Raw genomic sequence first — 576,716 nt, forward strand, 5'->3', positions numbered from 1 at the left:
GAAAAGCACACTTTTCAAGTTTCGCGAACAGATGGTGCTGGCGTAGTTTCTCCAAAACTGCTCTAACGTGGTGTACATGCTCTTCTACTGACTCAGAATAGATCAGGATGTCATCTATGTACACCATTGCGCAGACGTCCAGCAACTCCCTTAACACATCAGTCATAAAATACTGGAACGCTGCCGGCGCGTTGCACAGTCCAAAGGGCATAACGGTATACTCATATAGCCCGAACTTAGTGCGGATGGCTGTCTTCCATTTGTCTCCGGCCTTCACGCAAACCAGATGGTAGGCTCCCCTGAGGTCCCAGTTTTGTGTAAGTCTTTGCCCCCTTTACCTGGTCCAATATTACCGGAATTAAGGGCAAGGGATACCTGTTTTTTATGCTGATTTTGTTGAGCCCTCTGTAGTCTATACAGGTTCTGAGATCCCTCCCCTTCTTGGGGACGAAGAAGAGTGCTGAAGAGACAGGAGACTTAGATGGCTGAATGAACCCGTTAGCCAGATACTGATCTAGGTAGTCACGTAGATGTTGGTTCTCCTTTTCAGTAAGGGCATAAATAGGACTACATGGGAATTGCGCTCCTGGAACTAGGTCGATTTGACAGTCGTAGGGTTTATGGGGTGGCAAGCTGTTAGCTTGATCCTTGTGAAAAATGTCTTGGAATTCGTTATACTCCGGAGGAGGTTAACCTATGAGTCCAAGTATGGTTCCTGGTGATTTGGCTACTGGCACTTGGACCTCATCGGCTTTGGTTGAAGCAGGGTAGCAGGTTTGGATGCATTCGGCTGGAAATGTCACCGAATGGGTTCGCCAATCTATGGCTGGATTATGGCATACCAATCAGGGCATTCTCAAGATTAGTTGGAATTGGGGAGCGTTGATTAGATCAAAGATAATCTGTTCCTGATGGCCGTCATGGCATAGCAATACAACAGTTCCAGTACATTCGGTCACTGGCCCAGACGACAATTGAGACCCATCCACAGATAAGATGTTGTCAACTCTTTCCCGTTTCTGAATGGACACGCCTATCCTTAGGGCCACTGTGATGTCCATGTAATTACCTACTTCCCCACAGTCGATGTACGCTTCCAGAGCATGCATCCGTTGAGGCTGCTCAGGGCATAGTAGAATGACTGTTGTTGTAAGATGCGAGACCGCTGACGTCTCTTCTTTTCCCGACAAGCCGGTCTCTATTCTTGCCGAGCCATGCAGTTCCTGGTGGCTCCTGCGGCTCTGTGGTGGTTTCCATGACTCCCAGTGGTTTCCGAGGTGTCTTATTTGGGCAGTCTTTCAGGAAATGCCCTGCTTTACCGCAGTACAAACATAATTGTTGTTTTCTGCGTCGTTCTTTTTCTTCCTTGGTTAATGGGCCTCTTCTGCTTCCCAATTGCATTGGTTCGGGCGTGTTGTCAGTGGTTCGAGGTGTATCCCGGGGGTGTACATACAAGGGTCGATTTTCAAAACGGGATCGATCAGACCGCCTTTCTTCTAGGCGGTGGTCTAGTTGTACTACTAGATCAATGTAGTCCGTACAACGGTCTGGTGGATTCACAACCTGTGCTAAAAAATCTTTCAACTCGCTCCGTAGCCCCCGGTAGAACAAGGTGGCTCTCCATCCAAGGCATGCCCCCGGGTGCGACGAGAGAAAATCTTGTCCATTTCCTGCTGGAAGTTAGTGAAATTATATAGGACAGGGTAATCCCGGTCAACTATTGGTACTGACCAGCTTGCGGCATGCCCCCCTAGGTAGGACAGGACGAAGGCCACCTTGGTTTGATCCATCGGGAATGCCCCCGGGCGACATAGGAAATGGAGCCGACACTGGTTCATGAATACTGCATATTTCTGGGGATTCCCCATGAACCTTTCTGGTGGGGCCAAAGGGACGGCGACTGGAGTGGTCACCTGTATCTGAGGTACTGATGCTGTCGCTCCATCCAATGAACCGGGCAGAGGGCTTTGTCCTGCTTGAGTTCTAGTAAGACGTTTTGCTAGTTCCTCCGTTCTCTCTCTGTTCACAACTAGCTCCTTTCTCATTGCGTTAGTCTCCAAGCGGGCGGCGTGCACCTCAGCCCATAATTCACCCAGCAAGGCAGTTAGTTGGTCAATCTATGACGCCATGGCACTCGGGCAAAGCAGTAACGTGGGCTTAGCATTCTGTAACGTTTACCTCTCGGGCCCTGCAGGAGTGCCCGGTCCGATCTGTCGGCGTATACTGGTCCGGTCTGTCAGCGTATAATGCTGGCCCTTTTGTAGTTCGTCCTAAACACTCCCTCCTCTCTGCTCACTGCTGAGTTAATCACCCAGTGGACAGAGAACGGAGAGTGGTCTGGATTGATGGAGAAAGATTCCGGATCACTCTGTATTGCGGGTCTCTTGGGAACTTCTTGGTATGTTGTAGGTGTAGTCCATCACAGTTTCTCTGCAGTCTACTCCAGTTACTTCACTGGATCACAGTGGCCCAGGCCAGCTGCGGCACACCTGTCTGCCCTAGGGAGTGTCTCTTTGTTATGGGCGCTAGAATCCACGCTGGTAAAAGTCTCACTATAGCGCATGTGATGTTACATAGTTGAGCTTAGTGCCTGCGTGCCTTCTTGTATTCAGAGGCACGCTTTCTGTTGCTGTCCAAAGAAGTAAATGTTTATTGGTTGCTGTTTAGCACCCGTGCCCAATGTCAACACTGTTCTTTTGTCATCTTTTCAGGTCCGCTGAATGCCTGCATCTATGGCGCATAAAGCCAGAAGCGCAGCCCCGCTGCGTGGGTGGAGCGGACCGAATTAAGTACAATGATGTGGGTGTGGTGGAGGTGATGGATTAGCTCCAGTTTACCCCCGTGTCCTTTCTGTCTTGCAGGAGCTGCGGGCGTACCTTCCTGGTGTTGCAGACGAGCGGCATCAAACGCTGGATCCCGTGGTGCAGACGGAGCTGAAGGGCGACCAGTTGTTTCCGGGGAGTTTGAGGTGAGTATCAGGTAAGTTCTGTAATGTTGAAGATGACAGCACTGGGTCCTTGAATCAAAAGCCGGGTCCGTTGCATACGGATCGTAGAAGGCAAACGTCACGCTGCTTCCCAGCCAAAGAAAATGCTAAGCACTGGGTGTAGCCCAGAGCGGGGTTTATATAGCCCTAGGCCCCACCCAGCACCACTAGACCACCAAGGATTCTGTGCTGCAGGCCCACTGGGGGCCATCTTGGATCCTCCTGGGTCACCTGTCCCAGGGGCCATTTTGGAAGAGGCAACTGCTGGAAAATACTGGCAGAGGTCTATTTCTGCGCCACTTAGCCACTCTTCTAGACCAGATGCTGCCGGTATTGCATACTGGGATTTTGGAGATCATGACAGATTTGGAGCGTTATTGCATCCACCAAGATTTCACCCACCAGGTGTTCAATGGGAAATAACTCACCCATCACAGCCCCAAATTTGGTTAATTGATCTGCTTTGTCATTTCCTGCTTTGTCTTTCCCTAGTGTTTTCAAATGACCACTTATCTTCCTCCAATGCATGATCATGTCATTTTCTGAAACAAGCTTGTCTATAGCTTGAATCATTTTGCCATTTCAGTGGTTTCTTGTTATATGCGAGAGTTCCCCTCACTTTCTAGCCAGGTAAATATTCCACAAAACTATTTAGTGCGTAATCAGAATCAGTGACTAAAACTATTTCTTTAAATTCATTTTCCACTGCTGTAGATATAACCTTACCTTATAAATGGCGGCCAATTCAGCAACTTGACTGCTTTTTGGGCCTAGCCTCATGCTCACTCTCGGGATGCTATCTCAATTAATCCACCAGTCTCCTATTCCTGCCACTAGTTCTTTTTCAGATTCACCTTCCACGTGATATGCACATCCATCTACATATACGGTTGGGAGATCCTTACATGATTCTTCATTGAAGGCCTTGTGTGGGGAAGCCTCAAATTCACCTAAGATTTGTTTCTAATTCTGTGTTTTCAGGTGCCCAGACAGTGGTGAGAAGTGCTTTTTCACATTCACTAAATTTGGTCTCTACCTGTGACAATGCCTTCCTGGCATATGCAATGGTTTTATTTGCATTATGTTCTTGGTATAACACTGCTGACATACATTGATCTGTGAATCCTATTTCTACAAAGAAATCCTGTTTTGTTATTGGATAAGCCAAACATGGCGCCTTCATCAGACAGCCTTTTAACATGGCCACTGCCTCACTTTGTTCCTTCTCCCATTTCCAGGGTACACCCTGCTTCAGTAACCTCATCAAAGATTGTGTAATCTCTGCATAATTGTCAATAAACTTCCTGTAGTAATGTGAAGGAGTTGGAACATCCATGTAATGGCAATACTGATTTAGTCATCAAAGACTCTGAATGGTGTACTTCATTACAAGATGTCATGTGCATTAAATTAAATACCATTAAGGACAAAATTGAACTTTCTAAGAAAGCTATAACTTTAAAAGATGCTGAAACTATGAACACTACCCGTAGAATTTGGAAATTAGAAGAGCAATTTTCATTCAAACCAGTGAGTGGACCTGAGCTCGCATTGATAATAGAAAAGTTGAAACCAACTAATTGTAAAGGGGATGTCTGTCCCGCAATGGCTGTTAAGACCTGTTCCTCTATAATAATCCCTAAATTATGTAAGTTTGTAAATGCCTCTTTCAGCGAAGGCCGTGTCCCCAATGGTATTAAGAATACCTGGATCACCCCCCTGCTAAAAAAAACTGGTCGCTGCCCACTTAATCCGTTGAACTATCGACCCACATATAACTCTCCATTTCTTCTCAAAATTCTGGTTCGAGTCGCTTATATGCAAGTCATGACTCACCTCAGATCCAATAATGTTTTGAATAAATGGCATTCAGGGTTCAGAGAGAACCATGGGACAGAGACAGCGCTGCTGGATCTTAAGTCTACGTTGCTCCGATATATGGACAATGGTCAGATGGTTATGCTTATGTTGCTTGACCTGTCCGCCGCCTTCGACCTGGTGGACCATGCATTCGTGGTCACCAGGTTGGAGGAGATGGCGGGGTTCTCAATGTCGGTAGCTCATTGGGTCAAATCCTTCCTTAGCGAGTGCCAATGTAGGGTAAGCAGTGCTACGGCGGATGCTAATCCTGTTGAACTGATGCAAGGAGTACTACAAGGGGCCTGTGTGTCCCAGATATTCTATAATATCTTCACCGTCCCTTTTCTGGATTTTATGGAAAGAAATAAAATAAAGTTCACAAACTACGCTGACGACACACAATGTGTCGTCCCATTCTCTGGCAACTTTTTGGAGGACGTGACTAATATCAATAGGATATATGGCCTAATTAAAATCTGGATGTGCAATAATGGTCTTACGCTTAATACAAGTAAAACTGAGCTGATGTTAGTGGGCATAGAAGCAAAAACTCGTAAAACAGAGATAGAATATGCCCAGCTCCAAATTGATGGCTGTGTGATTAAAACAAAAAATAAAGTTAAGACCCATGGGTTCTACTTTGACCATAACCTTAATATGAAAGCACAAGTTAGCAGCTTGGTCTCCTCAGCCTCATATTACATTAAATTAATGACACACGCTTGCCCATTTATCTCTTTATCTCTAAGGAGAACTGGGAGATACTTGCTAGGACCATGATGGGCTCAGGAATTGATTATTGTAGTAGCTTATTAGTTGGACTGCCTAAAGCCGACATTAATCGGTTTCAGGTTATGCAAAATAATGCTGTTAGAGTGATCATGGATTTCAAGAGGAAAGACCATTTTTCTGAGGCCAGAAGAACCCTACATTGGCTTCCCATAAAAGATAGAATTATCTTCCCGCTTATGCTAAACACTCACAAATGTTTGAAAAGTCCAGCCCCAGTCTATCTCAAGGACGTGTTGGTATTAAACTCCAATGCACACAACCTAAGATCGAATAATACCTTCCAATTAAAAACTCCAGCCTGTAGACTGTCGCAAGCAAAGAAAGGAGCTTTCTTTGCTGCAGCTCCACATGTTTGGAACACAATTCCTCTGAATCTTAGAGAGGAAACCTCAACTACTGTCTTCAGAAAGATCAGAAAGAAACTAAAGACATGTCTGTTCAGTTAGATGGTTCCCCCTTGATTCTCTACTGGTTTCTTTGATGATGGCGGATCCGGACCTGCCTTTTTGTTCTATGTAGCTGCTCTTGTTTATGTCTGTTTCTGTGTGTGTTCTGCGCCCTAAACCTCCGAGTCAGTGGTGCGCATTATAAATTAATAAAGTAAAGTAAAGGATCGACCCTTACGCACTCGCCCATTCATCGAGTCCTCTGTTATGCAATTCTGCAAATCTCCTTCTCCCCACCCTTCCTTCCCTCCTCCCCCCCTTTCCCCTACTCCCATCTTCTCCTCTCCCTTCTACTCTCCTTTTCCCTCCTAATGCCCAGCCCTTCCCCCTACCCTCTCCCACACTCCTCCTGTTACTCTCCTTCCCTCTCTCACCGACCTAACCTTCTTTACCCCCCTACCGTCCATCACTCTTCCCACTTGAACATGGCAATCTGGAATGCCAGATCCATCTGCAACAAAACCGAAGCTGTTCTCGACCTATTCTTCCGCCTTAACCTCCATTTTTTATGTCTTACTGAAACCTGGATTCCCCCATAACACGTCTGTCCCCGCTTCCTTAACCACCTCCTCATCTTCCTTTACTCACACCCCACGTACTACTGGCCGTGGTGGAGGCGTTGGCCTCCTCTACCACCCCAAATACATCTCCTCCTCCTCCTCCTCACCATCTCTCCCTTCTTTCCCTACCTTTGAATTCCTCTACAAATCTTTCTCCTCACCCCACCCTATTTCTTTTCTGATCATATACCGTCCCCCTGGCCCCCTCTCTTCCTTCTATGAAGACCTGGATCACCTCCTCTCGCTCATCTCTCCCTCCCCCTCTCCTCTATCCGTGCTTGGTGACTTCAATCTCCATCTCCCTTCTCCCTCTCAATCCTCTCCCCTCTTCTCTATCTTTGACTCCTACCTCCTTTCCCCTCTTCCTTCTTCCTCCACCCACTCCTCTGGCTCCACCCTGGACCTCATCTTCAATTCTCCCTACCCCTCTTCCCCTGTCTCTTCTCTTCCTATCTATCTTTCAGACCATGCCTTACTCTCTTTCTCCCTTTCTCATCTTCCACACTCCTCCCCTCCTAACCCCTCCCCTCCAACCTACTCTCGGCGCGATTTCCGCAAATTTGACCCATCCCTCTTTACTGACACTTGCTCTTCTTTCCTTCCAACTCTCCAAGACTTCTCCTTATTATCTGCGGATGATGCTCTAGCCTCTCTCTCCTCTGCTATTTCCTCCTCCCTTGACAGACTCCACCCCCTTTCTCTGTTCCGCCCTACCCGGAAACCCTCTCAACCTTGGCTTACTCCTCATCTCCTCTCCATGCGACGCTTTCTCCGTCGTCTCGAGAGACTTTCGCTCAAAATTCCCTCGCTTTCTAACCAAACCTCTTACTTCTCTTACCATGCACTCTACAACTCTTGTCTTGCCTCGGCTAAATCCTCTTACTTCTCTAACCTACTCCAATCTCAAGCCACTCACCCTCGCCATATCTTCCAAACTCTTTCTCGACTTCTCTCTCCCCCCACTCCTGATCCCTCTTCCAATTCTACACTCTCCCCTTCTGACTTCGCCAACTTCTTTTCCTCTAAGATTCTTACCCTTCATCAAAAAATCCAAACCCCCTCTGGCTTCATTTCTACTCCTCCGCCCTCCCCTCCCTCATCCTGCATGCCCATCTTCTCTCCTGTCTCCCCTTCTGAAGTCTCCACCCTACTATCCAAAGCCCACCCCACTGCTGCCCCTTCTGACCCTCTCCCTTCCCTTCTCATCCCTAAGATTTACCCTCTTCTTATCCCCTACCTCACCTCCTTCTTCAACATCTGCCTCTCCTCAGCTACTTTCCCCTCTGCCTTCAAGCATGCTACAATCATCCCTATTCTGAAGAAACCTTCTGCTGACCCTCTTCTAACCAACTTTAGACCCATCTCTCTTCTCCCATTCCTCTCCAAGCTTCTCGAGCGCCTTGCCTACTCCCAACTCTCATCCTTTGTCACTAACTCCTCTCTCCTTCCACCCTACCAATCTGGCTTCCGTCCCAAACATTCCACAGAAACTGCTCTCACCTCTATTCTCAATTCCCTTCTCTCTGCCCGCCACGCCAAACAATCCTCCATACTTATTCTCCTAGACCTCTCTGCAGCCTTTGACACTGTTGATCATCCCCTCCTTATTCACACTCTTTCTTCCTTTGGCTTCAAAGACTCTGTCCTCAACTGGCTATCCTCTTACCTCTCTTCACGCTCCTTTACTGTCTCGTGGGGAGGCCGCTCCTCTCCTACCTATCCTCTTGAATACAGTATACCCCAAGGGTCGGTACTTGGTCCTTTCCTCTTCTCTCTTTACACCTCCCTCATTGCCCCTGTTATCTCCTCATTTGGCTTCTCCCACCACTTTTATGCTGACGACACTCAACTCTTTCTCTCTTTCTCCTCCTTCTCACCTGACCTTCACCAAAAACTCTCCTCCTGCCTTACTGCTATTAAAAACTGGATGTCTTCCCGATTTCTCTCTCTTAACCCAGACAAAACCGAAGTTTTATTCTTTCCCTCCAACTCTCTTCCACCTCCCTCCCCTCCCCCATTCATTCACTTTCCTCCCTCCAATCTTCCTATCTCTCTTCAAGCTCGTAATTTAGGGGTTCTATTTGACTCCTCTCTCTCCTTCTCTCAACATATTTCCCTCACTTCTCGCACCTGTCGCTACCACCTCTTCAATATCCGCAAAATCCGTCCTTCTCTCACCTTCCATGCTACTAAACACTTAATCTCCTCCCTCATCTTCTCCCGCCTCTTTTACTGCTCCTCCCTACTCTTTGGGCTTCCTACTTCTCACCTTGCCCCTCTTAAATCCATCTACCACTCTGCGGTTCGAACCCTCTGTCTACTTACCACCCGTGACTCCATCTCTACCTCTCTCTCTTCCCTTGGCTGGCTTCCTTTCCATTCCAAACTTAAATTTCAATTTATCTGCCTTGTCTTTAAATCTCTCCATGGTCTCGCTCCCCCTTATCTCTCCTCCCTTCTCTCCTTCTACTCTCCCTCCCGTTCCCTTCATTCAGCTGACCACTTCCTTCTCACTGTACCTCCCTCCCCCTGTGCCTCCTCTCGCTTCCGCTCCTTCCAACTCCTAGCACCTCTACACTGGAACTCCCTTCCTCTTGCCATCCGCTCTACAGCCACCTTCACCTCCTTCCGCTCTTCCCTTAAATCTCTCCTCCTCCATTCTCCTCCCTGAATCACCCCCCCCCTCCTGCTTCCCCCCTCTCCTCCCTATTCTTCCCCTAACTATTCCCCCCTCTCACCCTCCCCATCCCTCCTCCTACCATTTTTCACCACTCCCCTCCCATCCACTCCCTCTCCCCTCCCAACCTAACTCCCTCAGTTAATTGCTCTTTTCATTGTTTAGTCGACTGATTCATAATTATTTGCTTCTACTGTTATTGGTTGTTTATGTAATTTGTTGTTCAATTGTACAGCGCTTTGGCGTAAAGCGCTTAATAAATCAATAAATACAAATACAAATACAAAGTAATTCCTAACAAGGTTTTTAAACTTTTCAAATTAGTGGGATCTTTTAGTTTCTGAATTGCTTCCACCTTTTTCTTTTGTGGGTTTAACCCATGTTCTGTCACTTCATGGCCTAGCAAGTGTACTATTTTTATACACCACTGTGCTTTCTGTAGAGATACTTTTGCCCCAGCCTTCTGTAGCTGGCTGAGTACATGTCTAATTTCATTGAAATGGCTTTTCAAGTCTTCATTTTTGATTAGCACATCATTTACATAAACTACTGTTCCTCTTTCAGCTGCATCCAGGAGTGCCTTACTCAGGAATATCCCAAACTCACTCCCACTATTGACATATCGAAAAGGGGTCCGGGACCATGCATATTGTGATTTGTCAAATGAAAATGCAAATACATTTTGTATATCTTCAGCTAGTGACACACACCCGTATCCAGCTGTAAGATCCAAGGTGGTAAATACCATTGACCCATGAACCTGTACAAGGCCCTGATCAATAAATGGAAGTGGCCATCACGAAACAAGTACCCTCTTGTTCAATTCTCTTAAGTCTGCACACAAACGCCATTGGCAATTGGGTTTTAGCACACCTAATATGGAAGTCTTTATGAATAGGCCTAATGAATCCTCTAGATTCAAAATATTTGATTATTTCAGACAGTGACTTCAGACATGCCAGGGTAACCTATATTTTTGCACAAATACCAGCTCCCTACCATGTCCTTCTAGTAGTGTGGCAACATGCAAATTGGTCAGCCCACAGTCATAGGCATCTTTGGCAAAAACCTGTTTGAACTCAAATATTTTCCTCAACTAGTCTTTTTCTTCTTCACTTGCGCAAGCATCTGCAGCCTGAATCTGCTCTACCATTTTTGAAAACTCCAGGAAATCCTCGAAAGGAAGGACCTTTGTGCTTTCCTCTAACCATTTAGCAGTGTCTCTTTGGAGAGCTGCTACCCTCAAATATTTTGGAATACTGACCCCCACTTCAATATGCTGCTTTTCTCTTTTAGATTACCCAATTCACAATCATCCTGATGACAGCATATCATTTCACTTGGTCATAAGGATACACAGACTGAAGTTTAAAGATTCCCTTTGGCTTAGAATCCAATGATTCTGGTAATTCACCCTGGGCAGTTACATAGCTTTCAGGAATATTCCCGATCACTGGGCTACTGAAATCAGCAGTGTAGTAAGATTCCAGTACTGCCATTCCTAACACTGTATTTTCTTCCAAATGAATGTCTTGACAGGATTTGAATGGGTCCATCCCCAATCTCTACCAATGGTGTATATTTGCATTCTAATCCTTGCTGCTTTATGGATTCATTTAGGCACACAACTGCATCAGAATCTTTCATCTGTTGTCCCTTCCTGTATTTTAATGCTACTGTAAATTGTCTGGTAAATGCGGGAATGGTAAGATCCTTTTTCACTTGAAGTTCAATTGCATATGGCATCATTTGGGCACGATGGTAAGCTTGTCTCTTGTCTTCAAATTCAGGTGCAGCTCTACCCAATCTGGACCCGACCTTTTCATTTAGAAAGTCTAACACCATACACATTCTGTGCATAATCTTATTTCCCAAATAGAATTTGTTTCCACTTTCCCCACTTGTTTATGCACTCTCAATGGATCCTAGGTCTCAGAGGATCTGGGATAACCCGGGAATACAAGGATTATTTTGTTTCAGCTTTTCATCGTTATGTGGCATTATTTGCAGAAAAGGTCATGTTTTTACTGGGGGGGAGGGGTCTGTGGTCCTTGCTTCCCTACCTCATGTTGGAACTCAAAAGCTTCCAATCAACATCTGGTGATACAATAAAGTATAGCAATTGCAGTTTTCTCAATATTACTACCCCACCTCAGACCTCTGCTAATGCTTTAGCAGTCCTCAAAATAACAGCAGATTTTTCAGGCTCTCCCAGTTTGCTTTCCTTGTACGGACCTGTTAAGGTTTCAATGCAAACGTTTTCACTTCATATGGGGATCAGGCATGCTAGAGTGGCTTCAATTATGCTTACGGACAATCATTTTGATGGTGGGTTGGGAGGGTTCCAGACCTTGTTCGATATTTTCATGTGGTACAACTGAGTTTCAGGTTAGACTGGCTGGGTGTCACCTCTGATAAGAAGTTGAGGCCTGGAGCAGGTGTATATTTCAGTTCCCTTAGGAACAATGTTATGGTGCCCTCTTAGGGCAGGGCTAACAGCATTCAGGACACTTCTACCTTATTGGGATGTCACTAGACAGAGGCTAAAATTGGGTGCAACAATTCCACTCTCAATACACTCTGGTGAAATGCTGATTTTACACTGGGCTCAGATGGCATTTAAACACTAGAATGATTGGGGCTTGAATTGGTTGAGACCATTGTATGTGAAAACAAGGTCCACATTTCTAAAAAAATGTGTTTAATTTTCCCACCCTACGGTGAGGAATTTATCGAACTGTAATTAAGATCTACAGCTTCCCGGCTATACAATTAGCAATTGGATTAGGGAATGAACAGGCTAGGTGTGGGGTTTTCCAGTTATGTATATAAGTCAAAACGTCATTCAGGCACCACTTCATGGAGCAAGATTTCCAAACCAAGTTGGATGAAGTCTTGTGGTAGAATATGAACTAGAGCCGGCAAGATCACCCTATGCACCCAAGCAGAAGAAATGTATATAAATTAATGATGAGGTGGCACCTTAGGTCTGCAAAACTGCATCCAATGTTTCACTCTAGACTTCTCTTTTTTGGAGGTCCACCTAACCAGAGTCATGCTACTTCAACTATGGCACTCCTGTTGCATAATCCATCTTTTTGGCATGAAAACCTCCCCCACTTTAAACAAAATGCCCACTTGGAATAACCTCTTGATCACAGAGGAATCATTCTGGTTGATGTCTTCCTAGACTTAGACACTGTTTAGATACCTTCCTCTTTCGGTTAACCTCCCACAGAGAATCCAGCCTTTTAGGCGTCCTTACTCCCAACAAGCTACTTACTAATAGAGATGAGTAAACCAAACAACTGTCTTGAGTGTTGCGTTTCTTCCCCAGCTGCGACACCTGTTAAGAGAGGGATATTTAAAGAGTCAAGATAGTTAAGTGCCTGGAGGGAAGGTTCTGTGAGGCGGGAGAGCAGGATATCATGATTTGTAACATTTAGAGCTTTCACAGTGAAATGGGAATTGCAATATTAGAAGGGAATATAATTGGGTGGCCAAACGCAGTTGATTATAATATGTAATGCGAGTTAGCTGTAGACTACTACTTTATTTGCGCAAGCACACATGCAAAAAAGCATACATGAATATTTATTCATTTATTAAAAATTCTTGTAAACTGCACCACATTCCCGAGGGCCTCAGGGCGCAGCACACAACGGACAAACAAACAAAGAAAACTACAGGCAGTAAGTGAAGGCCGTCAGTCAGAACATGGAAGCTGGCAGAGAGAAAGGGATACAAATGTTAGTCAGGTGGCAGATCAAAGAGTAGAGTTTTCAACTTTCTCTTAAACTCAACCGGAGTCAAGATAGCTCTGAGGCAGAGAGGCAGCAGATTTCAGGAGGTAGGGCTTTGAACATTGCAACTGCACTCTCCAGCCTTCACAGTTTGAATCTGGGTTGAACAAGTTTGAGTAGGTTCTGAGCCCTGAGTGTACGGGCAGGAGCATAAGGCTGAAGACGTGCCGCCAGATACTTAGGGGCCATGTTCAGGAGACACTTGTGAGTCAAGATGAGAACTTTGTGTCTGATTCTGAGCTTGACTGGCAGCCAATGTAGATCCTGCATAGCTGCAGTGATACGAGTTTGTCTTGATAGACCAGAAACCGCCTGAACTGCTCCATTCTGCGTGACCTGCAAGGCAGATATATTAGACTGCGAACAGCCACTAAGGAGGCTATTGCAGTAGTCTAAACGAGAATTAATGAGGACTGAAGCCAATGTCGCTATATTCACGTGGGTCAAAAGTGGTCGGATTTTGCACAGAAGTTTATTGATCAGGCCACAGGAGGATGTGATCAAGGCCATGTGGTCATTCATGGTAAGCTCGGCGTCCAGGATTACACCAAGAGTCTTGACCTTCTTGGCCACAGGAATCGTAGAGCCAAGAATAAGGAAGCTTTTGTACTCAGGTGAGAGACTTCATTTTAGAACTGGAGGCAACAATCACAAGCTCAGTCTTTTGAGCATTAAGTGCTAGAGAATTGGCGGCCACCCAGGTATCTATTGAAGCATAAATAGTATGAAGGTTGACTGAGTCCACAGAGTAAGTTCCAGAGAGTTTTATGACAACCTGGGTGTCGTCTGCGTAATTCGCATACTGTAAACCCAGGCTGTCACGGAGTTTTAGAAACGGAATGATGTAAACGTTAAACAACGCAGGAGAAATAAAGGACCCCTGTGGTACGCTGCATGTAATTGGGGTAGGTTTGGAGGAAACCTCACCCACAGTCACTCTGGCATTCCTAGGGCCCAGAAAAGAGGAAATCCATTAAGTTGCCTTGGGCGAGCAGCCCACTACTGTCCAGAGTCTATCCTCTAGCAACACATGGTCAACAAGATCAAAGGCAGAGGATAGGTCCAGTAACATCAGGACAGCAGGTTGCCCCTGATTAATGCTCTGCAACAGGTAGGCCTTAAGGTCTAACATAGCGGTTTCAGTGCTGTGCCCCTTTTGGAAACCGGGCTGGTGTGGCAGCAGAATATCATTATCCTCAACAAAGTTCTGAAATTGCACATAAGCCACTGAAGAAATGGCGCATTGGTGAAGGGGCGCTAATTTTCCAGTAGAAACGTGTCAAGATTCTCCTTTGACCCAGGCTTCCTTGAGAAAAAGCAGGACAGTCCCCTCCGAGAACAATAAGTTGATGAACTTTGTGACCCATGGACAGAGAGCATCCATACATTTGATGAAAAGACTGGATGGACAAACTGTAAAGATGCTGCTCACACAATTGAGTTGCAGAAGAATAAAGTCTTTATTCTTTCAAGTAATATCCTTAAGACCCCCAGCACATCCCTCACCGCATCCTTGGCATCTAACTGATTTGTAACCAAGGAAAAACATTCCACTGCTATTCAACATTCTGCATGGCAGAGAGGTTTGGCATTCCACTATGCCATTCTACATTCGGATCCTTCGCACCAATCTATGGTACATGATATACTGGCCGGTGTGTAGCCCAGTTTCCGCCCCCAACTCCCCAAAATCTGTTATAGCGCCCTCCCGCCAGATGTCCCCCATTGTCACTACTCCAGCCGGCTCCCAATGATTCCTGATTAACATCCTTAGCTGCTCTTCCCCACCCGCCAGTGCAACCAGCGGTACCTGAGGGGAGCACAGGCCTGGGTTCCCCATCAGCTGACATGCCCTTCGCCACATCTTCCATCCTAGTAACAACATCTTGGGGCGCCCATCCATTACAGCCTGGGTCAACCACATAATCTCTTTCAGGTAAAATGGGACACAATCATGTCTGAACAGACTGGTTTCTGGGGTCACATCCTCTGAAAGCCATTTGGCTACATATTGTAGCTGACTGGCAACATAGTAAACTTCATAATTAGGCAATTTTATACCCCCTTTCTCGGAAGTGTTCTGTAGTTTCCAGAGGGCCACTCTGTTCCGTGTCCCATGCCACAGGAAGTCTCTACACATGCTGGCCAATCAACTAAAGAACTTCTTTGGTATCATAAACGGGATATTCCCAAAGTAGTGCAGGAGCCTAGGCAAGACGACCATCTTTAACATTGCACTACATCCCATCATTGCTAAGGGCAGTTTTACCCAGAACCGCATGCAATTCTCTATTTTGGTGATGGCTACTTCTGTGTTGCGCTTATGCTCTTCCCCCACCGTGTGGTAAATATCTATTCCTAGGTAGTGAAATGTGCTAGCTGCCCATGGTACTTCTAACACCGGTAATTGTTTCAGGGGGATCCCTTTGTATCCACCCAATGGGAACATGCTGGACTTCTGAGGGTTCACCGCTATTCTGGACATTCCCGCATATCTACCCATCACCTCCAAAACATATTGGAGGTTTTCTTCTGGGTATCGCAAATACAGTAGTATATCATCTCCGTATAATGATATCAGGTGTCGTTCCCCACCCACAGGAATGCCTATCATGTCATATTGTTGCCTTAGGTAGATCGCTAGGGGTTCCAGAGACAATATGTAGAGCATAGGGGACCATGGACAGCCTTGTCTGGTTCCCCTACTCAGCTTCCACCTTTCCGATACCACTGACCCTGTTTTAACCCTGGCCAGCGGCTCACTGTACAACATTTTAGCCCACTGTAGATACCCCAGACCCATCCCATAGCCAGCCAGGGACGCCAACAACCATGGCCATTTGACCGAGTCGAAGGCCTTTATTGCGTCAAGCGACACAATTCGTCCTCACTTTCATTTCCGTATTCAATGACTCTGTGGAGCCTTTTAAGATTATTGGATATGTTCATTTTAGGGACATATCCTGTCTGGTCCGGAGGTATCAACTTGCTTATGCCTCTCCTTAATCTTATTGCCAAAACGGTAGTCAAAATTTTACTGTCTTGATTCAACATTGACAGGGGTCTATAAGAACTGCAGCTATGCCCTGGCTTATTCAGTTTGGGAAGTGGTATTATAATCGCTTCTCTGAGTGACTCTGGCAGTCTGCCTAGCTCATACGCCTCATTCAACATGTCTAACAGAGGGGGGAGCACCTCATCTTTAAATATTTTATAAAACTCACTTGGGAATCCGTCAGCCCCCGGGGTCTTACTAGTTGGCAACTGTCTCACCACCTCCTCTAGCTCCTCCAAAGTGATCGGTGCGTCCATCTCCTCTCTGTCCTCTGCACTGATCAGTGGCAATCCTATGTCTTCCAGCGTTTCTACTATCATCGCGCGATTATCCTTCCCCTCATCCCCATATAGCAGCCCATAATAGTTTGCAAACTCCTGATTAATTCCCTCCTGGGTATCCACCACCTTTCCGTCTTCCCTCGTTATTGATCTAATCAGGGGTCTAGGGGTCTCGCTTTTATACAAACATCCCAAAATCATTCCCGGTTTATCTCCTCCAGCTAGCTGCCTCTCTATATACTTTTTATAGTTGAGGTTACACAATCTTTCCCAGTGCCCTGCGCACTTTTGCTGCAGTTTTAGTATCAGGTCACTGTCTGGGTTGGTACCGTTTTCTCCTCTAAGTGCCCTTTCCAGTTCTCCCTCGGCTTCCTGTAAATCCGCCAATATCCCTCCCTGCAATCCTCTGGATTTTGCTATAGCCACTCCCCTTATCACAACTTTGAAGGCCTCCCACAATGTGCCAGCTGAATCTAAGCTGCCCGTGTTCGTCTCAAAGTAGCTAATTATCTCATCTCTCATGTCTTCCCTAAAAAGGGAGGTCTCTGAGCACCTCTGCCCTGAGGCGACATGTCAGGATTCTTGCTCTCGGGGGACGATATTGCCATCCAAGGATCAGAGGCGAGGACCCTCGCTTTATATTCAACTTGCGTGATCTCTGTCAATATTTCTGGAGTGACGAAAACATAGTCCAGCCTTGTATGTAGTTGCTGTGAGGCAGAATAATGCGAGCATTGCCTTTCGTGAGGATGACGCGCCCTCCATGCATCTTCTAACCCAAAATCATTCAGCAGCGTCTGTAACGCCTTGGCCGATGGGGCAGGTCTATCCAATTTCCCATCTAACCTATCCACTCTAGGGTTTAGAACGCAATTAAAGTCCCCCTCCCAAATCACTGCACTCCCCACACACATGCTAAGATTGTTACACAGCGTTTTAAAATATGTTGCAGTATTTTGGTTCGGGGCATACGTGTTTATAATACTTATTTCCCTATTTTCCACCAATCCCCTCACCACGGCCATCCTCCTGTCCGTCTCTACCAGCGTCTGTAACAGCTGAAACGGGACGTGTGGCGCCACCCAAATGATCACTCCCCTGGCATAAGCCAAATATGACGAACCCACCACCGTTGCCTTCCATTTCCTCCTGACCATCTCCATCTTGTCTCGCGTCAGGTGCGTCTCTTGCAACAGGGCAATGTCTATCTTCTGTCTCTGTAGGTATAGCATAACCTTATTTCTCTTCAGGTAACTATTGAGCCCCTTGACATTCCAGGTGACTATTTTAAGGTCCCCCATGGTACATCTATGTCCCTCCCCCCCCACCCATGCAGTCCAACTCCAGTTGCTTAACTCTTCTATGTAAGCTCGTACCCCAACTCAAACACCCTCTAACTATAAACACAACAACCCCCCCACCTCCCCGCCTGCCACCTCCCTGCTTTTCCCCAACAACACCCTCCCCAACTGTTGCCCAGCTCCATCCCTGGATCTCAGGCACCCCTGCATCTAGCCCTTTCTGGCAAAAGCCTGTACTCGCGGCTCAGCAGGGTGAAGGTGCCCTAATGGCCGCCTTACTACTAATTATCGGGGGTAGGTAGCTGCCATCTTGCCGCTCCTGTTTGTTCCAAGTTTGCTACGCCTAGTGCTACCATGATCTTACTTGAACAGGAACACTATTACACTGATTCTCCTTTACTTCCCACAACTCCCTTCTTTATTCTAATCCAATCTCCTACCTTTACATTCGCTCCTCTTCTTCTGAATTTCTCATTTACGCTCTTAATGTATGTTTCTTTTCTGTCATCCATTCTGGTCCTCACATCCCCTACCACACAATCAGATTCACAAGCTCTTCCTAACCATGGCGGTACCACCTTAGTGTTTGGTTTCCTTCCTCTCATGAGCTCGAACAGACTAACTCCCGTACTGGAATGGTGAGCCAAGCGTAATGCATATAACCTGTCTCAGACCGCAGTTTTTCTGTCCCTACCACACGCCTTTGCCATCCACATAGCATCCATTATGGACCTATTTACCCTCTCAACCATACCATTTGTCTGTGGGTGGTACAAAGCAGTCTTGTTATGCTTCACTCCACTCAATCTCAAATAAACCTGAAAATTAGTACTCACAAATTGTTCTCTGTTATCCATTAAAATTGAATCTGGCTAACCTTTACTCTCAAACACCCCTTGCAGAAAACTAATCACACTCTGGGACGAAATATCCATCACAATCTTAAATTCTGTCCATCTAGAGAACAAGTCCACCAACACCAACATAAAACTACCACGCCCTTGCCCCATATCCACAGGGCCCAATATATCCAATCCCAGCTCACTCCACACTCTGTCCCGGTCATTCACTTTCATCATGGGTTGTTCCCTTGCCATTGCATTCTTACCTGATGTCTCACATTCAATACACCCTCCAATCATCCTTTCTACATCCCTATCAAATCCAGGCCACCAATAGTCATTTCTTAACACTCCCTTGATCTTCAATATACCTATGTGGCCCTCATGGGCCACCTCCACTAACCTTCTCCTCAGAACCTTTGGTACCACAGCCCTATCATATTTGTATAAGATATGACTCTCAACTCTTAGTTCCATTCTCACCTCCCACAGGGCTCTCTCCTCTCCGCTCAATAACCTCTTCTCAGGCCATCCCTCAAGCCCAAATTGTACAGTTCTCAAGAAGATCTCATCTTCTCTCACAGCGCTCATCCACTCCTCCCTGGTAATTATTCCTTCATGATTGACAAATACAGTATCAGGAATAACAACATCACTCCCTTCATCACCTTTCCCTTGCTCATCCACAACCAATCTGGAAACATGGTCAGCAAAAACATTCTCTCTCCCGGATACCACCTCCATACAGAATTTGTGTCCCTGCATTCTCGCAACCCAGTATGCTACTCTTCAACACATTTTCCAACCCTTTCTGTTCAAATATATCTTTCAAAGGCGTGCGACCACTCCTAATCACAAATTCGGATCCCCATACAAAATTCTTGAATTTTTCTACAGCCCAATGGCAGGCCAGAGCCTCCTTTTCCAACAATGAATAATTCCTTTCAGACCCTCTCAACATTCTGGACGCAAGTTGACCATCAACTCAGTGTTCCCTTCTCCTACTTGTGATAACACTGCCCCAATACCATAATCACTTGCATCCACAGATATCACACTTTTCCTCTTGGTGTCAAACATCGCAAGGAGTTTGGCCATATTTATCTCTTTCTTTATCATCTGGAACTCTTTCTCGCACTCCACATCACATGTGAACTCTACTCCTTTCCTCAACAAACGTCTCATCTTCACCATTTTATCAGATCAGCAAAACCGCCAACACATTTTTGATAAATTTCCACCATACCGAGGAAAAACCTCAACTATGCTTTTGCCTTCGGAGATTTCCTTCCACCATATCTTTCTTTGGTCTCAATCCTTCGCCGGAAATGTCATGACCTAGATACTCTATAACCTCCTTTCTGAGCATACACTTTTTCACCCTCAGTGTCGCTTCCCTCTCATCTAATACTTCTACCACTCTCTTCAGATTTACATTGTGACTTTCCTGATCGTTACCACACATTAGTATGTCATCCTGAAAACAACATACTCCAGGTAGTTCTTTCAATAACTTGTCCATGACTTTTTGGAAAACTGAAGAGGCTTCATGGGTCACAAATGCAGTGAGTTTCTTGGAATTCTCATCTAACCTGATCTGATGGTACGCAGATGACATATCTAATTTTGAAAAAAATATTTGCTTTCCCCACAGTGGCCAACATCTCAGACATGTTGGGTAGTGTCATGACTACTAAACCCGGGCTTTCATGTAAACCTTTACCCCCTTTAGCTCTGTCAAGTGAAGGCAGGTGGGGAAATCAGGTAGGGGCCAAGTGGGTAAAAGCCTGACATTCAAAACACTCACAGCAGTCACTCAGAACAGACACTCCCATCACTTAGGAAGTTGCACACTTGTTTCCTGGTTTTACATCACTTCCTGCCACTCCAATATGGACATTGTGGAACATCCTGGCATCCTGGAAGCTACAGTGCATTCGAGTGTTTGGGCGTGGCTGCCTTTAAAAGGCATGCCCGGAGATCAGTCCGTGCTTCATGTGCTTCCTGTAAGCTCGAGAGCACATGCTTACTGCAGCCTGGTCTTCAGTCTCTAGTTTTTTCTTGATCCGGCTTATTCCGGCGGCCGGAGACAGCGCTCGCTTCATCAGTCCTGCAACGAGAAGAAGAGAGAGAAAGCAGTTAGTGGACAGTGAGTTTCACGCGCCTGCAAATCTCTGCAGAGCATTCTTTAAGGCAGAACTGTAAAATTTACCTCGCGCACCGCTTGCAACAGGAACCCGCTGTCCATCATATCTCGCACCCTTTTCACCAGACTCGGGTACCCTGCAAGGAAAGAGAAAAGTCATTAGAACTCTTCCGCCATCTCCGCTCACCGCTATTGCGGCAGTCCAGTGCTGTGAACTGGCACGCAAATCAGCAAGCACCACAGCAGATCAGAGACATCATATTTGAATAACTCCAGTGAGGTAACTGGGCAGTCACAGACTTGGTGACTCTACTTACCTGAACGTACCTGAGAACTTACCTGAACTGAAATCCCAGTGCAGTAACTGGGTAACACAAACTTGTGGAACTAAAGCAGCAAACTGTTGGAGGCAGTTCTCAAGGACAGCAACTCCGGAGCAGCTCCCAAGAAATAGCGCCCCTGCATGAGCAGGATGGAGTGCGCACCAAATTAAACACACAGGTGAGACACCCACTATAGTGAATTAAGTATCTAGGTGGGTTGGGAGGGAGGAGGAGGGTAGGCTATCCCTTTAATTCAACCCTAACCATTCACTCTTTTGGCAGGTCAGACTTCCCACTAACGGAGGGGTGGTGTAGAACCAGAGAAGGAACTGGAAGACTCCATTGCTCCTGTAGAGACTTGGGTAAGCGTGACAGGTAGGGGAACACAAACATCCCCCGGACACGAGGTAGGCTGCATACTAGAGATGGTTTGCACAGTAAAAGATTCAGAACAGAGGGTGAAGAAAGAAGGAGTGGCAGAAGATAAGGTAAAAACCTCTTCTGTACCATCCAAATGAGGCGGAGCCAGGATATTACGGGCATCCCTACTTGACTGAATATTAGTTTGATGGAAGAGGACCTTATTAATAAATGAATTGTGAATAGACTGACAGCAGTCTTTGTCTTTCACTGGGGCCAGTAAGGAGGGAGGCTTACCCCTAAAGTCACACACTATTGAAAGAAATTCCTTGGAACTTGATTTAGCATTCAGGCTCCTGTCATTATATGAGGCAGATTTGGCCATAATAATGGCCTCCTTGTATTTTTTCACCAAAGTTCTGTAGTTGGCCAATGTTGTTGCAGAGTTTTTTTTGCCTGATCAATATAATGTTGTCATTGAACCAGGGTTTGTGAACAGATTTACTTTTAATGTAACAAACTTTCAAGTCATCAGCGTTGTCAAATTTCTCCAAGACACCCAGCTTCTCTCGAAGCAACGGGAAGAAGTTTTCAGGGATTAGGGACAGACAGTGAACGAGAAGCCAGTCGAGGGTATGACCCGCAGTAGGAGTAGGGGAGCCAACATTTGTGAAAAACCAACATAATCAATGGCACACATTAATGAGATTGTAATGGCGTCCGAGGGAGCATTAAACCAATGATTAAAATCACTCATCACTTAAACTCGTGTCTGGACCTTAGTAATATTATTTAAGAGATTTAAAAACTGCTCCTCAAAAGAGGGAAGGGCTCTTGGGGGTCTGTAAATAACGAGGATAGTAAGTGAGGTGTTCTCTGTAATCCTTAATTTAACCACAATAGATTTGCAGTCCACGGGGGAATCATGTGGAATTATGTGAAACTGAAAACTCTGTTTTAAGAACAGAGCTACTTCACCCCCTCTGCCGCGGTCAGCACGGAGGCGAGAGTAGCGCTTCGGAGTGGCAAGAAGTGCTTCCGAGGGTGTGGCTTGATCCAGCCAGGACTCAGTAAGAGCAAGTATATCAGGACTGGTGGATAATAAAAGATCAATAATCTCCACACAGGCGCAGTGAACGGATGTTTAGAAGTCCTGCTTGGAGAGCAGAAGTACTACTGCTAAGGTCTGTAAATAGAGTAGTAGGGTGCATGATATGTAGCGGTAAAGCCACCTTAGGATCGATGGATCTGTAGGGCTCCAACAGAGCAGTGCTGGATATGTCATGAGGTTTTAGGGCTGTGGTTGATATAAGGGGTTGATCAGAAAGATGAAGCTTAGAATAAACCAGAATCTTAGGATTGCCAGCAGGGAGTAGGTTAACAGAAGAATTGGCAGGCTCAGCTGGGTTAAGAGGCTGAATAAGGGGCAAATCGGTATCTAATGAATTGCCACGCCTGGCTGCAAGCCTAGCTTGTCTACTATGTTGAATATTCCTGATTAAATCCACCCGGGACAGAATAGCTTTAGGGATATCCATAGGTCTGGGTGGACCTATCAGAGATAGTAGAGGCGACCGGGAAGATCAGCGCAGAGTACGCCGCACCTACACGCACCAGAACTAACAAGGCAGTCGCGCCAGCGCAGTTGCGCCTGGAGGCGTGATTTGAGCAATTTGTGAACTACACGGATGCTGGGAAATGTGGTCCCTCAAGCGTGCAGCGTACTCACGCTGATTCAAATCACTCAGGACTGCAATGAAACACAAGTGAAGACTGTGAATACAAGATTAAAAGCAGCCCCACGTAAAAAACAATATTAAGAGGTAAAAGAGACGGTCTAAAAATAAGAGTATAAATGCACAGTAAAAGCGAACTAAAAACAATGGAAGGCAACAGAACTAATAAAAGCACATGAGATAGCAGAATGTTATAATGTTATAAATATATTGCTTATGCAGCTTTTCCCTGATGGATGCTCTTTAGCACAAGAATAAGGCAACCTTTAGACACAATACTAGCTATCCAGAAAAGAGATACATGAAACTAGCTTTTTTTTCACACATATATCAACACATGACACCTCTTCCCTATTTGGCGTTGGGCAGGCCAGAGAGCATGTACATTACAAACTTATTTGTAACATGCAGGCAGTAGTGATTCCTTGGGTGAGGGATACGGTCGGCTTCTGCTTGCGGGCACAATGCACTGCAGGGCATTGTAGCATTAGCCCAGCACCTGCATCTGGAAGCAAAGTGTATTAGCAGGCAAGTGATGAATCCCTGTACTGGAGTCTTTTCGATAGCCGTCGAAAGTGCAGAGTCCCTTTCCTAGAAGTATGGCAATAGTGGAAGCAAACTGAATAAACATACAAGGATACATTAAAGACCAAAGCAAAATCTCCAGGCCATTCCCCTTGTTACTGGGAGAACAAACACTACACATGTGCATACTTTGGTCTGGATTTGACCTGCAAAAACCAAAAAACTTAACCGAACCACACAAAGAAGATCTAGTTGGGAAGCACCTAGATACAGAGATAATCTTTGTACTTGCCCTAAATGGCCAAAATATTGCCAGGCGCAATGTGCCAACACACTCTTATGCAGTGGCACTGAGTATGCAGGTGCTCAGTGGCCTGACCATCTGCTGAGAAAAACAATCCTTGCAAGGTGTCCCTATACTTTCAATAGAACTTCCTCAAAATCTGGACACCCGCACCACCCAGGAAATTCTAAAGTTGGTTGCTCTGCGAGATAGGATCCCGAAGATAATTAGACTAAAAGTGAGGTCCATGCTTAGCGTACTCAAAGATGCAGGACCTGAAAACTGTCACTGTGTTCTTGCAGTGGCTGTAGATTTGAAGCCACTATGGTGCATCAAATTCAGCATTCTCGAAGATCAGAGAGATACTGCTTGTCTTGAAATGCACACTGTAAAGGTGTCAAAGAAGGAAACTGACACAACGGTGGAATGTTTGTGGTTAAACACTTTATTAATGTAAAAGAAACCTTCACTATCTCTAAGAGGTATTTCCCTGCCTCAAACTAAATCTCAAGGAACTGTATAATGTCTGTCCAAGTGACAGTCCACTGTCCTGTGTCAGAACCCACTTCTAACCCTCACAATATAACAACAACTAATATTGTCCAACAGATAGTTCTTTCTCCAGGAGAATGACTCCCTTCTTCTGGTGTAGGTATGATGTTCCCAAAATTGTCCTCTTGCACACAAATGCCAGGAGGAATGACTCACTTCCCCAGACTGGTAACTCCAGAATTTTGTACAGTTAAACTTTTGATACCAGGAGAATGGCTCCCTTCTCCTGGTATCAATCAGCACTCATCAATGCCATAGAGAATGACTCCCTTCCCCTGGTGCCCGCTCAGCGTACTTGACTGGCTTTGATTATTCCCAACAGGAGCATGCCTCCCTTCCCCTGGTGTTTGAGAGTTCTTTTCTCACTTAGGTTTTGCCTTGGCACTTTTTCACAGAATCAACAAGCTTACTTTTTTCTGGGACCCAGACCCTTCTCTGGTCATCAGTGGGCTTATCTCTGCCACTGATACGAGAAGATTTCCTCAGATGCACTTGTTATTTTTGGTTCAGTGCCAGATCCTTCTTTGCTGGTCAGTGGTCTTATCCCCGCCACTGGTAAGAAGAAGATTTCCTTGGATGCAATTGTTACTTTTGTTCAGGTCCCAGACCTTTCTCTGGGGGTCAGTGCTCTTATCCCTGCCAATGGTGCAAGGAAGATGTCCTCTGATGCACTCTCTACTTCGGGTCCCAGACCCTTCTCTGGTGGCCAGTGGTCTTATCCCCACCACTGGTATGAGGAAGATTTCCTAAGATGCATTCTTTACTTTTGTTCGGGTCCCAGACCCTTGATGCACTTGACCTGGCCTGAAGCTGAGACCTCTTAACACCCCCCATGTCACTACCGGTCTGTCTGTGCTTCCTGGTACCTTCTGGGACATGCTCGCACAGCGCCGGTCTCTCCAGGGACTGGGGTGGTCTTGTTCCGGCTTCCTGTAGCCATCACCTTCTTCTCTGCTTCTGCGGCGGGTCTGTGTGTTGAGGCTTCTTGCAGTCTCAGCACTGTTCGGAGTCCACGCAGTGCACCTCCTCCTAGAGGTCGTGCCACTGCCTCGCTTATTTGCAGCGGATCTCGGTCCCACCAACGCAGGACCCATCAAAGACTCTCTCAGCTACCCACCGATTTCCTCTGCAGAACCCTTCCCTCAGGTCCAGCTCGGACTTCAAATCTCCAGGGAGAAAGGCAAATACCTTGAGCCCTTCTTCACTTTCCTTCTTATGGGGCTTGCTCTGCCCTGACGTAACTAAAGCAACTGTTTTCAATGGCTCATTGGTATTCTGCATGCCTCCCGTGATCTACCTCGTCTCAGTAACAGGAAATTCAGCAATACTTAAGTTTTCTATGTTCTTCTTTGCCCTAGTACTTTCTATCTTAGTTGTACTTCTGGGACTACAGAAATACATTGATTGGCGATAGGGGTGGGAGAAGGCATGTGAGGGAGTGTAGTTATGTAACATGACCCCATGAGGTCCTTCCGCATTATACCACCCCTAGGTGGACTATTGGGTAGCAGCCACACCTCAGCAGTCTCATGGGAAAGGGGCTCCCCCTTGGGGAGGAGTGACGATGCCTAGCGAATCATTACATACCCTTCCGCTAATGCGGCTGGCTTCCCATCTGCCTCGAAGGGAAACTGGGAAAAGAAATCAACATATTTTCTGTTCTTTGCCTTTTTCTGTGTTCTATTTGCAGCCACACCGCAGAAGTCTCATGGGAAAGGGCTCCCCATTGGGGAGGATTGACGATGCCTAGCGAATCATCACATACCCTACCGCTAATATGGCTGGCTTCCCCATCTGCCTCGAAGGGAAATCGGGAAAGGAAATCAACATTTTTTCTGTTCTTTGCCTTTTCTGTGTTCTATTTCTTTTTTAAAAGGCTGCAATCAAGGAACCAGTGCATTATTTATGGGTTTGGGTCTTTACTTAGACGGAGCCAGGTGAGTGGAGAGTGGTCGGTCACTGATGTGAATTTTCGATCCGTCAGATAGTATTTCAAGTAAACCACTGCCCATTTGATTGCCAGGGTGTCAATCTCGATGATTGCATCATTTTTCTCCCTTAGGAAGAGCTTCTGACTGATGTATTCATCCCATCATATTCTTGGGATAAAACAGCTCCTACCCCCACCTTAGAAGCATCCGTCTGAAGGATGAATTCTTTATTAAAATTGGGAACCTTGAGGACTGGCTCGCTGCATAAGATATGCTTCAGGGTATCAAAGCTAGCTTGATCTTCCTTTTTCCAGCGAAGTTTTGTGGTTCAGCATTTTTCAGGCTGTCTGTGAGGCAAGATGTTATGGTTGAATAATTGGGAATAAACCTCTGGTAATAACCGGTAAGCCCTAAAAAGGCTCTAGGATCGGTTTTGGTCTTTGGAGGAGGTGTTTCCTGTAAAGCCCTGACTTTTTCCACTTGGCGTTGGACTAGGCCATTTCCCACAAAAAAACATATTTGACTGTCCTCTGTGCTAGGTGACACTTTTTGAGATAAGCAGTAAAGCCGGCTTGCTTCAGAGCGTGGGTGATTTCATATAAATGAAACAGGTGCTCCTCCGAGGTTTTGCTGTGGACTACGATGTCGTCCAGATACGCGCCACAGAGTGGGTAAAGGGTCATAGCATTTGGTCCATCAGCCGCTGAAAGGTTACCGGGGCCCTGTGAAGTCTGAAGGGAAGGATTTTAAACTGAAATGGCCCTCTGGGGGTGGAGACAGCCCTCTTTTCTTTATCAGAGGAGTTCACTGGCACCTGCCAATAGTCCTTCGGTAAAATCAATAGTAGAGGAATAGACAGCCGATCCCAGTATATCAATGAGGTTGTCAATCCGAGGCATCGTATAGTTATCAAACTGGGATACAGCGTTCAACAAGTCTATACAAAAGCTCCATGATTGATCTAGTTTGGCCACAATGACTATTGGTAATGACCGCAGACTCTGTGAAGGTTCAATTATATCTGCGGCTAGCATTTTCTCCACCTTGTGGGAGACTATCTCCTTCCTTGCCTCCAGAATTTGGTAATGCCTCAGGTTAATCACTTTGCCTGGGGTGTGCAAATGTAATGTTTAATCCCTTTCGCTTGCCCGGGTTCACTATTAAAGACATCTGGGAATTGATCTATGAGATCCTGATGTCGCATTGTCTGGTGTTCAAATGGGACCAGATTTTTCTTTGGTGAATAAGGTGCCCATTAGGACAGTAAAGGATTTCAGCGGGACCTCCTTCTACTCTTTTAGAAGGTTTATTTGGTATACTTGGGTTATGAGCCTTCTATCTGGCTGGGCGACCTTATAATTATAGGGACCTGTCTCTAATATTTCTTAAGGTCTGTACCATTGTGAAAGCATTTTGTGGTCTGAGGTGGGTAAGAGGACTAACACTTTTTGTCTGATGGAAAAATGACCGTGATACTGCATTCTTATAATAATGGATCTTTTGGCTTTCTTGGGCCAGCACTAGATATTTTTGGACCAGGTCCCGCAAGATAGTCATGTGCTCTTTAAGTCTTTGGGCAGTTTGGGACACAGGTAACACTGCCTCTACCCTTTCTTCCCAGGTCTCTGGGAGCATGTTGAGTACATCTCAGCGGTCACGTCCGTAAAGGAGTTCAAAAGCCCTAGGGAAGCCTGGGAAGCTTTTCTGATGGCAAAAAGAGCGTCATCCTGCTTCCACAAATTTTTCAGAACATTTTTCAGGGTTTTATTAAAATGTTCTAAACGGTCTGTTTGAGGATGGTAATCAGAGGTGCATACAGTTTTGATCTGCATGATCTCCTTCACTTCTGCCATACATTTTGACATAAAGGTACTCCCTTGATCAGTCAATATTTCTCTCAGAAATCCCACTAGTGATAGAAAAGGGATAATATGTTTACGTATCTGTTGTGATGTATTATTTTTCATCGGGAAGGCCTCCGTATACCGCGTTGCATAATCTAGAGGTACCAGAATATACTTTTTTTAAATTTAAATGTTTTATTGGTTTTAAGCACATTACAATTATGCCTTGCAGGATCATCGGTTCATTAAATTCCAACAACTTAAATTTTGTTTAACGCCCAACTTTCCTCTGACCTGCCCCAAGCCTGCCGATAATATAGTCCACTTTCATAGTAGTCTAATACACAAGCCCTATCATATGGTTTATAGTGATATAATCGAATGTCATTTTTTCTAAAGTCATAATATCGAGAAAAAAAAGTCGAAAACAAAAATGTCTAATTTTTTTTTTAAATTGCTTTTTATTCGAAATGGGGGGGGAGGGGTTCCTCCCCCAACCTCCCTTTTTCTTATTTATTTTTTTGTTTTACCCATTTTCTTTTATTCCCGGACCCCAAAATAAATATATAATTTAAAAAATAGGGCATTCGACTTTTTTTTTCTCTACCTTTTTGTTTTCGATATTATGACTTTCGACTAAATGTTTTCGATTTTTTGACTGTACACCCTATCATATAGACTGGGTCTAGTCCAAGTTGTTGACTGTGTTTTGGCTGAACAACGTAATGGTGACGGCAATCCATTGTATTATATTGGTTCTGAGTCTTTGCTCACCCAGCACCCTTTCCCACACACCTGTTTCAGCTGTCAACCATTTCCGCAGATCCTCGCACCACTTGTGGATACTTGGTGCTGTTGTAGCATTGCATCGCATTGTAATGCTACGTTTTGCTAATACATAAATTAGGTCTTTCATCTTAGCCAACACCTTCATTTTAGTGCCCCTCTTGAACAGCCCAATAAACATGCCTCAGGGGATATTATGTCCAGGGTTATACCTCCCCAAGCTACTTTGGTTGCAATACTTTTCCAAAATTCCTGTATAGCATCACATTTCCAAAACATGTGTGTCATGCCAGCATTCTCGCTGTTACATTTGGGGCACCTCTGGCTACTAGCGCCTTTGAACTTGGATATCACCTCGGGCGTGGCTTATGCTCTTTGAGTGACCTAAAATTGGAGCATCTGCAGTCTAGCACCAGAATATACTTATTCGCAAGTTTGGATGGTTCTAATCGTTCCGCTATGGCCATGACAATTCTAGAGAAGGGTTCCTCAATTATAGGGAGAGGTTGTAACAGGTCGAGAAGAGGGGAGCATGGAACAGTTTTCTGGCCCACGGGGCACGTGGCTATGAAATTCTTAAGAACCGTCTAAACCCTGGGCCAATAAAACCTGTTGACAATCTGCCCCTGTGTTTTTGCTGTTCCTAAATTTCCTGAAGTCAAATGGGAATGAGCTATCTCCAGGAAAATCCTACTATGGCTTCTAGGGACGAAAATCTGGGTTCTACTGATCCCTGCTCGTGTAAGATCTGGCCAATACAGAACACCTTGTTTCAGAAAAAAGAATTGTCATCTTTAGACCTTCCTTCTTTTTCGGGAACTACCTTTAGGAAGGCTTTCGACAGAATACGATCATTTCGTTGATCCAGAGCGATCTAGAGCTAGGTCGAGAATGATCTCGGTTTCTTTGCCAGTGGCTCTCAGTGTTACTCGAGTCTCATTAGATCTGGGTTCTTCATCAGCCTGTCCAAAACCCTTAGTATCTCTCTCCGTAAGCTCTTGTTCTTGCACTTCTACGGGTTTGGAAAAGAGGGCAAGCTTCTCCCCAGTTTTCACATGGTATGTTTGTTTCCCATTGTTCTGAATTAAGATTTTTACATTGCCCCTGTAGTCTGGGTCTATTACTCCAGCCATTACGTCTAAGTCGTACCTCCAAGCTAGACCGGGCTTGGATACTAGGCGGATGTTGGTGCCCGTTGGAGGTGATAAAATGAGTCTTGTGAGGATCAACAGCGCTCTCCTACCTCTATAAATACATCCCTACTACTGTGTAGGTCGAAACCAACTGGGATACCGCCTAACTTTATTTGCGTTAGTGCTCACTAGTCCGGCGATATTACTGCCGGATCATGGGTTGGGCTCTAAACGTTACTCCCCGTTCCCCATTGGATTCAATGGGGAATTTTTGGTGCAATTACCACGCGGTAATACCGCCGGCCGTAATTTCACCAAAAATTGTAATTTTCTTGGCATGTTTACGCCCAGCTCTGAGCTGGGGGTAGAGATGCAGGGCTCAAGATTGGGCAGAGCGGTAAATGCGGCGGTAACCCTGTTACCGCCGCATTTAAGGGCTATCGCCAAACTCGTGATGTGGCCCTCAATAGGCAAACAAGCAATGGGTCTGTAGCTTATATTAATGAGTGATGTTTGTGGGTTTCTATTTCGGAAGAAGGATTAATCCTGTTAAAAATGTATGTTAGTGTGAATGCAGGACAATTGAACAGGTGATTTCTGATATATGTTTTCCTCCAACTAACGCTGTACGTTGTTTGAACCAGGAACTTCGTAAAAGCACCTGGATCTGAGACCATCCAGTTGGAGGCCATTTTGATTTCTCCTTCAGTTGCTGCCAGAGGCTGCTTCATCTCCATACCCTTTCTGTAACCTCTGTAAGTAATTGGCATCTTTATCATATGCTATGGAGTTTTCATAATTCAAAATAAATATTCTACTCAAAATGATGCAACTTACACTGAAGTTTCTTTCAATGCAGAGGACTTTAATCTAGTATGCTATTAACTTTATTTCCAATAACTCATATTTTCACTTCAGTACATACAACTAATTCCTGGTTCTATGTGTATTCTTCCCATACATCCTTAACCAACTTGTCACTTCTCCTGCCCTTTATCTATTCCCCCATCTTTGACCTTCCTCACCTCCGATACTAGCCTCCTGTTTTTCCCCTTGTATAATGCTGTATCGGAGTAGCATCCAATGAACATATAAAACACAAAGGCGTGAATATTGAATGTTATTCAAGGGAAAGAAGACTCCAACACAGGCTGTGTTGAGAGGCTAGTTACAACTGGCAGTTATTGGAACGGTTCCAACTGTCAAATATAGAACATTGGTATGCGCACAGTGACGTTTAGGGGGAAGGGGAGGATATCATTGCGCGCACACCAAAGAGGAGAGAATACGACATATGTCCCTCCTTTTACATGGCAAGTGACAATAAATAAAAAATAAAAATAAAAATAATAACCTAAATAACCTATCATGCAGTAATGTCACGCAGACCACGCGATCTAGTGTTCTCCCTGCAAGGTCACGCCCCTCCCCGCACACAACTTCCATCCGTCCTGCTACCCGACATACACAATCTGGCACACGTACCCCTCACTTCCGTCACAGCAGGTCACAGCATGTTAGGACCGGCGTTTACCGCCCTTCACGTCTGCGGCAACTGAACTGGAGGTTGTCTCCACATCGCATCGGCTTGCGCCGTTTGCGGAGAACCGCGCGTCACTGCGCGCCACGGATCCCGTGATTCCCTGTCTCCTAGCAACGACGCAACGCTTCTGTTCCACACACATCACGTGACTTCTGCCGGTTGGATAAAGGATGCCCGGAAACAGAAAGCGTTGCTTCACAGCTGTCTCACCAGGGTTACGTGTCGCTCGTTCTATGGTTTAAGGATTACTGGAACTGCTTTCGACTACGTTTTGCTTCACGGATTGTCTTGTGCTTGCTCCCATAAACTGCTACGGACTTCGGATCACCTGTTACCTGACCACGCTTTGTTTCACGGATTGTCTTGTGCTTGCTCCCATAAACTGCTACGGACTTCGGATCACCTGTTGCCTGACCACGCTTTGTTTCACGGATTGTCTTGTGCTTGCTCCCATAAACTGCTACGGACTTCGGATCACCTGTTGCCTGACCACGCTTTGTTTCACGGATTGTCTTGTGCTTGCTCCCATAAACTGCTACGGACTTCGGATCACCTGTTGCCTGACCCCGCTTTGTTTCACGGATTGCTTGCGCTTACTCCTATAAACTGCCACAGACTTTGGATTACCTGTTGCCTGACCACGTGGTGCTCTAAGGACCATTATTGCCTACGCTCTCATTCTACGGACCATGTGTCACTCTGAATCTTTGGTCCCACGCTAGGTGTTTACCTATCCCTGCCTCCTGCTTAGGCTTTTCGGTTTGGGGTCCTGTTCCTTTTCCATCGTCTGGGTCTACCTCACGCTCACAGGTAAACAGTATTCTTATACCTACTTTCTGCTTCATTGTCCTGCCCTGATTATAACTGCATTACAACTTGCTTTTCAGCGCTCCAGGGGTTCTTCCGGCTGTCCCTCAACCCAGGCTAGACGGACTTAAAGACCATACAGTGTAACGCTCACCTGATTCTCGCAGAGGCGCCGGTCTTGACTGGGCGACTACCGTATCTTCAAAGGTGATGTGTAGCACCCGGTTGGCTCTTTGGGCTGGACCTCTGTGCACTGTATGCCTGACGCGTCGAGTAAGATGTCTTAGGTAAGTGAATGCCAAGCTCTCCATCTGCCTCGGGGCAGGGTGCTGTAGCCAGTTTCTTCACTGGATAGGTAGCACAGGCCTCTTGACTTCAGAGGACTGCTGTCCGTCGTTTACTGCACGAACGGTTAGTTTCGAGTCATTCAAATGTCTTTTTAAAGTCTTTAGTAATGATGTCTCTTGTTTTGCAGGGTTCCGGCGATGGCGGATGACGGGCTGAAGTGAGTTGAAGATGGAGCCCGTGTGATGAATAGAAGCGCCTGGAAGCACGTGAGTAAGCGCTTGTTGCCTGTTTCACGATGCGCTCTAACTGTCTTTTTATTTTGCAGGTACGAGTTCGGAGCGGCTGCAGGGTGCCGGAATACCCACTGGATTAGATGTGGAAAGGAGTAATGGCACGTGAGTATTAAAGTTCCCCAATGTCTTTAAACGCACCTTGTTTTGTCTTTCAGATGCGGATGCAGCGCCGAAGGCCTCCGGAGCGTGCGAAGAGTTGGTAAGCTTTTGTCTTTCAGATGCCGGAATGCAGTATGAAGACCTCCGGAGCGCAGGAAGAGTAGGTAAGCCTTTGCCTTTCAGATGCTGGAATGCTAACCTGTTCTTTCTTGTCTTTAAAGGTGTTGCTGAAGACTGGATTCAGGATGGTAAGCCTTTTTCCTTAGGCCCAGGACTGGATGCAGAAGACACGATGAGCGTCCTGCTGCAGAGGGTGCAGAATAACGCAAAGCAAGATTCATCCACCGGGTGTGGTTTAAATAGCCTCCTGTAGTGCTTAGGTGTCTCCTTCCACAGCCACGCCTAAGTAAGAAAAGAGTTCCTGGTAAGAAAAGAGTTCCTGCCTTCCAGAAGAGTTCCAGTGTTCTAAATCTAGGGAGTGGCTCCAGCCCCACCCAACAGGAAAAGTAGTTCCAAACAGAAGAGGATCAGAGGCTCAACTGGCAGGCAAGTAAGCAGCATGGTCTGCTGCAGGTAAGTCCACCCAAGCATTATGAGCCCGGCGCTTCCAGCGCTGGGACTGGGCATATTTATGAGCCTGGTGCCACTCGGAACCTGGGTTATGGATCTGCTTCCAAGGGAGTTGGGAAAACCCTGACCTTTTGGAAGCAGAGATCATGACATACAGACAGTATTTCTGGTGTTGTCTGTGTGGTGCTTGGGGACGGAGGGGTTGTTCATACTCTGCACGACCATCAAGTCTGTAACAAGTAAGAACACGTATAAAATAACAATCGCATGTGTTGGAAATATAAGCTGTACATACATTTCTATGAAAACATTATATTTGCCATTTCATAGTTGAACAATTTCCTAGATACTCTTAAAGTGCAACGACATCTGGTATGCCCCACTCTCTCATTTGCACTTTCCTCCTCCTTCTCCTCCTCCTCCTCCTCCTCCTCCATTTTTTTCCAAAACATTTCTCCCTCATCACCCATCTCCTCATCCTGTTGGTTCTCCACTGAAATTACGTCCTTATCCCTTTCCTGTACCTGATAGCACATAGAACTTGCACTGTCACTATGAGGGTAGCCATGTTCACCATTTTCAAATGTCAACATGTCTGCCCCAGAATACAAGGCAACACTGTCCATACTCCATCGTTTACCGTCATTCGTTACCACGTGTTTTTTCCCAATTTTGATTACTCTTAACAGATCAAAGAACCGTTAACATCCCTTTGGAACTTTAAATGGTTCCTTAATGTGTACTAGGTCCCCAACACACACCTGACCTTTACCTTTCGGCCCTTTAGGGACCGGCTTTTCTTCCACACATAGCCACTGTGGGCTCATCTGTGAATACATTTTCTTCCTCTCATTTTCTCAAAAGGTGAAACACATGTAAGCCCATTAGATGTGTCCCTATGCGCCTTCAACATTTCCATCACACAATCTTTCTATTTGCAAATGCCAGTTGAATTGTTTCTTTGATGATTCCATTCACTCTCTCAACTAACCCATTAGCTTTGGGATTGTACAATGCTGTGCAATGATTTTCTATGTGATGACTCTTCAAATACTAACACATTATTTGACACTAGTTGTACTCCATTATCCGATATAATAATCTTAGGATATCCCTCCTGTGAAAATACATTTTCCATTAATTCAATCACTGACTTAGAGGAAATGGTGGATGCAAATGCGACTTCAAACCATCTAGATGTATAGTCTACCATGATGATAGCAAATCTGTGTTCTGGACCCAACATGCTCATAGGGCCCAAGGAAATAAACACCTACCTTTTCCCATGCACATTCAGGAATTTCCACTTTACCTTGCTCTACTTTTTGGGTTTTGAGTGATTTGTCACTGGAGGAACATGAAATCCAACACCCAATTTCATTCTCAACCATTGAGTCTATGTCCGGCCACCAAAACTTTGCTCGTAAAGTTCTTTTGGTCAGAAATGTCCCACATGGGCCCGTTTTAACCAATTCACTGCGCAATGATAGAGGTGGAATAAGTCTCTTTCCTCTTGTTAAACCCCATTGCGTAATGCACAGCTCCTCTCTTATTTTGTAAAACAGAGAATCCATGCCATCACCTTTGCGCCACCCACATCCAGTCTTCCTTATAGCACCCTTCAACTTGTTATTCTCCTCAATTCCCTTAAACCATGCTGCCTTTGAAAATGCTTCTCTTAATGTGTCCCCAATTTGAGCTATCCATTCATCACCAATGTCATTATCTCCCTTCCAGACTTCATTGGAAGACCTGGAAAAGCAATCTGCTACTGGATTACACCGACCTGGGATGAACTTTACAACAAAATTGAAATCTTGTTGCAATTCTTGGGGTAGCTAACCCTGAGCCTCTGGTAGTGAACAGATGTGCCAGAGCTTTGGGATCATTTCTTATAATGTATGGTTTGCCCCAAACATACGTTTTAAAGTAATTAGATGTCCAGTAACATGCTAGCCTCTCTTTCATTGGTTGAGTACTGTGATTCTACCAGGGATAAGGCCCTTGAAGCAAAAGCAGGAACTTTACCTTGCCTGCACTGAGATAGCACCACCCCAATTCCTCTTGAAAAAGAGGTCTACTGTGATTGTGGTTTCATAGATTGGGTCAAACTTATAGAGGGTGGGGCATTTGCTAGATCAATTTTTATCTTGTTGAATGTATCCTCCTCTTTCTTGCCCCACTCAAATTCCTGCCTACCCTTCAATAGACCTTTTAGCAGTGCACATTTCGAAGAGAAGTTCTTTACAAACTTTGAATAAAACTCCACCACTCCCAGAAATTATCTTCATTCATCTTTGCTCATAGAGGACTTGATTTTCAAAATGGCATCAACCATTTCCGAGCGAGTTTCCACCCCTTTATTAGTAAGAGTATGTCCCAAAAACATCACTTGATGGACCTTGAATTGACAATTTTTCCTCTTAATAGTTAACCCAGCCTTTTACAGTCTCGTTAATACCTCCACTACCTTTGCATCATGTTCCAGTTCTGTCATGACCCCGGCCCCTAATAGGCAAGCTATTTTGGATGCGCCACAAACTTCCATCATGGCCTTAAAGGCCTCACCATCTTGCCCAAGGCTCTCTTGGAGCCAGTCCTGGCGCCTTTGGCGCCAGGCTCATGTGTGAAGCAAAAGAACTTGAGAACTGGGCTTGACAATAGCCTTTGGATGCCCCTGCATAGCTCAGTCCTCGAACCGAGCTATGCAGTCTAGTCTTTTAGGTGTGGTCAGACCTAGGGGTACCTGGGATACCTGGGGGCTATATAAGCCACGGCCAGCCTGAGAAACACACTTCGCGTTACTCTGCACTTTGCAGCATGACGCTCACCACGTTCAGCTCGGATCTTCACCAGCATTCCGGAGCCGGTTACCTGCAAGAACAAGAACACACTGTTAGTCTACACTTACCTTTGAGTGAATGCTGCTCCTGTCCTCCGCTCCTGGGTCCTGAGAATCTACCATCTCGGCGATGTTCCCTCGATCTTGAAGAAGCTGCAACCTGGGAAGAAAGAGAACAAAAAAACAGCATTAGTAAGCGTTTATTCTCCAATACTGGAAATAGCCAAAATATCGCACACTTACCTGGGTTTAAATCGCCCTCAGCCCACGTCCACTTCGGGCCATAAGAACGACCTGCAAGAGAGAAGAAACACTGATTAGCACACAAAAGATCAAGAAGGCGGCGCAGGCTACGCTTTACTCACGCGCTCCATCTTCTCAGCAGCATCCTTTCGGGGACATCGCAGCGGCCTGCAAGGAAGAGAGAACAACCAGGTCAGCATAAGAAAAGGCACATAGCGCCGTGCATCGCGCTTTCACTCATCATCTCGTGCGCAGCCCCAAGCAGCACGGAACCACGAGAACTCTTCTTGCACCTAAGGAAGAAGGAGAGACATTAATAGGGGAAATTGCAAAGTAAAGGGCAAAACTGCCAAACCAGCAGTCTTACCCTGACAAAATGAAGTCACAGCAGGTCTGGACTCAGAAGGCCCGCACCAGTGAGGCAACTAGGTTTCGACGCGCCCATCCAACAACGCAACCCTGCAAAGTGAAGCAGGACGGAGTGTGCACCATACAATAAAGCAAGGTGAGGAGAGCACTAAGGGGGAAGTTGGGTCCACAAGTGAGGTGGGCTCCAGGCAGGAAGAGATAATAAGCTAAACCCAAATTCCTGTGTTTTCAGACCCGGTCCTCGGCCGAACAAGAGTCCAAGGAGAGGGTTCGAGGTCAGAAGTGGTCCAACCAGACTGAGTGGCGCCCTCATGGATATCAGGTGAGCGTTACAGAACGCGAAGCCTCACAAAATATAATCCACCTGGGTGTCATGGAAACTTCAGAAACTGACCAGTTAGCTCAGATGTCGGGGCAGCTAAGTGATGAGGTGCATTCAGCCAGACAGGAGACCAATGCCCTGCAGAGAGAATTGATAGTGGCTAAGGAACACACTGATGACCTGAGTAGGCAACTTATCCAGTCATAGACAGGACAAGCCCCATTGCCTGGGAACGTCTCATCTATGTCAGCGCCATCAACCAATCCGGTACAGATAACCCTTCCAGGAGCAGTTCCTTTAGCCCCACCTGAGCGCTTCACGGGAGACCCCAGGAGGTATGCAACATTTATGAACCAATGTCGCCTCCATTTTCTTTGTAGGCCTGGGGCCTTCCCTAATGACCAGTCACGGGTTGCTTTCGTGCTTTCTTATTTGAGTGGCAGTGTTGCGGACTGGTCTGTACCTTTTGTTAGTCACGATGATCCACTGCTACGTGACTTCTTGAGCTTCCAGCAGGAGATGGAAAAACTTTTTGCTCGTCGTACCCATGGACAGGCACTAGACAACAAGCTTTTGTCCCTTCGTCAAGGAAACCAAGACCTATTAACATATATAGCGACTTTCAACAGGCTTGTGGTTGAAGCAGGGTGGCCTGTGGAGAAGAGAACTACGCTAATCCACCGGGGGTTACGGGGAGAGCTAACAGATGTTCTCGCCCAAGTGGTTGATCCACCAAAAGACTGTGCAGAGTTTATTAACCTTGTGGTTCAGCTAGATCACAGGTTGCAAGACTGAAGGGCAGATCAGGGTAGACTGAACACTCGCCCTATGTACGTTCGGTCAAGGGACAATGCCCCACGAGTAACGGACAATTCGGTGGAACCAATGCTGTTAGGAGGGGTAAGGCCCCCTTTAACCAAAGCCGAAAGAGACCAGAGAAGGGAGCAGCAGCTATGCCTATACTGCGGAAAATCAGGTAATTTCCTCAAAGAGTGTCCAGTGAAACCGCTGAGGAGAATCATAGGAGCCACTGACAAAGAAAATACGAATGAGGAGTCGGAAAACTACCAAGCACAGCAAATGAATGTAGGGGTCCATTTGTCGAGCGAAGAAAGTGAACTATAGACCTCCCATTTTGCGTTGCCCGTGATCCTAATCAACCACCAGCAACCGTCTAGGATGCATACCGTAGAAGCATACATTGACAGCAGAGCAGTTGGGAATTATATGGACCAGGATCTCGCAGCAAAGATGGGGCTTCCTCTATGCCCTAAGTCGACGACTGAAACAGTCACCACCGTTGATGGTACGGAAATAGCTTCCGGTCCAGTATCTCAATGCACTACAGTCTTAACCCTTCTGTGTCAGGATGGTCACCGGGAATCTATTGCCTTCAACCTCATCAATGCGCCTCAGTTTCGGTTCATCTTAGGGATGCCGTGGTTGGTAGCTCACAATCCGCATATAGATTGGCGTACAAGGGAGTTGGTCTTTTCTGAAGGCTGTACTCACACTTGTTACTACAAAGGAAAGAAGTCAACGAATTCAAGCCCATCTGTTCATGGAACAGCGACAATAACTCTGGGTGTGACCGGTACCCTACCAAATGAACACCAGGACTTTCAAGATGTGCTTCAGAAGGAACAAGCTAACACCTTGCCACCGCACAGGCCATATGATTGCCAGATCGACCTGGTACCTGCTGCACAAATCCCTTATGGTCGAATCTATGCACTTACTGAACCTGAGAACCAACATTTGAAGTCCTATTTAGATCAATACCTGGCTAATGGTTTCATCCACCCTTCGAGTCACCAGCAGCATCTCCCCTATTCTTCGTACCGAAGAAGGAAGGAGATTTGAGGACTTGCATCGACTACCGCGTATTGAACCAAATCACCATTAAAAATCGCTACCCTCTGCCGCTTATTCCAGAACTATTAGATCAAGTCAAAGACGCCCAAATCTACATTAAATTGGACCTTGGAGGAGCGTACCATCTCGTTCGAGTGAAAAAGGGGGACGAATGGAAGACCGCTGTTCGTACCAAATATGGTCCTTATGAATACCAGGTAATGCCATTTGGACTTTGCAATGCTCCCGCTGCATTTCAATATTTCATGAACAATGTCTTAAGAGAACTAATTGATGTCTGTGCCCTAGTCTATATTGACGATATTCTCGTATACTTGGCTTCAAAACAAGACCATTTCCAGCATGTCCGTTCCGTTCTTAAGAAACTCTGCCAACATCACCTCTATGCCAAACTCGAGAAATGCACATTTCACGTGACTGAGGTAGAGTTCCTCGGCTTCGTCTTCACCCCAAAAGGAATCCGAATGAATGTGCACAAGGTCGATGCCATTCTAAACTGGCCATCACCAAGTTTGTTCAAAGCAATCCAGAGCATGTTGGGTTTTGCAAATTTCTACCACCGATTTATCCCGGGATTTTTTCAAATAGTGCATCCGACCACATCACTATTAAGGAAAAGCAACAAAAAATTCCAATGGAAGGAAGAAGCAGAAAAGGCATTCCAAGAACTGAAGGTGAGGTTCACCTCTGCCCCGATCCTACGACATCCTCGCCCAGACCTTCCATATATGGTGGAAACAGACGCCTCAAGCATAGCAATGGGTGCTGTCCTCTCGCAAAGGGATCCAAAAACCGGTCAGCTGCATCCCGTAGCCTTCTGGTTGCGTAAATTCTCACCACCTGAACTCAATTACGCTATCACGGATAAGGAGCTCCTAGCCATCAAATCAGCCTTTAAGGTCTGGCAACACTATCTCCTAGGTGCCAGGCATACCATCACCGTGATAAGTGACCATTGCTATCTACAATATCTAAAAACAGCAAAGGCTCAATCCTCACGACCGCTACGCTAGGCCCTTTTCTTCGTGGAGTATGATTACGTAATCAGGTTTCGGCGTGGGGTCAAAAACGGAAAAGCCGATGCCCTTTCCCGTATGGGTATTGATGAACAGGTGTACACGACCCCCGATCCAGTGGCCATCATTCCAAACGACAAGCTCCTGGGCATTACAACAACAATGATTCAGAATGGACTACAACAAGAGATCTGACATTTGATGAATCCCGAGCTGTTACAAGAGTGGAATACACGGGGAGAACACTATACAATCAAGGACCAACTTCTGTATTCCAGGAACCACTTATTCTTGCCCAAAAAGGGCTACAGGAACAGGTAATCTCAGGGTATCATGACTCTTTGATTGAGGGCCACCCTGGGATAGCTAAGTCTCTAGCCAAGGTAAAACAAAGCTACTGGTGGCCCACGTGGTGTAAGGACGTCATTCAATTCATCCTCTCCTGCGGCGTATGTGCGCAAAATAAGTCATCAAAACAAAAACCAGGTGGGTTCCTTAGGCCATTGGAAATTCCACTGGTGCCCCGGCATACATTATCTCTTGACTTTATCACAGATTTACCGCCCAGTCAAGGATATAATACCATTCTAGTGGTCGTAGACGTATTTTCAAAAATGGCACACTTCCTGCCGTTTAAAGGTCTCCCAAATGCATCTAGCCTGGCAAAGGTATTCCTCGAACACATCGTACGACTTCATGGGTTTCCTTCGGTATTAATCTCAGACCGGGGTACCCAATTAGTATCCAACTTCTGAAAGGAAATGCTATTCCATGGCTCAAATCGATATCCGACTATCCACTAGCCACCACCCCCAAACGGATGGCCAGACAGAAAGAACAAACCAAACACTCGAACAGTACCTACGCAGTATGCTACATCAAGTGGAAGTAAGTTGGAAAGACTTGCTGTGGATAGCTGAATATGCCTATATATATGCACAGCAGTACGGGACAGACTCCTTTTTACACAATATACAGCAGACATCCACGCACCTCTGAACTGGACGTTCCCACTACTCTGGAAATGCCAGCCATTAAGACTTTGCACACCATAATTTCCCAGACCTTCACAAAGGCAGTTGAACATTTACACTGTCAGAATTCCTCTTCTTGGACTTGAACTTGTAGTGTAGAAGAAGAATTCTTCCCACTAATGTACCACTTTGAATGTAAAATTAAACATACAAAGCAATCTATTAATTGAAAGATTGGATTCCCACCGAGACCTCGTGGCTGTAGAAAATAAACAACAGAGATATGTGATTAGAACAGCTCTGATTAAGATTTCAGAAAACAGTTCCTCAAACGTTAATCACACTAACCTGAATAATAACAACAGACTTGGAATGACTAACACAACTGGTTCTAGGGCGATATGCAAAGGATGTTCTGAAAGAAAGTTGAACACTATAATCCTATTTCCCTGAATCAGATAAAGACTAAATATAACAAGAGAAGAAAAAATCTTGCTTACTCAAAATATTACTTAGGTTAGACACGAAAATGCGGAACGCCCTTATTCAGCTGGAGGATTGGATTCAAAACTGTTCTACTGTTTAGAGACAGGTGCTGTTCTTGGTGGGCTGTGATAACGCAGATTGGTGCAGATTCTGGCGTTATAATGGAAGATCTCCCTCGGTGCAGCGGAGGCTGTCCCACGGTGCAGCGGAGGCTGTCCCATGGAGCAGCGGCAGCTGTCCCACGGTGCAGCGGTTGCTGACCCACGGTGCAGCGGAGGCTGTCCCACGGTGCAGCGGAGGCTGTCCCACGGTGCAGAAGTTGTCACGCAGAGATGTGAACACTGTCTCGAACGAGTAATTAAACAGATAGAATCGTAAACCAAAAGAGTATCCAAGTTCAATCAGGGTCGAAAACCAAGCGGACAGTATGGGAACAATAGGAGAAGATACCAGACGTAACCGAGGAACAAGAGCAAGAGTTCGTACCCACGAAGACAGAAGGCAACTAAGCAGACAAGGGAAATCCAAAAGCAAGTCAAGTCCAAAGCCGGGTCAAGAGGTAACGTAGTCAGAACAAGAAAAAAGGCCAAAAACCGAACGCCAAAAAAGCTCGATCAGAAGCACTAAACCCAGGTGGAGGCGTGGCTAAATAGCCAAGATCACATGACTAACGCCGTGATCTCACACGCACGTAGCTTCCCCTTAGCAACGAGTCACATAGCTTCCATGGTAACCTCCATTCACTGCGGCGAGCCGCGCTCCGTGTTAATAAACCCCGTAGTCCAAGGTTTAGTTGGTTGTGTCTCCTTGTCGTTTGCACTGAACTAAGAACACGGGACCCATCTTGCAGCAGTCTATGCATGACAGTACCCTTCCCTAAAGACAGACCCCGTCTTCTCGAGGCCCAAAAGTCAGAAATCAAACAGGGAGCTTGAATATGTTGGACAGGTTCCGAGGTCCTCTTTTCCGGGCCGTACCCCTTCCAATCCACATAATACATTCTGACCCCCTTAGAGACCCTGGTGTCCAAAATCCTATTAACCTCATACTCCTCTTCCCCCTGTACCATGACCGGAGGAGGATACGAAGGGAGAGCAGTATCAGGCAAAAAAGGTTTGACGAGAGAGACATGAAACACTGGATGCACCTTCCACTTAGCAGGAAGAGACAAACGTACCACTACAGGATTAATTACAGCCGTAATCACATATGGCCCCACAAAACGTGGAAGAAACTTCTTCCCTCCAGGTATCCGCAGATTCTTAGTTGACAACCAAACCTTTCCTCCCACCACATAATCAGGGGCCGGAGAACGGTGGGCATCCGCAAACCTCTTAGCGTTATCCTGTGCCATTTCCAAATGGTCCCTCATCTGTTTATGTACTAAACACATGTGTTGAATGCAGGAAGATGCTGCCGGATGTCGTGCGGGCAAGACAGGAGAAACAGGCAAAGATCTAGGGTGTCGTCCGTACATAGCAAAAAACAGGGAAGAACGCGTAGACATATGCAAAGAGTTATTATACGCGAATTCCGCCATAGGGAGTAACGACAGCCAGGAGTCTTGATACTGCTGCGTAAGGCAGTGAAGATACTGTTCCATGGTGGAGTTGAGAGGTTCCGTTTGCCCGTCTGTTTGAGGGTGGTAAGCGCTAGAATACCTCTCATTTATACCAAAGGAAGCAGTAAGCGACTTCCAAAAATGAGATGTAAATTGGGAACCTCTATCCGTGATGATAACAGACGGGAGACCAAAAAGACGAAACACTTTCTTGAGAAATAGATCCGCCAGCTTTGGGGCGGAAGGCACACCTTGACAAGGTACAAAAAGTGCCATTTTGGTAAAGTAATCGATGATCACCCATATGGTGTCATACCCAGAGACCGGTGGCAATTCCACCACAAAATCCATTGAGATCATGTACCAAGGATAGTCAGGAATTGGCATGGACTGCAGCAGCCCAACAGGTTTGGTATTCGTGGTTTTGCACAGGGCGCATACATAGCAATGAGCAGTATGAACAGAAACATCCTTTAACATAGAAGGCCACCAGCACCAACGTTGTAAAAGATCAACAGTCTTCTTATTACCGGGATGAGCAGCCAACCTCAAATCATGACACCATTGGATAGCTTTCTTCCTGGTTTCATTGTCCGGAAGAAACAACAGACCGTTGATATGGGGTAACCCGTTTATTATTTCGAGGTTGAGTTCGCATGTTCTGCGGGATGGTTCTTTACCCATTCTCGTAAATCATTACATAACGTAGGCTGGAGAGTACATCCACAAATCACCTGATGTGGTAAGAGAAGAGGTTCGTCTAATCTAGGAGGGGATGAATCTCCATGTATACGGGAAAGTGCATCCGCTTTAGTGTGCAAAGAACCGGGCCGATAAGTAATGGTGAAATCAAACATTGGAAAGAACTCATGCCACCTAGCATGTCTAGCCGTGGAACATATTACGGATTGTAAGGCCACCAGTTTTTATTGTGGTCAGTGAATACCTGAACTGGAAAGATTGAACCCAATAAATGATGTCGCCAAGTCAAAAATGAGTCACGTACTGTTAGCAGCTCCCTTTCTGTGATTGTGTAATTCCTTTCATATGGAGTAAGTTTCCTTGAATGGAAAGCCACCGGATGCAACCCTTCAGTATCCGGGCATACTTGAGACAGAATGGCACCAAGAGCGATGTCTGATGCATCCGCCTCTACCACAAATGGTAGTTTAGGATTAGGATGTTGGAGTACCGGTGCACTAGTAAAAGCAGATTTAAGACTTTGAAAAGCCTGATTACAGACCTTATCCCAAAGGAATGGTGTTTTGCTGCTTGTTAATGCGGTCAGTGGAGCGACCAAGGGCGAGAAATCTTTTATGAATCTCCTGTAGAAATTTGCAAAGCCTAGAAATGATTGTAGGGCCTTCACAGTTGTGGGTACCGGCCAGTCCAAAATTACCTTGACTTTAGACATGCTCATTTGTACTCCCTTACTGGTTATCTCATAACCCAAGAACTCTACTTCTGAAACGTGAAAGATACATTTCTCTAATTTTGCACACAGACTGTTATCGCGAAGCCTCTGTAAGACACGAGCAACATGAATCACATGGAGATCATAAGATGCCGAATAGATCAATATATCATCCAGGTAAACCACTAGAAATTGGTCCATCATATCATGGAATACATCATTGATGAAATATTGAAAAGTGGCGGGTGCATTGCAGAGCCCAAATGGCATGACTCTGTACTCAATTAACCCATATTTGGTTTTGAAGGTGGTTTTCCACTCATCTCCGCTACAGATTCTTACCAAATTATAAGCCCCGCAGAGATATAATTTAGTAAAGATTACATATGATCCTAATTGGTCCAAAAGCACAGAAATAAGAGGTATGGGATACTGATTGCGCACAGTGATGGCGTTAAGGGCCTTATAGTCAATACATGGACGGAGATCTCCCTCCTTCTTGGGCACAAAAAATATCGGGGAGGCTGCAGGTGAACGAGAAGGACAAATGAAGCCTGATTTGAGGGACCGATCAATATATTTCTTAAGAATAACATCCTCCTTGTGGGTTAGAGAATGTATTCTTCCAGATGGGATCTTAGCCCCAGGAACCAAATCAATGGGACAATCGTATGGGCTGTGGGGGAGTAACACAGTACCTCTCCCTTCATCAAACATATCCCGAAACTCGGAATATTCACTGGGTAAATCACCTGTCACAACAGCCCCGATAGTAGATGCTTTATCCATCAAAGGTTGGCAAGGATTATTGGTCAAGGGTTTCCTATCAAAACACTTAGTCTCACAATATTCCAACAAGAATTCGATGGTACCTGCGTGCCAATCAATAGACGGATTATGCAATCGAAGCCATGGTATTCCTAGAATAAGCTTGAACTGCGGGGCAGTGATTAGATTGAAATATATGTTCTCGGAATGTCCATGGAGTGTTTCCATAATCAGATCAACGGTTTGCTGAACCACCGTACCAGATATCAAAGTGGAACCATCAACAGCATTAACAACCACCGGATTTTCTTTTTCAACAATGGCCAACCCCAGGTCCTTCGCATAAGAGGTATCAATATAATTACCGGTAGCACCGGAATCCAGAATAGCTGTGGCATGAACAACCCGACCTTGTGGTAGTCGAAAGCTCACCTGTGCTGCTACAGGTTGATTGAATTTAGAGTCCATAGAAACATTAGTGCTCGGCAATCGGACTCCTCTCATTGCCGAGCTTTCAAGTTTCCCTGTTTCTTGGTAGGCTTCTTAGTACATGCTTTTAGTAGGTGTTCTGAAGACCCACAATAAAAACACAAATTGTTTTTCTTCCGGTGTTCTCTTTCTTCTTGAGAAAGAGGACCCCGCATTGCTGCTCCTATCTGCATTCGTTCAGACGCAGCCATAACTGGAGTAGGAATGGGTTGAAGATCGGGAGCAAGACCCCTTTTCTCCCCTTTTCTAGCAGCTTTGCGAGCATCAATCTGAAGCACTAGTTCAAGTAGTTCCGGAAAGGTAACCGGAACTACTGGTACCATAGCAAGTGTGTCTTTCAAAGAAACCGATAATCCCTTGTAGAAGAGAGACGCCTTCTTATCATCAGGCCACCCTGTCTCAGCAGCCAACTGATTAAATTTGGCTAAATAAGCTAGAAGAGTCAAATCCCCATGTTGTAAATTCAACAATTCCAGTTCCACGACTTGAGTCTTATATCGGGTGTCAAACACCTTGCCCATGGCATCCATTAATGCATCGTAATCAAACAATAAAGGACTACCTTCCTCCAAAAGAGGATTAGCCCATGCTGCAGCAGTACCACCAAAGTGTGACAACAAAAATGCAGCCTTGGTAGCGGAGTCAGGAATAGAACCTGGCCGGCACAAATAATGGAGTCGACATTGATTCAAAAAGGTCCTAAAGAGTCTTGGGTCTCCATGAAATCTTTCTGGTGGAGCCAAAGGCAACTGTGATCTAATATACATTGGGCCGGCCTCCGCCTGTGCGGGTTCAACGGCAGGAGCATTAGGCATTACCGGTGCCACTTGGGGCAGAGGCTGTATGGCGGTTTGTAGTTCTAAGATTTGTTGTTGAGTGGTGGCATGAGCAGTAGCCATGTCGGTTCTTAGGTCAGCCACTAGCTGAAGTAGATTAGCCAGGGTCTCGTTGGGATCCATTTTAGAGGGCTTATGATTATGTCAGAATTCCTCTTCTTGGATTTGAACTCGTAGTGTAGAAGAAGAATTCTTCCCACTAATGTACCACTTTGAATGTAAAATGAAACATACAAAGAAATCTATTAATTATAAGATTGGATTCCCACCAAGACCTCGTGGCTGTAGAAAATAAACAACAGAGATATGTGATTAGAACAGCTCTGATTAAGATTTCAGAAAACAGTTCCTCAAACGTTAATCACACTAACCTGAATAATAACAACAGACTTGGAATGACTAACACAACTGGTTCTAGGGCAATATCCAAAGGATGTTCTGAAAGAAAGTTGAACACTATAATCCTATTTCCCTGAATCAGATAGAGAAAGACGAAATATAACAAGAGAAGAAAAAATCTTGCTTACCCAAAATATTACTTAGGTTAGACACGAAAATGTGGAACGCCCTTATTCAGCTGGAGGATTGGATTCAAAACTGTTCTACTGTTTAGAGACAGGTGCTGTTCTTGGTGGGCTGTGATAACGCAGATTGGTGTAGATTCCGGCGTTATAATGGAAGGTCTCCCTCGGTGCAGTGGAGGCTGTCCCACGGTGCAGTGGAGGCTGTCCCACGGTGCAGCGGTTGCTGACCCACGGTGCAGCGGAGGCTGCCCCACGGAGCAGCGGAGGCTGTCCCACGGTGCAGAAGTTGTCACGCGGAGATGTGAACACTGTCTCGAACAAGTTATTAAACAGATAGAATCGTAAACCAAAAGAGTATCCAAGTTCAATCAGGGTCGAAAACCAAGCGGACAGTACGGGAACAATAGGAGAAGATACCAGATGTAACCAAGGAACAAGAGCAAGAGTTCGTAACCAGGAAGACAGAAGGCAACTAAGCAGACAAGGGAAATTCAAAAGCAAGTCAAGTCCAAAGCCGGGTCAAGAGGTAACGTAGTCAGAACAAGAAAAAAGGCCAAAAACCGAACGCCAAAAAAGCTTGATCAGAAGCACTAAAACCAGGTGGAGGCGTGGCTAAATAGCCAAGATCACATGACTAACGCTGTGATCCCACACGCACGTAGCTTCCCCTTAGCAACGAGTCACGTAGCTTCCATGGTAACCTCCATTCACTGCGGCGAGCGCGCTCCCTGTTAATAAACCCCGTAGTCCAAGGTTTAGTCGGTTGTGTCTCCTTGTTGTTTGCACTGAACTAAGAACACGGGACCCATCTCGCAGCGGTCTATGCATGACATACACCAGGCTAAAGATCGCCAAAAGAAATACGCTGACCAGGTTGTGAAAGGGCTCCCAACTACCAGGTTGGAGATGAAGTCTGGTTGGCTTCAAAGCATGTGCCTATAAAAGGAACCTGGATATTCCGCCCACGATATTTAGGTCCTTTCACCATCGAATCTATTATAAACCCAGTAGCAGTTAAACTGGCCTTACCTTCCAACATGCACATTCACCCAGTGTTCCATGTGTCTCTTTTGAAACCTGTCCAACTTGGAACTCGAGTTACAATACCACCCAAACCAGTCATGGTCAATGGAGAACCGGAATTTGAGGTAAAGAACATCCTGGACTCAAAATATGTCAGATCTAAACTATATTATCTAGTGGACTGGAAGGGGTATGGCCCGCAAGACAGGACATGGGAACCTTGCAAATATATCTATGCATCACGTTTGATACAGCGGTTCCATCACGATCATCCCACCAAGCCAGGACCAGACGGAAGAACCACTCTGAGAGGGGCCTTGGGGGGGAGTGCTGTCATGAGCCCTGCCCCTGATCCTAATAGGCAAGCCATTTGGGCTGCGCCACGAACTTCCATCATGGCCTTAAAGGCCTCACCATCGCGCCCAAGGCTCTCTTGGAGCCAGTCCTGGTGCCTTTGGCGCCAGGCTCATGTGTGAAGCAAAAGAACTTGAGAACTGGGCTTGGCAATAGCCTTTGGCAAAACATGGATGCCCCTGCATAGCTCAGTCCTCGAACCGAGTTACGCGGTCTAGTCCTTTAGGTGTGGTCAGACCTAGGGGTACCTGGGATACCTGGGGGCTATATAAGCCACGCCCAGCCTGAGAAACACGCTTCGCGTTACTCTGCACTTTGCAGCGTGACGCTCACCACGTTCAGCTCGGATCTTCACCAGCATTCCAGAGCCGGTTACCTGCAAGAACAAGAACACTGTTAGTCTACACTTACCTGTGAGTGAATCCTGCTCCTGTCCTCTGCTCCTGGGTCCTGGGAATATTACATCTCGGAGAACGAAAAAACAGCATTAGTAAGCATTTATTCTTCAATACTGGAAATAGCCAAAATAGTGCACGCTTACCTGGGTTTAAATCGCCCTTGGCCCACGTCCACTTCGGAACATAAGAACGACCTGCAAGAGAGAATAAACACTGATTATCACACAAAAGATCAAGAAGGCGGCGCAGGCTACGCTTTACTCACTGCGCTCCATCTTCTCAGCAGCATCCTTGCAGGGACATCGCAGCGGCCTGCAAGGAAGAGAGAACAAACAGGTCAACCTAAGAAAAGGCACATAGCGCTGCGCATCACTGTTTCACTCACCATCTTGTGCGCAGCCCCAAGCAGCACGGCACCACTAGAACTCTTGTTGCACCTAAGGAAGGAGAGACATTAATAGGGGAAATTGCAAAGTAAAGGACAAAACTGCCAAACCAGCAATCTTACCTGGACAAACTGAAGTCTCAGCAGGTCTGGACTCAGAGGGCCCGCACCAGTGAGGTAACTTGGTTCCGACGCGCCCATCCAACAATGCACCCCTGCAAAGAGAAGCAGGACGGAGTGCGCACCATACAATAAAGCAAGGTGAGGAGAGCACTAGGGGGGAAGTTGGGTCCACAAGGGAGGTTGGCTCCAGGCAGGAAGAGACAATAAGATAAACCCAAATTCCTGTGTTTTCAGACTCGGTCCTCGGCCGAACAAGAGTCCAAGGGAGAGGGTTTGAGGTTGGAAGTGGTCCAACCAGACTTTGTGGCGCCCCGTGGATATCAGGTGAGTGTTACAGTTCACTCTTCGCCCCCACCAAGATGTCCTGTAAACATTTGCCACCCTCCAATCCTTCAAATATGTCATTCATGACTTTTTGAAATACTGATGCTGCAGATGCTTACCCAAATGGTAATCTTTTAAATTGAAATGAACCCATGGGTGTAATGAATGGAGTGAAGGCGTTGGATGAATCATGCAAATCATAAATCCAATGAAGAATACCATTCCACCTCCCCCATGGTGGAAACATTTTTGCTCACTCTAGGTAACGGATGCTTGTTGACAAGGATATTCTTGTTTAAATCACGTAAATCCACCACAGCCTAATCCTGCCTTCGCTACTCTCTAGAGGTTCAATGACCCCTTGCTCAAAAAGATTTCTCAGTTCCAGACTAACTTTGCTCCTCACACTAAGGGCAAGATACCTCACCTTGTGTAACCTGGATTTTGCATTTTCTGCCAACCGGATCTTGTACACAACCTCTTAGTCTTCCAATACCACTGCGAAAAACCTTTCAAAATGTCCTAGTCATGTCATCACTAAATGTTTCTGACATTTGTCTTGTAATTGTCTGTACTTGCTGATCTTTTCCTGGATGTAATTCTAATCCCAATTTCCCTTGATGCTTCCAACCCAATAGACAGTAACCTTTGGTAGCTACATAAACATTTGCATGTATGTGTCTGTCTCCATTTGCAATATAACACTGAACAAAACCTTTAAGATCTATTTTTCCTCCCCCAAAAGGCTCTGGGTCTGATATCTGTGTTGTGTAATGTATGTTTCTTTTTGCCCCATATCTCTCTGTATTTGTCTTCTGATATGATTGTATATGGTGACCCTGAATCTGATCATACTCTTGTGATGTTACCTGCTAATACTATGTCAATCTCGGGTGGAATATATTCTCCATGATCATCATCTCCTACCTCCCCTACTATGTGAACCACTTTCTTAGCCCTCAGATTTATTTTCCATCACCAAATTCCCACCAGTTTGTCCCACTGTGGTATGCGTGTTATTTTTGCAAAACCTGGCCAAATTTCCAACAACCCCACACTTCCTGCACTTGCCCCTCATTGCTGGGCATTCCCTAGGATTCAAACCGTGTTTCACAAACCCATAACGGGGACAATGTCCCTTTCTCCAACCTTGTTGAATATTGTTATTTTTCCTGCCATACCTATTAAGACTTTTTTAAAGCGCAACCCTTCAATGTTTCCTCCGTACTTTGTCCATCTACATCCTCACCTTTCACCAACTGAAATTTTTTTTTCCCATTCACTTTCTTAAGACACTTACTGTTGAGTTCAATACCCTTTGCAGTGGCCAACGCCTCCCGCAAAGGCGGATTCTTTGCTTGCCAGAGCATCTCTTATATTTCAGAATTTGATGTGTACATCATAAGTTGGCCCTCTGTTCCAGTAAATTCACATGACATTAGTAACCCCCTTAAATCAGCAACAAAACCATCTACTGATTCCCCAACACTTTTTCCTCGAGAAAAATGTGGATCTCTCAAACACCACATTAAATTGTTTACCATATTGCAGTTCCAGTTTTCTCATGGCTTTTCCGTATATGCCTGGACCATCTGCACCCCCCAACCCCCCTGCCCATCACTCACTTCCACATCTGGTCATTTTTTTTCACTCTCACAGCTTCGGCGCCCACACAGCACATGAATTTCCTCTCAACTGAAAATCTAACAAATTCAGACGCAACTAAGTAAAATGGGAACAAATCTTTCCAATCCTCCCAAGGAATAGGAGGATCCCCCAGAGTTGCCAAACATTTTGGGGGAGGCTCTAAGCTCTGCATTCTTCCACTAATTTGTGTATGAAAATATATGACAGAGACGGTATAATACGTCCCCATCACACTGTACCCAAAAACGAGAGGTATGAAACACCTTCCAAGGTTTAGAATATAAAATGTAGAATGGGATTCAGCCAGCAAAATGATGCAGTACAGTTCCTGGCCAGAAGATGATGCAGTCCTCCTTTGAGTCAGGAGATTGTCTCAACGGTGCCACTGTCAATCACCCATGAAATCCTTTTGTTTCCTGTAAATATCCTGATTACCATATCCGTGGGAGGGCTAATCCATGAGATGATGCCGTACACCTCGCTGTCTGCTCTGCCCTATGTGAATTCCAACTGTTTCCAGACTGTCCCAGTGGGATATGATCCCTAGCTCACACGTGGGCTCCAATAATGAGGTGCCAAAAGTGTAAAGGTGACCTGCGAGGTGCTGGAAATATGCCCAAGGACAGTATGATTGTAAAGAAAGTGGATGCAACCTTTTTGGGACTCCCAAGCCCCGAATCCCTCCTACAGTATACACTGCGGATCGCTGCACTGTGGCACGTGACAGGCCCTAATACGCATCACTGCGTGTTCCGAGCCCCGATGAAAGGGAACTTGCCCACCACTGGGAGTGCCAGTCTGTAAGTGTGACAGGCCCTGATGTGCATGACAGCGTGTCCCGATATGAGCCCCGAAAGGGAACTTGCTCTCACTGGGAAAGCTAGCCTGCGCCCAGTCCAATTATTTTGAAAACATTTGTTTTTTAGACTAGACAATCAAAGGTAATTGTCTGACATCTCCTTAAACCTCACCAAAAGGTGTAGCCCATAATAGTGGGACCCGTATAACAGCTCACTGTGGCACCGATGATTTCCGTCACCCGTCACCTCTAGATCCCCTCACCAGTGTTGGGGTCTTCAACTGCCTACTCCTGTGAAACATGGATATTTCACTTCCTTCACCGTCGTCACTCTTCGTCCCATCATCCTCGTCGCCAATATAATGCTGTATCAGAGTAGCATCCAAGGAATATATAAAATGCAAAGGCGTGGACATTGAAGTTTTATTCAAGGGAAAGAAGACCCAAATACGGGGTGTGCCGAGAGGCAAGTTACAACTGATGGTTATTGGAACGGTTCCAACTGTCAAATATAGAACATTGGTATGTGCACAATGACGTTTAGTGTAAAGGGGAGGATGTCATCGCGTGCACACCAAAGAGGAGGAGAGAATACAACCTTTACCCAACAAAGTGCAACTCTTAGTTGAAGGAGGTTTTCTGACTTTTTCCACATAAATTGGGTAAACCTATAAATACTATTTACTTCACTTTACTCGGTTGAGCGTTTTTTTCAATACACAAAGACTGGATTCATCTGTAGAAATAAAAACCACAACCACCTTCTTTTGTGCATCACTTTATTTTAGTACTTTCTTGTTTGTTGAAATGCTTGCCAATGTGGAGGTACTCCACAAGTGCTTCAATCATGTTTCAAGTTTTTATTAAACCACTGCTTGGGAACATTATTATGTGAGCTCTGTGCAATACATCATAAGGGAATGGAAAATCGATATGTAACAAAAGCCCACAGAAGATTACAAGAAAAAAGAGAATAACAGCCCTTGGCTGCCAAGTGGTGTAACGCGAGCTGTGAGCCATGAGAGTGAGAGGGCGAGAGAGATTGAAAGAGGGAGCGAGACATACATTAATGGAGAGGGGGGGTAACCACTGCATCAGTGTGACAATGAGCTCAACAGACCAATTTCATAAGGCTTTCCAACATCCTATCCTTGGCTACTCACTAGCTGACGCTTGGGTCATTTTTCGCTCCTGCTTTTCCAGCTCTCCCTCGTGAATCCTCCACAGCAGATGTCACTTTTGCATCGTGGTCAGTGAAAAGGATGTGAATGTCAGAGCGATGACTGGTGTCGATGTCTCTTAGCTTGTTACCATGGAACGATATCCATTGTCATGAATAGGACATTCACAGATGAAGACAGGGATTCCATCTCCTGTGGAGCCATCAAACTTGTATGGAGTGGCATTTTTCCATTTCTTGAAGCTGGGATTACAAGAGAGGAGGATATATTTAACATAGGCATACAACCTGAAATGTCTACGCTTTTGCAAACGTAGGCAGAAATGTTTAGGAATTTGCATGGACCACAAATAGGTCTATCTATAGTATGGGACTGGGCTTTTCTATATGCTCTGTCTTAGGTGTCCACTCATTGCCTCTGTATTTCTTTTTTATGGCCCGACAGCCTGCATTTTCTGGCATTAGATTATTTGGATTCAGAGGTACATTGAAAAGGGCAATAGTCCCATTATCTTATCTCAGATAAACTGTATTATCAGGTCTTTCATGTTTGTCTCTCTTGCCTGCTGCCCAGCATGTATAAATGAGTTCTTTATTAGGCAGATGTGATATTTTCCATGTATGAAACAATTAGGTCTTTTTAATCTTAATACAGCACAATCCAGCTTTTCGTAGTGTATAAGCAGTCCCTTGTGTCAGAGGTAGCGCTTGTTTAAAAATGTGATCAAGGGTCTTCAGCTTTCTTGTGTGAACTGACTGGACCTAAATTTCCATCCAATTGGTTGGACCAATGTGGATTTCAAATATTCTGTCCAGAAAGCCCCACATACTAGTGTCACGTTATAATGAGAAGGTTGTGCTCTATCTGCAGTTCTTTGGTGCCATTTTCAATATATGCATGCCATCTGAGTTTCTGTTAGAGTAGCCACCAATTCCTTTACCATTTCAAAGGGCACTCCAATTACATGGAATTTCTCTGGGACATATTAGTGGTTTGCATCCTCGCCCCTTAACTTCATCATTATAGGATGTGTCTTTAGTGGATTGGTTAATTTCACAGTAGATTGCCATGGCCACTAGAAGTAGCTAGCATGCGCCCCACTCTACGTGAAGCTGATCTAATGGTCGGCATAAAGAGGAAGTAGTACCTTTCATTTTTTTTTTTTTTATAGAAGATTGGTTTGCCAGACGTTGTTTCATGGATACATGTGGATATGCCATGCAAATGTTTGCATGGAACTTGTAGCAGTTTCCAAAAGTAGGTGTGGTGCACTTGGCAATCTCTACTTGAGGTTAAGGATCACAGCATGGAGATGTGAGACTATTGTCTTTTTTTGAGTCTGGACTTAAGTGAACATCTGGCCATCAAATAAAACGGAGACCATTACATTTTGGATATTTCTGTAGTAAGTGATCAGAGAGCTAGAATCTATGTTCGGCATACAGAGAGATAAAAATGCTTACATTGGCCATGTAAATGGCACGCAAGACTCAACACTTCAACAAGGTGTATGCATGGCTGGACATGTTGTTGAAGTATCGTAGCCCACAAATCAATGATTTGTTCCAGTTTTATCATATCCACTGAATAAATGGTAAAAGATAAAAACATGATCCAGCGCTTGGAAGGCTCCTCAAAACAACTTGAGCACTAGATTTGTGAGCTATCCTTTCATGTTTTTCTATGCAGATCCTAAACAGTGGTGTGTTACATAGTGGTTTCTCAAAAAGAGCAGCCTCTGATAGCACATAGTTTGGTTATTTTAATGTCAATGCTCATTGATGAAATTAGACTATTTCAGATTAGGGCTCCGTTTCTTGCGGGGTGATGTAAACAAAATGGCCCTTCTGCCTGTACTGGTACCGATGCAAACTATTGATAAAGGGATCATGTTGTTCTGCAGGTTTATTTTGCTGTTTCTTTTCCTCAGTGTGGTGGGTCCTCTGAAACATTCTACTGCTATATTCCCTACATCTCAGACTTCCCAGTACATCATTTTCTAATTGCCATTTATCAGTGCCGTTTAATCCTGTCCTAACCTTTGTATTATTTTTCTGCTTCAACATAGTTTTTCTTGACCGGGCCTTTTATCAAGTATGTTTCCTTCTATGTTGATTAAGATCTCCTTTCCATGTAAAGCTTCTCCCACATTCAGCACATTTATACGGCCTCTCTCCAGTATGTATTCTTATATGTCCATTCAGATTATCTTTCCGACTGAATCTTTTGTTACAGAAGTGACATGCATATGGCTTTTCACCTGTATGTGTTCTGGAATGGGTCATCAGATTGGTTTTACGAAAGAAGGTTTTGTCACAGTCAGGACATGCATATGACCTTTCTCTGGAATGTGTTTCCATGTGTGCAATAAACTCTCTCTTCAACCTGAACATTCTATTGCACTGAGTACATGTATATTGGGTCTGACCGGCCTGTGCTTTTGGACGGAAGCTAAGAAAATGTGAATTCTTCAGATTATTGTTGCTTTGATTAGGTTTCTGTGGTATGCCTGTTTTGAGCTTTCGCTGCTGTAATCTGAAATGTTCTAATTTGCTGAAGTCACTTTCATATTGGATATTTGTTTCTCGTTTCGGCTCCTTGTAGCCTTCTGACCATAGGTGGCTTTTAGACCTGCTTCCCTTCTGACAGTTCTGTAGCATCTTGATGTTGGCGTTTCTGGTTGATGCTCCATAGGGTGGGTTTTTATTTGCATATTGAAGAGATGCTCCAGCTTTCCTTTGCCGCTTTCTGATTTCAGCCCCTGTTGGGTTTAAAGGAGAATTGGTCATTAAATTGTTTTCTTAGAAAGGTTTAGAGAGACAATATGTTCATCTAACTTACGGTATATCTCAGAATAGATGTGTGGAAAAGGATAACAGTTTTGGTAAGAAGCACTAGTGAGTCAATGCACCTGCTTGGGAGAACTGCCTGCAACATGTGTGCATGTGCTTGCAATCTTGGCATGAAAGATTCTGCCTTTGCAGGTTTTTTCTCATATTTGAATTCACATTTCAGCTGAACAAGGCATCAGGAATGCAGTATAGATAAACGACTTATAAAACAAAGGGTTGTGTTTAGTGTAGCAGTTAGATTACAATTGCATCTGGTTATGTACATGACACGTATAGGTGCACTGAATGGTTATTAATGTGCCAATAAACAAGATGCCCATGGGCACACCACTGCTTCGTTAGTGTTTTAGCATATAGGTATGCACTTGTAGTTCCCTGCTGGGATCACGTCCAATACTTTATATAATGGTGATTAAGATTTACGTCAGTGCTATCCAGTGTTTGGTGAATAAGGTATGCTGAGCACTTCTTACCTCCCTATAAAAGACACTGATTTCTTTATACAACCCTATGAAGTCATTAGTTGGATCTACCTACATGGATCCTTATGTGATCATGAAAACTCATGTTTGTACTCGTCAACCTTCAGGTTTTTATCATATTTACACATTAAGCACAATTGTGTTTGGGGCTCCCTGTGCCATACAGCCTATCCATGCTTGAGTATGTGAAGCCAGAATTGGAAAAGAATGAGGTGGATATATTGACCAATTTTATATGGTCCTTTTCCATATTGTATTAAAGGCCACATAGCCGGTGCTCACATGCACCTTATGACTCTCTCTGTCTCTCTCTACTGACCAGAACTTCGGTTTCCAAGGGCGTTCAACCTACCAGCGCCTTGAGACCATACCAATAGTACATAAGACGCTATATAAATGCAAAATAACATCACATAACATAATAAAGTAACCTATGGCTAACTAAACACAATGGGCCTCATAACAAGTACGGCAGTGTGGGTAAAAATGATGGTAATGCAGTGGTAACTGTGTTACCAGTGCATTATCGCACTGCTGTACTATAACTTTGGTGGCAAAGGTGGTGGATCACCACCTTACCGCCCAAACACCAAAATGATTCCGCCAAAATCCCCATGGAGTTCTATGGACTCCAATAAATGGGGGAATACCAGCGCCTACCACCACTTGAAATCCTGCAGTAATTCCACCGGACCAAGTGGCAGTAACAGTAAATCCGTTTGGTGGTATTTGGGCAGATTTACAGCTAAAATACCTCCAAACTTGTAATGTGGCTCAATGTTCAGAAAGCATCCTTGAGATTATTTTTTACATCCTTTCTATTTAAGACATGCACCACAGACAGCCCTGTTTTGTCCTACTACATAAAGGAGAGAAAGTGGGATGCAAATACATATTCCTCAATATCTTCAACTGCAGGGCCATCTTTCAATTCAGCTCCAAGCAGATTTTTTTTCTTCTTCTAAATCCTGGGTGGTGCAGCCTGAGGAATAAACTGCAACTGATATGTTAAGTGGGCGGTGTAAAGCACAGCTTTGGTGAAAAGTCATAATGCATAACTGAGGGGTAGGTGATAGGCTTCTGACCCTCCTGCCTGTACTGTCCCAATGTCTGTCCCCATCACCTTCCAGTCATAGTTTGGTAATGAGCCAGTCATTGAACGAAATTGGAAGCCTATGTCCCCTCTTAGTCTCCTATCTGGGTTTGCTGTGGTGAGGTGTGCGCCTGTGGGGTGCCTGTAGGAGATCCCAATAAAATGATTTGGGGTGGGAGTCCGGAAAAAGGAGGCCACAAGAAATGTGTAGCAAAGGGCAACTTTGTACAGCACTAAGCCAGATGAGGTGGCCCTCCAGAGCATCACAAAGGAGCGGCATGTGGCTGTGGAGACATTTAAATGAAGTCACATTGTAAGTGAACCCATCCAAAATACATGATTTGTTTTGTTGGTGGAGACATAGAAGGAGTAAAGTTCTGACTAGCAGGAATAAAAATACTTGTAAAAGAGAGTACTTACAAACGAAATGCCTTTATACTCATGCGCAAATGTACAGATGGAGTTGGCACTGTTGCAATGATATGGAAATCATATAATAACATGGGGGCGAAAACATTGTAAATGCATGCTTTTATAAAACATGTAACCTGGAAAATACTAATTCTCCTCACCCCAACCACCCTGCTTGAATGTAATTGCTCTCGGAGGCGAGGGGGGCAGGGGTGGAGGGACATAAAAGTGGACATGCAGGTGGGATGCTTATCGAGTGCATATATTACAAAGTGGGGGAAGACCACAACAATGAGGCCTCAAACATTTTGACAAGCTCACCATCCTTGATTGTGGGAGTAGTGGGACGCCAGATACTAAGTTGGTTTGGCCATGCCCCGATGTGCCTCGCCAATGGTAGATGATGTGGGATCCCACAGTCCCACGGCTCTGCAGAGGATTTGGTAGCACCTCTCTGAGCTCTTGAGAGACACAGGACTGGCGAGACCAGAGGGCTTCAGTACAGTATCTGGAAGGTTGAAAGCAGAAAGGACTAGAAAAAAGATCCAGACTGCAAGTAACCACTACAAGAATATCACCTAAAAGAACCATTTTGTTTGCTAAAGTAGCGTAGGGATGGACCTCTGAAGAGTAGGGTGTTTTGACTATTTGTAAAATTGAAAGAATGGGTTGACCAGGCTGAGCTATCTACAACACACTGCTAATTACCTTGTAAGCTATTTTTATATATTGCACTACTATCAATGTATAATGCAGACAGGCATACAGGGGCCTAAGTTAATCAAAGACTCAACCCAAAGCCTTAGAAGAATGCAAACAATTTACTAAGATAACTGGCCTCGCGCACCCCTACCCTACCGATTTCAAGACCCTAATAATCACAAGTTTTTACTCCTGATAAATCAGTTTTCATTAAAATTAACACGTTTTATACAGCCAGTCAACACGTGCTTCGACCTATTCAGGGTCTTCCTCAGGGCTGCACAAAAACAATAACAATTATGCCTTGTTGGCTGAGCCCTGATTCTGACCTACCGCAGCCCACCCATTTGAATAATGGCCCTTGGACTGTCTTTCATGTTCACAGTTATTTGTCACACCCGTGATATATGACAATTATTTAACCTTACTTTTACGCCCAGGGAGCCAATCTCTGTGCCTCTATGTGCTTCCTCAATGAGAGAGTTACCTCAGAACTGAAGAGCATTGACAATCCTTCTCTTTTCATTAAGCTCTCTTTATCTTGGGTTCTTAGATTATTATCTGTCTTTGCATCTTCAATATGTGCTACAGAGCTCTTACTGACATGTAAGAATACAACCTTCATTCCGGACATGAGCTTATGATATCCTTATTGACTAAAAAAGGCACTTTTTACTCGGCAATTCTTTACTTCTTTCCATGGCATTAGCAAAATCAATTATAATTTGAGTTATTCAGTTTTAATGGCTTACAGCAGCCTCAACGTTCCCTGCCCCATATTATTCACCAATACAAGGTCAGAAAAAACAAGTTCAGTTTTCTAAGAGGGACTTCAACCCAAAGAGACACTGACTCCAGCGTATGTCTTCAAGTATGTACCAATCCTTCACAAACCTACATTTATCAAATCATTTGCTACATGCTTATGTCCGTGAGCTTCAGTCTAATGTTTACTAATAGGGGTGTCAGCATTCGTGTGGTGTTCTCTACTGATCAACATGATTTGAATTAAGAACAGAAAAGGGGAGATTTGTTTATTGAAATGAAGATACAGAGCAGAATTATTTGTATTGAAAGCAGTCCTGTTTATGGAACAATTCTTCTTACAATTAATGTGACTAGTGGGTCATAAAAACCAGGTAGATTACAAAGCATCATGCTACAACTGTAATAAGGGATATAAATGCAGCAAGAGCACTTTCCTCACATCGCTGACCTTGCCAAGAAGGCCCACTATCAGCTGTACCTCCTCAGAGGCATTCTCCCTTTCCTCACCTTCCCCTAGAAACTCAATATTTCCAGAGCTTTGGTCCTCTCTAGGCTGGACTACAGCAAAAGCCTCTTCCTCAATCTTCCTTTATCCTCCCTTCTCCCCCTTCAACTAATCCAGAATAGGACTGCAAGACTTATCCTTGGCCTTATTTATTTATTTATTTAAGCCGGGGGACTGCATCTCTACAGCCACAAAATCTCTCCACTGGCTCCTGGTTGCTGCAAGGATCAAATTCAAGACCCTCTGCATCATCCACAAGGCTTTCTGCGGCCTGGGACCCTGCTACATCCAAATTACTCTCCCTAAATAACTCCCTGCTAGAACCCTTAGGTCTTTTAGCTCCAACTCTCTGCAGATCAGACGCTTCTCAAAGCAGAGAGTGTGGGGGGTCGATCGCTCTCGTCCGCAGGAGCCTCCCGCTGGAATGATCTCCCTGCCCCTCTCAGGTTGAGCGGGATCTCCTTAAGTTCCAGAAGCTCATCAAGATCCTCCTATTCTCTTCTTCCTTCCCTCTCCCCCTTACCTGCTAACTCCCCTGTCTACCGCAATGACTGGCTGCCTGGTTCCTTCTGAGCTATACAGGGCACCAGCCCCCCACCTGCCCAGTCCACCCCACCTCCTTGCACTTAGCATTTGGTCCCTCACTCCCTGCACCCCATGCATTTCCCTGGCACTTGCCCTCCTGTCCTCTCCTGAGCACTAGCCCAGTCCCAGTTACCCTCTCCCGCCCACCCTCCTCCACCCACCCATGGTCTCCTCTCTTCCCTGCATGTCCCTTCCCACCCTAGAACATCTCATTCCTGCAGACTGGCGCCCCCCCCACCTCCCTCGCACTTCTTGTTACTGCACTTGCATGATCCAAATGTCACAAGGCCTAGTAGGACCGTTATTGTTATCTTTCTCCCTTGTTGCCCACTTTTTTGTCTTGTGGTGCCTTGAAACACCATTTGGTGTACAGGTGCTTACAAATATCAAATAAAATAAAAATAAATAGAGTACAATAATGATGGGAATAGCTCCTGCTATTAGGACTCCTGCACTTCTAGAATCACATGAAACTCTCGACATAAAATGTAGCCCTGCTGGAATTCAGAAAAAGGTTTCAGACCTCCTCACGTGTATGACTCACAGGTCAGTGGCAGTTAACAATATAAAAAAAATAGTACATTCATATGAGAAGGTGGGAAGTCCCTCCACATAAGGGACGTTGTCTAGCAAATGATTAGCAGCATGGAAAAAGATTGAATCCAACAACCAAGAAATGAAGGAAGAGGGAATGACATGTTTGGCAAATTTTTTAAACAAAGTAAATGCCTCTCAAGAAACTTTAAAGAGAACTACCATGCATTCTTCTCAGAGGAATGACCCTTTTTCTATTTTGTAATAACAAATCACAACTACCAAACAAAGACATCACTTCTGTTTATCAACATCAAATTAAAACGCTTATATGTACGAACACACACACATATATGTTTATATATATATTATTAATAGCCATAATCCAAGACATGTCTGGCAACTATTATCTGCAGCCAAAGGCCCTAAAGAGCAGTGTATGCTGAATCCTATTGGTGAGGCAGCCTGGTTGAAACACATTGGTAAAAGTCAGGGAGTTGAACCAACTACCTTGACTTCTGACAATTTTGTGCCAAGTGGGCGATGGCCAATTGATATGTCAAGTTATCTCTTTGCTGGCCACCAACAAAGCTCTTAAATCATCTAGGGTGCCAGGGCCTAATGGGTTAGCAAATGTGGTCCTTAAAAGAGACCCTGCGGTATGGGCTCCTTATTTGAAAGCATTGTACGAGGGACTCCTTATTTGAAAGCATTGTTCGATGTAGTGTCACGAACAAACAGTCCCGTCCACATGGAGGCAGTCTGTGCTTGTTCCTGTCTATAAGAAGGGGGCAGGAGCAAGCCAGAAAATTACAAGCTGTTGTTCATGCTGGACGTCACGGGTAAGCTGTTTTCAGGCTTGGTACTGAAGGAACTCCAGCAATGGGTTAATCTCCGAAAAGAGATTGCATGATCTAAAAACGGGCTTTAGGCCAAGCTCATCCACAGTACATAATATCTGCATGCTAGATCGATTGATAAGAGATGCTTCTTGGAAGGATGCCCCAGTGCTTTATGTGTCATTCATCGATTTTCGATCTGCCTTCAACTCGGTAAACAGATAATCTCTGGGAGAACTTGAGATTACTGGGTTGTTTGGATTGGCTGCTGATGTTGGTTAGGAAGCTGCATGACGACACACGCGTGCTAGAGTGCACCTTGATTATAATGTTAGAATGACTGAGCCTGTGGTACTCAGCGGGGGAGTCAGGCAAGGGTGCGTCCTGGCTCCTCTGCTGTTTAACCTATACCTGCCTGACCTGTTGAAAAGAATGCTGGAGAACTCTAACTGCCCACTTGGATAGGAGGGACTAAAATCGCTGGTATGTCATATGCCAATGATCTTGTAATGTTTAATCATACCCTCTCCGGATGTCGAGCCATATTGGAGGAGCTGGCAGAGTATGCCAGGGAGAACGATCTAGTGGTAAACATTGTCAAGTCAAAAATACTATTGGTGGCGGGAGACTTGCCACTAATCTTGGTGATATCAAATATGTTGAACACTATTCTTATCTTGGGCTGGAGATGAGTGCGAACAATACATATTACCATATTGTTTCCATCAAAAAGAGGAAGGCTGTGGTGTTGACACATCTGTTCAGCCGTTTTGCTTATCAGACGGCAGGGTATTCCCTGGAAGGGGTATTAAAACTCTCTCTCTCTCTCTCTCTCTCTCTCTCTCTCTCTCTCTCTCTCTCTCTATCTCTCTCCCTCTCTCTCTCTCTATATATATATATATATATACACATATATATATTGGTAATTCTACCTACAGGTAGCAAGTCCGAGCTGCACTCTCCACTGTCACCATGCTCGCCCAATTTGATCAAAGAAAATCTGGAGTCCACACCAACGTTTTCTTATTCGACTTAGCTTCCTTTATTTGTTCAGCAGGGAAAATTTCAAACGTATTTAAAACCATGGATATTAACTCCAAAATAGAAAATGACCCCAAGGTGGGTCCTCCCAAGTGCAATATTCCTCCTTAATAGAGGCGTTAATGCGTTTCGCGGCCGACTCGCCGCTTTTATATATATATATATATATATATACGATAATTCATTTGAGCCAAATCACACATGCCACTACCCCACCTAGTAGCCATTGGTGGCAGTTCACCTCAAGTTCAGAGCCACATTAGCAAGGCATTGTGTGTATGCAAATTATCCCAAATGGAAGCCTTTTGCTCCAGGCAAGAAATTGTCTTTGTCTTGCTTGCAGGATGGGATCTGCTTAGATTCACATGCTGTGCATAGGCCGACATCTAGTGGAAGCTGCGGAGTATTACAGTTTGTTTTTCGAAAGTCGAAAATGGGGCGTCGACACAGGCGTGCCAGTAATACTATCCCTAGTGTGACGTCCACTGTACCCAAGATCCCTCACGCGTGTAGGATCCTCAGATTGTATTTTTTCTGACATGAGGAAGCATGAGGAGTAGCGTGAGTACAGATAATCCAAGCAGATAGACAGAAAGGTAAGACTACAAGCAATCATGCGCCTTCTCTCGGAGGGGAGGAAGGGTGGGTCGCATGTGAATCTAAGCAGATACAAGCATCAGAAATACGATTACGGTGAGTAATGTATCCCTTCGGAGGCTTGTGGAATCTGCTTAGATCACATGCTGTGCATAGATTAGCGAGCAGTACCAGAAGAAGGAGGTGGGATGTGAGAAGGGTCATGAGCAAACAGGTGTCTTAGAACCGCTTGTCCCACTTGTGTATCTGTCTTGGAATGAGTGTCAATGCAGTAATGCTGAGTAAAAGTGTGAATAGAGCTCCAAGTAGCCGCTTTGCAAATGGTGTCGAGGGGAACATTTGCAATGAAAGCCAGAGTGGCACCAATGCCTCTAGTAGAGTGGGCCCTTGGCGTAAAAGGCAGAGTCTTTTTAGAAAGAGAGTAACACAGCTGTATACAGTTGATAATCCACTTCGAGATAGCGCCCTTAGAGACGCGATCCCCCTCTCTGCCTGTAGCTACGGAGACAAACAGTTGATCTGTTTTCCTTAGCGGTCTGGTTTTATTTACATAGTATAGGACCGCCCTACGCACATCTAGGGTGTGTAGTTTCACCTCAGCCGAGCTTTGCGGGTTTTGGAAGAAAGCCGGAAGCTCGATGGACTGGTTTACATGGAATTTGGATATGAATTTAGGTGAGAACCTAGGGTGTGTGCGTAAAACCAGTTTGTCCTTGTGGATAGTAAAGAAAGGATCCTGCACTGACAGAGCCTGAATTTCACTGACCCTTCTTATGGAGGTAATGGCTACTAAGAAGGCCGTTTTATAAGTCAGGTGTTTGAGACTACTTTTATGCATGGGTTCGAATGGGGGTCCCATGAGCTTAGCTAGCACCACGTTGAGGTCCCATCCTGGCGGTGGGTTCGAAATAGGAGGGTGAAGTCTCTTTACTCCTTCCATGAAGGCTTTAACCACTGGTACTTTCCACCACGAGACCTTGTTATGGGATGTGGTGTAAGCCGAGAGGGCTGCCAGGTGTACTTTCAGCGAGTTAAAAACCAACCCTGCATCCAGCAGGTGGAGCATGTATGTTACAACGTTGGAAGGAGTGCAATCAACCGGGTTGATTTGTTTATTCTGGCACCAGATAACGAATCTTTTCCACTTATCAAAGTAACAGTGCCTTGTATTTGGTTTCCTGGACTCCTTTAGAATGTCCATACACCTCTGTGGTAATTTGAGATGTCCAAACTCTATGACTTCAGGAGCCATGCTGCTAGGTTCATAGAGTTGGGTTTCTGATGCACTGTTTGACCCTGTTGCTGGGACAGTAGGTTGTACCAGGCTGGGAGTCTGATGGGTTCGCACACCGCCATCCTGCGTAGGTGTGGAAACCATGGTTGTCTCGCCCACATGGGAGCAACTAGGATGAGCGTCATCGATTCCTTGTTCATCTTGTACACCACCTTCCTGATGAGAGGAGTTGGTGGAAAAGCGTACGCAAACATCCCTGACCAGTTCATCCACAGGGCATTCCCTTGGGAGTCTGGCTGGGGGAACCTGGATGCAAATCCTGGGCATTGTTTGTTTTCGCTTGTGGCGAATAGGTCTATAGTGGGGAAACCCCACTGAGAGAAGAGATCTTCTACTACGTCTCTGTGAAGGACCCATTCGTGTTCTTCTGGGAGGGAGTCTCTGCTTAGAGTATCCGCTAGGGAATTGAGCTCCCCTGGAACATGTTGCGATGACAGGAAGATGTTCCGTCTGAGTGCCCATATCCATATTTTCTGGGCAAGCTTGGACAGATTTGGCGAACGAGTCCCCCCTTGCTTGTTCAGATAGAACATGGCTGTCGTGCTGTCCGTCCTGACCTGCACCGACAAGTTCAGTAGATGGGGCTCGAACGCCTTTAGCGCTCGGAATACTGCCAGAGCTCTAGCAGATTGATGTGGTTCTTGGCTACTGAGTGAGACCAGAGACCCTGAGCTGTGTGGTGGAGATGGTGAGCTCCCCACCCAGTCAGGCATGCATCTGTAGTCACCACGGCTTGTACTTCGGGATCGTAAAAGGGTTTCCCCTTTGCGAGATTCTCTCTTGTCCACCAGTGTAGGCTCTGTACGAGTGTTGGCGAAACGACCACTAGATCGTCCCAATGACCACTTGCCTGAGACCACTGTTTCGCCAACCATTCCTGCATGGGACGCATGCGCAGACGCGCGTGGGGGACCAGGTAAATGCATGACGCCATCATGCCCAGTAACCGCATAGCTTTGCGTACTGTTATCTGTTGACCTGACTGATAATACGGAATTTGCAGAAGTATATTCCGAATTCTCTCTTCCGAAGGGAAGGTCAATCCTTTCTGAGTATCTAGGATAGCTCCTAGAAACTGTTTTGAGGTGCTTGGCACCAGACTTGACTTTTTCTCGTTGATGGAGAAGCCTAATTCGTGGAGGAGGTCGATAGTCCTCTGAATGTTTGACCTGCAAATTCCCGGGGTTTCCCCCGTTATGAGCCAGTCGTCCAGATAAGGGTACACCGGGATTGCTTCCCTGCGTAGGTGTGCAGCCGCCACCGCCAGTACCTTGGTGAATACCCTTGGTGCTGAGGCTATCCCGAAGGGCAGTACCTTGAATTGGTAGTGGCGGCTGTCCACCTTGAAGCGCAAGTACTTCCTGTGCGCTGGGAGCATGGAAATATGAAAATAAGCATCTTTCATATCCAAGGTTGCCATGTAATCCCCCTTTTTTAGGAGGGGGATTACCTCTTGTAGCGTGGTCATACGGAATTTTTGGGGCTTGACATACTTGTTGGCAGGCCGTAAGTCCAATACTGGGCGCATTGTCAAATCTTTCTTTGGCACAAGGAAGTAAGTTGAATAGATACCCTTGTTTACCTGGTGTCCTGGGACGAGTTCTATCGCGTCCTTTTCTAGCAGAATGGCGATCTCCTCGAGAAGGATCCTTTGATGCTCTAGGGAGTGCACTCTTTGTCGTGGAGGATGGTTCCGGGGACGCTGCAGTAGTTCTATACAATATCCTGCGGATACTGTTGACAGCACCCATCTGTCTGAGGTGATCCCTTCCCAAGCTTGGGTGAAGGTGGAAATGCGTCCCCCTACTGGGGTTGCGTGGCAAGGGACCCTGAGCTGAGCGTCACTGTTTTGGTGGAGGCGTGCCACCTCCCTTGTTGGGGCTGCCTCTGCCTCTTCCACGACCTCTCTTGTTACCCCTGCCGTAACTCTGGGTAGACTGCTGGTTGTTATTCCATTATGTACCCTGTCCCTGGGCATAGTTGCCTCTTTGTGAATTTTGGCCGCGTGGGCGACGAAAATTACTGTTCCCCCTCTGGTTAGGGGGTTTGTTGGTAAGCTGGCCAAGGGATTTGAGAGTCTCATATTCATCTTTGGCATTTTTAAGTGCGTCTTCGACCGCTTTCCCAAACAATAGGTCGGGTTCCACTGGCTTGTCTATTAAAGAAGCCTGGGTTTCTGTCTTGAATCCCGACTGCCGTAACCACGCATGTCTCTTGATAACAGTACCTTCTGCTATCAATCTCCCTGCGTTGTCAGCGGCGTCGAAAGTTGCTTTTAAAATGCAACCAGACACGGCTCTCCCCTCTGCCGAGATCCGAGCCAGCTGGCCCTTTAATGGTTCTGGAGCAGAGGCAATGAGCGCCGCGACTTCTTCCCATTGATGGCAATTGTAACTAGCCAACAGGGTGGTGGAATTCGCAATCCTTGCTTGGTAGGCGGACATTGAGGCTACCTTCCTGCCAAACCCGTAAAGTTTTTTGCTCTCCTTGTCGGGAGGAGCTTCTGATGAAGATAAGGGCGTGCCAGCCCTTTTTCTAGTGTTGGTAACCACTAGGGAATCTGGTTTAAGATATCCCCTTATATACAGAGGGTCAGACTGGGCTGCCCGGAAAATCTTTTCAATTCTGGGGTTGACAGCTCTGGTGAGGTTCGGATTCACCAGGGAAGGATCTATTCTTCGTTGGATGGATTTGAGGATAGGGATGGTCTGAGCGACCGGTCTTCTCTCTCCTACAAACTCCTCCGCGAAGTCCCTTTCCTCCTGTACACCGTGGGTGTCGATGTGGAAGTGTTCCGCTGCTCGAGCGAGAACCTCGTTAAGGAGGGGCTGGTTATCAATTGGAGAGTCAGTAACTGGGGCTTCGCTTTGTACTGGGGAATCTACTCTGTAAATTTCCTGCTCATCTTCTCCCTCCTCCAGGTCCTCATCCTCTGCATAGTAATCTGTCCCGGTTTGTTCTTCCATAATGTTAAACTCCTGGTCCTCTTCAGGGAAAACTTGTCCCTGGTAACTGGGGAGTGGAGTAGAATATGGAGTGGAGTAAGGCTGAACCTCGAAGGGTTCAGGTCTTTCGAACCGGGGCTTTTTACTTAGCGGGATAGGATCGGAGGAGCCTGAGGGTGTGGCCCCTTGAGGGTTATATGAAAGAAAGTGTTCTGGGTTCTTATCATAAAAATCAGCCAAGGAAGACATCCTAGACATAACCCTGTCTATGTCTTCACTGGACCATTCCCTGGAACAGGGTATTACTTTAGCAGGTGATGATTTATGGGACTTTTCAAGGGTAGACTTGTGTTTGCTTGTCTGCCTAGGGTGAGAGGATGGCTTTACAGGGGTTGAAGGCTGTGCTTTCCGCTGTTTCCCCCCCTCCCTGTGCGTGGAAAAATGTTTTCCCTGTCCCTTGGAGGCCCCAGAGACTTTCGACGCCTGGCGCCGAGGGTCTGGAGAGGTATCTGTGTGCTTCGGGCGTGGGGCCTCACTGGTGTTAACCGCGGTCTCGGTATCTTGGAGCGCGGCCTGGGGGTGGAAGTCGTCTTCGTCTCCCGACAATCGAACTTCCGTTAATGTGTGTAGCGAGGCACTCTTGGCAAGAGTGGATGATTGCCTTGCGTCGTGAGGCGATCTCGATCGAGAGCGCCCAGAGGACACCGAGTCGGACCGTTCTTTTTGTGCCTCTTTCCGGGAAGTCGACGTCGTCGAGGTCCGGTTGGTCTTAGTGTGTTTAGTGTGTGTTAGGTGTGTAGCGCTTGCGTCGCCGGGGGTCTTCCCCATAGCCGCCCTGCCGGACGACCTTCCGAGGTCGGGGACCTGCGCTCGTCGGCTGTCTTTCGACGCCGTAATGCCCTCGCCGTCCGAAAGTGCGGCGTCGCTGCCATCGCTGAAGGCGCCCTCCGCTGCCATGGCCTCCTGCCTGGCGTGGTGGGCCCAACGCTTTGTCGAACGGTCCTTAAGTGTCTTAGGTTTAAACCTACTACACGCTCTGCAGTTCGCTTCGGGGTGATCCCTCGGCAAGCAGAGATTGCACGTGGCGTGCCTGTCGACCCAAGGGTATTTGCGATTGCACTTGGGGCAGAATTGAAAAGGGGTACCCTCCATACGCACCTTAAGGCAGCGGGCTGCTAAGTGTAGGAATATATAAAATGTAACTATATATCAAGAGTGAAGAGTATGTACCACCCCCCACTCTCCCTACTTGTAAGGGCCGAGGCCAGCGGCCTACTAGGCCCGGGCCGAGGCCAGCGGCCTTCCGAGGCCCAGATCCGTCGTGCAGCAGTCGACGGTCGATGACTTCTCCAGCCGTCGTCGAGGTTGAGGGTCGACGTTGGGGTGGGGAAGGGAATGAATAAGAATTATAATTATAATAACAGCAAAAGTATGGCTAAGGCCAGGGAACTCCGCAAGATGCTTCCGACCAGTATGGCGGAAAAAAACAATCTGAGGATCCTACACGCGTGAGGGATCTTGGGTACAGTGGACGTCACACTAGGGATAGTATTACTGGCACGCCTGTGTCGACGCCCCATTTTCGACTTTCGAAAAACAAACTGTAATACTCCGCAGCTTCCACTAGATGTCGGCCTATGCACAGCATGTGATCTAAGCAGATTCCACAAGCCTCAGAAATATATATATATATATATATATATATATCCGACATCGACATCTTTTGGTCATCTGGCATTACTTATCCGATCACGTTAGGTCACCTTAAGCTCAACTGGTTAGCTTTCACTGACAATCTGATATTTTTTGACAATACTGCTATCGGACTGCACAGGAAGCTTAACCTGTTTTTCCAATATGCCACAGATAACAACCTCCAGGTTAAAGGTAATACATTAAAAACTGTTATCTTTGCAAGTAAGACCATATCAAAAATTATATATTGGAAAGTGGGAGACCAAAGGCTGGAAAGAGTATTATCCATCAGATATTTGGGCTACAATCTAACCAGCGGTGGCTGTATATCTGATTGGAGGATTTCACAGAGAGCAAAGTCTCAACCTTTAATATCACAGTTAAAAAGGCTACACAATCAATTGTGCAAGTACTCGCTCCTTCCATTAATTAGATTCTACTTGGAAAAATGGAACTGACAATTCTCTTCGGTCTACATATGACATTGACGGAGCTGGGTCTGTATTTAAATACCTTACAGGGTACAATCTGGAAAGAAACCCCTGGGTTATCTAAATCCATCCCAAACGTGATTGTAAGACACAAATTGGGGTTGATTTCACTTAAATACAGGGATTTCTCGAGACAGCTGTCCTGCTATGCCAAAATAATTAGTCTACCAGCTAATTCCTTGTACATTGACTTGGGAGAAATTCTAAAAGCCAAGTCTTTGCACTCTATTAATTTGTTTAAGGAGAATATGACAAAGCTTCTAAATGATATCCAATCTTCGGAGGAAGAACTAGTTTCTAGACCTGCTAAAACAAAATCTAAATTATTTACCATGAACTGGTCAGAAACAATCTAATGTCTTAATTCTTACCATACTTAAAGAATAAGTGAAATTCCCAAGGAGAAGAGAATTTACCAACATATATTTCTCTCTTTCCCTGTAATAAGGTATGCAGTTTATACTTGCCTTTTCCCTTAAACCAACTACCCACCTTAGAAAGTATGGGTAGCTGGAAAATGTGGCCAGTTCAGACCTTGAATTGTAGACTCTGTAAATTTACATTCACTCCAGAAACACTTAAACATATTGTTCTAGAGTTCCTGAAATTAACTACTATCGGAACACACCATTTTAAAACTGTAGTGCCGGAGGGATTATTTTTTTGGGGTGAAATGTTTTGGTCACACTTAATGTGGGGAGATAGTGTTTCACGAGTCTTGGCTTTGTACAGATTCCTTTTGGAAGTGTTTAAGAGTCTTGATGAGCGACTGTAAATATTGAAGTAGTTATTGCGTGTTTTTTATATTGATTTTGATTGCTTTCTTTTCTTCTGTTTTTTCTTTCTTATAGCTTTTATTTACTAATGCATTTATGATTGTGTTTTTTACTTTAATATGCATTATGCGTATTGATTTTATGATGAATAATATGTCACAATTCTTGATTTTTTTTATATGTCAAAGTTTTAAATTTGTAAACCCTAAAAAAAGAAATTCACAATTCTTTTATTACAGCACTGACTTTAATTATTGAAGATGAGAACTTAAAACCATATGGATAAAAGGTCATTGATTAGAAGAAGGGCGAGTCTTTCTGAATTCTGAAGTAGCAGGATTGAAATCAAATATATTTACACTGATTGACAGGAAGACAAATTAGAACCTCCTCTAAGAAGGGTGAAGAGACCCAAAATGTGTAGAGCAATGGTGATTGCAAGAAAGACATTACTACTATACCATATGGAATCTGTCAAAAAATTGAAGAATTCATTGCAACAAACTTTATTTTCAGAGGATACAAGTCGACAAAATTTAATTTTTGTGAATTTGAGGATAAGAAGAATATAAGTGTATAATTATGATAATGAAATTGAAGTCTGTAGAATTTACTGACTTGATAGAATAAGGTTTACGAGTTTATTTTGGATTTGATTTGTGTGTTTATGTTATATTTAAGCAATATCCCCGGAGCCGTGGGGCCATTACTGAGTCAGGTAATGACCCGCGGCCCACAGTTACAGGCCCGCGCGAATGGCTGCCGGGGAAGGGAAAACTGAGTCCATTGTCCCTTTCCATGGCAGCCATCGAGAGTGGACATACTGGGAACAGAAGTGTTACCGGCGCGTTTGCTCCAGAAAAAGGACAGATAAGAAGGTAAGTGGGGTGGGGCGGGGAATCGGCTGTGGGTCGGGGGGTGTACGGAGAAGGAAAAAAAAACGTACCTGAATCCCCAGCGGGGGAGAATGGCGGCCTACAGCCGTGAGGAGACTCGGAGCAGGAATGGCCCTGTTTAGAGCCTCCGTATTGGTTGAGGGGCTGCCACGCCCTCCCACCCCCTGGCGGGGACAAAGGAATGGAATCCCAGACGAGGGATTCCCAGCGAGGCATGGACATGGCGAGGGCCAATCAGAATGAATAACCCCCCACGACCACTCCAGGCGGCATCCCGACTCACAGCCACTCAGCACAGCCACCACTCCCACCATCCAACACAGAAATGAAAGACTCAGTGATAAGACAAATAGCCTCCCCCACTCCAGGAATACAACACCAGTCCAAGGAAACTAATTCCCCTCACAACCTCACCATGACCAACCCCACTGTATCGGGCGCAACTACCCAGCAGTTTTCAACCTCTGAAAATGTACCAACAGCGATCACTAAGAATTCCACTATACCCAAAGTGAGCAGTCCATCTAACAGACCCAAAAAGAAGGATATGCCCCCTTGTATCAAGGGAGCACTCATCAATGCCATATCCCTGCCCGCGCACGCCTTGGACATCTCAGATCTTATTACCACTAATGATCTAGACTTCATCGCCATAACAGAAACCGGGTTACACCCGGCAGCTGGTCTGTCCCTTGCACTTGCCCTACCAGATGGTTATTCCATCATCAGAAAAGATCTGAACCATCTCAAAGGGAGGCAGAGTCACCCTCATCTCCAAAATAAACCTAAGTATAAGAGAAATACCTAACCAAGCCCTCCCATCAGGAGAATCATTGACGGCCAAAATAACACTATCCGCTACAGCATCCCTTCTAATCCACCTCATCTACAGGCCCCCTGGCCCCACCTCCTCCTTCGAAGAGGACATAGCAGCTATACTAACCACAGATCTCATCCATTTCTACATCCCAACTAATGCAGCAACTACACAAACCCTTCCCACGCCAGCAGCCCTAGCCTGATCCAAAAAACTACTCTGCAAAGAGAGAATTTGCCAACTCTTAGAAGCTTCAACACTAGCATCACCCATGTCAAATAACCCTGAAGAACTGGTCGAACTCTACAACACAACCATTAAAGAAGTGATTAATAAATTGCTCCATTAGAGAACAAAAAAGCCAAAAAACTCTTTCACGCCAACTCATGGTTCAACCAAGAGTTACGCGACCTTAAAACTCTCAAAAGACACGCTCTAAACAAATGGCAATTTTGCCCTTCAACGTCCTCACGTGGCTCATACCCAGCTATCTCTAAACAATACAAAAACGCCATAGCCAAAGCTAAAGCTGCTGCCTACAACTCAAGAATTGACAATGCCCAATCACATTCTAAAGAACTATTCGCTATCTTCAATGAGCTAGTCATACCTCCCACATCCAAACACCAAACGGTCAAAGACGAGAACTGGTGCAATGCCATTCAGAAGACCTTGCTAGACAAAATTGAGCTACTCAAAAAAAATATTTAAAACCAACCTTGACAACCTAACTAAGCCTTCCCACATAAACCAAACCACACCATCTTCCAAGACCGCCATCCAGTCCGACAGTAACTTAATACCGCCATTTACCTTTAGAAAGGTAACTACTCCAGAAGTTCTACTCATTATGAAACAAACAAAACCTCCACTCTGTAAAGGTGACGTATGTCCTGCAAATATAATCAAAGACTGTGCTGAATCCCTAGCGCCATTCATCACAGCATTTATTAATGCATCATTTGCCACAGGTTCAGTACCCTCTTCTCTCAAGGAAGCATGGGTTCGGCCATTACTAAAAAAAACCTACCCTTGACCCAGACTCACCCAAAAACTACAGGCCTGTAACAATTGTACCTTTCTTGCTGAAAATTCTGGATAAGGCTGCGTATTTACAGATACAAGCCTACCTAGAATTACACAACATCCTGGGAAAAAGACAGTCCGGTTTTCGCCCAAGGCATGGCACAGAGTCTGCACTGCTCGACCTAAAAAAACAACTCCTAAGAAACATGGACGAGGGCAAAATCCTAGAGACACACCTTACCAACACGGCACATTTTTCCAGTGAGGCCACCACATGGATCTCATCTTTCCTGGACGGCAGAGCCAGAGCCATGAGGGTATTCTTGATCTCAGATCAGATCAAGTCTCAGCCACCCCTTCCCCTATCAACTGCGGAGTACCACAAGGTTTCTGCACCTCCCCCAAACTAGACAACCTATTTACTCTTCCCCTCTTTAACGACTTAGAACAATCCGGCATAACCTTCACCAATTATGCTGACGACACACAAATTCTTCTCCCGTTATCCGGGGATTATGAGCAAGACCTTAAAACCCTACAAAGCACATATGCTATCATCCAGGCCTGGATGGCAGCTAATGTTCTTTGTCTCAATGGAGACAAGACTGAGATCCTTATAGTGGGCCCTAAAGAAACTCTTAACAAACTAGACAGTAAATACAGTAATTTCAAAATTGAAAGCTCTGTTATCCCAGTCTCCACAGCGGTAAAAACTTTGGGAGTCTACTTAGACTCAACTCTGTCCATGGATAGACATGTCAGCTATATCTCCTCTTCAGCCACACTGACAACCAAAATAATCAATGCAGTAAAACCTCACCTGTCTACCGAAAACTGCCTCAACATCGGCAGGGCTACCATAGGTGCCAAACTAGACTATTGTAACGTTCTCCTCCTAGGCACCTCTGCCAGAAACATAAAAAGACTGCAAACGACCCAAAACAACGCACTGAGAGCTGCACTTGGCATACCCAGCAGGGAGCACATATCCCTAGCTAGACAGAATGCCCACTGGCTCCCTGTTAAAAGAGCGCATCCAGTTCAAGCCCTCACTATTACACATAGATGCATATCCCTGTCAGCCCCCAGCTATCTGTCTGAACGAATACTACAAGTCCAGACACTCAGACCCAAAAGGGATCCGTACACTAACCAACTCTCTGTCCCCAACTTCAACAGAGTCAGAGCTGGTGGCTCACGTTTCGAAGTTCTAGCTCCTAAATCTTGGAACTCACTACCACCTAAACTGAGAGTGGAAACATCCCTCACGACCTTCAGAAAGGCACTGAAAACCATCCTATTCAAGTAAATCTGTACTAAAAACTGCTCACGGTAAACATTATGACTGTACCCATGCTCTTTGTTCCCATGTAACCTTGGAACATTAGCAATGACTGTAACCAAGCACCCACTGACTTTCTATGCCAAGTAGGCTCGCTTGTAACAGCGCCACGATGCCCCAGGGCAGCTGTGCACTTTATAAATGCAAATAAATAAATAAATAAGATCTAAAACCCTCATCCAAGGTTCTCATCCTAGGAGACTTTAACCTAGGTCTCAACGACAGCACAGACACAAAAGCCACAGCCCTGACAAATACCATAGAAGCGCAAGGGTTCACCCTTCGCACAGCAGGCCCCACTCACATCAAAGACTGCACCCTGGATTGGCTTGCTGACCACAATTGTATCACCAAAATCTCTAAAAATGACCCCTGCCCGTGGTCAGACCACAACACAATACTGTTTTCCATCAACACAGACACACAACCAAGCTCATCCACTATCTTTGCACCTGCAACCCAAGCTAGGAGCCTACGCAACATCACGCCGGCCAACATGCTTCCCCTGCTCTCAACGCTCACAGCTCACACTGCAGAAGTCACCAATCCTACTTCCATAGTAACTACCTACAATCAGGCCATGGAGGCAGCCATCAATGAGGTGCCCCCCGCCCCCCTTGGCACCCGCAAAGCCAAACCCATAGCTCACATCAATCACTGGCTTACCTCAGACCTTAAAGACTTACGCAAAAGAAAAAGAAATGCAGAAAGCAACTGGAAAAAAACCCTAGCCGCAGCAACAAACTGCACTTCACCACCCTAGCTACTGAATATAAAGAAGCCACCCTCCAAGACAAGAGCAACCCATACAACTTGCATATAGAGAATGCCAAATCTGGCACTAAAGAACTCATCTCTGTCCTTCGGGAACTTGAATCACCCTCTCAGACTCCCGACCACTGTGTTAAAGACCAAGCCTGGTGTGAAAGCATCCAAAAAGCACTCATGGACAAAATTGCAACCCTATAACACAAGATGAATCTAAAAGAATTGAAGCTTGCGTCATCCGCCCAACCTACCACCACTGAATGCGACCCGCCAAAAACACATCAAAGGTTTGAATTCTCACCTATTACTATAGATGATACCATCAAAATCATAAAGGGACTAAAACCTTCACAATGTCAAGGAGACATCAGCCCGACCACGCTAATCAAAGAATGTGCTAACAATTTAGCCCCTTTTATCACTTCATTAATCAATAATTCCTTTGACTCCAACAATGTACCTGAAAATATGACGGAAGCATGGTTACTCCCTCTATTGAAGAAACCCACAATTGATCCCAATGTGCCGACCAACTCCCGCCCCATCACCACAGTTCCCTTTTTACTAAAAATAGTAGACAGAGTGGCCTATGTACAAATCTAGAACTATCTTCAAATGCATAACCTACTTGGTCTCCACCAATCAGATTTCAGACCAGGCCACGGCACCAAAACGGCCCCGCTAGATCTAAAAATCCAAATGGATCAAATCAGAGACAGAGGCGACCTAGCTATCCTTCTACTACTAGACCTCTCGGCGGCCTTTGATTTAGTGAACCATAACATCTTGTGCCGCCACCTAGCAAGCACCCACTTCTCCAACATGGAATTCTTAACTTTAGCCTGCGTCACTCCTAGATAGGATTGTGAATGCTAGCATGTGCCACACTCAGAGGGAATCGTGATCACTAGCCTGCCTCACATCTAGATAGGATATTGAAGATTAGCAAGTGCCACACTCAGATGGAATAGTGAATGATAGCAAGCACCACACCTAGACATAACTGCAAGGACAGCAATGCCAATTAACTGATCCCCTAACAATGTCACCCCTCTGCATACACCTCTCAAACTCTAACCAAACACAACCAGAAGCCTACAACACAACAATCCGCACAAACTTCACTACACTGCAACAACAAAACCAACCACACATAGACTCACACAACAGCACACAACGACTACCGACCGTAAAACACCCCAAGCCCAGTCAACGGACTCACCGGGCTGAGGCTGCCAACAGCACATCACTGCTCTCTTGCACTTTTCCAGCTTATTCCCATTAACTCACCACTCCCTTCCCTTTTTCAGAGCTGCCAGAGCGCCAGGGGACCACTCCGGTGGTGATAGTGCACGGTACAAATATCCTTTAACATTAACATTAACATAACAACGCCATAAACTGGATTGAATCATTCCTATCGAATCGCTCAATGAGAGTCTTCTCTCCCACAGCGGCAGCACTCTCCGCCCCAGTCACATGTGGAGTGCCACAAGGATCATGTGTCTCTCCTACCCTGTACAACGCATTCACAAAACCACTCTTTGACTGGCTAGACAAATTGGGTTTCACATATACAAATTATGCTGATGACACCGAAATACTCCTCTCAATCGCAGGTGACTTTCGAAACAGACTCCAAATCCTTGAATTCCATCTACCTTGCTATCCAAGCCTGATGATAAGACAGAGATTCTGATCGTTGGCAGTCGCTCCAGGCTTAAGAACCTCCCTCCTCCGTACAAATCCTTTGACACTGACGGCAACAGAATCACGGTGGCCAAACAAGTCAAAACACTAGGGGTTTACTTAGATTCAGCACTAATTCTCACCCGACAAGTCAACGCCATCACCTCAGCCTCAGCATATATTGCTAAATGTATTACCGCCTGCAGACCCTACTTAACCGTGGAAAACCACATCACTTTGGCAATAATGTAATCAGAGCAGCACTCAGCATCCCTAAATCAGACCACATACCCACAACAAGAAGAAACATTCACTGGCTCACAGTCAGAGACCGCATTAAATTCAAAATACTTTCACTCCTCACAAATGCCTATCCAATACTGCCCCACGCTACCTTTCTAACCAAATCTCCAAAGCCCAGCCATCCAGACCAACCAGAACGGCCTATCTTGGACAGATGACCATGCAGAGATACAAAAAGGACACAAAGCAGGAGGCTCTAGCTTCCCTGTTATTGCAGACAACTATTGGAATGCCATGCCATCGGAACTAAGCACAGACCCATCTCTCTGGTCCTTCTGGAAAAAACTAATAACTTGGCTCTTCATCCAAGATATCAAGAATCATCCCTAGTCACCCTCCACGCGCTAAGTACCCTCCCAGCTCCCGCAGGCTAGGCTCTCCCAGGGGAATAGGAAAAGTATCATGCAAATGTATAAAAGTAACATGATGAACCTAGCCTATAATGTAACGGCAGGATATTGTAACTTAATCTGCACGTATTAACACTATAAATTAAATGCTATGTTTTGGACTAAGACTGAAATGTAATTGGATGTAACCATATTCTAAAGCACAAGCTACGACATGGATTAAGCCTGTAACTGGATGTAACTGTATTCTTAAGCCAAGCGCCCAGATGCCCAAGGGTTGGGTGCGCTATATAAATGTAATAAATAAATAAATACATACATGAACTAACTGTATGAAAGGGTTTATTCCCAATAGGAGTGAGTTTGGGATCTCCAGAGGGTTATTTGTGGATGACTGTGATTTTGAGACAAACAAATATCAATGCAGCTCTCCCAATCAGGAGATGCATGGCAGTGTAATTAAGAGCCTTCGGGCACTAGAGGAGCAAGTGTGGCACCTTTAACATCTTCAATTCATAGCATGAAAGTCTTGTTAACTCACCTGCTGGACTGCTCACAGACTCTATGATTTCTACATCTGTATGGTCAGTGGAGTAGGCCTCTTCGTCTTCTTCTATGCATACTACAACAGCAGCATGTCCTGTTTAATAAAATATATACATGTTACGCATAAACAGTTACTGACTAGTATGAATAAGGGGTTATTTTAGTTTACCTTATTATTTACTAACTCTTGGAAACCTCATTCACTTTGTGCCAGGTTTAAGCACTATGCTTTAGCAGTTAAATAAGAAGCTATGGGACTCATGCCATCTCTTATTAGTGTCCTGGGATCAGACCCCCCGCCCCCTGCCTCCTTTGCAAATCTCTCCAATAATTCTTTATTGATTTTATGTAAACTATAAGTACATCACATATTTAACCACAAAGGGATCTTGGATCTGGATCTGCACCAATAACAACTTAGCCATCAAGAGTTACTGCAGGTTTGTATGATACAACCTCAACATTTTATGATTAATACCCCCAACTGGTCACCCCAATGCGATCCATCACAACAAAAGCAACAAAACTAAAACATAAAAAATGCACACAAAAAAGGAAACCACTTTGAGGCTGTATATCTATCTATCTATCTATCTATCTATCTATCTATCTATCTATCTATCTATCTATCTATCTATCTATCTATCTATCTATCTATCTATCTATCTATCTATCTATCTATCGTTATAAAAGTGAACATTTGTGGGTTTGTGGCTGGGTTTGTGGCTTGGCGAAGCCTTGTTCCTTATACAATTCCACACTGTTTCACCATTTCACCAATATGCACCACATTTTGCATAGTTACCTGTTAGGACCCTTCAGACATTACTGGTTATATGACATTTAGACACCCCATACCTTTTACCTGGATTTTAGCACCTTCACACATATGTCGGGTGTCTGAAATTGGCAAAATATCAATGTGGTCCCAGAATGCACGGTTTCTGGGACATTTGCACTGCATGCACCGCAACGAACTGCACCACGCCAGGGTGAGGCAAAAGGTGGGTAGAGAGCAAGGTAGGTCCCACTGTGCAGCAGCACGCTAACTCTCGCCTCCCCCAACGTCTGCTCTGGGGTATGTCAGTCAGCCACACACGCCCATTCTCAGTGCAGTTTACTTCAGAGTGCGAAGCACATCAAGTGATAAGCAAATTGGAACAGTGACCTACAGGATCATTGATTTTCAACAATTGATGAGAGTGTTGTCATGCCGGTCCACAGAATCCGTAAGGAGAACGGGTACTTTTTGCTAGTCTAAAATATTATGAAGAGTAGAGTATAGACTTTCCCTCTGTACTGCCACAGACCATTTCCACAATAACCTTTACAAACATCAAGATCACTTTAAAACAACGTATATGCCTGCATATCATTGGGTTTATGATGCACATTCGGGAAGCCATTTTATTGAACAAATCTAATAAATGAATACCAGGTATCCTGGAGTGTTGGCATCTCACTCCGAATGGAAACCTCAATTTTATTCATGGCAACTGCACACCATATCCTAGACCACCATTCTTGAATATCAGGGGCTGTGTTTACCTTCCAGCTATGGGCTACTGTAATACTGGCTGCGACCAATAAGTGGGTTACCAGTCCTCCACTTTCACATGATAATTTATAGCCACCCTCCAAGTCTTATTTCCCAGTAAGACTACCACAGGATCTAATGGTAGGTCAACCCCCATTATCTTCTTAAAGTGAGAAAGTACCTTCTTCCAGTATTCTTAAATGAGAGCACAAAACCACCAAATGTGAAACACTGTACCGCGAGCTTGGTCGCATCTCCAACAACTCTGGGATGCCAATGGATTCATATTTTCTTTTAGTTGTAGACATCATTTTATAGCTATTTTCTTTCATTTGTACACATCATGCAGATTTGGACGCTCTGCTCCAGATATTCCACCATGTCAAATCATCCAAGAAGGCCGAAACATGTTTGGGGATGCTTGTGGCTCATGCAGAAAGGATGTGACCAAGCAGTTCGGCTTGACTGCCCCTTTTGGGGTGGGACCAAGCCTGATTTGCATATTGTCTTTCTCCTTTTGTAATGGCTTGGCAGGTGAAGAATGATGGTCTGGAGGGTTGCCCAGAGCAATTCCAGAGTTTAAGATTAATTCTAAACTTGCCAGCCATCACCTTTTTGGTTTGATGAAATCATCTATAGGGGCACCAATATCCTCCTCCCATTTAGTCATAATAAGCATGGGGGGCTTAAAGCGGTTGCCATTAAGTATCTTGTATAGGGTAGAGCTCTTTCGATCTGGTGAGTCCCCAATAAACAAGCCCTCAAATTTTGTGGTGTCCATACTTCCCTCCCCAGTTATTTTAGAATTACAGATCCAATTCCACAGCTTTATAAAAGTATATTTGGTTGTCGCCCGGATGGTAAATGTTTGTTTGCATTCAGTAAATGTCATAGCTCTCCCATCTACAAATAGTTGGCCCATCTTCTTTAGAGCTCCCTCCTTTCAAAGATTAAAATGTGTTTGGATTCAAGCCTGGGGAGAATTCTTGATTCCTCCAAATGGTGCGAGTGGTGAAGGGAGTATAGTTGTGTTATATTTTCTCCTTCCTCTATCTCAGCAATAGTTCGATGTCTTTGTGACTGGCATTTTATCATTTTAGGATGCTGCCTCATCCTTGGGGAATTCAGCAGCAATCATGAATCGCCATTCCCAATCCCTGCTGCTCTATTCCGACCCATAGTTTGGTATCACAGTATGAACAGCTATCATGAAATGGGGCTATCTGGGCTGCGTAGAAATAACTTTCCAATTACGGTACTCCTAGTCCTCCTCTCGCCCTCTCTGCCATTATCGTGTGGTGGGAAATCTTGGGTGTTTTCATGACCCATATAAACCAAAAAATATGCGTTTGAAGATCTTGAAGGATCCTTTTCAGATTATTACCGGAAGGGCTTGCATCAAATATAAAAGCCTAGGTAAAAGGGTAATCTTTACTGCCGTAACCCTCCCCAACCAGGAGATGTCTTGTTTAGCCCATCGTAAATGTCACCCATCTAATTTGTGCATTGTATTGTATTGTATTTGGTTATTTAGATAGCACTCTTTCCCCACTTGTGTGCTCTCAATGTGCTTTTTCCTCGGTTGAACGGCCTTGATGACTGTAGTCGATGTGGTTGGAAATTCTAGGGAGTTTAGCTTAGGAGATGCATGTGTGCATGTTGCCGTTCTAGGACTTGGGTGGCTGGCAAGGCTCGACGAAGTAGCCCAAGAGAAGTCAGACACATGGGTGGGTGCTGTTGAGGGTTGGAGATAGATTGCTATTGTTGAGAGAGTCTATGTGAGGCCAGCTATACCAATTTCGTTTCGGGCTGTGGTCGCTGTATGCTAGTGGCAGAGGTGTTCAGGTACGTCAGGTGTGTGTCTGGATGGCTATGTGTGCACTAGACCGGATGTGCTTGGCCATAGCCATATTCTATCGTGCATGGATGCTTAGCTGTGCCTGCGGCCTGTGTCCACACCAGTTGTGTGAAGATATACGTACTGTAGGCTCCAAGATTGCTCGACTCTGGCAATATATGTCCAGGTCTAGAATTGAGAGTCCTATACCAATGGGCCTAGCTTTCATACTGTAGCAGGTATCCGCATATATTAAACAGAGATGGAGGCTACACCTAGATCCGAGAATCGTGTATAGTGGGAGAGAGGCCCACACCTAGCGTACAAGACATAGTGCGAGGGGTCAGAAATGTGAGGCGGACCACATTGTGAAGTTTTCTCAACAAATGGCATTTTATTATAATAAAAGGTTTGATAAACGCCTCACTATCCCTACCCTGACGAGGATTTCCCTGCTTAAAATAAACTAAAGGAAACACTCCAGCAAAGGATATCTGTCCCTCATACTTATACAAATAACAAATGAATAATGAAATACATGGCGGTTGAAATATGATTCAATTCACAATGCAACCACAGTCTCTCTTGATAAGCTGGGCAAACTCCCCTTCCCCAGGTTTAAACGTGATTCTGTTTCACAATTCAAGAAAAGAACACAAGGAAATCTTGGTTTGCAACCAAGTTCTAATACAGTTCGATGCAACTTCAACTTGTCAATAGAAAGTTCCAACACAGAAGATATAAGGCTCTTCCTCTTCTTTGAAGAGGTTCTTTTGTTCATCAATAGCAACAATAATTGTCTTGGTCAGGAGGATTTTTACCACGCTGATAGCTTCTAAAGAAATATAGCTTCTTTGTAACAGCTCTACGCCACTCTTTCTTTAGCACCACAAACATAAATTGTCTTTGTCAGGACCACCTAGTAGCACTTCTTCAAAATTCACCTGGTCTACTGCCATGCCAGGCCTACAACGTCAAAGATTTGCCATCCAGGTATACTCCCCTGCCAGAACAGCATTTCACAACAAGTGATTTTGTGGTTCAGATGAACTGACAAGAGGTTCACAACAGCTTCACAGTATTCAACAAATTGCAGCTTCAAAACTTTCAACAAGTTTTCAGGGAAAACAAGATTCACATTGGTGTTCTTTAATACTCACTGTAATGATGCTCCTCTCCCTATGGATATCTTTTCCCAGATGGGCAGCCTTTTTACCACTCTTGTTTCCCCACTATACAAGTAACCAATGACTGACAGGGACCTGATCTCATCCTGCTTCTCCCTTGGTTTTGGCAATGTGTGTTCATCCCAGCATGTACCATATGCTGTACAAAGTATGAGCAATACGCTTCAGAGCGGATAGACCTTGCATTAGTCCCCTTCTGTTGTTGGCAATATTGGCTGGATTGTATTTGCCTTGGTCTTAGTCACTCCTGGCTTGGGCAATGCTTGTAGGTATTAACTCTCAATACCGTTGCCCCCTCTTGTGGCTGGGTTTTCCCGCAGACTCAAACGTTTAAGGTTACTGTCAATTGGCTAAGTTATAATAGACTTCTGCTGCTTTTCTCTAGTTCAGTATTCATAATTAACTTGGGAATCAATTTCACTCACCTGCGAGTGCTGCTTGTGCTGCTTTGCAATTGTTCGGTATTCAAAATCAACATGGGAAATACTTTCACTCATATGCAAGTGCTGCTTTGCAATAGTCCGGTATTAAAAAATATTTTCTGAACTATGTTTACCGATACGCGAGCGTTGCTCACTCAACAAACGCATTGCTTTTGCTATGCTAGTGGGGACGCAGCCCTCCAGGGTCACTGCCAGCTTGAGAACTCACTGAGTAAGACGCGCACCTCCATTCCCCTCGCCGCTTACAGGACTTCTGCTACTGTGGCTCCTCGCAACGTGGCAAACTGCTTCTGTTAGTTTGCCTTTGCCCACGCCACCTTCTATTGGCGCTCTCCCTGCTCCGGAGGCCCTCTGGTGCACACCAGCCACCAGAGACAGCCTTCAGGCCCCCGGTGGAGCATGCCAACCACCTGAGACAGCCTCCTGCACGTTTCCTGCCATGCAGCCTCTGCAGAAGAGGTCACAAGGGGGCAAGCTTCCCTCCTGCATGCTTCCCACTGTGTGGGCTCTGCACTTCCGACTTCTGGAGACACAAACCCTCTCGGTATCGGCAGCTGATATCTGCCAAACAGTGGTCCTGGCGTCTTCTCTCTCCTCCAGCTTCTGTCTGGACTACCAGCACAGACCATGCTGCTTGTGCTTCTTTCTTCCTTTGCTCCTCTCCCACGATGACAACTCTCAAATGGCCTCCACCTATAGGGACCTTTTAAGCCTCTCGGTCTCCCTCAGGTGTGGGTCATCTACATTAATGAGCTGACCACTCCTGCAACATCGTACCTTTTCAGCCCTCTTCTTCGTCCCAGCACTTAGGGAATTATGGGATTTGAAGTTCCTAATGGAAAAAATAGGTGTTTGAGTTTCTGTTGTTCTATTTTTAATCCTGTGTGTTCTTTATACTATTCTTCGAGGGATCATCATAAGGATTAGTCATCAGCCCTGTTTGAAAAGGGAAAGTCAATTCTGTTAAGCTGTTACTCATACATTTCCTTTCATTGTACCTTTGGGTGTTAGGGAGGTCTTTAGTTTTACATGTCTCCCGAATTATAAACCAGTTTTGATTTCTCCCAAAGCCTGGGATAATTTTCATTTCTATTTACACAGGTTTATAGTGGAACAACAAGATGGATATTACAACAAGCCAGTACATATTGTGGCATTGCGGAGCCATCCTCCCGAAAGGAAGACAAATACTGCGTCTCATCTGTAAGGAAGGTATGGTATCAAAGTTAGACAGACACAAGTGACCACTGTTCAAGGGTGTTTATTGAACTCTCAAAGAGGGGTGATAAACGCCTATCTCAACCTAAATCTAAGATGACCATCAAATAATAAAGAATGCAGTCCTAATGGAGTATTGTCAAATAAAAGGGCCTATACAAAAAAAACTATTGCCATCCTTACTACTTGTTACAAATAGTGTGGGGGTGTAGTTCATGAAAATAAAGAAGTGTTAAAAAATGATAATCAGGATACTTAGGCCATTGGCCTCCCTTCCCCACGTTTTCAGCACGGGGTAAAGGGGTTCAGTCTGAGCAAATTTTACACTCTGGCGTCTGCGATACAAGAATATAATTGCAATTCCAGAATCAGGGCCTTCCGTTCTCAAGTCTCTTGTTTCATCAAAGTCTCTTGTTTCGGAGGGCCTGATATTCAAAACATAACTAAACAATCTTGGATGTTTCTACCTGGATCGACTTTGTATGGCGATATTTTTGTGGCGACATTATTACATGGAACCCCTTAGTCGGGCTCAGATTCTTTTTCCTTGTATTATTTCCAAAACTGTTCCTTCTCGGGTGACTCACGGTTCACCGCGGATCCCCCTCAGCTGGGCTCAGATCCCTCTTCACATTCAACTAGTTTTCCTCAGCTGGGTTACGATTGTTCATGGGTTTTAATTTGACCCGCTGCAGGACCACTTTGATTTAAAGGTCTTTTCTGACAACGCAGTTTCCCTTCAGTGAGATACTCAACAGAGACCTACAAATGAGCACTCCCTTTGTGCCGGACCACCCTGTATACAGTATTTGCTTTAGCTTTCAACAGTTGAATCACTCCTTTAGTTTCCGATTCTTTGTACTTCTTATTACATGCGCTTCATACACACTCTTTGTGCAATTCTTCATACAATGTCGCCGCTTGTAACCTTGTTTCAAACATAGGGTGATTTTGTATCAGTTTCTCTGACTCACTGGCTGTGCTGCTTTTACTGGCTCGGCTTTCCTATGGGAGCCAAGGACAGTACCATGGCGGCAATCGCTCGTCCTGGCCTGGCTTATCGACACAGGAGCGCCACAGATACTTATGATGCACAGCGTAGGTCTGCTCAGCTTCAGTTCCTTGTCTTAGGCTTCTCACTTTCCAAGGGTCGTGAAAATAGCAGTTTCTGGAGGTCAAGGGTTCTTCCCTCCGGGAAATCCTTTCCGGTCTCGCTGCCTTTCTCCATGTGTTGAATCGCCACCTTGGAACTGCTGCTTCCTCGTGTGCTCATCCTCGCTCAGAGTCTGTTTTCGTGCTGCACCTTTTATCCATGTGGCGAAGTGTGATGGGAGTCAGGTGTGTCTAATGATTAGTAATTGCCTGATTTTGCCTGACTAAGGCGTTGGAACATGCCAGGTATACGGCTCTGGTGTTAGTCCATTGCTGCTCACGATGAAGTGTCCGTGAGAAAGTGTTTGTGTCGGAAAGGGGGATGGGGGTGAGTTTCCATGTATCCTACCTGGTAGGATGGGGAAAAGGTGTCACAGGAAAGGGGATACAGCGTCTCACCCTTCGGTTTCCCACTTCTACTGCCTGAAGACCCTCATCCAGGTGATCCTCCTGCACTGGTCCACCTCCAGGAACTGGTTCCAATAGCGATGGCTGTGTCCTGGCCACCTGGATGACAGATCCCCGGGGACTAGTGGATGAGACGCCTTCAGGTTTCTCACACATCCCACAGAGTCCTCTCATTCCCCTGGGCCTTTTCTCCTCCAAGGTGATCCTCCTGCAGAACACCACCCCCAAGGTCAGGATCAGAAATTGTCTGCCTTTCCCTAGCCACCTGGGAGGAGACTTTTGGCAGGGAATTAGTGAGGAGTCTGTAGGATTCATCACAATAGTGCCCGGAAATTCTGTTAATACAGCAGTATATGGGTAGTCATCAAGTGAACTCCCAGATATTGTAGTGAGGCCCGGTTCCACTGAAAGCCATATCTCGCTTTCAACGTGTTTTCTACCAGGTGTGACTCAGTAATGTTTAAAATATGTGATTTAGAAAAGTTTATTTTAAAGGTTATGCATGCAGAACAATAGATTGTCAGTGTACAGTGCTATCTTATGATGGGGTTTGGTTATTTCGATCCCCTTGATATGGGTGTGGGAATGGACCCTCTGGGCTAATGGTTCCATAGATAATGCAAACAATAATGGGAACAGGGGTGTCCCTTGTTAATGGTATTGGTTCAGAGAGATGACCGTTCAGCTTTATTTTCGCAGACAGGAGGACATAGTTAGATAGAATGAACTTTACAAAATTAGACCCAAACCAGTCGATACAGTCAAATGCCTTTTCAGCATGTTACTACAATACTACCAAGGAGGTGCCATGGTATTTAGTCTAGTCAATAATGTTAACTGCCCTGCGGATATTATCATGTGTTTCTGTCACGGCGCTCACCCCGCGGCGCCTCTGGAGCAGATGGTCTTTACGCCATTAGCGTGCCGTCACGTATCTGACTGAACGTGTGGGAACGCTCTAGTTGTTCCCAAAATGGCTGCCACCGTTTGGAATATCCTTGCACTGAAGACACGGCGCTGCACGTTGGAACCCTCTGACTCCCCTCTACGGGTAAAATGTTTGTTCACGGTTTTCCTTGTGTTTTCTGTGAGCCTTTCTCGCTTGCCTCTCGCTTGTCCTCGTTTCTCCTCCCCTCCCATCTCCCGTGTGGTGCTTCTTTGCCGCTGTGGTCTCCTACGCCCTCTGGCTCTCCTGGATTCTCTTTCTGTTCTCCGGATCCCTTTCTCCCTCTTTTCTCCTGAGAGTTCCTCCTCCGTTTGCCTCAAGACTTACCTTTTCTGTCTCCTGCTGGCTAAGGTTCTCTTCCCTAACATTCAGGCTTTGATCTTCTTCAGGGTCCTTACCTGAAGCATCCATTGGATCTACACCACGCTGCAATATTCCTGGGGTTTTTGCCTTTATTGGCTTTTAGCCAGCCCGGCTGTACCGGGAGAGGATCCCCTAGTCCCCCTGTTCTCCCAAGCAGACATAGTGGCTTCCCTCCATGACAAGACTATATCTCTTTAAGGAAAGATAGACATTGAAGAAGAAGAAGAAAGGAAGGAAAGAAGGAAGGAAGTGAAGAAAGGATCCCCCTCTTCAAGTAAGGAAGAATCAGGTGAAGAGCAAGCGAACATTTCCGATACTTGTGACAGTCTTGACAGTTTGTCTCCCAGAAATGACACCCATCTGTTCAATATGAATAAGGCCCAAAAGAACCGCTGCCAATAAGTTTTCCAGAAATTTAGAGTAGATCCAAGCATCATAATTGAGTACCGCAATTGGTCTACAAGATTTGCATTTAGTCGCGACCTTCCCCTTGCTTTATCAGCAATGACAGAGTCGTGACCCCCATGATGGAGTGATCACCTCTTTCTTCAGGAATCTATTAAAAAGGGAAACTATGCAAGGAAATAAAAACTTTGAGAATCGCTTATAAAAGAAAGCTGAGAAGCTATTTGGCCGCTGTGCCTTGCTCACTGACAAACATTGTATAACCTGTGTGACTTCCTCTGGGGAAATTGGGATTTCTAAGGCCTCTATATCCTGTTCTGATAGTTTCAGGAGGGTCGCTGTTCGGATAAACAACTCTTGCAAATTCTCATCCAATTGTTCCGAATGAAACAACTCCCTATAGTGTGGGAAGAGAATATTCATCTTAGCACATTCTGTTTTCTGCACTTCCCCTCTCTATCCAGTAGTGCTTCTATTGTATTCCTCACGTGCTGAGTTTTTAGCTTATAGGCCAGCTGTCGTGACGCTTTATTGGAAGAACTGAAATAATATTGCTTAGTTTTTTACAGTTTATAGGAGATTTCAGAGGCCCATAACAACTTCCTCTCCGCTCTTGTGGTTTGTTTCCGTCTATATATTCTCCTCAAACTTTAAAGTTTAGATTGAGCTTCCAATTTATGCACTTGCTTCTCTATATCCTCCTGCTGTGCTTTTTTCCTCTGTGAAACCTGATTAATATTAAAGGTAACCCCTGATTTTAGAGTTAAAGGCCTCCCACACGGTGGCTATGTCTGGGTTCTCCCAAAAAATATTGGGTGATTCTTGTGGAAATTGTGGCATGATATTCTGGATCTCTTAGGAGGGAGCCATTAGTTACACCAATGAAAAGGTTTGTAAGTTTGCAGGCTGTTTAGATATAACTGTAATAAAATAGGATAATAATCTGTGACTGTGGTGGGTGCAATCGAGGAACTGGAACCCTAGGATAGTAATGGACAAGTAATCTAATCTTTAATAGCTACTATGAAGATGTAATGTGTGGAGTCCCTCTGAGTTGAGTCAAAGTGCCTCCATACGTCCACCAAGTTTATGCCCTCCATCACTTGTGCTATTAACCGTTTTCCGCCTGTGAGTGTGGAACAAGACCAGTCTAAGATCTCATTCATTATTACATTACACACCTGCCCCAGTTCTCCTCTCTGGAATTTAATTATCCATGGGCATATATGAGCGTAAAACTGTTCATGATGCTGACTGGGGCCAAATAACAAGAAAACTGATAAGTCTTTCCCTCCACATTTTATGTTAACCACCACAAATCTGCCTTGGCTATCCTTAATCTCGGCCAACTTCCTAAAAGATACTGCCTTATTAATTCAAAGTGCTACCCCCGCATTCTTATGTGCTGCGGGGGCCAATTATTGTGGAGGGAACCAAGCTGATTTTAATCTGGGCCAACCCGTCCTAAGGATATGCGTCTCCTGGAGCAGAGCTATATCCGAAACCCAGCTTCACGAGCTGTCATGCGCCGCTGTACCTGGCGCCTTTGGCCCCGTAGGCTACGACATAGCCGATGATTGCCCTTCCTCTTCCTGGTTTGGGTGTGGGTCTAGTCTTTCTTTCCCGGTTCCCTCTTAACCCCTCCCCTCCCCCCTCTCTGTGCGTTGCAACTCACTGTGCTCCTCTCCGTGAGTTATACGTTAGTTTCTGGGCTCTTCTCCGTTTTCTCCCTCTCCGCTTTCCCTCCGGCTCCCTCCTTTTTTTCCTTGCCTCCTAGTTCTTTTGCCTTCTGTCCTGGCGGGTTTCCTGCTCCGCCGCTTCTCTCGCTGCAGCCGAGGTCTCCTCCGGGTTTCCCTCGGCTCGTGTCTTCCATCGGGCTGCCCCGGGCTGCTGCTCCCGGGTGTGCTCCTACCTTTCACTGAGTTCCACGTGATACTCATCTGCTATAGAAGCTTTCCGGACCATTACCCACACGGGTAAGAATCGCCGACCTCCTCTGTTGCATTCTGGGACCCGTAGTTCGAGTACCTACCTTTCCGGATCTGCTACCATCAAGAGGTTTTTTTCTGCATTGGGCTTTTTTCCTCTTGAGAACCGGATTTCTTCGGAAGAAAGCCCCTCCTGCTTGCCAACTACAAAAGGGCATCAGGGTGGCTTCCGACCGAGGAAGACCATTCCTCTTCGACCGGAGACATCCAAAGCCAAAGAAAGAAAGGCGAAGAAAGGACAGCTCCATAACTTCAGGTGAGGAGGAGGAGGAGGAGGGAAAGGGCAAGACAAGCAGAGTTTCGGAACAGTATACTTGCACAGTCCCCGAAAGCAGACCTGTTTATCCGCCTAGTATTGAGAGATTGCAACGCCCCAACAAAAACATTGTGATGGCTACAGCCGAACAGTTGCAGGAAGTTGTCAATGCCGTACAAGCTTTGATCCAAGAAATGCAGACTCTAAAGAATGAGAACGCTACTCTTAGACAAACCATTGATGCCCGGGAACAATTGCGGTCCGAATTACCTCCACTACCCCTTACTTCTGGTAAATACGATGGATCACCTCGCAAGTTCAAAGACTTCATGGAAGCTTGCATAATACATTTTACTTTCCGTCCTCAGTCCTTTGTCTCCGATAAGGCATGCATAGGATTTCTGATCTCTAACCTTACGGGCAATGCGTTGGCCTGGGCTGCGCCTTTAGTTACTAGCGGCAGTCCCCTGCTACAGGATTATGGCGCCTTTACCGCCCAGTTCAAGGCTGCATTTGAACAACAGGAATCAGCCCAGGTAGCCAGTGAAGAGCTGTTGGACATTCGGCAAGGCACTTCTGAACTGCTGACTTAACACTGCCCAATATGCCATATTCCGCAGAGGACTTAGGGAGGAACTCAAAGACGAACTGGCACGGTCACCTAGACCAGCAACTCTTTCCGACTTGATTTCCACTGTACTTCAGATTGACTTCAGTTTGAATGAAAGACGGTCTGAGCGGCGCAAGAACCGCGGCATTTCCGTCAGATTGGATTCCCCTATTCCCAGTTCCTCCGCACCTTCTTCACCTGCCACGGTACATGAAGAACCAATGCAGATCGGTATCATGAGAGGTCCTTTAAGTTTGGAGGAAAGAAAGAGAAGAAAGGATCATAACCTTTGTATGTATTGTGGCTCGGCCAAACACTTATTACGGGACTGCCCTCTTGTACCCCCACGGCGCCAGGGAAACGACCAACCTCGGAATTAGAAGAGGCCGATTTCCGAGGTACATCAAGAGGTCCCTATGTTACTTTAGCCATTACCACTACTTTGCCTTCTGATGATAACCGACTCATGGTAATGGGTATCCAGCTTCAAACCAAGAATGGAAGACTAGAAGTACTAGCACTAGTGGACTGCGGGGCCTCTGGCTGTTTTATGGACATATCCTGGGCCAAACGGAAGGGCATCGAGACACAAGTGAAGGAAGAGAATCAGAAGGTGGGGGGAGTTGATGGCAAGCCACTTTGTTCCGGTCTGATAACTCATTCCACGGTTCCCTTGACTATGTCGGTCACGCACCACGAAGAGACCATCCAATTTGACCTAATACAGGCAGCACATTTTCCAGTCATACTGGGCATAACTTGGCTCCGGAAACATAATCCGGTCATAGATTGGATGAAGAACCAGATGGCCTTTTCTTCTGACTACTGTAAACAAACTTGCCTCCTGAAGAATAACTTCGCCAAAATAGACATGGTCCCAGCAGAATCTATGGCTATAACAGCTGCAGAAATCATTCCTATTCCAGCCTTCTTGACAGACCTTAAGGGGGTGTTCGACTGCGAAGGTCCTCAAGCACTACCCCCACACAGGCCAGAGGATTGCTCTATTGATTTAGTTCCGGATGCGATTGTACTATTCGGTAGGATGTTCTCCTTGTCCCTCAAAGAAAAGGAAGTGCTGCGGAAGTACCTAGATGAGAACCTTCAGAACGGTCTGATCCAACCCTCCCGTTCTCCTGCTGGGGCCTCACTATTCTTCGTCCCAAAGAAAGATTCTCAAGAGCTCCGTCCCTGCATAGACTATCGTGGTCTCAATAGTGTCACTGTTCGAGACCGGTACCCCATGCCCCTGATAAAGGATGTATTGCAAGCCATACAGGGGGCAACGATATTTTCTAAACTGGATCTCCTACAAGCCTACCATCTCTTAAGGGTCTGAGCGGGAGATGAATGGAAGACGGCTTTCCGGACCCCGTTCGGCCTCTTTGAGTATCGTGTCATGCCATTTGGCCTGGTCAATGCCCCTGCGGCATTTCAAAGGTTCATGGACCGTATTTTTTCAGACCTCCTTTTTCTCAACACCATTGTTTATTTAGACGATATCCTTGTCTACTCGACATCGCAGTCTGAACACCAAATTCATCTACGTCAGGTCATTCTAAGGCTCCAAGAACACAAGCTGTTAATAAACCTTAACAAATGCCTTTTTCAAGTATCCACTATTCCCTACTTAGGATTTTTCTTGTCCTGAGAAGGAGTCCGGATGGATCCCAAAAAGGTCACCGCCATCCTAGATTGGCCAACACCAAATTCAGTAAAAGATGTTCAAAGATTCTTGGGTTTGAGCAACTTTTATCGGAAGTTCATCTCTGGATTCTCCAAGACATTATTACCCATAACGGCCCTTCTCAAAAAGGGGACCCATCCTTTCAAGTGGACTGAGGAGGCCAATCAAGCTTTTAACCAACTCAAGATCGCCTTCTGCTCGGCACCCGTTCTACATCAACCCGACCAAACCCTACCGTTCATCGTTGAGACGGATGCCTCAGCGGCTGCCTTAGGGGCAGTCCTTTTACAGGAACATGAGGGTTTAGAACATCCCATAGCCTACCTTTCGAAGACGTTGACACCCAGCCAGACGAATTATTCAGTCCTTGAAAAGGAGTTATTGGCGATGAAGACAGCGTGTGAAGAATGGCGTCACTTACTCCAAGGCTCGGCTCATCCCTTCATCATAAGAACGGACCATAAGAACTTAAGGGTATTGCAACAAATGGAGTGTGTGAATTCCAGGCAGGCCAGATGGGCACATTTTTTTCCCAGTACGAGTTCAGCATAACGTACCTACCTGGAACTAAAAACGTCCTAGCAGATGCCCTTTCACGTCAACCTATGCCAGGCAGGGTTGTTTATAGCAGGCCGGAGTATATGTTCCATCCAAAAAGGATCATCAATGCGGTATCCTCTTTTCTCCAAAAGGTGAGAAGGGCCACGATTTCTTATTCTCCCTTACCTCTAGATGTGGCTCACAGAGAAGGTCGGTGCTTTCGTAACCAAAGGTTGTTTCTGCCTGATCCTGAGACCAGACGCCAGGCACTTGAATGGTGTCATGACAGTCCGGTAGCAGGACACAGAGGGGTCACTAATACCATTGAGTTACTGCAACGGCAGTTTTGGTGGCCTGGGTTACGGAGAGACACTCAAAGCTATGTGTAGACCTGTCCCACATGTTGCATGTCAAAATATGATACCAGAAGGCCCTTGGGTTTGTTACATCACGACCCTATCCCTGAAAGACCTTGGTTTACCATAACCACAGATTTCATAGTTGAACTACCGCAATCAGAAGGATGCACATGTATTATGGTTACAGTTGACACTTTTACCAAGATGGCACATTTCACTCCCCTTCCTGGGGTGCCTACTGCTACCGAGATGGCTGCGGTGTTTATCCGAGACATATTCCGTCTACATGGTCTTCCAATTAAGATCATATCTGACCGAGGAAGTCAGTATACTTCTCAATTTTGGAAGACTCTCTGTGCCAAGTTAGGTGTACAAAGAGCTTTATCGTCAGGTTCCCACCCACAAACCAACGGACAGACCGAGAGACTGAACGCCTCACTGGAGCAATACCTCCGGTGTTTTATAAATCATCAGCAAGATAATTGGGTGGCACTACTTCCCTTGGCAGAGTTTTCGTACAACAATAGTAAACACAGTTCTACATCTCTCAGTCCATTCTTTTGTTCCAACGGAATCCACCCTCAAGCTATATTACTGGGCGATCTGCAGGCTACATCCATTCCTTCGGTTGATAACTTGCTCACAAACATCGCGGAAGCCCACAAGATAGCCAAAAGGAGTCTGTTAGACACCCGCCAACGTTACTGCGATCAAGCCAACCCTCATCGACTGCCGTCCCCCTCCTGGCAGGAAGGAACCAAGGTATGGCTCTCTACAAGATACTTACCTCGTTGGTTGAAAAGATCAAAACTTTCTCCTCGCTATGTGGGCCCATTCACCATCTCCAAACGGATCAACCCAGTAGCCTATAAACTACACCTACCTGATCACATGAAACAGATCCATCCGGTGTTCCACTCCTCTCTGCTCAAGGAATATCGATCAGATCCCTTTGAGAGGTCTTCCCCTACCATAAGACCCCCCTTAGGAGTCGACCCAGAGGAATACGAGGTAGCTTCCATACAGGATTCCAGGTACCGGAAGGGAAGACTGGAATATCTCGTTCACTGGAAGGGATATCCTCATACGGAGGATTCCTGGGAGCTGAGATCACATGTCCATGCTCCCTTGTTGGTGCGCCGATTCCACCGATCCCACCCGGGGAAACCGGGTGGCATCTCTTTTGGGGGGTTGGGGGGGGGTCATACTGTCATGCGCCGCTTTACCTGGCGCCTTTGGCCCCGTAGGCTACGACATAGCCGATGATTGTCCTTCCTCTTCCTGGTTTGGGTGTGGGTCTAGTCTTTCTTTCCCGGTTCCCTCTTAACCCCTCCCCTCTCCCCTCTCTGTGCGTTGCAACTCACTGTGCTCCTCTCTGTGAGTTATACGTTTGTTTCTGGGCTCTTCCCCATTTTCTCCCTCTCCGCTTTCCCTCCGGCTCCCTCCTTTTTTTCCTTGCCTCCTAGTTCTTTTGCCTTCTGTCCTGGCGGGTTTCCTGCTCTGCCGCTTCTCTCGCTACAGCCGAGGTCTCTTCCGGGTTTCCCTCGGCTCGTGTCTTCCATCGGGCTGCCCCCGGCTGCTGCTCCCGGGTGTGCTCCTACCTTTCACGGAGTTCCACGTGATCCTCATCTGCTATAGAAGCTTTCCGGACCATTACCCACACGGGTAGGAATCGCCAACCTCCTCTGTTGCATTCTGGACCCGTAGTTCGAGTACCTACCTTTCCGGATCTGCTACTATCAAGAGGTTTTTTTCTGCATTGGGCTTTTTTCCTCTTGAGAACCGGACTTCTTCGGAAGGAAGCCCCTCCTGCTTGCCAACTACAAAAGGGCATCAGGGTGGCTTCCGACCGAGGAAGACCATTCTTCTTCGACCGGAGACATCCAAAGCCAAAGAAAGAAAGGCGAAGAAAGGACAGCTCCATAACTTCAGGTAAGGAGGAGGAGGGAAAGGGCAAGACAAGCACAGTATACTTGCACAGTCCCCGAAAGCAGACCTGTTTATCCGCCTAGTATTGAGACTAGCGTAGCCAGAATATTTTTCGTCTTCACTGGGGAGTTTAAGCCCTGAAAATTCAGAGAATTGATGTTAAGATCCATCTAATATTCCTGTACCACTGATTTTCCTAAGAGAAGAAGATAAGCTCAGAGACCGCCAAAAAAGAGTCACTTACAAGAGCCCCAAGCCTACCATTTTCACCCTCGAGAAATCTCCCCTGTAACTCAGCTTTGTTTGTCGGGTCCAGGAGTGACATTTATAATCCTAGTTGACTGGTTAAGGACCCCTAATCCAACCCATGTTTACGTTCAGGCACTTTACCCTGAGATCTGTGAACAGGGACACTACCCTCACCCTCATCTTAGAGTCCAGCCTCATCAACGTAAAACAATACCATAATGAAATATAAAATAAAAACAATACATGGTAAAATCAAAACTATGTAAGCCTTGTGGTGGGGAAACATCGGGTTCAATACCTAATAAGGGATGCCTGCTCCCCTCGCAACTGCATTTTTAAAGTATGCATGCATCTCGTATTAGCAAACACCAAACTCTGTCAAACTGTTATACTTGGCCAACCAGGCTATTGTAGTCATCTACAGACCACTATAAGTTTCATAATGGAGAGGACTTTAAGGAACTCATGGTGGCAACAGTAAAAAAAGACACAGGTGATTACAGTGCAAGGGTTTTTATTAAACTATAAATGCAGGGTGGAAAAACGCCTAACCTAAATGTAAATCTAAGATGGGAGCAATCTTTGACCATCAAATGAAAAATAAGGCAGTACTTGTGGCGTCTTGTCAAAGTAAAAGGCCTAGAATTAAAAAACAATATTGCCATATCCTTACAACTAATTACAGAAAGAGTGTGTGGTAGGGTTTTCACTAAAGAAAGAAGTGTTCACAAATAATAAGTCAGGATGCGATTGCCAGGGGTCTCTCTTCCCCACATTTTGAGCACAGGGCAAGGTGGATCTCCTGAGCACAGCACACACTCGAGCTTTCCCAGCATGAGCCAACTGTTCTGTATCAGCTGTCAGGTTCTTCGGAGGTGGTCTCTTTCGATAAAAAGTCTGAACAATCCCAGAATTATCCTGTGGGCTAGTCAGACGTCCTCCTGGGCTACTTTGCTGCAATGGTCACCATCCCGAGTTGAGCTTTGGGATTCCAAAGATCGCCATCTTATGGAACACAAAGCATTTACCTGAAGCTGTAGGTCTCCACCACGAACAGGAGCATTGCAGGACCAGTTTCTTTGTTCACGCCATCAGGGTTGCCTTACATCATTTTCTTCAAGTGACCATCGCTGTTCACCTCCTGCATCGCATCTTGGTAGTCCTCTGTAGTTGTTGCCAGAATGGTGGTCCTAAAGTCTGTGTGTTCAGTTTGACCAGCTATCCAGAATCTGGTCCATCAGAGCATGGAACTGCAAACTAGCCAGACCAAAGACCCCCCCCCCCTCCTGCCTGAAGCGACCGCTGCAGCCCAAACCCCTGGGCTTCCTCCAATGGAAACAAGGCAAATCCGAGTACTGTGCTTGGTGTGAGTATATATACCTGTTATGACCCCCTCCTGTCTCCTCAGGGTTCTATTGGTTTAAAGTACTAGCCATAGCTCTCCTTGGCCTTTCCCTGAACTTTGGTGTTCTGGCCTGGTATTCTCCCTTGGGTCTCCCCCAAGGTGGATGGATTGGGAGAGTCTCTGTTAAAAAGTCTCCTCTTGTTTTCACTGAACTTTGAAATACTTAACTACTGCAACATCCTGAAAGAGACTCCTAGCCTCCTGAAAACACTTATATTGGGACCTCTGACTTGAAGGGCACTAGGCCCTGTCTTTTCTAGCTAGGGAAGGACTTTTTAAGGTTATTACCTTAGTTCTATGGTTCTGTATGGGGTGTTGCTAATTGCTTTCTTCTTAACCTATTAGTTCTCAAAGTATTGATTACTTACCTGGTTCTGTTTATTTATTCACTTGCTATGCTACACTCACAGTACATTGAAAAGTATTTCTGTGTTCCAAAGTGAAGTGTTACAGCTCTTAGCAGAGCACCCCCAGGTGAATGTGAATATATTTGTAGCAAATGTGTTTGTGTGTTACCTAAACAAATACTGTATTTGTATACATTCTGTTTAACTGGTATTATTAAGGAGGCTTTGTGTGTGCTTAACTGAATCCTTCACCACACTCACATCATCCTAAATCCAAGCCAAGCTGTTCAGTCACATTGCCCAGATACAGTTTGGCTAGAACTTAGTGTTTGTCCCTGGTCTTCAGAATCTGTGTTTATGGGTGTTTATGGTTTTGAACAAGTCGGCTTTGGGGATTGGCTGCAAGGCAAGTATGCAGCTTTAGTTAATCTCTTTCCGCTGCTGCTGGTGGACAGAGCTTTCATTAGGTCAGCGCACCACCTATGTTTAATGAGCAAGAGTTTTCTTAGCATGGGTCTGCAGAACTGTGGGCTGCAGCAGTGATTTCTCCTTTGCACAGGGATTGGTTCATGGGACCAGCAATTTAAAACTCTTCATTCCGTGCATCCACATGTATGGACTGCAGGGCTTGCCTTATTAGGGTGGTGTTGGTTGTGGACCTCAAGTGGTGGTCCCTTGTTCCAGACCCTGGCTGTTGTAGAGGTCCCCGAGGGGATCTTCTCCATACCATCCACATGCCCCACATCACAGAGAGGGTGGCGCCCTGCTCTTTGGGTTGCCCTCTGTTAAGGCAGTTTTTCTAAACTCCACATAAATAAGACTTTATAAGGCTATACTTGGGCAATACAGAAACTCTTAGTCCTGTACTACCCATTAAAGTGGTAGCTATCGCAGAGCAGCCAGGCTTATCTTAGGAGGGAGAAAGGTCTGTATGAAGGTAAAACGAACTTGTAGCATACATATGGTCCAAAGAAATACTTATACACTGATTTATGTACAAATAATGGTTTATTTTATATATATTTACATAGACAAAGAGAATTCTTTAGAAATGTAAGCACTATTATACACAATAAACACAGTATAAAAACCAAAACAATACTTCTGGCAAGTAAACCAAAGTATAAATGACTTTTAGAATTGCAGTATGCAATTCAAGTTGAGTAAAACACTATTTTAAGTAAACTATTACATTTATTCTGTTTCAGGAATAATACAGTTATACTACCAACATTGCAGGTACATTACAACCCTTGTAACTAATTCTGTTTCAGGAATGATCCAGTTACACTACTCAGTAGCAGGTAAGTACATTACAACATATGTAACTTATTCTATTTCAGGAATATACAGTTATAGCACCGACAATAGCAAGTAAGTACTTGTTCCTCCACAGAGGCCCCATGCTTTAGCAGTCCTTCCCTAATCTAGGGCATAATTGTTCTCAGAGGCAGAAGGGGACACTTGTGGTGCAGTGGCCAGCGGTAGGCAGAACAAGAACAGGCACAACTGTAAGAAATCAGAGTCCCAGAGGATATCTTGTGTAACAAGGACAGTACAGAGTCAGTAAAAGGGTTCAGGGACTTCATAGAAGGCTCCATGAGTGCGTTCAAGCGTTAGGCCTGGGAGAACGGTATGGGCAAACTGCCAAACATACGAAGCATCACCCTAGCCACACAGGAGTGACACAATGACTGTAGGTAAGTATTACCTCAAGCCACACAGTACCTCAGCAGTGAAGATGATGTTGCAGACGGATGCCTTCATAATGCAGCATCGACAGGACCCAGTCTCTGGATTCTTGGTCTTCAGGCGAAAGAAATGACTGCCTTGCTTTCTCGGCCCCGTATTTTGGTGAGGGGACTTCAAGGAGTGAACTCTTGCTTCTGGAGGTCCAACAGGAGTCCACTGAAGTTTCCGCGAGATTCGTTCTACGGAGGACGATGCACAGCACTCAGCTTCGAGGTCCCAGCTTATTGGCGGTTTACAGCACAGGAAGGTCACAGCTCGTTGTGGGATGGCTCGAAATACAGGTCTTCTTAAGACTGATTGGTTCCACAAGTCCAAGAGTCAGAGTAGTCTTCTTCAGGATTCCTCGAAGGGGTCAGCACAGCAGCGGTCACTGAGCCTGCATTTCTGGTCCCTGGAAGCAACTACAGGCATTTTCTCTTCTTCATCCTCATCGGATTCAGCTCCATTGGTCGGCTTGTTTTCAGCTTCCAGATCCAGGCCATTTATCCAGGAACCTAGCCAAGCAGCACTCAGGCTGCATTCAAACTTTGGAGGGTGGCTGTCCTTTTAGGACAGCCAACCTCCCAGTTAGAACTAGTTTCCGGTAGGCATACCAGAAGATAAAGGACTTCTGAGTTTCTGACTCCTCCCTTGTTTCCCGTCTTCACAGACACTCTTGAGCCTCAGCGGGCTTCACAAAGGATTCCTGCTAAAGACAAAAGTCAAACCAGGACCTTCCGCCACCCAGCACTGCAGAAGAAGGACCAAGAAAGAACAAGCACACAAGAAATGGTGAACAAAGAATGCAGTCACCACTTGGGGTCAATGGTGACTCTTCTGTGCATTACCAGGGCTTTCAAAGCAGCCTGTAGGTACAAATCACATAAAAGTCAGTAGAACACGACCACTGCAACCAGCCATTCAGGTATGCTTGTCACTAACAAAAATGTTACAGGAGCAGTGAGAAAAACAAGTTACTTACCTGTGGTAACGTTCTTTCGATTGGATATTCCTCCCACGTATTCCTCATCTTTTGATATATCCATATCCAGCTTTAGCTGCTTCTGAAAATGTTTACAGCACGGGGTGCTGCGTGTCAATGCCTGTCGACTAGATGTCCCTTCAGGGCCTCCGTCTCAATGTCAACGTCAGCACTGGTACACAGTTGGCTTCAGTTCCGTTTTTTTGTGTATATTTCCAATTTCCTTTTGGATGTACCTTATGCAAGACAGTGACTCACCCTGAAAGAACGTTAACTGTAATAACTAGGAAATTCTAATGCAGGAGGGTAGGCTGGGAGGGGCGATGAGGAATACGTGGCCGTAACATCCACCCCCTATCTGACAACCCCAAAAAACAATCTAAAGCCATTCTCCTAGGGGATGTCAACCTAGGGCTCCAGGATAGTAAGGACGTAGCAGCAAAATCCCTTGACTCTGCCCTCAAAGCCCTAGGGTACAAGAACACCATACTTAGCCCAACTCACACTAGAACGCTTGACTGGATAGCACAGCACAACTGTCCACTCATCATCACAGGAAACACTCCCACCCCATGGTCTGACCACCACATCGTCACTTTTAGCATCCTCACCACTTGCTCCCCAGCTACCCCTTCACCCCAACCTCTCCCTCCCTGCCTCGCCAGAAGCTCCCGCCAACTCACCAAGGAGAGATTACTACCCTTCCTCCAAGGTCCAGCCTTCAGACCACCTTTCTCTTCAGACCCTGAAACACTCGCATCAACTTATGACACTGCCATCAAAGCAGCTATCAACGCCATTGCCCCGCTCAAACCTCGCAAATCCAAACCCACTACCCACTCCAACTCCTGGTTCTCACCCGACCTCCTCTCACTCCGCAACGAAAAAAAAAGCCGCACTCACACAGTGGCAAAAGTCCCATTCCGAAAAAGAAAAGACAGTCTTTAAATCCCTCTCCACCAAATACAAAAAGGCAATCACCCAAGCCAAGGCCAAATCCTTTGAATCCAGAATCTCGGAAGCCCAATCTAGCACTAAAGAAATATTTGCCATTTTTAGAGAGCTCGAGACACCCACTCCCGCCCCCCAGAATTTCACCAAAGCCAAAGACTGGTGTGACGAAATACAAAAGGCCATGCAATCCAAACTTAGCCTCCTCAAAAACAAAATACTAGCCACTAAACAAGCCCTTCCGAACAATCACATCCCAGTCCCACCGCCTGCCCCTGATCCCCCCTTACCCTTCTCCTTCAAACCCAATCAGGAAGAAGACATCATCAACATAATGAGGATCATCAAACCTTCTAACTGCAAAGTTGATGCATGCCCATCCTCCATTATCAAAGACTGCACGGAAACACTAGCTCCCTTCCTAACAGCCTTTGTAAATGCCTCCTTTTCCACAGGGAAAGTCCCTGCCTCCCTCAAGGAAGCGTGGGTCCGCCCTCTTCTAAAAAAGCCATCGCTCGATCCCACCTCCCCCAACAACTACAGACCCATCACCACTGTCCCCTTCCTCCTTAAAATACTGGACAAACCAGCCTACCTGCAGATCCAACACTTCATTGAAGAGAACAAACTCCTTGGACTCCGACAATCTGGCTTCCGCCCCAGACACGGAACTGAAACAGCCCTACTGGACCTGAAAAATCAGATGGACGATGCAAGAGACATGGGTAAACCAGCTCTTCTCCTACTCCTCGACCTCTCAGCGGCATTTGATCTCGTTGATCATAGCGTCCTATGTCACCATCTCTTCAACACCGCCAAATTCTCCCCTGAAGCCACAGCGTGGATCACCTCCTTCCTACAAGACAGAACCATGCAAGTTTTCTCGGACCTAGCCGCAGCTTCACCAACCATCATACTCTGCGGGGTGCCCCAAGGCTCCTGCCTCTCCCCCACGCTATACAACATCTTTACACGCCCCCTCTTCCTCATCCTCGACGCCATGGGCATCTCCTACACAAACTACGCCGACGACACACAGATCCTCCTCACTCTCACAGGTAACTATACCACTGACTCCCTGACCCTCAACAACCTCTACAACACCATCCAAGCCTGGATGGCAGATAACGGCCTATGCCTCAACTCCGACAAGACGGACCTCCTCCTGGTAGGTTCTCCCGACACCCTAAAAAACCTAGATGCCCAATTCAGCCACTTCACCATTGACTCCATTAAAATTCAAGTTTCCGACTCTGTCAAAACTCTGGGAGTCTACCTGGATTCCAGCCTATCCATGGACAGACAAATCAACGCAATTGCCTCTGCAGCTGCATATCATGCCAAACTTATCAATGCAGTCAGACCCTTTCTCTCCAAAGAAAACTGCACCAACATAGCCAGAGCCATCACCGGCTCTAGGCTAGACTACTGTAACGTACTCTTCCTAGGAACCTCCAATAAAAACTTAGAGAGATTACAAGTAATACAGAACAATGCACTCCGGGCAGCCCAAGGCATTGCAAAAAGAGAACACATCTCGGAGGCCAGAAAACTAGCCCACTGGCTCCCAATAAAAGGAAGGATCTTATTCAAAGCCCTTACACTGACCCACAAGTGCATCCACCTCACTGCTCATGCATACCTCTCTCAAAGGATACACCTCATCTCCTCCACCAGGCCAACCAGATTGCCGTATACCAACATGCTCTCGGTGCCACGAGTAAAAAAAGCAAAAGCGGGCGGATCCAGCTTCCCTTATCTCGCGCCCTCTCACTGGAATGCCCTACCACCCACTATCCGTGGCGAGACCTCCCTCACCACCTTCCGCACAACGTTTAAGACCACCCTCTTCACTTAAGGCCAGACACACCAGCATGAATACCTCCATGTATCATGTATTATACGACCAAAGCGATATATGTAACATTCACAATGTGTTAACAACTTCTACCATGCCTGTAACATGTAACTAAGTTTAATGCAAGTAACAGCGTCTCAATGCCCCTGAGCTGCTTGCGCGCTATATAAATGTAAATAAAAAAATAAAATAAAAAAAAAACATCCAATCGAAAGAAAGTTACCAAGGGTAAGCAACTTGTTCTTCCAAAGGATTGTGCCCTTCCACGTGTTCCTCATCTTTTGATAGACTCCCAAAGCAGTGCTGCATTTTTGGAGGAGGGAGTAATAATTTAGGAGTTTCTTATTGGCTTGTGTGTATCGAATGTAACACCGCCTTCCACAAGCCACCTTCCAAGGCCCGAGGTACAGTCCAGACAATAATGCTTAGTGAATGTGTGGGCGGAGGACCATGTGGTCGACGCACAAATATTCTGAATTGGGACTCCTCTCTGTAAAGCAGAGGAAGTAGCCATGCCCCCGGTCGAATGAGCTCTGAGACCTCAGGAGTATCTTTTCCAGTTACTCTGAAGCATTCAGAAATTCCTAAAATGATCCACCTAGACAAGGTTTGTTTTGTAACCGCCAGACCCAATTTATGGCCTGTGTAACCAACAAAAAGTTGATCATCCTGTCTTAACTTAGACATCCTGGATATATAGAAGCCAAGTGCACGCCTTGGGTCAATAGGCTCGAAAGAAGCACACATGAGAAATTTCAAAACTAAGTTGAGATCCGAAACCGGGACTTGAAAGGGGATCGGAGGGAACGCATTTGTCAATCCCTTCAGAAATTGTACTGCTAGTGGTATTTTGAAGAAAGATACCTCTTCAGAGGAACACTTAAAAATAGATAGCACTGCCTGTTAACTGTGCCAACCTGGAGCCCCAGATTAGCCAGGTGTAATAAGAAAGATAAAACCATAAGTGTACTGCATATAAAAGGGTCCACATTCTTATCCCTGCACCAACTGCAGAACTTGTTCCAACGGCAGCGGTACAGGGATTTTGTTGCTGGCCTTCTGGCCAAAAGCAAAATCTCATTTACGTCGTCCGGGAGGTCCCAACCCTTATATCTCAACCGCTCAGAAACCATGCGTGAAGGTTGAGTGTCTTGACCTCTGGATGTAGAACCTGACCCTCCTCTCGCGATACAAGGGCCTCTCTTTGTGGAAGACGTATTGGAGGGCAGATGGACATGTCCAGAAGGTCCGGGTACCACGTTCTCCTGGCCCAATCTGAAGCAATTAGGATCACGGATTTCCGGAACTTTCTCAGCCTCCTGATTACTTGAGGAATGACGGGGAATGGAGGAAACTCCCAGTCCACCACGTACGCGTCTCGTAGAGCTACTTTTGGGGGAAATTCCCTGGAGCAGAACAGCTTGCACTGGTCGCGAACAGGTCTACTTGAGGGGTTCCCCAAAAGGTGAAGATCTCTTGAAGGACTTCCTGAGCTAGTTCCCACTTGTGGGAGACTGTGCTCTGCCTCCTCAGACCATCCGCCGCCGTGTTATCCTCTCTGGCTAGGTGAACAGCCGATAGGAAGATTCCTTCTTGAATTTCCCAAAACCAGAGCTGCCTTGCCTCTCTGCACAGTGGTAGTGACCCTACACCTCCTCTCTTGTTGAGGGAGTACATGGCCACTGTGTTGTTCATCGTTATCAGGATATTCTTTCCCCATACAGAGGGCAGAAAAGCCTTCAGGGCTAGTCTGAACAACCTCAAAAAAAATCAAAGGCCAGAAGACGCTGGTAACTTCGGAATTCTTTGAAAATCTGCAGAACGTCTGGAGCCCTTACCTTGGGCGGCGAGGCTTTTCCTAAGGATGCATCTAGGACTGCCCCGATGAATTGGAGCCTTTGAGATGGTATCATGTGGGACTTCTTGAAGTTGAGTGAGAAGCCCAGTCTGTGGAGGGAGTGACAGGTAGAGCAGAGATGTTCCAGGACCTGTTCGGGAGAACAAGCCCAGATCAGCCAATCGTACAGGTAGGGGTAGACGTGAATCCCCCTCTCCCAAGACTCGCTGCCACAATCGCCATCAACTTGGTGAAAATCCTTGGGCAGAGGTCTGCCCAAAAGGCATAACTCAAAACTGATAATGAGAACCTCCAACGGTGAACCTCGGGTACCTTTAAGCATCCTGAGTGTCCAATGATACCATCAAATACTGAAGTTGGAGGGCCTGAAGGATCTGAGAAAGGGTAACCATCTTGAACTTGTCCTTCCTGAAGGAACTTGTTCAAGTTTCTGAAGTCCAAATGGGTCTCAATCCTCCGTCCTTCTTGGGGATTAGGAAGTAAGAGGAGTACCAACCCTTGTTCCTCTGCGCTACAAGTACTGGTTCTATAGCATCTTTCTCTAGCAGGGTCATCATTTCCTGCAGAAGGAGCGGATCTGGAATCTTGAAAGAGTTGTTCCCCGGGGGATGATCCAGAGGCATTATTATAAAAGGAAGGCAGTAACCCTGGGCTATCGTTTTCAATGCCCGTGCATCTGAAGTAATGCCCCACATTTCGTGCAGATGCTGTGAGAGGGGTATTACTGGGGTTTTGTGGACTAAGGCCTCAGAGAGGTTTTGAGGTGGCTGATGCAGCGGCTGAGGATAAAGCAGTCGGTGCCTGGGCGGTCTTAGCATCTCTTCCCCATCCACCACAGAGAATCTTCTCTGACCTCTTTAACTCGCCAGCCCTCTCCCTCTTCCAGCTGAGGAGTAATAGCGAAAGGACCTGCCCCTCCAAGTTATTATACTGGGGCAGGTTTGCAGTTGTCCGATTACAGCACCAAGGGATTTGGCTTACGCCTTGCAGGTCTGCAGCTTCTCCCGGCTCTCGCCAGCCTTGCTGCAAATAAATGTGTGCCGTCAAAGGGCATGTTAAGAAGTCTCGATTGCACATCCGGAGCAAACCCAGACTTTCTTAACCAGGCAAATCTGTACATTACAGTGCTAGCCACCATTGCTCTGCTGATACTGTCCGCAGAGTCGAGACCAGCCTGAAGGGATTAGCGCTGGAGTTAATTCTGGCGTCTCCCAGTTGGCATTAACCCGCCTTAGTAAGGCTACATGGAAGAGAAGAATAAGGTTGTTCTGGGGTCCCTTATCTAACATATCCATAAGATCATCCTGCTTAAAATGTGGTGCAGGTCTACTCCATCGTAGATATTCAATAACTCTAGACATTAAATGTCTGTACGACCCATCAGCATGGTCTGAGGGTTCTGATCTTCCAAATTAAATTTCAGGAGAAGTATCTATCCCTCTTGCAGTTTGTAGAGTCTCATATAGATCTTTCATCTTTGAGTCCTCTGATACCAGAGCCTCTGGAACACCTTGTGGTCCATTTTTGCAACCCAAAGGGTTGTGAATCATCAGATGAGGGCCCATGTTCCTCATAAACTGAAGAGAGCGACATTATTTTCTTGGCAGTGGGAGAAAAGAATCTTTCGTTTTTCCCACCTCTTTCGTAGTTTTTCTCACATGCATTGAAGATGGCGTCGAAGTCTTCGTCGACACCTTCTACAACTAAGGTGTCGAAGATTTTTGATTTTTTTAGACAAGGTTGTCGACTCTTTCGGTGTCGATGATGTCGAAGATTTTCCCTTCAAAGGAGTTTCTTCCCGACTCGATGGAACCCCCGAAGGTTCTCAAGGAGTTTTCTCCTGGACATCTGGGCCTGAGGGCGCATGGGTATTGTCCTTTGCCCTTTCTTTGTCGGGTTTTTCGACATGGGCATGACTCGAGGCAGCATTCTCAAAGACCTGAAGGATTTTCAGTCTGAATCTTTCCCATTCAGCCAGTGAGGCCGATTTGGTGGGGCAAACAACCCGTTCAAGGGAGGAACTCGATGACGAAGACAGCGACCTGTGACACCTTTTCTTTGTACGTTGTGAAGACGAGTGAGAACCACTCCTAGATCGAGATCCTCTTTTAGCTTTCTTCCGATGAGGAGAGTCGCCTCTTGACTCGTCTGAAGATCGCTTTTTTGACGCAGTCGTCGAAAGGGATTTACGTGACCTACCTGAAGCTAACTTCCCTCTACATTCTTTCAGGGCTTTCACTGTCATCGAAATGCAGGATTCACCCTGATGTCTTGTGATCGGATGGGAGACACCACAGACACACACGATGGGTGTCTGTAAGGGACATTTTTGCCCCACAGTCGTGGCATTTCTTAATCCCCGATTTGGGCGTCGATGCAGATGCCATATTCTTTTCAAAATAACCGTAGATTTGTGAAGGAACCGAAGCGGGCCGATCTTTCGAAGCGATAGCTCTTGCTGAAAAAAACAAACTAAAGCCAACGGTCGCTGCGCTCACTATATACCAGTGATGATGTCGACATTGAGATGGATGCCCTCTAGGGACATCGAGTTGACAGGTATCGACGCACAGCACCCCCTGCTGGAAATATTTTCCAAAGCAGCTTCAGCAGGATATGGATATATCAAAAGACGATGAATACATGGGAGGACACAATCCATTCAAAAGGGGGATACCGTGTAATCCCTCAGCAGTCCACATAAGGTGGGGTGTGCTGATCTCACGATGGGAAGTATAGAAAAGATCCTTCTACCATTGGGAACATTAGTTCACACAAGGAAAAAAAGAGAAAAGAAAAAGGGAAGCCCAAAGGGCTCCCCAGCAACACTGCACAGAAAGTGTTGCGTGCTGCAACAGTAAAATGTAAATGTCCAAAAAGTTATAGGAAAGTATGGTTCCAAAAATAAAGTATCTAGAGGCATAACAATGACTCCTATGGATAGAGTAAAAGAAGGGTGAGTGGGGAAAAAGTTTCCCACTCACTCAGGAACATAGAAAAATAATCCCAAAGTCCATCAAAAAGTGGTAGGGGTCTCACAGGTGAAGGTGATTTGGCATTAAATGAAAAATCTAACGTAACATCCCCCTCACACACTGACATGAACAAATGGGGGACATTTTCAAAAACATATTTAAGGAAATGTGTCACAAATGATGTTCAGGATGATATATACACTACTTGAGCATATATGTCACCCTGAAGCCTCACAGTGCTGGTGCAATCACGGTATCCCTCTTTTATTCGCCAAAAAAACATCTCTTCAGCATTGACTTCGTCAGGCATCTAAATCTTCCTGCATTTACTTCCTCTGCACTTTCACATTATTCAGGTGGCAATGGATATGGTAAGGTTAGGGTCGGGGTTAATGAGGGGTTGGGGGAAGAATATGGGTTAGGAAACAAGGTGGGTACACGGGCTCTACCCCTATAATGACGAAGTGGATGCTAGAAGAAGCGGAAGACAGAGGAAGTAAAGGTATGAAATGGTAAATGCGACCAAGTAAATGTATGGCAAAGTGAATGCTGAAGAAGTAAAGACATACATCCGCAAGCATAGGCACAAGACCCAAGGGGTTCTATATGTGTGCATTATATAATACATTGCTTTTCGAACAAACAACAGCTTGAGAATAAGGCAAACACAAAATGGTGCACTAAATGGACGTGTCACTTTCATAGCACTTATGTACAATTAAAATGTATATCCCATTCTGAGCTTGTTGGAAGCAGAGCTTTGCCCGAGAAACGTCAGCTTGCACACAGTGCTTCATGGCACTGAGGGCACATGCATGAACTCCTTGCAAACCCGTGGACTGCATGGAAAGCAGTTGGCTGATGTGTTACAGTGGGCGCTGCAATTGCTGATATCCATCATGGCCATACTTTATGTTGTGCACACAGCGGGGATCCTACTGGATTCACGCATGCGTACCGTTCCCGCGCATGCAGTCACGGCCGACCCGTCTCTAATGAATGCACTGCCAGATCAGGATAGAGGAGGCGTGTCTGCCCGACCAGATGCAGTGCTGATTGGGCTGTGTGGATGACCAATACATGGGGCTCAGAACGTGCCCATTAGCAAAGAGTCATGAAGATTTGCTTACTGGACAAGACTAAGCCATAGCTCTCAACTCACACGCTTTTGGCAGGTGTCACCCGCCTTGTAAACAGCTGACTCACCCGCCAACCCTCCTGCACGCCCATTCATTTCAATGGCCCTCTCACCCGCCAAAAATAAAATCGGGTGTTTTCACCCGCCTTTGCAACACAAATGGTTGAGAGCTATGGTAAGCAATGGTACGTACTTCCGGTATTGGAAGATCATAATTTTAGACATGGTCTCTCTGTAGCTGAACATCTGGACCTGGGGAAGACTGGAAACTAGAAGAGGTTTTAAAAAGCAACATGCAACATCATCCTAGCAGCGTAACACATTCAGTATATGTGGCCTATTTCAGCCCAGAAGCTGGAAGACAGGACTGTCCAGATGTGAGGAATACAATAACTGGCGATTCTCTGCAATGTGTTCAGAGGTGGCTATACTCAATGGTCAGTCCCAGCAATATGACTTACCTGCACTCTGCTCAGTGCTGCCGCCGCCTCTTTCGCCACCAGAATAGCCCACCAAATGGATGGGCGACTCGTCTTCATTGCTCGAGTAAAAGTCATCATAGAGAAATGGAGGCCCTGGTGAAGAAGAGCAAATAAACGTCACTCTTGGCATAATAACCTCTTGCACATTTTTTTTTTTTAAATTCAAATTTTATTGGTTTTGTAAAGGTTCGACAGCCATGTACATGCAGATAACATCTCTGAGCCAAAAAAAAGAGAGAACGATGATAGCAAATAATATTCTCATGCAACGCCTGTAGATTCTCTGAGAGTCACATACTCAACCAATAACGTCAACAAGACCCACCCTTCTTTTTTTTTTTTTCCTACCCCACCACCCTCTCGAAATATCTGACCTGGGAGGAAAAACAGGAATAAACAATACCAGTGGACCAACCTTAAACTCATGACTTCGGGCAGATAGTAACAACATGCCCCAATGCACCGGCAGAGCAGACACCGTCTGTCATTAACGAAATTGACACGAAACTCAACAGTGTATTGCACACAATCACTTCACAGTATATATTTGGCACGGAATTCAGACCAGGCGTTCTCAACAACAGTACGATCCCCGTGTAAAGCAGCAGTCAGGCATTACATTCTGTAGATGCTGAGGGCAACCCCCAGCCATTCAGTTTTGGTGGGGAGCGTGGATCTTTTCCATACCATAGTGAGGCAGGCGCGTGCGGCCAGCAACAGACCATGCACCATTTCGGGTGCTTTCACGACCTTATCCTCTGTCTCAGTCAGGCCAAATAGGATGAACAGCGGGAGCCCCTCCCTTACATCATCATCTAGATCCTTGATCCAGCTAAGGACCTCTGAGACCAGTAGGTCTGAACCAATGCACATCCCCACCACATATGCCAGTAATCAGCCCGCATCCCGCAGCCCCTCCAGCAGTAGGGGCTTACCCCCTGGTACATTTTGGCGAGCCGAACTGGATCATACTGCCATCTATACAGTAACTTGACGGCATGTAATTTATACTGACAAGATATGGATGACTTCGCCGTTCGTCTGCATATTTGTAGCCATAATTTTTGAGAGATTTGCCTGCCCATATCTGATTCCCATCTGCTCTTGAGCGCCAGTGAGGGTGTAATATCGACCTCAATCAGTGCCAGGTACATTGCACTTATCAGACCCCTGGAGCCCGTGCATAAGTCAAGGATCCTTTCAAATGGGGTGAGATCCCTCTGTAATTGTTCTCTCCATATCGGTCTTGTGGTTACCCCCTTGAGTCTCAAATACAGGAAGACCGAGAGCGTGCCTATGCCGAGCGCCTCCTGGAGCTCTTGAATGGTTATAAAAGCGCCATTGCGCCATAGTTGGCCTGCCCTCTCTAACCCCGCTTGGTACCAGGTTTCATAACTACCCGGTTCAGGGATTGCGTCCCGGATCCCCGGGGACCAAAGATGACCCAGAGGAGAGGGCCATGTCGTAACCCCCACCATTTTCCTGCCTGGTTTCCATATTGACCATATCGTACCTATAATGGGGTGAGATTTAACGCTGTTACGTAATTGGGGCCCAGGGACCCATAGCCATTCACATAAAATAAAGGGACGGAGGTGATAGTTATCTAGCGCTATCCATTGTGGCTCTAACCACTGTCTGAAATGAGGGACAAGGACCCTAAGTTGAGCCGCCCTGTAATATGTCTCTAAGTCCGGAAGGCCCACCCCTGCATTGTCTTTACGAAGCTGGAGCAGGGATCTCGGGATTCTGGGCTTTTGACCGCGCCACAGGAAGGCTAGTAACAATTTTCTCGTGTCTGTAAAATATTCCGGGGGCATTTTGATGGGAAGCATTTGAAAGAGGTATAATATCTTAGGGAGAAAGACCATTTTGATAGCATTTAAACAACCTAGCCAGGAGATGGTGAGCTTGGACCACCTTTGTATATCTTTTTGCAGGGTAAGTGACAATGGAGGGAAGTTGGCTTCATATAGGGATCCCAAGTCACAAGTGACTTTAATGCCCAAGTATCGGAGTGTGGTGAGACTGACTTTCACTCCCAGGGGGGCAAAGCGTTCGACCTCGGAATCTCTACTTTTGTCGATCGGGAGGAGGACAGATTTCCCTGTATTAATTTTTAGGCCAGCCAACTCACCGTATTCTTCAATTATAGCGAGCGCGGCCGGGACCGAGTCTAAGGGGTCAGTTAGGTGCAATAAAATATCATCAGCATATAGGCCCAGTTTGTATTCCCGATCGCCTACTGTGATGCCTTTTACCCTACTGTCGTGTCTTCATTTTTGCGCCACCGGCTCAAGTGACAATACAAATAAAATCGCTGACAATGGGCAGCCCTGCCTCGTCCCCCTTTCAAGGGGAAACCAACGAGAATAGCCTCCGTTCACCGTCACTGATGTCGTGGGGGAACTGTATAGCGCTTTAATGGCGCAGCGAAGTTTCGGTCCAAGCCCGTTCGATACCAATACCCTTTCCAAAAAGCTCCATGACACCCTGTCGAAAGCCTTCTCGGCATCTAACGACAAAAGTGATGGATCCCCTCCCATTTCTTGTGCTTCATGAAGTAAATGAAGTGTTTTCCTCATTGTGTCCGCGCCCTGCCTTCCAAGAACAAAGCCAACTTGGTCAGAGTGTATTAACCTAGGGAGATGTGTTTCAAGCCGAGCCGCAATGACTCTGGCATATCTTAGCGTCGATGTTGAGGAGAGAGATGGGGCGATAAGAACTGCAATATTTTGGGTCACGACCTCCCTTCGGAATAACAGCAAGGAGGGCTTGAGAGAAGGACGGAGGTGCTTGGCCCGTGTCAAAAATAGAGTTAAACAAGGATGCCAGAAAGGGGGAAATGAGGGTGGAGAATGTTTTATAGAAACCAGGGGTGAATCCGTCATCCCCAGGGGCCTTCCCCGTTTTCAACCTCTTGATAGCTTCTGCAACCTCCTCCTCTGTGACTGGCATATCAAGGGAGTCGGCCTCCGTGGTCGTGAGTGTGGGGGTCTGCGCCTCCTTAAGGTATGTGTCTATACTGCCCACTGGGGGGGGGGGTCGCACATATATAGATCTTCGTAGAAGTAGGCAAATGCTTCCTGTATGTCCTCGGGGGAGGTCACCGTCGTGTCCGTGAGAGTGCCATCTGTCCTCTCGATTAGGTCAACCCACCTCTCCGCTTTCTGTGCACGGAGACGAGCCGCCAGCAGGGCATCGGCCTTGTCGCCCTTCTCATAGTATTTTTGTTTGAGGTATTGTAGGGTCTGGGCTGTCTTACCCGCAATTAGTATTTTCAGCTCTTCTCTGAGTTGTTTAGCTTCAGCTATATACCTGGGTCTCTCAGATGGAGAGGACTGTGCGAGGCCCTGAGCCGTACCAAGCCTTTCCCTAATGCCTTTCTCTATCAAGGCACGCTCTCTTTTTTTGCAGGCACCTTCCCGCATGAGAATCCCCCTCCAGGTAGCCTTGGCAGCCTCCCACACTGACGCCTTCCCTACGTCCCCTGTATCATTAGTAACAAAGAATTGCTCGATCTCGGTTTCCAAGGTTTCCCTGAAGACCGAGTCTGCCCATAAGGAATCGTTACATCTCCATTTAGAGTTCATTCCAGAGTATATCCACCATAACCATATTGTGATCAGTCCACGCAGAGGGGTATATAGTGGCCACATGCATGATGCGGAGGAGGCCATCAGAGAGAAAAATGTAATCGATGCGCGTAAGTGTGTCATGGGGGAAGGAGTGGAAAGTAAAGCCTCTTTCCGTCGGATGCAAATGATGCCAGCTATCAACGAGGCCATAAAGGTCAAGGGTTAATTTAATGTCTGCTTCATTCCGAGTGCTGGGTGGATCTACTGCATCGGCCTTGGTCTGTCTGTCCATTGAACTATCCATCCAGGTATTAAAATCCCCACCGAGGACCGTGTGACCCTTGGCCATGCCAAAAACCTTCTCAGTGATTTTGTGGAGAAACCTATTTTGCCCTTGGTTAGGTGCATAGAGCGTGGCGAGTGTGACTATTGTGCCCCGTATGTTTCCAACGACTATGAGAGCCCTCCCCTCCCTATCCATCCTTGTGTCAAGAATTGTGAACCGAAGGCTTTTGCGAATCAGGATCCCCACTCCTGCCTTTTTTAGAATACCAGAGCTCCAATGAACGGGTCCGACCTCCCGTGATGGAATCATTCTCTCCTCACCCTTTCGATATCTCGTTTCCTGGAGGAACAAAATATCTATATTCGATCTCTTGAATTCCCTGGCCACCATAGATCTCTTCATGGGAGAGTTCAAACCTTTGACATTAAGTGTGCAAATGCGTAACGTGTCTTTACAGAATGTAGGTGCCATCCTAAGTTTTGGATGAGTTTGTAAGCGGCCGGTTCGTCTGCTTCGCAGCCCGTGTCATGACTAGTATTGCAATATGTGGTTCATTTTCTATGAAGTGGGTCTTAGTTAGCCCTGTATGGATCAAAGGCCAACCTGCCCAGGACGTACAATGCCCCTTTATGTACCCATCTCGTGTCATTGCGCCCCCCAGGTCTGGATTATAACAAATAATGTGTCTCCCGCTCATCCCCCCTTCCCCTTCCCCCCCTACCCCCCATGCATTCGGCGCCCGACCCGCCTGGGTTAACATCACCCAGTCGAACTCGGACCACCAGTGGAGACCGCAAAACAAGCGGTCCTATCATATTAAAAGCATATATAACTGTGAGCCCCAAACTTTTTGCTCATATATCAACATCAACAAGTCAAAAATAGGAGTGCCGATCCCCACAAAAGCAATTCCATAATACCGTAAAACCAATTTGTTAATACAACTTCTGACCTCCACTTTAAGCATCGGACCAATGTCTGCCTCACCACATAAGTCTATCAGGCAACCCACGCATAGTAGTCCAATTTTGATACCTGTATGAATAAAATTAAACATTCGGATATGTGTTCTGACCCTCGAATCGAATTTACCAATGGCATAGGTCGAGGATTATTGCCCCTTTAAGTGAACTGGGTTAGTTCAACCAGCGTTGGGTGACGATCTAGTGCCTAGCTTCCGCCATGCCATTGTCCCATCATTATTTGGAGTATGTGGCGTGACAAGACACTGTAGGCTCAAGTCAATGCTCCATGTCCTGGGAGTTGTTCATCCTCCGGAATTTCCTGGATCCTTGAATCCTTCTCCGCCGCGGACCCTTGGTTTTCCATTCGCCCTCCACTCTTTTCAAGTCATCAAGGGGGGATCTTCCCCCTGGGGGCCTATCAGGTCCGTTATACAGTCAGCGACGTCTTTTTCCGAGACAAGTCTCATTGGCGAGCCTTCCCACTCGAAGGTGAGAGAGAACGGATAGCCCCAACGGTATCTGACGCCCTTTTCTTTTAGCATCTTCGTGATCGGGGAGCACTTTTTCCTCATAGCCAACGTGAGAGATGATAAGTCCTGGTAGAGTGAAATATTAGAGTCTTCTAATAAAAGTTGAGGGATGTTTCTGGCCTTTTCCAAGATTCGTGCTCTGTCAGCATAATTGTGAAAACGAGCTAGCACCGATCTTGGGCCTCCAGGTCTGCCTCCCGCTCTGTGAATACGGTCAATTCTAGGTTCGTCTACTGAGTCGTCCTTGAAGAGGAGCTTCAGAATGGTGTGTAATGTTTGTTTTAGATCAAGTTCGGTTTCGCCCTCTCTCTCGGGCACACCAAAGACACGAATGTTGTTTCGACGCTCCCTGTTTTCGAGGTCATCGACCTTGAGACGCATCTCCTCTTCTCTATGTTCTATTTCCGCAATGCGGTGATCCAGTTGTGCCTCCAGAGTGTTCAGGGATGTCTGATTATATTCGACCTGTTCCAGCCTGTCGTCCATTTTATCCATCCTTTGCGTGATCTTATCTATTTTGCTACCGATATCCGCTCTCATGCCTTTCAGTTCAGTAAGTAGGTCGGCGACGTCCGCCTTGGTCGCGGCTGCCTCAGACCCTGCCATTGACTTTTCAGACTCGATGAAGGGCTTTGGAGGTCTAGAGGTCGGAGTAAACTTGTATCTCGCCAGTTTACCCTTAGGGTCCATGGAAGGTGGATCTCAGCTGGGTTTTGGGAAGTAATGGCGCGAGTATGGTCTTTGGACAATATTGCGCTTGTGCTAGCGATATTTTGTCCCACGGCGGCCAATCGTGGCGTAGGGTAAGGTACACCAAAAAGCCTCTGCAACAGGGAACGCTCCTCATGTTCACATGGACCACTTGATTCCTTTTACTTCCAGGGAGAGGGACAGCAGATCGTGAGCAGGACACGGCGACCACAGCTATTCCCCACTTGAAAGGGCCACTCCGGGCAGAGAGCTGGGATCGCGTTCTTTGATCCGGCAAGCTTGGAGGTGTGTGTAGGGTCTGAGGAGGGCACACGCCCTGTCAAACAGGGGCCCAACCCTCAGTCCTTCGTTGCCCAGGGAAGATCCGCTATTGCCCCCTGCTACATAGTAACCGCAACATTATAGCTTATGCCGGAGGACTCACCAGTAGTTTCTCCGTGGCGATGTTCAGACCACAGTCTCCGTCCTCAAGAAGTAGACTTTTCACCGTTTTTGATTGCAGGCGGCCTGCGTACGTTATAAATCCTTTGATTCTGGAGTGCAAAGTGTTCCTTCGATAGTGGGTGATTTACCTGAGGAGGCACACGCCCCTGTCATGGGGGCCTTACCCTCAGCCCGGGTGGCCTTCCTGCATGTCCAAATACTTCCTGGGTGGTGGTAGCTGGTAGGTATTATGCGGTTCGCTCCAGGAACAGCTGTTAGCTGAGCCACTTCACATGTGGGGTGTGCATCAGATGTATTCCGAATGTACTGGGGAACCAACCACGTTGGGCCTGCTGTAGTCTATCCCCTTTCAAACCTTATGCTGCTCTATGCCGTGAGTAGGTTTCACCCACTCTCCTTTTCCTCTCCCCTGACCCCCGAGCGCGCGGCTGTGGCGTGCAAGCACTCCGAGAGGGGGGGGGGGCGAGCGTTCCTTTGGATGCGTGGGCACTTCTTTCGGGGCGGTCTCTGCGTTCACTGGGCCTCGGCACCGTGGAAATGGGAGGAACTCTCACGCCGCGCCTGCCGCGCAGCCTTCATCAGGAATGGGAAAGGGGAGGGAGCTCCGATGCACCGGCTGCCCGATTGTGGGCCTTCTGGGCTTCCCAACGTGGCGCGGGGCAATCTCGTACTTGGCTGAAGCCCGTGGAGGAGAAAGGAGGGGCGGCCGCCTACCTTCATCCACCGAGGGAGACTCGACGAGGTCCCGCCCGTGCCGTCATCAGCACGGATGCAGGCGCCAGCCCGAGAAATCCGTCCTCGACAAATGGGCAGGAAGACGAACGGGGTCCAGGAAGGCGCTCCTCGCCGCGCAGAGCAAAAGCCTGCAGCGGGTCCCTCTCCCAAGGCCAAGTTCCGTGCAGGGACCGCCGCGCAATTCAGCCTCCTCCTCGATTGTCCGTGCTGCCACGGGTGTATAGTTTCGGATTGTAGGTGCGCACGTCCAGGGCCTCAGAACGTGCACATTGATTTCCCAGCGAAATGTCCTCCGATTTTCCACGGGTTTTTTCCCAGGTGAGGGGGACACCTTCCGACGTCTTTGGCTCCGCAATCAACCTTGGGGGGGGTCACAAAGTGGGGGCTCACAGCCACTTCCCGGACCTCAGTTGCGGAGCTCACACGGAGAGGAGACTCATTTGTGCGCCCCCTGGTGGCCGATCCCTCTTGCACATTTTAAGCAAAGTGAATTGCAGCGTGAAAGCGACAATGGCCTAAACAAGACCACAATAAGATTTATCTCCTCATTCAGGCATGGATGGCCTTCCACGGCCTCTGCCTGAATGACGACAAAACAGAGATACTGATCCTGGGTTCCGACTCCAACCTCAAAAAACTTAGCCCCAATTACTGTGCCTTCAATATTGATGACAACTTAATCAAAGTGGCAACTGAGGTAAGAACTCTAGGTTTCTACCTTGATGCCACACTATCTCTCAAAAAACAAACTAACGTCCTCACATCCTTGACGGCCTACACCTGCAAATTAATCAGGGCTTGCAGACTTTACCTCTCCAAAACCAACTGCATCACGCTAGCCAACGCCCTAGTAATGTCTAAATTAGACTACTGTAGCGCCCTCTATTCGGGCGCCAGCAAGTCTATCATAAACAAAATGCAAACACTACAAAATAATGCCCTTAGAGCAGCTCTGGACATACCCCGTAGAGCACACATTTCCAACACTAGGAAAGTCATCACTGGTTAAAAATTAGCGACAGAGTCCTCCTCAAAACACTATCCCTCACCCATAAAGGACTGAACAACACCGCTCCTCCATACATTTCGGCTAGACTAAATAGAAAATCTTTCACATACCACACGAGAGCATCTAACCACCTCTTACTTGAAATTCCCAAATTTAAAATAAAAAAAACGGGCGGAGCCAGTTTCCCTGTGAAAGCCGCCTGTGCATGGAACGCCCTCCCCTCTGCATTGAGAGCAAACCTACCATACTCGAGTTTTAGACGCCACGTGAAAAAGTGGCTTTGGTCTAACGACAACTAACTAACTAATTCTCTTGGCCTGGATTCACCACTGGCTACCCACTGTGAATAACTACTATGTCATTCCTGATCCCTGATCTGACTTCCTCGTTGTATAGGAACACCTCTCTTCCTATACCCACATACCTGTTTGTTAATTTGATAATAACACCTGTACTGTATCTTCTTTATGCATTATTGTATGTAACTAAGCTCAAGTATTCTTGCAACTGCTGCGCCCGGATAACCCTGGGTTTGGAGCGCATTATCAAATAATAAACTAAACTAAACTAAACTAAACAGCGGCACTGTAAAGAGCCTGCTGCGATTCCCAGGACACTGAGGACAGAAAGTGATAATTTTTAGAATGTTCGGACCATTCCTTCTCCGTATTGGTTACTTTTCTTGGTACTACGTCCTCCAGACAAATATCTTTTGATGCAAGACAAGCCATGAAAAATGATGAAGAGGCGAACGTGATGTGGCACCCTGACTCTGTGCCACATTCTCCATCCCCCTTGTGTGCAGTCCTGAAAGCACAGCCGATTTCCCAGGCCGGAGGGCACGCTACTTAAGCACAGCCAGGCTAAAACACAGATCGAACCATGCAAGAATAATTTGATTTTTGTATTGCCGCGTTTGCATAAACCGCCCTTCTTGCTTTACAGATGTGAAACAATTTCATAAATCTGTGTTCATAAATCAAAAACATTCACACTTCCAATCTCCCTTCATTTTGATGGCCTTCCAAAACAGGACCCACGCTGGGAGTCTTTAGGAATGAAAAGTTACTTACTTTCAATCTCAATGCTAATTTTCAGCTTGAAGAATCAAACAAAACCAGGGAAAAGAAAAAACGACTTCACCACTGCACTATAACCTGATGAAAAATAACAAACAACTAAAGGTGAAATGACCCGTGTCGGTACTGCAAGCCCAGGGAAAACATTTGTATTGGTTCTGGGGTTTTAAAACACACACACCTTTTAACGTTTTCAAAAACACTATTAGAAGAAAATATCTTCTCTTGGATTTGTGTGTGTTGATTTTATGAAAAGGTAAATGCCATTCGTCCTGTGCAATTTGGGTTGTTATGCAAATGAAATGTGTATATTTCACCTTGATATGTTAATTTCTGGCAACGTCACATCCCATTGCATTTGTTGATGAGTCCCCCCACTTTCATTTTTAGGACTTGACCCGTGGTTAGAAATAGCCAATTTAATTACAGGGTTGCTTGTTTATACATTTAATGGTGATACTTATGACGAAGAACTAGGAATTCAAGTAGCTTTTCCTTCCCCATCTTGGGATGTCCATTAACATTCATAAACACTCAAACAGCTAGCCCAACCCGCATCACTGGGAGGTTTGAAGACCAGAGGGATGCTATGTTCTAAGACTACACCCACATTGGGTTTCACCAGACTCAACAGACTTAGAGCCAGAACCAAATACCAAGCCTCCAAGCCTATCACAACTACAGATACTCTCACCAAACGAGATACCACAACTAATAACTACCAACACAAAGATCTCCCCAAAATACCCTCCAAACCAACAACAAAGACTAAATATACTAGTCACTCACCCAACTCAGTGAACACACCATTTGAAGACCCTACCCTCACGGTAAAAGGCGCTCTCATTAATGCACGCTCCCTCAGAGCACATGCTATAGAAATCAACAAGCTCATTGTGCATCAACAACTTGACATATTGGTAGTCACGGAAACCTGGCTATACCCTGCTGCAGGGCCATTCCTAAACATCGCCATCCCCCCAGGATACAACATCATTAGACTGACAGGAACAACACCCAAGGAGGTAGTGTCGCCCTCATAGCTAGAACCACACTGCAAATCAGAGCCTCCCCAGTGGAGCAAATACAGAGGTTACGAACTCCTTCTTGTTAAATTCACCTCAAACCCCAAAACCACCACCAATGTTCTAGTAGTATACAGGTCACCCAATAAAAACACTCACCCTAATGTGGATATCCCCCTAGTGCTTACGCCCATCATCAAGCCTAACACCAAATGCATCGTCCTCGGAGACTTCAATTTAGGCTTTAGCGATCCCCTTGATCCTGACGCATCAGCCTTCCACTCAACCATGCGAGACATGAACTTCACACAGCTGATAAATAAACCCACCCACTCAAAAGGCAGAACTCTGGATTGAATCCTCACCCTCAACTCTCAAATCACCATCAGTACAAATCAGCTATAATCTCCCACAAAGCTAATGCTTTCAATCTTCACATCACTAATGCCAACTCTGACAGTAAAGAGTTATTCTCCATACTCAGAGAGCTAGAGAACCCCTGTCAAGTCACAGTACCCAGTAATTGCAGCAAAACCTGGTGTACTACAATACAAGACGCCATAGCCTCTGAAATCCTGTTGCGACAAAAGAAAATTGATAGTAAAAAAATACTCCTAACTGAAAAAACACTCCCTACCATAGCAGCTAACCCTCCCAATTCCCCTCTGTGCACTCCATTCCACTTCATTCCAGTCTCAAACAAAGATGGCCTAGATACAATAGCCAAACTTAAAGCATCCAATTGTAAAGACCAATTTCCATCCCACCTAGTCAAACTCTGCGCTCCCACCCTTTCACCCATCATCACCGAATTTGTTAATGCCTCATTCAATTCTAACACAGTACCTACCAGCATCAAAAAAGCATGGGTAACACCTGTACTAAAAAAAAACACCCTGGATCCATCAATCCCCACTAACTACCGACCAATTACCACAGTCCCATTTCCCCTGAAAATAATTGATAAAATAATATACTCCCAACTATAAAACCACCTAGAACATCAACAACTATTGGGGGACCGACAGTCAGGATTCCGCCCTAGCCACAGTACGGAAACAGCCCTACTCGATCGCAAGATCCAAATAGTTGCCAGTAGAGAAGCAGGCAAACTCTGCATACTTATGCTATTAGATCTCTAGGCGGCCTTCGATTTGGTCGACCATGACAAACTCTGTGCCACATTAGCCAACAACGTTAACCTGTCCAACAATGCCACTGACTGGATCAAATCCTTCCTGGCAGATAGGACTTCAAGAGTATCCATCGGCAAAGAATCAGCAGACACCATACCAGTCCCTGTAGGCATCCCACAAGGATCTTGCCTATCCCCTACCATCTACAATGCCTACACAAAGGTGCTCTTTGCAGCCCTGGATGCCATGGGTGTCATCTACACACATTTTGCAGATGACACCCAGATCCTCATCCCACTAAAAGGTAACCATGAGAAAGACTTACTGCTCATCAACAAAATCTATTCACTAATCCAAAACTAGATGGTTAACAATAGTTTATGTCTAAACGATGACAAAACAGAGTTACTCATACTAGGATCATCCTCTAAAATTGACTCTCTGCAGCCTGCTTTTACATCTTTCACCATTGATGGCACCACGATCCCAGTGCTCAAACAAGTTAAGGCACTTGGTGTCTACCTAGATGCCACACTAACGATGACCAAACAAGTCAACACTCTAGCCTCTTCCACATCCTACACATCTAAATTTATCTCCCTCTGTCGCGAATTCCTCACAGCCGACAACTGCGTTACTCTAGCTGGAGCGCTCATACTATTCAAGCTCGATTATTGCAATATCCTCTTCCTTGGTACCTCCAAAACTAACATAGCCAAACTCCAATTTATGCAAAATAAAGCCCTCCAAGCTGCATTAGGCATAAAAAAAATCTGAACACATCTCCAATACCAGGAGAGATAACCATTGGCTCCCCATCAAAGCCAGGATACTATTCAAAACTCTAAGCATTACTCATAAATGCCTCACCAACAAAGCTCCCAAATACCGCCTCAACACAATCACGAAGAAAAACCACACCAGACTCCTCAGATCCAACAACAATGAAAACCTCGAAATCCCTCGAAACAAAACAGAAAAAGAGGGAGGGAGTAGTTTTAAAGTTCGCGCTCCAATACATTGGAATACCCTACCTACCAACATCAAGAACGAAATGTCCTACCCACAATTAAAAAAAAAAATCACTGAAAACTTGGTTATTCAACCAATACTAACACATCTGATTTTCAATCTCCTCCTACCCGACAAAGTGCTGTAGGCAAGTTTCCTTTCATGTGTGGGGCATGGAGGAAACTTTGCGCAGGAGGAGGGGCAGGAACAGAACAATGGAAGGTAGAGTGTATGAGAATAAACACCAGGAACATGTTCTAAAGGCAACCGTTCTAACATAGACTTATCATCCAAGGACCCTGATCTCCCAGGACATGTACATCACTCTCTGTTCGGGATGATGCAATGACCACTAAGAATTCAACCGACAGAACCTGAAAATCAGGCATGTGCCTTGGTTGTACTGGCGGTGAAGACTGTCTTATGTTATTGGACATTTGTATAGCGCCTTTTACAATTGGTCTGATTTCAAAGCGCTGTGAGTTGAAAGCCCATGGGAACCGAAGTCCAGGTCAGTGGACAGAGTAGTGTAGTAAAGTGCGTGGGTGCACTCAGTATGTGTGCAGCCAGGGGGGGTTAGGTGGCGTGTGGCTGCATTTAAGTGCTAGGTGTGGTGCAGTGGTTGTGTGAGATAAGTAGAATGTGTGCAGCAAGGCCAGTGGGAAATGGTTAGCTACGTTCTGGCGGCAGTGGAGATTGTGAAAAGGATTTGTGCAGCTAGACTGAATTAATTGAGGGGTATAGCTGCGCTCTACAGGCTATTGAGGTGATCATGGGGGTGTGTAAGTATGTGTGCAGCTAGGCCGAATTAATCGAGGGGTATAGCTGCGCTCTAAAGACTATTGCGGTTGATCATGGGGGTGTGTAAGCATGTGTGCAACTAGGCTGAATTAATCGAGGGTTATAGCTGCATTCTATCGTTTGTTGGTGCAGAGGGAAGATTTGGCATATTGATGTGTTGGAGATTTTGTGTGTATTTGAGCTGGACCTTGTGGTAGATTCTTTTTTAAACTCCTTAAACTAATATCTCCTCGAAGGAGCCAACACATTGAAAGGAATTTTCTTTAGGTCACACATGGGTAATTAGTAACCAAGATTTAGCTGAATAACAAGATGAGGAAGTCTGGTTTCTTCTTGGCATGTTGTAGAATCACTGCTTTATTGCAGATACCACAAGAGGAATCTATCCCAACTGAAGACTATTCTGTGGAACAACCATTTTCTCCTTTTCAGGCAATTATTCATTGTGGGGGTCAACTGAAAAGTCAGTTCTGCTGGGAATGCAGATCCATGCCGCTACTATCATCCATGCTAAAATACAATGGTATACAATGCAGTTCCTCCTGTATGGATGATCCGCCGCTCTACAAGTCTAGCCGCCTCGAGACAGGTTCATAATCTACCTTTGGCAAGGCCATGGGGGCTTTTTAGCTTGCGCTGCTGCAACCGTAGAATTAAACATAGTGGTGGAGTGGAATTGATGAAAAAACAAAGTCAATCCTGTCTGCCCAGACAATTTGAAAAGGGTTTTTTCTGATTACATGGGCACTGAATTTAAACATTTAGGGCCTCATCATGAGTTGGGCAGTAGCCCTTAAATGAGGCGCAACGCCATTACCGCAGCATTTATGGGTCTGCCAACTCTGAGCTGCTGTAAACACGCTGGTAAAATGCTGATTTTCTGCGCTATTACCGCACAGTAATACCACCGGCGGGAAATGCACCAAAAATTCCCCACTGCGTCCAATGGACCGAACAGGGAATTACGTTTACCGCTCAACCTGTGATCCGGCAGTAATACCACCATATGGGTGGGCAGTAACGCAAATACAGTTGGGCGGTATCGCAGTCGGGATACCGCCCACTTCGTGATAAGGCCCTTACTGTTTTCTGCACTCACATGGATGTCAGTGAGCAGCCCTGGTGGTAGTATTTTGGGAGGCCACCCTATTATGGTGAACAGGGAAGACAAGTGAGAGGTTATCCAAACCCTATCAAGGTGAGTTAGAAGAGCGGTCAATGCTTAGTCTCAGGGAGGGTGTGAGAGTGGTCTAGGGCTACGATCAGTCCACACAGAGCAACACCAATATTTCAAGTTAAACAGTAAGTATTTAAAAATACAACTATTTATTAGGCCTTTAGTTTACACACTAAGCAAATACAAATCATAAGTGAATATTTTCACGCAAAAACTATATATATATATATATATATATATATATATTCAAATATAGATATATATTCAAATATAGATGCAGGATGGCGGATACACAGTACTTCCAACTTTAGCCAAAACTTTGCCCAAGCACTCATGACTAATTACTGAGAAACCAGCTCTAAGTCCACGCTCCATGCTCGCAGCCACCACCCTACAGCTCTTAAAAAATCTATATCCTATGGAGAATTCCTTAGGGCAAAAAGAGTGTGTAGTAAAGAGGCAGACTTTCAAAAAGAAGCAAAAAATATTTGAAACAGATTTGTTGACAGAGAATATTTGAAAAGCACAGTGACAGAATGCTTCAATAAGGCTGATAAACTATCTATGAGAGATCTGTTTAAATCGAATCCTAAACCAAAAATGAAATGATAAGATTCATAACGGGCTATAACCAGCAAGCCAAACATAGCAGAGCGATTATGCATAGACATTGGAATATATTAACAACAGACAGAGATTTATGCAAAGTATTGGAGTTGAAACCTAGTGTGACTTTTCGCAAAGCTCCAACGTTGAAAAATATTTTGGCACCAAGCACTGTGATAACTAATGTGACATCACCTAGTTGGTTTCCAGACAATCGTGAACTTGTGGGTTTCAAGAAATGTGGCAAATGTAAGCTGTGCAAACATGTCTCCAAAGACTCTCCAATTAGTGGCAATGGCAAACATTGGAATACAAGCAGAAAATAACATGTCTCACCAAGTTTGTAGTTTATGCAATTACATGCAGTTGTGGGTTATACTAAATAGGATCCACCATAGGTCCACTCAAACTGAGTATTCTGCAACACTACAGAACTATTAAGAATGGAGATCCGACATACCCACTGGCGGTACACTTTGGTTAGAAGCACAACAAGAATGTATCAGAAATGAGTTTTGTGGGTTTAGCACATATACCACTACACAAAAGGCTGGGTAACAGAGAACATAAGTTACGCCAACTAGAAGCAAAGCTTATTTGTAAATTTGACACCTTAAAACCCAATGGCTTGAATGTGGATTCAGAGTTATGTGTCTTCTTATATGACTAATTATGTACCATTAGCCAACCACATCAGTCATCTCTTTTCTCTTTCTGATTTTTTGATACTTAACATTTGCCATTTAAGTCATCTGTGCCATTTGCATACTCTAAATCTAAGAAAAAAATGTCTGTTATCATCATGCACTAGATGCCAAGTGTCTTTCAGACAATTCCTGATGTATATGCTAAATTTATAACCTTTTAGAGCAACTTGATGCTAGCCTAAATGCACTGATTTTGTATACATACATTTTATAATCTCGTTTTTATGTATTTTTTTATACATTATATACATGTATCATTTTGCACTTTAAGAATAAACTAACCAATTCATACCTGCTGCTTGCGCGTAATAGCCAATTACCTAGTTGGCTTTTGAGTATTTGAATTCCACAACAAATACACCCATGCTCCATTTAATAATGGACACTTCAAGATGGCGGATTTACCACCACTCTGAACCATAGAGTTCGTTTCCAGTTAATTCAATCTGGCAATCACGTGATGCGTAAATGGCAGCTGGGAGGAGCCCACCACACGGCCTGCGAGGCTATTTATAAACGCGAAAACATTAGTTGGGAACAACCACAAGCCTGAGGAAGCTTGCGAGTCGAGCGGAACGCGTGGGGTCTTTTCCAGTGCTGCTTCATGCCTGGTCTGACCAGGTACTGTCATGTATGCTTTTTATTGAATATTTGCACTACTTGTGATTAATCAAGGAATAATATTTTTTTTTAACTCAGTAATTGGTTCTGAGTGCTTGGGCAAAGTTTTAGCTAAAGTTGGAGGTACTGTGTATCCGCCATCCTGCATCTTTCCTTGACATTCTTTTGAATCTTTATAGTCTAGCCCGCTCTAGCCCAATAGCACCAGCTCAACAATGAGGCAGAGCGCAGTCTAGGGGCCAACAACTGTTTTCCTAATATATATATATATATACACACACATTGATAGAAGACATAGATTAATATTTGATACAATGACCATTGCAACACAGGTAAGTATTTCAGATGCACAAAGAGAGACAGCACCCTTTGAATCAACACTGAACAGCTTTCCTGTTCCTTGAAGACTACAACCCTAAAATGGTTTGGGACCTTGTGCCGAAAAGATACCAGTTCCGAAGTATACACTTCTTCAAGTAAGTTTATATAGAGATGTGCAGTGACAGTGGTTATGGTTAATAAATAGTTCCTAAGTGAGATAAAGGTTCATGTAAAGCTCAGGTAAGTAGTCAACTCATCCAGACAACTTCCAGTAGAAGTCCCAAACGAGGAAAGAGGAAGAGTTCTTCAGTACAGAACCCCTCAGAAAAAGTCACAGGATTGAAGGAGGGTTGCAGTGGAAGTCATCACGGTAAGGGGGCGACAGGCAATCTTCAGGCAGCGAACACATGAGCAGGCCCAGCACAGCTTTCCTTGGTGTCAGATGGCTGAAATGCAGGAGCAGGCGACAAAGCTGAAGATCTGCAAAGTTTCAAGGCTCTGCTCGGAATCGAGATGGCTGCAGTGAGGCAGCCCTGGAGAGAGCCGGTCAGTCCACCGTTTGGTCCAGGGACACTTCTGAAGACTCAGCAGGCCAGGATCCTTGAGCAGGGGTCGGGACTGGTTGTTCCCACTGGTCCACTGGTCGAAGCGCCAACAAAGGACTTCTTGAGATCAGGACAGAGGAGCAGGACTTCACTTGGACAACACTGGAGTCGAGGCTGGTCAGCTGAAGAGGTTGTCTTCTGGTCATCAGCAGGCTGCTCTTCTTTGCAGACGTCTTGGTTCCAATAATGATGTCCCAACCAATCGCAGGAGTCCTCTTTTTATCCAAAATTCAGTTTGAGAGCAAACCCACAAATTTTAATGATCTGCACCATTCAAACAGACACTGTAAGGTGATGTGTGCAATTGTAATAATACAAGATTTCCTTGAGAGACATAGGGCCTCATTACAGGTGTGGCGGTAACCCTGCTGGTGCGACCGGCGGGTTGCCGCCGGACCCGTAAAAAATTACCGGCATCTGACTTCCCGGTGCCAAAGGGCTATTACAAGTCCGGCGGCCAGGAAGTCGGGCGCCGGTAATTTTTTTAATCCCCCTTCTCATAGAGTCGTATAGGACTATATGGGAGTGGGGACACGGGAGCACCGGCACCATTAACAACGGTACCAGTGCTCCCTTGGCAAGTCTGCCTACCGTGGCAGATGCGCCCGGCAGGGTCAGACCTGTTGGGCATAGCGGCTCCGGCAGGCACACTTGTAGTTGGCCGGTCCGGAAACAAGGGTGCTGGTGAGCTTCCCGGCACCCTTGTTCCCGTACAGGCAAACTTGTAATGAGGCCCATAATCTCTCATTACTGACATTCTTAGGCACCAGTCAGTTTCCCCATAAGAATGAGCAAAACAGGTAAGAGAAGTAAAGCAAATGGATTTACTTACCTCCAAAAGGACACCACAGGCTTCAAAACAAGCAAAAATAAAGGATGTCCTAGGGAAAGGTGCAAAGTGTGCAAGTGTCTACTAAAAGGTGGAAGTTCAAGACCCCGTAACTATCCTTTATTTACTCATGACTTGAAGTAGAATTGTTTTCATGGCACTGTTTGCTCCCACAAGCCCGATTGCTCGAGTCTCTCACAAGAAGCACTCAGACCTATGTAGCCAGGATATACACTGGCATTTTGTTGCTAATTTGAATTGAAGATAATGATGCTACGGAAGGAAGAAAAAAAAAGTATTCGACTGCTGCAAAATCTTGCATGATCATGGCCTACAATCCCTATTGTCCACCAGTTTGTGGGTCGTTGTCAGGACCGGCAGCACAAATCTAATGACAGGTGCTATGCTCCGAATATACCCTTCTCCAGAGAGCAGCACACTTATGCACAAGATGCAGAGGTCTAAGGTGAAAGGTCAGGAGGAATGCCACCTAGCTCTCTACTGGGCTGCAAGAGACGGAGAACAATGCCAATGTAAGTCACATCCACGTTTATGAAACAATAGAAATTGAGGCAAAAGAAAGCATACCATGCGAGAATGTATAGTGGGCCAAGGCTAGCCAGGAGATGGGCCAGGACCAGGAGAGGACGACGAAAGAGAGAGGACAAAGCTCCAGGTGATCACAGAAAAGGGAATTTGAACGGAGACAGTCACCCAAAAACAATTCCGAATCCCAAAGTAATCTCGAATCCAGGTAAACAGTTTCAGGCAAGGGCAGATTCAAAAGCAAGTCCAGGAAGAGAAACCAAGTTTAAAAGCAGAGATCTCAATACCAAATAGTCAGAGTTCCAATAGGCAACTAAATCCAAAAGGGCTGAAGCAGAGACGGAAATCCAAACATTTCAGTTAAAAAAAAACATAGAATCAATGGGAGCACGCTACTCAGGGTTTAGGCGTTGAGGAGCAGCGCTCTGTTCACCACTGGCGTCCTGAATTGGTAAGAGCGCAGCCAGCACCCACGACCCTTGTGATGTCACCATGCTCTAGGCGGCGTGTTAGTCGCAGTGCTTGGTAGAGAATGCCCAGAAACCAAGTCCCTGCCGGTGTCTGGTGGTGTGCCAGAAGCACCAGCAAGGAAAGCGGTGCAGCCGGCCGCACCACAATGAAAGCCTGACAGTCATCCAGAGGTCTAAGCATGCTGCTCCACTTGCATACACTCATCTAACACCAGGGTCCACTATGTAGGTGGCACACTAGTGACAGGGATTGATAACCAGAGCAAGCTGGAAATGTGGGTTAAACAGGTTTATTTTTCTCAAGATAATATTGGTTGGGAAAGGAAAAAAAGTGGTACTATAAAAGTAACACAAAATATTAACGAGGCTCTTAAAACTTTAGAACCACACAAATTCGGGCTTATTGAGGCTCACACATCCTTCTCCCCTTCTCTTGAGGGGCCTGCTTTGACTCAAGTGGGACTTTATGGTTTGCAGCACCAATCATTCCCGCCTCTCAGGGGCTTTGGTTTGTCTCTCATCTCGAGCTTTAGGCAGTGGTCGAAGTGTAAGAAAAGAAGTAGTGGAGCTATGTTCCCTGCCGGTCTGCCCCACTCTCCACAAACCCCATCGCTCCACCCCCACACACAGTCCAAACCCCCAAACACACCTATTATTTAAGGAAATGTTCAGTGCAGTGCACTGAAGTGCAAGCTTCAACTTCTTCCTACACTTTTATTTTAAAACTAAACTATTCCGGAACAGTTTCTTCTTAAAATAAAAGTATATGAGCAGTGAAACTGAAAAATAAAAAGTATAGGAGCACCGCCCACTTCGACCTCTGGCTTTAGGGTTTCCTGCACCCTTCTCTGCCTTTCGCAAGGCCCTTTCTTTCAAGGGGTCTCGGTCTCAGGATTAAAGTGTCCCTGCATCTGTCTTTTCTTTGGTCTTTTCAGCTCTGCCCTCCTTAGCTCTGAAATCTCAGGTTTAAGGGGTTACTGCACTCTTTTCTAGTGATCCCTTTCAGGCCTTCCCCTTACTTGGTACACGCTGGGTTTAAGAAGCTCCTGCACCTGTTTTTCTCCAGGTGTGGATTTTATGAGGGCATCCATCACCTCCATGACCTAAGGTTTGAACTCTTGCCCTCTTCACCAGCTTACTAACTTGTGATGATACTTTTCTTAGCCACCGTGCCACAAGCTAATTTCTCTTCCTAAAATGGACTTTCCCCCTCACCACTAATCCCTTTGCCTTGGGGCCCTTAGCCGCTGGGGCTGCCGGGCAGTGGGCTGCCCTAGGGTGACCTTAATGAGGGTGCTGGGCACCAATCAGGTTAACTGGAAGGTCTGGCGGGCGGGGGAATGGAGGCCCAGGAAGCGGCAGGGCCATCGGGGAGAGCCCGCTACGACATCCCGCCACGTGGTTTTCAAAGCACAAATTTTCTTTTTTATCATGTCGCCTGCATCAACATTATTTATGGGGATATTACCTGATACCGTTTACATTGTGCTGTCCAAAGGGGCTGTCAAGCAGTGAGTGAGTGACACCTTACAAATCACCAATAAACTCAATACATTTGAATAAAGTACTCAGTCCACAGAGCGCTAAAAAGACATAAAAACCACACACAAACCTGCTACTTATAGGTTTACATCTATTTTAGCACTTTTGAGAGACGTTCATGTTTTTGGAGGAAGAGAAGGGTCGCAAAACAAAATGAAGGTTTACACCTTGACATCCACTCCATCATTTTGCAGGGAGCGGAACCACTTTACTACAATCAAGAGCAGTCCCAATTACAAATCGGAATCCGGCGGAATCGAACCCCAGGAGAAATCCAGGGTCTGCCCTATACTAGATAAGAAGTAAAACTTCAGCAAAAAGACATACCTACTAAGATGCACAGGAATCCAACGATTTAATGATCACCTATGAGCCACAAGAAAATATTTGACCATTAGATATGCATTCTTACCTCCTGAAGAACCACTGAATTCAAAGTGGGGAAACAGGTGTAGAGGGCATAAAAAGCAACATCTTTTTTGATTATGTGCAAGAATATAGACATTCTTCAATAACAAGAAAAATAAAACATTTTGGAGCGCCAGTCAAATAGTGTTTGGATTTTTTCTTTGTTGCTACAATCAAGATACAGCAGTAAAGGTTGCAGTGGCCCATTCGGTTTAAAAAAGAAAAGAAAAAAAACCAGAGGTCATAGGGTGTCCCTGAGCAGCAGTGGAGTACAGTAGCCTGCGCTCACCCCCAGAGGCATCATGGAGAGTGAGGGAGAGCGTGACAATACCCCCATAAGGCAAGACGAAGATAGCTGGCTCCGGAAGACGATGGAATAGGAGGCACAGGGCATTCCCTGAAGGTGGGGAGGAAGAGGAGCTGGAGGAGGCAGTCCCTAAATTAGCACTTTATGGGGAAAAAGACTATTCAGATGAGCTTCTTGAATGAAATATGAGCTCATGTGCATACCCACCATGCCTTGCTGATGTGGCTCTGACCTGGAGGTGCACTTCCAGCGATGGTTACTGGGTGGCGTCTTGGCATGTGTGACTTGGCATGCGAATCACACACCTTCCCATTTACTTCATTTGCAGCAGTTCATGGCGACACCCCATGACGTCCATCATTGCAGTATGCCTGTTCTTCTGAATTGGAGCTAGGATAGGGGACTGCTTTGAGGGATTCTGTAATTGTACTCAGTGGGTGGGTGAGGAGGTATCCTGCTGGACTGCTGTACCCCAATGGGGGTGCTAGGAAAGATGTTCTCCTAATCAGCAGCATTTCAGTGCTGGACTGCCCAAGTGGGTGGGACCAGAATGATATGCAAATTGAAATTACTCCTCTGTGAAAGGTACAGGGAGCTAAAAAGTGGTTGTAGACCCTCCTGAGTGAGCATCTTCCCATAGAACAGTTTATTTGTCCTTGTTCGTTCTCTGTAGAGGGTCTCCTTGACCTCTTTGGTAATTCAAGCATACCTGGCAGACAAACGAGTAAAACCTGCGAAGCAAAGCGGAACCCTTTTTGCATCAGTTGAGATTCCAAGATGGCGTTGCGGGCCACAAACACCTTTAAGCCTCACAGGCCGTTGCTAACAGCCCTAAAGACAACAAAATAATCATACAATAAGAAATCTTTTTCCATTTTCTTTCCTGGTCTGTCCTCTTAGTAAATATACTTGCTTTGAAGAATGTATGTATATTTTGTGCTTATACGTTGTTGTACCACGAGTATCAATCGACCAGTACTGGTACCCCAGTGTGTGACAAACCTAATGACCAATAGAAATAGGGAAGCAAAGACACTGACTTAAAGCAAATTCACAATCCAAGGCGAGAGAGGTGAAAGAAACATTCTGTGCCTGGTTACCAGAACTGAGCCTTGGGGCCCAAGACCCCTCTTGAGCAAGATACATAATACTGGGTTAGAAACCAACCACCACACAACCATTGGGCAAGATGCCCTAACTTTATGTTAGCTTCTGTTCTGTTTTAGTGGTAGGGTTGTCTGGACGAGGGTCAGAGGTTCTGTTGTAGAACATCCTCTAAATAAGATAGGGCCAAGACTGATCGGGGCACATAAGTTGTGTGAATAAAGAGACATGTTATCTGAAATGCCAATTTGTCAGTCTCCTGATTCAGACTTACCACAGGTACCATGAGCACTGTTTAAATTAGAATAAAAAGCGATTTGGCTATAGCTCTTCCCCAAGAACGTCTAGGCATTTATCCAACCCATATTCACAAGAATTGTAATAATAAAGCCATCTTGTTTAATCACAGTCAGTGCAGCGCGTGTCATTGCTCAGCCATATTGGGCACATGAGACCAGTCAGGCGTCAATCTTAGAAGAGGACAGGCTGCTACTAAAATGCTATTAAAATGTACCGTTATTGCAAAGCATATACACAATAAAATATTGTAAACATATATACCCGTTTCGTTTATTGAGTATACGTTTAGGGTAAAAAGACACAATCAAATAAGTATTACCAAACATATATAAACAAAGTAAGCAGCGCCATTGGTTCAGGTTGATATGCACTCACCCCATAAACCATTATTAGAAATCAGAGACCCAGAGGACCAACAGCCTGACAGTAAAATTAGTCAAACAGCACTGGGTCTGAAAAGACACCCCGTTTACCCCTAAAACCGAAAGAAACAATGTAGCCACAAGTGTTTATTGCAACATCGCTACTTCGTATGACCGAGAGTAAACTCTAGTAACGTATTGTCCTAAAATCCATTATAAATCCATCATATATCCATTATAAATCAATGGAGTTACAATTAATGTCCTAGAAACTCCAGGGCTCCAAGGGAGACCAGGGAAAAATAACAGAGTCCACTAAAGTCACTATACAGGTGTTCAAACTTTTCCAAAGGTTTTTTTGATAGGGACCAATGGTACAAATCAAATAGGCTTGCAGCAGTTATTGGGAAAAAGTCAGGTAAGTTTTTCCTTGCACCCAAAGGTGCCGCTTAAGGGCCATTCAGACCACTGAAGGATCCAAGGGGCCCATTCTGAAGAGATCAAGCCAAGGCTTCGAGAACTAGCTTGCCAGAAAGAGATGGTTGCAGAGGGAGCACACGGCCTACTCCAGACAATGGAGATCAATGACAGAAGGGAGGCTTCAAAGCCCCACGACTCCTGCATCCTGGGAAAAGTTCGCGAATGTAACCAACCACGAGATCTGGACTCCAGAACGGGGGATAGGCGCTCACAGCACTGCATTCTCCATTTTTGATCCATAAATAGCAAGAAGGCTTATAGGTGTGTCTGGGTATCAGTTTAGGTATGGTTATCGGTGGTTGGGGGGCCCCATGTAGGTGTTACTCAAGCCCACAAAACAGAAAAGACCCAGGCGAGGAAGGCTGAACAAAGAATACACATGGAGAGACAACCCCTAAGATGAAAGAGCCCAGGGGAGCAGAATGGTAGAGCAGCTAAATTAAACAGCCCCATGATGGAGGTATCAGCTGGAAGCAACCCAAGATGTCCCCCGACGAACATGCATCAGAATAGCAGCAAGCTTCTTGGATTTCCTAGATGGGATTCCATCAGGACAAAGGAGCTGGGGACCCAGCCAGTATGGCCTCACCAGGGGCATGGGACAAACACTACTGGAGACTCTTTCAGACAGTGTGTAGATAGAACAAACGAGGGAACATTTCCAATTATTGTTATGTCTCCAAGTAAACAAATTCACAGAAGAATAAACAAGCCAAAAATTGCTCCAGTGACAAAATGTTGTAAAGTATAGTAGATCTCGCACCCCAATAACAAGAAATGTGCTTATGCATAATCTTGAGAAATTAAAGGAACACATAGATGGAGCGATAAATAACCACAACTGCACAACTACAATGCTTTGCAGTTAGCCATACATGTTTCAGCCCCAATCACAGTATGTGCATCAAAGTTGTGTGGGGCTTAGAAGCAACCCTACGATTGATGATATGGTGAACAATATAATTAAGTGTGGGTCCAGACCTCTGAATTGTGCAATTTATGCATGGTAGACCCAGTGAATCTCAGAGCCCTCTGGGACACCCTCTGACCAATTTTCTGACATTCACTTAGCCTATTATCAGTTAGCGCATTTTTGCCACCTGTGGCCTTTTGTGGTATTCAGTAGCCATATGAGGATAACGCAAATGTGCGCACTAGAAATAACACAAACATTTTAAAAATATCTCCGTTACCACCAGCTTTTATATAAGCACAAATAAAAGTAACCAAAAGTCCCAACTGTAAAATACCAGGGTGATATAAAAGTATCCCCTTTGCACTGCATTGTAAGATACTGTGTGCAATATTAAAAAGTTACAAAAATGTAAAACATAAAAGGGAAACATAGTTTCCCAGTACTATTTGTCTGAAGGACTTGTCAGTTTTCCCCATAACAAATGAGCAAAAGGCCAGGGGAGTGAAGCTGAAGACTTCACCCCCCTTCAAAAAGTCAGAACAGGTTAAAACACGAAGCAAAAAGATTGGGGGTCCAAATAAACTATGGAGAGAAAGTTCCCAAAAGAGAAATCTTTCCTAACAAGTACTGTGCTTGATTTACACGATTCCCAGGTCTGGACCCACACTATGACAAATTGTTATGCTTGAGCTAAAACATGGCGCTGATGTGCAGTGCATTCTGGGGGCACTCAGAGCTATAATGGATATTTATTCCATGCCTCAGTGAAAACTGCACTTGCTTTGCTAAAATACCTGCTTTCAATGTTATCCGTTGCTGAGCCTGGTATGCAGACTTTAGTCAAGGACATTGTGCTGGGAAAGCTGGTTTTGTTATGTCTTGCTATGAGTTATGGAATTGTTTTTCCATGGTGTTTAGAAGAGGGAAGCTTTGCTCCTTGAGGGTTACTGTCGGCTGATACGGCTGGCAACCAATGGTCACTCAACAATGCGCAAGTGCTAATGCCAGAAGGTTCGAGAAATTACCACCCCTTTTTAGGAGGGCATATATTGGGAGGCTCTGGAGAGATCAGGTGGAAAAAACACAAAGACCTCAGTCAGAGAGGGGACGCGTTGTTCCAACCTTCCTGTGGGCTGTTGTGCTCTCTGCCTGGCGTTACCGGGGTCTTCCAGCCGCTTCTGGCGAGATGAGGTATTCAGTTACGCCCATGGTGATGTATCTTCTTTTGAATTCTCTATCTTCTCTGTGATTTATTTCTGTTTTATCACTTGTTGCTTCTTAGCTATGAATAAATAGCCGTATAAGTACTCATTATTTCTAACTGCATATCTGGTTGTGAGTTATTGCTCCGTCTACCTGCGTTCAAAATATTTTCTTTGCTCTGCAAATGTACTGGTGATAAATAATTGTCCGTGCACTCTTGGCAAGCAATACACAAATATAGCTAGTCAAAAAGGACACACAACCACCATGCGATGAGAGGACTTGGCACAGGTTGAAAGACTTTGCATGTATATCCCAGAGACTTCTCCGTTTGCAAATTTTACTTTTGTGTTGATCCTTTTGCCCTGTAAAAATAAAGACTGTAAACCCCAAAGTTAGGTAAAAAGTACCCCAAAATGGAAATTCTGCCCTAACAAGAGGCCACACCCTCTGCCCACATGTGTCTCTGTAGTGCTCATGTGCACTGTTTCTTGGGCAGAATCCCTAAAATATTACTCAACAATCTGTGATTGTGTGCCATTTCTATTTTCTCACTCACTTGATGAATGATTCATGCTCTCTCTTTTTGCAAACTCCTGGCGGAGGCCCATGCGGCACAGCTCTTGCTCTTCCTCAGGTGACATGGAGAAGACAGAACTCACAACTGGAAAACCTGGATTTAAATTAAACATATATTATTTCAAAGATCCATATTTAATGTTTTTCATGCACTTATTCTCCGTTTAAATAACAGTCCCCTTGTATACAGGATACTTCAGTACTCAAAGAGGAAATAGAGAAGGGTAGGGGGCTGCTTGGGTTGGGTTGACTCCCCCTGGGGATCAAATAAATAAATAAATAACGGGAAAAGAAGTTACACATTCAAGGCGCTAAAAGTACTCTGAAGGACAGTAGATTTCATACTTGGCAAAAGGTTTTTTAAATAAAAATAAAGAATAAGAGAACCCTAAAACATTGGATTTTTACAGGGGCACGCCAATAAACGCTGCTAGCGAAGGCCTTTCTGAACAGTAGTGTTTTTTGGGCTTTCCTAACCTTCAGGTGGCTGCATTGCAGTGTGTTCTGGGGGAGTATTCCATAACTCTGGTCTGCTACCGCCAAATTTCGTATCCTGAATCTTTTAAGTTTAAAGTTTCAAGATAACTGTCTGCTTAAAGTCCTAGATGTCAGAGTTTCCCTCAGAGTGCATTTGGGGAGCCAGAGAATGTCTTTTTGGCCAGTGCTTTGGTTTGCTATTCTGGTGATCCAAAGGACCCTAAAGTCAATCTAAATGTATACTGGGTAACCAATGGAGGCTCATTGGTGATGTGGAGATGTGGTCATGTTTCTTGAGACCAAAGGCCAGGCATGCTGCCCTATTTTGTATGTCGAGGAGACGGGAAATCTCATTCTTTTAGAGCCCTACAAGGAGGCTCTTGCAAAAATGTATTTCATCACCGCCAGCACTTGTACCATTTGGATTTATTCATTTATGTCCAGTAGGGGTAGAACTTTACAAATCAGGTTGCGTGCATATTGGCAGCCGCTAACCTTTGAAGAGAGGTGCTTATAGAAAGAGAAGTATTGATCGACCAACACTCAAAGGTTCTTCGCAGATGACACCTGTCTGGAGGGAAGGGCTTATGTCGCTCGGGATGTTGGATGCTAAGCCGTGACCACAAAGCAGTATTTCCATCTTTCTTGGGTTCAGGCAAGGCTGGCTATCATGCATCCAGGACTGGACTGAAGAGATGAAAGCATCACAGTTTGAGGTATTGGGCTGGGAATTTCAGTTGTGGTCATCTGCATCCATATTAAACACGATATTGAAATGATCTAGGATTTCAGTTAGAGGACGCGTGTAGACATTTAAAAGCCACAGGGGTAAGGGAGAGTCTCTGCAGTACTTCCCATAGACGGGAGCACAGCTTAGATGTGAATTTGCACCATCTAACCCTAGCTGAACAGTCTTTTAGGAACAAACTGATCCATTTCCCCAATGAGATTCCAGCCTAGAGAGGATGATGCAGTCTACATTATCTTCCCTTGCGGAATGGTCTAGGAGCATAATTGCCAGAGGTTTATTTGTTTCGAGAGTCAGCAGTATAGCTATTCTAGTGTCCAGCATATAGCTTCCATACTTCTCCTGGGTCTGAACCCTGATTACCTATCATTGAAACCAGAGTTGCTTTCACTGTAGAACTAGCTGTTTGGTCACAGACCTTTCATTGAACTTGGATCCAAAAGGAAGAGTGCAGTGTATATAGGTTGATTGTTTACGTGGGATGAGGGATCAGCATCCTGTTCTTTCAGGAAGTGAGTCATTACAGCTCTTTCTATGGGGATGGAAGGGCACCCATGCATAGGGAAAGAGTTGCATAAGGATGACACTAGGTAGCCATAAGAGACTTAATCTGATGAGCTGAGCACAGTGTGGCTTGAGATTTAGAAGGCTTGATTTTGCAATGATATTCAGAGAATCTTCCAAGGATAACATTTAGAAAGTTTAGAAGGATAAGTCCTGCTTAAAGGCAATGATCTTTGTGTGGATTCAACAATTTAATGTGGGAATAGAGCATCTGATGGAATTCACTTTGGGGATGAAGAAGGCCATCATGCAATCTGCTAAGGTATGGGGTAGGTTAAACTAAAGATAATTTGGACATGATTGATTAATTCCTTATAGATGGTGAACAACTGTCTTGGTGTTTTAGCCACACAATTAATTTGCTGGTGAACAAAGGAGCCTCTTTCGTACTTTATTTTTTTTTTTTATTTTATTTTTATACGGTTTATACAAACCTTTAAAAAGAAGATGATAGCTACAACACAACACAAGGAAAGACTAGTGAAGTAACACTCAACACACAGCACAGCTGGCCACGAATTGAACCCTCTCCGTGGAATTCTTCAGTCTCCTATGATGAGTCATTTACTGGTGCAAAACTATCATCATTACACAGAAAATAGGTGTGATTTCTCCTTGAAGTGTCATTGAGTATAGGGTTCCGAAACCACTGAAACCAAATCTGTGTTTAGACGTTTATTCAGTTCCTCGAGAAATGTTATTAAAGCAAACATCAATGGATGGTTTGATCCTTCGAATATCCCTTTCCACCAATCATCCGCACACCGTGTCTGCATTCTTGCAAACACCGGGCCAAACGTGCGAGTTCTCAGTGTACGTAGGTTAGAACAAAAGAGTGTAAGGTGTTTCAACGTCTCATTTCCAGTTTTACAAAAGCGACACAATAACTCTGTGGTAGAGTTGTGTGCGTAGCGGCGTTCTTTAGTGTCCATTAAGTTTAGTCTAAATCTTAGATAGGTAGATCTTGCTGACACATTAGGAAATAGCGTCAAGTAAGCTTGCAGACTCCCATGCGCTCTGGCCTCTCCTGGTACATCTGCCATCATTCTGCAATTCCGTCTTTGTTCGCATGTTAAATGCCAGTCTGTGCTCCATACTTTTTTCTTCGCTAACATCGGATTTTCCAATAGCATTGATAACTTAATGTCATACAGGTCTAGTATCTCAGTACAGTACTTTTTCCATAGTACTAAGGTGGTGCAACCGAGATCTTGTTTTGTTTTTAGTATTTCGTACTGCAGCGCAGGTGTGTTTATTGAGCATTTCCTAAGGAGGCATAGAATGTTCCAACACACCCTGGCATGGATAGATATTAACCCCAATTCATATCTAATACAGACTGTTGGCGTGCCACGGGGTAAGTGTAAAACATTTACCCAAAAAATATTTTCTAGAGTGTTCCAGAGCTTGTGGGAGCATCCTAGGGCGTTTTCAGCCCCATAGATTATTGCTGGCATAGCTTTTTGTCGATAGAAGTCGATCGTTGGTTTTAGCGAAAATTTTCCAAACTGTCTGTTAATGATAGCTGCTTGACATGCTAATTGTCTGCATTTTGATTTTGCTACTTCTGCCCAAGGTGCGTCATCTAGTTTGGAACTTATTCTCATGCCCAAGTATTGTGTGTCACCGACAGTGTTTAACTTCGTCTTTTCTATATACCAATTTTGTTTACTTTGTTTTTTCTTCACAGATCTTAAGTTTTGAAGTGTTATTATCTCACACTTTTGTTTGTTAATCACCAGTCCGTTTTGATGTACGTATGTTTCCAGGGCGTCTAGTTTTCGTTGGAGACCGATGTAAGTCATATCTAAAAGTATGAGGTCATCCACATATACAAGCCAACTCACATGCGTGCCGTTCATCTTTGGTGGAAAAGAGGAGATTTCGCTAAAGGCTTCTCCTACGTCGGACAAAAACAAATTAAAAATAGCTGTGGCCAGAGGACATCCTTGTTTCACACCCTTAAAGGTTTCTATAGGCTTTGATAGAGTCCCCTGCCGGTCCAAACGTATTCTGATGTTTGTGTTAGAATGCAATTCCTTAATTGCTTCGACCAAACTTTCCGGACACTTCCAAGCTCTTAATTTTTTCCATAGAATTCCTCGATCAATACTGTCGAAGGCGTGGGAAAAGTCTATGAGAGCCAGGTGTATTTTTGTTTTTCGTCTTATTGCTTCCATCTTAAACAGATTCAATATTAACAAATTTAGGCCACACCCCACGCCCTTCAAAAACCCGGCTTGCCTTTGATCAATGTGGTTGTTTTCTCCTGCCCACCTTACTAGCATCTGCTGTAGCTGTGTCGCGTAGATTTTGCCAATTACATCTAACAAGGCGATAGGTCTGTAATCCCCAGGGTTGGCTCTATTGCCTTTTTTAAATATTGGGACCACTATGGCACTTTTCCACGATGTTGGAGATAGTCGCTTATCGACTATTCTTTGGAACAGGGTCATGCAAAAATTGGACCAAGCTTCTGGGTTATGCTTGATCGTATAGTTCGTGAGGCCATCAGGGCCAGGTGCTCTCGATCCGTTTGCTCGCTTTATTGTAGTTAAAATATCGTGTCGATCAAACTTTAAGTCCCAAATGACTAAATCTGAGTGGACGTCATCTTTCACAAGCCCATTCGCACTAAACATTTTGGTGTAAAAGGAAGTCCAAGTTTCTTCTGAGATACAGTTTGCCTGCATAGCATCCTGCGGGGCAAATTTGCTATTTATAGTTTTCCAAAAGTTCGCCGAATTTTTGTTTCGTAGATTTGTCATCATAGCCTCTGAGTCGTTTTGAAGCATAGTTGCTTTGTGAGACTTACACCAGTTCTTATAAGTTTGTTTGATTGCTTTTTTCTTTAAGGCCATTGCCTCTTTATCCCCCGTCGCTATGTTTCGCAAGTCATGACGCATCAATCTTTTGCGCTGTTGCATTTTTAGGTCGAAACTGTGTGTATGTTTAAATTTTTTATTCCTCAGACCTTGTTTATGTTCTGTAAAGTCGGTCAGTAGGTGGCAGTATTCGACCTCATTTATTGCCAAGTTTAGATTAGACACAATTTTATTTACCTCTGCGTCTGCAAGTTCGAGCCGTATTCTACTCGATCGAACTAATACGGGCCATGACCAGTGGTCGGGCAGTGTCATACGTGATACCTTTAGATTCATTACCACCATATCATGATCACTGTAGGCCATTGGTTTAACTTCAAATCTAGTTGTTCGTAGGTGAAGGGCCTCTGACACAAACATGTAATCCAAAACGGATTGTTGATTTCGTCTATTCCATGTAGCATTCGCTGGAATGTCACCTGTCGTGTTTCCATTCAGCATAAACATGCTTCTAGCTTCCATCTCCTGCGACCATTTTGTCGCTATTTTTTTACAACCGTTAGTTATTACTTTCTCTTCCTCTTTCTCATCTTCATGCTTTGTGCAGTTTATGTTAAAGTCTCCACAAATAATCAAATTTGGAGTTTCTATAGCTTCAAAGAGGGCGTCTATTATAGTTGTTATTTGATCAATAAAGTGTTGTGTTTCTGTCCTAACATGATTCCAATAGATATTGATGATGTTCAGAACTTCTGGTTCTTTATTAGTATCATTTAGGAATGAGACCTTGGCTGTCTGAATGAATGGTGAAACATTAGTTGTTGAGACGATTTGCAGGCCCGTTGCTTTCCTTACCGCAATCAACAACCCAGCCATTGGTCTTCCTTTGTCTTGTTTTATTGCGGGATTGATTACAGTTTCAAAATCCTGCATAATGGGGGTGTCGGATAGCCACGTTTCCTGCAGACAAATCAAGTCCAGGTCATGTGTCCAGGGTGTATGAAAGAGGTGACTAAAACCTCTTGTGTTCCAAGATCCTAGTTTAATTGACTCTTTTTTATCACGCGCCTGGCATTATAAGTTTGACTTATCATTTAATGCAGCCGCCATCCAATCCCATTCATTCCTCTCATCAATCTTTTTTTGGTTTACCTCTAAATTACCCTTAACAGTAGATGACCCGTCAATTGTTATTTGTATTTGCCGATTTTGTTTCAGACGTACTTCTTCCTTGTTATAAGTCTCAGAGGTGATTGTTTGTGCGTCTTTGCTGTTACCTTTGACATTGGTTCTTTCAAAGATAGACTTGTTGTGCGCAGACCTTTGAACAGTCTGTTGCATTTCCTCGTCGCCTTGCTCGCAAGTCCTGTAAGTATCAAACCCCAGTGATAGTAAAGTGGAGCTGGCTTCCAATATGATCTCAGAGATTATTTTTGATTGCGTATGTAGAATCACTTTGTCGTTCCTTTTTTCATCGCAAAATTCCACGATTTTTAAGTCCTCAGACTGAATCGTTCTTAAGCTAAGAATTAGTTGGAACAAGTACAGCACGTTGTGCCGGTTTAAAATCAAGTTGTCTACATTTTCAATTCTTTCCAGGATCACTTTATGAGGGCTGAACCATTCTGTTTTGTCCACTGAAGCTTGCTGGGCATTCTTACGGGGGCCCACGTATCTCTTCTTGTTACTGCTTGGTGTCACTTTAGGGGGATTGGTGACAGTGTGTAGTTTGTCGTGGGCCGTTTCCATGGCGATTTTCGTGTAATTTTTTTTAGCAGTGCTGAGTTTAGATAACCTGTTTCGTTTTTCCTCCATTGTTAAGAATGTAGGTGAGTGAGCCACTGCCATTACGGCACTGATATCGGCTTCTTTAATAATTATACAACTGCGCTGATTATTTTGGGGTTTCAGTTCCTCTTGATTGATCTTCCCGTCATCTGAAAAACACTCTTCTTCTGCCATTTCTGCATTAGACCTTACGGTCTCCAACAGTTTGATATCCTGAGACAATGCTTCATCGTCATAAGTTGACAGATTTATCTGTTCGAATAGCTCAGCCACCTGCTCTTCAGTTGACTCTATGTTGTTCTCAGGTTTGTTTTTCTGCGAGCAGGCTTGCGGTCGTTCACTCCGATCATTTGTGTTCACAGTGACGTTTACCGTTTTCAGATTGCGCAAGAACTTTCTTGAGTTAGTAGTCTGTTTCATTTTTTTTGAGAATAGATTTTTTGTTTTCTTCGTCATCTGCTTATTGACCGCTGTAGCTGCCAAGTTTGGGCGACTTTGCCCCTGTAAGTTCTTAAAGATGTCGAACACAGTGAGTTTCGTTGTGTCTGAGTTAGAAGAAGCTTGGTCAGGGCTAGGTACATCTATAGCCAATGGCAGTGACTCAGCAAGTGGTATAGGATCGACTCGTGTCAAGTCCCCTATCGTATCCTTCTTTGCACACCTCACGTCAGGTGGTTGGTTATCCACGTGTTTGTCATCTGATGTTGAAGCAATCTGTGGGTTTGCGAGGGCCGGGTTATCCACGGCCTTACTAGCGCTCAGTGCTTCATCAAACGAGCTAATTTCACTAGGCTTTTGAAGTTCCTTGCCGTTGTATTCGATACTTAGATGGTCAGATACTATTAAGGATTCAGTCGTCATGGTTTTTGAGATGTCATAATTACATGGAGCCTCTGAGTCCACCTGCTCAGTGAGGCAAACCGCACCGCTTGTGCATTGTGGTTGTGTGACTTCTTTTGTGTTATGTTTGTGTTTAAAGATACTCAAAGCCTCCCTTGCCACTTCGGCCAAAAGTTTTTTGTCCATATTATTGTTTTTTAATTGGGCCGTTATCGCAGCCATCATGTGATCTTGCTTAAGGGCTAGGTCATGTTGAGCAGCTTTTGACAGGTCGCAGTTAGCTTCCACGGCTACTATTTTAGTGTTCAAAATAGCTACCAGTGTTGAGAGATCTTTAGTATTTTCGTTTAGATGTTCATATAATTTTGTGAAAGGGGCCAGAGAAATGGCCATAGATGATAGAATAGTTGCTTGCATGTCACTTAGCCAGTTGGTATTTATTGCAGGGGAACCCCTATTGTGATCTTGAGCGCGCCTGTCGTGCGAGACAATTTTGGTTTTATACCCCTTTGCCTGAGGTCGTTCCTTTAAATAAAGTTCGTCCACTGAAGAATCAGTGGATGTAGAAGAGGAAATTGAATCTTGTGTGTCCAAGTTGATGTTTACGTTACTGTTCCTTATTAGTCTTTCTGCAAGAGGTGATGACCGCCTCGCAATGCTTTCCCATTTCGATTTTTTTCTTTGGGAACATCTTAAGCTTTCAATACTGCTTACATCTCTTCTACTTCCTTTTGTAAGCGCCATTCTTTGAGTAGTAGTGAGTGACGACCGTTCTTCACGTGTGGAATTATCCAAACGTGAATTTCCTGTAATTTGTGATGAAGTTATGGGCAACATATTTGTGTCGCACTTCAAAGCACGTGTTTTGTTAATTCGGGTTAGATCAGACAGAAGTTTGTTTACTACTTCAAGTGAGTTGCGACGGTTTTCGATCACGTCCTGCTTTCGGGGTGTAGTTAAAGGCATATGGACGTCGACATTTGTTGTCTTGTTTGAAACTACTGTACTCAGTGCATTGGGGTGCGGTAAAAACACCTCCTCGTCCAAGTGAGCTAGTACATCATCATTAATTGTTTGTTTGGTGAGTGCTTTAACACTTTGGGTTTCCAATGTGCTGTAGTAGACGGATCTAGTCTTTGCCGGTCCTGTAGATAAGGGGATGCTGATAAGCTCTGAATGTGTCTGGTGAATGGATTGCGTGCCAGGCTCCTGGCGTTGTATTTGGTTAACGGGATCTTCCTGTTGTATGCCGCGCATTTCTGTTAATGATTTATAGCCGTACCAAGCTAGAGTTTTTAACGCTGGGACCTTGCGTTGTTCAATAATAGCGATTTCGCCTTGCTTGCCGTTAGTAGAGGTTTCCGTAAAAATCAGTTGGCTGCAATGTCCACTGTTTTCATCTATCCCCTCTGTTGTTTGCGTGTTTCCAATAACGACAGTCCCAGCGCGGCAGCAAGGTCGACTGTGCTCTTGCTCGCATAAGGGATGCAATCTGTCATAATCAACTTCTCCTGTTTGCTCCGTATTAGCACTATTTAAGTTCACAACGTTCATCAGTGTATGTGAACATGTGGTAAAATTGTGCGTAATGACCAGAACAGGCGGCAATGGGATAACATTTGCCTTTGTATTATCCTTTAATAACATGACACTTGTACATTCAGCATCCGTTCCGTATGTGTTAGGTGGGGATATAGTTACTGGGTAGCTTACCTGATCTGTGAGTGCATGGACCAGCTGCACCAGGTCTTCTGTGACCTCTACTGACGACGTCCAGTTTTTGCGTTGGGCTCGTGTTTTCGGCCGTTTGGACGGACTTGTCCCAGAGTGTTCAGTTCTACGGCTCATCCTGACAGTTTCCGCAAAGTTGTGGTTTGTGGGCAGCGGTCTGGTCCAACTCGATTTACTGCAGTCAATGGCCCCTGTCCTGGCCGCACTCCACGCACAACAGCACAACAGAGACGACTCGCCCTTTCGCTGAGGGCTTACGCCGCAAGGGCGTTGAGGCGGCCTAGATAAGGGCGGCTGCAGGAGTCAGCTGACTCTCCCTTAAAGGCACACGCACCTCGTAGTCTCCGACTCCGTAGAATTCGCGTTAGTAAAGTCCACGGTGTAAAACCAGCAAATCCAGCAGCACAACAGAGACGACTCGCCCTTTCGCTGAGGGCTTACGCCGCAAGGGCGTTGAGGCGGCCTAGATAAGGGCGGCTGCAGGAGTCAGCTGACTCTCCCTTAAAGGCACACGCACCTCGTAGTCTCCGACTCCGTAGAATTCGCGTTAGTAAAGTCCACGGTGTAAAACCAGCAAATCCAGCAGCACAACAGAGACGACTCGCCCTTTCGCTGAGGGCTTACGCCGCAAGGGCGTTGAGGCGGCCTAGATAAGGGCGGCTGCAGGAGTCAGCTTACTCTCCCTTAAAGGCACACGCACCTCGTAGTCTCCGACTCCGTAGAATTCGCGTTAGTAAAGTCCACGGTGTAAAACCAGCAAATCCAGCAGCACAACAGAGACGACTCGCCCTTTCGTACTTTATAGTGTGTGTGTATTTTCTTACATGATGGACGTCGAACAGATTCAAGGATTAGGAACAGGCTCATTCCATTTTTCATCCCTTCCATTTCATGAGAGATGATTATCAGTCAAATCATTCATTCCTGGCCTTAACTAGTAGTAACGATCATTTGGATAGGATGAGGGCCAAGTTGTTCAACGTTTCTGTGGCTGCTATGTGTGAGTTTCCAAGCAGAGCATCAGGGTTGCTGGAGTTGAAGGGCTTTTCAGGGTTGAAGGAGAAGAGGATGGTGTAGGCTACAGGTAAGAATCTTTTCTGGTCTGAAGGTAATCAGATCGGAAGCCAGAGACGGTAACATGTGAATTTCTATTGATAAAGGTCATACTAGATTAGGGAATGATCTGTCCAAAACAGAGGTGTAATGCTGGCATTGAGGACATCTAATTTGGAGCCATAAGATTGGGCAGGTCCTTAGCTATATTGATTGGAGTACATAACTTTCATAGTATCAAGGCACACTCGTGCAGGGCCATTGTCTTTGATGTCAGTCCAGATGTTTAAATAGCACATCATTAGGAGATTGTCGGCTTAATTAGACAATGTTGCAATGAGAACCCTCCTTTCTGCAAGATAGTTAGTGTTGAATACAGGGTTTGCGTGAGGCGATGATGAGGAGTATTCAATGTTTTGGTATTGGGCAGGCTTTTTGCACTAGAGAGGTGTAGGAATTGTGGAACCACTATCGATGGAGTGGCATGTTGCCTGGATCTTGCATTTTGTGGTACATATTTTAACAAATTCTATGACAGAACACCTTCTGTCAAGTTGGTGCTACTCAATTTGCTCCCCCTTCTTTTGCTTGATAAGATTAGAAGCAACGCTAAGACTGAAATGGTGGATCACAGATGAATTGGGGAAGTTAATGGTCATCCCCAGTATATAAAAGGATATGTCTCGTGCCAATATAAACTCCATGCAATTAAACTCCTCTACAGGTGGCAGTATAATCCGCTTAGACTGGCGAAAATGTACCAAGGAGCAAACCCGCAATGCTGGAGGGGCTGTGGTCAAGAAGCGAATTACTGGCACATGTGGTGGGGCTGCAATAAAGTTCAGGCTTATTGGGACGAGGTTCTCAGCTGGATCAAGGATCTCGACGAGGAAGAAAGGGGGAAACACCCCCTACTGGTCCTCTTCGGCGTTTTCGAGGAAGAAAAAACGATCCTAAAAGCTCTCAAGATGGTTTTGGGCCTCCTGGTGGCCGCGAGAGCCTGCCTTACAATGGCCTGGAGGAGACCATCCCTCCCCACCAAGGAGGAATGGATGAATGTCGCACGAACCATCTTCAGAATGGAAGCCCTGACCGCCGCTCTACATGGAAAAGGTGCCTCTGCTGAAATGGAATGGGCGGACTTCTGTGCAAAATACATCACATGAGAGAACTTGTGCATAATGCCGCAATGCAAACAACAATCTATCTGATGAATGTGCCATTGTCAAATTGTCCTAAGAGTTCTCAAACAATTGTGCCTAATCTCACCATATAAACTTTATAAAGAGATACCACATGAATCAAGAAAGCTGTCTCTGCTCTCATCGGGGGCATGAACTGAACGGGAGGGGAGGTTAGGGGTTTTTCCAATTTTTTTTTTCTCTAACTAATACATTGTATGTCATACTCCTATGTCGTTCCTTCCATGTTATATGATATAATTCTGCATTTTTGCTCACGTGATACCTGTGAAACTTTGTTCTGTAAAACCAATAAAACGGAAATTTCAAAAAAAAAAAAAAAAAAAAAGGATATGTCAAGCTGGAAGCGTGCAAAACTCACCTGCCCCAGAACTGTTACCAATTCCTCTTTCATGTGATCTATGTTGCCCTCTGCGGTTCGGCTCTTCTTGCGTGATCCTGAATAAAATGTCAGGATTGACCGCTCGATGAGTAGCTGTACAGAGAAATGGACATTGTTATGAATGGTGACAAGAAAACACATACAATCAATGATTGCGAGGTGTGAGATGACACAACTGGTAGATTACCTCAGACCAATGGGGCACTGTCTGTGTGGCTCAGGTCCTTTGAACTATCACCAGTTGAAGGCAGGGAAGATTATGTACATGTGTCCCTATCAAATGCCCTGGGTTTGATAAGGGGGTATGCAAACGTATCTATTGCCTTAAGTGGATGGACAAGAGTACAGACACATCTTGGGGCAGAAAGCCCTTAATCGAGGTTCAAGTCACCAGGTCTGGTAAGAGGGCTAATTGATGTGAGAATTCACTGGCCATATAAGCAAGATGAAGTAAAAAAAAACTTTAGAAGGTACAACATAGTATGGTCAGTGATTTAACCGTCCTTCATTTGTGGTTACCTCATAACATACTGTAGGCAAGGCAGCTCGCTGAAGGCATTAAAGCAGAAAAACAATTCAGCACATTTTTGTTGAGACGCAGAGGGCAAGTAAAAGCCCAACAAAGTAGACCATTCCCATTGGAAAACAAAACAGATGAAGGTGCACAAAGGAGACTCTTAACTTACAAACCTAAAGCTTTATTGCACACTGTTGTAAAACTAAGAGAAACAACAATGGTGAATGCTCATCAGGGAAAAGAGAAGTGAGCTGAATTATGATCTTTGGATCCGGCATTACGCACAAAGAGGCTCACCCCAATAAAAACAACGAGTTTCACTCACAGCAAACATCATTACATTGCAAAGCACTGGGACGGAGGAGCAAAAGCTTTCCAAAAGCTCCAGCCAAATCAGGCTTGAGAACCCTCTGGATATGCACTAATATTGTAGATTGAAAATATACCCCTGAGCAAGGATCCCCTTGAACTTCCACGAGTGATGCTGCTACCAAAAATACACAGAGCGCCTTCTTTGATCGTAACCTTTACTTGCATTGAAGCTGTGAAGGTGACTAATAAAAAACTGCAAGCAGTGCAGATACAGGAGGAACATACACATCATCATATCAGACATGCAAAATGGGATGGCTGGGCCAGAGGAGCAGTGGCAAGGCAAACGTACTAACTAGAACAGGCCGCACCAAGCGTCTCGTCTTAATAGTGTATGGGCCTCATTATAAGGCTGGTGCTCCCGTAATGAAGGGGGCCGGTACGGGACTTCCCATCACGGGACCCGGATCGCATGCCTGGTAAAACCAGGCGTGCTTTCCGGGTCCCGCGAGGGGAAGAGGGAGGCAATAACGGGCCAGATGTAATCTGTCCGTTATTTATCTCCCTCCCCATTCCCATTGAGCCCTATGGGGGCTCAAATGGGAATGGGGGTGGGTTCCTACAAGGAGGAATTACCGGGTCCTCCAATGTCGATGTAACCCGGTAAGTCCCCATTGCAGGAACCTGGTAATGGAGCCCGGAACGGAGGCAGCCATGGAGCCAACAGCTCCATGGCTACCTCCATTCTCGTAATGAGGCCCTATGACTTTGAGAGCTTGTGCTTCTCATTGAAATGGGGGAAATCAGCCGCCTCTGTCTGCAGTGACTGAGGCAAATTAGAAACAAAGTGGGTAAGCCTAACTGGATCACTATGACAGCAAAGCTATCTTCCTCCGGGAACAAGCACTGCAGTGTGGAAAAACAAATGCTGCACTGGTAAAAAACATGAGCCAGGAGGGAAGGCACATGGGATAGTCAAGCAATAAGATGTTTGCCAAGCTAATGTTTGCACAACACAACTATAAACTAAACGTACTTACCGTGGACTCCTCGGTCCACATAAGCAAGGCTGCACAGCGCACGTGGCTGAGGCTCTGCTATGCTTCGTGGAAGGAAGGTAGGCTGACCATGCCCTGGCTGAGGGCTCTGCAACTAACATCAACAAGTGAGAAGGTGGCGCGCGTACACCCATCACCCCACCCACAACCATCATAGCAGGATTATCATTGGCTGGAAAACAGCTAATGACAATTCTATAAATTGTGTTACTATGTGAGGAGATCCTAACACTATACTGTTTGCGCACAAATGATACTGGCTGGACCACTGCTCTAGCGCCCCGCCAGCCTCCTACAATGCCCTAAATGTAATGGATTACATAAAGTGCACAGAGCCCACGAGCTCCATGCAGTAATACTATGGAAAACTAGCTAAAATGGAAAGCGTTGCTCTGTGTGTGAGATCAGGCCCAGCCGCGATGCAACGTGATTTATTATTTTGTTAACATTGCCGCTGCATAAAAGAAATAATAAAATCATAAAAGCGAACACTGTTTTCTCTGTACTCCCTTAGGGTCGGCACCCCAATGCCCTGAATAAGTGGCTGCCACTGGGCCTGAGCCTCCCAGGAAAGTGCGGGAGAGCACGTCCCACCTTGCTCCTGAATGCAGAACATGGTGGTGGTGTTGTCCGTGAAGATGCACATCACCTTCCCCTTCGGCTGAGGTAGGACTTGTGGGCCCAGAAGACTACCTGGAGTTCCAGGATGTTAATTTGGAGGTCCTTTTCTTCCGGGAGCCAGAGGCCGCTGGCCTGGAACAGCCCAGTGTGGACCCCCCACCCTTCCAGGGAGGCTTCCGGGGTAACCGTGGTCTCGAATAGAGTTATCGGGGCAGAAGCCCACTTCGTGAGATGTGGGCGTGCCCCTCCATAATCAAAGAGCTCGTCAGAACTCCTGGTTGAGAATGACCTTGTCCGTCCATGTTCCCGTAATCTGCAGCCACTGTGCATCCAGGAACTCCTGAAGAGGTCTCATCTGCAGCCTGCACAGCGGGAAGGAGGAGGATGCAGGAGTACATCATGCCCAACAACGACTTGATGGCTTGCACTGTTGTGTCCTGCACTGACAACAGGTGCTGCATGTTCCCCAGGATGGCCATTATCCTCTCCTTCGAGGGGGTCGCCAAGCATGTGACTGTGTTGAGGCAGGTGCCGAGGAACAGAGCGTTCTGGGATGGCTTCACGCAAGACTTCGGATAGTTGATGGAGAATCAGAAATCCGTCAGAAGGCGAATAGTTTCTGTGATGTGCTGGATAGGGAGCGGGAGTGGATCAGCCAGTCGGCCAAATAAGGGTAGACATGGATCTCCTGGAGGCGCAGATGCGCTGCCACCAGGGTCAAACACTTTGTAAACACCCTCTCAGTGCTGACTTCAGACAGAAGGGGGCAAAGAGCAGAGCCTTGACTGATAAGTGACGTCCCTGGACCATGAACCGTAGCAACATCTGATGTGTTGCATGTATGGGGATGTGAAAGTAGGCGTACTCCAGGTCCAAGGTTGCCTGGAAATCCCCTGCCTCCAGATGGCCGAGCATGTGCTGCAACATAACCATCCTTAACTTCTAGGAGTTCAAGAATTTGTTGAATCATCTTTTGGATTGGCCGCCTCCCTCCTGACTTCCTCCTTACCAGAAGGTATCTGGAGTACATTGCGTAGCCCTGGAGGCGCTGGGAGAAGGGCTCTATTGCCCACTTTCTTAACATGGCCTGGACCTCCTGCAGCAGTTGGGCCATGTGTAGTTCCTGAAGTGCCACAGGAGGAAAGCGTGGACACCTGTGATGGAATTCCAACGTGTGCCCATGATGAAGAACGTCCAGCACCCATTTGTCTGTGGTGATGGTCTTCCACTTGTCGACAAAGTTTGCTGGCCGGCTGCCGACTGGGTGTGAAAGTGGGAGCCCAGATCTGTGGCCGGTTCAGGCCTGCTTTGGCGGCTGTGTCCTGGCCTATGGGCGACGACGTCCTCGGCTGCCAAAGACTTGCGAGTGCCCTCTGTAGGCCACCTGGGTGGTAGAGCGGGAGAGCTGGCGATAGGGTGCAGAGTATCCCCTGGAGGATCTGCCCGATATCCTCTTGAGGAATGAAAGGATGATCATCTTCTCTGCCTCATTGTCCCTAGGGACCAGGTAGTTTCTTGTGCCCATCTTAATCGATTTGTGTGTCTCGTCCACCACCTTTCTGAATAGAGTGTTCCTGTCGAAAGGGATATCCACCACCTTGGACTGCATGTCTGCCCTGAAGTCCATAGCCTTCAACCAACCTTGGCGTTGCAGGGCTACTCGGTTGCCCATCTGGCAGAAGCCAGAATTTGCAATATCCAGTGCCACTGGGATTGCATGGTCCGAGGCCACCTTGCCTTCTTGGAATAAGGCCAGGGCATCAGCCTTCGTGTCCTCTGGTAGGAAATCCAGGATCGGTCTGACCTTGTACCAGAGTTCCTGATTATACTGGGATAGGATGGCCAGGGCATTGGCGGTTTGATGGTGGAAGCCGTGGTGCAAATGATGCGCTTCCCCACGCATCCAGCTTCTTCCCCTCCTGGTCCGGAGGAACCATGTACGAGGAGGATGGGTTAGCTGAGTGCTTCCTGCCAGCAGCAGATACCATAGAGTCTGGAGAAGGCTGCAAGCTCAGGCACCCTGGAGCTGAGTCAGGCACCCTATATTTCTTCTCCAGTCTATCTCTTTTGGGAGGGGCAGTGTTCAGCATCTTCAGCAGCTCCAACCCTTTCAGCCCAGTAGCAAAATCGACATGACCATCTCCCGTGAAGACTTCTGGCACTGAAAAAGGGACCCTTCTTTTTTCTGCGGTCCAAGTTGAACAAGGTGGAGGCCCTTGACAGCATGTTATGAAAAGAGCCCACCTCATCAGGGGGCGAAGCGCATTTGGCTCATCCACGCCCAGAGGCTCACCATCAGCGGGCACATAATCATCATACTCATCCGTATGGGTCGATGCCGTGTCCGAGCCCATGTCGGTGTGCGTAGGCACTTCCCTCACCGGAGTCAACGGTCTCTGAGGCGGTGCTGGCGGCGAAGTTGCCGGTTGGCGTTTCAGCATTGATGATGGGCTAGGTTGGCGCCTTGGCCTGGCAAGGCTTGATGAGCGCCTTGATCTTGTCGGGTTTGCCCTAGGAGGGCTCCTCACTGGAGGTTTGGTAGGGCTACTGGCCGGACCAAAATTTGGGGCAGCTGGTAGCCTCTGCTGCATCTCCGAGATCAAGGTGTGGAGGGCCATCAAGATGTCCAATAACATGTCTTGGGAGCCGGCTGAGGCATGACTGGGATCACAGGTGTTGTTTTGGGGCTGAGCAGTGGATCAAAGGGCAGATCTGGCTCCCCCCTCAGTGATCCCCTCCTGGGATAGGTTGCCGAGGCCTCCCTCATGAGCCAAATAGTAACCTTCGGGAAGGCGATCATCATCGGAGATAGTGTATATTTGTGGGGATATCCTCGGAGACCCTTGCAGGCTTGTCTGGGACACCTTCCCCACCCTGGGGAGAAAATTCTTAGGGGACAGCAGCTCCCTCAATCTTTAGGGAAGGAGACGATGATGGGGGCCTGTTCAAACACAGGTACATCTTCCGGAGTTGTGGGGGCCGCTCTTGGCGGGCGTGGATGTAACCATCATCTTCACCGTGTACACAACGGTAGTAATGGCCCCTCCCAATACCGAAGTAATAATGGTCATCATTGACGGGATCGCAGCCGCCCTGGTTGTCGATGGAGTGGTCATCGACTGGGTCCTAACTAACAAAACAGATAACTTCATCGACGAAGACGAGGGCTTGGCAGATGGAGCCATCATCTAAGGGGTCTTGGGCCGCTCCTTCACACCCTTGTCCTTAGAAGTGTAATGGTGTTTGACAGGGGTGAGGGACCTTCCTCGCCAGAAGGTACCCCCACCACCTGCAGGCACACAGTCGATGGCAATGGAGGCGGTGAATGTGTCCTGTGGCCACGGCGACCCCTGCAGGATCCTCAGTGTGAAGTCTAGCCTTCTTTTTGAACCTCTGGCCAGAGGCATTGTCAAAGGACTCTGAACTCTTTTCAGAAGGAGCACGCTTGTGGCACCAGCGGTCCTCGTTGATGCATGGCTGTGCCCGTAGGCCGAGTCAGAGCCCCACCCCCTTGAGCCACGCTGCTAGCCTGCGCTAATGGTAATTCCTGGTCTTTGGCGTAACCCCCGGCAGCAGATCTCGCATCCCCCCTCATCATGTTCCAGATGCAGGCAATACAGGCACTTGAGGTGCCAATCCTCAACATAGACGTTCCGCAGTCCACACTTGGCGCAGAGCTTAAAGAGACTCCTCTTAATCTTCCGACATCGTTGAGGTGCGAACTAGGCCCAAGCATGGGCCTTCGAAAAACTTCAAAGAGAAGATCCACGTTGGAAGGGGATCTTCACCAACAACGTGTCCCCGCTCTCGGTAGTCGAGCAGCGGTTGAAGATGGAACAAACGTTGGTTAAAAAGACTAATTTTATAAAAAATGCAAAATATAAAAAAAAAGGCTCAAAGAGCAACATGAGAGGACTCCCAACACTGAAAGGTGTGGTTAAAATCTGAAGATGGCCAGCCGCGGTGGAGCTTAGGGAAACGACTGTCATTGGATGGAAGCAGTATGACCCAAAGGATAGTGAATGTTTATAGAGTGAAATACAATTTTCAGGCAAAGCGTAACTGTTTTACTTTTACTGAGGATTCCCAGCTTGACGATGGGGAAAATTCATGAGCATGTGAATCCATACCAGACCCCATGCTGGAGAATTAAATGAAACAAGCAGAGTAATTATTCATTTTGGTCCAAGTACGACTCCACCAAAGCATGTACAAAATCAAAGTAGCCCTACTTACATAGACTGGGATCAATGTCTGTTCCCTCTGGGTCCTGCGAATCCTGGATACATGCATCCTTGCCTTTATAAATCTTGAGCAATGTATCTGGATTGACAATTTGATAGCCTGTAAAAAGATAATTTATGTTTATTAATGTGAACTATACAGATGTTTCATAGGGAGGTAGCATTGTTTATTATCATATGCAGCAAATGCAAGTCAGAATCATCTTTGAAGGGCAGATTGGGTCTGCGTAACAAGCATAAACTATCCCCACCACTCCCAGGCTGTTTCCACAGACACCCACCCAATTTGCATCAATCCAAACAGAGGCCCTAGATATCCGAGTAATTATGGCACTGTAAGAGGATCAGCCAGGGTATGGTATAAAGCAGAACTGGTTTGGTAGTTTTCTGCTCGCCTAGATGGACCTCCACCAGGGCTAGTTTAGCTCCCTGGTCCATGTGAAGCCACACGCCTGCAGACTGGAGCCACAGGGCTTCAGTGTACAATTCCCTGCAAAATTATAACACAAAGTAGGATTTACTCTGGAAGAGAAACCCTCTCCTGACCCGCAAAATCCCTCAACTCTGTACCCAAATCTCTAATCTCTCATCCTCAGTAAAACAGAGTATTTTACTCCATATTTTTAAAGTTGGGCGTAAAATGATTTTTTAGTGAGTAAAAAAAAGTAAGTGCCATTCCCAATGTAAGTATTTAAAACGCTAGTAAAAATATGTTTGAACTGTAAAGCAGTAATGTTTTTGTAATGGCCACTTCTTTGCACCTAGTTGTTTATGCACATTAAAAGATACATTTTTACCATTTGGGATCTTGCAGTAACAATAGCACTATGTGTACTACTGATGCCAATTATATCCAGGCAGTTGTGTAGATGAAAGCCAGGGATGGGCTCCTTGGTGTCTATTTCCTATTTTTTGGGAAGTTTTTTACTCCCTATTTAAAACAAAGCCAAATTGACTAAATTAACAATGTTAAAAAATGAATATAAACATGTATAAAATTTGCAAATAAACCACTTAATCAAGTAAACTTATAAATTAAGAACCTTACATCGTGAATTGATCACAAACTCACACTTCGAATAATAAAACTTAGTTTTGTTAAAGAAAAAAAAAGAAAAAAAACACAAGAAGTTATTTCAAATTATAAAACTGTGGTCTCCAGTACAAAGTTATTAATAAAATTACCTTCTTTCAGGTTTAAGGAGTTAAAAAAGGAGGCTACAGCAAGAGTTTCTGAAATGTTGCACCCGCTCAAGCACCTATGCCATATTTGCTGCTCATTAGCCCATTGATGGTTAGGATACATTTTGCCAAATAACATTCTCGTTTCCTGTTCAATTCTTTGCAAATGGAGAATAAATGTCTTGTTGACTCAACAGAATCATCTAGATGACAACCAAATCCTTATGGTCAATCAAGCCGCGTCGTGCAAGAATTTCTTTTGTATTTAGTAGGTTCCAACGAACCTGCATAAACGTTCACCTATGGTGTTTATCAGGGAACTTAGCAAGGTATGGAGCAGTGACCGCTTGTTTCTTATATTCTTTACTTAGATGTACCATAGAGGGGTATCCATGCAATTTCTTCACATTTTTAATCCAATCAAAATCCAGTAATTTGTATTTTACTTTATTTGGATTTGATATTAGGGTCTCAATATCCACAGTGATTTCATTAAGAATTTGTGTCTAGTGCGTCCCAATTGTCTTCACAGCATTCGTTTTTTTTCCCAACACAGGTAGTCTGCATGCTTTCAAGCAAATTCACATACAAGGAATCCCCAGAGGAAATAAGTATTTCTCTAAATAAAGCAAGCAGATTCCATTCCACCCTAATAGATGTGGAAGATAGACCTAGTTCGAATCTTAGTGCTGCGAGCGGCACACTGTTGGGCACTCCCAGTACCTGCCTCCAAAACTTAGCTTCCCATACCTCTAGGCATTTCAGGTTAGAGTTATAAAACAATTCCTGGCCGTAGATCGGTTTCAGCATGGCCTTGCCAAGATAGAATTTTAATGCGGGTATTATTGAGTAGGTGCCATATTTCTTGTCTATTACCAGTGCTTGAGACACAAGCATTGTTGCCCTCTGATATAACGTGGTTTTAACATTTGTAATACCCGGAGTAGCTGAAATCATGTATCCCAAGTATGTCATATTAGAGGAAGAGATTATGCATGTATCATCCCATACCCATGGTTGAAGTCGCTTTTTCGGGCCTCTTGAAACAACCAATATTCTTGTTTTCTTTGAATTGATCTTCAGCCCATTGTCCAAAGCAAATATGGAAAAAGATCTCAGACCCACACGTGATTTATTAAATAAGAGGAAATCGTCCATGTATGCGAGCCAGGACAGATGGTGTGAGCCTACCTTCGGAGCTATTAGGGCAACTGGAGTTAGATAATTACCAGTATCCGACACGTATAGGTTGAATAAACATGCCGCTAATGTGCACCCCTGCCGAAGACCTGACTCAGTTTGAATACTTCGGGACATGATCCCATCTTTATTTAACCTAATCTTTACAGAGGAGTTGGTATAAAGGCCTATAATTAGTTCTGAAAGTGTATCAGGAATCCCCCAACTCCTAAGTTTGCCCCACACGTTCGAAGGCGGCAGATAGATCAATTGATGCCACGTAGCTGCATGAGTCGGGGGTATCCCATGTAGACTGCTGAATGTGTCTAAAAATGCGGCCATTAAGCGATGTAGAGTACCCCTTTCTGAATCCAGTTTGAAACTTGGATATTCTGGCAGATGATACAGCCCAACTCTCAAGATGTTGAAGGAGAATTGCAGAAAAGATCTTACTATCAGTGTCAAGGAGCTAAATTGGCTGATGGTTAGAAAGTTCCATCCTCAGACCCTTTTTGAAGATTGGTACTATGTACGCTGTTTACCAAGAAATCGGGAAAATCTTAGAAGCTAATACGCTAAGAAATAGAACAGTCAGAGCATTTGCCCAATGTCTTGGTTCAGCCTTAAGGATGGCATTAGACACCCCGTTTGGACCGGCTGATCTTGATAGCTTGCTCTTTTGAATCAAATTATTGTAATTCTCCTTGTAAATTGTAAGGACTAAAGGGACCGAGAGTAATCCACATTGCTCAGGTGGCAAAACCAATGGTTTGACCGGCCTCACTCCATATATGATCAGAAAATGCTCTGCCCATATTTCTTCAGAGACCGTGTTTATTTGTGCAATACAGGTAGCGACTTCAAGGCCATTTATTAGAGCCCAAAATGATCTGCAGTCTTTTTTAGCCAAGGACTGAAGGATCAATTCGGCATCCTGCTGAAGCAACGCTGCTCACCTTTGTTTACAAAACTGACAGTATTTTTGTTTGACTAAATAACTCAATAGAATTTATGAGTCAATCGAAATAGGTTGGTACTTTATATCTCGTAGAGTTCTCCTCATACGGGATTTAGTTTCAGCTAGCTGTAAATCGAACACATGAAGATGTTTCTTACGTTTAGAGCCAGGGTTATAAGACGAGATATCCCGTGCATCTGAACTTAAAGAATTAATAACGTGTTCGTAGTTGATGACATTAAACGTATACAGTTTCCATTCATAGGTGGTACTGTTTATTGCTTCACACAATAAACTTCCAACTTTATCGATATTCATAGTCTTACAACGTACAGCATTGCCACTTGGGCAGACTTCTAAATTAATTGGCCCGACAGTACATCTTTCAAACACTGAAAAGGGAAGTTGTAATGAGGCATTCAGCATACAATGATCGCTCCAGTCTGTAGGAATTACTGAAAAATCAGAAGATAATTCCATCAGCACAGGATCGACAAAGATTTAATTGATCAAGCTTTTGCTAGTGCCTCTAAATCATGTATATTGGTTTAGTTCCTTATTTCTAAATTGATCATTAAGGGAATACAGATTCAGCGAAAAGAAAGTTGTGCTCCACTCCAGATCTTTCCCCAATTTTTGGGCACAATTATCAGATCTTTCATCATCTAAAGTGTCATCAGCAGAAACTGGGAAACATTTGGAATTCAAGTTGCCTGCTATCATGACACAACGCAGGCCATTACGGGCTCTCCATGCACACGCAAGATTGACAATAGAGCGAAGGAACTCATCCAATTTACCCACTCTCGGGTGCCAATAAATGTACACCAAAAGAGCACGCAGCTCATTAGACGGGAACTCAAGTTCCACTGCAAGAAGACCATAAGGTAAATTGAATATTTGGCATACTATTATGGAGGGATCAGATTTTAAGGCAATCAATAGGCCACCATAATGCCTACCTTTCCCACTGGATTTTAAGACTTGACTAAAAATCTGGTACCAATCTAGAACAGGGTTGGAAGTCAGCCAGGTATCCTATAATAAAATGCACTCGCGTTCTGTAGCACTTCAAGAACAGCCAAATTAGTTTGGAGATGAGTGTGCCCTTTGGTATTCCACGAGATGACCTTTAATTCTCTAATTGCTTTGTGAGCGGGGGACAGACTTTCATCTTTGAGCCCACCGATTATTGCTTTGAGCGGGTCCACGAATTGCGGAAGCTCTTTCTTATCGTGACCCCATGTTTTGTTGGGCCTCATTCCACCGTTTTTTTTTTTTTTTTAATATGTTTATTTTAAACCAAGGCAGGACAATTTACAAACAACATTGCATAAGGATTTTACACCTTTTTGACAATTCCCTTTAGCTTATACTCTTCCTCCCCCCCCCTCTGTTCCTCTGTTCCCCAGATTCCCTCCCCCACTCCGTGGGACTGTCCGCTGTCCTCGCCACTCAGGTGGGCTCCCGATCATATAGGGCCCATTGAGTGTTGAGCGGTTTAAATCTTAAGGCAGGGAATCGCTGGTTGTAGTCCAGCACTGGGGCCCAGACATTCTGGAAGCGGTGCAGGACTCCCGCCCTCACCGCGGTCACTTTTTCTGCGATCAGGATGTCCCATAATTTTCCCCACCAGTGGGCCATGCATGGGCCGTCCGGGGACTTCCAGAAGCGGGCTAGCACAGTTTTGCCTGCCAGGAGGCATTGCGTTATTAGTTTCGCTCTGTTTCCGGAACGGGGGTATACCCCAGGGGTCGAGACCCCCAGAAGGACCGTTTCAGGTTCCAGGGGAAGTGTCATCCCGGTAATCTGTTTGATCGTCGCCAGGCACCATTCCCAGAACCGCTGGATCTTTGGGCAGGCCCACCACATGTGGAAGAAGGAGCCGGGCTGGGGGCATCCTCTCCAGCAGGAAGAGTCCACCCGTGGGTTCATGTGGTGTAGTCTAAGGGGGGGGCAGTACCATCGCAGCATGAGTTTGTATGCACATTCTTTATTGGTAACACAGGTAGATGAGGAGTGGGTGCGTGTCCAGATGTCCACCCAGGTCTGGTCGTCAATCGGGTGACCCTTGTCGGCCTCCCATTGGGCCATGCATCGCGTTCCTGCACTTAGGAAGTCCCCCAGGAAGCGTCTGTACAGGGTTGAGATCCTGCCCCGGGATGGTAGGTCCTTAAGCACCTGTTCAAGGGGAGTAAGGGTGCGAGTGGCAGCCTGGAGGGTCTGGGGGTGCGAGCACCAGTGCCGGAGTTGGCAGTAAGTAAATCTGTCTCTTTCCTGTAGTTGGAACACCGCCTTACATTGCTCAAAGGTGCGGGGTATGTTCCCGGCATATAGTTGTTCCAGGGTCTCGAGGCCGCCGTCAATCTAGTTCTGGAAGTTACGGGGGTTCGTCCCCGGTGAGAAGTTTGGGTTATGGAAGATTGGGGAGAGTGGGCTTTGTCCTCTTGGGATTCCCTTTTGTTTCAGGTCCCAGTCCCAGGAGCTTAGAGTGTGTTTGGTTGTTAGCAGGAGTGTCTTCCAGTGTTCTCTCAGGGAGGGCTGGATATATGGGAGGAATTGCAGGGGGAAGCGGTAGTTGAGCTTGCTCCAGTTCCACCCATCTAGGGCGGTCTGTGATGATCTGCCAAGCATGGACGTGTGCTAGCTGTGCTGCTGTCCAAGAGGCTCGGAGATCGGGGACCCCCAGTCCTCCCAGTCTAGAGCTGCCAAGCAGAATTTTATGGGGGATTCTGGCTTTCTTGCCTCTCCATATGAACTACAGCATTTTCTTCTGCAGATCCTGGAGAGCTGGATTTGGGATGGCCACAGTGAGGGTGGAGCAAGCGTAGGGGAATCTCGGAAGCAGGTTCATTTTGGCGGCTGTAATCCGTCTCATTAGTGAGATTTCCTGAGTGGACCAGCGCTTCAGGTCCCCTTCCAGTTCTCGGAATAATCTGGGAAAGTTTGCCTGGTATGTGTCTCTTGGGTTTGCTGTAATGTGAACTCCCAAGTAGGGGATGGCTTGTCTCTTCCACATGATCGGGCATAGCCTGGTTAGTGCCTCTTGTTCCTCCCGGTGGAGGCCGATGCCCAAGGCTACTGATTTAGAGAAGTTGACAGCGAAACCAGTGACCTTCCCGAAGTTAGCTATTTCCGCCAGGGCGTGTTTTGCTGAGGAGTTGGGTTCTGAGAGCGTCAGAACGACGTCGTCGGCGTATAGTGCAATTTTGTGTTGGGATGGCACTACTTGGAGACCCTTGATAAGCTTGTTCCGTCTGATTCTTTGGCCAAAAGGCTCCATTGTTAGCGCAAAGAGAAGGGGTGATAGTGGGCAGCCCTGCCTTGTCCCACAGGTCACGGGGATCGGGGTTGATAAGGAGCCATTGATCCTTAGGAGGGTCTTAGGGGATTTATAGTTGGCCATTATCATAGACTGGAAAGTTGGACCAAAGCCAAAGACCTCTAGGGTGAGCGTCATGAATGACCAGTCTACCCTGTCAAATGTTTTGGTGGCATCTAGGGCCATCAGTGCAAGGCCCTGGGAGTTTCGGTGGGCGATGTCTACCAGGTTCAGGGTTCTCCTGATATTGTCCCCTGCCGCTCTGTTCAGGATAAAGCCTGTTTGATCGGGGTGAATTAAGGCCGGAAGGATGTGCGACAGCTGGTTGGCCAAGATCTTGGAATAAAGGTTGGCGTCTATATTCAACAGGGCAACTGGCCTGTACGAAGCTGGGTCTCTCGGGTCTTTCCCTGGCTTGGGGAGGAGGATTGTAGTAGACTCCTGCATTGAGGGGGTCACCGAGCCTGTTTCCTTGAATGAGTTGAAAAGTGTCACCATAGGGGGGGATCAGTTGGGATTTGAATACTTTGTAAAATCTCGAGCAGAAACCGTCTGGCCCGTGTTTTGAGGGATTTAATGGCTTCGTCTACCTCCTCGTCCGTGATCGGTGCCTCTAGGCTCTCTCTCGTTTCAGCGGGCAGGCGTGGCAGGGCTGCCCCCGTAGGTATTCCTCCTGTTTGGATCGGTCCCGTGGAGGTACAGTCATTACTTGGGTTAGGTGGTACCTCGCCAGCAGTTGTTTCTCCGGATCAGAGTAATGCATCATCCCTTGTGGGTTCGCGGAGCCCCGTGATGCTGTTGGTTCGTCTTGTTTTGGCCAGTTTGGCTACTAGTAGCTTGTTAGCTTTGTTATTCTTGGCATAATAGAATTGCCTAGTCTTGGCCATTAGTTGCGCAGTATGTTCGGCGTAGTGGGCCTCTAGTTTCTTTCTGGCTGTGCGGACGGCTCGTTGAGTCCTGGGGGACCACCCCTTCTTTTTTGGGCATCCTCTGCTGTTTGCAGTTCCTCTTCGAGGGCTTGCCAGGTTTGTTGGCGGTTCTGGTGGAATGCTACCCCTTGTGCTATCAGGGTTCCCCTGATCACTGCTTTCATTGCGTCCCAATTGTTTGCGGGGGAAGTGTCTGTGAACGGGTTTTCCTCGAGGAAGTTTTTAATAGTGGTTGCGATCCTGTCTCTAATCAGCATGTCATTGAGGATCGGGTCGTAGAGCGACCATCTGCGCGTGGGGTTGGCTCTGGGGTTTTGGATTCGGAGTTCCATGATTATTGGTGCGTGGTCCGATAGGATTCTTGGGCCGATGGAGACCTCGTTGGCGTAGGCGAGGGTTTGGGGCAAAGTTAGAAGGAGGTCAATCCTCAAGAAGGTTCGGTGGACATGGGAGAAAAAGAAGAAGTCTCTCTCGGTAGGGTGGAGCACCCGCCACGAGTCTACCACTTCTAGAGTTCTGAATAGGCGTAAGAGGCTAAGGACTTGCGTGCAATCCCCCGGGGAGGAGGGGTGAGATTTATCTTTGGTGGGGTCCAGCACTCCATTGAAGTCCCCCCCATTATTGTCTGGCCTTCTGTGAAGCCCGAGAGGGAGGCGCCCAGAGAGTCATAGAAGCTTGCTTGTCCCGAGTTGGGAGCGTATACTGAGATGAAGGTGTAGAGATCTCCCAGTAAGAGGCATTTCACTGCCGCGAAGTAGCCCTCTGGGCACGATTTTGAGCCCAAGATCTGGGGATTTAGGTCTTTCCTAAAGAGGATCGCTGTGTCCCCCTTCTTAGATCCTCCTGAGGCGAAGAATTGATGTGGGTATAGACGGGATCGTAGGCGCCCAAAGTCTGCTGGGAGGAGGTGAGTTTCCTGGAGCATCGCCACCCCGGCTTCCTCATCTTGTAGTTTCTGTAGGATCGACTTGCGTTTAGCGGGGGAATTCAGCCCATTAACAATTAGCGAGAGGCACTGTAGTGTCTGGTGCTCATGAACCCGAGACCCAGCTGTGTCGTGTTCCGGTGGGAGGGGGTTGGAGGAGAGACAGTTTTTTTTTTTAAACAATTTTTATTAGTTTTAACCAAACAACACACCAAACATTACAACTTTTTAGGACGTTCATGATCAAAGTCAAAGCATCACATTATACAGTGTTATTCTCCGTCCTCCCCCCTCCATCCCCACAAACTCGAGCCATCTCAACAACGTCATCTACATAAACATGTTCAGGAATCTCAGTGTTTGTCGACTTATCTGAGTCTTCTGTTTCATAAATGACCTGGTAGGGTTTTGCCATTGAGGTCACCAGTTGCCTCCAGGCTATCAGAGGGCCCACTCCCCCCCTGGTGACAGCTTCAAACCATACCGCAGTTTCTGCTTCCGCCCATCTCAAGAGGTCTGCCCACCATATCTCCACTCTGGGCCTATGGGCGCTTTCCAATACATTGCACTTCTGCGCTTAGCCAAGATATAGGCCAGGTCCTTCATCCTACTAACATGCTTTGAATTACGTGGCCTGGGGAAAATCCCAAGCATACATGCCCAAGCAGACCCTATGTCAAGCCCCACTCCCCCACCAGCCATTTCCGTCTTTATTTCTTCCCAGAATCTGTGCACCTCAGGGCAAGCCCAGAACATGTGCAGCAACCCTGCCTCCTCCTCCCCCGCACCTGGGGCATTTCTGTATAGTCGAGCCTCCAAACCTAGCTATTCTTCTGGGAGTCAGATAAGCTCTATGGGTGACATACAGCTGGATCTGCTGGAGTCTCGCATTCCGGGGCACCTTTTTATGGTACCTTTGAGCTCTGTCCCACTGTCCCTCTGTCATGGATTCTCCTACCTCCTCCTCCCAGTCCTGCCTCAGTTGGAGCAGCTCCTGCCCTGCCTTCCCTCTCAGGAGCTCATATATCCTGGATATTTCATGCCCACCCTCTGGCACATCATACATCGTTTCTAGGGTGCCATCAGGTTCTTCCGTTAGCACCGTCTCAGGCCACCTCTCCTCACCCGCTTCATGAGCCTGGTATAAGTAATGTATTGGCCTCTATGCACCCCTGTCTCCTCCTGCAGCCTCTGGAATCCCAGTGCCTCCCCTTCCTGTCATATATCTCTGAGGGTGGCTAAACCCACCGGTTCCCAGTATCTACAGACCACTTCAAACAATTGGGAGTCATCCCCGCATAGTACCGCCAGCGGGACCTGCTGAGAAAGCGGGTCTGGGTCACCCACCGTTCTCCATGTCCTGCGCCAGACTTCCCAGCCCAACTCCAATAGTCTCCCCCTCCTTGCCATTTCAGTTTTATTCAGCAACACTCTCTCTCTCAAAAAGTATGGAGCTGATTCACCTTGCAAAAGCCTAGCTTCTGCCGAGTCTTCTGCAGACAACCACCTAGCCACGTACAACAACTGACCTGCCAAGTAATATAGTTTGAAATTCGGCAGGTTTATGCCCCCCTTATCACATGTGTTCTGTAGTTTCCACAGGGCCACCCTGCGCCTAGAGTTACCCCATATGAAGTCCCTGCACATGCCATGTAGTCTCACAAAAAAGCGTCTGGGGATCAGGTATGGGACATTCACAAAAAAATGCAAGAGTCTGGGCAAAACAACTATTTTGAGCAGAGCTGCTCTCCCCATCATGGCTAGGGGTAATCTGGACCAGAACGCCATGCTATTCTTAACTCCCTCCATCGCTTTCTCTGTATTCTGCCTGTGCTCTGTCTCTATCCTGTGGTAAATGTTTACGCCCAGATATCTGAATGTCACGGTCTGCCAGGGTATCTGCAGGATGGGCAGTCTCTCCAATGGGATACTCCTATACCTTCCCAAGGGGAACAGACTAGACTTCCCGGGGTTCACCGATATGCCCGAAAGGGCGGCGTAGCGCTCCATCACCTCCAACACGTATTGCAGGTTCTGCTCCGGGTGGCGCAAGTAGAGAAGCATATCATCTGCATACAGCGATATCAGGTGTGTGCCCCCTGTCGTACGGATCCCCACCTCCCCATATTGTTGCCGCAGGCATATTGCCAGCGGCTCTAATGCCAGGATGTATAACATGAGTGACCAGGGGCATCCCTGTCTGGTCGCCCTACTGAGTTGCCATTTATCTGAAATTATGGTTCCGGTTTTAACTCTTGCAATCGGGGAGCTATATAACATCTGGACCCATCTGATATATCCCGGTCCCATTCTGTATCCTTTCAGGGTCGCTTTCAGCCACGGCCACTGCACTGAATCAAAAGCGTTGACCGCGTCCACCGACACAATGGCCAACTCGCCCGAGTCTCCCTCGGTTCGATCGATGATGTGGTGCAGCCTCCTGTGATTGTCTGTGATATTTCTACCGGGGACATAACCCGTTTGGTCTGGGTGTATCAACTTGCCAATTACCCTCTTTAGCCTGTTGGCCAGCACTGCCGTGAGTATTTTGCTGTCCTGATTGAGCATGGACAAGGGCCTATAGGACCCGCATTCCACGTCCGGCTTGCCTGGTTTTAGGAGCGGGATAATCACTGCCTCGCGGAGGGACGCCAGCAGATCCCCCCGCTCATAGGCTTCATTAAACATGGCCAGCAACGGCTGGAGTAGCTCCTGCTTATACGTTTTATAAAACTCGATATAGCTACCCCACGCACCACCACCTTAAATGCCTCCCATACTGTTCCCATGAAACGTACACTGCCCGTGTTGATTTCAAAGTATTCCTCAATGGCCTCCCTCAGATCCTCTCGAAACCCTGCATCCCGCAGAGCCTCAGTTCTGAACCTCTACGTCGGGATACGCGCCCTGTGGGGGTTGATGTCGCCACTCTACGACCAAAGGCGAATGGTCGGATAATACCCGGGCCTTGTATTCCGCCCCCACCATTTCTCCCACTATCTCAGCACCAGCAAACACATAATCCAGCCTTGTATGCAGGTCATGTGGCGCTGCATAGTGCGAATATTGCCTCTCCATTGAGTGTAACCTTCTCCACACATCCTCTAGACCAAGGTCTATCAACAGTGTCCCCAATGCTTTAGCTGCTGGTGCCGGCTTCCCTGATTTGTCATCTGACCTATCTATCCTGGTGTTCAGGGTGCAATTGAAATCCCCTCCCCACACCATCGCGCCCCCCACCAGGGGGCTAATTTTACTGTATAGGGACCTAAAATATGCCGCTGTGTCATGGTTGGGGGCATACAAATTTATGATGTTCACCTCCGTATTTTCCAGGAGTCCCGCCACCACCACCATTCTGCCCTCTGGGTCTGTTGTCGAGCTGAGCAGCTGAAACGGCATGTGCGGTGCCACCCATGTGATCACCCCTCTTGCATATGCCGAGTATGTGGCGCCTATGACGTTACCTTTCCATTTTCTTCTGAACACCTCCAATTTCTCCTTGGTGAGGTGGGTCTCCTCTAGCAGGGCTATGTCTATACGCATCCTCTTTAGGTACATCATCACTTTATTACGTTTTAGATAACTATTGAGGCTCCGCACATTCCAGGTCGCCACTCTTAGATTACCCAATCTACTCGATGTACTCCCTGTCCACCCTTCCCTCCAATGTCTTCCCTGATGGCCCGTTGTCCGACTCTTATCCCACCCAACTTCAACAACTTCCCCCTCCCCTTTCCCCAACTCTACCCCACTGCACACAACCCTTCCCCTCCCCCCACCTTACCCAGCCCCAACAATTGCCCAGCTCCATCCCTGGATCTCAGGCCCACCCGCGTCTGGTCCTATCTCGTAACCGAGGACTAGGACCCCGCGGGGCGTCACTGATCTAACAGTGACCTAACTAAGTGTACTACTAAGGGGTTCAAGGATTGTCTCCCAGGAGCTCCCACTCATCTGATTAGGATTGTTGCATCCAACGGATCCTGCCAGCGCAACACATTCCGACAAGCTTTATTTAACAATATATTCAAGTCCCAATGTCTTATCTATGTCACCAGAGATGACCCAGCTGCGTGCTACTTATCTTCTGCGACTCCTGTCTGGGCATCTGGTTCCTGAGGGCGACCCTGCATGTCCAGCCATTCCATAGCATCCTTCGGCGTCTCGAAAAACCGGGTTTTGTTCTTGTAGAACACTTTCAATTTGGCTGGGTAGAGCAACATATAACGGTGGCCGGCCTCTCTCAACCTCCTTTTCACCGACCCGAAGTTCATCCTGCTGTGCTGAACGTGCAAAGTATAGTCCGGGTACGCCGTGATTTTCGCCAGGCCCCTTTGAATCGTTCCTCCCTTCCAAAAAAATTCAAGTATGTTCTCCCGATCTTGGTAATTCAGAATCTTTGCAATCAGCGGACGCGGGGGGTGGATCCTGGGCGCTGCCTCCTCGTCAAGGCCCTATGCGCCCTCTCAACTGCAAACCCCTGTGTCAGTGCTCTGCCAGTTATCTCCTGCAGGAGCATGGTTTCCACATATTCTGTCGGATTAGGCCCCTCCATTCCTTCTGGCAGACCAACAATACGAATGTTATTGCTTCTGGCGCTCCCTTCTGCCTCCTCCGCCCTGTCCTCCAGGTTGCCCACCCGCTGCACAAGGGCATGGAGCTCCGATCTATGGGAGGCACATGCCGCCGTGTTCGGGGCCATCTCCTTTTCCAGGTTTCCAGTGCGCTCTGCAAGCGACCGCACATCCTGTCTCAGCAAATTAACTTCCTCCTGGACCGGTCCGATCTTAAAGTCCAAGCCCACTTTCAGTTCGTTCATTGCAAGGCCCAGTTTAGTCTCCCAGGCAATTTTCAAGTCTGCTATCGCTGCCAACACTTCCTGGATCGTGCCAGGTGTCTCCGCTACTGCCGTAGTAGTGTCCTTGCTTTTGCCCCCCCCTGCACCGGGGGGCGACTTAGCATAGGCCTCCAGCTTGGGCTGTTTGTTTCTGGGTCTGACAATTTTGGAAGACATCATACTATATTGTCCGGGTGTAAGCCAGCAGCTCCTCCCTATGTGCAGGAGTCCACGTGGCGTCAGGCCACTCTTGGCGTTGCAGGGGCCGTTACAGCTGTGTTCAGGTGTGTCCTTATTGCTTGCCCCCCACCTAGAATGGGCTGTGTCCTCCCACGTGCCTGTGCTCACACAGTGTCGCACCGCCGGTCCCTGCTGTGTTCGTTCAGTAGCCAGTGGTCACGTGCCCCACCGGCCCAGCGCTCTCCCACTTCGGCGCTCTGTCGGCCTAGAGGCCCTCCAGTCCACAGTCCAGCCAAGGTGTTGTCCTAACACTCCTTAGCTAAGGAGGCCGCCTTATCTTGCGTCTGGGAATCAGCAAGTGCTCCGGGTTAACCTCCTTTACTGTCTTACTTCCCCGACATGTGTCTGCTTTCCAATCTCACTAGATCCGGTGAGTTGCTCCATGGCTGAGCTGCCAATACCACTTTTAGCTGGCTTGTTCACTGTGCACTTGTGGGCCAGTCGCAGGTTCTGTTGTGTAATGGTCCCTTTCGCGGCCCGCTTTAGCAGCCCTCAACAATCCATACCTTCCCCAGGGGGTTAAAGTAAGTCCAGGAACGTTATGGTGCGGTCTGGTCCCAAAGACAAGGAGCTTCACATATTTCCAGGGGTCCCCGGCTTCACCCCCCCCCCCCTGCGGGTTACCCCTGATCATTGGGGGTTCTGAGCTGCTGGGCCGAGGGCAGTTAGCAACGCTGTTCTTGGTTGTAGCGTTTAAAAATGAGGCTGCAATTTAGTGTGCTTTAACATGCATCTCGTGTGCCATAGCTCGTGTTCCTGGCACCATCCAGACTGCCTGCTTCCCTTCAGTGTTCTGTTGAAATATGGCCGTACTCCGGCACACTACACGTTTTGGGCATGCCTTCAGATGCTGCGGGCCTCCTGCCAAATGCGCAGCCAGCCGTTCCTCAACAGCATTCGGTACTTCTGTGCGATTGGGAGTTCCGAAATGAAGCCTGCATCGAGCTCCCAGGTTAATCCACAGCCGCTGTGAGCGCGGAGTGAATCACGCCTGCTACATCTGTATCTTGTGGGTTCAGGCTTCGTCTCCGTTCCGGGCCGATGATCAATGTGGCAGCTCGCCCACGTCAGCCTCAGGGCCGCGGCCACATTGTATCTAGTCACCTCCTCACGCGCGTCGCTTCCCCAGCGCAGGCCTCTCAGAGTCAATGCAGGTGCTCAATCTGTAGCTCCCGAAATCACCCTCTCATATGCGCTGTATATTCTTTGGCCTCCGATCCGGGCGCAAGGTGTGTTATATGCCCGCAATGCACACGCCCGGCACTATCCTTCACTCCAGGCACCCTCGCTTCACGCCTGCTTATGGTTCCATCTCTTCCCGTTGTTTCCTTTCTTTGCCTGGTGGCGGCCATCTTCCTCGCCGCCTCGGCTGAACCTCGGGCTCTTCTTCAGCCTCTAGCTCGGTGAACACAGCACGGATCCGCTCGGCACTTTCTCCTCACGTGCCTCCGGGCTTCGTACGCTCGATACTCCAGTTTCAGGGAATTTTTATGGGTATTTACGCAATTCCTTACAGGATGATGTCCGGATCTCTGGAGCTCCAAGGAAAATACGTCCTTCTACATGGCTCTTTTAGCCACGCCCCGGAGGAGAGACAGTTAGTCGCCGTCATAGGTGAAGGTTAAGAGTGTGTTGTCCTGCTCTTGGGGTTTTAACAGGGGCCCCCAACTTTAACTGACGGGGTGGTCGGCATTGTGGGTGCGGCCAAACTCTGGCCAACTGGGCCAATTGAGTCAATAGGTTAACTTGGCTTTCCAAGGACATAGAGGTGGAACATACCTTGGAATGGGCATGGGCCCTGGGTGAAGCCGCCGTATTGGGTAGTGTTAGGCAAAATCTGTGCAGTTCCCTTAGGGACCACTGCAAAAAGATTAAGACCACAGGAGTAAGCAGTAAACCCAATTGGTAGCAGTCTGCACCACCCAGATTTACCTGGTAGCTGTGGCTGAGCAGTCAGACATCTCTCAAGAAGAGGAGGGCAGCATATAGAGCATACACAATAGGGCTAACAATACAGTAGAACAAGCAAACACTGACCAGAGCTTTGGTATTAAAAGTATATAATGATTTATTTAAAACACACTTTATGAAAATACATTGGCACTAATATATCAAGCAAGTTCAAACACAGTCACTATAAGTATATACACCTCCCTAATTAATTATTCGACAAGTCTAAGTTAAAACACCACTTATTAGCAAAACAGAGGTGAGCGTGTAACCTAGATGGCACTCCAATAATTTGTTAAAAAGGGAGAGAAAAGGCAGAGCATGGAAATAACAGTACCAACACTTTTAAGAAACCACAGCAAGTCAGCAAAGGCAGGGTCTACTGTAGAGCCAAAGTTCATAGGCCAGGCCCACTCTTAGAGAGAGCAAGGCTGGATGTGCCCAAGATCACACAGTGGAAATGCACTCAAAGTCTTTGCAGAAAATGTCAAAAAGGGGTCGGACTAGTTCAGAAAGGCAAAGTTAGAAGGTCTGGGGCCAACCCAGTTGGAAAGTCAAGGATTTACGGGACACCTTGGACAGTCTGTTGCAAGGGAGGACAGGCGGAACACAGTACCTTAAATGGTGAGGAAGCTCCAGCGGTGGCAGTTGTTCCTGGCAGCGGGTGCAAGTCGTGGCTTCGACCAGAGGAAGAGATGATCTCGACGAGGAAGAAAGCTGGAAGTCGTTGCACTGCCAGGGATGAAACCAGCCGCGGAGTTCCCGATTAAAAGGTGTGTCCCTTACGCCCCGTTGCAGATCCTGGGGGCTGAATTTGGCCTTGTGGAAACCCTCCTTAGGGAGCTCCTATGGGGTGGAGGACAAGCACATATAGCCCTGGCCACACTTCAGAGGTCGATCTGGGAGGGTGGGATCGGAGTGCCCCGCCTTCAGACCTACTATTGGGCCTCCCAATTGGTGGTGGTCAACGACCTACTGCACAGAGACCGGGAATTACCCCATATCAAAGCCGAGGTGGGAACTATGCACGACGCCGATCCATTGCAGCTATTGTACCAAACCCCCCCTAGATCTTCCCCACTAACAATGAAAGCACAGATTATTACCACCTGGAGGAACGTACACAAGTTTGTGGGGTGGGAGAACAGACTATCTGCAGCGCAACCCCTATGGCAAAATGCCAATCTGAAGGAAATTGCGAAACTCAAGCCTTGGCCGTCCTGGGTGTGTGCTGGGATCCAGAGGGTGGGGGATGTCTTGAAAGATGGGAATCTTGCCCTGTTTGCGGACCTACAATGCAGGTTCCAGCTCCCAGACACTGAGAGATACCATCGCATGCAAATGTCCCACGCCCTGAGAGTCCACATATCGACAGAGGACAATGTCCCGGAATGCTCACCTATAGAACGCAACATTTTGCCCAAATATATCCCCTCCAAATGCATATCCATTCTCTATAATGCCATCACTTCCTTTGCGACTCCTGAGTTGACCAGCCTAAAGGCCAAGTGGGAAATAGATGTAGGGGAGATCGACCCTGAGGAATGGATCCGGGTACTAATGGGAAACCGCCATTTCCTCGAGACTCAGACTGGTGCAACTTAAAATACTGCTTAGAGTGTATTATCCTAGAACTGCTCTGTTTGGGTGGGGGAAAGCAATGAACCCGAACTGTCTCAGATGTGGGTATGATGAGGGGACCTTCTTTCACATTCTATGGTCCTGTCCCCGGATCCGAACTTTCTGGGAGGCCTGCTGTCAGGAACTGGGCCGGACACTCTCCAAAACTATAGACATGGACCCGAAGGTCTTAATCCTGGGAGCACCGGGGGAGCACGAATTGAATAAATGGGAAGAACTGCTATTGCATATGGCGGCCGCCCTAATCAAGCGCAATATTGCACAAAAGTGGGTAGCCACGGACTCTCCGACACTGGAGCAATGGGCATTGGACATGGACACATGTGCTATGATTGAAAGAAGGATCTATAACGCAAGAGGCTGTCCCAACAAAGCCTCCAAAATATGGGCGGCATGGGAGGAGGGAGGGCCCTGAAGTATATGGACTCGGGGGATATTACCCTGAACACTTATAAGGTGAACTGGGATCGTACTCCACGAAAATGGTGATGCAAGACAAATTACTACTGTAAGACGGGCCGGGTCGGCCCCATAGGATGTAACTGCCTGTCTCTTTCTTGTTCCTCCCTTTTTGGTTTTGGTTGTTTTGTTTATGTTGTAATCAAATGATAATAAAAAATGTTTTATAAAAAAAAAAAGGTGCGTCCCTTTTATTCACGGTCAGTGGTGAAGCGTGGCTATCCGGCCGCTCGGGTGCTTGGCATGGGCGATTCGACCACGAGACGTCCTGGAAGATGAAAAACGCAAACTGGTTGGTCCCACCAGCTCAAAGGGAAAAAGACTCTCCTGGAAGAAGATCTCCTGTGTCGTTGGGGAAGTGGTGAGTTCGTTACAGCAGGGCTCCACCGGTGGTGTCCTCATTGTAGATGGCTCAGCTTCTCCCCTCTTTGGATTCTTTAGGTCCTGTGGTGACTTCTGAAGTTCCAGTCCCCAAAGCCCTGCTTTTATGCAGAAAAACCCCCATTCAACAGCCTAGCTGTCACTCAACCATGCTAAGTGGTGAGCCGGGCAGCTCACCACTGGGCCAATCAAACAAGAGTGTGACTTGAGTTGCTCAGGCAACACAGTCCAGGGTGTCTAATCCCCCTCCCACACATCCTGTAGACCCCAGACAGAGTGGCACCATTTGGAGGGCTGCTGTGCAGAAGCCCGCCAAAAAGTGGAACAAAGGGCTCGACTTGGGTTAGAGTTTCAGAGGCGAACACAATGCCATTTTATAACCGAGTCCCGGGAAAAAAAAAACAACTGGGGAATTAATACTAAATAAATAACCCGGCGATATCTTTAACATTGCACCAAAAAGTGGTGCGTTTAAAATCAATGGGAAAATCCCATCAGAAATATTCTGGTGGAATATTTTGCGTGGTATCCACTGCCACCAGCCAGAAACTCGACAAGGGGGGATTGGACAGTGCCCCCTTAGAAAACAGATCCAGGGGCAATCGAATTACTCCTACCAGTACTTCCACAATATGATGGTTTGTACTGGTTCTGTTCACAATTTGAGACTAGTAAAGCCAATGGTGTCTTTACATGCCCTGGGAGACAGTAGTCAGTACCAGGGTATGGAGTCTATGTTTGGGGGTCACTATGACACCCCTGTGTTACTGCCCTGAGGGTGCTGTGTAACACACATACCAAAAACACATGAAGCCCTATGGAGTAAAAGACCCCATAGCCCATAAAACACATTCACAGTCAAAGGACATTCTCAAATCATGCCTAAGGCAGGAGGATTTAATCCACTCATGGATGAATCTCTTACCTCTAGTCGATGACATACATCCTAGAGAGACCATCAGCATTTTGGTGGTGACACCCTGACCTGTGCTCAATGGTGAAATCAAACCCTTGGAGGCAGATTGACCATCTCAATAGTTTTGGATTTTCCCCCTTCATTTGCATCAACCATCTCAAGGGTTGGTGGTCAGTCTGAATAACAAAAGTAGAACCATACAAGTATGGCCTAAACTTCTTCAGAGCCCACACAATGGCAAAACACTCTCTTTCAATTGTTGCCCACCTTGTCTCAAGATCCTTCAGCTTTCTACTGATGAAGCAAATGGGGTGCTCCCTACCTTTCCCATCCAGTTGGCCAAGGACTGCACCTATACCTACATTTGAAGCATCTGTCTGTACAATGAAAGTTTGGTGGTAGTCAGGAGCTCTTAGCACTGGAGCTTGACAGAGGGCTTTCTTCAGGTTTTCAAAGGCCTGATTGCACTCCTCACTCCATCTGACCTTCTTAGGGAATTTTGGAGAGGAGATCACATTCAGTGGAGAAGCTATGGTCCCATAGTTCTCTATGAAATTCCTGTAGTACCCAGTGAGGCCTAAGAAAGCTCTCACCTGGGTCTGAGTAGTAGGTGTTGTCCAATTTTGCATAGCTTCAATCTTACTGAGCAAAGGCCTTATTTCTCCACCTCCTACCTCATGTCCAAGGTAGACCACTTTATTCTGCCCAATCTGGCATTTACTTGCCTTTATGGTCAGATTGGCCTTCTCAAGAGCCTGCAAAACATGTCCTATGTGGTTAACATGCTCTTCCCAGGAGTGGCTGAACACTGCAATGTCATCCAAGTATGCCATGCAGAAGTCCTCCATCCCAGTCAGAACCTGATTTACCATCCTTTGGAATTTAGCAGGTGCATTTTTCAGTCCAAAAGGCATAACCTTACATTGGTATAAGCCAACTGGGGTAGAAAATGCAGTTTTCTCCTTGGCATGGTCTGTCAGAGCTATTTGCCAATAGCCTGACGTCAGATCAAATGTGCTGAGGAACTTGGCTGAACCAAGTCTATCCACCAACTCATCTGTTCTTGGCAAAGGGTGGGCATCAGTCTTAGTGACTGCATTAAGAGCTCAATAGTCCAAGCAGAATCTCAATTCGTTGGATCCTGCCTTTGGTACTAACTCAACTGGGCTAGACCATGGACTAGTAGAGGGCTCTATTACCTTGAGGTCAAGCATCTTGCTGACCTCCCCTTTGATGTGTGTCCTTACATTCTCTGACATTCTGTACCCTCTGCTTTTGACTGGCAGACAGTCACCAGTGAGTATATCATGCTGGCCCCAAGGGGTCAAGCCTGGTGAAAGTGAGAACATGGAGGCAAACTGATTTAACATAGATTTGTACTCCTCTTGTTGCACAGGTGTCAGATTTGAAGAGAGATTAACTCCTTCAATCTTTTCATCCAAGGGTAAGCCTCTGAGGAGATCAGGGAGAGCTTCACTCTCTTCTTCTTCTTCTGATGAAGCTAGAAGCAAGGCTCCTACTTCAGGCCTAGAGACCTACGCCTTTAGTCTGTTGGTGTGGAAGACTCTGGGAGCCTCCTTGGGATTGCCCAAGTCCACCAGATAGTTCACCTCTCTTCCCACAACCTTGAAGGGTCCCATCCATTTGTCTTGCAAGGCCCTCTGCCTTGTTGGGATCATAACGAGAACTAGGTGGTCTTGAGTAAACTCAACCATGTTAGCCTTTTGATCATGCCAATGCTTGACCAAAGCTTGTCCAGCTTTTAGGTTATCACTAGCTTCTGCCATCATGTGTGACATTCTCCTCGGAGACCTATCACATAGTCACTCTGACTGGCTTGGGGGAAGGAGCACTCTCCAACCCCTCCTTAATCAGGGCCAATGGACCTCTGACTGGATGGCCATAAAGAAGCTCAAAGGGAGAATAACCTACTCCCTCCTGAGGGACTTCTCTATAAGCAAAGAGAAGGCATGGCAGTAGAAGGTCCCACTTTTTCTTAAGGGGTTCTTCTAAAGCACCTATCATGCTCTTCATGGTTCTGTTGAACCTTTCTACCAACCCATTTGTCTGAGGGTGGTATGCGGTTGAGAACTTGTAAGTAACTCCACAGTTTTTCCACATGGCCTTCATGTAGTGGGACATAAAATGTGACCCCCTGTCAGAGATTACTTCCTTAGGAAACCCAACCCTGGTAAAAAATACCAAAGAGGGCCTTAGCCACAGCCTGAGCTGTAACAGTCCTCATAGGAATTGCCTCAGGGTACCTAGTAGCATGGTCTACTACAACAAGGATAAACCTGTTGCCTGAGGAGGTTGGAGGATCAAGGGGACCAACAATGTTGATCCCTACCCTTTCAAATGGGACTCCCACTACTGGGAGAGGCACTAAAGGTGCCACATTCTTGGAACCAACCTTACCAGATGATTGGCAGGTGTAGCAGCTCTTGCAAAACTTATCTACCTCAGCCCCCATTTTTGGCCAATAAAAGTAGAGTGAGAGCCTTTCCTTGGTCTTCTTGAAACTCAAGTGACCAGCCAAAGGAATCTCATGGGCTAGTTGTAAGAACTGTAGTCCGTTTTCTTGAGGCACTACAAGTCGCTTGTAGTCTCCAGGTGCAGACTCAGTCGGTTCACTGTAGAAGAGGCCATCTTCCCAGTGCAACCTATACTTCCCAGGCTCTTGCCTATCAGCATGAGACGCTGCCTGGTGGCAAAGACCTTCCAGAGTTGGACATTCTCTTTGTCCCTTACTGTAGTCTGCCTTGTTGGGTCCATCTTCTGCCAGTAAAGACTGCAGCTCAGGATGGTCAACAGGATCCAGATCTCCAATAAGTTCTTGGCCTTCTACTAGCTCTTCTTCAGAGTCTAGTTCAACCACACAGGGTTATACCTCCCTCTCAGCCTCAGCTGGAGGTGGAGTTACAGGTGTAACTTTGGACAACCGAGGGGAAGTCCTGGTTGGAAGCACTGGAGTTCTGGCTGCTGGTTTCCTTTTAGAAGTCTTGGGTTTCCCCTTTGCTTCTGGTTGCTCAGATATAGCAGTGGAGTAGGAGTGATATCTTTCTTCATCATCTCCAGAGAAGAACCTCTCATGGTTTTCTCTCTTGCAGGTCTGGTTAGCTCCTGTAACCTTTTACTAGGAGGTCTGGGGGTATGTAACACTACTCCAAGAGTTTTCAGGTCATTTCCCAACAGAACCCTTCCTGGTACCTCACATTGTACACTGACAGGTATCTTCACAGTCATATCATTGCACTGGATGAGAACTGGTAATTGGGGAAGCATCTGCACAGGCCCTCCAGCTACCTTGGTGAGGCGTTTGGGTGCCTTAGCAACATCCTCTGCCTTGAAAAATGATTCATCCACCACAGTTATGCTGGCCCCAGTGTCCCTAATGGCAGGAGTCTCCTGACCATTCACCTGGACACTGTCCTTATAATACTCTTTAGTATTATCTGGGATAGAATTATATATATATAAAAATTCTGTTGTTCCCACAACCCCAGGGACACTAAAGAAACACTGGCTGAGACTCCAATGGGATCATCAGCCAGTAGTAGAAAGTTTCCACTGGCCATTTGTACTTTCTCCTCTGGAGCGAAGGCTAAGGAGACAGTGTGGACCCCTGAAGGTTTACCCTTACATCTGGGATCCCCTTTCACATGATCAGAAGAGCCACAAACATAGCATTTACCAAATGCTTTTTGGAATGGTGGCTTGTTCTAACCTCCTTCAAGTTTGGCACCAGCAGGTACACTAGCCTGAATTGGTTTCCCTTGTGGCTTACCCTTATGGTTTTGTTTGGGGCCCTCTTTGGGATTGGAATTATTAGAATTCTCTTTGGAGTCCTTCTTAGGCTGTTTCCCCTCATCCTTTTTCTGAGTTGCCCCAGAGTCCTTGTGAGTAGCCTTGTTGGCAACCCACAAGTCAGCAGCCTTAGCTAGCTTCCTGGAATCTAATTCCTTTGAATCAGCCAAGTGCTGTCTGAGCTCAGGAGAGCAGGCATCATAAATTGACTCCAACATAACAAGATTCTTCATTCCCTCATAAGTGTTCAACGTGTAACCCTTAATCCATCCCTCCAAGTTTTTCAAACTTTCACTCACCCAGGTAGCCCAAGGGGTACCATCATGCTTTTTGAGGGTCCTAAACCTCTTAAGGTACTGGGAAGGGGTCTTCCCAAATCTAGCTATAAAAGCTAGCTTCACACATTCATAATCCTTCTTATCCACCTCCCCCAACTCCATTACCACATCAGATGCAACAGGGGGGAGCCTAGAGAACAACCAAGGAAGTAACTCATTCCCTGAGATGTCCTGGAGCCCATGATTATACTCAAACATAGCCAACCAATCTAACACATCCAACTTAGGCTCATACATACCCACAATCTCTTTAGGCATCGGGGGCCTTTTGGGACTGGAACTCCTAGAGGATACGGAGAGAGAAGCATTTTCAACAGACAATTTCTTCATCTCTAGCTCATGCTTGAGCTCCATTTCTCTGAGCCTTAGTTCTTGGTTTAATTCTTTGTGCCTTTGTTCTGATTGAGCATTAAGTCTTTTAAACTCTAATTCAAGCTTCATTTTCTCTAGTTCAATGCATTGAGGACTTAACGTGGGACCTGGCAAAGGTCCAGTAGGTACAGCTGGTAAAGCAGACAGAGGCCCAGGGGGGACAGTTACAACAACCTCACCCTCCTCTTCTGATTCTTCCTCAAGATTATCAATACTTTGGGTCAGATCATCTTCAGTGCTGTTATCTACATTTGCTGGGAAGGTAGGCTCCTCTGAACCACTACCCAGACTTTGGTTTGCTAACAATCTTTCTATTAGATCCATTGTCTTGCCTTTCGTCAGGAGATTCTTATGCTTACAGAGAACTCTTAAACAATCAGCAGTTTATTTATGCAGAAAAACCCCCATTCAACAGCCTAGCTGTCACTCAACCATGCTAAGTGGTGAGCCGGGCGGCTCACCACTGGGCCAATCAAACAAGAGTGCGACTTGAGATGCTCAGGCAACACAGTCCAGGGTGCCTAATCCCCCTCCCACACATCCTTTAGACCCCAGACAGAGTGGCACCATTTGGAGGGCTTCTGTGCAGAAGCCCGCCAAAAAGTGGAACAAAGGGCTCGACTTGGGTTAGGGTTTCAGAGGCGAACACAATGCCATTTTAAAACCGAGTCCCGGCAAAAAAAAAACAACTGGGGAATTAATATTAAATAAATAACCTGGCGGTATCTTTAACATTGCACCAAAAAGTGGTGCGTTTAAAATCAATGGGAAAATCCCATAAGAAATATTCTGGTGGAATCTATCGCATGGTATCCACTGCCACCAGCCAGAAACTCGACAAGGGGGGACTGGACAGTGCCCCCTTGGAAAACAGACCCAGGGGCAATCAAATTACTCCTACCAGTACTTCCACAATATGATGGTTTGTACTGGTTCTGTTCACAATTTGAGACTAGTAAAGCCAGCAATGGTGACTTTACAGTCCCTGGGAGACAGTAGTCAGTCCCAGGGTATGGAGTCTATGTTTGGGGGTCACTATGACACCCCTGTGTTACTGTACTGAGGGTGCTGTGTAACACACATACCAAAAACACATGAAGCCCTATGGAGTAAAACACATTCACAGTCAAAGGACATTCTCAAATCATTCCTAAGAGTGGGAGAAAAAGAGTCTCACTCTTAGCAGGAGAAAAAAATAAACCCCAAAAAATCCAGCAAAGCTGCTGGGGGACTCACATATTCCGCTAGCTTTTTGTCCGGGAACGAGGATGGAATACCTCAGATCCGAAGGTTGTTGCGGCGGGCCCTATTTTCCAAGTCTTCTTGCTTGAACTCCAGGATTTCGCACTTATCTTGAAGGGCCCTGACTGTTTGTTGGATGTCACTCAGCGTGGTTGCCTGGTCCTGGGAGCGGTCTTCAATCTCCCCCTTCCTCTGTTCCACCTCAGTTACTCTATGGTCAGTTTGTTCTAGTTTGGTGGAGAGTTCTGTCATGCAGGACCTGAATTCGGCCTTAATGTCTGCCATGAATGCTAGTAAGTCACCTCTGGTGGTCGGGGGGATAGCCCTCCTTTTGGTGGTCCTGTGAGGTGGGCCCGGCAGGGTCGGGTTTTTTCCCCCTGTCCGGGGCTGTAAGCATGGTGGCTATGTCCACGTTTTTGCTCGCTTTTGTTTGTTTGGACATAGTGGCAGTTCGTCGGGTAGAAGAAATGTTAGGGCGGCAGATTTGCGTTCCACTTCGGAGCCGCTGATTTGGGCAGGGGGGTGTTGGTTCTGGAGTCCGATGGCTTGGGTCTCCCAGGCATAGGAGCTGGAATATGAGTGGGGAGGTGGACCGGGGCGCCCCAGGAAGTGGGGAGCCGAGGGAAGTGCTGATTTTTAGGAGAGGTGCGGGCTCAGTGCCTTCCCCTTGGAGGGTGGGGCAGGGGACCGAGGGTTAGGAGCTGGCCCTGGTGCACAGACTGCCTAGGCTGAAGATTGTGAGCTCCACTACCAGCCTGGGGAGTGTGGGGGGCCATGGCAGCTGCCTGGTGGCTCTGATTGTGTTTGGCGCAGGGTGGCTCTGGGTTCCTGCCAAAGTAGGGGTGCTGGTTGGAGGGTTTTGATCTCCTAGGAGGGTGCAGTAGGGCCCCCACTGCCCCCCAGCGGAAGATGCCCCAGGATCCGGTGAGGGCAGCGTGGGACCACCAGTGTTGTTGGGGAAGGGGGGAGGCAGATCCTCCGCTTCTTTATTTGGGGAAGAGGCACTGGCTGGAGGAGTGGGCCCGGGCGCCCCTGGAGTTGGAAGTGCAGGCCTTATGTTTAAATTGCACCTTCTGGCGTGGATCAGCGAGGAGAGGGAGAGCTGTGGTTCTTCCGCTCCTTTAGCCAGGGGAGAGGAGCCAGGAGAGGGAGTGGGCTGGGGCGCCCCAGGAGTTGGGCCTGCAGGCTTTGTGGAGGATGGCGCTTTCCAGCGCGGTATGGCATGCAGCAGAGTTCGGAGAAGGTTCCGAGGGCCGCCGGAGGGGGACTGGAGGGAGCCGGTTTCTCTGCTTCTTGCTCCTCTGCCGGCGAGAGGTCTGAGGCCCCCCCCAGCGGGGGCTCGGGCTAGGAGTGCTTCGGCCCCAAACTCTTACCCCCCAGCGGCCCTACCTGGACGTGTGCCATCTGCGCCGCCTCCAATGCAGGTGCTGGACCTCCCTCCGGGAGAGGGACCATGCCTCGTGACGCCTCTTATGTAGGTGTTGGTGCTGGGTCTTTGCTCCGGGGAGGAGCCGAGCTCCGCGGGGGCCACGGGCCAGGTCGGAGGTGCTGCAGGGGTTTCCTCAGCCCAGAGGGGCACCCCAGACCCCGCCGCGCACCACGTCGGAGGCCGGGGCTGCTGTCGGAGTTGCGCGGGGTGATGCGTGGACGCCTCTCCCTCGGTGCAGGTCCGAGGTTATCGCAGCGTGTTTCCGGAGGTTCCGGGTCTCAGGTCCGGGATCGATGGAGCTGGGCGGCTGTCTTGAGGGTTTTCGAATGCTGAGGCCGCCCTGGGAACCCTCAGTGCTGCCTCTGGTTTCAGGAGGTGAATGCGCCCGCCATTTTGGATTTTCGGGGCTGTATGGAGCGGCGGGAATCCGGTGGAATTGCCGGGTCTGCCATGAGCGTTACGCTCTCATCTTTGGCCCCTCTGTTCCCTGGGAGTTCTGAATGCCCTGGGTGTTAGTAGGGCCCTGGTTGGATTGCGGGAAGCCGCATATTTTTGTTGTTATGGCGGGCTTCTTACGGCTGGCTTCAGGGGAGCAGCCACAATGATGGCGCTCCAAGCCACGCCCCTCTCATTCCACCTTTTAAGATAGTTCATAAAGGGGTTGGTTATCTCGGGAATATCCTGAACCTCAGCATTTTCCTCCTTTATTTGGGCCACCAAAAAAAACAGATTCAGGAGTGCCTTTCTTTCGGCTAAAATTAGATCAAGAACCAGTCTTGATCGGAGGTGGCTATGTCCACAGGATGCGTTCAGTTTTTCCAGGAAAGGCAACTCTTTCAATGTCAACAGACGATATTGCATTAAGTGTTGTTATTTCTGCTAGTATAAGTAGAATGTTCATACGATTTAGGCATAAAGGTATTGATGAGCCTCGTGTACTAGCCCTTGAAATAATATATAGAAGGTCAGAAAATTGTCTTCATTTACACTTATACTCCTGACATCAGGTTTTAACGATTGCGCAAGACCTGAGGCAGTTGTATGAGGCTTGTTTTGATTATCAATTCTCACCTGAGCTGTGTCATTACTATGTCTTAAATGACTCTGAGCACAGTGGCAGGAGTGATCAGAACTTGGGTTAGTACTAGGTTGCTTTTGGTCATGGAAAGCCACGACGCCCCTTTTAGCCATCGCACAATTGCGCTCAGACTGTATATAAAGTTTGTCGAGTAAGGCTCCAAAATTAAAATGTCTTTCATGACCTTCACCCAACTTGTCACAACTCTCTGCCGGTGGTACAGAAGTATGGACTAGTAAGGAATTAGATTTTGTTTCAGATGGACACATAAATAATGGAATGACCTGTAGATTATCACAAGTAATTTTTCCCTGAGTCAAAAGAATCCTGCGTGCTGTGTTGTGATTTCCCACAGCCAAAGTTATCAGACATTGCATTATTGGTCCTGTCACCGACACTTGGGGTGTGATTGTTGTGCAGGATTCGCAAGTGGAGCTGTTTTGGACAGAGGTAGTGGAAAGAGGTAACTTCTTTTCTATTTGAGCTCTGATTTGGTCCCAAGGACAGAGTCACTGCACAACAGAAACTGGCCACGTTTGCAGAGGAACACTCTTTCTCAAGTATAAACAAATTGGAGGTTGTTAGGTGTACAGAAGGTTCAGACACGGTTTTCCTATTTTCAAATAAAGGAGTTGTTTGTACACAAACATCTTTGCTAATGTTCCTTAAGGCATCCATGTCTGCTCCTCAAGGCCTACAATTGATGCAAGTCCCATTGCAAGGGTCCACGCCATGGTGAGTGCTTCTGTTCTGCACACCCACTCCAGAAAGCCTGGCTGGTAAGGACAGGGGACAGGGGACAGGGTCTTGTTTCCAGCACAGCCATTAGTGAGGCCTCAGTCCAACAGCAGCTAGCCCCACTGCTTCCTCGGTATGGATAAGAAACATGGCTCTCTTCAGTCTTGGGTGCCTATGAGGTAGGTACACTTACAACTAAAAAGAGAAAACCCAATACTAGATCACATCTGATTCCATTCATGCGCCCTCTTTAATTGCAGTGTGCATTTCGTTTAAGGTATCTTGGTAGCAGCGCCGATTTAAAGTTGCATAATAAAGAATAATAACACATTAGGAAATAATCTGCTCTGCATCCGGCTGGACTTGGAAAAAGAACGCCTTTCCCAGTCTTTCCATTTCCCTCTATGCTCTGCATCCGGGCAAAGGCCACGCTGCCCAGAGACACTTCTGCTGCTATGGTGAACGGGGCTTAATCAAAGAATGGTGCCATTCCAGGTTGGTGGAACGGGGGAAAGATGTAAAAAGGGACTGGACTGGATCAAACAAAGGGAAGGTAACTCAAAGCAGCGGTGGTGCAGAACATGGGGCTGGCGCTGCCATAAAACACATGCCCATTTACAAAACAATGGCTGCCACAGAGCTAACTCACAGCACACCATAAAAAATACATGTGCAGTCAATGCATACAACAAAACCCATCTCCAAACGCGGCCATCCCACAATTCCTAATGTAAAAAAAAGCACTGTAAATCATATGCGGCCATCCAACCAGCCGTAATTTAAATGTCACCAACAACAAGCAAAGAGCTCGGCAACCCTGGGAAATGGAGGCAAGAGAAAAGCACTGAGCAAAGAGCTCGACAAAACAGGGCAGTGGAGGCAAGGGAAAAGCACAGAGCAAAGAGCTCAGCAACACGGGGCAGTGGAGGCAAGGGAAAACCGCAGAGCAACAAAGTGGCTTACGTGAAGAAACAAACAGACACTGCATAGCCAATTACACCCTAATGACATCACCAACTAATCAGCCAATCAGGTGCTGCTTACATCAAAAACACAACACCAACCAAATCACTATATGAACATTTTCAAAGCCATTTTAAACCAAACCGAAAATATTTCATTAATTAGTATATTTAAAATACAAAATACATCAAAATGTGCAACATAACATTAAAGCGGTAGTCAATATATTTAAAAGCATTAATGAAGATGAATTACTTGTTTTTACATTAACAGAGGACAGCCACTTTTTTGGAAGAAGAAATGGCTGACAAATCTACCACAAAGTATAAATTGAGGACAAGAGTGCAAAAGGAGCTGTGTTGGGGGGGGAAATGGGTGGGAATGGGAGGAAATCCCTATACATTTCACTTAGCAATGGGCGTTAAATGGGTGGGACGCATAGTCAAACTACCATGTATCCATCCTCATACGTCAACCTGCATTGAAAATCATTACAACAAACCTGCATCCAAAGCCCCTATTTCAAGCTCTCATGTTAAAGCTCTTATTTTAATGACAATGGGCCTCATTACCAGTCCGGCAGTAGCCGTGCCGGAAAAGCCGGCAGGCTACTGCCAGACTCGTAGTGAATTACCACCTCAGTGATTGCCGGAATCACTGGGGCATTACAACCCTGGTGACCAGGTAATCCCGGAGGCGGAATTCCATTTAATCCCCATTCCCATGGAGTCCCATTGGACTCCATGGGGATGGGGACCATGGAAAAACCGACACTGTAAATAACGGTGCTGGTGTTTCCATTTCTGTCTGCAGGCGGGTGGCGTTACTCCCGCCAGGTCGGACCTGGCGGGAGTGACACCACCCACCTGCAGAACTCTTAATCAGCCGGTCCGGAGACAATGATGGCAGCAGTTTTACCGCCACCATTGTTTCCGGACCGGCAGGGTCATAATGAGGCCCAATATTTTGGGCTTTTTGCCACCTAATAGCCAAAACTAAAAAAAACAGAGAATCCGAGCTAAAAGAAGCCTGACAAAGAACATGAATGAAAAGAAAGAGTAACAAAGAAACCCAGACACAAGACACCCAGACCAAAAGGGTATTACTCCTTCCTCAGGTTTTTCTAGGCCTACAATCCAAGCAGTAGCAGTGACCTGGATCCTGCAGGAAAGAGCGGAAGTCACCATCCGATTTATAATCTATTATAGTCCTTGACCCGGCCATATGAACATGACCCTGAGGAGAATCCCTCTGAGCGGATTGCCCAAGGGCAGGCTAATGAATTCCCAATCATCCATAAAATGCAATCTGAATTATCCACGAACTCATACTTTTTCTGTAAATTAGAGATGAAAGATATAAAGGTTTTTAGTGCTGTCCAAGTTCAGTGTGACTTACCAAGCGACTTTGATGTCAGTGTTGAAAAATAGGAGCTCAGACTAAGACAAGTGCCAGATGTCCCGTACAAGATCTCTATGCAAAAGCATCAATAGTGGAAGCTGTATTTCTGGCTCAGTAGAGTGGTGATAAATTGGTGTGAAATGGCTCAAGCTTCCGAATGCCAGATGTAAGTGGAAACCCCTTACTTCGAATAGTCGGGAGCTTGAGCCATTTCACACCAATGGGACATATGGCACTTTGTTTACTCAGATCTCCTATTTTTCGTTATTGTTCTACCTGGTACATCTTGCAACCAGACAGTGCCCTGATGAAGGACCCATTCGGTCCGAAATACATTGGCCGAATATTGTCTGCCTGCTGAACATTGAAGAAGTTGTAACCAGATGAAACTATGATGAAAACAAACTTTTGTCATGAACAGTAATTATTAGTGAAGAACTTCTAAATGTAATTGATTGCTACCAAGGTACTGACAGTACAAGGCATACATTAGTGTTTAAAAATTGATTAGTCAAAATGGCTAAAAAAATGTATTTTGATAAGCAATCCAACATATACGAGTAGCAAATGTGTATCCTTATTTCTATTGTGGCCCGCACAATACATGTGACCCCTCTCAAACAATACTTGGCCTGGGACCCTTGACTCAACGCTACAGCTAGAGCTTCGATGAGCAGATGCCTTAGTTGGACATGTCATGTACACTGCTGCCTTGGCAAATTCAACAGGGCTTCACACTCTGGCCTTGCAAATACATAACACCCTCTGAGCTGTTGGCAGAAATTTTAAATTAAATACTCCTTATTAGGGATAGTCCACTGGAGTAACAATTTTTTCTGATAAGTGTTCTCTAGCTGGCAAAATTAGAAGTCCCCACACACCATAGTTGACATTTGTACACTATACAAAAAAGCCTCACTCAAAGTACTGCTTCATTTATAACTAGCAGCTGTACCAGTGCTTCGCAAGGTAATTCCCACTGCAGTCCAAGAAAACATGAATCCTGTAAATCAATTCCAGCTACTTTGATTCGGAGTGTTGAGATTGCGCAGCAACATTATTGGTGTCTCGATCTACAGCTGAGGCAGCAGTGACCTCAACATTAGTGCCATACGTGTAGGGCTGAAGCGTGTATGCTTGAAGTGACGTCCCCGTACGTGTACGGCTGGAAGCACGTAAGCTTCGTATTGTTGAGATGCCATTCATTCATCAACTTCGGGGTGAAAAGAAATGTCGGTAATTATCATGAGAATTTGCCACAATGTGACATTGCTTTGCTTTTGTGTCTTGTGCAGTTACCCTAGAAACCACTTACCAGACCGCACATACCAAAAGTTCTTGGACTCAGGGAGGCAATAAACCACACTTAGACCAATAGTTAGACTAATAGTTAGAATATAATTGGATCTTTACAGGCCCTTAATTCACACGAAATATCAACACACACACCACTCTGTAAATGAATATTGTTGATTATACATATACATATGCATAAGATAAGCAAGGATAGATATGTTACATCACCGTTAGTGTAGTTGAAGAAAATCTCATCTCGGCCACACATCACTACCCAGTCCTGAGGCAGGTAGGCAGAGAGATCACACGTGCTAACAGGGTTTGGAGTGGAGCGTCCTCCCTCTCAGCGAGACTTCATCACCCGGGGTTCCAATTCTGATTCTACTACCCGGATACCCACTCTCTTATGGGGAACAGGTCCCCACCCACCGTAGGTTGCCAACCGTCCCCGGCCGAAGGACAGACAGCAAGCATGGGGGCACAAGGTGGAACATTCCAGTTAATAGTGGAAAAACCCAGCTCGTTTCCTGTGTGCTCGTTCCCGGCACCCCTTATCACTGCACCTGCACAACTCCGACTCCCTTCTTGGCGCGTCATTGATTGAACAATGCGCCAACAATCCTCCATAATGAGCTCATTGTTACGCTCACCTGGTCTCTGCGGAGGCATTAGCTGCTACTAGTCCTGTGCTTCTGAGTGATGGACAACCTCCCTCTGATTCCCAGACTAGGATGGTCCCGAACAACCTCCCTGGGTCTGCTCCTATGTGGACAGAAAGGTAAGTTGAGTCTTGACAGTTCTAAGGTGGTCCTAAACCCCCCGCCCCTCCCGATCCTTTCAGTTCGTACCCCTTGGGGAATGGGCAAGCTGGGTGGTTCACCTGTTGTTTTGCAATGATGGGCTCTCCGTCCTACTGTCCTCGCAGGGGCGCTAATCTTCAGGAACCCAGTTACTTCACTGGTTCCTAGTGAGGACTGACCCAGGCCAGCTGTGGCGTAGTCCTTAGTGTGACTTTTCCCCTTTATGGCAGTCTGGTAAGTATTTGTGATCCAGTGAGTATTTTGTGCCTTTTTATGTCCTTCGCATCTGTTGCAATGTTGCTTGTTAATAGGGGTTCCCATGCTCACCTTGTCCCTTTTCCCTTTTTTAGGTGCTGATGTGGCTCTGGAGCGCAGTGCGATATGCTGAGACGACTGCGATGAGTGGCAATGGGTCCCTGTATGCAGATGTCCACGCCGTGGTATGCAGCTACACGAGCAACAGGTAAGTGAAGCTTTTGATGTGAGCGCAAGCGAACTTGGCGTTGCACGTGCTTTCAAAGGTGTTGTGCTAACCTTTCTCTTCTATTCTTTCCCAGCGTAGCGGTCGTGACGTGGTGATGGATTCGCGTTAGAGTAATTGCAGACTTGCAGGTTTCTCCGCTCATGTCGATGAGGACAACTGTGTGTCTCAAGGTAAGCAATTGCAGGCTTCTTGTTTTCTCAGGTTAACGGGATATTTGCAGGTAGAATCGCGGTGAGTGTCACGTTGCAAGGCAAAGTAATGCGAAGCACGGACTGGATCAGAGGCGGGGCTTAAATAGCCTAGGCTGTAGCCATGCCCACAGGCGGTCTGGATGGGCACGCCCTGCCCCTCCCGACACGGGATGCTGATGAGCACACCCTGCCACGCCCAGTGCATGATGCATGTGTACAGTGGGCCTGGTAGGCTGACAGCCCCAGTGTTCCACATAGTTTGGCCTTCCTCATGAGCCTGGCACCCCAGAGGCGCCAGGACAAGGCCCACTTGGCTCCAGAACACCTCCCATAAGGAATTTTGGGTCTTCCCAAATGGCTCCCTTGCTGAGGTTGGATGGGCATGTGTGCCCTAGACTGGGTTGCCATGACACTCATCTGCTTCCAAATATACACATCGAACTCATGTCTGCTAATTGAGCTCACAGAAACGTAGCCTTCCATTGGGGTCATGGAAGTGAATATCCAAAATGGCCGTGCATCGGCACCATGTTTTTTTAGCTCTTTTTCGCAAAAGCATTACAGATGGACAACGTCATTGTGGACACTATTGAAGAGACATGCACCTGTTAGGGAGAATTCTCTGTTTAGGCTGAATTTCCTAACCTAGTGAGTCCCCCAGCAGCTTTGCTGGATTTCTGGAGTTTGTTTTTTCTCCTGCCAAGAGTGAGACTCTTTTTCTCCCACTCTTGGACATGATGTGTGGTGTTCCTTTGAATGTTAATGTGTTTCATGGGCTATGGGGTCTTTTACTCCATAGGGTCTCATATGTTTTCCTATGTGTGTTACACCTCACCCTCCGTGCAGTAACACCGGGGTGTCATAGTGACCCCCCACCGCAGACTCCATACCCTGGGACTGACTACTGTCTCCCAGGGCATGTAAAGTCACCATTGGCTTTACTAGTCCCAAATTACTAACAGGACCAGTACAAACCATCATATTGTGGACGTACTGGTAGGGGCAATTCGATTTCCCCTGGGTCTGTTGTTCGAGGGGGTACTTTCCCGTCCCCCCTCGTCGGGTTTTGGCTGGTGGCAGTGGATACTACTTTTTATATTCAAACCCCGAATAGGGATTTTCCCATTGTTCGAGGCTAATACTTTTTTTAACATAGCCTCTAACATACCGCCGGTTTATTTATTTAATATTAATTCACCGGTTGGTATTTTCTGCCAGAACTCGGTTTTAAAATGGCGTTTGTGTTCGCCTCTGTAACTCCAAACCAAAGGTAGAGCCCTTTGTTCCACTTTTTGGCAGGCTTCTCCACAGAAGCCTCCATAAGTGGTGCCACTCGGTCTGGGTATCACAGGGCGTGTGGGAGGGGGTTTAGGCACCCTGGACTGAGTTGCCTTGGCAACGCAAGTCGCACTCTTGTGTGATTTGCCCTAGTGGTGAGCCGGCCGGCTCACCACTTAGCATGTTTGATTGACAGCTAGGCTGAATGAAAGGGGGTTTCTTACATAAAAGCAGGACTTTTGGGGCAGGAACTTCAGAAGTCGCCACAGGACCTGAAAATCTGACGAGTGAGAAGCTGAGCCGGCCTGCTATGACGACACCACCGGTGGAGCCCTGCTGAACCGACTCACCACTTCCCAACGACAGAGGAGATCTCCCGGCTGGAGAGTCTTCTTCCCCTGACTGGTGGGCACAACCAGTTTACCTTCCTTTCTCGCATCCCAGGACGTCTTGTGGTCGAATTGCCCGTGCCAAGCACCCCGGCAACCGGATAGCCACTTACCACTGGACCGTGAATAAAAGGACCGCTCCTTTTAATTGAGAACTCCGCGGCTGGTTTCTTCCCGGGCAGTGTAACGGACTCCTGTTTTCCTCCCCGACGAGATCCTCTCTTCCCCGGACGAAGCACCGACTTGCACCCGTTGCCAGTAACAACTGCCCCCGCTGGAGCGTTCTCACCATTTTAAGGTACCGTGTCCGCCAGGCCTCCCTTTCTAAAGATTGCTACAAGGTAACAATAATCCCTTAACCTTCTGGACTGGGCTGGCCGCCTTGACCATCTAACTGGTCCCTTTCTGTTTGGTCCAACTCTTTCTGAACTTATTGCAAGACTTTTGGGCACTTTGAACCGTGTGACCTTGGACACATTTCGACTGGAGCCTCTTAAAGTGGGTCCGGCCTTGTTAACTTTGACTTTACGGTTTTAACCTGCCTTCTTCTCCTACTGTGTTCTTCCGAAAGTGTTGGGATCTGTTTCTATCTTTGCTCTGCCTTTCTCTCCCTTTTAAACCGATTGATTAGAGTGCCATCTTCGTTAAACGCTCACCGCTGTCTGAAAATAAGTGTTGCTTTACTTAAGACTTGTCTAACTAATCGTTGAAGGGAGTGTATATCTTTTAGTGACCGTGTTTTTGAACTGCTTGATATTAGTGCCAGTGTGTTTTACTAGATATGTTTTTAAATAAATAATTATTTCTCTTTTACACCAAGCTCTGGTCAGTGTTTGCTTGTTCTACTGTGTTCTTTTGACCTATTGTGAATACTCTGTATACTGCCTAACTCTTCTTGAGAGAAGTCTGACTGCTCAGCCACAGCTACCAGGTAAATCTGGGTGGTACAGACTGCTACCAATTGGGTTTACTGCCAACCACCTGTAGTCTTAAATCTTTTGCAGTGGTCCCTAAGGGAACTGCACAGGTTTCTGCCTAACAGCACCGTTACCCGTCACCCACATTACTACAAAAGCACTGTTTGTGTCACCCGAATGACTTCAAAAGTGAGTGCCGCTAATGTTAGCTAGAATGCTGATAGTGTGGAAAGTTTAGGAACATTTAACTGCTGATGTTTGCGTAGAACTATGGCGTGAAGAGCCATATGGCAGGGGTAAGCATTGCAGACCTCTTTATGTATATAGAGATAATGTTTATGAAACTTGACATATTGCACATCATAGTAATTTGCCTCTTGGCTTAAATATAGCAACTTCTTGTACTGTAATTTACCATAATCCCATTGAGTGCCAAATACTACCTGTGATGTCATTGTCTTCATCACTTCCTGTGATGTCAATATATATGCAATTTAGGGGAGCCTACATGTGTTTTGTCACACAGTGCAATGCAAATCATAAACCTGCCCTCGTTGAAGGTCAAACGTTTGCATGCTTCATGCTAATTTCCTACTGAGTTGCACCATAAAGCATTAACATACATTAAAAGGAGTCTATCATATGCTATGCACGTTTGGTCCTGACTGTAACATCCGGCAATAGTAGGGTTAGCTATAATCCTAGATCTTGGTGTATTCGTTGACTTGGCACGCACAATCATTGCGCAACCACATAGACCAAGCAATGCAGACTTTCACATGCACAAGTTCCTCAACCTCAAGTGTGCACACTCAGCTTCTTGCACGCACCACAGCTTTACACGCACTCACACATACACTAGCATATACGGACAATAGCATTTAACATACACAGCCTTTCACATGCATGCAAACAACAGCATTGTACATGCACAAATGAAAGCCTATCACTTCCAAGGACGCTACAGTCTGAGCGGCATGCAGTGCTTAGGAAAGTTAGGCAGAGAAGAGATGCAGAGGGGCAAAAATAGACGACAATTGATTTAGGAAACTGTGATGAAAGAAGGGGAAGTTAAAAGGGTGCTAGGGAGGGATAAAGGAGAGAGAAAAGCAAGAAAGGGTGACAAGGGAAAGTTTAATGAAATATTAATTAAATAAAAATGCAAGGAACAGAACAGAGAGGAAAGACAGTTAAAAGAAGGTCCAATTCGTTAAGTCCCATCCTGCAAGCAGCCCCTTATTTACTTGGGTTAGTTTTGCTTACAGGGAAGGAGCAGACACACAGATAGGCTCCCCACCGTCTTATGTCCAGTTTCCGTCTGTCAGCGTTTCGGATCGCCAGCAGGCTATAGTTGTAAGAAGTATTTTACCGTTTCAAAAGGTTTGAAGGATATGATGCTTGAGTTCAATAAAAAAAGAGAAGCATCTTGAAACATCTTTATTATATCTACACTATGTGGGTGACGTGAGCCTCCTAAATTACTGATCTATCAGTATCCTCCGATTTCTCACTTTTCTCAATTTTGTGGGCAAGTACTATGATTGGTTCCTTGTTTACAATAATCTTTTTTAGGGATACCTCAGGCCAGGTATCTGGTAATTGCATCTAATGTCATTCCATCTAATGCCATTCCATAAAAAAAATTCCATCTAACAAATGTGCATCAAATGCCTGTTTTTGGGTGTAAAGGGTTCATTTTTGTTCAGGAGGATTTTAAAGGGTAAAAAACGGAGGTTTGGGGGGGTCCCCCCAAAAAAAGAACAAAAATGCATTTGATGCACATTTTTTTGAAGGAAAATATGTTATGCAAATGCATTTAGATGCAAGGAATTCGATGCAATGACCATAAACCCTTGGGCCATTGTCTTGGGTTTCATTCATGTGCTCTATTATGGGTGACAAAGACAGTCTTTTTGAATAATTTCATTTTACCAATGCCGGGATAGTGCTAGGCCCTTTCACAGGGTATTCTGCCAGGTTGCCAGTATATGATGATATACAACTGAGCATCAATAAAGCTTTTGTGGGTCACCTAGCCAGTTAAATTTCACAAATCCATGATTAATGGATCAGCAAATTTGCAGGATTGACCAGGTCACAAACACAGACAAGAAATACACGTGGCCAGAGAAAACATGTTCTATTCCAGAAAACTATTTGTGATGTAGTCGTCAGACTGTTTTGGTAATTAAGAGACAGAGGCACTGATTTTAATTCTACTGGGTTGGCAGAAAAGTAGAAACTAAAGGAGACAAGCAGGGAGGGCATAATGGGAGGAGGACCAGGAACTTGCACAAGGGACAGTTTGCGCTGATAAACTAACATGCAATGACAGTTTCTGGTCCACCAGGAGGTGCCAGACACGTGCCAATAGCAAAAAAGGTATGAAAATGGGGGTGCGTGTTTAATCAAACCAGTGGTGGCACGCCACAATGGGAGGGGTGGTGCTGGCCTCTGACACAACTGGCAAGCCGCCCACCCTAAGTGGCAGGAATCACAGTTCACCCATGTGCTTTATTTGCATGGTGGACTGTGCTGCCTGCTTCTAAGCAGGGGTGCTTCCTTTGTTACACATTTTTGGTTGTTTGTTGCAGAGCCCTTTTGGCTCCACAACAAATGTAGCACATAGTAACGAGAGGTGGCGGTTTGCCAGAAGATTGGCCCTGCAGCCTCTCATTGTTACGCTAACAGTTTAGGCATGCTGACTGACAGGAAGGGTGGGGGCGGTGAAATCTTATCCCATCAGTCAGCATGTCTGCATTGCAGAGAGAAGCAGAGGGCTATCCAGTCCTATGTGGCTGTGCAGGCACACATGCAGGCTGCGAGCAGGTAAGTGCAGTGTCCTTTTTATGTAATGTGTGTGTGTATGTATATATGAATGTATGTATGTGCACATGTTGCTGTGTTTGTTTGTATGTATGCGTGCATGAATGCATGCAAGGAGTTGTTTAAATGTTTTGTGAATGGATTTGTTAAAAGTGTTGTGAGTGTGTGTGACCCTGCTGTGAGTGTCTGTGACCCTGCCCCACCCCTAAATTTGCCCCCCCCCCCCATGGCTGCTAAAAGTAGGGGTGGCGGCTGTTGGGGGCATGGCATTCTTTTTTGTTTTACACTTGATGCACAGTAAAGATACTTTACTGTGCATCAAGGGTAAAACGAACATAAGTGTTCTTATGTGGCTAGACTGGCCTAAATTCAATGTAGTCCAGTATAGCCACATAAAAAAACGGGTCATGTTTGCTTTACCCTTCATGCCAAGTAAAAGATGCCATGTCACATTAAGTTAGTATATTCAGACTGTCACTGGTCTTTCCAGTCAGCATATACTTTCTTAATGTGGTGTGGCATATTTCTACTTGGCATCAAGGGTAATGCAAACATGGTTATAAATAACCAATTACAATGGTAAGTGTAATTAAGTGGCTAGACTGGCCTACATTAGTGGTGCCAGTTTCCATATACTTTCTTACTGTGGAATGGCATTTTTTACTTGACATCAAGGGTAAAGCATACATGACAAGTTTTATTATATTGCTACCCTGCCCTAAATTGTTAGTGCCAGTGTGCATTTACTTCCTTACTGTGGCATGGTATTTGATTATTTTTACTTGGCACCAGGAGTAAAGCAAACATGAATATTTTACACAGCTAGACTGGCTTACATTGGTGGCTCCAGTCTGGTCGTATATTCTTTGTGTGTAATGGCATTTGTGTACTTGCCATCAAAGAGCAAACATATGTATAAACTGGCCTTTGTTGGTGTATAAAGCCAGTCTGGTACTATCTTTCTGTGGCATGGCATTTCTTGCTGGCTGGGTGTCCTTATATGGTGATACCACCATATATTGCTGCAGCCCATACGGGCACAGCCAGCATGAAAAGGTTTTATAGACTGGCATACATTGTGGGCAAAGACAACCTAATATGTGTTTGAAAATGATCCTGTCCACTGTTGGTGACTTGCTTTTATTTTTTATTTTTCATGTGCTTCCTATAAGAAACTGATTGCAAAGTGTGTTTTTTTACCCAATATTTCACAGATAGTGCTGTAAAATGCACCTTTTATAGTCATTATTTTAAAAGAATTCTAGGAGGCGAAGCACCCAAACCCACCTTGTTTGGTTTGCGCTCCCTTGCTGTGCCCGATCGCTCATGCATATTCAGCGCATACATTTCCCCCCTTCTAGATAAAAAATTCACCAGCCTCTACTGAATTTTACCAGGTTTTAGATCATGCTAATTTTGGTTGTCAAGGACCACACCTTTGTATTAATTTGGAGTAGGTTTCTTTTTTAGATAAGTAGTAGGGTGCGGTGGAGAAAAACAACCCTGACACTAGGTTGTGTTACCAATTAGAGAAACAAACAGGTGTCCACAAACTTGTGGAACACTCTCGTCACTTGCACACCTAATTCTATTGTGATCCAATCAACATTTTAGACCATCTGGGTATTTACTTATAGTTATCATTTCACTTCAGTAGTTTTAATATATCAACAATCACGATTGTTTATGTAAAAACTATTTTTGCAAACACAATATATTGGACACGATTATTTTCAAACAACAATAGTTTTAACAAGACAATGATCATGTTTCTCAAATTAGTAATCCATGAATCATGTATTCTGCTCTATACGTTTCGGTAAATCCTTTCCCTTCCTCAGGAGCTATTCTTCATGTTTTTAGTGCCTCAAATGCACTCTGATCCACAGGTTTTAGATAATTACATCAAAATACAATGGAACATTACACAGCGACGCGAGTCAAGTGTTTCATTAACCATAGAGTATCACGCAGCACTCGAAAACAACAATTATTTATTTACCTAGAGAAATCAAGGCTTGGTGAATTTCCTTCATCACATTCTTGTAAAACTCCTTCTGCCATCTATGTAAACGCTTCCACTCCTCTTCCGTAAAAAAGACTGCAACATCGCGAAATTTAACTTGTGCCTAAAAGAACAAGGCAGGTAAATAAATAAAATTAGACATGTTTGGGGAATGCAGCATATCTTACTCGTCCCTATCTCATTATCCAACGAGATGTAGGATTGGTTTTCAGTAATAATTTCTAATCAACAATGTCGACCAGTTATAATGTGGGGTATTTTCAGCTGAAGACAAAAGGAAACTGCATTTGGCTACGTTGGGCCTGAAATGCAGAGCAGTGAAAACACACGCAGATGACTGGCAAACTGAAAAGGCAGCATTTCATTTGCATCTGCCACATATCAGAATGTTGTTTTCAAAGAAAGAGAAATATACTTACTAAGTTGGCTTGACATGTGATTGTCTAAAACTAAAACCAGAGGCCCATGTTTCAATAAGTGACTGGTGTTTAAAGTGTAACATTGCTGACGCAGAGAGCAAAGAATAAAGGTGGCAATTGCAAACACAAAAACTGCTATCATGGAAATGTGTGCATTTGCAGTCTAAAATAATGAACGCATGGGGCCTCATTACATGGTAGGCAGTAAGGGATTACCGGCACCGGTAAGGGCACCGGTGCCGGTAATCCCTTACCGCCCTACTACGAGGTCCCTCAGCGGTCCCGTCCTTAATGTGTCGTCAGACCACACGTTAAGGACAGGACCCGCTGAGGGACTTCAGAGCTAATAACGGTACCGCTATTAGCGGTACCGTTATTAGCTCCTTCCCAATTCCCATTGAGCCCAATGGGGGCTCGAATGGGAATGGGGAATGGTAATTGGCATGGGGACTTAACGGGTCCTCCAGGGTCTGGATGACCCAGTAAGTCCCCATACTGCCTACCAAGACCCAGAAGGTGGTAGGGGGTAACCATGGCGCTAATTGCGCCATGGTTACCTCCTACCGTGTAATGAGGCCCATGGAGTCAAAATGCCCCTTCCCAGAGTAATGTGAACATATTACGATGGAAAAATTGACATTGACAGCAAGACACAATTATATAAAAATGAACACAAAGCCCCATCTGCAATGTAATTGTGACATTCAAACACAAGTTTCGGTTTCCTGAGAAATGGCTTTAGTTTGTATTCAGAATACTTGGCCAAGAGGGAATCTCTTGGAGGCCTGCTCTCGAAGATAAGCAATAAGATGACCCATTAGCACTGGGAGAAAAAAGGCTGATGGGTTCATTGCAGGCCAAATTCAACAAAGGCAGCAGATGCCCAGATCTTATGTTCAGTGCGGAAATACAACCTAAATGTTCAAAGAGAAATATAAAGATACATTTATTTGTACCAGCAATGGTTCAATTATCATTAAAATGCTGATGAGCATGCCTACCTGTTGATTTAACATAATTATTCAACCTTGGGAACAAAAGTTACAACCTAAATTGTGTTTTTAGATCCACAGAAAATGTCAAAAAGCAGAGATTCAGAGAGGTGATGCAGAGATTCAGGAGGGTGATAGCTTAATAAATTGGATATTTGATTAGAAAATGTCATATTGATAACTGTTATAATTTTTAAATTGACGACGAAAAACCCTCACACCAGAACCCACAAGATTGTGCTGACACAGAACAGTTCAATAAGTCTTTCATCTCGTCTCGGAGTCACGAGGATCTTTCAATCAGTCCCTCCTGCTATACTCTTGGAAGCTGCAACATCATCCCTGATGCCTCTTCTTCATCTGCTGCCACCTACTTTTATACCACGCGCGGTATGCTTAATTTAGAAATATTAACTTGAAAAAATATAAAGGTAAATTTATTTCTAAAATAATGTTTAATTCTGGCGGTCACTAAGGGACATTACTGCATTCATAATCACTGCCTCCCAGCACTTTGGGGGCAGGCTGCACTGCAGTTAGTGGGGCACTGTATCCAGAAGCCTGTGTGCCATTTGTGTACATGGGCACCACAAGACATTTCCTAGATGGCCGCCGCATTGTCTCCATACTCAGTAGGCTCCTCCGAGTTATTTTTCACCCGCCTCCCTGCACGCCGATTGGCCCTTCCAGCATTCTTTTGGCCTATTCGGTAACTCGCAGGCTTTAGCCGCCCCCCTCTGCAACGGCCCACATCTAAGGCACCGTCTGCTCTTGTCCGTTCCTGACTGGGCATTGTGGGCCCCACTATTTTTGCCAACCCCTCAATATGCACCTGGACGCCGAGGCCCTTATCCAAGCACTCTTGGGCTATGTGATCGCCCCCTCAGCTATCACGTAAGTGTGGTCTATTTCTATGCTGCCTGCATCATCCTCTGGACTTTGTGCCTCTCCTGACAATCTCCATCAACTATCTTCAGAAGGCACTTTTTTTTTTTCGCTTTTTGTTTCAAAGCACCAAACCCAAACACCCACTTCCTTCCCAGACTTCACCTCCACTGCCTACACCCCTTTACTGTTTTGCTGTTATAACTGTTGACCTAAAAAGAAAATCGAATTTAGCTGTGTGCACATCCTGCTTTTCATGAGAATGTGTTGACAGATTTACCACCTCTGTTCTCTGTCAAATCTGCTATCTGTTCCTTTACTCTCATCATATCCCTTTGTCTCTTCCCTTTCCTGTCTGTCTCTCTCTGCGCACTTGCCCCCTTCTTGCCTACCTCCTCTCATGTACCTCAATTGCTCTGCCTGGTTAACTGGAGCACACCTGTGCCCCGCACTATGGCACTTTCTATCTCCCCATCTACTTTAACTGTTTCTCCATCTCCTATCCTTCACCTCTCACTACGTCTGGCAGGAAGAAACTCAGGAAGGAAATACTTGCCTCCAACCCAAGCCTTCCTATCGCTGACACCTACGTATGTGCTTCTGCCACGGAGACTCTCACCGACATTCTCTTTGTCGTTCCTTCTCCTGACCTATGGACTCCCCATATGGCCACTTTGCTCCCTTTACTCTTCCTCACACAGAAATGGTGGCACCCACTGGAGACCCTTCTTGCCTCCTTTTCCACCGCCAGGGCCATCATAAATGTCTATCAAAATGGTACAATTCTAGTACAAGGGCCTCAACCCAATGCCTTACTTTTTGATAGGCTCCTTCCTCGCCTAATCAACTTTCCTCTCTCCTCTTCACAGGCTCCCTTGCCACCTGCCTCTATGGCTGCCCAGGCTCCCTTGCCATCTATGCCCACCCTGGCTACCTTGCTTCCTACCAGCCTTACAACTCCCCCATTGTCACTCTCAACTGTACAGGCTCCCTTGCCTACTCACACTACACTGACAACCTCATCATCTCCCTCCACCCTCCTACCCTGGCCACCCACTGCCACTCCATCTGGAGCTCCCTTGCCTTCTCTGCCTCCTCCTACCTCTATCAAACACACTTGCCGCTTGTGGGTGGCGGGGGGGCTCTCCCCTGCATCCCCCACGTAAATCCTTCAAAAGTGGCAACCTGTTCCATGTTGCCTAGGAGGAGAAAGGCAGGCACCACAATGGTTAATGTATTTCTACTCGGACTCAGGTTACCGTAACATTAAAGAAAAGGTTATATAGGAGCTATCTGGTAATGTAACGCTTACCTCTGGTGCCCTGCAGGAGCACCTGGTCCCCACTGTTGGAAGCGTTGTCATCAGCAAATGGGCGGGATATAGGCGAGTTCCCAAACCACTACCTCCCAACTGGACCACTGAAGAGCTATAGCCCAGTGAGCAGTGCAGCTGGGAGTGGCCTGGTAGATTTCTGGGACCGCTGGCAAGGATTATGAACGGCCTGGATAAAGACCCATGGGTGAACAAGCAAAGGATATTTAGTATGTGTTCCGCTGCTTTCCTCCCACCTCCTTTCTATGTCTCTCTAGGTTTGCTGGCTGGCGCAGCAGGTGGACTGGCTCACCGTTAGATGTGGAACTGACAAATAAAGGTACTAGGTAGGCATCCAATCCGGTTTCTTCACTGGAAGTAGTGCCCAGGCTAGCTACGGAGCATGTAATGCTCTAGAGTGTGAAAGGTAAGTGTTCAGAGGGAAACATGCAGCGCTATATGGAGTTCTAGTCGCTTTCAGCGCAGCTTGTTTTTTGTATTGTTCTCGTCTATATTGTCCTTAGTCTTTGTCTGTTGGTGGCGCGGAGCGCAAATAATGTCTTGCCTTTTGTCTGGGCAGGTGCGCGATGCGCAAAATACCATGCCAGAGAGTCGCTGCGCTGGGGATCACCGGAGCATCAGCCGCTGAGAGTTCTGGCTGACTGGCTACATGCGCAGGTAAGCGAATTTGCAGGAAGAGGTTCAAGTGGGCGTTGTTGAAAGTATGGAGCTCTTACTGAGCGTCTTTATCGTTTCAGGAATTGGAGCAGTTGCAGAGCCAGATTGAGGGGAAAGTCGTGTTAGCCGGGTAAGTATGGCAATCGGAGAGGTTCCGGAGCGCAGAAGGGCTGCAGGGATTCACTGGATACCAGGTTAGTAAGATCTTGGGAAGCATCAGAAACGCTGAAGTCCTCCGTGCACGTGGACACGGGAGCAGTAAGCATTACACTGCTCATTCAGGTAGGAGAAGAAACACTAAGCGCAGGGTGTGGCCGAGGTGTGGTTTTAGAGCCTCGGGCTGCACCTTGTAACACTAGATCACCAGGGATCCCAGAAACATGGGCCAGCTGAGCTGGGGGCCATCCTGAGTTCTGCCCCAAGTCCTAACTTGGCATCCATGTTAGTGGAGGCTGAGGCTGCCAATGCTCTTCAATGAACACCTACGCCAGTCGGCAACCTTTAATGTCTAGTCTTTCCCCATGCTTTATGGAGGTGTACCCTGTATTCTAAAAGGGATTCATGACACGTAAAAACAGATCCTATGACACGCGGATCCAGAAAATGAGAGAAAGAAAAACTGGGTATAACTACCCAGTAAACCAGATGCTCACAGACTGCTCTTCCAAGAAAAAGCTGCAGCACGTATTCCAACAGATATTAGATAAAGTTCTATTAAGTGGTCCTTTTTCTCTTGACAAGTTGAATAGTGGTAAAAGTAATATCAAATGTTTTCAATTAGTTGTGCAGAAAAGTATTTATTCGAACATGTTGAATCACAAATTGAAGCAAACCGCTTCCTTAAGGGTAAAAAGCTCATAGCCAATGCATTTCATAGCATAACTCCATCTTCAGGGCTGAACAATGGATTATATACATAAATTAATTAGAGAAAGTACATTCACAATGTCATCCAACAAATCATTGACCAAAAGTAGAAAGTAGAAATTAAATACATACCAATTAGGTTCACATAACGTATGTATAATCGTGAAAAGGAGAAAAATGAAAAAGAATGTGGCTGTAGGTCATGGTGACATAATCATTGTAATAGTGAATTTGGAGGGCACAGTACCTTAGTGAATGAGCCTTTAGTGTCTGTAAATAATAATAATAATAATAAGGTGCCTATTAGATTGAAACCAAACCAATACCATGTGCGGGAGAATGGTATCCACAGTGTTTACCTTTAAATGTGTATCGCGACGTGGGAAGCTGTTGCAGAAAGATCTGGAAGAGATCCAAATATTAGTATAAATCACTATGTACGAATGCCGCACTGGCTAAACTGGCGACCTTCACCATGTAGCTTACCTTCAGTATCGGGTGTACAGCTCACATAGGTGCTAAGCATGGGCACACGCATCCATTTTTAAGTATATGCGTTGTCCTGACAACCGAGGTCGCTGACGGGTAGTGTCGTAAAATCATCGACGCCTCGCGTCCCGGACACCCTAGGTGTACAGTGAGGCCAGGCTAGGTTGGGTCTGGCTCAACAGAGTTATGGCGTGAGTATATTTACAGGACAGGTATTGCCTGTGGCTTTAGCTACTTAGGAACCCGAGGTAAGTATAAAAAGAAACAATGAAGACGTAAACTCCTGATTTAGGAAAGTTTCAACTGGAACATCCAAAATGGACCTGGGACTAAACATAAGAATAAATATAAATAAAAAGAAAATAAAAATCATGTAGAAAAAAGTTGAAGAAATCATGTGGCAAAATAAATCATGTGCAAAAAATAAGTAAAGGACAACAAGACACATAATTAATGTGTTGTGACAGGGCGCCTATATGGGAGGCGTGAAGAAAAAGTGTTGGTGAATAGTGAAACATAGTCATGACCAATTGACATAGAATTTAGTCCTGAAACAGCAAAAGAGTTTCAGATGTAGCATAAATAATTAATCTCCTCATTTATGCCATTAGGTGTGAGGGTCCCAAGACGATCAATCTAAAAAGGTCTCCCTTTGGTCGAGTCTTCTATTCATATTTTCGTGTGTGGGGGGTCTAGTGGTAACCAGTTGGTCTCTAAACTACCTGCTTCTCTGGTAGGGAAACAATGGAAGTTCCTTGAAGAGATACTCCACTGTGAGATCACACGTTAGAGTTCTCCAATTTTTCATTATAATATTCTTAATTCTGTTACTTTGGGTAGAGTACTTTGAGACGTACACAAGTGTCGATCCGGTTGTACTTTTTTCTTTTGGTGTCAGAAGTTCCTTGTGTTGTATACATGTTGTCTTGGAAGCAGCTGCTTCTACTTCTTGTGTTTTGTATCCTCGGGAAATTAATTTCTTCCCCATCTCTGCTAGTTCCAGTGAGTAGTCTTCAGGGTCACCAACAATGTGTTTGACCAGTAGCATTTGGCTGTATGGTAGATTTTTGATAAGACTTGGTTGGTGGAAACTCAATCTGTGTAAAAGATTGTTTCGATCAGTGTCTTTGCGGCAGATGTTGGTTGTGTATCCAGTTGTTCCCACTCTGATGTTGACATCCAGGAACTGGATTTCCACCTTTGATATTTCCTGTGTAAATTGTATTTTTGGATCGATCGCATTCAAGCATATAAAGAAATCCTTGAGGTAATTTTCTGTACCTGACCACATGCAAAATATGCCTTATGCCAAATATATCGTCTATGTATCTAATCCAAAGCCTGATTTATTTATGCCATACTGGGTGGGTAAGAACATGGTCCGTTTAGTGTCGCCACACTAAACGCTCGCTCTGCTGTCAAGCACTCCTCTGACATCTGCCACCTCCTGGAACTCCTGGACCGTGATGTTCGTGCTCTTACTGAGACATGGTTTAAGGACAGCTCTGTCACAAGTTTTGACACACTCCTCCCTGAAGGGTACAAGATCCTCTCTGTGCCCAGGCCCAACAGGCCAGGAGGTGGAGTAGCCTTGATCTTTCCTGAGTGGATCCCTGTTTCCATTATTCCCACTCAGGTCTACTCCTCCTTTGAATGCCTGGTCTGCAAGCTCTCTCTCTCACCTGTCACCTCTCTTACTCTGGCCACCTTCAATCGGCTACCGGGCCAGTCCACCCTCATCCTCTCAGAATGGGCTGACCTGGCCTCTTCTCTCCTCTCCTCTCCTCCTCTTCCCAACTCCTCCTTCTGGAGGATCTTAACATCCATCTTGACTCTCCTGACTCTTCAGGACCTTTCGGAAACCTATGTGACTCCCTTTCTCTTTCCATTCTACCATCCGGGGGATAGCTCAGCGGCAGCGTGCTCGACTTGGAAACAGGACGACACGGAGCAACACAGGTTCGATCCCTGGGTCCGCGCTTACAAACCTCTGGGTATTAAGCCCATTATAAATAATATCATATCATATCATAATGCACACTGCTGGCCACACCTTGGATGCTATCATCACTACAGACAGCCACTCTCTACTCCTCTCACTACTTCACTCTCATGTACTGATCATTCTCTTCTCTCTTCTCACTTGAAGCTCCCTTCTCCACTGGCAATAGCACACCCTACACCACCCCCTGCCTTCAAGGTCATCCGACCCTTGAAAGGTGGGTGAGCTGCCGCCTTTGTCTCCACCTACTTTCCTCGTCCCATTCCTGCAGCTGACTCCAGCCTGATACAGCCATCTCCAACTTTCATTGTTCCATCTCCAACACTCTCGATATTCTTGCCCCTGTCATGAGGGTCCGACTGAAGCCTGCCAAAAAGTGCAACTCTTGGTATGACTCTGATCTAGTGAAGAGCAGCAGAACGGAAATGGGGATCTTCAGGTGCACCCTCTGGCAAACTGGCCTGCCGCCTTCTTCAAAGGCTATATAGACTCTGCATCAGCTCTAAGAAAAGAGTTTACATTCAAGCCCGTACCTCCGCGGCATATAAAAACACAGACAAACTCTTCAAAGTCTGCAAGGAACTAGCCAACCCTACCGCAGCTGCATCCTCTACTACATCTAACCAGGCTCTTTGCTCGGCCCTGGCCGCACATTTCACCACCAAAACACCGGACATCCGGTCCTCTCTCTCTTCTGCTCCCCCCATGCACCAACATCTCTTGGGCCCCCCCTTGGCCGTCCCACCCCTACCTCTCTTCTCTCCTCCCTCTCACCTGTCACACCTGATGAAGTCTCTAGACAAATATTTTTTGGAATATGTCATTTTTTATTTTACATGTTTTTTTTTGCCTTTCGTGCGCTAAAAAAAGGGTTTAAAAAAAAGGGGGAGTTGGGGGGGAACCCCCCCCATTTCGAACAGAAAATTTAAAAAAAGGACATTTGACATTTTTTTTTCCACCATTTGTTTTCGACATTTTGACTTTCGACTTTTTCACATTTGACATTATCACTATAAACCCTGCCGACCCGCCCATTCCGGCAAACTATCAGCCGATCTCCATCAGCCCTTTCCTGGGAAAACTCCTGGAGAAGCTGGCTATCACTCAATTTACCCCTCACACTGAATCTGTTGGTTGTCTCCATGATCATCAGTCTGGCTTTAGAGCATCCAGAGGGACGGAAACTGCTCTTCTGAACACTTGTGAAGACCTGCTCTCAAATCATGACTCCAACTCTCCCTCTGTCCTCATTGTTCTCGACCTATCTTCTGCTTTCGATATGTTAAACCACATCATCCTAATCACCCGTCTTCGTGATACCCTGAGTATCAGAGATCAGGCCCTGGCGTGACTCACCTCCTTTCTCTCTGACCGGCCCTCCCAGGTGGAACTCGGGCCCTTTCTCTCCTCTACCACTCACTCTACTTGTGGTGTCCCCCAGGGATCTAACTTTTCCCCCCTGGTTCTTCAATATCTACATGGCCCCCTTGGCCCACATGATCTCTACCTTCACCTCTAACTTTCAGTGTTATGCGGAGGAAACGCGGCTCTCTTTCAGGCTACCCTCGGCCTCGTCCTCACTCATCCCTGACTGTCGAGCTGCAATTCAGGCTTGGTGTGCTGCTAATGATCTATGCCTGAACACCAGTAAGACCGAGATCATCCTCATTGGGACCCCTGCTCCTGCTTTTCCACTTTCTCACTGGCCTGCCTCCCTTGGCCATGAGCCCACACCTACCAATGAGGCAAGAAATCTTGGGGTCATCTTCGACTCCACTCTCTCCTTCTCTTCTCACATCTCAGACATCTCCAAAAGGTCCAACTACCAACTACACATCCTCAGAGGTATTCTACCTTTTCTCACTTTCCCCCAGAGGCTCATCACCTCAAGAGCCCTGGTTTTCTCTATGCTGGACTATTGCAACAGCCTCTTTCTCAATCTTCCTACTTCTACTCTCCGTCCTCTACAACTCATCCAGAACAGAACCGCAAGACTTATCCTTGGCCTCAAGCCCTGGGACTGTATCTCTCTGGCACTGACATCCTTCCACTGGCTCCCCGTGGCTGCAAGAATCAAGTTCAAGACCCTCTGCATAATCCACATGGCGCACAATCCACATGGCTTTCTGGGGCCGGGGCCCGCACTACTTACAACGCGCTCTTCCTAAATACTCTCCCTCTTGAGTCCTCCGCTCGTCCTCTTCCAACTCTCTGCAAGGTGAGCCGCTTTCACAAACAGGGCTATGGGGGTAGATCTTTATCCCCTGAAGGTGCTTCTTTATGGAACAGCCTCCTTGTCTCTCTGCTCCTTGAGCCGGAGCACCTTAAGTTCCGGAAACTCCCCAAGACATTCCTTTTCTCCTCCTGCTTCTCACTCCCTCTCTATCCTGCTAACTTCCTTTCTTTTCTCTCCACCCTCCTTCTCCTCCCTAACTCTGTTAAATTATGCTGACTGGTTGCCTGGTTCACCTCCAGAGCCTACAGGTCCCAGGCTCCCCCGCCAGTCTTTTGCACTTGCCTCTGGGCTGCTGCACTTTGTTCAACATTACTGCACTTTCAGCTTACGCTCCAAGAGTGGGGCAACCTCTCTGCACTTAACCCAGGGCCCTGCTGGACCGGACTCTTTGTTCCCTCCCCAGCTCCCCCCCCCCGTCTCTGCACCCCGGCCATATGTTTGCATGACCTAAATGTACTAGAACCAGTTAGTCAGTCCTGTCCCCCCCCCCCACCCTACCGTTTTCCATCCCCACCTCCCGAGCTTGGTCTCATATGTAACCGCTTACACTTGCACTAGGAGAAATGTTGTCAGGCCTAGTATGCTGGTTTTCTGTTTAGATCATTTGGAACCTTCAAGGCCTAAGAACGACTACTGTAGTCTCTTGTTCGCACCCCGCTTTGAAGCACTTCACCTGTGAATAAGCGCTATATAAATAAACAATAAATAAATAATGTGCGGCTTGATGAGAAGAACCCATTTTATATATATTACTATGATTAGCTATAAATTACAAAGTTTCACCAAGTAGTGACTTTGTAAGTGCGAAAATTAAAAAGGTGGAGATAAAAAAAATTTCAAAAATGACTTTAAGTGAAAGGACTTGCTCCTCCCAATTTGGCCTTCGTAAACTGAAGGGACCTATCAAAAAAGGTGGGATAGCCCTTGAAAAAGTGAATGAGAATAGTTGACCAATAAAAATGAATAACCAATAAACTGGCATATGATAATTTAGAGATGTTTGTGGGTGTGGTGGAAGATTCATAAGGAGACGCACAATGGAACTCAGGGAATCTGCTTGGGAAATGAATGCTAGGGATTGACTGAAATCATCTGGCTGGAACTGCTAACCACAGAAAGGGACAGAGGCTGGGGATCTTTGACCAAAGGAGGCAGGAGAAAGGATGGACAATGGAGAATACCCATAACTGATGTTAGATGTTTGACCAGATTCCTGCCTGTCCTATACCTGAAAGATGACCTGGGTGTCCTTGCCTATACGCAAACCCAGAGATGATTATGTAAGTTAACTTGTCCAACCAACTTGTCCAACTAAACCTAGTCTTGTGGGGATCTGCTTGAGTACATACCTTTCCCCTAATTGGTGGGTAGGGACTGGCAGTAGACCCTTAGAAATGGTATTAACCAAAAATGTAATTAATTCCCATATAGCAAAATTACACAGAGTAATTTTGTTGAAGTTAGAAATCAACAAAATGTCTTCCAGTGTGAACTAAAAACGATAGCCTATAAAGTAACTGGGTATTTCTATTCTTTTGCGACCTCAAAACTCCCCTAAAAGAAGGGGTGCATAAAAACGAAATTCCCTAAAGCTTCCTGATTCTCCTGAATCCTGCATTAAGGCAGAGGGGTCCAAATGATTAACTGGGTTAGTGTGCTTGGACAGAAAAAGTGTCTTCCCACAGTTAAACAGAATAAAGTCCTTGATTTGAAAAACACACTTTCTACAGAAAGTGGGAAAGTGTTTCCTGGGGGAAGAAAGATTTTCCTTTGCAGAGTGGTGATGAAAAGGGTTTCCAAAATAAAGGAAAAGTGTCCATTCTGAAAAGTTTGTTGTGCAATAAGACTGTCAGCTTTGCTTAGGCCACAATGCAAGTCATAATTCGGTATACATGTGATGCAGTTAAACCATACTGTAATGCCTTGCTAAGCGCACATGGAGATAACCATATAGATCGCTGCATGTGTGAAATGTATTTGCAGAGTAAAGTGTTGCAATTTGTTTGAATTAAACTTCATATAAAGAGATGCATTAGACCAAAGCTCATGATTCGGTCAGGTTTCAAGGTGCTAAATGCGATTAAAAGTGAACCTCATGCAAAGTCTATGGTGTAGTTATATTATCGTGTTGTGTATTAAGGTACTGCATCATTTTGGCATTCATGGATTTTGTAGGTGATGGAAGTAAAAGCAAAAACGCACATGTGGTTTAATCTTTGATCTTTGTTACTGTTAATCCCCAAAAGGTGAATGATTTGAATTGTATCTATGTTTTGGTGCCACATCGAAGTAGTTTAAATATTACATTTTCCCTAATAATTAATACAAATATATTCTTTCTGTACACCCGTCTGGTTCTTGGCTTACCATTGCTAAAGTGCGAGGGATTCCTTAGTTCTAGATGAGTCACAGATAGGGCTAGATAGAATATAAAGGTCTATTTGTGTGGCGCTGTTGATTGGGGGTTGGGAGTACTCCCCATATTATCAGGGATCCCATAAATATATTGTGCAATAAGTTTGAATACAAAACACACAAAGCAATAATTTCTAATGTCAATATTTTTGAGCCTTCATTTCAAAACTGAGCGAAGAAGAAAATAAAAAGGAAATGTTGGTCGCCTTTTGTCGAGCGTTTTGCCAAAAAAGTATTCCATAATTCAAGTTTGAATCATCATTTTCTCAATACCGGAATACTCTGGAGCTATCAAATGATACACAAAAGGAAACGCCTTTTATTTTAAATTGCATAGAGTAGAAATGTTGACATATGTCGAAATTCTTCTGGTCGAAATTATTACTACGAAATTTAATGCAGGTAGAGATTTTTCCTATCGAAATTCTGACATAGAATGGGAGGAATAGCTGGTGAGCTCACAAAAGAACCGTTCCCATAGCAATTGGATCCTGCCTATAGGGAATGCAAAGAGACAGGCCATGTGGCACCTGAAATGCAGCTTTAGGAAATACCTTCCTTTCTGACTGCCGCTCATGTTTTACAGGGGGTACTGAGAGTTGGTGTGATGTCTAAAGCACCACGAAAGCCTCCACAACTGAAATGTTTACTTTTAGATAGATCTATGCTGGCGTCTATCAAATGCAGTCTTCCCCATTCTGGATTTTTTTCATCCCACTTTGTAAAGGATTTGGGTGGTCGGGAAACTTAGTTTGAAATTATCTGCATTGCCAGTAGTCATGAATCTAATATGACAGAGTGCGACGAGAAACCCTACATTGGCGCCTGCAGGGCAGCCAGGGCAGCCAGTATGAGGTTAGATGGGAAGGGCATGATCGCGTCTCCAGTGCTCCACACAGACAGGTCGCCCTCTCTTCTCTACTGGCGTCGAGGATGCCCATTGCCCTGTGCATCAACTTCTGTTGCCCGGTCAAAAGCCAGGCTGCATCTTTGGGAGTATAGTGGAATAACAAAGAGTCAGGAGGCCACATTGTCAAATCTGCTTCACTGTCGCCAATGCCCTAACATCGTTCTGTTACCTGCAAGCTGGTCAAACGCCAGGACGGGGAGCCAGGGGGCACACTTCAAAACGCATTCACCAAGCAAGCCAGCAAGGTCACAGGCGTTATCAGAAACATGGACGCATGCCATGACAGAGACACGGGGTACACCCAACTACGACACCAGTGTAAGGCAGGTAACAGTGTCACAGGTTTTACCCCCAACTGGGACAAATGCCATGACGGAGAGCCAGGAAATCACCCACATCGGCAACAGTACTGCAACCAAAAAAGCCGTGCCACATGTTTTACCCGCAACTTGGACAAACGCCATGGCAGAGAGTCGGGAAATTCCCCAAATCAGCACAAGCGCTGCAAGCAAGGAAACCGTGTCTTTTGGGGTACCCACAACTTAGACAAATGCATGACAGAGAGCCGGGATACACCCCCACAACAGTACTCGTTCTACAAGCAAGTAAACTGCACCACAGGCTGGCCTGCATATGCGTCTACCACTCAAGTGGTAAACTTAAGAGCCTGGAGTCAAAATCCACCCGTTTTCTCTTTTCTTTCTCTCATTCCATAGATATAGAAAGTGTTCTCTTTGCTGTTCATCTGCTGCATTCACAATAAGTAACCGTTTGCCACAGCACCCTCGTTGTGTTGTCCTTTAAGCTTAATGATGACATTTCTATAGGTTTCCCGATATTGCTACGATGTGGCAGTCGGACAAGCCTGCTCCTCTGTCACGTGTCACGGTAATGTTTTACACCTTGCGGGCTTCCTAGAATGAGACAAGCACTTCCTCCTTAACTACTCGGGGCAAGGGACAATGAGGAAGATACACCATGCCTTTGCTGTGTGGTAAGGATTGGGCTCTCTGGTACGTATCTCGATTATTATGGCGAGGCCTGCTCGTTCAGATGTTTTAGTTGCTATGAGATTACGTAGGGAACAACCTCTTTAGGTTGTCCTCTAACAGAAGTGGCAGTAAATAATGCACGGATCTGGCAGTACTAGTGATCTTTCAATTATTTAAGTTTAGCAAAATGTCAACCAATTAATGTAGGCAATGATTCTAAACGTAATTGTGCAGTGCAGACCAACTTATGTGGGTTAAGTTTGTGGTCTGCCGCATTAGGATATGATATGATAGGTTATTTATAACGCGCTTAATACCCAGAGGTTTCTAGCGAGGACCCGGGATCGAACCTGTGTTGCTCCATGTTGTCTCGCTTCCAAGGCAAGCACGTTGCCCCTGAGCTATCCTCCAGAGAGGAGTCCTAGGTATGCTGGGATATCTGCATACATATGTGTAACAGAGGTTTATGTAGGGGTGCTGCTTACTCGAAGGGCCCTCATTAGGTTAGGACCTTGACCAACCAGGGTTCTTTACGGTGAGTGCCTCCAGAGAATTAGTTCTGAATGAAAAAGAGGTAACCTGATAAATGGGTCCCAAGTGAAATCATTGTTTTTAAAAAAACATTGACAAAAAAGATCGATTTAGAAAGACACTCTGTCATGCCCCTGCCACACACGAATGCGAGAGGGGCTGACATGCATGGCAAGACCCAGAAGAGGAGTCGCTGTGGGAGTGTCGGGTAAGTGTGTGTGTGTGTGTTGGGAGGGGAAATGTGGGGGGGGGTTAAACCCCCCCCATTAAGAACACAACGAGCGGGAGAGGGTGGGGGTGGTGTAGGGATGACCTTGCTAGGGTTAGGGGGGGCGCAGTAGGTGATATTTTGCAATTTTAACGCTGACACAAAAACTACCAAAAGAAATCAGTGTTTTTTGTGCTCAGTCTTTAAAATGCAGAAATATCACATAGAACCAACACATGTCCCCCTGGGTTCTATTCAACAGTGCGAATGGGATATCTATCCTACAAACCTTGCCAATGGGGGTACTTGAAGGCTGTAAAGATCGACTGGGCACCTTGTTGCACAATCGGTTATACAATGGGCAACGAAGAACCAATGCAAAATAACTAGCAAATGCAACACCTTCACAATAAAACGAGGCAATGGTAGACTTCATGCACACACAATAATTACTACAAGGCAATGGTTACCGACATGTTGTTACCGGATGTTGGTCAGAACTTCGTTAAGGTAAAATGAATTGGCAGAATACAATGGGAGATAAATGCAGATACATAAAGCCTGGCAGAATAACAGGCAGGGTGAATTAAAATAATACCCAACAAGGCAGAATAATAGCAAATTACTCGGACTTGGGCAAGATGACAGTATTTACACGGTTTCATGGGTGAACTTTAAATCAGGTTGTGTTCTATTCTGGCGGAAACACATGCAGACAGTTTAAGGGCCTCATTACAACTCAGGCGTTAAGGGTTAACGCCACCGTTAACCCTTAACGCCTGATTCTGATTTTAACGCCTGCTTTTAGCAGGCGTTAAAATCCATGGCGCTAACCTGCCATGGTGCTAATTACGCCGCCGTAATTTACGGCGGCGTAATTAGCGCCTTCCCCACTCCCATTATGCCCTATGGGGCAAAAATGGGAATGGGGAAGGGAAAATGGGAATTTACCGCCCCACTCACCTTGGAATGGGGCGGTAAATCCGCCATCCACCATGGTGTAAACAGAGTTTACACCATGGTGGTAAAGTTGGTGCACTTAGCACCAAGGTTGTAATGAGGCCCTTTGTATACAGAGGCAACTGAAAAACTGTTCAAATGAAATACTGTACGTTTTAACTTCACACACAAGATAATTCTTATAACAGCACACTATATTTTTTTCTAATGTCAGTTTATGTATATGACACAAAGAAAACATTTTATAAATATATGTGCCCTGGAATAGCTATGCTATGCTGCAGATCCGATTAACTCCATTCACATATTCCAAAACAATCAGGAAGTGAGTGATCCCACCCCCAATAACCTTTTATTATTCGCGTACAACTTGAATATTGAAACAGCAATGTGGCTTGTTTGCATTAACTGTTCTTATTTACATAGGAAATTAACCAAACCGACTTGGCCAAACGCAAGAATGCCATTCTTCAGTTTGTCAATGCGTCTTTTAAAGAGAGTACTGTGCCTGACAACTTGAAACGCTCGTGGGTGACCCCAATGTTAAAAAAAGCAGGCCTCCCTAAAGAGGACACGTTGAACTACAGGCCTATTACTAATTCAGTATTTCTAATGAAAATACAGGACAGGGTCGCTTACAAGCAGATAGCTAGTCATCTTGAAGGCTTTCCCATACTAAACTGCCACCAATCAGGTTTCAGAGCCGGGCATAGTACTGAAATGGCTCCCATGGAACTTAAATACAGGCTCTGGTCCAACATGGACAAAGGAGAGGCCTCTATGCTTATACTTCTGGAGCTCTCCGGTGCCTTCGACCTGGTTGACCACACACTGTTGGTCACCAGGCTCGAAATAGTGGCAGCATTTTCCTCAGAGGCGTCACGCTGGGTAGCTTCCTTTCTCCAGAATAGGGTAAGCTGTGTCTGTTTGGAGATTGCTGAAGCAGCCATGGTGCCAATTGAATATGGAGTCCTGCAAGGAGCTAGTCGCTCTCTGTGTTTTTATAACATTTTTCCAGCCCCATTCTTTGCGATGCTTGAGCAAGAAGGCATCTGGTTCACTAATTTTGCGGATGATACCCCATGTATCATTCCTCTGACCGGTGCCCATGCACAAGATGAAGCCCGGATCAATAAAGCACACACATGTATCAAAAACTGGATGGTCATGAATGGACTGGCTCCGAACAGGTCCAAGACGGAACTCATGATTGTGGGGTCCCCCAGCATGATTTCTAAACTGGATCCTTTGTACAGAAATGTTCAACTTGGAGAAGTGAAGATTGATACCCTTAAGAAAGTAAAGTCATTGGGGGTCATCCTAGACCAGCTCCATGATGGCTCACGTGGGGAGTGTTGTCTCCGGTGCTGCCTACTATCTAAAACATTTTGCGCACCAGCGGCCCATAATCTCCCAGACTAATGCGGAAACACTAGCAAGAGCCATAGTAGGCGCGAAAATTGATTATTGCTGTAGTCATTTGACAGGCATCAGCAAAACCGAGATAAATTGTCTCCAGGTAATCCAAAATGGGGCTGTGAGAGTTGTCACAGGTCTAGCAAGACCTGACCATGTGACGCCAGCCAGAAGAACCCTGCATTGGCTCCATGTGGAGGCGAGAATACGCTATTGTCTTCTCCTGATTACTTTTAAGAGCCTTCTCGGTAGCCTTTGTGTAACGATATGTAACTATGCTGTGCACATGATTATGCACCCAGCTACCTGAGGGTTCGGACGTGCTTTATAAATAAACAAACTAAACTAAACATGCCCTCTCACCTGAATGAACTTAGCATTTTCAAGTCTGCCTCTAGATCACTTAGATCTAATGAGACAAACATGCTAGTGACCCTTAGAAGCAAATCCAAAAGGGCGGAAAAGGGAGCCTTCGCCACAGCAGCACCAGTAGCCTTGAATAGCATGCCACTTGATCTCAGGCTGGAAAAAATTGGAACCCTTTAAGAAAAAATTGAAAACCTGGCTGTTTGAATAAAATTTCCATCGGTTCTTGCTGCCCTTTTTCCTGGCTTCCACCTACTTTTGTTCCTTATGGCTGTCTCTATGTGACTGTCCACTCCATCATGCCTCTGGGTCCATTGCTGCGCATTATAAATTCAATAAAGTAAAGAAGGTACTTGAGGCAAGTTTATCTTGGGGTTAAATGTGGGGACGGGGTAGGAGAGAGAGGAGCTGTGCTCTACTGGAGGTCCATGCCACAGAGCAGGGAAGTAAAATACTGAGGCCCCCCATTGATTGGGTGACCCTTTTTTCCCCCTCTGGTCTTCAGACACTACAGCTGGAATGGTACGGCAAAGGGCAGAGGCTTTGGTGCCAGAGCAGCTCTCTGACAGTCAGAGGTGGGCTGATGCTCTGTAGGGGGCACAGCTAAATCAACGCAGTCCCCAGAACAGCAATAAAGCCTTGACATAAGATAGGCCAGGATGTACAGCAAAACACCCAGCAACAAGGCCCCAGGGAAAAGTCTAGTTCAGAGCACGACAGACATGATTCAGGAACAGGCTTCCTTGAAAGGTGTCTGGAAAGCACAGGGTGATGCAGCAACAGGCTCTTCTGGAAGGGTGCACATAGGTGTGCCAAACCAGGGCATGGCTCAGCTTTTCAAGGGGTTGTGAACATATCACAGACAGGTGCAGGAGAATGGGCATTCAGGAAGGATGTAACAAGACCTATTGTCAGGGCTTGGGTGCAATAACTACATTTTCGACACAAATGATATGACTAGAAAGCCAGTGAAAAAAAGATGTATACTGGAATTAAAATGAATGGAACATGGATAACAGATAGACACAATGTTTTATGATACAATAAAGTGAATTAATTAGTTAAAACATCCACATATTCTACGTGCACCTTGGGACAGTATCAGGCGAAATGACAAGGGCATTCTCCTCCTATTCAAGGTGCCAAGACATCTACAAAACAACACAATGATAAGGATAGGAGAGCAACTGGGGGCAGGATAAATGGTTTCCAACATGAGTATTGAAAAGGAGCCTGGTTCCAATGCAACCCTCAGAGAGGCAGGCATTGGTCCACAGCAATCCAGCACCACTGTTCCAGGGCATGGTTAGGGGACAACGTTCTCCTCTGCCTTGGATGACTTCTGTCTTCACCTCTATGGTAGAGGACTCCCAATGGAAGTCCAAACGTGTATCCTCCTCCTTTTGATGGTGAAAAAATGAATCACAAATATGAGGATGTAGCCCTCTCCTTTTAAAAGGCAAAATGTAACTGCGGATTGGTCCAAAGCAAACCTGCTTTAAAAGGTCCAATTGAGGTTGTTGTAACAAGTGCCTTTTGCCATCATACCCAGAGTGCCATGCCTACAGGAAATTAAGGGTACAGGAAAAGGAACAGAACCATAAAGGCAAGACCCTACCCCACCATCAGCCCACCTCTCCTCTTTTGCTACTCTAACCCCCCCCCTTCCCATGCCTGCCACTTCAAAGTGACTCCAGTGATCAGCACCCTGGTGTGAGGGGGCTGGTTATGTCAGTGCTGCCACTTAAAAACTGGTCCGCAGCAGACCTCTTGATGGAACTTCCTATGTACAGAGGGAACGTGCCACCTTTCGTGCACAAGAATCAAGAGGTCACATCCTGGCTATTGTTCCAAATAGCAGCTGTGGAGTCAGACCAATGTACATCAATCCTGTCATAGCTGGGCTTGCTCACAGAGCTGACACTAATGTGATATCAAATATTTGTGGTCGTATAATTGTGCATTCTTAGCAGTCACCATGCCACCATTAGGCATGGCTTATACTTACCGAAGTATGTGCCAACAGACTGAGGCAAAATTATTATACTTGAGCTCAGAGGGCAAAAGATTAAAAAGCCACCTCTACATTCATGAACTTTGGTTTCCAGTCGCTTTCAGGGATGCTCATGTGACCTTCGGACCTGCTTTGTTCTGCTGCAAAGCCTAGATTCTGTTGCATCTGTTTTGGTTATTTTTGTTCGTGGTGTCGATCCTTGTGTCACGGTCGGGTGTTTCTTTTCATTAGTACTTCCTGTTTAGGTGGGTGAGTTAAAGAGCCAGATTATTAGTAGTCTTCTGAATTGTAGGTGGTCTTGTGTTCATATTTCTTTGGGGAGCAAGTTCTAAAGTTTTGCTGAGATGCAAGAGAATGCCAATCGACCGAATTTCAGGTTTGAATATTGCTTTGGTTCCAGGCGGATGTCATTACTGGATCTCAGAGCTCGCTTAGGTTTGTAGATGAAGATTTTCTCCTATAAGAATTCTGCATCTTAGCCATGGATTGCTCTGTGGGTTATGCAAAGGGTTTTGAAGTAAGTTCTTTTTCTGACCGGTAGCCAGTGCAGGGTTCTCCGTGCTAGTGTGATGTGTTCCCTCTTAGTGGGTCTGAGGAGTAGTCTTGCTGCCGCATTCCCTAGTCACTGTAGTTTTTGGTGAGGAGGTAGTCCGGCAGGTAGATGATGTTGGCATAGTCTATCTTTGACATAACAGGGAAGACAGTGGTGAGCGTTCTGTGTGGGAAGTTGAGGGAATGTAGTATCCACTTGACTGTGTGTAGGTGGAAGAAGCACTTTACTATTCAGGCCTCAATAAATCGTTAAAAATCTTCTAGACCTGCAGATCGAGTAGCTTCGATTATCTACTCGACCTTAAACAAATGCACTCGCCTCACAATCTGGATGGCAATTTACTTTTTACTGAAAAAACAATGCACACCTGACGAAACATTACTATACTGTCCACATACATGTTCATAAAAGTGAGAACTAATACAGCTTAGATTTTTTAAATATCCAAACGAGTCAGGAAATATCAGCAAGCTGCAAAAATGTATCTTTTTACTGTAACATGGTGACACATGAAACATGATGTGTCCAAAAATCCAGCTAGTGATCACAGGCAAACACTACCACCGGCTATAAGAGACCTGTAGCTAAACAGGACTGGAGTTCTCACTCCATGGCAGTGGCTTTTCATAATGCATTTTGATAACACTGTATGCTGCGTTTAGATGGTTTGTGTAGTAGATTTTGAGACACTAAACCTCCTTACTAAAAAGGTGACTGGAAAATGCACTGCATATATCCCACATTCTTTTTAAAGACTTATCTGCAGGGAAACAACCCCTTTCTTTGCCCATCCCGCTCAAATCAAGCTGTCGTGACCATTGCGCCCCACCACCCCTCCCCCAACTGTTACTACGCCCTCTCACTTTCTTTAATCATACCCAACAACATGCAAACTCAAATACAATAGAGGATTTATCTCAGCATGTCTGTGAGTGTTCTGGTTTTTAAGATGTTTTGTTCCACAGTGATAAGGTACCCTAAATGATGGAGACATCTGAAAACAAGGTACAGTGCATTGCATTTCATTATAGTCTCCATATTAAAACCAGTGAACCAAGCACCACCCCTTGGATGTGATGGAGCTGGAGTCAAGAGTAGAATTGCATCAAATTAAAGCAGTTATTTGGTGCATTGAGAATTATATGATATTTGATATGGCATTTATAACGCGCCTATATACACAAGTGTTTCAAAGCATGACGAGGCAAGTGAGGGGGAACAGAGGAAAGACAGACAACGATCTTACTAGGCCAGGTGACATTGAGATACCGCAAGTGCAGGGGAGGGGGCAGTGCAATACATAGGATCAACAGTAAACAATAAATAGAATAGATAAAAACAGTAGGTAAAGTGCGGCCAGCTAGTGGCAAGTGCAGGGGTAAGCGCAGACATCAAGTGTCAAGAGCTGGTGGGGACTGTAGGGATACAGAAACAGCCTGCAAGTGCAGTGGTTGCCTGGGAGGCTGTGCAGGTGTGCAGCTGGTGGGGGAGGGGACCTGGGTCCGAGATCAGAGAGTAGCCAGGTGACCAGTGCAGTTTCAGTCAGGAGTTCAGCAGGGGAGAGGAGGAGAGAAAGCAGAAGCAAAGAGGAAGGTCTTGAAGTGTTTCCAGAACCGGAGTTGGTTCTCCTCAAGTTTCAGGGAGGCAGAGAGGCTGTTCCAGAGGGAGGCCCCAGCAGACGAAAGATCTACCACTAACTTGTTGCTTGGAGAAGCGACTGGCCCTGAGGGAGTTGGAGGCGGATGAGTGAAGAGCTCGAGAAGGAAGCTATTTAGGAAGAGAGAGTTGGAGGTATTGAGGACCCAGACGTTCTTGTGGACAATGCAGAGGGTTTTGAACTTAATCCTCGCAGCCACTGGGAGCTAGCGCAGAGATTTCAGTCCTGGAAAGATACGATCCCTGGGCTTGAGGCCAAGGACAAGTCTTGCAGTCCTGCTCTGGATGAGTTGCAGAGGGCGGAGAGTAGAAACAGGAAGATTTAGAAAGAGGCTGTTACAATAATCCAGCCTAGAGAGAACCAGAGCTCTGGAGACAGTGAGTTTATGGGGGAAGAGGAGGAACAAAGAATACCTCTGAGGAGGTGCAGCTGGTGGTGCAGCTGGTAGTTTGACTTCTTAGAGACGTCAGAGATGTGAGGAGAGAAGAAGAGTGTGGAGTCGAAGATGACCCCAAGGTTTTTTGCCTCACAGGTTGGAGCAAGAAGAGGGTCAAGGGATGGGATGCCAGCCAGAGAGTGACAGGAAGGGATGGAGCAGGTGTGCCGTTGAGGAGAATCTCAGTTTTATTGGCATTGAAGCAGAGCTCATTGACAGTACATCATTCTTGGATAGCGGACAGACAGTCAGAGATGAGAGAAGGAGAAGAGGTGGCAGAAGGGAGTCTGAAAATGAGTTGAGTGTCGTCCACATAGCACTGAAAGTTGGGGCAGAAAGGGTCAATGCGGTGGGCAAGAAGTGCCAGGTATTGGTTGAACAGTCAGGGAGAGAGGTTAGACCCCTGGGGAACACGACAGATAGAGATAGAGATAGAGATAGAGGAGAGGAAGGACCCAGGTTGGACCTGGGAGGGTCGGAGAGGAAAGCGGTCAGCCAAGCCTAGGCCTGATCGGTCATACCCAGGTTATCACTGAGACGGTTCAGCAGGATGGCATGGCTGACCCTGCCAAAGGCAGAAGAGAGATCAAGTAAGAGGACACAGGGGGTATTGGAGTCAAGGTTGGAGAGCAGGTCTTCGCGAATGTTCAGGAGAGCAGTTTCCATGCTTCTGGCAGCTCTGATGCCAGACTGATGGTCATGGAGACAACCAACCTATTCAGTGTGAACATTAAGCTGGAAGATGGCCAGCTTTTCCAGGAGTGTACCCAGGAAAAGAGTGATGGAGATTGGGCGGTAGTTAGCAGGGCAGGAGGGGTTGGCTGAGGGTTTGTTAAGAAGAGGGTGCACAAGAGAGTGCTTCAGGGGAGAAGGGAAGGCTCCAGTGGCGAAGGAGTGGTTACAGAAATCGGTCAGAGCAGGAGCCAGCGTGTCAATGTGGTCCTTGATGGTTTTGGAGGAACAGGGGTGAACCTGTTTTGACGAGACTGTCATAGATCGAACTGGTCTAGAAACCTTGTCTGGGGAGAACAGGGAAAATTCAGAGAATGACGGAGGAGAGGTGGCCAAAGAAGGGCCAGAGGGAGAGAGGGGAGTAGAGGTAGGAGGAAGAGAGGGAGGACAGGATATCCTGAGTTTTAGAGATGAAATGAGAAGTCAGGGCCATGCAGAGGGCCTTGGAGGGGACAAGAAAGGTAGAGACTGCAGCAGGATTGGCCAGCTCCTTGCAGATTTTACAGAGTGTGGCCGAGTTGTTGGATGCCGCATAGACGCGGGCTTGGATGAGGTATCACATTAGAGGTCATTCGGGTGCATTTAATCAGAGAAGCTAAAACTATCAAAGCATTCATTCTAATGCACCAAACTAGAATAGTCAATCCCCCCCTGGTTATATTACACTAAATGCCACTGACAGAAAGATTCAAAGAACTTTTGTTTTACATTTAAGTAACCAGGGTGTACAGGGTAGAAAGAATGTACCTATAATCACACAGTGTGTCTTCTTGCTTAGCCAGGACCAAAACTCGTATCCTGATTACTCATAAAGGTGCCTATCTTTGCTGACACATCGTGTGATTTATAGGAAAATTATTTCTACCCCAGGAGTTTTTCCATCCTTTACCTCCGCTCATTGGACCGTCATAAGCAGAGGGTGTGTTCTCCAAACTCACAGACTTGCTTTACGTGTTGATCTGGTTTCTTTATGATTTTGTTGTTTTTGCCGTGGTGTGTGCATTGCCTCATGTATTCCGATTGTGACAGGGTGTTCAGTCGGTCTATGATGGTCAGATCAGCGCTTCATGACTAATGTCAGTATTACGCGAGTGTACGCAGTGAAGACACTTGATACTATTAATACACTAAAATGTTGTGCGCAGTGCACTGCTGCCATCTAGCGACAGTACAATATCATTACTGAAAAAAAAAAAGATTTCCTAAAGATGCTCGCCTGCCCGGGTGAGTAGAAAATAAAAGTTACATGACCTTTCAAAAAAGTACCAGCCAAGGCGAACGGGTGAGGGGATTTTGCCAAACCTGCTATTGCACATTAATATGAAATGCGATGTTGATTCAACGGATTGTTGGGCGTGATCATGATTTCTCTTTTGTCCATGTTGATTTTGAGGCTGTTGGTGCTCGTCTTTATGTTTATTTGTGTGAGGCAGTTGATGAGGGTTTGGTCTGGTTCTCCAGTAGTATTGATTTTATAGAGGATCTGTGTGTCATCTGCATAGTTGTAGTAGTTGAGTCCATGTCTTTTGATGAGATGGATGAGTGGGGTCATTTAGATGTTGAAGCGTAGTGGCGAGTGTGATGAGCCTTGTGGAACTCCACAGGGTGGTGCGTGTGGTGCTGAATTGAAGGGGGATAGCCAGGTTGCTTCCATTCATTCTGTTAGAAAGGACTATTACCATGGTAAGGCCATGTTGCCGATTCCTCTTTCTTGGAGTCTTTTGATGAGAGTTTTGAGGTGGACTGTGTTGGAGCTGCTTATAGGTCTTGAAGTATTAGCACTGAGGTGATGTAGGAGTCGGCATTTGTTTTTAGGTTGTGCCAGAAGGATAGCAGCACTGTTTCCATTCCTCTCATAGGTCTGAAGCTGACTTGTGCCTGATCTAGTATTTGATTGTTTTTTATATGTTCCAGGGTTTGATCATAAATGTAGCTTTCTAGAATTTTCACTAGGTAAGAGGGATGTTTGAGATAAATTGGTTAGGTCTTCTGTGTTTCCGAAAGCGACTTTAACCAGTGGTTTAATGCATGCCGCTTTGAAGCTTCATCGTTCAGCTCCTATTGTTAATGACTGGTTACAGAGATTTCGGAAGTATTTTGCAGACGTCTCTTGGGTGAGGATAATCTTGTAGATTTCTGGTGGGCAAGGGTATGCTGGTTATCCTGCTTTGATTCACTAGATTGTAGAATTAATATGTTGAAACTGGTGAGCATTTTAGTCTTGTGGTTAGTTCTGGAGTTAGCTGGTTGTGGCAGTTATTTTTATACTTGGACATACTCTTGATGACTTGTTGAATGCTTGGGATTTTGTTTTTGAAAAGGTTTGCAAGGTCATCACAAAGTTTTGCGAGGGAATGGATCGTTGTTGCAGGCTGTTGGGTTTCTTAGCTCGTTGATGATGCTGAACATCTCTTTCTGGGTGTTGCTCGCTTCTGTGATGCATTTGGTATAGTGTAGTTTTATGCTTTTATAGTTTTGTGCTTTAAGGATTTCAGTATATTATAGTATAAGGATTACATATAGATTACATATTATAGTATAGCATAAGGATTGGTCAAGGGAGAGGGGCATGGGGCATTAAAAAGGGGTGACTTGCTAATGTACAACTAATGTGATGCTATTTTATTGCATTTGTCCTTTCTTTGAACCACCAGCACTAATATATTTCTTGAAGCAGACTCAGCGATTCATCTTTAAAAAATAATGTAATAGATATTTTATTGCCGCCTACATTGTCAAGATGCGGGAAACGTTTGGAATGCATCATGCCAAAAATAGGCAATTCCTCTGCCACACCTCACTATTGTTGAGTGCACATTTTTGAAAAGTTCCACATAAACTTTCACAGTTTGCCTTGCTATGAAAGTTTAAAAATGCTTTCGCTGGAATTAATACTTCTTTATGAACGCAATGTCCAGAATTTTCCCCTGAATGAATACCCCTGGCATTGGGGCCGAGACTGTGCAGTCTGTTAGATATGTTTTTGGTGGGAGCAGACAGTCAGTGTTGGGAGTGAGGGTGCAGCCTCCACAAACGCTCTACAGCTCCAACTCACCAAAAACGCATTGAACGGGAAACCTCCATGTTTGATAGAAATTCCGTAATACTACATGGTCAGGTGTATGCAGTAACGCTTGGTCATTGACCCAATCACCAGCAGCACAGCTATGATTTGAACACATATATTTCCAGTGCATGCAGCGCTAGGCCCAATGAACCTGTTACCACTCTGGGGGGAATAGATTTGACCTTATTCCATTTTGTACAAGTGGTGGATATACTGCTGCTGTGTACTCTGCTCTTATTTTGTGAGGATGCTTTTAACAGTGTTCTAATCATTATTTGTGCTGCGCTCATCTGGAGACTAGCTGTCATGATTCCTGCCCCTCATGTCCCCAGACCTCCAAGATGTCAGGCGAGCCAGGCCACAATCACCTACATGACCCTCAAGGGCCTCTCCATCCCTCCAAAGACCCAGATACTATTTAAGCCACACCCAGGCTGAGAAACATGCTTTACGTTTTCTCCACCTGCTGCGTGACACTCACCGTGTTTGGATCGGTCTCCAGTAGGCCTGCATCTTTCTTCTGCGCTCAGCTCCTGCAAGAACAAGAACACCGTTAGGAACAGCCTTACCTTGCGGCGCTTCTGCCCATCATTCATCGCTCCTTCTGTTCTGCGGGCATCTTCGACGCTGTCATTCCCATCCCGGCACGCCGCTTCCTAAGGAAAAGGGAAAAGAACAGACAAAAGGCATTAGTAAGCATTCTGCAAATCTTCGCTTATGTTTAAATACTGTACGAGCTTCAAACGCTTACCTGAATCCCAGCCGATCTGGGGGAACTCTGTCTCCGGAACTTCTCATCCATCTGCAAGAGAGAAAAGACACTCCAGGTTAGCGTGGAAATATCTAGAGGCGCCGCATACCGCACTTACCCACCGCATTTCTTCTTCATAACCGGCATCCACGCTGAAGACGTCGCAGCACCTAAAAGGCACAGAAAAAGAACTCAGTTCAATGCAAATACGAAAGGGGTGCAACGCGCTCACTCACCTTCAGCGCTACTCATCTCAGCAGCACGCCGCCATCCCCGGACGCCGGCCATCATCTAGGGAAGGAAAGGAACGAAGTTAGAGAACTGTTCAAAAGACTCATTATACTTACCTGTTGGACTCTTGCCAGTGAATTAACTAGGCAGCAATGAGTCCGCATCAATCAATGCTCCCCTGCGCTGAAAGCAGGACGGAGAGCACACTATAAAAGAAAACAAGGTGAGCTGTGGATCAAAGGGAAGGGTTGGACCCCGGGGAAGAAGGGGTTCAAGCAAACAGAGACAATAGGGAGTTAAACTCTACCAATCCTGTGTTTCAGGCCCAGTCTCCAGTCGAATAGCCTCCAGGGAAGGGTTTGAGGTCGTAAGAGGTCAGAACAGGCTTAGTGACGTCCCCGTGGATACTATGTGAGCGTTACACTGGCCTTCATAAAATATGAAAATATGCTGACAGACAACATCTCTCTGAGAGATGGGTGGGGCTGGGACATGGCCTGTAACATGCAACCTCCATTTCCAACCAGTTTTTCAAAAGCACCGTCTGTCCTAAAATAGCCCTACTTTTATGTAGGTCAATCCGCTTATAAAAATGTCACTAGAGCGATCATCCCGGAGAAACCTGAGTGGTTCTGAATGATGCCTGCACAACACAATGGTCACAGAAAAAGGGAAGTGTATAAAATGTTTTTCCAATCCAGTGTAACATTTAGGCTTCTAGGTCTTTAAGATAAGAAGGGGCAACGTTGCGAAGGGGTGGAGTAAAGTTAACCAGTTGCGTGCACTTTGCTGGGCCTAGGGCAGCAGATTACCTAAATACGCCACTGCAGTTACAGTATTCTTAAAGAGCAGTGCAACTTCAAATGCCTCCTGTGGAGCATTGCCGAGGCTTTTAAATAGCCAGCTCGCCCTGATCTACTAACCTACCATCTAAGGAGACCCACTTGAGGCAGAGAAAACCTTCATTCCAGAGACATCTAGAATAATTCCATATCTAGAAACCTCAGTAGCTGATAATGGCTTCTTATAGACAAGGGGTCTGCGACCTGCGGCTCTCCAGATGTTTTGGACTAGCACTCCCATGAGCCCTCACCACTATTTTTGCTGGTTAGGGCTGGCAGATGTAGTCCAAAACCTCAGGAGAGCCAAACTTTGCAGAGCTGTGTTATAGACCTTAATTGCTTTTTGTTCTCATTGTCAGATCTGATCTTGTTGAAGTTTTACGTGATTTTTAAATATGGGTTATGTGATTATATGCATGTTTTAGGGAATAGGATTGATGAATTGTTTAGTGTGGCTTACGGCTTGTATTTGATATAGATCAATAATAAAAATTCATATTATATGCAGCACCACTTTTGCCCTTTTTTGCAAATTTCACTTACATCGTCAATGGTGCATTAATAACTGGGGATGTGTACCATTGCGCGTGCATTGCTAATATCAAGTCACTATTACATTACAGACTACTTCAAAAGGCCTAGAAGGAATCATAGATACTTTATTCAATTCCTTATTTCCTGCTAACATGTGTTTCGACCAGCCAGTCTTTATCAAGGCACAATAACATTTAATTGCTCCCCGAATATTACATCCTCAAAGCTACTTGTTTATCGGTTCCATGGTTACTTCATGAAGTCTTTTTGCCATGCTGAATTGATGAAGCGATTATATCGTATGCTGGTAGGCTCCTAAGTTTCCATTGCACATCTGGCCACTGCAACGACGTAAAGGCTGAGCACAGCAGGGGAACCACTCACCATTTTGTTCAAGAAAATTAGCATTGCACGCGCAATAGTACACATCCCCAGTTAAAAGTGTATTCATCATTGCATGGCAATTGCAGTATGCCATTGTTATGTGTATACACGCAGCACCAAATATATCAATAATGAGGTTCAGAACACTATAGTAAGGCGCAGAACTAATGCAAGGTTTATTTTGTATTTAAATGTCTTTATTGATATTTTATAACAAAACCATGCTAATGTACAATAACATGCTTTACCAGGAACAGTTACATCTCGTGGAAATAATCCAAACCATAAGCATACATAATATGACAATACAAAAACAAACAAGCAAACATGCTGTTGCAGGAGGATAGCTCAGGGGCAACGCACTTGTCTTGGAAGCAAGACGACGCAGAGCAACACAGGTAAGATCCCTGCGTCCGCGCATAGAAACCTCCGAGTATTAAGCGCGTTATAAATAACCAATTAAAATTACAATTGGTACGGAAACCTCCACTTGAGACATGTGCATACCAATGAGTTCACCTGTTGCATTATAGAAAAGTTGATGGGAGGCATCAGCAGCAACCCTATGAACACTCGAGAAGGCCAAGAGACCGCATCCATGTGGGGCAAGTGAAGTCTCGGTTGTGTGTTTTTGAATGTGCGAAATATTTGAGGGTGTTCTCACATTTAATCTGCTTAAGACCCCCTTCATGTAACCAAGAAAAGGGTAAGACTGTCAGATTCTGACCCTGGGAGTGAGGCTGTGAAAGGGTACTACAGGGATGGAGGGTCTTTGAATAACAAAAGTGGGATGCCCAAAGATGAGATCTGGCATCGCCCTGTTGCTAATCCCGATCTATCCTACTCCCCTCTGCTGTTATAGGATATCATCATGCATGTCCTACCCCAAGATCTTCCATCAAACACTCACACTCGGAGGAAAGCAAGAGAATGTAAAACACCTTTTTCTAACTATAACTCAGACTTATTTCCCCGTCCCTCTAATATCATAAACTACTGTGAGAACCAATCTTTTCCTTCTCTGTTAAGCTCATTTACTGAGGGTATCAGAGTGAAAAAACCAATAACTTTTTCCTATTCTGGGGCGTGGCTACAGAGCCATGTGAAAGGACGTGTCTCAGAGGGAGCTCCTGATGATCCTGGATGCCACGGACAAAAACGTGCAAGAAATGTTGTAATCGGTGCTAGCAAAGAAGGAGCAGCTGTGTGAAGACCCACCGCACACGGTCGGAACGGATTGGAAGGACTGAGGCCAGCACGCAGGAATTCGGAACAGAAAACAGCATCCCGTGTCTCGCCGAAACAGAAAACAAAATGGTGGTTCGCCCGGAACAAAGAAACGGATAGGGGTCGCAGAGGTCCGCAACACGCTCGCGGCCGGTGTGGATGCCGGCACCGTCAGCTGTGCATGACCCGATAAATACAGGAAGAAATGCGCGGCCGGATGAGAGAACCGGCACGCAAGGTATGCTGAGCGGACCCCAGGGCGAACAAAGAAACCTGCAGCAGAGCGCCGCGTGGAGTCGGGAATTGCCCCCTGGGTGAAGACGGCTCGTAACATGAGCGGGGTGTGACCATGAATATTGAGATCTGCCGGCGCCCTGTATGAAAGACGCGAGGGAGGCCGAGCATGCTGGGATAGATACATTGTCGCAAGCGCCGGCGGGACTCAGCCGGCGGACGAATCACGAGTGAAGACCTACGAGGAGCAGCAACATTGTGGCCACGAACTGATGAGGACGTGCTGGGTAGGGTTGAGCCCCAGGAGTGCTGGAGGGTCTCCACCGGAGCACATTCTAACATTGTGTGCACCCGAACTAAGTAAGGAGAAAGTTTTATAGCAGAGGCGTGGGGGTAGCCGTGCGAACAACAGATGAAGGGTGCTCTGCAGAGAGCGAAGTGAAGCGGCGTTAGGGGGATGCCCTGCGCCCCTCCTTGGACATCTGTCTAAGGCTAACAAAGCAAGGGAGCCCATCTGAAAACATCAGGCGCTGGCCTGAGGAAAATCCCTTGTTCATCCGCCAGGAATTGCAGAACGGCCCGTGGGGGCGCAGGATTGCCTGAATGATAAGATCAGGATAGGACCTGGATGCCCATAACAGAGCAGCACACGATAATTTGAAGGCAGACCCTCCAAGTGAACATTTTGAAATTGTACAGGCAGTGGGGTCCAGAGGGAAGGCCATGCAAACGCCACAGCATAGGGGGCCATACCACCCCCAGAGAGACATCTCCTGAATCAGCTGCAGAAGGGCACTAACACACAATCCTATCGCCCATCAGGGAATGTAATTGGCACTGTAGGCGCTGGGAGACACTTGCCCCAGGAAGGTTGACAGAGGGACACGGGACACATTGCCAATTCCCATAATGAGCAGCGGACCATAGAAATGAACTGCGGTATGGTCAGTGGAGAGTCAAGCTCCACGGAGGATAACAGGCCACTGTGAGCGGAGCCACGCTGGGGCGCATCACTGGGCAACAGCGTTATCAAGGGTGCGGTGCACAATCCACCCGTGTAACATAGACAGACCGCTAGGACCTTTACCACAGCCTCTCTGAGGCCTCATAAAGGATATTGGAACAGCCTTGAGGCGCTGGGGATTGCACCCCTGGGAGCCTATTCTGCAGCACACGAAAATACTGAGATGGCGAACAAACAGACCAAGGTGAAGGGTAAGCAGCCCACACTGGACGAATACGCCAGGACACCGACTGGCCCGGACGGAGCCAGGAGTAAAGACAAAACCCCGGCAGGAGGAATGGCGGCGGTGGGCACGAATCAGGAGGTCCTTGCGGCGATCGCAGATTTGAAGGCGGCCTGGGAGGCCAAGCTCCAATTAGCTGTGACGGAATTGAAGACGGCAATGGAGCCCCAGGTTGGGGCGGTACAGGAAGACGTGAACCTCCTCAGGCAGGATGTTAGGACTCTGGTGGAGCGCACAGAGACTCTGGAGAAAGAGATGGGCCCTACTGCGGCAGACTGCGCTGCGCACAAACGAGAGCTCCATGCCCTGGTGCAACGTGTGGGCAATTTGGAAAGTAGGGCGGAGGAGGCGGAAGGACATGCCCGGAGGAATAATATTTGCATTGTAGGACTGCCAGAAGAAGCCGAGGGACACAACCCGACGGAATTCGTGGAAACTATGCTGCTGCAGGAGATCGACGGGGGAACCCTGACTCAGGGATTTGCAGTGGAGAGAGCGCACAGGGCCCCAATGAGGAAGCCGTCGCCGGGAACTCCGCCCAGGCCGATGATCGCCAAGATCCTTAACTATCTGGATCGGGAGAGAATCCTTGAATACTTCCGCAAAGGTGGAACAATACAGAGAGGGGCGGCGAGTATAACTGCCTATCCGGATTATACCCTGCAGGTACAACGAAGCCGTATGAACTTTGGATCTGTCAAGAGGAGATTGCGGGAGGCTGGTAACAAGTACATGCTGCTCTACCCGGCCAAACTAAAAGTTTTCTATAAGAACAAGACATTGTTCTTCGACACTCCGGTGGGCGCCATGGGGTGGCTAGATATGCAAAGCTGCCCTCAAGAGCCACATATCCAGAAAGAAGATGGAGCAGGACGATATAAGTAAAGCTGCGAATCTGGTGGGACCTAAGACTGTGGGACTTGATTATAGTCATTGATGCAGCTGGAAGGTGGGCATACGCTGGTTGATAGGAAACATGATCCGTGAGCACAGAGAATGCTGCGTGGTGAAGGAGCCTCTTAGGGCCGATCTTTATATCCCCATTTAGAGTGTAGTTTGGTCACTGATGGAACCGAACACGGGGATGACTGAGATCCAGGGATGGAGCTGGGCAGTTGTTGGGGTTGGTTGTTGGGAAGGGGTAGGGTGGGGGGAGGGGAAGGGCTGTGGGGTGTTTGGGGTGTATATAGTAATGGGGAGTTTTAGTCTGAACATGAGCCTATATAGCATAATTGGATAGTTGAATCTGTGTCGCGCAGGAAGGTGGGATCTGCTGGAGGTAGATAAGGGGGACGGTATCAAGCCATGGGGGATCTTAAAATAATCACATGGAATGTCAGGGGACTGAATAGCTACTTGAAAAGGAACAAGGTCATGCTATATTTGAAAAGGCAAAGGATAGATATCGCGCTGTTGCAGGAAAAACATCTGACACGGGAAAAGATGGAGCTGATTGTCAAGAAATGGAAAGGGGTGGTGGTGGGCTCAACATACTCTGCGTATGCCAGGGGAGTACTAATCTGGGTGGCGCCGCATGTTCCGTTCCACCCATTGCAGGAGGTGGCGGAGACGGATGGGAGGATGGTCATGCTGAGAGGGTTGGTGGAGAATAAGGAAATAAGCATTGTAAATACATATGCCCCCAATTGGGATACAGCAGCATATTTCAGGACTCTGAGTGCCAACCTCGGCATATGTATGGGTAGTGCAGTGATTTGGGGTGGTGATTTTAACTGTGTATTAAATCCTAACATAGACAGATCAGATGGTAAGATTGATAGACCTTCCCCAGCGGCGAAAGCACTACAGACACTGCTAGACGACTTTCGTCTGGTGGATGTGTGGAGAACTAGATACCCCCAAGACAGACAATACTCGCATTACTCTGCCCCTCAACAGCTACATACGAGGCTGGACTACGTCTTTGCCACGTCGGATGTAATAGCAGAGGTTACTCAGGTAGAATATAAGGTGAGGGTCCTCTCAGATCACTCACCATTGGTCCTGGGTTGGCAGTATCGCCCCCCGAGGGCACGGATCCCGACGTGGCGCCTTCGTGCTGAGGCGCTCAAGGATCCAGTCTTTACAGAAGATATAAGGGAGGAGATTGCCAATTACTTTGAGGAGAACACAGGTAGCGTTGACTCAGCAAGTACATTTTGGGAAGCCTTTAAGGTAGTGATGCGAGGGGCTGCCATATCAAAAGCAAAGGGCCTGCAGGGCGGGGTTCTAGCTGACCTACGACGGACGGAAGAGGAATTGGAGGGAGTATTAAAGGGCAGATGTGAAAATATGGAGCGGGTACTTGGGCTGCAGCAGCAATGTGCGGAACACTGGGAGAGGCTCTGCAACCTTAACTATAAAAAGTACATTGAGAGACAGCATGCAGGAGGGGATAAAACAGGACGGTTGTTAGCGTGGCTATACAAAAGCGAGGCTCCCAGATTCCCGATTAGAACGATAATGAGGGAAGATGGTAGCGTAGTGGACACCCAAGAGGGTGTCAACGAGGAGTTCGCAGAATATTATAAAGTGTTGTACGCAGACAAAATGGGGGGTAGCCGAGAGGAAATTATGGGAACTTTAGAAGACATAGGACTACCCATGATAAGTGAGGAGGAAAGGGAGGAGCTAGATGCACCAATCACCCTGGAGGAGTTAGAAGAAGTGGTGAGGCAGTTACCTACCTGCAAGACCCCAGGGGCGGATGGACTCCCGAGTGAATTTTATAAGACACACAGGGAGGAAGTGCCCCCCCCGTTGTTAGAAATGCTCAATGAAGTGTTTGAGGTGGGACGGTTGCCGGATTCACTTAAAGAGGCGGTCATAATACATTGCCCTTAGCAATGATGGGACGGGGTGCAATGCTAAAAATGGTGGTCCTGCCTAGGCTTTTGCATTATTTTAGCAATATTCCATACATGATACCTAAGAAGTTCTTTGCCAAGCCTAATAAACCTGAACTAAGAAGTTATTTCCCAAGCCTAATAAACCTGCACACAGTTGTGGCTCTTACAGACCTCTCTCGATGTTGAATCAGGACAGCAAGATATTGACGGCTGTCCTGGCAAACAGATTGCAGAGAGTGATTAGCAAGCTAATACACCCTGACCAGACGAGCTATGTCCCGAATAGGAATAACCCATAATCATAGGCGACTCCGACGGGTTGTTGAATGGGAAAGTACGGCTGAGGGCGAAATGGCGATCGTGTCCTTAGATGCGGTCAAAGCTTTCGACTCGGTCAAGTGGCCGTGGTTGCTGGCGGCCTTGGAGAAGTATGGTATGGGGCCCGGTTATATGAGGTGGGTGAAGATGCTACATAGTGAGCCACTGGCCAGAGTTAGAATGGGATCAGTAATATCTGAGAGGTGGCAACTTAGTAGAGGCACTAGGCAGGGGTGCCCTTGGTCCCCGATGCTCTATATGGTTACCAGTCATTTGGTCGAAAACCAAATGGTCGAATGACCATTTGATCGAAGTAAAATGGTTGGAAAAAAAAGGTTGAATTTTTATTTTTTTTATTTTATGGGGGGGGTTCCCCCCAACCCCCCTTTTTCTTAATTAAAAAATATTTTTTAAGCAACCAAAACTAAAAGAAAATATATAAATAAATAAAATAAATTCAACCCTTTTTTTTCGACCATTTTGATTCGATCAAATGGTCATTCGACCATTTATTTTCGACCAAATGACCAGACACCGCTCTATATATTAGCCCTGGAGCCCCTTGCAATATATCTCAGACAGCAATATGATATGATAGGTATTGAAGTAGGGGGAGAACGACATCTGATCTCCTTATACGCAGATGACCTGTTGCTATACTTAAAGTATCCAGAGGAAAATCTCCAGTACATACTGGAGGTGATGGCGACGTATGCAGGGCTGTCTGGGATAGCGGTAAATCCCCGAAAATCTAGTATGTTTCCGCTAGGCGACTATAAGGGAACCCCTGAGAGACAGTTACCAGTGTTACAAATACCATGGGAGGTTAGTTCTTTCCGGTATCTTGGGATAGACGTGTACCATGCGGTGGAGGAGGAGCACAAGCATAACACCGAGGTGGCACTCAAGAAAATCGAGAAGTGCATGCTATTTTGGGTTAAGTTGCCCTTAGCAATGATGGGACGGGGTGCAATGCTAAAAATGGTGGTCCTGCCTAGGCTTTTGCATTATTTTAGCAATATTCCATACATGATACCTAAGAAGTTCTTTGCCAAACTTAACAGTATGTGTAGGGATTTCTTGTGGCATGGTACCCGGAACAGAGTGGCGCTGTGGAAGCTGCAGAACTTTTATGAAAAGGGGGGGATAAAACTGCCCAATTTTGAGGTGTATTACGTAGCAAGTCAGCTGCAATATGTGGCTCAGTGGCTTTCAGATGAGGCGACCCCTGAATCTCGGCTATTTGGACACGACTGCACCCCATTTCACTTGAGAGAGATGATCTGGCTGCCCAAGTCCGAAATGAGTGAGCGCCCCCGGATGATGATGCTCGGATGGCAGATGTGGCGTCGGGCATGCCGGATGATGGAGAACCCATTTCCATGCTCCCTGCAGGTACCGCTAGTCGCATTGACAGGGGAAGATAAGCAGTTAAGGGCGATAGTCAGGACCCATTGGGAATCGGTGGGGCTAATAACGTTAGGAGACGTCTGGCAGGTGGGGGCCATTTTGGACTTTGAGGCCCTGGAGGGGGAAACAGGATTGCATGCGGGCCAGTTAATCACATACCACAGAATTCTGCAGAAAATCCGGGAAACGTGGCCTGAAACAGTATTGGAAAAAGAACCAGATGCCAGCATAGAGGCAATATATGATATATCGGATGGGGGAAATGAGATTTCTAGGTTGTATGAGATGGTGATGTCTAAGGTTGGGAAGGACTTGATGCAATTGAGACTAGATTGGGAGGCGGAAGTGGGAACCCTGATAGAGGATGGGATGTGGGAACGGGTACTGGGATACCATAAGAAGGTGTCAAGGAATGCCAGACTAAAACAAATACAACTATATATAACGCACAGAGCATATATGACGCCTATGAGGATATCCAAGTTTGATAACGCTGGACGACAAGCATGTCCCAAATGTGGCAAGGAGAATGCTGATATGACACATATGTTTTGGTCATGCCCAGTAATTGAGATTTCTGGGGAGAAGTGGCACAAAAGCTAGCCGAGAAGGGGGCTACGTTAATTGTAGATACGGCCTGGGCCTGCTTGCTGGGAGGGTTCCCCAGATCATCAAAACTTAAGCATGTCGGTAAACTGAAAGATCTGGCATATGTGCTGGCTAAACGAAGGATTGCCATGGGATGGAAGACTTGTCACAGGCCGCAGGTGGAGGTGTGGTGGAGGGAGTTGCAGAAATGGGCAGAGGCGGAAACAATGGTATGGCAAGAGTCGAACACTGTAGGGGGGGAGGAGGAGACAGGGACCCTGATGGCATGGAAATCATTAATAGCAGAATTGTTTGGAACAATACAAGAGTGGTCACAATCTATAGGAAGCGAGACCCCGCCGCGTGCGGCGGACACAGAGAACGATGAACAGACAGGCTCATGAACAGGGGCGGGAGGGGGGAAGCAATGACCAAGATTAAAGAACTGATATAATTATTTGGATGTGAAATGCACTGCGTGTTTGGTTGTATTGTTGTTTTGTTTGATTAAAATTAATAAAATTGTTTAAAAAAAAAAAAATCTTTTTCATATTCTAAAATCACCCCTAGACCATAGACATGGCATCCCCCCTTCCTTGACAGTGACCTACCCAACCCCCCACAGCCTTTATAGAATGTGTTAAGGCACACAATCTTCTTTTTCCCCAAGTATCACTCAAGTACTGTGACGAAGAAGAGGAAATCAAGAGGAGTACAGATTTCCTAGGAGAAACAAAACTATGATACTGGGACAAAGAAGATGCAGACAGAGGCAAATCAACATCTTCATAGGCTGTGTCCCACTAACAAGGCCAGGCAGGGTCAGGCAATTGAAATCAACCAAGTCCACCTGCAGCTGATCAAGTCTTCAGGAGAGTATAAAAGGAACACTAGCAATCAGCAAAGAGAGTGAGTTGGGAGGAGAGCTGAGGCGCTGTGGCTGCCCAGGACCAGCTGGAAGAAACAGGGAAGCTGAGACACAGAGGTTCTGTGTGAGATAGCATCTGGGGGAAGTCCAAAGAAGGGAGCCCGGGAAGTGTGCTGATCCCTTGTTACATTGGTAAAATGTGAGCGAGCAAGATACAACTTTGCAGCCCAAACGCATAAGACAGGAGACACATCGGGTGAAATTGACAAATGGAATAACCAGGATACATAGTGGAAGAGTGGTCGCGTGTATGACTACATGTTCTCGAATGACTCTGTGTAAAGAAAAGAAGTGTCTGCAAAGAGGGGAGCTGGGGCGAGCACTTTGTCCTACTGCTTTTGGCAGGTGCGCTTGTATGATCTGGACAGAGTTCCTTCACTGGTCCCTTGCACGTGGTAGTCCGGTCCTGCTGCGACTAAGCCACTATACTTCAGGTAAGTGTTCCTGTTTGCCTTTGTCTTTCCTCGTCTGTTTTTGTTGTATTGTAAAGTTTGTTGTCTTGTATTCCTGTTCGTTCCACTTTTGATGTTTGTTCTTTTGCTTTCTTCCTTTGCAGGTGATGTTGCCAGCCCGGCAGAAGCTACAGAGCTCGAGGCGACAGCCGGAGGGAATGAGGAACGAAGCTGCAGCGGTACAGTAGCTGGTAAGTTGTTAACTAGGGGGCGCGCTGGGTTCAAATGCGGTGCGGCCCTAGGACGGATGTTCTAACCTTGTCTTTCTTCTTCTTCACAGGGTCCGAGTTCGTGGATGCGCAGTGTGGTGTTGTGGCATCGGGTCAAGATCACTGGATGTCAGGAGATGAGTCTGCAGATGAAGCGATGAAGCACCGGTTTTACTGGAGGCGAGTATGCAGGAGAACGCCTGGTTTCAAAGGTAAGTATACTGGTCCAAGGTAGTGAGGGTCACGTTGCACGCGAGTGCACAGTAATGCAAAGCACCGGCCTTAAGGATGGAGCAGCTTATACAGCTGAGCTTCTGAAGTCACACCCAACAGGATCAGCCTGCCTGCCACACCCTGCCACACCTGATGAGTCAGCATATGAAGACCAGGCCTAGGGAGCCACACCCAATGTGTCAGCACATGAGGATGTTCTCTGGAATAAAGGCTTTCAGCTCCTGGAAAGTTCTTGTAAAGTAAAAGCACTCCTACACTGAAATAAAGTGTTCCTGCTCACATCTCTATATGAGCCTGGTGCCAAAGGCACCAGGACTGAGTCCAGCCAGGGCCCCTGTGTTTATAGGTCCCAAAGGGACATAAGTGAGTCATGTGACCCATTGCCCCCATCACTAGGTGGTGTGTTTTATGTGTTCTGGAGCCTGTGGCCATGACAGCACTCCCCTTCAAGACCCCTCTCATGGGTGGTTTCCCCCCTGGCCCTGGTTTAGTGGGGTTATTGCAGTGGAACTGCCTGATTAATCGTGGAGCGTGGACATGCTCACTGGGTTCCCAGGTCCGATCTTGGGGTCCATAACGTTTCCAGTCTATAAGGTAGTACAACTTGGACCAGACCATCTTAGAGTCTAGGATCCTTTTAACTTCATGTTCTGGTTCTCCTTCAACTATTTCAGGATCCGGTGGAGTATCGATCCGTGTACCTGGTCTCAATGGTTTTAGGAGGGAGACATGAAACACCGGGTGGATCCGCATGTGGGCCGGTAATTCTAATTTCATGGCCGCAGGGTTGATCACAGCCTTGATTTTGTAGGGTTCCAGATATCTGGGACAGAACACCCGTGGTCCTTTCAGGGGGATGTTTTTGGATGCTAACCAAATCTCGTCTCTGACTTGGTAGTTGGGAGCTTCCCATCGGTGTCGATCCGCAAACTGCTGTTTCTCTTTGGCAAGATGCTCTGCTGCTTCCTTAAAAACCTGGGTGATGGTTTTGTGTAAGGTTGTTACAGCGGGCATTTCTAATGATTTGAGTGGGTCGAAAACGAATGTCTGTGGATGTCGACCGTACACTAGGTAGAATGGGCTTTGTCCCGTACTGGTGTGAATGGAGTTGTTATATGCGTATTCTGCTAACCAAAGTATGTCCTTCCAGGTGTCCTCGGTTTGTTGCAGCATACACCTTATGTATTGCTCGAGGGTCTGGTTAGTCCGTTCGGTCTAGCCGTCGGTTTGGAGGTGATGGCTTGTAGAAAACCGGAGGTCGATTTTGGCAATTTTACAACACCTTTTCCAGAATGCAGAGACAAACTGAGTTCCTCGGTCTGATATCGATATTGCTGGGAACCCGTGTAGTCGGACAATCTGTTCCAAAAACACAGTAGCCAGAGTAGAAGCAGTTGGGAGACCTTTCAGGGGAATAAAGTGGGCCATTTTGGAAAACAGATCTACGATGACTAAGATGGTATTGTATCCGTTAAAGGAGGGAAGGTCTGTAATAAAAATCCATTGATAGCGTATGTCAAGGTGCTGGGAGTACTTCTAAAGGACGTAGCAGACCTGTAGGACTTTGTTTTTGGGACTTGCATTGAGCACAGGTGCCACAGGTTGCGATGAACTGGACAATGCCCTTTCGCCAAGTTGGCTACCAGTAATTATTCTTTATTTTAGCTTGGGTTTTGGCTATTCCCAGATGCCCTTCTACTAATGAATCGTGATAGTTTGCGATGATTTGCTTCTGTAATTTCTTATCCGGGATGTACAATCGTCCTTGGCAGTATGGTAGGTTGTCCACAATCGTATACCAGTCTCCCTTCCCTAGCCATTCCTGTTGCGCTGGTGGACTCATCAAGTGTTGCTGGTCAGATCTTAAGTTGTCTAGAGTGGTGGTTGCGGCAATCATGCCTTGAATTTGTCTTTCAGGGATGATGGCCACAGGGTCTGGTGTAGTGAATGCCTCTACTCCCTCACTCATGTGAGACAGGGCAAACGCTTTTCCATTGCGTACTCCGGGTTTATAGGTGATGACGAAGTGGTATTCCGCAAAGAAGACAGCCCGGCGGAGTTGGCGTGATGATTGCGCTTTAGCGGTCTTCAGATATTGTAGATTGCAATGATCTGTGACGACAGTGACTGTATGTCTATCTCCAAGAAGATAATGACTCCAGGCTTTGAACGCTGCATTAATTGCTAGCAGTTCTTTATCAGAGATTGCATAATTCAATTCAAGGGCTGAAAACTTGCAAGACCAGAATGTCAGGGAATGCAACTGACCTGTTTCGGGGGTCTCGTTGTGACAGGACTGCTCCCATTGCTATGTTGGAAGCATCAGTTTCGACCACGTATGGTAGTTCTGGTCCAGGATGCCGTAGAATTGGTGCTGTGGTAAATGCTTGTTTTAGCTCCTGGAAGGCTTTCTCTGCCTCTGAATACCAATTAAATTGTTTATTTTTCCGTAGTTAAGAGGTGATTGGGTGGGCGATCTGGGAGAACCCGGGAATGAACCAGCGATAAAAGTTGGCAAACCCGAGTACACTCTGTACTCCCTTTATGGATGTCGGTGAGGGCCAGTTAAGGATAGCTTCTACCTTGCGCGTGTCCATGCGTATGCCCCGTGGTTTGAGAATAAAGCTGAGGAATTCTACCTCTGTCACATGAAAGAAGCATTTCTCCAATTTGGCATATAGCCGCTGTTGCCGCAGTTTTTCCAAAACTGCCCGGACATGGTTGACGTGGTCCTCCTTGGTGGTCGAATAGAGAAGAATGTCATCAATATAGACAAGAGTGCAGACGTCCAACATTCGCGGAGCATGTTATTCATGAAAAATTGGAACGCAGCCGGGGCATTACATAGTCCAAAGGGGCATAACCTGATATTAATAAAGGCCATATTTCGTGCGAAAGGCCGTCTTCCATTCGTCTCCTTTTTTGACTCTTACTAGATGGTAGCCCCTCGTAAGTCTAGTTTTGTATATATCTGAGCGTTTTTGACTTGATCCAAGAGCTCGGGGATAAGCGGTAACGGGTACCAGTTTTTTACTGTGATCTGGTTAACTGCTCTGTAGTCAATGCAAGTTCTCAGGTCTCCCTCCTTTTTAGGCACAAAAAAGGAGGGGCGAGGATGCAGGGGACTTGGACGGACGAATGAAACCATTTGCCAGATACTGATTGAGGTAGGTTTTTAGATGCTGGTTTTCCTGTTCTGTAAGGGCATAAATCCGGCTGCAGGGAACTTGAGCTCCAGGTAACAGATCAATTTGCTAGTCATACGGTCTGTGCGGAGGTAGGGTGTTCGATTGCTCTTTTTGAAAGACATCTTGGTAATCCAGGTATTCAGGTGGTAGTGAACTGGTGAGGCCCAGTATGGTTTCTTTCTTCGACGAACCTGGGTTGGTAAGACCTTTTAATGAGAATCCCTTGCTAGAACAGGTGTCGGCACAGTCTTGGGGAAAGGTCAGAACTCGTTTAAGCCAATCAATCCTGGGATTGTGGGTCTCCAGGTGGGGCATTTCCAATATCATCTGGAACTGAGGAGCACAGATGAGATTGAAGGTGATGTCCTCTTAGTGACCAACCTGACACAGAAGGGTGACCTTCTCAGTGTAATGCGTCACTGGGCCGGATGATAGCTGAGATCCATCAACTGCTGTGACGTTTCCCAAAACCTGCTTCTGTCGGAGAGGAAGGCCTATCCGGGTAGCCAGATCTTGGTCCATGTAACTTCCCCACAGCCCCACTGTCAATGTATGCCTCCAAGGCATGTATTTTCGACGGTTGCTTGGGATGACTCGATGTGAGGTCTGTATAGGTTCCTTTTCACTGCTCGACAAGTATACCCCTACGCTTGCCGGGCGTTGGAGTTTCCCGAGTCCTGTTCTTCTTCACCCTTGTCAGTTGTTCCATCTGCTTTCCTGGGTGGTTTCACCGGGCATTTTCAGAGATAGTGACCTGCCTTACCACAGCACAAACAAAGCTGCTGCTGTCTCCTTTTCTCCCTTTCTGCCTTGGTGAGTGGGCTCTGCAAGCCTCAAATTTGCATTGGCTCAGACTGATCGTGTGATTTGGTTTGATTCTCACAGGGTCGCATGTAGACCGACCGCTGCTCGGCCTTGGCCCGATCCATCTTCCAATCCTGCAATCTGTGATCGAGCTGCACCGTCAGGTCGATGTATTCAGCACATCTTTCCGGGGGATTTACTACTTGGGCTAATACGTCTTAAAATTCCCCCGCAAGCCTCGGTAAAGAGCATAGTTCTTTTCTCCTCTGGCAAGTTAGTTTGTGGTATCAGACGATTGAAGGAAGCGATATATGTTAGTAGGTCTTGATCACCCTGCCGTAGTGATAACAGTTAATTGTCAAGAGCCTGCCCTTGAGTATGCCGTGCAAATAGTTTCTCCATTTCACACTGGAAACCTCTAAAGTCTCGAAGCAAAGGATCATCCTGGTTTACCAAGGGAATTGACCAGTCTGCTGCAAAACATCCCAAATTTGAGAGTACAAATGCCACTCTCGCTTGATCGTTGGGCAATGCCACAGGTCTGCACAAGAAATGTAGGCGACATTGATTCATAAAGATGGCGTACTTATTCGGATCGCCTGTGAAGCGTTCTGGTGGGGCCAGGGGAACCCCCCTGGAAGAGCCACCTGTACTGGCGTGGGCTGTGGGGGCGCGGTAGGAGGGGCAAACCCCAGTAGTGGGACCTGGCCTCCCTGTGCCTGGAGCATTTGTCTTGCTAGTTCATCTGTCCGCTCCCAGTTCACAATTAGATCTCTCCTTAGGTCACTGTTTTCCTGTCTTGAGGCATGAACTTCAGCCCGTAACTCTCCCAGTAATCGGGCCAATTGGTCCGTTTCAGAAGTTTCCATAACGCCCAGGCAGAGATTCGAAGAGGCTTCGCTTTCTGTTACGCTCACCTGGTCTCTGCAGAGGCGTTGGGGCACAGTTGCAGCCCTCCCGGTGGTGAGGTCGCTCGGGTCCGACTTCACCCTCTGCGCTTATGTGGTGAATGGTGGTAATAGGTGATGCGGCTCGGGACTGCTCCTGCGTGGAGAATTGGGGGGATCAGTATGCCAGCTTGTGCGCCTGATCCCCTTCCAGACCCCTTCTCCCAAAACGTAGTACCCGTGGGATGCGCTGTCCCTGGATAGCTCACCTGTTCATTAGTTTTGGGGAGTTCTCCACTCTGCTGCTTCTGGAAGGCGCGCTTGTATGATCTGGACCGAGTTCCTTCACTGGTCCCTTGCACGTGGTAGTCCAGTACTGCTGCGACTAAGTCAGTATGTTTGCCTTTGTCTTTCCTCGTCTGTTTTTGTTATGTTGTAAAGTTCGCTGTCTTGAATTGCTGTCCGTTCCACTTTTGATGTTTGCTCTTTTGCTTTCTTCCCTTGCAGGTGATGTTGCCGGCCTGGCAGAAGCTGCAGAGCTCGAGGCGGCAGCCGGAGGGAATGAGAAACGAAGCTGCAGCTGTACAGTAGCTGGTAAGTTGTTAACTAGGGGGCGTGCGGGGTTCAAATGCGGCACAGCCCTAGGACGGATGTTCTAACCTTGTCTTTCTTCTTCTTCAAACGGTCTGAGTTCGTGGATGCGGAGTGCGGTGCTGCAGCGTTGGGTTCAAGATCACTGGATGTCAGGAGATGAGTCTGCAGATGAAGCGATGAAGCAACAGTTTCCTTGAGGTGAGTATGCAGAAGAATGCCTGGTTTCAAAGGTAAGTAAACTGATCCAAGTGGCGGTGACCGTCACGTTGCACGTGAGTGCACAGTAACGCGAAGCACCGGCCTTAAGGATGGAGCAGCTTATATAGCTGAGCTCCTGAAGCCACGCCCACCAGGTTCAGCCTGTCTGCCACACCCTGCCACACCTGATGAGTCAGCACATGAAGACCAGGCCTAGGGAGCTACACCCGATGAGTCAGCACATGAGGATGTTCTCTGGAATAAAGGCTTTCAGCTCCTGGAAAGTTCTTGTAAAGTAAAAGCACTCCTGCACTGAAATTAAAAGTTTTCCTGCTCATAACTCTATATGAGCCTGGCGCCAAAGGCGCCAGGCCCGAGTCCAGCCAGGGCCCCTGTGTTTATAGGTCCCAAAGGGACATAAGTGAGTCAAGTGACTCATTGCCCCCATCACTAGATGGTGTGGTTCTTGTGTTCTGGGGCCTGTGGGCATGATAAAGCCTAAAGAGCTTACCAGGAAAAGGTACAGTGAACTTCTTTTCCTAAGTGAACTTTTTGCCAAGTGAAACCTGAGAGACTTGTGGAACTTTATAATGCTGAGTGCCTTGACTTGGGGAAGGGAGCTGCAGAGGGGCTCCATTGTTACATAACTTTACTTTGGGCGCTACTCAGTTGGCCAAATCCCATTTACACTATTATTCTGTAGAAGTGAGGACAAGCATAGGTTTTGACACAGACAGTATTTTGTTTTGGACTGACAGACTTAGACTTCGTTTTGTTTTATTTCTGTTAGGGAACCTTCCCATCTTAGATGTAGGGCAAGTTAGGCGTTACACCATCCTGACCATTGAGAATAACTTGTCTGTGTCATCTCTTGATACCATGTCTGTCTCACACATGAGTCAGAAAGCTGCGCCACTTCGTAAAAAAAAAAGCAACCCACATTGTCCTGTACAGAATGGACTAATTTCTCAATCAACAACAGAGACCACGTTTGTGCCCACCAGTACTGCACTTAGGGAGGATTTGCCTGTTTCCAATAGTTTTCTATAGTGGCCTTACCTGCTAGTAGCATTGTGTGAAGGAAGGGTGAATTATAATGGTGCACTTGCACTCCTCTGCCTCGAAAGATGCCCAGGAGAAAAACAATAGGGTAGATTGGTAGCGCCTCATCCACAATGAGGCGGAACATGGTAAGTAGCCCAGTCCGGTAACAAGTTAAATTGGGACAGCGCCGCCGAATGTGCAAATACGTCCCAGACACCCCCACCAACATGTATAGTCCTCCCCCAGTGTCCTCATGTGCCTTGTTCTATCAGATAGTCCCGAGATCAGAATTGATATCCTCTTTCTGCATATTGTACACTTGAAGTGGCCTTCTTCAGGCCCCTACAAGCCTTCCGCCAGCCCTCCTCTGGAATCTCCATTCCCAAATCTCTATGCCAGGCCTGGACATAGGTAGGCGCTCGTTACTTGAAGAGAATGTTAGCATCTTGAACTCTAGCAGACCACTGGTGACCGCTGCCCTATTGTGTGGCTGCAGTGCCTCCATTGCCAATATTGGTATAGCTCCCTCTCCAAAGGGTAGCCTTGCATGATTCAAATTACTGAATTTTGCCCTTTTAAAAAAAAATGCGCTTTAAATTCACATCCTCCCATTCTCCATTGAGAGAAAGTCACCCCATCGTAGGCTAGTTGGAAGTCTGGATTAAAATTACTGGCAGTGATCGGGAGGGGAAAGACGACAAACGCAGAGGGAAACAGTCCCCTCCCACACATGAATGGTCGTCTTCATAGATTGTAGCTCATATATGCTCAGGGACCTGCCAGCCCTAGGGAGCGAAGGCATACACGGAAGTGGTTTACCCACTATCTCCTCCTCTAGAAGACACCACTCCTTCATAGTATTTGGATTGACCAAATCAAGTAGCACCCTCAATCGAGGCGCCTGGTAGTAGCGTTTCAGTTGCAGAAGGGATAGACCCCCTTCTGCCTATAAAGAGTCGCTCTATCATAGCCCTACCTCCCTGCCACACAAAAGTCACTATGTCTAGTGGCACTTTCCAAAGTGCTGGAGGGGGGTATCGCCACTGGCAGTGCCTGAAAAGCATACAGTAGTCGTGGCAATATGTTCATCTTGATCGAGGCAATCTTGCCGAACCACGAAATTGACCATGCTGGTGCTGCCCAACCGTGCGGGTCTGCCCTGGTGGCCACAAATAATTTCAGGTAATTTGCCTGATGCAACCCCCTGCAGTGTGGTGCAAGGCGGACACCGATGTTTTTTAGCAGACTTGGGGCCCACTGGAACAGAGCTGAACCCAGCAGGTGCTCTATGGTATCCTGACTACCGTTAATATTGAGTGTCTCGCTCTTATCCAGTTTCACGCTAAACCCAGAGGCTTCCTGAAAGTCCCCCAGGATCAGAAGGAGAGGAATGGAGGCCTCGCCCTCTGTCAACATCAGGATCATCATCGGGCAAACAGAGCTATTTTGTGGAACTCTCCCCAGTACAGTATACCTTTAATCCCTTCCTCAGTTCTAATCCTCACTGCCATGGGCTCCACTGCTAAAGTGAAAAGCAAAGGCCAGAGGGGACATCCTTCTCTCATACCCCTAGAAGCCCAGGGACAGCACCCCATTCGCAGCTACTCTCGCACCAGGCGCAGAGTAGAGGGAGAAAACCCCTATCATGAAATTGTGCCCTAAATTGAATTTAGTCATGACCTCCCGAAGAAAGGGTCATTCGACACGGGTGAATGCCTTCTCTGTGTCCAACCCCAGAAGTAGTGCAGGAGTGTGAGATCTATGCGAGAAACTGGTGAGAGCAATAATCTTCCTGACATTGTCTACCTGCCCCTTAAAAAGCCTGCCTGTTCCTCTTCCACCAGTTGCGGAAGAATCTTGTCCAGCCTCTTGCTTGTTGTTAAACAGGGTATTAAGCTGTGCGAGTACACTATCCGAGAATCGTTCATAAAAAGGAAGCTGTGAAGCCATCCAGGCCTGGTGCCTGGCCTACTCTCAGGGAGGCGATAGCTTTCAGGAGCTCCTCCCTTGTGATACCTTGGTTAAGCAGGAAACATTGTTCCTCTGAAAGGTGAGGCATGGGGCAGCCACCAAGGAAATCGGATATCTTCGTAAGAGTAAGGCGTTACGTTGTGTACAGGTTTCATTAGTACCTATCAAATTCACCTACAATATCGGAATCTGTCCCCCAAACCCTGAATCCCGATTATTTTCCCTGAGTTGACCCTTTGCCTAAGTTTCAAAGCCAGTATACTCCCTGCTTTATTACCCTGCTCAAAGTATTTATGCTTCGTACGCGCCTACGCATATTCTGTCTTGGCAGTCCAAAATGTTCACCTGCCCCCTCGCAGCTTGAAGTGCCCAAAATGCTTTACATGAATCTGTATCCCTATATTAATTTTCTTTCGTAGTTATTTCCTGGTCCAGGAGCTGGACCTGCTCCCTTCTTACCCGATTGAGGCCTGAGGCCTTTGATATCAATATCCTCTGCATATAAGCCTCAAAGACATCCCACCTAACCGAGTCTTCGACTTGCCCCTCTGGGTTATTTGCAAGAAAGTCTCCAATTGGCCTCCTCAACCTCCACACACAGTATCGGGTCTCTAAGGAGTGTGAGAAACCTGACGGTATCCTCACACCTACTCACCCTGGATCCCATCCTCGGGTGTCCAGGTAAAGGCCATTGCTTTTGGATCCTGACACTGGGGGTTGAAATGCAAGGGAGGATCTCCACAGGCGAGACAAGGTATACCCCCTTTCCAAATGAGAACCACCACCCCCCTGCCCCTGCCTTTATAGGCTGTTGTAAAACCCCTCCCCTCAATTCCTCTCATTCATTTCCCTATAGTATAAGGACGAAGAAGAGGTGACTAGAAGTAATGCACACTAATAGATCCTTTCACCATTCCAGTACTGAGACGAGGAAGAGCCCTACAGACTAATGCAAGGGTCATGCATGTCTGGAATGTTTCACTAATTGTGGTCCGGCAATAGAGCCTGAAGACTCACACCTGCAACCTGTTAAACAGTTGTAGGTGTATAAACAGAGAAAACAAAGAGAGGCCAGCAGGGAGAAATGCAGAAGGAGAGATCCTGCGGAATACGAGGCAGCCAAGGGTGCTCCTGTCGGGAAACCAGAACACTGTCGAGAACTGGTGGAATCTGTGGCGCTGGGGTCAGAAAGGGATGTGCGAAGGCCACAGTTTTGGGGGCCTCACTGGTCAGTGCCTGCATCAGGAGCTGTGGGCCGGAGAAGAAACCTAATTGTTGTAAGTCACCTGCAGCTTTCGCGGGACATCAATAGAGCTGCCGTCTACCTATAGAGAGAGAATTGAACTGCGAGCGGGGCTCATCATCCACAGAGTACGTATACACAGAGCAGAGAAGGAGGCGACTGCCGCCTGGAGGAGACGGAGGAGACCGGTGAGTGAGGAAAGGGATATTCAAACCAGGGCGCTCCTGGGGCTGTTACGTGGTACATAGGGAATGCGGAATGAACGAGAAATAAAGTGCAACACACAGTGAAAAAAAATAAATGGTTTTTGATGATTATTGCAAAGTGTGAGCAAACAAGAACTGGAACTTATTGAATACCGAACGTAATGAGAGCTTTTGGTGAGCATATTAAAGCTTTTAATAAACCAATGTGCAAATGACCAGTTGGTGTGAAAAACGATAAAAAGATAGAATGGACCATTGTTAAAGAGTGTGATAGCACTGTGGTGAACGGAAAAGAGCACCACAAAGTGAACTGTATAATTAAACTCATGGTGGCAAAGCCCACAGACTGGCAAAAAGTGAAACACGCTGTGACAAAACGAAATGGCTGGCAAAGAGAGAGCAAAGTGAGTGTGAACCAGAACACAGGTGCAGCTACAGACGAACCGGTGTTGGCAAGCAAGCCTGGGGTGACCGATTGCATGACTTGTAATGGGTGGACCGTGGGGTCTGACAACTGCGTCTAGACCGGGTATACCCCATCTGGGAAAGCCAAGGAAATATACAGAACGTAATTACAAGTGCCTGAAAGAGATTGCTGAAGTGAAGCAGAAGAAAGCAATCTGTATGAACGGTCAGTAACTAGAAGGAGTATAAAATTGACCTGGAATTGGTTTTGAATATTGAGAGACTGACTTTAAGTACAAGTTGGCAAGCTGAGCAAGCTGGTGTCTTGGCAAGGAGAATCCTAAGCTTCTTTTTTGAACTGTGTTGTTTTCTTGGGGAAAAGGAACTTTCAGACTCCGACTATCCTTAGTTTCTTTAGGTAGGGAAATCCAACCTTAGCATAAGTCAAGTTTGGCCTTCAACCATCCTGACATTTAAGTTAATAAACTATTTTTATTTGAACTTTGAATCTGTTGTCTGCGTCTTGAATATATAGTGCGTATTTGAGAAAAACATGTAGTCTGTAGCTGTAGGGTATGCATGCCGCCAGGCATCAATAAGGTCAGAATCTAACAATTGCTTATGAAGGTCCCTGGAAAGCTGCATGCATCCCCAATAGGGTCCTTTGGACGTTTCCCAGTTAGGGTTCATGGGCAGATTGAAGTCACTACTGTGAGAAACCTGAAGGTGTCTCACTCACTGGTCCCCAGGGATCTGTAATCGAGGTGGCCAGGACACAGCCATTGGTAATTGACCAGGGGATGGACCAGTTCAGGAGTATCACCTGGGTGAGGAATTAGGGCACCGAAGGGTGAGATGCGGTATCCCCTTCCTTAAGACACCTTTTCCCCATCCTGCCCAGTGGGATACTTAGAAACTCTACCCCCCCCCCTTTTCCAACACAAACACTTTCTCACACTGTGAGCGACAACAGACCAACAACCAGAGCCATTTACCTCACATATCCCAACACAAGGGGCCGAGGCAGAGTCAGGCAATTGCCGACAGCTAACCCGACTGCCCTTTCCCTTCCCCATAGGGATAAAAGGTGGAGCACAAGATCATACTCTGAGCAAGGCCGAATGCACGAGGAAGCAGCAATTCCAGGACGGCAGTTCAAACAGAGGAAAAAGGCCGAGAGACCTGAAAGGGCCCTTGCCCTTTTCAACCCAGACCTGCAAAGCCCCTGACAAAGGAACTATAAGACCAGGAACCGCAGCTGGTGAATGGTGTGGTGGATGTCAGGGGCACATGGAACCCTCCCGCATTGATAGCCAAGGCGGGGAGACGTGGTTGCCACTGTGGTACCATCCTTGACTGCAGAGGAAAGAGAAAAGCCAACAAGTTCAGCATAGCCGGTGAGTCAGAAGAACCTGATAGTGGACCGGACTGTGTTCGGCTCAAGGTTGCAGTGGCAAAATTAAGACACAGAGGTATTTTGTGAACAAACTTGGTACCAGAGATAGAGTGGTCCGGCGCCACGTGGGTGCTCGTTATCTCTGGATGGTACCCCCCTCCTGAACAAAGAGATGGTGTTGAACTAAAGAGTACTGAAACTACAAGTACCAAAAGGCCCCAGGGAAGGCCAATGTGAGGTGTTAAGGTGGTCATACAAGGGACAGGCCAAATCCCTTGTACAATTGAAAGTCCTAGTCACCTTGCAGATGTTTTGACGATTGTGAAATAGGCGTTTGCTCCGGCAGAGGGGAACGCTGTGTGAACTGTGATTGTGTGAATAAACACGCACTTGTCATAAGCTAACAGTGTGACCCAGCGAGATGTGATCGGCCTTCGGACGTCTTTGTTTTAAATTGGCAGAGTGCTATGGGATGCCTGAGTACAGATGAGGGGGATCTAACCAAAGTTAGGTGGTTGTTTAAAAAGACACTGAGACTTTTGAATATTACAAATAAGAAGATAGTGATTGAAAGGCGGCAGTGAACCCGACTGAGGGACACAAAGAGAAAAGTTGTAAAGAAGCAACGTGAATATCATTGTGACGACAAGTGTAAACCCGACTGAGGGATGTCCACAATGAGTGCTTGGTCTGAGCCTGATTGAGGGAGGCTAACAAACGAGAGAAGGATTGGAGCCCAGCTGAGGGTGATCCAATGGTGAAGGGTAATCGTCCGATGTGAAGGTTAACAGAAGGAACTTTTGTTTTGTTGTTTTGGCATATCAGGCCCTCTAAAGCAAGAGACTTTGCATGAGAAGAGACTTGGGAACAGAAGGCCCCGAAATAGAGAAAAGGAACTGTAAGCTTGTCCCAGAGAAGCCCAGGAGTATGCTATGCTCACAAGTTCAGCCTTGTGCTAAAAACGTGGGGAAGGGAGACCCCAGCCATAACATATTGACTTATCATTTTGTGAACAATTCTTTCTTTTCTTGTGAACATGATCCCACACTATTTTTTTAGTATAGGCCTTTTTATTTGACTAGACACTACTAGGACTGTATCATTATTATTTGATGGTCGTAGCTTGGTCCCATCTTATATTTAGGTTTAAGGTAGGCGTTAATTTTTCACCCATTTTACAGTTTAATAAACACCCCTGAACTGTGATCACTTGTATCTGTCTTACTTTGACACCATGCCTTCCTTACACTACCCAAGACAATTCGGCCAGGGGCAAATGCCACCAGCTTCCCCATGGAAAAATGTAAAAAATCATTTTGCCCATTTTTTGGGCCATAAACTGATGCAAGGGTAGTCCTCTCTCCACACAGGAGCCCCGACACAAACATAAACCTACCATCATCATCCTGCTTAGTATCGTACTCTTGGAAGGGGACTCTTCCACTTATCAAGACACCCACTGCTCTTTTCTTCAGGTGTAATCGCACCAATGCAGTCTCCCAGTATCAGCTTTCTTAAGATGAGTCTCTTTCAGGAAGGCAATATCTACCTGCTGGTGCTTCAACTTCTGAAGTAATATCTTATGTTTCTTTTCACCCATTTTACAGTTTAATAAACACCCCTGAACTGTGATCACTTGTATCTGTCTTACTTTGACACCATGCCTTCCTTACACTACCCAAGACAATTCGGCCAGGGGCAAATGCCACCAGCTTCCCCATGGAAAAACGTAAAAAATCATTTTGCCCATTTTTTGGGCCATAAACTGATGCAAGGGTAGTCCTCTCTCCACACAGGAGCCCCGACACAAACATAAACCTACCATCATCATCCTGCTTAGTATCGCACTCTTGGAAGGGAACTCTTCCACTTATCAAGACACCCACTGCTCTTTTCTTCAGGTGTAATCGCACCAATGCAGTCTCCCAGTATCAGCTTTCTTAAGATGAGTCTCTTTCAGGAAGGCAATATCTACCTGCTGGTGCTTCAACTTCTGAAGTAATATCTTATGTTTCTTAGGGGAGTGGAGAACCCTCACATAATATGTGAGACTTTTCCAACCCATTCCCACAATCAAAAAGGTGCTGCGTGAGAGAGCAAGTGTCTATCCCCATGCCAAACATCACACGGGAACCATCTCCCCTGTTATACGCCGTGCCTGTGAACTTATTGAAATTGTACTAACATGCATCCAGAAATATCTGGCAATTTTCTGTACCAAACCCAAAAATAACAGTAACCTGAACCAGATTAAAACAAACGTTATGGCGTGTAACGGCGGCCATGACCAGTGGCACCATGACCAAATAACAGCCCTCTCATGTGGTCTAGCTCACTGTGCAATCCCCCGATGATCCTTCTCTCCCCCACCCAAACCCATAAACAGCTCAAGTCTCACCATCATGACATAACATAGGGCCAGCAGAAGGACACCCTTCATCAAACCAGCCCCATTTTACCCCATGGGACACTGTGGAGACCTCTCAATCTTTTCCGACCATTCCCCTGCACTTGATGCCAGGGTCCGTTCCTGTCTTCTATCTCAGACAGACTAAGAGCAATCCCTAAAATACTGGCCGCCTACCCTGGTGCTGTGCATCTCCATTGCTTCCCTTCCCAATTGAAGAGTAGACCAAATGGGAAGGTCCATCGATATCTGATCTGTCGCTACTGCAGTTTTGTAGTGCTGGGGCGGAACGCTTGCCATTTTTGGAGGGTTAATGCTTCCAGCTCCTGGTAGAGGAGGAGCTTTTGGTTGCATAACTCCCCTTTAGCCTTTGAGGCCTGAAAAATCCTTAACACGACAGGCATGGAACTTCATTATGATGTGACACGGCTGAACTCTGTCGAGCGGGGCCGACTCAATGCACCCTATCAAATGCAATCCCCTCCGGTGCCACTTGCAGAAGTTTCTTTAAAAGAAAACAGAGAACCCATGCCCTTAGATCAGGCCCTTCAATGCTTTCTTCCAGGCCTCTGATTCTCAGGTTCTCTCTCCAGTGTCTGTTTTCTAGGTCCTCAATGGTGGTGAGTAACTCCTGCATTCCCTGCTTGGTCCCCACCAGTTCACTTTGCAGATGTATAACATTCTCCTGAAGCGATTTTATGGCCTCTTCCACATCCCCCATCCTAGTTCTCATCTGCTTCAAATCTTTGGCGAGATCTGCAATTGATTTCTTTATCCCATCTGTAGCCTCCACTATTCCGTTTGCCAAACTGTGATATTTCAGTCTTCAGTGCAGCCATGCACTCAAGAAGTTCTTCTAGGACAGAGGCTGTGCCCCCAGCCCATCCAGTCCCGGGTTCGCCAGCAATGTCTCCACACAGCTGTCTGTCTACGCTGCTCTTCAGTGCACAGGCCATTGTGGGGGACCAGGGAGAGGTAACACGTCAGGACATGTGGGGTTCCAACATCCTGCTCAGATTTACATTCCTTTCCTACTGTGCTGGCAGCTGCTGGGTGGTGGCCTCACCTCTGATGTGGAGTGCACTACACCCAACCTGGTCAGGGTGAGCCTGTGTCCCTGATGGTGTAGGCCCTTGTTGTGCACACCCAGGCTTCTCGTACCCTTCTCACTGACAGGGCCTTCACAGGACCCGTCTCCCGGGTTGCTGTGGGGTGGGTCCGCCCCTGTTGCCTCAACCAGTCGGGGCGGGCCCAGGGACTGCACTCCCTCACATGCTGCAGGAACAATATAGTCCCCGTAATTGTTTGGGCCATCCTGGGTGGATTCCAGACTGCGCTCTGGGTCCACTCAACCAGGTCTCTGCTGCGCACAGGGTGGCGTGCGTCCGCCCACCCTACTCACCACCTCTCCCGGTCTCAACCTACCAGCGTCAACCTCACCCTCCCGGGCCGTCCATATTCCACTGGGGCATGAGGGGGCTGCGAAGGCAGCGCCTCAGTACCGGCAGTCACCCGGCTATGCTGGGGAACTTGATGGCACCCTCTGAACGCCGGACTCCACAGAGCACCGTCCCAGCCGACGGGCCTCTTCGCCCCCTGTCACGCCGTCTCCACTTATGCGCCCGGTAACATTTACTTACGTGGTTGGAGCGGTCCCAAAGTCGGGCAGCCCACCCGGGGGACCTTTTGAACTCTTCATGCCTGGAGGCGACTCTCCTGCACCTCTGCCATGGGGCTGGGCAGGTGGGTTAAAACACTGGCTCATCGGAGGGTCTCAAAGAGCAGCCATCTTGGGTGCCGCAGGGCACGCCTCCCTCTGCAAAGCTTTTTAAATGTTCAATGGTGCATTAGTCACCCCAAGTTGGACGGTGAATGCCCAGACATGAGTAGGTAGGCCTGAACTTGTCGTGCATAGAACCCCAAGCTACACCTCGCTGACGAGGCCCAATAACACTGAAACTTGGGCTGGACAGACCCTTTTAAAGGTGGGGACAAGCCTGAATCTGCAATGGCACGGGAGGCTAAAAAACAATGCACTGGAACGTCGCCCGGAGCCTTGCCAGTTGGATTGGATTCCTTCAAAAAATTCCAGCCATCACTATTCAGTGCACAAGCCCCACTCTCCCTATAATCATTTCACTTGTTTAAAGTAGGTACACGCCCACTTTTTATTTACACATCACTGTGACTCACTTGTATGTGGGGGGCGGATAGGCAGGGAAGACCTGCTTTCCATTCACAAACGAGTTTTAGTGTATTTCACATAGTCTGTGGAAATTAGCTTTTTGTGTCCACATAGCTCTCAACTCACCCGCTTTTGGCGGGTGTCACCCGCCTTGCAAAGGGCTGACTCACCCGCCAAGCCTCCTGCACGCCCATTCATTCCAATGGGCGTCTCACCCGCCAAAAACAAAATCGGGTGATTTCACCCACCTTAGTGAGACAAATGGTTGAGAGCTATGTGTCCAAGCAAAGCTCATGGTGTTGTGCTACCAGACTGTGCGCTCTTCGATATTGATAATACGTTATTCCTGTTCTGCCTGAGAAACTGAAAAAGGCCCACTTTTGTTTTATTTAAAAGGTGCCTACGTTTTATCTTTGTCTGGTTGCTCTCGTCCCCAGAAAAGTTGACCATCAGCTACAAGCCTAAACCGTGGCATAAGAAAGTCTGCACTCACAACCTAGCTTGAACATATACACGACTTTAGGTTTTAGCATCCAAAAGTAAACAACCACCAGGTGCTCCCGTCAGAGGGGGCAGAGGGTGGCATAACTAGTCACAAAACAGTAGTGGAGGGGCTAACGGGACAAAATCGGAAAGAGACCGAGAACATGTTGACAAGAGCAGTGTTACACATGATGGCACTTTAAGACGATGTGTTGAGACTTGCTACGCGCATCACTTACCTCATCTGAGTCCAGCAGGCTCATTTCTCTCCTGATCTTCAATTTCCAAGACGGGTATTCAGAGTGCGACCTAAAATTGGCAAAAGCTGATCGAAGAGCAACGCAGAGACCCCAGTCTCCCTCTTCTGGTGTACAGTGGATGCCAGGTGGACTCTAGCAGCAGCTGCCCGAATACTGGGCTAAAAAACAACCGACTCTTCACAGACTAATGCCAACTCGGATCTATTGTGCAGCACCTGAAGCTGGTGTCGCTCCGGATCATAGAGCGCGCCCCGAGGAGAAACACTGCTCTGGGGAGCATGCTCAGTGAAGACCCTCGCATTAGCGAGCCGAACTTGCGTAGCAAGAAGGTCTCGCGTATCCCCATCTCCCACTGTGGAAAGTTCGGGTCCTTGGTGCTGCAGCCCCTGTCTCGTGTTGTTATCATAGTGCGCACTGTATACAATATCTCTAGAGCACACAGAGTAGGGGAACTCTGGAAATCTTTCATTGAAACTTTTCACGTGCCTAGTTCATGCGCAACTGATGGAGAAGGGTAAATTATAGGAGCGCAACTTCATCGAACGTTGGAGCGTGTCGTGGGGGAGGGGCGGTAAAGCTTCAAATGGTGGGTGAGGAGCACAACTTTAGAGGCTGTGTGAGGGTGCAGCAAATTTACTCGTGGGGGTCGTTGTTCAAGCAAAGAATTTTTGTTGGAGCTTGTGTCCAATTTTTTAATTTTTTTTAAATTGTATTTGGTTAGTTCAAACCTTTACAAAAAAAACAATTTCAAGTAATCACATAATAAACATAATTAAAAGAAGATGTGTCCAATGAGCAGCAGCAAATGGTGATATTTAAAGTGCATTAATGATTGGGATAATGCCACTGCTCCTAAACATGATAGGATGGGTAGGACACCATCCATATTGCTTTGCCAGCATACTAATGTGGTTTTGACAGTCACGCATACCTGCCTAAATTTGAAAAGCAAAAACCCTGAGATGTATGCCCCGCCCATAGCCACACAATTCTCTGCCCAATTGCACAAGGCTCCGCCCACATGCCCTGCCCATACGTCAATATATTATGGGGGTAATTCATAGAATTCAGCGCAGAAGTAGTGCACGCGGGCAGCGAAGAGAGGGAGCGTGCGCCAGCCGTGTGCGCTAAACAGCATTCTGGTGCACCGCATATTCATGGATTTCCTAAGCCATTTGCAGCCGTGGCGCAGCGAACATCCCGCAGTGCCAGTTACGCCCCCAAGAACGCCCCTTGTGCAAGGAAAAGCCATAGAAATCCCCAATACGGCATAAAGGGCAGCGCTAACCCTGGACCAGCTCACAGGTCTCCTACACTGTAATCGTGTGAAAAACTACGCATACCCGCTCGCGGCAGACAAAACGCGTGAAAATCTCCCCCACACCTCCTTCAATACGTGTACCTTGCTCGCAGCAGCCAAAACGTGTGAAAATCAACTCCTGCACTCCCTTGAATACGCGTACTCCGCCTGCGCCAGGCAAATTGCGTGGAAAAAGTCCCCCCTGTGGTGTGGGCTGCCTACAGGTCATGGTCAGGGGTGATGGACTGCCTGCGGGGCATGCCCAGGGGTGTATGGTGGTCCCCCGTGGTGTGGGCTGCCTACAAGGCATGGTCAATGGTGATGGCCTGCCTGCGGGTCATGGTCAGGGTGGATGAGCTGCCTGCGGGGCATTCCCAGGGGTGTATGGCGGTCCCCCGTGGTATGGACTGCCTGCAGGGCATGGTCAGGGTGGATGGACTGCCTGCAGGGCATGGTCAGGGTGGATGGGCTGCCTGCGGGTCATGGTCAGGGTGGATGGGCTGCCTGCGGGGCATGCCCAGGGGTGTATGGTGGTCCCCCATGGTGTGGGCTGCCTGCAGGGCATGGTCAGGGTGGATGGGCTGCCTGCGGGGCATGCCCAGGGGTGTATGGTGGTCCTCCGTGGTGTGGGCTGCCTGCAGGGCATGGTCAGGGTGGATGGGCTGCCTGCGGGGCATGCCCAGGGGTGTATGGTGGTTCCCCGTGGTGTGGGCTGCCTGCAGGGCATGGTCAGGGTGGATGGCTGCCTGCGGGGCATGCCCAGCGGTGTAGTCGGGGGCATGTGGTGTGGGCTGCCTGCAGGGGTTGAATGGGGCTTCACACCACACTGGTGCGCGAATCGGGGGGTACGCGAGTGAGCTGTCCATGCGGATACGCTGGCGCGAGTGGGGTACATATATTCCGGGGTACGCGAGTAAGCTTCACACGTGATTTTGCTGGCGGGAGTGGGGTATGTGCGGGAGCGGGTATGTGTATTCCAGGGTACGTGAGTGACCTGTCCACGCGATTTCGCTGGCGGGAGCGGGGTATGTGTATTCCGGGGTATGCAAGTGAGCTGTCCATGCAAATTCACTGCCGGGAGCGGGGTACATGTATTCCGGGGTACGCGAGTGAGCTTCACACGTGATTTCGCTGGCGGGAGCAGGGTATGTGCGGGAGCGGGGTATGTGTATTCCGGGGTACGTGAGTGACCTGTCCACACGATTTAGCTGGCGGGAACGGGGTATGTGTATTCCGGGGTATGCAAGTGGGCTGTCCATGCGAATTCGCTGGCGCGAGCGAGGTACTTGTATTCCTGGGTACGCGAGTGAGCTTCACACAAGATTTCGCTGGCGGGAGCAGGGTAGGTGTGGGAGCGGGGTATGTGTATTCCGGGGTACGTGAGTGACCTGTCCACACGATTTTGCTGGCGGGTGCGGGCTACGTGTATTTCGGGGTACGCGAGTGAGCTGTCCACCCGATTTCGCTGGCTGTAGCGGGGTACATGTATTCTGGGGTCCGCGAGTGAGCTGTCCACGCAATTTTCACTGGCGGAAGCGGGGTACATGTATTCCGGGGTCCACGAGTGATCTGTCCATGCGATTTCGCTGGCGGGAGCGGGGTACGTGTATTGTGAGCTGTCCATGCGATTTCGCTGGCGCAAGCAGTGTACGTGTATTCCAGGGTACGCGAGTGAGTTTCACACATGATTTGGCTGGCAGGAGCGGGGTATGTGCGGGGGCGGGGTACTTGTATTCTGGGGTACGCGAGTGAGCTGTCCACGAGTGTTAGACAGAAACCTGTGCAGTTCCCTCTGGGACCACTGCAAAAGATTTAAGACTACAGGTGTTTGGCAGTAAACTCACTTGGTAGCAGTCTGTACCACCCAGGTTTACCTGGTAGCTGTGGCTGAGCAGTCAGATTTCCCTCAAGAAGAGTTAGGCAGTATACAGAGCATACATAATAGGTACAGAGGCACAATAGTACAAGCAAACACTGACCAGAGCTAGGTGTAAAAGTATATAATTATTTATTTAAAAGACACACTCATAAATTACACTAGCACAGAAAAGGTAAGTAAGTCAAAACACAGTCACTATTACTCATATGTACATCCCTAGTTATTTGTTGGACAAGTCTAAGTTAACACCACTTATTTCCAAACAGAGGTGAGCGCTTAACGTTAGATGGCACTCCAACAAGTTAGTTAAAAGGGAGGGAAAAGGCAAAAGAAGTGAAAACAGCCAGGTAAAACACTTTTCAGAGATTCACAGTGAGTGTAGAAAGGCAGTCTATTGTGGAGCAAGGAAGTTCGGTTGCCAGGCCCACTCTAGGGAAAGCCAGGCAAAAAGATGCCCAAGATCACACAATGTCACGAGTCTTTACAGGTGAGTAGAAAAGGTTTTTCCCAGTTAAGAAAAGTTTAGTTAGGGTGCCCAGGCTTACCCAGGGTCGAGAGCCGGGGGCTAAATCTACCCCGTACAATCGGTGGCAAGGGAAGCCGGGCGGAACACAGTACCTTTTAAAATGGAAAGGATCCTCCAGCGGGGGCAGTTGTTCCTGGTAGTGGGTTCAAGTCGCGGCGTCGTCCAGAGGAGGAGAAGATCTCATCGTGGAGGATAGCTGAAGGTCGTTGCACTACCAAGGAAGAAACCAGCCGTGGAGTTTTCCCGGTTAAAAGGATGTTACCCCTCTTTCGCGGTTGAGGTAAAAAGTGGTATCCCGGTTGCCGGGGTGCTTGGCACAGGCAAGGCGGCCACGAGGTACTTCAGGGCGGCGAGAAGAAGGCAGAAACTGGTTGTCCCCACCAATCAAGGGAAGAAGACTCTCCGGCGGGAGATCTCCTCTGTCGTCGGGAAAAGTGGTGAGACGGTTCCGCAGGGCTCCACCGGTGGTGTCGTCTTGGCAGGTCGGCTCGGCTTCTCCCTCTTCGGCTTCTTAGGTCCTGTGGCGACTTCTCCCGAACCAGTCCCAAAGACCCTGCTTTTATGCAGCAAACCCCCATTCATACAGCCTAGCTGTCACTCAAACATGCTAAGTGGTGAGCGGGGTGGCTCACCACTTGGGCCAATCACACCAGAGTGCGACATGAGTTGGCAAGGCAACTCAGTCCAGGGTGCCTAAACCCCCTCCCACACCCCCTGTGGTACCCAGACAGAATGGCACCACTTTGGAGGGCTTCTGTGCAGAAGCCCGCCAAAAGTGGAACAAAGGCTCGACTCGGGTTCAGGGTTACTGAAGTGAACCTAGACGCCATTTTGGCGGCGAGTCCTGGCAAAAAATCCCAACCGGTGAATTTATATTAAATAAATAAACCCGCGGTATCTTTAACATTGCACCAAAAAGTGGTGCATTAAAATCAATGGGAAATCCCATTGGGAAATATTCCAGTGGAATATGTCCGTGGTATCCACTGCCACCAGCCAGAAACTCAGCGAGGGGGGACGGGACAGTACCCCCTCGACAACAAACCCAGGGGCAATCTAATTGCCCAAACCAGTACTTCCACAGTATGATGGTTTGTACTGGTTAAGTTCCTAAATTAAGACTAGTAAAGTCAATGGGGACTTTACAGACCCAGGGAGACAGTAGTCAGTCCCAGGGTGTGGAGTCTATGTTTGGGGGTCTCAATGACACCCCTATGTTACTGCATTGAGGGTGCTGTGTAACACATTCAAAAACCAATGATAGCCTATGGGGAAAAAAATACCCCATAGCCCATAAGCGCATAGCAAATCACAGAAACACTCTCAAGTCATGCCCAAGAGTGAGGGTAAAAGAGTCTCACTCTTGGCAGGAGAAAAAAATAAACCCCAAAAATCCAGCAAAGCTGCTGGGGGACTCAATAGGTTGGGAAATTCAGCCTAAACAGAGAATTCTCCCTACCACTCGCCCCCCCCAGACTAAGGGACAGGAGGATTTAATCCACTCCTGGATGAACCTCATACCTCTAGTCGATGACATACATCCCAGAGAGTCCATCAGCATTTTGATGGTGACACCCTGACCTGTGCTCAATGGTGAAATCAAACCCCTGGAGGCAGATTGACCATCTCAATAGTTTTGGATTTTCCCCTTTCATTTGCATTAACCATCTCAAGGGTTGGTGGTCAGTCTGAATGACAAACGTAGAACCATACAAGTATGGCCTAAACTTCTTCAGTGCCCACACAATAGCAAAGCATTCTTTTTCTGTTGTTGCCCACCTTGTTTCAGGATCCTTCAGTTTTCTACTGATGAAGCAAATGGGGTGTTCCCTACCCTTGTCATCCAGTTGGCTAAGAACTGCACCTATAACTACATTGGAAGCATCAGTTTGTACAATGAAAGGTTGGTGGTAGTCAGAAGCTCGGAGTACTGGAGCTTGGCAAAGAGCTTTCTTCAGGTTTTCAAAGGCCTGATTGCATTCCTCATTCCATTTGACCTTCTTGGGGAATTTTGGAGAGGATATCACATTCAGAGGAGAAGCTATGGTCCCATAGTTCTCAATGAAATTCCTGTAGTACCCAGTGAGGCCTAAAAAGGCTCTCACCTGGGTCTGAGTAGTAGGTGTTGTCCAATTTTGCACAGCTTCAATCTTGCTGAGCAAAGCCCTTATCTCACCACCTCCTACCTCATGTCCAAGGTAGACCACTTTACTCTGTCCAATTTGGCATTTGCTTGCCTTTATGGTCAGATTGGCCTGCTCAAGAGCCTGCAAAACATGTCCTAGGTGGTTCACATGATCCTCCCAGGAGTGGCTGAAGACTGCAATGTCATCCAAGTATGCCATGCAGAAGTCCTCCATCCCAGCTAGAACTTGGTTCACCATCCTTTGGAATGTTGCAGGTGCATTTCTTTAGTCCAAAAGGCATAACCTTGAATTGGTATAGGCCAACTGGGGTAGAAAATGCAGTTTTCTCCTTGGCATGGTCTGTCAGGGCTATTTGCCAATAGCCTGACGTAAGGTCCAGTGTGCTGAGGTACTTGGCTGCACCAAGTTTATCCACCAACTCATCTGTCCTTGGCAAAGGGTGGGCATCAGTCTTGGTGACTGCATTAAGAGCTCTATAGTCCACACAGAATCTCAACTCTTTGGATCCTGCTTTTGGTACTAATACCACTGGGCTAGACCATGGACTAGTAGAGGGCTCTATTACCCCGAGATCAAGCATCTTCTTGACCTCACCTTTGATGTGGGTTCTGACATGTTCTGACATCCTGTATCCTCTGCTTTTGACTGGCAGACAGTCACCAGTGAGTATATCATGCTGTCCCCAAGGGGTCAAGCCTGGTGAAAGTGAGAACAGGGGGGCAAACTGATTTAACATAGCTTTGCACTCCTCCTGTTGCTCAGGGGTCAGATCTGAAGAGAGATTAACTCCTTCAACCTTTTCGTCCAAAGGTAAGCCTCTCAGGAGGTCAGGTAGAGCTTCACTCTCCTCCTCCTCTTCTGATGAAACTAGAAGCAAGGCTCCTACTTCTGGTCTAGAGACGTAGGCTTTGAGGCGGTTGGTGTGGAAGACTCTGGGAGCTTCCCTGGGTTTGCCCAGATCCACCAGATAGTTGACCTCTCCAAGTTTCCCCACAACTTTGAAGGGTCCCATCCATTTGTCTTGCAAGGCCCTCTGCCTTGTTGGGAGCATAACTAGAACTAGCTGGTCTTGAGTAAACTCAACCATGTTAGCCTTCTGATCATGCCAATGTTTGATCAGAGCTTGTCCAGCTTTCAAGTTATCACTTGCTTCTGCCATCATGTGCGACATTCTCCTTCGGAGACCTATCACATAGTCAGTCACTCTGACTGGCTTGGGGGAAGGAGCACTCTCCAATCCCTCCTTAATCAGGGCCAAGGGGCCTCTGACTGGATGGCCATAGAGAAGTTCAAAGGGAGAGTAACCTACTCCCTCCTGAGGGACTTCTCTATAAGCAAAGAGAAGGCATGGCAATAGAAGGTCCCACTTCTTCTTAAGGGGTTCTTCTAAAGCACCTATCATGCTCTTCATGGTTCTGTTAAACCTTTCTACCAACCCGTTTGTCTGAGGGTGGTATGCGGTTGAGAACTTGTAGGTAACTCTGCAGGTTTTCCACATGGCTTTCAGATAGTGGGACATAAAATTTGACCCCCTGTCGGAGATCATCTCCTTAGGAAACCCAACCCTGGTAAAAATACCAAGGAGGGCCTTAGCTACAGCCGGAGCTGTAACAGTCCTCATAGGAATTGCCTCAGGGTACCTAGTAGCATGGTCTACTACAACAAGGATAAACCTGTTGCCTGAGGAAGTTGGGGGATCAAGGGGACCAACAATGTCAATCCCTACCCTCTCAAATGGGACTCCCTCAACTGGGAGAGGCACTAAAGGTGCCACATTCTTGGAACCCACCTTACCAGAAGTCTGGCAGGTGTGGCAGCTCCTGCAATATCTATCTACTTCAGCCCCCATCTTTGGCCAATAAAAGTAGAGAGAGAGCCTTTCCTTGGTCTTCTTGAAACTCAAGTGACCAGCCAAAGGAATCTCGTGGGCTAGTTGCAAGAACTGTTGTCTGTTCTCTTGGGGCACTACCAGGCGTTGGTAGGCTCCAGGTTCTGATTCAGTTGGTTCACTGTAGAAGAGGCCATCTTCCCAGTGTAACCTATACTTCCCAGGCTCTTGCCCATCAGCCTGAGAAGCTGCCTGTTGGCGAAGGCGCTCCAGAGTTGGACATTCTCTTTGTCCCTTACGAAAAGTTGACCTGCTGGGTCCCCCTTCTGCCAGTAAACACTGCAGCTCAGGATGGTCAGCCGGGTCCAGGTCTCCAATAAGTTCTGGGCCTCCTACTAGCTCTTCTTCAGAGTCTAGTTCAACCAGACAGGGTTGTACCTCCCTCTCAGCCTCAGCTGGAGGTGGAGTTACAGGTGTAACTTTGGACAACCTCGGGGAAGTCCTTGTTGGAAGCACTGGAGTGCTTGCTGTAGGTTTTTTTCTAGGAGTCTTGGGTTGCCCCTTTGCTTCTGATCTGGTAGTTACTGCAGTAAGTTGCTCCAGTGGGAGAGGAGTGATTTCTGTCATCATCTCCTGAGATAAACCTCGCAGGGTTTTCTCTCTTGCAGGTTTGGTGAGCTCCTGTAACCTTTTACTAGGAGGTCTGGGGGTATGCGACACAACTCCAAGAGCTTTCAGGTCATTACCCAACAGAACCCTTCCTGGTACCTCACATTGTATACTGACAGGTATCTTCACAGCCATATCATTACACTGGATGAGAACTGGTAACTGGGGACACATCTGCACAGGCCCTCCAGCTAACTTGGTGAGGCATTTGGGTGCCTTAGCAACATCCTCTGCCTTGAAAAATGATTCATCCACCACAGTTATGCTGGCCCCAGTGTCCCTGATGGCAGGAGTCTCCTGACCATTCACGTGGACACTGTCCTTATAATACTCTTTAGTATTATCTGGGATAGAATTATACACATCTAAATTCTGTTGTTCCCACAACCCCAGAGAGACTAAGGAAACACTGGCTGAGACTCCAGTGGGTTCATCAGCCAGTAGTAGAAGGTTTCCACTTGCCATAGGGACTTCCTCCTCTGGAGCGAAGGCTAAGGAGACAAGCTGGACCCCTGAAGGTTTACCCTTACATCTGGGATCTCCTTTCACATGGTCAGTAGCCTTACAAACATAACAGGATCCAAAGGCCCTTTGGAATGGAGGCTTGTTCTGACCTCCTTCTGGTTTGGCACCAGAAGGTATACTACTCTGCTGTGGTTTCCCAGGTGGCTTACCCTTATGGTATGGTTTGGGGCCCTCTTTGGAATTGGAATTATTTGAATTCTCTTTGGAGTCTTTCTTAGGCTGTCTCCCCTCATCCTTCTTCTGAGTTACCCCAGAATCCTTGTGAGTAGCCCTGTTGGCCACCAACAAGTCAGCAGCCTTAGCTAGCTTTCTAGGATCTAATTCCCGTGAGTCAGCCAAGTGCTGTCTGACCTCAGGAGAGCAGGCATCATAAATTGACTCCATCATTACAAGATTTCTCATTCCTTCATAAGTGTTCACTTTGTAACCCTTAATCCATCCCTCTAAGTTTTTTAACCCTTCACACACCCAGGTAGCCCAAGGGGTACCATCATGCTTTTTGAGGCTTCTGAACCTCTTAAGATACTGGGAAGGGGTCTTCCCAAACCTAGCTATCAAAGCTAGTTTCACACATTCATACTCTTTCCTATCCTCCTCCCCCAACTCCATTACTGCATCAGTCGCAACAGGGGGAAGCCTAGAGAACAACCAGGTGAGTAACTCATTACCTGTGATGTTCTGGAGCCCATGATTATACTCAAACATAGACAACCAATCCAACACATCCAACTTAGGCTCATACATACCAATCAATTCTTTAGGCATCCGGGGTCTTTTAGGACTGGAACTTCTACAGGAGCCAGAGAGAGAAGCATTCTCAACAGACAATTTCTTCATTTCTAGCTCATACTTGAGCTCCATTTCTCTTAGCCTTAGTTCTTTGTCGGTTTGAGCATTAAGTTTCTTGTACTCTAATTCAAGTTTCATTTTCTCCAGTTCATAGTACTGAGGATCAAATGTGGGGCCTGGCAAAGGCCCAGTAGGTACAGCTGCTAGAGCAGACAGAGGCCTAGGGGGAACATCTACAATAGTTTCATCCTCCTCTTCTGGTTCTGATCCAAGATCACCAATACTTTGTTCAATATCAATATCATTGCTGTTCTCTACATTTGCTGGAATGTTAGGTTCCTCTGAACCATCATCCAGACTTTGGTTTTCTAACAACCTTTCTATTAGCTCCATTTTCTTTCCTTTAGTCATGAGATTCTTATGCTTACAGAGAAGTCTTAGACAATCAGCAGTTTTTGTAGCAAGGGACTCTTGACTATAACTTTCCATAGTAGACAGGTTAGAATATGACTTTTTCTTTTTGTGCTCAAGCTTTGTGGTTAGTTGCACTAAGGTATCTCAAAAGTACACTAAAGTGTATGCTCAATACAAATCCCACCGCTGTACACCAGTGTTAGACAGAAACCTGTGCAGTTCCCTCTGGGACCACTGCAAAAGATTTAAGACTACAGGTGTTTGGCAGTAAACTCACTTGGTAGCAGTCTGTACCACCCAGGTTTACCTGGTAGCTGTGGCTGAGCAGTCAGACTTCCCTCAAGAAGAGTTAGGCAGTATACAGAGCATACATAATAGGTACAGAGGCACAATAGTACAAGCAAACACTGACCAGAGCTAGGTGTAAAAGTATATAATTATTTATTTAAAAGACACACTCATAAATTACACTAGCACAGAAAAGGTAAGTAAGTCAAAACACAGTCACTATTACTCATATGTACATCCCTAGTTATTTGTTGGACAAGTCTAAGTTAACACCACTTATTTCCAAACAGAGGTGAGCGCTTAACGTTAGATGGCACTCCAACAAGTTAGTTAAAAGGGAGGGAAAAGGCAAAAGAAGTGAAAACATCCAGGTAGAACACTTTTCAGAGATTCACAGTGAGTGTAGAAAGGCAGTCTATTGTGGAGCAAGGAAGTTCGGTTGCCAGGCCCACTCTAGGGAAAGCCAGGCAAAAAGATGCCCAAAATAACACAATGTCACGAGTCTTTACAGGTGAGTAGAAAAGGTTTTTCCCAGTTAAGAAAAGTTTAGTTAGGGTGCCCAGGCTTACCCAGGGTCGAGAGCCGGGGGCTAAATCTACCCCGTACAATCGGTGGCAAGGGAAGCCGGGCGGAACACAGTACCTTTTAAAATGGAAAGGATCCTCCAGCGGGGGCAGTTGTTCCTGGTAGTGGGTGCAAGTCACGGCGTCGTCCAGAGGAGGCGAAGATCTCGTCGTGGAGGAAAGCTGAAGGTCGTTGCACTACCAGGGAAGAAACCAGCCGTGGAGTTTTCCCGGTTAAAAGGATGTTACCCCTCTTTCGCGGTTGAGGTAAAAAGTGGTATCCCGGTTGCCGGGGTGCTTGGCACAGGCAAGGCGGCAACGAGGTACTTTAGGGCGGCAAGAAGAAGGCAGAAACTGGTTGTCCCCACCAGTCAAGGGAAGAAGACTCTCCGGCGGGAGATCTCCTCTGTCGTCGGGAAAAGTGGTGAGACGGTTCCGCAGGGCTCCACCGGTGGTGTCGTCTTGGCAGGTCGGCTCGGCTTCTCCCTCTTCGGCTTCTTAGGTCCTGTGGCGACTTCTCCCGAACCAGTCCCAAAGACCCTGCTTTTATGCAGCAAACCCCCATTCATACAGCCTAGCTGTCACTCAAACATGCTAAGTGGTGAGCGGGGTGGCTCACCACTTGGGCCAATCACACCAGAGTGCGACATGAGTTGGCAAGGCAACTCAGTCCAGGGTGCCTAAACCCCCTCCCACACCCCCTGTGGTACCCAGACAGAATGGCACCACTTTGGAGGGCTTCTGTGCAGAAGCCCGCCAAAAGTGGAACAAAGGCTCCACTCGGGTTCAGGGTTACTGAAGTGAACCTAGATGCCATTTTGGCGGCGAGTCCTGGCAAAAAATCCCAACCGGTGAATTTATATTAAATAAATAAACCGGCGGTATCTTTAACATTGCACCAAAAAGTGGTGCATTAAAATCAATGGGAAATCCCATTGGGAAATATTCCGGTGGAATATTTCCGTGGTATCCACTGCCACCAGCCAGAAACTCGGCGAGGGGGGACGGGACAGTACCCCCTCGACAACAAACCCAGGGGCAATCTAATTGCCCCTACCAGTACTTCCACAGTATGATGGTTTGTACTGGTTAAGTTCCTAAGTTAAGACTAGTAAAGTCAATGGGGACTTTACAGACCCAGGGAGACAGTAGTCAGTCCCAGGGTGTGGAGTCTATGTTTGGGGGTCTCAATGACACCCCTATGTTACTGCACTGAGGGTGCTGTGTAACACATTCAAAAACCAATGATAGCCTATGGGGAAAAAAATACCCCATAGCCCATAAGCGCATAGCAAGTCACAGAAACACTCTCAAGTCATGCCCAAGAGTGAGGGTAAAAGAGTCTCACTCTTGGCAGGAGAAAAAAATAAACCCCAAAAATCCAGCAAAGCTGCTGGGGGACTCAATAGGTTGGGAAATTCAGCCTAAACAGAGAATTCTCCCTAACAACGAGATCTTTATGGGCGGGAGTGGGGTACGTGTATTCCGGGGTCCGCGAGTGAGCTGTCCACGCGATTTCATTGGTGGTAGCGGGGTACGTGGATTCCAGGGTCCGTGAGTGAGCTGTCCACGCAATTTCGCTGGCGGGAGTGGGGTACGTGTATTTCGGGGTACGCAAGTGAGCTGTCCACATGATTTCGCTGGTGGGAGCGGGGTACATGTATGCCGGGGTACGCAAGTGAGCTGTCCACGGAAATTGGCAGTGCGGCCCCTCCCGGGTGTGCCCTCCCCATGCCCACAGGCAGCCCGAACCCCTGGTCATGCCCCGCAGGCAGCCCATCCACCCTGGTCATGCCCTGCAGGCAGCCCACACCACAGGCCCCCCCTACACCCCTGGGCATGCCCCGCAAGCAACCCATCCACCCTTATCATGCCTTGCAGGCAGCCCACACCACAGGGCACCCCCCTAGACCCCTGGTCATGCCCTGCAGGCAGCCCATCCACCCTGGTCATGCCCTGCAGGCAGCCCACACCACAGGCCCCCCCTACACCCTTGGTCATGCCCCGCAGGCAGGCCATCACCCCTGACCATGCCCCGCAGGCACCCCACACCACAGGGACGGCCCCTGCAAACCCTGACCATGCCCTGTAGGCAGGCCACATGGCACCATCCACTTGTGAGCCCCAACACAAGTCCCCCCCACCAGTGAGGGGCACCTGCCAGCAGGCCCTAACTCATGTGCCCCCACCAGTGAGGGGCACCTGCCAGCGGGCCCTGACTCATGTCCCTCCAAACACCATGTCATCACAATACAGATCCATGGCCCTAATGCCAACCCAAATCCCACCCCCCCACCCCCAGTACAAACACCCAACGATGCACCCACTCTCTAGTAAATTACCCATGCCATGAGAGTCTGAAAAGGACCAGCATGCCCATGAATAAATGTCCTACAGAGCCACACAGTGGCAACACATGACTGGGCCAATGCTCATAGAGACACGCACGAAATCAGAGTAGACCACACCAATAATGAAGATGAATGAAATGTATTAAAAAGAAAACCAAATAAGAAAATGAAAACCACACATGCAAATGATGAAATAATGAATGCAATATGAAAAAGAAAGTAAAATCCAAGGAAAAATTTAAATCCAAGATATGAAAAATGGTCCATCGCGTCCATACAAAGGCGGCGGGCTAATCCAACGGCTCACAGGGCATCATCGAACTCCATGTCGATGTTCCGGAGGCGGGCCCGTTCCCTGGCCTTGAGGTCTCGCAGGGATGCAGCCATAGCATCCTCCAACTCCCTGCGAGTTGCCTCGAGGCACTCAGCCTGCCTCAAAGCCCGGTGCATGGAGTTCTCTGCCCTGACCATTGTGAGCTGTGCCCTCTCCGCCCGCTGCTGCTTTGCATCTATTTGCTGGCCCAACCGTTGCCACACGGAAGACACTCCCAATTCTGGGTCCTCCTGCCCGCCGGCCGATGCCTGCCCCCAGGATGTTGATGGCCTGAGCCATGATGGCTCCCATGCTGAGCCTGCTGCTGCCTCCAATGCAACTACCTCTGGCACCACAACGGCATCCGGGCTGATGGAATCCTCTGGTGCCGCCGTACACGTGCCCTGCTTGTTGATGCCTGCACATCCTCCATTTGCTAGGGTCCAGTTGGTGGGGTGGCCATCCCAGCTGGACCTCCGACTCTGGCAGGGATGCGTCCTCTACCAGCCTGGCCGCTGGCTGAGGGGCAGCTTCACAGGGGGCCCAGGTGACAGTTGGATGGGAAGATGGCATGGAGGACGACTGGCGCATAGGGGGTTCAGATGAGGAGGGGGTCGCAAGAAGATCCAGCACATGGAGGAACCCATTGCTGACGACCTGTCCTAGTAGTGTGACGCGGCCAAACAGGTATTCGAAATGACGTGCATTGTCCTAACGAGAACCCTGCATGTCATCCCGAATACCACTTTGGCGCAATGCCACACCAGCTAGGAAAGGCTCAATCCGGTCATGGATTGCCATGTACGCATGGAGAGGAAGGCCAGTTGTTGTTTGCGCATCCCCTCCCTGAAAACGGGTCTGGACGGAGGGATCCCTGCTGGTGCCGGATGATGCAGTCACAGGATCGGGGACAGGATTACACACAGGCACCTCCACGGCCTGTGCTGCCTCCTGTCCCTACCCCTGGGCTGCACCACTAGTACCAGTGGAATCCCCCCTTCCAGGCCCCGTGCATGGGGCTTCCACGGCCTCCTCCTCAACAAACGCCCGCCAACCTGGATGACTCCGTGCCATCTTCCTCCGTAGACCCCTGTGGGGGCTCAGCTGTCCCTACTGGTGCCGAGGAGTCCACCTCAAACCTCCACCTCTTGGACCTTCCCTCGACAGCTGCAGCCATGGACGCGGCACCAGACTCCTCACCCCCGGAAGATATCAGTACCTGGGAGGGGAGCTGGGCCTTGCGTCTCTGGCTGGTGGTGGGATCCCTGCCGCTGTGCTCCACAGCACTGTCTCTGCCCTCTTCATCAATCGACGCTGCAGCCAGGGATCGAACACAGGCATTAGGGCACTGTACAATGGTCTGATACACACATGACAATTGCACATGAGTGGCAGTGTCAAACTTCACAGATGGCATCACAATCACCAATCATCTCATTTGAACCCACACACATGCACCAATAATCTGGTGTCGTGCAACAGGCATCAGCATCCATACACACGTAACTGCATGAACAACCAAAGGTTGGCATGACGTCACAAGCAACATGTGGAGTGCCGATCACATGCACACACACCACCAGACATGCATCTGTACATCTCCACCACCTGTCACAGTGCAATCATCGGCAACTAAGTCACATCTGCCAATCAGGTACCCACATGTCCGGGCCACATGCATCCATGGCGTATCACAGTCACACACATGTCAAACACACACACACACACACACACATGTAAGCCGTGCACGTACATGAAGGTGGAATCAGCATCCATGTGTCACACCCCAACCATGGCATAGTACATACACAGAAATGCAAACGTGTGCATCTCCACATGCAGTTGGGCATCATGCATTGGAACACATACATCATTGATGTGCATGACACATGACTGCACTCACATGCAGCATGGGCATGTCCCTGCAGACACACACATCCATACATGGGCCATGTCTGACATATGTCCAAGCTGCACACTCCTGGCACACCTCAACATGCACTGCGTCCAATGAGTACGCAGGGACAATTACCGCTCGACTCCAGACGGGTCTGCCTCTCGAGGACCTGGAGGTGAAGCGCTGGGTGAATGCGTTCCAGGACTCTCATCTGGTCAGTGGTAAGGTGGACCCGGCACCCCACTGCACTCACTGCTTCCAAGAGACACTGGGCCTTCCTGAGGGTCCTGGACCTGAAGTCCTCCCAGCGCTTATGGACGTGTTTCAGGTCGCGGGTTGCCACCCCCTCCGCATTGATTGCACCCACGATGTCCAACCAGATCCTCCTCCATCCTTCCTTGTCGGCGCGTGGTCATCCGAAGAGGGCATCATAATGCACCAGGACTTGCTCCACCAGGATGCCAACTTCTCCTGCAGTGAAGCTGGCAGGCCTCTGTCTCTCTGCCGGGGGGTCGCCACTGGTCCCAGATGGAGTTTGGCCCGACATGGCAACCCTCGAGGCAGGTGTGGGTGGGCAACTGGGTCCTGGTGCTGGGCTGTGGAGCGATGGAACAGCAGTCGGGAGTCATCTGTACCAACAGAGGTGGTTGCAGCAGCTGGACCCCTGCAGATGGCTGATGTGCAGGCACCAAATAGCAGGGCATGTGGTCAGCAGGCAGGTAGGCAGCAGCAGATGGCTTGTGGGAGGTGGCTCGGGGCTCTGGGGGGCAGCAAAATGGCCTTGTGGGCAGGAGCGTGGTCTTCCGTGTGTTGTCACGTGGCCAGCTTGATGCAGAGTGAATCTGCACATGAAAAAACAGCACGTCAGCGTGTAATTCAAGGAAACGGCCTTAGCGCGTAAGCGCGTAAGTGACGTGACGCGCGCAGGCGTTTCCCTTGGCACGGGTGCATAGTGAATCCAAACGTGCAAAAACAGCACATCCGCTTGTGAATGTGTGTATTTCGAGGAAAGGCCCTTAGCGCGTAAGCACGTAAGTGACATGGCACACATAGGCGTCTCTGTGGGCAGGGGTTAAAGATCTGCGTAGGATGCCATTTTCTTGTACATGCTTTTTGTCGAGAGCGAGCGGGTGATTCTTGTACTTCTTGTTGCTTCACACGCGATTACTTCACAACGGTTGCGGTGCGTACCCCTTGTTTACTGAGGCAGAGCTCAATTCTTCTTTTGGTGCGTCTTTTTCACATTCTTTTTCCAGGCAAATGGTGAGTCGTGCACATTTTTTTTCACTGTGGTTGCCCCATGTGTCGCATACCCATTCAGAGGTCATTGTAGCCTGTGTGTACCACGCGTACGCATTTTTTGTGTTTCTGGATGCCAGAGCGTACTGCGGGTCCTTCATTCCACGCAATGTGGGGCTACCGAGGGGTCGCATACACGTTTGTTTTTGTTTTTGGGGTGCCTGAGCGTTGTGTGACCCGTCATTTTCCCCCAGGGGTCACAGACAGCCTTACAAGAGCACAGGGGTACGTATTCCATCTAATACCCTTCCCCCTTCTCCCCAATTGCCCAGGACAATTGTTTTCTGCACCTCCCATTCGCACAAGAACATCAGTGCCATGGTTGGGAGGCGACCAAGTAGTAAGGGAGGCAAAGGTGGCCGACCTCCAAGAGGTGGCCGCGGTAGGGGATGTGACCAGGATGAGCAGGGTGGCCAAGGTGGCAGTGGTGGGCAACGTGGGCAAAGTGGCCCAAGAGGGCAGTGTGTCCAGGACCATTCAGGGACACCTATCCCCTCCCCCACAGTGGGTCAGGGAGATGCAGCTGACACCATCCCAGCTCAGGCCCTGCTAACTCGGCCTGGATTGGTAACCGAACTGGCACAAGATGACTCACAGGCCGACTTCCGTGTCACGAAGTCCAAGCCACGTGTGGCAGTGAAAGTTGCTGTCACCAGGCCACGTGGATCTGGGGCAGAAATGTCAACTACTGCCCCAAGTAGCCAGGGTGAGGAGGCTGCAGGGGCAGCTGCAGCTCACTCCACCCCGGCTCTGAGTCACCCAGCCGGGACAGTGTTGGTCCCAGACCCTCACACCACAGCAGTTATGCCGCTTGGTCCTGGCAACAGCACCCAGCAGCCAATGCCTGCAGTGAGACCTTTGGTCTCGTGCCATTGCCTGCTTCCAGTGGCCAGTCCACCTGCGCTTCAGCCCCTACAGACCAGAGCGGCGTAAGCCACTCAGGGTCCCCACCACCTCGCAAGAGGAAGAAGCGTGCTCTTGCGGAACAGCCTGGGACCCCAGACACAGCTCACCCCTCTGGCACGTCAAGGAAGCAGAGTTTCAATGATGTGGAACTAGACGCACTTGTGGGCTAAGTATCGGCACATGGCCGCAACATGCTGGTGACGGCAGGGTGCAAGACTACAACTGCTCAGCATAGGGCCCACTGGCAGTGCATAACGGACCAGATTAGTTCCCTTGGATGTGTGAAGCGCACAGCTGATGATTGCTCAAAGCGTTGGAATGAACTCAAACGCCGAGCAAAAAAACAAGCTCGCTTCCAATTACGCCTCTACTCTGGTGACTGGCAGTGGGTCACCACCAGAGGAGGATGAACTCACAGAACATGAGGCAATCGCTGGAGGGTTCATCACAGAGGATCAGATCCAAGGCGTGGGAGACCTACCAGATCTTGAGAGAATGTCCGGTGAGTGCCCGTGTGTGTGTGTCCGGAACATGTGTATGTTGCTTGGGTGATGTGTTCTGATTGAGTGCCAGGTCAGGCTGTGTAGTCATAACTGTTATATGTGACCCATGTAGTGCCTCCAACCCATCCCCCAGCCTTGGGTTTGGGGTTCACTGTATCCCTACTGACCGCTGCAAACACTTTGCACATGATGACTGCACTTGCCCTTAAACTGGCATCATGCCACGACATTGTTAATACAGTTTTTCTCTTTATTCTGCCTTATTGATGGAATCATTTGCATGATAAACACACATTTGTGTGCCGTTCAGCCCCAAAATCACCATACTCCAGACAGGGATTTTCCCCCACAAAGCCCCACATATGTTCACTTTTTACAAAAATGATTTCATCAATCGGGCTGATTGACTGCTGTGCACCTACACATGCACTGCACCCGATCACTTCTGAGCCCTGTTTGAATGTTCAACATGACAATTGACTTGTGTTATGTCCAAGTGACCTACCATTGATGTATCCATGTGCCTCCCATCACTGTATTTGAACACACTGGCGTTGTTGCAGCGTGGGACACATGTGTGTTTTGTCCCAATCTTTTGCATGTTCTATTTGATGATATGCGTTTGACATGGTATTACCCGAATTGTTCGTTTGCAATTGTTCGAATGCACAATTGACCGAATTTAAAGGATCACAATTGACCTTATATATATCTCGCTTTGGTAATATATATATATATATATATATATAGAAGGGTTTGGGGCGGGTTTGGGTTGGGTGGGGGATTGCGGGGGGTTTCCCCCCGCATATATGTTACAATTGACCTTCACAATTCGGTCAATTGTGAAAAGGTCAATTGTAATTCGAGCAATTGTCAAACGAACAATTTGTATACATCCGTTTGACATGGATGGGGGACAGTAGTGATTAACTCCCATCTGGGTGTCCTTGTCAGTTCTGGCACGGCTATGCTACGTGCCATCTGTGTGCTGGCATGTGTCATGTTTGTGGCTTGTCCATGCCACTCACAGGCTAATGTGTGATGCAGGTGCTTTGCACCATGCAGCACATGTGTTGCTTTTCCATTTTGGAGTCATCAGTGTTTGCTTTCAGGGTCCCCTTCCACTTCATTGCCACTGCATGCATGGCTGAGTTTGTGTCATGTGTGACATGTCTGATTAATGTATTGGATGTGTAGATTGTGATGCCTATGTGTGTCGGATATGCTGTTCATGCGTGTCTTCATTACTTTTCTTTTTATTTTGTGCAGGTGATGAGGCACTAGATGCTGTGGAGGAGGAGGAGATGGCGCAGGGGCAGGAGTACTCAGAGCCCCAACCAAGCACCACTGGAGGGCGTGGGGTGGTGGTGCATGAAAATCCATTAGTCCTACAGACCATCATGTCCACGAGTGTCTCTGGGTACACCTCCGATGATCTCTATAGCTCAGGTGCTGAATCAGACATTGAGACATATGTCCCGTCGCAGGTGAATGTTTCTGGCAGGGATGCTGTTCTGTCCAGAGCACCTGCACTGGGGGTAGACCCCTCAATGGCTTATTCAGTGTTGGAATGTCCGCCTGTGGCGGTTACGGATGCAGGGTCACACTCCCCAATATTTGCTCCTGTTCCTGGGGCAGCAGATCAAAGGAGGAATGCAGTCCTGCAGCCTAAGGCAGTGCCAGCACAACAAGGTGCACATCACCTTGGGGCAAACGGGTGTCGTGTCCGGCAACGCAGTGGTCGTGCACCACCGGCCAATACTGTGTGGGAGAACTCCATTTATGCAATTGCAGCACAACAGGGGGCATCATGTATGATGATTGCTCAGGGCGTGGATAGGGTGGCCACTTCCATTCTCCCCCCAGAAAGGCAGGTGGAGCTCCAGCAGCAGGCAACGGAGTCCACTTGCCGCTCACACAGGGAGGACATGTTGGCCGCCAACAAGGACCGATGCGCTGAACTGGAGGCTCTGTGCACAGCCATATATGCAGAGGCACAGGCCCACAGGGATGCCGTGAGGGTAGAAAACAGCTCTCTCAGAGCTACTCTGGGTGCACTTAAGGTGTCCCAGAGTACAAGGTCAGAACAGCAGCTGGAGCAGCTAACACGCACAATCTCACCTGAGCTCCAGGCAACCCACAACCCTTGAGGAGATCCAGGCATCACGTGATGCCTTGCAGGCAGAAGTCCATGCTACCCGTGAGGTGCTGCATGGGGATCTCCGGACCATCATCCTGTAGAACCAAACCTTTCAGACCCGCATGCTTGCTGCCACGGAGGAGCATGCCAGGGCTTTGCGTGGTCTGCCTCCCATACCACTCACACCTTCTAATGTAGCACCAGAGGGTGACAACAGCAACGGCAGTTCTCCCACTATCGGGTAGCTATGCAGGCCATGAGCCCATGGAGGGTATTTATTTTCTCAACATCCACGCATGTGGGTGTTGGGGTGCATTCTGCACCCTGCACCTCCTCCCTCCTTGGTGTGCTGCCCCCTTGGTCGACCCATGGCCATTTTTTATTTTTATTTTTTATTGTTTTTCCTCTTTTTTTGTCTATTGTGCATTCATGTTACAGTGTGTTGCTTTGTGTGGCACCCGTAGGCATCCACTGTGTGTTTCGGCTGGGCCCATACAGGTTTGTCTTGTGTTTGTGGCTTGGGGTCCAGACACATATGTCACTCCTGCTTGCCCTTTCCATGGGCTCGCAAGGGTGGCACCGTGTGACAGTAACTTACACAGAGGCATTGGGCTTCCATCAGTTGTGTGGCCAGTCTGTAGTTCAAACTGTGTATATACCCCTAGTGGGGATTTCTGAAGATTTCTCCACTGCATGGTTGATTTGTATATTGTATTCCATATTGCTCATTATGCATATTTGCATGAAGCTTCTTCATGTCTTACCTTGCCTGTCTCCATTGCAGATGCAGTTCATGTTGCATGCAGTACCCTGCCACATTAACCTACCAGCAACACACTGGAAATGGAAGGGGCCGATGTGCTGCCTTTGTCAGGTTGTGACACTTGCACTATTGTGATTGGTTACTGGCAGACTTTGCCACTGTTGGGTCCTGTATTCATGTTTTGTCTTGCTGGTAATTATATGTTCATGTGTGCTGTTTCTTTTTCATGGGTGAGAGGGAATTGTCTGTGGCCTGTTTCCATTTGTGACGGTGCACTTTGTGACAGTTGTATCATGTGTTGTGCATTCATTTGGTTGCTTTCACATTGCATGCCATGCCTTGGTAACTTTGTCGGGTGAGATGGGGTTTGGGAGGGGTTGGGTGACATATCAGTATTTAAGTGTGCTGTTTTGCAATGGGGTAGTCCTTCATGCAGAATGAATGTGCGCCTTTTACTGACACAGCATTGGGTCTGTTTAAGTAGCTAGGGATGCACACAATGTAGGCCTTCCAGGGATACAATCTCAGGGTGATATGGTTGTGACAGTTGACTGTCCCTTTTGTCATCATCAATTGTCATCTGGTAGGTGCCAGGCCTGTGTGCACTCCACAGGGGTGGGATTTTAGGTGAAATAAGTTGCCACAAGCTGGGTACGGGCTGCCTCACCATGTGCCCTTTCCCCTCCCATGCGCAGCGGGCGTGCATGTGGTTGGGGCTGTGGGGGCACCACCATGTCAACCGGCACGCCCCACAGGGTTGCAACGTTGTACAGGACACATGCTGCCACTATGATTCTGCACACTACTGGGGGCGCATATAGCAGCTGGCCGCCAGAGCAGTCAAGGGAGCAGAAACGTGACTTCAGCACTCCAAATGTGCGCTCCACTATGCCCTGCGTTGCAATATGGGCTGCGTTGTATCTTACCTGGGGTGGTGTGGTTCCTTATTGACGTCATCATGTAGGTGCTCAGAGGGTAGACACTGTCCCCTGGGGAAGTGATAATGGTTGTCATTAGTTGGGTTTTGCCATTTCTCTGTGACTGACATGAATGCATGTGCAGAGGCATTTGTACTCATCAATGAGCCATGTGTCGCCATGCCTCCCAGCTTCCAGGTCCTGGTTTAGGGGTGACATTCTGAATATAAAACTATCATGGTTGGACCCCGGATAGTTGGTATATACAGAGGTGATGATTCCCTTAGCATCACATACAACCTGCACGTTGATGGAATGCCATTGCTTGCGGTTGCGATAGATGTGCTCAGTGGCCCTAGGAGGACGTAGAGCCACATGGGTGCAATCAATGGCACCTAGCACTTTGGGGAAGTGTGCCACCCCGTAAAAGTCCTCGACCACGGCCTGCCTTTCTGCGGGTGTTCTGGGCATGTATATGTGCCAGCGGACTGAGGGGCGTGCAGTCATGATCGCCTACACCTGGTGTAGGCAGCGTGACTGCGTGGCCTGTGAGACGCCTCCAGCTATGGCACTTGTCCGCTGAAATGACCCAGTAGCCAAGAAATGCAGTACATTGAGCATCTTTTCCAAGGGGCTCAGTGCTTGGGAGCACAGGGTGGGTGATGTGAGGTCATCCTCCCACTCAGCAACCAGTTCTAGGATGATATGGGGTGGAAACATGTACCTGCTATAGACCTGGTCATCAGGCATCCCAAAAAGGCTGGTCCTAGGTAAAAAAATGCGGGGCCTGGCTATCCTCCTCCTCCTCCTGCGGTGTACCACGACCACTGCTGCGAGGAACGGTATATTCATCGTAGCGTATGAGCTTGTTTGTTGTTTGCGTGCACTTTTACGCTGCACAGGGCCGCTTCCGCCTGCTTCCGCCTGGCGTACGTGTTTCCGATTAGCACGTCATTTGTGGCGCGCAGGTTTCCCCTGTTCGATTCCATGAATACGTGTTGTTAGCGCGCGTGTGGGCACTGCAAGGATTTAGCAGCGGTACTTCCCCGTAATGCCCACATTTTCACGTGTTGTTCCCCATTCCACGTGTTCTGCCCCCTTTTTAGGTGTGTGCGCTGCGCTGTGTGCGCCTTTACTGGCCGTCTCGCGCACAACCTTCGGGATGTTGCAATGACGTGTGCGCCACATGCGGATTCAGCGCAGATCTCAGGTAAGCCACGCGCAGCGCCTTCCATGAATTGATGAACGGCTGCGTGCGTGGCTTTTGCACACGTGCGCTGCGATTTTCAGGCTTGCACCCCCGTTTTCAGCGCACATTAATTCCATGAATTAACCTGTAAGTGTTTTGTAATTTTTTAGATGTGTGTTACCATTTCATTTTACAGCTAGGTTTGTTATCTCTCTGAACGCTAAAATCCTTTCCCCTGTTTTTAATTTTTTTATTTTAGAATGACAATCAAAAAGGTATTTAAATCTTTCTTAAAATTATTTACATGGGCATTTGTTTCATTGATATGAATTGCGGATAACTATGATCGGTGGTGCTGGCACGATTTTCAGAGAGGGGGTGCTGCCCAGTGCCACATGTGCTGCTGAATAGGTGAGTGTAAATACAAATGAGTGTATGGGCCTCATTCCGAGTATGGAGGTAGTCATGGCGCTATTTGCGCATGACTACCTCCATACTCGGAGGTGACCATCTCCCATACCGGTACTGACTCCGACCTGGTTCAATGGGGACTTACCGGTCCATTCCAACCCTGGAGGCACCGGTAAGTCCCCATTGAAAATTCCATTCCCCGTTCCCATTTTAGCCCCCATAGGGCTCAATGGGAATGGGGAAGTAGCTAATAACGGTACCGCAATTTGCGGTACCGTTATGAGCTCCAAAGTCCCTTCACGGGTCCCGTCCATAACGCCTGGTCAGACCAGGCATTAGGGGAGGGATCCGCTAAGGGACCTCGGAATAGGGCGCAAAGGGTTTACTGGCACCGGTGTCCTTACCGGTGCCGGTAATCCCTTTGCGCCCAACTCGGAATGCAGCCCTATGCCTTTCGGTAGAGCCATCTATGTATTCCCTTTAGCACATTTATGTTAAAAAGTAGGTCAATTGGTGCATTTTATTGCACATTTCCCAATTTTATGGATGAGGTGTGAGAGAAAAGCATATGAGCATTTATAAAAAAAATAAACACATTCACCATGGAAATGGCTTACTAATGCTAGGAAATTACTAGAATCAGCCGGCGCAGTCGACTGGCAAATTGACAGCGGACGAGCCGGGTCCTAATTGCTCAATCCAATTTACAATGATTGTCCTCAGAGACAGATCTCATGAATTCATGGGAAGTATCACAATTCCTCACAGAGCTCAGGTGCACTATTCCTCTGCAGTTTTAAAGTTGTTCCTGCAAGTGCCTGCAAGTGTAGGTGTTGAGGTGACACACCTCTCTCCCTGAGTCTACATCATATACTGAAGCTCTGAAACTGTAGCCTGAAGCCTGTAAGGACAAGAGGAACTTCGATCTCGCCGGCGTGTCAAAATGCTGTGCGTCGGACTTCTAATACCAAAATTCTGCACGGCTGAACGCCCCACCCCCAGCCTCCCAGAAACCCCAGCCTCCCAGAAACCAACAAAACCTGTAGTGCACGCGCATCTGCGCACGCATCCAGTGCCTGCAAGTGTAGGTGTTGAGCTGACACACTGCTCTCCCTGAGTCTATATCATATACCGAAGCTCTGGAACTGTAGCCTGAAGACTGTAAGGACAAGAGGAAGTTTTCTCTCGCCGGTGCGGCGCAACGCTGTGCGACGGACATCTAATACCAAAGTTATTACTTGGACTTATTTTCGACAGTGCGTGTTATTGAACGTGGCATAGTTGGCTGGCCCCAAAAGGTGTGGGCTGGCGAATGCGTAGTGGGCTGGCTCAACTGATGTGTATAGATTCTTTGCACATACGTTCTTCACGTAACCAATTTTCCCCTTTGCTTTGTTGTTCACATAGATTCTGCGCGGCCGAACGCCCCGCCCCCAGCCTTCCAGAAACCAACAAAACCTGTAGTGCACGCGCAACTGCGCGCGCATCAAGTGCCTGCAAGTGTAGGTGTTGAGGTGTTTGGGTATGTGGGTGAGTGGTTAGTAAAGTTTTACTTATAACGCTATTTACATTATTTTCTATATTGTTTTCCACACTCACTTTCAATTGAAATAGCTACAGCCAGATTCTCATTGTGTATTTCCACTCAATGGCAAGTAAATTAAGGAGTGGGAGGTGCATTCAATTAGTTGCTATGTCAAGTATTGCCTCCACTCCCAGTCGAGAGTATAATACGCACAAGGGAGGTGTGTCCTCCGGTGTGGATATAAATATTCCCTCTGACCAAGATAACAGTATGGCTGCAAGTAACCAAAGTTTGCCTTGAACTGGTAACTATGAAGTTCAGGAACAGAGAGACGGTTTTGACAATATCACAAAGTCATTTCCTGACGTAGACACATATAATGAAAATAGTGCTGTATGTCCGTCAGTAAAAATGCTTGTTTTACCTTCTCAGACAGACCTGGAAGGCGATTTAAACATTCCTGCCAGCATCTCCTTAGGCCATTTGGGTGGTCAGGATGTCAAGGTAGTGCCTATTTCACTTAATCCTACTAATACCCATCCAACTCTAAACAGTGAATTCGATTTTAATCATATGGCAGAATTGAATAGGCGGGTTCGCCAATCAGTAGGTTTGCTGACCCCACTTATTCCTCAGAAATGTATTAGTAGCACTTCTACACAAGAGGATGGAATACCAAACTGTATATATCCAGGTTATGAGGATAGAGGAAGTAGGGATATGTCAAGGTCTGATTCCCTACTGCCATCTGTAAAGGAAACAATTATAGACCATCTCATGGATCAAGAGGGGGGTGCCAATTTGTCACGTGCTAGTGAAAGAGACCCTAATCCTTTGTCAACCTCTGAGATTCAATATCTGAACACATTTCCTGTTATAATTAGGATGTTAGAATTACTTGACAAAGGTCATGATGTCACACATTTAGAATTACGTGACGTCAAATACTCTATTATGGAAATTCATTCTAAAGTGACAAAATTAAAAGGATTTATTATTGCAAGAGAATCATGCATGAAGGCTGCATCCTCTTATCAAATCCCAAAGGTGGTAATCTTACATGAGCAAGGTTCCCAGTGGAATGGTGATATTATGGCTGTCGCAGAAAGTGATGGTAATTTAATTAGCTCCAATAAAAATGAACTACTTACTGACATTATGAATGAAATACGATTAACCAATGCAGCAGTACAAGATCTTAGAAAAGATCTTAATGTGATTAAAGACAGCTTTACGACCCATTTAAACTCAATAATGGAAGAGGCCCTAGACAGTCATACCGCTTTGACTAATATTATTGAGTTTGAATCCCACATGGAATCTCCTGATGGATTACTTTCTGATAAACCAGTATTTATATAATGCTGCTGTCGTAAACAATAGCAGCAGCGAGCGATAAAATGAGCTGAAAAAAAGAGGCGTTCTGCTAATGAAAAAATTAAAAAAATTAAAAAACATACTCCTAGATTAGCAAATGCTAATCATGATAAATCACCCCCTAGAATGTGTGGGGACAATGACATCATTGACCTAAAGCAACTCTCTAAAGAGAGTCAATTGCATCTCAACACCAACGTGGGAAATGTGAATCTGAATGATGATGACTCAGTAAAACAATCTAACATAGACAAAGATCGAGGACCGCAAGGGAGTAATCCTGTGCCTACAAAGGAGATTCTTGAAATGCCAGATCCTAAAAACATTGGTAAGAAAAAAACAACTAATATAGATGTAAAAGCACAAACAACTTTGGTAAGCTACTTTCCTAGTGATGGTAGAAAATGTACTACTACTGTGACACATTCTGATATGGCCACTTCATTATGTACGGATGTAAATAGGAATATCCCGCCTCAACTCGATATTCCCACCAAACTATAGAATACAAATATTTGTATTTGGAAATCTGTGCCAACACTAAGAAAGATGCAAAATGTGTGAATATACCTATTAATGACTCTGTAGTGGTTTGTATTGGTGCTGTCAAATTCCGGGAATTGAGACCGTCTTTGCAATCTAAGGAATTACGTGATCTACGCCAACACATTTATGATTCTGAGAAAAACGAAAGTCCCGGTAGGGGTCCTCAACCGGTTGTTACATTAGAATCTGCAGTAAGGGGGAGTCCTATTACAGAACAAAATCAAAACGATATCACTAAAGATATGGGTTGTACTACGCGGAATGTAACCGAGGTGCCTAACATACATACTTTAGATGATAATATCCACTGCCATGGATATGATTTAGCAGATTTGGAATAAGCTCTCAAATGTGGTAGTTTGTCACTAGCAACTGTTTCCAAATTGTTAAACCTCATACCAAAAAGCACTCAATCTGTTAGCACTCAGCAAATGACTAATAGTTCGGTGGGTTGCCATATTGAAATGCCATCCAATTTAGGAGTTTCAACTTTGTTGGGTGTGAATACAGACGCCGTGAAGTACACTACTATTTCTCAACATACGGAAGCGAATACTGACAATTTAACACTTCCTAGTAAGTTGAATAGTACTGAAGAAAACTCATATGTGAAGGGAATTAATATGTTGGGATTGGAGGGTCAACCAGATATAATAGGTAAAGCAAGAATCAATCATACCTACCTTTCAAGTTTACTATACTCAATTCCATCCCTAAGAATACTCACTTCTAATGAGTTTGACAAGATTGCCCTTGGATCTCATAATAACCATCGAATGACCTGTCACTTATATTCGGAACATGTGTTAAAACTTATTTGGTCATTTAGAAAAGAGTTTTTTGACTTAGGATTTACTGTGCATACATTCAACAATGTGAATACTGCCGATGAATTTCTCCAGTATGAACCAGTGAAACAGCGAGCTGAAACACGCCTAGGGGACGGGGGATCTAGCGATACACATGTTGAAAAATTCTGCATTTCACAATTACTTGCCATAGCATGCACTAACAATGACATGTCATGGACTGAACCCCTTTTAAAGACTATTTTTGCCTCAAAGCCAAGACTAATCAATTCATAGAATAAGTCATTATGTAAACTTGTTTTGTATTCATGGAATTCATGTGGTTATCATAATATTTTATGCTGGCTTTCCTCATTTACTGTTAATACCCTACCGGATATTCTGTTTATCCAAGAAACCATGAAACAGGATGCCCTAGACCTTCCCGATTATTGTACCTTTTGCTCTAATGCTACTTCTTGAAGGTCGTCCCCTTGGAGGTCTTGCTATTGGAATCAAAAACTCCCTCGATTATGTTGCTAGGATGTTTCATTCTTCTAATCATTTATTAGCAGTATTATTAACTTTAATTTCCCTTGCTAATAAATCTTTATTGCTGATCTCTTTATATTGGAATCCACTTAAATATAGCATTTCAAAAGTATTGGATGATATGGACATATGCTTAGAAAATGCATTTAGTATTAACTCCGATGTTGAAATTATTATTGGAGGTGACTTTAACTCGGTGTGTAATATAGGGGTTGATGACCTTAAGTACCCTCTTAAAAATGGGAGTAATGGGGCATGTGGTAGAGTTAACTCTTGGAATTCCTACTGTAAAAATTGGGATATGTCATTTGTAAAGTGTAAAGAAAACTCGTTAGATTTCACATGAAGAAGAGGAATGTCATGTTCTTTGATTGACTATTTTTGTGTTTCAAACTCTTTGTTATCCTGTTTCATTTTGCCAGCATAGATCAAATTTTATATAGTGATCATGCACCCATCCATATGTGTCTATCAATTATATGTAACACCTTAAAAATGGACGATTTCTTGTTAGCATTGGCAACCAAATTTGAAGGGATCTCACTTAGATGGAATCCTAACCTATGTAAACGTCTTGACGAAAAGGTATCTACTGATCTATCTTGTAAAGGATATGATATTCTTAAGACATTTTGCGCCCCCATATGGATCTAATTATTTCAACTTCTGTTGCTAATTCATTAGCACACTTTATTAATATTCAAAAACCTCTTGTTTGTAATGTTAAACATTCTTTTAAACATGAAATCAAAATGTTAAAATGACAAAAAAACTGTTATTTTGTGTCTCCTCTCGTATACCAAGGGTACTTTTCGGGTAGTAATCACTCCAGGGTGCACCAATTAGGTAATAAGGATACGTTTCACTGACCTTGTCTTTGGAATCTGCTTGAAGAAATAGAGAAATTCACATGATACACTCTCTCTATGCCAACTATAGTAGCAACAAGAGAATGCGCCTGGGAAACCCTCCTGGGGTAGAAAACCCTGCGATGCTGGGGAGCGTAGATAATGAAGGCTGGAATAGTAGTTAGTGAGCGTAGTCTGAACTTTGATGGAGCTTGAAGAATCGAGCTAAGTAGTCATCCAACCCAAGGTAATTTAGATTGATATATGGGAGAGGGCTTAGTATGAGCAAATATGGAAAAGATCCTATTTTCTCATGGGTCAAAAACGTACCTCTCCTTCTGTTGACTGCAGTTAGGTTAAGGAGATAGCAGGCAGGCCTTTGACGAAGTGGTGATCGGTAACTTAGAGTAAAGAAGAGTAGGGACAGAGATTAAACAGGATAGAATAAGCTAAGAGGAGGTTTGTGGAGAAATCGGAATATTCACGTACCAGAAAAGATAGTCTGCCAAGTCCTATCGAGTGCGGGAGTTTCCGCGAAAGAAGATGGACTGCGGGTTAATGAGGTCTGAAGAGCGTTCGTAACACTTTCTTCCTGAAAGGGATGTTTAAGTCTCGTTATCTCAAATGACTAAACAGTCGACGATAATTACACAAAGAGGAAAAAGACCTACATGTGTTGAATCCGAGTGGCTAATGCTCTGAATGTAGATTCCGTTACGCACTGAAAGAAGGATTATCTGAAGGGAATAAAGAGATAGGCAAGCCTATTAGAAGGGGGTTTGAGTTGGAGTTAAGATAATGAAAAATAAGTATTTAGTCAAAGCGGTAATTTACATAGCGCGGCCACAAAGCACAGTAGCAACACACCACTGCATCGTTCCTGTGCAGAGAAGTACTGCTTCCGGGGGTAGGGGAGGATCTTCACCGTTCTCAATCCATCGAACTAGACCAACACCAGTAATGGGGGCCGCCATCTTAAGAGAAGGTGAATGAACCAATGACAAATGCTGCCACCGGTGCCACAAAGACCATTTACGTGGACGCCTCGTAACAAAAACAAAGAAATTCAAATGGTATATCATGAACAATTTTCGACTCCACAAATGTATATGAAAAAATTAATCCTTCAAAGATATTCATTTAAAGTAAAAGGTATCCATTCAACTGTGTACACTAAGAATAATTGTGATATGATTATATCTATTTGCTGCCATAACACTAGAGCAAGCTGGTCTGTTATTAAAAACGGTCAAGTGTCTAAGAGAACGGAATCTGCTAGTAATATTCAAGCTGAAACATGGAAATCTTTTATCAGCATGAAATATCAACTACCTGCTAGATTGGCGCATATTAGTTATGTGAATCCTCATAAACCATCCTTGAGTTCATTTAACTGGTCTATTGTAGATATAGAATGGGCCATAAATAAACATTCTAATTCTCCGGTACCAGGTCCAGATAGTATCCCTTCTTGTGTATATAAAGCAGATAAGTGTTTTTGGGCATCAATTTTAAAAATTAAATTTGATTATATACTTAATTCAGGTACACTTCCAGAGACGTGATTGACTACCATTTTGATCCCAATTTAAAAAAAGGTGATTCTTCGAAACCAGAAAATTACAGACCTATCTCTCTAATGGACGCAGTGGCTAAAATATTTTCTATTCTTGTGATTGCCGACCTTAAAGAGTATCTTAGAGCACAAAAAATGTATTCCAAATATCAAAGTGGATTTAGAAAATCCATGTCTGCTACTCTTAATGCCACAATTGTGGCACATCTATTAGAGGGTACAAAAGCGAAAAAGAAGTTAGTCCTATATATTTAGCCTCTATCGATATAACCTCTGCATTAGATACTGAGGTTCGAAACCTATTATGGACTAAAATGGCCCATTTAGGCATTCCTGGCAAAAACTTATATACTGGATTTCTAAATTTCATTCCAACACATTTTATAGAATTAGAATTACGAAGGGTGGCGCCGTTACTGAACCTATAATGTCCTACAAAGGACTTAAACAAGGTTGTAACTTTGCAGCAATATTATATAATATCTATCTCTGTGATATGGACGAGAATTGGAAAAATAGCAATACGTTTGCCGCATGATTGTGTTCGCTAAGGCTACATTGGATGGCCTTCGCGGACAATATTATTTTATTTGATCTTACTCCAACTGGCTTACATATGAAACTAAAGCTGTTTACTGAGTTTGCTTATAATCATAATTTAAAACCTAATTTAGGTAAGACTAATATTATGATAGTCGATGCCAGGAGAAAGCTTAGAAAGTATGTGTGGAAGATAGATGGTGAGGTAATATCCCTTTCCCATGAATTTATATACCTAGGCTATTGCCTGAGTAGTAGGTCCTCTATTAAATTCTGGGTGGAGTATCTAAATCGTAAGGCAAGACCTCTAGCTAGCCAGTTGAAAATTATATTTGCTAAATACTGTACATTTTCTGTGCTACTGTCAAAATCTGAGTCCTCGGATTCATGACTCACCTGTTTGCTTCTTGTGGATTTCTTCTTTGAGTGCACAGGTTTCTTTTTCCTGGATGAGCGTGCCTTGTAAAGGTAAGCTCTGGTGTCTTCTGAATCCAGTCTGCTGGGTTTCGGAGAGCGCGTAAGTCCACGACTCCGGTCGCGGTGGCACTGGGGCTCGGGTACGTTCAATTGTTCCAGGAAGAATCCAGGAAGAGTCCGGGACGGAACCAGGATAAGTGTACAGGGAACTAGGTTTCGATTAGAGCACTAGGGAAAGGGAGGAACCAGGAAGGATGGAAGATGGGTACCAGGGATTACAAGGAAAATAAGGGGCTAAACACTAGAACACAACTTGCCGGGCGAGAAGCAGGCAAGCAGAGCGTTGAGACGCACGGAAGCGCAGGAGCATGTCTGTTTTCAAGGGAGCATGAGGTCTGCACAGATGACTAGACTGCACTGGAACATAGCGTTGGCCATGTTGAAGGAGAAACGAGTAATGTCTATTGACTGAGGGACCAGTCAGACCAGAAGAGTCGATATCGTCGATACATGACAGCATGCCTCCTCCTAAACTCCAGTCCACCCGGTTTGCCTGGGTGAGCCCGGTGAAAAAGTTGCAAAAGGCGTGATGCATTCATATTGGAGACTGGTTCCCAAGTTCGTTCACTAGGCGGGTAGCCTTTCCATTCCACCAAATATTGAAGACAACCTCTTCTGTATCTGGAATCACAGATCTGGGACACTTTGAACTCGGTCTGGTCGTCAACAAGGAGTGGGGCTGGTCGACGACTTGGCTTACTTGACTGGTGGAAGGGTTTCAGCAGTGATATATGAAAAACAGGGTGGATCTTTTCTCCCAAATGGTGCGTAATTGAAGTCGAAGAGCGACTGGGTTGATAATCTCTACTACCGTGAAGGGTCCGTAGAAGAGAGGAGCCAAATTTGTTGGGTCTTAGGTATCTGGGTAGGTAACGTGATGAGAGCCAAACTTTATCTCCGACAGTGTAAGAAGGCCCGGGATGCCTTTTGTTATCCGCAAACCTCTTTATGTCCTTCCTGGCCTTTTCTAGATGCTCCTTAACTTGCTTGTGAATGGAAGTTAGTTGAACAATCCAAGCGTCTACTGAGGGAGTCAATGTGGGTGGTGGCAGGAGTGTTGGTATCACTGAAGGGTGAAACCCTTGAGTACACAGAAACGGGCTGATCCCTGTTGTGGAATGGTCTGAATTATTGTAGGCAAATTTGGCTACAGGAATGAGGAGCGACCAGTCATCTTGTACCTTAGATGCAAAACAACGTAGATACTGTTCCAGGGTTTGATTTACTCTCTCAGTAATCCCATTAGTTTGTTGTTGGTAACCTGATGACAATGCCCGTTGAATAACCAATTGCTTACAAAGATGCTTCCAGAACCTGGAAACATATTGAGGTCCGCGATCAGAGATGATCTTGGAGGGTAGCCCATGTAACTGGAATATGTGAGAGACAAAGACCCCTGCCATATCGGGCGCTGAAGGGAGTTTGGTTAAGGTGGTAAAATGGGCCATGTGGGAGAAGAGGTCTACGGTGAGCATTATGGTGGTAAATCCTCTGGAGGGAGGAAGGTCAACGATAAAGTCCTTGGCAATGAATTCCCAGGGTCGAGATGGTAATTCTGGTAGCTGAAGCAAACCTACCGGTTTCCGGTTGTCGATCTTATTCTGGTTGCAGACTGAACATGCTTGTACAAAAGCGCATACGTCAGAGCGCAACTGAGGCCACCATAAGTTTCCTCTGATTGACTGATAAGTGGCAGTTATACCACGATGCCCGGAATGAAATGTGGCATGACAGAGACTCATAATCTTGGATTAAGTTTTCGGGGTCGGAACAACCAAACATTTGTCCTTGAAAGATATCCATCCGTGATTGAGAGAGTCCAAGGATTATCTGTATTAAACTCCTTCCAAATGTCCAAAGTTGCAGTCTCTTCATGTATCATTTCTAAGAGAGAGGTAGCCTGTGCTATGAACACCTTGTCGGAAAACATCTTGGGAAGGCGTGGTACATCCTCTTTTAAGTAATCCGATCTTCGGGAAAGGGCATCCGCTACTATATTGGATGAACCAGGAATGGGTTGAATGTTGAATTGATATTGGGCAAAAAAGTAGGCCCATCTTGCCTGGCGACTATTTCGGCATTCCATGGCCTGTAGAACCTGGAGATTCTGATGGTCGGTCCTTACCACAACCAGATATCTTGCGCCCAAAAGGAGGTGACGCCAATCTGTGAAGGCTTATCTGATGGCGAGTAGTTCTTTCTCCAGGACTGAGTAATGAGTTTCACTAGGTTGTAACATGCGTGATAAATAAGCAATTGGGTGTTCCAGTCCGTTTTCATTAGCTTGGTTAAGGACTGCCCTGATAGCATGTTCGGAAGCATCAGTTTCTACCCGGAAGGGTTTGGTAGTGTCTGGTTGAGTCAGGATGGTTTCGCTAGTAAATAGATGTTTGAGTTTCTGAAAGGCCGTTTCTTGGCTGGCAGTCCATTGGAAGAGAGTATCTTTCCATAGCCGATGGACGATGGGTTGAACAATAGCTGAAAATAAAGGAATGAATTTCCGCTAGAAATTTGCAAGTCCTAGGAACGACTGTACCTATTTCACTGTGGTTGGAGCTGGCCAAGAAAGGATTGCTTCCACTTTAGATGGATCCATGGCTATTCCTTGGCGACTCAAAACAAACCCTAAGTATTTGACTGTGGACACATGGAAAATACACTTCTCGGGTTTGGCTAACAGATGGTGTTGACACAATCTTTGTAGGACCATTGAGACGTGTTTCTGATGCAAGGCCAAGTCTTGAGAATAGATCAAGATATCATCTAGGTAAACAATGACGAAAAGAAACAACATGTCAGAAAAGACCCAGTCCATGAAGCGCTGGAACACGGCAGGAGCATTTGCTAGCCCAAATGGCATTACCAGATATTCATAGTGACTGAAGCGGGTCTGAAAGGTCGTCTTCCATTCGTCACCCTCCTTTATGCGAATCAGATGGTAAGCCCCTCTTAAATCCAATTTAGTGAAAATCACGGCCCCAAGTAGGGCCTCCAGAATGTCCGAAATAAGAGGCAAGGGGTATCTGTCTTTCAAGGTACATTTATTCAGACCCCGGTAGTCCAGACATGGACGGAGTTCCTTGGTATTCTTTTTAGGTACAAAAAATGGAGACGCTCCAGCTGGGGACTTGGATGGACGAATGGTTCCATTGGAAAGGTTGGTGTCTAGATACTCTTGCAAGGCTATTTTCTCAGGTTCTGATAGAATAAACATCCTTCCAAATGGAATGACTGCATTCTCTTCTTCATCAATTGCACAATCTTCAGGACGATGAGGAGGGAGGGATTGAACAATGGCAGAAGAAAATACATCTGAGAATTGATGGTACACCTCAGGCACCTGGGTAATGGCAGAAACCGTGAGGTCTTGTGGTTGAGGAAGTTTCGCTCCGGCGGACTGTTTGGGCTCTACAGATAGACAATGAGTGAGACAGAACTCGGAACCCAGGAACAAGGATCCAGCTGTCCAATTGATATACGGATTGTGTTTCCGCAACCATGGCATGCCAAGCACTATGGGGTAGTGAGCTGCTCTGATAATGTTGAAACGCAATATTTCATGGTAATTGTGAATAGAAAGCACAAGCTCAGATGTTTGTTGAGTTATGGGACCAGAGGACAAAGGTTTTCCGTCGATTCCTTCCACTGCCTGGAAGACCTCCTTGATTTCTCGGGGAATGTGATGTATCTGTGCCCATTCGTCATCCAAAAAAAGGCCCATGGCACCGCAATCCACCAGGGCTAGTATAGAATGTATTTCCTGGTTGTGTGTTGAAAGGTTTACCTGGAGTAGCACAAAGGTATTGGTTAAAGGACAGTCTTGTGTAGGTGAAATATCAGAGCAAGAGTCCTTTTCCCGAAACTGGGCTCCGTTCAGGATCATGAGCTGGCGTTTCCCGAGCGACGAGGAGGGGCAATCGGACAATTACGCACTAAGGGTTTATCAGATGTGCAGTACATGCAGAGACCACTATTGATCCTTCGTGTTCTTTCCTGGGTAGAAACGGGGCCTCTGAGGGATCCGCGCTGCATGGGTTCAGGTTCAGATTGGGTTTGGAGTGAAGGTTCCTGTTGCCCGGGACTATTGTATTCAGGCAGAGATTTTGGTGGCTGATTCTGTGTCTTCTTTTTTTTCTGATTTTCTCTCTAGCATCCTGAAATCTATCTGTAAGGATAAATCTAAGAGGGCTGATAGGAGGCTGGGCGGGCTACCCTGGCTAATTCATCCTTGACTTCTTCGCTTAATCCGCGCCTGAACAGGGTAAAACAGGCTTCTGGGGTCCAGTTAGCATCCTTAGCCAATTGTTTAAAACGGGTAACATATGTCAACATATCCTGATTTCCCTGCCGGAACTCTAACAATTTTTCCTGGGCAGAGTACACCTGATCTGGGCTGTCAAACATGGTCTTGAGCAGGAACAAATTAATTGTGATTATCAAGTACTGAATCCCCTGAGGAGACCAAAGGAGTAGCCCAGGCCAGAGCGTTGCCGGATAAATGAGAGATCATGAACCCCACCTTAGCTCTGGGGGTAGAAAAGTAGTATGGTTTAAAGATGAAATGAACCAGACAAGAGTCCAGGAAGGAGCGCAAGGTTTTTGGATTCCCATCCTACTTGTCCACAATGCCTCCCACCGATGCACTTTCCTGATATGCTGAGTCTCTGGATAAAACAAGCTGTTTCAGGGCAGCATTCCCAGCCTTAAGATTCTGCACTTCAGTAGTGAGTTCCTGCATGCCTCTCATTAGGTCTTGAACGGCTGCCTCCATGGCGGAAACAGTTGTAGTCTGTTGGCGTCTCAAATTGTCAAAATCCGAGTCCTCGGATTCATGACTCACCTGTTTGCTTCTTGTGGATTTCTTCTTTGAGTGTGCGGGTTTCTTTTTCCTGGATGAGCATGCCTTGTAAAGGTAAGCTCCGGTGTCTTCTGAATCCAGTCTGCTGGGCTTCGAAGAGCGCGTAAATCCACGACTCCGGTCGCGGTAGCGCTGGGGCTCGGGTACGTTCAATTGTTCCAGGAAGAATCCAGGAAGAGTCCGGGACGGAACCAGGATAAGGGTACAGGAAACTAGGTTCCGATTAGAGCACTAGGGAAAGGGGGGAACCAGGAAGGATGGAAGACGGGTACCAGGGATTACGAGGAAAATAAGAAGCTAAACACTAGAACACAACATGCCGGGCGAGAAGCAGGCAAGCAGAGCGTTGAGACGCACGGAAGCGCAGGGGCGTGTCTGTTTTCAAGGGAGCATGAGGTCCGCACGGACGACTAGACCACACTGGAACATAGCGTTGGCCATGTTGAAGGCGAACAGAGTAATGTCTATTGACTGAGTGACCAAGCAGACCAGAAGGGTCGATATCGTTGATACATGACAGCTACCTTTATTTGATTTTATGGCATTAAAGGTTGAACCTGTCCTTCTATATGCACTGGATATCTGTCTAATTAATTTGAACACCCAGCTCCATGTATTACAAGCTTGTTTGTTAAAATCTGCACTCAGATTAGCACTCTCTATTCCCAACTGTATTATACGACATGAATTAGTATACGACATGAATTAGTTATCATTTCTCTATCGTGTCGAAAAGATTGTAGAGATCTTTCAAACTATGCTAGGATTATTACTCCTCTGGAGAATTTGCTCTATGGTGATCTTAATCTTATGACAAAAGGTTGTAGTTACAGCTCATTTATGACATATAATACAACAATGATTGCAATTTTAGATGATTTGGGTGTAGAATAGTGGGACCTGAGAGCACGTCCTGGATATGTTAAACAGAAATTGCTTGAACGTGACTGTATTAAAACTATCAGTGAACTACCGAAATTTGGTACCTATAGTGAATACGCTAAAATCTCATGTGATGGTTTCTGTCCATATTTGGCAATATTTCTGTGTAACATTGCACGCATGTATTTCATGCGATTTAAATTGAACCAAATGCAAACACTGGAACGTACCAGATTTTGGGGGTCTAAAAAAGATAGTTCTCCATCTATGTCATGTAGATTCTCCAACTGCGTAGAAACTAATGAGACTTTAAAACATCTTATTTTGGAATGTCAATATTTTAGAAGTGTTACGACAAAGTTTTTGAGGAAATTCTTAAACATTGATTATGAAGATTGCATGGAATCACTATGGAATCGTTTAATGTTAGGATAAGGTAATGCACTATTTTTTGCATTAGTCTCATTTTTAAAGATGATTGAAAAAGAAATTGGTCTTTTACACATTTTCTACTGAACCTGCTAATTATTATATGTGAAAGTATACGGAGACGATATGTCCTGTACACTCTGCTGCAAAATTACAAAAGTAAGGTGAAAATAATTGAAAGGTTTTTAGACTGAATAGTGTGATAATAAATCTCCCATATAAGAGGGTGTTTTTAGGTTCATTTAATAACTGTAAAGTTTTTAGACTGTATAGTTATGATGATTTTGCACATTGCTGTTTTGCACATTTGCTGATTTTGCACATTTGTTATTTGCACACTAGTTAACCTTTTTACCTCTTGTCCTAGTGACTTATATATCATTGTTGTTAATATCTGATAGTTTCACATTTTGTGTTTTAAAAAAAGAAAATTGTAAAATGTAATTATGTGGAAAAGAAAAAAGTATGAACTTATTTGTAAAGGTTGTTTAAACCATAAACAAATACATTTAAAAAACAGTTCTTAAACTTGCCACTAGCTGCCCAGAAGTAGGAAAATGATTGAATATTAGCAGCCATTTTGTACATATAAAATGTTGATCAACAACAAATATAATGCCTATCACAAATAAAATGCCATGTGAAATGACAAATACATGAAATACTGTGATATATATTTAAAATACCACAAGGAACACTATGGGAGGAAATTACAGTACACTTAGAATAATATTGATAAATATAGTACTGTGCATGTATTTATAACGTTTGGAATACGATGCATGGACCAATGATGCGCCTCTGAATATTGGGCCCAAACCATGTTCTCAGAATATTATGCCAGGGAAAATCGTCTCATCACGATGTTCAGTGTCGTTCTCATCATATTTCTGTTAAAATAAAAAGTTGTAAAACAGAACTTGCAAATAAAACAATAGTTGACCCTTGCCAGGTGAAAGAATCTACAATTAATTGAAGACTAACACATGTGTTAGGATGATCAAAAAGATGTTTTTTATATAATGCTTATTCATTTTGTCTATGTAGGTTAAATTACAATTGTCAACCTCTGCAAAGATATGCCCTGTGATACAACAAATGGCTTGATAATACTTAGATCACACAATGCTTGGCGCTTGATAATTCCCAAACTCACTCTGACATATCCTTTTAATAACAAGAGCCAATCAGAGTGTTGCTTTGAAGTCTAGCTTTGTGATAACCCCCACAGTCACTGAGATGTCTATTGTTGGTACTGCCCAGACCTTCTCAGAGCACTGATCTCATTGAAAGAAGGATTCACTCTGAGCTCTATTCTGATATCACCCACACGCTTTTAGAGGTCTGCTCCTGATTCACAGAGCTCTGTGCATAACACCCACATTCATTTACAAATCCAGATTCACTCAGAGATCTGCGTTTCATAATACAGACTCGTTCAATGGGCCCATTAACACCTAATTCTCTCAACCCTCTGTTCTTGAAAATGAATGTAGTCTAGCAAAGGTTCTTTTGCAAGTTAATTCACAGATATGTATTTTCACGAGAAAATATGACTGCAATAATGCAAAAACGTGAGTTCATGTTTGCATGTCCATAATGTGTCCATAGCAAGTGGTGACAGCTTTCCATCTGTTATGGGAAACCTCCTGAGCACTTCAACACTTCAGGAGCTCAAATGAATGGACTCTGCATAAAAGGCAAGTCTGCTAATCAGCCTCACGTTCATCCAATGACCTGTGCCTTAGAAATTGGTGTTAGTGGTTTCTAAACAGGTGGGCCTTCTGGCTCATAAGGTGTGCTAATTCACCACCCTATACACAGACATGCACATTTATACTTTTATTTGTGCGCAGTCTCTGGACATACCAGTAACTCCTAGGCAACAAGCCCAACTTCCAAGGAAAGTTACAGCAGAGAAGCAGGCACATGACCTGCTGAAACAGCTTCCATGCATTTTTTGCTACAACATCTACCGACGTTTGGAAATCAAAGTGATGAACATACATTTGTCACTCAAGATGCTAGCAGCCCCAATGCTATTAACTAGTATTGTATTAGTTTTCAATCACTACTAATTCCAAAACCATGCTAAGAAGATAGGGTTTATATTTAAAAGTGCTGCCCCATAGTTAAAACGACATTGGCTGTTACTTTTTCTGTCCTATCTAGTGCCACCTGCCATGATAAAGCAGCTTCCTTCCAAAAGATTCAGCTGTGGCAATTACAGGAACAAACAAAGCTATGGGAAATGTTCTTTTACCCTTTTAATGTGCACAAAAACTATGAATCCATTTTAAATGTGAACTCCATTTAAGAGCTCATTTGGCAGCATGGAGACAGGCGAATATCACACAGATGTCTATTGGCCCACCCAACTCTATCAAAGCTTAACGATAGAGTTGGAGAACGATTGATTTTCATTTATAAAGCCTACCAAGGGGTTAAATGAGCCTGGCAGCAAATTAGTTTTACCTAAAATGTCTAAATCCCAATGTTAACTTCCATAACTGGTAGAACCTGCCCTGCAGGGAGTGAATGCACTTACAAGTGAAGGTAGTTACAAACCTGGGAAGAGGGATATGGCTGAAGCTTAGGCAACCAGTCAGAGATGATAAAAGCTTGGTTCCATCATCTTTGATTTTACGCTTTATGCTTTGCTGTGCCCCATGGCAAGTTATCTGGACTGGGAAGTATGGTAAAAGAGGTTGAACCCTTCCGTAGGAGTTTTCTTATTGGACTCTAGAAGTGGGCTTGAAACTGCACTAAATCCCTGCTAGAATTTTCCTATAATGGCAGTGGTCGAAGTGGGCAGAGGCAGTTGGGAGCGGTGCTGCTGTACTTTTTTATATTAGGTTTTACTGTTCCTGTACTTTTATTTTAAAAAGAAACTGTTCTGGAAGGGTTTCTATTTAAAATAAAAGTGTAGGAAAAAGTTGGAACTTGCAGTTCCAGTTCACTGCACTGAACGTTCCCTTAAACAGCAGGCGCATGTGTTTCAGGATTTGTATTGTGCGTGGGAGGGAGTGTGGCGAGAGCAGTGGCAGATCAGCAGGGAACATAGGTCCACTACTTCTTTTCGTACACTTAGACCACTGTATAATGGTGTAGTAACCTCCTACTGCAATGACTCCCGTTGAAGCTAACAACTCAAAGGGGGTCATTACGACCCTGGAGGTATTTGCGGCATGGCTACCCCCATTCCGGGTACCAGGTCTGGGTTCCTGGAATGGGGAAATACCGGGCCATTCCCACCTTGGAGGGCCCGGTATTTCCCCATTCCAGGAACCCATCCCCATTCGAGCCCCCATAGGGCTCAATGGGAATGGGGAGCATGCTAACAATGGGCCCGTTAATGACGGGCCCGATGTTAGCATGCTGGTCTGCTCGCCGGACCCGCTAAGGAGACCTCGTAATGAGGCGGTAGAGGGTTAACGGGTCTGGCAGCTCTACCGGCCCCGTTAAACCCCTACCACCAGGGTCGTAATGACCCCCAAAGTCTCCTTCCATAATAATAATAATTTGCCTTTATATAGCGCTACAAACCCTCAGGCATCCGAGGGCTGCTTATTATTGGCCATGGTGTGTGGTGCTCATTTATCGACCTCAGAAAGATGAAAAGCTGAGTTTGACCCCGCCGGGATTCGAATCTGTGTCGGCAGGCTTGGCAGGCTGTGCACGGATGTCAAAGCGAGCACTCTACTCATTGTGCTATCTAAGTTATATATCAGAGAAGGAAAGGAGTCCCATTAATTCCTCGGAATCTAAGGAACACAGTGTCCACAGCTTGCAGAACTCTAAAGCCTGACTCTTTTTAAGAAACCTTTGACCAGGACATCAAAGAAATCTGCAGGTAACATCCCTAGCTTGGGAATGGCAGAACAGGCCCTCGCTTATTTAAGGGTTCCTGTAAAGGACCACCAGCACCTTTCAAAGTCCAATGGCATTACCCCTGGCCATCCTATGGTACATAATATCGTGTATATACGTTTGAGACCGTTTTGAGCTTTAAGACCCTTCATGAAACTGACTAGTCTGAGACGCTGATTATTCATGCGCCTGCCTGCCTTCTGCACACCAAACCTGTCTTCGTCAAGCTGCCTGGTCACCCTGACTAATAGTCGAGATGCCTGATTCAAAGATGTCCTCCACTTATTGAGTCTTTTTAAAGTAACTCGTAAAATCAAGAAACCTGACCTGAATCTTTCACTTCTGCAGGAGAGGGAAGTGCATGGAAGCCTTCTTGGCATTGTTGAGCCTGATTAGGAGACTAAGGTAGTGAACTCCTGGAAAAGGTGACACTTATCAGGCACCTTAAGTAAAATGGCCCCCTGGCCTTACTGTGGACACTAACGGTTGGTTAGCTCCCTGTTCCCTTCCTTACCAAAATACATTTAAAAACAACACTAATGGATTATTTACGTTTTGTGTTTCCCTTTTTCATTAATTTAGTCACCTATATTTGATATCTCTCCTGCAGTACAACTCCCTGTTTGCCTGTCTTCTTATGGTATATATTTAGCTTGTATTAGGGTGTGCTTCTCCCTTGCAAGCGTGGGTGCATAGCGTGTTTAGTGATTTTGTGTTTTTAGTCAATACTTATTTATATAGAGCCCTGCTTGGACATTTCTTTTATTTTAGTATTTAGAGCACTGTTGTTGTTTTTGGGAAGCTTCAGTTGCTTACCCAAATCTCTGAAGGCTATAGCCAGTGCCTTGCCCATGCTATTAGTGTAGAGGCAAAGGTGCTATTCTATTCACTGTCAATATGTCTAAGCTGTTGGATAAAAACGCCACTGAGCTTACTTGTGGTACAAGTTCAGGCATAGCACATAGAACTGAAACAAAAAAGAGAGACCTAGGCTCAATAACCTTCAGTGTGGGCCGCACACCCTTTCATTAATACACAGAGTGGATCAGTTCACTAATTGAGCAATTGATTACTATAATGGGGTGCACGGCATGCCATTTCCACCAAAGCAAGGGAACACAGTGGAGATAATATTAAGCCAATGCTAGATTGCTAAAGCTGTTAATAACGGAACTGCTAAAACACAGAATTGCATGCATGTAAGACATAGAATTACGCACACTTATTTGAATGGTTGAAAGATATGTCTAAATTGGAAACTGGCGATCTCATGAAGAATGTGGACGAATTAAGCCTATTTTTTGCACTCTAGTCAATTTGTTTACTTCTTTATGTTCTATGTTATTCACTGACTCATTTATTTTTTCATGTTTCTCTTTTTGCATATTGTTGCATGTGTGTTTGTACTTGTGGGCGCCCTGTGTATTTTGAAATATTGCTATGCACACTATATTGTTATGTTACTTTTAAATATGGAATTATTATTTGGATTTGGTGCAAAACACTATTGAACATGATATTTTGAATACTACTTTGTTAGAATTTATAACCAGGCTCTGAAGAAGGAATTACTTCCGAAAATGCATTAGCCCGATGAGTTACTGTTTGCCCCAGTCGCTGTGCTAGCCTAATTGAAGAAATGAATTTTTTTTTTTTTTTTTTTTTTTTGTAATTTCTAGTTTTTTACAAACTTTTATTACACTTGTCAACTTTCCTCATGGATTTCTTCGTTTCGCTTCTTCTTCCTTGTTAATTTCATAGACTGAAAGCTTTTAATTTAGCATTTTTTCCAAAAAGTTTATTACTGCACAAGTCAGGTGAATTGAGGACCCACTTAAAATTCGCGTCCACAAATCGTCCATATTGTCAGTTGGTGGGGCGAACTTCAGCAGGTATAGGCTTCTTACGTCTTTGAGCAGCTGACATTCAGTAAGTATGTGTTTTGTTGTTTCCAGATTATTAGTGCAGAACCTACATTTAGGGTCTTTTACATTTTCAATGTGGCGGGCAAAGCAGGCTTGCCTGGTCTTATAGATGTTTGTTCTTAGTCGTAAGAAAGCGTCTCTATGATATCTAGACGGAAATTTACTCAAGTACTTCGGCAATTGGTCCATTTTGTTCAAGATTAGGTTCATATCCAGGGTGGTCTTTAGACCTTGATATTTTTCTAAGTTGACGATCCAGAGCCATTCTCTCATTTTTTTCTTGGCAGTCAAAGGACGTTCCAGGAGCATCTCCATAGTGATATTTGCGGCCTGCATGTTTGCTTTTACTTTCTCGAACCACAGCTCTTGTAGAATTCCTGTGTTACAGTTTTTAGAGGGTTTGAACAGTTCAAATGCTGGTTGTGGATTCGTCATTGACATCTTTCGCAACAGTGCCATCGATTTCCAAATGACGGCTCCGTACAGTGGCTCCAAGCCTAATTCATAACGAATTACTATCGTTGATAAATATTTGGGCAGTCTTAGTACGCGTCGCCAGAACAATCCTTCTAGTTTTGACCAGATCTTGTGGTCAAGGTTCCAGCCTGACTCTGTTCCGTACGTAATTGCTGGTATTACCTTTTGTAGGTAAAAAGATCTTACCGGGATCAAGGAAAATTTTCCATATTGTGAATTGATTTTGGCTCCTTGGAGAGCTAGTGTTTCAGTTCTTTTTTCAATTTCTGTGGCCCAACTCCATTCTCTTATTGAAGTGCTGAAGGGTATGCCCAAATAGCGGATCTCGTTTACTTCCTCAATCTTGACGTTGTTTATTGTCCAATTAAAGTTCTTGTTTCTCTGGCCCTCAGCAAGGCCAAATTTCAGTATCTTGGATTTTTCCACATTGATCCTTAGATCATTTTCGACCATATAAATGTTTACCGTAGTCAATAACCTCTGTAAGCCTATTTGTGTCTTGTCGATCAAGACCAGATCGTCTGCGTAAATCAAACAGCTTACAGGATTTCCGTTGACTCTAGGGGGGAAGCAAAGCGTTTTGGCTAGTGTTCCTGACACATCTGCAATATAAAGTTTGAAAAGGACCGCTGCCAACGGGCAGCCCTGCTTCACTCCTTTATTTGTGGTAATTGGTTGCGAAAGATCGCCATTTTCATTTAGTCGTATTCTTATCGTTGTTGACTTGTGCAGGGCCTTTATGGGGTTTAGTATATTATCAGGGCATTTCCATCTTTCCAACTTTCCCCAGAGCCTTGCTCGGTCTATTCCATCGAAAGCTTGTTGCATGTCGATAAAAGCCAGGAACAATTTTTCTTTCTTTCGCAAGGCTTCTAGTTTCAAGAGGTTCAGTATGGAGAGGTTGTTTTCTGTGCCAACTCCCTTAGTGAAGCCAGTTTGTCTTACGTCGTTTAGCCCAGACTGGGAGGCCCAAGCTGAAATCTTTCCCTGTAAGAAGGAGGCAAATACCTTTCCAATTGTGTCTAATAAAGCAATAGGTCGATAATTGCTAGGGATGTCCCTGCTGCCTTTCTTATAAATTGGGACAATTATTGCCTCAGACCAAGATGATGGAATTTTCTTGGCTTTTGCTATTGTCATAAACAGATCAGCTATGAATTTGGCCCATTCACGAGGGTGATGTTTTAACATGATATTCGTGATACCGTCCGGGCCAGCTGCTCTGGAGTTTTTTAGTTGAGCTATAGCGTGAGCTATGTCATCGACCGTCTCTATTGTGTCCCAGCACGGGTCGGGACAGTTGTTTTCTTCGTCTGGTGATTGCAGGTTACAAAAAAACACTTTCTGGAAATGGGTCACCCAGGCACCTTCTGAGACTCCGTTCGCCATTGTTGCAGCTTGATTTTGATGGTCGTGATTTAAGATTTTCCAGATGTCTCTGGTGTTGTGTGTTCTTATCAGGGAGAGCATCGTCTCACCGCGTTCTTGATCTCGTTGGTTTGCAAATGCTATTAGCCAGTTTCGATATCTTTGTTTGCGTTGTTTGATTTCTTGTGCTCTGTTGGTACCAGCTCTTGATCGTAGTTCTTTTAAATCTTTTCTCAATTCCTTTTTTTCGCTATTCAACCTAGTACTCCACGTGTGTTTGTGATTTAGTACAGGATAAGGCGGTCTCAAGTGGTGCGTGCTCAAATTTAGAAGAATTGCCGGGTAGTTGGTGAATTTGAGACTTTCTTTATTTTCTGACTGAAACGTAGACGTTAGTTGTTGTATTTGTTTGGTGTTCAGTCTTAATCTGTTTCTGCCGGAATTTACTTCTAGGTTGGTGCAAGTCGATCCACTCATACGTTTACACTTTGATTGCCAGGACATTTTCAGAGGATAGTGGTCACTGGTCGTTGTCGGTGTTATCTGCAGATGCGTTATTGTATGCATCAAATTTTCTGAGACCCAAATGTAGTCTAATGTTTTCTTTATCCCCATATTTAGCCACGTAATTTGTGGTGGGCAATCGCCGGGGACGTTTCCGTTAACCATGGTACAGTCCCTGGATTCCATGGCGTCGGACCAACGTGCTCTTCTGGAAGAATCCCTACTGTCTTCGTGTGCGCGGGGGTTGTTTTTCTGTTGGTTTGCGTTGAACCAAGAAGTGTTTAGATCGCCGCACACAATGATCCAGAGATTTTGGAGACTCCTCACATTTTTGTCAATTATTGTTGTTATTGATTGGATGAATGTTCCTACCGAGATTTTTGCTGGATTCCAATATACATTAAGTAACAGTAAGAATTGAGAGATGTTATGCTCCTTTCCTGTTCCTCTATTTTTCCTTTCAAGCAGGGTCGATTGGACATAATTGTTTGGGTTAGATGAGTTCACCACTTCCCAACTTGTTCCTGTTTTTATCATCGTCAATAGCCCCGCGAAAGGACGACCTTTCGTGCCTTTGCCTGCAGAATTTATTAGGATCTGGTATCCATCCTTTACCGGGGGTTGACGCATCCAAGTTTCCTGTAGGCAAATTATAAAATTGTCCGATAGATCCACCGGAAAGTTGTTGTATAGATGGCTGAAGCCTCTGGTGTTCCATGAGATCAAGGTGTTAACAGAATCTCGTTCATCATAGCCTAGTTAATGTTTTTTGCCAAAATGGTAAGTAGGCCTGTTTTCCGTGGGAGACATTGAGTTTGAGTTCGGATACTTGCGAGTCACATCGTGCCTGATTCTCGCAAAGCTCTTTGAGACTCGCATTTCTGCATCATCAACTCCTTTTTTTCTTGTCGGTTGGTGATCCTCAGAGATCTCAAATCCAAGGCTTAGTATTTCATCCCTTGCGCCTATCAGTAGCCTTCTGACTGCTTGGGAGCTGACATGAAGTAGTACATTATCGACACGAGCTTCTGAGATATATTCAACAATTTGTATATCTTCAGATGTAATTGTCCTTAGCAATGGGACTGAGTGCAGCAGGCGCATAACGTTTCCACGGTTCAGGTTTACATCGATATCGTCACTCAGCACATTTACCAGTTTGATTTTTTTTGGTAGTGTGTGATTTTGTGCGTTGTTGTCTGTCTTTGAATTAAATTCTCCAGTTTTTTTGTTGTGGGCAGCTGTGCACTTTGGATTTAATTCGGTGACACGTTTTCCCGTGTGATTTCGAGGGTGGACCATCTTTCCTTCGTCCTTTTGGTTGTCGAACGTCATGGGAGTCGTTGCACAGTTCCCTCCCATTTTTTGGCGAGGAAATTGTGTTAAATTCGACCTATTTTGATGACTATGAATGTGGACTTCTTGGGAGCTCATTCTTTGTTTTTTCAGGATGGCGTGGGCTTTACAACTGCCTGATTCGCTTGTGTCGTATGAGTAGGTTGATAGATTACATAGTTCTTCAAGTCCATCGCTGGTCGAATCACAACTAGAGTCTGAGGCGACTCTCCTTCGCTTGTTTGGATTTGATCTTGATGGTTTAGGCGCTGTCCTTATGTCTTTTTCGTTTACAGTCGAGTCGCTAGATGTTTTTTTCTTTTCGTTTTCCTTATCGTATTCTTTTGATGTTTCCACGGTGGTAAATAACGATAGTTTATTAATCGTTTTCCCTAGGGGTTTTTCACTTAGAGATGCCTTGAGTTTAGGAGGAGTTGTTAAATTTCTTATGAATTTCCTTGAATTTGTAGTTTGCTTCCTGACAGCTGTATTTTTTTCTTTTCTTTCCTCTTTGTGTGTGGTACATTTCTTGCTACCTCTCCATGTCCTTCGACTTGATTGGGACCTAGGTTCTTTCCACTCTGGAGGTTTTTTGCTCCTCCAAGGAAAATGCCGAAAGACGCCTTTGAGTTGGAACAGCTTGGTATCATGGGAGGCAAGTCCCAAATACTCGGTGGAACTAAGCTTTTCAAGTTATCGCTTGGTAATTTCGCATCGTGCGGAATGGGGGCCCCTAATCCGTGGGAATGAGATTGCGCTGGATTGGCACTGTTTGTGACCATTTCTTTCGTTTTTATGACTTCCTTTATTGTGCTTGTGTCAGGGCTCTCCTGGTGGAGTGTACTGGGTAGAGTGCAGGCTCGAATGTTATTATCAGTTGGTAATCCATGTAAAATGGATGGCTCTCCAGGGCTTGTGTCTGGCCGAGTGCCACTTCCTAGGTTTTCTGGAATTTGAAGTGCTGGATTCTGATTCATGAAAACCTTTTTCATGAAGTTTGACAGGTCGTCCATTTGGGTCCTGGCTTCATTTGAGTTTTTTTCAATTAGCCGAACTATTCCTTTGAATCCATCTTCTATCTCGTTGTGTTCATTTATCCTTTGCTGTTGTTGAGTAATAAAGTTGAGTTCCATCAGTGATAGTTTTTCGGCTAATTGTCCGATGGTTGCTCCATTATTAAGTAATGCTTCATTGACACTTTCATATAATTTTATGAAAGGTAAGAGGGCTTGCGATGTCGCAGCTAGCACGTTGTTATGTATCTGTATAGCTGCTGCGACAGACAAATTTGCTTTGGCTTCTGTAATTGACTCCATCAGGCTTGTCCTCTTGTCCTTGCAGTGGCAAGTCATTTCTCGTTGTTCGAGTTGTCTGGGCGAGAGTTGCTTCCCACAGTATGAGTCTGGAGTTTTCCCCGTATGTGTGATTAAAGGAGTAGAACAAGTTGGAGCATTGTCATCTTTTTTTGTCAAGTGCTTGGCACGTGGGATTACCCCTCGTGGCTTTTCGGGACAACCATCACCGAAATCGTGGGGTCGATTAGATTCTGGGGCGTCCTTCTCCCATCTTGGCAGGATACCCACTTCATTCTCCTTTTGCACCTGATGTCTTATTATTTTTTTTTTTTAGGTGATTGTCACACCCTAGATCCATGGCACTGCGTTGGTCTGAGGTCAGAATTTCTCTGGCACACAGACCATGACTATATTTGTCCTTAGAGAAACTTTTAACTAGCTTCTCTTTCATGGATTCATAATTAGCTTCTAACCTCATTGTGAGTCTGGCTTCTCGGCCAGCTAAGTCGAAGTCGTTTGTGTTCAATATTTTCGTTTTTTTTTCCGTTGTAGGCACTGAGGTGTCAATATTTGTTGTATCAACAATTGATGTGATGTTTCTCGCCAGCTGGGTGATTAGTGGATGACTCATCTGAGTCAATAACAATGGTTCTGAGTTGGCATTGATTTGGTCTGAGGCCTGCTTCCGGAAGTGAAATCTTAATGTTTTGATATTTTTTTGACTGCTGGGTGTGTCTGAATTCAAAAGTTCAGCATCTGTCACATCAAACGGAGAATAAAATGAGTCTTCGCCTTCCTCATTGAGCTCTTCTTGTATGCGACATTGAGGCTGTGTTTTACTTAAGGCTTCACAGTTTGTTTTTGAGACGTAATGGACAACTCTTTCAGTCTTTGGTGTAATGTCATGTTTGTTCATGGGATTTACAGAGTGATCCTCTCTGCCCGTGGCTAGTGGAGCATCGGGGTAGATGTTGCATTTGCGCCTATCTACGTTATTAGTTGGAGGCTTTGCCTCAAATTGTTCCGCTGGAACGGCGGCTTCTATGACTAAGCTAAACTTGTCGTTTGACTCTGTGGACTGTGTGCAAGCCCCCTTCGGGGACCGTGCCCTCAGCTCTTTGACGGAGAGTGTTTGTTGTACCTTGGTCACGTCTGAGGGCAGAGGGGAGGTTTGAGAGGGCTCGCGATGATCTGGCGATGAGGGATCCAGACTTGGCGGACCACGTGTGGCGGGGCTCAACAGGATAGACTCGGGTTCCTCATTTTCCGCGCCCAGGCTACATGAGTTATTAGGTGCCTTAGACTCGGCCACCAGAATATTTTCTTCTAAGTGGGCGGTCGGCGTAATCTGAGGCATTTCCCTCCCAGCACAGTGAATTGTTTGATTTGCTTTCGAACGGGCTTGGGAACGTGTGTCCATAGTCAAGAAGGTCTTACCTGACAGCTAGTTTCCTGCCGCGGACTGCAGCTGATTGAGCCTCCACGTGCGTTCGGCGATTTTTTTGCAGGGTAGATGTTTTACTGAGATCGAGGTCTGGGATTCATATGCGCACCTCCGCGCAACACCCGCTTAACAGCCCAAGGCCTTTACCCCTATCGGGCTTAACGCCGCAAGGGCGCCTCACTGTTGCAGAAGTAGCACTGAGGGGTCACGTGGTCCTCCACGTGACTGTCACAAGCCACGCCTCCTCCAGGAAGCGTGGAACGGCAAAAGCAGAAACTGCTCGCAAGGCCGTGCGGGTCCTTCAGAAGGATAGCGCTCTGAAAGCAGCGTTCTGGTTCAGTTCAAGGTCCTGCACGAGTGCGAGATTCACGCCGCAAGGGCGCCTCACTGTTGCAGAAGTAGCACTGAGGGGTCACGTGGTCCTCCACGTGACTGTCACAAGCCACGCCTCCTCCAGGAAGCGTGGAACGGCAAAAGCAGAAACTGCTCGCAAGGCCGTGCGGGTCCTTCAGAAGGATAGCGCTCTGAAAGCAGCGTTCTGGTTCAGTTCAAGGTCCTGCACGAGTGCGAGATTCACGCCGCAAGGGCGCCTCACTGTTGCAGAAGTAGCACTGAGGGGTCACGTGGTCCTCCACGTGACTGTCACAAGCCACGCCTCCTCCAGGAAGCGTGGAACGGCAAAAGCAGAAACTGCTCGCAAGGCCGTGCGGGTCCTTCAGAAGGATAGCGCTCTGAAAGCAGCGTTCTGGTTCAGTTCAAGGTCCTGCACGAGTGCGAGAAATGAAATACTAACTTTATGATCTGACAACACAGATTAAAACCAGATTTGAATGTTTACAGTGATTTTGAAGTTTATATTTAAGCACAAAACAAATGTTTAAACCCAAAGTGGGTAGAAAGGGTGTGCGGCCCACACCGGAGGCTATTGGGCCTCGGTCTCTCTTTTTTGGTTCAGTTTACTTTTAGTGCCTCACACGGTGGCACTGGATAGTGGGCTGCACCCTACTAATGACCATCCAACTAACAAAAGAATATCACCAAGATAAACATAATATAAGAAACCATAGAAGCTGTGCGCTCTCGCTTTTTCCATTTTCATAACACATAGAACTCTCATTCTCCCCCTTGTACTTCTGGCCACTTTGGGATTTCCTGACATGCGTATATGCAGTTGGCATTTGGCCAATCTGAATGCTCAGAGTGCAGGCATTACTTACTGGTACACTCCTGCATTCTGAGCAGCTGATTGGCTACTCTGGATCTACACCTCTTTGAACCCAGCCTCCTCACCTTGCCTTCCGACACCAGACTACCCTGCCTGCTCACCCATGGCTAAGTATATAGCTGTTATCAGGCTATCCTTTCTTCTGAAGACTTCCTGAAGGCTACAAAAAAGTGCGAAGGTCTCCCTGAAGAAGCCATCTGCCATTTCCTTCTCAACCATGTTGTTTGCTCACAAACAAAAAAGATCTTTACCACCCCAGACGTTTTGGAGTTTGTTTGGCAAACCTGGTAGTAATGTCCCACTGCCAAATGCCAGGCTATTATGCAAGTCTATGCAAAAAGGACGTGCATACTCGTCCTTGGCACTTAAGGACTTCACCTGTGGCTTTTAACCTGGGCAGGGTCTATCACCACCAGATATGGCCTCTCAACCAATGGGACCAGTACTATGGCAATGATCGAATTAGTTCCATTGACGATGATCCTACGCTGTGGCAGAGGGCTTTAATGGCTAATGGGTATTGAGTAGTGCCGAAGTGGTCATTCGAGTTTAGTCAATATCCTTCACTTGAATGGTGGGTTACAGAAAAGGAACATATGTGGGAGTAAAAAGCTTTGTAGAGAAAGCCATACATCTCCATTCCTTATGCAATACCAAAATGAAAACCAGACAGTAAGGTTAATATGGCGCAGTGGGAGAAAACTATTAACAAACAAAAAAGAAACAACAGCATTCAGTTGTAACATAGTGTTTGTTTCTAAAAGACCTTGCTTCCTGTTTAGTGCCAGATGGCTGCCAGGCATGAGTTAGATTGTACAAGGCGTGGTCTGTGAACAACACCACTGTGCGTCATACCAGATGGGGGGAGTAAATATGGCAGCCATGGTTAAAGATTCTGCTGCTGTCCCATTCCTTGTGTAGAAACTTGGTTAAGTTCAAATTCTGTGCTATTGACAAATGGCGCGGAAGTGATGCCATAAGATATTCCGCCTGCACGTCGAGAAGCAGTGACTGACAGTCATCTATGCCAATCAGGATATCTAGTAAGATTGCAAAGGCGGGCCTGTTTCAAAATGGAATACTTGATAGCAAGAACTTAGTATAGACTCAACTCAGCTGAAGACTGTTTTATTATGTGGAGGTGGGATGTGATGTCTGCATGCACTAAGGAACCTGTGTCCTGTGACGCAGCAGTTCAGACACGTCATAACGAAGGACGTCACTGCACTAATAAAGGAAGTGATCCAGATATCTACCGCAGGAGTGGACGGGCTGATGCAGAAACCTGATAGTTCCACGTCATTATTTGTAAGTGCCCGTTTGCTGTGCAGTGCTTTCCAAGCACTATAAGCCTGCCAAGACCTCCACACACACATGGGTATGGTACAACGAGGGGGGCCTTCCAACAGTATTGTTATGACCTATGGTAATTCTCTAACATATTCCGGGTCCAGGTTCCTGGAATGGGGAAATACTGGGCCATTCCGACCTTGGAGGGCCCGGTATTTCCCCATTCTGGAACCCAGACCCTGTACATCCCCATTCCCATTCGAGCCCCCATAGGGCTCAATGGGATTGGAGAGGATGCAAACAATGGGCCTGTTAATAATGGGCCCGTTGTTTGCATCCTGGTCTGCTCGCAGGACCCGCTAAGGAGACCTGATTTTACCAGGCAGACCTCGTAATGCGGCGGTAGGGGGTTATCGGGGCTGGCAGCTCTACCGTCCCCGTTAACCCCCTACCGCCAGGGTCGTAATGACCCCCTATATAGTGCTTTAAGTAGTGTATCGAAGGGACAGACAGGGTGAGACCTAAATATTTGACCAGGGAGTTGGAGGGACAAGGCCTGGCAGATATTTTTTTTTTAAAGTGTTCAAAGGGGAAGACAGGTGCATTGTTAGCATTCATTTTGCTGCAGAATGTGTCAAGTATAAAGGGAGGAGGGGGTTGTCTTGCTCGATGAGGGTCACCCACACCTATACAATAAGGTTGCCTGCTAAAGTGTGTGTGTGCAAAATGTAATTAACTAAAGTTGTATCTTCAATCACACAGGGCAGTGGAAGGGCTGCTTGCGGGGGGTTAGCACCAGTGGCGGGGAGCCCTGGCAGAGCTCCGGCCCACTTAAAACCCTGCGTATATCTTGAGTTACAGCAAACTACAGGCAACCATGGAAGCTAGCACTGGCCGCTGATGGGGTAAAAAGAACGCAATGAGAGCTCATGTACCCAGGACAGTTTGGCCAATTTGGCACAACTGGGCTCACCAGCTTCCAGGAAGGGGTAATGGGTCCCCCATGCAGAGCCATTTTAGCCTAACACTGCATGCACTTTCTCTCTTTCACTCACAACTCACTCAAAGACGGAGCCGGTCGGTAAAGTTGCTTGTATAATTGCCAGTAATTCCCGCACTGGCAATTTTACTGGACCGGCAAAACACAAGTTAGCCGGTGGGGGCACTGATTTAGCTCCAGCGAAGAGCCGGCAATGGTGTTATGGACTCCATGGAATGGGGATTTACCGCCGCCTGTAATATCCCGGTAATTCTGGGATATCGGGAGGCAGAAACGGTAGGGGCCCGTATACTGGCAAACCTGTAATAAGGCACTGTGTACTAGTGGCTGTCCTTCCCAACACAAAGGGCAGCAGCTTGTGGAAGGGGGCAGGGGCCAGCCTTCTTGAAAACATGATCATTTTGAATAAATGAAGGCATATGCCCACTATACTAGTAAAGGTCCTACTTGAATTAGTTAAATACATTAAGCACACATAATTTAGCAGTTGATCTTACCTTACGGAGGTGCGTAATCTTCATCATGCATGACAACGTTCTCCCCCTTTTTACTTGACACACTATTGTGAAGCTACATTCATAAACTCACGGCAATATTGTTCTTTGCACCACATGATATGTAATATCACTGCGGCCAGTAGATGGCGAAACAATCCTACACATGTTGAGATGACCTTGCACAGTTATTAAAATGCACCAACCTTGTATTTGAAGGTACCTTTCGATCTAGTTCCAATTCACTGGCGGTTCTCCAGCTGCAGGCTGCTCTGCATCTGTTCTCTTGCCCCTCCCCCCACCCCTAACACCGCCCAGGCCACAGATTGCAGAGCTTGATCCCCCGGTAACGACGACTGCACCTATTACCTCCCAAAACACGCATGTCGCCTCCTCCTGCTACCCCCTAGCGATTAGGAAGGGCAGAGAACAAGCTCGGACTGGGGCTTACAATTGTCTCAGGCTGCGGGCACCAATGAAAAAGTGGCCCACCGTTGCAAATGGCAATTCATTCCTTTTGTGACAGTCTGAAAAGTAGCCAAAGGGGATGTTTTTTGATAAAATGTGATACAATTTGTGCAATTTAAAGAATATTTATTTAGCAAGAATGATGAAAACTACAAGCCGCATAGTAAAGTAACTCATCCAACTGGAAATTGTCCAAAAAACGGGCTCACTTTGACCAAAAAAACTGACCCACAGTAGCATTGTCCGTTTGTGGTTCGTGCCTTGCCCTGTAGGCCAGTCCGACCCTGGCGGAGAACGTTACTGTAGATTTCTTCGAAAACCATTTCCCCTAATGAGATTTCACCAAATACATTTCACCGAAAATGGTAGGGGAAATGGTATATGTGTAATGCACAATAGGTGGGGTGTGGCGTACGTGTATAAATTAGGGTAGGGAGGGTTGAGGGGGAATGTAGGGGATCTCTGTAGAGATATCGCAAAACTTCCGGGTCTCGCGAGATCTCGCCAAGAAAGCGGAAGTGCGGCTCCCGCGCTTTGCACGTGGCAGAGAGCTGGAGAGAATGCACTGAGCAGCATCGGCTCCCATGTGCTCCTCCAATAGACTGACTTGAAGATATTGTTACAGACAATTAACTCATTTAAGTTGGAGCAAAGTTGCTTGGCCTGTTGCCCATTCATTTAAGCAGTGTTGTTGTGCAGTTAAGAAGCTGATGCGCAACCTTGAATATAGAAGCCTCCTCAGCAATCCAGCAGCCTCCAGTGTATCATTAATGTTATTATACAACATAATTGGCCACGAGGATCACCACTGAAACTGACGCAGCGCCATGCAAGGAGCAACACCACCACCACCTTTCCTGCAAACACCAGGTAGGCCTGCCATTCCTTGGCCATAATGGCAACCCTTATTCACCACGTATTTAGAGGCCTTGGGTGGTGCAGGCTACACTGCAGCGAGACGCAGAGCGATGCTACTGAATGCCCTGGACGTCGAAGGCCAAAGAGTGTTTGAAAATCTCACCCCGGAACCAGTGGCAGGCGACAATGATGACGTATTTAAGGAAGCCGTGATAAGAATAGTCATAAGGTTTGCCAGCAAGGAGAATACGGTCCTACACAGGATACGGTTTTACAGCCGCAAGCAGGAGGCGTCAGAACCAGTAGACGATTATGTGACCAAACTGCGCGAATTGGCTGCACTGTGCAATTTCAGAAACAACGCAGAAGGATTGATCTGCGACATGCTAGTGGTTCATACCAACAGCAGAAAAGTGCAGGAAAGTTCATTCTAGAGAAAGAACTGCAGTTGGAGAAAGCCGTTGAAATAGCGAGAGCAGTGGAAGAGACTGCAGGTAGGAGGAAAGAAAACGCGAGTGGGCACAACCCGGCAGAAGTACAAGCGATAGCGTTCCGCCCAAAGAAGGAGAAGCCGGTCTTCGACATGAGAGAAGGGAAATGGGCAAGGAAAGAACCGTTAAAATGTCACAGGTGCACCAGCACGAAACACTTGGCCTTTGACAAAGTGTGCCCGGCAAGGGACAAAGAATGCTCAGTATGCAAAAAGATTGGACATTTCTCAATAGTGTGCCGATGGCGAAACAAAAAAGTCAACAGCGTCCATGCTGAACACAACACAGAGAGGGAATCGTCCTCTGACGAAGATGGGAGGCCTACAGTCATAATTGAACAGCACACGGGCCTGGAGAGAAAAGCCCCACTGTGCCATCAAAATAAACGGACTGGAAAGAGAGTCATGGCCGACTCGGGCTCTGCTCTAACTGTAATACCCCTGCGCACGTACAAGGAGATGATGGGTACAGAGACTGTCAGAGTGTTCAGCACTCTGCATAAGCCCACAGTGTTCGGAGGCGCATCCATAGACCTGCTGGGCTACATCAAGGGAAATGTGGAGTACAAAGGGAGAGAGACCACCACAAAGTTTACTTCAGTCAAGAAGGCCCAGCAGTATTAGGGTGGGATGATCAGGCAAAACTGAAAATTAAGTTAGGCCCCAGCACAGAGGACCAAGTACTGTCAGTCAGTTCCAGAGGAGCCCCATTAGCGAGAGAAGATTATCCAAGACTATTTTTGGAAGGGCCTGGACACATCAAAGGGGTTCATTACCAGATGGGCGGTAGCCATGGTGCTGTTAGCACCATGGCTGCCTCCCATACCGTGTCCGAGTCCGGTCTTGTTCAATGGGGACTTACCGGTGCATTCCGACCCTGGAGGGATCGGTAAATCCCCATTGAACAAACCATTCCCCATTCCCATTTGAGCCCCCATAGGGCTCAATGGAAATTAGGAGGCCACTAATAACGGGACTAGCAAGCCCGTTATTAGCGCCCTGTCCCTTAGCGGGACCCGTAAGGGACGTGTGGTCAGACCACACGAGCCTTACGGTTCCCGCTAAGGGACCTCGAAATTGGTTGGTAAAGCATTACCGGCACCAGTCTCCTTACCGGTGCCCAGTATCCCTTACCGCCCAACTCGGAATGAGACCCAAAGGCTTCGTCCACAAAATATTACTCAAAGCCAACGCAGTCCCAGCCAAACACAGAGTAAGGCCAGTACCTGCGACTGCAAGAGACACGCTCAGAAGCCAACTGCACAAAATGAGGAAAGAAGGCACCATCGAGGAGATCGAAGCATCAGAATGGCTGAGCCCATTTGTGCTCATAAAAAAACTAAATTCACAGGATTTAAGGATATGCATTGATCTCCGGAGTCTAAACTTGGAAGTCATCGCGGACAGCTACCCCCTGCCGAGCAGCAACAAGTTAATCCTCATGATGAAGGAGGCCAGAGTGTTCTTAAAGTTGGACATGAGGAATGCGTACCATCAAATACAGTTACATAAGGAATCCAAGCCATTGACCGCATTCATCACTCCGTTTGGCACCTATCAGTTTACGAAGATGCCGTTTGGCCTATCATCCGCAGCCTCAGCGTTTCAACGCATGATGAACGCGCTACTATGGAATGTCAGGAACGTGCCCTATTCCAGGATGATATCCTGGTATACGCTGCTAATGAACAGACACATGACGCCACTTTGAAGACTGTCCTCACCAAGCTCCAAGAAGCGGGAGTAAAACTAAGGTATGAGAAATGTGCATTCAAGGCACAAGAAGTCGAGTATTTGGGGTACAAGATATCAGTGCAAGGCATAAGCCCCAAGCAGAACCTGCTGTGAGCAATAATCAAAGCTCCTGAACCTACCAACAAAGACGAGGTGAGATCATTCCTGGGGCTGGCCGAATATTATGCCAAATTTATCCCCAAGTTCTCAGAAACCTCAGCGCCGCTTGGTGAGCTCCTCAAGAAAGGGTCAGAGTACACATGACAAGAAGCCCAGAAGAAAGCGGCGGAAAGCATCAAACGACACATAGTGGAAGCACTGTGCCTGCAACCGTTCAACCCAGACTGGTGTACAGTCATTACCAGGGATGGCAGCACGTATGGGCTAGGGGCTGTCCTCACCCAGAAGAAGGGTGACACGGAACGTGTGGTTGCATTTGCCCCCAAGTGTCATGATCTCTGCTTCCAAAAGGTCAGGGTTTTCCCAACTCCCTTGGAAACAGATCCATAACCCAGGTTCCGAGTGTCAACCAGTCCTAATTGGGACCTTTTGGACCCAGTCCTGGCGCCAGTGGCACCAGGCTCATAAATATGCCCAGTCCCAGCGCTGGAAGCGCCGGGCTCATAATGCTTGGGTGGACTTACCTGCAGCAGACCATGCTGCTTACTTGCCTGCCAGTTGAGCCTCTGATCCTCTTCTGTTTGGAACTACTTTTCCTGTTGGGTGGGGCAGGAGCCACTCCCTAGATTCAGAACACTGGAACTCTTCTGGAAAGCAGGAACTCTTTTCTTACCTAGGCGTGGCTGTGGAAGGAGACACCTAAGCACTACAGGAGGCTATTTAAACCACACCCGGTGGATGAATCTTGCTTTGCGTTATTCTGCATCCTCTGCAGCAGAACGCTCATCGTGTCTTCTGCATCTGATCTTGGGCCTAAGGAAAAAGGCTTACCATCCTGAATCCAGTCTTCAGCAGCACCTATAAAGACAAGAAAGAACAGGTTAGCATTACGGTCTTCAGTGACAGCTCTTCACTTACCTGATCCATCGGCTGTCACCAACGCCTCGCGCTGCATTCCGGCATCTGAAAGACAAAGGCTTACCTACTCTTCGTGCGCTCCGGAGGTCTTCACACTGCATTCCGGCATCTGAAAGACAAAAGCTTACCAACTCTTCGCACGCTCCGGAGGCCTTCGGCGCTGCATCCCGCATCTGAAAGACAAAACAAGGTGCGTTTAAAGACATTGGGGAACTTTAATACTCACGTGCCATTACTCCTTTCCACATCTAACCCAGTGGGTATTCCGGCACCCTGCAGCCGCTCCGAACTTGTACCTGCAGAATAAAAAGACAGTTAGAGCGCATCGTGAAGCAGGCAACAAGCGCTTACTTACGTGCTTCCAGGCGCTTCTATTCATCACACGGGCTCCATCTTCAACTCACTTCAGCCCGTCATCCGCCATCGCCGGAACCCTGCAAAACAAGAGACATTATTACTAAAGACTTTAAAGACATTAGAATTACTCGAAACTTACCGTTCGTGCAGTAAACGACGGACAGCAGTCCTCTGAAGTCAAGAGGCCTGCGCTACCTATCCAGTGAAGAAACTGGTTACAGCACCCTGCCCCGAGGCAGATGGAGAGCTCGGCATTCACTTACCTAAGGTGAGAGCGTTAACCTTTGGGGTTCTACAGGAGAGGAGAAAAGGAAAGAGATAGGGACACCCCAATAACCCCAGTTCATTAATCCCATATTTTCTATCTGCAGACATCTTACTCTTCAAGTCAGGCATACAGTGCACAGAGGTCCAGCCCAAGGAGCCAACCGGGTGCTACACATCACCTTTGAAGATACGGTAGTCGCCCAGTCAAGACCGGCGCCTCTGCGAGAATCAGGTGAGCGTTACAGAACGCAAAGCCTACCGCAAAACTCTCGCCCAGGCGCTATGGAAACCTCGGATACTGACCACCTAGCCCGGTTACTTGGGGAACTAAGGGCAGAAGTGCATGCAGCTCGTCAGGAAACGAATGCTCTAAGAAGGGAACTAATTATTTCCAAGGAGAGAACAGACGATCTTGCTAGACAATTGCTACAGTCACAAGCCGGACAGACCCCGTTACCCGCATCAGGGGCAAATCTTCCTTCAACATCCTCAATGAATCCAGTGCAGATCAACCTACCTGGGAATGTACCTCTGGCTCCGCCCGAACGATTTTCTGGTGACCCAAAGAGGTTTGCAGTATTTATCAATCAGTGCCGGTTGCACTTCTTATGCCGGCCAGCAGCCTTTCCAACTGATCAAGCTAATGTAGCTTTTGTACTTTCGTACCTTAGCGGCAATGCGGCAGACTGGTCGATCCCTCTAGTTAATCAAGATGATCCGGTTCTCCATGATTTTCAAGCCTTTCAGCTTAGTATGGAAAAACTGTTCGCAAGACATTCACAGGGGCAGGCCTTGGACAATGAGCTTCTTTCGTTGCGACAGGGTAATCAAGACCTTTTGGCTTATATTGCATCTTTCAATAGACTAATAGTGGAAACTCAATGGCCTGAGGACAAAAGGATTACGCTGTTTTATAGAGGTCTACGTGGAGAGCTCAAAGACGTTTTAGCCCAAGTAGTGAATCCCCCACAAGACTGTTCGGATTATATAGTCTTGGTCGTTCAAATAGATCACAGACTGCAGAACAGGAAGGCCGATCGTTCCAAGTTTGATGCTCGAGTATTTTCCAAACCGCCAACTCCTTCCAAAGGAGTAGACTCCGGGGAACCCATGCATATAGGGGGTCTGAAAGGTCCTCTAACACAAAAGGAGCGGGAAAGGAGAAAACACTTGCAATTATGCCTCTATTGCGGAAACTCAGGGCACTTTCTTCGAGACTGTCCGGTGAAACCTGCCAAGAAGGCAGTCGGAGCTGCAGTTACCAAAGTTACAAACTCTGAGCAGGGAAACGACCTCGCCCGACAAGAATAGAGGTCCTCTTGCCGAGCGTGAAAACCAGTTCCGTGACCTCGCATTTCGTGATACCTATGGTCCTCATTAGCCCTGATAAACCGGATCGATTACATGCAATTGAAGCTTACGTCGACAGCGGTGCCATCGGCAATTATGTGGATCATGAAATGGTTTTGAGGATGAATCTAACTCTTTGTCCCAAGGCTGTAAAGGACGTCATTACTACGGTGGATGGTACGGAGATAGCCTCCGGGCCAGTAACGCATACCACTCAAGAGGTGACGCTAGTAAGTCAAGATGGACACCATGAGAAGATCGTGTTCGATGTGATCAAGGCCCCTCAGTTTCAGATTATTCTAGGAATACCTTGGTTAGAGAAACACAATCCTCTGATCGATTGGCGAGCAAGAACGGTCCAGTTTCCAGAATGTGTCTCTACTTGTCACCCTCCACCTGGTGTTGCACTGGCAGCAATTTCTTCAGAGACTCCCCAGTTACCTCCCGAATACCTAGAATACCAAGATGTTTTCCGGAAGGATCAGGCTAACTCTCTACCTCCTCATAGGTCTTATGACTGCCAGATAGACCTGATACCTGGATCTACTCCTCCTTGTAGTAGAATTTATGCCCTCACCGAACCTGAGAACCTTCACCTTCGACAATACCTGGATCAATACCTGGCAAATGGGTTTATTCGTCCTTCCAAGTCCCCTGCTTCTTCAGCTTTGTTCTTCGTTCCAAAAAAGGAAGGAGACCTTAGAACTTGTATCGATTATCGCTCCCTGAACCAGATCACCGTTAAGAATAGATATCCGTTACCTTTGATCCCTGAACTCCTGGACCAGGTCAGAAAAGCATGCATATATACAAAGCTGGATCTTAGAGGAGCTTACCACTTGGTACGAGTAAAAGAGGGCGATGAATGGAAGACGGCCTTCCGCACCAAGTATGGGCTATTTGAATATCAGGTCATGCCCTTCGGACTTTGCAATGCCCCGGCCGCCTTTCAATATTTTATGAACGATGTCCTCAGAGAGCTCATAGATGTGTGTGTTGTTGTTTACATTGACGACATCCTCGTTTATTCTTCATCGGAATCTGAACATCGGAAACACGTGAAAATGGTCCTCGAAAGATTGCGTCAACACAAACTTTTCGCTAAGTTGGAAAAATGTGTTTTCAACGTGACTGAAGTTGAATTCTTGGGATTCATATTATCACCTGGCGGAGTGCGTATGGATTCAAAGAAGGTCGATGCAGTTCTCAAATGGCCATCACCATCCTCCGTAAAAGGTGTGCAAAGCATGTTAGGCTTCGCTAACTTTTACCGCAGATTTATCCCCGAATTCTCTCCAATAGTCCAGCCCATCACTGCCTTGTTAAAGAAAAACAAACGTTTTGAATGGTCTACCGAGGCGGAACAAGCTTTTCAGGATTTGAAGACTAAATTTATCTCTGCACCAATCTTAAAACACCCTCGCCCCGAACTCCCCTATATCGTGGAAACTGATGCTTCAAGCCTTGCCATGGGGGCAGTTCTATCACAAAAGGACCCGGTAACCAACCAGTTGCATCCCGTGGCATTTTGGTCCCGCAAATTCTCGCCTCCTGAAATCAATTACACGATTACTGACAAGGAACTTCTGGCTATCAAGTCTGCCTTTAAGGCTTGGCGGCATTATCTGCTGGGGGCCCGACACACCGTTACTGTGATTACGGATCACCGAAACCTGCAATATTTGAAAACCGCAAAAGCCCAATCCTCTAGACAACTCCGTTGGGCATTATTCTTTGCCGAGTTTGACTTCATAATTACCTATCGACCTGGTACAAAGAACGGTAAAGCTGATGCCCTTTCTCGGATGGGAGTGGAAGAACACTTGATCAACCCTAAACCTGTACCAATCATTCCCGAACAAAGAATTCTGGGTGTAATCGCCACAGAATCCATAGAGGAAGTTAAGGATAAAGCCAGGCAACTTGTAACTCCAGCAGACATACAGAATTGGCATCTGCAGGGAAAGGACTTTGCAGTAAAGGACAACTTATTGTATTTCCAAGAACGATTATACCTACCCAGCACAGATTTACAGAAAAAAGTAATCTCTTGTTATCACGATTCTTTAATGGAAGGTCATCCCGGTATGGCCAAGACCTCAGAAAAGATCAAGCGCTACTTCTGGTGGCCGTCTTGGAAAAAAGATATCAGAGACTTTATAATGTCCTGTGGAGTATGCGCCCAAAACAAGAGTCAAAAGGAAAGACCAGCAGGCCTCTTACGCCCTATTGACATCCCACCTCGCCCTTGGCATACGCTTTCTATGGACTTCATCACCGATCTACCTCCATGCTCCGGATACAATACGATTCTAGTAATCGTGGACTTATTCTCCAAGATGGCGCATTTCATTCCGCTCAAAGGCTTGCCAACAGCAGCAACTCTGGCCCGAGGATTTCTCGAAAACATCGTCCGACTGCACGGTTTTCCTTCGGTTCTAATTTCGGATCGAGGTAGTCAATTTATTTCTCATTTTTGGCGAAGTTGCTGTCGGTCGGCTCAAATTGATGTGAGACTATCGACCAGTCACCAACCTCAGACCGACGGACAAACCGAGAGGACCAATCAAACTCTGGAACAGTATTTACGCTGCATGCTGCAACAAACTGAAAAAACTTGGAAAGACATCCTTTGGATAGCCGAATATGCCTACAATAACTCTGTCCATTCGGGAACTGGGAAAACCCTGTTTTTTCTTTTGTACGGCAGTCACCCTCGAACCTCGGAGTTGGATCCCCTCCAAGATCTTGAAACACCAGCAGTAGACTACCTGCATTCTACAATCACCCAAGCCTTTAAGGAAGCTGTTTCTCACCTTCAAAGGGCTAAAGAACAATACAAGAAAGGAGCAGATCAACATCGGAAGGAAGCCCCTCAATATCAAGTAGGGGATCAAGTCTGGTTATCCACCAAATATCTACCTCTAAAAGGGCCACGCACATTCAACCCAAGATACCTTGGTCCCTATTCCATCACTACCATAGTAAACCCAGTTGCGGTCAAGTTGGACTTGCCCCCGCACATGAAGATACATTCGGTCTTCCACGTCTCTCTATTAAAACCCGTGCAACCTCAAACCCGACTAACTAAATCTCCAAAACCTATCCTAGTTGATGGAGAACTCGAGTTTGAAGTCAAAAGCATTCTGGACTCCAAGATCTCCAAATCTAAACTATTTTACCTAATTGACTGGAAAGGCTACGGCCCCCAAGAGATATCCTGGGAACCTGCTGAATATGTCCACGCTCCTCGCCTAATCAAAAGATTTCACCGAACATTTCCTGACAAGCCAAAACCCCCGGAGAAGCCCGGTTTGGGAGGGGCCTTGAGGGGGGGTACTGTCATGATCTCTGCTTCCAAAAGGTCAGGGTTTTCCCAACTCCCTTGGAAACAGATCCATAACCCAGGTTCCGAGTGTCAACCAGTCCCAATTGGGACCTTTTGGACCCAGTCCTGGCGCCAGTGGCACCAGGCTCATAAATATGCCCAGTCCCAGCGCTGGAAGCGCCGGGCTCATAATGCTTGGGTGGACTTACCTGCAGCAGACCATTCTGCTTACTTGCCTGCCAGTTGAGCCTCTGATCCTCTTCTGTTTGGAACTACTTTTCCTGTTGGGTGGGGCAGGAGCCACTCCCTAGATTCAGAACACTGGAACTCTTCTGGAAAGCAGGAACTCTTTTCTTACCTAGGCGTGGCTGTGGAAGGAGACACCTAAGCACTACAGGAGGCTATTTAAACCACACCCGGTGGATGAATCTTGCTTTGCGTTATTCTGCATCCTCTGCAGCAGAACGCTCATCGTGTCTTCTGCATCTGATCTTGGGCCTAAGGAAAAAGGCTTACCATCCTGAATCCAGTCTTCAGCAGCACCTATAAAGACAAGAAAGAACAGGTTAGCATTACGGTCTTCAGTGACAGCTCTTCACTTACCTGATCCATCGGCTGTCACCAACGCCTCGCGCTGCATTCCGGCATCTGAAAGACAAAGGCTTACCTACTCTTCGTGCGCTCCGGAGGTCTTCACACTGCATTCCGGCATCTGAAAGACAAAAGCTTACCAACTCTTCGCACGCTCCGGAGGCCTTCGGCGCTGCATCCCGCATCTGAAAGACAAAACAAGGTGCGTTTAAAGACATTGGGGAACTTTAATACTCACGTGCCATTACTCCTTTCCACATCTAACCCAGTGGGTATTCCGGCACCCTGCAGCCACTCCGAACTTGTACCTGCAAAATAAAAAGACAGTTAGAGCGCATCGTGAAGCAGGCAACAAGCGCTTACTTACGTGCTTCCAGGCGCTTCTATTCATCACACGGGCTCCATCTTCAACTCACTTCAGCCCGTCATCCGCCATCGCCGGAACCCTGCAAAACAAGAGACATTATTACTAAAGACTTTAAAGACATTAGAATTACTCGAAACTTACTGTTCGTGCAGTAAACGACGGACAGCAGTCCTCTGAAGTCAAGAGGCCTGCGCTACCTATCCAGTGAAGAAACTGGTTACAGCACCCTGCCCCGAGGCAGATGGAGAGCTCGGCATTCACTTACCTAAGGTGAGAGCGTTAACCTTTGGGATTCTACAGGAGAGGAGAAAAGGAAAGAGATAGGGACACCCCAATAACCCCAGTTCATCAATCCCATATTTTCTATCTGCAGACATCTTACTCTTCAAGTCAGGCATACAGTGCACAGAGGTCCAGCCCAAGGAGCCAACCGGGTGCTACACATCACCTTTGAAGATACGGTAGTCGCCCAGTCAAGACCGGCGCCTCTGCGAGAATCAGGTGAGCGTTACACCAAGGACCTATCACCAGCTGAACAAAATTATTCCACTGTCGAGAAAGAGATGCTGGCTTATGCATGGGCTGTGGAGCACTTCAGGATGTATGTATGGGGCACCAAGTTCAAGTTAGTCACCGACCAAAAGCCCCTCATCCATATGCTCAGCCCAGGAGGCACCAAAGTGTCGACACCCAGATTAGTATGCATAGCAGCCAAACTGCAACAATACACGTTTGAGATACAACACATCTCTGGGTGGATGAACTCGCAGGCAGACTGCATGTCAAGATTACCAGAAGGAAAAGACAGTGCCACCACCTTCTTGCAAGAAGAATGCATCGTAGCATCCATTACAGATCTCAGGGCCACAGACTACCTAGAGCTGAGTGAGAGACATCGGATGGAAGAACATGGGAAAGACCCCACCATGGTGAGAATCAGGGAATGGATCAAAAATGGATGGCCAGATGAAAGGGCAGTGCCAGAAGGAATGAGACCATATTGGAAAGTGGCAGATGAAAACTCAGAGACTGACAGCATAATCATGAAAACCGATCAAGTGATCCTGCCCACAGGCATGAGAAAAACCATCCTGTGCAGAGCCCATGCAGGTCATTTAGGAAACACCATGACGCGACGCAGAGTGAGGGAAGCCTATTGATGGTCCTCTATGGATCAGGAGATTCGTACAATGATCGAGAGATGCCATGAGTGTCTCAACAGTAACAAACGCTTGAAGATCAGACAAGCGCCCATGATTCCTACAGAAATCCCTGAAGCTGTGTGGTCAAAAGTAGGCCTGGACTTTATCGGACCACTGGAAGCAATGGCGCCCGAGCATCGATATGGCATAGTGCTAGTGGATTACCTATCAAAGTGGGTCGAAGCTGAGTTCGTCCCCAACATCACGACCGCCACCATGATAGAAGTCCTTATCGCCATCTTCCAGAGGGAAGGGCTCCCCAGCGAGTTAGTGACAGACAACAGGGTTCAGTTAATATCCAGAGACATGGAACTGTTTCTGAAGAAACACAACATTTACCAGAAGAAAGCAGCGTTGTATCATCCCCAGGCAAATGGGCTTTTGGAGGGGGCCAACAAATTTATCAAAGGTGCCATCCAATTAGTGACCGCCTCGGGAATGGATCCCCTCAAGACGACCAAAGAGGCCATCGCAGCTCACAGACTGACTCCCAAAGGTATCAACCAAATCTCCCCATTTCGCATGTTGAGAGGGAGGAGAGCGGCCTCCACACTAGTGCCACCCTGGTTGGCCAGAGTAAGAGAAGACAAAGAAGTAGACATGTCGGAAGTAGTGTGGAGAATAGAGAACAGCAAAGCACACATGAAACGGTGAAGCGACAGAAGAAGAAGGATAAAACAAGGGTGGGAAGTAAAAGAAGGAGATTGGATCAAAATACGTTTACCGACAAAGATCAAAGGACTGGCTCAAGGTTCAGCAGACCCATAAAAGTGATTCACAGAGGAACCAACCATGTCCGTACCGATGGAGAGAGTAGCCATGTTTGAAAAGAGGCAAGAGAGAGAAAAGACCCATGAAAGACTCGAAACCCAGGAAGTACCGGACAAGGAGGCGGAGAGAGGATGAGAACCGGAGACAGGCAGAAGAGAAGTTGAAGAAGAAGGGATTGAAGTAGATGCACCCATAGTGGAGCAAGAAGATGATCATAAGCAGGACGCCAATGGCGAGAGGGATGACCGGCCGAGAAGGGAACACAGAAGACCGGTGAGATACAATGACTATGTCCTGCAGTAACCTGTTTTGCATTATCAAAGGGAGGTGTATAGAGATACCCTCTCCGACTTCCGGATCTCTCCTCTCCGTCTGCCCATCGCTGTCCGGGTGGTAAGCGGAGGAGTAGCGGGCGTCAATGCCAAGGAGCTTAGTGAGGGCTTGCCAAAAACGTGAGGTGAATTGTGAGCCACGATCCGAAACCATGGCCTGTGGCAAACCAAAAAGACAAAAACACTGATTTGAAGAATAATCGGGCCAATGTAGGGGCAGAGGGTATACCTGTACAAGGAATAAAACGGGCCATCTTGGTGTACGAGTCAACGACTACCCAGATTGTGTCATAGCCCTGTCTGCGAGGTAGATCCGTGACTAGATCCATAGAAACAGTGTGCCAGGGTCTGGGGAGAAGAGGCAAAGGTTGGAGTAGACCTAGTGGCCGGCCACGGCGTGTCTTGCACTGAGCACATATGGAGCAGGAGTTCATTTAGCCTTCCACATCGCGCCGCATCGATGGCCACCAGCACCAGCGCTTTAGTAGCTCCAGGGTGCGTAGTTGCTCAGGGTGACCATTGATGGCGGCATCGTGGGACCAAGCAAGCGCCTGATTGCATACATCACTTGTGGGAAGAAAGAGTTTCCCGTGAATAAATGGTAAGCCTTCCTGAAGTACCAAGTCCCAATCTGCCAACGCATTTGGATGTTGTGAAACCCACTGCCTAATGATGGATAGCATGGGTAGGGATGGTGTGCATAAACAGACTACGCGACCCTTCACTAATAGTGTATCGGGATACAAAGACAGGGATTCCCCCCCAGGAGAACGAGAAAGCGCATCCGCCTTGCCCTGGGTAGTCCCCGGCCTATGTTTCACTACAAAATCATATGTAGCGAAGAAGAGATGCCAGCGTACCTGTCTGCTATTTACACATTTGAGGGAGGCCAGGTCTTGGAGGTTCTTGTGATCAGTGTACACCACGGTCTGATGCTTTGCCCCTATAAGGTGATGTCGCCATGTTTGCAAAGCATCCTTAATGGCCAGCAATTCTTTTTCGGTAACCGTGTAGTGATATTCGGAAGACGTGAACTTCCTTGAGTGGTAGGCTATGGGATGCAGTTGCCCCGTGGCTGAACAAGGTTGAGAGAGCACTGCACGTAATGCAAAGGAGGAAGCGTCGGCCTCCAGGACAAATGGAAGATCCGGGTCAGGGTGTTGAAGCACCGGGGCGGAAGTGAACCTGGACTTCAGGGCCTCAAAGGCCTTTTGATGCTCCGGTGTCCAACAGAAGGGGGAAATAGGACTGGTCAAGGCGGTTAGCGGTGATACAATGGAGGAAAACCCAGCGATAAAGCGCTGATAAAAATTGGCAAACCCAAGAAAAGATTGTAACTGTTTAAGGTTGGTCGGGGCAGGCCACTCTATGATAGCGCGGACTTTCGAGTGGTTCATGGATAGGCCACCAGGTGTTATGTGAAAACCCAAAAAATCCACCTCTTTAGTGTAGAACTCACATTTTTCGGGTTTAGCGAATAAGGCATGATTCTTGAGGCGTGTTAATACTTCTTTAACATGGACAATATGTTCCTCCAAGGAGGAGGAAAACACCAGAATGTCGTCCAAGTAAGCCAATACGTATATATGTCAAGAATATCACTGAACACCTCGTTGACAAATCGTTGGAACGTAGCTGGGGCGTTACATAAGCCGAAAGGCATCGCAGTATATTCAAACAGGCCATGTTTGGAGCAGAACGCTGTTTTCCACTCATCTCCCTGACGCATACAGACCAGGTTGTAAGCACCTGGGAGATCCAGTTTAGTAAAAATGGTTGCACATGTCAACTTGTCTAGTAGTGGGGAGATCAATGGAATGGGATACCTGTTCCTTATGGTAATGGCATTCAGCTTTCTGTAATCCACACAAGGACGTAAGTCCCCTTCTTTTTTCGGTACGAAAAAGATGGGACTAGCAGCCGGAGAGCAGGAGGGTCGAATGTGGCCTAATCGTAAGGCTTGTTGGATGTAATCCTTTAGGGCCTGTTCCTCTGACTCGGATAAGGAATATATCCTGCTCCTTGGGATCACTGCACCAGGGACTAGATCAATGGGGCAATCATAGGGTCTGTGTGGCGGTAAACCTTCTGCCGTGGCCTTGTCAAACACAGTCAGGAATTCATGATAAACAGTGGGGATACCAGCCATTACAGCCCCTACAGTATGTGTTGAGGGTACACTTTTCATTGTCTCCTCTAGGTGGGAAGAGGCCATTGCCCCAAGAATACTGGCAGGGGAGGAGAGTGTCTCAGATTCTATCAGGCAGAAGTGTTGGCATATATCAGATTCAAAGGTGACTTGACACGTACCCCAATTGATCAGCGGGGTGTGTTGTCTCAACCAGGGAATGCCCAGAATGACACCGAATTGTGGGGTGGTGATAAGATCGAATGACATAGTTTCCTTATGGATGTCCTGGATTACCACCTCCATAGGAGCAGTTTGATGCATGATGGGACCGGAAGAAAGGGAGGTACCATCAACTTCTTGCACTGGTTCTGGGTGTTCCTTCTTAATCAAGGGTAAATTGAGATTGTGGGCCAATGCTATATCGATGAAGCAGCCAGTGGCCCCAGAATCGATCACTATGTGTACCTGGTGTGTAAGCTCCCTAGTAGGTTTCAATGAGGCTTGGACCACGATAGGTCTGATGGGACCGAAAACGGGTTCAGTGGGGGACATGGAGGTGCTCGCCCGTAACCCCGCTCTCAGGGGCGAGGCTTCTGAAAACCCGGATTCTTATTTCTTGGGCGACGGGGGCATTCTTTTACATAATGTCCGTTGATGCCACAGTAAAACAAAAATTATCCGTTCTTCTACGTTCCCGTTCGGCCTGAGTGATGGGACTCCGAATCCCACCGATTTGCATGGGTTCAGGGGCCGCAAAAGCCGAAGATGTTTGATTGGAAAAACCGGCCTCTGCCTTACGCTCAGATCGGCGTGCATCTACTTGCAGGGTTAGGTCTACCAGTTCGGAAAAAACAGAGGGAAGGGCCGGGACCACTGAGAGGGCATCTTTCATAGTATTACATAGCCCTTTGTAGTACACAATGGCTTTCTTCTCCTCCGGCCATGAGGTCTCTGCAGCAAGTTGGTTAAAACGAGTTATATATTCAATAAGTGTTTGTCTGCCTTGTGTGAGCTCTATTAGTTCCAAATCTCGAGATTGTGCTTTATACCTGGTATCGAATACCTTAGCCATTTCCGTTACTAGAAGCTCGAGATCATATAATGCTGGATGGTTGTTTTCCAGTAACGGGTTTGCCCAGGTAGATGCCACGCCGGATAAGTGGGAAAGAAGGAAGGCTGCCTTGGTGACGGAATCAGGGAAAGCCTGGGGTCGACATAGAAAATGTAGTTTACACTGATTCAAGAATGTGCAGTATTTTCTTGGATCACCTTGGAATCGCTCTGGGGCAGCAAGGGGAAATTAAGTAGGAAGTAGTACAGGAGTGGGAGTCGTGGATGGAGCGGGAGGAGACGGGGCTTGAGGAGTGTCTCCAAACTCTGCGTCAGCCGGTAAAGGATGACGTGTGCTTTGCAAGGCATCAAGACGGTGGTGGATTGCCATTGTTGCGGCGACCATGTCGGTCCTAAGGGCCGCAACTGCCTGCATTAAGGTGGTCACGGGGTCCCCGGCGGAGGGATCCATAATCAGGACAACCAGAAAGGCTTCTCAGTCTGTTCTGGTCTTGATGGTCGTGCCGATTATTGAATACCTCCGTCCCCAAGTACCACACAGGCAGAATGACCAAATACTGTCTGCGCAATCTTTGAGGCCACAGGTGTAGTGAGCCGTCAACTGGAACCAGGAAACGCCGGAAGAACCCCTTTGACCACTGTAAGGCAATAGACGGTTATCAAACTAATGCAATATGGACACGGCAATAAGGAACTGATTGTAACAAGGCTTACCTAGACGAGCTGTGAGCCAGGTCGTAATGCATTAGGGGCAACCAGCAGAGACAGTGGGCCAGGTTCCAGAGGGGCTTGGGTAGTAGTTCCACACCTGGGCAAGTTGGCACAAGAGGAGTCCACAAAACACGTAATGGGGTCAGAAACCAGTTCAAAGCACAAGGTCCAAGCAAAGGGGCAGTCCGTTTGAGCAATCCGTGAAGTAGGTGCAGGGTCAAATATCTTTAGAAGCAAGCAAGAAGTGTTCCAGGGCAATGGTAACAGATGAGGCCAGGAAGAAGTAGAATATCCAAAAACAGTCCGTGGTCGAAGTTTCCAAGGTAATGGTAACAAATGAAGCCAGGAAGAAGTAGACTATCCAAGAACAGTCCGTGGTCGTAGAGCCGATGAATCCGATGAATCCTTAAACAATAACGCCAAACAGTCCTTACGAGAAGCAGCTGAGAAGCGCTGCCACCGTGGCTTCCAGCGCTTTTGACTGTTAGTTGTAGTCACATGATACAAAAACGCGGAAGCGTGGGAAAGTCACGTGATGGCAGAGGTTGAACGTGATTGGCAGCAGTTCACCTCACGTGACGCGTGAATCGCCTTGTTCCTCGGCGGTGCTGCAAGGCATACGGAAGTTTCCACAGGAGTTGCCAGGACAATGAAGGTCGGAAAACACCTGGAAAACCAGTCATCCTTCTCCAGTGTTGAGCGCAAGGCCGTGTTCCTGTGCCCCGATGTGCAGTGAGTGATGTGCCAGGTAAGTGCGGGCTGATCGTGGGTTGCCTAGTGGGTTGCCTAGTAGCGAGCACACTGTTAGACGTGACAGGTACCGCTGTTAGCAGTACTGTTATTTACTCTGAAGTCCCTCAGCGGGTCCCTTCCTTAACGTGTGGTCTGACCACACGTTAAGGATGGGACCCGCTGAGGGACCTCGTAGTAGGGCGGTAGGGGATTACCAGCACCGGTGCCCTTACTGGTGCCGGTAATCCCCTACCGCCTACCCTGCAATGAGGCCCATAGACTCTGTTACTGTGTTTGCTGTGTCTGCTGTGTTCAAGCAAGTCCTGTTTTTCTGTCCATTGCCCTTCAAAAGGGGCTGGGAGCCGTGTAGCGGCCGCAGAGTCGGACGGAGAGTATTCCTGTCATAGACTCTGTTACTGCGTTTGCTGTGTCTGCAGAGTTGGAGCAAGTCCTGTTTTTCTCTCCATTGCCCTTCAAAAGGGGCTCGGAGCCGCAGAGTGGCCACAGAGTTGGATGGAGTGTCTTCCTGACGTCGTGCTCTGCGGGCTTAAGGGATCCAGAGAATGGTCAGAGAACGCCCAGCGACGTAGAGGAGACTCCGGCCAAGGAGCTAGAAAGGAAGAAAGATGTGGTGCAGCGGAGGGTTGGAGCGAGGGAGAGAGCAGTGAGTTAAGGAGGTGTTCGGGGCTGCCTGACAAAATACACTGTCAGTAAGACTGAATAGGAGAAGGTGTGTTGTCGCCCCCTCAACTAAACTAAGCAATGTACACGGTTGCTCTGTATTACTGCTTTCGTAAGCAGTCTGTGCTTTTGTAAGCGCACCAACTGCGTTCTGACTGTCGGCAGGGTAAATTAGCTTATTCCCCCTCACCGTACCCCAGCACCGCCTCCTCGGTCATCTCCTCATCCAGCCCACCCAACGTGGGAATGTTGGCATCTGGTACAGGAGCCAGACACAGAGTGGGAAGGATTATTGTAGCGGACAACATCCATTATTAAGGATATCTTCCGCTTTAGAGCGGAAAGAGTAGAAAGAGTTAGTACACTCTAACGGATAAGCTGCCACTAAGACAGAAGACAGAAACAAAGTGGGAAGCCCGTCGGCAAAGCAAAAGCGCTGCGCTTTGGATTACACAAAAGGTAAAATAATATTGCCTAATTTAATCCCTCTCTACTATCCATGGAGGAAGACAGACTATAATGAAACTGTGCAGTACCCTAATGAGGGATGACCTTAGGTGCCCAAATTGGGATGGATCCTATACAGAGCTCCCAGAGGCCATGGAGGTCCTGGAGGTCCCAGGACAACAGATATCTCAGGCCGCCCAGATTGTTGAAACTATTCTGGTTGCTGAAGGCGACCAGAAAATACAAACTCAAGCTCAAATCCACACAAATTCAATATCCCCATATGCTCTGTTGGCAGGAGCAACATTGGACATTGAGCAACGTTCAATAACACGATCTTGGAAGAAAGGGCTTGAGTATACAGTTACGACAAGAAAAATACAAAAGAAGATCGCTGATCATTTTGGGAAAAGAAGGAGCAAAAGTGTAAATGATCAAGAATTATGGTCTAGCGACCAAGCCCTGACCGCGCAGCGAGCGGCAGATGTGGGGGACAAGTTGGTCAACCTGGAATCAAGATGTCCCGCTCACCTGCCTGAAGTGTCTGTGGAAAGGGAGGCCTTGGAGGCTCAGGAGGATGAAAGGGGGTCTAGAAATGCTACTCATGGAAATTTAACAGAAGAAGAGAGGGCTAATGGAGCCCCAGAAGAGGCGACTTGGGGGCTGATAAATCCAGCGCAGCAAGATATGCTACAAACAAATGAAGCCACATTACCGGCACTCAATTACGTCCTGTACTCACTGGTGTCTGTTTTCGAATTATTAAAGACTGAAGTCCAGTCGCAAGCAGGGATATTATTGGAACTTACAAAAGAAACAGCAATCTCGATTCATCAGTAGTGGGATGTAATAATACAATTAACTCTACCCTCGTTCCCATCGTGAAGGACCTCCGGTTCAAGGTAGTTAAACAGGGGTTGGATATGTCAGTAATCCAACTGTCTCTGGCTGCGAGGAGGAAAGAGGAGGAGGCTGATTAACTCCTATTACAGGATCTTTTGATTCACGTGAAAGCTGTGTTGCAAGCAGGAAAGGGAGTCGAAGAGGGGGACAGGTTAGAAGAGCAAAATCTCCCCTTCGATAACACCCCCCTATCTGAATCAATCCTGAAGGAATTTAGAAGATTGGCTAATGTGGCAGATGGAGCCCTTGAGGAGGAATCTAATCAAGAGGCAATCTCAGTGGAGGTCCTCCCTCAGATTCTGGACTCAGCACTGCAAATAAGGCCAGAAATTGGTCACCAGCATCCCAAGGGAAGAAGGAGGGAAAGAAAGAGGGAAGCAAGGAGGAGGAGAAGGAACATAGATTCTCTATTGGCATTGACGGAGCAGAAAAAAACAAAGAAGCAAATAAATGTGAAACATAAAAGTACAGAAACAAACTCCTTCCTTAGGGCACTGCTGAGATCTCCAACAGTGACCATCTCAGATGGAAAGAGCTCCTAAACTCCACAGTCACCACAGGGGAGGGACCTAAGAGGAAAGTGTCAAAGGAAGGGAATTCGGAGAAGAGAAAGGAATTTCAGAAAGTCAAAGGGCCACATTGTAAAGATGGCTCTGTAATAACTTTATAATAATAAAGCACTTGAAACCAAATATGTCTCTCAGCAGTTGTAAATAACACCTACCTCTGTGATGGTCAACAGTCTCATAATAGATGAAGGTGAGAATTACCTAAAAACCCCTCTTAAACCCAGCCAAAAGGCTAGGTAGAAGTGGAATCTCCAGGGAAAACCCCAATAGGGGAAAAAACCCTGTGATGCGCTGCTGGGGTGCGTGGGTTCCTGCAGGCAGCTGATGAAGGATCACACTAGTTTTAATGTGGTCCGGATTCTTAACAGGAAGGATTCTAATTAAAACAGAGTAGAAGTGCAGGTAAGTAAGAATATAGTTTTCCAAATCTAGTTGAATAGTAGAGGATATAGAAAGTTGCTTACCCTGACAAGCCTATTCCCTACTAGTTCTTTGTATTTCAATCTGATGGTTAATGTTGGCAAGGCGCCTAATAGAACATATAAGGAGTAAGAATATGTCCAATTGTATTTGACACATGCGAAATGAGAAATGCAGTAAGAGATTGGGATCTTACCCACAAGCAGTTGCCCCAGGGAGGAATAGTAAAGAGCAGATTACGGGTCTTGAACTCGGAGGAATAGAAGGCTGTAAAGGATGTCTAAGGTTGGGTCCTAATGTAGATTGTAAATAACAACAAGATTACGCGTGAGGAAAACCCTGTGAGAATCACGAACTCTGTCTAGCTAAACAGACGTAAGCTACAAACCAACGGCAGCAGGAGCAGTTGTTGAAACTATGAGATGGCTTCCTGTTGATTCACAGAGCATAGAAAAGGATCGAGAATTCTAATGTTCAGAACGAAAATGGAAAGAAAATGAATGACGGAAGTGAAGTGAGCAACTCTAGAAAGCTGTTACGCTCACCTGGCTCCCACAGAGGAGTCGGTCTGGACAGGACTGCTGCGGTCACCACCAATGTGACGCGTAGGACCGAGATGACGGACTGTACTGGCCCACCTAGCTTCCTTCGCTTGGCCCATAGGAATATTCTTCTGCAAGTGGAGAAAGGGAATTAACCACCCGTGGAGTTGAGCGTAAATCCCCCTACCCCGCAGTTCTCCCCACTGATCACCTTGGATGTTCCCTCTTATAGTCTCACCTGATGATTTGAAAAGATGAGCTCTCCATCCTGCATTGAGCGCAGGGGCGCGTAGATAACCAGTTGCTTCACTGGCTCGAAGGAATTGGTGAGTTCCAGGACAATATTAACTCCAATATTCCCGGCAAGGTGGTGTAAGTATGTAGTTCGTAAGAGTTCAAATGCCTGACTTTCACTCTTGTCTGATTCCTTGCAGGTTACAGCTTGACCCTACTGAAGAGTTCCTCGTGGCAACCGGTAATGTTCTGGTAAGGATTTGTATTATCCAACACAGTTCGATAAAATAATGTCCATATGCAACCTGTTGCTTTCTCCCTTATTCAGGCGCTGAGAGAAAGTATGAAGTCTCGGGGAATAATGCCTCTGGCGGTAAAATTAGGGAAGTCTTTTGTGGTGAAGGGGGTTCCCCTTGTTAGTCCCTTGTTTCACCTTGCTGTCCTTTTGTTTCCCCTTAGGGGCCGGGGTTCGGCTAGGATGCAGTGGAAGCTGCGCCGACCCGTGAAGAAGAATACTACCTCCAGTGGTAAAATCAGGTAAGTCTATGGGGGGTATTCCTCTGTGTATTCCCTTGGCTCACCTTGCTGTTCTTGTCTTCTCCTTATGTGCCGGAGTGCGGCAGTAACATGCAGGAGGATGCGGTGAAATGTGAAGATGCTATGAAGGCCGGTGAGTTCAGCGCGGCGCTGCAGCAGGCGAGGCGACGCGCATAAACTAACTTCTTTCTTCCAGCTCGAAGGCGGATGGATCAGGAATTCAGGTAAGGATCAAAGGTATTGCTCTTGTTCTAACCTTTTCTCCTTCTTTCTCCCTTTTTCTAGGAGCTCCAAACTCGAGGTGGGCGTGGCAGAAGACTGGATGCAGACTTGCAGGCACAGTGAGCGTTACGCTGCTGGATGCAGAATAACGCGAAGCGTGTGCTGCTCTTCGGGCGTGGTTTAAATAGCCTCCAAAGTAGTCCCAGGTAAGTATTCCCCCCCACCCCCCCCGAGTAAAAAAATAGTCCCTAGGTAAAATAGTCCCTTCCAAGCCTTGTTTGGCTTGGAGCTCTTGCAGCATGGTCTGCATCAGGTAAGTTTGCAGCATGGTCTGCATCAGGTAAGTTTTAATCTATGAGCCAGGCGCCATAGGCGCCAGGACTGGCTCTCCATATGAGCCTGGCGCCATAGGCGCCAGGACTGCATCCAAATAGCCCCTAGCGGGGGTTGTTGGGTTTGCTTGGGATAACTTGATGCCTGTTTCCGGGGTTGCTGGACTTGGTCTGGGTTCCCTGGGGGTAGGCATCATGACAAAAGCAATTGTAGATTTGAATTCAAAATAGAAAAGGTAACGAACTTACGGTGCGCAGCGTGACTCTGAATAGAGAAGCAACGAGTAGTACCGAAGTTCCAGTAGCCGGATATTCGATTCCGGAAGTCGGGGGCGGGGCAATCGCTCGGTCTGAGGAGCGAGAAACACTAGTGTGTTGCTTACAGTTTTGGGTTTCTCCATGTTGCGAGTCCCGATTCTGGGCAAAACCGCGGGCATTGGCACACGGGAAAGTGAAGCAGCGAGACCCCACTGGACAGCCGTAACAGTATGCCCCCTCTTAAAGTCACTACCCCCTGGTTTATCAGGGTGCTTTTTGTGAAACAGTCTGATTAGTCGTGGAGCATAGATGCTGGATTCTGATACCCAAGTTCGATCAGCAGGGGTGTACCCCTTCCAATCCACCAAGTACTGTAGTTTTCCACGATGAATATGTGAATCACATAACTCTGCGATCTCGTACTCAGCATCAGTATGGAGCAGAACTGGTGGTGGACGAGAGGAGACCACAGGATGGTAAACACTTCGAATATCTGGTTTCAGCTGAGAGACATGGAATACCGGATGTATCCGTGCCCATGTCTTGGGTAGTTTCAGCTTGAAAACTGCTACTCCTATAGCCGAGATCACCCGAAAAGGGCCCACGAATTTAGGAGAAAATTTGGAAGGCTTAAGATCTCTGGGTAAGAATCGGGAAGATAACCAGACCAGGTCTCCAGGTCGTATAACAGGAGCTGTAGATCGGAGACGGTCAGCCTTCTTCTTTGTTCTTTCCTGAGTAGTCTTAAGTGCCTGAGAGGCTGCGTGTTGACCCCAATGTATCCTTTCCAGGAGGGACATTACGTCAGGACATTTGTCATCCAAAAGTCTTTTGTCTGGGTATGAGGCAGGGTGAAACCCATAGGAACAAAAGAAAGGAGAGGTCTTAATCGCTGAATGATATGCATTGTTATAAGCGTATTCAGCGATAGGGAGTAAACCTAGCCAGTTGTCTTGTGCTGCTGAGATGTAACTCCGTAGATATCCTTCCAGAGTCTGATTTAGTCTCTCAGTCTGACCATTGGTTTTGCGGATGGAACCCAGAACTTAAAGCCCGGGTGATACCCACAATTTGACAGACTTGTTTCCAATATCTTGATGTGTATTGGGAGCGCTATCAGAGATTATGGTCTCTGGTAGACCGTGAAGAGAAAAAATCCGGGAGATGAAAGTTCGTGCCATTTGAGCCACTGATGGAAGACTGGCTAGTGGTAGAAAATGAGCCAGTTTGGTAAATTAATCAATAATTACCATAACCGTTGAACATCCTTCGGAAATAGGAAGGTCCACAATAAAGTCTGTTGAAATAATCTGCCAAGGTCGTGTAGGTAAAGGCATTCTGACCAGAGCTCCGAAGGGAGAATGTCTAGGGCTTTTATTTTGCAGACAGACTGGGCAAGACTTAACGTATGAAAGAATGTCATTCCGCATCAATGGCCACCAAAAATATCGGGAGATCAATTCACGGGTGTTAACATTACCTCTATGTCAGGCAGATTTAGAGTCGTGGCACATACTTAGAACTTCCTCCTGTAAGGATTTAGTGGTTACATAGACCTGTTTACCAAGAAAATAATACCCTTCCTTTTTAGACAAATGGCTCAACTCTTTCCTGGTTAGCCCCCTGAGAACGGAGGGCACTGAATTTAGTTCCAGACGTTTAAGAAAATAAGTAGATTTGTAGCTTTTCTCAATGCTCAGAATACAGCGGGGAAAAATCGGTTCTGGTTTGACTGGAAATTGATGAGTGATCTCTTTACGCGATAAAGCATCCGCTTGTAAATTACATCTTCCGGTATGAACGAAATTATGATCCTGAAGGGGGAGAAGAAATGAGCCCATCCTGCCTGTCGACTGTTACATGTCTGGGCATATTGGAGAATCCTTAAGTTTTGATGGTCAGTACGGACCTCTACTGGATACTGTGCTCCCAGTAGCAGGTGTCTCCACTCCTCAAAGGCCCTCTTGATCGCCAATAGCTCCTTCTCGAGAACTGTATAATTCAATTCCGCCGGTGAGAGAGTCTTGGATAGGTATGCGATGGGACGTTCCAATCCTTGATCATCCTCTTGTAGAAGAACTGCACCCAAAGCGTACTGGGAGGCATCCGTTTCGAGAATGAAACGGCGTGACTGATCTGGAGTCATTAGTATGGGTGCTGACGTGAATCTCTTCTTTAAAGTATCGAAAGCCTTTTGTGTTTCCTCGTTCCAGATATAAGGAACTTCTTTTTTCAAAAGGTTGGTTAAAGGCTGAGTAAGGGCCGAGAAGTTGGGGATAAACCGGCGATAGAAGTTTGAAAATCCTACAAAATGTTGAATTTCCTTGATTGATCGAGGATTAGCCCAGTTCTGAACGGCCATGACCTTATCTGGATCCATCGCCATGCCTTGTGCCGAAAGAATATATCCCAGGTATGTTACATGAGGCCGATGAAAGAAGCATTTCTCCAGATTGCAGAATAAATGATTGCTCTGGAGTCTGTTTAATACCTCTCTGACATGAGATTCATGTTCAGAGATGTCTTTAGAGAAGATCAGAATGTCATCCAGGTACACGATGACGGTGTATAACAGTAAATCAGAAAATAGATGGTCCATAAAGTCTCCTCTCCCTTTCTGATCCTGATAAGGTGGTAAGCACCCTTTAGATCCAGCTTTGTATAGATGAGAGTTCCCTTGATGGTCTCTAGGATATCTGGAATTAAAGGCATCGGGTGCCTGTCTGGGATGGTGATTTTGTTTAATCCCCTTAAATCTATACAGGGTCGAAGTTCAGAAGAATTCTTCTCGGGAACGAAGAATAATGAAGCAGCAGCCAGGGATGAGGATTCGTAGGTTGAGATCTAGATATTCCCTAAGGGCAACCTTCTCGGATGAGGAAAGGATGTACATCCTTCCGAAAGGTAATGGCTGGTCTGGGATTAGGTCGATTACACAATCATCTCTGCGATGAGGGGGAAGCAGAGAGTACTCCGAGGAGGAAAAAACCTCAGCAAATTCTTGATATTCAGATGGAAGTCCGATGACAAAACCGATTACTGTAACCTGTCTGCTCTCATTTTGTTTTGGACAACATATCTTGCCAGTTTTACTTAGACAATTATTGAGACAAAACTCCGATCCCAAGAAAAGTGAATCTGCTGCCCAATTAATATAAGGATTATGCCTTCGAAGCCAAGGCAATCCTAAAATAACAGGGTAATGGGCAGCTCGTATCACATCCATAGTAATGACTTCCTCATGTGTAGCTATTGTCATGAATAAAGGGCAGGTTTGATTCACAATTGGTCCTGAAATTAGAGGGCTACCGTCTACACTCTCAACTGGGATAACTTCACCCTTGGAGAACAGAGGTAGATGGTGTTGTTTAGCCCAAACCTCATCAATAAAATTACAGGCAGCACCACTGTCCACTAGTGCCGGAATCTCGGTCATCTTCTGGTTACCAAATATGAGAGTGATGTGTAAAACCAACATTAAAGTGTGAGAATGATGGTTTACTTGTGAGACAGGCATATTCAAAGAGGAACCTAAAGATACTTTAGAATCCCGGGACGCGGTTCCTCCTACGACCGGGAGTTGGCGTTTCCCGACCGTCTCGGGGGAGTGATGGGGCACTCCTGGACCATGTGGGTATTTGAGCCACAATACATACACAATCCCTGAGTCCTTCTGCGTGCTCTTTCCTCGGGGGATAAAGGTGCTCTTTGTTGATCCCAATTGCATAGGTTCCTCAGTAGAGCTTCCTCTTTGCGTGGCAGGAGAAGTAGCAAATGTACGAGTAGTGAGTTTCCCTTTGCGCCTTTCACTACTCCTTTCTTTCATCCTATAGTCAATCTGCATGACTAGTGCTATATATTCTGTCAATGAAGTGGGACGTGGAACCCTAGATACTTCATCTTTTAGATCCTCAGACAAGCCTCTCCGAAATAGAGTAACTTGTGCATCGTCTGACCAAGTAGATTTGCTGGCAATCTGTTTGAATCTAGTGATATAGGTTAAGATGTCTTGATTGCCTTGTCTGAGGTCAAGTAATTGTTCCTGGGCCGCTATCCGAATTTCCTGCCTTCCAAACATGGATCTAATGCTGTTACAGAAGGCAGTATGGGAGTCTAATATTGCATTATTGGTTGTGACCAAAGGAGTTGCCCAGGCTAGAGCAGGTCCCACCATCTGTGAAATCATATACCTTACTCTGTCGTTATCAGTATGAAAGAAAGCTGCCTTAAAAGCAAATTGCACTGCACAGGCATCCAAAAATTATTTTATCTTATGGGGATTGCCATCGAATTGACCCCCTGGTAGGGGCTCAGGAGGAACCTCTGAGCAATGGGGAAACCTGCTAGCTGTTGCCTGTTGAGAAGCCAACTGGGCAGTTTGTTGCCGAGACTGTTGTTGAGCCTGTCGAAGATTAGCATTCTCTTGCTTCAGGTTTTGTACCTCTGAAGTCAGAGATTGCACAGCAGCTATAAGTTGCTGAATCTGTTGATCCATAACAAAAGTACTTCTTTACAAAGGGCGAAGACAGAAAATAACTAGGTCAATTAGGCATTGCTTACTGTAATAACTTTATAATAATAAAGCACTTGAAACCAAATATGTCTCTCGGCAGTTGTAAATAACACCTACCTCTGTGATGGTCAACAGTCTCGTAATAGATGAAGGAGAGAATTACCTAAAAACCTCTCCTAAACCCAGCCTAAAGGCTAGGTAGAAGTGGAATCTCCAGGGAAAACCCCAATAGGGGAAAAAACCCTGTGATGCGCTGCTGGGGTGCGTGGGTTCCTGCAAGCAGCTGGTGAAGGATCACGCTAGTTTTAATGTGGTCCGGATTCTTAACAGGAAGGATTCTAATTAAAACAGAGTAGAAGTGCAGGTAAGTAAGAATATAGTTTCCCAAGTCTAGTTGAATAGTAGAGGGTATAGAAAGGAGCTTACCCTGACAAGCCTATTCCCTACTAGGTCTTTGTATTTCAATCTGATGGTTAATGTTGGCAAGGCGCCTAATAGAACATATAAGGAGTAAGAATATGTCCAATTGTATTCGACACATGCGAAATGAGAAATGCAGTAAGAGATTGGGATCTTACCCACAAGCAGTTGCCCCAGGGAGGAATAATAAAGAGCAGATTACGGGTCTTGAACTCGAAGGAATAGAAGGCTGTAAAGGATGTCTAAGGCTGGGTCCTAATGTAGATTGTAAATAACAACAAGGTTAGGTGTGAGGAAAACACTGTGAGAATCACAAACTCTGTCTAGCTAAACAGACGTAAGCTACAAACCAACAGCAGCAGGAGCAGTTGTTGAAACTAGGAGATGGCTTCCTATTGATTCACAGAGCATAGAAAAGGAACGAAAATGGAAAGAGAAATGAATGACGGAAGTGAAGTGAGCAACTCTAGAAAGCAATTGTAGATATGAATTCAAAATAGAAAAGGTAACAAACTTGCAGTGCGCAGCGCGACTCTGAATAGAGAAGCAACGCGTAGTACAGAAGTTCCAGTAGCCGGATATTCGATTCCGGAAGTCGGGGGCGGGGCTAATCGTTCGGTCTGAGTAGCGAGAAACACTAGTGCGCTGCTTACAGTTTCGGGCTTCTCTATGTTGCGAGTCCTGATTCTGGGCAAAACCGTGGGCATTGGCACACGGGAAAGTGAAGCAGCGAGACCCCACTGGACAGCCGTAACAAGCTCATTGGATGGAACTGAAATTAGAAATATAAGTGTGGGGCTTCAAACGGACTGGCAAGATTGGAAAAGTAAGATCAATGATCCACAACCCATTAAAAACCCAATGAAAGGAGCGAAACTGGTCCAGACTGAGGTGGGAAAGAACCACACTTCAAAGCCCTTCATGGAATCAATTAATTCCAGTCTACCAGTGGTGCCAATCTTCCTTTTGAACAAACGTCCTGTTGTGACATCTAGATTGCCCACTAGCACCGAGGCGACTGAGACGCAAGGGGAGCATGTGAAGATGGCACCAATTTTCCTAAAACCTCTAAATAAGGTGCCAGGGAAAATCTCTACGATAAAGGTAGTGAGAACGGGGCAACGTAAGTATTCTTCACTTGATATGAAATACAGCAGAGTTATAAAGTCGACAGATGTCGGGAGGACTGAAACACAAATCTATTTGTCCCCTCGAAAAGGCCAAAACAGCCGGAAGGCTTAAATAAGACCAAAGATGAAGTTACCTCAATATTTGCAATGCCAAAAGTTTGGCTCTCAATGTCATACAAGACCAAGAAACATAAGTTGCTATTCAGAGGTGTAATCCTTTCGTATTTCAAAGAGATAACAAACCTCTACATTGTAAGCTCATGGGATATTGAATCTGTGCGATCTCCAAATATCAAGAACCTGTTTGTGGCAGAAGTAGGGCTTACATCACGAGAGGGTTTGCAAGCAATAATGGGGGCAGCAAAAGAACTGAAGGGGCAAGGTCTCTCTGTTTCCCGCACAGTCCCAGACGTAATGACTAATCACACTACACAGGCCCTAAAGTGGTCATCTAGAGTCAGCAGGAGGTCTGGGGATGTTGTGAAATCTGAGTCCGATCACGAGAGGGAGAAGAAAAATGGTGACAATTCTCAAGATAATACTCTCTCCCTGTTGCCGGAGATTCTGACCCAAGTCTTACAGAAACTGGGTGTGGGGACACAGTCGCTTTAGGCAGTTGGGGCTGTGTCTGGTAAGCTGGAACACACGGGGTCCCAACACTTTCACCACAAGGAAAATGAAAGACCATCTGTTTCGGATATCTTAATCTTGCAGGAAACATGGTTGGTTAATCCAATCATAATTGAAGGATATACACTCTATTGTCAACCGGCCCCTCAAAAAGCCAAAGTCAGACAATCAGGTGGGCTGCTGATGGCATTTAGAAATGCTACAATTGGAGAATCTACAGTGATCTTTGAAAATAAAATGGGCATTCAGGCCAGCAAGGTCACCTTAAGAAATCTGAAACCTATCCTTGAGGTCATCTTTATAAATGTCTATTGGAACCCCGCCTCCAGGTCTTTCTGGACGCTCTCTCGACATTGTTAGAAAAGATCAAAATGTGTTATGGGGGCGCCCAAGTGATGCTGGCAGGGGATCTTAATACTCAATGGGCATCATTACGAGGTTGGAAGCAGCCTTGCCAATAAAACCGGCAAGGCTACCTCCAAACTCGCAACCGGGTACGGCCCCCACAAATGGGCAATTACCGGGGTATTCCAGCCCGGCCAGACCCGGTAATTCACCTTTCGCGGGTGCCGGACCCGGTACATCCCCATTGCCATTTGAGCCCCATAGGGCTAAATGGGAATGGGGACGTTGGATGTACCGCACCGTTTACAACTGTGCGGGGCATCCGACTTGCTGTGCTCACGGGTGCCGCTCTGCCCGCCAGATCTGATCTGGCGGGCTGACCGGCACCCGCGAGCACTGCTCGTATTATGGCAGTATGGTAGCAACAGTGCCAGTTGCGCTACCGGCACTGCTGTTAAGTTACCGCCATACTTATAATGAGGCCCAATGTGTTACATTAGTGAGGGAGTCTGAAAATCACAGCTACCAGAGAATTTCGGAAAAGTGGAAGATTTGGGTGGAGTTCCTAGCTGGATGGGGGATGAAGATGGCGAATGGGAGCCTACCGGGGGATATTCCATCAGCCCCGACTTGGCATCGGGGCCCCTCTGCTTCAACCTTAGATTACATTTTCATGACAGCCGATCTCTTCACTCTTCTGAAGATTAAGCAGGATGGGGGAGTGATCACTCCCGGTTGGAATTAACTATCTCGGATATTGCCATTGGGTTACCAGATAAACAGGCTCAGGCTTATTCGATCAAGAATGGCAGAATTCGTTTGCCCAAGTATAAAAGAGAAGGGGGGGGCGCTCAATAGCCAGCTATCAGATACCCCGTAGTACATCCAACAAGAAAACTCCCAACCTGAGGAGGAGGGGGAAGTAAAGTAAATCATTGGCACTCATTTCATCAGGCAACAATGCAAGAAAAGAAGCTGCTTAACCAGAAATTAAGATCTTTAAAGAGATTGGGTTTCAGCTGGGAGGATCATAGAAAGGAGTCCAAAAGGTTGTCACTGCGGTATGTGGGATATATTGACCCACTAAACAGCATTTCCCCACATCACTAAACTGCAGTTGCGCAGAAACCTCAAAATGGTTGTGCTGGATCCTGTGAGCGCCATGGCTCAAAACTGCATTTAGCAACAACAAAAATGGCTGCACCATCCTGCCAAGCACACATCGGGCAGGATGGAACAAAGGGGGCACATTGAAGGAGATTGCCAGTGTGTTCCGATATAAATAAAAGGAAGAAAGTGGAAAAAGCAGCGTTGCTTGCTGCCAAAGCCAAGATCCCCATTGAAAAGAAACCCCTTTTCACCTTTAAGAAAAGAAATGCGGCTTTGATGCAAAATTCCCTTTGTTCATTAAAGCCACTGTGATTAATAAGCCCTACCAAGCCCTGTGTGTCTCACTGTGGCTCAGAAAAACCAGGCACGATTCTGAATTGACAAGCCCAGTCAAACCAACTCTCAAAAAATCAACCAGGAACTTTACTTTTACTTACACTGGAAACACGTTCATTTTCTTTGCAGAAGTATCCAAAACTCAGCTGTTCAGAGAGAGACTCTAACTAGCTGAGCCATGTTTGTTTCAATGTATCTGTGCTGCAGACCAACTCCAGCATTTCAAGAGAATAACTATAGCTGCAAGGCAGTGTGTGAATCTGCTGGAGATGAAAAATAGAATTTAAGAAGGAAAGGCCATCTGCAGCACCTGAAAAAAAATGGGCCTTTTTTTTTAATTTTATTTTTTACTTTGTGTTTTTATCAAAATGTATTGATTTTACAAAGATAGAATCTATTGGTTCAGCTGTTTGTTTGCGGATTGTTGATCACGAGCTATTTGTCTGTTGTGCTTTCTTTCTTTCTGCTTTGTTTCATTAATTCTTTTTTTCTTTGTTTCTGCTTCTGTATTTCTACTTCTAGTCCTCTTGGTTTCTGTCTGTCTTTCTTCGTTCTGGGTTCATGTCTTAGGACGGTGAGTTTGTGATTTTCAGACATTCTAGAAGAGCGGCTTCTAGAATTTTATTGGCTGCTATCGTCCAACGTGTTTCTTTTCCCCTTAGCAGACGGCACCACCAGGTGTTCTCCTCTCTCAGGGCGGTGGATTCCAGCAACGGGGTTAGGTATGCTTTCCTGAGTCGGGCTGTTTCGGGGCATGTCATCAGGAGATGTCTCACTGTTTCGATTTCGGCACTGTTCTTGCACAGGCGGCACTGATTTGTTGTTGATAGCCCTCTTAAGGGTCTTATTTCGTTTGTATGGAAGATTTAACCTAGCCCTTAAGAAGGTGTTTCTTCTTTGTTTGTCCGGGAAGCACGTGAAAACTTGGTCTATTTCGTTTAGTTTTTTGATTTGCGTGGGTAGATGAGCTAGGAGTTTGTTAGCAGCTGCTTTTTCCAGTGTATCTATCCAATTAAGTTTGTTTAGTTTCCTCTTCACACGTGTTGGATTCCGAGTTAGGTCGTCCTCGTCGCATCCAATCTGTGCCAGACAAGTTTTCTGTTTGAGAGCCCAAGTTGAAAGGATTTTGCTTTTTCCAGCAGTTGTTTCTTCTTTTAGTATTTTGTATTGTGGGGCAGAGTCTGGCATGGTGATTTTTCTAAAGAGGGCCATGTTGTTCCAGTCGACAGTGGCCTTCAAAGACAGCAAGCCCAGTTCCCTCCTGATTGCAGGTAAGGATGTTGACTTCGGTAGGTGTAGTAGTTCTCGCCAGAAGTGAGCTTCCAGTTGTGCCCAAATGCTTGAAGGGATATTTGGCATGCCTTCTCCTCCGTATGTTATCGATGGAACACATTTTCCTTTGTAATATTTTATTACTGGCATCAGGGAGAAGCGGTCAAATTTTCTGTCCAGGGCCTTGGCCTGTGAGGATAGTTTCTGAGTTTTTTCCTAGAGGTTTGTTTGCATGCTTATCTCTTTTGCGGTTGAGTCGATCATGACCCATAGGTATTTAAATTCTTTTACCTGGTCTATTGTTATGCAGTCTATCGTCCAGTGGTTTGGTTTTTGGTTTGGATTGGTCGGTTTTTCGGGAGCCAGGATTTTGTTATTTTCCTTGTTGATAACCAGATTATTTTCAGTTATGTATGTGTTCAAACTGTCCAGCTGCCGTTGAAGACCGATCGGTGTCTGGTCTATCAGAATGATGTTGTCGGCATATAGGAGCCTCGGGATTTCCGTGCCTCCTAGTTTTGGTGGAAAAGTTCTGGATGAATCGCCGGAATCTTTTAGATCTCCAAGAAAAGCTGTGAAGAGGGCCAGTGCCAGGGGACAGCCCTGCTTCACTCCTCTGTCAGTTGTGATTTCTTCTGACAAGGTGCCTGTCTGATTGAGTTTCACTATAATAGATGTTTTTGAGTGTAGAGCGATTATTGGTTCGAGGATCTGCTCGGGGCATTTCCATCTTTTCAGCTTCGCCCAAAGGAGGTCACGGTCGATCTTATCAAAGGTGTGAGTCAAGTCCACAAAGGCCAGGTAGATCTTTTTGTCTTTTTCTCTTGCCAGATTTTTTAGCATGCTCAAGAGCATGATGTTTGTTGTTGTTCCGACGTTTTTGGTGAAACCTGCTTGCAGAGGATCATTGCATGGGAGTGTTTTGCCCACTGTTGGAAGCCTCCGAGCAGACAAGAGCCGTAGATTTTCCCTATTGTGTCCAATAGGGCAATCGGGCGGTAGTTTGATGGGTCAGATCTTTCGCCCTTCTTAAATATTGCTACCACCGTTGCTGAAGACCATGAGCTGGGAAGGGATTTTGAACGGCCGATTTCCTTGAAAAAAATACTGATGAATGAAGCCCATAGGGCTTGATGTGTTTTCAGATCGGAGTTTGTTATCCCGTCTGGGCCAGGCACCCTAGAGGTTTTTAGGTTCTGAATCACTCTTTCAATGTCGTCTTTGTTTGAATAGTCTTCCCACGGTATAGCACTCTGAGTATGAGTGTAGGCCGAGTTTGTCAATGGTTTCTTGAAGAGAGTAGTAAAATGTTTTATCCAGCGTTCTTCGCTTACTGCGTTAGTTGTTGTTATGTTTGAGGATGTTCCTACCCCCTTTACGGGGCTCCAGAATTCGCGGGAGTTTTTTCCATTGACCGTTTTTAACATCAGATCAGCGTCTTGCTGGTATAGAGTGCCTCGATGGAATTTTAGCCAGCCAGTGTATTTCTTGGCCTCCTCTTGGTATTGTCTCTTGATCAGTGTGATTTTAGTTTTTGAGCTTGCCGTTTGAGTTTTCTGAGGGCTCTTCATTTCGTGACCAAGAGTTTGTTGTACTGGTCCTTGCGACGCTGTGAAGAATTTCTTTGAGTGATCTCTTTGGTATGGGATCAGGAGTGGTTGGTAGTCTATTGTGTGTAGAGTTGTGTTGTTTTCTTCACCGCTAAGTTTCTGTCTGTATAGTTCGGAAAGTTCCAGGATTCGGTTGTTTGTCATCCTTAGCCGGTTTCCTTGGTTGTTTACCTCCACCATTGTTTCCATGGTTGTTTTTGGGGAGTATTCAGACAGCCAAGTCGTTTCCACAATGTTGTGATAGGTTGCTTTAGCTCGTGTGACTTTAAAAGATGTTAAGAGGTTTAGCAGGGCTTCAGAGGTAAAGATGTAGTCTATTGTGGCATTTTGGTGGGCTCTTTCCCATGTTGGTATTTGTTGTGGCTTTGTTGACTTTTGGGCTGCATTGTAAATATGCCTCAAGTCCATCAGTTTCACCCATTTTTGACCTCTTGAGTCCCCCCGACATGCCTCTTTAGGGTTAGTAGACGGTTCTTTTGCAAAGGGCAAGACGCATTTAAGTCTCCGCAGATGGCGATCATCCTGATCTCCGTATTGGCTTGGATGTCATCGATCGCCGCTTCAATGGTCCTCAGAAATTTCTCATCTGTAGTTGCTTTCGGGTTCCAATACACCGTTATTAGCACCATTGATGACTTCAGTGACTTTTTACTGGTTGGATCTTTCCTTGTCCATTCCACTTGGATTGAGAGATGGCTTTGGGAAAATGAGCGTTTTTTTGTGATCTCGAGGCCGGAGCCGCTTTTCACTGCTATTAGCAGCCCTGCAGACGTGCGGCCTATCGTTGCTCTTTTGGCTGGAGCAATTTCTAGTGGGTATCCGTCTATTGCTGGAGCTTCTGCTAGCCAAGTTTCTTGGAGTGCCAAGATGTCATATTCTCCCAGGTTGGTGTCTCCCGGGGTTGTTAAGTGTCTGAAACCCCTAGTGTTCCATGATCCGAGTTTCAGTGAGGCTACTTCTTTTGCATGAGTCGGAGTTTCAGGTCTTGTAGTTCTCACTTCTAACTGCTATTTGCTAGGTTTGAAGTTGAGGGTTTTGGCAGCCATGCCCAAAGTTGTTTGATTTGGCCAAAAGATATTTGGCTGTTTGTTTTTCCTGGGGTCGGTGGAGGATTTGCATGATGGGTTAAGGTAGGTTTTTTTTCCAGAACTGTTGTGGTGTTCGTGTCTCGTCCTCCGTATGCGATGAGTTACTTCACCTCAGTTCTGCTGCTCTTGGTGTCATCGCAGGCTTTGTCCTTGAGCGTTTACTTGGAGATGCTTTGTTTTTTATTGCTTGAAAGTGACGGTGGTGATGTTGAGATCTAAAGTTGGGCTGACAGTTCTCTGGCGTCCTTTCTCGTAAATTAGTTGCTGGGGCTCGTTTTGGCTTTGTATATTCAGTGATGTTAAGACCTTGTTTTAGTAGGATTTCAGAGTCTGTGTTGGATAGAGTTAAGCTTGATGACTCCTTTATGTGGATGTATGCTTTGGCTTTTCTAGCAATGTGGTATGGTTCCACAAGCGTAATGTCCTGCGGAGTCAGTCGTTTGAGGTCTTTGGTGCTTTTCAGGATCTTCATGATAGTACCTCTATTAAGGGTTAGCGTTTCTTCTGTTTGCTTCTGATTGTTCCATTTTTAGGATAATCCTTTTGTTGGCCTTATGAAGGGGACTGTGGACTGATCGAGTTTTGTTTTGTGGTCTTTTTTCTTTGCTTTGATCTTGATAGGCTTGGCCTCTTTGTTTTTTCATTTCAGGCGGCCCTTGAGGTTCAGGTTTGTCATTGGAGGTTCTGTATTTAAAGGACGATAGTTCTGTTTTTTTTTGTCGTGTTGCTTCTTTCAGAGGGTGATTTGTAGTCAAAAGGATTTGAGTAGTTCTTGTTGAGCTGTTTCCTCTACGTTTTTTTGGTTGGTTTTCCTTTTCAAAGGAGCATACCGATGTTGGTTTACATGCCCTTGGGGATTTTTTGTCTCGTAATTCTGGCGAAGAGTGGAGAGTAATATTCATTGAACTTTTGTCCGCCATAAAGTCTTCAATAGATCTTGGAGATTTTTGTGTTTTGTTGGCGGGCATTCCGCTAGGATTTAGCGTTGTGCTTTTCTGATAATTGAATACCAAATAGTTTTGTTTATCAGTGGGAGCACTGTTTAGGGTGGTATGAGAGGGATTTGGCTGATCGATGATGATGCAGGATTGATCGTTTGATTTCCGTTCATGAGCGGTGCTCTTTGGCCCTGCCAGGGATTTTCTGGTTTTTTTCGGTGGCAGAAGTTTCTTGGCTTCCAGAGAATACAAATTGATCTGTTCTTGTTGTGGATCGGTTTGCGTGTAAGCGCATGAGCTCTTAGGCCTGGGTGCCACCCTTTCAGTTTTGTCTGATTCTTGACTTGGAATTTCAGAGTTCAGACAATCTTTATTTGTTTTTGCGCTATTTTCTTTTGCAGTGATGAAGCCCTCGATGAAGATTAACTTTGTGTGCATCGTAGCAATTAGTGTAGTGTGATCTTTTAATGTCTCGTTAAGAGACTCGTAGAGTTTCCCGAATGGTGTTCGTGATGGCCGACATTATCGTCGTCAGGTCTGGTTTTTTTGTAGGAGTTTCTTTGGGCGTTGAAGAGTGGTCCGATTGGTTTATGCTTAGGACCTCAAAGGAAGAATCTTGGAGGGCCCTCTGCTCCTGCTGGTGGTTCGATGTCTGAGATTCTCGTGCATAATGTGGGAGAGAGGATCTTCTCACTGGTCTATGTGCGCCGTAGAGCAGCCACTCTGCATCAGCGGATGTTCTGGGGTGTTGAAGGATAGGAGCTTTAGGCTTAAGAAAGACTTCTGGGTGGTCCGGCGTAGATGTTGTTTGGTTACTTTGGCAACCGGCCTCTGAGCTTTCATCGGGTATTTGGGTTTCAGGAGTAGGGGGCATGTCAATGTCTGGGACTCCCTGGTCCTTTCTTGGAGAGTTTGCGAGGGTTGAGTTGTAGTTGGAGACTCCAAAAGGAGGGGAGGTTCAGCTGACCCCTTTGCAGTTTTCAGATCAAATGACGAGGGCTCGAGGGCACAGTTTGCAGCTGAGTTGTCTTGTGTGTTAGTAGACTGACTGATGTTATGATTGTCAGGCGCCCTGCTGACTTTAGAGATCGAGGCATTCTTTCTTGTTTTCATTGCTGGTTGAAGATCAGTCAGGGCCTCGAGGATCTCGTCATATGTAAATTCTGTAAGCACCTCGTGCTTTCTTTTCCCTTGTCTAGCAAAGAGTTCTTTTAAAAAGTTGCAAATCATGGTTTAAGGGGTGACTCCCACTGGCGCTCTTTGTTGTGCCTTCTTGGTTTGGCCAGGTCTTTTGGCATTTCTTTGCCCAATATTTTTTTTGTAGTTTCTTTGAGTTATTTGACTCGCCATTGAGTATCTGGGCACTTGTCTTTTTCTTTGTCTGGGGGATTGATTTGGGGTTGTAGATGTATTCCCACTCCTCTAATGCATCAGGAGGGACGATTGATTTATGGGCTTCAGATGCTGTTTCCGCGTGTGGCTCTGCAATGTTGCTGGGCTCCACCGGGGGAGCTCACAAGTCCATGTTGGAGTCGGTCTCGCTCATGTGAGAGCAGCCGACTGGATCCGTGTTCCGCGGGTGGGGCGAGCGAGGGGATCCAGCATGCTCGAGGTTTCCCCCGTGTATCTGGGCGCAGATTGCCACAGTTGAGTCGGGCGCTGCCTCGCCACTGCACCACGACAGGCCCTCCGATGCTGGAGGCGACACCAACTTCTCAGCCTGGGTGGCGGCAGGAGGGCAGAGGCTCGCCGATTCATAAGGGCTTCTCTGCTCCTAGCGAACATTCGCGGTAAGTGGAAGTTCCTGGATTACGCAGCAGTTTGTTTGTACTAAGTTTTGAACATGTTGGGCTGCAGCCGCTTCCTGACCATGCCCCGGCTCCCGCGGAGGTGTTTCCCTCGTGGCCAGTCCTCCGACTGGCCGCACTGGGATGCCTGCAACACTGGGCACGGACTGGATGTTCGGAGCATTTCCCACGTTTGCAGCGTTTCCAGCGTTGTTTTCTTTGTTTTCTGAAGTGATTGTTGTGGGAGCTTCGGCATCGTAGCTCGACCTTTGAATTTTAGGCTTTTGTAGGTTCTTGGTTTCCATGAGGGGGGTGTGAGATTCAGCCCCGAGTTGTTGCCCCTTCTTGGGGGATTTGGGGGATTTCTGCGTAATCGCTGCCGCTTTTTTTGGGTGCTGTGTTCCGCTTGATGAAAAGCTTGATGTAGAGCTTGGGCAGAGGCCGATCATGGTGGAGTTTGTGGGCAGCAGAGCTTGCGGTCTAAGTTTGACCGGGTGTTTTGACGTGAACAAGAGATATGAGGGCAGTTGGAGTCGGCGCAAACTTCTGAGACGCATTTTTTCATCTTCGGTTTCCTCATTGGAGATGTCTAGGCAGCATTGTTGCCGAAGGTCAGGGGCTGATGCCATGTATCTGCCAGTCCTGACAAGGACTGAAGAGACTGCTACTGACTCTGCTGTGACTCCGCGGCCGCTCCGCGGTGTGGCTGGGTAATTGTATCCTCCTTCTGATAGAGAGCAAGAACAGACTCAGGGAACAGGAAAAGTCCAACCTGCAGAAACTGCTACTGACTCTGCTTTGACTCCGCGGCCGCTCCACGGTGTGGCTGAGTAATTGTATCCTCCTTCTGATAGAGAGCAAGAACAGACTCAGGGAACAGGAAAAGTCCAACCTGCAAAGACTGCTACTGACTCTGCTGTGTCTCCGGGCCTTTTGCAAATCAAAGAAAAACAAATGCCTGTGTCAGCACACTGGTAAATGAAAGCCTGCCAGTCCTTAGCAATATGAAGGGGTTTGTTGATGGTGAGACTATATAACATGGGTTATTTTATGCAACCGGTTTGCTTTAATTCTGGATCTAAAATCAGAAATTAAAGATTAAAACTATGGTGGCTGGAGTTGTAAGTTGAAAAACAGGTTTTCTGCTGGGAGGGGTAGCATCAAAAGGAGGGCTCTCTCTCAGCAGATACTGACAACCCCAATATAATTACGGGGCTGAACAGACTTTTGTCTCTGCTGGGACCCGGACAATGAGGCTCCCAGGGAAGGAAGTCTGAAGTGTGAAGGGGCAATATAACTTCAATCAATGGAGAAACCCCCACCATGCTCGAAAGGAAATGACATTTGGTAGCAGTTGAAGGACAGGAAAAGAAATTGAACCAGGAACAAAGAGACTGTCATTTGGTCCCAAGAACTATTTTAGGAATAAACTTTAAAGACTTCTATCTCTGCAGCAAGACTAAAATTGTAAAAATGGCGCAGTTTAAAAGTGATTTTTTTTGTGCTTTCTTTAGAGACATAGAACTTACTGACACCTCGGGGGCAGAATGGGAAAAGTATTGAGGATAAATCGAAAAGTATTAATGGTGCAAACATACATTTTTGCACATACCTCCCTTGGGATAATTCACATCTGTGTATAAAATTATGGAATTTTAGGCTGAATCTTTCATGTTTAAAATTACCAAAATGTATCAGAAGGGCAAAACAAGGTCCCACAGACTTGAGGATTGGACTGATATGTGCTGCACATAATATGTAACCTGTGTATATAATTTGTATATAATTTGCTAAGAGATTGCAATTGTATAAATGTATGTTTTTGGCAAAATCGGATTTTAAGTAAAGAAAATGTGGGAGTTTTTGGACATTGTAAAACTCACCTCATAAACCTGACATTATTCCCTTGGAAATCCAACCAGTTGAGAGCAAGGCAGAGACTAGCACCCCTGCCGAATCCAAGTAGTTTAGGGGCGTACTTAGTTAACCCTGCCCAGCCTATACTTTGATGATGTCATTATGCACTATAAATAAGGGTACTTGACAAGAATCTAGACAGCCACTCTTCCTGATTTCCTGTGCTGCGTTCCTGTTCCTGTTCCATCCATCCAGACTCCAGATCCCAACTACAAGGCCAAAACATTGCTGACCATACTCCAGGGCCCACTGCAAAACCCAAGCCGTGCTGGTCCCATTTCCAGCAAGGCCTCAAATTTGAAAACCACTAAAATTCCCAAATAACCATAGGGAAAACTGTGGTGTTTTTGGGAAGCATCTGGATCCCACTAACTGCCTGCTTGCTGCAATCCTGCCATTCAGCTAACCTGTAGTATCCAGTGACCAGAATTGCCAGTCCAGAAGTGCTACCCAGCAACCAGAACTGCCCAGCTGTTTTTCCATGCGCCCTGCCGTGTAGTGACCGAACCGCTGACTGTTCAAAATCCAAAAACTAAAAAGTGGACTGTGAGTATCAATTGCCACCCCACCTAAACCCATAGCCTATCTTGTCTTTGTCCTCATCCCACTCTCTAAGTCACCCTATCCTTATCCTGATACCTTGTTCAAATTGTCAGAATCATTCCTGCAATCCTGCTCTTGATTTCTAGTGCTAGCGCCATCTGTTTAGTAATTTTGCCTTGCGTAAATCCTAAGCCCTTAGTCCTATTTCGAGTGATCGGACTAGTTCCGCCAGGGTTGAGCCTGGGGTGATAGGGGTGAACTCGCAAATCAACCCTGGAGCTTACTGTGTCCCTCTTTGGTGGCCTAGCCTGAATACTCTAGTGTAGAGTAAAACTGTTCTTGTCAAAACTGATTTCCTTTCCTTTTTCACCACACCATTTGACTCAAAACGCACCTTTCTAGATCTTGCATAACTCATCCAATTTACCAGTTAGAGACTTAATTTCACTTCCATATTATTATTATTTTTTATTAAAAACCGTTTGGGTAATTTCAGGCGGGAATTGCAAAGTTTGCAAAGTTTCCAACGTGTCATTTGCTGCAACATGTGTTAAACCTGCCACTCATTTTCGAACTGTATGCTTTTGGTAATCCATTCTTTGTGATTGTTAGTGCCTTTGCATTGTTGCTTTAGTGAGTAATTATATTTGCTTCAAGGTTTTTCACACACATTCATTATTTCATTGTCTATTTCCGAGTGACATTTTATAACATTGCCAGGGGTTTAAAATCCGTTTTTCTCTCTTATTTGGGGATGGAAGATCAGATTGTAATTCTGTGTCCTATTTGTCATTCCTGATTACCTGCTGCTTCTGTTTATCCACTCAGAATTGATTATTTGTGGTATGAGGGAACATTGCAGGGGGAAATTTTAACTTGAGTGCTGTCTTTCCTAAAATCAAAAAGTGCTCCTATTCCCTGGTGTTTTGTAGATGTGTCAATAGAAGGTTAAACTATTGTTATTATCACCCCATTGGTGATTGCTGCCCTATATTAAAAATTGTATGATTTCTTTTGAATTTTAAAATAAATAAAGACATAAATATTACATTTTATCAACCAGCCTGGTTCATGGTCCATCGTGGCCCGGGGTATTTGAAAAGGGTGTGTGATATGAGTGGTGTACCATCTCAATATTGAATCTAACATAAAAAGATAAGCATTTCAGTTGTGTGCTGCATACTAGGCCGAGACCAAGGTGTGTGTCGCCTGATTGAAATCCTTAACCGGTACAAGCCATGGTATGTGAGTAGGAGGATTTTGCGATTGCAACAGGATGGTGAACAAATGTTGAAATTAGTAGGGAGTAATGACTCCAGAAATGTTTGGTCGGTAATTCACTGTGCTAGAGGGTAACCCAGACGCCGCAATGTGTAACTTGGTGTCAGAGAGGAGATGGATAGATCATTTGTCAGCCAATTTCAAAAACCCAATTGTGACTGTATTCGGCTCAGACAAAGCCGTTAGCTGGCATCTCCCTCTGAATGAACAGGTTTTGGTTGAACTGATTGGTAAATCCTCAACCTCTAAAGAAGCAGGGCCAAATGGCCTAACTTATCAAGTTTTGAAGAGTATGCCTTGTTAATGGGCCAAACGATTACTCTGGCTCTTTGGAGAGATCCTCGCAAGTCAAAAGTTTCCACCTTCGTGGAAGTCTGCGATTGTCCTTCCATTGTTCAAGGGGGGCGATCAGCTGCTACCTACAAACTATCGCCCGATTGCCCTGCTTGATATTGAAAGCAAGCTCTTCATGAGGATCTTATTTGGGGGAATTGGAGAGATGGGTGAAGGAGGCGAAAATCCTTTCCAAACAATAAGTGGGTTTCAGAGGGGGACATTCCACAGCCGTAAATGGGCTGGCACTAAACGTTTTGAGCGAAAAAACAAGGATCAAAGGAGAACAGCAACTCTATGGGGCATGGGTTGACTTTTCGAAGGCTTTCGACCAGGTGAATAGAAACAGATTATGGTCAAAGCTAAGAAGCTGGGGTATTCCAGAGGGTATCCACTTGCTCGCCTATGCTGATGACGTGGTCCTGTTGGACAAAACGCCAGTGGGGTTGCAGCGCCTTTTTGATAAACTGGATGTTCACGCAAAGGAGAATGACCTTGCCATTAATCCAAAAAAATCTAGAATAGTGGTATTCAAACACACACATAAAAAGGTAATCTTCTCTCATTGGAAGCTGGGAGGGCAGAACCTACAAAGAGTGGAAGATCTGATTTATTTGGGTTATAAGGTGTATGCCTCCCCATCCTTGCGTAAGGTTGAAGAAGATGTGTAGATGAAGATCTGGCAATTAGTCCCCCTGATGAAAAAGATTCTGTTAAAGTTTTTTATTTTATTTAAACACTTTTTATAAAGTTTATTCCAACAAACATTACAAACCAAACTTGCAGTGCATATAATAACATTTTGAATTTATATCACTACATTCGTGTCCACTGCTTTTCCCATTCCTTCCCCCTGTTCGAGCCTACTCTCGTTCATTTACTATATCTTCATCTGGCAGTAGAGATTCCTCTCCTGTGGTCTCTGCTGGGTCCCAATCAATTGACCTGTCTTGCGTGGGCCCGAATAACATAGCTATCAGATGCTTCCAGGCTATCAAGGTTTCAGTCTCCTCATCTCTTTCAAAATTGCTAGCTTCCTGCCATAACATAGTTTCAGTTTCCGCCCATTTTTGTAAGTCTTTCCACCACACTTCAATTCTCGGTCTATGGTTTGCCTTCCACCCCATAGCTATTCTACGCTTAGCAAGTATGTATGCCAGGTCTTTTAGTTTACTTACATGCCTAAGTTTACGTGGTCTGGGAAATCCCCCCAATAGACATGCCCACGCTGTTTCCACCAGTACCTTGATCCCCTTTTCCTCCAGCCTGTGTGCCACATCTCCCCAGAATCTCTCAATAACAGGACATGACCAAAACATGTGCACCATTCAGGCATTTTCTTCATCACATTTGGGGCATGATTGTCGTCCTGTGTTTTTGAATTTAGCTATCCTCTGGGGTGTTATATAAGCTCCATGGGTTATATATAATTGTATCTGCTGCAACCTCGCATTCCTTAACACCTTCTTATGGTACCCTTGGGCCCGCTCCCACATCCCATCACTCATTGGGGCACCCACTTCTTCTTCCCAGTCCTGTCTCAGTTGTACCACTTCTTTCCCCACTTTCGACATCATCAGCTCATATATTCTAGATATCTCATGTCCCCCTTCTGCTATGTCATAAATTGTATCCATGGTGGCGTCCGGTTCATCTTCTAGTTCAACTTCGGACCATGCCTCTTTGATTCGCAACACCACCCTGTGGTATGTAATGTACTGTCCCGCATGTAACCCCGTTTCCTCCCCCAACATCTCAAATTCTTTTGTACTAAAGATTCTGTTAAAGTTTTTTACATTTTCAATCCTCCCATTAATTAAATTCTACTTGGCAAAAGTCATCCCAGTGATCCTATATGGGCTGGAGGCCAAACCTTGTTTGTGGAATGTAGAATGGCATAGGTTAGAGGGTCTTGTTTGGAAGAAAGTACTTTGTCTTCCTATGAGCCTCTCCATGTCTTCTTTTAAGATTTGAACTGGGCCTACGGTCATTAAAGTCTCAAGCAGATTGGAAACTGATTTCCCTCTTCCGTCTCATTATTACCGCACAGGAATGCACCCTATATTTCGACATCAAGACCCATTTTGAAGCCCAAAAATCAAAAATGCTGTTACATCTGGAAGAAAGGGTCAAGGAGGGGTTGAGAAAATCAGATACAGATATAGAGACATCAATCTATAATCCGTTGAAGGCAAAAAAAGACCTTGGATGAGTTGGATTGGATTAACACAATTGACAACATGCGTTCTCTATCAACAGCAAATCTTTTTCTGAAAGTAGACAAAAAGCAGGGGGCAATAGCAAAATATCTCATAAAATTCCCGGATTGGATGATCAGGATGAACTTCCTCAGAATACGACTGAATGTAGCCTAACCTGGGGAGGTTCTGTCCAAAAGGAGTAAAGGGGAGGCTACTAACATCTTATGCAATGTGTGTAAAAACCCATCCAAACAATCCATCAAACATCTGTTGTTAGAGTGAGAGGGAACTTGGCACACAAGACTTTTATTCTTTGCCAGGTTTGGAGTTGGCAGGGAGGACTTCATCCCGGATATGTTCTGGGATAGATTAATCTCCGGACGGTCCAGTGCCCTGACAATCGCAGTGGTACAGGTCCTGGAAAGATATAACATTGTGTCTTATAAGATGATGCCAAAGGACAACATTTGAGAACTCAGTTATCCATGGTGTCTATTATCTGTGTTGAAGCTCTGTTGGCTTTTGTCATGCATGCCCCATCACACTTAGTTACTGCCCCAAGATCACACAACACAAGGTCAGGAGATACACTCAGGAGTAAACGTCCCGTTACCTCACAAGGACGTCAGTTCTTGTACCACAGATGGTGCTTGCCATGATGCTTGGGCAGACATGGTGGGCCCCGCGTTTCAGTGAGGAGACGCCCGCTGCTGCGGCTGCCAGGCGACACGGCCTCCCGATCCTCAGCACATCAGCAATCACGTGACACGGCGTCCCGGGCCTCTACACACCCATTACCAGGCTCAGTAGTCGTTCACACTTCCAGGTCCCACAGAGCCCAAAACATGACACCAATGTCAGGATCACGTGGTATGGGTCCTGCAGCAAACCAGGAACTACGGAACCCGACACATGATGCACACACACAGAATCATGTGATCCGGGTCCCGTAGCGGCATGCTTAAAACAGCTGAATTTCCGTTACTCAGTGCTTCTCAGCTGTTTCTTTCAGCGTTTAGTGTTTTGGTAACCTCGGCTCCTGTTATTTGCTATCCTCGACCCCGGACTTTGTTTATTGGATTTCCTTTGTCTCACCCTTAACGGCTCCTCACTTTTTGCCTTGCTGCTCCTCCTGTTTTTGATTCTGGACTTGTTAACACGGACTAGATTTGATTTCCCTTTTGCACAGACGACTTTTGGATTCTCGTTCTGCATCAGCCTCTGGATTCAAGTATTCCACGCATTCTTCACTTTGACCTTGTTCAGGTGCTTCCTGTGTGCTCATTTCTGTGACTGGGCATCCTGGTGCCCATTCTGCCAGCTGCTGTCTGAACTCACTGAGGGGACGGGGCTTTACTCCTGAACCACCACACTGCAGTACTCCCCCCAGTTAAGACGGTCTGCATTACACATCCTGGTAGGTGTCCCTTTTTTTCTTACCTTACTGACCTATTGCTCGCAGGTTTGCTCTGTACTTACCTAACCTGCTCCTTCTTTCACAGCAGTCACTCGGAGGACTTGGTGTTCCTGTTCCTGCCACCTGTGGCTCTAATCCTCGAACAGCAAGTATATTCATATCTTGCTGTTGGTTGCTTAGGGACGGAGGTATTCATACTCCTTGCAAGCCTCAAGTCTTGACAAATCTTGACAGCTTTGATCTTTACCTCTTCGTTTGATGGCTGTCTCTGTATGAATGTTCTTTTCTTTTTTGTTTTTTTTTCACTGATCATTTGATTGTTTGTTTTCATTAGAGGTTTTCTCTGTTTATTTTTTTCTTTCATTGTAAGGGAAAGATGCAATATTTATTATGTAATTGAGTCTGTTTGATTGTGATTTTTAAGTGTATGAACTGGAAATATTAATTTATAACCTATGGACAGAGTGGAGGGACTGGCCTGCCAGGTCTAAAGTAGGAGCAGAGGGCAGAGCAAAACAGCCAGCAGAGAGGAGACAAATAAACAACACAGCGAGTGAAAATAGACCAAAGGATAGATATGTTAATGGAAAAGGGGAGCAGAAAGAACCAGGCGAAAGAACAGGCTAGGAAAGGAATAAACGAGAGTAAGAAAAAAGGAAAGGAAAAAAAATGAGGGAAAGGTAAAACAGCAAAAGATATTAAGAAACATAAAATGAGAAAAGCCAGGCAAAGGGAGTGTTAAGACAAGCAAAAAGGATGGTGGCGGGGAAGCAAGAAAGACATGTAGATGATATTAAAAAAATTACGATAAAGAAAAATAGAAAGTTAGAACAAAAGAAATTAAGGATAGAAAGAAGGGAAACTATGAATTTAGGACAAAGGGGAGGAAAGAGGACAAGAGGGGAGAAGAGGACGATGGGACTAGCAGGCAAGAAGGATGTTGATTGCAGAAGAAGGGAGGGAAACATGATGGGAATAAGCCAGCAAAGAAGGGAAGGGCTAAGAAGGTCAGGGAGGAAAGGAAGAGGGGAAGAACCCAAGGAAGAAGTAGTGAGTGAAGGAAGGAAGAGGATACTGTAAGAAGATTGAATCCAACACTACAGCTAAGTCAATGCCTAGTCTGGGATACTGAATGGAAACCCTTATTGATATATCTTTATGTCCAGTTCATGAGTTCTGGATGACCACCCCTATATAACACCCCTCTCTTAGAATCCCCCTGACCCCACTGAGCCAAGAAGTAGTTCTGTTTTGCAAGTTTAAAAGGTTTATTTGAAAAAAAAATAACAGTATATATATATATATATATCACACTTTTATAATGAATTAATAATTAATATCACACTTAAAACATGAGCAGTGATCAACAGTGAATAATGTCCTACTAGTAAACTGATTTAGTTACCCAGGAGTAGTATAAGGATGAGGTAGCACACTTGTGAATAGGAACAGAAGAATAAGGTGGTAGAGAATGCTTTATATTAGTTCAGATGGATGCAATGTTGAATGAAAATGCAGTACAGAAAATACTCAATATGATTTCAACAAAACAATGTAATCACTTTTCTCTGGCAATCCACTCCCCCCTTATGCAATGTAAGGAAATGAAGATGAGAGCACACAGTTCTTAGGAATGCAATCAAATAGAATTCAGTTCAATTCCCCCCCAGCAGCTTATACAACAGATAGGAGTTTTGAAACACAGGCAAAATGCTTTGAATATGGTGACAATGCAGTGAGAAATATGCTGAAAATGGTTTTAATTCCCATTGGGAGGTTCAGGGTGAGTGAAAGATACTTGGGATGAGCTCAGGCTCCCTTTAACAATGCTCTAGGAGTAACTAGCAGGTTAAACGAATTTTTGGCAAAGGAAAGCAAGGAAGCTGCTGTTTTCACACGTGGCTGGATTTTTAACCAAATCGCGAATCGCGGCAAAATTCGCGAATGCGTGAATCATGATTACGGCAAAAGTATAAGGAGTAGCAAGTCGGTTCTAGGTTCGTTAAAAAGCTAAGATTCTAAGCTTTCAGAGGAAAGTTAAACCAAGTTTCTAGCCAAACGGTTCCAAAGATATGAACGATTTTGTAAAGGTCATTTTTCAAATTTAAAGTAACTCAAATTAACAGGTGACAGCTTTTAAAAATGACAGGTGACAGCTATGCGGCTGCAGAATTGACAAGTGACAGTTAGGAGGCAGTTCTACTTAGATTAAATAGATTGAATTATATCACTGGAAACTAAGAGATTTGGTTTCACACCGTCCTAGCTGTACTCACAATGTATTTGGAAGGTCTAGGTCTCACGGATTGGGTCAAGATGGCTTCGGTTCTGGTTTCGCCCCGGACGGTCTCTGCGCACAGCATCTGGTCTCTGCTCTGCTTGTCTGGTCTGACACTGCTCCTGGCCCGGCTCATGGATCTCTGGGTACAGCGTCTGTGCACAGCTCCTGGATCTTTCTGCACAGCTTTCTCTGGACACAGCCCTGATCTGCACGGCTCCTGGATGCTGCTACTGCTGTTAGGTTTTCTGGATGCTGAGGCCTGCTGAGAAGAGTTCTCAGTTTGTGGGTTTAGGCCCTTGCTTTGAGTTCTGAATCAAGTTCTTTGGAGTTTTAAAGTCTAAGTGTTGGATCTGGTATCTTCTGGATGTTGTGTGGTCCGGCAGAGCGCGTTGCAGCAACTGGATTTGAATGTCTCTACCTGTCCCAGCAGTCTCTTTTTATGTGTTTTGAAAGTGGGTGTGTGTCTGGGCCTAGCTAAGCCTGCCCCTCTCTACCTGTCATTGGCCCAATTCTCACCTCTCCCATGATTGGGGAAGGAAATGTGAGTCAGAGTGATGCTGTAAGTTTTATGGGTCAGAGGATCCTCCCCTGGTCAGTTTGCCCACAAATCTATATTTGATTCAAATACATATTGCACAGATACACAGTTGTTTAAAATTACATGCACCCATCACATATCACATGAGGTATACTCTGTTTAAACTCTGCTCTTCCTGGGGGCTTGCATTCAGAAATGGCAACATTTTGCACTCTTTAACTGGTTTTGCAATATCGGACATTTACCCAAATTTACACACATGTGCGCAAGGAGTGTGGACATTAATTGATGAAGTGTCAGATTTTTAACATGCAGACATTTGGAGTGAAACCCTATTTTCCGCTAGCAACCCCCCAGATCATACCACCAGGTCCTAAAACCTCTTAAAATGTGGGCAGAAAAATCACAAGAATTATGGTATCATTTAGCTAATTTTGACAAGTCCGCACGATGAGTTATACATCTTTCTTAAAATCATATTCTGACCAACAGGGGTGTGTCTTCCCAGGTCACATGGTGGAGAAACCAGTCTATCCACTTTCTTTAAGCTCACCCTGTCCTCAGAGGGGCTGCCCCTCCCCGTTTCTGCCAAGAGGAAGCCACTTTACGACCTCCCCTATAAACCATCTGCCTGAGTCAAGGAAGGGCTTTGTTCAAAAGGAAGCCATTTACGACCACCCTAATAAACCATCTGCCTGGGCCCAGGACAGGCCTTTGTTCAACTCCCTGTAGCTGCTCCACCCCTAATCTAATCAGAGAGGTGACAACTCCTTTTGGCAAGGGGAAGAGTGGCTGAGCAGGTTTTAACTCCTGTGGGGGTAGATGTCAGGCAGAATTCAGTTTCATTAAGCCAGGTTTCAGCTAAATGTCACTTTTTGCCCCCCAGTTTAAGTCTATTACGATTTTTACATACACATTAAATAATTACTTCATTCAAGTCATTTCAGAGTATAGTTTTACATTGTATCCACCTCTTAGCAAGTCTTTCCTTGGTCTGGTTTTGTTTCATTTGTTCAGTTTTACACAAAAGTCTGGTGGTTTTAAAACGCCGGCTTTCTGATAGTGGTGAGTACTGGTAATGCAACCATTTTTGGGATTTAAGAAAATGAATTCCCCACAGTTCTAGGTTGCTTTTGGCAATCAGCATTGCCATTCCCAATGGTTTCAGGCTACTGTGTGGGTAGCCCAATGGTGGTTTTAGGCAGTGCCCTCCTGTGCTCACAACCTAGGCAAAAATGGGTGGCAGCCTATTCTTCATGCATTTTCCTGTGCATTTTCTGGGAAGTTCTGGCCATCATGATGTTTTCCATGCCAGTACTGCACAGTTTTCCTATTCTGGCGTACATGTGGGCTTTTTGGCCATCTTGGATTTTCTAAGCCCACAGCACCAAATGTTGCAGCATGATAGCTCAAACGTGGGTCAGGACACCCAACAAAGCCCCCCCACGCGACTGCACTTTGAATTTGAGTCGATGGGGAGTCGGGTGCACAAAGGTTTTGACCCACGCACTGGTATGTCAGCATAATCTTCTTCCAATTCTGCAAATGGCACAGTTCAGCATCTTCTTCTCCATCCGGTACTGATCGATCGGTTCTCCTCGTCGGTCCTGATGGGAATATTGGGCGGTACCCCGGGCCCCTCGGATCTTTGCTCCCGGTCTCCGGATCGTCCTCCCTGGCCAGTCTCAAGGTTTTCTTTCTCCTAGGACGACAAAGGAAGAGCGGCAATACCTATTCATAGACATTTTTCCCCCACCATTGATATAGTGGGGTGGCATATAAATTTATAGTCAAAACATATGAACATGCACATTTCTTTTTGCATTCAAAAACGAAAACACCCACATTAAGAAACTCAGAATTTGATAGGCGATATGTAGGATATTTTAAGTAAGAACTGAATTAATCTGAGACAGTACCCTCTAGGATTCCAGAGGATTCCTCCAGTTGTTGCAGAGTGTGCCTGGGATGGCAACACTTCAACTGGTTAATGTGGACCCACTTGTCTTCCCCCTCTGCCAAAGGACCTTTAGGGATGTGGATCTTGTAGGCCACCGGGGAGATCTTGTCTATAATCTCATAGGGTCCCTTCCATGTAGGCAAACATTTTCGCTGCTTTGCCTGGTTTCTTTGGAAGTTGTATAAATAGACCCGGTCCCCCACCTGATATTCCTTCCTGGAGGTTTTCAGGTCATAGTGGGTCTTCATACTCTCGGCTGATCTTTCTAGATTCCGCTGAGCATAGGCAAAAGCATGTTGAAGGTGTTTCCTTAAATTCTCCACATACTCATGAGTTGTGGAGGCATTTATCAGTGTCTGCTCTTGGGTCCTGTAGAGCAAATGCTGAGGAAGCACCATCTTGCGTTCAGTCATCAACTCAAATGGTGACATTTTGGTTGCAGATGAAGGGGTAGATCTGATGGCCATTAGTACCAGAGGTAATCGGATATCCCAACTTGGCCCAGAATCTGCCACAAACTTTTTTAAGATGCTCACAATTGTCCGGTTGTAGCATTCCACTGCTCCAGAAGAAGCTGGCCTGTAAGCAATGTGTAGCTTTCTCTTGACCCCCAGTATCTCCCACATCTTTGTCATTACTTCACTGGTGAAGTGGCTACCCCTGTCTGACTCAATCCTTTGAAGTAGACCAAAACGGGAAAAGATGTGGTTAATCATCAGGGCAGCTGCTGTTTCTGCCTTGCAATTTGGAGCTGGGAGACATTCCACCCACTTGGTAAACAAGCATGTCACAGTCAACATGTACTTATTCCCCCTAGCGGAGCGAATCACAGGGCCTACAAAGTCGATTTGTAAATCTGACCATGGGAGTGTCATTCCCCTCTTTTGGAGAGGCGCCCGGTGTGTGAGGGATGTTGGCTGAAATTGTGCACACACAAGACAACCCTTCAAATATTGGTTGAGGTCCTGGCCCATGTGTGGTCAGTAGGCAACCTCTCTTAAGATCTCAAGTGTTGTATGAAACCCCCTATGACCGGCGATAGCCGCATCATGGGCGTGACTTAACATCAGGCTTCAGAAGGAGGTAGGAACCACCCACTGATCATGGCCAACTTGGGATTTCCTTACCAACAAACCATCTTGGATCTGGAACATTTTTGGACATTTCATCAACACTCTAAGGTCCTCTTTCCCGTTGTAATTGGTATCCGTCAGGGGAAAGTTCTCAGGGTCCTCAATGTGTTGGTAAAATTTACCAATTATTGGATCCCCCTTCTGAGCGGTAATCAAATCAGCATCAGGGGTCTCCTTACTCCATTGTGCAATTGAAAGATCATTGTGAGCATTTGTCTGGAACCTCAATTAGATCCCCTTGGATGGCCCCGGTTTTGGCCAGCTGATCAGCTAAGTCATTTCCAGTTTTGTCTGGTCCCTCTACTTTGGAATGACCCTTGATCTTTTTCCAATAGATGGTCAGCTCATTCGAGGTGACCAGATCATCAATGTTTTGGATCAACTTCCCATGTTTCAAGGGTTTGTTGTTAGCACATAACATGCCTCTGGTTTTCCAATTACCCAGGTGCTCCATGAACCCGTTCCGTACATAATCAGAATCTGTGATTATGACCAGTTTGTGGAGTTGATGTTGGGCAGCAGTGAGGATGGCCTGATGCACAGCCATCAATTCTGCCACCTGACTACTTCGGGGACCAATTTTGTATCCAGCGGAGGGTTCTGCATTCCCTACGCCAGCCACCAGTTCTTTCTCCCCGTCGTTGTCAACATGGTAAGAGCATCCATCCACATAGACAGTGGGCATTCCCTCACACTTGTCCTCTTCAAAGACTTTGTGTGGGGAATTAAGGTATGCCTCCATGTTGTCCTTGATTTTTAGACTTTCGTCCTCGAGGCAGTTTTCTCTGGCACAATCATGCAAGTCAGCCAGACCTTGCGCGAGGGGACTCTTCTTGTTTTGGCCATATCTGACCTCCACAGGAAAGCCTTGCATTGACAGAATCCAGAAAGTAATTCGGGAATTACTCACATTTCCGGCCCGGATTCTGTTACTTTGGAGATATTGCAGATGCTGGTGTGGAGTCTCCACTATGATGTGTTCCCCATGGATAAACGGGCGATAATTCTTCAATGCCCACACCGTTGCCAGGAGTGCCTTCTCAAAATCGTTGAATTTTTCCTCCACAGAGGATAAAGTTTTGCTCGCATAGGAGATTACTTTATTGACCTTGTCATGCTTTTGGTATAATACTGCCGTCAAGCACGTATTAGAGAACCCCGTCTCCAGGAAGAACTCCTTGTTTCTGACAGGGTAAGCTCGGCAGGGCGCTTGTGAGAGGCTTCTTTTGAGTTGTCTTACTGCCTCGGCTTGTTCTGGACCCCATTCCCACTTGACCCCCCCCTTCAGGAGATGAATCAGGGGTCTGGTGATCTCTGCGTAGCCCTCAATGAACTTTCTGCTGTAATTAGTCAGTCCAAGGAGGCTCCTTAGTTCCCGCAGAGTTGTGGGGTCTTTCAGTTTCTGAAGTGCTTCCACTTTCTTTTCCTGGGGACAGAGACCCTGAGGAGTAATCTCATGCCCCAAGAAATTTACACAGGTTCTACACCACTGTGCTTTCTGAAAGGAAAGTTTTGCTCCGGCGGCCCTCAAGTGGGTCAGAACATAACGGATCTCCGCTATGTGTTCCTCCACAGATGAACTTTTGATGAGGACATCATCTACATAAGCCAGGTTACCCCTTGCACCCAGGTCGGGCATGGCCTTGTGTAGGAAAATGTTGAATTCATTGCCGGAGTTGAGGTATCCGAAGGGAGTCCGGGTCCATGTGTACTGCTGGCCCCCAAAGGTAAAAGCCAGTTTGTATTGGTCCTCCCTACTGACAGGCACAGTCCAGTATCCATTGGTCAGGTCTATTGCAGTGAATACCTGTGACCCCTGGATCTGGGCCAGCCCTTGGTCAATGTAGGGCAGAGGCCATCGGGAAGTATGGACCCGTTTGTTGAGCTCCCTAAGGTCGGCGCAGAGTCTCCACTGGCCGTTTGGCTTCAATATTCCCAGCACCGGATTATTGAAGGTGCTGTGGACTGGACGGATTATTCCCCGGGACTCAAGGTTCTTAATTATTTCAGTAAGGGACTCCATGGATGCGAGAGGCAAACGATATTGCTTCACAAACACAGGAGTCATGCCAGGGTCCGTGGGAATTGTTGTTGTGTGGATGTCGGTGCGACCACAGTCATAGGAGTCTACTGCAAAGAGATCTTGGAAATCCAAGAAAACTTGTTTCAACTTTTGCTTCTGTTCCTAGGTTGACTCTCTCTTCCACCATCTGTCTGAAGCCTGGAAAGACTTCTGGTTTGGCTATCTCAGCAGCCTCCTCCAGCTGGATGGAGAAGTCCCTGGTCAGAGTGCTGATTTGGACTGGAGGCTTCAGGTGGGAAAGGCAACCCTCATGGACCTGGAAAATCACCTCATCCCTCCTGAAGTCACAAGTCACATCTTCCTTACCATAAGGGCAGGAAGTGTACACCAGGAAGTTCCCCACATGCCGGGTAAAAATCCTGTCTGGTGTTGTATTGTCATCACTGTCACGGTCAAAACAGTCCTTGGGGATTGGTCCTAGCAGTTCATTTCCTAAATCAATGGAAAAATGTCGGTCATCAACCGCCATTTCAATAATGGTGCCTGCAGCTAGAGTAATACTCTTTAAGTCACTGTTATCCACCTCTATTGGAATGGTGTCATGTTCTATGTTGACTAATGGTGTTGGGTTTACCCCCAACCCTTGCTGTTGGAGAGAAGCATTTAGATGTATATAAGCATCCGGGTTTTGCAATGTTTGTCCTCTTTTAACTTTCACTTCCAGGGAGAATTGTCGGGTCCTTTCTGGGATGGTGACTTCCTCTTTGATCTGAATTTCAACTGCATAAGGTAGCAATTGAGCTGACCTAAATGCTTTTTCTGGATCATCAAAGCCCATGGGATTATCCGCTAATCGGGACCAAGCTTTGAAGTTTATTAGGTCCAAACTAATGGCAAAGCGATTGAGAATGTCACTGCCTAAGTAAAAGGCGGCAGTGACGTCTCGCACGACCCAACAATTATGGACTATGCTCTTGTTGCCAATGGAGATTTTGAGCATACACCTGCTTGGCAGGAGATGTTTGGAATTAGGTGCTTCCAGGTCCATTTCCCATTTGTCTATCAGTTTGAATGTGGGAATGGCTGGATCTTTTGGGAGTTGGCGGAACATGGCTTCGCTGATGAAGCTCTTACCGTTGTTCACACACACTCGAGCGAGAACAGAGTCCTTCCCATCATTTAACTGAACAGGGATGAACAACTGCTCTCCAATTTGCTGAATATCAGCCAGGCTCTGAGCTGATTTCACATCTTTCTGGACGATAGGAGTGGGAGTTTCTGATTGTGGATTAGTAAAGAATTTCAGGGTGTTTCCTTCAAGTGTGGAATACCACCTTAAACTGGAAGGAAGGTTGATTTTCAGAAATAGAGAGGACCCCCCATCACCAGTCTGTTGCCCTACGGCTATTACTGTCATGTCTGGAGTTTGGTTGTTCCGGAAGTGAAATTCTACTTGGTCAGATTTTTGTTCAACCATGAGGCAGGTGCTGTTTAAACTAACATGGTTGACACTCTGTTTTAATTTTATTGGTCGGCTAGTCTGGGTCCAGAGGACCTTGTTTACACAATCTATTAGGGGTGACAACCTTCTCAGGAGGTCATTCCCTAGTAAACAAGGGGTGCCCTCTGGAGTCACTAATATGACCGGGTGTTTCACCTTGTGTCGCCCAATTTTAATGTCCAAGTCTGCAGTTCCCTCAACGGGAATTTCCTTCCCGTCAAAGTTCTGCAGTTGTCCAGGAAGAGAGGTGAGAGGAATACGGTAATTCTCTCCCCTTCCTGCATTTAGTTCCTCAAAGGCCCTTTTGGACAGAAGGGTAGCTTGGGATCCCGTGTCCACTAGTGCCAAAATTGTACCCTGCCCCTGTACTTGTACCAGGGCATAGTATCTTCCCTCCTTCTCCTCAAGGGGGCGCAGATAATGCACATTTTTGGACAACTGGTGGGCTAATTTTCTGGTTTTGGACATTGCTAGTGAAGAGATTTGGGCAGAATTCTGTGGAGAGCCTTGGGAATCTGAAAGAAAAAGTTGGCAACTGGAGATCAGAGCCATGGTGGGTTCCCCTGGTTCCGGTTCCGGGCCACCCCCCCCTTTTTGGAGGCAGTTCCCAGGATGGGTTTGAACCAGGGGATTTTGGTATTGTGGGTTCTGGGATGAGATGATGGGCGGCCGTAGCTCAGTCTCCGTATCTCCCCAGTCTGGATTGGAATCCCTTGGGACCCATTTTTCTTTGGGAGGAGTTCCCCCATCTTTGAAGGAGAAGATCCTTTTCCCGGGATCTTCTGAGGATCCCTCTCCCTCAAATTGGAAGACCTGTACTTCCTCCACAAAGTGGGTCTGTTTGAGTCCTTTGTTTCTCCTACCCCCCCCCTCTGCTCCTTGGGAGGCAGGCATTCAGGGGCAGGAGATTTTGTTTCCGGTTCCTGGCTTTCCAGGGGCTGTTTACAAGTTGGGAAGGAAGCTTCCTCCAAGGCTTTACACCCCCCTTCCCCTTGTGCCTCCTCCCTGGGAACCAGTGTGTTATCGGGATGCTGCCCCCGTCATTGTTCTAGAGCACCAGGTCCCGAGTTTGGGGCATTCTGCGGTGGCATGCTCATCTGAGGGTTCTGTTGAGCCCTCAGTATGTGACCCAGATCTCGTGCCATATTTTGGACCTGGCGCTCAAATTGTGAAACCCGCTCAGGCTGATACGGGGCTCTATTTTCTCCCCTGGGCTGATCCCAGGAAGGGTAGCTATCCCTTCTCTGGTAGTACCCCTGGTTGGGAAGATTTTGGTACCCCTCCACCCTTGGCCTCCCCTCTCCCGGATTAGGTTGTCTGGGCTCAGGGAATTGGGGAAAGAAGGATGGATGATTTTGGGGCTGGAAATTGGGTGGATACCTGGGGAAAAAGTTCTGCCCAGGATTTGGAGAATTTCTGCCCTCCTGTGGGAAGTTGGGAGGGAAGTTCCCTGGGTTAGGTGCTTGGCCGGATCCCCCCCCTTGGGCTGGAGGAGTCCACACATAACCCAGGATTGGTCGGTTTCCCTTATAGCGGGGACTTACATAGTCAGGAGAGCGGGGGACCCCATTTGTGGGACTACCTCCTTGACTCCCTGTCTGTGACTGGCCCGAGGGCCTTCTGGGCTGTGAATTATTTGGTGCAGGCAGGTTTTTAGGCCCCCCCCATCTCCAAATCTAAAACGGGGGCAACCTTTACCTCTGCCACCTTGGCAGCAGCAGGGGTGCTGTTGGTTTTGGGGTTTTTCGGCGCGCTATTTTTATTTTCGATAGGCTTCTGCACCTCATAGATCTGGGTAGCCTGTTCAATGACCCAGTCTAAAGATCTTTTCTCATGAAAATCTCTCACGAGCTGGGTCATTATATATTTAGGGAGAGCATGGAAAAATGTATTGACAAACTCTTTGCTGTCTGTGCGCACCCTTCTGGTGGTCTGCGCAAAAGCACGCTTTAATTCTTGCACAAACTCTTGTGGGGCCTGATCCTCCCCACATTGCAAATTGTAGGCTGCCTTGCGAGCCTCTTGAGGATTTCTGTGAACAGAAAAATGTTTCAAGATGGCCGCCTTATAGGTGGACCATCTTAAATGATTTTGGTCCTCCAGCCCCGCAAAGAAACTGGAGTATTCCGGGGAGAATGTCCATTTGACGTACTGGATGCAGCTAGTGCTGTCCTTCAAATGGAAAGTCTCCATCATTTGCTCATAGAGCTCCAAGTGTTTCCAAACGGAATACTTGGCGTTCTTATGATAAGGTGTGATGACACTCCTTATTGCCTTTATTTGCTTCAATGGGTCCTTAAGCAAGGCCCTTTTTGCCTTATTGGCCTTTTTGGTTCGGGTAACCCTGGTCCATTCATCCTCTGACTCAGAGGCACTGCTCCCAGAGGTTCCTGCCTGCTCTTCCAGGTTTTCCCGGATTCTGCGAGCATGGGAATGGCTGGCAGAATGTGGGGACCTGGCCTCCTGTGTCCTGAGCCGTTCAGAGGAGTCTTCAGATTCCTTCTTGCTGCCAGGATTTGATGGGTACCCCCCACTGACCTAACTGGGCAGAAGTTTTCAGGATGCCCTTAATGGGCCTACTCTCCTGGGGTTCCCCACTAAATTGCACTGTGCTTGGGTGCCCATACCCGGATGCCCGCCCCTCCATTCCTGGGAGGTACTGGCCTATGAGCCCCATACTTCTGGTTGGATAGTAATCTGCCATCCCTGTGGCCCAGTGCTCATGTGCGCGAGGGGACATGGGGGTGGCAGAGTCCAGGGACTGAGAGATATGAAGGCCTCTGGTACTAGGGCTCCTGAGGTTATGCTCAGGAGTCTCCCTCTCCCAGCGAACCTGGTCTCTATCTGCCCCTGCTCCCTGTTGCAATGCAAGAGCCTGCGCTTTCAGTTCCTCAGTTAAGGCCTTACTAGACACTATCAGTCTCTCCTGCATCGCAACCTGTTGTTGGAGCCTATCATTGTGCTGACAGAGAGCCTAATTTTCTCTCTGTGCCTCCTGATTGGTCCTGGAGTACTGGGCCAGTCTTTGCTGCAGGAGGGTTACCTCCTGTGTCCCTTCCCTACTGGCCTGCTCCTCCACCCTCCTGGTGTGCTCTAGCAAGTTCTGGTGTTCTTTTTGGAGGTCACCCAGTCCCTGGAGAGCCAGGTTATTTTCTTCCATTTTCCTTTTTAAATGGCAGACTTCCTGGCCTAAGGTGTCCCTTTCCTGACTAAGAGTCTGCATCTGTGCCACCAGGTCGTCCCTTTGCCTTTGGAAGGCAACAGCTCTCTGGCACTCCTGATCAAACTCTGCCTGGGTATCCAGGTCTTTCAGAATCAATGTATTGCTTTCTGCCTTTTCCCTATCTAGGTGGCTTTGCAGGGTGACTACCTGCTCAGCACATACCCTATTGAAATCTAATTGTTGCTCCAGCTTTTTCTGGCTCTGTAGTAGGGAGTCCAAACCTTCTTGGTACTCCTTTTGCAAGGCCAGAAATCTGGTATCCTGGTCAGCCTTTTCCTGTTGCAGGATGTCCATATCCTCTTTTATTTTAATGATATACTGCCTACTATAATTTTCTAACTCCTGGCTCCTCTGCAGCCTCTGCTCAGAAGAGACCAGGTCAGATTGGACCTTCTCTAACGCCATCTGTCGCCTATTTGCCATATCTTGGCTTTCGTACATTTATCCTGCATGTCTCCCATATATAGGTACAGGTATGCCGCTATCCTGGCAATCTTATTGTGTTCATCTTTGGCTTTAGGAGCCATATATAGTTCACTCAGGGCCACCTGTAATGGACCCTGATCTCTCCATATGTCTGACCCTGTTTCAGTGACCTGTTGCGCGATGGCCTGCAACCAGACCGTTTGGTCCTGGTGAGTCCACTCACCTCTTACAAATAGCTTATGTAAGAGGTGCTCCCTCGCTATTTTCATGTCTACCAAGGTCGTCATTCTAGAGATTGATCTCTGTCCTGACTTACAGAAATTAGTATTTTATTTTTGCAAAACAGACCTTTTCCTTAGAGTGTCCCTTTGAAGAGTGCTTTACAGCGTAAAACAGTGTGGTGATCCGACCGGATGTATGTATCCCGTCAGTTAGCACACTGTATTAAGCTGCACAAGTGATAGATCTAACCCAGACGTCCGGCTCGAGCCCCCACTTTGTAAGAAGATTCAATTCAACACTACAGCTAAGTCAATGCCTAGTCTGGGATACTGAATGGAAACCCTTATTGATATATCTTTATGTCTAGTTCATGAGTTCTGGATGACTACCCCTATATACCACCCCTCTCTTAGAATCCCCCTGACCACACTGAGCCAAGAAGTAGTTCTGTTTTGCAAGTTTAAAAGGTTTATTTGAAAAAAAATTAACAGTATATATATATCACACTTTTATAATGAATTAATAATTAATATCACACTTAAAACATGAGCAGTGATCAACAGTGAATAATGTCCTACTAGTAAACTGATTTAGTTACCCAGGAGTAGTATAAGGATGAGGTAGCACACTTGTGAATAGGAACAGAAGAATAAGGTGGTAGAGAATGCTTTATATAAGTTCAGATGGATGCAATGTTGAATGAAAATGCAGTACAGAAAATACTCAATATGATTTCAACAAACAATGTAATCACTTTTCTCTGGCAATCCACTCCCCCCCCCTTATGCAATGTAAGGAAATGAAGATGAGAGCACACAGTTCTTAGGAATGCAATCAAATAGAATGCAGTTCAATTCCCCCCCAGCAGCTTATACAACAGATAGGAGTTTTGAAACACAGGCAAAATGCTTTGAATATGGTGACAATGCAGTGAGAAATATGCTGAAAATGGTTTTAATTCCCTTTAGGAGGTTCAGGGTGAGTGAAAGATACTTGGGATGAGCTCAGGCTCCCTTTAACAATGCTCTAGGAGTAACTAGCAGGTTAAACGAATTTTTGGCAAAGGAAAGCAAGGAAGCTGCTGTTTTCACACGTGGCTGGATTTTTAACCAAATCGCGAATCGCGGCAAAATTCGTGAATGCGTGAATCACGATTACGGCAAAAGTATAAGGAGTAGCAAGTCGGTTCTAGGTTCGTTAAAAAGCTAAGATTCTAAGCTTTCAGAGGAAAGTTAAACCAAGTTTCTAGCCAAACGGTTCCAAAGATATGAACGATTTTGTAAAGGTCGTTTTTCAAATTTAAAGTAACTCAAATTGACAGGTGACAGCTTTTAAAAATGACAGGTGACAGCTATATTGCTGCAGAACTGACAAGTGACAGTTAGGAGGCAGTTCTACTTAGATTAAATAGATTGAATTATATCACTGGAAACTAAGATATTTGGTTTCACACTGTCCTAGCTGTACTCACAATGTATTTGGAAGGTCTAGGTCTCACGGATCGGGTCAAGATGGCTTCGGTTCTGGTTTCGCCCCAGACGGTCTCTGCGCACAGCGTCTGGTCTCTGCTCTGCTGGTCTGGTTTGACACTGCTCCTGGCCCGGCTCCTGGATCTCTGGGTACAGCGTCTGTGCACAGCTCCTGGATATTTCTGCACAGCTTTCTCTGGACACAGCGCTGATCTGCACGGCTCCTGGATGCTGCTACCGCTGTTAGGTTTGCTGGATGCTGAGGCCTGCTGAGAAGAGTTCTCAGTTTGTGGGTTTAGGCCCTTGCTTTGAGTTCCGAATCAAGTTCTTTGGAGTTTTAAAGTATAAGTGTTGGATATGGTATCTTCTGGATGTTGTGTGGTCCGGCAGAGCGCGTTGCAGCAACTGGATTTGAATGTCTCTACCTGTCCCAGCAGTCTCTTTTTATGTGTTTTGAAAGTGGGTGTGTGCCTGGGCCTAGCTAAGACTGCCCCTCTCTACCTGTCATTGGCCCAATTCTCCCCTCTCCCATGATTGGGGAAGGAAATGTGAGTCAGAGTGATTCTGTAGGTTTTATGGGTCAGAGGATCTTCCCCTGGTCAGTTTGCCCACAAATCTATATTTGATTCAAATACATATTTCACAGATACACAGTTGTTTAAAATTACATGCACCCATCACATATCACATGAGGTATACTCTGTTCAAACTCTGCTCTTCCTGGGGGCTTGCATTCAGAAATGGCAACATTTTGCACTTTTTAACTGGTTTTGCAATATCGGACATTTACCCAAATTTACACACATGTGCACAAGGAGTGTGGACATTAATTGATGAAGTGTCAGATTTTTAACATGCAGACATTTGGAGTAAACCCCTATTTTCCGCTAGCAACCCCCCAGATCATACCACCAGGTCCTAAAACCTCTTAAAATGTGCGCAGAAAAATCACAAGAATTATGGTATCATTTAGCTAATTTTGACAAGTCCGCACCATGGCCCTCATTACGACCCTGGCGGAAAGGGGAAAACGATGGCGGAAATGCAATACCGCCATCGAAAAGCGCTCGGTGCGACTATGACCCGTCACCGCAAAGTACGAAGCCATTAGCGACACCGTAGTGAACGCCAACGCTAACTGCACTAAGCACGCGCGCGCGCACCATGCCAAACCGCAAACACCACCATGGTGCAACGGTACGGCAATTCCGACCCTAGCGGACATGTACCTAACGCCATCAGGCATGGCGGAATGGACCATTCCGCCATGGCTAGAAATACGGCATCGTGAACCAACCGTAAATGGCCCACTGAGTGCCTGTACTCCACTCCCTGGCCACATAGCACAACTCCTGGCAGGCGCAATGTACTCACACCATGCAACCAGTGAAATCTACAATTCACCCATGCATGCCAACGTAGAAATGCATGCAGGTGTTCGAAGCGCCCCGTGAGTGGGCATCCATGTACGGCATTTCACCATAGCCGTACTGATGCAGCACAGGCATGTGAAGGTACAAGACATCAAAATGGAAATCAAGAACACATGACACAAAACAACAGTAGTCCCCCATCGCTTGCCACCAGCGCAAGGCAACATCCAAAACAGCATCCTGAGGGGGATTGCACCAGACCTGTACTCTTGCCAGTAAACAAACCAACCATCAGCAGAAGCATGTACCACACAAGTTGGCAGAGTGACTGAGCAGCCAGGCACATCCCAAGAGGGGCCGATGGGAGCTGCAGGGCACAGATGGCATGAATACAGAAGCTATTCCAATGGACATGACCCCAGTCCCCCTCCAACAAACGCACGCAAACACAGGCACCTGTGACCAGCCACATTCTGAACATCCCATCATACCATCAATCGACCTGGCTGACAGGCACCAGTCGGCCAAAAGCCAATCCCCCGCCCCTGAACAGCACATCATGTAAACAGTCACAATGGCAGCCCCTATCCGTGACCACACTGTGCTACGTAGGCAAAAGCGGCCAGTACTGTACCACACAACTCAACTCAGAAGGTGGAACACAATGCAGATCATCTCGCAATACATACCGCCACAAATCAAAAATCGCCACATCACCTGCAAAGAATAACGCAACACGCCAAATATCGGAATACAATTTAAATGCACATCCAAATGACAAAGGCCTCACAGCAATTTGTAAAATAACACCAAAACATCCATCATCACCGAGGGCTGCATCTGCAATAATTGACCAGCTTCCACTTGTGTGACGCCCTGTACCATCATGGCACACAGGGCCAACATCAACGTTCCAAAAGGCAACATGGAAGCGGCAAGAACCGCAGGTCCGTCCCATGAGGCAGGCACTAGTCCAGCTGAAAGGCCGAAATGTTGCACCTAGCCACCAGAACAGCGTAAGGGCATGTGGCCCATTGGCGATCGTCCCATAAGATCGTAATGCTGCTCCACTGATTCACCCGAAGCTGCAGGTGTCGAGAGTAAAAACCATCTGGAGGAGTGGCGTACAGATGGCATCTGCAATAGGGCAGGAGATACCTGTCACCAAAATGAAACACAAATTAACCGATTGCACTACATGACACATGATGCATCACTATCTTCATTCAACACACCAAATCCACACCCATATGCATGCTAGGCCACTCCAAAGGAATATACACACCCCTAAATCAGTATCGATACATAACGAAACCAATCGAGGTTAATACACCATTGGCAACGTCGGTTACTGTGCATGCGTCCGTCAAGATAGAACCCATGACATGGGATTAGTAACGTGCCTAGACACAAGTGTATGAAGGCGCGTCGAGACAGGGAGGATCCGACAAGGGCAGATAGACGTAAGTCCCACTATGGCAGCCTTGCATCACATAGCGCAGGGGAAGGGGATTGAATCAAAAAACACATGTACATGGCAGACCCTAAATGGAATCATCTGTCCATGCATCCATTCATCATTCCCTCATCCCGCAATGAAAACGCATGAACATTCACTCACATAATATGTGAAACTTCCATCGCGTCTGTGCGTAATGCAGTCTGCAAAAACCACTGTGCTCCTGGCCGGATCTGTAGTGTCGTGAAGCTAGATGGACTTGGGAACGTCCTGCCTTATCGTCCACTACGCTATTGCGCATCCCATTCAATTCATGTCATTCATTGCTTGCTCGTTATGGGCCCTGTCCCAAGGACATTCAACAATAGAACGTTACATTTCCAGGCAGACCTGTGGGCGTCTCCTCACCGCTACTTCGCAACCAAAAATCCTGGCCTTCGAATTCCTCACTTGCAACATTACGTCGAAAAGGCTTCTGTGAACGCTTGCATTCACAATTACATCAATGTAGTGCGGCTGTGTGTCATAATGCTAACTGGCTGCAATCACAAATGGGACGCCACGCCCGTCGGTGAAGTACGATACTGTGCTGCATGAGGGTCGGCCATCGATCGAGCCCTACATACCACTGACTCTTCACAGGTATGTAAGCGGCTGCAATCATAGCATGTGTAACAATGGGAGCATAGCATGAAAATCAGTCAAAGTACATCACACTGCCATCGGGATTTGATACATGATTCCAACCCCAAGATGCCATGCGGCCAAATGCAGCCTTACGTGCGGGACGTGCTCGGCCAGAAGGGATTGCATCTGCCACAGATTCATTCAATCAGCACAGGTGGAGGCCATACAGGCCGACAGCACATATATAGCAGACCCAAACCCCTCCCACAACCACTCCCACTCCAAAATGCTACCGGCAGGACTAGCGATGTTGGGCCTGGGGCACCAGATAGCACTGCAAGTGCTACAACTACAAGAAGACGACGAACAACAACAGGTACAACAACCGGGCGCACAGGGGAGACGGAGGAGAAGGAGGAGGAGGAGGGCAAGGCAGGGCCAGCAAGGCCCACAAGCACTGCCACTACCACCACGCAGGCGGCCCGCAATCCCACGCCTCCGAGCTGATCCGTTCAACCTCACTGCTGAGCAGATCCACACCCTCTACCGTTTGGACCGGGACACCATAATCGCCATTGTGGACATGACACATGCTGACCTCGTGAGCATGATAGATAGCCCAACCGCCATCCCACCCCTACTGAAGGTGGTGTCTGTACTCCACTTCCTGGCCACAGGCACCTACCAGCACACAGTGGGACAGTTGCATGGCATTTCACAGCCACTGTTCTCACGGACACTCTCCCAAGTGCACGATGCCCTCCTGAAGCACGCCGACGACCACATCACACTACCACGCACGTACCAGGAGATTACCAACGCAAAGGTGGGATTCCATGCACTTGGCGGCATCCCGGGTTGCATTGGTGCCATCGACTGCACCCATGTTGAATTGGTTGTCCCACATGCCATGGAGGTCCAGTACCGCAACCGGAAACAATTTCATTCAATCAATGTGCAAATGGTGTGTGACTCCAACAAGATCTTTACGCATTGTTGTGCCAGATTTCCAGGATCTACCCATGATTCTATGGTCCTGAGGAACACAAGAATACCACGCTACATGGAGCGACACGCAGGGCACAGATCCTGGCTACTCGGTGAGTCTCATTCCATGCATGACATCGTGGCCCATTTGATGCGTCAATGACCTTGCAGGAGGGGGGGGGGCTACTTAGCACTATCATTCCACTGACACCCTTTATTCGTCCCATACAGGTGATGCCGGGTATCCACTGAAGAGATGGCTCCTTACACCAATCCGGAACCCACAGAACCAGCATGAGGAGGACTACAACCATGCCCACTCACGTAGCCGTGTGGTCATTGAACAGGCATTCGGCCTACTGAAGGCTCGTTTCCGCAGCCTCAGCAGGTCTGGCGGGGCACTCATGTACAGCCATGAGAGGGTTTCTAAGATGGTCATGGCATGTGTCATGCTGCACAACATGTGCATACGTAGGAATGTGCCCATGCCCCCTGACGCTGTACTGCATGCACCTGAAGATGATGATGATGAGGGTGGGGATGTGGAGGGACGCCAGGGAGTCCATGAGGCACAGGATGCACGTGCAATCCGACAGAGCATCATAGATGCATGCTTCTAGCAACCACGCATGGTGCCTATTACACGGAAAGGGGACCTGTGGCACTGTGTGTGTGTAGTACACGCACATAGTGGACTGTACGCCTATGAAGGCCTCGTACGCAAATATCAATGTCCACACATGTCATTGGATGATAATGAAGTGCTGTATTGTTAATGTGATTTGATTCATACACCCTATGGACCCGCCACCCAGTGAAGCCCAACACACCCCCTCCACCCTACTTCCTCCCCCCCCAACACCAGTGTCCAGATATGCATGCTGCCCGTGGGTAGACGCTATTGCAAGCCCCCTCTACGGGTATCAGGGGCACCCCTGCCCGTGGAGCGCAGGTTCCTGCCAGATCTGCGTTGGGGGCTGCCCTGGACGGAACTTGCCACGGATGACGTCTCTGCCTGCTCGCGTCCATGCATGTCTCTGAGGGTTTGTGAGAGCTCCGAGAGCACACGGCGCACAGCAGCAAGTTCAGCACAAACGTCTTTGGACGTCGCATGCAGTTCCCCCCTCAGGCTCTCGGTGCTTCTCTCCATTTGTGCTCTCAGGCTCTCGGTGCTTCTCTCCATTTCTCCCCTGAGGCTCTCACTACTTTTCTCTATTTGTGCCCTGAGTGTCTCGGTGGATGTTTCCATGGCTGCCCTGGAACCCCCGCATTCATTTGCATGGTCCTTGAGTAGCGTGGACGCTTCCTGCTGTTGCTCGATCAGCAGGTCGAGGGACTGTTGCCTCTGCTGGGCCATGGACATTTGCGGTGGTGTGACAGGGGGGCTGCTCAACACATGTTGCCTTGGCACAGGACTTGTGGGGGTTGGCCAGTCGTCGTCTTCAGGGTGCCCCTGCGTGGTTTCGTCATGGTGTAGGGGATGGAACATGCAGGGGGATTGGGAAAGGTCATGGATGGTACCTACGTCGCCAGCACTGTTTTCCGTGTCGGAGCATGCTGGCATGACAGCTGTGTCACCTATGGTGCTGCTACCACCAGAGGCAGTGCCATCAGATACGTTCTTTGGGGGGACCTGTGGTGCTGGGGTTGTGGACTTGCTGGCTGCTGGGGTGCCTGTTGCAGTCCCCTCCAGTGTGCTGGCACTTGATTCCTGCTGCTGCCGTGTCTTGATCCTTGCACCTGAGGTGGAGGCTCTTGGGACGTTGGTCCTGGCCCTCTTTGCAGGCGTGCTGGTAGGGGTGTCCTGCAGCTCGTCGTTGGTATCGGACCCTGTGGTGGAGTAAAGAGGGGCGAGCGTTAGTTATGGGTCTGTCGGATTTGGAATGGCAACGTGTCAAATGCATTGGGGTGGTACATGAGGCTGATATGGGACTGGGCCTTGGAGGTGGTCTCATTTTCGTGTGGATTGAGGATGCATTCATTTGGCTGCCTGCAGTTAGGGGGTGCATGCTGCACATGTAGGGGTTGTTTATGGCATCTTGATTAATTTGTTTATTCATTCTGACTTTTAGAGGGCGCTGTCAGGGCAAAGTATGTATTGCACTATGGGGTCACATGGTACTGCACATGTTCGTGGTTTGTGGATTTCGCATTGTTTCTCTTGGCAAACCTACCTGATTCTCCGGATGTCGGCACTCCTTTCTCCATCCCTCCGACTCCCTCTATGCTCTCCATTCCTATGGTGGAGGCGCAGATCTCCTCCCAGGGGGTCAACTTGATGGGCGACTCTGATCCCCCCCCGGTAGCTGTGGCGATGTTCCTGTTCGCAGAAAGTATGCTGCGTACGCGGATCCGCAGGTCGTCCCACCGCTTGCGACATTGCTGTGGCGTGCGGGGTGTTGTCCCCACCGCACTTACGCGCTGTGCCACAAGGGCCCATATGGCCTTCTTGTTGGCAAGGGCCGTCCTGGTCATTTGACTGGAGAAGACGACGGCGCCATTTTCCTGCAGGGTCTCGGTCAGCACGGTCAGTTCCTCTCGGGAGAAGTGGACCTGCCGCTTGCGATCACACGCTTTCTTGGCTACCTTTCCCATATTTATTTTTTGAACTGGGGTTGCTAACGGGTTGGGATGTGTGTCAGGGTCGGATTTTTAATGGTTGTGTTGGGATTCGGATTTTATAGTTGTGCGGCGTGCTGTTTCCCGTTCCGGCCACATGCTTTTACTTCCGTTTCCGTATATTTACGGTGCCCGTAATTTGCGGTGCCCGCTCATTACGGTGCCCGCTCATTACGGTGACCGCTAAGATGGGTGGCGGTATTGCACCTGGTGCAGCGTACGGCGGCGGTAAGGGCCGTTTTGGGGTCATTTCCGCCATCGCAGCCTTTCGGATTCCGCCATGGCGTAATGCTCGTGCCCGATGGGTCGTAATTAGCCGCACTTTGCTCCTTCGTGCAATGGCGGAAACGCTATTTACGCTGTTGCGGTCCGGTCAGTCAATTTCCGCAAGGGTCGTAATGAGGGCCCATGAGTTATACATCTTTCTTAAAATCATATTCTGGCCAACAGAGGTGTGTCTTCCCAGGTCACATGGTGGAGAAACCAGTCTATCCACTTTCTTTAAGCTCAGCCTGTCCTCAGAGGGGCTGCCCCTCCCTGTTTCTGCCAAGAGGAAGCCACTTTACGACCTCCCCTATAAACCATCTGCCTGAGTCAAGGAAGGGCTTTGTTCAAAAGGAAGCCATTTACGACCACCCTAATAAACCATCTGCCTGGGCCCAGGACAGGCCTTTGTTCAACTCCCTGTAGCTGCTCCACCCCTAATCTAATCAGAGAGGTGACAACTCCTTTTGGCAAGGGGAAGAGTGGCTGAGCAGGTTTTAACTCCTGTGGGGGTAGATGTCAGGCAGAATTCAGTTTCATTAAGCCAGGTTTCAGCTAAATGTCACTTTTTGCCCCCCAGTTTAAGTCTATTACGATTTTTACATACACATTAAATAATTACTTCCTTCAAGTCATTAAAGAGTATAGTTTTACATTGTATCCACCTCTTAGCAAGTCTTTCCTTGGTCTGGTTTTGTTTCATTTGTTCAGTTTTACACAAAAGTCTGGTGGTTTTAAAACGCCGTCTTTTTGATAGTGGTAAGTACTGGTAATGCAACCATTTTTGGGATTTAAGAAAATGAATTCCCCACAGTTCTAGGTTGCTTTTGGCAATCAGCATTGCCATTCCCAATGGTTTCAGGCTACTGTGTGGGTAGCCCAATGGTGGTTTTAGGCAGTGCCCTCCTGTGCTCACAACCTAGGCAAAAATGGGTGGCAGCCTATTCTTCATGCATTTTCCTGTGCATTTTCTGGGAAGTTCTGGCCATCATGATGTTTTCCATGCCAGTACTGCACAGTTTTCCTATTCTGGCGTACATGTGGGCTTTTTGGCCATCTTGGATTTTCTAAGCCCATCACCAAATGTTGCAGCATGATAGCTCAAACATGGGTCAGGACACCCAACAAAGCATAGCTGCCAGGATTCGCATTACCATGCGGTACTCATCGAGCCAGTGTTGTTTTGTTTCTCGCACTGCATGCCGGGACTTGTAGGCCCATCCTTACAACTGGAAAAATGAAACTACAAGTTTCAGCATGCAAATGGAAGCAAAAACCAGGACGGGCTTGAGGTGTCATGTATGAAACTGGCAAACTTGGCAGGTAGGGCCAGGTAGTCCTCGCGCCCATGTCAGCTGCTGAGTGCCCATGGCCAGGTCCCCTCATGGGGTACACAGTGAGCACCATTGCCTTAGAGTTTTTCACCCAGCCGGGTGTGCAGGGACCAGTGCCATGGCTTGGCGAGGAGTGAGCACTCAGGCTCAGTTCTTGCAGGGTGCAGACACAGAACATTCCAACCTGCCTCAGGGAGCTCTAGTCAGGACTCAGGATCTCACCCAGACTCCCTTGCCCATGCCCGGGTGTCCAGCGGCAGTGCTTGGTCGTATTCCCATTCCGTTCTGGCCCTCTGGGGCCAGTCAGGTAAAGCCCTGTGCTCTCAGATGCCAATCGAAGGGGTCCCGGATCACAAGTCCGCCTGCCTGGGCCTCAGGCTGGCCGCGACTCAGGCTATCTGGTTTGACTGTCCTGGCCAGGTGGCCAGCGGGGCCCTGCCAACAAACAATATAATCTTGCCGGGTCCCCTTCCGACCAGGTGGCGCAGTGGCTTTGAGGGTGTCCTTGCTGCTGTCTGGGCCTGGGCCTTCCGAGGGCATTGCTGCTGCCATCTGGGTCACGGGCTTAGGCCACCTTCTCCACCCAAGGCCCAGCCTCTCTTCCCTGCCACCTGCAGCCAGGGTGCCTCAGGGCCCCCGAGGCTGGATCCTGCCACTCTATGATGCCGGGTGGGGTATGGGGGTGGGTCATCTGGTTTGCTAGGCTGGCCTGAAAAGGAGAGAAGACCACGACCCGCCCGCCCCCATCCTGCGTTGCATCTAGGGAGGGTGCGAGGATCCCGTGTGCCCTGCAGCAAAGCAGAAAGGATGGGGACTCTTGCTCCGCTGTTGACAAAAGCTTGGCTCAGAGGATGACTTTCAATAGATCACACCAAGGTAGCTGCTTAGCTACTTAGGAAACCCTGACCCAGAATCAGGTCGTCTACGAATGATTTAGGATCAGCTTCCCCATGAACATACAGTGTACTACGGGTAGGAGAGGTGGTTCTATGCACAGGCCCAGAGACAGGCTATCGTAGGCCAAACAGGGATCCACAGCGCTGCAGTATCGTTATGGTTTAGGGGGGATTCTGACTTGGATGCATTCAGTTATAATTCTGCAGATGGTAGCTTCGCCCCATTGGGTCCTTAGCCAAGCACATTCACCAAATATCTGAACCTGAGCCCTCTCATACTGAGCAAGATTGCTATTGCAACAACGCATCATTGGGATAAAACAAACCAGTCTCATTACAGTCTAAACCCAGTTCACGTACCCTATTTGTGGGTGAACAGTCCAACGCTTGGTGAATTCTGCTTCACAATGATAGCAAGAGCTAACATTGAAGGATCGAAAAGTGACGTCGCTATGAACGCTTGGCTGCCAAAAGCCAGATATCCCTGTGGTAACATTTTTGGCACCTCCTTCTTGAAACTCAAAAAGTCAGAAGGATCCTGAGGCCCTGCTTTCACGGTCTGTATTTATACTGAAAATCGAGATCAACCAAGCCTTCGCCCTTCTGCTCTGTGGCAGGTTTCTTTCCTCCCTGAGTTCACCTTAGGACACCTGCTTTATCATTTGACAGGTGTACTACCCCAGTCTAACTCCACATCTGCCACTGTCCCCACATCTTGTTGCGTCCAGTGGAAGCAAGAGCCCCACAAGACTCACCCCTCAGCCTCACCAGGTAAGTGAAAAAACAATGAGTTGTGGTATTTCCCTGGCGGCCTGTGGGCCTCCCACTTATCCTACACCGCTAATGTCTCTTCACAGTGCCAGACTAGAGTCAAGCTAAACAGTGTCTTCTTTCCCCACTGATTCCACCAAGCCTGTTCCCTTGGCTGTGGTTTCTCTAGAAATTAGGTAGGGACAGTGGGAATCTCATTCATTCATGCGCATTACTAATTAGATTATGAGGCATTTGGCTATTTTTGTACCACCAAAGTGGCTCATTCTGAGTTAATGGATGCCCGTCAGATGACATGTGTTGGTTGTTTATAAGCTGAAGGCATGATCATATACAACACCAAAGCATACTATAGGTATGCCTGGTGCAGTACATATAGCAGATGAACATATATGTAACAATAAATCTCTTGAGACACCTCTTAACAATATTATCTAACAATATATATAGACATTTATAATATTTACAATAGTCTATAATATTGGAGGGCAGGCGCTGGAGTCACGGTCCAATACAACCATTGGGATGAAAGTTCAGAGTCTGATTCTGAATCCCTCCACAGAATCAATTTAAGAGTCGGTTTTGAGAAAGAATGTCATGATGCCTACCCCCAACCAGACCAGGTCCAGCAACCCCGGAAGCAGGCATCAAGTTATTTTGAGCAAGCCCAAAAACCCATGCTAGGGGCTGTTTGGGTGTGGTCCTGGCGCCTATGGCGCCAGGCTCATATGGAGAGTCAGTCCTGGTGCCATAGGCGCCAGGCTCATAGAGTAGAACTTACCTGATGCAGACCATGCTGCAAGCTTACCTGATGCAGTCCATGCTGCAGAGCTCCAAGCCAAAGGAGGCTTGGAAGGGACTATTTTACCTAGGGACTATTTTTTACTCGGGTGGGGCTGGGGAGGAATACTTACCTGGGACTACTTTGGTGGCTATTTAAACCACGCCCGAAGAGCAGCACACGCTTCGCGTTATTCTGCATCCAGCAGCGTAACGCTCACAGTGTCTGCACGCCTGCCTCCAGTCTTCTGCCACGCCCGCCTCGAGTCTGCAGCTCCTAGAAAAAGGGAGGAACAGAAGAAGAAGAGGTTAGAATAAGAGCAAAACCTTCAATCCTTACCTGAATTCCGGATCCACCGCGCCTTCGAGCTGGAAGAAAGAAGCATTTTATGCGCGCCACCTCGCGTGCTGCAGCGCCGCGCTGAACTCACCGGCCTTCGCAGCATCCTCACGATCCACCGCATCCTTCTGCACGTTACCGCCGCACTCTGGCACCTAAGGGGAACACAAGAACAGCAAAGGTGAGCCAAGGGAATAAACAGAGGCAATAGTAACTACCCCCATAGACTTACCTGATTACCGCCAGGGGTACTATTCCTCTTCACGGGTCGGCGCAGTCTCCATTGCATCCTCGCCGAACCCCGGCCCCTAAGGGGAACAAAAGGACAACAAGGTGAGACGAAAGGACAAACAAGGGGAACTCTTCTCACCACAATAGACTTACCCAATTTTACCGCCGGAGGCATTATTCCCCGAACTTCATATTTTCTCTCCACACCTGAATAAGGGAGCAAGCCACAGGTTACATTCTGGCCTTATTTTATTGAACGGTGTAGGATAAGCCAAATCCTTACCTGAACTTCGTCAGCTACCACGAAGAACTCTTCGCTGGGGTCAAGCTGCAAACTGCAAGGAATCGGACAAGAGTGAAAGTCAGACATGTGAACTCTTACGAACTACATATTTTTCGTAGTCAATATTGTTCTGCAACTCACCAATTCCTTCGAGCCAGTGAAGCAACTGGTTATCAACGCGCCCCTGCGCTCAATGCAGGATGGAGAGCTCTTTTTAAAACCATCAGGTGAGACTATAAGAGGGGACATCAAAGGTGATCTGTGGGGAGAACAACGGGGGGTAGGGGGATTTACGCTCAACTCCACGGGTGGTTAATTCCCTTTCTCCATTTGCAGAAGAATATTCCTACGGGCCAAGCAAACGAAGCTAGGTGGGCCATTCCAGTCCGTCATCTCGGCCCTACGCGTCACATTGGTGGAGACCGCAGCTGTCCAGTTCAGATCGACGCCTCTGTGGGAGCCAGGTGAGCGTAACAAAGAACGGTTTCTGGGTACGGTTATTCCTCCATGGCTATGAGCTTCATTAACCATCCAGACTCTGGAGCTCGTCACAGGTCCTACTTCCGAAAGGCATCCTGGAGTACTCTATCTAATTCATGATTGTTGGCAGTCTTCTGTCAATTCCTAGTTGTGAGAAATCTGAAGGTGTCTCCCTAGCTAGTCCCCAGGGATCTGTCCTCCAGGTGGCCAGGACACGGCCATCGCTATTGGATCCAGTTCCTGGGGGTGGACCAGTGAGGGAGGATCACCTGGATGGGGGGTCCTCAGAGAGTGGGACACCAACAGGTGAGCCACAGTATCCCCCTTACTTTAACACCTTTTCCCAATCCTATGACGTAGGACATTCCAAACCACTGGCCCCCCTTTTCCACTGCGAACACTTTCGCACAACTCAACGGACTAACACTAAAGCCTTTGATATGTTCCAATACCAGGGTCAGGAAAAGTCTGGCATTGGATCAGAATCACACACACCTGACAACCCTTTCCCTTCCCCACAGGGATAAAAAGTGGAACCAGAGAGCACAGTATGAGAAAGGGAAACACAGCAGACAACACATCGAGACTGCTACCACGCGGCAGTTCAAGAAAAGGAGAAAGGCAGTGTGAAGCAAGAGGATGGCAAGGAGCGAAGTGACCTTGCCCTTTTAATCCCAGACCCGCAGAACCTTTGTGGAGGGGTATCTAGGACCGCGAACAATAGCACAAGTTTTTTGCTGCAGATGCCAACGGTACACCCAGCATGCCTATGCTGATAAGGTGGAGCAGAGGAGACTTGCGCGCCCGTGGTACCAACCTTGACTGCAAAGAAACCGAAAGCCAAGCGGTTCATCAAAGCTGGTGAGTCGAGGGGAGAATCGATAAGCAGCGGGCTGTGTTGAGTGAGAATCGCAAAGTGGCACGTTTTTGAACCAAAGCTAACGAACTTTAAAGAAACTGTTAAAAGTGTGAGTGAGAGACCAGTTGCAGAGGGAAAGCAGCACCACATGGGTGCTAACTCGAGAGACTCTGGTCGAGCCCCATATTGAGAAACTACAGCAACCAGAAGGCCATAGGAAGGCCTCCAGAGGAACTCAAAGTGGTCATACGTCAGGGTCGATCAAAAGCCCAGTACAATTGAAAAAGACTTTGATCCGTAAGTTGGCTGAAAGAAAGAGAACTAAATCCCAGAGTGAGATGACACCTGGGAACCGAATCCCAGGAGGGCCCAAGTCTAGAGTCCCAAGAAACAGTACATTTTGGAACTGTCTATAAAGAGATTAAAATTTGTGGATTACAATTGAAAAGGGTAAGCCCAGAAGAGGGGGACCCAGGGGTGAGGCCATCACCCAATTTGAAATGAGAACTACAATTGACAAGGGTCAGACAAGAAGAGGGGGATCCAAGGGTGAACACATCTCCCAACGAATACTGGGAACAAACTTTCATTTGTTAAAGGAACTTATGTTTTGTTGTTTAAACCCATCAGGCCCCAAAGCCAAGAGACTTTCAGAAGAAACGATACTTGGCCATCTACGGTCCTGAGAACTGCCATTGGAACTGTCGTCTTGTGCTATAGAAGCCCGAGACTGCACTGTGCTCCAGGCTCCCATCTTAACCCATGTCTAAAACTTGGGGAAGGGAGATCCAGGCTATCGCCTCCTGATTTATCATTTGAGAACAATTCTTTCTTTCTTGAAACTTAACCCTACATCCTTTGTATTTAGCGTAAGCAATTGGAAATAGGTTTTCTTAGTATAGGCACGTTTATTTGACTTGATACCACTAGGACTGCCTTATTTTCATTTGATGGTCGACACCTGTTCCCATCTTAGATTTGGGCTTAGATTAGGTGTTATTCCAACCCACATAGCAATTTCATTGTTCAATAAACACTCTTGAACTGTGATCAAATGTGTCTGTCTTACTTGATGTCACCCTGAGTTCCTCACATAGTCCAACTCTTGGTATTCCTCTGTCATAAGGAACTCAATCGATCTCTTTGTGCCTTAATGCTGAGATCATGATGCCTTGCATATCACCAATTAGATTGGGTGGTTGCGCGTGCCTTGCAAGCAATTTACAATGCCCATCGCCCATCTGCGTCTACCTTCTCTCTCGGCTCGATCTTTATCCGTCATCACCAGTGTGTGGGGTTTGATCTTATGAAAGGAAGCAACCCCAACTTCCTAACAAGGTTTTATTGATCCTGGAAATACCTCATCTGCAATTGGTTGGTTTCAATTAACTATTTCTCTTGGCACACTTAGCTTCTAGACCATGGTTAGCATAGGAGTAGATGTTATACCCTTTTTGCCTATCCCCAAACAGACTCCTCCTATAAGGACTCGTTCAACAGGGATAGTTACTAGCGGGACCACTCAGGGGTGAGGGTCACCATGACTGAGAAAGGTTAAGAGAGTCATAGTTACACCCGCCGTTTATAAGCACTTCATTAATTTTTTCACTTTAACATTCAGAGCACCGGGCAGAAATCACATTGTGTCAGCATGTACCATGTGCCTTTGTGATGCTTTGTTTTAATTAAATAGTCAGATTCCCCTGGTCTGCACCAGCTCTAAGTCAGCTGCTAGGCATCAGCCACGCCAGAAAACGTTCCCGAACCCCGGGAGGGGAATGGAGAGAGGCGACCATCTCAGCTCGGGTGATCCACAGGAAGAGGCCAGCTTGCATCCAGAGTCGATGCCGCATTCTAAGGGGGAGGCGCTGTGTCCAGCTGTGGCACACGCCAAGCCTCGATTTACACCCCAGCCTGACTGACCCAGCCCTTAGAGCCAATCCGTATCCCAAATTTACGCATCTGACTTGCCAAATTGCCTTACCTACATTGTTCCAATATGTTCACCTTGGAGACCTGCTGCGGATATGGGTACAGCCCGTGTGAGATTAACAACATCTTCTCTGGATTTTCAAGGGCAAGCAAAAGCTCACTGGACGCTGCCAGAACCATGATGCTTTTCCATGCTCGGGCCCCTCTCTCGGGGCAAACCCATTCCAGGGTGCCCTGCCCTTCACAAAGAAAACAGAACTCTTCTTGGGGCTCCCGCCAGCTTCTCCGGGACTCATTTGTGTTACCGCATTGGATGCCGCGAGGTTGCCGTCAGGGATCTGAACCTGACTCCATTTTGATCGGCTGAGGGAACAGAGGCAACCCCCGTCCCTTCAAAACGGTGGTCGCCCATCTCTTAAGACCGACTGACATATGTTCAACTGCTGTTCACTTGTAATCTTTCTCCACTTCGGTCTTCAAAGTTCTCATTTGAATATTTGCTACTACCACAAAGATCGGCACCTTTGGAAGTTCCACACGGGCCCCGCACTGGGCTTCGGTAAGCACCTCAGGGCCCTCCTACTCGTCGCGGCTTAGCCCCAGTGGCTGTCCGCGCCAGCAACAACCAAGTATGGAGCAGACGCTCCAGCAGCATCCATTTTCAGGGCTAGTTGACTCGGCAGGTTAGTTGTTACACACTCCTTAGTGAATTTGGACACCGTCCTGCTGTCTATATTAACCAACACCTTTTGTGGGTCTGATGAGCTCAGCATTGGGTGCCTTAACCTGGCGTCGGTTCATCCCACAGCACCAGTTTGGCTTACCAAAAGTGGCCCACTGGGCACTCGCATTCAATGCCCGGCACCTCACCAGCAAGCCGGGCTTCTTACCCATTTAAAGTTTGAGAATAGCTTAAGATCGTTTTAGCGCCAATATCTCTAATCATTCACTCTACGGGATAAAAATAAGGTTTTCCGAGCACAAGCTATCTGGAAGGAGCCAGCTAATAAATGGTTTGATTAGTCTTTCGCCCCTATTTCCAGGTGAAATGATCGATTTGCACCTCGGGAGTGTTGTGGTCCTCCATCAGAGTTTCCTCTGGCTTTAATCTGAAACAGGACCTAGGCACCAAGCCTTTGGTGAGGATTGCACACTCTAAGCCAACATAGTCAAACAGTTAATAGAAAATGTTGCTCTCAAGCTCATTGATCTGTACCTTAAGGTACAGCTATATCATAACATCAATATTAGATTTATAAAATTTGATTTTATTAGACAAAGCTAGCAGATGCCAAGTGGCCAATGCATTACGGACCCACTGGGTCGTTCATCAAGTCAATATCTATTATAGCAATACATAGAGAAGAATGTATATGCAACACCAAAGATGATGCCAAATGACATGATGAACATTTAAACATATATTAAAACCCCCAAATTAAGTGAATACCACAAATGGTCAATAAGGTACCATAAAGTAAACAAAAACATGTAAATGTGTCAAAAGTCGCAATATGGTTCAAAATGACAAGTCAAAGACATGTGGTTATGATGAACAATTAAAAAGGTAAATAAGTGGTAATGAAGAAGAAAACAAAATAAAAACATATTAAGAGATCAAATGATGTCAACTCATAATGAACATATAAACTACCTCTGCACACCTAATGAGACCATCTAATTGAACAGGCAGGTTCCCCCAATGCTCATACTCACATACCACAAAATATGAAAGAACCCTTCTTTTGATTCTATACAACTTTCACTCCATCAGTGGCTGCATGTCCCTGCAGAAAGGCGAGTTCACCCTGCCTGTAGTATATTTCCCCAGTTAGCGGTGATGGGCCACCTATATAGTTAAAAGGTCACAGGAAAGAGAGACTGACCCTATCTAAAAATGTTATTAAACACATTGATCATGCGTTACCTGGGTGTACCAACATCACCCAAATAATTTGGATGTACCATTAACATTTGTGACCAATTTCCTGTACCCATCTCATTTTCTTATCACCATATGTACCTGTTTCTCTCACCTCCAGAATATCCCTATTATGAAACTTTCTCAACCTCCCAGTTTCTCCTCCCTGTAGCTTCACTTCCCTCACCAGCATCTATGTCTTTTTCTCTTCACCTCCATCTCTCCCATTTTTTCTCTTATCTTCTACTTTCACAAACTGTCTCCCTTCCTCACGTTGTACCTCTGTTTCTTTAGTTATTCCCTGCTTCCCTTTTGCTTTTCCACCCTTCTTCACACACTATCCCCCTACCTGCCAAGTTCCATGTGTGACACCACCAGCCAGTCCTGCTGTTTGCTTCCAACTGCATGCTGGAACTTGTAGTTATGTTTTCCTATTCTAAGGATGTGCCTGTAAGTCCCAGCATGCAGTGAGAAAAAAACAGGACTGCTCTAAGAGACTCGCATTGCACTGGAAAACTTGGCAGCTATGTATGCCCCTCCCTAGCGTAGGTTCCAGTGTGTCCTGCCTGCTTCCAAAGCAGAACAGCCTTCACCCTGCCCAGTGGAGGCCGGCCCATGCTCCCTGGCAGGGTCTCTGGCCCTCCCAGAGGGAAAAGCTCTTTCCCTCCCCGGCCAAAACTCCAGGATGTCTGGGGGAGCTGCCGCTGCGTTGTCCTTGGGCACCTGCCTCCAACCTGGGTTAACCATTCCTCTGCCCAGCAGTTGTCCCATGGTGCCCCTGTGGGGTACCTGTCCCTCCCTGGAGGGAAAAGTTCTAACACACACTGGCTAGAGCTCCAGGATGGCTGGGAGTGCTGCCCTTGACCTTGGGTGCCTGCCTCCCACTTGGGTTGACCATCCCCCTGCCCATCGACAGTCTTGGGGTGCCTTAGCAGGATCCGTGTACCTCCCTGGAGGGAAAACTCTAACACACTCTGGCCAGTGCTCCAGGACAGCCAGGGGTGCTGCTCCCCCTTGGGCGTCTGTCTCACATGCTGGTTAGCCAACCCCATGCCCAGCTGCGATCCCTTGGTTCCCCAACGCGGTGTCCCTGTCCCTTCCACGAGGGAAAAGCTCTAACGTGCCCCCTGTCCAGAGCTTCAGAATGGCTGCCTAGTGCTGCCCCCGCCCTTGGATGCCTGCCTCGCATGTGTGTTTGGTGCCCTTCCCGCCCTGGCCCATTGGAATGCATGGCTCTACCAGATGACTGTGCTCCGAGCTCAGCCTTTAAGTAGTTTGCCACAGAAATGAATGCAAGGACCAGAGAGCCGGCCTGATCTGGAAGAAAGCTTAGTCATCATCTTCCCCCAGATTACTGTAGATAGTGTTTATGGGTCCTGTCTGTGCTCCACATGCTTGCTTTCCCACCCAGGCTCTGTGTCAGAAAACCCACTTGCCCCCACCAACCCAGCCAAAGACTGTTCTCGACCTGATGTCCCAGCAGAGCCGGATTCCCTGCGCTTTGTTGACAGATGGGATAGGGTTTGGGGATTGCAATTATTTCCTATGAATGAGGAATTCCCAGTAAGTGTGGGTCATAAGCTTGTGTTCATTAAGTATGTGCTCTTTGTACACACCACCCATCGCTACTACCGATTGGATGGTTTAGTGAGGTCCTCGGATTCCACCCACCAGGATCAGCAGCAGCCCTTGCAGAGCATCGGGGAAGACAGTCAAACTTGACTATCTAGAGGAAGTAAATGTTGCAGCAATATTTCCGTAGGTGAACCTGCAGAAGGATCATTAATGGTGGAGCAGCTGTTGCAACCCAGATGTCACCCACAGCCTGGGGCGCCCCTTGCCCTATGGACCGATCCAGCAGATGTACCAGCAGACTGACGGGATGGTTGGCTTAACCTGCAAGGATAGCACCCGCCCACAAATGCACAAGAGACCGATGGCCCAAGCTGCCCCCTCTCTGAGCCAGCCCTATGCTGCTGTGCCGGCTGGGTGCTCCATCTCTGATGCCACCCCACCAGTGGGCGGGTGGGTCTTGATGGGGCCTTGGTCAGCAGGAAAGTCCTGAATGGGAGCAGCCAGGAGCTCAGGGAAACCTGGCTGTTCTCCAAGGACACCTCCGGAGTAGGATGGGGTCCGGCATGCCGGGAGAACTCTGAGTCATGGCACAGCCAGGCCTCCTATGACAGGCGGGCGTCGAGGTTCCACCGCCCACCAACTTGGGTGAGCAACGGCCAAGTTTGTTGGTGCAGCAGGTGAACTTCTCTCGTCTCCGGGTCCCTGGATCTCAGCCATGTGTGGCTGGCCTGGGATTTGAAGACTCTACCGGTGCTACCCGACCTCCAGCTGCCTCTATCCTTCCTCTCTATCCCTTGATGGGTTGGAGGGGGATGTGTACCTGCTGTGTATCTGGTTAGGCCAGCAGCGGAACAGCCTATCTCCGGTCCTGTGGGAAGCATCTCAAGCTGCTGCAGATGGCGGGGGGGAGGGGGGCTTCCCAGGCTGAAAACCTGGAACCATTTGTTTGAAACTGTTGTGACTTGAGTGTCGTGTAGGCAGAAGAGGCCTCCGTCCCCAAATGCCGCACAGAGAGAACTTAAAGCCACTCTCTGTGCAGCCGTTGAGGCCACAGGCGAAGATGTTCAAGTCCGGGACCGCGAACCTCTGGGACCCCACACTGCTGCAAGAAAATGCGGATTAAGTACAAAGCAAGAAACAGTAACCACAGTGTTTAAGAAAAACGGAAAGGTCTTACCAATCAGGGTCAAGGAAGAGGTAGTGAACCTAGTGGAGAGGTCCGGGACCCACGTGGACAGAGGTACCCCAAGAGGAATAATTCTCAGTAGTTCACCTGTTAGCAGGAGCTGTGGAGCTGTGGAGCTGTGAGGCAAGAAGTCCAAAGAGCCAAGGTACAAGGTCCAAGAGGGTGATCCAGGAGGCAGTCCAATAACAGTCCGTGGTCGAGAGCCGTGTATGACTGTGCAAACGAATCCAAAGGGGCAAATCCAAGAAGAGTCCAGTAAAGCAAGCCAGGTCGTTTCCGTGAGTGATCCAAAGGTGATTCAAGGTTCGTAACGCCAGACAGAATGCAGCTGTGAAGCAACGAGTACCCGGGTTTCCAAGTTTAAGTACTCGCACTTCTGGTCACGTGATGCGCGGCTGGGTCACGTGATCGGGCAAGAGCATCACGTGACCTTACAGTCCCGCGACGCGGAAGCTCAGGGCTAGCCCTTCGCGATCCTAGGCGCCAAGGCAATTGCCAATGTAGGAACGGCCGTAACTTGACAGCCGTCCTGTTACGGACCAGGCGCGGGTGCGCTCGCAAGACGTGCGAGAGTCCACGTGAGTCCCGGGGAAGGGGGGAAGAGAGGGAAGGGCGAGACGGGGGATGGGGGAGTGCCTTGGGGACCACATGATGAGGGATCGTGACAGAACCCCTCCCAAGGGCCCAGGACCCCGTGGGCAGTAAGGGTGATCCCGGTGGAAGCGAGCCACCAACCGGGGAGGGTGGACATCAATAGCAGGAACCCAAGAGCGCTCCTCCGGGCCATAACCGACCCAATCAACGAGGTATTGCAAGGGCCCCCTGCAGACCCGGGAGCCCAAGATGGAGGACACCTCATACACGTCTGGGGATGCCAAGGACACCGGGGCAGCAGAGGTGCGCAAGCGGGAAGGGGCCGGACACGGCTTGAGAAGGGAGACATGAAACACAGGGTGAACCCTCCAAGAACCCGGGAGAACCAGGCGGTACGTGACAGGATTGATAACCCGGGAGACCACATAGGGACCCACAAAACGGGGCAACAGCTTCCTGCAACCCACTAACCTCAAGTGACGGGTAGAAAGCCACACCCGGGAACCCATCGAGAAAGTCAGAGCCAACAGCCGCTTCTTATCAGCCTGGACCTTCATGGATGACTGGGCCTCACGGAGATGTAATGCTGTCTGGGCGTGGATAGAGGACAGATCCCTAAGACAGACACTAGCGGCCGGATTGGTGGAGGCCGCAAGGTCAGGGACCGGTAGCGTGCGGGGATGTTGGCCGTAGAGTACATAGAAGGGGGAGAACCCAGTGGATGCATGAACCGCATTGTTTTAAGCAAATTCAGCGTGTCGGAGAGCACGCAACCAAGAACACTGCTGTTGCAGGATCAAACAGCGGAGATATTGCTCCATCGTCTGATTCGTCCTTTCGGTCTGACCATCCGTCTCCGGGTGGTAGGCTGAAGAGAACCGGACATCAATACCCATCAATCTGGTCAGAGCGCGCCAGAAGCGAGAAGTGAATTGAGAACCCCGATCTGAGATAAGAACAGAGGGCAACCCAAAGAAACAAAAGACAGAATCAAAGAACAGGGTGGCCAGGACGGAAGCAGAGGGGATACCCTTACAGGGGATGAAGCGTGCCATTTTTGAGAAGGAATCTACCACCACCCAAATAGTGTCGTAACCCTGTACCCGAGGATGTTCTGTAACAAAATCCATGGTTACTGTATGCCATGGTTTCGGGGGTACTGGTAAAGGGAGAAGCAGGCCTAATGGACGTCCCCTACGGGTTTTGCATTGTGTACATATGGTGCATGTATTGACGTAGCAATCCACGTCCCTCTTCATGCCCGGCCACCAACACCAGCGCTTCAGGAGGGATAACGTACGGCGTTGGCCAGGATGACCATTCACAGGGGCATTGTGCGACCATTCCATGGCCATATTGCGTGTATCGGCAGTGGGCAAGAATAGGCGATTCAGCACAAACGGGAGACCATCCTGGAATACCGGATCCCACTCTGATAGTTGGTCGGGATGCAAGGACACCCACTTGCGTACCGCATCCACTAAGGGCACTGAGGGGGTACATAGACAAATAACCTTAGTGTCGTCTAGTATTGTGTCAGGGAATACCGGCAGAGAAACCCCCCCGGGAGAGCGGGACAACGCATCGGCTTTGCCGTGTGCGGAACCAGCCCGATGTCGGATTTGGAAGTCGAATGCTGCGAAGAAAAGGTGCCACCTCACCTGTCGGCTGTTAAGACATTTCAGGGACGCCAAATCCTGCAGATTCTGGTGATCAGTGAACACCGTGACTCGATGCTTGGCGCCCAAGAGGTGGTGTCGCCACATGCAGAATGCGTCCATAGCCGCTAATAACTCCTTCTCGGTCACGGTGTAGTGTGACTCGGGGGTGGTAAATTTGCGGGAATGAAATGCAACCGGGTGCAGACGACCCGTGGCCTGGCAAGCTTGGGACAAGACGGCACCAAGAGCGAAGGAGGAGGCGTCAGCTTCCACGATAAAAGGGAGTTCTGGGTCGGGATGCTGAAGGACAGGGGCTGTGATGAAAGCAGTCTTCAGCGAATCAAAGGCCTTCTGTTGTGTATCAGACCAAAGAATGGGAACTTTAGGACTGGTTGATGCGGTGAGGGTAGACACGATAGCAGAGAAACCAGAGATGAATCTCCTGTAGAAATTCGCAAAACCCAAAAAGGACTGAAGAGCTTTCAGGTTCGTAGGAATAGGCCAATCCAAAACCGCTTTAACTTTGGAGTGGTTCATGGACAACCCCCCCGGGAGTGATACAGAACCCGAGGAAATCAACGTTATCGACATGGAACAGGCATTTTTCCGGTTTGGCATATAGCGAGTGTTTGTGTAAGCGTGATAATATCTCACGAACGTGTCGCACATGCTCTTCCAGAGACTGAGAAAAGATTAAGATGTCGTCGAGGTAAACCACGACGTAGACATCTAAGATATCACTCAGGATGTCATTCATGAACCTCTGGAAGGTCGCCGGGGCATTACACAACCCAAAAGGCATGACAGTATATTCATATAAGCCGTACCGGGTACAGAAAGCGGTTTTCCATTCGTCCCCGGAACGGACGCGGACCAGGTTGTAGGCTCCGCGGAGGTCCAGTTTGGTGAAAATGGTAGCGTGTGTGAGTCGGTCCAGCAAGGGCGTGATGAGGGGAATAGGGTACCGATCCTTCCTCGTGATGGCATTCAGGCGTCTATAATCAACACATGGGCGTAGATCGCCTTCCTTTTTGGGCACAAAAAAGATAGAGCTTGCTGCAGGCGAGGTGGATGGTCGTATGTGCCCTAGGCTCAAGGCCTTCCTAATGTACTCCTTGAGAGTCGTTTCCTCGGATGGTGAGAGGGAATAGATCCGCCCTGTGGGAATCACTGTGTCAGGGAGCAGATCGATGGGGCAATCGTACGGACGATGTGGAGGCAGTGTTTCAGAGGAACCCCGATCAAACACAGTTGCAAAATCTTGGTATACCTGGGGAACGTCTTGCACCACCAACCCAACTACGTGTTCTGATGGTATTTTTTGCGGGTCCTGCACTGTAAGACGAGCTATAGCCTGGGCAGGATTGTCGCTGGGTGCGTCTGTGGGAAGACAGAAATGTTGGCAGACGTCTGACTCAAAGTGAACCAAACCCGATTTCCAATCAATGAGGGGGTTATGTTCCTGAAGCCAAGGGATCCCCAGAATGAGCCCAAACTGTGGCATGGTGATAAGATCAAAACTTATGGTCTCCCTGTGTCTGGATTGTATGGTCAATAGCAAAGGGGCTGTTTGTTGTTTTACTGGGCCCGAAATCAAAGAAGAGCCATCTACAGCCTGTACCGGTTCAGGCCTGGTCTTGGTCAAGAGGGGCAGGTTTAACAAACGGGCCAAGGAAATGTGGATAAAGTTGCCCGTTGCCCCTGAGTCAATTATCAGAGTAACAGGATGCGAAATGGACGCTGTGGGCTGTAGAGTGGCTTGTACATGAATGGGCCGGATACGCCCGAAAGAGGGTGTTGGGTTCGGGGTGTACGTGGTATAGCTCGATCCCGTCCCCGGTACTACGATCGAGCTATCTGAAAACCCTGTGGCTTGTGTTTGGGACGGCATGGGCATTCCTTAACAAAGTAACCTAAGGTGCCACAGTAGTAGCAAGCGTTATCTACCCTCCTACGTTCCCTTTCTAGAGGAGATATCAGGCTCCTGACGCCCCCGATCTGCATGGGTTCTTGGGAGGAGTCAGAGGAAGGAACTGCCGTGTGAGATGTGGAGGACTGAGCAAAACCTGCTTCCGCTCTTCTTTCGGACCTACGTGCGTCCACCTGGAGTGACAAGTCAACCAGATCCTGGAATGCAGTGGGTAATGAGGGTACTACTGATAAGGCGTCCTTCATGGGATTACCGAGACCCCTATAGAAGACTGCTGCCTTCTTGACCTCGGGCCAAGAAGTTTCAGCGGAGAGCTGGTTAAAACGGGTTATGTATTCAATGAGGGAACCCCTACCCTGGCACAAATCCAGAAGTTCCAGATCTCGAGACTGGACCTTGTGTCTAGTATCAAAAACCCTGGACATCTCGGTGACGAGGAGATCGAAGTCATATAAGGCCGGGTTGTCGTTCTCCAACAAAGGGTTGGCCCATGCAGCGGCTATCCCAGCCAAATGAGAAAGGGTGAATGCTGCTTTCGTGGTGGAATCTGGGAAAGCCTGAGGTCGGCACAGGAAATGCAACTTTCATTGGTTTAGGAAGGTCCTGAATTTCTTGGGATCCCCATGGTATCTCTCAGGGGCCGCCAATGGGAAAGGAGTAGGTAGTACCACGGGAACGGGGTTCTGAGGTGGGAGAATCGGAGGTGGAACAGGTTGGGAAACAGAGGGTGTGTCTCCGAATTCTGCATCTGGGGGTAAAGGGTGTCTGACACTTTGTATGTTGTCGAGACGTTGATGAATTGGCTGCTGCCATATCGGCTCGTAGCACTGTAATGGCTTGGACTATAGCAGTCATGGGGTCTTCAGCGTTCCCCTCCATTGCCTACACGACAATTGGCTTCACAGTCTGTTGTGACTTGAGTGTCGTGTAGGCAGAAGAGGCCTCTGTCCCCAAATGCCGCACAGAGAGAACTTAAAGCCACTCTCTGTGCAGCCGTTGAGGCCACAGGCGAAGATGTTCAAGTCCGGGACCGCGAACCTCTGGGACCCCACACTGCTGCAAGAAAATGCGGATTAAGTACCAAGCAAGAAACAGTAACCACAGTGTTTAAGAAAAACGGAAAGGTCTTACCAATCAGGGTCAAGGAAGAGGTAGTGAACCTAGTGGAGAGGTCCGGGACCCACGTGGACGGAGGTACCCCAAGAGGAGTAATTCTCAGTAGTTCACCTGTTAGCAGGAGTTGTGGAGCTGTGGAGCTGTGAGGCAAGAAGTCCAAAGAGCCAAGGTACAAGGTCCAAGAGGGTGATCCAGGAGGCAGTTCAATAACAGTCCGTGGTCGAGAGCCGTGTATCACTGTGCAAACGAATCCAAAGGGGCAAATCCAAGAGGAGTCCAGTAAAGCAAGCCAGGTCGTTTCCGTGAGTGATCCAAAGGTGATTCAAGGTTCGTAACGCCAGACAGAATGCAGAGCACAGCTGTGAAGCAACGTGTACCCGGGTTTCCGAGTTTAAGTACTCGCACTTCTGGTCACGTGATGCGCGGCTGGGTCACGTGATCGGGCAAGAGCATCACGTGACCTTACAGTCCCGCTACGCGGAAGCTCAGGGCTAGCCCTTCGCGATCCTAGGCGCCAAGGCAATTGCCAATGTAGGAACGGCCGTAACTTGACAGCCGTCCTGTTACGGACCAGGCGCGGGTGCGCTCGCAAGACCACATGATGAGGGATCGTGATAGAAACCCTGATGGTCTTTTCCAACTCCCAAGTAGGGAAGCTAGACTGGGGATCAAGGCCTTCTCGCTGCGTGGGTGTGACGGGCAGCGCAGCCTCACCCCAGCCTCTCCTGCACTGGCAGGTAGGACCGACATCTGAAAGTTGTCTGTGACTCTTGGTGGGGGATCACACTGCTTGCGCACCGGTGAAGAACGCAGCTAACTGCGACAATTAGTGTGAAGTACAGGACACATTGATCATCCACACTTCGAACGCACCTTGTGGCCCGGGCTACACCTGTCTTCGGGTCGCTTGCATGTAAGTCACCTGGGGGACACTCCCCTTGGCGTAGCTGGGGCCATCGCAGGGACCCTGTTCCCTGTGTTCCCGTAAGGTCAGACCCTGATCAGCACTGTCACAGAATCCCTTGACTTGGTGGGTGAGGCATGTTGACGGGGTGTCCTGGCCTCCCCATTTCACCACCTCGTGTGGCCGGGAGGGCCAGGGGGCCAGTGTGCCCTGGGGTTGTGGCGGTGGCCTAAAATCCACGCACCTCTCCCGGGGCAAACGGCCATGAGTGGCTGTATGTGGTGTCCCACGGCCACCTGTGTGGGACGGACCTAGAGTGCAGGCCTTTGTGTCTGCATCCGGCAGGCAAACTCTCTCCAGGCATGCTTTGGCACAGATTCCAGACAGCACCCAATCCTCCACGCCAAAGGCATGGGGCTGGGGTAATGCCCACAGTCCTGGGGCCAAGGCCGGCTGCCTGAGCTTTGGCTCCTGACTATGACCTCAATTTAGATGTGGTGACCCACTGAATTTATGCATAGTTTTAAGCCGTGTGTGTGTGGAAAATGTATCATACAGGGGGGCCAAGTCCTTTTGATTGAGGCTCACCCCGCAGATGGTGGTAGCGGACCCTGGCATGGGCCTTCTCAGAGTTAGGTTGCTTGCAAATGTAGCCCAAAGTGGGTGGAAAGCTCCATATACAGCTAAATACGGGTACAAGACCAATAGCCAACAAGTACCGTAAGGGAAAGTTGGAAAGAACTTTGAAGACGGTAAAGGGTAGGGTATGCGCAGTGTATGGGTATGCGCAGTGTGCCCACAGGATTCAAAATGCATTTCGAACCAAGACGGGCTTCGGGTTGGCTGGGAAGGCCCCGGTGGACAGGTTTGGAGAATAGTGTTACAGCCCCCTGGCAGCAGTTTCACAGAGTCCAGGGGCCAAGGAGGATTGACCACCGTTTGGCACCCTCCTCTCGCATCTGATCTGGCCCCACTACGGGGTCGCCGGGTCAGCAACAGGGCGGGCCTCCTGCTCCGACTGGGGTGGGCTGTTCAAAGTGCGCCCCAACCGGTTCTATGTCATATTGTTGACTATTAAAGGCTGCACACAAAAAGACCATTTATTTTTGCCAATTTGGTGCAGCCTTTCATATCCGACCAATATCATTTTTCAACCTCCCCCTGCAAATCATATCCTCTTAAATCAGGGGTGAACCTCCCAATTGTTCCTGCACCATCTCCCCCATAACCATCCCTAGGTCCACTCCCCACTAACTGTGAGAAGCTTGAGGGTATCCTCACTCCTGAACCCCTTGGAGCCTCTGCACAGGTGGCCAGGGAAAGGCCATTGCTATTGGATCCTGGCCCTGGGGGCAGAGAAGTGAGGGGGGGTGACCTGGGTGGAGGATGCTTGGGAACTGGAAGTGGGGTGCCCTTAGGCAGGACATGGTATCCCCCTCTCCCTAGTGACAACCAACCCCTCCCCAACCTTTATGGGTTATTATAAGCGCGCTCCCCTCATTTTCCCACCATTGACACTTGACAGTACTGGGGCAAAAAAGAGGCTACTAAGAGCAATGAAGACTATGCTCTTTTACCATTCGTACTGGGAAGAGGAAGATGCCTGCTAGGAGTAGTGACGGTCAGGCATGTGCCTTTAATGGCAGTCAGGCAACACTGAATAATCATTCACACCTGCACCCTGTCAAGGGACTGCAGGTGTATAAATGGACCCAACCCAGTGGCAGAGGAAATCGCCTTGAGAAGGACCTGGTGGCTGGTGCATGCAGCAGAGGACCGTTCAGCATGGTGTGGGAGTGAGGACTCACTGGCGCGGACCAGGAATGCTGAAGAGAGCCCTGCTGGAATGTTGCCCTGTTCCTTTATATTTAAAGAGCTTATTCCCCTGTGGTGGAGGACCACCCAAGGAGTTTCTGAGGGTCAGAAACTGGAGCCCCGGCACTAGAGGAAGAAGGCAGTGTGATCCACACTGCAGCCCAAACATCCTAAGGGGCCGGTGAGTTTCTGTGGCTTAAAAAACCCGGTGACCGTCTGTGAACTTGAGCATTTTAGGAAATGCATTCTATCAGAGTGCTCCCGTGCGGCAGAAGGCACGTTTTCAAATGTCTCTGAACAGTGAACAGTTCACTTACAGTGGAACAAACTTCTTTGCTCATAAGTATACAAGAAAGGGGAATACTCTGTATCAGAGTTGATGCGTGTGGCAAGGGACACGTTCTTGAAAGTCTCTGAACACCGAACTATACAATTAAACCAAAACGAGCAATTATGAAAGTGAAATGAACATTTATTGAACTCTGTACAAAGGGAAAACAAACCTTAAACCAGAGGTTTAATTTTTGAACAACACATTGAATTAAGACTTTGTTGCGAAAGAGAACCCAAAGCTTTGAAACCAAAAGGTTACAAGAACAGGACAAAGGACACTACATCCTGATACACAGAGACAATTCCAACTTGTGGGAAAACTACAAAATCTTTGTCACAGCCACCCCTTGGCTGATGTGGCATCGCTGGCGAAAGGGGAATTGGACGCTTCATTGCACCGTATTGCACACAGGAACCATGAGCATTCCATCCCGTTCCTCGACTAGCTGTTTCAGCTGTCTAGTTAACATCCAAGATGGCCGCTCGCATCGCGGGATACATTCATATTCCGGCATAGCTTTGCGCTCTCTGCATTGTAACTCTCTTCACTCCTGTGCTGGGTAAGACGCTAGTTGCCATCCTTACGGTTTCCTCCTGCTTTCGCTCCTGGGATTCCCCCTTCTTTGTTTCTGCTGGCTCCCTCTTGGTCTTCTCCCTGTTTCTCCCAATTCACATTGCACTGTTGGGCTTCTCATGACTGCTGTTGTTTCCAAAGCTCCCCTGCTGTGCTTTCTCTCTGCCGCTTTGGGGTTACTGTCGTAGCCTTATTTCAACACATTCCTGCTTATACTGCTTTTGCTACTTGCCAAGTGCCTACATCTTCACCAAACTTTGGCATACTTCCAACAGCTCTTCTCAGAGGGTTTTTATGCCTTAGGGCTTTTCCCTCGCATTTTTGAGGTACGTCCTGCCTGTCCGCCCCAATATCCTAGGGGTGGTCACCTCTTCGGGTCATTGTGGCGGCAGGTCAGGATAGGCCTTACCTCTTCCAGGATCGATTTCAAGACAAGTCTAAACCAAAGAAAGGAAAACCTAAGTCAAATAGAGAAGAGGCTGACACTTCTGATTCCGAGTATTACAAGAAAGAAAGATCCAAGATCTCCAGAAAAGAAGCCAGATCTTCTACCAAAGGTGAGAATCATTTAGACAACTTCAACCTGTGGGAACATTACAAAAGGATTTGATCTGTGTATTTGAAAACAGAAAGGGACTGAAAATTCCTTTTGATGTATGCAGTGGTATTCCAATAACCGTCTTCAATGAGCACACCAACCAGTATACAAAAGAACAGTAGAAGGTAGATTGGCTGCCTGGATGATGGTATGGAGTAGGAGGGGGAAAGTCGTCATGGAACCCAGAGCAGCAGAAGGAAGGGGAGAACATGGAAGCGGAGAGGAGAGAAAGGGAAGCCAGGGGGGCTAAGGCAAGGAATCTTTAGAGAGCGCAGGATAAACACAAACAGCGTCTTACCCAAACGAGTAGCTAGGGTTGCAAAGTGAGGAAGGGAACTACGGGCGCGTAGATGAAATCGACGGCGGCCTTGAAAAACAGTAGACCACTCGGTCTACGAATGGAGGAACGTGATGGAGCAGTCGGGATTGCCACCAGCGTTTCCAGACACTCCAATGTTTGGACATGACAGTATACCCCCTCTTTATGCAGCATCCTCCTGTTTTACATGGGCATTGTGGGTGGAACTGTCTTACCAGACGGGGTGCGTGGATGTTACGCATGGGTTCCCAGGTTCTCTCGGCATCCGTATAACCCTTCCACTGTACCGGATAGTGTAGTATCCCATGTTTGTAATGGGAATCAATTATCCCAGACACTTCATACTCCTCCGGTCCTTCTTTATATCCTACTATGGAGTTCTTCTTGCGAGAGTATTGACCTGGAAGATAAGGTTTCAACAAAGAGGAATGGAAAAACTGGATGGATGCACCTCAGGTTTCTAGGTAGAAGAAGTCTATACGTGACTGGATTAATCTTAGTTTTGATTTCGAATGGTCCCAGATATCGGGGGGGAGAATGTAGTTGGACGTATGCATCTGGGAAGGTATCTGGTAGATAACCATATCTTGGATCCTATGTCCTAGGAAGGAGTCTCTCTTCTGCTTCTGTTTGCATAGACTTTGTAGGCCTTCTTGCTTCTTTCTAGGTTTAGATAGGCCTCTTTGTGTGCTTGTGAAAGTGCAGCCAAAAGGGTCAACAGAGTCCATACCTTGGGAAGACTGCCGCCGATTGGGCAAATCCCCTACTTGAAACAAATAGCTATGTGTTATTGCGATGCCTAAATCACAGCCATGAATCGTGTCTTTGATAACCGTTACAAGACACAGGTTACAGACCTAGAATTCCTTCATCTCAAGTAGGGTGATACACTGCTGCTTTCTAGCTTGCCAGATTCAATCAGTTAGCAGCCGAAATAGGTTGGCCACAAGACATCAAAGCAGTTGTCTTCTATAAGGGGTTGTCTGATGATTTAAAAGACACTCTTGCAACTGTTCCTGTTCTACCTGTGGGGTTCCCTGAGCTGTTAGACCAAGTTCTGCAAGTTGATGCCCGAATGGCAGAAAGAAAGGGTGAACGTAGGCTACTTCCTACAACCACAAGAACAGATTAGAGTCCTTTGAATACCACGGACACTGAGCCTATGCAGCTAGGAGCTGTCCGTGGTCCTCTAGCGAATGCAGAGAGAGAACATAGATGCAAGGCAGACCTGTGTATGTATTGTGATTCCGCTGATGATTTTTTACGCAATTGCCCAAAAAGACTCACTCGCACACCGGGAAACACCAACCTCGGCTGTAGATGGAGTCCCTCAGCCGAGTGGTTGTCCTCTGTACCCCTAAACCCTACATGCATTATCCCTAGAGTCTCTGCCGGTGCTGTTTTGTTACCCAATGAAGGTCCCTTACAAACCTGTGCTATCATGGACTCAGGTGCGACGGGTAATTATATGGCAGTCCAATATGCCCGGCAGGCAAAGATGCCAATTATCCCAAAAAAGCGACCAGAGATTGTTAATGCGATTGACGGTACGACCCTTGTTTCAGGACTAGTAATGGAACAAACGGAATCTATGCAAATGTCCACTGATACCGAACCTCATTAATGCATCTCTTTTGATTTAATTGCAGCACTGCAATATCGAGTGATAATTGGCCTACCCTAGTTGCGGTTACATAACCCGCAAATCGACTGGGAGAAACACGAAGTGGCTTTTTCCTCGGAATGCTGTGACCTACATTGTAGTAATCCCAATGCTGAAGTGGTACAAACCCCTTCCAGTGCTATCTTGGACACCATATCATCTACTGGAGCTGTCTTCCAAAGACCAGATAAGGGAGTATCTAGTGTGTATCTTTCATATGCAGATGTCTGTGACAAAGGAAAGGCGGAACAACTACCAGCTCACCGGCCTTATGATTGTCCGATAGAACTGATTATGGGTTCCAAGATACCTAGTGGTCGAGTCTATTTGCGTACCCTCAAAGAAGATGAGGTCCTAAAAGATTATTTACAAAAGGCCCTCGCAACTGGGTTCATACATCCCTCTAAGTCACTGGCTGCCTCTCCACTGTTCTTTGTGGCAGAAAAGGAAGTCGACCTTAGGGTTTATATAGACTATAGAGCACTCAACGAGAGGGGCATGTAACCTGGTTTACATATGAGACGGTGATGAGTGGAAAACCGCGTTCAAGACCCTCTACGGGCTGTTTGAGTACCTGGTAATGCCTTTTGGGCTCTGTAACACTCCAGCGACATTTAAATATTTTATTAATGACATTTTCCAGGACATGCTAGACCATTTTGTGATTGTGTATTTAGATGATATCTTGGTTTATTTAGCTTCCTGTGACCAGCATCTGGTACATGTCCACTCTGTCTTTCAAAGGTTGAGGGAGAACCGTCTCTTTGCTAAAGTCGAGAAATGTGTTTTCAACACCACAGATGTCGCATTCCTGGGCTACGATATAACAGACAAATGAATCAATCCAAGGTGAAGGCCATGTTAACCTGGCGGTCCTGACTATGTTAAAGACCTTACAGTCATTCCTTGGTTTCGCCACCTTTTGGAGGAGATTTATGTATTCCTTCTCTTCTATTGTCTCACCACTAACTGAACTCACTAGCACCAAATTGCTGTTTCAATGGAACTCAGCTGCCCAGGAGGCATTCGCGACGCTCAAACTTGCATTTACAACAACACCAGTGTTACACTCAGCAGCCCTTTTTGTTGAAGCAGATTCCTCCAATGTGGCTGTCGGGGTAGTATTGTCCCAACGGTGCCCTGGTACGGTACAGTTCATCCTGTTGGGTTCTATTCCCGCAAACTCACTCCCCCTGAGAAGAACTATATGATCACAGAGAACTAATTATTGGCCATCAAGGAAGCCTTTTCAGAATGGAGTCACCATTTATTGGGAGTCCGTCATGCGGTCACCATTTAGACCGATCACCGCAATCTGCTGGCTCTGAAATCTGTCGAATGCATGATGCACGACATGCTTGTTGGCACTCCTTTTTCTCCTTATTCAAATTTGTCATTACATATATACCTGCACTACTGCATTCCAAGGCGGATGCTCTCTCTCGATTAGGTGATCCCACACATCGATCGAGAAGGAGGAGCGGCATCTTTTGCTGCCTCACCAAGTGGCCTGTGGTTGTACCCCGCAGTCAACCCTGAGAAAAACCATACAAGAATGGGTCACTCAAAACCCATGGCCTGCCCTATATACAGAATAGGATTGAAATTCCTACCGAAGAAACTTGTCTAAGTGCCTTGAAATGGTGCTATGACTCCCTCATTGCAGTCCATCCCAGGAGGAAAAAGAATGTGGAGTTACCACATAGGTGGTGTTTGTGGCCCTCCATGTCTCGAGATTGTGGCAGAATACATCCCCACATGCTCGGTTTGTGCCCAATGCAAAACGGCACTTGCAAACCCATTCGCTTTGTGCAACCCCTTCCGATTCCTCATAAGCCTTGGCACATGTTATTGATGGACTTCATCGTAGAGCTACCACCGATACAGAGCTATCATACCATATGGATAGTTGTTGATTACTTCACTAAGATGGCCATCTTCGTTCCCTGTCATTGTATCCCGTCGGCTCCTGTTTGGCTGGGCTCTTCCTCAAAAATGTCTTTCGCTTCTTTGGATTACCCTTGATTATTGTTTCAAATAGGGGCTCCCAGTTTACCTTCCATTTCTGGAAGGCCCTAACTTCATCGTTCAACATTGAAGACCGGTATTCTAGCGCGTACCATTCTTAGACAGATGGACAAACTGAAAGGCTGAACGCCACATTAGAGCAGTACCTTCACTGTCTTTGCTTGCAACATCAGAACAATTGGTTGTCAGCCTTGTTCACTGTCCAATTCACTTATAATAATTCAGTACATTCGTCCACTGGTTCTTCTCCGTTTTATGCCCTCTGTGGACAACATCCCAGATCTATTCCTCTGGATCTGTCTCTGCTGGCTGACAACCCGGCCGCCCGTTCTTGTGTGCACGATCTGACCGCACTGCACAATGAGATAAGTGAACCTCTCACTCAAGCACAGTGCCGAAGGAAAAGGTTTGCGTATCTCCATAACACTCCTCCGCCTGTGCTTCAGGTTGGAATGTAGGTTTGGTTGTCAAGTAAGAATCTTAAATTAAGCAACAATAAAATGATTTTGCCTCGGTACATGGGTCCCTACCTGATATCCCGTGTCCTGTGCCCTATCACTGTTTACCTAGAGCTCCCATCACACTTGCGTGTCCATCCAGTATTTTGTGTCTCCCTAATGAAACTTTGTCACCCGACTACCAGAATACGGAAGCTCTCCGCCCCTGTTCTCGTAAAAGGGACCGAGGATTACAAAGTCAAAGTGGTATTAGACATGAAGGTACGTAATGGCACGCATTATTATCTTATTAACTGGAAAGGTTATGATCCTGAGGACAGGACCTGGGAACCGGCTGTGAACCTCCATGCCCGGTTGTTAACAGCTCGGTTCCATGCTACTAGGGGGCTGTCATGACCTTCAGGGTAGGATACTTTCACGGTCCAACAGTCTTTTGCACGATTGCTACACAAACAACATAGCTTTGCAGCTCCCTTCTTGCAGCATTGGCTGTTGCCATGGCGTTTGGGCCGACGCCGCACATTCACGCAATGTGCCTCAACCATTGCGCACTCAGAGGCCCGACATCAGCATGTTGTACACCCACCCACAGGAACATGAAGCACGATCCCGCAATGGTGCTGGTGCTTCTGATCAAACGTAAGTGCCCACATATCCTTTTCCATGTTTCCTGTATTCAAACCTCTCTGACCCTGTTTTCTTCTTTTGGATTCTGATTCGGCCTTCTTGTTTATAGGACACCTAATAAAGACCTGTTTTCTTTCTAACAAATGGACTCTTAGATTACCCTTGATTGCTTTGTCGCCTCTTGGTTCTCATTCTGGGATTGTGGATATTACATTACTGGACCCTGGAGAGTGTGGCACACAGAACCTGGACGCTCTGCAGCCCGGATCAACTCTGTGCACCTTCTTGCTGTTAGTGCGTCCTCATGCCGTCCGGGGGTAGGTCCCTACTAACAACACTAAACTCCCCCCCTTTTGCTGTTCATCAACCTTTTTGTGGATCCCTCTTTGTGTTCTTGATAATTACCTTGGTTATTCATCCGATACTAGACTTTGCTCCTTCTCAGTAGAGTGAAACAGAGCTTTTTGCCACTGGATGACTCCTTGAAATACTAGCAGCGCCTCAGGTTAGTGCTGATTAGGTTTGAGGCGATGCTAGTATTTCAAGGATTGTTTAATAACGAATTCAAGTGTCGGTAGTAAAACCTCTCTTTGTTTCCACAGCTTGGCGGATACCTGGTGGTATTTTCTGCTCTTTCATTTGAACTATATCTCTGTTTGTGTTGCTTTAAGAATAAACAGAGAGGTACATCAAAGGAAAGGTCGCCCTCACTGGAGGAGACCCTGTCTGAGCAGAATCAGGTTAACAGTCCACAGGTAGTGAAGGCAACAATTCAATGTCCCGGGAGGATAGCTCAGTGGCAACGTACTCGCCTTGGAAGCAAGACGACACAAACCCGGTCCGCGCTTAGAAACCTCTTATCAATCACTGGTGTTTTGGCGAGTACTGAAAGCCGGGAAGAGTTGAGACTGTGAAGTATCTTAAGAAAGTAGCTGATCATTTTTGTCCGCAAATCCCTGGGCAGTTCCACAAATGTGTGGTCCCGGAAAATCAAGAAAACCTCAGGGATCATCTTCCTCGTCCCAGTGGTGATCAATTTAAAGTATCAAAGAATGTAGAAAATATTGACAATTTCAAAACCAACTTACAAGAGTTGATTTTAAAAAAAGCAGTACAGAACATTGAGGAACTAGTGAGGAGAAGGGAGTTATTCTCCTAGCCCTTCTGAGAACTTTTGGTGGAGCTGGTTTGGTTGCTGGAACTCTTTTGCTGAACTTTCAACAACCGTTGTTTGGTAAAAAACTTTCACATCCAGGAGAAGGGAGCCATTCTTCTGAGCTCAAAAATGGCTTGAACTTTAGTTGTTATTTGTTGTAGCGACAGGGAAAGATAGAGGTTTTGACCAAGACAGAACTTTATCATTTGGACACTACGGACACCCTGACAGACCTCAGTTTAGTTTCTTTAAGTAGGGAAACTGTCTTTAGAATAGGCATAAATAGGCTTTGTCTTCGGCTAATAAAAGCCTAGAGGAATCACTATGGCACCCCTTGGTCAGTCACGTCATTCCTTGCCGTCACAAATGGCAGGGATTTCATCTTTGTATACGGTTGGTTTAAGTGACATGAGGTTGCCAGCAAGATCCTTGGGGGCGAGGGGAGTGAAGATGGTCCTGCGTTGTGTTATAAGCTGTGAGGTTGATAGCAAGGGGATGTACGAATTTGGGGTATTGATCAATTGTCATATGTTATCTTGTTGATGAAAAGGTTGTTCATAGCATTACACTTTTCTTTAGAGTCAGGGATTACTGGGTCAGGAAGTGGGTTGAGGAGTTTTTGACTGCTGTGAAGAGAGCTTTACTCTTGTTGATGGACAAGATAGTTGATGAGTAATATGCAGTTTTGGCTTTAATGAGAGACAGGCACATACTGCATAAGGCCTTGAAGTTGAGGAGGGCTTGGTTTCTCTATGTTTTACAGCAGTGTTTTTTGAGTGACTGGATAGTACAGTTATTGTTGGTTATTTCTTCTGTGTGCCAGGGCATGGTGAGTTTATCCGTGATGTGAACCAGTTTAAGGGAGTCATTCGCATCAACCAATTCCATTATAGTTTGTTGAGAGGTGATACGGGATTGTCAGCATTGGAGGGTGGTGGAGTTAGAGTTGCTAGTATGTGTCTAGTGCTTCCAAGGGGAAGTCCTCAATGGAGAAACAGAAGGACAGTCATTTGACAACGACCCTTGTTGGACGGGACATTAGACGTAAGGAGGATGAGGGTGGCAGCTTGGTCTGTCCAGTCATGTGGGAAAGGGTTAAGACAGTGTATAGGAAGGATGCTGAGAAGACAAGGTTGAGTATATTTCCTCTGATGTCGGTGGGGTTTAGCACGCATTGTTTCATATCCAGGGGATCCATGAGGTAGAGCTGAGAGTCCTTAGTGATGTTAGTGGATCCGGTACCTAGTATATTGAAGTCACCAAGGAAGATGTTTGCGATTGATGCTGAGGGGATGGGGTCAGATGTGTTTTAGAGGAATGACCGGCACCTGGGAGGTGGGTGATAAATCAGATGAAATGTAATGATATCTTTATGCGGTTACTGGAAGGTGGCAAGAGAGAAGCACTGGGGATTTTCTGGCTGTTTAACTGAGCATGGTATAGGTTGAGTCTGATTTGTGGATAACTGCCACATATCTCCTTACCTTCTCTGTGCAGTCAACATTTTGAATGCTGTACCCGGGTGGGATGAGAACATCAAAGACATTGGTAGAGGAGAGCGATTGCCAAGTTTCAGTAATAAAAATTGCATTCAGTTTGTAGTGATGAGGTTGGTGATGTCAACAGCATGGTGGATGCCCTGGTGTGAATTAATGAGCATTATGTGGTGAGAGAGCCGGGATAGTGCAGATGATATCCTAACGAGGGAAAGAGAGTGTGGCTGAGATTAAGATGATTTGCGGCACAATGCTGCGGCAAGCGTTTGCGAGTTTTGTGACAAACTCATGGTGACACAAGTAAGACAGTCACAAATTATCACAGTTAAGGGTGTTTATTGAACAATGAAAAATGGTGTACAGGTTGGAAAAATACCTAATCTAAACCTATGTCTAAGATGGAGACCGGTGTCGACCATCAAATGGAAATAAAGCAATCCTAGTGATGTCAAGTCAAATAAAAGGGCCTATACTAAGAAAACCTATTGACAATTCCTTATGCTACATATACAGGGGGTGGGGTTAAGTTTCAAGAAAGAAAGAAGTGTTCTCAAATGATAAATCAGGAGGCAGTAGCCTGGGTCTCCCTTCCCCACGTTTTGAGCACAGGGTAAGCTTGGAGCTTGGAGCACAGTATGGTCTCAGGCTTCTACAGCATGAGACAACAGTTCCAAATGGCAGTTCTCAGGACCATCGATGGCCAAGTCTCGTCTCCTGTGAAAGTCTCTTGCCTGTGGGCCTGATGTGTTTAAACAATAAAACAAAAGTTCCTTTAACAACTGAAAGTTTGTTTCCAAAGTTCAATGTGTGTGATGGTTTCACCCCTCGGTCCCCCTCTTCTGGGCTGACCCTTCTCGTATCGTATTTTACAATTTCTGATAGTGTGATAACTTCACCCCCGGGTCTCCTTTTTCTGGGCTAACCCTTCTCAATTGTATTCCAAAGCAAAAATAGGGTGATTTCTTCGCCCCTGGGTCCCCTTCTTCTGGGCTGGCCTTTCACATATTGTTTTTCACATAAAGTTCTGATGAAAGCTTTGCCCTCGGCTCGCCCTCGGTTGGGCTCAGACCTCTCTTGACTGCTAGTCTTCGGATGACGATTTCATCCCTGGATCTCCATCTGCCAGGCTCGGACCTTTCTTGACTTCTAGTACTTAGGTTATAGCTTCATCTCTGGCATCCCTCCTTCAGGTTAATTTTTTTTAAACTTTTATTTTTAATTGGCAATTTAACAAGTACAGCAGAGAGTATATAGCATTTTCACAACTGTATACCTGCATAGCAATCAAAGCGACATTGTATAACAGAGTATAACACGTAAAAGCTCTAACAGACATCATCATTATCTATTTAGTTATATGGCACTGTAATTGTTCCCCTCTTACATCAGTCAACATTCGGGTCAGGTAGGAGCGGAATTCCGCCCAGATGTCATGAGGTCTGGAGGAGACAGGAAGGGTGCATGCATACTGTTCCTTGTTCTGTTGGGCCACGGTTAGATCAATTAGCCAGTCTTTCTCCCTTGGGGGATTCTATTTTTCCAATTTAGAAGTTTAGTTCTTTTTGCTATCATGCAACCCATGTTAATGAATGCTCTGTGCCTTTTGCTCTGGATTTTAGGTCACGGCCCGATTAATGCTCTGAGAAGGTTCCTCGCCATCGGGGTGCCTATCACCTCAGACATGATATCGAGAGTTTTATTCCAGAAATCTTTCAATGAGGGACACTCCCAAAACATATGTAAGTGGTCTGCTGAAGCAGAGCGACATCTGGGACAATGCTGCTTGGTAGGTGGGGACATTTTGCAAAGTCTGGTGAGGGTGTAATATAGCCTGTGCAGAATCTTAAATTGCATGAATTTGAACCTGAAATTACTGGATACCCTCCTAGTATGCGTGCACATATGTGTCCATTAGGCGTTAGTAAATTCCACCTGCATTTCTTCAGACCAGCGAGCTCTTGCCCTCGCAATGGGAGGAGAACTTTTCCCCCGGATGATTTTGTCTACAGCTGAAAGATTGTGGCTACTGTCGCCTGCAATTCACTATGTACAGCAGTATAGGTGTCTCGGCAGGTTCACAGGGGTAGTCTGGCCATCAGGACAAGATTGCCGACCGGATCCTATAATATTAAAGTATTTCCCCTCCCGTATCCCCATGTCCGGGTCCCTAGGTCTCAGGGTTAAGGAATTCCCCATCTGGAAAGAGGTCCACCAGTGCTCTGTACCCTATTGCATCCCACCTTACTCGGATTGATCGGTCATGTAGGGGTAGTAGTCCGGGGAAATTCCAGATCGGGAGCCACTGGTAGTATGGCTGGTCAGCACCTATGAGGGTGAAGATCGTGTGCCACGCTTTCAGCGTAGAGGAGACTGGGTCCAATGGGGAATTGTCTTTATACTTTCGATCAAGCACCAGAGTTTTGAGGTTTGTGCGGCCTGTCGCTAATGCTTCTAACTTAACGTGCGGGGAGTGGAGTCACTCAGAGATATACTAGTTTGAAGCAAACTGCGTCTGAGAGGCCATCCAACAGAGTCCCAGGTGGGGCACTGAGAACCCCCGCCCTTCTCATATGGAAGTGTTAGCTCCCCCCATTTCTTTCGGACTGCCCCCGAGTGCCACACAAACTGTGCAAAGAGAGTGCAGCTTGGTGAAGTAGGATTTCCAGGGATGTCATTTGGGGGTCGCCAGAGGGGTTTTCCCTTGCGACCTCTGTGGTCTCCCCTTCGACCACTAAAAAAAAAAGTTTTTATTTTTATTTTTTTTGCAATGCAAGCTCCTGGGCTGTAGCCAGCACCATGTGGCTCTTTAATTCTGGAGTGGCTAGCTTTCTTGTTTAGGCCCCTTAAAAAAAGAAGAAAAATAAGAACATGAGGGCCACAAGTCTAACACTTTCAGCACTGAACCTAAATAAGAAAGAATAGGAATGCCAAAAAATGTGTCTTTCTGGAATTCTATACAATAATTGCTAGCCTCATTAAAGGTTTATTTGGGTGTATATTTCTTCTATGTAAAGCGCTTAAGCTTAAGTGCTATATAATAACACATCATTATCATTTGGTCACGGACATCTGCTTGCTGTCACAGTCATTTGGTAATATGGGCCTATACACACTGATCTTAACGATACATATGGCGATCCATTCCAGTATGAAAGGTACATCACATTATAGTGATATCGTAACCATATTTTTCGTAGTGTACAATCCCATGTGATGCCACTTCCTGTTTTGTCAACGGGTGAAAGCTTGTGTTCCATCGCTTCCCGCGATATCACTTTGGGGTGGGGTCAAATGACATCACTTCCTGTGATGTCATCAGGGGTCAAGGGTCGTGTGATGTCACTTCCGCTACCCCAGGCATTTTGGTGAAATGACATCCCTGAGGATTTCCCAGGCCATATCGGAACATTAGCGAAGATATAAAGCAATTCAGGCAAAAGTGTCATTTTAATTAGGGAAAGTTTGGCGACAGTAGAGAGCGGGAGGGATTGCCACCTCTGTATCTTATTTTCAGCGATTACTGTGGCAGCTTCATAATTCTCTTGCAATAATGCTGCGCTTGACCTAGATACTACCACCCTCAAGTATTTAACATGGTCAGGGGACCATCGCAGGGGACCGAGCCCCCGATATTTGCGGGTATTGTTCGTAAGCGGGAATACTTCTGATTTGGAAAAATTGATGGTAAAACCGGTGTGTTCCCCAATATGTTTGACGTCTTGTAGAATGGGATCGAGGTTCACGTGTGGATCTCTGACTTACAACAGCATGTAGTCTGCGTACAGGAATATTACCTCTGGTGCGCCAGCCAGGCGGATTCCTCGATGTCTGTGTCGTTCAGTGATAAAATCAGCCATGGGCTCAATGACCAAGGCGAACAAAATGGGAGAGAGGGGGCAACCCTGGCGGGTGCCTCGGCCTAGCTAGAACTGGTCATACAAGGAGGAATTCACGCACACTCTAACCAAAAGTTAAGTGTACAATAACCTAATATATCTAATCATGTTTGGTCCTATCCCCATATTTTCCAATGCTACCCATAAGAATTCCCACAACACAATATAAAAGGCTTTTTGAACATCGATAGTAACCGCCAGTGCCTGTGCCTGGGGGTTCACTCTGGCCATGACATCATATAGTCGCCTAATATTGAGCGAAGTGGATCTACCAGGGATGAACCCGGCTTGGTCAGGGTGGGTCAGATGTGGCATAAGGGGAAGAAGAACTTTAGCGAAAATGTTTGTATTCCAGTTCATTAGTGATAGCGGTCTATAGGAGCTGCACTGGTCCCTAGGCTTGTCTTGTTTGAGGAGTATTGTGATAACCGCTTCCTGCAGAGACTCTGGGAGCAGTGAGACCCTGAGAGAGATGGGAGCTAGCACCACCACATATTCACGGTAAAATTCTGCATTGAGACCCTCCGGACCAGGGGCCTTCCCCTTTGGTAGGTTAGAAATTACTGCTGCAATTTCTTCAACTGTGAAGAGATTGTCGAGTGACTCCCTAGTTTGGGGGGGTAATGCGTGACAGCAGGGTGCCCTCTAGCAATGCATGTATGGCCTGACCACCCAGGGGCTGCTCTGCAGAGTATAGGTTGCAATAGAAGTCACAACAGACTCCCAGAAATTCAGCGCCTGTCCATTTAATGTTGCCCTCCTCATCAAGAATGGAGTCGACCTGGGATAGCCCTCTTTCTGCTTGTACCAGTCTCGACAGCGTTTTCCCGGGTCTATCTCCCTCGCCATATTTCCTGGCCACCAATGGTTGGGAGAAGTAACACATTTCCCTTGTAGCGTGTGCCTGGAATGATTCAAGTTCTGTGCGTATTTGTAAGAGAGTTTAGGGGTCCGGGGACCGGGAGTATTCGGTTTTGAGCCTTTTACGGGTCGCTTTGGATTTCTACAGATCCCTCCATATGCATTTAAGTACCCCGGCCTCCCTGGATATCGCTATCCCTCTAATAAAGACCTTAAAGGCTTGCCATTCGATGCCATGGGAGGTGGATCCTGTCATGTTGCAAGTGAAGAAAGAATCTATATCGATTTTGATCTATGCCCGGAACACTATGTCCTCCAATGCAGCCGATTTAAGCAAAGTACTGTTATTATGCCTGCCACCTATCTGCAGTGTCAGGAACACAGGGGAATGATCTGATAACATATGCGGCCTAATATCTACATCTGAAACTTTACCCATCAGTGAGCCAGTAATCAAGAACAGGTCTATACAAGATGACATATTGTGCACTGAGGAGTAGAACGTGTAATCCCTCATCTGGGGGTGTGTTATATGCCAAGCATCACAGAGGTTCAGTCTCTGTATAAGGTAATGTAGTCGCTGGGCAGCTCTGGGTTGGGGTCTAGGTATTGAGTTTTTTCTGTCGAGTGATCGACTAATATCAGTTTCATGTCCCTCCCCCCATATCAAGGGTATTTCGTCATATGCGGACAATAGCTTCTCCAAATGGTCAAAGAACTCTGGGGAGTCTATGTTGGGGCAATATGTGTTGGCAAGGATCAATTCAGTACTGTCTAAAATACAGTGAATCACTACATATCGCCCTTCAGGGTCGGGATGTACCTTTTTTTCTACACATTTTAGGTTCTTGTGTACCAGGGTCATGACTCCTCTGGACTGGGAGGAATAGGTGGTGAAGTACCTGTTCTTACTCCATGTAGGAGCCATACTCCTACAGACACCTTCCCTGGCGTGTGTTTCCTGCAAGAGCAGCACATTAGATTTGTGTCGGCTCGCATAGGACATAATCTTACATGTTTTGGTGACATTACCAAGACACCGGACATTCCAGCTCTGTATTTTCTGTTGCTGTGCCATAGCCCATGCATTTTGTCTTCTTGTATGCCCAATATGATATATTAGCCCAATTTGCCATGAAATGTGAGGTTGACCCCTCTGAGTACTTAACTGCCAATATTTTTGCGGTTTTCTACCGCCCACTCCCCAAAAGTGTGCAACTGGCGCTCAAACTTATTGCAGGCGGCCCGCTAGTGGCCATGCCCGGGTCTCCCACCCCAACTGGCACCCTCAATCTAGCAGTGCATCTACCCCCCTACACCTCCCTGAGTACTTCCCCGGTCCAGCAGGGATCAGGGGCCCCTTTAACTCTTAACAAACACAAAGCATCTGCAAAGGGATACGCTATTGCCGCACGGCATCATACGTTATACTTGGGACATAACATCCTGACTGTATATTGTGGAGAGGCGACAGTTACATAATAAACAATACCATCAGCCCTTTTTGGGATTTGGGATATTGATCTCGGCTGCAGATGTATGAACTGTGCGCCATCATTCAGGTATGTTCTCCTCAGCTGGATCCTTGGCAGGGTTGTCGAGGGGTATCTGTGCTTCAATGAATTTCACGGCCTCGCCTGGGACCATGAAGAAGTAAAGTTTGCCACAGATTTGGAGTTTCAGGCATGCCGGGAACAACATAGCATACTGAATGTTCCGCTCCGGGAGCATCTTCTTCACTCCTATAAACTGTCAACATTCTTGCTGCACTAAGGTAGAAAAACCGGGGTAAGTTAGGATGATTTGTGAGCCCAGTCTCATCTCCCGCTTCTCGCGGGCCAGGCGAAGCAGATGATACCTGTCTCGATAAATCTATATTTTCGCTATTATGGGTCTGCGAAAGTCTCCTGGCTTGGGCCTGGGCGTTAGAGCACGATGGGCCCGCTCCACTGTGGAGAAGGGGCATAGCGCTGGGCTCCCCAAGAGGTCTTTCAGTAAGTTCTCGACAACCAAGGACGGCTTCTAAAGAAAAGGGCGATAAAGCCGGCCGAGCAGGTGGCGCAAGGCTTTCTAAGCAATGTCTTCCTGGTGAAACAGAAGCAAGGCCAGGCCAGTGATCAATCTCAGACAATTAAATGCCTTCCTCGTGTACTTCTGAGAGATATTTTGCAGAAAGGGGACTGGTTAGCCCGCATAGATTGAGGGACGCCTACCTGGAAGTGCCCATTCACGAAACTCCCTGGCGATTCTTACAATTCCTCTCGAGAGGCCAGAGATGGGAGTTCACATGCCTCCCTTCCAGCCTAGCTTGAGCACCTTGGTGTTTACCAAGCTACGCAGACTGATAGTGGCGAGTTTACGTGAGCAAGGAGTAAGACTGATTATATACCTCGACGACTTGTGTCTCATGATGAAGGACCCAAGTCGGCTTTTAGAGAAGGTGGCCCTGACGACAGGTCTCCTAGAGAGACTGGGTTTTCTCGTTGATTGTTAGACTCAGAGTTTGGAAGGCTAAGTCTGTCCCTGAAGAAAGTGAAGGAGATCATATCAGACTTGCCCAAAAGTCAGATCTCCCTGCACTGAGAGAATTAGCAAGGATAGTGGGGCACTTGGCTTCCTCCAGTGAAGGGATCTTTCCAAGGCCCCTTTGGGGAGGAAGGATAGCTCAGGGGCAACACATTTGTCTTGGAAGCAAGACAACGCAGCGCAACACAGGTTTGAATCCTGACCCTGCGCTTAGAAACCACTCGCTGGTATTAAGCCGTTCTAAAAGAACATATATAATAATTACCATGCCCTCCAATGACTCAAGATTCAATATCTCAGACAGGGGGATGTCTTACGAGCACACAGTGCCGATTTGCACAATCTATTATCCGCCATATGGTAGCGTGGAACGGAAGGGCCATCTTTTGATCTGCTGCGAACCTGGTGATAGAGTCGGATGCCAGCCGCAGGGGCTGGGGAGCCCGGTGCAGAGAGCTAATGTCCATAGAGGAATCCAGGCTTCTTATCAACTGCCTGGAACTGCTAGCATGCTCCTTTGCAACCAAATGTCTAACACGGGACAAGGTGCAATGCTGCTTATTGCTGAAAATGGACAATGTCTCGGCAGTGCGGTACATCAACTGCGTAGGTATTTGTGCCTGGAGAAAGGCATGAGAGTCACAGCGGAGTATCTTCCAGAAGTGACTAATTAGGTGGCGGTCTGGACCTCCAGACACCTCAGGGATTCTAGCGACTGGAAGTTGCACAGCTCTGTTTTACGCAAGCTGATGCAGAAGACAGGTACTTGCGAGACTGACCTTTTTGCATCCAGATTGAGTAGCCAACTTGAACACTTCTTCTGTTGGAGGCTGGATCCAGAGGTGGTGTCCATGGATGCCTTTCTACAGCATTGGGGTTCGTTCAGGAATTACACCCCCCATGCGATGATTGCGAGGACACTGGCGTACGCAAGACAGCAGCATGCAAGATTGGTTCTGGTGACACCAGCTTGGAGGAGTCAAGCTTGGTTCCCAGATCTGCTGGAACTCGCCTGCGATACCCTGATTATCCTTGCAGATGAACCGGACATTCTGTCAGATCTGTCAGGTCTCCAGTACCCTCTGGTCATGATAGGGACCCAGCAGCTGGTAACTAGGGTGGTTTCAGGGGTGCACGGAGAAAGCCAGGACTAACAGGAGAGGCTCAATGCTTCATTAGAGAGTCCTGGGCCCCCAAGAGGGCCAAATCCGACAGGACGGCTTGGAACAGATGACACAGATGGTGTATGGCTAGGGACGTGCATCCAACTACAGCTGATGTCATTCACGTAGTAAACTTCCTAGCAAACCTAGCTGCTCAGAGCACGGCCTACAGAACAGTGAATACATTCAGGTCTTCCATCTTGGCAGGTCACGAGCAAGTTAACAGAGCTCACATCGGTGAACACGCCCTAGTAGTCAGGCTGCTTAAGAGTGTGAGAGCTATCCGGCCCCAACGCCAAAATATTAAGCCTATGGGACGTGAGTGATGTGCTCTGGCTTTTCCTCCTGAGTTGGCTGGACAACAATGACTTGACCAGGAAGGCTATGTCAGCTAAACTGGCAATGCTGTTGTGTTTAGTGGCCTGCAAGAGAATGTCGGGCATGGGAGCACTGGAGATAGATAGCAAGACCTTCTCTTTAGGAGTTACCTTCCACATAAAAAGGAGAACGAAATCTTCCATTAGAACGCCTACCTTCCCTGGTTTCCGGAATAGCCGAAGCTATATCCGGTCCGGGGTCTGAAAGCATGCTAGAAGAAGACCGGGCCTCTCAGACCCGTGGGCTAAAGCCAATTGTTTATTGCACTCCGTAAGCTTTTCAAGGCAGTGTTCAATGCCTCCCTGACCAGGTGGGTGAAATTGGTTAGGCAATCAGCAGGCATAGATACTTCATGCTTCGGAGCACTTTCCGCTCGTGGGGCTCTGGTTTCCAAAACCTTTGCCAGCGGAGCTCGTCTGCAAGACATCCTCAAGGCCGCAGACTGGTCGAGTGAGTCAACCTTTTATTTCAAGCCAGTCGATTAGGTTGCCTCGTTGGTGGTAAATAAGCTTTAAACAAGCATACTACGAGCCTACGGTCTTGACATAGAATCCAGATTTACCATACTAACGTTCAGGAAAGTCACGATTCTATTAAAGAAATTGAGGCGAAGCATTATCCCACCCGTTCAATCGCTCGCATCTATACAGATAAGGCACAGTGAGTGAGGCAAGATGCAGGACATCTGCAGGCGTGAGAAGTGGGGCCAGGCAGCAGCGCAGGGCAGCGGTAGTGGCGATTGCCCACCCACAGCTAACTCAAACATGGTTTCTTTTATCCGGACAGGTACGGACGCTAAACAGACAGGCTCTTGAGAGACCTCAGGATGAAGGCGGACAGCATAGGGTGGTGCCCTACGAGATTCAGAGGCAATGGTTAATCACTTGTCAGGAAGCTGCAGCGAGACAGCGAAAGAAAGAGGAGGTGGCAAGGGGGACTGGTGTGGTGATAGAACTGTAGCACCATGATTGGTGGACTAAAGCATGCGTGACATGCAGGAGAGCAATAGAGTTTTCGAACTCCAAAGACTACATTGTCACAGAAAATGGTAGTTTCTTTGATTTGTGGTAATGTTTTTTTTTTGGTTGATATTGCTGCTCAGTTTTAGTAAAGAAAAGAGTAAGCATAATACTGCGCCTCTGTGTCTTGAATAGAATCATGAGCACCACACACTGTGGGTAATAATAAGCAGCGCTCAGATGCCTGAGGGTTCGTAGCGCTATATAAATGCTAAATTATTATGACTTTCTTGAACATTAGTATGAAAAATCTGGATTACCTTAACATGCATTTAAAACCTTCCCACCGTCACTGGTTAGTATGGGTGGCAAGTGGAATATAAAAAAACGGCCTTGTGCATCTCTCACAGGTATTTGCCTGAGATGTCCTTTAAACAGATATCTTGGGCCAAAGCCTGTGCCATAAATCTCGGCCTGTACATTGTTAGTCCACACCCTCCCAAAAATGTGTTTAGACGTTATCCGAATGCCCCTTCTCGATTTCCATTTGACTTAAAGCAATGGTTGTAGGGTTTCCCTGTCGTATACATTCATTAAAAGCTGAATTTTTGTAAATCAGCTCTATCGGGAAGATGCCCCTCGTGTGATTAGTGTCTCCTGTCGCGCACATGCGCAGTCGCATACCACTGCACTTCTTCCTCTTGCCACAGTTAGAAGAAGAAGAAGAGGAGCTGTTTTGTCTTCTCTTTGCTGAAAATGTCGAACTCTGCTGCTTCACAATTCTTCTGACACCAAGGATGGAAAACACACCTGTAACCAGGATCGACATGTTCGGGCAGAATTCAGATCAGGTGATTTGCGCGTTGCGGAACACGGGAAGGCAGAGGATATAATTATAGAATAGCCAATTGAAGCCTTGTTTTGTAATGCAAGCACGTGCTTGAGACGTGGGCTGCTTCGACCTTGCTATCTCGGAATATCATTACATTTTGAGGGCCTTTAATTGAATCGGATGCGCAGTAGTTGGTTTACCCGTTGATTGATCGAATATTTCAAATTACGATGGTGAATGGTCTTTGGTTCAGTTAAAGAGGTGTCTCAAAATAACCATTGGTAAATGTAGTAATGTGTCTGTTGTACCCATCACTAGCGGTTGCATAGTTAGTATATGGTGGTCTTAAGGCCACAAACCAGAGGAGCCATTGGAGGTTGTAACCTCTCTTTATTTCCCTCTATTTCTGTTTTTTGTACAAAACTAAGGGAAAGACAGCTCATAATTCAACTGGCAGAGGTATTGACACTGGTGATTTAAATCTGTTCTTTGACCTCCTCTTCAGGTGCTGTCCCTAGCATTGGCCTGAACTGTGTTCTCATTAATGCCTGCTCGTTTATTGCGAATGCTGCAGTGTACTTTGATTTCATTCAAGAAAATAAATTGGAACTAATCTTTATTACAGGAACGCGGTTTACTTATAACTTTATACCTACTTTCTTGTCTGATGTCCCTGTCAGCCTGTCAATTAAATGGACACATCGACCTGTAAAAAAGGGGAGGTGTTCCATAATTTTCAGAAATTACTTAAACATCTCTATACCTAGGTTTGAGTTTTGGGGCAATAATTCCGATTTTCTGCTTTTGAATATGACTCTTAATAGGGTTTTCAGAATCAGAATTTTACTTTGTTACTGACCACCTGGCCCAGCAGATCACTTTCTAGATAGCCTTGCACAGTTTTTATCCTATCAGGCGCTTTCTTTTAAGCATTTCTTTTCTGCTAGATGATTTTAACATTTGGATTGATTGTGCTGATAATCTAGAAGCAATCAAGATTAAAGATATTCTTTCATCACATGACCTTACTAGTTTAACTGATGAACCTCATGTCAAAGGTCATTGTTTGGATCAAGTGCTCTTTAGAGACCTTCCAGGCCAACTAAAATCCACGTGTCAGGTTGCATGAACTGATCATTATATTAGGATGTTTAGAATACATTCTTACTCTTCCAAAGGCATTTCCAGAACCAGCCCCTTCATACGAGCTGAGTAGAAGCCGGAATGATACAGTCACCTGTGAAGCTTTTCTTCAAGCGTCCTTTGAAAACATCTGTAACTGCGTAGCCCCTTTGGGGAATATTAAAGCCAAGAAACCTGCGCCCCCTTGCCATGAGAATTCAAATGCTCATATCGTAAGGCAGAAAGACGCAGAAAATCAAAGTCTGTGGAGAATTCGGACCATAGTTAAAGCAACTATAAAGGCCTATAAATTAGGGATTCTTTTATGCTAATCGCTTATAAATCTTTTTTGCATTTAAAACTTGAACAAGTTATCAACAAATCCTGTGAGCTATTCCAAATTGCTCAATCCTTTCTTAAACTCTCATGTGGACAATCATCACTTCCTTTGTCTTTTGAACATGCTAATGCCTTAAACACATTTTTCTTTTAAAAATGCACCCTGGTGTTACAACACATTTCTAGTCGCAAACTGAATTTGGACTATCATTTTAGACACCGTCTTCCAGTGCTTTGTTCTTCTTTTTATTTTAAATCTGTCTTTACTGCTATCATGGACCCTATGCTATATGTACATCCTACTTGTAGGATCCCCTACCAGCTCTTGTAGCCTCTTTGCAGAGCTACTAGCCACTCCACTGGCAGAGCTTATTAATAAATCCTTGATCGAAGGAGTTGTCATTGATGTGCTTAAAGAGTCAATAGTGACCCTGCTGTTGAAAAAGCCTTCCCTGCACCAGTTTGTCTTGGCTAATTACTGCACTATTGCTGGTCTCGCATGAATGTAAAAAATGTTGGAACACGTTGTCATAATCAAATTTCAGTCTTTCGTGGAATCCAATGGGGTACTAGATGTGTTCCAATGTGCCTTTCCTCCAAGCCACCACACTGAGGCTGGCTTAGTTGCAGTCTGTGTCAACATTCTGTCAAACGCTGACCCTGGGAATCTTACCCTGCACATCCTCCTCCACATCCTGTCATCACCCAACGTACACTAAATCATTCACACGTACCTACTTAAATACTCCACCCCCTCCCAGGACTGGCCACTTATCTTAACCATTAGCTTATCTGGCTCCAGGGGTGTGTGTTATGGGCAGTGCTTGAGAGGCTTCAAAAGGGCTTGTAAGCCCCACCGCTTTCCAACATGGACCCTGATGGGGATCCAGGGATGTTGGATGTGAAAGGCCTCCATGGGGCCTTTCTATACAATACAATTCCTGATGGTTTAGTGGGGTAAAAGGCCTTCCGGGAGGCCTTTATTTAATAATATAAAATTCCCTTGAGTGGAGGCTCCCTGTTAGTGCAGGCTCCAGTAGACACAGTCTGCCGGAGTTGTCGCCGGTGTTGTAGTTGATGCGGCACCCCTTGCTTCTGTGCATCCCTTTGCCACATCCTCCAGCGTTGGGGGGTGGTGTTGTGCCACTCTCTACACCCGTGGAAGGATGTACTCTGCTTCTCCTGCCGTCTGACGTTGGTGCTGGTGGAGGGGATGCCGGTCTCCCTGGGCCATGTTACGGCCGTGAGGCTGTGGTGGCTGCCATCTGTGCAGGTAAGGTGGAGAGGGGGTCTGCCCGCCCTCGGGCACCATGATCGGATTGGGGTGGACTGCCTCCCTTCACCCTGCAGGGCCACAACTGTGGCCTTCCACAGTACCATACTCTACTTTAAATATAAGCTGAATATTTAAATCAATTGCTCTAATTTTCTCTATTTCTTTCTTTTATTTTTTGTACCCTCTTTGTTGACTTGATGTATATATTGTATTGTATTTTATCATTTGTATAGTGCCTTTCACCATTATTATGGTCCTAACACATATCTTGAATGGCACTGTGCATAAAGTATTAGCAGTAAACACATCAGTATAGGCATGCAAATACACATGTTCTATGTAGTGAAACACATGTAGGCTAATCTAAATGCTATGAATTTAGACAATTGTTAACATTACAAAGATTTTTCTTAGGAGTGCAACCAAGGAAGATACACTATTTTTGGAAAGGCTGAATTTAGAAGAATTTATATTGTATAGTTTGGTTGTTTGTAAATTAATTTGCTTTTTCGAACATTCATTTCTTACAATAAATTCCTGATATAATATAATTTGATAGCACATTATTCACGCATTGATCTGAGTTACTTTTAGATTTTGTCCAACCAATAGAACAAGTTTAATCATCATCTCATGTGTCACACCTTTTAATGGTCCAGCACACTCATTTGACGAGACATCTAAAATGTTTTTCTTCTAGTATAGGTGATATACATATAGTTAAGCATTGCCTGAAGAACACTTATATTTCTGATTTGGGGAATTTGGGATTGATGGGGATACTTGCATATAGGTAGGAGATCTGGCTTCTAAGCAGTTTTGAACGTAATCTGGCCTTCATTTTATCCACAGACAGAAAACATCAGTAAGTAAGACTGTGTATACATTTCCTACAAAACTTACACATTACCCACAACAAATAATTTGCTGCGGGGGCCTACATGACCACTCCTCACAATTACCTTATTTTGATTTGTTTGTTTATTTTTTTATTTGTGAATGGGTTTAAGTAAATCAAACCTTTTCAGTGTTAAAACACGTATAATAAAATAATATTTCATTAAATACAGTATAAATACATTTTAAATAAACTGTTAAGAATGCAAGTAAATACATTGGCCCTTATTAGGACTCCGGCGGAATGCCGGAGTCCGCCATGGCGGAATGGGGAATTACCACCCCATTCCAAGGTTGGCGGGGCGGTAATTCCCCATGCCACCATGGCCCTTCCCCATTTTTGCCCCATAGGGCATAATGGGAATTGGGAAGGCGGTAAGTATGGTACCGCAAATTGCGGTACCGTACTTACCTCGAGAGTCCCTTTGCGGGCCCCTACTTTAACGGCTGGTCTAGACCAGCCATTAAGGTCGGGTCCCGCAAAGGGACCTCATAGTAAGGCGTTAAGGGTTTAACGCCTGGGTCCTAATGAGACACCTTTTACGGCGCCGTTAACCCCTTAACGCCTGGGTCCTAATGAGGCCCATTAAATCTTGGAAACATCTTTCAATGCCTCCTAATTATATTTGAATTCCGTATGGAAAAAAATGTCTATAGTAACCAACCAATACAAGTCCAACAGTTGAGATAACCTATTACCCACCATCACATTTGACCATATAATATTATCAGCATCATAGGTATGCACATCTTTAAAATAACCAAAAGGCCTGTGCTTCAGACGTACAGTGGCTTCATAGGAAAGAAGATGTCTTATTGTTTCAACTATATCTGGTTTCTTACAGAGTCTGCAAGTTTTACAACGCTCCTTCCTCCAAGTGTAGCCTAGCACCCAGACATTTCAGAGTTGGCAACTGGTTGAATTTAAATCTGATCTAGATGTCTCAAGCTCTAGTACTTGGAAAAAGAATAATATATCTTGACAGTTGGGTTCTTGCCCGGAGAAAGCAGCTACATTCATGAAAAAGTACCTGACTGCTCAACCTATCACCAGTCTCACACCACCAATTACAGTCAAATAACTTCTTCTTGGCTAGGATTGGTGATAAGGACAGACATTTCGAGACCCAATGTATCCAAAGGAGAGAGCATATTCAACAAAATTTTGTCAATAACTCAACAGAATTGCGTTGATATAATGTTTGTAACATTTCAAACAGGGACTTGGGTGTAGGGTCAAGGATCTTAGCGAACAACCTCATTTTTGCCCACAGAGCTCTAGTTGCCAAAGAAGTAAGTCGATTGCGTGATGAATAACACTATTTGGGAGTCCCAATGGAAGGTTCAGACTCTGCTTCCAGATGGTTCCATCAATCGAATTCAACAATGGGCCCATATCAATTAGTAGTACATCTACGCCATATATTAATACAGGGACCACCTTGTCAAGATAGAATTTACGAAGCGAAATTAAAGTAAATTGACAAAACGAAACCTGTACTTTCTTAAGCTGTGCTGTCATAACGTGGGACTCAGATCGCAAGCACTTCCGCCAGGCACATTGAAACTCACTATCAGAGATATGAAATCTCAAATACTTTATATCTAATGGCTAAGTTCGAGACGGCAGTTCCCAACAGCCCAACCCATGGCTTTTGGCTTTGGCTTTCTAGAAACTATGATGACCCTCGATTTATTTCCATTTACTGCAAGGTTGTTTTCTTCAGCATAGGATGAAAAGACAGCAAGCTTTCATTGCAAGCCTATGGGGGTCAAGTTGAAAAACATCAAATCATCGGCGAACGCCAACCAATTTAATATTCAGCGCCCTAGCCTAACTGGGAAAGACACAATACTATCCCATAAATGGGCTTTATCCGATACATAGATCTTAATAGGAGAGGAGCTAGGATGCATCCCTGCCTTAGTCCCAAGTGAGTCCTTATTGAGCTTGATAAAAACGCCAGCCTTGGACAACCTCACTTGAACCTGAGTATCTCAAAGCAAAAGCGAGATAATCTTAACCAATGCAGGGGGCACCCCGCCTCTTAGCAATTCCTGCCACAGCCTCCGTCTTATGATTTTATCGAAAGCATATTACATATTCATCAATGCCATGCATTCAGTCCCTATAAAATCACAAGAAACAGATGCACAAATGTGTGTTAACATAAAGCCACTGGGGATGTTCCCACATGTTTGCGGATGCCGACTAGGATGGGGGTTAAAATGTCTAGTCTATCCACCCATTTTTCAAGTTTCTGTAAGATCACTGAAGCAAAGATCTTACTAGTAGATTCTAACAGGGCGATTGGTCTGTAATTGGCAGGATTAGACTAATCCCCTCTCTTATGAATTGTAATGATGTAAGACAGAGTCCATGACGATGGAAGGATACCAGTAGCCAAAATCTCCGGAAAGAAATGAATTAAAACGTTGGCCCATAGGGAGATTCCGGAATGCTGGCTGAGAGAGCAGCAGCTTGAAACAGGAGCGCCTGTCTCCCTCATTTTAGATAACCTTAGGATACAATGAATACTAATACCAAAAAGAAAATGGATTCCCTTGAGAACCCTGCCTCCAAGAAAACTAAGGCTGATTCAGAGGAGACTCCTAGTGGCCAGGATATCTACGTGCTACTGTTGAAGGTTTCTCAAGATGTCGGAGAGATGAAGGCCTCCTTTGATGACTTAAATGGTAAGGTGGCTAATTTGGATGGAAGAGTGGGGCAACTAGAGATGGACTCAGTGGACCTTTCGGCAGAGATTTTGGGAAGCTACAGAGGATATAATGATTTAAGAAAGGAAATGGAAGATTTGAAGATTAAGAAATTAATGTTGGATTTGAAATCCAGAAATCAAAACCTTAGGCTTATGGGCCTGCCTGAAAATATAACTAAAGATGGGCAAATGGATGACACTTTAATCAGAACAATAGCAGAAATATATGGTCAAGGAACTCTGTCCCCAGGGGACTTAGATTATGCCTTCGGAGAAGGAAAGATGTACAGTGTGAAACCAAGGCACATATTAGTGGTCTTCACAAGGATGAATGCTAAAACAAAGTATTGAGGGCAGCAAGAGAAAAAGGTGAAGTGGTTTACAATTAATCACAGTTGGCAATATTCCTGGATTATCCAAAAGAATTGGTGAAGAGAAGGAAATTATTCTTGGAGGCTAAGAGGTTAGCGAAAGAAAAGGAAATAAAAACTGCTCTAATCAAACCAGCATCCCTTAAAATATACTTGACCAATGGCCTTAAATCAACAGATGATCCAGAAGAGTCAAGGAGGTTGATTATTGGTTATGAGAAACACTAAAATCAAGGGCATTACATAAGGTTTCCAGAGATTAGGGTTGTTGATTTGAGTTTGGATGTGTGGTTGAATGCGTCTCGTTTGCGGCACACTCTCTTATATATTCACTCCCCAGGTTCAGATATTTTAAATTAGTGGGTTTTTAGAGTTATCTCAAATTAGACTTTTACACATCAAAATGGCGTTGTGTAACAATTTAGTATCCTTACACGTTTACATTTTAAAAGAACCATAACACAATAAGGCTTGTTTTCATACATGCAATATCCTTTTTGGTGCTTTCCTCTAGCTATCAGGAAGTGTTCAGAAGGAAGACAGGAGGTGGTGTAAGCAGCACAGAGGTAATAGTTTGTTGGAATGGAGGTAGGATCGGAGCATTGTACTGTATTGGGCAGTCCCAGCCACTGCATTCAACGTAGATGCGGCCCGGATGGTACAGAGACTAATGCCCCCCCGATAAAATGTAGGCGACTGGGTCTGAGAGGAGGGGCCGCGGCTCCTGTGAAAAGTACGGTAATGATCTCAGCTCCTCCCAGCACCCTTGTTTGTAGCCCTATGACCCTCTCAGACGGAGCCTTCCCTGAAGGGGGATACTTCCTGGCTTAGTGGGGCCCTATCCGCCCACAAAGGATTTGCAAATCTGTAATGCAATAGGAATGTATAACGGTTGTTTCGTTTGCATATCTGCTGGATAATACCCATCATTCCAGGCTTGATTACAGATGAGTAGGGCAGCAGTTTTGTCTGTGCACATAATTAATGGTATGGCATGTTCATCGCACCCAGCAGGTCTCTCTCCAGACCCACCTACCTTAATTGTAGGTAGAGAGCCTTTCTAAAAGTTAAAATCTCTGATCGCCTCGTGTTCTCCTGAGACTATTGGTATTAAGGAAATGTCCGGCTTTTCAGCCCCATTCACCTGTGTCAGCAACCTATCACGATACATTTTCAGGTATTATTTAATGTAGTAAAGTGCCTCTAGTTAAGACAACACTTGTGGGCTGGTAGTGGAGGTAGTTAGCTATTTTTATGTAGCGCTCACATGGTGTCTTCTGTGCAGATCCCTTTACGCTTAGAATGAATTTTCTCAAATTATGTTTTTACCCGTTTAGTGGGATCCCATTATCGAAGGGTGGGTGATCAAAGGTGTATCACCATACGTGCTCTGTGAACTGAGAAGGGTGCAGCCCACGTGAGAGTATGCATGGCATACTTAGCAGAGTTCTGCATTCGATCTACCCAGCGCATATAGGGAGACTCGGACTGCAGTTTTAGATCAAATGTTTTGCATTCTCAGAGCACCAAACGGGAGAGGACGCAGGGTGCATAGTTTTTGTATTCTTGACGGAAAGTCCAGTATTCATGCCATTGCAAAGGTTAGCATTCAGCAGGTCATGGCAATACCGTAGGTAGGGCCGCAGGTGTTCCCTGGGGGTGGAGTCTGTAGAAGATATTTATTACCACAACAATGACGGGGTAAGGAGGAGTAAAAAGACCCATGGTATGCAGATGAGAGGCCAAGGTTGCATCATTATTAAAAGCGTGGGTTTATGAGATGCAAGGGAGTGAAGGAACGGGTCCCATAGTTAACGTACAGCCAAGGTAGAGAAAATCCTGATCCTGCGAGGAATCCCTATGATGTTTTTTTTTTTAAAGAAGTATATGGAGATGTTTTAGAGCATGCAATATATAGGCCTTGCCAGGTTCGTTTTAGCCACCTTTGAATGTTTGTAGGGTGGTATACAACTACAATCTTCAGATGGGTCTTGTAATTTCCGATTGCTGTGGATGCAACCAGCATACAAGAGTTAGCCCGAACTACTCACATCAAAATTGTTTGCAGGAAGGTGAAATGTCCTCCATGTCAGTTCACAGTATAATTGGTTAATATGGGTTCTGTAAACATTCCCTCCTCATATTTGGGAGAGTGTAGTTTAATTCTCCATGTGGTTTAATCTTGGAGTACTTTTCCTTATATTGGAATAACCAGGGGATTTTACGCCAATATGGTTAATTCTCCACCAAGCTGTTGTAATTCCTTTAAGTACTCTTCTGAAGTTACACAGTTTTAGGGGGGAAGAAATACAGAATATTTTCAATGCCTTTCCAAATTTGCATTAAGGAGTAGTTGTCATGCAGGTTTCTATTACCAAATTGATTCTGATATTAAAAGGTAGTGGTTATCCTCTAATGCACATCGCTTTGGGTTTACTTTCATGATTTTGGAAGAGTCTGGTGGCTTCGTACAACCATTGAGGTTTGAATAGGGAAGTTTAAATTCAAACTATTAAACAGTGTGCTTGATGCTCTATACAAAGTGAAAGAAAATATTGCAAAACTACATGGATTGATGTAAGGGGTATAGTGTTGCGTAGAGCCTACAGGCATGGGGTTTGTTAGGGTGCCTAAGGGTGAGTCTTTGAGGGGATGCTGTGGACAATAGAAATGGATAGGTTAGGCACAGATATTTACTATTTCATTAGGGTGCTCCAATAGGTTAATTTATTCCATAAAGCCGGTGCCGTCCTTGGTAGGATACAACTACTATACACCACATGTTGGAGATTGCATGCTTAAGTGTGTTTTGCCATAAAGGTTTATTTCTAAAATATAGAAGATAGTTCTTCGGCCACAAGGAAGGATATGGGGGTATTATATAGGGGATTATGGAGTGTCAGATTTAATATATATTTTTGAATATAGTTATTGGGGTGATCAACTCTATTAGCATTAGGAGGGATTTGATAAGACAGGTCTTTTCTGAGTTGAGTTAAAAATTCGACTTCTTTTTGGGAAAGATGTTGAAAATATGATTATTGTTTGAAGGATCTAGGGAGATGTAAACTTGGGTAGGTAGAGGTGATTATAGTTAAATTAACTGCTATCAATCTCAGTTCACCCCCGAGTTGTAGTATGTCTTTTAGCTTAAGTTCAGTTAATTCTAATATTACACATGTTGTGTTTTTTCGTTAATATTTTTACTTTATTTACTCTATTTTAGTATTTAGTTTTAGTTCTTCAAGTGACATTACTCTGGCTATGGCAGCTCAAAAGGGAAATATGATTGACTCATTACAGATTGTGGGGGTCATTCCGAGATTGGAGGCAGCCATGGTGCTATTAGCGGTATTGGAGGCACCATGGCTGCTTCCAATACCGGGTCCGGGCTGGCTGAATGGGGATTTACCGGGTCATTCCGACCCTGGATGACCCGGTAAGTCCCCATTCAGTAAACCATTCCCCATTCCCATTTGAGCTCCCATAGGGCTCAATGGGAATGGGGAAGGCGCTAATAACGGTAACGCAAATTGCGGTACCGTTATTAGTTCCAAGGTCCCTTAACGGGACCCGCTAAGGACGTGTGGTCTGACCACACGTCCTTTGCGGTTCCCGCTAAGGGACCTCGGAATTGGGCGGTAAGGGTTTACCGGCACCGGCATCCTTACCCGTGCCCGTTAACCCTTACCGCCCAACTCAGAATGACCCCCTGTGTCTTGGAACACAAATGGCTTAAATAACCCAATTAAAAGAAAGAAAATTTTGTCACGTTTAAGACATTTCAAAGCAGATATTATTTTATTGCAGGAGACACATTTTACAGACACAGAGCTGCCAAATTTGAGAAAGGTTGGGCAGGGCAGATGTATCATTCCACCTACTCTTCAAGCCAAGAGGAGTCTCGACATTGTTTATGTTTAAAAAGAACTTTCAGGGTACTATTACAGGATCTAAGACAGATAAGGAAGGTTGTTGGTTATCAGTGACGATCCAAATCCAAGAGTTGGAGTTTACTATATGTAACATCTATGCTCCTAATATAAACAGTGGGCAATTTCTTAATGGATTGGGCCGCCTCTTATTAGACACAGGGGGAAAGAACATGTTGGTGGGGGGCGATTTCAATTTGGTGGTGGACCCAATTTTGGATAGAAGCAGTCAGATGGTAAGAGATGGAAGGACAAAAGATAGAGAAGTGTTGAAGTTGTTAATGCAGGATTTCGGATTGACAGATGTTTGGAGATTAGAACACCCAACAGGGAGAGTATACACTTTCCACTCTGAAGCTCATAAGATTTATTTGAGAATAGATAATCTGATGGCATCAGGAATAGTGACACAAAACTATATAAGTAGTGAGATTTAGAGTATCGTCATTTCAGATCAAGCACCCATTAAATTAGAGCTTTCACTCAATTATTTGTCAGGCAAAACTAAGATCTTGAGAATGAACACCACAGTTTTGAGAAATGAGGAATTAAGGCATATTTTGGTGAAGGAAGCAGAAGAATACATCAAAGTAAATATGAATGGTTAATTGGGGATTAATACGGTTTGGGAGGGATTTAAGTGTGTGATGCATGGGGAGCTCATGAGGGTGTCTGGAATTAAAAGGAGGAAAAGAGATGAGGAAGTGAAAGATCTAAATATCTCAATTAATAACTAAGAAAAAGAGCTAATAAGTTTGTCAGATAAAGAAAAAAAGTTGAGGTTAATGAAGTTAAAATATGATTTAAACAAAATCATAAGTGAGAAGGTGGAGTTTGCAATCTTCAGGACAAAATGCAGATATTACGAGGGAGGAGAGAAATGTGGACGATTGCTGACACATAGTTTGAGGGTAAGAGAGGCAAACAGAGCAATTGGTGCAATTAAAAAGGATCAAGGTGTGACTCTGGATCCAAAATAAATAAATGAGGTGTTTAAGCAATTCTATACACATTTATACAGTGAGCCCATGAGCATGGACCCAGCTCGAATGGACCAATTTCTATCGAATTTGCAGATAAAAAAATTGACAGAGGAAGAGAAAGAAACTCTAGACTTGGATCTAACTTTAAAAGAAGTCAAAAAAGCAATCTGGAGCTTAAATGTAGGGAAATGCCCAGAGCCGGGTGGCCTTCCAGCTGAATTTTATCGGGCAATGCCAGAAAGTGTCCCAATTTTGTTGATAGACATGTTTGCGAAGGGTAAAATAAAGGATACTTTACCACATACGTTAAGACACGCAACAGTATCACTTTCACTTAAACAAGGTCGCCCGGAGCTGGAACCGGGCAGTTATAGGCCCATTAGCTTGATTAATTAAGGCAGCAAAAATTTAACCAAAATCGTGGCGAATAGATTGGAGAATATTCTCCCAAAATTAATACATCCCAATCAAGTTGGGTTTATAAAGGGTAGGGTTTCAGCTTCAAACATGCGAAAGCTGTTACTTACCTTGGAAGAATCACAGAGATTAAAGCCGGACTCAGTGGCCTTGTCTCTTGACGCAGAAAAAGCTTTCAATCAAGTTAGATGGGAATTCCTGCTGAAAACGATGGAGAAGATGAACTTTGGTACTGAATACCTGAGATGGATTAAAATACTTTAAAAAAAACCTGACAGCAGAGATCAACACGAATGGAAGAATTTCTGGCAAATTTGAATTGCAGCGTGCAACGCGTCAGGGGTGCCCTTTCTCCCCTTTACTCTTTTGTGATTTCAATGGAACCACTGGCTGAGGCAATACGATCTGACAACAGGATTAAAGGAATTAACTTTAATGGAGTTTGTCAAAAGCTATAACATCAATCCCGGCTCTGATGAATCTGATTGATGAATTTGGTTTAGTATCAAGTTATAAGATAAATTGGTCGAAATCAGAAGCCCTGCCCTGTACTCATGAGACCAACCGAGTATTGATAAAGAGCTTTGGCTTCAGATGGTGCCCTTTAAAGATTAAATACTTGGGCATATGGATCACGAAGAATATAAGGGAGATGAGCATAAATATGTACATGATTATACAAAAAATATCTTTGAAAATAGAGAGTTGGGAATCACTTAATCTGGCATTAGGAAGTAAAGTAAATGTGATTAAAATGATGATAACACCGAAAATAACCTACATCCTGAGCATGATCCTACTTCCAGTGAGGAAATCGATATTAAAGAAGGTGGACAGAAAACCTCAGTATTTTTTGTGGAACAAAAAGGTTCCTAGATTGAAATTGTGGAAACAACAACTACAAAATGATAGAGGGTGATCAAACATCCCAAATTTTGAACGTTACCATCAAGCGTTTACGTTGCGACATGTCATGCCGTTCATTGTAGAAGAGGAAGATGAGTGGGCAGTGGCGGAGGCTAACATTGCGGGTCCACTGAATACTTGGACAATCCTTTCATCTTGCAGTGCAGATTGTGGGTACCACTCTGCCTTGACGGAGTATTTGAGCTCAACCTGAAGGGCATATGAAGTGGCATCAAAGATGAGGCCGGGTCTAATTAACACCTCTTTAATTTGGTTAAATCTGGCAATAAAGATAAAGAACAAAACCATATTTTGGATAAATTGGTTTGTGGCAGGATCAAAAAAACAAACTACTAAGATCTATTTGAAGGTGAACAATTGAAGACATATCAAGAGTTAAAAGTGGATTATGACTTATCTGATTCCACGTATGGAGAATATAGGAGTTTAAAAAGAGCAGTCAAAATTCCAACTTTGGTCGATTCAGATTTAATGAGTATGATTAAGAGAATAGGAAGACAAGTGAACATGGCATCTAAGATGTACTATATGTTAAGCAGGAATTCAGAAGGGAATAAGAAGATCTTGGATACATGGTCAGCATGCCTAAAGGAGGAGATGACGCAAGGGAGATGGGAAGCTTTATGCAGGAACATCAAGAGAATGTCTTTAAACGTAGGAAAAATGGCATGTCAAGTAAAGATCCTGAACAGTGTTTTCGACTCCAGCTCGAATGCATAAGCAAGGTTTGATCATGACTGACACATGTTGGGGTTGTGGTCTTGCCCGTGGTACATTGGAACATATGTTTTGGGAATGTTACAAGGTCAGAGACTTTTGGAGAGGGATTACCAGCTTGATGAACAGAGTGGTGAAGAAAGAGCTGGATTATGATTTTGAGACATTGATTCTAGGAGAAGAAAGGTTATTGGAGGACTTAAGTCACTATAAAGTGACCTGGATTTTAAAAGGAGCTTTAGCGGCCAAAAAACGAATCTTGTAGAATTGGAAGTCGACAAGTTTTTTCACATGGAACTCTTAGGTGGGAGAAATGTATTCGATTTGCAATATTGAGAAGTTGGTTTTTATAATGCAGAAGAAAGAAGCCATGCTTCTCCCCAAGCCCTGCTTGGGGAGCCTTTTTGAGCTTGGCTATGGACTGAAAGTTTGTCACAAGAAGAAGTTGACAGATAAGTACATTTATATTATTCTATTTATTTGATGAAATGCATATGTTTGTATATATATTATTGTGATCTCAAAGGTTGGAGGGTAGCTTGTATGTATATAGTTATTTCTCCTCTCAACCGCTTTTACTCAGATTTTCTGATTGGACATTGAATTCTGTTTTGATGGTTGAAAGGGGGGGTTTGGGTCTTTTCATTATATGAATTTAAGATTGTTTTGGTTGTATTTGTAGAAACTATGGTTATTATTATTGTTATTATTTGAAATCCGAATAAACTAGTTCCACCGAGTCCTGGAGCCCTAGGTGGATTACTCTTAACAATCAAGTCTCTGAAGTCCTCCATGTTCAAAGAGGCCCATGTCAATGGATCAGACACATCCTCTGGTAGATGGGGAGTTCCCTTGTATGAGGTTTTGCATAACTGGCCTCATAGTAGGCCACCCAAGTATCCTTATTGAAAGTACCAGGGTCAACCACCCTATCGCCTATCCCCGGAGATGGCAGTATCGGTTAGCCACTAAAATGTAGATACATCATTGATCGACTGTATGCTGACTGTCAAGGAGGCAAAGTTGATATTTAAGACGTTTAGTATAATTTCTATACTGTTGCAAGATTGTTTTTCTTTTAGCCATGACAAAAGCATTGTTTTCCAACTTTTGGCCACAAAGATTTTTAATAAGGTGATTTTTTGCATTTTTTGCATTGCCCACTTTACTGCTGAATTTATTAACGTGGATCTTAAACGTTAAAGGTATGGCTTTATTAGTATACTTGTTTAAGCATTTGGTAATGGTGTCATTTATATTCTCGTAAGTAAATAATTCTGATCTGCCATCTGTTTGAAAAATCCTGTTTACCTCTCGCGTACATTTATTTAACATTGGGTAATTCCAATGCACCCTTCTCCCCTTCTTATATGACTCAGGAAAGGGTTACCACGTACATAATTCAAGGGTCAGAGTTTGAATAGAGACCAAAAATGACAGTGCAAGATGCTCACTCACGAATTGCCCCGAAATAGATCAATGTGAGCAAAGTGGCATGTGGGGGCGTATACAAAAATGTGGTCTATCCATGAGTAAAACCTGCCCTTATTCCAAGTGTACATTTTTTATAGGACCTCTGTTTTGCCCATAGGCAAAATATTTAGATTCCAGATTTTTAGGTATTCCCACCAAGCCTTCCCATGGACTTCAGATAGAGTTTTCCCGTTTTTTTACTTTAAGTTATTGACGCCCCTAGAGGCAACAGCAGAGGCGGCATTAAAGTCTCCCCCAAATAGGATATTAGCACTAGGCACTTCTCCTAGCCATGCTTCCAGTACCTTACCAAGTGCAAATTGATATTCACATAGTTGGCTCCTAGCTGGGCTCCAGTGTAAGTTTGTTAACAATAGTTCGAGGCCAGAATCTTGAAACTCTAATCCCAATGCCAAAATTCTAGGAATCAAGTCATTAAGGAAAGAGATCCGTACCTTGATTGTTAGGTCAATAGCAATAGCCAAAACCCTTTGTGGCCTCTCCTGGGAGCCTTTAACTTCTTTCTGGGAAATTATGTAAAAACCTGTTCGAATTTAGAGGAGTAGTTAACAATGTTTCCTGGAACATATAGATATCGTATTCCCCAATACTGGACCAACACGGAGTCAACTCTGACAGATTATGATAACTACAACAGTTCCATGCGAACACTTTTAACAAAGGAATGTTAAAGATTAGGTTCACAGTTCTTAGGCATAATGTTCTTGTAAATAGCCTCAAAAAGCCAAGACCAATCAGAAGTTTGATTTTTTACTTAAGACAAACCCCCCTGCGGCCCTTAAAATTGAAGAAATAGGGAGAGCTTTATTAACATTCACTCTATCTACGGCAAGTTGAAGGTTGTCTTCTAGATCCTCATGATCATCCAAGAACATATCAATATGAGTGGTTGTTTTTAAGTGAATTAAGTCAAAACCTATCAGTCTATTTGGGTCAATCTGTTCCCATATCATTTTAGCTACCAGACGAGAATAATAATGTATCATAAGCTTACTGTAGCCCGAATCAGGCCTAAGCAGCACTGTCTCCTGAATGTATCGAGCGGAGTGCCGGAATTCCTGCATAGCTGGTATCTTTGCATGATTCAGAAGAAACAAGTCAATAATTTGGATGAGATTTTCTAACCCCATAATTCGGATTTCCAGGTCTGATGTTGTGTTAATTTGATTCAGAGATGTATTGTCATCTGGGACCTTAACATAAACATCTTTACATCTTTGCCTGCTGGTCCACAGTTAAGTGGAGGTTCAGTAATCCGATTTAATAGAGTCGGTGTATCGAGTACGCCTCTACGGGAGGATTCGGAAACCAAAATCGACAAGTCTTAACTTTCTTCCATGGAGGGACATTGCAGGATAGATGACTCTGGACTCCCATGAGGAATCATACATCTCATTATTTTGACCTGCATAGGTTCATTTGATTTTTGTCTTTGATTTCTTGACTCCAGGAGTGTGAGAACCAAAATCTGTGGGGAAATTGTCTTCACAGTTCACTACCTGGCCCTGAGCCTATGAGTTGAGATCAATTATCTCTGTGTTGTTTGGCATGGGCAAAGAAACTTTCTGGATGATTTCTTTCTATTGTCCTTAATGTTTAGAACATTTAGTGATTTCTGATGTTGATGGATAACTTGTGCTCTTTTTTTTACATGGTCTAATAGGTGAAGTGGTAATTGTCTCTAAAAGGACAGATGGAGAATCACCTCTCTCAGAAGACTCCACTGTAGCTCCAACCCTAGACAGACTATTGCTTTGCTCGTCAACGGGCTGAGATTGAAATAGGTCCGGAGACATGCTCAGGCGAATCACACTTACAGGCAGTTGAAAATAAACAGTCATATTATCCTTGTTATGCAATGCCTCAGTCAAAGTTTACAGATCCAATACTCTTGAAAGAGAATCAGGGCAGCACTTGCACTTTGAAGAAACCCGCTCTCTATCAAGCTTCTGAATGATCTCTTTTATTAGGACTGTATTCTGGAAAACGGAATCCTTTACTTTGTCGTAGAGGCGCAGGAAAGATTTAAGAACTAAATCCAAATCAGCATCAGACGGAGGACCAAGTGTGTTCACATTGGATAATGAATCCATTTTTAAGCCAGTATTGGCATTTAATGGAGTTGTAAATGTTGCCAGGAAGTTGTGTTGTTGTTGACCATTCCTATCCAAAGCAACGTTATTAGAGTTGTTTCCATCAGTTTCTAGAAGCAGATTATAAGAATCACCTATCAGTGGGTCATCACACATATCCTGGCACACATATCCTGGCACATTCAAACAAAGGATTCATCTAAAATAATTGAATCAGATAAATCAATATGAAATGCATTGGTAGAATTAGGAAGTGAAGCTCCAATGGTTAAAGACACCATGTCCTGAGGAACAGCAAGGGATTTATGGTCCCAAAAATCCAATTGCTTGCCTTTGTTTTTGTTTAGCAGGCTCTGGGGCTCCCTGGTCGTTGGGTGGTTTAGAAACTTCAACCAAGTCCCTACAGTCAACATCAAGAAGAGACACAAGGGTAGTAAATACAGGGTCCATTGAAAGAGAAGTCTCATTAAGTAGCTCAACGGAAGTATCCCCCATCAGCCATACAGAGGGTTACTCCTTAAGTTGTAATTAGAGGTGGATGCAAGAGCTACAGACATGAAAAACGTGTCTAAAGACTAAAGCAGCAATAGTTACTCTATACGCCCAATGGCTTAGTCAAAAGCACAGACAAGGGCATGTGGGAGCGGGTAGAAGCTGGGGAGATCTGACTCACGTAGTAGGTACAGCAACACTTCGTTGGGCAGCCTTTGGCCAGCCCCGGACCACTGCAGACCACTTTCCACTCCACTTCCCACAGGCAAGACCTACCCGCCAGCCGCCTGACTGTACTATACTGAACTTCGCTGCGTGCCTCTGCCTATGTAGGTAGGTCCCAAACCACGCCACCCAAATCATTGTTGGAAAACATGACGACATGAAAAGCACCCTGCAGATGATCGGGTGAACAGAGTGGCAGGAGGCAGGTAAGTAAAGGAATTCCAATAGCAGTTTTCCAGAGTAGGCAACCAAAATAAACACCAGAGCTCCGAGCAGTCCACAGAGAACAGCCTGGCTGCACTTTGCCACACTTACCTTCTGAATAACAGCATAAAAACTGGAAAAGTTAGGAAATATATTTCTCACAGGGATGGTAAAATTCTGGTCTGGTTTCCGATTGACCAATAAGTAAATTAGAGGGGCAAAATCAAGTTGCAAGCTACTAGCCAGCCACAAAAATTCACTCGCCACCTCAATTCTATACATACAGAGAGCACACCATTTCTTTGCCGCTAAGCGTCAAATATTGCTAGCCAATGGCTGGTAGTGAGTGCACATTTTGAGACCTGAATATATTCAAATAGTCTTCATGGGAATACGTTATATGAAAATGTTTCTCCAACATATGCACTCTGAATATCCTGAAAACCTGACTGGATTTTACTATTTGGTGCATAGAGCAGCCAAGCTCCAATGATCAATTTTTAATATATACTCCAGGGCCTGTTATATTGTGATTAAATTAGAGGTTTTTAATGTTCTTTCTAAAATGTATTGTTCCAGATACCGGTTACGTTCCAGGATGTTGCTGTGTGTTTCTCTGAGGAGGAGTGGAAGCTTTTAAATGAATGGCAGAAGCATCTCTACGAGAATGTTATGAAGGAGATTCACCAGGCTTTGAAGTTACTGGGTAAGTATGCGATTTCTGTCTTCTAGCCAATACCTGCCCCAGAGAGAAGATACTTGTATTAGCTCTAATACCACCTAAGCAGGAGATGGGATTTTCATGGAATATTTACTGCATGGGACACACAGAAAGTACTGCATTGGTATGCTATAGGTTTAAATACTACTTGTTTTTATAAAGTTGCCTTATTATGAGATGGAATTGCATTGGATATTTACTGCACGGGGTGGGCTGCTAGGGGTAAATATAGAATTTCCCCATGCTTCATGAGAATGGCAAAAGTGAGTCGGAGGGAGAAGCAGGAATAGGAAAGTGATACCCAAATTTAACAAATTGTTATGGAAGAATGACCTGTGTATGGTAAGAGAATATTGTTTAAGGAAATAACTTTAGCATATGTGTGCAGTAAATTCTAGATGTAATTACAAAAGTGAACGTGAAAGGACAAAGAAGCGAGTGTGACGGAAAGAGATTCATTGGAAGCAGAGTGAACACATGCAGTCCAGAAGGCGGGAACAATCTCTCTCTTGGATAAGTTTGGTGCCCTGTTGATTGGGTTTTCCATCTGTGCTCCGCAGGCTTTTCCACAATGAAATTATGATGGCCCTTTTTACGTTTTTAGTTCTGATTTATGAGCACTTAAACTCTCTCTTAGAACTCTTACAACTATATGATAGACATATGATGTGGGATTCAACATTTTAAGCATCGTAATTCATGTTTTGTGATGAGTGTAAGGGCCCTACATTTTGTTTTGACTTAAACTTTTGAATATCTCTCATTTGACCCAATGCATATGCTGTAATGTAATGACTAATTGTACCAGTCTTAATATCAGTATTATGCCTTGTAGTATTCAGAATGTGCCATTGAATGTTACTATTCCTGTGCCCTTGTAACTAAGCTCTTGTACTTAACAGCACCTCAATGCCCTTGGGCTGTTTGTGCGCTATATAAATATAAATAAATAAATAAACTATTAGCATTTTGACAGTTCTGGTTTCTGGCATGGTACGAAAAAGGAATCTGTATATCCACAGAGACCAAGTTAGGGTCAAGCTCTGCTGTGCTTGCTTGATATGCCAAACAGCTGTCTCGCAAAAGGAAGACATGGGAGACTGGCTGCTGTGGGTTCTTCCAAAATCTCAAAAGTCTGAGTACATTTAATTATAACAATCACATCAACTACTCATGCATTGACTGCATTCCACAGTACAATGTCAATATTTCGCTGTATAACGGGGACGAGGCATGGGAGCTGGCAGTAGAAAACAGTGAGCAGTCGAGCTAGTTCCATCTTCCTCTCTCTCTCCGACTCATGCTGTACAGTGCCAAATTGACAGTGTTCAGCAGGGCCAAGGCAGTGGAAATGGCAGGAGACAGCAATGGAACCCACTGCTCGGTCAATGTCACATGCTGCCTCCCTCATTATATAGATAATACATTCAGCCAGTGGGATATTAAACTAATTAAGTATTGTGTTTCATCTTGATGCCCGGTAAGTTCGAAAATTCCACCACCCATCGATAAAAACTCTTGTTATTGTAACATGGTTTTTTATAGATGGGTGGTGGAATTTAAAAACTTACTAGCCATTGTGACAAATCCAGGTCATTCGTCCCTGTTACCCAAGGGGGAGCGACACCATTTGGGTCTAGGGAGTTGAGCCTGCTATGCTTAACACCTCATAGGACACAGAGCAAGTGGAATCCCACTTGGGGAACCCCCACCTCGGCCTTAGGGGACAAGTAATTTCCAAGGAGGAGTTATACTCATCCTCCCTTAAATATAGAATCCCATTTGCTTGTTGGCTATATGGGAATTGAGCAGGGAAGTGATGTGCTGGACCCTTCAAAAATGGCTGGTGTGGTTTCTGACCCTTCATGGTTGACATCCTTGCATGAAGCGCATGTCCAATGGGTTGCCCAATAATGTTGCAAAGAGCAACATAAAGGTCCAGTGAGACCTACACAAGGGGAAGTGAGTGATACAAACCTGCAGAGTAACGCAGAGGAGGGAATTTCCCCCTCCGAGGTGGAGCCATTGAGCAGCACTATGCAAACGGAGGACTGAGTAAGCCCATGGAACCCTGCCGTCTTCCTCTCGACTGGGAGCCAGAGGAGCTTGAGGCTTCACGAAAGGAAGAGACGCGACTGGCTCAGGAGTGGTTGACAGATGCCTGATGCAAATGACGCCCAAGTTCTGTTGTGGACTAACGGGAGGAACCAACACACTGAAACCAACGAAGGGAAACTGGAGCTGTGGTTCCATGCCAGCTTCAGAGACCGCCTCTTTAAAAGGTCACCATGACAGAGAACGAGGTACGGGTGTGACATAGGATCGGGAGGAGGACGGCAAGGCCTGGTAATAGCCCCGGAGGGGTGAGACTCAAGAGAAGCCACGGAGGGTTGAGAAACCTGATAGCCCCAAAGGGCGTGAGACTCAAGAGAAGCTAAGAAAGGTTGAGAAACCCGATAGCCCAAGAGGGGGCAAGACTCAAGAGAACCCAAGAAAGGGCGAGAATTCTGAAAGGCCCAGAAGGGGCAAGATGCAAGATACTCCAAGTAGGGGTGAAGGGCAAAACAGCACAAAGCAGGATGAGAGACGAAAAACCCTAAGGTGGGCTAGATGACAGGTGAGCCCAATGTGGCGTGTGAGAAGCGGAACCTTAAGGCCAGGTGTTCACAAAATGCCTTCGAAGCAGGGAGAAGGAACAGTTACTCCAAAAAGGGGTGAAAGACTATATTATACAAGACTGAGAATGTACAGGCTAACCCAACGAAAGGGTCTGGTACCCAAAGCAGAGAATCCAGACACCTTGGGTAAACCAGGAGTATGAACTGTACAAGCAGAGTGTCTTGAAGAAGATATAAAGACATTTGGGTGGGGATCAGAAACCAGCAACCATTGCTAAATCTCTGGGGGAATCCCTTACATATCTTTCTGGTTCAGTTGGTTATGTTAGTGTATTAGTGGTATGGTCAGACCATAAGTAGAGTAGGACTTTGGATAGTGGAGGTTTTAATTGTAAGCCATCTTGAAGAGCACCCTTTTATTATTTTCATTAGTTAGGGCAAAGAACCACTGTAGATGTATGGGGCAGAATAGGCTTTACTTTCTTTACTACAATAAACTTCAATTTACAACGAATATGACCTCTTGTCAGTCTCCTGAGTCTGACTTTCCACAGCATCAAGAAGACAAACAATACCTTATTAGTTTAATATCTGTGGCGGATCGGAAGAAAGAGACAGACAACTGGTGGACATTTTAAGTATTCTTTTATTTAAACTATAAGAAAAAGTTATATCTTTCCCTATTGCTAAAGGGATTACCCTGCGTATCTAAAGAAACTAAAGGTGCTCGCCTGTCATCAGGATGTCCAGAAAACATAAATGTCCTCAGTACAAATCTAGTTCTACCTAACCCTACCACTAATATGAATAACTAAAAATTAGGCCAAGAGAATATCTCTCTCTTCCTTTGGGTCTTGTCATCTGGTACTTTTGTTATAGAAATATGTTTGGTCAAAGAGTGTACGTTTCTAAACACAATCTCCTTTGATATATTCTTGCTATTTCCTTCATGAGCTCCTGTAGCTCTTCAACATTACTCTTGTCTCTTGCCCCTCCTTAGGGTTCTGGTTAGGATAGTTTTCCTTGACATACTCTCTCTCTCTGTTTTATCCTTGGTTATATATCTCTCCCAGACTTTAAACTCAACCTTCCCCAGATTTGATTGTGACTTTATCCAACTTAAGCCTTCCCCTCTGCTGGCTTCTTGTTATTGTATTGTCTCTTATTTTATCTTGCTCCCGTGCTACTTTTCTCTGACAACACTTTTTACTTGTCTGTATGACATGTTCTATCCACTCTCCCACTTTGAGCTTGTGAGGATTTTCCCCTTCTTTCCAGGGTTTTCGTTTCCAGTCTCTTTTCTATTTTGCCAGCCAAGGTTATTCGTTACCTTTTTAATGGGTCTTTCATATCCCCATTCAGTTTTACTGTTTGTATTTCGTCCTTATGGCTGGGGCGAGTTTCTCTCTTCATATAATGTTACCCCGGGGGCCTCCCGCTTTTCCCCGGTACCTTCTTGTATGCTTGGGAACATTGCAGGACTTGACACTCGCTCGGGTAGCCAACTCCATGGTCTGGCTTCTCCGCAGTTGCTTTTGCTGACGTTCCATTCTCGGTTTCGCTGCAGGCGGCTTCCATCTACGGACACTGCCGGCAGGGAGCTGATGTCACGACACCGACTAGTACGGGACTCCTGTCCCTGCTCTGGTAACAGTTTCTCCGCTGCTTCTTTTGCTGACCTTGCGGCATCCCAAGTTGGCTTTCTCTGCCTCTTCGAAAGTTGCAGGCTCCGCAGCTTGCGTTCCCTTTGCCTCTCCAAGGTGCAATCATGTCCGTGGGCTGCCCCTGCGTACCATACTCTCTCTTCCTCTGTAATCCAGTCTTCTAAGTTACGTACAGATCTCTCCTTAAAGAGATATCTGCTTTTCCTTTGCAGGATACGCTTGCTCCAGCATTGCCTGCAACCAAGTGCTACATGTTGCCATACCTATATTGACATATGGGGGTCATGATTATCTATACTTTTTGCACTGATCAAATTGGACGATTTGTGTGTCACATAATGGAAACCTATACTGCCTAACAAGGGTACACGTTAAGTCTGTATATGACTTGTATCCACACTACTTGATAAGGCGCATTACTATACAGGGATCGAAATTAGGTTTAGAGAAGCAGGAGCTTAAGGCAGCTCCTGGGTATCCATCATTAACCAGTGACCAGGAGCTACCACTGGGGAACCGGGAGCTAGTACATAGCGCTCCAGAAATCTAACTTTCACATAAGATCCATTATGCTTCAAATGTAGTAAATATTGTACCCTAATGTTTATTTATAAATTGCCCCACATGCACATAGTTAAATTTGTTCAGCATCAGTTGGCATGTGGAGCAAAAAGTAGCTCCTGTTATCTTTTGGCATCAAGCTGACCAGCCTCTTCTGGGCTACAAGCAGGAGCTAAATAGCACCCTGCTCCCCTCAATTTCGAACCCTGTTATATATATACATTGTTTAAGGGGGGCATTTGTATACTGCCATTGGTGGTCATTATTACCTATACTGCCAACATGTGCCATGCCCATTAACCCTGATGATGGTGCTGCATGTGTGTTCTTTGTGTATATACGGACACCTGTATATGTATGTTGATTGTTAGGCATCAGGGGGAGTGAGTGTGAGTGATGTGTATTTTTATATGATTCTGTGCTGCATTGAATGAAAACCAACCTATGCACTCCACTTTGCCTTTGAGATAGCTGTACAATTCAGGTTCTTATAGCGGATATGTTCTTCCCTTATTGTAATAACAGGTTACAAGATTTTGAACCCTGATACTTTACTCCGGATTTATAAAGGCAAAGAGCTATATATCCATGGTTCACAGGCTGAAGAAAGATCGGCAATCGATGACCCCACCAGCTGTAAGTAGAAACTTTAGAATGTAAGTCCTTGCCTCTCACTCAATCATTACTCACGGATACATATGTGTCCTGATCATGTCCCACCCATGCATAAACTAATCTGTAATGCAGGACTGTTTCCTGAAATGGGGTAGGACATATCAGATTCTGTTTTATTTTACTGAGTGTAGTTCTTCGAGAGGTTTCCAACTTTATTCCCTGTAATTTAGGTTTGCTTAAATGACCACGGTCATATCTGGTGGCTTAATCTGTGTTCTTGTGTATTTGGCCCCAGAACAGAGCCATTTTTCTCTCTTTCAGCCTCCCGACCAGTTCACGTTTATACATGAATAAATATTCCTCCAGGGACACTCGTAGATCATGGAAAGGGATTCCCGTAACTTTTGGGAGCATCTGATAGTGATGTGTCCCTCGTTTAATACATTTACAATTTTTGGCTTTACTTTTCACGCCCTATCAGAAATGCAGAGATTATAATTTTGAATACCATATATTTATCTGTACAGCTTGCCTTTCACTGGTCAGTCCGGACATATTATTAAGGATCAAACACGAGGAAGCGCCAAATCAGAGTTATCTGCATTACACAGAGAAAACAGGAATCGGGGACAGTTCCAGCACAGGTAAGTGTGATGCTCAGACAAGATCGGAAAGGGGATTGTAATTGTAATGGGTTATGTATAACACGCTTAATACCCAGAGGATTCTAAGCGGGGACCCAGGGATCGAGCCTGCATTGCTTAGCATTGTCTTCCAAGACGAGCGCGTTGCCCCTAAGTTATACTCCCGAGATAAGGATGTTATATTTCTTCCTGTCCGTCAAAGAAGAGAAAGCCTTTCTTCTCATTGCCTTGCGAATAATTAATGTAAAGAGAAAGGTAGTGATAGGATTGTCTTCATTCCGAATTGACAACAATTTCTGGGAAGCGCTGGTGAATAGGTGCTTGAGAGGATGATGAAGAAGGCTGGTGACGCACCCATTACATGATCTAACTGCTGATTGGTGAAAGTGGGAAAACCTTCAGTATTCTCCCTGATTCTCGCCAATCACGCTGAACTCCCCTCATCCTCCATTACACCTCAACAAAGTAGGCGTTGCAGACCGTAGCTTCCTATTTACTGTTCTTATTAAAACTGTTCCCTTGGGAGGCCATTGATAAGTCTGTCCATTGGGATTGGGGCTAAGGTGGATGCCTTTGTATGGCGATACACCATTCCAAGCATAATATTCCTGCGGTTTCTGCCATTATGCCATTTTAAGGTTATAAATATAATAACAATACAAGGTTTTTATAGCACATCATGCCAGATTCCTCCTGTTTCTAAGCACTGGATTGCTAGATGCTGTTGCCAAATATATAATGGCACTAAACTGACAAACGTTGCAAGTACATAGGGCTTATTCCACTCTGCCGGGTTCGAACCCTTGTTCTGCATGCTGTACAGAGCTATTTGGAACTTGCATCTTAGCTCATTGAGCTGTTTTACCAGCGAGTAACAAGAATGCAAAAGTATCCTTTGCATGTTAGTAAGCCATAGAAAAGCAAGATTATGCAATCGCTGCATAACTCAAGATTTCCCTGTACCAAGGCTATCAACCCCAAATTCAGTGGTTTGCACATCTTCACTGAAATGCCATGGTGGTGGCGTGACCACGAATGTTAACCTCAATCCTTCCAACCAAAAGCGCAGAATGTTTCACAAAGCACCTCCTTAAAATAATTCTCTCGCTTATAAACCCTGTAATTATAGGTGTTATTATTATTCAATGTTACCATGCTCAATGAATCAACCTCATAAGAAGGGAAGGCTGAATCGGCCCTGGCTGTGCGTACTGAAGACCCTAGCATGCAGGTTTCACACAAGTAAATGAAGCAGTCACTCAACTACATACATCGGTGCATCCGACAATTGTTTTTCTTCAGCAGCATCTTGGATCTAGCCATGCTAAGCATTGACCCAAGAATCACATTTTTTAGTCCTAGTCAATCTGACAGGAGTCTGGCCAGAGAGCACAGGGCAAAGGCTATATCTCACAGTATACACTGTAGATTAGCGGAGATTCCTGAGGCAATGCTAGCATATAACAGAAACAGGGTAATCCGATCTGAGTTGAAGCAGGTATTCACAGGAACTGCAGGGGCAGAAGCTGGCTGCAAGCAAAGAGACACAGAGAAGGCAAAGACAAGCAAATATACTGGGCAACATGGATTGATCAGAATAAAGGGTGTACTGGAATATGATAAGGGGTCTCCAGGGATTAGGGAAAGCCCTTGGGATCGATACCACCAGAGTACTCTTAACAACTGTCATACACTAGCATCATGAGTAAGGCATGCCGAAGAGACTGTTGTACTCAGTGCAAGGGTAAAACTGGAGACTATATACTGAGGCAGGTAAGACTTCAGTGGACTAGTCGAAGGCAACAGAGGTATTTCCATTATCTGATCAGAACGGAGACCAACCCACTGTAATTGGATTCAAAGCGGAGGCACAACAGTGGTCCAAGATGTATAAGGATTGCATGGTATCAAGAATAGATAGACCCAAGTGATCACAGTTCAAGGGCGTTTATTAAATTGTATAGGTAGGATTGAAAAATACCTAATCTAAGCCTAAATCTAAGATGGAAGCAAGCTACGACCATCCAATCAAAATAAGGCAGTCCTAGTGGCGTCTTGTCAAATAAAAAGGCCTATACTAAGAAAAACCTATTGCTAATCCTTACGCTAAATACAGTAGAGTGTGGGATAGGGCTCATAAGAAATAAAGAAGTATTCACAAACAATATGTTAGGATCCGGTAGTCGTGGTCTCCCTTCCCCACGTTTTGAGCACGGTACAAGGCGGGATGCTGGAGCACAGCACACGCTCGAGCTTCCGCAGCACGAGACGACAGTTCTGTTTTGAGCTCTCAGAATCTTCGATGGCCAAGTCTCTTGCTCTCTTAAAAAGTCTCTTGCCTTCGAGGGCCTGATGCATTCAAAATAATAACAAAAGTTCCTCTCACTGTGTATGTTGGGTGATGACTTTTCACCTCTGGATTCCCCCTCTTCCGGGCTCAGATCCCCAAATAGTTATTAACAATATCAAGTACCTTCGGAGGTTAGCTTTCCTGCTTCAGATGGCCTGATCGATTCAAAATCAACAAACAAATAAGTTCCTTTTTTGTTGTAATTGAGGGGCTGGTTCTTCACCCCCTGTGTCCCCCTCTTCTGAGCCTCAGACCCCTCTCGAATAACCCCTTCCCTCCGCAGGGTTCACTTGGCTTGTATTCCAAATATTTCTCGGTTGCATTCACGTGTTGTTTAGGTATGAGTTTCTTACCCCTGGATCCCCCTCTTCTGGACGCAGATCCTTGCCAACTTTTTGCCTCTCTCGGTCGGGTTCACTATGCCTTTCAACACACTCCCCTCTGCTTATATTCTCGAATTTTAATGTCTTTTCAAACAGTTCAATGTGGACCACTCTCTTCCGGGTTCACTCTTGTCAACACACTGTTCCTTTGGGTCTTTAGACTTAGTTTCATCAGCATCCCTCCTTCGGGTTCACTCTCGCCAATCTCACAGTTCCTTCTACTTTCTTATGATGTGGGATTCACTTCCCTTCTTCTCTATCATCTGCCGGGCAAAGACTTTCGACGGTACAGAGGATTTTACTAGATCCCTGTATGACCACTTTGACCCTCCTCTCGCCTTTGCTAAGGCCTTTGGGTATTAGTAGTTTCAACAATCGGGTAATCGCCCAGAGTTTCTCGAGTGAGCACCCATATGGTGCCTGGCTCATCTGCAGCTGGCTTTCCCCTTATATATCAACAGATCTTTGTACATTTTGCTATCAGCCGTTTGCTACTTTTGTTCAACACAGTTCGGTTTCTTTATTGGTCCTCCCGCCGACTCACCAGCTGTGATGAACCGCTTGGCTTTCTTCGTCTCGGGAGTCAAGGCCGGTACCACAGTAACAGGCGTCTCCCTCTGTCCTGCTTATCAGCGTAGACATGCTCAGTGTACAGTTGACATCTGCTGCAACACAATTGGGCTATTGTTCGCAGTCTTACAATTACTTCAATGGAGGTCTCACAGACCTTGGTCGGAAAGGGCAAGGTCCCTTCTCTTCTTGTCACCCTATCGGTTTGCGCCGTCTTTCTCCTCCTCTTGAACTGCCGTGCCTGGATAGCTGTCTTGATCGTGTGGTCTGCCTTGCTCGTATGGTGCTCTCATGCTCCACCTTTTATCCCTTTGGGGAAGGGAAAGGGCCATATGGTGCGTGTGATTCTGGTGATTTGCCTGACTTTGTCTGACCCTTGTGTTGGGACACGCCAGGTAAACGGCTCTGGTGTTTGTCCATCGTCTTTCATGATGTGCAAAAGTGTTAGAGTTAGAAAGAGGGGGGCTGAGTGTTTGAATATACTACGGGGTAGGATGGGGAAAAGGTGTTATAAGAAGGGGGATACCGTGTCTCAACCATCAGTGTCCCACATCCACTTCCCGAGGACCCCCCATCCAGATGATCCTCCCTCACTGGTCCACCCCCAGGAACTGGATCCAATAGTGATGGCCGTGCCCTGGTCACCTGCATGACAGATCCCCAGGGTCTAGCTAGGGAGACACCTTTAGGTTTCTCACACAAGCTTTAAGGTACTATATGGAATTATGTCATTGCCTGCCTCCTGGGAAGGCAGTCATTCCTAAACCCCTCATGATGGCCTTGAGTTTTCAAGTAATATTATTAATAATATATTAAGGGGAGGTGGCTGTCCTGTGCCCTGAATATTATATCTGCCTCTGTATCAGCATGCCCATACAGAGGCTATGGCTGCCTTGTCTATCATATTTGGTTCCTTAAGACAAGTAGGGGGTCTCTGTTGCGTTGCCCTGTAGTGACTCACAGCCTTTCCAGTCTAGTCATTTTAATAGTATCGAGACATACCCACCAGGATAGGAAAAGAGGAGACTATTTCTGTTACTTTATCAATTAGAAGGTTAGTGTTTAGATTAATAGTAGTGTGAATATCTTTGGTAAATAGAAGCCTTAAATATTTAATATGAGAGGGTTGCCATGACAGTCCAGATAATGGGGTATTGGAGAGATTACAAGAATTAGTGAGACGCATAACTTCAGACTTATCAAAATTCAATTTGTATCCGGAGACTAAGGAAAAGTTATTTATAGTAGATATTAAATGTTGGATAGAGGGGGCAGGATTAAAGGTAGAGTTAAATGTCGTCTCCATAAGCAGATAATTTAGTTTTGATATTGTTTATGCAAATGCCTTTGATGTTCGTGTTCGTTCTAATATTTTGAAGAAGGGGTTCTAAAGTGAGATTGAATAGAAGGGGAGACAAAGGACAACCTTGACGAGTTCTCTTTCTATTTGAAAAGAGGAGGAGACGGAATTATGGATAAGGATACGGGTGGTGGGAGAACAGTAAAGAATTTTGATCAGACTGATGAAATAAGGAGAGAGGCCATTCCAAGATAAGTATTGGAACATGAAAGGCTAGGAGACACGGTCGAATGCTTTCTCAGCGTCAAGGGCAAGTAGGGCTAGAGGGTCTTGAGAATTTTGTGAATGAGACAGTGGGCCTCATTACGACCCAGGCGGTAAGGGGTTAACGGCGCCGTAAAAGGTGGCGGCGCCGTTAACCCCTTACCGGCTAATTACGAGGTGCCTTTGCGGGTCCCCACCTTAACGGCTGGTTTTACCAGCCGTTAAGGAAGGAACCCGCAAAGGGACTTTCGAGGTAATTACGGTACCGCAATTTGCGGTACCATAATTACCGCCTTCCCCATTCCCATTGAGCCCTATGGGGTAAAAATGGGAATGGGGAAGGGCCAATGGTGAATGGGGAATTACCGTCCCGCCAACCTTGGAATGGGGCGGTAATTCCGCCATCCACTATGGCGCAATCGGTAAAATACCGGCGTCATCCATGGCGCTAATAGCGCCATGTTTAACGCCTGGGTCGTAATGACCCCCAGTATGTTAAACAATGGTCCGGAGTTAGATGAAGTGTAACGATTTTTAATAAAACCAGATTGATCCGGGTGTATGAGCTTGGGAAGGTGTGATTTGAAGCGTTTTGCGAGGATCTTAGCGAACATTTTTGAGTAAGAGTTTATAAGATAGATGAGTCTGTAGTTTTTAATTAAGGAGGGGTCTTTGTCATACTTGGGAAACAGAACTAAAAGAGCCTCACCAAAAGAGCCAGGGCTTTGACCTATTTCAGCAAAGTATGAATATAAATCTAAATGTTTTGGTGCAATGGAATCAATGAAAGTTTTATAAAAGTCTGTGGTGAACCTTCGGGCCAGGGGCTCTATTAGGTTTGAGATCGAGTATGGCTTGTTTAATTTCAGTAAGGGAGATAGGAGCATAGAGGGGAGATAGGTCAATCGGGTTGAGGTATTTACTTTTTTATTTGTTTCAAAGAAAGAATACATAGCCGAATTTGTAAGTCAAGAAAGGCATCACTAATATCTTTTGATTTGGTTAATATGCTGCCATCAGAAGAGAGGAATTAGGTGATGAGGGATTTTTCTTTTTTAAGTAAGAGGGTAGCATTTTACCAGCTTTGTTGGATCCACAGTAGAGTTTAGTTCTGGATTTCAGCAATGAATTAGCGGCTCTATCATTGCAGATTTTTTTTAATTCAATGCGTTTAGCCATAAGTGCTTTCATGGTGGTAGGATCCAGGTTAGCCTAGTAGGATTATTCAAGTTGTTTAATTGTGATATGATATGGCATTTATAACGCGCCTATACACAAGTGTTTCAAGGCGCGACGAGGTAAGGGGGGGACAAAGGGAGGACAGACAACAATCCTACTAGGTGTCATTCAGATCGCGCAAGTGCATGGGAAGGGGGGGAAAGGAAAAGTGCACAGGGGGAAGGGAGAGGGGAAAGTGCAGTACATGGGAAGTGGAATAAATAAGACAAATAAAAACAGCCAGATAGTGGCAAGTACAAGGAAATGCAGACGTAAGGGGATACAGAAAAACGGTCCCCAAATGCAGGGGTTGCCAGGGAGGCAGTGCAGGTGGGTAATTGACGGGGCGTGGGCCAGAGATCAGAAAGGATAGCCAGGTAACCAGTGCAATTTCAGTCAGGAATTCAGCAAGGGAGGGGAGGAGAGAAAGCAGAAGCAAAGAGGAAGGTTTTGAGGTTAGGAGGTTGTTATGAATGAATTCAGATTGTCGTTTTCTGATGGCAACAAACTGTATTATAAAGTCACGAAGAGTAGCTTTAAAAGCGTCCCAGTTATTGTTAAAGGAGGTATGCTCCGGACGATTGTTGAGAAAGAATTCTTTAATGAAAGAATTCATTTTTTCAACTAATAATTTATTCTTTAGTAGGAACGAATTAAATTTCCACCTAGGAAAAAGTTTATTAATCGGTATCCAATCGAGGGTGGTGGATACAGGTGCATAAATAGTAATGGAACCAATATCCAAGTGTAAAATGGTGGGAGTTAGTGAGGTGTTAACAAAGATATAGGGCCTCATTACGACCACAGCGCTAATGGGTTAATGGCGCCGTAAAAGGCTGCGGCACGATTAACCCATTAGCACCTGATTACGAGGTCCCTTTGCGGGACCCGACCTTAACGGCTGGTCTACACCAGCCGTTAAAGTAGGGACCCGCAAAGGGACCTTGGTGCTAAGTACGGTACCGCAATTTGCGGTACCGTACTTAGCGCCTTCCACATTCCCATTGAGACCTATGGGGCAAAAATGGGAATGGGGAAGGGACATGGATGAAGGGGGAATTACCGCCCCGCCAACCTTGTAATGGGGTGGTAATTCCCCCTTTCTCCATGTCGGAGTCGGTACGTTACCGGCTATAAGCACCATGGTTTTCCGCCTGGGTCGTAATGAGGCCCATAGTCTAATCTGGAAAAGGATTGATGGGGGGGGAATAGAATGTAAAATCTTTGGTATCAGGGTGGCAGAATTGCCAGGAATCAATTAGATTTAGATTTTGTAACAATTTTAGAAAACTGTTTCGAGATTTGGAGTTAATAAAGTTAGAGGAGGATTTTCGATCAATGGCAAAGTCAAGAATCTGGTTCATATCACCACAAAAATTAGTTTATCAGGGCTCCTTTGTGAGAGCTTAGTGATATAATTAGACCAGAAAGGGGGGTTGTGAGCATTTGGACCATTTACATTGACAATGGTAACAGGTAAATTGTTGATGATTGCATCAATGATGACCCATCGCCCTTCAGGGTCTTAATCTTCATCAGTTAATGAACATTTCAGATGTTTATTTATTAAAATAGAAACTCCACCTTTCTTATCTAGTGCACTAAAAAGAAGTGTATAACTAATCCAAGGAGCTCTAATCTTGTGGTTTTCAGTATCTGAACTCCAATGAGTTTCTTGGAGGCATATGATATCAGGTTTTTGCTTAACAAATTGAGATAGAACCTTACTACGCTTCATAGAATGACGCAAACCTTTAACATTCCATGTAATTAATTTAATAGACATTTGAAAAAAAGAAAAGGATAGCGGTCAAAGTAGGGTAAAAAGCATAGAAAAACAAAACGTTCATAAACTGTGTGATGGGGAAACAGTAGCGGCCACTACGGAACAAAACAGGAGGTTGGGGTATGAGTCTAATATCACATCGGACCATATAATGGCAAGTTTAAGAGACACGTGTGAACAATTAAAAACTCAGACTACATGTCCCAGAATGCCCCACCAATCAACTATCACACCGGACAAAACAAATCTAAGAGACATCAGGGAAAAAGAAAAGACACAAACTACATATCCCAGAATGCCCCAACGGATACATAATCAAAACAAAAGCCAGAAAATGGGAATGGGAATAGAAATCAGACTAAGAAGACGAAAAACCACGTTTCCATATAATGGGGGTTCCGGGCAGTCGGGGGCTAAAAACAAGGCTAACTCCGTGAAGTTGAAGCTGGGAGGAGGTGAATTAGCCTCAGGTGTAAGGAGCCCAGGGCTGTAAACGCCCAAAGCTAATTTCTGGGGAGGAGGGACACCGGGGTTAAAAGCATCCGAAAACAGCTCAACTTGTCTCTCGTTTTGCAGGAGGGGAAGGAGGCTGACAGAGTGGACTCGGAATGGTACGAGGCCAGTACCCCATATCGGTGGGCGTATTAGAGGGAAAAGGAAATCTCACCGGAGTGTCCCATATTGGTCCTGTAGTCAAATCCGACTGCACAGCAGATGAAGAAGCCTGATTCACAACAGCGTGAAAAGGAAAGTTTGTTTATTTACTGAATTCCAGCCCGAGGCCAGTGCGGAACGGCTGGCTCCGGGAACCTGCAGCAGAGCTTGGACAAGAAAGCTCTGAACCATTCAGGCGTGTGGAGTAAAAGTGCTCGAGTCCTGAATACATGATGCTTTAAGAAGAGGATTTTACTCCGGGGGTTTTCAAGGTACAAACGGCCGTTTGTGGACAAAGAAAGGCTGCCATTCCTGTGTTTTCCACGTTATGAACTGCATTTAGTTGGAATAATACAATTTTGAGTTGAACTTTACGAACTTCATTTGCGGACAAGAAAGATTGCAATCCTTGAGGTTTTTTTTGTGTTTTTTCCGAGCAGCCTGGTAGGCCCTTTATTTGCTTTGCCTTATGAACTTTAACTGAAGTTAATTGGCTGAGGAGAAGACCGGTTGCACCCGAACCATTTAACCATTGGTGTGCTGTAAGAATAAAATACTATTGGTTACCTTACCTTCTTGTCTTTGGCTCACTACTTTACAGTGGTGGCAGTGGTGGGATTAACAGAGACACGTCTACCCTAAACCATGGAGGCAGTCATAAAGGCATTGGCTGAGGGGCAACAACAGTTACAACAACTAGTGCAGGTACAAGGTCATCAGGCCCAAGCAGACCGTCAAGCCCTGCAACAGGCTATACAGGTACAAACTGCAGCTCAAGAGCAGGGCAGGGAAGCCCTGAGGATTCTGGGGGAATCAGTTGCGGCACACAGGTCACATCTAGCCATACCCCCTACTGTGCTTCAAAAATACCAGGCAGGAGATGATCCCAGTTTCTTCTTTGTAAATTTTGAACGAATAGCTCGAGCAGCACAATGGCCGCAGGACCGATGGTCTTTCTTTCTGGCGCCTCTTCTCACGGGATTGATGCAAGGAACCTATCAGACAGCCAATCCTAACGGGGATACCCCATCTGCCGACATCAAGAAATCCGTACTGGAGAGGCTAGGAATGGACGATGAATCATATAGGCTCCAATTCCGGAAAACCCGACTAAAAACCGGCAAAAGCCCAAGGCAGCTGTTTTACCGAGTACAAGACCTAACGGAGAAATGGTTGCAAACCATGCAGCCACAATTGGGCAAATAAAAGAGAAGATAATGCTTGAGCAGTTCATTGAAGCCTTACCAGGGCCCATCCAGAGGTGGGTTAAGCAACATCACCGCTTGACCCTGTCTGAAGCTATTAATGTGGCCACGGCCTACCAAAAAGCTGGAATCCCTCGCAATGTTACAACGATACCAGCAAGGCACCACCATGATCTTCCCTCCTTGCGCGGTAACAACCGGGGAGGCGCGCCGGAGCAGAGAACAAGACCTGAACTGAAAACCAATAACAGCTCCAGCCTAATGAAAGGACAGCTGCCCCAATGCTTTGAATGTGGGGAATGGGGGCACATTGCCCGGTTTTGTGCCAAGAGAAACAAGACCAAACCCATGGAAATAGGGACCTTACAACAGCATGGAAATCGGAAGAAGCTGCCCTATGTGATAGAGGTAACAGTGGATTGACATCCACAACAAGCTATGATGGATAGCGGAAGTCGACAGATGGCCATACAACCACATGTGAGCGAACCAGATCCAAGACAGGTGAGATCTATTGACATTAAATGTGTACATGGGGATATTAAAGGGTACCCAACAAAAGAAGTTGTGTTAGGGTTACAGGGGAAGGAACTACCGGTTAAAGTGGCCATTATCCCTACCCTGCCCGCTCCAGTCCTAATAGAGACAGACATTTCTGAGTTTGATCAATGGTTAAAGGAAGCCCCTTTTTCACAAACCGAGATAAAAGGAAGGGACATAAGGGGAAAACCCACCAAGAACCAGAAAAGGAAGAATAAACAGAATGGGGAAAAAGAAGAGGATATTGTCCTCATAGACTGGCGAGTGGGAGATCATCTGCCAACCTTCCGGACTGGAGCCGGTCTAGACGAAACCCTAAAATGAGCAAGTGAACAAGCCTTAAACAAAAGGGAAACCCCAGCTACCACTCCATATTTCAAGGAGAAACAAGGGCTATATTATAGGGTGACCCGAGGAACGAATAACAAAGAGAAGGAACAACTGTTGGCTCCCCAGCCATATCGGAAGACACTGATTCAGCTAGCACATGATCATTCCACAAGAGGTCACTTAGCAGAAAACATGACGGGAAACGGGTGTTACAGAACTTGTGTCATATGTGTGTCATATGTCAGAAAACGAGCAACCACACACCAGCCCGAGTACCCCTGCAACGAATGCCCCTGATCAAGGAGCCATTCCAGAGGATAGGAATGGACATAGTAGGGCCATTAGAACCCTCTAGTCGAGGATTTAGGTTCCTCCTAGTAATAGTGGATTACGGCACCAGATACCCTGAGGCGTTCCCATTAAGAGCAACCTCAGCTAAACAGGTTTGCAATGTACTATTACCCTTCTTTGCTAGAGTGGGAATACCCCTTGAGATCGTGACAGACCAAGGGAGCAATTTCATGTCAGTTGTAATGAAGGAAGTGTGCAAAACCCTAGGTATACATCACCTAAAAACCTCAGTGTACCACCCACAGACAGATGGTTTGGTGGAAAGATATAACAAGACCATTAAACAGATGATAAAGAGAGCCACCAGCCCTAATGGATTGGGGTGGGAACGGGTTTTGCCATGGGTGCAAATGGTTCTAAGGGATACACCCCAATCGTCCACAGGGTACTCCCCTTTTGAGCTGTTATTCGGGAGACAACCCAAGTCGGTGCTGGGATTACTAAAGGACAATTGGGAACAACAAGAAGAAACATCCCTCACAGACTATGTTCACGACCTGAGGGAGCAATTGGGGAAACTGAGGGACTACGCTCAAGAAAACCTGGGTAGAGCACAAGAAAGGCAAGGAAAGTACTATGACCAAGGAAGCAGACCCAGATCCTTGAAGATGGTGACAAGGTACTGGTACTACTGCCTACCCTCACAAACAAAATGCTGGCCCAATGGCACTGGCCTTATCAGGTAACCAAAATCTTGGGACCAGTAAACTATGAGGTGGTACAACCCGAACGGAAAAACAAATATCAAAACTATCACATGAATCTACTCAAGCTGTGGAAAGAAGGAACCCAAAGTGTGCTGTGTTCAACCTTATCAGATATGTCAGTCCCAGAACAATTGGTCCCAAACCAACCTAGTAGCATACAGGGTGTGCAATTGGGGGAACAATTGAATAAGAACCACAGAACAGAATTATTTTCTACATTGAACCCAGTAGCCGAAACCTTTTCTGGTATACCAGGGTGAACCCATTTGGCAACCCATTCCATACCCACAGAGGAGGCAAAACGGTACGCCTTAGACCGTACCGAATTCCGGAGGCAAAACGAGGGGAGATCACCAAAGAGATAGAAGAGATGCTGGCACTGGGAACCATTGTACCCTCAAAAAGCGCCTGGTGTTCTCCAGTTGTCTTAGTGCCAAAACCAGACGGCTCCACCAGGTTCTGTATGGACTTTAGGCATCTGAATGCCATTTCGAGGTATGATGCGTATCCAATGCCCAGAATTGATGAGCTCATAGAAAGACTTGGTTCGCCACATACCTGAGCACACTAGACTTGACGAAAGGCTATTGGCAGATTCCCCTCGAACCTGCTGACCAAGAGAAGACAGCGTTTGCCACACCCCAGGGTCTGTTCCAATTCACGGTTTTGCCCTTTGGGCTACATAGGGCTCCAGCTACTTTCCAGGCACTAATGGATAAAATACTGAGACCACATGAACAATATGCGGCTGCATAGGTAGACAACATTATAATTTTCAGTAAAACGTGGAACGAACATTTGTCACATTTAACCCAAGTAATACAGGCGTTAAAAGAGGCCGGTTTACACATTAACCCAAAAAAATCGAAACTGGCTACCCAAACCACCAAATATCTGGGGTATGAGGTAGGAGGTGGTATCGTAACCCCATTGATAGACAAAATTCAAGCCATACAAAAGTTGAGAATGCCTGAAATAAGAAAAGAAATTTGAGCCTTTCTAGGGTTCGTGGGGTACTACAGGAGGTTCCTGCCTCATTTCTCAACCATAGCAGCCCCCCTTACGGATGCTCTGAAAACAAACCGTCCCCTACAAATCTCCTCTGAGGCAAAACAGGCTTTTCAAACGTTAATATAAATTATTTCCTCCAAACCTGTTCTACATTGTCCTAACTTTGCCAAAGAGTTCTACTTGCAAACAGATGCCTCAGGATGCGGTTTGGGAGCAGTACTGTCACAGGATACCGAACAAGAACTATGTCCTATAGCTTTCATCAGCAGGAAACGACTTCCACATGAGATCCCGTACTCTACTCTTGAAAAGGAATGCATAGCAATTAAGTGGGCGGTAGAGACACTAAGGTATTAACTACTGGGAAGGCGGTTCACCCTCTTTACTGATCACGCTCCACTGAAATGGTTGGCGACCCAGAAAGACTCCAACCATAGAGTCCTACGGTGGTTTTTGACTCTACAACCATATCACTTCATAACAGTTCACAAACCTGGAAGGTATCAATTGGTGGCGGACTATCTATCCAGAGCCACTGAGATGCCCGAACGGCATGGGTCTTTGGGGGGAGTATGTGATGGGGAAACAGTAGCGGCCACTACGGAACAAAACAGGAGGGAGGGGTATGAGTCTAATATCACACCGGACCATATAATGACAAGTTTAAGAGACACGCCTGAACAATTAAAAACCCAGACTACATGTCCCAGAATGCCCCACCAATCAACTACCACACCGGACAAAACAAATCTAAGAGACACGAGAGGAAAAAGAAAAGACACAAACTACATATCCCAGAATGCTCAAACGGATACATAATCAAAACAAAAGCCAGAAAATGGGAATCGAAATCAGACAAGGAAGACGAAAAACCACATTTCCATATAATGGGGGTTCCGGGCAGTCGGGGGTTAAAAACAAGGCGAACTCCGTGAAGTTGAAGCTAGGAGGAGGTGAATTAGCCTCAGGTGTAAGGAGCCCAGGGCTGTGAACGCCAGACGCTAATTGCTGGGGAGGAGGCACACCTGGGTTAAAAGCATCCGAAAACAGCTGAACTTGTCTCTCGTTTTGCAGGAGTGGAAGGAGGCTGACAGAGTGGACTCGGAATGGTACGAGGCCAGTACCCCATATCGGTGGGCATATTAGAGGGAAAAGGAAATCTCACCGGAGTGTCCCATACCGGTCCTGTAGTCAAATCCGACTGCACAGCAGATGAAGACGCCTGAGTCACAACAGCGTAAAAAGGAAAGTTTGTTTATTTACTGAATTCCAGCCCGAGGCCAGTGCAGAACAGCTGGCTCCGGGAACCTGCAGCAGAGCTTGGACAAGAAAGTTCTGAACCATTCAGGCGTGTGGAGTAAAAGCGCTCGAGTCCTGAATACATGAAGCTTTAAGAAGAGGATTTTACTCTGGGGGTTTTCAAGGTACAAACGGCCGTTTGTGGACAAAGAAAGGCTGCCATTCCTGTGTTTTCTACGTTATGAACTGCATTTAGTTGGAATAATACAATTTTGAGTTGAACTTTACGAACTTCATTTGCGGACAAGAAAGATTGCAATCCTTGAGTGTATTTTTTTTTTTTTTCGAACAGCCTGGGAGGCCCTTTATTTGCTTTGCCTTATGAACTTTAACTGAAGTTAATTGGCTGAGGAGAAGACCGGTTGCACCCGAACCATTTAACCATTGGTGTGCTGTAAGAATAAAATACTATTGGTTACCTTACCTTCTTGTCTCTGGCTCACTACTTTACAAACTGCAATGCATAAAATATTAAGTATTTTAAGGCATTTATGGAATAACAAGTACCAAATATATTGTCAAGATTGGAGTATAAGGAGTAACACAAAAGGAGGGGGAAATGACAATAGAGGAGAGAACATATAAGAATGAAAAAGTTGGATAAGAAGGGATATATAAGAATAAGTAATAGCATAAGGGTAAAGGTGAGATTAGCTAGAAAGAAAGCGCTTAAGAGTCTCATTGGGGAACCAGAGTACAAAGACGAAATAAGCATAAATAAGGAGAAGCAAAGAGCAAGAAGAGAGAGTAATAACAAAAGTTGTATGAGCATGAACGTATTGAATAGCTAGTAATAACTAGGAAGTAGCATGGTTAAAAGATAAGTAATAAAGTAAATAATAAATTGCATGTTGGTAAAGGCGACAATTAAGAACCATATTTTGAGTAAGTCAAGTTTGCAAAGTAACTAGAGATGAATCAATTGATTTAATGGGAGATATTGATTTGTCACGGAGATGAGTTGAGGTGGATGGAGCATCAAGTGGGATAGACGAAGTTGACCTGCTGCTTTTGGGTATGAATTTGATATGTTGATTCTTGGGTATTCTGAAAGTCTGCGAAAGAAGAGGATTTGTTTTAGGGGTGTTGTCCAAAGGGTTCGGGGGTTGGGGGGTAATATCCATCGGTGTCATTTGTAAGGCTTGAAGAAAATTATTAAGATCGTTTGGGTCCATGAATTCTTTAGTGGGGCCGTCTGGGTTGGTAATAATCATTCTAGCAGGGTCTAACAGACCATACCTGATAAGTGCTTTCAAGAGAGGTCTCATATCTAGGAATCCTTTCCTTTTGGCTTGGGTGATTCTGGAGAAGTCTAGGGAGATAAAAATTATGTTGCTCTGGAAGAGGATGGGGGAGCTTTTCCTGGCAGCTGGTAGGATTTGACATGCTCACTGATGTCTAAGGAAGCATGCAATAAAGGGTCTAGGCGAGGAGATGTTGTTGGAGAACCGGGTCTGATTCTGTGGGCACGTTACAATTCCAGTCGCGGTGAGAAGGTGATCCCTAGAGTTGAGGGGATCCAATTAGTAAGAAAACTGATGGGGTCATCTCCTTCAATTCTTTCAGGGATTCCGTAAAAACAAAGATTTCCCTTCAATTTCTGTCTTCTAATTCAGTGACTTCATTTTCCAATTGCACATGTTCTCTAGACCCTCCACTCTATCCTCCATGAGGCCGATTCTTTCTTCTGTTTCCTCAAGTCTACCAGAGAATGTCTTGATTTCACTTTTAAATTCTTTAATCTCTTCATGTATGGAGGAGGAGCGGGAATCCAACAAGGAAATGGGGGTTTGTGTATTGCCAAGTTCCTCTAGGATTTTTTCTATACAGGCGTTGAATGGTGCATTGTCAGACGATGTCGTAGTTTAATTGAGATCAGCTATTGTAATAAATTAAGTTGAATTGGAATGATGAAGTCTGAAGAAAGTGTGCTCAAATAGGTGCTAAATGTAAAAATAGCAGGCAAAAATTGGTGTGAAGTGTCCGAGGATATAAATAAAGATATACCTCACAATACTTGTGACAATGTTTAGGTTTATTGGTATCTTACAAGGGAAAGAGCAAGTTGCCTTAAAAATATTGTGGTCGTTGATATTCAGGTAGGTAAGTAGCAGTACCAAAATGTACCAAGCAATGACACCTATTTGTTTAGTTATAGGGTGTATAAACATATGATTCCAAAAGATTAAATTGTTTTTATGTCCAAGTGTGTTTCTCAATACACAAGGCTTCCAGTGTCAACGTTAATAAAATATATCAAGTTGCTCCAAATAACTCTTGTGGAACACAGGGAATGAGCAAAAAAAAGAGTTAAAAGTAATAAATAGGTGCCGCGCATCTGTGTTTGTAAGCGAAATTTCAAATGAAACCATAGCAATAATTGGTATTGTTTGGTAAGTATCAAATAAGGATTTGATTGCATCAAACCTTAACAGTACTCGAATAAGTATATTTCGTTTTAATTTTTATGCCCGTGAGAGCAAGAATGGACAGAATCCTCCTGAATATGTAAAACCTTTACTGACTTTGTGGTGGTAAGGATGTGTTGCCCAACGCAAGCGGGATGTCTTAAACACCTATGCCCATCAGCTGACAGGATGCGTCAGTAAATATTATGATGTGAGGTCTTGGATGCAGGCCTCTTCCACCAACACAGCCGAGCAGTTTGCCAGCGGTTCACCGGCAGAGTCAGCTGAAGTGAAGGCAGACAACTCCACAGGAAAAAAACAAAGAAATCCACTGCCAAACGGCGTCACACAGATGAGGACTAGAAACAAGCAGCCATCAGAAACGCTCCATCACTGCAAGCGTATTTCCTGCGGTGAGTCGGCAGCATGATATCCGTGACGGAATAGATGTATGCAGGAGCTTAGAGTTGTTCAAAAGCGCTGCAGGCGCGTAAAGCTGTAGACATAAGTTGAATTGTCGCATTACCTCAATATAAGTACTTTAGAAAGAGGAATATTATGTTCAGCATGTTCGAAGTCTCTACTGCTCTTGGAGCTCCAGAACTATGCGGCCATTTCCGTTGCCACTTGACCACGCTGTTACGCTCACCTGGTTCCCACAGGGGCATCGATCGGACCCAGACAGCTGCGGTCTCCACCAGCGTGATGCGTAGTGCCGAGATGACTGTCTGGATTGGCCCGCCTAATCTCGTCTGCTTGATCCGTAGAAGTATTCTCCTGCAAGTGGAGAAAGGGATTTAGCCACCCGTGGATATGAGTGATAGCCCCCTCCCGCTGTTCTCGTTCTCCCTTTGTGTCACCTCCGATATCCCCTTTTAGGAACCTCACCTTATGTTTTAAATGATGAGCTCTCCATCCTGCGTGGATTGCAGGAGCGCGTTGATGTCAGTTACTTCACTGGTTTGAAGACGTGTGAGAGTTCTGGAGAGTATTGACTCTGAGGTTCCTGGCAAGGTTCGGTAAGTATCAAGTTCATAGAGTTCAATATGTCCGATGATTCGCTCTTGTTCCCCCCTTCCTTCCTTGTCTTGCAACTAAGATCGTGAGAAGATACCCCTCGTGGCAGTTGGTGGCGCTCAGGTAAGAGTCTGTATTACCCGACGCCGTCCGGTAAATGTTGCCAGTGTTTAACGTGTTGTTTTCTCTCTCTTTGCAGGTGCGGCACATGAAGGTGTGGAGAGTTATAGAATAATGCCTCCGGTGGTAATCAGGTAAGTCTATGATGATAAGTGTTTTATTGTTGGTTTTCTCGGCTCACCTTGTTGTTTTCTTTTGTCCCTCAGGTGCCGGAGTTCGGCGAAGAAATGATGGAGGCAGCGCCAAATCGAAAGATGCTGCGAGGACTGGTGAGTATGGCGCGGCGCTGCAGCTCGAGATGCAATGCGTACTGAAATGATGTTCTTTCCAGATCCGGAGGCGAGATGGATCCGAAATCAGGTGAGGAATTCGAAATAGTTTGTTTTCTAATCTTGTCCTTTTCTTTCCCCTTGGTTTTAGGAGCTCCAGATTCGACGCGGGCGTGGCAGAAGACTCGATGCTGACTGCAGGCACGGTGTGCGTTACGCTGCTGGATGCAGAATAACGCAAAGCGTGTGCTGTTGTTCGGGCGTGGTTTAAATAGCCTCTAAAGTAGTTCCAGGTAAGACGTTCCCTAGAACCACGCCCGAGTAAAAAATAGTCCCTGTAGAAAAATAGTCCCATCCAGGCCTCACGTTGGCTTGGACTCACTAGCAACATGGTCTGTATCAGGTAAGTAAAGCCTATGAGCCTGGCGCCTATGGCACCAGGACTGATTTCGATGATGAGCCTGGCGCCTAAGGCGCCAGGACTGAACCCAAACAGCCCCCAGCCGGGGCTGTTGGGGTTTTAGTAAGTACCTGGATGCCTGCTTCCGGAGCTGATGGGCTTGGTCCTGATGCCCGGGGGTAGGCATCATGACACACGCCCCCCATGAACTGGGTTTTCAGATCTATTTTGGATTCCACTGGTTCAGGTTATCCCAGTTCCATATTGGAGAGTTTGGAAATAGTAATTCGTCTGCCAAGAGCTCTGGGGTAGGAAATCTCTGTATGGAGGTGGAGCTTCCTGTAAAAGAGTAGAGAATGTGGGAAAATCCCTTCCCAGAATAACTTCTTCGGGGAGCCCTGGTATTATGGTTGACGAAACTTCGCAGGATTCATCCCTGATTTCAATGTGTACAGGTATTTTAGGGCCCACTTCATTGCCTCCATGTACACATGTAACTCTGACTAGGGCCGTTATCCAGATCTCTGTCTGAAATTAGATAGGCTCATATGGCAGTTTGTTTACTGCCTGAGTCAATTAGGACTCTTACCCCGTTTGCCCAAGCCTTTTCATAAGAAAACTCGATCAGACTTTGACATAGACAAATGCTAAAGGTCTCTAGCTCTTCCCCAGGTTCTTCCCACTCTTCGCCCTTTAAACAGCCTATTTCCATAGGTTTGTCCCTGATACTTTTGGGACAATGCCTAGCTAAATGTCCTGTTTCTCTGCAGGAAAAACAGACGGGAGGAGTTGGTTTTTCCTCCTTTTGTTTCCTCTCTTCTACTTTCATATTTTCAGTCTTTCTGAAATCCACTCTCTCTCGTAGTAAACCCTCTTTACTTCGGAACAACCCCCCTGGTGGTTGATTCCCAGAGGTTGAGGTCGGTGGACAGGTTTATGATCTTTTCGTTCTTCCCAACGATGGACCGAGTGGAAAATTTTAGCTGTGTCTGAATGGTTTTGTGCAGTTTCAATGGCTAATGTAGGTCGGTTGAATTGCAGAATGGCTTTTTGCAAAAAACAGGGGTAAAGAGTTAGTGAACTTCTCTAGATTGATCACCTCTGTCAGTTCTTCTAAGGATTTGTCATTAATCTATAGGACCCAGTGTTTTTGACTTGTTCACCCATCTCCAGGGTCGGACTGGAACAAGAAATAGGCCCGGACACCCAAACAAAGAGGCCCACCCCTCGCCTCAAAAAAGTGGCCCACCCCTCACCTCATGACTCCTGACCTCTGATGACATCACAGGAAGTGATGCCATTTGACCCCACCCCAAAGTGACATCCCGAAAAGCGATGAAACAGAACATTTCACCCCATGACAAAACAGGAAGTGGCATCAAATAGCATTGTTCCTAAGTACACTATGAAAAATATGGTTATGATTTCCCTAATGTGATATACTTTTCATACAAGAATGGATCACCATATGTATCATTAATATCTGTGTGTATAGATCCATATTTTCAAATTACTGTGAATGCAAGCAGACGTCCAAGTGTTAAACGAGGCGTTTTACCACCGTTGGTTACCTGTTCTTCCTGGAGAGCGAGGAGGTGAGGCTCCCAGTCTGTCGATGGTTTATTCAAAGGCTGAGTAACGTTGGGTGCTGATCCAGCACCCACCTGACAATTTACAACAGGACGGGCTGGACCAACTCCCAACGCCACGTCGGGAGTGTGTAAACACTGACAGAGAAGGCTAGATGTAGTCCGATGACAATGGTGGATGACAGAGTGGCTGGACGAAGGTCGGTGCAGATGATGGTCGACGGAGCCTCTGGTAGTGTACAGTGCTGAGTAGAAGTCCAAAACACCTAGTACCAGCAGGGCACAAGGCAAGACAATGACAAGAGGCAGCTGAGGAGTTGGGGGGGGAACCCACCAGAGGGAAGGTGTAAGCAAGGGAAATGGGACAGCAAACCCTCCTCTCCAAGTCTTCTGGGCCCAAACCCAGAGCACCAAGACAAAAGGGTACCAGGAATGCATAATGGGGAAAGCAACAAGAGCAGGTGGGAAAGCCAGCAGAGGTAGTTGGAGAAACCAGCAAGAACAGGGAGTAAGCCAGCAGGGAAGGTGGAGGACCCAGCAAGAACAGGCAAAAATGCCAGCAAAAGGAATAGCAAGGGGAAGCACTGGGGCAACAAGGCTAGACAGGCTAGGTGACCCAGGAGCGGGGAACACAACCAGGAACCCTGACCGTGTTGAGACGCAGTGATCCCCTGCCTACAGAGCCCTGAAATAGCCCGGGGGGCAAAACAAGGCTTGGACCGCAAGCCCGGGTTCCCACGCATGCGCAGAGAGTCAGGTGCGGACGAGCGCGCATGCGCAGACCCGAAACAATGGGCGCGCCCAGGGAGTTGGGAGCCCGGACCAGAGGGCCCCGGTGCAGACGCCAACCGGAGGTAAAGCCTCCAAGACGGAGTTCGCCCGACCCCAGACCAAGTAAGTGGCATGACACCAAGGCCAAATGATGATATGTTATTGTACAGCACTATAGCATTTAAGCTTAAGCTCTTACTTATAGAACAAATATGCATACAATATCACCCAACCTGTGTTGGAACTCATTTATCGACCTAAGAAGGATGAAAGGCTGAAATGGCCTTGCTGGGATTCGAACCTGCAGATCACACACACATCGCAGCAGCGAGCGCTCAACCCACTGAGCTATCATATTGGCTATTAAAAAATTAGCAGTTATTCTGTAGGGGATACCATTAAAGTGGTAACTGAGATTTAACAGCAGACCAGTTAAATTCATTTGCAGATCTGGTACAAAGTTGGCTGCATGTCAAGCCAGCATGCATTTACTTTCAGGCTTCAGAGGTTGGCAAAATAGGGAAAGCAGCGAACTCACAGGACATCCCATACTCTGAGCACTTGTTACCTCATACATGCGAACAAACATCGTGAACAGCAGGCCAAGGAGATGGGAAAGATAGACACATTACAACAAAGCATTAATTGTGGCACAATGAAGTCAATGGCCACTTGATGTGTTATTGTTAGGAAGAATTCTCATAAATGTGCTAATTCCTCTCTACCTTAGAGATCCCCAGCTCTTTTGCTGACCTTTGGGACCTTGTACTTTTAATTCTGTTTGTTTTCTGTGTTTGTGTCACGATCCATGCCCCTGACCCCCTCAGGTATAACAGCCCCCTGGCAGCAGTGGGGCTAAAGCCCTTCACACTGGCCCCAAGGGCCCTAAAACTCCATCAGAAACATACATGGAGTCAGTCCTGGCGCCTTTGGCGCCAGGCTCATTATCAGGAATAAAGCAATACCAGTTTTGGACCTTAATCCAACATGGAGGCCTATTACGCAGCTCAGTTCTTTAGAACCAAGCCATGTGGTCTAGTGTTTTGGGTGTGGCTGGGCCTGGAACTACTTGGCATGGAACTACTTTACCTGGGCTATTTAAACCACACCCAAATAGCAGGACATGCTTCGAGTTATTCTGCACTCCTGCAGCGTAACGCTCACTGTGTCCAGCTCCTGCTCATCTGCTTCTCCGGCGGCCCGATCCTGAAGCCCTAGATCCGGATTCCATTTATAACCTGGAAGAACAAGAACAGCATTAGCAAGCAAGAACACTTACCTGTGAAGTAACCGGCCTTGAATCCATCCTGCGCTTCGCTTACCTCGCCCATCTCCGGAGTTCGCCGCAACCTGCAAAGGTAAAGAAACAAGGACAGCATTAACAACAATTCTTACCTGGGCAAGCAGCGAGTCCTGGCAGCACCTTGTGCTTCTCTTACCTTGCCCATCTCCGGGTTTCACCACAACCTGCAAGGGAGAAGGAACAAGGTCAGCATTAACAAAGCACTTACCTGGGCAAGAAGCGCTTCCATCGCTCATCACTCCGGAACATCACCGCAACCTGTACAAAGAAGAGAAGAGAACTCAGGTTAGCAATTAACACCAATAAACAGCGTAGCGCTCCGCACATCAATAACTCACCGTGGTCTTCGCCATCGGCGCGGCAACTCATAGACATTGTTAGGGAACAGCGTAGTGGAGCAAGACGCCGAGAAGACAGAGAAAACGGAGGGAAACAAAGAGACAGAATATAGACAGAAAAGACATTATAACTCGCCTGGAAGACAGCAAGCAGAGTCGGAGTCACAGCTGGTCTGGACCCGACATATTGTCTCGGGAGGATAGCTCAGCAGCAACTTTCTCGCCTTGGAAGCAAGACGACACGGAGCAATGCAGGTTCGATCCCCGGGTCCGCGCTTAGAAACCTCTGGGTATTAAGCGCGTTATAAATAACCTATCATATCATATCACACGGACCACTGAAGCAACTAGGTCCACGGAACGCCCGCACCAACCACGCGCCCCTGCACAGAGACGCAGGACGGAGAGTTCAACGCACAAAAACCTAAGGTTAGCAATAACCCCAAGGGAGGGGATTTGGACCAGAGGGAGATGAGAGTCCACCCATCATAGAACCAGTATCCTAACCCTTCATTCTCCTTTTATAAGCGCTACCCAACGTCTGGCACATAACCAAGCATAGAGGGATCCGGGATAGCGCTTAGACCTCCATCCAGTATCGCGTGGCGCCCCCGTGGATACCAGGTGAGCGTAACAGAACTCAAAGCCTCAATTAAAACATCCACCTGGGCGTCTTGGAAACGTCAGAGACTGACCAACGAGCCCAGTTACTTGGAGAATTACGGGCCGAGGTGCACTCCGCCTGGCAAGAAACTAACGCCCTTAGGAGGGAGTTGATTGTCACCAAGGACCGTACCGATGAATTAGCCAGACAATTGCTCCAAAACAGGCTGGGCAGGCTCCGTTGCCAGGAAGTATTCTGTCGGTTCCAGCCACATCCGTCAATCCAGTGCAGGTGGTCCTCCTTGGGGCAGTTCCTTTGGCCCCACCGGAACGTTTTATGGGGGAACCAAGAAAATATGCAGCATTCATGAACCAGTGCCGCCTCCATTTTCTTTGTAGACCTGAAGCCTTTCCAAACGATCAGTCACGGGTTGCCTTCATTCTGTCATATCGGAGTGGCAGTGCCGCGGATTGGTCCATACCGTTAGTAAGCCAGGATGACCCACTCCTGCGGGATTTCAGGGTGTTTCAACAGGAGATGGAGAAGCTGTTCGCCCGACATACCCATGGCCAGCTCTGGATAACGAACTTCTATCCCTCCGCCAAGGCAGCCAAGATTTGTGAACATATATCGCCACTTTTAACAGACTTGTCATTGAAACTGAGTGGCCTGAGGAGAAACTAACAACGTCATTCCATCGAGGATTACAGGGGGAATTGAAAGACGTCCCAGCTCAGGTGGTAAACCCGCCAAAAGACTGTGCAGAGTTCATCAACCTAGTGGTGCAGCGAGACCACAGGCTGCAAGATCGAAGGACAGATCAAGCCAGAACGGAGAACCGGACTGTGCATGTACGCTCAAAGGAGAACCGTCCGCGTTCATCAGAAAACACTTCAGAACCCATGCAAATTGGGGGTTATGGAGCCCATTAACCAAGGCTGAAAGAGACAAAAGGAGACAACAGTAATTATGCCTGTACTGCGGGAAATCAGGTCACTTCCTCAGAGAATGTCCCATAAAACCTCCTAGAAGAACAGTTCGACCTACAGAGAACGAAGAAGGAGAACAAGAGTCGGAAAACTTCCAGGCCCGGCAAGCGTAGAGGTCCGTTTGTGAGCGAAGAAAAAGAACCACAGACCTCACACCTTGCCTTGCCTGTGATTTTGATCAGTCACCAACAACCACCTCGGACGCATGCTGTGGAGGCATAGATAGACAGCAGAGCCGTTGCTAACTACATAGACCAAGGCCTGGCAACAAGGATGGGGCTTCCTCTCTGTCAGAAAATGACAACTGAGAAGGTCACCACTGTCGATGGCACGGAGATAGCTTCTGGTCCTGTAACTCAACGCACAGCAGAATTGACCCTTCTGTGCCAAGACGGACATCGGGAAGCCATTGCCTTCGACCTTATCAAGGCCCCTCAGTTTCGGGTGATTCTAGGGATGCTGTGGTTGGTGGCTCACAATCCTAACATCGACTGGCTAGCGAAGAAATTAGCCTTCTCCAATGAGTGTGCTCATGCATGCTACCAAGTGGAAATGCCATTGTCTGGCCCAGAGACACCTGTCCAAGATAAAGAGGCGTTGGTACTAGGTGTAACAAGTACACAACTAAGCGAACACCACGATTTCTAAGACGTTTTCCAAAAAGAACAGGCTAATACCTTACCCCCTCACAGGCCATATGACTGTCAGATCGACCTCGTACCTGGTGCACAAATCCTGTGTAGTTGAATTTATGCACTCACGGAACCTGAAAATCTCCACTTGAAATCATATCTGGACCGATACCTGCCAAACGGTTTTATCCGCCCGTCCAAATCTCTGGCAGCCTCACCCCTAGTCTTCGTACCCAAGAAGGAGGGGGACTTGAGAATGTGCATCGACTACCGCGCACTAAACCAGGTAACAGTTAAAAACAGTTATCCCCTACCCCTTATCCCAGAACTGTTGGACCAAGTCAAGGATGCCCAAATTGGACCTCAGGGGGGCATACCATCTTGTGCGTGTAAAGAAAGGAGACGAATGGAAGACCGCCTTTCGTACTAAGTATGGGCTGTATGAATATCAGGTGATGCCCTTTGGGCTTTGCAACGCTCCTGCCGCATTCCAGTACTTCATGAACTGTTTACTACGGGAATTGATCAGCGTATGTGCCCTAGTTTACATTGACGACATCTTGGTGTACTCCTCTTCTAAACAGGACCATGTCAGGCACGTTCGCTCTGTCCTTGCAAAACTCTGACAGCACCAGCTATATGCCAAACTTGAAAAATGCTCCTTCCATGTCACCGAAGTCGAGTTCCTTGGTTTTGTCCTCACTCCCAGAAGCATCCAGATGGATATGCACAAAGTAGACGCCATCCTTAGCTGGCCATCACCATCTTCAGTCAAAGGTGTCCAAAGTATGCTCGGCTTTGCAAACTTTTATTGCCGATTCATCCCGGGTTTATCCCAGATTGTGCACCCGATCACTTCTTTATTACGAAAAAACAACAATCTTTTCCAATGGACAGAAGAGGCGGAGAATGCCTTCCAGGAACTCAAGAAAAGATTTACCTCAGCCCTTGTGCTACGACACCCCCGCCCAGATATCCCAATTTTAATGAAAACAGATGCCTCCAGCATGGCAATGGGGGCTGTTCTTTCCCAAAGGGATCCCGAAACAGGCCAGTTACATCCCATGGCCTTTTGGTCCCAAAAATGTACTACACCTGAACTTAACTATGCAATAACAGACACGGAACTCCTAGCAATCAAGGCAGCCTTTAAGGCTTGGCGGCATTACATCCTAGGCGCCAGACATACCATCACAGTAATCACCGACCATCGCAACCTACAATACCTCAAGACGGCAAAGGCTCAATCATCCCGTCAACTCCGATGGGCTTTATTCTTCTCAGAATATGATTACATAATCACGTACTGACCTGGAGTTCAGAACGAAAAAGCCGATGCCCTATCCCTCATGGGTATTGATGAGAATGCATATTCAACCCCAGACCCGGCGGCCATTATTCCAGGTGACAAACTACTAGGCCTTACAACAGCGTTATCACTGGATGAACTCCAAAACGAAATTTGGCTCCTAATGAACACTGAGGTTCTACAAGACTGGACCACTCAAGGTGAACATTACACAACAAAAAACCAACTTGCGTATTTCAGAGGGCGTTTATATCTACCGAATAAGGCACTACAAGAACAAATCATTTCTGGTTATCACGACCCCCTGATAGAAGGACATGCAAGAATTGCCAAGACCCTAGACAAGGTGAAAAGAAATTATTGGTGGCCGACCTGGCGAAAGGACATTATGCAGTTTATTCTGACATGTGGCATTTGTGCACAGAATAAATCCCAGAAACAAAGACCTGCGGGCCTTCTTCAACCCCTGGAAATTCCACCTGCACCTTGGCACTCACTCTCCCTCGATTTCATCACAGATCTGCCTCCCTGTCAAGGATTCAACACTATCCTAGTGGTTGTTGACCTATTCTCTAAAATGGCCCATTTCATTCCGCTTAAGGGTCTACCAAACGCATCCAGTCTGGCATAGGTGTTTTTAGAGCAAATCGTACGATTACATGGTTTCCCCTCCGTCCTGATTTCTGACCGAGGGAGTCAGTTTGTGTCTAACTTCTGGAGGAAGAGTTGTGCAATTGCCCAAATCGATATTCGTCTGTCCACTAGTCACCATCCCCAAACTGATGGCCAAACGGAGCAGACGAGTCAGACACTAGAGCAATACCTATGGTGCATGTTACATCAAGTGGAAGAAAGCTGGAAGAATGTGCTGTGGATAGCCGAATATGCCAACAACAACTCGCTACACACCAGTTCCCGGACAGAATCCATTCTATACCGTATATGGAAGGCACCCACGTACTTCTGAATTAGATACCCCCATGGCCTTGGAAATGCCTGCGGTGATGACTTTACATACGACCATCACTCAAGCCTTTAAAAAGGCAGCGGAAAACTTGATACAAGCCAAAGAAATAGAAAAGATTCTCTGATCAACACCGAAGAAAAGCCCCAGACTACCAAGTCGGAGATGAAGTCTGGTTGGCGTCTCGGCACGTGCCCATAAGAGGAACTCGAACATTTTGTCCCAGATATCTAGGGCCCTATACCATCAAGGCTATTATAAATCCTGTGGCACTAAAACTAGCTTTACCACCAAATATGCAGATCCATCCCGTATTCCACGTGTCACTCTTCAAACCTGTTCAGCCTGGAACTCTGGTCAAAACACCACCAATTCCGGGTACTTGTTAACGTAGAACCTGAATTTGAAGTCAAGGACATCCTAGATTCTAAACTCACCAGGTCCAAGTTATATTACTTAGTGGACTGGAAGGGATACAGCCCTCAGGACAGGACATGGGAGCCTAGCGAGCATGTCCATGCGCCGCTCCTGGTAAGACGATTTCATCGGAACCATCCGACCAAACCAGGGCCAGACTGAGGAAATACTTTGAGAGGGGCCTTAGGGGGGATTGCTGTCACGATCCATGCCCCTGACCCCCTCAGGTATAACAGCCCCCTGGCAGCAGTGGGGTTAAAGCCCTTCACACTGGCCCCAAGGGCCTTAAAACTCCATCAGAAACATACATGGAGTCAGTCCTGGCGCCTTTGGCGCCAGGCTCATTATCGGGAATAAAGAAATACCAGTTTTGGACCTTAATCCAACATGGAGGCCTATTACACAGCTCAGTTCTTTAGAACCAAGCCATGCGGTCTAGTGTTTTGGGTGTGGCTGGGCCTGGAACTACTTGGCCTGGAACTACTTTACCTGGGCTATTTAAACCACACCCAAACAGCAGAACATGCTTCGAGTTATTCTGCACTCCTGCAGCGTAACGATCACTGTGTCCAGCTCCTGCTCATCTGCTTCTCCGGCGGCCCGATCCTGAAGCCCTAGATCCGGATTTCATTAATAACCTGGAAGAACAAGAACAGCATTAGCAAGCAAGAACACTTACCTGTGAAGTAACCAGCCTTGAATCCATCCTGCGCTTTGCTTACCTTGCCCATCTCCGGAGTTCGCCGCAACCTGCAAAGGTAAAGAAACAAGGACAGCATTAATAACAATTCTTACCTGGGCAAGCAGCGAGTCCTGGCAGCACCCTGCGCTTCTCTTACCACGCCCATCTCCAGGTTTCACCGCAACCTGCAAGGGAGAAGGAACAAGGTCAGCATTAACAAAGCACTTACCTGGGCAAGCAGCGCTTCGATCGCTCATCACTCCGGATCATCACCACAACCTGTACAAAGAAGAGAAGAGAACACAGGTTAGCAATTAACACCAATAAACAGCACAGCGTTCTGCACATCAATAACTCACTGTGGTCTTTGCCATCGGCGCGGCAACTCCGAGATCGCAACCATCCCTGTGAAAACAAAAAGAGACATTGTTAGGGAACAGTGTAGTGGAGCAAAGACATTATAACTCACCTGGAAGACAGCAAGCAAAGTCGGAGTCACAACCGGTCTGGACCCGACATAAGGGCATATGGACCAGTGAAGCAACTAGGTCCACGGAACACCCCACCAACCACGCGTCCCTGCAAAGGGACGCAGGACGGAGAGTTCAACGCACAAAAACCTAAGGTGAGCAATAACTCCAAGGGAGGGGATTTGGACCAGAGGGAGGTGGGAGTCCACCCATCACAGAACCAGTATCTTAACCCTCTATTCTCCTGTTATAGGTGCTACCCAATGTTTGGCACATAACCAAGCAGAGAGGGGTCTGGGATAGCGCTTAGACCTCCACCCAGTATCGTGTGGCGCCCCTGTGGATACCAGGTGAGCGTAACAGTTTGTTTCTTTTGATTATGGAGTTTTAGACAGCTCCATAGGCATCATCTTTTTATTTGTGTCACACAGCACCCTCAGTGCAGTGACACAGGGAAGCCTTTAGGCTGTCCCAAGGTTTAGATACCTTCTTTTGGATAAAATGTAAAGTTAATTGACTTAAATAGTCTTTTTAAATTCCTAGACCCAGCGCACACTATCCTACAATAGAGTGCTGGAGGAGTTACCTAGAATCCCCTATGTCTAGAAACTCATGTAGCAGTCAAATTCTACCCTTTCCTATCGAAATTGCTGATGGCAGTGGTGGTTTTACAACGCACTACCATGATTCTTCCCGACCACGAACACCGGTAGCTAAAAGTCGCGGGAGCCATGTTTTTTAAGATGGCGCCTTAAGCCCCTTTGTTTAAACAGGTCCCAGCCTTCTTTTTTTGCCATTTCTTTTTGGGAAGGTCCTTCTAGTGTTTGTCTCTGCGCGCCAAACTAGGTTTGGTCCCTTTGTTTCTATGCCTTTGGCAGGCTTCAGGACTGAAGATCGCCTTTGGCGCCTGAGTGTCTGGGGTGGGCAGGAAGTGAGGGAGGTGCCACAACTCCCTGTGCTTAGTCTCCTAGGAGACCCAAATGCACTATAGCGTGATTGGCTGGCTGACTGTCCGGCGAGGACAGCCACCCTGCTGGGTGAGTGGCAGCTAGGCTGGAATGAATAGGAGAAACTATTTAAAAGGCGAGTCTCTTGGCTTGGAAGGCAGAGTCGACCACTGAAACGAAAGAACCGAAGACGAGCTGGAAGAGGACGGCTGCTGCAACTACTGGACCATTGGTTTGCCCGGTGGAGCCCTGCTGCAGGTCTGAATCGCCAAGTTCATCTCGACAGAGAAGCCCCTTTAAGGACGACTTCTTCCTTTGAGTTGGTAGGACCAATCAACTCGTAAGCCACCTGGATACCATTCTCGGAGCTGGTTAGGATTAATCAGGGAGAAGGACACTAGCTTGTGTGCTTGAGGAAACAGCAAACGGAATCGAAGATTTGCCATTTTGCCATCTTTGTGATCAGTCTCTGTGCAGTGCCGGAGCCCCCCGACGTCCTCCCTCTTGTCCCCATGACTGAGGCTCAGGAACAGCGAGATATGCAGGAACTGCCAGGAACAGAAGTCTTCAGCTGCATCTTTTTCTTCAATATAAGTTACTGTGAAAACCCGACCAAGAGAACTTACCTCTCACTGAGGAAGTTCGTGGAACTTTGGCAACTTGCAGGCCTAGTCAGCTTGTGACCCGACATACAAACCTTTCTTCCGTGAACTACTTCAAAGAACCGTGGCAAAGACCTTTCCGTTGTAAATACCAGAACCGTTTTTATTTATACAAGACAGTAGCCCATTGACTTTGGCCTGTCTATTCCATTGAATCGACTCCTCTGGTGAACTCAAATTATTAGTTTTAAAGTAACTGTAATGTTCGTTTTTATCAACTTATACCTTTTTGCTCCTACTTCAATGCTATTTGGCTCCTACTTCAAGGGAGCTCAACTGCTTAGTATTCAGTATGGTAGTATAATTTTTGTGTGATATTAGTTGCTCTATTTAGTGAATGCTTTATAAATTATTGTGTAATAAATGAAGAAGTGTTTTACCAAGAAACCTTGAGTATAAGTGTCTATCTGAATACTTATCACTGTAGACCTTTGTGTAACACCCTTACAAGCTCACATTCCCTCTTGAGATAAGTTGCAGGTTTGCCGCACTCTTTTTAACAGTGCCTCTTTGATGGATCAAAAGGTGCAAGATTAAGTAGCTGGTAGGAGGTCTGTAAATCACCTTTCAGTAGAAGGGCTGAATAGCATCTTTTAAGATTCTCTCTCCATCCTAATTTTTCAGCTAGGCATTCGAAGTTTGAGAAAACATTTCGTAAATCTTTGCCTTCATGATATGGTTGGAGCACCCCTTGTGGTAGTAAGGGTCTTTCTTGTAGTTCAATTAGCTTAGCAAGATTTTCTTGAAGCCTAGTCTCGGCCTGTATCTGATCTGATGGGTCGCCAACTGGGAGATGACATTAGCTAGGTCGGCCATTTCTTCTGGGGGTGTAAGAGTCCGCCTGAAACAAGCAGCTCCTTTCTGCCGGCTGCATCTGAAGCTAAATTTCATCATCTGTACAGCACAGTTGCGAATCCCAACATCACAGCTGAGAAGGTAAGCCCAGAATGGACTTGGGACTGCATCTTTGCGCATTTAGAACGTGCGTGGTGGCGATAGCAAAATTGTTAATTTCGACATTGCTGTCTTTCACTTTTTTGCTGCTACGCACCCCTCCACCAACTTGTGCTGGTTCATGCTGTGGCTGTGTTTTTGGCAAGTAGGCCATGCAGTGCCTTTGTCTTCTTTGCACCTTTAAAATTGCTGCTTTATTATTCCAAGCAGCGAGTGCTAAGCTACCTGGCCCTGCCTCACTGTGTTTGGCATGCCTTCTCCATTTCTAGCCAATCAGGAGCCGGAAGGTGAATCGCCAGCACCTGTTTCAAAGGCCCACTTTCTAAGGAGCATGTCTGTGCCTGATCTTGCATTGTGTCCACATCATCTAAAACAAGCAGCTCCTTCCTGCTGGCAGCATCTGAAGCTGAATTTCATCATCTGTACAGCACAGTTGTGAATCCCAACATCACAGCTGAGAAGGTAATCCCAGAAGGGGCTTGGGACTGCAATTTAGCGCATTTAGACAATGCGTGGTGGCAAGCGCGAAATTGTTAATTTCGGCATTGCAGGCTTTCACTTTTTTGCTACTGCGTACCCCTCCACCAACGTGTGCTGGTTCATACTGTGGCTGTGTTTTTGGCTAGTAGGCCATGCAGTGCCTTTGTCTTCTTTGCGCCTTTAAAATTGCTGCTTTATTATTCCAAGCTGCGAGTGCTAAGCTACCTGGCCCTGCCTCACTCTGATTGGCCTGTCTTCTCCATTCCGAGCCAATCAGGAGCCGGAAGGCGAATAGCCAGCCCCTGTTTCAAAGGCCCACTTTCTAAGGTGGCTGTCTTTCTAGGGTGCATGTCTGTGCCTGATCTTGCATTGTGTCCACTCCACCTGAAACGAGCAGCCCCTTCCTGCTGGCTGCATCTGAAGCTGAATTTCATAATCTGTACAGCACAGCTGTGAATCCCAACATCTAATGGCTAATAGCCGGCCCCTGTTTCAAAGGCCCACTTTCTAAGGAGCCTGTCCGGGCCGTGGAGGGCCTGGAGAGCCATAGAAAACTCTAATCTAACTATGTTCCTTCCCTTGACTAATTCCTGGACTGCTCCCCTGTCTCTGGATCAAAGACATTCTACGATCCCTGTAATAATGATTATGAGTTTGGCTGTTCTACCATTTCTAACTCTCCTGGGGCATTGCCAATGCTGTACTCTCAATTCATTATCTTAACTAACCTCATTCCTTTTTACTACATTTACTTCTTTCATACATGTATATCAGTGCTTCTATTTCCCTGTGCACCATCTGCATTCAGTATTTGCCTCATTTAAAATAGTTTTTTAGGGTTTACTGCTAAATTTGAATTTTGGTGCCTCTGTTTCCCTGTGCACCATCTCATTCTCTCTCATGCAGCCTACTAGACCTAGTGAGTTAGCCAGAACTGTGTAGTACTCTATCACTCCTTGACTTAAACCTCTCCCTCCCTTTGGCTCTCTCCATCTATCCTATATGCTCTAACTGCTACACTATCTCCTATCCCCTATCTCTCTCTGGCAAGAAAAAGCACAAAAAAGATATCTTAAGTGCAAACCCTGGACTTCCATTGCAGACACCTATGTCAGTGCTTCCTCTAGAGAGGTTTTCACTGATATCCTTTTCTCTGTCCCCTCTCCTGATCGCTGGTCTCCCCATCTCATCTCCACTATCTCTCCCTCCTCACACTCTTCTATTAACGGTGGCACCAATTGGCAAGTCCTCTTGGTGGGCTTTGCATCCTCTTGTTGCTTTGTTACTGTCTATCACACCGGCACCATCCCGGTTCAGGGCTCACAACCCAACCTCCTACTCTTTGACCGCATCCTGCCTTCTCTCATTAACTTCCTTCCCTCGCCTGCATCTCCCCATTCTAATCTCTTCCCCCTCCTCTGAATGGTGCAACACACCCCTGTACCCCACCTCAGAAAACCTTCAAAAGCACTGACCACCTCTACCTGGCGACTCTTAATGCCTGCTCAGCCAACAAACACTCCTCTGACATCTGTCTCTTTCTTGAAGACATTGACCTCGACATTCTCGCGCTTACCGAGACTTGGTTCAATGCCAGCACAGTCACCGCCTTTGACTCCCTCCTCCCTCTTGGTTCAAGATCATCTCCAAGCCGTGACCTCACCCCACTAGCGGGGGGGAAGGGGGCGGTTGCCTTAATTTTCCCTGAGTGGGCGCCTTCCTCCACCTTACCTACCCAGACCTATTCCTCTTTTGAAAGCCTGGTCTGCAAGTTGGTCACCTCTCCCACCTCCAACCTGACCATTGCTATCATCTACCGTCCTTCAGGCGCCATCTCCCTATACCTCTCTGATTGGGCTGACTTCTGCTATTCTTTATTTGCTTCCACTTCTAACCATCTCCTCCTGGGTGACTTCAACATTCATTTGGACTCCGCTGGCTCATCGACCACTCTATTCACTGATCTGTGCTTCACGCTTTCCCTCTCCATTCTCCCTTCTGGGCCAACCCACACAGCTAGACACACTCTGGATGCCCTCATACACTCTAACCTCTCTTCCCCCCATTAGTCACCCCTATTCTGGTCCGACCACTCTCTCCTCTCCTCTCACATGGGTCCCATTGGCCCCCTTACCGACCCCCAAAAAGTAGCACCAACCTCATTCATTGACACCCGCCCGATGAAACGATTGACTGCGGCTGACTTTGCCTCCACCTACTTACCCCTCACCCTCCCACCTCTGACTCTACCTCTGACTCTGCCCTCAGCAACCTATACCTGTCCATCACCACCAACACCCTTGACATTCTTGCCCCAGTCATGAGGATTCGTCTGAAACCTGCCTCAAAGCTTAACACTTGGTACAACTGAAATTGCAGGGCAGTCGAACAGAAGTGGCTAACCTCAAGCTCATCGTCTGACAAACTGGCCTGCCACCTGCTCCAAAGGCAATACAGACTCGCCATCCGTGCAAAGAAAAGAGCCCACATTCAGGCACAGGTCTCCGGCGCATCCATCAACTCGGCTGAACTTTTCAAAACCTGCAGGGAACTAGCCAACCCCTTCGCAGTCTCCTCCTCTCCTTCTCCTTCAAAGGCCCTCTGCAATGCATTGGCCTCACTCTTTGCCACCAAAACACAGGACATTCTGACTTCCCTTTCTACATTCCCCCACATCCCATCCCACACCCACCCTCCACACCCCTCCCCCAGAGCCCTCCTTCCTCCTTTCCTTCTTTCTCAGCTGTCACTCCAGAGGAAATTACCAGGGTTGTCCGCTCCCTGAAGGTCTATTCTAAACAGGTCTCCCTTTGCTCATCCAGGACCATCAAGGATAACATTGGCTCTCTTGCCCCTGCTCTCGCTGAGTTCTGCAATCACTCTTTTACCACAGGATCTTTCCCCACTCCCCTAGAGCACTCTCTTGTGTGCTCATTCCTGAAAAAACCTTCCTCTGACCCTACCTGCCCTGCCAGCTATCACCCTATTTCTATCACCCCCTTCCTTGGGAAGCTTCTCGAGAAGCTGATCTTGCCCCAACTTAACTCTCACACTGAACTTGTTGGTGGCCTCCATGACCATCAATCTGGATTCTGAGCATCCCGAGGCACGGAAACGGCTCTGTCATGACCGCAGCCTCCAAGGAGTCAGGTTTAGCCCAACTGCCTCGGAAGCCGGGTCACAACTTCATTTCCAGGCTCCCATCGGCTCCCATAGGGGCCTTATGGACCTTGTCCTGGCGCCAGTGGCGCCAGGCTCATAAGGGGACCCAGTCCCGGCACAGGACGTGCCGGGCTCATGATGCAAGGAAGGGTGCTTGGGTGGACCTACCTGCTGCAGACCATGCTGCTCACTCACCTGCAGGATGAAATCCTCATCCATCCATGGCTGGAACTACTTTACCTTCTGGGTGTGGCCAGCACCACTCCCTGGGACTGGATACTGGAACTATTCTGGAAGCTGGGACTTCTTTCCTGGGCGAGGCTGCTGTGGAAGGAGACACCTAAGCACTCCAGTAGGCTATTTAAACCACGCCCGATCAGAGCAACGTGCTTCGCGTTATTCTGCAATAGCAGCAGGACGCTCACCGTGTCAGCTCCAGAGAATCTGCAACTTCTGCATCTAGGGAAGAGAAATCCGTAATCTTACCTTCTGAAATACCATCTTTGTCTTCAGCAGCATCTGAGAAGGGAAAAGGACACCAGGTTAGCACGAGATAAAACCAGCGCAGAACTTACCCAATCCATCGGTGCATCTCAAGCCACGGGCTGCAGCTCTCCATTTTTTGGCACCCTGTGGAAGCAAGGACATTGGTTAGTAACCTTCGTGAACCTTTTCCTACCTGCGCTGCATTCTTCTCGCCTCCGCCGACGCTGCTACTCGCATCTGCAAAACAAAAGGACATCATTAAGAAATACAAAACTCCATCCATACGCACGTGTTTTGGGCAGCTCTCATCTTTCTCACTCCTCGGCGCATTCCTCGACATCTATTTTTCTACCCAGCTGCTTCTGCAACCTGAAAAAGGAAAAGAGACATTAAGAAGTGCTTTAAACTTCGAATTGACATTTCTTACTTACTTGCCTGCAATACCTTCGCATTTCCATCGCTCTCCATTCAAGCAACCGCCGTTCGTGCTGCTAACGACGGCCTAGCTCCAAATCTTCATCCTCTGCAACCAAGAGGCTGGACAATCAACCAGTGAAGTAACTGGCTTCGGCGCCCCTGCACAGACGCAGGATGGAGAGCTCCGCTTTCACCTATATAAGGTGAGCACATTTAGCCTACGAACTACGCGGGGATTACCAGGAAGGGGAGTCAGCTTGCCTGTCAGGCTTATATATCCTATTAACCCCTTGCTCTCACAATTGCAGACACCTCACCCTTCAGATCAAGATCTCAGTGAGGAGAGGGCCTTTCCAGGGTGGCATTCGAGGCCTGCGCGTGACCCTAGAAGACTCCGAGAACCCCCAGCCCAGACCTGCGCCTCCGAGGGATTCAGGTGAGCGTTACAGAACGCGAAGCCAACCGCAATATTCCCACCCAGGCGCAATGGAAACCTCGGACACAGATCAACTGGCTCAAATGCTTGGGGAACTAAGGGCAGAAGTACACGCATCTCGCCAAGAAACAAACGCTTTACGAAGGGAGTTGATCATGGCCAAGGAACGGACTGATGATCTGGCCAGACAGTTGCTACAGGCTCAAGCGGGACAGACGCCACTGCCTCTCTATGGAGGGGGCGGCACGCCTACAACTTCAAGTAATCCGGTGCAAATTAATCTGCCAGGGAATGTGCCTTTGGCCCCGCCCGAACGTTTTTCCGGAGATCCAAAGCGATATGCAGTATTCATCAATCAATGCCGCTTGCACTTTCTGTGTAGACCCGCCGCATTCCCAACGGACCAAGCCAAGGTAGCGTTTGTACTCTCCTATCTTAGCGGTAGTGCTGCAGATTGGTCCATTCCTCTCGTGACATAGGATGACCCGCTCCTCTATCACTTTCAAGACTTTCAGACCAGTATGGAAAAGTTGTTCGCAAGACATTCACAGGGGCAGGCCTTGGACAATGAACTCCTGTCACTCAGACAAGGTAATCAGGATCTCCTGGCTTACATAGCGTCCTTTAATAGACTGGTGGTTGAGACTAGGTGGCCTGAAGATAAGAGAATCACGCTCTTCTACAGAGGCCTACGTGGGGAACTTAAAGACGTTTTAGCACAGGTGGTTAATCCGCCGCAAGACTGTTCAGATTATATCGACCTAGTGGTCCAATTAGATCATCGGCTACAGAACAGGAAGTCCGATCGATCCAGATTTGAAACCCGGGTACTTTCAAGACCTCAGAGCTCCGCTAAAGGGAATGACTCCGTGGAACCAATGCAAATAGGAGTAGTAAAAGGACCATTAACTCAGAAAGAACGGGAAAGAAGAAGGCAATTACAGCTGTGCCTATACTGTGGGAATTCTGGACATTTCCTTCGTGATTGCTCAGTGAAACCGGTCAAGAAGACCGTAGGAGCTTCTGATAAAAATGCTGAGAAACTGGAATCGGCAAACGACCTCGCCCGACAAGCGTAGAGGTCCGCTTGCCGAGCGTTAAAACCAGTTCCTTGACCTCGCATTTGGTTATGCCTATGGTCCTCATAAGTCCCAATAGACCAGATCGCATGCATGCTATCAAAGTATACATTGATAGCGGAGCAATCGGTAATTATGTGGACCACGACTTGGCTACCAGGATGGATCTTCCCCTATGTCCCAAGATGGTAAAGGACGTAATCACTACAGTGGATGGTACTGAAATAGCTTCCGGACCAGTTTCTCATACCACCATGGAGGTAACGTTGCTATGTCAAGGCGGACATCGGGAGAAGATCGTGTTTGATGTAATCAAGGCCCCGCAATTTCAGGTGATTCTGGGAATGCCTTGGTTGGAAAAGCACAATCCTCAGATAAACTGGCGAGCCAAGGTAATTCGGTTTCCAGAATGCGCTTCAACCTGTTATCCTCAGTCCGAAATCAAGCTAGCAGCCATCACTTCCGAGGACCCCTGATTACCTCTGGAATACCAAGAGTTCAGCGACGTCTTTCAGAAAGATCAAGCCAACACCCTGCCACCGCATCGGTCATACGACTGCCAGATAGACCTGATACCTGGGTCCACCCCTCCGTGCAGCAGAATATATGCCCTCGCTGAACCAGAAAACCTCCATCTCAGGCAATACTTGGACCAGTACTTGGCTAACGGATTCATCCGCCCCTCGAAATCCCCGGCTTCCTCAGCTTTGTTCTTCGTCCCGAAAAAGGAAGGTGACCTAAGAACGTGTATCGATTATCGCGCCCTGAACCAGATTACAGTAAAAAACCGATACCCGTTGCCATTGATTCCTGAATTATTGGACCAGGTAAAAGGCGCCTGCATATACACAAAGTTAGACCTCAGAGGAGCTTACCATTTGGTACGCATTAAGGAGGGCGACGAGTGGAAGACGGCCTTTCGCACTAAATATGGATTATTTGAGTATCAAGTAATGCCCTTCGGACTATGTAACGCACCGGCCGCTTTCCAGTATTTCATGAATGATGTCCTCAGAGAACTTATTGATGTGTGCGTAGTCGTTTATATTGACGACATCCTGGTATACTCAGCCTCAGAAACTGATCATCGTAGACACGTCACAGCGGTTTTACAGAGACTTCGCCAACACCGCTTGTTTGCTAAACTGGAGAAGTGCACCTTTCACGCAAAGGAAGTGGAATTTTTAGGGTTCATCTTATCACCCAACGGAGTTCACATGGACTCAAGAAAAGTGGATGCTATCACCAAATGGCCTTCCCCAACTTCCGTTAAAGGTGTGCAGAGCATGCTGGGCTTCGCTAATTTTTACCGAAGGTTCATTCCTGAATTCTCTCGGGTAGTCCAACCTATCACGGCTCTTCTGAAAAAGAATAAAAAATTCGAGTGGACTCCAGAAGCCGAACAAGCCTTCCAAGAATTAAAAGCCAAATTTATCTCTGCTCCAGTCTTAAGGCATCCCCGTCCAGAACTTCCCTACATCGTTGAGACAGACGCTTCCAGTCTTGCAATGGGGGCGGTGCTGTCACAAAGAGACCCCGAAACGCACCAGTTACACCCTGTAGCCTTTTGGTCTCGCAAATTTTCGGCTCCTGAAATCAACTACACAATTACGGACAAAGAACTCTTGGCAATTAAGTCCGCCTTTAAGGCCTGGCGGCATTATCTTTTGGGAGCCCGGCACACAGTAACTGTAATCACGGATCACCGTAATCTCCAGTACCTGAAGTCAGCTAAAGCTCAATCTTCGAGGCAACTACGCTGGGCTTTATTCTTCGCAGAATTCGATTTTGTAATCACATTTCGACCAGGCGTTAGGAACGGAAAAGCAGACGCCCTTTCCCGGATAGGGGTAGACGAACTTACAGCTAATCCGGAGCCGGTGCCAATAATTCCTGAACAAAAGATACTAGGAGTAATCAACACATTATCCCTCGAAGAGATTAAAGCAAGGGTCAATAAGCTCATAACTCCCGAAGATTCATCGAATTGGCAATTGAAAGGAAAGGACTTTACAATAGATCAGAACCTATTGTATTTCCAAGGAAGACTATTCTTACCCTGCGCGGACTTACAAAAACAGGTCATCACCTGCTACCATGATTCTCTAATGGAAGGACATCCTGGAGTTGCCAAAACCTCAGAGAAAATTAAAAGGCATTTTTGGTGGCCATCTTGGAGGAAAGACGTTAAGGAGTTTGTGGCTTCTTGTGGTATCTGCGCACAAAACAAGAGTCAGAAGGAAAAACCAGCAGGATTATTACGTCCAATAGACATTCCACCAGGCCCTTGGCACACGCTCTCGATGGATTTTATCACGGATTTACCCCCTTGCTCCGGATACAACACAATTCTAGTGATCGTAGACCTTTTTTCAAAAATGGCTCATTTTATCCCACTGAAGGGTTTACCTACAGCTTCCATTCTAGCCCGAGAATTTCTTGAAAACATTGTCCGGTTACACGGTTTCCCTTCAGTACTAATCTCTGACCGAGGGAGCCAATTTATTTCCCATTTTTGGCGGAGTTGTTGTCGTTTAGCACAAATTGATGTACGACTTTCCACCAGCCATCATCCTCAAACCGATGGGCAGACTGAGAGAACTAACCAAACTCTAGAACAATATCTGCGCTGCATGTTGCATCAATCCGAGGGTACTTGGAAGGATGTCCTTTGGATTGCTGAATACGCTTACAATAATTCAATCCATTCTGGGACGGGAAAACCCCCTTTTTTCCTGCTGTATGGAAGTCATCCTCGAACCTCAAATCTGGACCCACCTCAAGCTCTCGGAACACCTGCTGTTGACCATCTGCATTCGACAATAACTCAAACATTTAAAGAAGCCACAGCTCATCTTCAACGAGCTAAAGAGTCATACAAAAAAGGAGCAGACCAACATCGAAAAGAGGCTCCTCAATATCAAAAAGGAGATCAAGTCTGGCTGTCCACTAAACATTTATCTTTAAAAGGGCCACGCACCTTCAACCCAAGATATTTAGGGCCCTACTCAATCACGGCCGTGATTAACCCAGTGGCTGTCAAACTAGAATTACCTACTCGAATGAAGATACATCCTGTCTTCCATGTTTCTCTCCTGAAACCTGTGCAACCCGGAACCCGTTTGACTAAACCTCCTGAGCCAATCCAAGTTGACGGAGAATCCGAATTTGAAATTCGAGACATCTTGGACTCCAAAATTTCCAAATCAAAACTATACTACCTGATTGATTGGAAGGGATATGGACCCCAGGAGAGATCTTGGGAACCCTCAGAATATGTACATGCACCTCGTCTAGTCCGAAAATTTCATCGGGCTTTTCCCAACAAGCCAAAACCTCCGGAAAAGACAAGCTTGGGAGGGGCCTTGAGGGGGGATGCTGTCATGACCGCAGCCTCCAAGGAGTCAGGTTTAGCCCAACTGCCTCGGAAGCCGGGTCACAACTTCATTTCCAGGCTCCCATCGGCTCCCATAGGGGCCTTATGGACCTTGTCCTGGCGCCAGTGGCGCCAGGCTCATAAGGGGACCCAGTCCCGGCACAGGACGTGCCGGGCTCATGATGCAAGGAAGGGTGCTTGGGTGGACCTACCTGCTGCAGACCATGCTGCTCACTCACCTGCAGGATGAAATCCTCATCCATCCATGGCTGGAACTACTTTACCTTCTGGGTGTGGCCAGCACCACTCCCTGGGACTGGATACTGGAACTATTCTGGAAGCTGGGACTTCTTTCCTGGGCGAGGCTGCTGTGGAAGGAGACACCTAAGCACTCCAGTAGGCTATTTAAACCACGCCCGATCAGAGCAACGTGCTTCGCGTTATTCTGCAATAGCAGCAGGACGCTCACCGTGTCAGCTCCAGAGAATCTGCAACTTCTGCATCTAGGGAAGAGAAATCCGTAATCTTACCTTCTGAAATACCATCTTTGTCTTCAGCAGCATCTGAGAAGGGAAAAGAACACCAGGTTAGCACGAGATAAAACCAGCGCAGCACTTACCCAATCCATCGGTGCATCTCAAGCCACGGGCTGCAGCTCTCCATTTTTTGGCACCCTGTGGAAGCAAGGACATTGGTTAGTAACCTTCGTGAACCTTTTCCTACCTGCGCTGCATTCTTCTCGCCTCCGCCGACGCTGCTACTCGCATCTGCAAAACAAAAGGACATCATTAAGAAATACAAAACTCCATCCATACGCACGTGTTTTGGGCAGCTCTCATCTTTCTCACTCCTCGGCGCATTCCTCGACATCTATTTTTCTACCCAGCTGCTTCTGCAACCTGAAAAAGGAAAAGAGACATTAAGAAGTGCTTTAAACTTCGAATTGACATTTCTTACTTACTTGCCTGCAATACCTTCGCATTTCCATCGCTCTCCATTCAAGCAACCGCCGTTCGTGCTGCTAACGACGGCCTAGCTCCAAATCTTCATCCTCTGCAACCAAGAGGCTGGACAATCAACCAGTGAAGTAACTGGCTTCGGCGCCCCTGCACAGGCGCAGGATGGAGAGCTCCGCTTTCACCTATATAAGGTGAGCACATTTAGCCTACGAACTACGCGGGGATTACCAGGAAGGGGAGTCAGCTTGCCTGTCAGGCTTATATATCCTATTAACCCCTTGCTCTCACAATTGCAGACACCTCACCCTTCAGATCAAGATCTCAGTGAGGAGAGGGCCTTTCCAGGGTGGCATTCGAGGCCTGCGCGTGACCCTAGAAGACTCCGAGAACCCCCAGCCCAGACCTGCGCCTCCGAGGGATTCAGGTGAGCGTTACAGGCTCTTCTAAACACCCGTAAAGAACTGCTTGCCTCTCTTGACTCCAACTCCCCAGCGGCCCTTATCCTTCTTGATCTCTCCTCTGTATTTGACACAGTTAACCCTTCCCTCCTCATCCAAAGGCTCCATTATACACTTGGTATCTCGGAGCGGGCACTGGACTGACTGTCCTCTTTTCTCACTAACTGCTCTTCCCAAGTAATCCTGGGTCCATTCTCCTCTCCTACTTCCATCTCAACCTTTGGCGTCCCCCAGGGTTCTTTTCTCTCCCCCTTGCTCTTTAACATCTACCTTGCTCTCCTTGCGCGCCTTATCTCCTCCTCCTCCTCCAACTTAGTGTTACGCAGACGACACACAGCTCTACTTCAGACTCCCTGCTGACCCTCTTGCACCCTCTATCATCCCTGACTGCCTTTCTACCATCCAGTCCTGGTGCGCCTCCAATGATCTCTGCTTCAACGCCTGTAAAACCGAGATCCTTCCCATTGGGACCCCTGCTCCTTCTTTCTTCCCTTCACTGTGGCCTTCCTCCTTGGGTTCGCGCCCCTGCTCCTTCAACTGAAGCCAGAAACCTTGGAGCCATGCTTGACTCCTCTCTCTCCTTCCTCCCTCACACTCAGGATACTGCCAAGAAGTCCAACTACTGGTTAAAATGACCGAATCCAAATGACCTACAACACCAAATTACCGAATATATATACTACTAAATGTCCTACTGACTAAATGTTTGTAGGACATTTTGTAGTATCTATTTGGTGGTGTAGGTCATTTTGTTTTGGGGTTGGAACAGCTGCGGGGTGTCCCTCGCAACACCCGCTCACTATAATATAGTGAGCGGGGGTTGCGGGGGACACCCCTGCAGCTGATCCGAGCAACAACAAAAAGAAAGGCTGCGGGGGTGTCCCCCGCAACAGCCTGCTCACTATACTATACAGTATAGTGAGCAGGGGTTGCGGGGGACACCTCTGCAGCTGACACAAAAACAACATTTAAAAAGAAAAAAGAAAGGGACCATGCAGCGCCGGTTCCCGAACACGGAAGTGAAAGGGAACTGGCGTTGCAGGGACCAGCGAGACGGAAGGAAAGGTAAGCAGGGGGAGTATGGGGGGTTGGGCGGGGGTAGAGGTGTGGGAGGGGGTTATGTTTTCTAATGATTTGGGGTTGTTTTACCTTGGATGACCGAATGGGAAATGTACAAACAATTTTGCATTACGTACATTTCTCATTCGGTCATTTCCGTTGCAAACTTTTCTGTTGCAGTAAAACAACCCCAAATCCAACTAACAGCTCTTCCTTCTCAAAGGAATTCTACCTTTTCTGACTTTCCCGCAGAGGCTCAATGTGACTCAAGCCCTAGTTCTCTCTAGATTTGAGTACTGTAATAGCCTTCTCCTGAATCTCCATTCCTCTACTCTGCGACACCTTCAGCTTATCCATAATAGAGTGGTGAGACTTATCCTTGGCTGTAAGCCCAGTGCCGCATATCTCCAGCTCTGAAAAGTCTTAACTGGCTCCTGGTTGCTGCACGGATTAAATTCAAATCCCTCTGCTTCAGTAACAAAGCTGTATGGGCCAGGGGACTACACCATCTTCAACTCTATCTCACTAAATACTCTCCCACTAGTCCTCTTCGCTCCTCTGGCACCAACTCATTGTGTGTAAAGCGTTTGGTTATAAAGAGGGCAGGGGGCCGCTCACTTTCCTCTGTGGGCTCCCTTTTTTGGAATAGCCTCCCCATCCCCCTGCGTCTTGAGAAGGAACTTCTCAAATCCCGGAAGCTCCTTAAGACTTTCTTCTTTTCCTCCTCCTTTCCACCTTCTCTCCTCTGCTAGTCCCACAGTTGCTGAATTGGTGTCCTTGGCACTTATGCATCTTCGGGGTCTTGACCTCCCTCACCAATTACTCACAATTCCTGTCTATCTACAGCACCTTGCATCTGCACACCCTGCGCTCTGGAGACTCGCACTAACACCTCCTGCAGCTCTGGCCGTGTAGCACTCAGCATTCCTAGCACTTCCTCCATGGCCCCCCACGAGCTTGGACTCCCCAGCACTTACCCCTCTTCTCTCTTCCTTTCTGCACTTGCACGTTCTGAACGGTCACAAGGCACAGTAGGTTCGTCCCTCTTCCTCTTCCCCTCACCTCTTAACATGGTCTACCCTCCCTCCCTCCCTGCCCTGTGGGCACTTTGAAACAGTGTATTCTTATTGTATAAGCGCTTAACAAGGAAACAATAAATAAATAAGAGTCCCTTCTGTGGATGGTTCTGAATCAGAAAGGGTACAACTTTCGACTCCGTCGGATAAGGTCTCAAAGTCGCCTGACTCTTCCAACTCTGATTCTGTCAAAGGAATGGATTGCAGGAAATTAATCCCTAACCCTGATGGTCCTGCAACCAATAATGACTGGGTACCAAAAAAAAAAGGTTCCGGAGGAGGAGGGCTCAGAGCACTAGGTCTTATAAAGGAGAGGACATGTTCAATTTTCAGGATTATCCGGTCCCACGGTTGTATGTTATAATGAGAGAGAGGAAGGGTATCTTGTAGTACTTGAGTTTTAAAGAATAGATCCTGTTGATTAGGCGGAACATGTAACTGAGAGAACACCTCTTTCAACGCGGGCATGCGGTCGGAATCAAGGAGGTCAACTATTTTATTTTCCCCGTCTGGTGGTACTACAATTATTAGCATGTGTTTCAATTTTTTTATCAGTTGAATCAAATCCCACTACTGACACCATATGTAAGGATTGCATGGTATCAAGAATAGACACACACAAGTTATCACAGATCAAGTTTGTTTATTAAATTGTATAGGTATGGTGGAAAAACGCCTAATCTAAGATGGAAGCAAGCTACGACCATCAAATCAAAATAAGGCAGTCCTAGTGGCGTCTTGTCATATAAAAAGGCCTATACTAAGAAAAATGTTTTGCTAATCCTTACGCTTAATACAAAAAAGAGTGTGGGATAGGGCTCATAAGAAATAAAGAAGTGTTCACAAACAATATGTAAGGATGCGGTAGTTGTGGTCTCCCTTCCCCACGTTTTGAGCAAGGCACAAGGCGAGACTCTGGAGCACAGCACACGCTCGAACTTCCCCAGCACGAGACGACAGTTCCGTATTGAGCTAGATGACAGAACTGTGTTGAGCTATCAGGATCTTCGATGGCCAAGTCTCTTGCTCTATAAAAAGTCTCTTGCCTTCGAGGGCCTGATGCATTCAAAATAACAACAAAAGTTCCTCTCACTATGTACGTTTGGTGATGACTTTTCACCTCGGGATTCCCCTTCTTCCGGGCTCAGATCCTAAAATAGTTCTTAACGATGTCAGGATCTTCAGAGGTTAGCTTTCCTGCTTCTGGTGGCCTGATCGATTCAAAATTAACAAACAAAAAAGTTCCTTTTTTGTTGCACTTGAGGGGCTGGTTCTTCACCCCCTGGCTCCCTCTATTCCTGGCCTCAGACCCCTCTCGAATATCCGCCTCCCTCAGTCGGGTTCACTTTGGCTTGTATTCAAAAGCAATTTCTCGGTTGTTACACAAGGCAAAGGACTCAGACAAGACAGGTCGCTGCCAACACAGCGAAAAATATGGATTCTGGAAACTCCCTTAAAACCAGGGGCATTAAACTATGGACTGAAATCTGGTAATATCGCAGGCAAGGAACAAACAGGAAAACCTCAAGAGACTGGGATTACAGAGAGAAAGAGAGAAAAGCAAGGCAGAAACAGGACAGGTCTGTGGAGCAGGTGGGTTTGGCTAAGCAGCCATGCAGTAGGACACGATTCCTGTGGCGCCTGTCGATCCGTTCATGATCTTGTCCTGAAACAGAGGTGTATGCAAGCCTCCGCGTCTGTAGTTTCAGCACTGTTTGGATGAAGAGGACGTGCACAGTTGGGCACAGAAGGAGTACCTGAGGTGCCCTATCAACAACATACGAGCCAATCGAAGTCCTGCACCCGGCCCGGAGAAAGGAACAAAATGGCGGCACAGAGAGGACAAGGGTCACTGGAGGGTCAGAGTACTACAAAACCAACCCAAAAGGGGTGGGAACCTCAACAGTCACTGGTACCTTGAGGTAGAAACATATAATAATATACAAAAGATGGTACCAGGAGGTGAGGAAAACACTTAGAAAGAGGGTAAATGGATGCATAAATCAATTTATCATTTTCATTTTATTTAGAATTACATAAAATACAATATTACAAATATATTTAGATCATAATAAAAACTTTTGCTACTAAGCCATTCAACAACATTCATTCAACTAATCTGCACATCTAAAATTTGTATAAATATACTAAAGTGCCCTAAGGTATGTCATTTATTAATTTAATTCATTAGTGCATTTCTTTTCATAGTGGATATGATAATTCCAAAAATACAAAACACGCATATAACAAAATTGTAGTTCAATCCAAAAAATGTATCGACTATTGGTGCCTTAACAAATCATTCTTCTTTACGAAAAAGCTTCCCAGTTGGTAAAATAGTTTCGACTTGACGGATAGTGTAAGTCTTCATCAGGATTGGATGAACTTTTAACAAATATTTCTGCAAACCTCCATTTGGTTCGCCCTGTGGCTTGTATTCCAACAGCCTCTGGTTAAGGTCTAATACTGAATTTCCTTCTTTGAAAATGAGTGTCTCCCACTCTGAAGTCAGTCCATAGTAATGCCGTACCCATGGGATTCGAGCGGTACACCGCTTTCGTGGCTCGCCGCCTGTCTTTATTAAAACGACGGTCTTGACATGGTCTCATTACTGAAAATGTTCTGCATCCGCTGAACGATCGACCGGATCTCCAATCGAAGTCCTGCACCCGGCCCGGAGAAAGGAACAAAATGGCGGCACAGAGAGGACAAGGGTCACTGGAGGGTCAGAGTACTACGACATGACAAAGCCTTAAAGAAGATGACTCAGAGGGACAGCACCCCAGCGGGGACTTACACGGGACCGGCAACAGAGTCTGAAGTGCCTCGGATCAGTCAGATAATTAGGGGCCTGGAACAACAGACCTTATCATAAATTGCACAAGCAGCTCTTGCACTCGCTATCGCAGGGATCCTGGAGGTGCTGCAAGGAGATACCAGCACATGGGACAGGATTGCAGTTCTAGGGAAACGATCCTCAAGCAATTCCGCAAAGACAGGACGATCCAACAAGTGTCTTGCCACGATAACCGCATACCCGGATTACACCCTACAAGTACAGAAACAACGGCTGAACTATATATCGGTCAAAAGAAGACTGCGAGCGGTGAACCTGAAGTGCATGTTGCTGTATCCTGCTAGACTGAAAATAATTCACAAAGGCCACTCCATTTTCTTTGATAACCCTGAAGACGCACATAAATGGATGGACAGGGAGAATTTGCCAACCGGAGCAGATGCAGGTGCAAGTAACACACTGACGGTGCCTTGAAAACTAAACCTTAAGCAGATGACTGTAACTGCACAACGAGGCGGTGGTATGACCTTACATATTAAATGTAACAGAATTATGACTTAAGGCGTTAAAAATTGACATTACACTCCTACAAGAAACGCATCTCACAAAAGAGAAACATATTGTCCTGGCTAAAAAATGGAGAGGCACAATGCTGGGCTTGTCATACTCGGCATATGCTAGGGGAGTATTAATATGGGTGGCACCAACGGTGCCTCTTACGGTGCTCGAGACTTTCCAGGACAAAGAGGGCAGGATGTTCGTAATATGGGGACGGTTGGAACACAGAGAATTTTGTATCATCAACACATATGTGGCAAACCAGGAGACTGCAGCATATTTTCACATGTTATACCCACTAATTAGCCCACACAGAGATGGCACACTGATATGGGGAGGGGACTTTAATTGCACGCTCAACCCTACACTAGATAGATCTGATAACAAATTCACTCACCCTGCCCCCTCCGCCAAGGCCCTGAACACATTGTTGCAAGCATTGAAACTCTCAGATATATGGCGGACTCTACACCCGCAGACCGTGGATATTCGCACTACACTGCTCCCCAAGATATGTACACTAGATTGAATTATATTTTTACAGCAGAAGGCACCCTGGGTGAATTTGAAAGGGTGGAATACAAAGCACAAGTGTTGTCAGATCATGCCCCGCTGGTGGTTACATGGTGGGCTTCCCCCAAGAGCATGCATTCCGACATGGAGACTTAAAAGTGAGTCTCTGAGGGATGGAGCATTCCGGGAACATCTGAGAGAGGGGGTGAAGGATTACTTTACATATGATACAGTAGGTGTGGCATCAGCGGGTTCATTATGGGAGGCCTTCAAGTAGTGATCAGGGGGGACCGCAATCGACAAGGCAAATGGGGTTCAGGCTGCAATAGTGACTTATGTAAATTAGAGGCCATAAATGGTCAAAGGGGCTTACCCAGTGGGAAGGCTCAAGAGGCCGTCGCCCTGCAGCACGAGTGCTTAGAACACTGGGATAGATTAGGCAAGTTGAGTTATAGGAAATATGTGGAACGACAGCACGCCGAAGGGGACAAACCAGGACGCTTACTGTCCTGGTTATGTAAAAGCAAAACTGAACGAAGCATGATTCGGGCAATCGTAGTGAGGAATGGGGGAATCTGTGAGACACAACAGGACATAAACGATTGTTTTTACAGTTATTATAAGATGTTTTATGAGGAGACGTCAGAAACCCAAGAGTCGGATATAGAAGAAGCCCAAGCGTTGATAGATCTTCCTAAGCTAGATGCAGAGGCGGTAGACAGGCTGGAAGCCCCCATAACCATAGAGGAGTTGAAACACACTTTAAGAGGGTTGCCGACGGGTAAGGCTCTGGGTGCGGACGGACTACCTAGTGAGTTCTATAAAGAATTCATGGCCGAGGTCACGCCTTCGTTATTGTCAATGCTGAATGAATCGCTAGACAAAGGCAGTTTGCCAATGTCATTAAGGGAGTCAATTATTGTCCCATTATTGAAGCCCAACAAACCTGAAACCGAATGTGGTTTTTACAGACCCCTCTCGCTACTCAATCAAGATGGGAAGATAATAACAGCTCTGATGGCTGACAGGCTGAAGCCAGTAATTCACAAACCCATACACCCGCATCAGTCAGGTTATGTTCCAAATAGGAATATCACATTTAAATTAAGACAATTGCACCATGTAATAGATCATACACAAGACAGCACCCGGCTCATGGCAGTAACCTCGCTCGACACAGTCAAGGCATTTGACTCGTCAGGTGGCCATGGCTACTGGCGGTGTTGAGAGGTTTCGGTATTGGCCCTACATATATTAAATGGGTAAAGCTGCTATACAGCTACCCAGTGGCAAGAGTCAAGACATGCACCACTATATTGGAACAATGGGGGTTAAGCAAGGGTACTACGCAGGGCTGTCCATTGTCCCCTATGCTAGTTATATTGGCCTTAGAGCCGCTAGCAGTATATTTACAGAAAGAATATCATGAGGCAGGCATCAAAACACAGGGCAGCACACACTTGCTCTCCCTATATGCAGATGACATGCTTCTTTATATACAACACCCAGAGACCAACTTACAATATATACTGGATGTGTTTGAGCGCTATGTAGACCTTTCTGGTATTACAATAAATATGCAGAAGTCATGTTTATTCCCCCTTGCAGGATACAAAGTGAGGCCCAAAGTGCATTACCAGGGTTACCTATTAAATGGGAAATGCACACATTTAGATACCTGGGAGTAGACATTTTTCATGACCCTAAAGCAGAACACTTACAAAACACGTTAAAGGCGTTGAACAAAATAATTAATGGGAAGTGCCGCCTTGTTGAAGATGGTGGTGCTTCCGAGGCTGCTCTATTATTTTACAAACGTTCCATATGTTATACCAAAACATTCTTTAGGAAACTGAACACTACCTGCCGGAGCTTCCTTTGGCACAACTCGAGATGTAGAATGTCGTTGGAGAAATTACAGAGACCATACGAACAGGGGAAGGGAAAAAAGTGCCGGATTTTCAGGGGTATTTTGTGGCGTGCCAACTCCAATTTGTCATGTATTGGTTGTGAGATCAACAGACCTAAGGCACTGAATTACTACAACCGGCAAGGCACCCCATTCTTTTTGAAAGAGATTGTGTGGACCACGGTATCACGAGATCCCAGACCCCCTCTGTTGCTGAGGCTAGGCAAGACGATATGGCAAAGGGCCTGCCGCTTTCTGGACAAAGAAACACCTTACTCCCCCCAGAACCCACTGGTGACACTAAAGAGTGACGATGAACAACTTAGGTTGAATGCCAGGAAATAATGGGAGCCCAGAGGGTTGGTGACAATAGGCGATATACTAAGAGAGGGGCGACCGAGGACTTTTGGTGCAGTCACTTCAGAATCAGGAGTGCAGGAAGGGTAGCACATGATCTACTCCTCACTTCTCCATATAATAAAGTTAAAATGGCTAGAAGATGAAACGATAGAAACATTATATGACATCTCAGTAGGTGGACACGCAATATCAAGACTATATGAGTTACTAATGGCAAGGCCATATAACAACCTAATACAGATTAGGCATAGCTTGGAAGCAGACTTACAAGTGCAGCTGCCGGACACAGCTTGGGGCAGGGCTATGGGGTATCACAAGAAAGTGTCTAGAAATACGAAGCTACAGCTGATCCAATTATACGTCACTCACAGAGCATACTTAACTCTGAGGAAAATTGCTAAATTCAGCAACGCAACAGAGCAATCTTGTCCGAAATGTGGCCTGATCAACGCAGACCTGGTGCATATGTTCTGGGCCTGCACAAAGATACACCATCATTGGGACGAAGTAGCCCAAACCCTGATTAGGGCTGGCTTGACAACAGACTCAGTTTCCCCCAAGACCAAAGCATGCGAGACATGTTAGTAAATTGAGAGACCTAGCATACATTTTGGCGAAGCGTAGCATAGCAATGAGGTGGAAAGCACGCAATGGTCCAGCGATAAGCGTGTGGTTGAGGGACCTCCAGAAATGGTCGTTGGCAGAAACAGCTGTGTGGCAAGAGACATCCCGTCGAGGTCTGGAGGAACAGCATACAGACTTAGTGGCCTGGAAACATATGTTACAAGAACTGATAGCCCCTGCACAGTAGGACAGGCATAAAAGGTGATGTATCATTTGGTGTTATTTACAAAGTCTGTAAGTTATTTTGTTGGAAATTAATAAAAATAGTTTTTTTAAAAGTCTGTGAAGCAGAAATGCTTACAGAAAACGGGGTGTTTACAGAAAGGCAGAAAAGATATCAGCAAAGAACTGAATGTCTTTAACAGCAAAACAGGACAAGGTTTCAGAAGTCAAAAACTGGAAATCAAGGAAAGGTTCAAAAACAGGCAGACTGCAAAAGTAGAAGTAACCACAAGGTAGAGTTAGAAGGCGGAGGCCTCCCGTTTGCGCCTCAATATTATAACACTTAGAAAACAGAAGGCTAGATAATTACAAAGTTATTCCTGTTGCTGAATCCCTAGCACAAAGTTAAATGACCCTATCTGTGAATGATCTTGTATCGAATGTTTGTAGGCCCTAGTTAGAGCTGCTGGGCCGACTACAAGGGATGTCGAGATCCTGACCCTATCCTCTCTAAAACACTTTCCTAGTATCTAAAAGTGCACACAAGATGGAGGTCGGTATTTAGTGTTTAATCTTTCCGCCCCCACGGCGTGTGTCTTATCATTAAAAACAACAAAGATGGTTCTATGACCAGTGGTCAATAGCATTATTTAAAACGATTCCTCTTTTACCACTATACTGTAATGGGGAGCGAATCTGTGTTGATAACTGTATGATTTCTTTTAACAAGCCCTCTTTTTTCTTTATAAGGGAATTGGAGTCTGGGTTGTCAGCCAGACTGCTTAAACAGTCAACCGGTTTCAGCGGGATTCTCAAGTGGCCGCTTTCTTCAGGACGAATACTTATTTTAATTCTGGTATTCTCAAAAATATCTTCAATATTATGAAGTATTGGATGGTGTCTTCCAGGGTCCAGACTGGATATAGTGGAAGTATTCCTGATCCTGTATGGACAAAAACAAGAGAGACAAGTTGGGCTATCGTCAGTCTCAAGTACTGTTAAAAGCTATAAAAGAAGGAATTCTTATGTTCCTAATGGATCTGTTTAGTCGAGATCGCATTCTCCTTACCTCTATATGACAGGATCCTAGATCATATAGTCTGCCATGCATCTATTATAATGCCTTCATCGTTCAGTTCTGTACGAGATGTGTGGTTCTCTCTTTTCTCCTGAGTTATGCACCCTATGTTGGAGACAGGAATAGACAAACATGATGTGCTATTCCTCTGGACATTCTTGACTGTCTACATCCAGTTGGTCGATATGTATACATTTGCTGTGCTGCAGCATAGTTTGAAAAAATTGCCTAGTGTTTCCCTAATCGTATGGACTATATCCATCCGCCAATTAGGATGTTTCCTATGTTTCATTTTATCACTTAATCCCAGAGCGAACCGGTGGAACAGTGCAGCCACAGTTAATAGTGCTCGGTTACTCCCGTACAGTTTCATTCTATCACATAATCCCAGAGCGAACCGGTGGAACAGTGCAGCCACAGTTAATAGTGCTTGGTTACTACTAATGCATGTGAGTGCATGCTGCGGCTCTGCATAACAGTCAGAGCGCATTGGTAACAAGTAGCGTATATTAGTGAAACAGAACACCATCACGGACGCTTACCTCTGATTTCTGGTTCTGGCCGCTTCTGTTAGTGCGATCCGGTACCGCGCCATCTTGTGCAGTGTTTGTATATATCGCTGCGTCACGAACACGTGATCGCTAGCGAACTACAGCTATGGCTAAAAGTTACCTCAGAGTTGTAGTTTGACAGCACTTAGCCATGGCAGCTTCGGCAGCTTTGCTTGCTGCTGGTCGTATAGTGTACAATCATGTGCGGAATGTAGATGTGATAATTAAGTGACCGCGTCGTGCTCGAACAGTGCTGTACGAGCTCCAAATGACGCCAGGCTGACCGCGGGGTCCGCTCCATTGTGGATAATTGTGGATAATTAGTATATGCGGTATCAAGTTACAATCCGCCTTTTTCTGTTATCCTCATAGTAAATGACGTAATTCATTGTCTTTGCGTCCAGAATGTGACAAATGAAATATTGAATATGACATCTAGGTTCTATTGTCCATCGTCAGTTGTGCCAAGTATGAACTTGTACATCACCGGAAAGGCGGGGTGAAGGGTTAGAGAGTGCTGACCCAACCAGGGTTGGTTGACCCCTTCCGGTTTTCTACAATTGTGCAGGCCAAATTAGAGGTCTAGCAGAGTATCCCTCTGCAGTGTATATCTTATTTACAAGAAGCCAAATTCAAAGAACTAAGTTCGGAAGTGTGTTACGAACTAAAACACTGGACATGCCTGTGACATTGATTATGCAACTAGCAGAAATAGCCCTCACAAAGAACTACTTCATGAATGGAGAAAACTATTACGAACAAATAGCCGGAACAGCTATGGGCGCAACATTCGCACACAACTTAGCGAATGTATATGTTGCTAACTTTGAAGAAAATCACATATATCCAGAGACTAACCCTTTTGCCACCAACATAGTGAGTTGGCTTCGATATATTGACAATGTCTTTTTGTTGTTTGATGGAAATAATGCCACCTTGAATAACTTCATGGAATGGATCAATGGACTAAATCCTTTCCTTAAATTCACCTATGAGGCAAGTAAAACAACAGCTACGTTTCTCGATCTAAAAGTTACTAGGCTAGGCCAGACCTTTGAGACCACGGTTTTCCAGAAACCAACTGACAGAAACTCCTTATTGGACTATAACAGCTTTCACCAAAGGTCACTGAAAGAGAATCTACCCTTTGGACAATTTCTCCGTTTTAGGAGGAACTGCACCATGAGAATGGAGTATGACTTACAAGCAACCAGGCTCTCCAACAATCTACAGGAGAGAAACTATCCGTACAGAATTATCAATCAGGCAAAAAAGAGGGCAAGAAATATACCAAGAGAGATAACCCTCAACCAACATGGGAGAAGAAAAAGAGATGACAATACAATTACAGCTGTATTTAGTCATTCACCAATAATTAATCGCCTGAAAAAAGAAAACCGGAAGGCTTGGCACATACTCAACATTGAAGAACAACAATTACCTGTACCACAGTTTGCCATAAGAAGGAGAAATAATCTTAGAGACTCACTGGTGCATACTTACAAGGAAACATCTCTCTCCACTAATACAAACACACTCTGGAATACATCCAGACCCCAGGGTCATACACCATGTGGAGCTTGCACTGTGTGTAAATACACACAGCGCACTACAGCCATAGACATAGGCTGGAAGTACCCTTGGGAACAGAGGAGTCTGACCAACTGTAACACGACAAATGTTGTGTACCTTATACAGTGCCCCTGCAATAAGAAATATATTGGCATGACGACAAGAGCCATAAAGACAGATATAGGGGAGCACTGATCTAACATCAGGACCCATAAAATAACGGCCCCATTGGTAGAACATTTCATTGAGAAACAACACACTGAAAATGACCTTACATGGACTATAATAGAGAAAGTTCAGAGTACCTAAAAGAGGAGGGAACATCACAGACTCTTATTGAAAAGAGAACAACAGTGGATATATAGGACTTGTAGCCACTTGGTAGGCCTTAATGAGGAGATTTGTTGGCAAACCCTGGCGGTTTTATGAATTTGACTTCTCGTAAATAAGATATACACTGCCGAGGGATACTCTGCTAGACCTCTAATTTGGCCTGCACAATTGTAGAAAACCGGAAGGGGTCAACCAACCCTGGTTGGGTCAGCGCTCTCTAACCCTTCACTCCGCCTTTCCGGTGATGTACAAGTTCATACTTGGCACAACTGACGATGGACAATAGAACCTAGATGTCATATACAATATTTCATTTGTCACATTCTGGACGCAAAGACAATGAATTACGTCATTTACTATGAGGATAACAGAAACGGATTGTAACTTGATACCGCATATACTAATTATCCACAATGGGGCGGACCCCGCGGTCAGCCTGGCGTCATTTGGAGCTCGCACAGCACTATTCGAGCGTGACGCGGTCACTTAATTATCACATCTACATTCCGCACATGATCGTACACTATACGACCAGCAGCAAGCGAAGCTGCCACGGCTTAGTGCTGTCAAACTACAACTCCCAGGTAACTTTTAGCCATAGCTGTAGTTCGCCATCGATCACGTATTCGTGACGTAGCGATATATACAAACACTGCACAAGATGGCGCAGTACCTGATCGCACTAACAGAAGTAGCCAGAACCAGGAATCAGAGGTAAGCGTCTGTGATGGCGTTCTGTTTCATTAATATACGCTACTTGTTACCAATGCGCTCTGACTGCTATGCAGAGCCGCAGCATGCACTCACATGCATTAGTAGATATAATTTTTGACTGTGCGGGAGTAACTGAGCACTATTAACTGTAGCTGCACTGTTCCACCGGTTCGCTCTGGGATTAAGTTATAAAATGAAACTGTATGGGAGTAACCGAGCACTATTAACTGTGGCTGCACTGTTCCACCGGTTCGCTCTGGGATTAAGTTATAAAATGAAACTGTATGGGAGTAACCAAGCACTCTCAACTGTGGCTGTACTGTTCCACCAGTTCGCTCTGGATTAAGTGATAAAACGAAACATAGGAAACATCCTAACTAACACTTGTGATGGCGTTCTGCTTCACTAGTACACGCTATGTGTTACCAATGTGCTCTGGCTGCTATGCAGAGCTGCAGCACGCACTCATATGCAATAGTATATACACTTTTTGACTGTACGGGAGTAACCGAGCACTATTAACTGTGGCTGCACTGTTCCACCAGTTCGCTCTGGGATTAAGGGATAAAATGAAACTGTATGGGAGTAACCGAGCACTATTAACTGTGGCTGCACTGTTCCACCGGTTCGCTCTGGGATTAAGTGATACTATGCTGCAGCACAGCATATGTATACATATCGACCAACTGGATGTAGACAGTCAAGAATGTCCAGAGGAATAGCACATCATGCTTATCTATTCCTGTCTCCAACATAGGGTGCATAACTCAGGAGAGAAGAGAGAACCACACATCTCGTACAGAACTGAACGATGAAGGCATTATCATAGATGTGTGGCAGACTATATGATCTAGGATCCTGTCATATAGAGGTAAGGAGAATGCGATCTCGACTAAACAGATCCATTAGGAACATAAGAATTCCTTCTTTTATAGGTTTTAACAGTACTTGAGACTGATGATAGCGCCACTTGTCTCTCTTGTTTTTGTCCATACAGGATCAGGAATACTTCCACTATATCCAGTCTGGACCCTGGAAGACACCCTCAATACTTCATAATATTGAAGATATTTTTGAGAATACCAGAATTAAAATAAGTATTCGTCCTGAAGAAAGTGGCCACTTGAGAATCCCGCTGAAACCGGTTGACTGTTTAAGCAGTCTGGCTGATAACCCAGACTCCAATTCCCTTATAAAGAAAAAATAGGACTTGTTAAAAGAAATCGATACAGTTATCAACACAGATTCGCTCCCCATTACAGTATAGTGGTAAAATAGGAATTGTTTTAAATAATTCTATTGACCACTGGTCATAGAACCATCTTTGTTGTTTTTAATGATAAGACACACGCCATGGGGGCGGAAAGATTAAACACTAAATACCGACCTCCATGTTGTGTGCACTTTTAGATACTAGGAAAGTGTTTTAGAGAGGATAGGGTCAGGATCTCGACATCCCTTGTAGTCAGCCCAGCAGCTCCAACTAGGGCCTACAAACATTCGATACGAGATCATTCACAGATAGGGTCATTTAACTTTGCGTGAGGGATTCAGCAACAGGAATAACTTTGTAATTATCTAGCCTTCTGTTTTCTAAGTGTTATAACTAAGACTGAAAAAAGCAGACTGGAAAGGGTGCTGCAAAACAGCAACAAGAAACAGAATTCAGAAGCCAAAGATCAAGATATTCAGGAAATGTTCAAAAGCACGAACTCCCAGTGGAAGCAGTTGACTGAACAGCTACTTCTGTTCAAAGTGAGCTTCTGAAGGCCCTCCAAGCCGCCAGCCCTAGAGGGTGGAGCTGATTGCAGTCTCAGGCAGCTGTGTTCAATTAAGCACAGCCCTGGCTTCAGTAGCCTGCAGCAGTGGATTCTAATTAAGGTGGCCTGCAGCAGTGGATTCTAATTAAGGGTTCTCCAGCTCTCTGCAGACTAGCCTGCAGTAGTTTGGAACAGGGAATTGCAATCAGGGCCTCTCCAGCTCTTAGAAGCTTGCTGCAAACAAATGTACTTAATATGCCTCCTCCAGCCCTCTGCCTCTTGGACAGCATACATTACATGTACCAGAATACATGTGCTGGTTTAATCTAAAACCCGAAATTGAACATGAAACTGGATTGGTCCATAACTGCAGCGATAAAACAAGTAAATGAATGCAGAAGCAGTTTGTAGGTTTGTAACTTTGCAAGTTTGCCATAAACAGAGTCTCTGTATGTGCACATGTAGCGGTGTTGGTGGCAGGTGGGTAGGATCATGACGGGGAGGAGCCCACGGAACCACCAGCAGAACAGTATAAAAGGAGACACAGGAAGAGGCAGAATGTGGGTGTTTCAGGTGAGGCCAAAGGAGAAGGTGAGGGTGGACCGAGAGACTAGCCAGAGGACAGGCAGAGGAGTGGAGTGTTGGAGAGTTGGTGACAGAGCTTAGTGCAGAGGAGGCATTTGTGAGAGAGGGTGATACGTTGTGTGTAGTATAGTGTACGAAATGGGGAGGGGGCTGTGTAGAGAGAGAAGGAAATATAGAGCTAGAGGAGGTGACAGCAGTAGGAAAGTGAGGGTAGTAGTTAGTTTGAGAGGGAGTGAGTGTTAGACAATTGGGCTAGTGGAGAAGGGTGTAGGCATGGAGTGTGAGAAGGGCGGAGAGAATAAGTAGGGAGAGGTGAAAATCGTGGGAGTGAGCGTAGTTGAGTGTAGTGGAAGGGTGACCGGGAAACCCTTTCCCAGAGTTTGGGGCAAAAGAAGGTTGTAGTGCCTAGAGTGGAGAGTAGTCATAGTGTGTAGTGGGAGATTAGTAGTGTAGTGAGTTAGAGTAGTAGTGGGAAAGTGGTACTAGTGAGGAGAAGGGAGAGTAGTAGTGTCAAGGAGGAGAGTAGCATTGTGGAGGAGTAGAGCAGTAAGATTAGGGAGAAGGCAGTGCATCAGAGGCTGGAGTTGGGTGATAGTAGGAGAGAGGCCACCAGGAGAGACAGAGGACACACATCAGGTAGACAGAGGAGAGACGTTAGAGAAGCAAGAGAGCGTTGTAGGAAGGGGAAAGTATGTGCAGTCGGGCAGGAGGAGAGTAGTAAGGAGAAGAGTAGGGCTAGAGGCTATTGGCACATCCCTACACCACCGTTTAGAACTAGCCTTTGGTAGATAGGATGTTCCTTGGGTAAATCAGATAGCCGGCTTTTAGGGAGGCATCTTTAGCTGAAAGCAGCTGTTAGACAGTAGGGGTTTACCATTTGATAGCACTAATCAGGGGGAGCCAGGAGGGAGAATATACACCTCAGTTAGGGAAGGGGTTGGTCAAAGGAGACGAGAGAGAAAGAGAGAGAGACAGTCCTAGCGCTACTCTTCTAACCTTTGTTCCAGCCCGGTGCACTCTTTTGAACCATCTGCCTGTCTACATACTGGATAATCTAACCCTCGGAAAAGAGCAGTCGATATATCTTTTGTTGTAATTGTCGATAACATTCTTGGAACTTTTTGAGAGTCCTGTGAGTTATTAAGGCCATCTGTGGCAATATATACATACACACACACATATTATTTGTTTTCTTACTTGCAGCCTTCAACACCAGATGCCCCCTCTATGGCTCTCCTGTTTTCGCACACTGCACAACCAGGAAGAAGGGTGAGCTTCCTGCTTCCAGACAAGTGTGATGTTGCTGGTGAACCACCATCCCACTAACCTTGTCCTTCTAAATATGTGGGGAAGTGCAGGAGTGCCCTGTACACAAATTTGGCCCTGCATTACTCCAGCTTGCGTCCCTTGGACATGCTGGCTGGGGTACTACTGTCAAAGTGAAAACACGTTTCCCTCTAGAGTTAAGGCTAGCCCAGTTGCCCATTCTAAGCTGCTTGCATTTACCTTGCTTTCATTCTCTGGAGAAGTTGGTGACAGGACTGGGGCGAGGTTGCCCCTGGCTGGGGGTAAGAGGGGAGGGGGCGGCCCGACACCCCCACTTGTAAGTGGAGACAGTGGCCTGGCACCTCTGAGCCGTTACCTGGTTTCTTTTCTGAGGGCCCTCATGAGGTCACCAGATTTGCCTGACTGCCCAAAGTACGCCAATGCCCATGATGAAAGGCAACAAATGTCAAGGTCAATCGAACTTTGCCAGAAAGTCTAGGAGCAAAGACTTGAATCCTGGGGCGGCGCGACGGGTTATGGGTGGGACTTCTTCAGGGGCTAACAAAGTTAAGATGGTGGCAAGTGCCCCCTGACCCTGGGATGCCGGACGAGAACCACCAGAAGCCAGTTCAGAGGACATGGTCCATATTCTGGTGCAGATGAAAGTGGGCTTTGACTCTGAACACTAAACTTGACAGTTGAGCATGACAACGGCCAAATAAAGGCTGCAAAGCTTTGAGTATTGTATAACAACAAAACCCATTTCTTTGTGAAGCCTGAGAAGATGCATGCCTTCTTGGACTCGCTGCCTTCTGCGTCGGGAGTGGAGACTCCGTCGAGGGTGCCCCCATGAGGAGCTGCTGATATTTAAGTTAATGTCCACATTTGCTGTTGGTTATTGTGTCCATCTGTTTACTTGACGCAGCAAGCCCGTAATACTTCTTTCTAGGCATTTAACGTATCAGCCCATTATTCTGTTTTCTTTTGTGATGGATTAGCTGTGGGTGCCATCGCCTCTGGTCAGGGCTGCTAGGTCTGGTTCCCTGAGTGACCTGAGGGGATAACTGCTGTTAAATTGGGTGTTTACGGATACACTGCTAATTGGGGTGAGCAGTGAGGGTGGGGGTTTCTTGTGGAATGCAATCTGGGATGGCGTTGTTTTGGGTTGGGTTATGGGTTGTTTGTAAAATGGTCATAGCACAAGACACTAGGGCTGTTGTAAAGCTGAAGTTGGGCATGTTAGGGGACTCACTCAGCAATGCTGTTTTTTGCATAAGTATTACGTTTGAGATATGGGTGACATATGCATTGGACTGAGCTTTAGTGTTTGAAGCCTTAACAATGTAACAAAGGCTAGAAAGATGCAGGCCTATTTTGAGCGGCAACAAGCTAGATAATCTTTATTCAAGAATTGCACTATACTGGGCCCAGAACTATGCCATTTGCCAAATCATGGGCAACCTCACGTCTTTATAGATCCTACTCCTCTAACTCGCGGGGGGTTCTGATGTTGATCCATAAAACTCTCCCTTTTGTTCTGGAGTCTTTTGAAGCTGACCCAGAGGGACGTTATGTTATCTTAAGTGATACCTGGATGGAGTCCGGTTAACATTTGTTAATATCTATGCCCTAATATTGTCCGTTTTCATTTTTTCTCATCCCTGGCGGATAAATCCTTGAAGTTCATGGACAGGCAGCTAGTGTGGGTAGGAGACTTGAACACTGTAATTGACAAAGACAGGTCAAATACTAGATCTAGATTGCTGACACTTTCGGCACGTGAGATCCGTGTGGCTATGTCTTTCTTTAGTATTCAGGACTTGTGGCAAACTCTCAATAGAGACACGTTGGACTTTTTTTCGTTTTTATCTTCGGTTCATTATTTGTACTCTTGCATAGTCCTCATATTGGCCAGCCCTGCATTAATAGGAACACTAGGGTTTGAAGCCGCGATAAGTAGAAAACCCCTGTGGTGATTTAAGCCACATGCCTTACTGGATATAGCTTTTAAGAGTACGCTGGACGCAGCAATTTCTAAATCTTTTGACGTTAATATAGGCTCCACACCACTGATGATGTCAATATGAGAAGCCTTTAAATTGTATGTGAGTGGGAGATGTAAGGGTGCCGAAATGGGGGTGCTGCGGACAGTGCGTTGTGAAATGACGAGCCTGGAACAAGCGATAAAGGCTCGGGAACTCCAGGTTACTAGCGCATCGGATAGGGCCCTTTTTTACTGCTGAAAGACACGTTAGAGCAATTTAGATAGGGGCGATAAATAAGGAAGTCCGTTTTATGTATAGCGCTATTCTGGCCAGAGCCTTGCCCTAGTTGTGGATGGTGAGGGAAGAGGGGGGGGCATACTTCTCTTGACAAAAGTTTACTGGCGATGCAAGAGTACTACTCTCAATTATACAGCAGGCTGAAACGGTTGCAATGCCAGATTTGAAGGACGTGTGAGGTGTCAGAAATGTGAGACGAACAATTTATGGAGGATTTCTCAAAATATGCCATTTTATTAAATTGTAAGTTTTATCAAACGCCTCACTATCCTTACTCTGACAAGGATTTCCATGCCTATCAACACTAAAGGAAAACACTCTTAACACAGGATATTTGGCCCTCACACTTAACATCAAAATACATACAGAAATATATGGTAATTCACAATAGCACCAACACTGATATTCACAGTCTTCCTTGGTAACCTGGATGAACTCCCCTTCCTCAGGTTTCAAGGTAAATTCAGTTCCAATGTTCAACAAAAAGAAACAAGGAAATCAGGGTTTATAATGCAGTCTTAATTCGGTTCTTGTTAACCAAAGTTCAAACAGAAAAGCTTCTCTTCTGGTTGACACAAAGACTTTCCACTCCATTAAACAGCAGCACCGTCCTTCCCAACCAAGATGCTTTGCCACAACTTCCAGTGGTCCAAGAAGAAATATCACAGTTCTTTGTTTGGTTAAGGTGAACAAAACCTCTGGTAATGTTAATGGTTAATGAAACACAGTTTTTGGTTAACACTTAGTATGCCTTTCTGTGTATCTTTGTAGGGATGACTTCACAGCATTTCTACTTTCATCTTAGCAACTCTCAACGTTGAGTAATTCCTGCAAGATGTTACCATGAGGGTCTACTCCTCTGCCTCATAGTATTCCACCTTCAATTGTGCTAATGCAGTTTAAGAATGGTAATCTCTTACAGATCAAAGCGCCTGAGAACAAAAAGAATTGGCGAGACCCAATGAGTGAGCAAAAAAAAAGATTTTTTGTTTTTATTCACAAACATTAAGGTATCACATTTTAATTAGAATGTCCTTGTGTCTGCTTGTCTGTGAGCCTTTTGTCTTTATTATTTGCCTCTTTATATCCTCTTCTTAATAGTTTCTCTTTGTGTCCTGTCCTCTTATATCTCCTCATTTGTCCTCTTTGTTTCCTGGTCCTCTTTTTTGTCCTCTTATTGTCCCTTTTATGTCCTGTTGACCTCTGCACATGTTTCACCACCGCTATGTGGCTCTTCAGGATGAGAATTTCAATATTATTATGTTGTACTTAGTAAATGTATGTGTGTGTCCAAGTATAAAGTTCAATCTAAAAGGTAAATAGAAACTTAAATGTTTTGCTGATGGTCACTAGTCCCATTGGGTTTGAGTTGTGTGCAAGAGAAAGAAGTTCCCCCATGATCTTTGGTTATATTATGTTAGCTTACCTAATGGCGTGTTAAAGACTGGTTTGATGGTAGGCCTTTTTTTCAAGCTTATACTGCAACTATAGGTTATTTATATTTATTTTATAAAACATATTGATCATAAAATTGATCTCATGCTCCAATCTGTGTACTCCATAAAATATCTAAGAGAATTGCCCTGATTGTGATGAAAAAACATCATGTCTTTAATCAGCGGTACACGTTATTCCACATGAAAACAAATTGAGATGCGTACGCAATGACGCCATCGCATCACATACACGATGCAATGATGTCACACATTTGACCGCGATATAAGCAGCTGTTTTGTAAACACTTGCTGCTCCCGGCCAAACAAGCAGGAACTTTCATATCTGCCTGCATTGAGAGACGTCTCCATTTCTTTTCTTTTAGAGGTAAGCCATAGCGAACAGTGAAAATGGCATTTTTTGGTTGGGCCCTACTCATAGAGCCCATTTATGACTGTCATGTCACATTGTTTTACCTCTGGATTTCTCCTAAAACAGATTGATTACTATACTTGGGTATCTTTTCGGATTTATTTTCTTATTTTCTAGTATCTACACCAAGCACCAAATAACCTATGGGTACAGTATAAGCTTCAGAAAAAAGGCCACCCATCGAACCAGCCTATGAGACAATAAGGCATGGGTAAGTCTTTAACCCGCCATTAGCTGAGCTAACATAATGTAACCAAAGCTTATGGGGGAACTTCACTTTCACACAACTCAAACCCAATGAGACTAGTTGTGGTATGACCACCGTCAACAAAACATTTTCATTTCTATTTACCTTTTAGATTGAACTTTATACTTGGACACACATACAGTAACCAAATATAATAACATAATATTGAAATTCTCCTCCTGAAGAGCCACATAGAGGTGGTGAAACATGTGTAGAGGACAAGAGGACACAAAAGGAACACAAAAGAGGACTAGGAAACAAAGAGGACAGATGAGGATATATAAGAGGACAGGACACAAAGAGGAACTATTAAGAAGAGTATATAAAGAGGACAATAATAAGGATAAAAAGGCTCACAGATGAGCATACACAAGGACATTCTAATTAAGATTTGATACCTTCGTGTGGTTAATTTTTGTGAATAAAATAAAAAAAATGTTTTGCTTACTTATTCGGTCTCGCCAATTCTTTTTGTTCTCAGGCGCTTTGATCTGTAAGAGATTACCATTCTTAAATGTAATTATACTCTTGGGCAAACACAGGAGTAAATCCCATAAAAAAAGCAGCGAGATCAACCTTACGTATCAAGGAGATTACCCAGACTAAGAGTAAATGTTTGCACTATAATTTATTTACACATGTGCTACTGAAGTGTCAAATCTGCTGACAACCAGGTACACCACCAGAGCTTCAGTATTTTGTAACTTCAACATTTTCAGATATTACAAAATTCACTTTATGGTACCACAACATCGTCAAGTAAGCTAGGCACTCTTCCTCTGAATATTCCCTTTTCAGAGGGACAGCCTCTCTGGCCACTCTTGTCTGTCTGCAACATATAAGCCCCAAAATTGCCTTTAGGGTAGACTTTTCTCTTCTTCCTATTGGCTTTGACAATATAGGTTGTAATTTACAATACTTCAACACCCTTGAGTAAGATGGGCAATCTTCCTCTGAATATTCCTTTTCCAGAGGGGCAGCCTCTTTTCCACTCTTGTCTGTCTGATTAGGAATCATCGCTTGTATCATCTTTAAAGTATAATTATAAGTAGCACGTTTTCCTTCCTCAAACTTGCCTTTATCCCTCTAGATTCTGCTAGCCAGGATAATTACCCAGAAGCTTTGGTGCAACTCTTTGGGCATCAGGTAATGCTTGTACACACTTGGCTTAGACAATGCTGGTGTTCTATTGGGTCCACAGTAATGCTTGCACTCTGCTTTGTCTTTGGGACAGGCTAGTTTCAGTCTTAATTGGGGAAAAACTTTGCTCGCTCTTGGCATGGGCAATGCTTGCTCTTTACAACTTGTAACAACAATATCTAAACACTTAACTTCTTTGGTTAGAACTGTTTAACAGTTTTGGTACAGATTCAGAGGTCACTCTTCCTTCCTGAATAGTTATTAGACACACACGCCCATTCCATCAGATGTTTTCACAAGATTAAAGTTCCACAGTTAAGTTTCACTGCGTTTCTGTCTTACGTGAGTGACATAATGTTTGCTTATACGCAAGTGCTACAATTCAAGTATTCCATTGTTAATCAATTAACAGTTGGTCTAGCATCACTCTTGCTCATATGAGAGAGAGATTGTATTTCTGGATGCTGTTGTCGGCAGTGCTCGCGCAAGGAATCAAAACACTCAGTTGGACTCTGTCATATCGCGGCAGGGATGGCGGGTGTGGAATCGCTGGCGCGGAATCGCTGGCGTTACAGTCCGCCATTGCGCTTCCCTGCATGGCTTCTTTCTGTGCCGTTCTAGATGTTGCACGTGTACGTAGCCGGAAGTATAAATTCCATCACTTCCTGGTTACAAAAGCGTTGCAACGTTTCCGGGTTTCCTCCTGTGTTGCTGCCGCTCCCACTGTGTTCTCGCTTCCTCTCGTTGTTTTGCTCATTTGCTACCCCGTTTCTTGGAAGTTCTGTATTCTTGCTCTCGCTAGCCCCTAGTATATTCTATCTTTTCCTCTCCTCCCTGCTTTCAATCCTCCTCTCCCCTATCCTTCCTTTCTTCTTCCCTGTTTACATTGGATCCGCTGTGTACCTGACCTTGGCCTGCTGTTTGGACTGCCTTCGTCTTACCTCCTTACCTGTTTGATCTGCTGTGTGCCCGACCTTGGCCTGCTGTTTGGACTGCCTTCGTCTTGCTTCCTTACCTGTTGGATCTGCTGTGTACCCCGATCCTTGCCTGTTTCCTGGACTGCCTTAGCCTTTTCCTCTTACCTCCTGGACCTTGTTGTTACTCTCTACTGCCTACTCCTGGAGTCCAGCCCTTGTACGTTCTTAACCAGCTTACCTCGCCTCATCTATCTGAAGGAAGTCTCTTAGGGGTTTTTTGTGCCTCCGACTTTTTCCCTTGCTGGCGCCTCCATTGGGGTTACCCCCGTTGCCCCTATTTTTAGTGGCACGGTGGCATCCTATCGAGGGCGTCCTTACCTTCATAAAAAAAAAAGAGAGACCTTCAAGACGCAAGGAAGGAAAACCTAAGAAGAAAGAGGAAGGTGAGGAGTTGGGGGAAGGGGGAGAGTCTACTTTATCGTCTGAAGAAGAGGACATTACCGACGTTAGTGACAGTTTGCAACGCCAACAAGAAAAAGATATGGCAACTCCCCAGCAAGTACAGGAACTTGTAGCTGCCGTTCAAAGCCTTAACCTGGAGGTCCAGAACCTCAAGGCTGCCAACACAGTACTGCAACAGCGAATGACGGAAAGAGAACGACCCTCTGCAGACCTACCCTCGCTCCCTTTGGTATCTGGCAAATTTGATGGCTCGCCTAAGCGAGTGAAGGAGTTCCTGGATGCTTGCAATCTCCACTTTTCCTTCCGCTCACAGACTTTCACTTCGGATCACGCCAAAGTAGGCTTTATGATTACCCACATGACGGGTAATGCCCTGGCTTGGGCCACCCCTCTGGTCAATAAACCCGATCCTGTCTTACAAGATTATGATGCTTTCAAGACTCTACTACAGCAGACTTTTCTGCGCACAGAAAGTACTTTTCAGGCATCCGAGGATCTTTTGGACATCTGTCAGGGAAATTCTGACTTACTGACCTACATCACCACCTTCAAACAGATAGCCGCAGAAGCCGGCTGGTAGGAACAGGCTCAATATGCCATTTTCCGTTGAGGGTTGAGAGAGGATCTCAAGGACGAGTTGGCACGTATAGCCCGTCGACATCTTTTTTCAGATCTCATCACTGCCACTCTTCGGATTGATTTCCAATTATCAAAACGACGGTCCGAAAGAAAGAAGACCAAGTTCTACAGTATACCTCCCCCACAGACTCAGCCACCTTCCTCTTTACCGTCCTCACGCCAAGGCAAAGACGAACCGATGCAGATTGGTACGGCTCGAGCCCCGCTCACCCCAGAGGAACGTAATAGACGGCGGGATGGCAGTTTGTGTATGTACTGTGGAGCCTCTACCCATTTGCTACGTGACTGTCCAGATGTTCCTCCTAAACGTTCGAGAAACGAATGCCCTCGGTAAGTGTTAGGACGCACTCCCTAGGGGTCATCCCATGTCCTTATGCAACTCTTTTGGTGTCTTTCCCTGAGACACCAGAGGATTCCAGGCTGATGGTTCTTACTGTTACCCTAACGCTGGGCAACCCCGAAATCACGACTCAGGCTTTGCTCGACTTTGGTGCTGCCGGCAACTTCATCGACACCTTGTGGGCAGAACAGAAGGGTATAAACCGAGTGGCTAAACAAGAGGACCAGAAGGTAGAAGGAGTTGACGGAGAGCCTTTGAGTTCTGGCATGATCACCCACACCACTGAAGAACTAAACCTACGCATACAGCAGCATTCTGAAACGATCTCATTTGATATCATTCGAGCAGCTCACTTCCCCATCATACTGGGGATAGGGTGGCTTAGAAGACATAACCCTCACATAGACTGGGCTAAGAACATACTAAGCTTTCAATCTGCTTTTTGTAAGGCAGAATGTCTTCTGGAGCCAAGGTTCGAGACAGTCCAGACCACCTGTATCTACAAGTCCAGACTCATTCACTGTCTTCCTCACCACCTCCAGGAATACGCTGCGATAGTGGCAGAGAAATCTCCTAATGATCTGCCCCCCCACAGACCGGAAGATTGCTGCATAGACCTTGTTCCAGGAGCATTAGTACATTTTTGCAGGATGTTTCCTCTTTCGCTCAAGGAGAGACACTTCCTCCAGGAATACCTGGATAACAACTTAGGCAATGGGCTAATCAGACCTTCAAAATCTCCGGCTGGTGCTTCCCTGTTTTTCATCCCCAAAAAGGAGTCACAGGAGTTGAGACCCTGCATAGATTACAGGGGATTGAACAAGGTGACCATTAAGGACCGATACCCAATGCCACTTATTACAGAAATCATTCAAGCCGTCCAGGGTGCCACGGTTTTTACCAAATTGGATCTTCGGAATGCTTATCACCTACTCTGGATTCAAAAGGGGGATGAGTGGAAAACAGCTTTCAGGACTCCATATGGGTTATACGAATACCAGGTGATGCCCTTTGGGTTAGTTAATGCCCCTTCGATATTCCAGCACTTTATGGACAGGCTGTTTTCCGATTTGCTGTATCAGACCACCATAGTATATCTCGACGACATCCTGGTGTACTAAAAAACTACGGAAGAACATGAAGGACACGTCAAAGAAGTTTTCCAGAGATTAAGGGTCAATCATCTCTCGGTCAAACTAGACAAATGTGTATTTTCTGCAACCTCCATTCCCTATCTGGGATTCATTCTATCAAATCAGGGTATCGCCATGGACCCTCGCAAGGTATCTGCCATCCTAGAGTGGCCTTCTCCAAAATCCATCAAGGACGTACAAAGATTCCTGGGTCTGGCAAACCTTTATCGGAAATTCATCTCCAACTTCTCCCACAGGATTGTACCCATTACCACCTTGCTCAAGAAATCATCTAACCCGTTTTCATGGTCCAACGAAGCAGAAGACAGCTTTCGCAATCTTAAAGAAGCCTTTTGTACTGCTCCCATTCTCCAACAGCCGGATCAAAGCCGACCCTTCATTGTCGAGACAGACGCCTCCTCATCTTCCATTGGGGCGGTCTTACTGCAAAAACACCAAGGAGTGGAACACCCGATTTCCTATTTTTCTAAAACCCTCAATGCCAGCCAAAAGAATTATTCAGTCATTGAGTGCAAACTGTTAGCTATGAAGACACCCTGTTTGGAGTGGCAATATTTGCTACAGGGACGTAAACACCCTTTTACCATCAGAACAGACCATAAGAACTTACAAGTACTATGACAATTTGAGTGCTACAATACACGTCAAGCACGCTGGGCCCACTTCTTTGCCCAGTTTGATTTCGATATCACCTACATTCCTGGGCATCAAAACCTAGTCGCTGACTCTCTATCTCGCAGAGGAGACTATATGTCAGCATCGGATTGTGCTCATGACCTGATGTTTCCTCTTCCCAAGCGGATCGGAGTACTATCCACATTTTTGTGACAGGTGAGAGAAGCTTCTGTAGGCAAATTTGAGTTGGAGAAACATCCCAGGAACATCTTATACGACATCAAGGAAGGTCTCTACCTTGTGCAAGGTAAATTATATTTACCTACACCCGCTTTTCGGAAGTTGGCTTTAAATTGGTGTCACGATTCCAAGATGGCTGGTCATAGAGGCACCCAGGGCACTTTGAACTATCTGCAAAGACATTTCTACTGGCCAGATTTGAAAAAAGATGTGGTTAGTTACGTTCAATCCTGCATGACATGTCTTCGCAGCAAGGGTACCCGTCAAAGACCCGTGGGACTTTTGGAACCCAATGCCGTTCTTGAGGGGCCTTGGAACATCATTTCAACTGATTTCATCGTTGACTTGCCTCCATCTCAGGGGTGTACTTGCATTATGGTGGTGATCGATTTCTTCACTAAAATGGCACTCTTCTCCCCATTACCAAGGGTCCCGACAGCGGCTGGAATGGTCGAGACATTTATCAAAGATATCTTCCGTCTCAATGGGGTACCTAAGAAGATCATCTCCGATCGGGGAAGTCATTTTACTTCTCGATTCTGGAAGGACCTATGCGACCGATTAGGCATTGAGAGAGCCTTGACGTCCGGATACCATCCTCAGTCCAATGGGCAGACGGAACGTCTCAATGGCACCTTGGAACAATACCTAAGAAGCTATGTTAACCTCCAACAGGACAATTGGGCCTCTCTGCTACCTCTAGCAGAGTTCTCTTACAATAATTCTTTCCACACTACTCTCGGTCTAACCCCTTTTTTCTGTAACTATGGTTATCACCCACGGTCAATATTGCCCGTCTCTGACATACCTACCAGCTTACCCACTGTGGATTCCACTCTAACCATTCTGCGGAACATCCAACTGCAGGCTAAACGGAATCTTAGTGAAGCCCAAGAACGATACAAGATGCAGGCCGACAAACATCGTAACCCGGTCCCTGGATGGGGGGTGGGTTCTTCGGTCATGTTGTCCACTAGATATTTACCACGATGGGCACACCCCTCTAAGCTTTCCCCTAGATATCTAGGTCCTTACGAGATCACACAGGTTATCAACCCGGTGGCTTTCAGATTAAAACTCCCCAAAGGTTCACCCAGTGTTTCATGCTTCTCAGCTGAAACTTTTTCACGAAGACACTTGGGCCACCCCAAAAGAGCCCCATTGCCCACTGATACTACCGAGGAGGAATTTGAGGTTGCCCAGATCTGTGATTCCCGATACCGCAGGGGTAGATTGGAGTATCTGGTACGATGGAAAGGTTATCACTGGTCGGAAAACTCATGGGAACCAGCCTCTCACGTCCATGCTCCACTTCTAGTCCGCAGATTCCATTTCCTGCATCCTGGCAAACCTGGGAGTGGCCTCCTTAGGAGGGGGCATACTGTCATATCGCGGCAGGGATGGCGGTGTGGAATCGCTGGCGCGGAATCGCTGGCGTTACAGTCCGCCATTGCGCTTCCCGGCACGGCTTCTTTCTGTGCCGTTCTAGATGTTGCACGCGTACGTAGCCGGAAGTATAAATTCCATCACTTCCTGGTTATATACGCATTGCAACGCTTCCGGGTTTCCTCCTGTGTTACTGCCGCTCCCACTGTGTTCTCGCTTCGTCTACTTGTTTTGCTCATTTGCTACCCTGTTTCTTGGAAGTTCTGTATTCTTGCTCTCGCTAGCCCCTTGTATATTCTATCTTTTCCTCTCCTCCCTGCTTTCTCTCCTCCTCTCCCCTATCCTTCCTTTTTTCTTCCCTGTTTATATTGGATCCGCTGTGTACCCGACTTTGGCCTGCTGTTTGGACTGCCTTCGTCTTGCCTCCTTACCTGTTTGATCTGCTGTGTACCCGACCTTGGCCTGCTGTTTGGACTGCCTTCGTCTTGCTTTCTTACCTGTTGGATCTGCTGTGTACCCCGATCCTTGCCTGTTTCCTGGACTGCCTTAGCCTTTTCCTCTTACCTTCTGGACATTGTTGTTACTCTCTACTGCCTACTCCTGGAGTCCAGCCCTTGTACGTTCTTAACCAGCTTACCTCGCCTCATCTATCTGAAGGAAGTCTCTTAGGGGTTTTTTGTGCCTCCGGCTTTTTCCCTTGCTGGCGCCTCCGGTGGGGTTACCCCCGTTGCCCCTATTTTTAGTGGCACGGTGGCATCCTATCGAGGGCATCCTTACCTTCATAAAAAAAAGAGAGACCTTCAAGACACAAGGAAGGAAAACCTAAGAAGAAAGAGGAAGGTGAGGAGTTGGGGGAAGGGGCAGAGTCTACTTTATCGTCTGAAGAAGAGGACATTACCGACGTTAGTAACAGACTCGCTGGCTTCTGTATTCCTTCTTTCGCATGCTGGAGGACTTCTGCGACTTCAGGCTTCAATATGGACCCACACTCTTCCTCGATGAAGGCCATGCAATTAAGGAGCTCCTCTTGCTTCTGAGACCCACGGCTTCACAGCAACACGGTCTCCAGCACATTTCCTTCTGCGCAATCTCTGAAATCAGGCTCACATGAGGAAAACAGTCTTCCTTCGCGCCTTCCGCTGTGCAACCTCTGCACATCAGCGTTTGGGGGAACAGGACCCTCTAAGGACAAACAGTTGAAATCTGCTGCATCAGGGTCCCGTCGTCCCTTTGGTTCTCACACTTCTGTTTGGATTGACAACACTGTGCTTTCTTCTTCCTGCTTCTACTACTTCTGCATACGCTTCTAATGGGCTGCACCTGAGTGGGCCTTTTAAGCCTCTCAGATTCCCTCAGGTGTGGGCTATCAGGCTTAATTTCCTGACTACTGCTGCTACATTGCTCGTCAGCCCTCTTCCTTGTCCCAGTACTCATGGCATTATGGGACTTTTAGTCCCCAACAATAAAATAAGTTCTTTTTGGCAACTTCCTATTTTTAAGGGTAGATTTATTTCCCTTAAAGGTATTTAGGGATAATTAATCAGAATTCACTGGCAACGAGGAAGACCGTTTATTTGAGGCAATATTTACAGATTACCTTTCACTGTATCTTTGAGAGTAAGGGGGGAGTAAGGGGGATTTTTATCCTTAGACGTCTCGAATGATCTTTCTTTCCTTCACAAGCTTTTACAGATATTCTATTAGCTGTGCCCATATCCACAGATTCAATATGTGGTTCAGATACATCATAATGACAATAGGCCATTACATACTTTGGCAGCACTGTTATTTCCGGACCGCCCGATCCCGAGGAGTCCTGCAGGCGGGAGGTGGCGTTCCCGCCAGGTCTGACCTGGCGGGTTTAAAACCGCCCGCCTGCAGGCGGACGTGGAAACACCAGCACCATCACGAGATGGTGCCGGTGTTTCCACTTCCCCATTCCCATTGAATCCTATAGGACTCAATGGGAATGGGGATTTACCGAATGCCGCCTCCGGAATTCCCGGGACACCAGGGCTGGAATGCCCTGGTAATTCTGGGAGTCACGGAGGCGGAATGGTAATACGAGTCCGGCGTTAACCAAGCCGGAAAAACCAGCTGGTTGCCGCCGGACTCGTAATGTGGTCCACTGTGTCTCACCCCACAGGATCTCCTCACCAACCTGGGCCTTTTCTGGTCCTGCACTACACCACTACCAATGTCAGGATCAGGAAGCATCTGCCTTTCCCTTGCCACCTGGAAGGAGAGTTTAGGCAGGGTTTAGTGATGGGTTTGTAGGATTCATCACACCAGGTTGGTTGGCCAAAAGAGTCCCTGGAGACCCTACCATCCCCAATCACGACAGAAGGAATACTTACTGCCATTAGAGATCTCTCGATTGCAAAGTCTCCTGGTTTGGACGGATTGAGCGCAGAATTTTCTAAGGCGTTTGCACCTAGGCTTTCGTCTCATTTGGTGAAGGTCTCAGAGGAAGCCCACACGAAAGGTGCTCTGCCTCTATCAGTGAATGAAGCCCTGATTGCCTTAGCCCTCAAACATAACATAAAACGCCACCAATTGTACCACCCATTTGCCAATTTTGTTACTTAATTTAGACATAAAAATATGTTTTGGCAACGCAACTTATCACCCATGTTGCCCCTACATCCATTTAGATCAATCTGGGTGCCTCCCGGGCAGGTCGACGGCCTTAAACTTGAGCAGACCGTATGCCATAATGGCCCATATTGATCCCAAGGTCCATGCAGTAACTGCCTTTTCTGATGCCCAGAATGCGTTTGATTCTCTTTCATGTTAGTACTTATTTTTGATCCTGGACAATGGGTCTGTTGAGTGCGAAATCTAAATGGGAACATGACTTGCAGGTTCCGTTTCATTACAAATTATGGGGAAGATTTTGTGCCTTTACCCTCAAAGAAGCTACCAGTGCTAAATATAAGCTTATACATTATAAGATATTGCACCAGTCCTACATGACCCCATGGAGGCAAGCTAAACTTGACCCGATGCACAAACACGCCTGCAAGAAATGTGGCATGGAGGGAGCAGGGTTTTACCATCTGATATGGGCTTGTCCACTGATACAGCAGTTTTTGGGGGCTATCCTGGACATAGTGAGCAAAGTGGTAGGGAAAGCCATCCCTTCTCAAGCTATGGTGTGCTATCCTGGAGGGAATTGTGACCTGTCTACAACATCTAGGAAGCTCCTTGCACTGTGCCTTGTTATGGCCAAGAGGTCTATTCTGCTATCGTGGTCACATCATACTTCACCATCACTGGACAAATGGTTGAATAATCTCGTATGGTCAGTTGATACGGAAATCAATTATTGGAATCAGACCCCCCACCAAAATCATGACCGTTGGACATATGGCCCGTATTCAGGGAATTTTTTCAGGACCCTCCCAAGAGCTATTTCAAAAAAAGGGAATGTCGAGGAACTGGCAGCTGCCCCTTGAGACTCTACCTCGTCTTGAAAATGTTATGCGGGTCTCATGATGAGACTAGGTCATTGCTTTTGATGTTACTAAATACCCAGACTGTATACTTTTGTTTGTGTTTAGTATTGGTTTTCTCGAAGTACTATGATTAAAAAAAACAAAGTTCTTAAGATAAATAAATGGGTGGACCCCACTCGCCCAGCACTCTAAAGCTGTGCCCTAAACAACTCGCCAAAGAATATAGTCCTTTCCCCCTCTGAATAATTGCTCTACATACTGTTTTTGGGACCGACTCATGTTTGTAATTAGCTTCTGTTGTTACAGTTTTTGTTATGTTAAATGTACCCTGTTGTTGTAACTGTACAGCGCTTTGGTATAAAGCACTATATAAGATTAATAAATGCAATACAAATACAATTGTATTCTTATGAAAACGTCTAGAGCATGGGAGGGTAAGAGAACGGGGTAACCCTCATACTCTTGAATAGTCTATCCTTATGTCCACATTAACAAATGGACATTTCCACTGCGTTCTCACTTTTTAAAAATAAAAGCTACATTGTGTGCAATTCTTTTAAACCATTTATCTCTAGATTTGTAACCATTTGCCTTTACTCAGTGGACTCTATTTGTGATCCGTAAGTGTTTTCAAATGTTAAATGGTAAATTCTGTGACTTATGACCTTTGAAATAGTTCTTTTCACTTCAGTAAGATGTTTTGTTTCTTATAAAATATTGCCATGTTAAAAATGGATTCCTCATTTTGCCTGTGTTTTTGTGTAAGCGCTATTTTAATTTAGTTCATTTTACTGTGCCGCATTTTTCATTCATTATTCTAACTTTGCACTGTTTGAATGTGAGCTTCCAAATGATCGATTTCTATTTATCTTTTATAGGTGATAGTTTTGAAAGCTCCCCTGTGAAATTCATGTTGAAAAGAAAGGAAGCGTCACGACTGAAGGTTCCTCAGGATGCACATGAAAGAGAAGGCGTTAGTTGTCTCAGCACTAGTCAAGTGGAAGGTATGGGATATTCAGTAGCAGCCTGTGAAGAAGCGCTGAGCTATCAGATGACTTGAATTGCTGCTAACCACACATGTTCTGCCATGGCTAGCGGTCACTCTCCCCCATCCACCATCTTATTTTCGGGGATAGCACTGTGGCAATGCATTTGTCTTGGAAGCAAGACAACGCAGCGCAACACAGCTTCGAATCCCGATACCACGCTTAGAAAACCAATCTCTGGTATTAAGCGCTTTATAAAAGAAAAATTATAATTATCATTATTGGCCCTGGGCCCTGCGTTCTCCCCTGGCACACAGAAATACTCCCTTGCCCATCCCTCTATACCCCCCATACCTGCATGCTGTGGAAATAGAAATAGAAATGCCCCTTTTATATTTACCCACTGGCCATTTTTGGTTAATAGGTTATTTTAAAATGGGAAATTGGCATCTGCACGAAACACAAAACCGGGTTCCCATTAAAAAGGGGATAAATAAAAGTGAGCCACAGGGTGCTAATAGCTTGAAGCACCTTGCTGGTGGGTGGACTTTGGTGTTATCCTCCCTGGAACCCCACCATGGTCCTGACAAAGGGCTCTAGGGGAAGGCCCATATTGGCCATGTCTGCCCGCCATTGCGGTGCCTAATACTACAAAGTTTGATTTTAAAAATGCTTCTGGCTCTCCCCTGCTGGCTTTGGTACCCATGGTTATCAGCATTTACTATACTGGAAATGGAACAGTGCTGAATGATGTGTCTGTTTATGTATTGTATACATCATTAAAGTTGTTTTTTTCTTTTTCAATTCCAGAACCGTCAGTTATCTCATTCATCATTAAAGACGAGGACAATCCCTATCCCATGCACCACCAGGACTCTGACTTTGGTAAAAGACTTAATATCCCTATAGGTGAGTGAACTGCAGCAAAACATCAAAAATCACTGTCCATTCTCTTGATGACCAGACAGAAAAGTGCTAGAGTGAAGTGCTGCACAATTCTTTTATACAATGCTTGTATGGTTCAAATAAGCACTGAAGAAAATGATGCCCATTCTTATGTCACATTTAAAAGCCAGGCATTATTCGTTTGCTCAATTCTTTTTTCTGCACATTTTGCAAAAGTGCAATCATTTATCTCTCAGTACAATTGATCACTAAATGGGTTATAGTTGAACCGTAATTACATACAATAAATAAGTGTATATTACAATTGTTTGCTCATTCTTTATGAAACAGCCGTGTTTTCTATCTTTTTGCTAGCTGCTCATGACAAGTATGCTATTGGATTGAACGTGAAGATAGCAGTAAAGGATTCCTACTTTGCCTATCTCCTAGTCCTGTAAGGGACTCAAGGTGGCAACAATAAAGGCAGGCACAAGTGATCACAGTTCAAGTATGTTTATTAAACTGTATACATGGTTGAGAAAAACGCCTAATCTACACCTAAATCTAAGATGGGAGCAAGCTACGGCCATCAAATAATAATAAGGCAGTCCTAGTGGCATCTGGTCAAATAAAAGGGTCTATACTAAGGAAAACCTATTGTATCCTTACAACAAAAAAGAGTATGGGATAGTGTTCACAAGAAAGAAAGAAAGAAAGAAGTGTTCATAAATGATAAGTCAGGATGTGGTAGCTAGGGGTCTCCCTTCCCCACGTTTTGAGCATGGGAAAAGGCGGGACTCCGGAGAACAGCACATGCTCAAGCTTTCCCAGCACAAGACTACAGTTCCGCTCCAGGTATCGGTGGTTAAGTCTGTTTTCTACAAAAAGTCTCTTTCCTCTGAGGACCTGATGTCTTCAAAATAGCAAACAAAAAGTTCCTTTCCATATGTATGTTGGGTGATGACTTTTCACCCCTGGATCCTCTCTTCCGTGCTCAGATCCACAAAACTTCCTAGCGATATTAGGACCTTGAGTGGTTACGTTTCTTGCTTCAGAGGGCCTGATGTGCTCAAAATTATAAACAAAAGTTCCTTTCAGATTTCATTTAGGGTGATGATGCTTCACCCCGGGTCCCCCTCTTCCGGGCTTAGACCCCTCTGAAATGTCAACCTCCCTCTGTCGGGTTCACTATGGCTTGTATTCAAAAGATTTAATTTGCTGCATTCACGTGGCATTGGGTGGTGGCTTTTTTTCGTCCCTGGATCCCGCTCTTCCGGGCTCAGACCCTTCTTGACTGATTGCCTGCTTCTGTCAGTTTCACTACGGCTTTTACTCTCAGATGTCAGCCTCCCTCCGTCGGGTTCACTATGGCCTGTATTCAAAGATACTTTCTCCTTTCGCATTCACAAGTCTTAATGTCCTTTTAAACAATCCGCTGTGGACATCCCTTTGTCGGGTTCACTCCTGTCAACACACGGTTCATTGGGCATAATGCTTCGCCCCCTTCTGTCGGCACCCCTCCGTTGGGTTCACGCCTGCTAACCACACAGTTCCTCCTCTTTCTCACTGTGCGGGATTCATCTCCATGTAGCTTCGAATTACGTACCAATCAAAGAATTTCGATTGTACAGGGGGTTTTGGTAGACCCCTGTATGACCACTTTGACCTTTTCCTTGCGGCTCTCCTAGGACCTTCTGGTATCAGTAGTTTTAACAAATGTGGGATCAACCAGAGTATCTTGAATGAGCACCCACGTGGTGCTGGACCCCTCTGCAACTAGTTTTCCCTTAATGTTAACAGTTCTTTGAAGTTCCCTTATTTTGCCATTTGCAACTTTCATTCCTCACAGTTCGGTTTCTTATCGGTTCTCCCCTCGACTCACCGGCTGTGATGAAACGCTTGGCACTTCTTGTCTCTTGAGTCAAGGATGGTTCCACGGTAGCAAGCGACTCTCCCTGGCTTGGTTATCAGCTGAGGAGGGCTCTGTGTACTGTTTGCATCGGCTGCAACACATGCAGGCTATTTTTCACGGTTTTAAGATTCCTTCCACTGAGGTTTCGCGGGTCTGGGTCGGAAAGGACAAGGTTGCTTCTCTCCTTGTCACCCTTTCGGTTGTTGCCGCCTTTCTCCTCCTCTTGAACTGTTGTACTTGGATAGCTCTCTCGTCATGTGGTCTGCCTTGCTCGTAGTGTGCCTGTACCCTCCAACTTTTATCCCGTGGGGAAGGGAAAGGGCCGTCTGGTGTGTGTGATTCTGGTCAATTGCCTGACTTTGCCTGACCCTTGTGTTAGGACATGTCAGGTTAACGGCTCTGGTGTTGCGAAAGTGTTTGTGTCGGAAAAGGGGGTAGACTTTCTGAGTATCCTACGTGGCAGGATGGGGAAAGGGTGTTATAAGAAGGGGAATAACCTCACCCGTCGGTGTCCCACTTCTACTCCCCCGGAACCCCCCACTCAGGAGATCCTCCCACACTCGTCCACTCCCAGAAACTGGATCCAATAACGATGGCCATGTCCTGGCCACCTGGATGACAGATCGCTGTGGACTAGCAAGTGAGACAGCTCTAGGTTTCTCACAGTCCCCACATCCCATCCCCTTTTTGCTTTGTACTCTAATGTGGCCATTGGTGGTGGGAGAAACCAGAAGGTGTCTCACCCACTAGTCCCTGCGGATCTCTCTCTCAGTTAGCAATCCCCAATACCCATTGAAAGATTGTACTAGAGATTGCACATTCTAATTTGACAGGTGGATATTTAGGACAATCTAAGACCCAAGCTCACATCAGTGGGAAGTTCTACTGGCCAGGTATCCATGCTGGCATCAATAATTCATTCATACATGCGAAATATGCCAGAAAACCAGTGCGCATAATCCATTACTTGCCCCTCTGAACCCCTTACCAATAATAGAAGTCTCTTTCTCCCGAATTGGGATGGATATCATTGGACAGTTGGAAACCTTTAGACTGGGTAACAAATATGTCCCTGTAATGGTTAATTGCGCTACCCGATACCCAGAGGCGTTCCCCATGTGGAACAACACAACCCAACATATCTTAAAACACCTATTACCATTTTCTTCTCGATTTGTTTCCCCAAGGAAATTCTAACGGATCAGGGATCCAATTTTATGAGCAAACTCATGGTTGAAATCAAAGAATTACTAATATTTCTACCTTAATAACCTCTGTTTACCACCTTCAAACGGATCGGATTGGTAGAGAGATTTAACAAAACCCTTAAAATGATCTTGAGAAAGTTGGATGGTAGATAAGGATGGGAAAGACTGGAATTGCATGATCCCCTGGCCCCTATTTGCAGTAAGAAAGACCCCTCAGGCGTCCAACGGATTCTCTCTTTTTGAACTACTTTGTGGTAGAGAACCAAGGAGTCCTACACATGCTCCGGTAGACCCGGGAAGAGAGAGAAGAGGCACCTATTCCCCTCTCACAAACAGCTGCCAACTACGAGAGCATGTGAAACTCATTTGAAATCTATTCTATACTGACATAGAAAAAGCCCAACAAAAGTCCACCTAGGACAAAAGGTATTAGTCCTCTTACCTACCTCTGAAAATAAACTTGTCTCAAAGCTGCATTGGCCAAATGAGCTACTAGAGCAAACATGCACCTGTACCTATAACATAGTCCAGCCTGATAGAAAGCAAAAGATCCATCTTTACCATGTAAATCTCTTAAAGTAGTGGAAAGAAAATCCTATTCTCTTGTTTGCTACCAGAGGAAATATATAATTTTGAGCTGATTCCCCAATAGCTATGTAAACAAAACAAGAAGACAAACAATCTAATCATGACATTCCCTGATGTATTCTGTATTCTGAGAGAAACCTGGCAGAGTGTACAGCATCATTATATCAGCACTCCTAAGGGAAAAGTGGTCCATTTGAAACCATATAGACTCCCGGAAAAATGCTGAGGGCAAATATTATCAAACCCCCTTCAAGCCCATTGTCCTCCCCTATTGTGTTGGTCACAAAACCTGATCATTCCTGGAGGTTTTGCATAGACTTTCGGCAGGTCAACGCCATCTCCGACTTCGATGCCTATCCTATGCCGCTCATCAACAAATTGATATCAATTCCTATCAACCCTAGACTTAACCAAGGAGTATTGGCAAGTCCCTGTACATGGACCTGATAAGGAAAAGACAGCTTTCTCAACGTCCCTGGGACTATTCCAGTTCAGTGTCCTCCCTTTTGGCTTACACAGGCTCCCCACCTCTTTTCAAAGGCTTATGGACAGCATACTGCAGCCCTTCTCTGATTTTGACAACATAGTCATTTATAGTTAGACTTGTGAAGACCATCTTTTCCATCTCTTTACTATTATGTCCTCAGAGAAGCTGGCTTAACTGCCAATCCATCCAAATGTAAGCTGGGTCAATCAGCTGGGAAATACCTTGGCTTCTTTGTAGGGAATGGCAGTGTCCAGCTTCAACGAGAAAAAAGTGAAAGCCGTCCTAGATACCCCCACGCCTAAGACCAAGAGAGACCTCAGAGCATTCTTAGGTTATTACCGTAGGTTTATCCCTAATTTCTCTGACAGAACAGCTAGGTTGACAGACAAATTAAAAAATGCTGAACCCCAGAAGGTTCATTGGACTGACGAGGACGATGAGTGTTACAACAACTTAAAACAAACCTTGTGCCAGAACCCAATCCTAAAGGTGATAGATTTCTCGAAAGAGTTTGTGTTACAAAATGATGCCTCTCTCACAGGGTTAGGAGCAGTTTTGTCACAAAGATGTGATGGATTGGAACACCTTATCCTATTCACTAGTCAAAAACTCTTCCCACGTGAAAATAATTACTCTGTTTTGGATTTAGAGGCCCTTGCCATCAAATGGGGCATCACCCATCTGAGATACTATCTCCTAGGACAGAAGTTCACACTTGTAACAGATCATTCTCCGTCAGTATGCATAAGCCAACGAAAGGACTCTAACCCTTGAGTCATGCAATGGCTCTTAGACCTGCAACCCTACTGTTTTACTGTGGAGCACCGAAAAGGTAAAGACCAGGGGGACGTTGATTTCCTTTCTCGGTTTCCCTGTGAAACAGCTGCGGGTACATCGCATAGGGTAAGGGCATGTGAGAAATCAGAAGGTGTCTCACCCATCAATCCCAGATGATCTCTCTCTCAGGTGGCCAGGGCACAGCCATCACCTTTGGATCCAGACCCTGGGGTTGGACCAGTGCGGGAGCATCACCTGGGTGAGGGGTCCTCGGGCGTGGGAGTGGGACACCAGATGGTGAGGTGTGGTATCCCTCTCTTTCCTATAACACCTTTAACCCATCCCATCAGATAGGATACATAGGAACTTTACCCCCCGCCCCTTTCCTGCACAAACACTTTCACACGGACAGCCCGCTCTGGGAGAAAACAGACTAACACCCAAGCAAAATACCTGACATGTCACAATACAATGGTCAGACGAGGTCAGGCAATTACTGACCATCACTCACACCTGACTTACATTAAGCTTCCCCAGATGAATAAAAGGTGGGGCATGAAAGCACACTCTGAGCCAGGCAAAGCACACGAGGAAACAGAAGTTTCGGGACGGCAGCAGAATAAGAGACGAAAGACGGCAAAACAGGAGGAGATCACAAGGAGCGAAGTTCCCTTGACCTTTCTGACAAGAAACCTTTACTTTCAAGAACCCTCGAGGTTCGAAAGCATAAGACCGGGAATCCAGGCTGAAGAATCCTGTATTGTGTGTCAGAGATACCGGGGATCCTCCAGCGTCACTAATCAAGGCGGGGAGAAGCAGCAAACGCCATGGTACTGTCCTTGGCTCCAAGAACAAAGCAGCGTCAGTGAAATCAACACAGCCGGTTAGTTGGGGAGACCGATACAAGACCGGTCTGTGGTAAAGCCAAGGTTGCAAGCAGCAACATTGTATGGCGAACACTGGAATGAACATTGTTAAAATGTGTGTGATAAAAGACGCAAGTAAAGTTGAACTGCTGGTGAGTGTTTGAACCTTGAAGAGACTTTGATATGATACCTTTGACAGAGTGGTCCGGCAGTGTGTGGGTGCTCAATTGAAGGCCCCCGAAAGGTGTCCAGCTAAGAATTGTAAATCAAAGTGGTCCTGCGACGGGTCAAGCAAAATCCTGCGCACAGTCGAAAGTCTTTGATTTTGATATAGCAAAGAAAGTTTGTAACATGAGATAAATTTGGTCCGAACCCGGCGGAGGGAGATCAATTGACGGTTTTGTATTAAAGTGGGTCTGAGCCTGGCAGAGGGGAACCCAGGGTGAACAGTGAATCACCTGAGAAGTTGTACATAGGAGAATCCTGAATAAAAAGTAACTTTGAATGTTTGTTTTCTGCATCAGGCCCTCTGATTTAAGAGACTATAAATGGCAAAGAGACTTTGCCACAGAAGGCCCTGATACTGAGATTTTGAACTGCATCCTCGTGATAGAAAAACCATGTATGTGCTAAGCTCCAGTCTGCCGCCTTGTCCTGTGCTGAAAACATAGGGACGGGAATCTAATGGCTCAACTATCCTGACATATCATTCTTGAACAATTTTCTTTTGTTTAACATTGTTTCACACACCATTAGTATTTAGAAGTAAGGATTGGCAAAAGGTGTATAAGTATAGGCCCTTTTATTTTGGACCAGACTCTACTAGGACTGGGTTCAGTATTATTTGATGGTCGTAGCTTGCTCCGATCTTTAGATTTAGGATTAGATTGGCGATATTCAAACCCAATTGAAATTCAATTAACACCCTTGAACTGTGATCACTTGTGCCTGTCTTCACTGTTTTTTTTTTTTAAAACAACTTTTTATTAAGGTCTCAGAAGTTACAAGGCACCCAATCAATACATCACATGGTTTTACATACAACAATGTCTTCACCAAAAGTTCAATAATTTACAGTGTACATAGCTGTTTCGTTATCCAAGGGCAGGTCACCCAGATGTCCTTTGGTCGGCTCATGCTCGGTTGGGTTAGCACATATTGTTCCTTGCATTCATTTGCATAGATTAATTCGCGTAAAAAGGTATTCATGGTATGGGAGTTCAGGCTTTTCCATGATTGCAGTATACATTTTTTGGCGATAGCACATGACATATTAAACAGACTTCTGATTTTTTCGGAACATTTCACAATATCCCCAAACAAATATTTTTGGGGGGACAAATACGGGGGGATTAGTGTAAATTCTGTCAGCGTAGCTGCAACCCTCTCCCAGAATCGAGCCACAACCGGGCACTCCCAGTACATATGATAGGATCCCGCTTGCAGGGACTTACATTTGGGGCAGTCACCTGTATCACCCGGCGTGAATTTAGCCATTCTGGCTGGGGTATAGTGCAGTCTGTTAAGGATTTTAAACTGTATTTGGCGCAATCCCGCATTGAGGGACACCCTTCTTGTAAGCGTACAGTATCTTACCCATTTCTCTTCAGGAATTAGCATTTTCATATCAGCTTCCCATTTCTCTTTCACTCGGTTGGTCGTAGGAGTGTGGGTCTGTATCGTCGTATACAACTTGGAGATTCCCAGCCCACCTTGTGTTGTAACCAGTTGTATGCAGGGGTGGCAGGGGGGTTCATCAGGGAAGGATGGCCAGTATGCTTGAAATGCAGACCTCATCCGATAGTACTGTAATGTTCGGAGGGATCCTCCTCCCACACCCCTCAAGAATACTGCAAGGGTCACGAACTTCCCGTCTATGTACATATCTCTCACCTTCACCTCTGTATCGGGGTCCCAGGCTTCCTGGATGCTGATGTCGAATGTGGGGGGAATATTTGGGTATTTCCATAACGGGGCCTCAGGGTTATAGGGGATCTCAATGTCTAGGTTCTTGTATATGGCCCCCCAGGCTCTCACTGAGCAGCTAACAGGGTCAAATTCACATGCGTCCTTGTGTCTCGTATCAAAGATAACTGACCTAATGTCTGTGTCATTGTAGTAGTATACTCTTCTATCCACGTGTGGGGTGAATTGTCCGCCTCGTCATACCAATGTTTTGCGAACTGCGCCTGTGCCGCCATGTAATAGAGCTCAAAATCTGGTGCTGCTATTCCCCCTTTTTCATATGGTTCTATCATCTTTTCCCACCCAATCCTAGCCACCTTCCGTTCCAAAGGAATGACACTGCCATGGATCGAAGTTTGGAGAAAAATTCCTTACCCGGCCATATAGGTATGTTTACGAATAGGTATAGCAGTTTTGGGAGTACAATCATTTTAAGAATGGCAATTCTACCGTGTAGTGAGATTGGGAGGTGTCTCCAGGTCTGTAGTTTGGTATGGAGTGTTTGTAGCGCCTGGTCATGGTTGTCAGCATAAAGGGTCTGTCTATTACTTGAAACCAGGACTCCCAGGTATCTGATGTGTCGCTCCGACCACTTAAGGCCGCACATCCGGGCCGGGCGGTTTGTGGATGGGGTGAGCGGGAACATTTCTGATTTATCATTGTTCACCGTGTACCCAGAGTACTCCGCGAATTTGTTGATGTCTGCCATAATAGGAACAATGTTTTTGTCTGGTTCGCGGACGTACAGCAAGGTATCGTCCGCATATAGGGATATTATTTGAGTGGCACCTTTCAGTGGTACACCCTTGTTAATATGTCTCAGTCGAACTGCAGCCGCCATAGGCTCTATTGTCAAAGCAAAGAGGATAGGGGAGAAGGGGCATCCCTGTCTGGTGCCACATCCCAGCTCAAACAGTTTGGATATAGTTCTATTCGTGCACACCCTTGCACCCAGGGCTGTGTACAGCAGCCTGACGTACTTGATATAGTTGGGGCCCACTCCGAACGCTTCCAGCACCAAAAAGAGGTACTCCCAGGAGACTGAGTCAAACGCCTTCTCGGCGTCAAGGGACACCGCGACTGCTTGCTTGCTCAGGTTGATTTGCGACTTTATGCCGAATAGCCTACGCAAATTTAGGGCAGTGGACCTGATGGGAATAAACCCGCTTTTATCTGCATGAACCAGCGTAGGTGTTATGGGTAACATGCGATTCGCCTGCACCTTCGTGAACATTTTGACATCTACATTTATCAGGGACAGGGGCCTATAGGATGACATGTCTTGTGGTGGGCGTCTGGGTTTGGCCAACACTGTAATGATGGCTTCACGTATTGTCGGGGGCAGCATTCGTTTCCCCAGAGCCTCTCGCCACATCTCTAATAGCACAGGTATCAATTCTTCCTGGAATTCTTTGTAGAATTCAGCACCGAGCCCATCCGAGCCGAGTGCCTTGCCAGACGTGAGCCCCTTTATCGCCTCAGTAAGCTCCTCGGCAGTGATAGGTTGTTTGAGTGCTAGTTTGCTTTCTTCTGGGATTGTAGTGAGATCTAGCATAGCAAGATATCTTTTAATCTCATCGGGGGATTTTCCATCTCTATTCTTATACAAATTTTTGTAAAAGTGAACAAACTCATCATTTATTCCCTGTTCACTTGTTATTATCTTGTTTTGTGCCGTTTGGATCGCTGTAATCGGGGTCATATGTTTTTCATGCTTAACCAAGTTGGCCAACATTCTCCCTGCTTTATTTCCTTCTCCGTATCTGCGAGCCCTGGTAGGGGCTGCTGCATATTGTACTTCCCTTATTGCCAGTCGGTCAAAATCCCTAAGTAATTTATGTATTGCAGCCAGGGTGTCTCCACCATGCGTGCGGTTGTAGATTTCTTCTAGTGCGTTCAACTCTTTCTCCACCCCTTCCAGCTCACGGCGCACCTCCATCAAAAGCCCAATGGTCTTAGATATTAGGGCCCCCCTCGCCCAGACTTTGAAAGCCTCCCATACTGATGATATGTGTTCTACAGAACCAATGTTGTCTGTGAAAAAGTTGGCAATTTCAATGTGTAGGGTTTCAACAACATTCGGGTCTTTTAGTATGTCTCTTGGCATTCTCCACCTCCTAGTTGGTCTGGGGGCATCTTTCAAAACAATCTCCAACATCACTGGGAAGTGGTCCGATAGTGTACGAGGAAGGATTTCGCAATCCTGTAGGGTATGCTCTATGTTTGTGGATATAAACCAGTAATCTATACGTGACTCACTATCATGGACAGAAGAATAGAACGTGTACCGTCTGCTGGTTGGGTGGAGCACTCTCCAGGCATCCACTAGAGACAGTTGCGGGATAATTTGCTTCAGAACCAGTGCCGCCTTGGTGGGTGCCCTGGTTACCTTAGTAGATCTATCCAGTGTCTGGTCTAATATCACATTAAAGTCCCCTCCCCATAGTACCGTGGTCGCATCATGTTTGGCAAGGATCTCGAGCATGTGTAGGTAAAAATAAGGATCGTCCAGATTGGGACCATAGGTGTTCAATAAGGTTATTTGTTTCCCTGCTATTTCCCCCCAAACCAGAACATATCTACCCATCGGGTCAGCCAAGTGGCCTTTGGCAACAAAGCTAAGAGAATTATGTATGAGAGTGCAGACCCCTCTGGACTGCGATGAATAGTTCGTGTAGTAGCGCAATTTGCCCCATTTTGCCAGTATTTTCTCGTTAACCGAGCCCTGTGCATGCGTTTCCTGTAACATTAAAATGTGAGGCCCGTGTCTAGTGACATAATTGCCAACCTTTCTGACCTTCATTGGATTGTTCGGGCCCCGGACATTCCATGACATTAATCTTATCTTCAGCCCGTCACCCATTTTTTGCATTTTTACATTGTACCATACAGTAATGACCATCAATGCTCAAGTGGCTAACATTAGAGTAGCACCCGTGCCTGCAAGACCATGTTTTAATTAACCTACAACTTCCAACAGTGCATGCTCCCTCTCCAGACTCCCCCACTTCGCAGGTCCCTAACATGCCCTGGCAGCAATAACATTCTGTAACTTCCCGATTTCCCCAACACCACCCTCCACCCACATCATCCACCCCAACTTGACGATGTATCCTTAAACCTTTTAGGAACTTTCCTGTGGGTGCCACGTTGTCGTCACGGGGCAACCAGAGTGTGCTCACGACCCGCTTTGAAGGTTACTCAGAGCCCCCCAGCGGGAGCAGAAATCAATTTCACATCAATAAAGCAGCAACAGAGGATATGTGCGCAACCAGGTTCAGTCAGCAGGGCCCCGGTCTCTACCTCCCGGAGGTGATCTTCCGTTCTGTTCCGGCCCACGGCCTCTAGGTGGTAGGGGTATAGTTGCTTCCAAATACGCCTGAGCGGCGGCCGGGGTCTCAAAAAAGTGTGCTCTTCCACCATACTGGATTTGCATTTTGGCCGGGAATATTAGCGCATATGGGACCTGTCGTGCCCTCAGTAGCCGCTTGACCGGCTCATATGATCGCCTGCTAGCCTGTACTCCCGCTGCAAAGTCCGGATAAACATGTATGCGGTTCTCCTCTTATTGTAGTGTCCCAATTTCTCTAGCCTTTCTGAGAATTGTATCTCTGTCTCTGTAATTCAACAGCCTGGCAATGATGGTGCGCGGCGGGGCTCCAGGTTTCGGCACGGGGGCTAGAGTGCGATGTGCTCGCTCAACCAGGAATTGGCTTGAAAAGGATTCTGTCCCAAAAAGAGTCTTAAGAAGGTTTTCCACTTGCTGTTCAATTGCGCCTTTCCCGAACTTTTCAGAAACCCCCACAATCCGAATATTGTTCCTTCGGGATCTGGATTCTAGGTCCTCGCATTTACTTTGCAGCACATTCATGCCTGCCTTGAGCTGCGCTATGTCGCGATTGTGTCGCGCAATGGTGTCTTTTTTTGTACCAATTCTGTCTTCAGCCTCGGTGATTCTGAGGCTCTCCTTGTCGACTCTGGTTTTCAGTGCACCTATGGTGTTAACAATGTCATCTAGCTTCACATTTAGGGATAGGAAGCCATTCTGCACTATCGTGGTAAGGCGATCAACCCTGTCGCCGCTGTCCACGGCAGGTTCAGCCGTTGATGTTGTCGACAGGTCTGTTTCGTGGCCGACTGTCTGGCTACTGGTGAACGAGTCCATCGGGCCTTTCTTTTTCCCGCTCGCCCCCTCTGCCGCTTTTTCCTGTTTCCTCGTGTTACCCATGTCCGCCACTCCAGCCGGGTCACCAACACGGCCCGACAGGGGCAATGGATCCTGTGAGACTATACCGCGGGGACAGGCCGCGTAGGATATTATTTGTCGAGTGGGCTTGTTCAGGCCGGGGGACCACAAAACTAGTGATTCACAGAGCCACCAATGACCAGGCACCAGTGGTAACTTGTTAATTCGCCCACTCACAAAGGACTGTGTCCTCCCACGAAGAAAGGAGCTGCGCTCCAGCCGCTGAATGCTGCACAACTCACCGTCTCAGCGGCACCGCGCCGTCCCTGCCGCCAACCTGCAGGAAATATAGCACGTGTGGCGCGCCCCAGCTGCAGGCCAGAAAATGGAGTCGCCCCCTCGGCCCAGGCCCGGGGGGAAAGGATATCACGCCGTCCGACGACAGCCCACTTCCCAGCACCCGCCGCATCACGGCAGGGAGCACCAGCTTTCACCTAACAGGAACGTCTCAATAACCGCAAAGGCAGGGCCCACGAGCCAGCAACACTCGCCCGCACAGCCTCGTGTATGGGACCCAGGGGGAGACACCCCAGTCGATCAGCAGCGCCCACGGGCCAGCTCCGCGGCCGTGGCACAGCAGCCCACCTCTATATGCCTCTCTGGCCAGAGCATCAGCGGCGCGGGTTGCAGACCAGCCAGTCGACCCACGCGGCACGCCCCCGGGCTTTCTCCCGCTCAACCCGCCAAAGCCCAGATCTCTGTGAGTTTTGGTCCGTCGCTCTCAGGATTTCAGTCGGTGTGGACCGGGTCAGGGTGCACCCTCTGCTCGACTTCGCTATCCGCTGGTGGCTCCGAAACAGGATTCAAATATAATTCGGATTTCTTTCGGACCGGAGCTTTCGCTTCAGGCGGCCATCTTGGTCGTGTGCAACAGCGCCCCCCAGGTCTAGCCTGCCTGTCTTCACTGTTTGATACCATGCCTTCCTTACAGTGCCTCATAAAAAAACAAACATGAATAATATTGCAAAATTTAAATTGTTGAAGGGATTGCAGAAAGGTAAGTGTTTAAGGTTCACTTGCAAATTTCCTGGAAAAAAAAGCATTCTAAAGTGAAGAGGTTTTCTGAAACCTTTGTACCTCCAAATACAACCGGTGTCTCATCTTAAATACTCACAGCCCTCTTGAAACTCGTAGCATTCGAGTCCTATAGCAAGTAATCCCTAGGTCAGGGGTCTACAACCTTTGGCCCTCCAGATGTTTTGGGCTGCAATTCCTATCATGTCTAACCAACCTAGTCAATGGCAAGGGATCACAGGGAGGATAGCTCAGGGGGCAACATGCTCGCCTTGGAAGCAAGATGACACAGAGCAACACAGGTTCGATCCCCGGGTCCACGCTTAGAAACCTCTGGGTATTAAGCGTGTTATAAATAACCTATCATATCATCATATCGCAGGACTTATTGTCCAAAATATCTGGCAAGCCACAGGTTGCAGACCCCTGTCCTAGGTGAATGGATACATGGGTTCAAAAATGATGCCAGGACCATGGCATGTTGGGTGATTCAGTTTGTTTATGTGGAGACCCTTGGTCAAGTAGGTGCCAAATAAACTATAGAACAGGGTTCTCCCAACAATAAATAATAATAACAGGATGGACTAACCAAAGAAATTTCTGTACCACTGGTTGTGAGTAGTCAGACCTTCAGCTCTTTGTAGTGCGACTCAGCGTAGTGAAGAACCTAGAAGGAGAGACAACCAGTGTGCAAGCCTGAAAGTGGAGAAGGAGCCTGGAGAGTAGAGAGAGGGCTACCTGAGACTCTTGGCCCAAACCCTAACCCCTTTGGAAAACTGAGTTGTACAAACACTTTGTAGAGGTAAGAGGGGTATACTGGCCTCTAGGGTTGGGTCCCAGACCTGTAAGAGTCTACTGCTTTCCTTTGGCAGACCTGGTTCACTTTTCTTCCTGGTGCTGCCCGATGAAGAGGATTTGTGGTGCTCTTCTCAACTGGGTGGGGGTCCAAGACCTGTACTTCTCTCTCTGATTGCTCTGGCCGGCCTGGCTCACCTATTTGCCAGGTACTGTACCGAAGACGAGGATTTGTGATGCTCTTCTGAATTGGGTTCGGGTCCCAGACTCGTGTTTCTCTCTCTTTTGCAGCTCCAGCAACCACCTCAGTGACCCAGGTACCTTTTAGGGTGTTTGGCGGTCTTCTCCGGTCAGTCTTGGGCTTTCCTGCGTGCTTCTCTGTGCTCTCTGCGGCTTCCTGTGGCTCTAAGGGGGCTGGGGCCACTCCACAGCCTTCCCCTCCTCTGCTGCTGTGTGGCTTCCCTCATGATCATGCTTCCACTGCTGCTTTTGCCTCGACGTGGGGCTTCCCCGCTCGCGGGTTGGTCTTTCCTCACGCCACCGATTTGGAACCCCTCTGAAAGTTTTCCTGGGTTCCAGCTAGCAACCGTGTTGTTTCTTTGCTCCAAACTGAGTCTGAACTTGTGGTTCCTCCTGGGCATGCCTATCTCTCTGCTTGGTTTTCCTTCTATTTTGGATTGACTTTGGCCAATCAGAATTCCCAAAAACACTAGACTACTCCAAAGTGTTTTGAGAATCGCTCTTCATACCGCCGCACCTCCTCCTCGTCCCAGTATTTCGCTGAGAGCTCTCACTAAGGTAGATCTGACTCTTCTTAGTTCCAGTACCTTTACCATAGATCTTTCTTGGGTCGACTATGTTCTTCATCGTCCCAGTACTGTTACTACTATGTACATGACTCATGTACATGGGATGGCAAGGTAAAGGAGGGTTAGGTGAGGGGGATTGAGGGAAAGTATACAACTTTCTCCCTGGATAGTCGCCCCTATTCCCATAGGGGGTCCCTCCCCATGCAATCCTCCCACTGAGTACCACTCTTAGGGCGACAATCGGGTAGCGCCCTCATCTCCGTGGCCTCATGGGAAGGGTTCCCCTTCAGGTAGAAGTGATGACATAATGGGTTCCTCATCTTCTAAAGGAAAACGGGACAGGAAATTCACATTTCCTTGTTCCTTTCCCTTTCTGTGTTGGACACTAAAACAGAAGGGTTGAAGATCAAGGAACCAGCGCACTATACTTGGGTTGGTGTCCTTTCTAGGACTGAGCCATGTAAGGGGTGAGTTGTCCGTAATACGTTTACATTTCCTACCTGTGAGGTAATATTTAAGGTATCCTATGGCCCACTTTATTGCTATAGCTTCTAATTCAATGGTGGCATAATGTCTCTCTCTGGGGAATAATTTTCAGCTGATGTAAAGCACTGCATGTTCCACCCCTTCATATTCTTGCTGTCATGATGCATACCCCCGGGCATCCAGACCACGTCCATCAGCCCCGGGAGCAGGCATCATGTCGCCTTGAGAAAACCCAGCAACCCCTGCTAGGGGCTGTCTGGGTTCAGTTCTGGCGCCTATGGCGCCAGGCTCATATGGGACATCAGTCCTGGCGCCTACGGCGCCAGGCTCATAGGTGCACACTTACCTGATGCAGACCATGCTGCAAGAAGATCCAAGCCCAAGTGAGGCCTGAAAGGGGCTACTTTACCTTAGGGACTATTTTGTTACTCAGGTGTGGTCGGGGAGGAATACCTACCTGGGACTATTTAAACCACGCCCGAAGAGCAGCACACGCTTCGCGTTATTCTGCATCCAGCAGCGTAATGTTCACCGTGCCAGCAGCAGCTTCCAGCCTTCTGCCACGCCCGCCTCGAACATGGAGCACCTAGAAAGAAGGAAAGAAGCAAAGGTTAGAACAAGAGTATTACCTGATTTCTTACCTGATTCCGCATTCATCACATCTTCAAACCAGAGGAAAGACTTTGTTTTAAATGCGTCGCATCGGCAGCAGCAGCGCCGGGCCATACTCACCGTTCCACGCAGCATCTCTTCGATCCAGCGCTTTCTCCATCTTTACATCGCCGAATCCCGGCACCTAAGGGGGACAAGAAACAACAAGGTGAGCAGAGAGAACAGACAGAGACAATCTCTTTAGCCGCCATATGCTTACCTGATTTTACCGCCGGAGATATAATTCATCAGCACGCCACATCTTCTTATGCCGCACCTGTAAGATAGGGAGAAAGCAGCAAGTTTAACCCTTGGCATTATTTACCGGACAGTGTTGGGTAACACAGACTATTACCGGAGCGCTTTCAGCTGTTAATCTTCTTATTGGGTCAAAGCTGCAAGATAAAAGAGGAATTGGACAGGAGTGAATTCCAGACATTTTGAACTCTTACGAACTATATACTTACGGCTCTTCGCCAGGACCTTTTGGAGTCAGGATTCGTCTACAACACTTCCAATATCTTCAGGCCAGTGAAGTAACTGGTCATCAACACACCCCTGCGTGCTTCGCAGGATGGAGGGCTCATCCTTAAAGAATATAAGGTGAGGTGATTAGTGGGGAGGACAGTGGGGGTGCTATCACTTGAATCCACAAGTGGCTAAATCCATCTCTCCACTTGTAGGAGAATATTTCTACGGGTCAAGCAGTCAAGATTAGGACGGCAGATCCAGTCAGTCATCGCTGCACTACGCATCACGTGGGTGGAGGCCGCAGCAGTCTGGATCCGACCGACGCCCCTGTGGGAGCCAGGTGAGCGTAACACTTGCGATATAACTGTCCCTATCCCTACTTTAGAAGCATCGGTTTGGAGTAAAAATTCCTTATTAAAGTTGGGGACTTTTAGTGCGGGCTTGGTACATAGAACGTCCTTCAGGTTATCAAAACAGGCCTGACCTTTTTTTTACTATCGTCATTTCTGAGGTTCGGCATTCTTTAACTTATCTGTCAAACAGGAGGTGATAGTGGAGTAATTAGGGATGAACCTCCTGTAGTAACCGTTAAGTTCTAAGAAGGCCCTCAGATCCCTTTTAGTTTTGGGGATTGGTGTTTCTTGAATGGCCCAGACTTTTTCTAACTGTGGCTGCACAAGTATGTTTCCCACAAAAAAAAAAGTACTTAACTGCTGGTTGTGTTAATTGCCATTTCTTGGGGTTAGCGGTTAGGCCAGCTCGTCTTTGGGCTCAGGTAATTTCATACAGATGTTACATGTTTTCTTCCCAGGTTTTGCTATAGATAACAATGTCATCCAGATAAGCGCCACATAAACTAATATAGGGCCACAAAATCTGGTCCATTAACTTCTGGAAAATGGTAGGAGGGCCTTGGAGCCCAAATAGAAATACTTTAAAGTGAAATAGTATGCTAGGGGTGGAAAAGGCAGTTTTGCCCCTCTCTTCTGGGTTTAATGGCACCGGCAAATAGCCCTTGATAAGATCAATCATGGAGAGGGAGACGGCCGTGGCCAGTCGATCAACGAGATCGTCAATCTGAGGCTTCAGATAATTGTGGAACTGGGACACAGCATTGAGTTTTCTAAAATCTATGCAAAACCACCACGATTGATCGGGTTTTGTCACTAGTACTACTGGCGAGCACCATGGAATTTGTGATGTTTCGATAATGTCTACTTTTAGCATTCAAAACCCTCTGCATTGTTCACAAGCTTTTCTGGGGCGAGGGTCCAAAATACCTTCAGCTATCCCTCCGCAAATACCTCCCCTCTCAAACTCCTGGCTCCTCTACCCCTAGCTCCCTCAGGGTCAGTCGTTTTTTCAAAGAAACAAGCTGGGGGTAGATCTCTGTCTTCGGCTGGGGCCTCCTTCTGGAACAGCCTCCCTGCCACTCTAAGACTTGAGGAGAACCATCTCTGGTTCCGTAAGCACCTCAAGACCTTCCTCTTTGCTTCTGCCTTGCCCCCCTCTCCCCTGCTGATCTATTCTCTCTTGGCACTGTGTACCTGGCCACCCTCTGTCCTCCGAGCCCAGGTACCTGCTCACCCCCCCTTTTTCTTCCTGCACTTATCAGACCTACCCTATCTGTTGCCTTAAACCCAGCACTTGCCACTTGTTGGCTGCACTACCACTGTTTGTTGCCTTTATTATTCATTTATTTATTATGTATCTGTGTCTCCTTTGCTCTGCAATTTCCACTTCCCCCTTCCATGCACTTTTCTCCTCCCCCTCTCCCATGCACTTGCGCGTTCTCAATGTCAATGGGCCTAGTAAGATCGTTGTTTTGTTCTCCCCTGATCCCCTCCCTTGTTGCGCTCTGAAACACTTGTGTATGAGCGCGATAGAAATAAAATATCAATTCAATTTTCTCCACTTCGTGGAGGGCTATTTCTTTTCGGAACTCTGGGATTTGGTAGGGCTTGAGATTAATTTTTTTCCTCGGGGGAGTGAACTGATCCAAAAGCTCTTGGATGTCTTGTTGTTGGGAAGGTGAAAGATCTGCTGGTACTAAATTGGAGCAGTCAGTCTCTTTGGACAAGAGACTGGCCATTAACACAGAGGAGGATTCCGCTCGGTCCTCTTGACTTTTTTTTAAGAGGTTCACGTGGTATACCCGAGTTTTAAGCCTTCTATCGGGTTGGAAGATATTATAGTCACAAGGTTCAGTCTGTTCCAATACCTCATATGGTGCCAGCAAGACAACATTTTATGTTCAGTGGTAGTACGACCTTTGCGTGACAGTTCTTTTGTCATATTGGTCCTTCTGGTATTGTTAGGCTTTGGTTAAGTCAGTGTGGACTATCTCCCAGGCCACAGTTATATGTTCTTTAATCTAGTGTGCCTTCTCCCTCTCTTCCCACGCCTCGCTTAACATGAATCGGACATCTCTGGGATGACACCAAAAAGGAGTTCAAAGGGTGAAAAATCGAGGGGAGCTTGAGGAGCCTTCGTGATGGCAAATAAAGCCCAAGGGACCATCATATCCCAATTCTTGCCATCAGCTTCAACTAGTTTCCTGCGACTGCTTTTGAGTGTTTTATTAAAGTACTCAGCCACGCCGTCGGTCTGAGGATGGTATAAAGAGGTCCTCGCAGTTTTCATTTGAAGAATCTTTTGACATCTGCCATGATTTTACTCATAAAGGTTCTTCCTTGATCTGTCAGTATCTCTTTATAGAAACCTACATGACAAAAATGGAAAAAGATGCTTTAGAATGTGTTGCAAGGTGTTACTTCACTTCGGAAAGGTCTCAGCGTAGCGTATAGGATAATATAGTATAACTACGATATACTTGTGCCTGAGTTTTGAGTGTGTAGTGGTCCTACAATATCCATCCCCATTCGGGAGAAGGGTATGTCTATGATTGGTAAATGTTGTAGGGGTGGGACGGGGGTTATGTGGAGCTGTCTTTTGACACAAGGAACACGTCATACAAACATTTTTGATGTCAGAGTATATTCCTGGCCAATGGAATTGGCTCACAAGCTGAGATGGCGGAGATGAAGGCAAGGGACTTGCCAATCCTCCCACTACCATGGAGTGGGAACTCCTTCAGATACTTGGGGATTAACATCTGTCGAGACCCTGCACAGGCACACAAATTGAATACAGTAAAGGCTAAAAGTGGACTGAAATCCATGGAGTTCTGGAGTAAGTTACCCTTGTCAGTGAAGGGCAGGGTGGCACTGCTGAAAATGGTGGCACTGCCGAGGCTCATCCATTGGTTTGGGAATGTCCCATATAACATTCCAAGGTGTTTCTTTCGAGATCTGTGGGCCTGAGTACACTGCAAAGACCCTACGAGCACGGGGAGGGCGAAGAATATCGAATTTCAAGCTTTTTTTTCCTGGTATGCCAGCTGCAGCATGTGGTGTAGTGGATGGCAAATGATGCCATGACAGAAACGGCACTGTTGCAGCCAGCCATCAAGGATAGATACCTAAGTATTTAGTATTTAGTATTTTAGTATTTTATTTATTTCTATAGCGCACCAGGCCCAGGGGCAACCGGGCGCTTAACTTAGTTACAACAAGATGAAGGCATGACAAGGCATGTGACAGAGTATTACAGGAGTATTACAAGAAGATTTACAAAATTTACAAAATATACATTCAAGCGAATATAGATAAGGCAGTGATTTACAGGATAGTTAATAATGGATGCAGAGTAGGTCAAAGTGCAAGTAGGGCAGTAAGCTGGTGTTAGCTGTCTTGGGCGGATAGCCAAGCTTTGGTAAGGTGTTTGAATTTCAGGAAGGAAGGTTCTGCTCTAAGGTCATTGGGGAGTGAGTTCCAAAGTTTGGCTGCCAGGATGGGGAAGCTGGTTCCACCTGATCTTTGGAGATTAAAACGCGGGATGACAAGGCAGTTGGCTTGGGCCGCTCTGCGAGGTCTGGTGGAATAAGGGACCTACTGTGGATTACCTCTGGGGTACAATCTGATTATCGTTACCTGATAGAGCTGGGCATCCGAAGTTGGAGGAGGGCTTGCGGAATCATGGGACTAGCAGATCCCCTTTCGCCTCAGGCGCTGCTGACCGCTTTTTGCCTCAGGCGCCGCTTGCGGCAATCCTGGAGGGTAGGCCGGGATGCAGGGGAATGGTGAGAACAAGATGGGAGGAGGGCGGGATAGCCACAGTGGGGACCTGCGGAATGAGAAAAGTCTGATGACGTTTGCTGAGTTGCAGGAAAATGCGGGTATACATGGTGGCCAGTTCCTGCTGCATAGCACGACGATAAAAGTACTGCAGGATAGATGCCCGAATAGCAATGATGAGAACATAGGACCGAGGACATTGAAACTCTGTTATCAGTGGTAGAAGGCGGACACGCCGTCTCCTGGATCTATGATGTATTGTTAGACCAAAATTTGAGAACGGAATTGAAGTGCAGGGAGAGATGGGAAAAAGAATTGGGGAAGGTGTTTGGGATGATGAATGGAAGATGGTGAAGCTGTACCATAAAAAAGTCTCTGGAATGCCAGATTACAGCTAATACAATTATACATCACACAAAGAGCTTAGCTCACGCCGGCCACTATTGCAACCTTTAAAGGGGCGAAGAGACAAGAATGCCCTAGATGCAAGATGGTAAATGCTGGGCTGGTACACATGTTTTGGGGGTGCCCGGTGGTGCGGAGGTTCTGGGAAGAGATGCTGGGCTGGTACACATGTTTTGGGGGTGCCCGGTGGTACGGAGGTTCTGGGAAGAGATAGCACACAAAGCACACCAGGGTGGCATAGAATTAGATATCCTCGCCCCAGAGGCTTGCATGCTAGGCCAGTACAAGAGAAATGCAAAAGATAAACCGCTGAACAAACTTAAAGATGTGATGTACATTTTGGCTAAATGTAGCATAGCTATGAAGTGGAAAGATGCTAAAGAGCCGAGCTCACCTAGCTGGTGGCGTGAGATGGGAAAGTGGGTCACTGCGGAAACTGGAATGTGGGAAAGGGCATTGAATGAGCAAAAACTTGAGATGGCACTGGATATTCAATGATGGATAGAGTTGACTGTAACCCTGTTTGCAGGTGATGAGGAAAGTGGGACCATACAGACCGCACAAAGCAGATCAGATGCAGATGATTAAGAATGTGTAGTAAGACATGTGTAGAGCAGGCTGGGTTGGGGGTTGTAGTAGAGTTAGTAAAATTGTATAACGGAAAGCTGAAAATATGATGTATAACACTGAGTGTGTTGTTTTGTTTGGTGTGGTATAAAAACGTAAAGAAAAATATTTAAAAAATAAAAAAGAATTGGCTCACAACTTGTACTTGGGTTTTTGCTGTTTCCAAATTTCCTGAAGTAAGGTAGGCATGGGCGATCTGCAACACAATACTGCAGTGACTTCTGGGGACTATTATTTGGGATCAAGGTGTTCCCTCACTGATAGTGTCACCCCTATATAGTAGACCCTGTCTCAACAAAAAATAATGAATCCTCTTTCCTCCTGCCTTCCTCCTCAGGGATAACTGAGGAATGCTTCAGCCAACACAGAATCATTGCGTTGGGTGAAAGCCACATCTGGTATTATCTCAGCTTTGCCCTCCTCAATACTCAGTTTAAGTAATTCCAGGTTTGGGTCTGGATCTTGGTCAACTTCCCCAAAGCCTTTAGCCCCTCTATTAGTGGAGTCTAACTCTGGTACTTCTAGGAGTTTGGGAAATAGTGCAATCTCAAAAATTCCTTGAGCAATCTTCTCCCTGGTTTTTACATAAGCATGTTTACCATTATTCTGGAGTAAGATACTACTGTCTCCTCTATAGTCTGGATCATCCAGCCCATGCTTCCAAGTAAGCCCCAATTTGGAGACCAATCAATCGGATGTATGTACACTTGGGGGCTGCCAAGACTAGGTCAGTGGAAATGAGTTGTCTCTCTCCAGGTTCTACAATTATATCATGACTGCTGGAGAGGTCGAACCCCATTAGATTCTTAACTTGGTGTATCTTAGGGTACCTAGGTTTGTGTCAACTAGGTCAGATTCCACTTTTGACACCATATGTAAGACATGGACAACATTTCACTAAAATGCCGGGGTAGCGGAAGTGACCTCACACAACTCTTGACCTCTGATGACATCACGTGAAGTGATGTCATTTGACCCCACCCCAAAGTGACATCACGGGAAGCGATGGAACACAACCTTCACCTCTTGACAAAACAGGAAGTGGCAAAACATAGCATTAATTTCTAAGTACACTAGGAAAACTATGGTTACGATATCATTGTAATGTGATATACATTTCAAACAAAAATGCATTACCATATATGTCGTTAATATCAGTGTGTATAGGCCCATTTTACCAAATTACTGTGAATGCAAGCAGACGTCCAAGGCCAAATAATAATGGTGTATTATTATATAGCACTTACACTTAGGTGCTTCATAAAGAACAAATATACATACAATATCACCCAACCTGTGTTGGTACTCATTTATCAACCTCAGAAGGATGAAAGACTGAGTTGGCCCTGCTGGAATTCGAACCTGCAGCCTGCAGATCACACACACATCGCAGCAGCGAGCACTCAACCCACTTACCTATCTTACCGGCTATAGCTATCTTACCGGCTATAGTAAAATGAGCAATTACATGTCTGAATTTTCTCAAAGTCAGAAAAGCAAATTACACTCTGTAGTGGATACCATTAAACTGGTCACATAGATTTAACAGCAGGCCAGTTAATCTGCAGGTCTGGTGCAAAGTTGGCCACATGTCAAGCCTGCATGGATCTACTTTTCAGGCTTCAGGGGTTGTCCAAAAACATACCATTGGGTGAGTTAATAACTGTGTATTAAAGAATTTAGAGTAGCACAGGTAAAGCAGTGCACTCACACGGCATCCCGTACTCTGGGCAACAAACATCCTGAACAGCATGCCATCAACATAGGAAAGATAGACACATTACAACAAAGCCACGTTATGTGCCATGGTCAAACATGTCTACACTGTACACAAGCTTTTAGGCACAAGGATTTTGTCAAGTGACAGAAGACACCAATATGGAATGTCTTGTGATGATCGTAACAGATACAACGGCAGAATAAAATGTGCTATAACTGCAACTTTGCGAAAAGCAAAATACATAGTCCGAAATGGATGCTTATTCTTCTCTAAATTATTTTTGGATATTTTTGTCTGCAGTGTGAATTTGAGGTGTTTAAGAACTCACCCCCTGAAGTGTCCCTGAAATAAACCTTTAATGAGTCTAGCAATTATTGTATAGAATTCCAGAAAGACAAATTATTTGTTATTCCTATTCTTTCTTATTTAGGGTCACTGTTATACTTGTGGAACCCCCTGTTTTTTTTAAGAGGCCTGAACAAGAAAGCAGCCACTCTAGAAACAAAGAGCCACGTGGCACTGGCCACTGCCCAGGAGCATGAATTAAAAAAAGAAAATTGATGTCTCTGATGTAAGGCTACTGGAGGAGACGGACACACAGGTGGCATGATTGTTGGCATAAACCTTTATTTGATCAAAATAAAGAGGAAACCTATCTCTCCCTAACTCTAATAGGGGTTTCCCTGCCTCATCTAAAGAACTAAGGATTCTGTCAGAATGTCTAAGTAAATAAAGTAAAAGAGTCCACCGTCATGTGTCAAAATGCATACTTCTATCCCTCACACTTGTAACTGAGCTAAAGAGATAGTGGATATTCTGGGTCCAGAGGAATGGTTCCCTTCTTCTGGACAACGGATCATAGTTCCAATTGGCAGGTGGGAACTTCACCTGAGGGAATGACTCCTTTCCCTAGGTATCATTTCCTTTCCAAGATACAAAACAGAGTGCCAGCTTGTGGCGTTGTACAGTTCTCAGTTCAAACTCAAAAGGTAAAGTTCCAACTCAAACATCTTTCCTTATTGCCCATAGTTTTTTTCACTGTTGGGTTCCTGGAGAATGCCTCCCTCTCCAGGTATCTTGTTCTCAGTATTTTCACAGTGCTAGGGGAATTACTCTGTTCCCCGGGCCGTCCTTGACTTCGCTTCACGGTACACAACACCAGCGGGTACGGCTTTCTTTCCCTCATCTCTCTTGGCTTGCAGTCTCACCGTAGTAGGGTGAATGTCTCCTATCCAAATTACAACTGGCAAAAGGGGTCTCTGATGAGATTATAAGTGAAATGTAACATGGGGGAAGGGGATATCCACAACTCGTTCTGTAAAAATTGTGAGCCCAGCCACAAATATTTAGGTGGGATCCCACAATGAATGGTCCTGGCTCCCCCAAAATTTAGATGCCAATTTTCGAAGACTTGATGCAGGAGGTACGGGTCTTTAACCTTGACTATTTATTTACTAATTTTATTAATGCATTTATAAGGTGCAGGCATCAAGCTGCTTGGTACAGATTAATCAAGGTCCATGAAATAAATAGTCATAAAACAAACAATATGGTGCCCTATCAGTCGGTTGAAGGGGTCTGGGCGAATAGCAGCGACTTACTGTCTTTCCGGAAGGTCCAGTAGGATTGCTCAGCTCTCAGTGCTGGAGGTAGAGCGTTCCAGCTCTTGGAGGCAATGACAGGGAAACTCGACTCGCCCTCTCCAATATGCTTGTTCTACTACTGTTGTTTTGTTCAATTATCTACTCTTGTCTTATCTCTCCTTGGCTCGTCTGCTTGCACCCTTCCCTCCGTCCTACACTAGTGTTCTCCCCTCCTCTACCCCACCTTACTCTTCTCTCCCTACCTACTCTAACCTACTCTATGGTGCTGGCTGTCTCTCCTATCTTATCCAACTGCTTCTCTGTTGACTATCCTGCTCTCCTCACTAAATCTGGTAGGAAGAACTTTAAAAAGGACATCCTAGTCTCCAACCCAGGCCTCCCTGTCCCTGACACCTATGCCAGTTCTTCCTCTAGGCAAACCCTCACTGACATCCTTTTTGTCGTTTCCTCGCCAGACCTATGGACTCTTCATATGGTCTCTGTGCTTTCTCCTTTTTCTTCTTCTCCCATTAATGGTGGCACCCGGTGGGAGGCCCTCCTGGCCTCCTTCGACTCCTCGAAGGTCATCATTAATGTTTACCTAAATGGTACCATCTTGGTCCAAGGCCCTCAGGCCAATTTTTTCCTCTTTGATAGAGGCTTCCTGTGCCTCATCAATTTCCTTTCCTCTCCTGATGTCCCTTTTCTTCCCTCCACTGCTTCCTTGCCTCCCCCTGCTATCTCCTCCTTGGCTACCTTGCCCTCTCCTTCTTCCTTTTTTGCCCCCCCCTAGGGCTTCTTCTACACCTCTGCAGGGGGAACTTCTGATTTGTACCCATCCCCGAAGTCTTTCAAGGATTGCAACCTTCTCCATATTGCCACTCTAAACTCTTGCTCAGCTGTCAAATACTCCTCTGACATCAGCCGCCTCCTTGAAGAACTTGACCTCGATGTCCTCGGTCTCACTGAGACATGGTTCACGGCCAGCTCTGTCACGAGCTTTGACACTCTCCTCTGTGATGGCTACAAGATCCTCTCTGCGCCCAGGTTCAATCGTTTCGCAGGGGGTGTAGCCCTGATCTTCCCTGAGTGGATTCCTTCCTCTGTCATTCCTACGCAGGCCTACTCCTCTTTCGAATGCCTCTTCTGCAGACTCTCTCTCTCTACCAGCCATTAACTTACTGTGGCTACCATCTATCGGCCACCTGGTCAGATCTCCTCCTTCCTCTCTGACTGGGCGAACCTCTCCTCTTCCCTCCTGGTCTCTACCACTCAACTCCTCCTTCTTGGAGACTTTAACATTAATCTGGATGCTTCCTGTCCTTCCTCTGGACTCTTCCGCCACCTCTGCGACTCTCTCACTCTCTATCCTCCCCTCTAGCCCGACTCACTCTGCAGGGCACTCTGGATGTTCTGATCTCTACAGACCTTCCCCTTTCTATCTCTCTCACCATTCCTCTCTCCTGGAGTGACCACTTTCTCCTTTCCTCTCCAGCCCTCAGGCCAAGCCAACTCCAGCATTGCCCAACTACCTTCGCGGTTATCAGACCCATGAAGCGTGTGTCAGGAGAGGCTTTCGCCGCCACTTCCCCCCTCCTCCTTTGACTGACTCACACCACAGCCCTCACCATGCTCCACTCTGCTAAATCTGATACTCTAAATGTTCTTGCCCCTGTCACGAGGATCCACTTGAAGCCCAAAGCAAAGTGCAACTCCTGGTACGACTCAGACCTCGCCACCCTTAAACGCAAGTAAACGGTGGCTGAGAGGAAATGGCGTGCTTCCGGTACATCCTCTGACAAACTAGCCTGCCGCCTGCTCCAAAGGTAATACCGGCTCTCTGTCCGCACCAAGAAGAGAGCACACATCCAAGTCTGTGTCTCTGCAGCATCTAACAACTCGGCCAAACTCTTTAAAATCTGCAAGGAGCTGGCCAATCCTGCTGCAGTCTCTACCTCTCCTGTCCCCTCCCAGGCCCTCTGCACAGCCCTGGCTTCTCATTTCATCTCTAAAACTCAGGACATTCTGTCCTCTCTCTCTTCCTCTCCCCTTTCCCCCTCTACTCCCTGCTCTTCCTCTGGCCCTTCTTCAGCCACCTCTCCTCCCTCCTTCTCTGCCTTTCTCCTGTTCTCCCCAGACAAGGTTTCTAGACAAGTCTGATTTATGAAAGTCTCGTCAACACAGGTTCACTCCTGTTCCTCCACAGCCATCAAGGACCACATTGACACCTTGTCCCCTGCTCTGGCTTTCGTCTGCAACCACTCCTTCGCCTCTGGAGTCTTTCCTTACCCCCTAAAGCACTCCTTTGTGCACCCTCTTCTTAAGAAACCCTCTGCTGACCGGTCCTGCCCGGCTAACTATCACCCAATCTCCATCACTCCTTTCCTAGGCAAACTCCTGGAAAAGCTGGCCATCTCCCTGCTTAATCTTCACACTGAATCTGTTGGTTGTCTCAATGACCATCAGTCTGGTTTCAGAGCTGCGAGAAGCACAGAAACTGCTCTCCTGAACATCCGTGAAGACCTGTTCTCCAACCTCGTTTCCAACACCCCCTGTGTCCTCATCTTACTTGATCTTTCCTCCGCCTTAGATACAATCAACCATCCCATCCTGTTCAACCGTCTCTGTGATACCTGGTTATCACCGATCAGGCTTTGGCTTGGCTGACCTCTTTCCTCTCCGATCGACCCTCCCAGGTCCAACTTGGGTGCTTCTTCTGCTCTATCTCTAGCTCTACCTGTGGTGTTCCCCAGGGGTCTAAACTCTCCCTGGCTGTTCAACCAATACCTGGCACTTCTTGCCAACCGCATTGCCGCTCTCTGCCCCAACTTTCAGTGCTATGCGGATGACACCCAGCTCATTTTCAGGCTATCTTCCGCCACTTCTTTTCCTTCTCTCATCTCTGACTATCTGTCTTCTATCCAGGAGTGGTTGCCGCAAATGATGTCTGCGTTAATGCCGGTAAGACCGAGATTCTCCTCATTGGCACACCTGCACCCTCCTTTTCTGTCACTCTCTGGATGGCCTCTCTTGGCCCTCTTCCTGCTTCCACCTGTGAGGCTAAAAACCTTGGGGTCATCTTTGACTCCACACTCTCCATCGCTCCTCAAATCTGTGACGTCTCTAATAAGTCCCACTATGAGCTGCACCTCCTCAGAGGTATTCTTCCTTTCCTCTCCTTCCCCCAGAAGCTCACTGTCTCCGGAGCTCTGGTTCTCTCTAGGCTGGACTACTGCAAGAGCCTCTTTCTAAATCTGCCTGCTTCTACTCTCCACCCTCTGCAACTCATCCAGAACAGGACTGTGAAATTTGTCCTTGGCCTCAAGCCCAGGGATCGTATCTCTCCAGGACTGAAATCTCTGCGCTGGCTCCCAGTGTCTGTGAGGATTACATTCCAAACCCTCTGCATTGTCCACAGGGCCTTCTGGGGCCTGGGCCTCAATACCTTCAACTCTCTCTTCCTAAATATCTTCCTTCTCGAGCTCTTCACTCATCCACCTCCAACTCCCTCAGGGTCAGTCGTTTCTCCAAGAAACGGGTCGTTGGTAGATCTCTTTCTTCAGCTGGGACATCCCTCTGGAACAGCCTCCCTGCCTCCCTAAAACTTGAGGAGAACCATCTCTGGTTCTAGAAGCACCTCAAAACCCGCCTCTTTGCTTCTGCTTTCTCTCCTACTCTCCCCCGCTGAACTCCTAGAATATTGAAACTGTTCTGGTCACCTGGCTACCCTCTGATCTCGGTCCCAGGTCCCTTTCCCTGCCAGTTGCACACCTACACTGCCTCCCTGACAACCACTGCACCTGAACACTGTTTCCTTATCCCTACAGTCCCCTACCAGCACTTGACACCTGATGTTTGCACTTACCCTTGCACTTGCCACCAGCTGGCTGCACTTTTTACTTATTACTTTTATTTCTTGTATTTATTTTTACTGCTGATGCCATGTACTGCAATGCCCCCTCCCCCTACCCCTGAACTTTTCCTTTCCCCTTTCCCCTTCCCTTGCACTTGCGTGATCTCAATGTCACCTGGCCTAGTAAGATCGTTGTCTCTGTCTTCCCTCTGTTCCCCCTCCCTTGCCTCGTCACACCTTGAAACACTTGTGTATAGGCGCGTTATAAATGCCATATCATATCATATTTTGGGATTGCCAATTGGTGGGAGTAGGCGGAGTGAGTTGTCTTGCAGATGTGATTTTTTAAGGTTATGGGAGAAGTATACAGGTGCAGAGTTGGCTAGACATCTGTGGGTGACAGCCAATGTTTTGAAAGTTATGCGCTAATGAACAGGGAGCCAATGAGCTTTCTTTCGTGCCACTAAAATATGCTTGCACCACGGAAAGTTTGGAGCGACTCGAAGTGCATTATTTTGAATGACTTTAGAGTTTGCGGATGTTGTGTATGGAGGTGCTGGCGAAAATGGCTTTGCAAAAGTCAAGACTGGACCCTATGAGGGCCCGGACGATGGTGAGGCAATTGTCCGTGAAGAGGAATGGCCTTCTCGCATTGATTTGCTTGGTGTGCCACTGAGTAGGCTATAGCATTAACATGCTTGGTTAGTGACAAGGTAGCATCTATGTGGACACCCAGAGTCTTCACAATGCTCAAGACTGGGATGGTTATGCCATCTATGGTGAAGCCCTTTTACACCTGGTCCAGCTTGTTCAGAATGATTTGAGAGCCAATCAGGAGGATTTCTATCTTGTCGTCATTGAGACATAGTAGGTGATCTGCCATCCAGGCTTGGATGGTTTGGTAAACTGTGTGCAGTGCCGCAGCATCAGAGGTGTAATCGCCAGTAAGAGGAAGGAGAATCTGTATATTATCAGCCTAGTTTGTGTAGGAGATGCCCTCATTATCCAGTAGGTTGAGTAGGGGTTTGGTAAATATGTTATAGAGTGTAGGTGAAACGCAGGATCCTTGGGGCACACTGCAGGTGACTGACGATGGAGGGCAGAGGCATTAGCAGCGAAAACTCTCATGGTCCTGATAAGAAGGAGGTTACCCTACCCAAGTGATAGCTTCAAGTGAGAAACTTGCCGGAGAGGCAATGTGCTGGCAAAGGAGTTGATGGTCTACGAGATCGAAGGCTGCAGGCAGGTCCAGTAGTAGAAGGAGTGCTGGTTTGCCTGTGTCTTTAATCTCATCAATTTGGTTTTTGAGATCCAGGAGTGCAGATTTCGTGCCATGGCTGTGGCGGAATCCTGATTGCTGAACTCCGTATGTCATTGGCTTCAAGATAGCGCTGGATTTGGATGTAGACTGCCCTGCACAGGAATTTTAGCAGCAAGGGGACAGTGGTAATTGGTCAGTTATTGGTGGGGATGGATGGGTCCAAAGCAGGGTTTTTTAGAAGAGGTAGTACCAAGGCTTCTTTCAGGCTGGAGGGTACTGAGAAGGTGGCAAAGGAAGAGTTGATGAGAGTGGTGATGAAAGGCGTGAGGGCGTCGGCACAGTCGTTGATAACAGGAGCCAGGCATACATCCCCTTGGCATCGGGAGGGTTTGAGGCCTGTTATAATACCAGAGACTTCTTTTTCTGATACCGGGCTAAAGTGAAAGGAGGTGAGGTTCAATGGAGTGAGCAGGGCTGTGGTGTTCAGCGGAACCTGCAATCTTGCGTTGATTTACATTTTTTCTGGTGGATTTTAGTTTGGAGGGTGCTAATTTTATCAGAGGGCACTTTTTGTATATTGGAGCACCAGATAATGTCCTTGGTGATGGTGGAGGGTGGTGAAGTAGGTGATTCTAGTTTGTATAGAATCGTAAAGAGCTTGCAGGTTTTAGATTTAGCGTTGGTAATTTGGGTGTTGTAGAAAGAGCCTTTAGCCTGTAGGATGGCTTGTTTGTACTTTTTTGATGCAGTGGTGTAGGCAGTTTTTTTTGAGGCGGATGGGTATTTCTTCCAATTTGATTCAGCTTTGCGTTTGATTACCCGGAAGGGTGCAGATGTTTGAGGTATACCATGCGTTGAGATGTGAGGCTCGTTTAGGCTTACATAATGTTATGGGGCGACAATGTCTACAGCCGAGTAAGGGTCTGGTTGTAGAGGTCAGTCAGGAGACAGGGTCATTGAGTGTGGTGGTATTGGCTTGCAGATCGGTGAGCAGCGCTGCATGTTGTCTCGGTAAAGGTTGCAAGTGCTCCTTGCAAGCGTTGGGTGTAGGTTGGGGCAGCCGTTGTGTTCTGTGTGGATGTGGGTGTAGTCAAGGGTCCATCAATTAGAGCATAATAAAAACTACGAACTCAAAAAGTAGAGCAAACATCAGGCAAGAAGCAACACTGTTTATTACAGCTGGGTGAGCACAAATCAAACAGAACAGTGGATAGGCTCTGATCGAAAGGCTGACATCTGAATGGAATACGAACAGTAGTTTTAGACCAAGAAATAAAATGGTCGGAAATCCATCGACTTGCAAGTTGGATAATTGACTTTTTCTATGTTTCCCTGGGATTTCATTGGTTCACAGAATCACCTCCTCGAAGTTTACGTTGATTAATGAAGCGTAATTTGAAGCAAACAGTTTAACAATTTCCCATTTCACTGCCTCCCCTTGTGGTACCACATTTATTCACCCCCCCGGAACAACTTGTTATTACTGAAGTAGCATTTGTGTTGACTGCCGGAACTTTAATACACTGCCATTGGTCAGCAGCATTGAGAACAGAACACGAGACACCCTGCAGCTGGTGGGAAAGGGGACATTCACACAATACCTGTTAGATGATGACCATCGCAAACTCTGTGATAGATACTTTGGAGGCTGTCCACCTCACCACAGCTCATGATCTTACCGTCTGATTGGTTCCTCCAGGAACAACACACTGTCCAGAGTTCATATCCCACAGCTGCATGCCAGTGGGCATTGGTGGTCATGTGACTGGCACACTGGTACAAAGCCACCCTCCCCGCTGCCATGTAGAGCGGCTAGTTTGGTTGACCGCTCTGTAATTACATCACCTTGTTCTAGTTATATTGTTTTTTCATATGATGAGTCACTTAAGACCCACCTTCCATTGCAGATCCCTGTCATGTTGGTCACATGTTTCAGATCAAGATTTTACCATGTCCATTCCACCTCAGGGATTTGCCACTATGTGTGTTTATGATGGTTGTATATTTGTCCTTTCCCTTCTTTAGCTAATCATAGGACAGTATCTCTGACTGTGTGTACACCCAATACATCATTACCCCCTATGTTCCCGTTGAAGCCCTTTGTACGGGGTGTCTGTGGCTTAGAATACCTGTATCATTTCCCATGTACCTGCCCCCACCGTCCACCTTCTTTATTCTCACACTTGGTAGGGGTGTTCCCCTGTCTGGTGCTGAATTAGCACCTTTAACATATTCCCCCCTTCGATCAACCTTTCGATCAATACTTCTGCCCCTCTCATCCCGTTTTCCTTTTGCTTGCGCAGCCACACCCTTGTTGCCCTGGTCATGTCCCCTTCCTCCTCATACCCATACATATCTTCCCCAAAAATCATTATCTTTGTTCCATCAGGTGAACACTCTCCCCCATACTGCTTTGTAATTTTCAAAGTCCAGTGGTGGTGTTGTGAACATTATTTCTACTTCATTCTCTCTTTCATTCACACTGGGATGTTCCTCACCTAATACCTCCCCAAGCTCAATTTTCTGCAATGCCATTATGTGAGTGTTGTTATGCTAGCAGCACCTACATCAGTGGATGTTTAGATGACCGATGCAGGTGGTGATTATGATCACAACGAGCACAAGGACATTTATCTTAAATTCTGCTACAAGCCAGTTGAGTGCCCAGGTGAATAATGAATACAGCCAGGTTGCCAATCAAATGTCTTGCATTTATTTTGCCATTCTCTTGTGTATTGTTCTTATTTCCTCTACTGCGTCTGTGATTGCTCCATTTGCAGCATCATTAGTGGGATTTGCGGTACAGCACAAGCTCCCTATCTTATAGCACAACCCTCCCTCCATCGCCGACATGAGATCCAAAATGAAGTGATTTTGGAGGGTCATCAATCTTAGAGCCCGTAGTTCTTCACGCACTGCGTTGAGTTTCTTTCCAGTTGCATTTGCCAGTTGAAGCAGTTCAGAGCGTGTGATCTGCAACCATTTTGCATTGGCTGCGGCTTTTACCCCAGGAAGCAGGAGAGAAGTGAAGAAGACAGATGCTGAGCTGATCTATTTCACATGGGGTGGAATGTTCTCTAAACTCTTGTTGGATTCCACTGAGATGTAGTTGCTGCTGGACCTTTTTTTTCCTTGTTAGCTTGTGTTTGTTTCTTTGTATTTCTGCTGGCACTTTCTCTTTATACGTGGACAACTCATTGACTAGGTTAGGATTATGGAGGGTTACCAGTGCGCACACCCCCTCCAGTCTGGCAGTAGCTGGGAATATGCTCTCGTTCCACACGCCCACCAGGTCTCCATCACAGCTGCAGTCCCCTTTTGCAATGTCCGTTGTCCTCCTGCAACCTGTATTCATCCCCAGGGTTATTGTTCCATTTGATCTGAAACACAAACAATACTGTGTGAGCGGCTTTATGTTTTGTGGACGTGGGTTTTTCGTTTATCCATGTTAAAGCATGTATATAACTGTTCAAAATGTTCTTACATCCTGAATTTATTTTTTAACCACATTTTCTCCGAAGCCCACCATTCCTTCTGCACGGCATTGTGCCATTCCCCTTTCCCATTTTCCATTGTGCAGCACTGAACCCTGGATTTGCATCAAAGGTCTGGTGTGACACCATGGCACATCGTACCCCTTAGAGTTCTTACAGTATATTCTTTTATGGACAGTGGGTACCTGTGTTCCCTTTTGTGCCCCTTCTGTTACATATTCCAGAACCAAGTGCTTACTCGTTTCCCCCTGTGTCATACTTTCTAGCTGTATGAAGTTGTTCTTGTACACCTCCTCCCCTCATCAATCCATCTTTCTTCCACTATATGCCCCTGGAACATACCCCTAGCCCTGCACAAAGCCATATTCATCAGGCATCCTGCCTCTTCTGCTGTCACCTCTTGTGGGAAGAATTGCTTTGGCGTTCCTGTGAGGTCCGGGATGAGAGAGCACACGTAGCATGTACCACTGGTCTCTCACCCCACCTTCTTCATTTCCCCGTACCATAATTTTCTGAAGCCATGTCCACCCCCTCCTGACAGTTTTGTAGAAGTCCAATGGGCTAGTTATAGTGCGTGTCACTCTATCACCACCAGCTGATGGGCCTAGTTTATCTTTATGTGCTAAATGCCAGAAAAGAAGGAGAAAGAAAACAAAGATGCTGAACAATACAACACTTTTTTAATTTACCCCACTCGTCTCTTTAATCCTACCCTCACTTATTTTCCCTTGTCCATCCTCCATCTCTCTTGTGGGTCTTCTGTAACTCTTTATTATAGTACAAAATGTTCATGTAATTTGGCTAATATTTCCCATCAAAAGATTCCTCCACTTCCCGGTATGCTGCTCGTGTCACGACAAACGTCTGAGTGGTGGATTCATGCACGTCGTTCTTTTATTTTCACTGCTGTGTGTGTGGAGAAGACCATTTCGAAAAGGGCCACAAAACAGAGGCTCTTTCCACTTTCTCACTGTGTTTTGAATAAGTACCTTGTCTCTTGTATAAAGAGGCTGTGTTTTTGGAAATGCTTGACGGGCTTGTGCACACTCTTCAATGTTGGTTGGCTTGCGCGTAGATTGTTGGACCTGGCGGGAGATGTAGCGAAACACAATAATCATCACAATTAGATAGTCTTCCATTTCGTTGGCAAGTATTTCTGAGCTAGGGTTAGCATCTGAAATTGAACGTGGGTTAGGCTTGCGGTGCGCATGCGACTTGTGCATGTGGCATGCCTTCACTTACCTGCAGGGCCATGGCGGGCTTAACAGCGGTGGAGGCTCCACCCGTGTTGGTCCATGGCGCAACTTGGATGCGGACTACAGGGGGCTGCCGAACACCTTGCATTGGCACCACCATGTTGGTTTCTTTGCGGCGAGGCAGCTACCCAGGACTTCCCTCGGTGTTCTGGGTTGCTGGTGCAATGTGTCTCGTGCAGTGGGGCACAAAATGATGTATAAAGGGCAGGGAAGGAATGGAAAGCATTGCATCTTAATGCTCCTTCCCAGTCCTGTCCCTGTGTTCATTCTGGCCACTTCTACTTGCTGTTACTTGCCTGCTCTTGCTCCCAGTTCCCTACTTGTTTTCCCTTGTTCGTCCTAGTCCTCCTTACTGGTCCCTCTGATTATTTCTCCCATTTTTCCCTATGTTTTTCTGGTTCCATGATTGCCTGGTCCTTGCTCCAAGTCAGTCACTATTTTTTTTTCCCTTTACATTTGCAACAATTCCCTGCGTAGTAAATCCTCTCTCTACATTACTGGAGCTGCATCCAAGGGATTAACCTGCAGCACTCTGCATTACTTTGGCTGACACTTTCAACAACACTAAGATCTTGAGTGCCCCTGACATTGTTCCACACTGTTCCTGTGCCACATAAAATACAGGCACGCTACACCATGGCATATGAAGCTTGTTCAAGAGGTCTATGAGTTACTATTCCTCCAGAGCCTACTGGACAACTCTCCTGTGTCACCTTTGCTACAGGTCTCTCATGGCTGCTCCTTCAAGACCACAAGCCCTCAGAAAGACTTTGAGACCTCCACAAAAACACAAGTTACTCCTTGACAAAGTGAAGGGGGGACGGAGCATGCATTCTCCTCCCTGTTACAATTTCATACAGAGTGAGGTGGTGATCCGCAGAAGGTGAATTTCGAAGGACAAAAAGTGGAAGATGGGGGCAAAAAAAAACAGTTTCAGCACATAGTAGTTGTTCGCTTAGCCAAGCGCTCTTTTAGTAATCCTATCATTCTCTCTACAACGCCGTTCGCCTGCAGCTGGTAAACTGTGCAAAGTTTGTGCTTGATCCCTAAAAGATGTGTTATCTCCTCAAAGAGATTGTAGGCGAAGTGTTAGCAATTATCTGACCTTATTTCCTCACATACACCCCATCTCGGGAATACTTCGCTTACTAGGAACTTCGCTGCGGGTTTTGCATCATTCTTTGCACATGGCACTGTGTCAAGCCAATGCGAAAATGGAAAGACCACTATGATTAGGTACCTGTGGGAGACACATCTTTCTTGCATGTCAACATAGTCGATATGCAAGTGCCGGAAGGGCACTCTCAGATGTGCTATTGTTCCCTGCAAAGATGTTAAAGTATGGCAAGACAGAAACTGTTGGCAAACTATACAATTTCCCATTAAGTCATTTACTTGCTCATGCATGTTTGGAACGTACCCTCCTTCACTCAGTTCTGCAGGTATGCTTTCTTTGGACGCACAAATGGGGAAATGTTGCTGTTCTAAAGTTATGTTTAACAATGTTCTGTGGATTACAGGCTTCCCTGTGCTATTCTGCTGCCAAATCAAGTCAGTTGGTGACAGTGAACATCCTCTTTTTATCCACAGCTCTTTTCTTTTTCCTCTTTTGGTACCTCACCTTGTAATTCTTTATGGGTACTATGGGGATCATGTTCAAATATTCCTCTCTTTCTTCTTCCCCGCTCTTTTTCCTTTGTGCTGCGATGAGTGGCATCTTTTCCCCTTCTCTGTGGTACCTCTGAACTCTCCCTCTGGTTAATATGCTGCTGCTTTTGCCACTCTGTCGCCCATTTAGTTCCCCATTGATATGCTATCTTGTTTTCCTGTGTGTGCAGCACATTTTATTATCGCCACCTCTACTGGAATCTTTAGGGCCTCAATTATTTTTGTAGTTTTGCATGTTATATGAGGGACTCAGCACTTCTTTTGATTCCACTCCTTTCCCACTGTGCCAGTCCCAAATGGATAATTGACGTGAGATAGGCAGAGTCGGAAAATATGTTTGCTGCATGCCCCGTCATCATTTTTAGTGCTCTTATCATTGCAGCTAATTCTGCTGCCTGTGCTGAATAATGCAAAGGTAGTCGCTGCTGAGATGCTATTACGTATTCCCCATGTATGCAGCACACTAATGCCGAACCAGTATGTCTCCTTCCTGTCTCTGGGTCCATATTGATAACCAGTCAATATAGACCATGTCCGCTCCTGCTATTTCTTCCTCTTTTACCGGCACGTTCCCTTTCATCATGTCCATGTGCGCTGCACAGTCATGTATGTAATCCCCCTCTATTGGTTCTGCTATGCAGATTGCTGGATTTACACTTCAGCACCTTACCACCTCTATTGCTGGGTTGGTTAATATGACCTCATATCCCGATGCTCTTTGGGTAGTTAGTGTACTTTTTGATTTCTCAAGAATAGGGCATAATGAGTGTTCCACATACAATACTACGGAACACCCCATGGTAATCGTTGATGCCTTCTCAATTGCACACGCTGCAGCTGCAAACGATTATTCGCAAGGGAAGTGTCCTTGCATTACTGGGTCTAAGCTTCCACTGTAGTAAGCTAATGGTTGATGTCCCTGCTGCTTCTTTTGTGCGAGGACAGCCATCATCATTGAGCCGTCTGAATGTGAGACTGTCAAGATCTGGATACAACGTCGTTCCCCTGGCATCCGACAACACCAAGGGTCTCCTTCAGGGAGAGACTTTCCCCCAGAGAGTGCGGCCTGTAGGATAGCAAAAAACACCTGTCAGGCCAGGGGCTCAGGTGAAAAGGCTGGGCAGAAACAGAGCTCAAGTGGGAAAGAACACATACATTTGCAGGTCAGAACTTGTTAGAATGTACACCTCCCCTCTGCCCCTGAATCACACTCCCCAACTCCTACCTCTAATGCATAAGATGTAGACCTGGGAACTACTTGTGCTATGTCGGCCAAGTGTAAGCGTAGTGGGATTGCCTCAAATGGAAACAGATGAGATAGGTAGCAAATCCACAGGTGAAGCAAATAAGGTGATGTGGTGAAGGAAGTACACAGCCCTGACCCGGACGAAACGTGGGCGCAGCTAATTCACCCCCACCTAGGAGTTAGTCAAACCAAAGTACAATCCCCAAGATCCATTGAGCAATGTCCAAAATCCATAGGGAAGAAAGGGTGCACAATCCATGTATCAGTGTTCAATGATCCATTGGTAGATGTCCACAATGTCTGTCTCCAAAGTATAAGGAGCTTGATGCAGAGAAATCCAAGAGTTAATGAGGCTGGGTTATAGAAAAGGATGAAGGAATGTGTTCCAAAACGGTGAGCAGCACAGTCTGTATGATTACAGAGATGGGGAAAAGAAGGGAAAGCAGAGCGTGTGTATTTGGTGGGAGCAGCAGCAGAGGGAAGTGCAGTTCAGCAGGGGTCGTCAGCAGACCGTGTTGTATAGCGGACAGCAGTGTAGTGTTGCTGAGATGACAGAACGGCTTAATTGTTTGATGCAGGTGAAAAGAGCACTGAGTGAGTGGGCGACAAAGGAACCATGCGCCAGACGTAGAAAAGCAAACCACAAGCGTGGTCTAATGCAACAGAGCCAGAGATCGAGAGTCCGAATAGTCAGTCCTGAGGACAGGAAACAAGCGCCGGGGAACCAAAGCAGGAGTACGCAGGTAGGAATGCAGGGACAGGTGCCAAAGGTCAGGTATGCCGGGAGTTCTAGATAGCAATTTACGAGGAAAAAAAGCAGGAATTCACGGAATGAAACAACTTTGCGGGGCGAACGCGACGGTTAAGGAGCATCGCCCAGCAACCGTGGAGAGGCTACATTCAGCCGCTTCCGGGTCCCGTTGAGGGCGTGATGACGTGACAGGTCTGCTGAGGGCCGGGTGCAGATATTCATGGGAATTGTGGTCTTTTGTTGCTGAAGTTGTTTTTGGGTAAGACGCCAGGGTAACCGCCAGCGACCCCTCACAAATGGATGTGCTAGCAATCTAGGTCGCATAATGGGGCAGTTCCTGACAAGAACAAATATAATTGTTTGCTGTAATTTGGGGTAGCTAACACTGGTGCATGTGCCAGTGCATCTTTTAGTTCTGTGAAACTTTCATTAATTTTAGAAGTGCATTTTATGTTCCTCTTCTCTTCTTATGCTTCCTTAAGGCCTTTGAGTAGGGGTTTTGTGAATGTGGCATAATCAAATAACCATGCTCTGCAGTAATTGCATAGACCTAGAAACTTCTGCATCTCTTTCACCATTTGTGGACGGGTGGTTGAATGAATGGCATGTGTTCTTTCAGGTGTTATTCTACACCCCTCAATGGATATAATTTGCCCTGGTTACACAACCTCGTCTAGGCAATACTGTAATTTTCACTTATCCACCTTGTACCCTTTATCTGCAAGTAGTGACAAAATGTGTGACGAGTCTGTTCTACACTCTTTGTCTGTCTCACTGCATTTTAGCAGATCGTCAACATATTGAACTACAGTGCTTGATGTTTGCAGATTGCATAGATCCATTTGTATTAGCCTATTGAAAATACTGGGTGATTTGCAGTACTCCTGGGGCAAACCAGTGTGTTCAATTCTGGTTCCGTGATAGGTGAAGGTGGACAGATATGTTGAGTCTGGGTGCAAAGGAATAGAAAAGAAAGCATTTTTCAAGTCAATGACTGAAGTACTTTTCCTTTGCTGGGATTTTGCACAATATTGTGGCAGGGTTTGGAACCACAGGAAATTCTATTCCACCACTTCATTTATGGGGCACAAATCCTGGATGAAGCGCCATGACCCACCCTTTGATTTCTTCATCGTATTAAACGCTGTGTTAAAGGTTAATGACTTATGCCTTGCTGCCATAATGCGTGCAAAGTGGAGCATATCCCTTCATCTGCCTCTCTGGTCAATGGGTATTGTTTTGCTTAGGTCAACAGGGCCCTTGTTTCAGTTTCATGTTTACTGCTCCAATCCCTTTCAGTTCCCCCGCATTGTGAGGTCTTTTTGTCCACAGTTCATCTGGCACCCTTTTGAGATCTCCCTCTCTGTGTTCGTTTTCGTGCTTCACTAATTGTGTCAAAATGCATACCATTTTTTCCAATAGCTAAACTGGGCAAGGTATCTGTATCTGCGTCACGCTTCCGTCAGCTTCACACCATACTCATGCATCCACAACATCAAGTGGTTCCATTGCATCCTCAACACCCACAGTAGCACCCTCAGCAACCACAGTGCCCGCTGTCCCTCTGTTCCCCTCCTCTATTGCTCACATAGGTCCAGGGTCACGTGAGCAGCGGTCTCCCCGTTTCCCTCTAAGTCGGCACACTTGTGCGGGATCTGGTGGGCGCAGCCTTCAGTCCCGGTCCTCTCCCTTTCTTCGTTGGCGCCTGCCATGGCGCATGGGAGAAGGCATCCGCGGGCGATCGCTTCCGCGTCGCGTTCCGCTTCGCTCTCGGTCACGTGTCACAAGTGCGGGTCACGTGATGCGGAAGCGTTTACTATATAAACGCTAAATCGTCCGCGGTTCCTTGCTTCACAGCTGTTCCTCTGTGTTCTGTACGTCGATCACGAACCTTACCTGTATCGCGGATCTTGACCTCGTAATTTCTCATGGACCTGCTTTTGGATTGTGCCTTTGTTACTCTTCATTCGGAACTCACGGACTACCTGATTTCGGACCGGCTTCTCGGACTGCTTCTGGATTACCCTTTGTCTTGGCGCTTCTGTACTTCCTTTCAGCTTCGGTTGACTCCTCCAGGATACTTATCATTAACTTTGGTCTTCCTCACGACTCAGCTACAGGTGGGCCAGTCTGAGTTTGTACTCTCGGCCAATACTCTGCATCCCACATCCAACGGGTATCCTGCTCACGTGTTCCTTCGGAACTACACCCTAGGCCCTTGAGGGTTAGGAGCTGTATCACTGCCCCCTTAGGTAAGCCTATTGCCAGCCTTTTTGCATTCTCATGTTTACTGTGCTCATCTGGTGCTAATCAGCATTTTGCTTTTCAGTGGCCTTGGGGTTCCAGTATTCCATGGATCCGAGCTTCAACCATCACCCACCTGTGGCCTCAATGATTGCGTAGAGAGTGTTTTTTTGCATTTCTCTCTGTGTGGTACTTGTGGACGGAGGTTAGTTTTAACTTCACGACATTCAAGTCTTAACAATCTGGAGCACCATCTCCCCTTCCTCCTCTTCATCTGTGAACAACTGTTTATGCGATACTCCTGTAATTGTCATGGTGGGATCAATGCAAAGCACTGTTTGCCACTCCATGTTGTCATTGTCTGTTCCACAGAAGCACCATGTCTTTGCGTATTACTCCTTCTTCCAGCTGCAACACCATTGTGTTCCCCTTTAAGTCATCCTTCCGGAACTGTGTTCTGAATAAGAATACTGAAGCCCGAAGCCAGTCAGAACACCTTGCCCTGTATTCCCGGGACACATCCAAGCAGAACTTCGGCCCCATACAGAACATGCTGTGGCATAGTGGCTGTGCTCGCAAGGTGTGTCGCGCGCGTGCTGCCAATTGGAGAGCTGTTACCCGGGCACAGTAAATGCCGGGCGTGCAGCACACCATCCCTTTCTCTGTGAATGATATGGTTAAATTCAGTTTGCTGAGTACATCTCTTCCCAAAATATTGATGGGTGTGTCTTTGGAGTACAGTAAGGGAGCTACGAGATGTTGTGTCCCTATGGTCAATGGTATATCTTTTGTTACTGGAACCGCGACCACCACCCCAGAAAAGCCCTGCTTATCCATCACTTTGTTAGATAATGGGAATCCCCCCTCCCTAATGCAGGATTTGGTTGCTCCTGTATCTATAAGAAATGAGAACTCTCTTGATCCTATTTTCACTGCTACCTCAGGTTCCTATTCGGGGTTGTCTGTTACTGCTAAGACTCCACACGCTCTGACTTTCTGTGAACCCACTGTTGCTGTGTATTATTCGGCAGGAAGGGGAAAGGGTTCCCTCCTACCATCCTGACCCGTTTAATGGGCCACCACGTTCTGCCCCAGCACCACTGTGGTTCTACCTGCTACTGGGTGTGGCTCAACCATCGTTGAGACTGTTACCCTGCTTTTGGTTGTCCTTCCTTGGGGCTGTATTCCTCCCTGCTGTGCTGGTATCTGTGCTGCTTGTATATGCCCTGGAGGACACTGCATATGCTGCCACTGGAGCCCCTGCTGCTGCGCTGCTTGGGTTGCCTGTGTCTGTTGCGAAAATGGACAGGTGAGGGCCACGTGTCCCATGTTCTGACATGTAGCCTGGTCCGGAAAATCTGTATCCTGTTGCTCGATATCCCCCTCTGCCCTATTGTGAAAAACCCTCTTCCTATAGGGAAGTAACCCTCATGCATGATTTCCCCACGGTGGTGTTACCCATTGTGGTCCATACTGCGGCTGCAGGTACCCTCCTTGTTGTGGTGTTTGCCCTGTGGGAAACCCTCCTTGTGGTGCTGGCGCCACGGCAGCGGCATCTGGTACTAACGGCGCTCCTTCCATGGTATATTTGTCCAGTTTCTTTTGTACTAATTTCTTTTCTGCGTTCGCGGCATTCTCTGCTGCCTGCCTCTCACTTTCCTGCTTCCTCTTATAGTAATGCACTATTGTTGCTTGTATTTCAGGCCAGCCCTTAGCTTCTATACCAACTACCTTGTCCAAGGAAGCCTGTACCTCTGTTGGCAGTCTGTCATGAACCGCCGAATTCGTCCATTCTGGACTTCATGGTCCATGATGCACCGCGGTATGAACTCTGTGATCCTTCCAACCTGGCCGACGGTTCTGAAACGCTGCACTCCATCCCATGCGCATAATGTTCGACTTCCTAGAAAACAGCCACGCCCCCGCGGCTCTGCCCATCTCAACGCTACTGCTTGGAGTAGTTAGACGTGTGTTGTCGGAGTCCGCTTCCTTACTCTTTCCAATTCCCTTTTTCCTTTCTTCTTATTCCTGGAGCCCGGTTTGTATCCCTCCTTACCTCTTGTCCGTGCCTTTTCCTGGATTAGACCTGTCCTCGGTCCTACGGCACTTCGGACATGTTCTGAGCCTGGAACTCTGGCCTCCTCCTGGCTCCACGTCCTGGATACTGAATGCTACTCGGCAAAGGACAGCCGGCTAACTCACGCTGGAATCCGAAGACCCGCGCCCAGGCCTGTACAAGTCTCGGACAGTGCGAAAGAAGGAAGTCACTTCCAAGAAGGTCACAAGCAAAGAGAAACAGGTGAGAAGGGGAGAAACTTGTGACAGATTGAGAGGCCTCAAACCTGATACAGAAACAGATATGGAAGCTGCAGTTCAAGACCTCATGAGAGGTATGCAAGAATTAACCACTGAAGTCTAAAACCTCAAGGCTGAGAATGCAGCATTAAAGCAGCTAGTCTTATCCCGAGACTCTGCAGTCAAATAAAGCATCCTGGTGGGGGGAGTAGTGGATAAATATGACGGATCATCTAAAACCCTACGTGCCTTCCTTGATTCCTGTTTAGTGCATTTCACCTTCAAACCGTACTATTTTTCCACCCCACGAGCAAAGGTCGGATTCATCTCACGGTCAATGCCTTAACCTGGGCAACTCCATTAGTCAATGCGGGAGATCCTCTTCTGGATGATTACGAGGGGTTTATGGAAACCCTTAAGGCCATGTTTGATCATCCAGAACTTGTTTAAAGTGCACAAGAAAGACTACTTGAATTCCAACAAGGGACTCAGGATATGCTTACTTATGTGACTCGCTTTAAACAGCTAGTCAAAGAAGCCGATTGGTCCCAAGAAGCCAGCTTCACCATCTTTCGAAGAGGTTTAAATGACGAGATAAAGGACGAACTAGCTAGAGTAGCTCGTCCAAGTTCCTTCCAGGCTCTCATGGACCTCTCCCTACAGATTGATTTCTGGATCCAGGAAAGAAAGGCAGAGAAAAGGAAGATTAAGACAACATCCCAAAGGCAGCCGCAGGCTATCCCTGCTCAAAAGAAACAGCTGCTGTCAAGCCTCAGATCCAGAACCCATGCAATTAGGCACCTTCCGAGGATCAATTTCTCCCCAAGAAAGGATCTGTCAGATTAATACAGGACTTTGCATGTATTGTGCCTCTGATAAACACCTTGTAAGAGAATGTCCTATAGCACCACCTCGGCATTCGGGAAATGCCAGCTTCTGATCCTAAGCGGAGCACAGCTTCGGGAGAAAGATGCCTGCTCCTCATCCATTCCTTCCTTGAAATCTCCAGGACAGAACACTTTAGTGATTCTACAGACATTCGTGTCACCTACCAAAGAAGAATCCTACCCCATCCTGGCCCTAGTGGACTGCGGTGCCATGGGTATTTTCATAGATCATAATTGGGTTGTCAGCCATCACATTCCTCGAGAAATGAAAGAGGTAATACAACCTGTTGAAGCTATTGATGGTAGATCTATGTCTTCTGGACCCATAACTCACCAAACCAAGGAATTACTACTTTCAATAAATAACCATCAGGAGATACTTAGATTTGACATCATAAAATCCACCACTACCCCATGGTTTTAGGCATGCCTTGGCTTCAGAAGCACAATCCATACATCAATTGGGCAGCAGGGTCCTTATTTCTCAGTTCAGAATATTGCATGTACCATTGTTTATCTCTTGCCACATTGCAAGATCCTCCAGCGAACTTCCAGGACCACAAACAATCATCCATAAGTGTATCCAATATTATCCAAATTCCCAAGGTTTACCAAACATACTCGGATGTGTTTTCAACAGCCATTGTTCAAGCTCTTCGATCTCATAGGCCAGAGGATTGTGCCATTGATACAGATGCATCTGCGGTGATCCCTTTCGGGAGAATGTGTATTTTATCTGAACCAGAAAAGAAAGCCCTCCGAGAATACTTGGATACCAATTTGGCAAATGCTACTATCCGACCTTTCAAATCCCCAGCCGGTGCTTCCCTCTTCTTCATTCTTAAAAAAGACACTAAGGAACTTCGACCATGTCTGGATTACCGAGGCCACAACCAATGCATTCTCAAGGACCGCTATCCACTACCACTTATTTCTGACATTCTGGAGGCAGTGAGGGGTGCTGTCTTTTTCACTAAACTCGATATCAGGGGTGCTTACCATCTCATTCGCATAAGGGAAGGCGATGAGTGGAAGACAGCCTTCAGAAATCGGGTTTTTTCTGACATGCTGTTCCTTTTTGTCATTGTATATCTGGATGATATACTAATTTACTCCAATGAACCTCAGGTCCATCAAGAACATGTAAAGGCAGTCTTACAGCGTTTACATGAACACAAATTCCATGTCTCAACCGTTCGTTATCTTGGATTTGTACTTAGCTCCAAAGGTATCGAAATGGATCCTTCCAAGGTCGAATCCATCCTTTTTTGGCCCGCCCACACTACTGTAAAGCAGATACAATCCTTCCTGGGACTTGCACATTTTTACAGAAAATTCATACCTGCGTTTTCTGACATAGTGCATCCCATTGTAACACTCTTAAAGAAGGACATTCTGTTTCAATAGTCTACGGCTTAAGAGACGGCCTTTCAACAACTGAAACGAGAATTCACTCGAGCTCCAATCTTAGCCCAACCTGATATAGATCGGCCTTTCTGGTGGAAACAGACGCATCTGACTATGCCATTGGTGCGGTCTTGAAACAAGAATTTGAGGACGAGATGGAGCATCCTATTGCATACCTATCCCGCACTTTGACTCCCAGTGAGAGTCATTATTCCGTCCTGGAGAAGGAGCTGTTAGCCATCCGACAAGCCTTCACCGACTGGCGTCACCTTCTTTTGGGTGCCAAACACCCAGTGCAAGTACAAATGGCTCATCGAAATTTACAAGTCCTACAGTCCCTGGAGTGCAGAAACAGCCCCCAGGACCGTTGTGCCTTCTTTTTTGCCCAATACCAATTTTAAATTCTTCACTTTCCTGGAACACATGATGCCTTATCCAGGCGTCCTGATTATGAGCCCCTCGAAGCCCGGACCTTTCCTAAAATGTTCCCTGACACCATGTTTGTGGCTCAAGCCATTTCTTCCCTGGAGGACATTCGTGCAAAAACACCTTTTTGAGAACTCTGGAAGGAATACAAAAGGATAAATCAAAGGAACCTCATGATGAAGGACGAATAGGAAACACGGCTGGCAATACCCACACAAGAACTGAGACGTAAGATTATGAATCTCTGCCATGATACCCTCCATTCAGGACATCAAGGCATCACTACCACCCTCCATTTTATACAGAGGCAATTCTGGTGGCCAAGGATGATAGACAACATAAGAACCTGCATCCAATCCTGTGCAGTGTGCAACCAGAATAAACATGATAACAGAAAACCAGCAGGTCTCTTACATCAACCTGCAATGCAAACACGACCTTGAGAAATCATCGCCACAGATTTTATCGTGGAATTACCCCCATATAGAGGATACACAACCATAATGTTTACCATCGACTTGTTTACACATATGGCTCACTTTACACTCTTGTTCAAACTACCATCCTCACCTGAATTGGCCGGAATTTTCCTAGAACACATATTTAAACTTCATGGACTACCTTCCAAGATCATCTCCGACAGAGGACCCCAATACATATCCCAGTTCTGGAAACAACTATGCCAAATATTGGGAATCCAGCACGCGCGGTCTTCAGGATATCATCCACAGACTAATGGAGCAACTGAACGAGTCAACCAGACCCTAGAACAGTACCTCCAAGGTCCAGGATGACTGGTCGCTTTTGATTCCTGTGGCTGAATTTGCTTACAACAATTCGGATCATTCATCTATCAAGACTAGTCCATTCTTTTGCAGTCAAGGATTTCATCCTTCAGTTCTGCCATCTGTTCTTCCACATCCTACCCCAGTTCCTGCAGTCGATTCCTGGATTGAAACATTGGTCAACGTACACAAAGATGCTAAGGAACGACTGGAAAGAGCCAGAATAGATGTCAAACGATATGCAGATACCAAAAGGAGACCTAGCCCTTCTTACGCAGTAGGAGATAAAGTTTGGCTGTCTTTGAAACTTCTTCCTCGACATCTGCGATCAAATAAACTGGCTCCCAAGTATTATGGACCCTTCTCCATAAGGAAAATCATTAATTCAGTGGCCTTCCGACTCCAACTTCCAGAATTGTGGAAAAGGATTCACCTGGTCTTCCACACTTCCTTGTTAAAGCCATATGTACAATCCACCCGAACTGCTCCAAGACATAATCCTGCAATCATCAATAATCAACTTGTATTCGAAGTCTCCAGGATATGTGATTCCAGATACAGACGAGGTCAGCTCCAGTATCTGGCTGAATGGAAAGGATATCCTCCCAGCGAGCGCACCTGGCAACCTGTCTCAAACATGAATTCCCCCCGTTTAATACAAAGATTTCATCGAGTCCACCCAGGCAAACCCGGAGGTGCAGGGTTTAGGAGGAGGCATACTGTCATGAACCGCCAAATTTGTCCCTTCTGGACTTCATGGTCCATGATGCACCGCAGTATGAACTCCGTGATCTTTCCAACATGGCCGACGGTTCTGAAACGCCTCACTCCAGCCCTTGCACGTAATGTTCAACTTCTTACAAAACAGCCACGCCTCTGCGGCTCTGCGCGACTCAACGCTACTGCTTGGAGTAGTTAGACATGTGTTGTCAGAGTCCGCTTCCGTACTCTTTCCAATTCCCTTTTTCCTTCTTATTAATGGAGCCCCATTCGTATCCCTCCTCACCTCTTATCCGTGCCTTTTCCTGGATTAGTCCTGTGCTCGGTCCTATGGTGCTTCGGGCATGTTCTGAGCTTGGAACTCTAACCTCCTCCTGGCTGCGCGTCCTGGAGACTGAACGCTACCCTGCGAAGGACAGCCGGCGAACTCACGCTGGAATCCAAAGACCCGCGCCAAGGCCTATACAAGTCTCGGGCAGTGAGAAAGAAGGAAGTCACTTCCAAGAAGGTCACAAGCAAAGAGAAACAGGTGAGAAGTGGAGAAACTTGTGACACAGTCCTTTTACTAGTATGTGATGTTATCTGCCTGTTTTCCTATAATTGCGAACACACTTTTCATATTCCCTATGGCCTGTTGAGTGCCTGTATCCATTTACTGGCCCTGGCTACAAGGGAGGGCAGGCTACATATTAGATTGTCTCAGTCCATTGTTTTACGGGCACATAATGGGCTCCCCCTCGTCCCTTCTGTCATAGCAGCATTACCCTTGTATTAGGTCCCGTCCCCTCCTTCTATAACAGCTTGTGTTAACCCCATTTTTACCTTCCCTGTCCTACTACTTAAGGATGTGGACCAGTCCCTGTCACAACCGTCACTGTCCTGTTGTCTCTGCTCTTTTGTTCACCTTCTTCGAAGTTTATCGTGTGTCCATTCATTACTGTCCCCGTCACTCCATTTGTCTCCTAATACCCCTTCGGCTGAGGCTGCGTCTTCCTCATCCCCTTCATCGTCTTTCTTTGTTTCTTCCTCCCCATCTAATTTGAATATTATTCTTCCTGATACCCATTCCACCTTATCCCCCTTGCTCTTCCTCCTCACTTCCTCCTCTATCACCCGTTCTGCTTAACTAAATAACAAATTCACCTGTTGGCGGGAATTCTTTTCAAGGTCTGCTAGATATTTTCCTTCGCCCTGTATGTGCACCTCATCTCTTTGCACTTCTTTCTCTTTCCTCTGATCTCCTTTAGTGTAACATGCGGCTGGTCGCAAGGTGGGATTTAACCCATAGGGCGGGGCCGGTGAGCACGGTCATCAATAAAGGGTTTTTATTGAACAATGAATGCTGTATGCGGGCTGGGAAAAATGCCTAATCTAAACCTAAATCTAAGATGGAAGCGTCAACCATCAAATGAAAATAAGGCAGTCCTAGTGGCGCTGTGTCAAAATATAAAGGGCCTATACTAAGAAACCTATTGTCAAACCTTACAGCTAATACAAAAAAAGGTGTGGGATAGTTTTCAAGAAAAGAAAGCCGTGTTCTCAAATTCTCTCTTCTCCATGTTTTGAGCACCTGGTAAGTAGGGATCTTGGAGCACAGTACCTTCTCAAGCTTCTCCAGCACGAGACGGCAGTTCCAATGGCAGCTCTCAGGACCGTCGAGGGCCAAGTCTCCTTTCCTTTGAAAGTCTCTTACCTTCGAGGGCCTGATGTTTTCAATATAACTATATAACTAAAACAAAAGTTCCTTTAACCAAATTAAAGTTTGTTAGTGTGATAATGGTTCACCTCTGGGTCCACCTCTTCTGGGCACCCACCCTTCTCACTTGTTAACCACAGTTCACATAGGGTGATGGTTTTACCCCTGGGTCCCCCTCTTCTGGGCACTGACCCTTCACTTTTTGTATTCCTCTATTTACATTTCAGTTGTTTTCTCTATGAACTTTGGATGATAGCTTCACCCAGGATCTCTGTCGGTCGGACTCAGACCCCTCTTGACTGCCAGTACTTGCGTGGTGGCTTCCCCCCTGGATTTCCGTCATTCGGGCTCGGACCCCTCTTGACTGCCAGTACTTGGGTGATGTCTTTTCAAACAATTCTTCCAACACACTGTTTCTCTGGACTTAAGTCTTTGCCCCTCTCGTCATCGTCCCTCGGTCGGGCTCACTCTCGCCAACTTCACATTCACTTTACTTTCCAGTGTTGCAGGATTCACGTCCCTTGCTTTCTCTCAATGCAGGATCCACTACCCTTGCTTTCACACAGTTTGTAAGGCTTTCGATTGTACAGGGATTATGCTTGACCTCCTGCATGACCATGAACCTGGAAGTGTGCTTAAAAGCGTGAGCCACCGATCTTAGAACTACAATCAGAAAACCCTCCTAAATCAACCTAAAACTCGCACCAATCATGTCAGGCTGTTCACCCTCACCACCCTTCTCCTCACCTGTGGCTTCCTCTTGTTTGTCCTTGGAGTGCTTGGAGGGTCTTCGGGGAGTCCTGGTATCTTCCTTTGTGGGCTTGTCTCTGGACTTCCTGTCATGCAAGTAGGGCCTGGTTCCCTCAGAGGCCACCTCGACAGGAAGTGGGGCCTGTCTTGGGGGGCCCCGAGGAGCCAAGGCCCCGCGACAGGGAAAAGACCGATGGACGGTAAAAAACCCTGTGTAGTCTTCCTGAGATTGTACTGAGTAATAGACTTTCCAATAGCGGATGTGGTTGTGAGTGATCCGGAGTGAACCCGGAAAATAGTGGATCAGGTAAGTTTGTTCTGTCCACCAATATGAAGATGGCTTGAGGAAAGGAAGGCAGGATCCGATCCGTGAAGACTTGGCCGGATACAAGGTAAGTAGCAAAGAGGAGAGATGCAGGAGGAAAGAGAAGAGGGATAGAGCCCGGAACGGGGAAATGGTCCGAGCAGAGTGGGATAGGTAGGAATAGAAGGAGAAGCAGTTAAAGTCCTTACTTACCAGAAACGGTTGGATCCACGAAAGGCACAGGGAGGAACACGTAGATACGCGAGTATGGCGGCGGGCCGCTAGTACGAGTGGCAAGGTGCCAAAGGCAAAGGAAAAGACTGGGAAGGCGTAACGGTCGAGAGCCGTGAAAGGACTAAGGAAGTAGGTAGACAGAAAAACAAAGTTAAGCGGAGAGTAAAGGCAAGCGGCTAGGGGTAAACACTGCAGGAGGCACTGAAGGAGCTAAAACGGAGTTTTAGCCGAGCGCTGGTATCACAGGAAAAATAACACAGATACAACTTGCCGGGAGGTAGGCGGGGCTTGCTTAAATAACAAAGGCAGCCATGTTGGATGAGGACTGGACTGCTAACTGAAGGTTCTTCACGGCGATAACTTCCACTTCTGCCATAGCTTCCAGGGATGGATCCTGACAGTATAACCCTTCTCCCCCCGAAAGCCCCCTGGTTTTCCCGGGTATCTTTGGTGAAACTCTGTCAGTAACCTTGGAGCATGCAGATGGTGTCTGGGTTCCCAGGTTCTTTCTTCAGTGGAGAAACCCTTCCAAAGGACAAGATACTGGAGACTGCCTTGGCGATATCGAGAATCCACCAAGTATTCCACTTCATACACTTGTGGTTCTACTGTGGTCGGAGTCTTGGCTTTCTGAAACTTTCATGAGAAAGGATCCACCTTATATTCTTTAAGCAGTGATGTGTGGAAAACAGGGTGAACTCTCTGGAGGTTCTTAGGCAGGCGGATTTCGTAGGCCACTGGGTTTATTTGTCTCACAATAGGATAAGGACCCAGATATCGTGGAGCAAACTTGCCGGTATGTATCCATTTGGGTAGATACCTCGTGGATAACCAGACCCTTTGTCCGGACTTCCAATCTGGATTGGGTCTTCTGCTTCTGTCGGCCCACTTCTTTTGTGCTAGTTGGCTGTCCTCTAATGCTTCTCTCGCCAACTTATGTACCTTCTTTAGTTCCGATAACCGGTCATCTATGGCAGGAGATTTGGTGGGTTGTATTCCGGACCAAGGCATCTGCTGAGGTTGGTAACCATAAGTGCAATAGAAAGGACTCATTCTAGTCGAGATGTGGTAGTAGTTGTTATAGGCGAACTCGGCCTGCACGAGGTAGGAAGACCAGCTCTCCTGTCTATTGCTGCAAAAACATCTTAAGTACTGCTCAAGTCCAGCATTAAGTCTTTCTGTCTGACCGTTGCTCTGTGGATGAAAGCCGGACGACAGTGCTCGGTGAATCCCCAACTGTTGACACAACGATGTCCAGAACCTGGAGGTAAATTGGGTACCTCTATCCGAGAATATGGTTCGAGGCAGGCCATGCAAGCGTACTATATCCCGGAGGAAGACTGTAGCCGTCTTTGGAGCTTACGGAAGACCTTCTAATGCTGAGAAGTGGGCCATCTTACTGTGTGAATCGATAGTTACCATGATTGCGGTCATTCCCTCTGATTTAGGTAGATCGACAATAAAATCCGTAGACACATGTTCCCAAGGCTGGGTGGGTAGGGTAGGTTGCTGCAGTTTGCCCAATGGTTTGCCTGTTTGGTATTTGTTGGTAGCACAAATTGGGCAGGCCGAAACGTATCTCTCTACGTCCTTGTGGAGTTCTGGCCACCAGAACCTTTGGCTTATGAGATCCTGGGTCTTCTTGATACCGGGGTGTCCAGCGAGGGGGGCATCATTCATGACACCAGGAGAGGATCTGTTCCTGTAGTCCTTTTGACGGGAGAAACAACCCAGTACCGTGGTAGTACAAACCATTGTTGGCCAGATTGACAGTGGTTGGAATGGTTGATAGCGAACCGTATTGGTTGGTAAGTTCTTGCAAAAAGAGAGAGACACCTGCCATGATCTTAAGGTTGGGAAACAAGAGATCGTGATCTTGATTATGGTTGGTTTCTTCTCCTTGCCATCTGGAGAGGGCATCTGCCATTCTGTTCTCTGACCCTGGTAAATAAGAGATGTTAAAGTCATATTAAGAGAAGAAATATGCCCATCTAGCATGTCGGGCGTTAGTACACTCCATCTGCTGTAACACTCTGAGGTTACGATGATCAGTTCGTACTTGAAATGGGTGCGCTGCTCCTTGTAACAAGTGCCTCCACTCTAGGCATGCCAGTTTGATGGCCAGTAGTTCTCTCTCTAAAACGGAGTAATTTTGTTAGCTCTTGGTCAGGGTTTTGGAATAATATGCTACTGGATGCGTGAGACCGTCTTCCGCCTCTTGCAATAGAATGGCTCCCACTGCTCCACCCGAGGCATCAGTTTCCATTATAAAAGGTCTTGCTTGATCAGGTTGCTCCAGGATGGGAGCAGAGGTAAACAGCTCCTTGAGCTGTAAGAAGGCTCTTTTCTGTTCTGGTCCAAAGGAGTACTGAATCCCTTTTTTGAGGAGACCTGTGATGGGTAACATCACGGCAGAGAAGTTGGGGATAAATTGGCGATAGAAATTAGCCAGACCTAGGAAAGACTGGACCTCCTTGACACTTCTTGGCTCCTTCCAGTCCAGGATAGCCTTTATTTTTCCGGGTTCCATCTTGATCCCTTCCTTCGAGAGGACATAACCTAGATAAGAGACGGAGGCCACTTCGATTGGCACTTTTCTGGTTTGACCAGGAGGTGATTTGCTCGGAGCCGATGTAACACACTTTTGACTTGTTCACGATGGTCCAGTAGCTCTTGAGAATATATCAATATGTCATCTAGATAAACGACCACCGAAACAAACAACATGTCGGAGAAAATCTTGTCGATAAACCTCTGAAAGACCGCAGGGGCATTTACCAGGCCGAAGGGCATAACCCTGTATTCATACAATCCGAATGGGGTCCGAAATGCGGTCTTCCACTCGTCACCGAGATGGTAGGCTCCTCTAAGGTCCAATTTGGTAAAGTAAGAAGCCCCTCTAACGACTTCTAAGATGTCCTTTATGAGTGGCATAGGGTAGTGATCGCGGATAGTGATCCGATTTACCCTCTGTAGTCTATACAGGGACATAGTTCGGTGGTGTCCTTCTTAGGAATGAAAAACAGTGAAGCCCCCCCTGAAGACCTTGATTCCTGTACTAGGCCGTTCTGCAGGTTGTCATCCAGATATTTTCTTAAGGCATGTTTTTTGGAAAGAGATAGAGGAAACATCCTGCCAAATGGGACAACAGACTCCGGGGTCAGTTCTATGGCACAGTCCTCTGGCCGATGAGGAGGTAAGAGTTTGGGTGTAGTGTCTTCAAAGACCTCAGCATATTCTTGGTACTGACGGGGAACCGATGAGACCACCTTGAGGAGAGGGGTTCCCTTGTTTTTGTTTTCTTTTTTGACTTGAAGGGCTGATTGGCAATGCTGTTTACAGTAGGAAGAATCAGAACGCACACAGTTGGTAGTCCAGTTTATCTGCGGATTGTGTCTTCTTAGCCAGGGTATCCCTATCACCAAGGGAAAGTGGGCTGCTCTAATGAGATCGAATACCAGGAGTTCCTGATGCTCTCCCAAATCCAAACATAAGGGTATCGTCTCGGATTGGAATGGGCCTGAGGACAGGGGGGTACCATCCACTCCTTCTACTGGAATATGCCTTTCTTTCTGCCTAAAGGGGATCTGTTGTTCTCGACCCCATTCTTCGTCCATAAAGTTCCCTGCGGCACCGCAGTCCAGCATGGCTAAGACCTCTATACATGAAGTTCCGGTTGTCCAGAGTTTGACTCGAAACACCATCAGGCTGTTATCCTCCTTTAGTTCTGTTGGTCTGGTAAGGTTGCAAGGACTGTGTCTTGTTCCCCCGAGACCTCCCTTTCGAAGGACCGAGGGTGGAAGTTTTCCTTCCTTCTTGGAGGAACTTCCGGACAATCTCTGAGGAGGTGCTTTGAAGAGCCGCAATACATACAGAGGCCCGAATCCCTGCGTCTTTTGCGTTCTGCAAGCGTGAGGGGGCCTCGGGCTGCCCCTATCTGCATAGGTTCCTCTTGGTTGGACGGTACCTTTGAAGGGTGAGGAGCCGGGCTGGATGAGGGCTGGCTGGGACGAGGTCTTCTCCTTTCCTGGCGTCGTTCGTTGAGACGATACTCTAACTGTAGAGTGAGTGACATGAGATCCTGAAAGGACGCAGGTCGGGCCACTCGGGCTAACTCATCCTTCAACTCATCCTGAAGTCCCCTCTGAAAGAGCGTCTGTTTGGCAGATTCTGGCCAATCTGTCTTCGCCGCTAGTCTCAGGAAGCGAGATATGTAGGTCTGTACATCCGCGTTTCCCTGTTCTACACCTAGTATTGCTTTAAAAGAGGTGTACAGAACCTCAGGACGATCGAATCTGGCCTTGAAAAGGTCCACAAATAAGTCATAATTAGCCAGTGCAGGATCATTTATTGTTACCAACGGGGTGGCCCAAGCCAAGGCATTCCCGGTGAGATTGGCTATGAGGAACCCCACCTTAGCTCTGGCGGTTTCAAAGGCGTGGGGACGAAAGGCGAAATATATGTGGCAGGCGTCTAAGTACTCCTTTAGACCGCCTGGATAGCCATCATATTTTCCGAAGGATAAAGGCATGGGTGGTAGGTCTCCTTGGTCGTCCCTATGTAGGACCACTTGTTGGCGCAGGGCGGCATTTTCGGTTTTCAGGGATTGGACTTCTAGGGTTAGCCCCTGTAATGCTGCCAACAGCTCTTGGTACTGTTCAAGGGAAGCCATGATTCTGTCTGGGCGTTGTATTCTGTCAGGCTGTTCACCCTCACCACCCTTCTCCTCACCTGTGGCTTCCTCTTGTTTGTCCTTGGAGGGTCTTCGGAGAGTCCTGGTATCTTCCTTTGTGGGCTGGCTTGTCTCTGGACTTCCTTTCATGCAAATAGGGCCTGGCTCCCTCGGAGGCCACCTCGACAGGAAGTGGGACCTGTCTTGGGGGGCCCCCGAGGAGCCAAGGCCCCGCGACAGGGAATCGACGGTAAAAAACCCTGTGTAGTCTTCCTGAGATTGTACTGAGTAATAGGCTTTCCAATAGCGGATGTGGTTGTGAGTGATCCGGAGTCAACCTGGAAAATAGTGGATCAGGTAAGTTTGTTCTGTCCACCAATATGAAGATGGCTTGAGGAAAGGAAGGCAGGATCCGATCCGTGAAGACTTGGCCGGATACAAGGTAAGTAGCAAAGAGGAGAGATGCGGGAGGAAAGAGAAGAGGGATAGAGCCCGGAACGGGGAAACGGTCCGAGCAGAGTGGGATAGGTAGGAATAGAAGGAGAAGCAGTTAAAGTCCCTACTTACCAGAAACGGTTGGATCCACGAAAGGCACAGGGAGGAACACGTAGATACGCGAGGATGGCGGCCAGCCGCTAGTATGAGTGGCAAGGTGCCGAAGGCAAAGGAAAAGACTGGGAAGGCGTAACGGTCGAGAGCCGTGAAAGGACTAAGGAAGTAGGTAGACAGAAAAACAAAGTTCAGCGGAGAGTAAAGGCAAGCGGGTAGGGGTAAACACTGCAGGAGGCACTGAAGGAGCTAAAACAGAGTTTTAGCCGAGCGCTGGTATCACAGGAAAAATAACACAGATACAACGCGCCGGGAGGTGGGCGGGGCTTGCTTAAATAACAAAGGCAGCCATGGTGGCGATAACTTCCACTTCTGCCATAGCTTCCAGGGATGGATCCTGACAATCATGAGCGCACCCACTCCACCAGAGTCTGTCAGAAACGACCCCCGTGGACCAACCCCACTCTCCAATCTGCCCTCCCTCCCATCCCCCCCTCCCAAATCACCCCACCCTCCTCCGCACTCCCTGCCATTCCCCTCTCCAAACACCAAGCCAGGGGGGCACGATGGCGAGCCACTCACCCTAAGACCACTCATCCCCTGAACCCCGGCCCACCAGCATTGCCCATACCCGCTCTCCTCACTATCATACCTGGCACACCCCACCCTGCAATCACCCACCCCCCGCCTTGCCCTGATACCCCTGCCACCTTCCCCCCCAACCGCACCCTTTCCCCTCCCTAAAAACTGCGCACCTAGCCCTAGCAAGAACCGAAGCCGCGTCCCTCTCCCCCTCTGACCCTCTACCCTCTCTCACACACCAGTCGCAGCAAAGAAACTCCCCTCGACTCACCGGCTGGGCTGAACCACTTGACTTTGCTGGAGTCAAGGCCGGTACCATGGTCACGGGAGCTTCCCTCACTCCTGCTTATCAGCATAGGCTTACCCTGTGTACCGTTTACATCTGCTGCAAGACACTTGTGCTATTGTTTGCGGTCTTATGTCCTCTTCCATAAAGGTCCCGTGGGCCTGGGACAAAAAGGTCAAGGTCGCTTCTCTCCTCACCACCCTCTGAACTCCCGGCGCCTTTCTCCTTCTCTTGAACTGCTGTGTCTGGTTAGCTCTGTTGTATGCCGGTCCCGCCTTCCTCGTACTGTGATCTCTTGCTCCACCTTTTATCCCTGTGGAGAAAAGGAAGGGCCGTCAGGTTTGTGTGAATTAAGTCAATTGCCTGACTTTGCCTGACCCTCATGTCAGTACATGTCAGGTAAACAGTCTGATTACAAGTCCGTTGTTTTCTACATCGTCAGAAAAGGGGAACGGTAGAGTTTCTACATGTTCTGCATGGTCGGTAGGGGATAAAGTGTTATCGGGAATTATAGTTTTCGTATTGGAAAGGGGAGGGTTTGGAGTGTCAGAGTGTCCTACGGGATAGGGAAGGTTTGTGAAATGGACGAGAATGATCGGATGGAGAACAGAACATAGGGGACTATGGGAATAGTAGTGTTCTGTCCTAGTAGATAGGATGTTCAGGACAGAATAACTAGAGTAATGTCCAGGGTTGTTTGGATGAAATGCAAGCGGGTTAGAGATTTTAGAGGATGGGTTTTGTACGGAGGGTTTATTGAATCTAGGTAGGAGAGATTTAATGGGTGGGGAGAGGCAGATGTATTGTAGCCTACGAAGGCCTCAGGGATCTCGTCCTCTTCTTCCTCCTCGATACAATATTGCGCCTCACCTTGGATATCCTCCTAAGCATAACCCCGGCCCCCCAACAGCGATGGCCGTGTCCTGGCCACTTGGCTAAGGGATTCCTGGGCTCTACCTGGGAGAATACCTTCAGGATTCTAACAGGGGTCCACCAATTAGAGCATAATAAAAACCATGCACTAAATAATTAGAGCAAACACTGGGCAAGAAGCAATGCTGTTTATTACAACAGGGTGATGTGAGAAACCTAGGAGTATTCCCCCATTAAGACTCTGAGAGTCCTCTAATCAGGTGGCCAGGGGAAGAGTCCAGAAAGTGCGTGTGCGCACCAGGTATGTGTGCTGCTGGTGCGGAATTCATGTGGTAGCTGCTTCTTAGCGGTAGGTGTGGTGGTTGAGAGATCAGGAGTATGTGTTTGTTCTGGCCGGAATTATCCAGACCGAGTGTGGCTGCGTTAGGCCTGAGGAGAACTCATGGCTCGGGGGTGTGAAACCAGCAATGAAACCAGCAAAGAAACTAAAGAGGAAATGTTCCTGGTCCCCCTCAATCTCTCAGCACTCCTCGCCTCCCCTGTCTCGACCGAATAGTACAAATGATTAGTATGTTGAGCGGATTAGTGTGTAGACCGGATGAGTGTGTAGACCAGATGAGTGTGTAGATCAGATGAGCGTACTGAGCAGATGAGCGTACAGAACGGATGTGTATACAGAGCGGACGAGTATACAGAGCGGAAGAGTGTGTAGGCAGATAGGAGTACATGCGCGGGGTAGACTGGAGTGCATGCGTGAGAATGACAAGAGTGCATGCGTATGAAACACATGAGAGCATGCGTGGGGCACACTGGAGAATGAAGGATAGACTAGAGCACGCAAGGTGAACTAGAGTGTGTGAGTATGTTGAGCACACATGAATGTGTAGGACAATCTTGAATGCCTGAAATGAACAAAAATACATAGAAAGGACCTGTCTGCACGGAATTGCGTGACGTACATAATATGCCTTGGAATGCAGGGAAGATTTGAAAGAGCATACATCATAGCACACCCCACGCTTACTCTCTCCTGACACCATTCGGTATAACTGTTCTCATATCAACATCTCCCGCTCACTCCCCATCACTCTAAGTAAAGAGAACGGCATGCAGAGACACTGACCTGGTGTTTGAGAGTGGCTGCATCCTGCTGGTGGTGTTTCAGAAAATGCTCGGCCCCTTGGGACGTGTGCCACTCTCAAGGGTGTCTGAGGGGCACGTTGTGAGACCCTGACATCAACCCTGTGTATCCAGTCGAACTGCTTGTCAATGCGACGCTGCCCAGTGTGTGAGAGATAGAAACTGGGGAGAGTATGGTTGACTGAAGCGCAGTGGAAGAAAGACACAATTTTAAAGCGACACAGAGCGGAAAAGATTTGAAAGTGTGTGAAGGATAGAAAGTATAAGAAATAAGCAAAAGAAAACAAATAGAAGAAAGAAAGTTGCGCTAGCGGTGCAGAAGAAGAGAAAAGCGAAAGGGAAGGCATGTGAAGAGTTTAAGAGTGAGTGTAAAGCGTGTACCCTGGAGAGGAATGCCAAACGTACATGGTAAAGAGAGGACAATATGTTGGGCATGCAGGAGAAGCACGAGAAAGTAAAGGAAAGTACAAGATTGCACGGTGAAACATGTGCAAGAGTGCATAGTGGAACAGAAAAAGGAAGATGCAAGTGTGAACGGGCAAGAAGCCAAGGAAAACAAGGGGTGCAGGAAGAACCTGAAGGTGAAAGTTTTAAAAGAAAAGTAAGTAATAAAGAGACGGGATGCAATCAGAGTGGTCACCACTAGGCGGAGCAAAGAACCAGGTGGTTTCGAAAGTCGCTGATTGTACCCCACAAGTGAAATGTGTGTGAAAGAACTGTGTTCAAAAGGAAAGGTAGATCCTGACAAGTTTAACTGGTGAAACTGAAACAGGCCCGAGCTTGGGGAAGGGAACCCTGAGAGAACTCAAAGAAAGAAAGTGCATTTTGGCTAAACTGAATTTTTGTTGGAAGCTGAAAAGAGCCTGAGCTTTGGGGACTTAATGCTTTGCAGTGTTGAAAGGTTAGAAGCTTGGAGAAGGGAACCCCGAGAAGCTTCCAAAAATAATTGTTATATTTATTTTTTGGTGTTTTGAACTTGGACAAGTTGAAAAGGGCCTGAGTTTGGGGAAGGAAACCTTGAGAGACCTAACATATTGTTTTGATTGAAGCTTGGGGAAGGTAACCCTGAGAAGCTTCAAAAGGAACTGTGTTATATTTCTTTTGTGGTGTTTGGAACTTGAACAAGTTGAAGCCTGGGGAAGGGAACCCCAAGGAACCCAAAGACACTGAGGGTATTTCAAACCACTGCAAGGGCTCTGTGGAGAAGGTCTTACGAACAGCCCTTTTTGATTGAACTCATTTTTGTGACGTTGACCAAACTACACCTGCTGAGAAGACCACATGAAACTGACTTTGGTTTCGAATTTTCTATTGAACCACCATTTTACCATTTTCCTTTTTATAAAGACTTCCTATCACATTTATAGGTTTAGACACAGACTGACTTTTATTTTAGGCTATTAGACATCAATGGCCTTTAGAAACCTCAGTTAAGGGAACCACCCCTTTAGAGTTAGGGCCAAGTCAGGCATTACACAAACCCAGAAACAGTATGCAGTCTTTATATCAAAATATATAATAAAGAATGATTATATATTGAAACATTTATAACAAAATATTTTATAGTGAATGCATTTAGGGGTGGGGCAAAGGGTTGAATATTTTCGGGAAACGGTTGTTGTGCGTTTTTAGGGGTGGGAAACAGGGGTTTATGGGGGGATCCCCCGCCAAAAAAGGGCATTTACTATAAAGTCTTTTGTTATAAAATATTTGTGACATGTTCATTCAGTATAAAATATTTTAGTATAAATACACGGGACCCCCAGAAACCTTAGTAAATAAAGGTTTTAAGACAAACACCTTTGAGTCTGTGTCTCCCTTGATACCATGCCTGTCTCACATTGAGCACTAATCAAATAGAACAGTGGATAGGGTCTATGGAATACAAACAGCGGTTTTATACCAAGAAATACAATGATCAGAAATCCATCGTAACACTTGCAAGTTGGAGAATTGGCTTTGTCTATGTTTTCCAGGGATTTCGTTGATTCACAGACATCACATCCTCGAAGTTTACATTGATTAGTGAAGCGTAATTTGAAGCAAACAGTTCAACAATTTTCCATTACAATGCCTCCCCATGTAGTACCACATTTATTTACACTGCACCCCGGAACAACTTATAATTACTTAAGTAACATCTGGCTGACTTCCGGAATTTTAAATACACTGCCATTGGTCAGCACCATTGAGAACGGAATGCGAGACACCCTGCAGCTGTTGGGAAAAGGGACATTCATGCGGTTAGGTGATGACCTTTTTGAACCCTGTGATAGATACTTTGGAAGCTGGCCACCTCCCCAGAGCTCAACTTACCGTCTGTTTGGTTCTCCCAGGAATGCCACGCCATCCAGCATTCCTCTCCCACAGCTGCCTGCTGATGGGCATCGACCGTCATTTGACCTGCACACTGGTGCAGAGCAACCCTCCCCACTGCTATGTAGGGCAGCTAGTTTGGCTGACCGCCCTGTAATTACATCACCTTGTTCTAGTTATGTTTTTTCACATGAGTAGCTTAAGCCCCACACCCCCTTTGCAGACCCCTGCCGTGTTGGTCACGTGTTTCAGATCGAGGTTTCCCAGGTCCAGCCCGCCCAGAGGGATTTCCCACTATGTGTATTTATGATGGTGCTATGTTTAACCTTTTCCTTCTTTAGCTAATCATAGGACAGTATCTTGGACTGTGTGTACACTGTGAGAAACCAAAAGGTGTCTCACCCGCTAGTCCCCGGTGGGCTCTCATCCAGGTGGCCAGGACACAGCCATCACTTTTGGATTCATTTCCTAGAGGTGGACCAGTGCGGGAGGATCACCTGGGCATGGAAAGATGGTGAGACTCAGTAACACCTTTACCCCTTCCTACCCGGTAGGTTATTTAGGAACTCTACCCACTCCCTCTTTTAAAACACAAACATTTTCTCACTGACAGCCCGCCCTAAGGGAAAACAGACTAACAGCCAAGCTGTGTACCTGACGTGTCCCAATACAATGGTCAGGCGAGGTCAGGCAATTACTGACCATCACACAAACCTGACTTTCATTGCACTTCCCCACACAGATAAAAGGCGAGCACGAGATCACACACTCAGCGAGGCAAAGCACATGAGGCAACAGCAGTTCCAAGATGGCAGTTTAACGAGAGGAGAAAGACGGAGAAACAGAAGGGGGTCGCAAAGAGGAAAGTTCCCTTGACCTTTTCGACAAGAAACCGCTACTTTCAAGAGACCTCGAGTGAAAGCGTAAGACCAGGAAACCAGGCTGAAGAATCCTGCATTGTGTGTGGGGAGTACCGGGGGCCCTCCCGCATCAGTAATCGAGTCGGGGAGAATCTCCAGCCACCGTGGTACTGTCCTTGGCCCCAAGAATAAAGCCGCTTCAGTGAAAGCAACACAACCGGTGAGTTGGGGAGACTGATACAAGGCCGCTCTGTGTTGAAGCCAAGGTTGCAAGCAGCAACATTGTATGGCGAGCACTGGAACGAACATTGTTAAAACGCGTGTGATAAGAGACGCAAATGAAGTTAAACTGCTGATGAGTGATTGAACTTTAAAGCAAACTACAATACCTTTGACAGAGGGGTCTGGCACCACGTGGGTGCTCAATCAAACGTGTCTGTTAGGTAGCCAGCTAAGAAGTGATAAAAGTAGATAAAGTTGGTCCGAGCCCAGCAGAGGGAGATCAATTGAGAGAGAATGATGTGAATCGAAGTGGTCCTGTGACGGGTCAAGCCAAATGCTGTGCACAGCCGAAAGTCTTGGATTTCGATAAAGTAAATACAAGTTTGAAAAAGTACATGGATTCGGTCCGAGCCCGACAGAGGAAGATCAAGTGAAAGATTTATGTTAAAGTGAGCCTGAGCCTGGCAGAGGGGGGACCAAGGTGAGTCGAGAATCACCTGAGAAGTTGTACATGGGAATCCTGAAAAGAAAGGAACTTTTGAATGTTTTTTTGTCACATCAGGCCCTCTGAAGTAAGAAACTTTGAATGTCAAGGAGACTTTGACATAGAAGGCCCTGATACTGAGATCTGAACTGCATCCTCGTACTAGAGAAGCCAGAGACTGTGCTAAGCCCAAGTGTGCCGCCTTCTCCTGCGCTGAAAATTCATTGCTAATTGCAATTGATGCTGGCAAACCTGAATTAATGTAGTCAGGAATAGTTAAAAAAATTATGGTGAGAAACAGTGCTTTTGGTCTGTTTTCAGCTAGCTCAATTTGTTTTTGCAAGGATGAGGATTTAGCAAGCATAATCTCTCATTTATAGATCTCCAGAGCTAATTTGACTGCCTGGGGATTAGTTTCATCTCTGAATTTAAGCCAATTATTTTCCATTTTCCTATATTGTCATTGTAGGCTGTTCAAATTTTCATTATACCACTGATTATTATTCCTTCAGATTTTTGTAATGTTTTTTAAAGGTGCAATGCGATTGCAATTATTTTGCCGGCGTGTCATAACTTGAGAATAGTATTCAGTGCAGTCAGTGGTAGATTGCATATGAGACTGCAGAAGGTGTTACGTCTCCCGGTTTACACACTGCTAGACACTCCACAGTCACACCATTAAACACGCACCTACCTGGCACAGCAGTCGCTTCTCACCAGGGCGCGAAGCGGCGACTTGTCGCCAGACAATTGAGGGCTCTCACCTCCCATCAGGGCGCG

At 46.4% G+C, this 576,716-nt stretch overlaps 1 protein-coding gene and 1 pseudogene across 2 annotated transcripts; one reads left to right on the forward strand and one right to left on the reverse strand.

The window, feature by feature from the left end:
* Positions 1 to 53,356: 53,356 nt before the first annotated feature.
* Positions 53,357 to 305,367, reverse strand: LOC138510513 (zinc finger protein 567-like). 2 transcript variants are annotated; one of them, XM_069626217.1, is made up of 8 exons: positions 251,041 to 251,302; positions 195,192 to 195,318; positions 154,711 to 154,818; positions 147,946 to 148,059; positions 136,337 to 136,450; positions 109,943 to 110,056; positions 79,118 to 79,216; positions 53,357 to 56,536 (listed from the first exon to the last, which is right to left on the reverse strand). In XM_069626217.1, the coding sequence occupies exons 1-8, from the start codon at positions 251,062 to 251,064 to the stop codon at positions 55,866 to 55,868; spliced, it is 1,371 nt and encodes a 456-aa protein (XP_069482318.1). In that variant the 5' UTR covers positions 251,065 to 251,302; the 3' UTR covers positions 53,357 to 55,865. The 2 variants fall into 2 exon arrangements, with proteins under 2 accessions (XP_069482318.1, XP_069482317.1); XM_069626216.1 differs by lacking the exon at positions 251,041 to 251,302 and adding an exon at positions 305,307 to 305,367 and having other exon boundaries at positions 55,726 to 56,536.
* An 86,509-nt stretch (positions 305,368 to 391,876) lies between these two features.
* On the forward strand, positions 391,877 to 392,017 carry LOC138512799 (5.8S ribosomal RNA; annotated as a pseudogene).
* The last annotated feature ends 184,699 nt before the right edge of the window (positions 392,018 to 576,716 follow it).

Source organism: Ambystoma mexicanum, chromosome 6p (genome assembly GCF_040938575.1).
Source record: "Ambystoma mexicanum isolate Mex_15411 chromosome 6p, UKY_AmexF1_1, whole genome shotgun sequence".
Taxonomy (NCBI): Eukaryota; Metazoa; Chordata; class Amphibia; order Caudata; family Ambystomatidae; genus Ambystoma; species Ambystoma mexicanum.

Bases quoted from the DNA above. Each gene is read 5' to 3' on its own strand.
- LOC138510513 (XM_069626216.1), bottom strand. From the start codon at position 305,333: ATGATGAAGATTACGCACCTCCGTAAG. The intron at 195,319-305,306 runs GTAAGATCAACT...TTGTTCTTTTAG, and splicing joins AGATTACGCACCTCCGTAAG to GCACAAGTTAAATTTCGCGA. The intron at 79,217-109,942 runs GTAAGTCATATT...TTTATTAAACAG, and splicing joins CAGCACTGAGCAGAGTGCAG to GACATGCTGCTGTTGTAGTA.